At 45.9% G+C, this 576,716-nt stretch overlaps 3 protein-coding genes and 1 long non-coding RNA gene across 7 annotated transcripts; 1 reads left to right on the plus strand and 3 right to left on the minus strand.

The window, feature by feature from the left end:
- Positions 1 to 776: 776 nt before the first annotated feature.
- On the minus strand, positions 777 to 75,180 carry gpr153 (G protein-coupled receptor 153). Of its 2 annotated transcripts, none has more exons than XM_085967288.1 (7): positions 75,090 to 75,180; positions 41,775 to 41,818; positions 39,057 to 39,517; positions 29,864 to 30,293; positions 14,383 to 14,572; positions 13,402 to 13,586; positions 777 to 2,328 (listed from the first exon to the last, which is right to left on the minus strand). In XM_085967288.1, the coding sequence occupies exons 3-7, from the start codon at positions 39,440 to 39,442 to the stop codon at positions 1,558 to 1,560; spliced, it is 1,962 nt and encodes a 653-aa protein (XP_085823414.1). In that variant the 5' UTR covers positions 39,443 to 39,517; positions 41,775 to 41,818; positions 75,090 to 75,180; the 3' UTR covers positions 777 to 1,557. The 2 variants fall into 2 exon arrangements, with proteins under 2 accessions (XP_085823414.1, XP_085823415.1); XM_085967289.1 differs by lacking the exon at positions 75,090 to 75,180 and adding an exon at positions 54,856 to 55,031.
- Positions 75,181 to 75,433: 253 nt separating this feature from the next.
- On the plus strand, positions 75,434 to 76,797 carry LOC147100745 (uncharacterized). The gene is made up of 2 exons (XR_015073556.1): positions 75,434 to 75,519; positions 76,404 to 76,797. It is a non-coding gene; the product is annotated as an uncharacterized LOC147100745 (long non-coding RNA).
- A 112,503-nt stretch (positions 76,798 to 189,300) lies between these two features.
- Positions 189,301 to 477,858, minus strand: acot7 (acyl-CoA thioesterase 7). Of its 3 annotated transcripts, none has more exons than XM_085967290.1 (10): positions 477,714 to 477,858; positions 432,393 to 432,510; positions 390,121 to 390,277; positions 356,396 to 356,487; positions 348,882 to 348,996; positions 343,450 to 343,464; positions 336,269 to 336,355; positions 278,981 to 279,097; positions 242,689 to 242,873; positions 189,301 to 189,644 (listed from the first exon to the last, which is right to left on the minus strand). In XM_085967290.1, the coding sequence occupies exons 1-10, from the start codon at positions 477,770 to 477,772 to the stop codon at positions 189,546 to 189,548; spliced, it is 1,044 nt and encodes a 347-aa protein (XP_085823416.1). In that variant the 5' UTR covers positions 477,773 to 477,858; the 3' UTR covers positions 189,301 to 189,545. The 3 variants fall into 3 exon arrangements, with proteins under 3 accessions (XP_085823416.1, XP_085823419.1, XP_085823418.1); XM_085967293.1 differs by lacking the exon at positions 477,714 to 477,858 and adding an exon at positions 443,500 to 443,531; XM_085967292.1 differs by lacking the exon at positions 343,450 to 343,464 and having other exon boundaries at positions 477,714 to 477,857.
- A 45,696-nt stretch (positions 477,859 to 523,554) lies between these two features.
- On the minus strand, positions 523,555 to 525,541 carry LOC147100747 (transcription factor HES-2-like). Its single transcript, XM_085967579.1, has 4 exons — positions 525,345 to 525,541; positions 525,104 to 525,199; positions 524,887 to 524,974; positions 523,555 to 524,236 (listed from the first exon to the last, which is right to left on the minus strand). Exons 1-4 carry the CDS (start codon positions 525,441 to 525,443, stop codon positions 523,899 to 523,901), a joined length of 621 nt encoding a protein of 206 aa, XP_085823705.1. The 5' UTR covers positions 525,444 to 525,541; the 3' UTR covers positions 523,555 to 523,898.
- Positions 525,542 to 576,716: the final 51,175 nt, after the last annotated feature.

The raw sequence follows: 576,716 nt of genomic DNA on the forward strand, positions 1-576,716 counted from the left end.
GAAAGTACAGAAGGCAGAAGCCAAGATTTACAGAAGGAGATCTGCAGATCATTGTAGGTAGCGCGAGAACGTGGTGGAGTGCTCTCTAGAAAAAAAGACTTGTATTTATATCGCACCTTTCATGACCTCAGGACGTCCCAAAACACTTTACAGCCAACTAAGTGTAGGAAACGCGACAGCCAATTTGCACACAGCAAGATCCCACAAACAGCAATGTGATGGTGACTAGATCATCTGTTTTAGTGATGTTGGTTGAAGGATAAATATTGGCCAGAACAGGAGAGAACTTCCCTGCTTTTCTTCAAAATGGGCAGACGGGGCCTCGGTTTAACGCCTCATCAATGATAAGGGGATATTCTATATCTACCTGAACTTTCATGGGAGGGGTGGGAGACTTTTCATGTTTGGGGTTGACTGGGGCATGTTAATTTTACCGAGAAATCTTGGTAAAGGATGAAGGCTCATTGTGTAGGACGCCACCCAGGTTGAACAGAGGAGAGAAGAGGAGCTACATGAGGAAGTAGCGGGTAGGCAACTGCAAGCTTGTAGACTGTAGGAAAATGGCGAGACTGAGCGAGTTGAAAAATGACACAGGTTCATGTACAAAGTGCAGCATTCCAACACACCGTGATGCCCCAGTCCACCGCGTTGCTAAAAACCATTTGTTATGTGTATTCATGAAAGGAGTGAGGCCATGAGGCCTCAAAGTTTACCATAGAGAATCGTGATGAGTGAGATAAGCCACCTTTCCAATCACTGCAGAGCGAGGCCAGGTATTGAAGTTGGTTTTTAATATAAACAACACAGGCCGTGGTTCTGTTCAAGGACAGCAGCCATTGCAAATACTGTTAAGAAAACATGTGTTACTATTAAATTTTAGGACAACTTTACGGGGACCAAGAGAAACCAATGTCCATTTTCGCAAGGCGACAGAAATGTCGCCAATATATGACACCAATTTTACAAACGCAAAATACACAGGAAAAAACAATTGTAGAAGTGATCTTCCCCTCCCAAAAAACAATGTCATTGTATTTGTGAAGAAAACCGTCAGTCTAACAGAATACCAACAGAACACACCGAATACCCAAAGTGCATAAATAGACAAACATGACCTGGAATTGACCCCCCGGTGGAGAAATCATTTTACAGTTTGGATGTGTTAAAAAATATAATCAATCTTAGAACCACCTTTCCCCCCATCCCTATCCCCACCTAAACGGCACCAAACACACCCACTCCTACAGGAATGCCTGTTAGTAACGTTGCCTCTTAAAAACTATTCTTTTTTTAAAAAATTAATAAAATAGAAAGCAATGGTCAGTAGTACTGATGACATTCAGACATGATTGAATGTCAGATTTTTCCAGACAGTTCCTTCTCAATTCTTTAAAAGGAGATTCGTTTTCTACTGTCAAGGGACATGGAAATATTTGTCCAATTCTTTGGTGCTTGTCTCATTTCTTCGTGGGCGAATTATAAAATTGCCGTGGTACAAAACAAACGTAGAAACACCATTTTTTTGTTGTTGTTTTTGGGGAGGGTCCACACTCACTCCTAGGATGTAGATCCAATGGAATCGGAATGAAAAGTCACATAGCCTGAAGAAGCGGAAGGTGAGCTTAAAAAACTGTTTGTGCTCCCTTTGCTTTCCACTTTGGTGAGTTTTTCCTGATTGTCCCAAGAGACGCACAGATCTGTCCGACAGTTCCTGGAGGCTTCCTCCTTAATTCTGGGGATGGCAACAGTGCCCAGGTCCTCATGAGCCTGAAGGTGGGTCCCTGCGATCTTTCGAGCCGCAGTAGGGTCATTGGGAAAAGTATTCGCCAAGTAGTCCTTGGGCCTGGTGACCCCTGTGAAGATGCATTCCTTGCCCTCTGACAACCGGCGGAGAACGTGAGGCTCCCTCTCAAAATTGGTCAGCGGAAAATGGGAAAACGCGACTGAATACTGTTCATATTTATCTGGGATAAGGGAGATGGAAGATGATCTTAGCGGGGTCTTCATTGGACTAGGGAGCGGAGTTTCATCGATGTAATTTATTATTTCATCTCGGCTGAAACATTTTAAGTCATCGACAAAATATTCCTCCCTGGACAGCTGCTTTAGAGATATGACACTATCCACCGATTTTCTTCTTTTATGGAAAGAAGCACATTCATCGTGCTGGGAGATCAGACTGCTTCTCCTCCTCTCGTGCCTGGGGGAGCTGTAGTGCAGTACTCCTGTGATGTCCTCTGAAGACCCCCATCTGTGAAGGTATGAAGGTATCTGGTTTGTTGCCCACATATCTGTCTCATCATGGGAGTAGCGTCTGGTTGGAGGAACCTAAGAGACATAAAGAAAAAGAATGTACCAATCTGAAGGAATTTTATTGTCCTCTCCCATTTAATTGACTGGCTTGGCTAACCCTACCACCTGCTCCCATCCGATTTACAGACAGTCAGCATAAAACCAGCCCCAACTCTGCTACCCTCCCCCACCCAATTTGCAGAGATCCGTCAGATAGGCTAAGCTAGACCTGCCACCCTCTCCCATAAATTCGAGGACAGCCATAAGAGAGGGCAAGCTAACCCTGTAATCTTCACCCTGCCCATTTGCAGATGGGTATCTTGAGTTGGCACTGGAGGTAAGGGGACTGTCACATTTATATTGCAGCTGTGCCATCAAGAGCCAGGGCTGCCTCTGGCGTCCGCCTTGTAATATAAATGCAGCATTAAGCTGGATCAATGTAGCACAGGATGCCAAGTGACAGAAATACCAACAGTGAAATAACAGAGTTTGACTGCTCCTCCCTAACCTCCAACTATGGTCATTGTCATCCCATTGTCTCTTTCTCTACACGCAATGCATCTGAGAAGGTCCCTTAGAAAGTAGGCATCACGCTGATTACCAGAAGGCACTACTATGAATATCAACTACGATGAGATAATGCTCTTTCTCCTGGATGCCTTTTGTATTTTTCAATACTTAGATCTTATCAGCCTGTACACACAATATGCTCCTTGTAGCTGTCAGTGTATTGTATTACAACACATAATGAGAAGAAAATGAACAGAAATCAACTTACCAGAGACAGAAAATAGAATGCTTCACAGAAGTGTACGCAGACAAATTTGATACCGAGCCAAAGAAGGAGATATGAGAAAGGGTGACTGATGGCTTGGTCAAAGAGGTAGGTTTTAAGGAAGAGGGACAGTTGGAGAGGTTTAGGGAGGGAATTCCAGAGCTTAAGGCTTAGGCGGCTAAAGGCACGACCGCCAATGCTTGGGCGGTAAGGAAGTGGTTGATGTCTAAGAGGCCAGAGTTGGAGGGACGCAGAACCTACACAACAACAATGACTGCATTTCAAAAGGAAATAACTGGTTGTAAACTGCTTTGGGGCATTCTTAGGATGTGATAAGCTGCTATATAAGTGCGAGTTCTTTCTTAAACAAGTAGGTGTTTCTTAAAAGGGTTGGGCCCAAAAATCCGAGGGGTGGGCTTGCATTTATACAGCACGTTTCACAACCTCAGGACGCCCCAAAGCACTTTAGAGCCAATGAGGTACTTGTGAAGTGCAGCCACTGCTGTAACGTTGGAAACGCGACAGCCAATTTGCAAGGTCCCACAAGCAACAATATGATAATGACTAGATGATATGTTTTAGTGATTTTGGTTGAGGTATAAATACTAGAACTCCCCTGCTCTTCTTCAAAATAGTGTATTAGGATCTATTACATCCACCTGAGAGAGCAGACGGGACCTCCGTTTAACATCTCATCCGAAAGGCGGCACCTCTGACAGTGCAGCACTCCCTCAGTACTGCACTGAAGTGTGAATCTGGATTTTGTGCTCATATCCCTGGAGTGGAACTTGAACCCACAACCTTCTGACTCAGAGGCAAGAGCGCTACCAACTGAGCCACTGCTGACACAAAACAGGGTTGAGACAGGGGAGTCTGCTGCCCATATCTTAACTCGCACCAAGTCCCGTTCATCCATCACCCCTGCGTGCGCTGACCTACATTGGCTCCTGGTTAAGCAACGCCTCGATTTAAAAATTCTCATCCTTGTTTTCAAATCCCTCCATGGCCTCGCCCCTCCCTATCTCTGTAATCTCATCCAGCCCTGCAACTTTCCCAGATCTCTGCGTTCCTCCAATTCTGGCCTCCCCGATTTTCATTGCTCCACCTTTGGTGACCATGCCTTCAGCTGCCGAGGCCCTAAGCTCTGGAATTCCCTCCCTAAACCTCTCAGCAGCTCTACCTCTCTTTCCTCTTTTAGGACACTCCTTAAAACCTCCCTCTTTGACCAAGCTTGTCCTAATATCTCCTTATGTGGCTTGATGTCAAATTTTGATTGATAATGTTCCTGTGAAGCGCCTTGTGATGTTTGACTATGTTAAAGGGGCTATATAAATGCAAGTTGTTGTTGTTGTTGAGATGATAAGCTTGCAGGAAATCCACTGAAGCTAAACAGACCAGAACGATCCCAGGTTTGAACCCTGCTCTGCAACTACTGGCCAAAGCAGCCCCAGGGAAGAGAAAATTGGTCAGGAGTCTTACTCCTGGTCACATCCAGTCACCTCTATTTGAAGTGTGTCTGTGTCAAGACCCCACAATATTGGGCTTGAGGTGATGCCCACTTCTTGGCCAAATAGCCCGCCGATACTTACCGTCAAGGCTAAAATGTGAATAATGGTCATGCAGGTAAGGTACCAGAGTGCCTGTGGAATTGTTGCCCCACAAGGAGGCAACACCTTCAGGAGAAGAGGGGAGGAAATTAACCAGAAATAAATTCCTCTGCTTTTCCCACAAGAAAGTTACATTTTAAAATAGTTTTAGAAATCAGAATCTCTGACTGCAAAACAAAAGCAAATGAGTTCCAGGGGTTACAGGCTAAATAGTTTTCTGGTATCTGGATGATATCAAGCAAAATATTCACAGGGGGGTGTGTTTTTCTACCAATTCAGGAATAGCTTTTGGGTTGCTGCTTACAGCATTCTCGTTACATTTGAGTTCAACTGCGATTGACTTTGTTTACTTTAGATTTTCCAATTTTTGATCAATCAGAGGGAGGAAAATGCTTAAACTGGATTTTCCTCAAATGGATATTATCAGCAGTAATTTTTCATACTGGAAAATAATTTGATTACTGACAGAACTAAGGATTCTGTGCTTTGAGATATTCATAGACAATTCTTTCGTGTCATCCAGAGCAACTTGCATTTATATGACACCTTTAACACTAGAAAAACACGCCAAGGCACTTTATAGAAATGTCATCAGATAAAAATTGACACTGAGCCAAAAGAGATATTAGTATGGGTTGACTAAAAAGCTCGGTCAAAGGGGTGGGTTTTAAGGAGGAGAGGGAGGTGGAAAGCTTTAGGGAAGGAATTCCAGAGCTTAGGACCTAGACGGCTGAAGGCACAGCCAGCAATGGTGAGTCAAGGGAGTGGCCAGAGGCCAGATTTGGAAGAACACACAGAATTCTCAGAGGGTTGTAGAGCTGGAGAAGGTGACAGAAATAGGAAGGGGCGAGACCATGAAGGGGTTTGAATTCTAGGATGAGAATTTTTAGATCGAGACGCTGCCGGACCGGGAGCCAATGTAGGTCAGCGAGCACAGGGGTGATCAGTGAACGGGACTTGGTGCGGGTTAGGATACGGACAGCAGAGTTTTGGATGAGTGAAGGTTTAAGGAATGTGGAAGATGGGAGGCCGGCCAGGAGAGCGTTGAATAGTCAAGTCTAGAGGTGACAAAGGCATGGATGAGGGTTTCAGCAGTGGATGAGCTGAGGCAGGGGCGGAGACGGGCGATGTTAGAGGTGGAAATAGGCGGTCTTTGTGCTGGAGAGAATGTGTGGTCGGAAGCTCAGCTCAGGTTGAAAGTAATGGTGTAATGGCGCACCAGCACCTTCCCTGTGAAACATGCCTGTTTGTTGCAGTGTCTGCAACAACATTGCAATTCATTACTCAAAATAATGCAGCTGCACAGGACCACAGGGCATAATCCTATAGCCGTGAGAGATGTTGCAGCTGCACAGGACCACAGGGCATAATCCTATAGCCGTGAGAGATGTTGCAGCTGCACAGGACCACAGGGCATAATCCTATAGCTGTGAGAGATGTTGCAGCTGCACAGGACCACAGGGCATAATCCTATAGCTGTGAGAGATGTTGCAGCTGCACAGGACCACAGGGCATAATCCTATAGCCGTGAGAGATGTTGAAGCTGCACAGGACCACAGGGCATAATCCTATAGCCGTGAGAGATGTTGAAGCTGCACAGGACCACAGGGCATAATCCTATAGCCGTGAGAGATGTTGAAGCTGCACAGGACCACAGGGCATAATCCTATAGCTGTGAGAGATGTTGCAGCTGCACAGGACCACAGGGCATAATCCTATAGCCGTGAGAGATGTTGAAGCAAACCAGCTGAGACAGCTATCAGAACCAAATAAAGCCACCTTTCTTCCACCCTGCTGAAAGATATTAATTTTCATAGAGGATATATAATAACCGTTTTTAACAAATCACATGATATTGAGACTAGTGATTTGTAAATAACCTTTGTATGTGTGCTGGCCTATTGTGATAGAATACTAGACTTTGAGGCACAGATTATCATTCGAACAAAACCACTCAAGGGAAAGCAAGAAGAAATAATATATTTCATTTTTTCCACTAACATACAAATTGTGGGGGAGGAGGCTCAGTTTACCAAATTTGCTGAGATTTTGCAGATCTTCCTCACCCAACCAAGTGCTCTTGACTTATTTTTTGACTGCTTAATGTTCACATATGCTGTGTCTTCCTTTTGTCAGCCTCTGTGTCTTGATGAGTTTTTAGTTCAGGTTGGAGACGGGAGCGGTTGTTTGCAGGGACAGAGGGGACAAGGATGTTTTTTTTGGAAGAGTGGGGTGATGATGACAGATTTGAAAGGAGAGGAGGACAGTACCTGAGGAGTGGGAACAATTTACACCATCAACTAACATGGGGGGCCAGGATGGGAAGTTGGGTGGTCAGCAGGTTAAAGCTGTGGAACTCCTGACCTGCTTAAGTCTTCCCTTCCTCATAATCTTCAGGCCTTTAAAACACAACCTTAGCATCACCTAGTCACTACTTCCTAATTTATCTTGATTTCTTTCCTCTCCTTTTCAATCTTGATGGTATCCTAGACTAAGGGTCTTGGACTTTATACTCAGTTTCTCAATAGTAAGGGGGAAAGAAAAGACATTTATAGCAGCACTCCTGGGTTTGAAAGAACCCATAACAAAGTCAGCCTCCTGGATATGTACCAAAGCAGCACTCCTGGCCATTCGACAGTGCATTACATGGCACTGGCCTGCTTCTCATCATGTGGCAATCCATTAATGACATAAAGCAGCTAAGGAGGAAAATTAGGTCATTCTTGTCCAAATCTTTTGCTGCAATTCCAATTTTCCATAAAAACAGATAATCCTAGGTGGGAACTCAGTCAAGGAGCACCTAGCGGACTTAGCATAGCTGTGTGAAACTGGGCCAAACAACAAGCCCAGGTACAGTGGGGATATCTTAGTGGCCCATTGGTAATTCATTTTGCTGGCAGTTTTGAAATTCGTGTTTGTCTTAACATCTGTAAAAACAGCATAAAAGCATATTTTTAATCTTTGCTGCATCTAAATACAATTGGAGAAGCCAGCTCAACCAGAAAATGATTCCAATATATTATAGTCAATACCCCCATTTGTTTACTGATTGATCATTGATTATGTGTGTGCTCGAGCCCAGTGTGACGTTGACCCTTGCAGACCTGGAAGGTTCCAGATTTAATCTCTGGTCTGTGCTGAGGGCAAAGAAAAAATGGTGAGTGGATAGTGAAGCATCGCATGAAATAATCGCTGTTCTTGGATCACTGAAGTAGTAGGAGTGAGGCCTGTTAGGTCTGATGGGTCATGGATTAAATCTCAGAAGATCATACCTTAATGAATGCAATTGTTTTATTTCTGCACTGTTTATTTTGATGATATTTATGATTGAAACTATTTTTAAATTGAGAAGCCCAGGTGATTGGCCAATTACAGGTCATCACAAAAAGGCTGTAAAGAGTAGAAGGCAAGGCAAGGTTAAATCAAGAAGTGGTGAATTATCATTAAAATTGGATCTTAAAAATCCGTAGATTATGGGAGGAAGGGAAGTAAAATGTTCCAGTTTTGAGATTCTGAGGAAAAATTAGTTAGAATAGGAGACTGTACAATGAGCCTTTGATTTCAACAGAATGAAGATGTAGGCATGAGGAAGAACATGTATGATGGTGTATTTGGAGCTTAGGAGGGTCAGAGGAGCAATTACTATGGGGAGGAAGGTTATGATGGAGAAAGCTAGAGAGCAGTATTCAGATCTTTGCGAGAAATGTGTTAATAGAGAAGAAAGGATTGTTGAGGGGAAAAGAAGTGCTTGGCATGAAGGAGGAAAGCATTGGAGGAGATGTGGGAGTTCCATTTGACATCAGAGGAGATGGTGAGGCCATGAATGTTAATAGATTATGATTAAGGGAGTCAGTGAGTAAATCAGCAACATAAAAGCCAGCTCAGGATGAATATGAAGGCAGTTCTGTATAGTGAAGCTGGGGTAGGAGTCCCAGATTGAGTTAACTTTCTAGCCATCAGAGAGGAAGCTTGCATCTTCAGTTTGGTTTGTATTTGATTACAGATTCAAGAGATGAAACTTGTTAGTTTTTATGGAAGAACTTAAATACTTAGCCTACAGTGACGTTGTTCATGCAAATTTGAATGAGAAAGTATTGGTAAACTTATCCCAGGAGACTGAATTTATGGCCACCATTTTGAAAACTTCTAGTTTTCAAAATGGTGGATGTGAATAAGACCTGTGGATTTTAACTAACTTGGTATGATAGGCCTTTGAAAATGGAAGCTCTGAATAACAGCAATGATTTTCATTTGAATTCTCACTGTGAATATCAATGATTACTAAAATTGACATTTGCTTATACATTTCAATGTTCAAATCCCGCTTCTAGCAAACCGCATTACCTCAACATCACCAGAGAGCGGAGACCACCATCCCCTCCCTCTGGTCCAGATTGGAATCCAAGTCACAGAAATGAACTCTTGCTCAGACTGCAAACAGTCGATTCCCAACACTTAAAGGAATTACTAAAAGATGGATTACTCACCTCTAACAGCGATAGTCATTGTTCTTCAAATAAAGGTTAAACTTCAAAACTACAGGGAAGAGGTGCAAGTGGGAAAAATCAATGCCTATCCCTTTAACACTGTCTGAGGCAGGAACCCTCGAGTCTTCCTTTAATGCTTCTGTACGACTGTCCCCTTTGCTGAATCCCAATCAGTTCAGGTATCTTTGCCCAAAAATCTGTGAAAAAATCAATATATCCTACTCCCTCATGCCTTAGATTTCCCAATTGTAGGGCTGCGAAAATATTCCTACTTAAATAATTTGATCATATTTTCACCAGGATTTTATATATAAACATAATTATATCACTGTAAAATAGTAAAAAAAAACTTTAAAATCACAATTCGAACTTATTTACAAGAGCTTTCTACATAACTGCATACTTAAAAAGGAAAATGCTTAATTCCCCCCCTCGCCACCCCGCAAATGTCAACTTTAGTGCCAAGCCTGGGAGCCCGCTCTCCCGCCCCATTAGGCCGCACCATTGATTTTGATTATAGGAATTGTTTGCGAACTGTTCCACTGCAAACACCAGGGAGTCCTGTCCCAGAAAATGACACCACATGCTGGGACTGCAAATCACACGCATTACTGTCTGCAGCAGTTTGTTTGGCGTGGCTCCCTGTAATGAGGTCAACGGGATGGCCTCTTAGAGAGGGAGACCCTCCTGAGGGTTCTCCAAGTTAGCATCAAAAATTGTCACTTAAAAAAAAAATGAAGGTATATCTGGTAAGAGCATAATTTTCATCTGTGAAAGGAGGGAGTCCTCTGAGCAAAAAGTACTCATCTTACATTTGTTACCCTCTTTTGAGTCTAAAATTAAGGGGTACAAATACACACATAAACCTGTAAACATAGCATCTGAGGAATAACCCCGTAGACTAGCGAGCAGAGCGAGATTGACCGTTTGTGGAGTCCAACCTTCCCAAGAAGAAGAATGACTTCTGCACCTAGAACCGAGTCATCCACCTCTCTTCCGTCATTAAGTGGACTGTGTGCACTTCTCCACAAATAATGCCTCGTGCAGAAGGACTGGACCCATCTGCCTAGAATCTGAATCACTCTAACCAAATGCGGGCCTTTCTGTGCAGTTGGATCAAGCCAACATGTGTTGGCTAACTCCAATCGTCTGCAGGTGTACTGGAGGGCTACTTGTCTAAACTTGGTCTAGGGAAGTTTTTTTTATTATAAAGGATCACAATCTCAAACAGTGTTTTGCTCAAGGGTCACTCTGCAGCCTGCTGTACCATGGAGTGATGGGTCTTGGGTCAGCATCTGCTGTTCCCCACCTGGTAAGCTTCTGATTTCCAATATGCCACGCTGGGAAGTTGCCCATTGGAGGCTATGCACTTCCCCAGGAAGGAAAAGAAAACTACAGGACCGGTCGTTCCATTAAAACTAAAGACCCGTAAGTTATCATAACGTTTTCACTTGCCCTGCTTTTATAGAATGATACAGCATAGAAGGAGGCCATTCAGCCCATCGTGCCTGTGCCAGCTCTTTGATTGAGCTATCCAATTAGTCCCACTCCCCTGCTCTTGCCCTGTAACCCTCCAAATTTTTCCTTTTTAAGTATATATCCGATTCCCTTTTGAAAGTTGCTATTGACTCCACTCTTTTAGGCAGTGCATTCCAGATCATAACAACATTCTGAGTAAAAAGAATTCTCCTCATCTCCCCTCTGGCTTTTTTTGTGCCAATTATCTTAAATCTGTGTCATCTGGTTACTGACCCTCTTGCTGGTGGAAACAGTTTCATTTTTTTGTTTCATTGGACAGCAAGAGAAGGAGCACAAACAGCACTGAATCTCAGATCTGCTAATATCCCACAGCTCTGAATAGGAGCCCAGGAACACATACAACCACAGATGAAGGGCAGCTGGGCCACAGGTAATGGCTATCAGGATGTCCTTATTTAAGGGTTAACAGCAAAAGCTAAATTCAGTTAACCAACTGCTTAGGATATCTAAAGTCTTGGCTCCATAACTTACATTATCATTGGCTGAATGTAGACTTCCCCCATCCTGTACATCTAGCTCTGGTACCTCCTTGTTACCAGATGCAGGGCAACCTTTACTTTCTATGATTGAACCTGGTATGAAGCCATGGGGCACAGGGGTGTGGTTGATAATGAAGAAGAAAGCTGTAGACTGCAGGAAGATATCAATGGACTGGTCTGGTGGGCAGAACATTGGCAAATGGAATTCAATCCGGAGAAGTGCGAGGTAATGCATTTGAGGAGGGCTAACAAGGCAAGGGAATACACAATAAATGAGAAGTGCATAGGATCAGAGGGACCTTGGAGTGCATGTCCACAGATCCCTGAAGGTAGCAGGACAGGTAGATAAGGTGGTTAAGAAGGCATACGGGATACTTGCCTTTATTAGCCGAGGCATAGAATATAAGAGCAGGGAGGTTATGCTTGAACTGCATAAAACACTCGTTAGGCTGCAGCTAGAATATTGCGTGCAGTTCTGGTCACCACATTACAGGAAGGATGTGATTGCACTAGAGAGGGTACAGAGGAGATTTACGAGGATGTTGCCTGGGCTGGAGAATTTTAGCTATGAGGAAAGATTGGATAGGCTGGGGTTGTTTTCTCTGGAACAGAGGAGGCTGGGGGGAGACCTAATTGAGGTGTATAAAATTATGAGGGACGTGATAAAGTGGATAGGAAGGACCTATTTCCCTTAGCAGAGGGGTCGATAACCAGGGGGCATAGGTTTAAAGTAATTGGTAGGAGGTTTAGAGGGGATTTGAGGAGAAATGTTTTCACCCAGAGGGTGGTGGGGGGTCTGGAACTCACTGCCTGAAAAGGTGGTAGAGGCAGAAACCCGCATCACATTTAAAAAGTACTTGGATATGCACTTGAAGTGCTGTAACCTGCAAGACTATGGACCAAGAGCTGGGAAGTGGGATTAGGGTGGACAGCTCTTTGTCGGTCGGCACAGACAAGATGGGCCGAATGGCCTCCTTCTGTGCCGTAAAATTCTATGATTCTATGATATTGAGAGGCTTTCCCCTCATAAAAGAACGGACCAATAATCTTCACAAGCTTTTTTTGGAAGGGAGAGTTTTGGTGTGTGATCTTGAGTGTAAAGGCCATACTGGCATTCAGGCCATTAAATAAGGATGTTGATTGAGTATCATCTCAGATGTTCCCCCATTCCTCTGGGATGGCCCAATGGCTCCTCTCTGCAAAATCTTAGAGGGTCAGGCAATTTTCCCAGCTACATATCTTGCCTTACCCATTGTGCCTTAGCAAAACTGATTAAAGAACTGTATTTACTGGTTTTATGTTTGTCTGTGTAACCCGCACCCCACCCTTGGTTTGTGCAGCTGACAAAGACACCACATGGGGCAGTCATCCATGGAGTCAGGAGGGATGAGAAGAGCTTGTTAAAGTTGATTGCCAACAATTAGAAGGGTTTAAAAGGGAATTGTCACACTAAAACTTTGGAAGGAAAAATATAAATTTGGAGAAAAAACTAATTTGAAAAAAACATACTCCTGAAGAATGAAAGCAATCTTTGGCTAACATATAATTAGTTTTCAATGTGATGTTTTTTGAGTTAACTGTTGTTAGATTACATTTCAGTGAGTCACAGACAAGTTCAAAGACCTTAAAGGAGCAATGGAGCATGATCCCCTGATTGGTCAATTAATACTGTGGCAGGGGCCTATACGGACCAGTAACATCACAGGTTCACTCCCTGATCTGTGCTAAGCGAGCCAATCCCAACTAGGATGGTATTGAGAGTGCTAATTGGTTTAGGAGGAGAGAAAAATCAACCAAGGTTCCTGCTCCAGGTCACCATCCAGTGCTGGAGAGTGCATGTGGGTGGACAGGGTCAGCCTTGGACATAACTTCCATCCTCTCCCAGTGTCACAGCCAATGAACCTGCCGAGACCCTCTGTCTAAGCTCACACATGAAGAGCAGCTGTTGCCCATTGAACTGCATCCCAGCATGTGTCAGCATCTCCAGGAAAGGAGAGGGAAAACCTTGGGGTGGTGGAGTAATAGAAGGAACTACAGGAGATCAGGGATCAAGAAACTAATCTCGACAGATCGTCGAGAGGTGGATGACCATAGCCAGCGAGCAGAATGCGGAGAACTAAAGGCAAATGGTTTATTTTGATTCAACAGCGTAGAGTGAGGGTGTAACCCTGAATAACACAAACAGTGACTTTAGTGTCTGGAGCCCACGTTTAGACAGGTACCTGTAAATACTGCATCTTATCCTCTTGCATCTCTCTCATTGGGTACACCTGTGGAACTCCCCTTTCCAGAGCTGAAAAGTCATATTTGGCAATGCGATCCACTGTCAGAATTTCAGTGGTGCAGTTATAATCATAGGGCCTTTCATAGAAAGATTCAGGGTGAATTGCTCCATCTTGACTGTTTTCTGCAACAAAGAAATTCATTTTATGAGTTACTTCTGATTCAAAATTGTGCAAAGCTCCATCTACAACATGTCTCCTCTTAGAAGGCAACCTTAATGAAGCTTGAAATTAAATGAAAAAGTAATTGCAAAATAAACGTTGTGTTTTACACTACAAGGGAGCGTAACAGTGCACCACACATGGGAAGGAATCGGCTGACTGAGCAATTAAGTTTACAAGATCTTAACGCACTGATGGACTAGACTGTGCAGTACATAGAAATGCTGCATGAATGGGGTCATGTTCAGTACGGAGGTTTTGCACAACTCAGGGACTTTGCATGCATTGAACTATACACAGCACAGGGACATTCCATGGATCAGGCCATGTGCTGCAGAATATTCCACGGAGCTGTGCAGGTGGATTCACGCAGGAGCACTGCCCAGACTGGATCATCAACTGCAGCCTTGTAGGGGGCTGGACCCTGTCCTTTGTTGGGAAGCATCACAGATAGGGCCAGAGGCACTGCACATACTGGATTGTGAACTACACAGAGAAGCTGCACAGACTGGGCCATGTACTAAACAATGGCACTGCACGGGTTGGGTGTACACAATGACACTGCACTGGTTGACACACAAGGTTCTCACATAAACTGGGACAAAGACTTTAGATAGACAAAATCTACATTACACGGGTGGAAGCTAGGCAGAACATGATGTTACGTATGGTATAGCATTAGAACGCAACAAGAAGATAAACCCAAGATACCACTCGATGTGAACCATATGATAAAGTTCAATAAAGAAGGAAGATTACCTTCATCTATGTCATCATTGGACATAATAGCTACACATTTTTCCCAGACACTTTTCACATCAGCCCTGTAGCGGTCACAAGCCCAAAGGAACAACGGCAGGAGAATAGACTGCACTATGGAGCACCACAGGAAACACAGAACCATCCAAGTGTAAGAGGTGTCATACTTGAGGCTTGCAAAGCTCAACACCTGCAAGAGAGAAAAGAAAAGGTTACTTGAAATCAGAAGAGCTCAGGAACAGTCTCAAACAGGAGTTACTTTTCAAACACTGACGTTATATCTACAGCCACACAATGCTTGTTTATTCTCCCCTTTAATTTTCCCTCCCCCTCCTTTACTGAAGGCACTGTTGGGTTACAGGTCCACAGACGCTGGCCACCCTCTGGTACATCACCCAAGTGGTCATTCTTCATGTGCAAGTCGAGGCTGTGAGTATCAACAGGCATCACAGGTGAGCCTGGTCCTGGTAATGGAGGCAAAAACCTTGGAGTCATTCAAGACTTAGGGGTAGATTTTCCCGAACCTGTCGGGAAGAAGGCGGGACTTCCCCTTTCAGGTTATTGACCCGCCTACTTCGACGTCCGGCCAATCCGCGCGATTTTCCCTTGATTGACCTTGTTGAGCCCGCCCAGCGGGCTTAGCAGGCCAATTAAGGGCCACCCGGCAACAGGTGATGTCACAGACTGCAATTTCATCTGTCAAGAGTTCTTGACAGATGAAATATCAGTGTTTCACAGCTGTTTGAAGCTGTGAAACACTGACAGTCTGAGTTCTAACATGAGTCCTTCTGCACAGACTCAGTTAGAACTCCTACCGGCACTCAAAGCTGAAGGCTGTCACTTTTGACAGATCGCAGCCATTCAGCTTTCAGTTCTGGCTGAGTGATGCGCTCCCGATGGCTACAGGAAGAAAGGCTGTTAAGGTAAGTACAGGTAAGTAAAAGTTCTTTACACACTTTAGACACACCAAACACACTTACCTTTACACTCATGCACCAATCACTCACCTGAGCACCGACATCGCAACCCCTCCAACTCCTTCAACCCGGCGGCCCACCTGCTCTAACCTGGCGTGGTTTGGAGCCTTCGGGAAACCCACACGAAACCCCTCAAAATAGGGATTAGGCTAAAAACTGCCTGTTAACTACCTGTTAACAGGCAGTTAATTGGCACTAATCCCTTCCCGCCTGGTTTCAGCGGGTCCCAGTGCGGGGCGGGTACCCGCCGCCCCTGAAACTTACGTGCGGCAGGGTTTTGGGCGGGATGGTGTCGGGACCCCCAAATTCGGAATTTCCCCCCCCCACATGCCTGAAACCCTGCCTGACGGCTCCACGAAAATCTAGCCCTTAGTTGGACACTGATGGGGGAAACAGTAGATTATTTCTTTTTGGACTGACTTGTGAAGATGGGGTGACTGACCCTTCTTGTCTGTATTTATCCCAGGATCTTGCCATTTTTAGCCTCTACCAATGCTGTTTTGTAAATGGCCAATAGCAGACCCATTACACAAGCCTTGGATGGCTCTCTGAATTTCTTTCCCTCCCTTGGGGATTGCATTCCAACTCCACTCTGCTCCTCCCTATGCCCAGAACGGTTGATGTTGGCAACTCATCAAACTAGCGAATCATGAGCATGAACCCAATCCAGGACACAGTATTTGCAGCCATGCGCATTGTACCCTCACACTACCACTTTTCTCCCCTCTCCTTATAAGCATAGTACAGGAAACTCTTTTTTATCCGGCACCGACGGGACCGGCGTGGTGCCAGTTGATCAAAAAGTCCGGATTACAGAGAGGTATACTTACCAAGGTACAAGAGCCCCGTACACGGCCACAGGTGCAGGAGTCCCGGTTACACGGCACTTGTGCAGGAGTCCCGGTTACACAGCCACAGATCCAGGAGTCCCGGTTACACGGCCACAGATCCAGGAGTCCCGGTTACACGGCCACAGATCCAGGAGTCCCGGTTACACGGCTCTTGTGCAGGAGTCCCGGTTACACAGCCACAGATCCAGGAGTCCCGGTTACACGGCCACAGATCCAGGAGTCCCGGTTACACGGCCACAGATCCAGGAGTCCCGGTTACACGGCCACAGATCCAGGAGTCCCGGTTACACAGCCACAGATCCAGGAGTCCCGGTTACACGGCTCTTGTGCAGGAGTCCCGGTTACACGGCCACAGATCCAGGAACCCCGGTTACACGGCCACTAATATATAGTAAAACTTACCTGAACCTACTCCTGAATTTTGCCAGTTAAGAGAGATATCCAGATATTTAGGTGCCGGTTAAGAGAGTTTCCTGTAACTCCTCACGGGGATACAATTCCACAGATGCTGGATGCCCATCGAGTACATTGGCCGAGTGACCATTCTTCGTTTATGCGGGGGAGCAGCACAACCAAGTTCAATCCTTGTCAACTAGAAGTCAACGATAGCACCTATTCAGGTCACTCCTATTTTGTAAGGAAGGATTTAATTAAGGGAACTGTCAGCACAGTTTCATTGGTCTGAACAAGATAGCGATTCCTATTACACTAATGGATCCTATTTATTCACAAAAGCTTTCATATTTAATTCACAAAACCCTTATCAGAACTGTTGATAAACAAAATCATAAATCAAAGAAAATAGTTGTTATTAAGGAAGAGTTGCTTAAAATTATTACTTGCAAGACTGATGGATTTTAAGTTCAATCCAATAATAAAAGCCATGCAGAGATCACAGCTCACAGTGCCAGGCCCTTCATAGCAACAAGTGACTCATTCCTTCATGATCTGGGGTCTTGCTGGTGGGTGCAGTGAAACCAATGAGGATAATATTGGATTAAGAAATAAATATCAAAGGCACGTCAGTGAGTCACAGAACAACAAAGCACTGTTACCAAAATACAAGAAGACATTCGTGTAGTCAATGACCCCAACTCGTTTCGGTGACCATCATATTTAGTTCAGGGCCTGCCCTCTCTGATGCATACACTAAACACAAGGTAAATGAGCTTAATCACGTTATCTGGTCCTCTCTGATGCTGTTTTCACCTTCGATGGCGTGCTTACTAAATGGAGCTATCCCAGCCTGTCCAGGGCCGAGGCCTATCTCATGCTGCAGCTAGATAGCAGGATGATCCAGCCTCGAGTGAAGACATGAGACAGTCTCGCCCAGAGGCAAATGCCATGACCGCAGCTTGGCACATGGCGTTGAACGATGTGGGGGTGGGGATGTGGACGGGGCATATGATGGTCCTGATTTGCACTGCGAGCGGAAGGTAGTATCATATACTGATATACTGTGGTTTCCATTGAAAGCCGCTGAAGTTTTTTTTATTGGTTCTCAGGATGTGGGTGTCGCTGGCAAGGGCGCATTTATTGCCCATCCTAGTTGCCCTGAGAAGATGGTGGGTGACCTTCTTCTTGAGCCGCTGCAGTCCGTGTGATGATGGTGCGCGAGGTTGGTGTAAGATAGGGAATCCCAGGATTTTGATCCAGCGACAATGAAGGAACAGTGCTATACGTCCATGTCACCATGGTTGTGACTTGGAGGTGATGGTGTTCCCAAGATCTTACTGCTCTTGTTTTTCTTGGTTCTAAGTTTTGTAAGTTGCTGCAAAGCATCCTTTAGCTGGAACACAGTGCAGCCACAGCGTGCCGGTGGTGGAGGGGGTGGATATTGGAGTTCAGTGGGTGGGGTGTTGATCAGGCAAACTGCTTTGTCCTGGATGGTGTCAAGCTTTTTGTTGCAGCTGCACCCGTCTAGGCAAATGATGAGTATTTGATCACACTCCTGACTTCGGCCCTGTAGATGGTGGACAGGCGTTGAGGGGTCAGGAAATGAAAATAATTGGGCCAAGAACGCTGCCTTGAGGAACTCCAGCAGCAATGTGCTGGGATGCGATGTTTCGCCTCTGACAACCATGAGCATTCTTCCTATGTGTCAGATCTCACTCCAGCCAGTGGAGAGCTTTGCCATTGACCTCAGTGAAAGCACACTATTCAATGTTTCCTATTTGTTTTTTTTGTTGGTCTTTCTCCATTCTACATTAAATGCAATAATATTTTAGAAAACAGACCAAGCTATTGTGAGAGGAATAAATTATTTGCATTTATATAGCGCCTTTCTCAACCTCAGGACATCCCGACGTGCTTTACAGCTTTGACGTACTTTTGAAATATAGTTAATGTTGCAATGTAGGAAATGCAGCAGCTAATTTGTGCACAACAAGATCCCACAAACAACAATGAGATAATATGATCAGATAATCTGGTTTAGATGTTGGTTCATGAATAAATTTTGGCAGGACACTGGAGAGAAATCCCATGCTCATAATGCCATGGGATCTTTTATGTCCACCTCAGAGGGCAGGCGGTTTTTCGTCTCATCCGAAAGACGGCACCCCTGACAGTGCAGCACTCCCTCAGTACTGCACTAGAGTGTCAGCCTAGATTATCTGCTCGTCCCTGGCGTGACTTTCTGACAACCATTGAGCCAATGCTGACATTTTTAACATGTTTAACATGAATCTAGACGGCATCACCAATCATGCCGCTGATGTAATGTCCGAGGATCAATAATACTCAGACTGCAGGAGAACAATAAAACAGGTATTTACTGAACAGAGAGTAATTCAAGACTGAAGTACAGAAGCCTGCTATGGCTTTATATACAGTGGTGGTCACTGCCGGTACTGCAGTATAGAATCAGTTCTTCTCTTAAAGGTACATACACAACAGCTGAGACTCAGATACAGGAAATAGTAACATTTCCTTGTAAATTGGGGAATTAAAGTAAAGGACCAATACTCAGTGTACAGGGCACCAGCACGGAAAGTCCTGTCCACCGTTGCAGAATTTTGCACAGTGACAACAACTTATATTTATAAAGCATCTTTCACATTCGGAAACATCCTGAGGCATTTTACAGGGGGGACACCAGCAGAAAGTAAGGGAGAAACTTAAGGGAAGTGACTCAATGCACAGTCAAAAAGGTTCGTTTTGAGAACAGTGCAGGACCAGGGAGATGGTCGACAGGGAGGCAGAGTAGCAGCCAATGTGTGCAAGTAGGTAGATGCTGTGTGCTCACTTTGACTTATTACCACAATATGAACTTCAAACTACTAAATTAAGCACCTAAAACTCAACTTTCTATTAAAATAAAAAGGCCCAAACACTTAACTTGTGCTTAACCTGTCATCTCTTTTTATTCCTCCTATTTTCTCTCCTTTATTTTAACATTATTCTTTTACTAACAAGTAGACTCTATTCTATAATTTTATTTACTTTTTTTTTAAGTTTAAAAACTTCCATTCTCCTGTTTCCTTGCTCTGTGTGCCCATTTTGGAACAATTTTTAGAAGGATTTCATTGGCTGAATACTGATCAATCAAAAATGTCAGATTCCCAAAATGGACTTGCTGGCATTATAGATCTATTAAAACGTGTTCAAACCTAGAAGGGCTGCTGATAATAAAGGGATACTGGGTGTTGACTGCTGGACTTTCACCTCTGAGAACTGGGTTTCCAAGAGTTTCGCAAGAGTCTATTTTCAACTTGCTCCCCAGGTGTAAAGTTGGTGTTGCAGGTCAGCGATGGTTATAGAAACTAACCAATTTTTATTCCGATTGAAATCAAGGAAATCCAATGCGGGCGGTTTCTACACGGGGTGAACAAAAGTCTCCTCTGAGCTGTAAAGGTCTAACGAGACATGTGTTTGGGGCAGTCGCAACTCAGTTCTGAGTGGACATGGGCCCAAAGCACAAAATGGTCCCCGGTTGGTACTAAGGTGGCAATCTCACTCAGAAAGGCCACAGAGCGGCCGGTGTGGGAACGAGAAAGAAAGCCATACTGTTGCAGTAGGGATTCTGTTTCAAGGTCAGAAATCAGGGACAATGTTTGGGCAGTGTACAGGAAGCTTAACTTTGCATCCCACCATGCTATGTTGGTCTGATGCTGTGAGTGCTTGCCCAAAATGGAAAGTGTTCCATTTCCCAGTGCCAGAATTCCTTCGTAAGCACAAAATTCGCCAAAAGAGTGAAAAGAATGAGAGGAGGCCAAAGATAACAAGCGAGACAGGGACTCAGACTGAAACAGAGAGGAAATGAAGGACAGATCTAGCAAACAGGTCGGCAAGACAATGTTGTGTGACCTTTTTTTCAGACAAGTCCTTTACAGGCAGAACAAAAAGACTCATTTCTGCCAGCTGCAGAATAAAAGAAAGACTTGCATTTATCTTCATCGCACCTCTCAGGAACAATTCAAAGAGCTTCGCCTACAATCAATTACTTTGAAGTTTGTTGTTACTTAGACAAACGGGGCAGCCCATTTGGCACACAGCAAGATCCCACAAACCGCTTTAAGATGAATGATCGGTCAATCTGTTTTTTTTATGGTATTTGGATGAGGGAGGATTATTGGCTGGGACACTGGGAATGATAGAATGGCACAGCACAGAAGGAGGCCATTCGGCCCATTGTGCCTGTGCCGGCTCTTTGGGAGAGCTATCCAATTAGTCCCACTCCCCCTACTCTTTCCACATGAATCAATATTGTGCCATTGAAGTAAAGGATGTGGCAAGCTCTGTGGAGCAGTCAGTTAATAGGGATAGTCAAAAAAGTGGATATAAAGTGAACGAATATGGTGATAAACACCTCAGGAATGAGGTTTTTCCTCATTTTAAATACGAATAAGAAACATACTTAGCGCTTAGAATCATGCAGCACAGTATGAGGCCATTTGGCCCATTGCTCCTGTGCTGGTTCTTTGATAAAGCTCTCCAATTAATCCCATTCCCCCGCGCTTTCCCATTAGCCCTGCAAATTTTTCCTTTTCAAGTCTGTATCGAATTCCCTTTTGAAAGTAACTATTGAATCTGCGTCCACTGCCCCTTTCAGGCAGCTTATTCCGAATGATAACAACTCGCTGTGTAAAAGAAATTCTCCTCATCTCCCCGCTGGTTCTTCAGCCAATTGCCTCAAATCTGTGTCCTCTGGTTACCGACCCTTTTGCCAGTGGAAACAGTTTCTCCCTATTTATTCTTTTCAAAACCCTTCAGAATTTTGAACACAACATAATATTGACTTGTGTATGTTCTTCAGGTTATGCAGCACACGCTTGACAGGCACACAAGGAATGCTTGGCCTTTGTGCAGTAAACTGCTGCTGCAATGTTCAGACTGGGCTGGTGATGACAGGACCTGGTGCACTACGCTCAGAGGGCCAGCCTCTGTGCACACTAACAAACCCAGATCATTAACAGCCTGTCTCACAAAGGGCGTGAGGCCTTTGCAGTTTCTATTACCATCACCGAATCCTTCCAGGTTGCAGCGTGCCCCTAAGCAGAGTTCAGCCGTTTCTCATCAATCAGTGATGGAAGAAGAATGGGGCGTAGGGAGGGGAGGGGGGGAAATGGAGGGTGAGTCAACTAGAGAAGCACTCATGTATTTCCACAGCAGTTGTATGTGAAGTAGCATTGGCAGTAGTCTGGGAGCAGCCCACCTGTGATGAAATATTCCATTCACCACTGCCTGTGACTGAGATCGGTTTCAGTGTCATTTCCCTTCCCCCAGACCTCATTGTATTGTGTACTGGAATGTGCTGTATTGTATACTGAAATGTGCTGGAATGTGCTGTGTGTAGGGCTCCGCCCATACCTGGCCCCGTTTGTAAGCTAGCTTCAGTCTGGCCTCAGTCTTCAGAAGGAAGACATCTCTCTCTCTTACGTGTTACTTTCTAAGTTAATAAAAGCCTTGTTTTTGTTCTGCTAACTTCGAGTCTCGGAATTATTGAGGCACATCAATTTTATTAACTTATTTTTCAACACTATGGATCAACTCCTGAAACCCGAACGTTTGGATTTGGATCAACATGCTCCGGACGCATCAGCACGCTTCGGACACTGGTTTGAGTGTATGGAATTCTTCCTGGACAATTCCGCAGCCGTCAAAGACGCTACGGACGCTGCGAGGATGAGACTCGGAATTCTGCGGAATTGGGTAAGCCACCGGGTTTACCCACTCATCCAAGACGCCGAGACGTACCTGGCCGCCTGCGATATCTTAAAGGCGCATTACCAGCAGCCTACGAATGAGGTGTATGCTAGGCACCTGCTCGCTACCCGCGCACAGCGACCTGGGGAATCGGTGGAGGAGTTCCTAAGCACCCTGAAAATGCTTGGCAAAGACTGCAAGTGCCGAGATGTAAAAGCCGCAGTGTACACTGACGAGCTTGTTCGCGATGCCTTCATCACAGGCCTCAGCTCCACTTACATCCGGCAAAGACTGCTGGAAAAAACGGGGTTGGACCTGAAACAGGCTGCGGACACCGCGCGATCCCTGGATGTGGCCCAGAGAAACTCGGACGCCTACTCTTCAGCCCGCGCCGTCCACGCCGCCACGTGTGCACCGAGGGCGCCGCCATCTTGGAAGGCATCTTCCCCGCCCGACAGCCCGACACCGGCTGGGCCCCGCTCTCCCCCCAGAAGCCCTACGACAGCCGCGACGCGTCAGGGACCCAACTGCTACTTCTGCGGGCAGCCAAAGCACACCAGAAACCTGTGCCCGGCGAAAGGCACCACCTGCTTTAAGTGCGGTAAGAAGGGGCACTTCGGGAAGGTGTGCAGAGGGAACCCCGCCGGAAAACCAACCGCCGGAAAACCCGCCACCGCCGCGTGTGCGCCGTGGGAGCGGCCATCTTGGACGCCATCTTGCCCGACCTCGTGGGGTCCGCCATCTTGTGAGCAGACAGCGTGGACGCCATCTTGTATCGATCCGGGCCCTACAGTGGCATCGGTCACAGTGGACCAGACCAGGCCGCACCCGCTATCCAGATCAATGGTGGACATCGAGGTAAACGGGTGCCGGGTTAAATGCTTAATTGACAGTGGAAGCACGGAGAGCTTTATCCACCCAGAACTGGCACAACAACTCTCCCTAAAGGTGGTCCCTACTCAGGGTACCATCTCTATGGCTGATAAAACCCAGACATCGACCATTCTGGGTTACTGCACGGTACAATTGTGCGTTAACGGAACTGTATATGATAATTTTAAAGTATTAATCATGAAGAACCTATGTGCGAGCGTGATCTTGGGCCTGGATTTCCAGTGCAACCACCAAAGCATCACGCTCAAGTACGGTGGGTCCCAGCCGCCCCTCACAGTGTGCGGTCTGGCTACCCTGAAGGTAAAGCCGCCTTCGCTATTCGCGAACCTTACCCCTAACTGCCGGCCAATAGCGACCAAAAGCAGGAGGTACAGCTGGGAGGACAGGCGGTTTATCGCGACCGAGGTAGACAGGCTCCTGAAAGAGCGCATTATTGAACGCAGCAACAGCCCGTGGCGCGCCCAAGTGGTAGTGGTAAGGGGTAGCGAGAAGAAACGGATGGTGATCGACTATAGTCAAACGATCAACAGGTACACCCTACTAGACGCCTACCCGCTACCCCGCATATCAGAAATGGTGAACCAAATCGCCCAATACCGGGTGTTCTCCACCATCGACCTCAAGTCAGCGTACCACCAGCTCCCTATCAGACCAGAGGACCGCCCGTACACCGCCTTCGAGGCAAACGGACGCCTCTACCAATTCCTCAGAGTCCCCTTTGGGGTGACGAATGGGGTCTCGGTCTTCCAGAGGGAGATGGACCGCATGGTCGATGACCACCACTTGCAGGCAACCTTCCCCTACCTCGACAACGTCACCATCTGCGGTCACAACCAGCAGGATCACGACTCGAACCTCGAGAGGTTCCTGAAAACCGCACAAAAACTCAACCTCACCTACAACGAGGACAAGTGCGTTTACAACACCACGCGCCTCTGCATACTAGGCAGCGTGGTGGAGAATGGGGAAATCGGGCCAGACCCCGACCGATTGCGCCCCCTACGGGAGCTGCCCCTGCCCAACACTCCCAAAGCCCTGAAAAGGTGCCTGGGGTTATTTTCTTATTATTCCCAATGGGTCCCCAACTACTCCGACAAAGCCCGCCCCCTCTTGAAAGCATCCTCTTTCCCGCTCTCTGCTGAGGCCCACGCCGCCTTCAAAAGCATTAAGCAGGATATTGAGCGGGCCACGCTACAGGCAGTGGACGAGAACACTCCATTTCAAGTGGAAAGTGACGCGTCTGACTTCGCCTTGGCGGCCACCCTCAACCAGGTGGGGCGGCCCGTAGCTTTCTTCTCGAGGACCCTCCAAGGGCCCGAGATCAGACACTCCTCCGTGGAAAAGGAGGCCCAAGCCATCGTGGAGGCAGTGCGCCACTGGCGCCACTACCTAGCCGGCAAACGCTTCACCCTACTTACCGACCAGCGGTCGGTAGCGTTTATGTTCAATAATAAACAGAGGGGGAAGATTAAAAATGATAAGACCACCCTCCAATGCTCTCTGATGGGGAATGATGGGCAATGGGGGACATTTAAGATGATGGGGGAAAGAAAGTTTTACTTTCTCCCCCTTTTCTCCCTTCCTTTCCCAAAGGCACTGACTCTTGCTGAGTTACAGATCCCCCGATGCCAGCGGCCTCAGATACCTCACCATAGTGGTCATTCTTCAAGCATGAGGCTGGATGCTGAGTGCTGGATGTTCTATGTATATATAGAGGCCATTTTGGCCAACCTCTATCTTGTCCCTAGCCAATGTCTACACACCCTGCCCAGCTGGGGTTACTTGATAGCAATCAGGAACACAGACCCTGGGTAATTATTCTCTTCCCTAGACTATGGGGTCCTGAGGCCAATTATGGAACACTACTGCTTTTGTGTCTGATACCAGCTTGGCTCTGACCAGGAATCAAACCTGATATATATCCGGCTAATATGGCTTTGTACTTTATTTACCCATTAAGTCATACACTATTACTTGGTCTGTTATTTTAAAAGGTATTAACCCAATTATTTCACTGATATTTCACACAGTTATCTCTAGATCATAGTTTTTAAATTCAACACCTTTTTTAAACAGAAGCTAAATAATAAATATCACTCTTTTGTTATGCTTTTTTGTCTGAGCAAAATGCTTGGTAAAAAACACAGTTCTAGAAATGTCATACGCATGTGGTACAGGAAATATCGGGCAGTATTGTTATTTGCTGAATGACTTCAGTGGGATACTTCTTCAGACGGATGGTCTTTTAAAATGTTCAAATCTGCAGCAGCGTTGAAAAGGCAGAAGACGAAAAATAAACGAGGGTACAAAAGAAAGTAACACAAAACAGACCCAACAATCCATCATAATTAGAAGCCAACAAGGAGCAGAAAACACAAGGCAGGAAAAAGAAGAGGCCATCAGCCCCAACAAGCTTAATTGATCAATTCAGGTAGGTGGGTTGATCTATGAAAAAGGATGGGCTTGTTCAGTCTAATGACCTTTTCCACTACTTAGAAATTCTTATGTTCTACCCACCTTCTCAGCCCTCAATTCAACTTCTCTCTCCAGAAATGAAGCTAATTGTCTCTTAAACTTACTTAAGGTCCCCATGTAACTTATTCTACAAATCTCTTAACCGTTGGGTGATGAGGTTCTGCCTGATTTCCCGGCTTCCTCAATTGTAACTTAGATTTGTAGGTATTTGAAAATAATGAACAATTTTCCTGGGTCAACTGTGCCTATCCTCTTTCTAATCTTGAAAACTCCAATTTGGTAGGCCCCCAAAGGCTTCTCTTTTCCAAAGAAAACAGGATCAACCACCTCAGTCTTGCCTCATAATTTAAATTCCAGATGTTTGGAATCTCTTTTGTTGCTTATGTCTATGCCCTCTCACACATGTAAATGCACAAAGAGCATTGCGAAGCACTAGGCTGTTCACTTGAGTTTTTGAAGTATTCATCTCACACAATGAATACTGAATTCCATAAGTCAGAGGCGACATAGTAAGTAGTGGAGACTAACTATGGAAACGTAAGGATATGGCAGGAGTAATAGGTATGAGAATGTAAGTGGAATTAAGGAACAATCCTGTAGGTGGCAGAACTAACACAAATCTGGCCCCAGGTATACAGCTAAGGTCCATGAACGACCCCAGTTACAGTCTGTGAGAACACCAGATTAACATTACAAGGGATTTTACAAGTAAATAGGGAAAAAGTACTTCCACTGGCAGGAGAGTCGGTAGCCAGAGGACACAGACTTAAGTAACTGGCAAAAGAACCAGAGGGGCAGATGTGTTGTTATGATCTGGAATGCGCTGCCTGAAAGGGCGGTGGAAGCAGATTCAATAGTAACTTTCAAAAGGGAATTGGATAAATACTTGAAGGGGAAAAAATGGTCCGACTATGGGAAAGAGCAGGAGGAGTGGGACTAATTGTGGGCGCTAGAGTGACATACAGCTCCACCATTAGTAGCCGTAGTGAAGTCGAATGTACTTCCGCAGATGCTTGATGCATTGCCTGCACTTATCGTACCAGTCCCTGCCCCTGTGGTACACATAAGCCTTGACAAAGGTGTTAGCAATCAAACAGATGCCCCGAACTCAAGCAACTTTACCAAGAATGTCTTTCTATTGCCACCTTAATACTTTGGTGGTGAGGGGGGGTAGTCAGTATAGCTGTGCATCGTATTCATCACAATGGCATCATGTACAAGCGACGCGGGTGTGACTTTGATTCCAAGCTTGGATGTGACTGTGTAGCAAATTTTCAAATATATGCAAAGGTCTAATCAGTAAATAGTAAAACTTGTTCGGGGCTTGTTAACAGCTGGTGAATTCCTGTAAATTTTCCTAAATTCCCTTACAACTGCATTATCGTCCACATTGCCCTTTTGTAATTTATTTACAAACAGGGTTGGTGGAACACTTTGCGACAGGGCACGATTGAGGCAGGAACCATTGTCTCTTTGAAGGAAAATTGGAAAAGTACTTGAAGCAGAGGAAAATATGAGGCTGTATAGGGATACAGCAGTGGGATTAGTTCTGGATTATTCAGGAAAAGAGCCAGCACCTACAGGATGGGTCAAATGGCCCTTTTCTTTGTTGTAAATTTCTATGGTTCAAAATCAAAGACTAAATAAAAAAGTTGTTAAATACTTGTTAACTGCTAGTTAATGTCTGTAGAGTGTTTGCTGAAGCCTTTTCCCATTAAAACATTTATTGATTATTTCGACATAGAAACAATTCTACGAAGTTGACATCATCTCGGCCTACCATTAATGTATGAATGGAGAGTAACCTGAACAAGTTTCAGCGTCTTTTAGAAGTTTCAATGAAAGAAAGAACTTGCATTTATGTAACATCTTTCATAACGCCAGGACGTCCCAAAACAGATTACAACGAATTAAATACATTTAAAGGGTTGTTACTGTTGCAATGTAGTGAATCGCGACAGCCAATTTGCGCACAGCAAGATCACTCAAACAGCAATGTGATAATGGCCAGATAATCTGTTTTAGTGATGTTGAATAATGCAGTGGGATCTTTTCTGTCCACCCGGGAAGGCAGTTGGGGCCTCGGTTTAACATCTCATCTGAAAGATGGCACCTCCGACAGTGCAGCACTCCCTCAGTACTGCACTGGAGTGTCAGCCTGAAGTATGTGCTTGAATCTCTGGAGTGGGACTTGAACCCACAACCTTCTGACTCGGAGACAAGAAAGTGCTATCACTGAGCCACTGGCTGGCATCCATACGACATTCAGCGTTCCCTGCCATGCCAGACCTCAGTGATCCAAGGCCACGGCAGCCCTCAGCTGTCCCGTACCATACTATCTCTTAGCACCCCTACCAGGCTCGCCCAGCAGGGCAGGCCTGAGCAATTCCAGTCCATGGCAGCCATTAGTCAAACCCCTCCTGGCACGCACACACTTGACAGAAGTGAAATTATGGATGACAACTTAGCTGTAATTTAATTTATTTTTATGCACGAGTCATTTATAAATTCATGTCGTTCATAAATTCTAGAAAATAACTTTACAATAAAGTTAACTCCTCTCCATATCAAGACCGTGAACTGACAGCTGAAAAGTCAACCATTCTTAAATTGAATGCATGGCCATAAATGGGAAATAAGTGCTCATTTCAGAAAAAAAAACATTCATATACTCCGCCCTGAAACTGTACTGCATCTGATGTAAAAGGATAACCATGTACACTTGGTGTGTTTTTGGAACAAAATCTATTTTTGAAATAAACATAATACTTATGAGAAAGCTTTAATAATCCTTGGCTGCAGATAGTACAAGAATAAAGAGGTAACCCTTTACTAAACCGTATAAAAGTATTGAATCTTGGCTTAGTTGGTCGCACTCTCACTCTAATCAGAAGGTTGTGGGTTTAACTCCCACTCCAGGGACTTGGGCACATAATCCAGGCTGATACTCCAGTGCAGTGCTGAGGGAGTGCTGTGCTGTTGGAGGTGCCGTCCATTGAATGAGAAGTTCAATTGAGGTCCTGCCTGCTTGTTCTACTGGTTTAGGTGAATGTTATAGATCCCATGGCACTATTCTAAAGAGGGCAAGGAGTTTTCCCTGGTGTTCTGGACATCATTCTCTCGACCAACTTCACAAACATAGATGAACTCGTCACTCACGTGCCAGCCGTGGCTCAGTGGGTAGCACCCTCGCCTCGGAGTTAGAAGGTTGTGGGTTCAAGTCCTGCTCCAGAGACTTGAGCACAAAAAAAAAATCTAGTACTGAGGGGGTGCTGCACTGGTGGAGGTTCCATCTTTCAGATGAGACGTTAAAACCGAGGCCCCATCTGCTCTCTCAGGTGGATGTAAAAGATCCCATGGCACTATTTCGAAGAGCCAAGGGAGTTATTCCTGGTATCCTGGCCAATATTTATCCCTCAACCAACATCACTAAAACAAATTATCTGGCCACTATCACGTTGCTGTTTGTGGGATCTTGCTGTGCGCAAATTGGCTGCCGCATTTCCTACATTACAACAGTGACTACACTTCAAAAAAGTACTTCATTGGCTGTAAAGTGCTTTGGGACGTCCGGTGGTTGTGAAAGGCGCTATATAAATGCAAATTTTTCTTTTTGTCATCTTATTGCCAACTTGAAATGTGAAAAATGGCCACCATATTTGTCTACAAAATAACAGGTATTTCACTATGTCAAGCACTTTGAGTTGTTTCTGAGAGATGTAATAAGGAGCTATATAAATGCAAGAACTTCACCTTTGTGTACGTATATAATTTCTGAACTAAAAAAAATATTTAAATCAGAAAGAAACACTAATGAGATGGGAAAAGCGTGGAGTTGCTGAGATTGCAAGAACTGAGACTGATCCCAAAGAGGATTTGTTGCATTGACCCTGTTGCTTCTGAAGATTTCCCCGTTGGCTTTAGGGAACAATTCTTCTTCATTTTGTTTCTGCCCCATTGAGTTATTTTAACTTCACCGAGAGATTTCCTAGGTAACAACTGGGGAAGATTTCCTCTGCCTGCGATGTATCGGGAAACCGTAAACCCATTCTTTATAACCACGTATACAATTTTACTACCCAAAGTGAAATCCACCCCAAACATGTTGTATTAACAGCATAAAAGACAGCGACTTACCAAAACGGGAAATCCAGTCAAAAAGTCGTAGATAAAGACTATTCCACTGATCAGGTAAGTTATCTGTAGAGAGGTTTTTAATGGTTCGGAGCCATCAATGGATGACCTCCTGTTACCCTGTGCATCTTCCACTATTATTGTGGGCACGTTGAATTTGTTCTTGTTGATGTCATTTCCAGCTTGGGTGGTGAAAGTCTGAAAGAGGGCAATGCCAATGCACACCACGCCCATCACTATGCTCCCGCTGATCAATAACAGGAAGCAGACCCCGAAACCGAGGCCTATCTCTGTGACGATGAAGCGGCAGTCCTTGGCGTAGAAACGTTCCGTGGTGTCATGCCAGCCCACTGCAGGCAAGGTAGACAGGATGAAGGACACCATCCAGATCCCCATCACTGTGTGTACCGCTTGCTTCTTGGTGTTGCTCAACCTGGAACAGTTAACAGAAACAGTTACACATCTGTCCTGACTGTAAATGCAGATAAACCACCACTTAAACTATACTGTTCAGCCATTATTAGTGTGAATGATACTCAATAAACCTGATTTTCTTTCTGTGCACTATGTATGAAAATATTGTATTGCGTGGAAATTACAGCACAGAACACAGGCCATTCAGCCCAACAGGTCCAGGACTGTGCTTATGCTCCACATGAGCCTCCGGCCATCCCTGTAAACCTGCTTATGAAGAACGGCCTTAAAGTTTTGTTCCCCGTGGTTAATAACTGCGGATAAGGTGAAAGGTCATTTACAAGCAGTACAGAAGAAAACACGGAATGCAAAAAGACCATTGGGCCCCTCAAACCTGCTTCTTCCACAGATCACGTCCAGTCCACTTTATCATGAGCCCCGCTTCACTCATTTAAATCCCTGACAAGAACATAAGAAATAGGAGCAGGAGTAGGCCATTCGTCCCTTCGAGCCTGCTCCGCCATTCAATAAGATCATGGCTGATCTTCTACCTCAACTCCACTCTCCCGCCCGATCTCCATATCCCTTGATTCCCTCGGTGTCCAAAAACCTATCAATCTCAGTCTTGGATATACTCAACGGCTGAGCATCCACAGCCCTCTGGGGTAGAGAATAACAAAGATTCATAACCCTTTGAGTGTAGAAATTTCTCCTCATCCCAGTTCTATGTAGACAACCCCTTATACTGAGACTGTGACCCCCTAGTTCTGGACTCCCAGCCAGAGGAAACATCCTCCCATCTACCCTGTCAAGCCCCTTAAGAATTTTATATATTTCAATGAAATCACCTCTCATTCTTCTAAACTCCAGGGAAAATAGGCCTAGTCTCCTCAATCTCTCCTCATAGGACAATCCCCCCCCCCTTTTCCAGGAATCAGTCTAGTGAACCTTCTAAAAGGGAACGGAGATGGGGGCCATACTAGGGGAAGTGACCAAGATGGGAGCAAGTAAGGGTTTTACTGGGGACAAGGGCATCAAAAGCGTAGGTGAGGATGTGATTGAGCAGGTCGATAGTTGCAGAAGTATCATCACGATCGAAGGACCAAAGGCCAGACAGTTGTGAGTTTGAAAGTGCTGTTCTTGGGAATGTTTTTTTTCCAGGGCTGAATGCGGAAGGTAATGGGTTTGGAAAAGGGATGCGAGTGGTGAGGGATACAAGTATCAGAGATTGAGACGATAGGAATAGAAAGGCCACATAATATGGCACGGTCAAAGACGTGGCCGTGAATATGGGTAAGAGAGTTTATATGGAGGAAGCGGTTAAGGGAGGACAGTGAACTCATAGGAGAGAGGGCAAGGTGAGTTGAGATAGTGGTAGAAATCACTGAGGGTGAGAAGTCGCTGGGTGCAGAGGCTGAAGGAGGAAAGGAGTGAGGATATCTCGATGAGAAACTTGGGGTGGGGTTTTGGGGAGTGGTAGAGAACAAGGGTTATAAAGGAGATACAAGAGGAGTGAAACAAGTTGATGTGCTCAAAGGAGGAGAAGGTGCCAAAGGAGTAGAGGGACAGACCAAGATGACATTTGGTGATAAGGGCCACACCGGCGTCGCAGCGTTTTGGGCTGGGCAGGTGGTGGGAGGTGTAACCAAGTGGAGAGGCTTCAGTAAGGGGCAAGGAGTTATAACCTGTAAGTCAAGTTTCTGTTAAGGCCATGATCTACAATAAGGTCATGGGCGGCAAGGGCCTTGTTTGCAAGTAAACAGACAAAGAAGATCTCAGGGTTAATTTTCCAGCTCAGTGTTGAGTTAGATGATCATAGCTGGAGCAGGAATTATACACACACACACATAAATATACATACATGTACACATACATATATCACACACACACATGATATATACACATACACACACGTGCATGCATGTGGACAGAATCAGGCTGTTCTGTGACGCTCCTCGTGTTTGAATAGCTTGTCGAAAATCACTGTGTGGCTCACATTTGAGGTATGACCACTTTGAGCGGATGACTAGCATTGGTGGAATGGTACCGAGGCAAAGGAATCACAGCCTTGAGGAGAGGAGCAGAGAAAATTAGCAAACAAAATAGAGACAAACGCAGGTTGTGAGTTGCAGGTTCCCAATGAGGCTCATATTTACATACACAAAAGCCCATTTAACAGCAACTCTTCTCTTCTAAGTGCTGGCCTGGTCCCTGTGTAAAACTTCAATGTTTTTTGATTAACTTTACGCTATCGTTGATCTCCTGCGTTTAGTATTTCAAGGCACGAAATTAATTATTTACTACTACTGTACCGCAGGATCTGAATTAAGCATTCATGGATAGCCCCTCCCCAAACACATTAAAATGCAAATTATTCATACACATCCCCTCTTCCATTATTCATCGGCCAGTTTAGCTCATTAAATATATGAGTGTGCTGAGCCTCAGCTGTTAATGAGCAGCCACGTAGCAGCTCAGCCACAAGCTAAATCTCGGGGAAGCAACAACACACAAACCGCACGTGTGGGAAAGGTGCTATGTTCTGGCGAGGCCAGTACCACAACGAGCTGGTGAGGATGTAAAGTAAACGCTGCCGTGAAGTAGGGGGCCAGGGTTGCCAACTCCAATTGGACATATTCCCGGAGGTTCCATCACATAGACCTCCCTCCCGCCTCCACTAGCCCTGCATAATCAAACAGCCGCCTGGCCCATTTCTACAACTAATAGACACAAGTGTTGAAAGAATGAGAAAAAAAAACACATCATTTTTATAACGCCCCTAATGATTTTTCGCCCGTGATTGCTCACAGCAGTGCCCTAGAGATTAGTCTTGAATTCCTGGAGACTCCAGGCCAATCCTGGAGGGGTTGGCAACCCGGAATCTGCATCAGAAAGTGAGAGCTTAAAATGGCCGAAGAAGACAGCAGCTCAAAATGGAGGCCACTCGTAACCAGGCTGTTAAAACAGTGCACACACTCAACTCAAAATGCCATCCACACTGGTGGTTGACGTAAGAACCCTTTGCTGATTTCTAGAGTGTTTTCTGCGCTATGGACACAAGAGGGAGGAAGCGGAAATGCATCATGGGATGTGACAAGGAAAGTCGACAGGGGCCAGCGATTAGATGTTGGATTTTCAACCAGGCAGCCATTTTTTTTTTTAATGCATTCTCGAGATGTGGAAATTGCTGGCAAGGCTGGTATTTATTGCCCACTCCCAGTTGCACTTGAGAAAGTGGTGGGCCTTCTTCTTGAGCCACTGCAGTCCGTGTTCTTTGTAGCAATTTGATACAGCTGACTGACCTGCTCGGCCAGTTCCCAGGGCGGTTAAGAGTCAACTAGGTTGGTGTGGGACTGCTGTCACACAGAGGACGGCAGGTTTCCTTCCCTAAAGAGCATTAGTGAACCAGTTGGGGTTTAACTGGTACCAGCTTTTTATTTCCAGGTTTTTAAAACTGAATTCAAATTCTCAAACGACCATGATGGGATTCGAACTTCACCATCACGTTGGTCAATGGCCGATAACGAATCGGCAGACCGTTTTACATCTTTCCCGATTTTCATTTCCATTGAAGTCATCTCATACAATCCCCACACCATCAAAAGTTCCTACATGAGTAATTCAATTGAGTAAGGGGGTCACCTCCAGTCTAACCACCTGATACATAAGATCATATAAGAAATAGGAGCAGGAGTAGGCCATTTGGCCCTTCAAGCCTGCTCCGCCATTCAATAAGATCATGGCTGATCTTCTACCTCAACTCCACTTCCTGCACTATCCACATATCCCTTGATTCCCTTAATATTCAAAAATCTATCGATCTCTGTCTTGAATATACTAAACGACTGAGCCTCCACAGCCCTCTGGGGTAGAGAATTCCAAAGATTCACCACCCTCTGAGTGAAGAAATTGCTCCTCATCTCAGTCCTAAATGGTCGACCCCTTATTCTGAGACTGTGACCCCTGGTTCTAGACTCCCCAGCCATGGGAAACATCCTCTCTGCATCTACCCTGCCAAGTCCTGTAAGAATTTTGCAGGTTTCAATGAGATCACCTCTCATTCTTCTAAACTCTAGAGAATATAGGCCTAGTCTACTCAATCTCTCCTCATAGGACAATCCACCCCCCCTCCCAATCCCAGGAACCAGTCTGGTGAACTTTCGTTGCACTCCCTCTATGGCAAGTATATCCTTCCTTAGGTAAGGAGACTAAAACTGTACACAATACTCCAGGTGTGGTCTCACCAGGGCCCTATATAATTGCAGTAAGACGTCCTTACTCTTATACCCAAATCCTCTTGTAATGAAGGCCAACATATCATTTGCTTTCCTAATTGCTTGCTGTACCTGCATGTTAACGTTCAGTGATTCTTGTACAAGGACACCCAGGTCCCTCTGAACACCAACATTTCCCAATCTCTCACCATTTAAAAAATACTCTGGTTTCTATTTTTCCTACCAAAGTGGATAACTTCACATTTCTCCACATTATATTCCATTTGCCATGTTCTTGCCCACTCACGTAGCCTGCCCATATCCCCTTGAAACCTCTTTGCATCCTCCTCACACCTTACAATCCCACCTAGCTTTGTATCATCAGCAAATTCGGATATATAACATTTGGTCCCCTCATCCAAACCATTGATATAGATTGTGAATAGCTGAGGCCCAAGCACTGATCCTTGCGGTACCCCACTAGTTACAGCCTGCCAATCCGAAAATGACCCGAAATGAGTTCCCTCATTATTGTGGCTCATGTGAAAAATCTGCAGGAATTGGAACACTCGCTGCCCCAGGCCAATGGAAGAGAAAGAGGCGCTCACACTATGGTTGGCTTTTGATTAAGGGTTGGCCCCAGGCAACTTTGACCTCTTTTCAACACTGATTTATTGGATCAAGTCAACAGAAATACCGTCTGTATGAAACATTGTGCAGAACACTGCTTACAGAGTTATTTGACTGGTAGCTCACTTGGGACAAGATAATATAATGATCAGGTCAATCTGCCAGTGGAACAGAATAGAATTTGGCCACACACATTAGAGATTTCTTATCACCAAACAAAAATAAATGCTCGGTTGCTATGGAAACAGGTTGCACCCACAACACGGCTACAGTTAGTTGAAGCACAAAGCTAGTACTAAAATGGAGGTTGCTCCCCACAGTAAAGTTAAGTACCCATCTTTGGGGGGTATTTTGACAATTAGAATCAACTAAATTGGACAGGCCCTTTAGTCCATTTTGATCTCATCCTTTCGGGAACACACGCCCTCCCGTCTTCCCATTGCAGCTTTAACATCCACCTGCACACAGACTGCGACCACAGCTTAAGATCTTATCCAAACGATGACAGTCCCTCGGCACTACACCGGAGTGTTAGCCTCGATTCTGCACTCAAGCCCTCATTTGAGACTCAAACCCAGAGATGAACTGATACCCTATAAGGGGAGCTTATTATTCACAGACAGCTATTTGCAGTCACAGCAGATGTTCCTGCGCAATAAAAAAGAGAGCGAGATAGAAATTCTGATTCGGTACTTGTTAACCTGTGATTTTCTGCCCATTCACTTTAATGGGCTGGCAAGCAGAGAATTGGATTTTGAATTATATATGAAAAACAGCAAACAAATAATAAATTGGATACTGTTAGGTCTGTGTATGCATTCTACTCTTTTAATAATAACAGTACAAGTATTTGAGAGGGAATTAGATAAACACGTAAAGAAAAAAGTATTAAAGGTAATTAAAAAGGACGCGGCTGCTGCCAACGATATAAAATACGATATAAAATACCTTCACATGGTCCATCTCTGACTCTTCCCTTCCCTTCCTCGACTTCTCCGTCTCCATCTCTGGGGATAGGTTATCGACCAATATTCACTACAAGCCCACTGACTCCCACAGCTACCTGGACTACACTTCCTCCCACCCCGCCTCCTGTAAGGACTCTATTCCATTCTCCCAATTTCTCCGTCTCCGCCGTATCTGCTCCGACGATGCCACCTTCCACACCAGTGCTTCAGACATGTCTTCCTTTTTCCGCAACCGAGGATTCCCCTCTACTGTGGTTGACACTGCCCTCGACCGTGTCAGTTCTATCTCCCGCACTTCTGCCCTCACCCCTGCCCCTCCCTCCCGGAACCACGATAGGGTTCCCCTTGTCCTCACCTTTCACCCCACCAGCCTCCACATTCAATGGATCATCCTCCGGCATTTCCGCTACCTCCAAAGTGATCCCACCACCAAACGTATCTTCCCCTCCCCTCCCCTTTCAGCATTCCGTAGGGACTGCTCCCTACGAGACACCCTAGTCCACTCCTCTATCACCCCAAACAGCCCTTCCCCTTCGCCTGGCACCTTCCCATGCAAGCGGAGGAGATGTAACACCTGCCCCTATACCTCCCCCCTTCCCATTGTCCAGGGCCCCAAACACCCCTTCCAGGTGAAACAGCGATTTACTTGTACTTCTCGCAATCTAGTATACTGTATTCGCTGCTCACGATGGGGTCTCCTCTACAGTGGGGAGACCAAACGCAGATTGGGTGACCGCATTGCGGAACACCTCCGTTCAGTCCATAAGGGTGACCCCGAGCTTCCGGTCGCCTGTCATTTTAATTCACCGCTCCATTCCCACTCGGGCCTCACCGTCCTTGGCCTCTTGTATTGTTCCACGGAAGCTCAACGTAAACTCGAGGAACAGCACCTCATCTTCCGATTAGGCACTCTGCAGCCTTTCGGACTCAATATCGAGCTTAACAATTTCAGATCATAACCTCGGCCTAATTGTAATTTTTCCACTCCTTTTCCCCCCGCCCCCCCCCCCCTTTCCTTTTGTTTCTCTCTCACACCTGGCAGCTATCTCTTGCCCTGCCAGTACACTTCACACCTAATCTCAGCCTATTACCATCTCATCTAGCTTCGAATACCTTTTATTGTCTCTTTTACTGCTTTTGTTTCTTTTACTTCTTTTGTCCGATCGCAGCCCTGCCTTCGATCTATTTTCTTTTCTTTCCAGTTTTGAAGAAGGGTTCGACCCGAAACGTCAACTCAAATTTCTCTCCACGGATGTTGCCTGACCTGCTGAGTTTTTCCAGCATTTCCTGTTGTTATAACGATATAAAATAGTTGCACAGGCGCAGTTTCATTGTTTTTTGGTTGTTCTCGCCGGACTTCCCACAGATTGGTGAGAAAGGAGGGGAGGGGAGAGGGTGGGGAAAAGAGATCGCTGCTGCTCAACTGAGCCGCGTCACGGAAAGAACATTTTATCGGCTCATGAAAGTTAACGTTTATGCGCAGAACGCTTCTGCGTGGCTTCCGGTCCGTTGGCAGCAGTCACTCTGTAAAAACTGGAACTCGCTGGGTGCACCTTCACTGCACGGACTGCACCGATTCAAGAAGAAGGCCCACCAGCGCCTTCTCAAGGGCAACTAGGGATGGGCAGTAAATGCAGGCCTTGTCAGCCCCAGAATGAGTTAAAAACAAGAGCAGATTTAATGTAGATTGGTCTGTGTGGAGCCAGCATTAAAAGGCACACAATGGGTCAAAAGTCTTCCTTCTATGCTGAAATTTCTATGATTATAATACTTCCATTTATACAGCGCCCCATCACATAGAAATATCTCAAAGTGTTTTACCCACAGTGAATTACTCTTTGAAGTGCAGCGACTTTTCTTATGTAAGTGAAGCTGAGGTGTAAACGCTAGGGCAGGTTTCCCAGATCTTGCTCCTGTTCCTGGATGGAACATTGGGCTTGCAATCCTCTCTACCCAATTTTCCTCACTGCACTGTGCCCTGCCGATCCAATACACCCAGACGCAGGAACAGGAAAATCTCTCGCTCCATATCTATACTCTTTCCAAGTGCTGGTGACCCCCCCATGATTCTGATTTTGTCCCTATTCTATCTGAATGACCATTGAAAGTTGGTCTCCTGGTCACCAGTCCCAACTGTACCACAAAAAATTGAAACTGGCAGCACTGTCATTTTGAAAGTTGACTGCACTTAGGATATGTTCGGAAGAGTTTTGGTGTTTAAGGACAAGAGTCTTAGAACTACTTGGCACTCAATTCTGGGATGGCAGGAATGACGTATGAGGAGAGATTGGGTCGATTGGGCTTATATTCGCTAGAGTTTAGAAGAATGAGAGGGGATCTCATTGAAACTTATAAAATTCTAACAGGACTAGACAGACTAGATGCAGGAAGGATGTTCCCGATGGCGGGGGAGTCCAGAACCAGGGGTCACAATCTAAGGATAAGGGGTAAGCCATTTAGGACTGAGATGAGGAATTTCCAGAGAGTGGTGAACTTGTGGAATTCTTTACCACAGAGGGCAGTTGAGGCCAATTCATTAAATATATTCAAGAAGGAGTTAGATATATTTCTTAAGGCTAAGGGATATGGGGAGAAAGCAGGGACAGGGTACTGAATTTGAATGATCAGCCACGATCTCATTAAATGGCGGAGCAGGCTTGAGGGGCCGAATGGCCTACTCCTGCTCCTATCTTCTATGTTTCTATGTTAATTCATCGCTCAGATCACATGACACATATAGGTAGAAGGAGCTACATAGAGACACACAGGCCAGGAATCTCCTTGGAGCTGTTCCCGCTACACCGCTCTAACTCCAGCGGAATTTCGACAGAGAGTGATTGGGCTTTCGGGGGAAGTCAGGACGTGTGCGGAGCGGCTGAAGCCGGGAGAAAGCCCCTTGGCCAAAGTCTCTGAAATCAGAGCCGTATCGCTCTTCCCACCTGCCCCCGCACCCCCCCCCAACTCCCTTACCTGTAATTGACAGGCCACCGCACCATCCACATGCGGTGATAGGACAAGGAAGTCACCGAGAAGCAGGTCACCAGGGTCAGCGTGTAGAAAGTGGAGACAAACACTTTGCACAACCCCTCGTTCCATTCGTAGTCCGAATGCTGCCTCCTGAGCTGGATGACTGAGTACATGGTAATGGGGATGCCCACGTTAAGGATGTGCGTCCCGGCCAGCGTGCAGATGAGGAACTCCAGCGGCTTCCATTTCTTCTGCTTGGCGCTGATGCTCAGGATCCCCCAGGTGTTGGCCAGCAGAGACACCCCCGAACAAATCAGCCAAGCCAAGGCATTGCTGTACAAGTTCTGCTCGTCCGTGTTCTCACTCATGGCAGATCGTGGAGCTCCCATTGCATGGGACCTGTAGCATGAGCCTCCTCATCCCACACATAGGAATGCTGCACAGACACGATATGTCATCACTACCTGTGCGTTAAAAAAAAGAGTATTAAAAATGACACAGACATTGAATTGAGGAACAGGCTCGAGGGGCTGAATGGCCTACTCCTGTTCTTATGAGCTCCCTCAAAGGCTTAGTGAGTAAAAGGCACTGCCCAATGTCGCACTAAGGTGTACAAACCTGACGGCACCAGAATTGATCCCCAGTCTGTGCCGATTTAGCTAATTGCAGTGGGAGCACTATACTTGGCCTCGTTACCCCTGGAGTACAGAGAGGACTATCAGCCACTCCCGATTGCTATCCAGTGAACCCCCCCCCCATTCTTACACCTGTGTGTGTGCGTGTGTGCACATTGAGTAAAGACAGGATCAGGCTCAACTGTGATGCTCTCCATGGCCAAATAGCCTGCCGATATTTGCTGTCTACACTCAAGCCTGAAGAATGGCCACTTGGGAATGATGGGGGAGGAGGTGTTGTCTGACTCTGTGGAACCATATTCAAATAAGACAAACAGAACTGGTGTCACAGTGCCTTATCAGAGCTCAGAAATGTCTTCACGAGCTTATGACAATGAATTACTGTGAAGATTTTTGTTGTTATGTAAACAAACTCACAGCTATTTTGTGCACAGCAAGATTTCACAATCAGATGAATTAATCTATCTCTGGTTGGTGTTGAATGGGTGAGGAATTCTGGTGAGACACTGAGAGAAGTGAACTGCCTGCTCTCCTTCAAGTAGTGACATCAGGCCCCTGACAATCCCCGGCCCTTCCTGCCCTAGCTTTAGGGGGACTCCACCAGAAGGACTAGGATAGACTGGGTCTCGGGCCAAGTCTTGGATAGACTGGGTCCCGGGCCAGGTCTTGGATAGACTGGGTCCTGGGCCAGGTCTTGGATAGACTGGGTCCTGGGCCAAGTCTTGGATAGACTGGGTCCCGGGCCAGGTCATGGATAGACTGGGTCCCGGGCCAGGTTTTGGATAGACTGGGTCCCGGGCCAGGTCTTGGATAGACTGGGTCCCGGCACAGGTCTTGGATAGACTGGGTCCCGGCACAGGTCTTGGATAGACTGGGTCCCGGGCCAGGTCATGGATAGACTGGGTCCCGGCACAGGTCTTGGAAAGACTGGGTCCCGGGCCAGGTCATGGATAGACTAGGTCCCGGGCCAGGTCTTGGATAGACTGGGTCCTGGCCTATCTTTGCACTTTTTGGATTGGCCCGTTAGGGGCAGAGACTTTGACACTCGTTCACCCTAACCCGACACCCGCCCGCCCCAACCCGACTCCGCCCGCCCCAACCCGACACCCGTCCGCCCCAACCCGACACCCGCCCGCCCCAACCCGACTCTCGCCCGCCCCAACCCGACACCCATCCGCCCCAACCCGACACCCACCCTCCCCAACCCGACTCTCGCCCTCCCCAACCCGACTCTCGCCCGCCCCAACCCGACTCTTGCCCGCCCCAACTCGACTCTCGCCCGCCCCAACCCGACTCTCACCCGCCCCAACCCGACTCCGCCCGCCCCAGCCCGACTCTCGCCCGCCCCAACCCGACACCCGCCCGCCCCAACCCGACACCCGCCCGCCCCAACCCGAGTCTCGCCCACCCCAACCCAACTCTCGCCCGCCCCAACCCGAGTCTCGCCCACCCCAACCTGACTCTCGCCCGCCCCAACCCGAGTCTCGCCCACCCCAACCTGACTCTCGCCGGCCCAACCCGAGTCTCGCCCACCCCAACCCGACTCTCGCCCGCCCCAACCCGAGTCTCGCCCACCCCAACCCGACACCCACCCCAACCCGACACCCGCCCACCCCAACCCGACACCCGCCCCAACCCGACAGTTGCCCACCCTAACCCGACACTTGCCCACCCCAATCAGACAGTTCTCGTCCAGACTTTCCACATTCTTCAGTGCCATATGCCTCTTGCTAAAGTAACATATCGTGCCACACCCCTCCCACCATCCCCGCTCTCCCCCCAACCCCAGAAAGTCCACCAAGGTCAGCAACGGTGGTTCTTGGTGGGCACACCTCGGAATTGCACAGAGATAACCTCCCACCCCCCACCCCCCATCCCACCCACTCCAGATTCTTGGGGGCCGAACATCCATCAGAAATACTGAAACAGGTTGACTGGAATTTGGTTTAACATCTCAGTCTAGACTGACTGCTCAAGTCCCGCAATGGATCCTGAAGCCCTTCTCTCCTGAGTCAATGTCTGCTGGAGAGGAAGGGGAAGAAAACTGAAAAGCAAACGATATAAAACAGATCAGCACAGCTCCTACCTGCTTCCGAGAGAAAAGGTTTTCATCCTCTTCAAGTGCCCGAACTAGAAAGAAGAAAATCGAAAATTCTCCGTGTAAATCATTTCAGTAAGAGAAACTCAAATATCAGACTCCTGCTGCAGGAAACTCAATTCAGCAGCTGACCGAAGGCAGAGCTGCCAGCCAATTCTTAAAATAAAACCGTAGCTGAAGAAAGAAGATATACAGCGTTAATAACTGGATCCTAGACTCATGTTACTTCAACATCACGGTCTCAGTGCAGAGATTAGACTGTCAATTTTACATGTACATACCCCTTCTAGACAAAGACATTGCATTGGGAAATGGCTGGGAATGCTGTCTAAAACAGAGGATGGGCTGTTCAATCTCCAAGAACAGTTTGTGGAAAAGATAAAACATTAATGCAGGATGGTCCCTGCAGAGAGCGTTTCCATGGTCACGTATGCGTTAGGGGTGATGCAAAAACAAAGGATTAGAATCCAGTCTGAACTTCCTGTTCCTACAAGTGCCTCAATTCCTATCTTTGCCTCAATTTTTGTTGCTTTTCTCACCCTCACAGTCCTGACCGTTGCCTTTCGTGCAGTAGAACGTAAGGATATTTAGCAAAAGGCCAGTAGGCCCAACAAGCTGATCCATTAATCAGAGATCAGCCCATCCAACCCTCTCCTCACCTTATCCCTCAATCCATTCTCTCTTTAGGAAAGAAAAAAACACTTCCATTTATATCGCGCCTTTCACAACCACGGGATGTTCCAAAGTGATTTACAACCAATGCAGTACTTTTTGAAGTGTAGTCACTGTTGTAATGTATGAAATGCAGCAATTTGCGCACAGCAAGGTCCCACAAACAGCAATGTGATAATGACCAGATAATCTGTTTTGGTGATGTTGGTTGAGGGATAAACATTGGCTGGGGAGAACCCAGCTGCTCGTCCTTGAAATAGTGCCTTGGGATCTTTTACGTCCACCTGAGAGGGCAGAAAGGAGCTTTCCTTGGCCTTGTTCGACCTGAAGCCACAATACATACCAGGGCAGCTTCAGGGCAACACAATACATACCAGGGCAGGGTCAGGGCAAATATTCACACTGCAACTGGTCTCACCAAGCGAGGGGGGGTGGGTGCGGGAGGCAGATTGCCCACAGCAATAGAAGACACAGTGCAGTTAACGTGTGCCGAGTTTCTCACCTCCTCCCAGCGTAGATCATGCAGCTATTGTGAGAAGCCTTTCGCCACATGGCTGGCTAAGATTAACCTGCTTGGTTAGCAGGGATACTTAGAGTCATACAGCACAGAAGGAGGCCATTCATGCCTGTGCCGGCTCTTTGAAAGAGCCCTCCAATTAGCCCGAGTCCCCTGCTCTTTCTCCTTCCACACATGCAGTATAGCAAAAAACATCATCTGCCTACAAGGTGCAAAAGACGTTAAATACTGAAAGGTTCAAAATGATTTTTAAAAACTTGCATTATGGTGCCTTTCACAACATCCCAAAGCTCTTTATGGCCAATGAAGTACTTTTGAAGTGTAGTCACTGTTGTAATGTAGGAAACGCGGCAGTTAATTGTGCACACAGCAAGCTCCCACAGACAGTAATGTGATAATGACCAGAACATCTGTTTTAGTGACGCTAATTGAGGGATAAATATTGGCCAGGACACCGGGGATAACTCCCCTGCTCTTCTTTGAAATAGTGCTGTGGGATCTTTTACATCCACCTGAGAGAGCAGACGGGGCCTCGGTTTACCGTCTCATCCAAAAAACAGCACCTCCGACAATGCAGCACTCCCTCAGCACTGCACTGGAGTGTCAGCCTAGAATATGTGCTCAAGTCTCTGGAGTGGGACTATGAACCCACAACCTTCTGACTCAGAGGCGAGTGTGCTACCCACTGAGCCACAGCTGACATGATGAATTTAGCAACATTTCTCAGTCTCCAACACAGTGGTACTTATAATATGTTCCAGGGACCACCACCTGTTCACCTGCAGCCCCTTAGCAGGCTTGATGCAGCTTTTCACTTTGGGCCCCCCATTCAGCTAGGGTTGCCAACTCTCCAGATTGTCCTGGAGTCTCCCGCAATTAAAGATTAATCTTGCATACTGCTGCGAGCAACCCGGGAGAAAAATCAAAGGGCCATTAAAGACTTTTCTTCGAACAGTTCTGTTTATTAGTTATACGTTATTGGAGCTAGGAAAACAGGGCTGTTTGACCGTCAAGAATCATCCAATCAGGTGACGAAGAGTCTGTTCACTTTCCAATTGGCCGTCGCTCGGATGGACATGCCGGGCGACCAATGGCAGGAGCCTGGGGGGGGGGGGGGGGGCAGGCCAGTTGGAAGTCATGTGATGAAACCTTCTTGAATACATCCAATCAGAGTTGGTGACCTTACACATGGGGTAGCCTGGCTATGAGGCATTGACTGAGCTGGAATTCCCTCCCCCTTTTCTGCTCACTAGCAAAAGAATATTATACAGAGACAGAAGTATCCCAGCAAGTGACAAGTGGTCTCTTGAAATACTCCTATTCAGTAGACTTATTGGCCCTATAATTGTATTTTTTCCTGTGGGGAAGTTCCTGCCTTCACCAGTATGACTGAAAGCAGTAGCTCACTGTGTAGGGAAGTCACAAGGTTCTGCCATTCAGTGATGCAGTGTGCTGCAGTAATCCTAAGAGTGGCCCTCAAGCAAAGCATTGGTTGGGATTATGGACTTCAATGAACTGTTAGTGAATCACCCATTAACTCCATCAGTTAAGCCCGAGGTCAGTCCAACTTTTCATGTCGTAGATCATGACCCATAATGGTGAGATTCACCCAGCAAGTACAAAAATAAAGAACAAGACCGTAATAACTTAATAGAACAAAGTACCTTGGATTAATTATAACAACTTATTTGTAGTAATATATCGTTAATAAGAAACCAATGAAACGGAGCACAGTACCATCCAGTGTCAAATAGGTCATTAAAGAGCAATTACCTTAGATAGACAATTACTTAATACAAATGGATTGATGTTCAAATACTAAGGCAGAAGACTAGAAATATAACTCACGGTTTACGGGTTGAAAGGGTTCATCTTACACGTTAGTTGTTATGTTGGGGCGTACTGTAGCTCACTCTGGGGAGCACACACACCTGCTCCTGGCCCGGCCCCTACTCTGCTTATTCTGGAGCCTGCAGTGGCATCTGCCTCTCTCTGGTTCCTAGTCTCTCACTCCCTTCTCCATTCTCTCCCAGTCCTGGTTTCGTGGCTGCCCGCCCCAGTGATGAATAGCGACATTTCTGTCTTTATATATATATATATATTGTCCTGGCCAATATTTGTCTCTCAACCAACATCACTAAAACAGATTATCTGGTCATTATCGCACTGTTGTTTGTGGGAGCTTGCTGTGCGCAAATTGGCTGCCGGGTTTCCTACATTACAACAGTGACTACACTTCAAAAGTACTTCAATGGCTGTAAAGCGCTTTGGGATGTCCTGAGGTTGTGAAATGAGCTATATAAATGCAAGTCTTTCGATATTATTATTATTATTTTATATATATAAATAATCCTTCAGTTCGTAACGCTGTAATGGTGATGTTTGCTATTCTTACTCCCTCCACAGGATGGCGGTACAACCTCTAAAAAAATCAATATTCCAAGGAGGCCTGCATTCTCTCTCGCCCTGTTACAACAAGTGAAGGTACCTTTGCCATCATCGAGCCTGCAGCAGGTCAGAGGGTCAGAACTTACACCCACCACTTTGGCTGCTGAGGACCCTGCCCCATGGGGTCATTTAAATAATTGGTGGTGGCTGCTCAACCCACAGAAGCAGGGGATCTCAGAGCTGCTGTATACTTGGGTAGAACAAATTAAGGCCAGTGACACGGTGAGTTGCGAGTCCATGTGCTTGCTTTATTAGGCCAGAGCGAACTGAGCATGCTCATACCAAACCATGCGATAATACATTACACTGCTTTCCCCCTTAAAATAAATTTCCCTCTCAAATACAACAAAATTATGGTCCCACCTTTCCCAGCATTACATGTGCCACATAACAAAAACTCCGGGCTTTTTTTCTTTTAAATGAACTACAAATCCTTCCTGATCACCTTACAGAAGGTTTTGGTGTTGAACCAATTTTCGGGCTGTTTTGTTTTGGTTCCGAACTCAAAGATGATCCTGTTTCTATCTCAGACTTGTTTGAACCTGGTACTTCAGTTATTGAAGTCTGAACAGAGTCAAACTCATGTAAGTGTTCATGATCAAGTGGTTCAAGATCACTGTCCAATCCAGGCCAGTAAACAAAGCTTGCAATTGATTTCATACTGACGCTCCCTGGATGTTCAGTATGAAGTTCGGCCAGAATTCTAGCTCTCAAAGAAGTAGGTACCACCACTCTGTTTCCCCACTTGATCCAACCTTGCTCGCAGGACAATTCAGTACGACGGTTATGGAATGCTTTCAATTCTGTGTCCAGACACTGATCAGTCCATCCATTCAAGGTGTTTTCATACACTCTTGTCAGTACTGAGTCCTTTTGAGTCTCATCTGCAATCTCAGTTGCATTCACGGGAAAGTCTTTGTCAACTGCACCTAGCGTGAAAATCGCACCTTCACTCCTAACACACGAGTCTTCATGTGGCAACCTGGACAAGGCATCTGCGATTGCGTTCTGCTTTGAAGTGCGATATTCAATCGTGTAGTCTTATTGTAACAACAACACAGCCCAACATTGCATTCTTGATGCGGCCATTGCAGGGATGGCAGATTTGGGCCCCAACATTGCTAGGAGCGGTTTGTGATCAGTTATCAGGGTAAACTTTCTGCCGATCAGGAACTGTTGGAATTTCTTGATTCCAAACACTATGGCGAGTGCTTCCTTTTCAATTTGCGCGTAGTTTCTGTTACTCTTTGTGAGGGTTCGCAATGCGACGCGATTGGTTTCTCTTGGCTGTCATCCATTACGTGGCTTATGACAGCTCCCACACCATAGCTGGCAGCATCACACGCAAACTTAAGCTCACGCTCTGTGTCGTAGTGCATCGCTAGAGAGACTTCTCTTATAAGTGTCGCAAGCTTCTTGTTGCGTTTTCGTCTACTTCCACTGGACATCCTTCTTGAGGAGCTCGTGCATGGTCGCTAACTCAGGTAAGAAACGTGCGTAGTACTGGACCATTCCAAGGAAAGATTTTAACTCAGACATGTTCTGTGGCCTTGGAGCATTGATGACAGCATCAACCTTTTCCTTCACTGATTGCAAGCCATTTGCATCAACTTTCAGACCAAGGTACACAATCTTGAGCTGCACAAAAGCACATATGCTCCTTTTCAATTTGACATTGTGGGCATTCAACCTTTGAAGCACTAAATCTAATACTTCTAGATTTTCTTCCTCATTGCTTGTTGCGATCAACACATCGTCTTGATTGCATAAGCAATTTGGAACTCCTTGCAAAATCTTATCCATCATAGCCTAGATTTTGGGGAAGGACTTTACACCATACGGCAGTTTGGTGTATGAGTACAGTCCCTTGTGTGTGTTAATAGTGAGATACTGCTGACCCTCTTTGTCAACATTCAGCTGAGCATAAGCATGTGACAAGTCAAGCTTGGAGAAAACCTTTGACCCAGAGAGTGCTGCATACAAATCTTGCGATGTAGGTAACGGGTACTGCTCATCGTCAACTGCTTGGTTGATAGTAACTTTGTATTCACCGCACAAGCGGACAGTTCTGTCTGTTTTGGGCACTACCACAATCGGGGAAGCCCATTCACTTTTGTCAGTTTTTACTAGCACTCCGTGCTCTCTGATCTTCGCTAGCTCTTCCGCCACCTGACTTTTCAATGCATAGGGGATTGGCCTTGCCATATAATAGACAGGCTTCACATGGGACTTGATGCGGATATCCGCGTCATACCCTGTGATGCCCTCATAACTGTCTGTGAACATGCTTTCGTACTTGTTCAGCATTGTGTCGAGTCGCTTCTTTGAAGCATCTACACTGAAGATGTTTATCCAGTCTAGTTTTAACTTTCACAACCAGTCTTTGCCCATGAGGGTTGGCCTGTTGTTGTAGCTCGCTACAATAATAGGCAGCTTTACTGACTGGCCAATTGTGTTGAACTCTACATTCCATTTGTCCACAGGTCTCTAGGATTTCCCCAGAGTAGGTTTTAACTCTACGGTACTCTTTGTAAGTGGTATTTGATTAAACTTACTCTCATATGTGTCCTTACTCATGATAGAGCAGTCCGCTGCTGTGTTGATACACAGATCAATATATTGATCGTTGATCAAAAATTTTGAACGGAAGTCTTTCTCACGACTGCTAGCATTGCCACTAGTGGCATAGATACTGTAGATGCCTAGTTATTCAACATAGTTGTTCACTTCAATATTGTGAACTCCTCCCGTTAGTTGTCGCTGCTTTGCATTGCCACTAGAATGGTTCTTACTTCCTGCTTTCGATCTCGCTCTCACCGACATGATTTTGACTTGTTCTCACAGCTTTAGGTTCAGCGGTGGCTTTGTGACTGTGGACCTCAGCTGCACTAGTCACTTGAGTTGGACGGAGCTCCCTGGCATTCTTAGACGCCATCTCCATAGACAGGGCAATTTTGCATGCTACGTCAAACATTAGGTTCGGTGTGTTCAGTAACTTGGACTGTGCGCGATCATCCACCAGTCCACACACAAACTTATCTCGCAATGCACAATCCAAAAATATGCCGAAGTTACAATGCAAAGACAGGTTATTAAGAGCTACAATGTACTCACTGATGGTTTCATTGTGTTTTTGGTTTCTGGTACGAAATTTATAGCTCGCTGCTATTTCTAATGGCTTTGGGTCAAAATGGTCCTCGAGTTTCTCGACAATGTCTTCAAACGATGCATCCTTCGCGTTCCCTGGCACGAGTAGGTTTGTCAACATTCTGTAGACATCTGGCCCGATCTCCGTTAGAAAAATTTCTTTTTTCAGTTCATGAATTACGTTATTTTGAGCTTGAACATTCTCATCTGCACCTTCGGTCTCAATAATGTTATTGGCCCTAAAAACATCTCCATCCGCTCAATGTAAGAACTGAATGGTTCACGAGCTTGATCATACATGCCGAGGCTTCCGATGAATCCTGTAGACATGGCCATGATTGTCCCGATCCCATCGAACAGTGACTCAGCACGCTACCTGTGTACCTGTGAGAATCATACTGTGTATACAGACACGCAAAGGTGACGCACAGACAATCCTGTATGAGCATTAACAGTAAAACATCGCAAAAATTCAGTTTAGGTGTCACAAATGCACCTTAATCTTGTCCACTCGAAGATTGAACATTGCATCCTTCCATGATCCCTAAAAATGGCTTTGGAATCCCATCCTTGTTGCCAAAATGTAATATATGTGGGTAGAACAAATGAAGGACAGGGACACAATGAGTTGCTAGTTCATGTGCTTGCTTTATTAGGCCAGAGCGAACTGAGCATGCTCATACCAAACCATGTGCTAATACATCACAAGAGTGGCTTAAAATACAAAAAGCTCTGGAAATCAGCCTATTTCATCGTGACAGCCTGTAATCCTCTGGAGTTTTGCAGGCCAGGGTGGTACCCTGGGCCCCATTTCCACCGCTCCTTTGTCCTGGACACTGGTATCTTGCCAGTGTCCAGACTACTCGGGGCAAAGGAGGCGGGAGCCATGGGAAATCCAGAAGTTAATGCCATCTCACCGACGCTGCTCCATCACGTCAGGCCTTCAATGTGGTGGGCAGAACTAGTGCCCGCTCCCACCGCTGCCCCCCAACAGCTAGTCCCTGTGCATCAGCTCCTCAGCCGGAGACCCAGTGAGGGTGAAATTTGTCTTGGTTGGCAGTGCAAATGTCATCGTAAAAGAAGATCAGGTGGTGTGTCCTACCTCTGTCTGTTCTCTCCTCCCCCTTTTTTTGCTGGCATTCCGCCCCAGATCCCGAGGAAATTTGCCACCAACTTTACTTTGGCGGTTGGAACAGCTCGGTTCAAATGCTAATGTATGCAGTTTGACAGATGGAATTGCGATTTCTTGATCAAGTGTGAAACCCACTCTGGTAGGCTTATGCAAAGGATGCCACAGTTTCAAAGCAGTGCCATCTCACCTACCGATGTGTAAAGACTGCAAACAGCTCTGTTTACTTGTTTACTTCAAAAGAAATGGCTTCACACGAAAGAAGGCTCACAGCACAAAAATATGCAGTCCTGGCTGCAAGTTTTTAGTTCTGGCATCAGAGCCAGACTCCCCATGAGCAAAATGGAACTCATATCATTGCGGCGCAACACCTCATCTTGAAGGTCTATGAAAGCGGGAACTCAATTGTTTAATCCAAAGCAGCCATTGTTTGCCAATAGACTGTTGGAAGCTACTTGCTGAAAATTGGCTATTAATTCTTTGTGAACTGATCTAGTTGATTCGATTAGGTTTTGTGCTGTTTACTATCATTTTTGCTTCTGTATGTTATTTCATCTGTAAATAAATCTGACCTGGTAGTTTAGCTTGTGCGCATTGGTCCAATCAGGGACGTGTATTTCTTTCCACCTTCTAATGGGAATGTGGCGATCATCCCATACATTCTCTAGTGAGCGATTTGTCATAATTCGAGACTCATTGTAAAACTGGCAGTACACTAACTTATACATGGCAGAGAATGAAGCCGTAGGTTTCAGATCATAAGAGACTCAGTCTACTTATAGAAACTCTCATCCAGTTGTAAACATGAATAAAGCTGTTGGGGGAAAAAGACCCGGACTCTAACAAATAAAAAGAAACGCAAACTGCAAATGCTGGAAATCTGAAATAAAACTAGAAAATACTAGAAGTACTACAGCAAGTGTGTCAGCATCTGCAAAGAGAAAGGTTAAGTTAACATTTCAAATGTAGACCCTTCAGCAACAACAACTTGCATTTATATAGCGCCTTCAACGTAGTAAAATGTCCCAAGGCGCTTCTCAGAAGCATAATCAGACAAAATTTGACATAAAAAACCATCAGACATAATTTGCAACTGAAAACTGAAAGATAAGCAAGCACCTCCCAATCCCGTGACCTCTACCAACAACAAGGACAAGGACAGCAAGCGCATAGGAACACCACCACCTCCAAGTTCCCCTCCAAGTCACACACCATCCCGACTCAGAAATATATCACCGTTCCTTCATCGTCACTAGGTCAAAGTTCTGGAACTCCTTACGATAGCAAAATACTGCGGATGCTGGAAATCCGAAATAATAACAGAAAATGCTGGAAAAACTCAGCAGGCCCGGCAACATCCGTAGAGAGAGAAACAGAGTCAACGTTTCAGGTTGAAGACCCTTCGTCAGAACTGAGAAAAAAGCAGGAAATGAAACAGATTAAAAAGCAGGTTTGGGGGCTGGGAAATGGGGGAAGGGATGAAAGAACAAAAGGGAGGGTCTGTGAGAGGTGAAGAGGCATTGAGAGATATTCAAGGTGAGACAAGATGGTAATAGGACAATAGAGCCATCCTTTGTTTCTTTACCTGTCCTATTACCATCTCGTCTCGCCTTGAATATCTCTTAATGTCTCTTCACCCCTCAGACCTTCCCTTTTGTTCTTTCATCCCCTCCCCCATTTCCCAGCCCCCAAACTTGCTTTTTAATCTGTTTCATTTCCTGTTTTTTTCTCAGTTCTGACGAAGGGTCTTCGACCTGAAACGTTGACTGTTTCTCTCTCCACGGATGTTGCCTGGCTTGCTGAGTTTTTCCAGCGTTTTCTGTTATTTCTGGAACTCCTTATCTAACAGCACGGTGGGAATACCTTCACTGCACATACTGCAGCGGTTCAAGAAGACGACTCCTTCTCAAGGCCAATAAATGCTGGTCTTGCTAGCAGTGCCCACATCCTGAATGCATAAATAACAAAAGATTTTATATAAAGTTGGTGGCTGGAACAACAGATACTCATAGAGTCATAGAGTAATACAGCACGGATAGAGGCCCTTCGGCCCATCGTGTCCGCGCCGGCCATCAAGCCCTGTCTAATCTAATCCCATATTCCAGCATTTGGCCCGTAGCCTTGTATGCTATGGCATTTCAAGTGCACATCCAAATGCTTCTTAAATGTTGTGAGGGTTTCTGCCTCCACAACCCTTTCAGGCAGTGAGTTCCAGACTCCAACCACCCTCTGGGTGAAAAAGTTCTTTCTCAAATCCCCTCTAAACCTCCCGCCCTTTACCTTGAATCTATGCCCCCTAGTTATTGACCCCTCTACTAAGGGAAAAAGCTCCTCAGCATCCATCCTATCTATGCCCCTCATAATTTTGTACACCTCAATCATGTCCCCCCTCAGCCTCCTCTGCTCCAAGGAAAACAAACCCAATCTGCCCAGTCTCTCTTCATAGCTGAAGCGCTCCAGCCCTGGTAACATCCTGGTGAACCTCCTCTGCACCCTCTCTAACGCGATCACACCCTTCCTGTAGTGTGGCGACCAGAACTGCACACAGTATTCCAGCTGTGGCCTAACCAGTGTTTTATACAGCTCCATCATAACCTCCTTGCTCTTATATTCAATGTCTCGGCTAATGAAGGCAAGTATCCCATATGCCTTTTTTACCACCTTATCCACCTGTTCCGCCGCCTTCAGGGATCTGTGTACTTGCACACCCAGATCCCTCTGACCCTCCGTCTTGCCTAGGGTCTTTCCATTCATTGTGTATTCCTTTGCCTTGTTAGTCCCCCCAAAGTGCATCACCTCGCACTTTTCCGGGTTAAATTCCATTTGCCACTGTTCCGCCCATCTGACCAACCCATCTATATCGTCCTGCAAACTGAGGCTACCCTCCTCGCTATTTACCACCCTACCAATTTTTGTATCATCCGCGAACTTACTGATCATACCCTTTACATTCATATCCAAGTCATTAATGTAGACCACAAACAGCAAGGGACCCAGCACCGATCCCTGTGGTACCCCACTGGCCACAGGCTTCCAGTCACAAAAACAACCTTCGACCATCACCCTCTGCCTTCTGCCACTAAGCCAGTTTTGTATCCAATGTGCCAAGGCACCCTGGATTCCATGGGCTCTTACCTTCTTGACCAGTCTCCTGTGCGGGACTTTATCGAAGGCCTTACTGAAATCCATGTATACCACATCCACTGCGTTACCCTCATCCACACACCTAGTCACCCCCTCAAAAAATTCAATCAAATTAGTCAGACATGATCTTCCCTTGACAAAGCCATGTTGACTATCCCTGATTAATCCTTGCCTCTCCAAGTGGAGACAAATTTTGTCCCTCAGGACTTTTTCCAATAATTTTCCTACCACTGATGTTAGGCTCACTGGCCTGTAGTTCCCCGGTTTTTCCCTACTACCCTTCTTGAATAATGGTACTACATTAGCGGTTCTCCAGTCCTCTGGCACATCCCCTGTGGCCAGAGAGGTCCTGAATATATGTGTTAGAGCCCCCGCAACCTCCTCCTTTGCCTCACACAGCAGCCTGGGATACATTTCATCCGGGCCTGGGGATTTATCCATTTTTAGGCCAGCTAAAACCGCCAATACCTCCTCCCTCTCGATGTTAATATGTTCGAGCATATCACAGTCCCCCCGCCCTATTCCTATGTCTACATCGTCCTTCTCCATAGTGAAAACAGATGCAAAAAATTCATTTAGAACCCCTCCTACATCTTCCGGCTCCACACACAGATTGCCACTTTTGTCCCTAATGGGCCCTATTTTTTCCCTAGTTATCCTCTTACCCTTAATATACTTATAAAACATCTTCGGATTTTCCTTTATTTTGCTCGCCAGTGCTATTTCATGGCCCCTCCTTGATCTCCTAATTTCTTTTTTAAGTATCCCCCTGCACTTTTTGTACTCCTCTAGGGCTTCCTCCGTCTTTAGCCTTTTGTATCTACCAAAAGCCCTCCTTTTTTTCCTAATCCATTCTCTTATATCCCCTGACATCCACGGTTCCCTGTGGTTTTTGGAACCACCCTTGACCTTTACGGGAACATGTTGCCATTGTATGATCTCAATCTCCCTTCTGAAAGCCTCCCATTGCTCCGATGCGGATTTTCCTACAAGTAGCTGATCCCAGTCCATTTTGGCCAGATCCTGCCTTATCCTATTAAAATCGGTCTTCCCCCAATTTAGAACCTTTATTTCCGGCCCATCCCTGTCCTTTTCCATGACCACCTTAAATCCTACCATATTATGGTCACTATCACCAAAGTGCTCACCTACTAGCACTTTTTCCACTTGGCCGGCCACATTCCCTAGAATTAGGTCCAGTACCGCCCCCTCTCTTGTAGGACTTTCTACATGCTGGCTCAAAAAGCTCTCCTGGATGCACTTTAAGAATTCTACACCCTCTGAGCCTTTCACACTCTGACTATCCCAGTTAATATTGGGGAAGTTGAAATCCCCCATTATTATTACCCTATTATTTGCACATTTCTCTGAGATTTGCCTACATATCTGTTCCTCTATCTCAATTAGAGAGGGAGATAATGGGATTAATAACCAGTAGATTGATTAATAGAAAACTGTTAGATGATACAAGATATCATCTCAGTGAGGCTAGGGAAAGACATTGAACACCCGCCAGCTCCCAGCCTCCCATCCCCAGGGATCTGTGCGTAGTAATGACAGCGCACATTAAAAGCAAAAGTCCTTGCTCTCTGGGGAGGTGCAGTTTCTGATGGGACATTTATACATGGGTCATAGATGTAATTTCAAGAAGCTAGGGGTGATTTTATCTGTGGAACACTTTATATGCTGTACTGTTAAGCTGGGTTAAATATTTTTGGCAAGGTCGTTCATTCAGTGCCCTCTCTTATAAATGTAATATGTCATGAAAAGATACGTCACATTTCAGAACGGTAACAGCTAAGTAGGCCTTTCCTGCAGAAAGCAGACTTGATGCCGTGTAGGTTTGCTAATATAAACTCATCTATGTTGTCAAAAGAACAGGTCATTCAACAAGGAATTGGTTGTAGCTCTCCCTCCTCCTCCTGATGTTTATTGGGTAAGTACATGGTATGGTATAGAGGCATATAGAGCAGGAAGGTTGAGGTCCAGTCTATTTGGTTAGTCGATCTTACCCAAGGTGGCTGTTGGGGTGCTGAAATCGGATACAGAGGGGAAACAATCAGATAGGGATCCCCATCCTGACTCCTGCTGGTTAGTGATGTGTGTGGACATCAGGTGAGGACAGGATTGGATTTGGCTGGGATCCTTGCCAATGCCAAGGCTCGTTGTCTGGGTTTACTAGAGGGCTTCCTGTATCCAGGGAATCACATCCAGCAAGAGGCAGTTCAGCAGAGGAGGAGTAAAGAAAAATGGGGAAATGTTAGAGGGAAAAAGTGCTATGTACAAAATGTTTCAAATATGCAGTGGTATTTATTATATGCAAGATACAATAAATATTGCCGCTAAATCCAAAAGTGAAGATTTTAACATCTCTCACTGCTAACCATTAAATTATTTTTCTACCATGCATTAAAAAGTGAAATGTTTAACACCTACTTTTAATTTAATTACATCAGCTTGCCTTGCCTGAGTCAGAAGATTGAGAATTCAAGCCCCACTACAGATTTCAGCATACAGTATAACCTGGTTGACACTTCAGTGCAGTACTGAGGGAGCACCGCATTGTTAGAGATGCCGTCTTTTGGGTGAGACGCTAAACCGAGGTCTTGCCTGCCTGCTCAGGTGGATGTTAAAGATCCTATGACACTACTCATGGGTCACAGCCGCTTCTCCCCCACTTTATGGCCTCTTCTTGTGACACTAGTCTCTCAGTGGGTAGCACCCTCGTCTCTGAGTCAGAAGGTTGTGGGTTCATAGTCCCACTCCAGAGACTTGAGCACAAAATTCTAGTCTGACACTCCAGTGCAGTGCTGAGGGAGTGCTGCACTGTCGGAGGGGTCATCTTTCGGATGAGACGTTAAACCGAGGCCCCGTCTGCCCTTGCAGGTGGACGTAAAAGGACCCAGGGCACTATTTCGAAGAAGAGCAGGGGAGTTATCCCTGGTGCCCTGGGCTAATATTTATCCCTCAATCAACATAACAAAAAAAACAGATTATCTGGTCATTGTCACATTGCTGTTTCTGGGAGTTTGCTGTGCGCAAATTGGCTGCCACACTTCCTTCATTACAACAGTGACTACACTTCAAAAAGCACTTCATTGGCTGTAAGGCACTTTGGGACGTCAGGTGGTCGTGAAAGGCGCTATAGAAATGCAAGTCTTTCTTTCTTTCACTATTCAAAGAGAAGCAGGGTGTTCTCCTGGTGTCCAGGCCCACATTCCCCCCTCAACCAGTATCACCACAAGCATATTGGGGCAGGAATTCACCTTGGACGGGAGCGCCAAACGGGTGTTGTCGCATGGCCCGCCTGTTATACGCGCTGCCCAATATTCAGTTCCATTGCAGCCAAAGGAATTGACTATCAGGAGGGGCGTTTAACGGGCGAACAATCCGATACTGCTCACCTTGCCCTGTCGCCGAGGACAAATTTCCAACCCCATTCTCTGGTCATTCACTGATTTCTGTTTGTAGGATCTTGCTGTGTGAAAAATTGGTTGCTGCACTGGCCTGGGCAACAACAGTGATTCAACTTCAAAAGGAATCAATTGGTAGCAAAGCACTTTGGAACGTCCAGTGGATGAGATAAGGCACCAGATACATGCAAGTTCTTTCACCATTTTTTAAATATTTAATGGAAGCGTGAATATTGAAGATACTGCACATAAAGCTACCCATGTTCTCCAATTAAAGTAACCAGATGGAGTAAGGATTCAGTAGTGAGAAAGTATTATATTTACTCCTTTGGTTGGTATTTTTAAAATAACCTATTTTTACTTTATGGTTGCCCATACACTTGCTGGGATGTTGGCATAGAGTGTTAACATACTAGCAGATGGTGTCTCTGAGTGGGTACAGGCTCAAACTTTTCATTGCGCCCAGTTCCTAATCTCTGCTATGAGGAGATGCAAGTCTAAAAAAAATAGAGGAAGAGTCATCAGCAGCTCCCTCCTACATGCCTTCTGGTGGCTGGCTCACAAGAATCAAAGGCCTCAGAAACATAGGAACAGGAGGAGGCCATTCGGCCCCTCGTGCATGTTGTGCTATTCAATTAGATCAAGGCTGTTCTGTACCATAACTCCATTTACCCGCCTTTGCTCCATATCACTTGATACTCTTACCCAACAGACATGCCCTCTGGGACTCCCACCTATTTTACTTTGGATGAAGCGGTCCGGTTTTTGAGCCGGCCGTCTGAATGTTCCAAAAATGTAAAGCAGACGCCACGAGGGCCACTTTTACAAACACGCTCTGCCTGTGGAGAGCCTCGGCCATTGCCAGCGCGCCGTGACCTGCCTGACACTTCCTGAGAGCCGCGACAGACGGCAGTCATTGTCTGAGTCTTAAACATGACTTCCTTTGTCAATGACTAGTCACTGGCTGTTCAGAATCGCATGGCTGTAGCGCTGTTTAACGCAGAACTTCCACAGAAGGCAAAATATTAGAAAACCTAAATCACCACAAAGCATTTAAACAAGACCTTTTCTTCTGGTCAGCTGGCTGCATGATGTATATCAAGGGGGAAAAATTCAGTCGCGCCCCCGCAGCCGAAATTGAGTGGTAGCGCCCCAAGAGGGAAGCGGGGCGCTACTGGAAGCACCCCACCTCCCTCTCGGGGCGCAGCGAGGGAATATCGCGGTGCCACAAGCTGCAGCACGTCGCGCCGCGCGCGGTATTGTAGGCCTTCCTCTCCAGCTGGACCACCGGGGACCGGGGTGCCGGCAAAAGAGCCCGGCACGCAAGAGAAGTGCCGGGCTCATGGAGCAGGTCAGGAGGCCGGGGACGGCAGCAGAGGCAGGTGCTGGCAGGTGGCCGGCAACAAAAATGGCCGCCCCTCACCTCGCCTTTAAATAGCGCCGCCCCGGCTGCAGGTAGGCCCCCCCTGACTCCGTCAGACATAGCGTCCAGCGGTAAGTCAGGGGGCGCTACCGAAGATCGCGGCCGGGGCGCTGCGCATGGCCATGATGTCATTGCCGGCGACGCAGCGCCACGGGGCGCTAATAGTTACCGCCGCTGCTAACCTCCCGCTGAATTTCACGGGAGGTGTTGGCGGCGCCGCGCCCAGGCGCTAGTTGCTTTGCGTCTCGTTAGTGCCCTCTTAGGGCGCTAACGGGAGGCGTAAAGCAACTGAATTCCCCCCCCCCCAAGAGTTTTAACAGCTTGGCTAAAATGGCGGATGGCGGGCATATTAATGTGTTTGTGCAATTTTAAACCATTCCATTTTAAAAACATCCAGACTATCTAAAACCAGATCGGGGACATCCCTAGCTCCACATCTCATTGCACCTGTACTTTACCAACACTCAATGCAGTCACGGGGAGTACAGTGGAAGGAGACTCCACTCTCCCCAGTACATGCACAAATACAAACACTCACTCAAATTGATGAACCCAGCATAAAAAAATCTCAATTGAGCTGCGCAATATATTTATTTTTAAACTGCAATTTTTAATTGCTGGTTTCCAATCCCAGGAAATGTGCAAACTCTCCTGGGTCCGTGTTTGTCTTTTTAATATTGGATTTCATATTGCTTTTCGCAAGCAGTCAGCCTTTTTCAACTGAGCGCACACAGCCTCACAGAGGCAGTATTCACGAGCAGCCCCGTCAAATCAGTGATGAATTTTTCATGACCACCCACATTAATAAGCCCCTCAAGCCATCATACCCAGTTAGAACAGGTCATCACTAATCCTCCGCGCAATAATATCACGATCTACACCTCACACCTTCCTAAAAATATACCTTTGCTGCTTGTAAAAAAAAGACATCACTTTGATTTTCTAAATTAGTCACAAATAACAAATTAAATCAAGTTTGAATCACAATTCCTGTTGATTGATTATCTCTTTCAACGAGATGTATTTGGGATTGTGCCTTTTATTTTTCTTCAGAAATTAAGGTTGAAGGGCCAGGAGCTTGGCAAATTTCAGCTTTCATTGTCTGCCAATTCTCACCAGCTATTTCTCTCGGGTTTTTAATTCCGATTATAGGTTTTAAGTCATTTCCCTGGCAGTTTACATATTGGATTCTGGTGGATCGGGGAATAGTGAACAATAGTGAATAGGTGACACCGAGCTTTGGGTCGTAAAACCCTGCAGACTGTAAGAAAAAGAAAGACCCTGGGGGACAAAATTGGGTCGCACCCCCTTTGGGACGACCCCCCGCAGCCAAACTTCACCGGTAGCGCTCCAAAAGGGAGGCGCGACACGACTGGAAACGCCCCGCCTCCCACTTCAGACGCTGCGAGTGAATATCACGGCGCTACGTGCAGCAGCGACAGGCTCTGCGGTACTGCAGGCCTTCCTCCCCTTATTTAAGGGGAAGGGCCTTGCGCAGCGCGACCCGGTGCCCAGCTGGGCCACCAGGGATCGGAGTGCCGGCAAAAGAGCCCGGCACTCAAGAGAAGTGCCGGGCTCACGGAGCGCAGCCGGCACCCCGCGAGGGGGCTGCACAGAAGGCCGGGGACGGCAACAGGGGGAAGTGCTGGCAGGCGGCCAGCAACAAAAATGGCCGACCTTTAATTTGCGCCACCCTGGCCGCAGGTAGCCTCCCTTTGCCCTGTCGGACATAGTGTCCGGCGGTAACTCAGGGGGCGCTACCGAAGAATGCGGCCGGGGCGCTGCGCACAGTGATGACGTCATCGCCAGAGGCGTAGCGCCGCTGGGTGCTAACGGTTACCGCCGCCACTAACCTCCCGTTGAATTTTGCGGGAGGCGTTAGTGGCGCCACGCCCAGGTGCTAGTTGCTTTGCGCCCCGTTAGCGCCCTCTTAGGGCACTAATGGGAGGCGCAAATCAACCAAATTTCCCCCCCCTTGCATTTCTATAGCACCTTTCACAACCTCAGGACGTCCCAAAGTGCTTTGCAGCCAATGAAGTACTTTCTGAAGCTCTGTCACTGTTGTAATGTAGGAAACGCGGCAGCCAATTTGTGCACAGCAAGGTCCCACAAACAGCAATAATGGCCAGGTAATCTGCTTTAGTGATGTTGATTGAGGGATAAATATTGGCCAGGATACCAGGGAGAACTCCCCTGCTCTTTGAAATAGTGCCGTGGGATCATTTACGTCCACCTGAGAGGAAAGGTGGGGCCTCGGTTTATCGTCTCATCTGAAAGGCAGCACCTCTGACAGTGCGGCACTCCCTCAGTACTGCCCTGGAGTGTCAGCCTAGATTGGAGAAATGAGGTTCATCCCGCAACAGATCTCAGTGGGCAGGTTGATGTGATGTGTTCCATGGTCTGGGACTCGTGGCCACAGTCGCACTTCGGGTCGTCCCTCATCTTCCACTTGTGGAGCAGGTGGCCGCATCATTCGTGCCCCGTGCGGATTCGGTTGAGCGCAGTCCACTGTCCTCGAGGGAGGTCGAAGCCAGGGACCTCTGCAGCAGGACCATGAGGCAGATCAGTATTCTGCAGCAGAGTAGACTAGGGCCACTGTTGCAGTGCAAAGTGTTCTGGCTGTGCTCCCCCATGACATTCAAGTAAGAGGAAGGAAAGGCTGAGGAATGGAATGAGCTCTAATAGGAGATGATGCATTGAGTCTTGGTGAAGAAGTAGTAATGGGTTACATTAGAATTACATAGAATATACAGCACAGAAACAGGCCATTAGGCCCAACCAGTCTGTGCTAGTGTTTATACTCCACACGAGTCTCCTCCCATTCCATCTACCTCATCTCAGCCTTTCAGCATATCTTTCTATTCCCTTTTCTCTCATGTGCTCGTCTAGTTTCCTTTTAAAAGCATCTAAGCTATTTGCCTCAACCACTTCCTGTAGTAGCGAGTTCCACATTCTAACCACTCTCTGAGTAAAGAAATTTCTCCTTACTTCCCCATTGGATTTATTAATAACTATCTTGTATTTATGGTCCCTAGTTTTGGATTCTCCCACAAGTGGAAACGTTCTCTCCACATCTACCCCGTTCAACCCATTCATCATTTTAAAGACCTCGATCAGGTCACCCCTAAGTCTTCTCTTTTCTAAAGCAAAAAAGCCCCAACCTGTTTAATCTTTCCCGATAGCTGTAACCTTGAGTTAGCGTGAGTAGTCTGTAGCTTAGGAAGAACAAGAGAGAATAGTTCAGAGGAGCAATGTATATAGTGGTGTGGCTAAAACAGAGACAAGAAAAGTTGCGATGAAGAGAGGGTTTAGGCCAGAGCTAAGAGAGAGATCATCCAAGATGATGAAAAACGTTTTCTAGTTTCTTGTTCAGGAATGTGAGAGAGGTGTTGGATGAACCTCCCGAAATACAGATGCAGTATTCAGGTTTGGAATGAAGAGGGCTGAATTTTTCTGGTGTTAATCACAGTCCCAAAGAAAAGTTGATTGTTTAGTGTTGACTTCCAAACCTATCAGCAGAGATGGATAGAGATGGAGTACCAGGACCTAACCTGGGAAGAACAGGGCCCGCTCAACACTTGTGAGGGGCCTACATGCCATTCAGAGTATTCCAATGGATGGGTGTTTCATAAAAAAACTCATTCCAGAATGCATTCACAATACTGTGTGATGGCTATAAAATACAACAAGAGGTGTACTTAATTGTATCCAATGAAGATTGCATTTCTGTGTAGAATAGACCCCATAGTGTAGTGTATGTACCTTTAAGGGGGAGAACTACTTTTTACAGCTCCTGTATCCTGTAGTACCGGCAGTGACCACACCTGTATATAAGCCCTGAGTGGCGCTCTGTACAGTCAGTTGCAGTTTGAACCTCATCCAGTAAACGCCTGTTGATCGTTCCCTGCAGTCTTTGTCTGATTATTGAAAGGACACAACATTAAGATACCCGGATCTAACATTGGCGACGAGAAGATTCGAACCTACCTGCAACTCTGCATAAGGAGGTCGAGTCCAGAAGCACGGGCATCGCTGGGGAGGCTGTCGAGAGCCAGGCTTGGCCTTCTAGCCACGGTGGTCCAGCGAAACAGGCTGGCAACAGGTACTGCGCAGACCCTTCCCGGACAGCGGCGGCTAGAGCCGACCGAGCGGCACAGAAAGGGCCAAGCAGCGTCGACGGGAGAGAGAGAGAGGGCAGAGCGCACGGGGCGCAGCCGGTGTTCAAGGGCCGAGCAGCGTCAACGAGAGAGAGCAGAGCGCAGCCGGTGTTCGGGACTGAGCGGCGTCAACGGGGGAGAGAGGCGAGAGATAGCAGAGCGCAGCCGGTGTTCAGGGGCCGAGCAGCGTCAACGGGGGAGAGAGGCGCGCAAGAAAACGCGAGGCGCTGCCATTGCCACGAGGACCGCAGAGAACGGCATTGGCAGCAGCACAGGAGCAGCGCGCGAGGCCCACAGGGTGTCACCATTTGCCAGGAGGACCGCCGAGAGTGGCGTTGGCAGCAGCATGGGAGATGCCATTTTAAGCCGCTGCGGGGAAGAAAGGAAAGCGCGGGAGACGCCATTTTAAGTCGCAGCGGGGAAGAAAGGAAAGCGCGGGAGACGCCATTTTAAGCCAGTCTAACCACACCCAAAAATGCCGAAGAGTGGCAGTATCACAGCATTCGACAATGAAGTCGAAGATTGGACGACATATGTCGAACGCATAGAAGTATACTGCAAGGCGAATGAAGTGCCAGATGACAAGAAAGCGCTGGTATTGTTGAATTCAATGGGTGCAAAAACGTATGGCTTACTACGAAACCTAGTAACCCCAGAGAAGCCAGTAGAAAAGGGTTTTGAAAACATAGTGTCAATCCTACAGGACCACTTAAACCCCCACCGCTGCTGATAGCAGAAAGATTTAAGTTTCACAAAAGGAACCAGCATACAGATGAAAGTAATGCTGAGTATTTAACGGAACTGCGCAAGCTATCGAAACACTGCCAGTTTGGAACGGGACTAGCAGATACTTTAAGGGACAAGTTTGTGTGTGGGCTTCAAAGTGAAGGAACCCAGAAACGGCTTCTATCAGAAAAGGATCTTATGCTGGACAAGGCTTTCAGCATGGCAGTATCACACGAAGCAGCCGCACGGGGCGCTGCAGAGATACAACGGAGACCGCAAGAATATGGCACAAATGAAATGTCATACGGAACAGTGAAGTGCTATCGCTGCGGCAGAACAACACACGACCATAAGGATTGCTGGTTCAAGGACAAAATGTGCAGACAGTGTGGAAAAGTAGGACACATAGCAAGAGTCTGCAGGTCGGGAAAGAAAACCAGCAGCAAGAAATCTCCACAGGAGAAGTACAAGAAGGTACATAAGGTGACGGAGAGTAGTTCAGATGAACAGAAGAGTGATACAGACTCCGGAAGCAAGGAGCTGGGTTGTCTGAAACTACATAATGTGATCAAAACGGAGGATCACCAAACTATCTGGGTCACCATCAAGATAGCAGGAGTCCAAGTGAAAATGGAATTGGACACAGGATCAGCCCTAACAGTCATAAACCGAAGGGACTACAAGCGGCTATTCTCACATATACCCTTGAGAGATACAAAGATTGTCTTGAAGACGTACACGGGGCAAAAAGTCTACCCCAAAGGAAAAATAAGGGTGAACGTTATATATAACGGCAAGGAAACACCAAAAATGGACTCAATGTTTTTAATAGCCGTGGATGCGCACTCAAAATGGCCTGAGGTGATCAAAATGTCCTCCACCACCATGGAGAAAACTATTGCAGTCCTACGGACCATTTTTGCCAGGAACGGCTTGCCAGAGCAGATTTGCTCTGATAACGGACCACAGTTTGTGTCCGAAGAGTTTCGAAGATTTATGAAAAAGAATGGGGTAAGGCATTACACATCCGCCCCGTATCATCCAGCCACAAATGGATTGGCTGAGAGGTTCGTACAAACCTTTAAAAAAGCAGTAAAGGCCATGTGCGATGACGACATTCCACTGCAGCATAAGGTGGACAATTTCCTGTTAGCCTACAGAAATGCGACACATGCAGTCACCAACCAGGCCCCGGCCATGATGTTCTTTAACCGAAGGTTGAGATCTCGTCTGGATTTGCTCAGACCAAATGTACGAAGAGATGTTGAGAATAAGCAATTCCAGCACATCAATGAGAAGCCGACAAGGAGCTTCAATGTAGGGCAACCAGTCTTGGCCCGCGACTACCGAAGAGAGAAATGGCAACCAGGAACGATATGCACACGGCAGGGGCCACTAATGTACACAGTGGATGTTGGGGAGAACATTGTGAGATGCCATGCTGACCAGATCCTAGAGTCACAGGAACAAGTCAACCCCATGTCTCGGCCATACGTACCTGGTGAGGAACCTGACGTACAGGTCGCATCTACCTCAGAAACAATAGCATTGGAAGCTGATGAATCAACTGACGACAGGGTGTTAGAATCGCCTCCGCACCAAGAGCGAGACACTCGGGAAAGGCGTTATCCAGAAAGAATCAGGAAGCCTCCCCAAAGACTGAATTTATAATAGACTATTTCCAGTTAATGTTGCATGTTAAAAGTGTTAATTGTAATTAGTTTGATATTTAATTGTTAAATGAGTGTTATGGTACTGTTAATCTAAAAGGGGAGGAATTGTAGTGTATGTACCTTTAAGGGGGAGAACTACTTTTTACAGCTCCTGTATCCTGTAGTACCGGCAGTGACCACACCTGTATATAAGCCCTGAGTGGCGCTCTGTACAGTCAGTTGCAGTTTGAACCTCATCCAGTAAACGCCTGTTGATCGTTCCCTGCAGTCTTTGTCTGATTATTGAAAGGACACAACATTAAGATACCCGGATCTAACACATAGCACTAAATATTGAAAGCTATCCATCAATAACAGTTCCTAGACTGGATACAGGTGTCCATCCATCCATCCATTTATCTATCTATTTCCCTATTTCTGTAAAAGTCTTGTGTCTACTCTGCATCTCACACTTCAGATGACACACATTCAAGTGTCAAAAGTATAAAGAAAAGAGAAAGCCAGTCATTTCCCACTGGTTTCTTCTGACCTCAAGCTGGAAATTAACAAGCACTTGCCAACCTGCACACATCCTTCACCTATAACTGTTAACCTGCAGTTGACCTCAGCGTGCACCCATTTACAGCAACTAGAAGGTCGTGGATTAAAGGAATAGGCCAAATTAAGCACAGCTCCATCTTAGCAGCAAAATAATACATTGTTCATCTACACATTATAGCACTCCTGCAATTATAAAGTAGCAAAACATCTGATTTGTCATAAGCAATACCGTGTGAGATTCACTGACAGTATTAAAATATTAAGAACATAAGAATTAGGAGCAGGAGTAGTCCATACAGCCCCTCGAGCCTGCTCCGCCATTCAATAAGATCATGGCTGATCTTCAACCTTAACTCCACATTCCCGCCCGATCTCCATATCCCTTGATTCCCCTAGAGTCCTTGTTTATGAATTCATAGGATTACATAGAATATACGGCACAGAAACAGGCCATTCGGCCCAACCAGTCCATGTCGGCGTTTATGCTCCACTCGAGCCTAATATTCCCCCAATAAATTCCCCTAATACTGAAGAGCATTTAGGGTTAGGGTTAGGGTTAACACCACCAGAACTGTTTCATTTATAAGACTTAAAAACGTTTTCATTGCATGGCTGTCATTTTTTTTTGTTGCAAAAGCCATAAAGCTGAATACTTTCTAACACAATGAACGCTGAGCATAAAAAGCACAAGGCAATGGATCTATTTTTAGTCAACTAGGAAGAACGAGGCTAATCTGCTCTTGTGTTAAAGGATGCTCAAGGCTTGCTGCAAAAACCCTGCTACACTCCTCAAACGCTTTACATTAATGAATAGGTAATTTCTGAAGAATTTTTTTCTTGATTTAAAAAAAAAATCAAGCAGCAGTATAAAATGATCTCACCTTATTTCTTACGCTCTAAGAACATTGGGACGGAAAGACAAGGGGGGAGAACAACAAGTAAATGAAAGGGGATTCATAGGGATACCTTTAAGCAAAACGATGATTGATGCAACATGATTACAGAGAGGTAGGGATTCATTCTAATTAATAGCAGCAGGACTGTGCCCTGGCCGTTCCTTTAATCCAATGTTGTTCATTGTTCAGAGATCCGTGTTCTAGCGGAGGAGACACTTTCAATCTCTCACGGTTCGATGGAGCAAGCGAAAATGCGCACGTGTATATTTAAAGCTACGATGCTGCCTTTCAAATGGAAAATGCCAGCAAGATCCTGACCTGCCCACCGAGGCTGATGCTGCACCTCCTTTAAGACGCTCCTTAAAACCGACCTCTTTGAGCAAGCTTTTGCTCCTCTGTTCTAATATCTCTTTATGTGGCTCGGTGTCAAAGGTCTGATAACGCTCCTGTGCAGCACCTTGGGCCGTTTTGCGAGGCTAAAGGCGCTATATCGATGCAAGTTGTTGTCGTTGTCAGAAAATCTCTCTCTCCGCTTCCCTGCCGAAGGGGTGGACTCTTTACCATTCCACAGGCTGCACCTGTTCTCAGGTACTTCAGCTGAGTGGCTGTTCTGAGTGGCGGAGGTTTAGGGGAGATTTAATAGAGGTTGTTCCAAATTGTGAAGGGTTTTGCTAAGAGTAAATAAGGAGACACCATTTCTACTGGCAGGAAGGTCGGTTACCAGAGGACACAGATACAAGATAATTGGCAAAAGAACCAGAGGGCAGATGCATGAGATTCATAAAAATGATCCCAGAAATGATACGGGGCTAAAAGGCTTAAATTATGATTGCATAGAGTAGGCTTGAGTATAGAAGATTAAGCGGTGATCTAATTAAGGTATTTAAGATGATTAAAGGTGTTGATATGGTAGGTGGAGAGACATTTTTTCCTCTGGTGGGGGAGTCCAGAACAAGGGTCCATGGGAGCTAAATTCAATTGATTTGCGCCTCCCATTAGTGCCTTAAGAGGTTACTAATGGGGCGCAAATCAACTAGCACCTGGGCACGACGCCGCTAATGCTTCCAGCAAAATTCAGCCCTGCTCGTGCCCCAGCTGTAACATTGAGTGGCGCCCCCCAACTTACTGCTGGACGCTATGTCTGCCAGGGTCAGGGGGGCCTACCTGCGGCCGGGGTGGCGCTAAAGGGGAGGTGGCGGGCGGCCATTTGTGTTGCTGGCCGCCTGCCAGCACCTGCCCCCGTTGCTGTCCCCGGCCCCCGTGAAGCCCCCCCGCGGGGTGCCGGCTGCTCTCCGTGAGTCCGGCACTCCTCTTGAGTGCCGGGCTCGCTTGCCGGCATTCTCGATCCCTGGTGGCCCAGCTGGGTGCCAGGACGTGCTGCACCAGGCCCCTCCCCTTTAATAAGGGAAGGAAGGCCTGTAGTACCGCGGCACAACGTGCCGCAGCGTAGCGGCGCGATATTGGCTCGCAGCGTCCCACGAGGGATGCGGGATGCATCCAGTAGCGCCCCTCCTCCCTCTCAGAGCGCTACCTTGGAAAATCAGCCGCGGGGGCGCTAACTTTTTCAGGGCGCTACCCAATTTTTACCCCCATAACCTTAAAATTAGATCTAGACTGTTCAGGGGTGATGTCAGGAAGCACTTCTTCACACAAAGGGTACTGGAAATCTGGAACTCTCTCCCCAAAAAGCTGTTGAGGCTGGGGGTCAATTGAAAATTTCAAAACTGAGACTGATAGATTTTTGTTAGGCAAGGGAATTAAAGGTTACAGAACCAAGGCGGGTGGATGGCGTTAATATGCAGATCAGCCCTGATCTAATTGAATGGCGGAACCGGCTTGAGGAGCTGAATGGCCTCCTCCTGTTTCTATGTTCCTAGATGAAAGGGTTTAGTTACAAGGAGAGACTAGAGAAACTGAGGACCTTTATATTAGAACAGAGTAAGTTAGAAGAGATCTGATGGAAGTGTTCAGAATTATTAAGGGTTTTGATGAGGTAAATCAAGAGAAACTATTTCCACTGGTTAACAAGCTAGTACTGTACCTGCAGGGCATAATTTGAAATCCATCACTAAAATACCAAAAAGAGATTAAGAGACTTTTACTTACACAAAGGGTTGTTGAGATATGGAATTCCCCTCAAGAAACAGTGGGGGAAGCAGAATCCAAATTGCTTTTAAAAGTGAAAGGGAAAATATTTGAAAAATAATGCTTTTAATTATATGAGGAAAAGCCGGGGAATAAGTGGATTGCTCCTTCAGAACCAAATGAACTCGTCCTGTGCTGTAAAATTCTATGACTCTTGTCAGCCGCAGCTATTCTCTTTCACCTCCTAGCGCCTGGCACTGGAGTTGGCACTGGCAGTGGGCTGAGAAAAGGTCAGTCTGCCCACCTCTTCAGCTAAGAATATCATACGGAACAGGACATCAACAAAGTGAGGGGAGAGAAAGTAAAATGCAGCTCTGTCACCAGCGATCACTGTTTTTTTGTACAAAGGCGGATTCATCACTGAAATCTTCACACATCGTTAATTTTTCACAATTTTAATTTGTCACATTTTTGTTATGTTGCCATCTTTTTTATTTTGTTTAATCTCCGCTCTTAAAGGCTCCCCATGTCTGTCACACTTGAACCACAGACCTTACCACCTGAAGAAAATATTACAGGAAACTTTCGTTTATCCGGAGGTTAAATGTCCGGAAAGCTCTATCCACTGGCAAAATTCAGGAGTCGGTTCAGATAAGTTTTTTTTCTTTTCGTTGCTTTTTTTCTTCAGTCGTGGCTCTGCAAGGTCTATCTGAGGCTGTTGCTTAGCTACAGAGACGCTTGCAGCTGCAGCCGACTGTTTTGAAGCGAGCAACAGGGTTTATTGCTTCACACGGAGCTCAGCAGCTCCGTATGTTTTAACATTAGCGCTGGTTTCTACGGCAGTTTTGATGGGACGGCAACAGCTCGGTCCCGTCAGTGCCGGATACCAGAAAGTTTCCTGTATTTTTGTTTTATTTGTTCTGGTGCTGCCAAGGCTACATTTATTATCCATCCCCAATTGCTCTGAGAAGATTGTGGTGACAGCTCTTCTCCTTCAACCGTTGTAGTCTTCGCCCTGCTGGTGCTCCCACAATGGGGTCAGGTAGACCATTGAGATTGTAGTTCCATTGAGATCTGTTATTCCAGGATATCGACCCAGCGACGATAAAGGAACAGAGATTATGTGTCCAAGTCAGGATGGTAGGTGAGTTGGAGGGGAACTTGGAAATAATGGAGTTCCCAGAACACTGCTGGTATTTCTCAGTGGTAGAGGTCACAGGGGATGCAGGAGCTATCAAAGTAACTTTGATGAGTTGCTGCAGTGCATCCTGTTGATCTTACATACTGCAACCACAGTGCGCCGGTGGTGGAGGAGCAGACTGAGCCAAGTATTGAAGATGTGAGATATTGCTGATTTTGCTGGTAATTCAGGAGTTGCTTAAGGCCCCGGAAGCTGTGAGAGGTCACACACCCTTCATTTTGTTTGATACAAAATAACGCAATTAGCTAAAGATTAAGGGGTAGAAATTGGTTCTTGTTGTGTCTGTTTTCCTAGTGGAAATTGGGGGTAAAAAGGATCAATTTAGAAGCTCTACGTCCCAAGCCCGATCAGCGTCTGTGTTACAGGTACCCCCCATATTGGCGTTGCAGGCAGCCGCCTAAAAGAAGTGTTAGGACCATTGCGTATGTTAATTATGGGCATAATGCCTGTTGAAGGACCCATCCGCAGTGCTCATCCGACTCCAAAGTTGTCGCGATCGCATCCTCCCAATTGTCCGCTCCAACAACCCATCCTGGGACTTACCTTTGGGCCACTGCCAGCGAGGCAAGCAGTCCAACATTTGACATTTGGAATGCGCGAGCTGCCAGCGAAGGCACGAGAGGTGCCAGCAGCTCGCGCATAAAATGATAGTGAGGCCCGAGGCTCAATTTCGGGCCAGTATCGGTCCTCTTGGTTGGGGCATGCACTGCTCGTGCAGCACCAATTCTGGTCCATTATTTTGCCCCTGAACCAACACCTAAAACAGATTATTTGGTCATTATCACATTGTTGTTTGTGGGAGCTTGCTGTGCACAAACTGACTGCTGCGTTTCCTACATTACAATAGCGACCACACTTCAGAAAGTGCTTCATTGACTGTAAAGCACTTTGGGACGTCCTGAGGTGGTGAAAGGTGCTATAGAAATGCAAGTCTTTCTTTTTTTCTTATTTTAACTCTTTGCACATTGAAAAATGCTGATAATAGTTCAGAAACGAAGGTGTCATTCTTGATATTGGTTGAGTTAGAAGACCTGGAACCACACAAGAGAGGAAACTGGCCTGCACCCTGCCTCGGCTAATGTTATTCTATAGCTAACCATTAGGGAGTGCGTGAGAGGGCCGGTGTTGACTTGGCCTTTGATTTAAGCCCTCCCATCTGGGGATGCGTTTCAGCTCCTCTCCTCTCCCTCACACCTCTGCTGAATCTGACAGCTCTTCCTGTGGATAATCACCAGCATGCATCAGTACCACAGTATGTGGGCAGCCTCCCTTTTTATTCTAATGTACTTATTCTTTAACCCACTGAAAGATCCAGCACAGACAGGGTTTGATCCAACCTGTGTAGTCAGAATCCTACTTTAACAAGAGTCTTTCTTCAAATCCCTTTTCATGTATTGCAGATGTTCTTTTAAGAGAGACATTCTATTTAAAAATAAATAAATAAAGGAAATTATTTTCTGCAAACCTTATTGCAGGGATTTATTTTAACAGAAATTAAAAGCAGGCTATGACCATTCCCTTTTACAGGAGATTGCAATCTCTAGCCCTTCTACTTTAGGATCACTATCTCATGTGAATGGAGGGGCTGCATGGCCTGTGCTGGTATTCACTCTTAAGAAATGGAATGCAATGGCGGTAGAGATTTCCCAGAATGCACTGCTCAGCCAAACGCCCTCTACTAAAACTATACATAGTACCGGCCTACTGGAGGTTTAATTCCACATGTTGATCACTCTTAATATTAATGTTTACTAATTTGAGTCTGTGTCCCCTTATTCTACTCCCGCAATTTAATTTAAAGTAAACGTCTGGGTTTACTTTTTACATTCCCTTAACTGTCTTATCTACCTCTATAAGATCACCTCACTGACCCCTTCTTTCGAGGATGAAAAGTCCAAGTTTCTCTAGTTTCTCCTCATGACTCAGACCCCTAACAGTAGCCTTGTCTCCCTGCTCTTCACTGCCTCCATCAATTGATTGTCTCCTTTGTTTCTTGGTGACCAGAACTGGATGCGTTAAAAGTATCTCAACCTCAAGTGCTCAATCACACTAATATCATGATGGGTAGCCTATCAGTTTATACAACAATATACAGAGGTAATGTACAGAGTGAGGGATCTCCTGAGCGTATTATGCAGTATCCTGTAATACACAGAATGAGCAGGGTATACAGTGTTGTGTAATATACACAGTGAGGGATACGTTGAGCAGTTTACAGTGGGATTTCAATTATCCATTATAATGGAAGGGATTGTACTGGCAGATAATAGTAATTGGCAGATAATTGAGAGTCCCCAGATGACTGTACACTGTTGATTGCTGTGCCTTCCCCACCCACTCGCCTCATTCCTGTCCAACAGTACTCACCTCCTTTCTCACCTTGGCAAAATCAACAGGTGCTGCAACAGCTAATCAACAAGCTGACCAATCAGCTAACTCACAGTTCCACCAGTTCAAAACTCTACCCACTGGAAGTCAGCCAGAAACACTCCTCCAAAGCCAATCAAGGACTCCTGGAGTTATGTGCTGAAGGCATTGTGCACTCGTCTCCAGAGACACTCTCTGCAGCGCTAATCTCAGCCAAGCTGCTGACTTTAAATCAATACACAGCTCGTGAGGAACGAGTTTAAACAGGCAGGCCCTAAGTATCTCATAGCAAGGGGTACCCTGAGCAATTTATACTGTGTGATGGTATACATACAGAGAGGGGTGCCCAGAACAATTTATATGGTGTATTGTAATGGTTATATCAAAGGTGTACTCTGAGTAGCTTTTTTTAATAATACCTCAAAGAATTGCCTTCTGCAGTTTGTACAGTATCCCATCATGTTCACCTCAAGGGATATCCTCAGTATCCTTTACATCATAAAGTATTCCATTCAGTTTATTGCATAATGTGCTCTGCAGGCAAAGCCTGCATTGTACCAGTGACAATGACTAATGCAACCTGTCAAATGGCTCCTACCAGCCAACCAAGCAGGTGTTTCCTAGCTGATGAATTCCACATTGAAACACAGCTGTTCACACAGTGACACATCACAACTCGGGGTCTGTGGAGCTCAGTACGTTGATTCCCTGCAAAGGTTTGGCGAGTGTTGATTTCATTTTCTCTTTCTCTTTTTGCCTCAGGTCGAGACTCCATTGAAACATCCTCCCTTATAGAGATCTCAATTAGATTGAGCAAGACATCTCCCAAACTGAATGTTAATCCCCTTGGGTGTATAAAGTGGGCTGGCCAATCCCACCTCTACCCTCCACTCACACTCCTCCTCGCATCCTCAGTGTATTGAAATGAAGACTCATTGTACATTCTGCTACTCAAACTCATTTTCCCCCAAACCTCCTTACCTGCTTCAATCTTTCTTTCCTTCTAAAATCCACAGTCTTCTAAAACCGAAGCTTGGTGTTACTTACCTTGTGACTACTTTGTGACATCTTGCCTTCTCGTTTATTCTTCTCACATTCAGTGGTGTCCTGTACTGCGTACCTTGACCCATCCCCCAGGGATCTCAATTAAAAAAATGCACACCTGAGATGCCAGCGGGTATTAAACATTCTAGTTGCCAGGAAGTTTGTGCCCAACACATCTGGGGGTAATGAATCATACATCCAACACACACACACAGCTTTGATACACTGGAAGCTATTAACCTCAATGCCAATTGCACTGGGAGGAATTAACTTTGGTCCCAATGCACTGGGAGATATTGACTTCAGCACCTGACTATTACATTTGATTTCCATTGTAGAAGGAAGAGGTAACTCCAGTCTGATACACTGGGAGGTATTAACCCCAGTGCTCGATGTAGTGCGAGGTATTAACCCCAGTGCTCGATGTAGTGCGAGGTATTAACCCCAGTGCTGGATGTAGTGCGAGGTATTAACCCCAGTGCTCGATGTAGTGCGAGATATTAACCCCAGTGCTCGATGCAGTGCGAGGTATTAACCCCAGTGCTCGATGTAGTGCGAGGTATTAACCCCAGTGCTCGATGAAGTGCAAGGTATTAACCCCAGTGCTCGATGTAGTGCGAGGTATTAACCCCAGTGCTCGATGTAGTGCGAGGTATTAACCCCAGTGCTCGATGTAGTGCGAGGTATTAACCCCAGTGCTCGATGTAGTGCGAGGTATTAACCCCAGTGCTCGATGTAGTGCGAGGTATTAACCCCAGTGCTCGATGCAGTGCGAGGTATTAACCCCAGTGCTCGATGTAGTGCGAGGTATTAACCCCAGTGCTCGGTGTAGTGCGAGGTATTAACCCCAGTGCTCGATGTAGTGTGAGGTATTAACCCCAGTGCTGGATGTAGTGCGAGGTATTAACCCCAGTGCTCGATGTAGTGCGAGGTATTAACCCCAGTGCTCGATGCAGTGCGAGGTATTAACCCCAGTGCTCGATGTAGTGCGAGGTATTAACCCCAGTGCTCGATGTAGTGCGAGGTATTAACCCCAGTGCTCGATGTAGTGCGAGGTATTAACCCCAGTGCTCGATGTAGTGCGAGGTATTAACCCCAGTGCTCGATGTAGTGCGAGGTATTAACCCCAGTGCTCGATGTAGTGCGAGGTATTAACCCCAGTGCTCGATGTAGTGCGAGGTATTAACCCCAGTGCTCGATGTAGTGCGAGGTATTAACCCCAGTGCTCGATGTAGTGCGAGGTATTAACCCCAGTGCTCGATGTAGTGCGAGGTATTAACCCCAGTGCTCGATGCGAGGTATTAACCCCAGTGCTCGATGCGAGGTATTAACCCCAGTGCTCGGTGTAGTGTGAGGTATTAACCCCAGTGCTCGATGTAGTGCGAGGTATTAACCCCAGTGCTCGGTGTAGTGCGAGGTATTAACCCCAGTGCTCGATGTAGTGCGAGGTATTAACCCCAGTGCTCGATGTAGTGCGAGGTATTAACCCCAGTGCTCGGTGTAGTGCGAGGTATTAACCCCAGTGCTCGGTGTAGTGCGAGGTATTAACCCCAGTGCTCGATGTAGTGCGAGGTATTAACCCCAGTGCTCGATGTAGTGCGAGGTATTAACCTCAGCAGCAGGTATTATAATTAAGCAATTAACATATATATATGTATATAGATTTCTAAATGAAACAGCTTCTTGCAGTGTACATCAGCTATTCACAGCAGCCTCAGAGAATTCATCTTCTTTGCAGCAACACAAATGAATGGTTGTGGGCACCTATCTCATTTTTCTCTGCAATCTAATAATTCTGTCCATTTTACACTTTACTCATTTGGTGCAAATCACAACACATGCAATCATCTACCGGCTTATTAAATATTAAAGGGGAGTGGCGGGGAGGGGCCTGGCTCCTTTGACCAGTTGTTTCCCTCCTGTCCTGCCGCAGCTACTGAGAGTCCAAGTCCAGGGGGAGGGGAGGGGGAGTCCTGCGTGCACGCGCATTCTCAGGAATTAAACCGGGCGCGCACTTGGCTACGGGCGCGCGCCGAGCTGGTTCCGAATCTCAAATGGCAAAAACCAGGAAGGGGAGGAGACACATCCAGGGGCGCGCCTGCCAGGTGAACGCGCCTCGGGAACGCGCCGGGGGCGTGGACAGAACCAGTTCATTTCATGCAATTTTTGACGGGTGTGGAGTCCCACAAAGATAAGATAGCACAAAAAAAACCAATCATATGAAATATTAATATTTGCAAATAATGTGGACAAATGAGGATTAGTTTGAAACTAGCAGTTAAATACAGTGAACGTTCAATACATTCCAGATATATTCAATAAATATAGCTACATTGTACTTGCATTTTATTCATTTAGATGCAATATCTGCTATATATATATTGCATACTTCCCTCTTCCAACCCTGTTGTCTATTATTTCATACATCACATCGGTATTTATTGGGTCGTCTAATTTAATTTATTTTACTGAATCAACTTTGCCTTGGATTTATTTTTTGAAGGTGGGGCGGCGATATTTCCTTAAAAAATAGTTTCTAGGCATCTGAAATGAGCAAACATTTCCCGTCATTTTTCTGCTAACATATGAAAGATTTCATTTCGAGAACTTTGCGTTGGAATCTTTCCCCCTTATGAAAAACATAGACGATTTAGAAATAGGGGAAGGTGGGGAAAAGGGAGAATCTTAAGACATTAAAATAAAATCAACACATCAATTTACCTCCAGAGTTGTATCAACTCAGGCAGATCTCCAGCTTGCCCACGGTCACCCTGCATCAATTCTCCTTCAGATAGCAAATCGCAGATCCCAATATTTCGCCAACTACTACAGCGGTGCACAGGGATAAACACGGGCAGACGAGCGGTCACCCATCTCACCGAGCAACGTGTTAGACCGTTGAAATCAACATGACACGCACCGTGTGACTGGGCAGCAGGAGAGAGACTCCGTGGCTCTGCTTCGAATCGCTAATCAGTCAGTCATTCATTCCATCCACATAGATGTATATCCAAATAAATGCGCCGGGAGGAGCCCTGGAATCTCTGGTCCCCCCTCTCTCGCTCTCTCTCTCTTCCCAAGTTCTCCTTTGCACTGCCGATCGGATGCAAGGACTGAACGTTTGCAAACCAGGGATCGGCGGGGCTTATTGGTGAGTGTGGAGTCACGACAAGTGGCGTTGGGGGATAGACTGAAGATCAAACCTACGCTGGGGCGGGGGGAGTGTTTTTTCCCCCTTAAATTTTATTAAGCGCATGCTCAGGAAACGTACATAACACACACACACACACACAAGGTTTTCCCTCTTAACTTCTGGAGAGCGCCGATACCAATTGGAGCTGGCATTTCTTATGAGTGAGCAAGGCATTTGATAGAAAATGCATTGAGTGAGGCATCCATCCCAATTCTCCCATATCATTATCCTAGCAGCCCACTGTATATTTAGTCCAATCATGGTAACTTATGACCTGATAGAGGTCTTTAAGGTTAGGAAAGGGTTTGATAGGGTAGACGTAGAAAAGGCGAGACCAAAATTCGGGAGCCATAAATATAAGATAGTCACTAATAAATCCAATCGGGAATTCAGGAGAAACTTCTTTACCCAGAGAGTGGTTAGAACGCGGAACTCGCTACTACATGCAGTCGTTGAGGCGAATAGCAACGATGCATATAAGGGCGCGCGATAGCATAGTGGTTATGTTACTGAACTCGTAATCCAGAGGCCTGGCTTAATGATCGACGGAGATGTGAGTTCAAATCCGACCACAGGCAGCTGGGGAATTTAAATTCAATTAATCTAGAATGAAAAACTAGTAACAGGAATGGTGACTATGAAACTACCAGATTGTTGTAAAAACCCATCTGGTTCACTAATGCCCTTTAGGGAAGGAAATCTGCTGTCCTTACCTGGTCTGGCCTATATGTGACTCCAGACCCACAGCAATGTGGTTGACTCTTAACTGCTGAAGTAAGATTAATTGCGCAGCAAAATGTGTAAAGATGAAATGTACTAATTATTCGTATGTTTAATTGCAGAAATGACCATACCAGTTTAGAGAGATGAAACTTACAAAAAGAGACACTGACATAACCCTTTTCTGGAAAAACGAAACTTAGTCGTGGTCAAAAGAGAGAATGACTCGTTTCTCAGAAATCACATGTCCTGATGACTCATTTCCAAGAAATCAGAGGGGCCACAGGTCCCTGCAGTGAAAAGTGAAACTTATGTTATAGGCTACCTTGTAGAAGTTAGACACACCTAGTTACTGATTAATGTATAGACTTTTAAATCGATTGGACCTCTGGAGTAGGAGGTCTCAGAAAATGTGTATAACTGTGTGAACCTCAAGAGATTCGGTGGAGTCGGAGCCTTGTGTTGGGACGCAAGAGCCACAGCTCCCCAGGCCTGAATAAACCGTTTTGACTTCAATTATTGGGTCTGTCTTTCTTACAACAAGCCAGTGACGTCGACTATGTATATCACTTGGTTCGCACTTTGGGGGCTTACATCAATTACATCAACTGCCCTCTGCGGTTTAAGGCAGCGGCTCATCACCACCTTCTCAAGGGCAATTAAGGATGGGCAGCGACGCCCATCCCATGAGGGAATATAAAAAACCATATGAGGGAGCAAAGGAATAGAAAGTTATGCGGATAGGGCAAGATGAAGAGGGGTGGCGGGGCAGGGAGCCGGCCACGCGGGAAGTCCTGAGAGCTGCGTGGCCGTGCAGCTTAAAGGGAACATTGGTGGGAAGTGGCTAGTGTGGAGCATAATCACCAGCAGGGGCCTGTTTCTGTGCTGTACAGTCTATGTAATGCTATGTAAAATTACACGGTAAACACAGGTGATTGAAGCCATTCAGGCTGTTGTAGCTCAGCCGCAATAAAAAAATAACCTACAATCCTCTTCACATGACCTTACTCTCTCTTGAATGAATCAGAATTTCTCGCCTCTACCCTACCCTACCCAGATTACTCTTTGTGTGATGGTTAGGTGTCAGCTGTTACTCAGTGGGTCGTGTTCCTGCCTCAGTCAGAAAGTCGTGGTTTTGAGTCACACTCCCATTACAAGTGCAAAATCTAGGCTCCAGAGCTGCACTGTCGGAGTTACCGTCTTGAGGATGAGACGTTAAACGGGGCCCCATTTGCCCCCTCAGGTGGGTGTAAAAGATTCCTGGCACTATTTTGAAGATGAGCAGGTCATTACCAGATTATCTGGTCATTATCACATTGCTGTTTGTGGGATCTTGCTGTGTACCAATTGTCTGCCACGTTTCCTACATTGCAACAGTGACCACACTTCAAAAATACTTCATTGGCTGTAAAGCGCTTTGGGACATCCAAATATTATTCTTTGTTGAATGGAAAGTGAGAAATATTTTGTCACTGGCATTTAGTTTCCTTCTTTAACAGACATCGTCCTTTTATAGACGTATAGCTTAACAAATTCTATTTTAGCTGGAGGTTCTGGTCTGATTCCGTTGCTGACTCATTTCAGTTGAGTTACTGCATCTTCTTGGCTGAGAGGTATTTGCTAAATGGACCATGTATCATATTATGGTCTGTAATAGACGTTGGACGTTCAAAGGCATTAAGTGATCTCACAGCAGTAGGTGAAAAGGGGCGGATTATCTGTAATTTACGCCTTTCAGAATTTATTCTTTACAGCCATTATACAGGGTCAGCTGAAAGAGAGAAATGAAACTGCTCCTGGTCCAGATAACCTAGATTATAGCAATTAGTAACAATCAAACCTTCTCAGGGTGATCGCCCAGCCAGCCCCTGACACAAGGGCAGCAAGTTTCAGCTATTGTGCACTCTCATGTACTCCAAAGGGGTATAGTCTGCATGAAAAACTGCTGGAAAACTGAAATAAAAATGTAATTTCAAAAAGAGTGTACTTTTTGGTGAGGGGGTGTGTGCAAAAAATGTTGCTGGAAAGTAGAACACGTTGTGATATCAGACACCCACTGCCAGCATCAGGCACTTCCAGGCCAGGTGTGGCGCAGACAGCTGCAGAGTAAAGAAGAAAAGGCCGGAAACACACAGCGGGACAGTTAGCATCTGTAAAGAAGAAAGACAGGTCCTGATGTTTCGGGGATGTACCCTTCATCAGAATGCTTTCTGTTTTTATTTCAGTGTTCCAGTTTTTATTTTGCAGAGTCACGTTCCATAAGAACATAAGAAATAAGAGCGGGAGCAGCCCATACGGCCCCTTGAGCCTGCTCTGCCATTCAATAAGATCGTGGCTGATCATCGACCTCAACTCCACTTTCCCGCCCAAGCTCCATATCCCTTCATTCCGTTAGAGTCCAAAAATCTATCTATCTCAGCCTTGAATATACTCAAAGACTCCGCATTGACAGCCCTCTGGGGTAGAGAATTCCAAAGATTCACAACCCTCTGAGTGAAGAAATTCCTCCTCATCTCAGTCTTAAATGGCCGACCCCTTATCCTGAGACTATGCCCCCTAGTTCTAGACACTCCAGCCAGGGGAAACAACCTCTCAGCATTTCCCTTTTATTCAAACAATACGGCCTATTAATTCGGCGTGCAAGGTCCCTTTTTAGGATGCTAACCGGCTTACTAAGCCCCCAATATGGCAGGCAGGAAGCAAACCCCTGTGCCTCATCTACAGCTCCTTATTGTGCCATATCAATGAAGTTCTGAGCAAGATTGTCAACCAAGTGTTGCTCAGAATTCGCTAGATGTTCGAAAGATCGAACAAATAGGTTCGCAATTTTCCTTTTAGGGTTCAAATGTAAGTTTGGTCTGAACAAACACACAGGCAACAGATGTCGCGTACAAAGATTTACCTTTAATAAATGCTTAACAGACACCGTTCGCAGTTTAAAGTACAATTCCAAAATATAAGACTCACAACTTATATTGATATTACCCGATTTTGGTCCGAGGTGATCAATCTCTGTCCAAACTTCTATGTAGGGTTTCTGTCCCCAGGTCCCTGCTGTCGAGTGTTGCTCCTAGGTCCTCGCTCTCTATCTGGGGTTTTTCCTCCTGGCTTATACTATCCTATAATCTGTCCCATCTCTTTGGTTACACATTTGTTACTGTCCCTGCATCCTGATGATTAGTTTACCCTATTCCATATCCTGTCTCATCTCCTTGATTAGTTTACATCTTACTTCATCCATTTTCTCTAATTGACCCATTGTTTGTTAACTGGCGTCTGTAGTGACCTCACTCGTGTCTGACGAGGTTACCTATGAGCCCTCTGTTTAGAACATTCCTGAACCTCTGCATTATTTATCCATTATCCCTTACACATGGTGACTCCTCCATTTTATTTCAGTTTTCTTACATAGATTCCATTTCCACACCAAGGAGCTAAGTTGAGAATGTCCAAACTCATTTCACATAGAAATCTCACAACCAGCAAACAGCAGAGACTCTCGCATTATTCTGGGTGGATTTGAGCCCAAGTTCCTGCAGTGAAAAGCCAGTGTCTAATCTACTGTACCACCCAGTCGTTCAATAAAATTAATTTTACCATAAATTTAAATGGAACTTTTAGTAAAACAAAGGTTTTCTAATCTATTTTTAACAGTAGTGTTAAATAGAACTGATGTTGTTGGTTCAAAGGACACTTCTATTTGGAAAAAAACATGGACAATGAATAGTCTCCTTGCTGCCTTCCAGAAAATATAGAGTGAGGTGGCTGGACAGCACACATTGCATAAAAGAGAGGAATTCAAAATTTTCTATGTGGGGAGCACCTGCAAATATTAATGCGCTCCATCAGACCTCTTGCAAAGTCCTAAGGACTCTCTGCAAACAATAAGGCTGCAATTTTGCTTATTTAAAGGGGCCATGGCCCCAGTTAGGGTCAGTTGCAATTTGATACCATTCAGTACTGTCAGTGTTTGAGTCTCTGCACTATGAGTATCCAGCGCCAAAGATCAGCACCTTGCTTCTCAGATGAGTCCCTCCATTGTGTAGGGAGTGAGAGCACGTAGGGAGCTTCTCTTCCCTATGGACGGTAGGAAGAGGCCTCCCCAGCAGACAAAGGCAGCGTGGCTGCAGATATCGCAGGTTACGGGGCTGTCAGTGGTGGTTCGCACCTGGGTACAGTGCCGCAAGAGGTTCAACGATCTAGTAAGATCAGGAAAAGTGAGCACAAACCCACAATTACCTTGATGCTGCTGTGTGTCTCATCACATTCCCACCACTCTACATTGGCACCCCTACTCCTGCACAACGTTACACACCCCAACATCCCTGGTACCTTCATCCATCCCTCTAACTCTATCTACATTATCAGGTCCCCATCTTAATATGCAGCCCTCACACTCATCTTCATCATTGTGAAATGACAGCAACTAACAACAAAAAAGAAGGCACCTTGGTATTACCAATCCACTTCATCAAATTCTTCATGTAAAGCTCTGTGCCATTCCATTCCTTACGCTCATTCCATCACTCTCACGGAACCTTCTTTTCTTTCCCTCCTTGCAGGAAAAGATAGCCCACAATAAGAGGGAGAGGAGAGAATGGGAGGAGGCCTTCAGCAAACCATGTCATATCTAACCACTGCAGAGGAGACAGCACTGGAGATTGCTGGAGTGGTGGACCTTCCGGAAGTGGGGGACGGAGGGAGGGGTTCATTAGAAGAAGCTGGTGACAGAATGAATTTCCATACAATTGCATGCCTTTCATAAGGGGTGTGATTTCAAGACAAAATGAATGCTCATCATGTGGATAATGGTATGTGTTTGCAGGAGACATTCTGTATATCTAACTGATGTCTTCACTCTCCCACAGGTCCATCAAGAGCCCACCCCCAATGTCCAGGAGGAACAGCAAGAAGACTCCTCAGAGGAGCCTCCTGCCTCTGAGGGCGCAGCGTCACCTCAGACATCGCAACCTAGCACCAGCGCAGAGTTGTACACCTCGGTGGGTCTGTCGAGAGATAGAGTAGTGTTGTCACCTGGTGTCTCACAGATCACAACTGAGCAGCAGCAGATGGTGGAGACAGGGAACAGCAGTGGAGACTCCTCGCCGGAGGGTGCAGGAGCCTCCTAGCGCTGCTCAGCTGCATGCAGATGCTGAGCCTCAGGGGCCATCTAGGAAGAGGGCGATCCTGGAGCTGCAGGAACAAGTGCAGGAGGCTCTGACTGGTTTTGCGACCACGGTGACTGCGAGTGTGCAGAGAATGGAGGAGTCCAACTCCAACATGAGCAACACCGTGGCACACTCACTGGCAACTATAACTTCCTCCATGGACAGGATGGCCACCTGCCTGGAGGAGACACAGCACCAGTCGCATGAGAACATGGTTTCTCTTCAAAATAGATGCTCATCTATGGAGGAGAGATGCTCATCTATGGAGGAGAGATGGGCATCTATGGAGGAGAAAGGGACATCTATGGAGGAGAGATGGGTATCTGTGGAGGAGAAAGGGACATCTATGGAGGAGAGATGGGTATCTGTGGAGGAGAGATGGCCATCTATGGAGGAGAGATGGGTATCTGTGGAGGAGAGATGGCCATCTATGGAGGAGAGATGGGCATCTATGGAGGCGAAATGGCCATCTATGGAGGAGAGATCGCCATCTATGGAGGAGAGATGGCCATCTATGGAGGAGAGATGCTCATCTATGGAGGAGAAATGGCCATCTATGGAGGAGAGATGCTCATCTATGGAGGAGAGATGGCCATCTATGGAGGAGAGAAACCAGAGGCCCATAGACGTCCTTTGTAGGAGGGATGTCAGTATAGAGGTGGGCCCTCATGGCCCCACTGAAGTGCAGCAAGGTGCTCTCCAGCTACTTGCTAGCAGGGAAGTGCGGGTGGCCCATGAGAGGGATGATGGTGGGAGGGGACATGGAAGTGGGGGCTTCACTCCAAGTGCTCTGACATCCACCCCCCTTGCCAACCCCTCGGTCAGAACCCCAGATGCCTCCCCGGACAGTGATGGCTGAGTCTGCACATGCACAGTCGCAGGAGAAGCAGACTTTGGCAGAACCATCAGCGGCTCCAAAACCCGGAGGACGACCGCCAACGGTGTCTAAGCAGGTGCAGCACGGAGATGAGGAGGCTGCCTCCACCTCTGCTGAAGCCTCCGGGGTAGCACAACGTAGAAGCACCCGGAAAAGAAAGATCCCAGACAAATAGTCACAAGGGTAGTCACTCGGGTGCATTTTTCATTATCAATGTCATGTTAATATTCTATGAATTCTTTTTAATAAATCATGTAATTGTCACACTTTGAGGTCGTTGCCAAATGTGTGTGATCAAATGGAAGTGGCAGAGTGAAGGTTCAGGGCTCATTTCACATCCAGCAATGGTGGTGAGAGTCAAAACAAGGGAGTAATCATTGTTTGACTGCTCTAAGATGTTGGTGTCGGGTGATGCCAACCTGCGCACGCGTGTGGCAGCCACATGTATGAGCTGCATGAAGTTATTGAAATCTGCCATTGATAAGGGTATCCCTGGCGTGATGGGCAGCAACATGCCCGCGTACTGGTCGAAATGGGACCGCCAGCTCGCCCAGGTGTTCCTCATCTTTGTCACCAACCTCATGGTGGTGCTCCTCGTCCTCATCCTCCTCGTCCTCCGATGAGGCTCTGCGTTCAGCGCCGTTTTCCTCATTCAGTACTAATCCTCGCTGCTGCACTATGTTGTGCAGGGTGCAACACATCATGACTATTCGCGAGACCCTAGCTGGTGCTTACTGAAGGGCTCCTCCAGATCTGTCGAGGCATCTGAAGCGCATTTTGAGCAAGCCTATTGCCTGCTCGGTGACACTCCCTCAAGCTCGTTTGTTGGCCTCCTCAAAGGTGTCATGAGCCACATCTTCAGGGGATAGCCCTGGTCTCCAAGACTGGCGGTGCGAAGAGCTGAGAGACGGTGGAATGGCGCAGGATGTACGAGTCATGGCAGCTGCCGGGGAACTTGGCGCACACATGGATGATAATCTTGCTATGGTTGCAGACCAGCTGAACGTTGAGGGAGTGGAAGCCCTTGCGGTTAACAAATGCTACTGGGTTGTGATGGGGTGCCCTGATGGCCACATGTGTGCAGTCGATGACTCCCTGCACCCGTGGGAAGCCAGCTGGAGTGGCAAAGCCAAGCGCACGCTCATTGACGGCAGCTTCATCAGTGGCAAAATGGATATAATTTGCGGACTTGTTAAAGAGGGCATCGGTTAGCTGTGCGATGCATCTGTGTGTAGCCAACTGCGAGATGCCGCAAAGGTCTGCTACAAATGCCTGGAAGGAGCTTGAGGTGAAGAAGTTGAGGGCAAGAGTGAGTTTGACAGCCACTGGTAAGGGGTGTCCACCTGCTCCTCCGGGCTGCAGGTCTTGCTCCAGCAAAGCGCAAATGTCGGCGACGACCTGGTGCGCTAGCCTGAGCCTCCTTTGGCCCTGCTGCTCCGTCACATTGAGGAAGCTCATCCTCTGGGTTGGGGGTATCGCCTCCGGTGTGGTGCAGCCCTGCGCTGATGCCCTCTGCCCTGTGCAGCATCAGGTGGTTGAGGAGAAGGTTGGCGCTCTTGTTGTTGCTGCTGCTGGTGTGGCTGGTTCTGCTGCTGCTGCAGGTGATCGTCATCAGATTCTGAGGACCAAGGTGACAGAGCATAAATGGTGCCCATTCTGATGTTTCAGATGGCAGGGTGAAATTGAGATGACAGAAGCAATCTATCAAGGGTGAGATATGATGTTGCAAGGAGGTAACAGTGAAGAGAGAGTTTACTGCAAACACTTCCCAACTGCATAAAACTGAAAAATCCCTTCCAAATACTGAAGGCTGAAGCTTCTGAGATTGGAAAGTGACCAGCTGTAAAATGGTAGCTTTTATACCACCTTTGCAGTTGTCACCTATTGAAAGAAATGGAGAGTTGTTCAGAACCCGACATACTTACCTGGCGTGATCCCCGAGCGACAGGAACCTTGTGGAAAACCTGGGAAAATGCTTTGTAACTGGTAAAATGGTGATTAAATTGCTTTAAACACCCTCTTAACAAGCACAATTGCCTGACCCGCCACTTAATGCCGTGTCTGCAAGCGCAGGCAGAGCCGGCACTAGGGAAACCGACAAGGAGGTGGGTTTAGAGCAGGATACCGGCCCGCTGTCAATCTTTTGGATTTTGTCAGCGGACCTGCCTCTAAACCCGCCCTCTGAGCGCCGGCAAAATTCAGCCCTAATACACTGCTGGGGACCTCCTACCCATACTATCACACTCTTGGGGACCTCCTACCCATACTATCACACTCTTGGGGACCTCCTACCCATACTATCACACTCTTGGGGACCTCCTACCCATACTATCACACTCTTGGGGACCTCCTACCCATACTATCACACTCTTGGGGACCTCCTACCCATACTATCACACACTTGGGGACCTCCTACACATATTAACACCTTCTTGGGGACCTCCTACACATAGCAACACATTCCTGGGGACTTCCTGTACATACTAACACTCTCTTGGGGACCTCCTACACATACGAATACACCAGAAATTTAACTGGACCAGCCATATAAATACTGTGGCAACAAGAGCAGGTCAGAGGCTGGGTATTCTGCGGTGAGTACCTCACCTCCTGACTCCCCAAAGCCTTTCCACCATCTACAAGGCACAAGTCAGGAGTGTGATGGAATACTCTCCACTTGCCTGGATGAGTGCAGCTCCAACAACACTCAAGAAGCTCGACACCATCCGGGACAAAGCAGCCCGCTTGATTGGCACCCCATCTACCACCTTAAACATTCACTCCCTCCACCACCGGCGTACCGTGGCTGCAGTGTGTATCATCTACAAAATGCACTGCAGCAACTCGCCAAGGCTTCTTCAGCAGCATCTCCCAAACCCGTGACCTCTTCCACCTAGAAGGACAAGGGCAGCAGGCGCATGGGAACACCACCACCTCCAAGTTCCCCTCCAAGTCACACACCATCCTGACTTAGAAGTATATCGCCGATCCTTCATCGTTGCTGGGTCAAAATGCTGGAACTCCCTCCCTAACAGCGCTGTGGGAGTACCTTCACCACACGGACTGCAGCGGTTCAAGGCAGCGGCTCACCACCACCTTCTCAAGGGCAATTAGGGATGGGCAATAAATGCTGGCCTTGTCAGCGACGCCCACATCCCATAAATGACTAACAAAAAAGCACTGGAGACCTCCTGCAACTATTAACACACTTCTGGGGAATAATTCTCTTCAAAAATAATTCATTTTATAGGAAGCACATTGAGATATTTTGACATTGTGATAAGGTGCTATATAAACACAAGCCTTTGTTTCCCTATAATTCAGTCAGAATATAGCAGAAAAAGAAAATTTGTCAAAATAGAAACAGAAAATGCTGTCTGCCAAATGATAACTTGCCTTTCTCCTTTAGATCCTGACTGACCTGTGGTGTATTTCCAGCATTTATGTATCTATATTACAGATTTCAAGGATTCATTTTTAAAAAAAACAGTTTGTTTTTCTGTTCTTTCAGCACGAGTTTCACACAAATCTGTGGAGGTTGTGAGTGAACGGGAATTAGCAAACATGGAGTGAGCTGGACAATAATGTGTCTCTATGCTAGTCACCACAACCACTCCTTGCGGTCACGAGTTCCACATTCTTACCACTCTCTGGGTAAAGATGTTTCTCCTGAATTCCCTATTTGATTTATTGGCGACTGTCTTATATTTATGGTCCCTAGTTTTAGTCTCTCACACTTCCTATAAACATCACACATCATCAGTCACATTTTAGCCATCATACTCCATTGATTGGCTCAATGTAAAGTAGAAGCATATCAGAATTGAAGTGGTGGAGAACATTGAAATCAAAAGCAAGGAAAGTGGCTGAAAGTGGACCTTGTGCATCACATGCCATAATCTCCAATTAGCAGTAAACAGCGTATCCTTCAACTCATTGTGAGCATTGCCACCAGAGGTCAGCATATGTGCATGTGTGTATAAATACTCTAAATACTTGTAAATAAATTGTGGTACAGTTATCATAGAATCATAGAATCATACAGCACAGAAGGAGGCCATTCAGCCCATCTGATAGAGCTACCAATTAGTCCCACTCCCCTGCTCTTTCCCCATAGCCCTGGAAATGTTTCCTTTTTAAGTATATATTCAATTCTTTTTTGAAAGTTACTATTGAATCTGCTTCCACCACCTTTTCAGACAGGGTATTCCAGATCATAATAACTTGCTGTGTAAAAAAACATTCTTCTCACCATCCCCCCCCCGCCATAATGTTTTTGCCAATTATCTTAAATCTGTGTCCTCAAAAATATTTGATATTTTATCATTTATACTTTATATAGATTCTCTTTCCACAAAACGGAACTAAATGTTGACACCTCCTTGAGTTTAGACAGTCAGTTGGCCAATTCCACCATCTAAGCTCCAAATGTGCTGCTTTATGTTTCTCCTTCTCCTTGCAGTGTTTAAATAAAGACTCGTCGCATTCTCTCCTCCTCTAACTCGTTCTTTCCCAGCACCTCAAAAATGCAGAACTCCTTGCCTCCTTTAGTGTTCCTTCTCTCACAGAGGGATAGAATTTCCATGGGGGTGTTCCCTGATCTTCCCACTGACCCCCATGGAAATTCCAAAGAAGAATCTTCCAGCTTTTGAAATCCAAGCTTGACAACAACAACATCTTGCATTTATATAGCGCCTTTAACATAGTAAAATGTCCCAAGGCGCTTCACAGGAGTGTTATCAAACAAAATTTGACACCAAGCCACAAATGAGATATTTGGGCAGATGACCAAAAGCTTGGTCAAAGAGGTAGGTTTAGGTTTTAAGGAATGTCTTAAAGGAGGAGAGAGAGGTAGAGAGGCGGGGAGGTTTAGGGAGGTAATTCCAGAGCTTAGATCTTTGGCAGCTGAAGTCACGGCCGCCAATGGTGGAGCGGTTAAACTCGGGGATGCACAAAAGGCCAGAATTAGAGGAGCACCGATGTCTCGGAGTGTTGTAAGGCTGGAAGAGGTTACAGAGATAGGGAGGGGGGCGAGACCATGGAGGAATTTTAAGACAAGGGTGAGAATTTTAAAATCGCGGCATTGCTCAACCGGGAGCCAATGTGGGTCAGCAAGCACAGGGGTGATGGGTGAACAGGACTTGGTGCGAGTTAGGATATGGGCAGCAGAGTTTTGCATCAGCTTAAGTTTATGGAGGGTGGAAGATGGGAGGCCGACCAGAAGTGTGTTGGAATAGTCAAGTCTAGAGTTAACAAAGGCATGGACAGCACCTTAATTTTACTTCTTGGTTTACCTCAGCTTCACACAGTGGAAACTCATATTGGGAATTCAGGCACTGAGGTCACTGCGCTCAATTCACAGCCAACTCCATTTTCTGTCCATCCAAATCAGTTGGATTCCGTGCCCGAATTCCTGATTTACATTCCCATCACACAAAACTGTGCACCAGTAAAGAGTAAAAATTAACCCTTACTCTTCTCAACCTTGGTGCTGTCCTGCACTCTGGGCCTTGAACCACCACCCCCCCCCCCCCCACCTAGGTTTTTCCAATAAAAATTGCATGCTGATAATTATATTTACTACATTTTATTTTATTTGTGATCCAAGATTGCTGTAATGAATTAATAAAAGTTAGTACTCTCTGTTTATATCTGTGAGTTTATTGAACAAATTATATGGACTTTAACATAGAAACATAGAAGATAGGAGCAGGAGTAGGCCATTCGGCCCTTCGAGCCTGCTCCGCCATTCAATGTGATCATGGCTGATCATCCAAATTCAGTACCCTGTCCCTGCCTTCTCCCCATATCCCTTGATCCCTTTAGCCTCAAGAAATATATCCAACTCTTTCTTGAATATATTTAATGAACTAGCCTCCACCGCCCTCTGTGGCAGAGAATTCCACAGGTTCACCACTCTCTGGGTGAAGAAATTCCTCCTAATTTCAGTCCTAAATGGCTTACCCCTTATCCTTAGACTATGACCCCTGGTTCTGGACTCCCCGGCCATCAGAAACATCCTTCCTGCATCTAGTCTGTCCAGACCTGACAGAATTTTATAGGTTTCGATGAGATCCCCGCTCAATCTTCTAAACTCCAGTGAGTATAAGCCCAATCGACACAATCTCTCCTCATACGTCATTCCTGCCATCCCAGGTATCAGCCTGGTGAATCTTCGCTGCACTCCCTCCATGGCAAGAACGTCCTTCCTCAGGTAAGGTGAGGATTTATGTGAAGTAAATTGAATATTTAGAGTTTTTAATTTTAATATGCTTTATTAACTTAGCTTCATCATAAAAGGATTACAGAATTGCAGATTTAAACAGTTATAAACTGTCTCTAGACTAATATTTGCTAACAACAGATTTAGCACTTTCATGGGGCCGTTCTGTGGGAGGGAAGTGGCAGCTGATTTTCAAACAGGGCAGAGAAAATCTGTCAGTTCTTAGAACTAGTCAAGCTGTAAGGACAGATCATGGTTCCTGAGCAGAGAACAGTCAGCAGCTGACTGTGGATTCAATTGTGTGGTCCTCAGGTAACAGACCCATCACTAACCCATATTGGACTAGTCCCCGAATCAACTCTGTGCAAAGTGACTGGGGATAGCTAGACAACACCTGACCATTTTCAATAAATCTCTAAAAACTGACATGCATAAGAGTTGCAACTGACTACTCCCAGTCTCATGTCTAGAGCTAGGAATGCAGTGTTTGGGCAATTGGCTGTATGATCTCTGGAGCGTGTGATGCATGGTTAGGTGTGACCTATGATGAATTCATCTTAGACCAAGATCAATAGAGCACTAACTTATTAATGTAATATTATAATTAAATTTAGCCCTTGATCAATACTGCTATTGTTCATATCATTATTATATGGAAGCCCCATTGGGACTGCACTAACTTGATTCTTTAAAGCTGTCTAGTCTGATCAAACTTGGAACCTGCTACTAGTTCGATTTAAATGCCTGATGTCAAACAGATTCTGTTCCAATCCCTGGATGTTTAGTATTCGGCAGATTCTGTCTTAGCGTCTGGGTACTTTATAAGATCACAGGATAGACACAGATGGGGGAGACCATTTGATTCCTCTTATCTCATCTTTGCTTCTTCGACAGCACTTCCCAAACCCGTGGCCTCTACAACCTAGAAGGACAAGTGCAACAGATGAACACCACCACCTCCATGTTTCCCTCCAAGTCACACACCATCCTGACTTGGACATATATTGCCGATCCTTCATCGCCGCTGGGTCAAAATCCTGGAAATCCCTACCTAACAGTACTGTGGAAGTCCATTCACCACATGGACAGCAGCAGTTCAAGAAGTCTCACCATCACCTTCTCAAGGGAAACTAGGGATGAGCAATAAATGCTGGCCTTGCCAACGACGCCCACATCCCAAGAATTAATTTTTGGAAATCAACCATGAATACACAGAAGCATTCATTCTTGTCTCTTGAATGAATTAACCTAAGGTGTTTGCCTCCAATACCCTACCCAAAAGACAATTCCAAGTGTTGATCAATCTTTGCATGAAGAAGTTTTTCCTGACATCTGCCCTAAATTAACCTTTGACCAGTTTTAACCTATGTCCTTTTATTCCACATCTGGAATATCCGTGGGCATAATTCCGTTCTCCTGCTGTAACTGCAGAAGAACTGGCCATTTACACCACATCTCCAGGGTTACCACATACCTTCTGCTGAAGTTATGTGGAACTTCTACCCCCTAGTGGCTTTGCTTACCTTGAAGTAGTACTCCAGATCTAACATATCAATACTGTTGAATATCTTTTATATTTCTAGAAGATCCTCTCTCAGTCAACTACTTTCAAGGCTAACAAGCCCCAGTTTATTCAGTCTCCTCACAATGCAATCCTTTTTAATGGCAAGGACCAGCCTCCTGGCCCTTCTCTGCATCAGCTCCATGGTTTGAATGTTTCCCTAATGCCTCAGTGGCCAGAACTGAATGCAATACTCAAGATATGGTCTGACCGGGGCAGTGTACATTTTAGCACGGCCTCCTCAGACTACACTCAGAAACATTCTCTCTGACTGCCTTTCTTCTTATCAAGAGCTAGGACGGAGTTAAGAGGCTTTCCTACCTCATGGTAGCACCCAAGTTTGAAGTTAGTAGATTTTTAAGGGTCCTCACATGAAGCAGGACCACAGCCTCGAATTTTCCATCCATTGAAATCAATGGGCGGAGAATCACAGACAGTGGGCCTGTGATTACTCATGCACTGTGTGCAAGTTGCTTCACCACGTGCAGAGACTCTGGAAATTTACTCTTAAATCTACTACAGGTGATGATTGACCTCAGAAGAATTTCACAACAATTGGAAGTTCAGCGGTGGGCAGAATCCATTTTACCCTTCTTTTCTTCCCCAATTGATACCCATGTCCTGAATGTGCCAAGCAATCACTGGGGCACAGTTCCACAGATACCATCTCAAGGGGTTATTCTTCATACGCGAGGTTCAACATTGAGCTATTCAATTGTGGAGGGCAAGCCAGCTCTCATCCTAAGCCGATAGCCGCACGTGTGCACTTTCCAATAGGGGTCTAGGATAGCAATCAGTAGTGCAAACCCTCAAGAAAAAGCAAAATACTGCGGATGCTGGAAATCCAAAATAAAAACAGAAACTGCTGGAAACATTCGGTAATATCTGTGGCGAGAGAAACAGAGTTAACGTTTCAGGTCGATGCCATCTCATCAGTAGTGGGAACCCTGTCTGATGTCTTCTCTCTCCTTAACCCAGGGGCATCAAATCCATGAAAAAGCACCGTTCTATTCCTGGAGTGACCTTTGACATTTTCTGCCACCTTAAATAGTGAACAGAGCAACATCATACAGACGTGTTAGGATGACAGTAACTTCTAGGCTCAATTCTTACTGCACTTTCCGCTTGACAATAGCAGAAGACACGCATTTCTGTTCTAAATATATTTTGCTGTTTCACTGATGAATAGATAATACTCAGGTAAGATAATGTCACAAAAAAGCGCTTCACTAAACTCACCATCACATCGTTACGCAAATGTAATTTCCAAATTCTGCCAGGAAAGGAAATATTATTTCCTTTTATCTTCCATCTTCTTGTGGGTGTGTGAAACCAGTCAAATGTACAATCTCTTAATTCCCTCCTAGCTTTTCATAGGAAGAAAGGCAGCATCAGAGAGCTGGGGAATGTAAGAGCTGGAGAGATAGATATATAGCTAAAAAAAAAAGACATTGAATACAATAGAGAGCTAGAAAGAAATAAAGAAAAGTACAGACACCCAGGGAGATCGATCGATAAATTAATAGACAAATAAATTAATAGTATATATATACATATATAGACACACATTAATAGATGGATACATAGACATAGACATTGATAGATAGACAGACAGACAGATAGAAAGCATGCGTCCCCTCGAGCCTGCTCCGCCATGCAATACGATCATGGCTGATCCGATCGTGGCCTCAACCCCACTGCCCTGCCCACTCGTCATGACCCTTGACTCCGCTGTTCGCCAATAATCTGTCTATCTCCGCCTCGAATATATTCAATGATCCCGCTTCCACAGCTCTCTGTGGCAGAGAATTCCAAAGATTTGCCACCCTCTGAGAGAAGAAATTCCTCTTCATCTCCGTTTTAAATGGGCGACCCCTTATTCTGAAACTATGCCCCCTAGTTCTAGATACCCCCACGAGGGGAAACATCCTCTCAGCATCTACCCTGTCAAGCCTCCTCAGAATCTTATATTTTTCAAAAAGATCACCTCTCATTTTTCTAAACTCCAATGAGTATCGGCCCAACCTGCTCAACCTTTCCTCATAAGATAACCCCTTCATCTCAGGAATCAACCTAGTGAACCTTCTCTGAACTGCCTCCAATGCAAGTATATCCCTCCTGAAATAAGGAGACGAAAACTATACGCAGTACTCCAGACGTGGTCTCACAAATTCCCTGTACAGTTGCAGCAACACTTCCCTACTTTTATACTCCATCCCCCTTGCAATAAAGGCCAACATTCCATTTGCCTTCCTAATTACTTGCTGTACCTGCATGCTAACTTTTTGTGTTTCATGTACGAGGACACCCAGATCCCTCTGTACCGTAGCATTCTGTAGTCTCTCTCCATTTAAATAAGATTTTGCTTTTTTATTCTTCCTACCAAAGTGGATAACCTCACATTATACTCCATCTACCAACTTTTTGCCCATTCACTTAGCCTATCTATATCCCTTAGCCTATCTATATCCCTTAGCCTATCTATATCCCTTAGCCTATCTATATCCCTTTGCAGACTCTTTGTGCCCTCCTCACAATTTGCTTTCCCACCTATCTTTGTATCGTCAGCAAATTTGGCAACAGTACACTCGGTCCCTTCATCCTAGTCATTAATATAGATTGTAAATAGTTGAGGCCCCAGCACTGATCCCTGTGACACCCCACGAGTTACAGTTTGCCAACCTGAAAATGACCCATTATCCCGACTCTCTGTTTTCTGTTAGTTAGCCAATTCTCTATCCATGCTAATATATTACCCCCAACACCGTGAGCTCTTACCTTGTGCAGTAACCTTTTATGTGGCACCTTATCAAATACCTTCTGGAAATCCAAATACACTACATCTACTGGTTCCCCTTTATCCACCCTGCTAGTTACATCCTCAAAGAACTCTAGTAAATTTGTCAAACACCATTTCCCTTTCATAAAACCATGTTGACTCTGCTTGATTGTATTATGATTTTCTAAATGTCCTGCTATTACTTCCTTAATAATGGATTCCAGCATTTTCCCAATGACAGACGTTAGGCTAACTGGCCTATAGTTTCCTGCTTTCTGTCTCCCTCCTTTCTTGAATAGGGGCATTACATTTGTGATTTTCCAATCCACTGGGACCTTTCCAGAATCCAGGGAATTTTGGTAGATTACAACTAATGCATCCACTATCTCTGCAGCCACTTCTTTTAAGACACTAGGATGCAGGCCATCAGGTCCAGGGGACTTGTCAGCCTTTAGTCCCATTAGTTTGCCAAGTACTTTTTCTCTAGTGACAGTGATTGTTTTAAATTCCTCCCTCCCTTTTGCCCCTTTATTATCTACTATTATTGGGATGCTTTTAGTGTTTTCTACCATGAAGACAGATACAAAATATTTGTTCAAAGTCTCTGACATTTCCCTGTTTCCCATTATTAATTCCCCAGTCTCATCCTCTAAGGGACCAATGTTTACTTTAGCTACTCTCTTCCTTTTTATGTACCTATAGAAGCTCTTACTGTCTTTTTTATATTTCTTGCTAGTTTACTCTCATAATCTATCTTCTCCCTCTTTATTATTTTTTTAGTCATCCTTTGCTGGTTTCTAAAAAATTCCCAATCCTCTGGCCTACCACTAATCTTTGCCACATTATAAGCTTCTTCTATCAATCTAATGCTATCCTTAACTTCCTTAGTTAGTCACGGATGGTTCATCCTTCTCATAGAGTCTTTCCTTCTCACTGGAATATACCTTTGCTGAAAGTTATGAAATATTCCTTTAATGTCTGCCACTGCTTATCTACCGTCTTACCCTTTAACCTATTTTCCCAGTCCACTTTAACCAACTCTGTCTTCATACCTTTGTAATTGCCTTTATTTAAGTTTTGATTGATAGATAGATAGATAGATAGATAGATAGATAGATAGATAGATAGATAGATAGATAGATAGATAGATAGATAGATAGATAGATAGATAGATAGATAGATAGATAGATAGATAGATAGATAGATAGATAGATAGATAGAAAAATAAATTCATCGGCAAATAAATTAATAGATAAATAGTCAGATCGATAGATTTATAGACTCATTGATCAATAAATTAATACATAAAGTGAGATAGATAAATTAATAGATAAATAACCAGATGGATGGATATTCAAATCATGAGTAAAATACACAACGAGATTACTAATTGTTGTAATTAGACATTTCTCAGGAAATCCCTTCAAGTTGTTTGACGTCATTCCACCCACGACCAAGGCACATCTAGTTATTTATGCAGGCCTGGGAACATCCTCCGATCAGGAGACTCCACGGGGAATAAGTGGCAGAAACCATCATTTCATTCTGAGGAAATCCAATACGAGCGATTTATTCGAAAGACTTCCTGAACCATTCTTTTCAAGCAGTGACCTTTATTCAAGGATGGCATCAATATTGTTTAGTTTGCACCGTCTTGTGAGTCAGAAAAATGAAACAGCTCTCTCTTCAGTTCTCTCCTAGCCTCTGTAAATTGCTATACTAAGAGCAATGAAGGGAACTGGATCAGAAATATTGGTCCTCCCACGTTTTCTGTGCTTATATTCTATACGATATTTAGTATATATTTTTTAAATTCTATATGGTTAAAATCTATAATGCAGCTTTTATTTACTCTCAGTTCAATAAGACTGAATCCCATGAAATATTCCAACCCTTTGGAAACAGCCTGGTTTACCATTCCTTTTGCCTTTTCTACATTAAGAGCATATCTTTACTAAAGATCAATATTTTTCCATCACCAAGTGAAGATGATATAATCATCGGGGTTGCAACTGCATAGGTAGAACAAGTGGACCATTAACTTCACGTGTCGAATTTGGCGCAGATTCTTCCAGTTAAATTTATGACAACTTAAAATAGCCCATCGTTCCCTCACATTAATAATTTTAGACATGACATGCTGTCGCAGACTGTTGGGTGAATTTGATTTATTCAAACAATATTTTAAATTGTTTTGATCTGATTGATGCTCGGGGAACAGTTCCCTGGGCAACAGCTGCTCTGCAGGAAACTCATCCAAGTGGCCTGTCTTCATCATAGTTGGAGACTTGCATTAAACATTGCAGGAGCAAGACTAAAATGCATGTAGAATGCATGCACAAGCCAACCTGCCATCGACATAGCACTTTTCATGGAGCAAACATCCAAAGGAGGTTTACAGGAGATCGGAGGACAGGAAGTAGGAGTGAAGGTGTGTGAATTGATCAATCAAGTGTTAGCTGTGGCTCAGTGGGTAGCACTCTCTCTGAGTCAGAAGGTTGTGGGTTCAAGTCCCACTCCATGAGACTTGAGCACAATAATCTAGGCTGACGCTCCAGTGCAGTGCTGAGGGAGCACCGCATTTTTAGAGATGCCGTCTTTTGGATAAGACGTTAAACCTGCTCTCTCAGGTGGTCATAAAAGATCCCATGGCGCTGTTTCGAAGTAGAGCAGTGGAGTCAGGACTTTAGGACTGAGATGAGGAGAAATTCCTTCACTCAGAGGGTGGTGAATCTTTGGAATTTTCTACCCCAGAGGGCTGTGGAGGCTCAGTCGTTGAGTATATTCAAGACAGAGATAGCTAAATTTTTGAATATTAAGGGAATCAAGGGATATGGGGATAGTTCAGGAAAGTGGAGATGAGGTAGAAGATCAGCCATGACCATATTGAATGGCGGAGCAGGCTTGAAGGGCCAAATGGCTTACTCCTGCTCCTATTTCTTCTGTTCTTACAAACTCAAGCCATCCAGAACTCTACTGCCCATTAACTATCCCGTGTAGATCCAGCACACCTCTGACCCTTGACCCCGCCAACCTGCATCAGTTCCATGTCCCCCAGTCCGTCAGCTTTACAAACATTGCTCTCATTTTCAAATCCCTCCTTGGCCTTTGCTCCATGTTGACTCTGCAATCTTCTCCAGCTTGTACCCTTTGCTCTTCCGAATGTGTTCTACTATGTGTTCCCCCGTCTACCTGTCCTCCTGATGCACTGTTGGTGGCCGAGCCTTTGGCCACCAAGGTAGTACCCACCTAAACCCATTTGATTAGCTGCTTCTCTCCCCACTTTTAAAAGCCTCCTTAAAGCTACCTCTTTGACCATAAATTTGAAAGAAAAAGACTTGCATTTATATAGTGCCTTTTACATTCACCGGACGTCCCAAAGCACTTTACAGCCAATGAAGTGCTTTTAAAGTGTAGTCACTGTTGTAATGTAGGAAACGCGGCAGCCAATTTGCTCACAGCAAGCTCCCACAAACAGCAATGTAATAATGACCAGATAATCTGTTTTAGTGATGTTGATTGAGAGATAAATATTGGCCAGGACACCATGGATCACTTCCTTAAGTAAGGAGCCCAAAACTGTACACAATACTCCAGGTGTGGTCTCACCAGAGCCCTATATAATTGTAGTAAGACGTCCTTACTCTTATACTCAAATCCTCTTGTAATAAAGGCCAACATACCATCTGCTTTCCTAATTGCTTGCTGTACCTGCATGTTAACTTTCAATGATTCTTGTACAAGGACACCCAGGTCCCTCTGAACACCAACATTTCCCAATCTCTCACCATTTAAAAAATACTCTGCTTTTCTATTTTTACTACCAAAGAGGATAACTTCACATTTCTTCACATTATATTCCATTTGCCATGTTCTTGCCCACTCATTTAGCCTGTCTCATCCCCTTGAAGCTTCCTTGCATCCTCCTCACAACTTACATTCCCACCCAGCTTTGTATCATCAGCAAATTCGGATATATTACATTTGGTCCCCTCATCCAAATCATTGATGTAGATTGTGAATAGCTGAGGCCCAAGCACTGATCCTTGCGGTACCCCACTAGTTACAGCCTGCCAACCCGAAAATGACCCATTTATTCCTACTCACTGTTTTCTGTCCGTTAACCAATCCTCAATCCATGCTAATATATTACCCCCAATCCCATAAGCCCTAATTTTGTTTAATAACCTATTGTGTGGCATCTTATCGAATGCCTTCTGAAAATCCAAATATACCACATCCACTGGTTCCCCCTTATCTACTCTGCTAGTTACAACCTCAAAAACTCTAATAGATTTGTCAAACATGATTTCCCTTTCATAAATCCATGTTGACTCTGCCCAATCCTATTATTATTTTCTAAGTGCCCTGTTACCACGTCCTCAATAATAGATTCTAGCATTTTCCCTACTACTGATGTCAGGCTAACTGGTCTGCAGTTCCCCGTTTTCTCTCTCCCTCCTTTCTTAACTAGTGGGGTTACATTTGCTACCTTCCAATCCGCGGGAACCGTTCTAGAATCTATGGAATTTTGGACAATGACAACCAATGCATCCATTATCTCTATAGCTAACTCTTTCAAAACCCTAGGATATAGCCCATCAGGTCCAGGCGATTTATCGGCCTTCAGCTCCATTAATTTCTCCAGTACTACTTTTTTACTAATACTAATATCTTTCAGTTCCTCATTCTCACTAGATTATTTCCGGGAAGTTTTTTGCGTCTTCTTCTGTGAAAACAGACACAAATATTTGTTTAATTTCTCCACCATTTCCTTATTCCCCATTATAATTGCTCCTGTCTCAGCCTGTAAGGGACCCACATTTACTTTCACTAATCTTTTTCTTTTTACATATCTATAGAAGCTTTTAGTCTGTTTTTATGTCTCTCGCTAATTTACTCTCATATTCTAATTTCCCTTTCTTTATCAATTTCTTGGTCCTCCTTTGCTGAATTCTAAAATCCTCCCAATCCTCAGGCTTACTTCTCTTTTTGGCAGCATTATAAGCCTCTTCCTTTGATCTAATACTATCTTTAACTTCTCTTGTTAGCCACGGTTAGACCACTTTTCACGTGGGGTTTTTGTGCCTTAAAGGAATGTATATTTGTTGTAAATTATGTGTTAATTCTTTAAATGCTAGCCATTGCTCATCCACTGTCATACCTTTTAATGTAGTTTCCCAATCTATAATAATAATAATAATAATAATTCAACTTTATTGTCATTGTACAATGCACAAGTACATGAACAACGAAATGTGATCTTGCAAGCTCCCATGAGTCCAGTACAAATAACATTAACATTAATGTAAATAGCACCGTCCTGGGAGAAGCAAAGCCGCTGCGTCTGTGCGCGCCGCCATTCCATTTCCACCATTCCTCCTGTCCGACAATCTTCAGCCCAACGCCCGGGCCTGCTCACCAGCTTAGCCAACTAGCCCCTTATACCTACATAGTTTGCTTTGTTTAGATTTAGGACCCTAGTTTCGAATTTAACTAAGTCACTTTCAAACTCAATATAAAATTCTATCATATTATGGTCACTCTTCCCTAAAGGCCCCTTTACTACAAGGTTATTAATTAACCCTTTCTCGTTGCACAATACTAGATCTAAAATAGCCTGTTCTCTAGTTGGTTCCTGTAAGGTGAAACTATGGATACTGGTGAGGAGAGCTTTGTAAAATCTTGAGATGACTAAGGCGTGATAGAGAAAGATATACAAACATGTGAACAAAGATGAGAAAAGAACCTCAGGCCCAACAATGCTCATTTTATCACAGCAAATCAAGAAAGGTGTGATAGAGAGAAAGGTTGGAGGTTGGAAGTGAGAGAAGGTGAAGCAACATTTTAGTCTTGGATAAAACAACATAGAATCATAGAAATTTATGGCACAGAAGGAGGCCATTCGGCCCATCGTGTCTGTGCCGGCTGAAAAAGAGCCATCCAGCCTAATCCCACTTTGCAGCTTCTGGTCCGTAGCCTTCCAGGTTACGGCACTTCAAGTGCATATCCAAGTAATCAGAGGGATTGATTTTTTGGTGTTAGGGAGATGGTGAGATCAGTCCTAATTTCAACACAATGAGAACATAGGAGAAAGCAATCTTTTAATTATTGCTTTGTTTCACTCTCAGTGTGACTGATCTGAACGTTTTTTTGTTGTTGTGACATCTGCTTTGTGTCATTGAAGCAGAGGGGAACCAAAAAGACTCATAGTGGATGCAGGAGGAGGAATCCCAAGTATTCCCCAGACATTTCGCGCCAGCTGCAGTCCACTTGGAACTTAAAGAGGCTGCGTCATCAGGAGGACGTTCTGGAATGCAAGCTGGAAATAGCGGTTCACAAATAGCTTGAATCTTCCACATCATCAACAGGGTCACACAGGGATCAATTGGTTTTGGAACCAGAAAATGCGAGGAGACTTTCAAAGTGATAAATCATCACAGCAATCCTACCCAATCACAGCAGTGTCTCAAATACTCCTCCCTCCCAATAAAGAGTTATGTCCTGCCATTATTTTCATTTTCCTGAGTGATTCCACTCCACCATTCAGTATGATGCCAGACAGACCCCATCACTATGGTAACAGCAACATGATTTGTACTCATGCAATTCTAGAGACCATTCCAGCTCTTCCCCTTGCACAGTGCCTTCACTAGGAGGTGAAGATGTATACAAACTAGTAGACCTCACAGTCTAAAACCTAATGTGTGAAAGAGAGGTCTTGTTGTTAATCCCAGAGAGGTGTATGCTTGAGTGGATCCAAATTCAGTTCACACAGCCATCTATTACTACTGTGTGGCGTTTAGATGACTTGTCTTTAGGTGTGACAATTGTTACTTGAGTTAGAGTTCTATTTCACGTACTGTGCGTAAGATTTATAACCAGAAGAATCAGGAAGAACCTTGTCACTTTAAGATAATTCATAGAAACATAGGCCTAGAAATTCAGTATAGCCACTTTTGGGGCGGTAAAGTCGGGCGGCCGCTAAAGTTTGCGCCCGGCGCAAAGTCGAGCCCCCTTCACCGATATTCAGTTGCATCGCCCTAAGAGGTTGCTGCTGCGCTAAAACAGGTGATGCACGACTATCATTAGGCGCTAAGCCGGCAGCCCGGGGCGCTAACACCGGAAGTTGGGCGCAGGGCAGGTGTGGCGAGCTGCTGATTGCCGGCAGACACTCTGGCTCCGGTGAGCTCTTAAAGGGGGAGGGTGGGTTTGTTTTTTTGAAAGGCCGAGACTAGTGTATTTGTGTTTTTGGGGAGGGCTTCTTCTTCTTCTTCCTCTTCCTCTTCCTCTTCCTCCTCCTCCTCCTCCTCCTCCCAAAGAAGGAGTGTTGCAAAACGGCTGCCTTTTCTACTGCAGGAGTGCCCTTTAATTTGCGCTCCCCGCGGCCCGCATCGGCTGAGCACCGTTCGACTCAACAGTCGCTAGGGCCGCCAGGCGCACAATGGGCCGGCGTGACTGAAGATCCGGTTGGGGGCGCACAAAGGACGTTGCACGAGGAAATGACATCATGATCTGCGCGCGCAGCTGAGCGCGCGCAAAGACTTTGCGCCGGCGCTAAATGTCTACTGAAGTTGGGGCGAGGCACAGATCGCGCTGCGCCCGGGCGCTAAGCGCCTAGCGCTCGACATCTACTCCTCCTAAGGCGCTAACGGCTGGCGCAGCCAACTGAATTTCTAGCCCATAGAAACATAGAAGATAGGAGCAGGAGTAGGCCATTCGGCCCCTCGAGCCTGCTCCGCCATTCAATGCGATCATGGCTGATCATCCAAATTCAGTACCCGGTCCCTGCTTTCTCCCCATACCCCTTGATCCCTTTCGCCTTAAGAAATATATCCAACTCCTTCTTGAATATATTTAATGTATTGGCCTCTACTGCCTGCTGTGGTAGAGAATTCCACAGGTTCACCACTCTCTGGGTGAAGAAATTCCTCCTCATCTCTGTCCTAAATGGCCTACCCCTTATCCTTAGACTGTGACCCCTGGTTCTGAACTCCCCGGCCATCGGGAACATCCTTCCTGCATCTAGTCTGTCCAGTCCTGTCAGAATTTTATAAGTTTCAATCAAGCCTTAACCACATGATATTCCCTTGCTGCATCTTTCTGATCACCCCTTTAATTACATCATCATCATCATCATCTGCTCTTTTGGGGAGTTGGTTCCCATTCCAATTTTCTCTCCCTCCCCCCTGAAGGCACTGACTCTCTGTGCCCCGCAGTACTTCACCAAAGTGGCCAACTCAGCTCTGTACTTCATTGGCTACAAAGCGCTTTGGGAATGTCCTGAGATCATGAAAGGCACTATATAAATGCAAGACAACAAAGATATCCTTTCCTCGGCTAATCCCCACACGTTGGATAGTGATCAGGGTGGCAACCCTGGCTGATTTGTTCCCATCCCCTAAACCAAGAGTACTAGGGCCAATTGTGGCAACCCTGTTGCCATCTCAATGGACCTCAGCTAGCTCAGCACAGACCCAGCTTGAACTTAGGACTTTCATGATTGAACAGGCTGTTCTACGCCATGCTATTTATCAACTGAGCCATTTGAGGCAGTTTGTCTGAACAGAAAAGTCTAATGAGCATAGAGCTCTGTTAAACCCCACCAAGAAGCTAAGACAACCCTTGTCTGTTGTGCAGAGTATGTTAACTTGGTTCAATTGGCTGCAATCTCACCCTGGGTCAGAAGAGTCAAACACCACACTGGTATTTCAGAAGCACTCAGAACTATAATCTGGGCTGACACTCTAATGCAGTGCTGAGGAAGTATTGCACTGTCAGAGGAGCTGTCCTTTGAATGAGATGTTGAACCGAAGTCTCATCCACTTGTTAAATTGGATCTGGAAGATTTCATGGCACTAACTGAATAAGAGCAGAGAATTCTCCTTGGGTCCTGGACAATATTCCTCCGTAATGGCAGCCATGTTTGCCTAGATAACAGCCACTGAACTCCAAACGTGATCCATTATGTGAAATGCTTTGAGAAGTTTTGATGAAGTGATAATGGACTATATGGTGATTCAATGATCCAACGTTCCCAGCTGTCAGTCCTTTCCCCTTCACTGTGGCCTGTCACTTCTTAATCTCCAGCCCCTGCAGCAAAGGCCACTGTTGGTTTGAGACACTTGTTAATGCTTTCAGGGATCTTTCTAAATGTTTGCCCCTCTCCTTGTGACAATCACCTTTAATTCTCCCCATGCCTTGAAATTTGACTTACACACAATTTTCCTTTCCTACCAGTAGTGTCATCCCTAATCCCACTTGAGTTTGCACCTGAATAATTATGAAAATTAGGTTTGACCAGAAAATGGAGTGATTTTAGCAATTGGGACACTGATTGGTCTTAAAGCAACACTAACCAAATTAGAACTGATTTACACCTGAAGATGAAAATTCCCCAAACCCCCACGTTTCAGAAACGTCTTGTCAGTGATCCCGAGTTTCATATGTTCCAGATGTCTAGGTAAATCTGTAGTGCGCACAGGGAACGAACAGAAACCCTTTTTCAGGTAATTTCTGTTCCTGGTTTTGTCATGCGATCCTCCTTGCCTTCAGAAGGAAGCAGAATAACATTGCGGTAAACTCTGGGATTAGATCTTGACTTTATGCGAGAGTGTAAAACGGGCAATAAATAGCGAGTCGGCAGCCAGTGCAGATTTACACAATCTGCTAGATGTGCTGGATAAAGGGTAAGCCATTTAGGACTGAGATGAGGAGGAATTTCTTCACCCAGAGAGTGGTGAACCTGTGGAATTCTCTACCACAGAAGGCAGTTGAGGCCAATTCATTAAATATATTCAAGAAGGAGTTAAATATATTTCTTAAGGCTAAAGGGATCAAGGGATATGGGGAGAAAGCAGGGACAGGGTACTGAGTTTGGATGATCAGCCATAATCTCATTTAATGGCAGAACAGGCTCGAGGGGCCAAATGGCCTACTTCTGCTACTATCTTCTATGTTTCTATGTTTTTATAAGTATATGAGGGAGAAGGGAACAGAGGGTTATGCTGCTAGAGTTAGATGAGGAAAGACGGGAAAAGGCTCAAGTGGAGCATAAACGCTGGCATGGACTGGTTGGGCCGAATGGCCTGTTTCTGTGCTGTAATCCTATGTATGTAATGTAATGTAATCTCCCGATTCCATTGACTTCAATCAGGAGAGATGTAAAATGGGCTGCCGCCTCGTTATCACCCGGTTTACGTCAAGAATTACCCTCTGACGGGTTTTAATTGCCAAGCGGATTTGTTAAACAGGATCAGATGAAGTAATTGTAACAGTAGCACAAGATGTTCTTTTACAGTAGTTGTTAAGCTTAGCCAGCTCTTCAAGTAGTTGAAAATAATAAATATTTTGTGACTGCTGCATTAAACCATGATATAATTAATATTCTTATGGAGTGCTTCTTTTCTATTTCTCACCATCTATGGAAGCTATCGAGCTTGACTCTCTCTCTTCAAAGGCTTCAGACAGACTCTTTAATTTAGCAAGACAGGTTGATAAATACCTTCAGCAATATAATTGGGACCAAGCAAATTTAAATAACGGTTGAATGTAAAAAATGCTGCTAATCAAACACATTAGAATAAATCACATAAGATGTTTGTATTTGCATTGAATTCCCTCCTTTGGACACCAGTCAAAGACAGACCAACTAAAATCTGTAACAAGTTAAACTGGGGTATAATTTCTGTGAGCGAAGCTGGTTTTTAACCCCTTATGCACCACAGCAGAAGTAAAGAACTTTTACCATGTTAAATTTTAGACAGAAATGTTTCATTTTTGTCACACAGGTAGCTACATTGGGGGCAATTTTGCCAGACCTGGGGAGGCGGGTATGGAGGCGGGACTGCCGGGAAAATGGCAGAATCTGGGAGCGGGTACCCATCCCGCCCCCGTGCCATCTTCCCAGGAGATGGGTACCCGACCCGCGCTGGTTCCAGTCTCCTTGAGGCGGGAAGGGGATTAGTGCCAATTAACTGCCTGTTAACAGGTAGTTAACAGGCAGTTTTTTGGCTAATCCCTATTTTGAGCCCTAAAGTGTGGGCTTCCCGATGGCTCCGAACCTCGCCAGGGTCAGCGAGGCGAGCTGTGGGTCTGCAGGGGTCAGAGGGGCCGAGATGTCCGGTGTGCAGGTGAGTGATGAGTGCAAGTGTGGAGAGGTAAGTGTGTGAGGTGACTCCGAAGTGTTTTAATAAGATTACTTACCTTTGCTTCTTCCTCCAGGCTTCATCCCTGTAGGCTGTGGAGGCTCCTCATCTCCACGGCAGAGATGACAGAATGGCTGCTGCATTCTCCGATGCAACAGACATCTGATTTCTGCTCAGGAAAGAGGTTTGGTGAGTCTTGAGTACAAGGACTCACCAAAGATCAGAGATTGTCAGTGTTTTGACAGATGAAACGTCATACACTGACGTTCTCTGTCACCGGCTTTCCCTTAATTGGCCTGCTAAGCCCGCTGGCCGGGCTTAACAAGGTCAATCAAGGGAAAATAGCGTAGGTTGGCTGGACGTCGATGGAGGCGGGACCAGAACCCGACAAGCAACAGTTCCGCCTCCATCACGTCTCCATTGATAAAATCACCCCCAGTGAAACAGCATTGCCTCTATTCTTTGAGAGGGAAAATAGCCCAATAGTTGCTTGTCCCAATTATTGAGATTGTGCTGCATCTATGCAACATTTCCATGTGTCATTATATGACAGCCTATGTTATAGGAGCTTAATTTTCAGTAATGTTAGATCAAGCAAATGACTGATTCCTCCACCTTTGCAAATATTTTCCCATTCTCTCTTCTCCTCCCCTGGATCATCTTGAGAGAGTGCTTCTGCTACATCTAAACAGGGGCAGTTTCTGTATCAACCCAGGTAAGTCCATGGTTCCAAATTCCAGCCAGTGTGGCTATTACTGAGAATCTCCACTGATACACAAGAAGCATTGTGGTTTATGCGAGCAATACAACCTCCCAAACTACCCATTGCCTAAACACTGGTTTCCCACAGGTGCCATCCAGAAATGACAAATCCTACAAGGACTTATCATCCTTTCTGGAGGGAGCCCTTGGGGATTCTTGTCAGCACTGTGTCTTCCACTTCTCCTGAGTGGAGGTCAGTTGTAATTTATTCCCACATTCAGGGCTGTAAATTGAGCACCACCGTATTATAATTGGAAAGAATGCAGGAACAGTTTATTTATTTATTTATCTAGGTTAATTTCTAAAGGAATAGAATTGAAAAGCAGAGAAGTTATGTGAAACTATTATAGAACCTTGGTCAGACCCCACTTAGAGTCCTGGTGACAGTTCTGGTCTCCATATTACAAAAAGGATATAGAAGCTCTGGAGAGGATGCGGCTCACCACCATCTTCTCAAGGGCAATTAGGGATGGGCACTAAATGCAGGCCTAGCCAGTGACGCCCACATCCCATCAATGAATAAAAAAAAAAAGATTTACGAGGATAATACCAGAACCAAGAGATTATAACTATCAGGAAAGACTGAACAGATTGGGACTCATTTCTCTATAAAAGAAAATGCTGAGAGGTGACCTAACAGAGGTCTTTAAAATTATGAAGGGGTTTGATAGGGTAGACGTACAGAAAATGTTTCCACTTGTGGGGGAATCCAAAACTAGGGGTCATAAATATAAGATAGTCACCAATAAATCCAGTTGGGAATTCAGGAGAAACTTCTTTACTCAGAGAGTGGTTAGAATGTGGAACTTGCTGTCACAAGGAGTAGTTAGGTGAATAGCATAGATACATTTAAGGGGAAGCTAGATACGTAGATAAGGAGAAAGGCATAGAAAGTTATGCTGATAGGGTTCGATGAAGCAGGGTGTGAGGAGGCTCGTGTAGAGCATAAACACCGGCATGGACCAGTTGGGCCGAATTGCCTTTTTCTGTGGTGTAAATTCAATGCAAAACAGGAGCTGGCACAGAGGGTAACTCCACAGCTATCACATTGTCACGTTCCAGTTTTAAACTTCAAAGTTCTTTAGTCTTACAAATTTACTGTATTTAGTGGTTGCCATATTTCTTTGATGAGCTAGAACTCCAGCTGAGTGTGGGCCTTTCTTGTGGTTTCTGTTTCCAGCTCTGTCTTTGTGCTCGGTCCATGGGTTGTCCTTCTTGGGTTTTTTTTCACCCCCACTGTTCCCAGAGGCTGTGTCAGCCATTTGTGTCTGCATAATATTGAGCCTCTCTAGAGTATAATTTACCTTGTCCTATCCGAGAAATCTTGGCAACTGTTGCAAACCACAGAGTTGAAATCTGGCAGAGGACAGTCCACGTAAGTTGTCAGTCACTGGGCAAAGGGTCATCGACCTGAAACGTTAACTCTGTTTCTCTCTCCACAGATGCTGCCTGACCTGCTGAGTATTTCCAGCATTTTCTGTTTTTATGCCATAGACAAACTCTGAGTTTGAATAATCTTTTTCCAATTTTCTCTTTTCCTCTCTCTCTTAAGATGGTCTTTAAATATCCAGCCTGCATATCATAACTAAGTCATGATTTGTAAACTATAACCAAATAAAGGAGAATAATATTGGACTATTTATGTGAGTAGGATTAATTGTTTGATTCTTCTCTGCCCAATAGTCTCTCCTCCTATCCCAAGGCCATTGAGTTTTGCGAGGGTACAGTTCCTCTGGTGCCAGGATCCCTCTGGAGCTACATCCAAGTGGCCATTTCTCATGAGCCAAGATGCTGAGTGACAGCGGGCTATTCCACCATGAAGATACAATAGCTGACCCCAATCAATTACTCAATTGCATTTTCCAGCAGGGATCGCTGCACAGCAATCAGGATTAAGTCTCTTCCCCTCCCTAACCCAAGGGTGCTGAGGCCAATTCTAATACCCCAACTGCTGAACCAGATTGAATTAGCACAGATTGGGAAACTAATCTGGGATATTCTATTGTCTGGCTTAGTGCAACAGTGGGCAGTGCCTCACCTACTGAGCTATTAAGGTTAATTACAAGTAGGATTTATTTAGCGAGGGTTAATGTTTCTGGGCAGAATCTAACATCAATTATCATTTGTAATGGTTGGTCAGAGCACAACTGGAATGCTCATTGAAACTTAACTGGATCAGCCACATAAATATTGTGGCTACAAGTCTCACCTCCTGACTCCGCAAAGCCTTTCCGCCATCTACAAGGCACAAGTCAGGAGTGTGATGGAATACTCTCCACTTGCCTGGATGAGTGCAGCTCCAACAACACTCAAGAAGCTCGACACCATCCAGGACAAAGCAGCCCACTTGATTGGCACCCCATCCACCACCTTAAACATTCACTCCCTCCATCACCAGCGTACCGTGGCTGCAGTGTGTACCATCTACAAGATGCACTGCAGCAACTCGCCAAGGCTTTTTCGACAGCACATCCCAAACTCACGACCTCTATCACCTAGAAGGACAAGGGCAGCAGGCGCATGGGAACACCATAACCACCAAGTTCCCCTCCAAGTCACACACCATCCTGACTTGGAAATATATCAGCCGTTCCTTCATTGTCGTTGGGTCAAAATCCTGTAACTCCCTCCCTAACAGCACTGTGGGAGTACCTTCACCACGTGGACTGAAGCAGTTCAAGAAGGTGGCTCACCACCACCTTCTCAAGGGCAATTAGGGATGGGCAATAAATGCTGGCCTTGCCAATGATGCCTGCATCCCATGAATGAATTTTAAAAAAGGAATCTATCAAGGCAGAAGAGACCAAAGTTAGAGGGCGAATTCTGAAGAACAACTTGAGAAGTTAAAGCAGTTCAGCTTTGAAAAGTGTGTCTCAGAGGTGACCTTACAGAGGTATGTAAGATACTTAACTGGATAGGGAAAGAAAACCTAGAACAATAAGTAAAACTCTATTGGCAGATGAGTCAATAACCAGAGGACACAGATTTAAGACAATTAGCAAAAGAACCAGAGGGGAGATGTGGGGTTTTTTTTATACAGTGAGTTGTGATGATCTGGACTTCACTGCCTGAAAGGGTGGTGGAAGCAGATTCAATGGTAACTTTCAAAAGGGAATTGGATAAAAAGTTGAAGGGTTAAAACATTGCAGGGCTATGGAGAAAGAGCAGGGAGTGGGACTAATTGGATAGCTCTTTCAATAAGGTGGCATGGGCAGAATGGCCTCCTTCTGTGCTGTATGATTTTATGATGCTAAAGGTTGAAATTGGGTGCCTTAACGCCTCCTGTTAGCACCTCTGTGGGAGCTAACGGGGCGCAAAGGACTTTTCGCCCAGGCACAGCGCCGCTATCGACTCCTGTTAAATTCAGCGGGGGTTTAGCAGCGGCGGTAACCGGTCGCGTCCCATGCCACTGTGCAGGCGTGCGCAGCGCCCCGTTTTCACCCCGCCTGCAAAATTGTCTGGCGCCCCCTGAATCTGCGCCATGCGACGACAGCGGCCATTCAGGGGGCGGGAACGGAGCGGCAGGAGGCTCGCAGGGCACTAAGTAAAGGGGAGGTGGCAGGCGGGGAAAAAACAATCGGCCAACTTACTTGTCACAGCCCGTTGCGTCTTTGAACGCGGGGTCCGTGCCGCGATCGGGCAGCCCGGCACTCCTCTTGTGTGCCGGGCTGCTGGCACGGCACCCCGCTCCCCGGTGGTCTAGGTAGGGCCCCACAGAGTTGTGGGCTTGGGCCCTCCCTTTTAATGAGGGGAAGAGCCCTCCCATGCGGCAGCGCTACGTGGCCCAGTGCGTAGCGCTGCAGAACGCACCACCCCGATATTCGGGGTTAGCACTCTAAGAAGGAAGTGGAGTGCTTGAATTAGCACCCCACCTCCCTCTTGGGGCGCTAAAACTGAATTTCGCGGTGCCAGCGATGTTAGCGCCCAGGCGATGTTAGCGCCCCAAAATGGTCGATTCCCGAATTTTTCCCCCTAATACTTTAAGATACACCAGATAAGACAAGAAGAGGCAGAATCGAGAAAAACAAGATGTCAGGAATTATTTCTTCACAGATTTGATAAGCAACAGCTGGAAGGAGTTGACAGGAAGGGTGGCTGAGGTCTGGACACTGAACTCATTTAAGAAAAATAGACAGATGCTGCAATGGCCAGATGGTAGGGTTGGTGTTCTAGAGAAATGAGATCAAATAGGCTGTGGGGCCTTGTTCATCTGAGCCTATCTTATGATCCTGCAGAAGTGTCACTCGGAACTTTACTGCTTATTAAAAGTCAAATTTATCATACAGTTTAAAGTTTAATGAGCAGTAATTAAATGTTATTTATACTATCATACAACACAGATCAGCAAATTAGATATTTGAACAGAATTTTTTTTTAATGAATAAACAGAATATATAATATGGGGTATCAATCACACTTCGTCTCTGTAATTATGTTCAAATTAGATTGCTCCTCAAGAAAATTCCATCAAACATGTTAATCCATTTAAAGCCATTTTTCACATCTAAGAAACAAGCATTTGTTAAGAATGTTACATCAAATTCTTCATGTTGAACATTAACCCATTTGCAACCACACACAGACAGGGAGAGAAACCTCGGGATTTCGACACCTTGCTGCTTTTGAGCTCCTATTTTCGAAATACGTTTTTTTGTCTTGCACTCTGAAATACCGGGATGTTCTAAAGCCACGAGACTGCTCAACCGGGATGCTGTTTCTCCTTCCTATATTTTCCCTGTGTTGAAGATTCATTGCACCATCTCCAAATCTAACCCATTTTTTCCTCGGATATCAAACCTGGAATTCCTCACGTGCCCCCCCACCCCCAACCCTCCCCCCCCCCCGCCGCACTAAAGTATTCTGTTCCTTCTACAATCCAAAGGTTTTCAAAACCCAAGCTTAGTGGAAAGAAAAGAAAGAGGCTTGCATTTATATAGCGTCTTTCACGACCTCAGGACAGCCCAAAGCACTTCACAGCCGATGAAGTATTTCTTTTGGAGTGTGGTCACTGTTGTGATGTGTTGGTCTCCTTATTTAAGGAAGGATGTAAATGCATTAGAAGCAGTTCAGAGAAGGTTTACTAGACTAATACCTGGAATGGGCGGATTGTCTTATGAGGAAAGGTTGGACAGGCTAGGCTTGTATCCGCTAGAGTTTAGAAGAGTAAGAGGTGACTTGATTGAAACATATAAGATCCTGAGGGGTCTGGACAGGGTGGATGTGGAGAGGATGTTTCCTCTTGTGGGAGAATCTAGAACTAGGGCTCACTGTTTAAAAATAAGGGGTCGCCCATTTAAGACAGAGATGAGGAGAAATTTTTTCTCACAGAGGGTCGTGAGTCTTTGGAACTCTCTTCCTCAGAGGGTGGTGGAAGCAGAGTCTTTGAATATTTTTAAGGCAGAGGTAGATAAGATTCTTGGTAAGCAAGGGGGTGAAAAGTTATCGGGGGTAGGCGGGAATGTGGAGTAATCAGATCAGCCATGATCTTATTGAATGGCGTAGCAGCCTCCAAGGGCCGAGTGGCCTACTCCTGCTCCTAATTCGTATGTTCGTATGTAGGAAACGCGGCAGCCAATTTGCTGACACAGCAAGATCCCACAAATAGCAGTGAGATAAATGACAAGATAATCTGTTTTTTATTTAGTGACATTGGCTGAGGGAAGAATATTGTCCGGGACACTGGGGAGAACGCCCCTGCTCTTCTTTGAATAGTGCCATTTGATCTTTTACGTCCACCTGAGAGCAGACAGGGCCTCAGCTAAGCTTAGCTTCACCTAAGCATTGCTCCTCCATATTCCTTGTCTTCTCTCCTACTCTTTCCAAATTTACTGGGTTTCGACCCTTTGCCTAAGCTTCTTAGAGAAATTGTGGTGTATGTAACCTGTTCCACCTTAAGAGAACTACTTTAAGAGATGTACTACTTTCTCTTGGCTGCTGTATACTGTAATACCGGTGGTGACCACACCGGTATATAAGTGTTGTGTAAGGATTTGCTGGGCAGTTCAGCCCTGACCTCCGAATAGTAAAGACCTGTTAAAAGTTATTCTTGTTGGCTGTGTCAGTGATTGATCCTAAACATAACTGGGACACACAGACTCAACAGTGGCGACGAGTCCGATCTTACCCTGCGGCAGTTTTACATCCAAGGCAGCTTCGTCCTCAGAACGGGCGTCGAGAAGAGGCATCCGCCCTCATCATCCTGCTGAGCACCATCGCATGGGAGGCATCGAGAACCCGGGTTAAAAAGAAAAAGAATTCTGACCACGAAGCCCTCCATCAGCGACAGGCAGTGATCATCCCTTCTACCACGGTGGTGGGTAAGCCGATCAGCGACACGAGCAGAAAGTCGGCCGCGTTGGCTGTGGAGTAGGGGAGGGAAAACGGAGGAATAAGGGCGGAGAGCTCGACCACGGCCGGTAGAAAGGGCCGGGCTGCAATCGAGGCCGAGAGGCGCAGCGACTGGGGCAGTTTAAGGCTCGAGAGCCGCGGAGAACTCAAACGCAGCTGGTGTACAGGACCGGGCTGCAAGCGGGGCTGCGAGGCAAAGCAGCGTCGGGGAGTTGAGAAGCTTAAGGCACGAGAGCCGCGGAGAATTCAAACGCAGCCGGTGTAAAGGACCGGGCTGCAAGCGGGGCTGCGAGGCAAAGCAGCGTCGGGGAGTGAGAACCGCTGGGGAGGCGAGAATGGCAGCAGCAAGGCAATCGCCATTGCAGCCAGCGGGGGAAGAAGGCAAACGCGGGAATCCGCCATTGTAGTCGGCGGGGGAAGAAGACGAGCGCGGGAAAGACCGCCAAGCGCGGGAAGCCGCCATTTTAGTAGGCGGGGGAAGAAGACAAGCGCGGGAAGCCGCCATTTTGAAAAAAAAAAATTGCAAGGATGTCTAAACATGGGAGCATTAATACCTTTGATAGCGATATCGAAGATTGGACCACGTATGTAGAACGCATGGAAGTGTATTGTAAAGCAAATAAGGTACCAAATGATGAGAAAGCACTAACCTTATTAAGCTCAATGGGTGCGAAAACATACGGGCTATTGAAGCACCTTCTATCACCAAATAAACCGGCGGATCAGACTTTCACGAATATTGTTACTGTCCTGAAAGATCATTTAAACCCCACGCCGCTGATGATAGCGGAACGATTTAAATTTTACAGAAGAACGCAGCTGAAAGACGAAAGCAACGCTGAATTTTTAATTGAACTGCGTAAGCTAGCAAAGTACTGTCAGTTTGGAACAGGACTATCAGATGCGCTGAGAGATAAATTTGTGTGTGGATTGTTAAAAGAAGGAACACAAAAGCGACTGCTTGAGGAGAATGAGCTTACGCTTGATAAAGCTGTCACTATTGCAGCATCGCACGAAGCCGCAGCGAGAGGCACTGCGGAAATGCAGCTACGGTCACCGGAACTCAGCACCAATCAAATGGTCTTGAGTACAGTAAAATGTTATCGTTGTGGAAAGACAATGCACGATCAGAACCAGTGCTGGTTCAAAAATCAGGAATGCAGAAAATGTGGCAGGCTTGGTCACATAGCTAAAGTATACCGGTCAGGAAAGAAGACCAGCAACAAAAAGTCACCACAGGAAAAGTACAGAAAGGTACACAAGGTGACAGAGAACAGTTCGAACGAACAGAAGTCAGATTCAGACTCCAGCAGTAATGAACTGGGTAGTCTAAGAGTACACAATGTTGGTAAGGAAGCAGACCTCCAAACAATTTGGGTCACACTTCAGATAGCAGGAGTCCAAGTGAAGATGGAATTGGACACTGGATCGGCATTGACGGTCATGAATAAGAAAGATTACAAAAGGTTATTCCCACATATTCCCCTACGGGATACGGAGATTGTATTGAAAACATACACGGGGCAAAGAGTATACCCCATCGGGAAGATAGAGGTAAAGGTGGTCCACAAGGGCAAAGAAAGCCGAGGAATGGACTTATATGTGCTACCTGAGGGAGGTCCACCACTACTGGGACGAGAGTGGATTAGGAAAATGAATATGGACTGGCATTCCTTAAAAGCACTAACGGTAGATTCCGGTACAAAAGATGTCAAACCTAAACGATTGTCCAGAATATTGGACGATGCTAAAGAGGTGTTCCAACAGGGACTGGGAACACTGAGAGGAATTACGGCAAACATCAAGGTTGAAGAACATGCAAACCCGAAATTTTTCAAAGCCAGACCGGTACCTTATGCAATACGACCTGCTGTGGAAGCTGAGCTGGAAGGGCTAGAACGTTCAGGAGTACTGTCTAAGGTAGACTGGAGTGAGTGGGCCACGCCCATTGTCCCCGTCATGAAGCGTTCATCGAGCAACAAGCCGGGGGAACCAGGGAAGGTTCGCATCTGTGGAGATTTCAAGATCACTGTTAATCCGGTGCTTCACACGGTGCAGTATCCGCTTCCGCGGATTGAGGATATCTTCGCTTCGTTGTCTGGCGGGAAACACTTCACCAAGATAGACCTGGCGCAGGCGTACTTACAGATGGAAGTTGAGGAAGATTCACGCCAGTATCTCACGATCAACACGCATAGAGGCTTGTACCGGTATAATAGACTGGTTTTTGGAGTGGCATCGGCTCCGGCAATTTGGCAGAGGGCCATGGAGCAGGTATTACAGGGAATTCCAGGTACACAATGTTACCTGGACGATATTCTGATTACAGGAGATGATGACGAGGAACACCTTGCAAACTTGGAACTGGTGCTCACCAGATTGAAAGAATATGGTCTTCGAGTTAATCGCCAGAAATGTGAATTCTTTCAGAAGCGGATCTCGTACTGTGGTCATGTCATTGACCAGGAGGGGCTTCATAAGTCTCCTGACAAGATCGAAGCTGTTGTGAAGGCTCCCGCTCCGGATAATGTATCCCAATTGAGGTCGTTTCTAGGGTTGATTAACTATTACCATAAGTTTCTGCCAAATTTATCCACGGTGCTGCACCCGCTGAACGCTCTTTTGCAGAAGGGAGTACCATGGAAGTGGAGCGAGGACTGTAAGAGGGCCTTTCGCGAAAGCAAGGCATTGATCACCTCAGAGGAAGTGTTGGCTCACTTCAACCCAACGCTGCCTATTCGTTTGGCTTGTGATGCTTCTCCATATGGTATTGGGGCAGTACTCTCACAGAAGTTGCCAAATGGCCAGGAGAGGCCAGTTGCGTTCGCATCCAGATCATTGACCTCCACTGAGCGCAACTATGCTCAGATAGATAGGGAGGCTCTCAGCCTTGTGTGGGGAGTAAAGAAGTTTAATCATTACCTGCAGGGCCAAAAGTTTACGCTTCTGACAGACCACCAGCCGTTGGTATCCATTTTTAACCCTAAGAAGGGTGTTTCGGTGATGACAGCACAGAGACTCCAGAGATGGTCCCTTTTCCTAGGGGCACATCAATATCAGATAGAATTCAAAGGTACAAAGCAGCATGGTAATGCTGATGGGCTGTCGCGCCTGCCACTACCTACAGAGGAGGAGGCACCGACGGTTGACCCTGTTGAGTTATTTCACTCGACCATCATCGAATGTTTACCAGTCACCAATGCAAGTATTGAAAGAGAAACCAGGAACGACCCGACACTGTCCAGGGTCTACGAAGTGACAGTTAAGGGATGGCCAGCACATGGTGATCCACTGTTACCGGCATTCTCAGCAAGACGAGAACAGCTGTCCGTCTGTCAAGGAACATTGATGTATGGAACAAGGGTGATTATTCCTCCTAAGTTAAGAGAGAGAGTTCTAAAGGAACTGCATGAAGGTCATCTGGGGGGAGTCAAGATGAAAAGCCTTGCTAGGGCTTATGTGTGGTGGCCGGGTATCGACCAACAGATAGAGGAGCTGACGAAAAGCTGCTCAGGGTGCCAAAAAGTGCAAAATGCACCTCCGATTGCACCGCTGCATCCATGGGAATGGCCTTCAACCCCATGGCAACGTGTACATATTGACTTTGCTGGTCCTTTCATGGACTCCATGTTTTTAATTGCGGTGGACGCACACTCTAAATGGCCAGAAGTGATTAAGATGACTAACTCTACCTCGGAAAAGACGATCGCGGTGTTAAGAACGATATTTGCAAGAAATGGATTGCCAGAACAAATATGTTCAGACAACGGACCGCAGTTCGTGTCAGAGGAATTCCAGAGATTCATGAAGAAGAATGGGGTGAAACATTATACCTCTGCCCCATATCATCCGGCTACAAACGGGTTGGCCGAGAGATTTGTACAAACGTTCAAAAAAGCGATAAAGGCCATGAGCGAAGATCAGATTCCACTACAACACAAGGTGGACAAATTCCTACTGGCATATCGAAACGCCACCCATGCAGTGACAAACCAAAGTCCTGCCATGATGTTCTATAACAGGAGGTTGCGGTCCAGGTTGGACTTGTTAAAACCAAATGTGCGGAGGGAAGTTGAAAACAAACAGTTCCAGCATATAAATAACAAGACCACTCGGAGTTTCGAAATAGGACAACCAGTGTCAGCCCGGGATTATAAAAACGAGAAATGGCAATCTGGAACAATTCGGGCCAGACAAGAACCCCTGATGTACACGGTAGATGTTGGTGAAAATGTAATACGGCGTCATGCTGAACAACTGGTAGAATCAAGAACAAGGGTCGAACCCATGGTTACGGCAGAGACAACCGTGGAAGAAGTTAGTGAACCTGAAGCATCTACCTCAGAAGTGAATGTACCTGATGATGATGTCCAATCCATAAGAGACCAACTAGATGAGTCACCCCAGCAACGAGAACCAGAGACCCCTGAAAGGCGTTATCCAACTCGAATCAGGAGGCCTCCTCAGAATCTTTGAACTGTTTTGCATGAAGTTGTATATATGTTATTATGTTATGTTAAATGGGGATATAACTGTTAAGCTAAAAAGGGAGGATTGTGGTGTATGTAACCTGTTCCACCTTAAGAGAACTACTTTAAGAGATGTACTACTTTCTCTTGGCTGCTGTATACTGTAATACCGGTGGTGACCACACCGGTATATAAGTGTTGTGTAAGGATTTGCTGGGCAGTTCAACCCTGACCTCCGAATAGTAAAGACCTGTTAAAAGTTATTCTTGTTGTCTGTGTCAGTGATTGATCCTAAACATAACTGGGACACACAGACTCAACAGAAATAAAAACGTAAAGCCTGGCAGACTGAAGATAAGCTACACAAAAACGAGAGAAAAAACATTTGGACCTCAAAGATGTTATTTGTGCTGTGCTTTTAATAGGCCAGCGCTCTTAAGTAAAGTGTCATGGGTTGAATTTATCTTGACGGAGTTTGCTATTAAATGATGCTTTAAACCAATTGTAAAGCCACTTAAATTCTCTCAGCAACTGACAAAAGGGGAGGCCATACCTCCAAGCTTAGTTCAGGAACAGGTCTCTGAATGCCAGCAGCCACATGACAACACTGCACTCTTCTCCAATCAGTACTAGATTGGACTCTACCACATCGCAACACTCTTCATTTTGTAAGGAATGCCTTTTTCCTTAAGCACTGAAGTATTAACAATTCATAGCCGAGGACTGGACTTTTCCATGATTACATTCTATTCACAAGTACCTTATACATACAGATGAAATCTTACTCAAGTCGAATGCAGTCCTTAAGTAAACCAAGTGCAGTAAACATTAGTTGGTAGCTTATCAACTTTAGGAGCTGCAGCCACTATTGTATGTACAATCACAGGATGTGCCGCAGCAACTCATCAAGGTTAATTCAACAGCACCTCCCTCCCTCCCCTCCGACCTCTACCACTGAGAAAGACAAGAGCAGCATACTAGTGGGAATGCCATCACCTCCAAATTCGCCTCCATGTCACACACCATCCTGTCATGGTAATATATTGCTGTTCCTTAATTGTCACTGGGAGTACTATAATCATAAGAAATGCAGCATTCGAGAAAGAAGGCCCACCAGGGCAACCAGGGTTGGGTAATAAATGTGGCCTTACCAACATCACCCACATCCCGAGGACAAGTAAAAAAATTAATTAAAGTTGTTAAGGACAACTTCTGGCACAGTGTTCACTGGAATCATATTGAGCGATGACACTGGTGGACAAGGGATCAAGAGGCGAGTTTCTGAAATGGAAAGGAGTTACTCGAATAAAATCCTTTTATACTTGAAGTGAGACTCAAGTTCCTTTACATGTCGGTTTCTTGACTTTAAGAGTGCTTTTGATTCAAAGGTCAGAGGCAAGAGGGACCCATCAGATGTCTGATCTTCTGACTAAGATAATAGAACTTTACAAGATCTCCTTACTCTGTGCCGTGTGAAGATGGATACCCACCCACAGATCAGAGAAGCCACTAGGAATAAATTCCACCCAGCCACCTATTTGTGCTTTAGTCACCTGCACATTGATGTTCCAAAATGGGATATTATACCAAAAGATTCAAATATATTTTTAAATATACAGTACTGTGCAAAAATAATACACTCTCCACTTTTAGTACAGTGAAGAACATGTATTTATATCATGTCTTCCACTTCCTTTGGACATCCTGAAGTGCTTCACAAATACGTTAGAATTCTTTTGGGGCTTTTTTGCTATTGGAGCGTGCACATTGCCTACATAGCAGTTTTAATGATGAGTTGCCACTAATGTTACAGCACTTTGAGATTCACTAGCTATGTATTGTTTTTCCAACTGCATGCAATCTGTGCAAACTACATAGACCGTGCAAGATATACAACCCTAGTTTTTACTCACGTTCAAAGTAATGTTTAATAGCTGTGACTGTGTCATTGCCATGGATCTCGTGCTGGTTATGAAACTGCTCTTATTTGCAGAGTTATTAGAATTCATTTTTATAATGCTTCTGAACATAGAAAGTGTAGGTTAATCTATAGAAGTGTAAGTTTACCTATGGAAGTGCAGGCTTACCTATAGAAGTGTAAGTTTACCTATAGAAGTGTAAGTTTACCTATGGAAGTGCAGGCTTACCTATAGAAGTGTAAGTTTACCTATGGAAGTGCAGGCTTACCTATAGAAGTGTAAGTTTACCTATAGAAGTGTAAGTTTACCCATGGAAGTGTAAGTTTACCTATAGAAGTGTAAGTTTACCTATAGAAGTGTAAGTTTACCCATGGAAGTGCAGGATTACCTATAGAAGTGTAAGTTTACCCATGGAAGTGTAAGTTTACCTATAGAAGTGTAAGTTTACCTATAGAAGTGTAAGTTTACCGATGGAAGTGTAAGTTTACCTAAAGAAGTGTAAGTTTACCTATGGAAGTGCAGGCTTACCTATAGAAGTGTAAGTTTACCTATAGAAGTGTAAGTTTACCTATAGAAGTGTAAGTTTACCGATGGAAGTGTAAGTTTACCTAAAGAAGTGTAAGTTTACCTATGGAAGTGCAGGCTTACCTATAGAAGTGTAAGTTTACCTATAGAAGTGTGAGTTTACCTATAGAAGCATAAGTTTACCTATGGAAGTGTAAGTTTACCTATGGAAGTGTAAGTTTACCTATGGAAGTGCAGGCTTACCTATAGAAGTGTAAGTTTACCCATGGAAGTGTAAGTTTACCTATAGAAGTGTAAGTTTACCTATGGAAGTGCAGGCTTACCTATAGAAGTGTAAGTTTACCCATGGAAGTGTAAGTTTACCTATAGAAGTGTAAGTTTACCTATGGAAGTGCAGGCTTATCTATAGAAGTGTAAGTTTACCTATGGAAGTGTAGATTCACCTATGGAAGCTGATTTGTGCACGGAGCATCAGTAGAAATTATTGGCGGAGGACCGGAATGTTAACAACAACCTTGTCATTTCTTTCCATCTAATCTTCTTCCTTCCCCCTCTTGCTGAGGTACTTCCTCCAGCGCCTCAACCAAACAGCTATTCTTCCTCTGTGACATAGACAGTGTATGTTGACAGGCTATTTTTCTGTGTAGGTCAGCACAATCCTGCCCTCATCCTCATGCAATGCTCACTTGCAGTCACAGCAGAGATCAGAAGTGATCTGGTCAATGTTGCCCTCTCTAGACCAAGGACACAGATGCCAATGGCATCTTGGATCCAACTTGGATCCCACAAAAAATATAGACAAGAGTTTTATTTATATTTATTCTTGGTATGTGGGTGTCACTGGCACGGCCGGCATTTATTACGTATTCCTAATTGTCTTAGGCCACTTCAGAGGGCAGTTAAGAGTCAACCACATTTGTGTGGGATTGGAGTGACATATAGACTGGACTAGGTGAGGACGGCAGATTTCCTTCCCTAAAGGACATTAGTGGAGCAGTTGGATTTCATGGTCACTTTCACTGATTATTTTAACTGAATTCAAATTCTCAAACTGGGACTTCGAACTCACATTTGGCTGGATTATTAGGCCAGATCTCTTGGATGGCTATTCCAGTAACATAACCACTACACTACAGACTTGGGACCTTCGTAATCTGTATGATTCAGTACCACATCAGGTGATATATTTATTCATCAAGCCTTCAGAGGAGTTTATCTCATCGGTTCATGAAACAGCCCATTAAAAGATCCTTCAATTAAGATGGCATCCTCACTGCTTTCTTTCCTCCCAGCTATGTCCACCCCCTCCTTTTACTTCACTTCTTCCTCCACAGACAATATGATGGCACCTACTTCAAAAGGATTCAGACATGGTGTGGGATGTAGATGAATCATCCAAGTAGATTTGAAAGTATAATTTATGAATATATTACTTTGAAGTTAGCATCATCTGAGGAGATTCTTTACCGAAGACTGCTGCAAAGAAATTAAAGTATATACTTTTGCTCACCAAACTTTATAGAGTCCAAATCGAAATGGATAGCACGTTATGCCATATTGACGTCCATATCATTCACGCTTACAACACACAATTGATACTTTTCTACAGCGTGTGATTTATAAGCCTTGCTTTTCTAGCAGTAAACAAACTAGAAATTACAGTTTGCAATTTTAGTGTACGAATGCTTAACACATTTGTATCATGTTCCTCCTCTGCTATTTAAAGATGATGTTAACCCAGTTATTTGACTCAGTGGGTAGCACTCTCCCATTTGAGTCAGAATGTTGTGGGTTCAAGCCCCACTCCAGAAACTTGGAGTACATAATCCAGTCTGACACTCCGATGCAGTGCTGAGTGAGTGCTGCACTGTCGAAGGTGCCATCTTTCAGATGAGACATTAAACTCGAGGCCCCGTCTGCTCTCTCAGGTGAATGTAAAATATCCCGTGGCACTATTTCAAAGAAGAGCAGGGGAGTACTCCCCAGCATCCTGATCATTATTATCCCACAATCAACATCACTAAAAAAAACAGATTATCACATTGCTGTTTGTGGGAGCTTGCTGTGTGCAATTTTGCTGCTGCATTTCCCTACATTACAACAGTGACTACACTTCAAAAGTACTTCATTGGCTGTAAAGCGCTTTGGGACATCCTGAGGTTGTAAAAGGCGCTATATAAATGCAAGTTCTTTCTTTCTTTATTTCAACTGGCTTTACTTCTCCCATAATGGGCAGAGGGGTGTCATAGGAATGTGCTAAGTGTTCATACACTAATATTACAAACAGTAATTTCCAGGCTGTATAGTTGAAAAAGAAGTTACCAGATGGTGGGGGCTTGATAGATGTGTCCTCCTTTGTGCTCTTGAGGTGCTGAAGTGCATTTGTTGCTCTTGGTACAGAAATCCATGGATTTTTCAGTTGCACAGATCCATCACTGCCGCCATTTTGTAGAGCGTCTTACTATAAATTTGAACATAGGCCACTTAATGTCATTCAGCCGCACCATACACCCGTGTCGGCGGGCTATGAATTTGATTGCATGGTTAATTGCAGGAGGTGAGGAAAATCAGGGAGAGGAGGATCACACAAATCCCACCAGCCAACCCACAGCAGCTTCCAGAGCCGTGCGGGCGCCCCGCTCAGCTACAGTTGCTACCAGGCCCGGAGACACCAGAAAAAAGGAGAAAATAACTTGCTCACTTATTAAATAAAGTACCAGTTCTCCTGTTATAAAGGGGATGAATTATAAAGACTAAAGAAATTTAAGCTCGAGTTTAGAAAGAAAAATGTTAAGGTGGTCTTTATTGAGGTATGTAACATATTAAATGGTATAGATATAGATATATGGATATATGGTACAGATAAGGTGAACCCATATATGGATATATGGTACAGATAAGGTGAACTCAGAATAGTACTTCAAGGTAAGTCAGGCCAGTAGAAGATATAAATGTAAATCAGATGTTTGAAAAAACGTCTTTCTTCAAAGGATGCTAAAAGTTTAGTATGATCTAATAGGTAAGGAAGTTCAGTCAGTAGGGTGTTCCTGATGCCGTTGGCTGAGTTAGAGTATTAGAGGGACCTGTTCAATTTTTTCGCCCTTGACTTTTGCTTCTCTCCTTACATCTCATATTTAAATGCTCTGATGTTCCGCTTCTTCGGCAGCACCTCCCAATCCCGTGACCTCTACCACCTAGAAGGACAAGGGCAGCAGGCGCATGGGAACACCACTGCCTTCAAGTTCCCCTGCAAGTCACACACCATCCTAACTTGGAAATATTTTGCCGTTCCTTCATCGTCACTGGGTCAAAATCCTGGAACTCCCTCCCTAACAGCGCTGTGGGAGTACCTTCACCACACGGACTGCAGCGGTTCAAGAAGGTGGCTCACCAACACCTTCTCAATTAGGGATGGGCAATAAATGCTGGCCCTGCCAGCGACACCCACATCCCGTGAATGAATAAAAAAAAATTGTACAGAACTAGGAGGTGCAGAAGCCTGGTTAGGAGACAATGCAGCATTCCTTAGAGAGTAGAGAGTTTGTTTCCATGGTTGCTGGCATGGTTCATGATAATGCTGTAAAGGATGTAACATACACTTATCATGGAGTGTATTGTAAAGCTCTCCTTCAAACAAGACATCGGAACACCATCTATTGAATGACAAAATTGGGAACCTAGGAACAGGAACAGACCATTCAGCCCCTCAAGGTTGATCAGTACCTAAACTCCATTTACTTGCCTTTGCTGCATACGTATTTGATACTCATTCTCGGGATGTGGGCACCTCTGGCAAGGCCGGTATTTATTGCTCATCTTTCGATGTTCACTTCCTCACTTTTGTATTCCAGCCCCCTTGAGGTAAAGGCCAACATTCCATTCGCCTTCTTGAGTATTTGTTTTGATTATTTTCTAGTTTGATGGAGCTCACTGTATGTTTTTTGTTCAGAAGGACACAGGGTCGAAGCGATGGAGTCAGCAGCAGGATTTTGAGTCTGCAGTGTCACCCAGGCAGAAAGCATACAGCAAGAAAACAGTATCAGAGGAAAATTATCCCAGCCTTGTTAAAATGACAATGAATTAATCCTCCAGCAAACAGCCATGCAAGCTGTCACTTCTCCCAGAGCAATAGGGAAATGAGGATTAAAATCAAATTAGTGTATCGTGACAGGATTCTTGAAAACTAGCAGCCATCTGGGTGAGAACACTGTGCACATTGCAGATTACCTGCACGCTAGCAAATCGCCACCCGCCCCCACCCCCTTTCCAATAGTGGACTAGGGTTACATTTTGGAAAGATACAAGGCTGCAATCTAACTAGCCCAAGACCCCCAGAAGACAGCTACGGTATAAAACTGCATCTGTGCCTTCTGTTGCTGTAACCCGGTGTCAGAAATGAGATACAATTGACGATCACCCCAAAGCAAAGCAGCTGTTGCCTGACTGCTACAATTAGCCTGGTGCTTGTTATAAGATCCATTTCTGTCTTCATAAGAGTGTAGGAACAAGAGGCCATTAGGGCCAACATGTCCCTCCCTTTTTGAGAGATCAGCCCCACCTACCCACCCTCTCTCTTAATCGCCCCTGCTTTCTATCCTATCTATGACCTTGTAGGAATCGTCAGATCCCTAACTGAAGTACTGAGGTCGAGTCAGTCCGATAATAAAACGAAGTTTAATAGAAACTAGAGAACAAACAATTGCATGCAGGAGAAATAATCAACAGGTCTTTTCTGGTGCTGGTTTCACGAGGTCTGAGTTGGGAACCTCCCACTCTCTGACGTCATGACGTCATCACGTTTCCCGCCGTTTGGGGCATCACGTGACCAACGTGATGACGTCATCGCGCTGATTCTGGGGCTTATCCAGAACGGCTATTTCCATACAGTAAACAAACATAGGTGCTGTAGCACTCTGTTAAAGGCAGTTATACATTTATACAGGAGTCCGTTGGTGGCTTTGCCACAACCTTCCCTTTTGTTCTTTCATCCCCTCCCCCTTTCCCCAGCCCCCACTTGCTTTAAAATCTATCCCTTTTCCTGCTTTTTTTCCAGTTCTGACGAAGGGTCTTCGACCTGAAACGTTGACTCCGTTTCTCTCTCCACGGATGCTGCCCTGGCCTGCTGAGTTTTTCCAGCGTTTTCAGTTGTTATTACCCACATTCTCACCCTATTTCTCAAACCTCTCTGTCCAGAAACATATCTAATTATCTCTTGAACCCATTTATGCTGTCTGCTTCAAAGGCCTTCCCTGCTATCTTATTCCATAACTCTATTCCTCCCTTCACTCCCCCTTTCCCACCCCTGAGACACTCGTCAATACATATTCTTCCTCCCTATTTCACCTCTCTTCACTAGCTTGGCTGTCAGGGTCAACTACCCACAGCCTCCGCACTCCCCACCTTCCAGTCCTCCCCTTGCAGAAACTCTTACTGCTTCCCTGACAATCCTAGTCATGAAATCCTACTCCACTCATTCAGCCTGCTCCATTCCATCTCTTTCAAACATCCAGTTGTCTCTTTCCACACCCTAATCTAAATGACAAATCCTATCCCACATTAGAGCTGGATAAATGTTCTCCGCTAGCGCTGTGTGCTGGAGCATGAATTTAGCATGGTACTAAAACTGGAACTTAAACATGCCTCCTCGTGACTGCACGTTCCAGAGGAAGATCAGCACAGAATGACCAATGTGACACATCAAAAATGATAAGAATATAAGAACATAAGAATTAGGAGCAAGAGTAGCCCATACGGCCCCTCGAGCCTGCTCCGCCATTCAATAGTCGGAGCACGGAGCAGGGAGGTGAGGAGCCCGGTATAAAAACCGGCGACCAGCGAGGCCCGAGACCAGTCGGAGCACGGAGCAGGGAGGTGAGGAGCCCGGTATAAAAACCGGCGACCAGCGAGGCCCGAGACCAGTCGGAGCACGGAGCAGGGAGGTGAGGAGCCCGGTATAAAAACCGGCGACCAGCGAGGCCCGAGACCAGTCGGAGCACGGAGCAGGGAGGTGAGCAGCCCGGTATAAAAACCGGTGACCAGCGAGGCCCGAGACCAGTCGGAGCACGGAGAAGGGAGGTGAGGAGCCCGGTATAAAAACCGGCGACCAGCGAGGCCCGAGACCAGTCGGAGCACGGAGCAGGGAGGTGAGGAGCCCGGTATAAAAACCGGTGACCAGCGAGGCCCGAGACCAGTCGGAGCACGGAGAAGGGAGGTGAGGAGCCCGGTATAAAAACCGGCGACCAGCGAGGCCCGAGACCAGTCGGAGCACGGAGCAGGGAGGTGAGCAGCCCGGTATAAAAACCGGTGACCAGCGAGGCCCGAGACCAGTCGGAGCACGGAGAAGGGAGGTGAGGAGCCCGGTATAAAAACCGGCGACCAGCGAGGCCCAAGACCAGTCGGAGCACGGAGCAGGGAGGTGAGGAGCCCGGTATAAAAACCGGCGACCAGCGAGGCCCGAGACCAGTCGGAGCACGGAGCAGGGAGGTGAGGAGCCCGGTATAAAAACCGGCGACCAGCGAGGCCCGAGACCAGTCGGAGCACGGAGCAGGGAGGTGAGGAGCCCGGTATAAAAACCGGCGACCAGCGAGGCCCGAGACCAGTCGGAGCACGGAGCAGGGAGGTGAGGAGCCCGGTATAAAAACCGGCGACCAGCGAGGCCCGAGACCAGTCGGAGCACGGAGCAGGGGGGTGAGGAGCCCGGTATAAAAACCAGCGACCAGCGAGGCTTACCAACTCAGCAGCGGGGAGAGAGGTAAAAAGTAATCAGAGTGTGATGTCACCATGGAGCAGGTAAGTGATTGGTTGGTGAGTATTTCTCTTTTTTAAACTTTAACTCTGTAGTTTATAGTTACTAGGGTCTTTTCTGGTATAGCAGGGACTGTTGGTAGACTATACAAGCGCCTTAGAGATATCTTTAATTGGTGATAGTAAATTAATTAAAATTAAGTAAAGGGAAGGTCATGCCAGGTGAGCCCAGCCCCGTGATATGCTCCTCTTGCTCTATGTGGGAATTCAGGGACACTGCCGGTGCCCCTGATGACCACGTGTGCCGGAGATGCATCCATCTGCAGCTACTAGCAGACCGCATTGAGGCGCTGGAGCTGCGGGTGGATGGGTTGTTGAGCATTCACGATGCTGAGAGGGTCGTGGATAACACGTTTAGTGAGTTGGTCACACCGCAGGTAAGGGCTCCACAGGAAGATAGGAAATGGGTGACCACCAGGCGGAGCAATAGAAGCAGGCAGGTAGTGCAGGAGACCCCTGTGACCATTCCCCTCTCAAACAGGTATACCGATTTGGATACTGTTGAGGGGGATGACTCACCAGGGAAATCGTCGAGCAGAAACTGATAGCCAAGTTCCGCACTCATGAGGACGGCCTCAACCGAGATCTTGGGTTCATGTCACGCTACATGTAACCCCACCTGATGCAGGGTCACCCAGACTCGAGTCGACATTGGCTTGTTCTCTCTACACAGATGCGGCCGGACCTGCTGTGATTTCCAGCCAAAAAAAATGTTTTTTGTCTGTTTTTTTGTTTTTCATACAGACCCCAGCATCTGCAATATTTGACCCCTTGTGACCCCACCTCATTGTTCTTTGATGTAATGTTTCCCTGACTGACCTGTTTGGACACCATTCACACCTTTGACTGCTGTGATTATCTCTCTGCCGAGGTGTGATAAATGGCAGTTGGAAAGGTTACCTGTAAACATCTGACATGATTCTCTGACGATATAAGCTGTGTCTTTATGCATTTCTCCACTTCACCTGAAGAAGGAGCAGCGCTCCGAAAGCTTGTGATTTCAAATAAAGCTGTTGGACTATAACCTGGTGTTGTGTGACTTCTTACATTTGTTCACCAGGGGAAGGCAGCAGCAGCCAACTTCCTGGCACTGGGGGTGCTCCTGCTGCCCAGGAAGGGAGGAAAAAGAGTGGGAGAGCAATAGTGGTAGGGGATTCTATAGTAAGGGGAACAGATAGGCGTTTCTGTGGCCGTAGACGTGAATCCAGGATGGTTTGTTGCCTCCCTGGTGCCAGGGTCAAGGATGTCACTGAGCGGCTGCAGGGCATTCTGGAGGGGGAGGGTGAACAGCCAGAGGTCGTGGTCCACATTGGTACCAACGACATAGGTAAAAAGAGGGATGAGGTCCTGCAGCAAGAATTTAGGGAGCTAGGTGGAAGATTAAAGAGCAGGACCTCAAAGGTTGTAATCTCTGGATTACTCCCGGTGCCACGTGCTAGTGAGTATAGGAATAGGAAGATAGAACAGATGAATGCGTGGCTAAAGGGATGGTGCAGGAGGGAGGGCTTTAGTTTCCTGGATCACTGGGTCTGCTTCTGGGAAAGGTGGGACTTGTACAAGTCGGACGGTTTACACCTGAACCAGAGGGGAACCAATATCCTTGCGGGGAGGTTTGCTAGCACTGCTGGGGGGGGTTTAAACTAACTTGGCAGGGGGATGGGATACAGAGTGGAGCTATAGTAGGGGGTGATTTACAGCCAAATACGGAGGAAAAAACAAGTCAGCTGGGAAGGCAGAGCAAATATGTGAAGGCAAAAGGGAATATGGCAGGGCTGGAAGGCATTTATTTTAATGCAAGGAGTCTTGCAAATAAGGTGGATGAACTGAAGTTGTTGTTGAACACATGGGAGTACGATATTGTTGCTATCACGGAGACATGGTTGAGGGAGGGTCAGGACTGGCAGCTCAATATTCCGGGGTATAGAATCTTCAGGCGAGACAGAAGGGGGTGTAAAAGGGGAGGGGGTGTTGCAATATTAATTAAGGAGACAATTACTGCTGTAAGGAGGGACGATATATTAGCGGGTTCCTCTAATGAGGCCATATGGGTAGAACTTAAAAACAAAAAGGGGGCAAGCACTTTGCTGGGAGTGTACTATAGGCCCCCAAACAGTCAGGGGGAGATAGAGGAACAGATATGTAGGCAAATCTCAGAGAAGTGTGAAAATAATAGGGTAATAATAGTGGGGGATTTCAACTTCCCCAATATTAATTGGGATAGTCAGAGTGTGAAAGGCTTAGAGGGTGCAGAATTCTTAAAGTGCATCCAGGAGAGCTTTTTGAGCCAACATGTAGAAAGTCCTACAAGAGAGGGGGCGGTACTGGACCTAATTCTAGGGAATGTAGCCGGGCAAGTGGTGGAAGTGTCAGTAGGAGAGCATTTTGGCGACAGTGACCATAATTCGGTGAGATTTAAGGTGGTCATGGAAAAAGACAAAGACGGCCCGGAAATAAGGGTTCTAAATTGGGGGAAGGCCGATTTTAATATGATAAGGCAGGATCTGGCCAAAGTGGACTGGGAGCAGCTACTTATAGGAAAATCCACATCAAAACAGTGGGAGACTTTCAGAAGGGAAATAGAGAGAGTACAACGCCAACATGTTCCTGTAAAGGTCAAGGCTGGGACCAACAAGCAAAGGGAACCTTGGATGACAAGGGATATACAAAAATGCATTAGGAAAAAAAGGGGGGCTTTTGGCAATTACAAAAGACTGAAGACGGAGGAAGCCCTAGAGGAGTATAAAAAGTGCAGGGGCATACTTAAAAGAGAAATTAGGAGGGCGAGGAGGGGCCATGAAATAACACTGGCGAGCAAAATAAAGGAAAATCCTAAGATGTTTTATAAGTATATTAAGGGCAAGAGGATAACCAGGGAAAGGGTAGGGCCAATTAGGGACCAAAGTGGCAATCTGTGTGTAGAGCCAGATGATGTAGGCGGGGTTTTAAATGAATTTTTTGCATCTGTGTTCACTATGGAGAAAGACGATGTAGACATAGAAATCGGGCAAGGGGACTGTGACATACTTGAACATATTAGCATCGAGAGGGAGGAGGTACTCGCGGTTTTAGCAGGCCAAAAAGTGGATAAATCCCCAGGCCCAGACGAGATGTATCCCAGGCTGTTGTGTGAGGCAAAGGAGGAGATTGCAGGGGCTCTGACACAAATTTTCAGAACCTCTCTGGCCACAGGGGATGTACCAGAGGACTGGAGAACAGCTAATGTAGTACCATTATTCAAGAAGGGTAGCAGGGATAAACCAGGGAATTACAGGCCAGTGAGCCTAACATCTGTGGTAGGGAAATTATTGGAAAAAATTCTGAGGGACAAAATTAGTCACCACTTGGAGAGGCAAGGATTAATCGGGGATAGTCAGCATGGCTTTGTCAAGGGTAAATCATGTCTGACCAATCTGATTGAATTTTTCGAGGGGGTGACTAGGTGTGTGGATGAGGGAAATGCTGTGGATGTGGTTTACATGGACTTCAGTAAAGCTTTTGACAAAGTCCCGCATAGGAGACTGGTCAAGAAGGTAATAGCCCATGGGATCCAGGGTGCCTTGGCGCGTTGGATCCTAAACTGGCTGAGTGGCAGGAGGCAGAGGGTGATGGTTGAAGGTTGCTTTTGTGACTGGAAGCCTGTGTCCAGTGGGGTACCTCAGGGATCGGTGCTGGGTCCCTTGCTGTTTGTGATCTACATAAATGATTTGGATGAGAATGTAAAAGGTATGATCAGTAAGTTCGCAGATGACACGAAAATTGGTGGGGTGGTAAATTGCGAGGAGGAAAGCCTCAGGCTACAGAACGATATAAACGGGTTGGTCAGATGGGTGGAAAAGTGGCAAATGGAATTTAACCCTGAAAAGTGCGAGGTGATGCATTTTGGACGGACAAATAAGGCAAGGGAATATACAATGAGTGGTAGGACCCTAGGAAGTACAGAGGGTCAGAGGGACCTTGGTGTACATGTACATAGATCCCTGAAGGCAGCGGAACAGGTAGATAAGGTGGTTAAAAAGGCATATGGGATACTTGCCTTCATTAGCCGAGGCATAGAATATAAGAGCAGGGAGGTTATGATGGAGCTGTACAAAACGCTGGTGAGGCCACAGCTGGAGTACTGTGTGCAGTTCTGGTCGCCTCACTATAGGAAGGATGTGATTGCTTTGGAGAGGGTGCAGAGAAGATTCACCAGGATGTTACCTGGGATGGAGCGCCTCAGCTATGAAGAAAGGCTAAACAGGCTGGGGTTGTTTTCCTTGGAGCAAAGAAGGCTGAGGGGGGACCTGATTGAGGTGTACAAAATGATGAGGGGCATAGATAGGGTAGATAAAGAGGAACTTTTCCCCTTAGTAGGGGGGTCAATAACAAGGGGGCTTAGATTCAGGGTAAGGGGCAGGAGATTTAGAGGGGATTTGAGGAGGAACTTTTTCACCCAGAGGGTGGTTGGAATCTGGAACTCACTGCCTGAAAGGGTGGTAGAGGCAGGAACCCTCACAACATTCAAGAAGCATTTGGATGAGCACTTGAAATGCCATTGCATACAAGGCTATGGACCAAATGCTGGAAAATGGGATTAGACTGGACAGGGATTGATGGACGGCGCAGACACGATGGGCCGAAGGGCCTCTTTCTGTGCTGTAAAACTCTATGACTCTATGACTCTAATAAGATCATGGCTGATCATCGACCTCAACTCCACTTTCCTGCCCGATCCCCATATCCCTTGATTCCCCTAGAGTCCAAAAATCTATCAACCTCAGCCTTGAATATACTCAATGACTCAGCATCCACAGCCCTCTGGGGCAGAGAATTCCAAAGATTCACAACCCTCTGAGTGAAGAAATTCCTCCTCATCTCAATCTTAAAAGACCGATCCCCTATCCTGAGACTTTGCCCCCTAGTTCGAGACTCTCCAGCCAGGGGGAAACAACCTCTCAGCATCTACCCTGTCAATCCCCCTCAGAATCTTGTATGTTTCAATGAAATTACCTTTTATTCTTCTAAACTCCAGAGTATAGGCCCAATCTACTTACTCGCTCCTCATAGGACAGCCCTCTCATCCCAGGAATCAATCTAGTGAACCTTCGTTGCACCGCCTCTAAGGCAAGTATATCCTTCCTCAGATAAGGAGTCCAAAACGGTGCACAGTACTCCAGGTGTAGTCTCCCCAAAGCCCTGTACAATTGTAGCAAGATTTCCTTACTCTTATACTCCAACCCCCTTGCAATAAAGCCCAACATGCCATTTGCCTTCCTAATTGCTTGCTGTACCTGCATACTGACTCTATGGGCTGGATTTTCATTCAGAAGTCGGGAAGGAGGCGGGACTACAACTTTCAGGTTGTAGTCCCGCCTCCATCGCGATGCGGCCAATCCACGCGATTTTCACTTGATTGACCTTGTTGAGCCTGCCCAGCGGGCTCAGCAGGCCAATTAAGGGCCACCCGGCAACAGGTGACGTCACAGACTGAAATTTCATCTGTCAAGACGTGTTGACAGATGAAATATCAGTGTTTCACAGCTGCTTGAAGCTGTCAAACACTGACAGTCTTACTTCTAACCTGAGTCCTTCTACGCAGACTCAGTTAGAAATCTCGCCGGCACTGAAAGCTGCAGGCTGTCACTTTTGACAGATCGCAGCCATTCTGCTTTCTGTGCCGGCTGAATGATGGACTCCCGAAACCTAGAGGAAGGAAGGCTTTAAAGGTAAGTACAGGTAATTTAAACTTCTTTACACACTTTAGACACCCCAAACACACTTACCTTTGCACTCATGCAACCATCACTCACCTGAACACCGACATCTCGACCCCTCCAAGTCCTTCAACCCGACGGCCTGACTCCTCTAACCTGGCATGGTTTGAAGCCATCGGGAATCCCACACGGCAACCTTCAAAATAGGGATTAGGCTAAAAACTGCCTGTTAACTACCTGTTAACAGGCAGTTAATTGGCACTAATCCCTTCCCGCCTCGGGTCGGCGGGTCCCAGTGCGGGGCGGGTACCCGCCTCCTTTGAAACTTACATGGAGGCGGGTTTTGGGCGGGATGGTGTCGGGACCCCCGAATTCGGGATTTTAGCCCCCCGCACGCCTAAAAGCCCGCCTTACGGCACACTGAAAATCGACCCCTATGGCCGCAATCTTAGCTTTCGGTGCGAGTTGGGAGCGGGTCAGCTGCCTTCCAGGTTCTGATCCCACCCCCAACGACGTCCGACGCACAGACGTAATTTTACGTCAATTGGCCTTGTTAAGCCCCGCCCTGTGGGCTTGCCGGCCAATTAAGAGAAAGCCGGTGTCAGATGACGTCAGTTGAGGACACATCACCTGCGGATTTTCTTAAAGGGGACATGCAAAAAAAATTTTGACAGATGATTTTTCAGTGTTTGACAGCATTGAGGTGCTGCAAACGCTGCCAATCACTGTACAAAGGTGAGCCCTTGTACCCAGGCTCTCCAGTGACTCTCTCCTTAGGATAAAACAGGTGGCAGCTGCAGGTGAGGTTACAGAAGCAACCTATCACTAATGAGAGAGGTTCTTCCAGTGAGGTGGGACTACACAAACAATTCAAACCTGTTACCTACAGAAAAGTCTAAATACAGTAAAAATGATTTTCCCAACATTTTCTTAACTCTGAAACTCACCAGTGTACCATTGGATCCTTCACACCACTTCTGCAGCTGTCATCAATGCACAAACCCACAGCACACCACACTTATCCTGGCGTGGTGTCCGGACGTCGGGAAGCCTGTAGTCAACCTGTCAAAATTGAAAAAAGCCTCTTAACTGCCTGTTAACTACCTGTTAACAGGCAGTTAAGTGCCTATAATCCTCTTCCCGCCGCTATGTGTCGGGTCCCTGTGCAAATCGGGGACCCGACACTTGGGAAGATTGTATGGAGGCGGGTTGACAGCGGGTTCGGGACCCGCTGTCAATCTTTGCAATTTTGCTAGGAGTCCCGCCTCCAAACCCGCCCCCTGAGCGCCGGCAAAATTCCCCCCCTCTGTGTTTCCTGTACGAGGACACCTAAATCTCTCTGAACACCAACATTTAATAGTTTCTTACCATTTAAAAAATATTCTGTTTTTCTATTCTTCCTATCGAAGTGAGTAACTTCACATTTTCCCACATTATACTCCACCTTCCACGTTATTGCCCACTCACCTAACCTGTCTTTCTCCCTTTGCAGGCTGTTTGTGTCCTCCTCACAGCTTACTTTCCCACCGAGCTTTGTATTGTCAGCAAACTTGGATACATTGCACTTGGTCCCTTCATCTAAATCATTAATGATGTGGTCTCCTGGTCAGAAACTGTTACTTGTATGGAGGAAAGCCATAGATTGCCTAGCAACAGATGAATAAGCTCATAAAATATGGACACGTCAAACACAAATCTAGGAAGCGCTGTCTTTCGGATGAGACGTTAAACTGAGACCCCACCTGTACTCTCAGGTGGACATAAAAGATCCCACGGCACTATTCAAAGAAGAGCTGGGGAGTTATCCCCAGTGTCCTGGCCAACATTTATCTCTCAACCAACATCACTAAAACAGATTATCTGATCATTATCACATTGCTGTCTGTGGGAGCTTGCTGTGTGCAAATTGGCTGCCGCGTTTCCTACATTACAACAGTGACTACACTTAAAAAGTACTTCATTGGCTGTAAATGTACTTTGAGGCAATCAGAGGTCTTGAATGATGCTGTATAAATGCATGTTTTTTAAAAAAAATATCAAAATTCTAAAAGAGGCGGATGACCTGCAGTGATTAATACCAAACCCACAGCTGTTTCTATACTGTGGGTTAAAAGGACCAATCTCTTCTTGACAAATGGTTTTGTTTTAAATTGAGAAACCAAGATGAGGGGACTGAGTCCCACAGTGCAGGATAACACCAAGTTTGAAAAATAATGAAGGAGCATTAGATAAATCAAGGATTGGGGGAGATGTGACCCCAAGCTTATAGGTGAGAAGGTTGAGGGAGGTGTGTCCACAATTCTGAGGCCGTTGGGAAGCATCCGATAGAAAGTGCAAGATGGCACGATGAGAAATCGGGGAAGACTTTACGAATTAGGGCTCCCGATGCAGAGCTTTGCACAATGGGAGCTTATTTCGGGAATGTGGGCGTGAGTACTAGGGTGTCACGCATGATTTGGCATTGTTTACAATGAATGGACGGAATATCGTGAGGGATGTGCCGGCCGCCAGGACTGAATATCCAGGGGGCAGAGCCCCAACTCGTAATAACTACCCCTGGATTTCAACACTGTGAGGTATCAGTGAGGAGGAAGAAGCATAAGGAGGGGGGCACAAGAATGGAACTCTTAGAGGAGCAATGGCCATAGTAGAGAGCGAGACAAGAAAGGGGGCAAGGCTTTTTGCTTTGATGACGAGAATCTTTTTCCCACAAAGTGTTTTAGCACAATTTATTTCAAGTTGTCTGCAAACAAAAATTGGTTTGTGAAGACAGTGTGCCTTTCTAACACAGGACCACTTTGTTCCTCCTTCCTTCCCTCCCCCTTCCTTTGAACTTTTATTCATTCATATTTTGATGCTTATCAAAGTGAGGGACCTCTATGCCGAGCACTTTTGTCACCCACTGTTGGCATCATGCATTCTCAGATGGGGTATCAGGCAGGAGATGCAGAGTAATACTCCTACACTTCCTTAACAATATTCTCCAGTGTGACACTTTCCGCTTCCTACATCAGCTACCATTATGGTCTTGCTGAGTAGGACAACAAATTTAGTGCCAAAACTGTGTGGATCTACACATAATTGGAGCTAGGTTGAGACTGCCGAAATTCATTTCACATAGGACCTTAACAGCCAACAGAGAGAGGAGAGGCTGTGCTGGATTTGAACCTGCATCATTGAGTGAAAGAATAGTTTGTTAACCTTTCTGGTTTATAATTCAGCGCTGTTTTGTTAGTGAATTGCAAAGGAGACTTTCCTTGACTGCTCATTTGGTAAGTGCACTGCCAAGTGTGGCACCGAGCCACACTGACCAGGAAGATCCCAGTTATGTGATCTCAACCAGGTCAGTAAGAGGGGGGGTTACTATTGACCTCAGTGCCCTTGAGCTGGGAGGGCAGAATCAGCCAGAAGCTCCCACTCCTAGTCACAATTCAGTCTGGACAAGGAGAGAATTGGCCTCTGCTCTGATACCTCCCCATGGCTAACTAACCTAGTGACGTCCGCTGCCTGGTTCCACACATTAAGGACAACCAAATGAGTGAGGTACAAGTGGGAAACTGCTGCTGTCTCCTGACACGAGTTAAAACTTTCAGGAGAGGAGAAATCTGGAGGGAGGAGGAATATAAAAACTAAACAAGAAATGAAAGTGAACGTACAGGCTTCTGTTGTTCTTTGTTTTGATGTATTAGGGCCAGGTTTGCGAGTCCCCACACTGCCGGATGGGCCTTGCACGCAGCCGACGCATATCAGACAATCACCGGCACGCTGTCTGCGATCCTCTGATGTTTGCTAACCTTTATGTTAGTCCCCGTCGGTGGGGCAGGGCCTACTGGCAAAATTAGTCTTTGAAGGCTCTGAAAAGGAGCAGTAATGTGGTGAATCCTTCAGAATAACTGAGGCATCGACAGCAAAATTTCATTCCTTTTTCAAATACTGGGGGGAAAAAAGCACAGTGCCGGTGCTATGAGAATGATGTCATTCACCTGTTTCCATAGAAACAGGCTTTTTTTGACAGAAGAATGCAGGCCTTTTTGTCTAATGAGGTAAACAGGCATCTTCCCTCAGGCACCCTTAGCAGTGCAGCCAGGAGGACCACAGTTGCCCACACAGGGAGTCCTCCAATAGCATAATTGGATGTTATTTAAGTGTACAGGGAAGCAAAAACATGATTTTAAAGTGCATCCTGTTGTAGCCACTCAAATTGAATTGTTTAAGCTATTAAAAATACAGATTATTTAAAAATACTTCAAACGCTCACGCTATTGTTTTCAGTGCTTCACCTCAGCGTATATCAAAGGCTAATTAAGGCAGTATTATGCTCTAACTTATAATATTATTTCAGCTTCAATGACTAGCTGCAACAGAAGCCTGCAAAAAGTGTAGCATAGATTCTCACGATACATTACACAAGAGGGAAAATCAATTTAGATACACTGGGGGATGATTTCCTCTGGTTGTGATGAGTTAATGACATTGTAAACATAACAGGAGGCTTTTTAAATTCACTATTTGTCAGCATGGCTCAATTGGTAGTGATATGCCTATCAATTAGTCCAATAAAAGGCGACGAGTTAAGAACGTAACTGAAGGTTTTTATTGGCTAAATAACAGAGCCCACCCTCGTGGGTGATCCGATCCAACAGGGAGGAATACTAGCCAGTCAGCTACCTTTATACCTGGGCAGGTAATGGGCGGAGTCGGAGGTGGTCAGCCCAGGTATAACAGTGCGACAAGAGGCGACCTCGTGTAGTGATGTGACAGTGAGAACAGTGAGAACAATATACAGTGATAACTATAACAGTGGTTTACCACATTCACCCCTTGTTTAGATTAGAGTCCGGCGGGGTGAAGTGTATTACCAGCTCTGGTATGTCAGTCTGTCCGGAGGCTTCGTTAGCCTCTCCGATCGTCGCAGCGGCGGTGTTACATTATCCGGTGTTAAAGCTGGTGTCTGCGTAGTCGGCAAAGGCTCGTGGGGTTCCGGCATGCCGTCTACCTCGGCTGGACTCGGGGGGTTGGGAGGGGGGGGTGAGGGTGCGAGGTCTCGTAAGGAGACAGTGTCCTCCCGTCCGTCTGGGTAAGCCACATAGGCGTACTGGGGGTTGGCGTGCAGGAGGTTCACCTTCTCGACCAGGGGGTCCGTTTTATGGGCCCTCACGTGCTTTCGCAGCAAGACGGGTCCCGGAGAGGTCAGCCAGGTTGGTAGGGTGGTTCCCGTAGTCGACTTCCTGGGGAAGACAAACATTCGGGCATGGGGGGTGGTGTTAATGGCAGTGCAAAGTAGTGACCGGATGGAGTGCAGCGCAATCGGGAGGACCTCTTGCCAGCGGGAGGTTGGGAGGCCCTTAGACTTTAAGGCTAAGAGGGTGGCCTTCCATACCGTCGCGTTCTCTCTTTCCACCTGGCCGTTCCCTCGGGGGTTGTAGCTGGTGGTCCTGCTTGCTGCAATACCCCTCTCCAATAGGAACTGACGGAGTTCCTCGCTCATGAAGGAGGCGCCCCGGTCACTATGTATATAGTTCGGGAACCCGAACAAGGCGAAGAGTTTGTTCAGGCATTTAATGACCGTGTTACTGGTCATGTCTGGGCAGGGGAAGGCAAAGGGGAAACGGGAGTACTCATCAACGATGTTGAGGAAGTACACATTACGGTCGGATGACGGTAGGGGCCCCTTGAAGTCGATGCTCAGACGCTCGAAGGGGCGGGTGGCCTTGATCAGGCTTGCTCTGTCCGGCTTATAGAAGTGCGGTTTGCACTCAGCACAGATCTGGCAGTTCCTGGTCATGGTCCTGACCTCCTCGATGGAGTATGGCAGGTTGCGGGCCTTAATGAAATGGTAGAGTCTGGTGACTCCGGGGTGGCAGAGGTCATTGTGGAGGGTCTGAAGTCTATCACTTTGCGCGCTGGCGCATGTAATGCGTGAAAGAGCATCAGGGGGGTCGTTCAGTTTACCGGGCCGGTACAAGATCTCATAATCATAGGTGGAAAGCTCGATTCTCCACCTCAAGATTTTGTCGTTCTTGATCTTGCCCCTCAGCTTGTTATTAAACATGAAGGCAACCGAGCGTTGGTCGGTGAGGAGGGTAAATCGTTTGCCTGCCAAGTAGTGCCTCCAGCGCCGTACTGCCTCCACAATTGCCTGGGCTTCCTTCTCGACCGACGAGTGTCGGGTCTCGGGGCCCTGTAGGGTCCTTGAGAAGAAGGCTACCGGCCTACCCTCCTGGTTAAGGGTAGCGGCTAGGGCGAAGTCGGATGCATCGCTCTCCACTTGGAAGGGGATTGACTCATCCACTGCGTGCATTGTGGCCTTGGCTATGTCTCCCTTAATGAGGGAGAAGGCCGCGCACGCCTCTTCCGTGAGGGGGAAGGATGTGGTTTTCAGGAGGGGTCTGGCTTTGTCCGCATAATTGGGTACCCATTGGGCATAGTAGGCGAAAAGCCCCAGGGTTCTCCTAAGTGCTTTTGGACAGTGGGGGAGGGGTAGCTCCATGAGGGGGCGCATTCTTTCGGGGTCGGGGCCGATGACTCCGTTCTCTACTACACAGCCAAGGATGGCAAGGCGCGCTGTGTTAAACACGCATTTCTCCTTATTGTAGGTGAGGTTCAGCCGTTGGGCCGTACGGAGGAATTTCTCCAGATTCACGTCGTGGTCCTGCCGGTCGCGGCCGCAGATGGTGACGTTATCTAGGTAGGGGAATGTGGCCTGCAGTCCGTTCTGGTCAACCATCCGGTCCATCTCCCTTTGGAAGACCGAGACCCCGTTGGTGACACCGAAGGGGACCCTAAGGAAGTGGTATAGGCGCCCATTCGCCTCGAAGGCGGTGTACTGGCGGTCCTCGGGGTGGATAGGGAGTTGGTGGTAGGCCGACTTAAGGTCGATGGTCGAGAATACGCGGTATTGTGCAATCTGATTGACCATGTCAGATATGCGGGGAAGGGGGTATGCGTCCAGCTGGGTGTATCTGTTTATGGTCTGGCTGTAGTCGATGACCAGGCGATTTTTATCGCCGGTCTTAACGACCACGACCTGGGCACGCCAGGGGCTGTTGCTCCCCTCGATGATGCCCTCCTTCAGGAGACGCTGCACCTCAGAGCTAATGAAAGCTCTGTCCCCAGCGCTGTACCGCCTGCTCTTGGTAGCGACGGGTTTGCAGTCGGGGGTGAGGTTAGCGAACAGGGAAGGTGGCGGCACCTTGAGGGTGGATAGGCTGCAGGTGTTACGCGGTGGGCGGTTTAACCTTCGCTGGTTGTCGACTGTGAGTGGGGGGAGGGGTCCACCGTATGCTAGGGTTACACTTTGGAGGTGGGATTGGAAGTCCAGCCCTAGTAGGACGGCAGCGCAGAGCTGGGGGAGGACGAGGAGTTTAAAGTTTTTATACTCTGTACCCTTAACCGACAAGGTCACAGCACAGTAGCCGCTAATGTCCGTGGCGTGGGACCTCGATGCCATCGAGATTCGGTTGCGCGTTGGCAGGACAGGGAGGGAGTAGTGGCTCACCGTGTCTGGGTGGATGAAGCTCTCCGTGCTTCCGCTGTCGAACAGGCAGGTCGTGGCGTGGCCGTTTACTTTGATGTCCATCATCGACTTGGACAGGTGGTGTGGGCGGGCTTGATCCAGAGTGACGGAGGCTAGCGTGTAGGTAAGCGAGTCGTTGTCGTCTGCGGGCGAGGCGGTCGTCGGGTCCGGGGGCCCGGTGGCAGTCGGGCGTGGTGTGTAAAATGGCGTCTCCCACGAGGTAGGACAAAATGGCGGAGAAGATGGCTGCCCCCATAACTCACATGAGGCACTATTGGGGTCGGTTGCCTTGATCAAAGATGGCCGCCCCCATGACTCACGTGTGGGGATACTGGCCTCAGTTGCCGTGAAAGAAGATGGCCGCCCCCACAGTTCGCATGAGGCACTGCTGGCCTCTGAAGATCCGCTCCTGCAGGCCTTAGAGAAATGGCCTTTCTTCCTGCAGGTTGTGCAGGTAGAGTTCCTGGCTGGGCAGCGCGACCTCGGGTGCTTCTCCTGGCCGCAAAAGAAGCAGCCGGCGGCCCGATCGCGGGTGCCCGATGTCGGAGCCGGTACCGGGGGTGGCGGGCCCGGTCGGGTCCGGGACGCCGACGCTGAGGTAGGTCCCGGGGGCGGCGCTGCGAAGGGTATTGCGGTAGGGGTCGGGCCCGAGTCCCAGGGTCGCGAGCAGTACCTGGAAAACGCCTCCTGGTCCTGATGGGCCACCTCCAGGGAGAGAGCGAGGGCTTCAGCTTTGTCCAGGTCGAGGTCTTTAGCTTCAAGCAGTCTTTGCCGTGAGTAGTCGGACCGTAGGCCTTTCACAAAGGCATCGCGGATATTATCTTCCGTATTTTCAACAGCCGTCACCGCTTTAAAGTCACAGTTCCTGCCGAGTGCTCTTAGCGCCCGTAAAAATTCAGCTACAGACTCTCCTGGCTGTTGCGGGCGGGATCTTAGGAGGTGCCTGGTGTACATGTAATTTACCGGGCTGCGGTACTGCTGTTTCAGTAGGTTGATAGCGGCCTCGTACGTAGTCGTGTCCTGTATGAGTGCGTATACTCTCGGGCTCGCTTGGGCGTTCAGAAGTCTTAGTTTGGATCTCTGCGGGGCGCCGGATTCTTCCAGGTAGGATTCGAAGCAGTCCAGCCAGTGTTTGAAGTTGAGGGCTGCGTTTGGTGCCTGTGGGTTTAGATCCAGGTATGGTGGTTTCAAGGCTTGCAGCCAAGCCGGCTGGTGTGGCCCGTTGTCTGGAGGCTGCTGTTGCTGTGCTGCTGGGTGAGCTCCTTGCTGTTGCTGTTCATTATCAGACATCTTTAAAATTTAGCCAATAAAATTGATATGCCTATCAATTAGTCCAATAAAAGGCGACGAGTTAAGAACGTAACTGAAGGTTTTTATTGGCTAAATAACAGAGCCCACCCTCGTGGGTGATCCGATCCAACAGGGAGGAATACTAGCCAGTCAGCTACCTTTATACCTGGGCAGGTAATGGGCGGAGTCGGAGGTGGTCAGCCCAGGTATAACAGTGCGACAAGAGGCGACCTCGTGTAGTGATGTGACAGTGAGAACAGTGAGAACAATATACAGTGATAACTATAACAGTGGTTTACCACAGGTAGCACTCCAATATTTGTGCATCTAATCTAGGCTGGCAGTACTGAGGAATTGCTATATGGTTGTTGTTTGGATAAGGTGTTCAATTGAGGCCCCTGTCTATTTGTTCAGGTTGCAATCCCAAGACACTATTTGAAGAGGAGCTGGGTGTTCTCCTGATGTCCTGGCAAATGTTTTTCCCTCAACAAAAATCGGTCCTTCAAATCTCATTCCTGTTTGTGGGATCTTACTGTGTTTGCTAGAAATAACTGAGCATAGGCAATCTTCCTGCCATGTGGTGCTAGCACCATGCGACCAGAGGAAATTTTCTCCATGCTCTAATATGAAAGGCTTCGAGTGGCCCACCACTATTGATTTAAATATGTTAGTTTTCAGTAAGTCCTGGTGCATTCACATTACAAAGTTAATGGCGTGAAGTGGTCTCAGCTTCGTATCCCACTGAACTTGTGCAGCGTAAAGTGGGTATCAAGGCCCGAACTGAACCTGAAGCAAAGCAGAGTGAGGCTACCTTCTCTGGGGAGTCTAAACCCTCTTTTGTGTGGTGTCAGGTCGGATTATGACTCAGGATCAAGGCTGCATTTCCACTATAACTGCAGCATCGGCCTGAAGCCAGACCACAACAGTTATAACGTAAATGCACACCTTAGATCTTAAACTCACAGAGGTCGCAGAGGTCTTAGGTGCTCAGGGCTGGTTATGTTGACTGAGACAGTTATGCCAATGAGTCTCGTGAATGCAGCAGCTCCATAGTCCTGCTCTGTTGGCCATCAAGTAACGCTGTAAGGTGGTTCTACTTCACAGCAATGTTAAAGTTACAGTATAGCTGCGGGGACTGAGGACAACCTGATTCTGGAGAGAAGCAGTGCGAGATCCCTTGGAAGATACGGATCCCGAAATTCCTTGGATTGTGATTCCCTGGCATAATTGTGGGGGCCAGTGGGGCAGCTCCTCATTGACATGGGGCAGGCTGGTGCAAGTGCCACTTTTGGTGCAGCTCCCACACCCACCTGCCTTTTGGGGACGAGACTAGGCCAGGGTCTCACACGAGTGGAAAATGTGCCCGTTAACTTTTAGCCTCTGAGAGAGGAGCTTAGTGCTTGCATTTACAAAGCACATCCTCAGAACACTTCAAAGTAATGAATTACTTATGAAATGCAATTATCTTGTGTTGTAGACAAATATATCAGCATGAATGTGCAGAGGTCCCTCTGGGTAGGGGAATTGCAGTTTGAGCTAGACAATACAAACAAGGTACCACCTGGCTAGATCGACTACTGCAGATACTGATCTCAGACCAATAAAACCCTTTGTCCATTGTTAAACCTTATCTGAGGTGCCAGCCATGACTTAGTGGGGAACATTCTCTGCTCTGAGTGAGAAGGTTGTGGGTTCAAGTCCCACTCCAGAGACTTGAGCACGTAATCGAGGCTGACACTCCAATGCCAGTACTGAGGGAGTGCGGCACTTCTTTTGTATGAGAGGTTGTAATAGATCACACGGCACTATTCAAAGAAGAGCATGGGAGTTCTCTGGGAGAGTCTTGGCCAATATTTATCCCTCAACAAACATCACTTAAAAAACAGATGAACTAGTCATTATCACATTACTGTTTGTGGGAGCTTGCTGTGCGTAAAGTTGCCATTTCCTACATTAGAAGATTGACTGTTCTTCAAAAAAGTACTTCATTGGCTGTAAAGTGCTTTGGGACGTCATGAGATTGTGAAAAGGGCTATATAAATACAAATTATTTCTTTCTATCTTTATAGTGCCTGAAAATAGTGGTCAATGACCTACCGCCCTGTTGCTGGCATCGCTGTGGCCGTGGCAATGTTCACCAGGGCCTACCACAGGGCAGACAGAGCGCCCCCTCCCCCCGCCACCACCAAGTCAGGCTGTAGACCCATTTAACAACAACAACTTGCATTTATATAGCACATTTAACCTCGTAAACGTCCCAAGGTGCATCGCAGGAATGATATCAAACAAAATTTGACACCGAGCCACATAAGGTAAGATTAGGACAAGTGACCAAAAGCTTGGTCAAAGAGGTAGGTTTTAAGGAGCAACTTAAAGGAGGAGAGAAAGGTAGAGAGAGAGAGAGGGAGCGATTTAGGGAGGGAACTCCAGAGCTTTGGGCCTAGGCAGCTGAAAGCATCCAATGGTGGAGTAATGAAAATCAGGGATGCACAAGAGGCCAGAATTGGAGGAATGCAGAGATCTGGAGGGTTGTAGGGCTGGAGGAGGTTGCGGAGCTGATCAGCTCAAATAAAATACTAATCAGGGCCCTATGACGTCAATAGGACCCCGATTGCCATTTTGGGACTGAGCTGTGCGGAGCGCGTGTCGTGCACACACTGACCAGCATCTGGCGGCGGTTCGGCCAAAGAGGACCTGAAAGATGAGTTCCTCTTCATATCTGTGGGGCCGGGCTGGAGAGGGGCAGGAGTGTTCCTCCATACTCCACAAACCCAGCCTGGGATGTTCAGTCTCCTCCCACTACTCCGCTCCTCCTGCATTATAGGCTCTGAATTCACATTAAACGCACATTCTACGGATTGGTATCAATCTTGCACTTAAAAATCTTTTCACACTTGCTTTCTAAACCAATTTGGGAGCTAATTAGCTCTTAATAATGTAATGATTCACCCCATTCACAGAACACCTCTCTCCCCCTCCCTCCCACACACACACATATGTAATTAACTCTCACCTCTGCAGCATCTAAATGTGTATAATCTAGAAATATTCAGAAGAAATTCTTCAGGGGAAAACATTCTAAACCTTCATGATTTGCAATGGTAATTGAGTTCTCTTTCCTTTTGTTTTAAATAGTTTGTGCGCGTCAAATTGTGGAGTTTTAGAGAGTCAGCCTTGTCTCGGTGATAATACTCTCGCCTCTGAGTCAGATCGTTGTGGGTTCCAAAGACTTGAGCACACCATCTCAGTTGACACTCCAGTGCAGTGCTGAGGGAGTGCTGAACTGTCAGAGGTGCCGTCTTTTGGATGGGACATTGAACCGAGGCCCCGTCTGCCCTCTTAGGTGGGTGTAAAAGATCCCATGGCACTATTTTAAGTTCTTCCCGGTGTCCTGGCCAATATCTATCCCTCAACCAACATCACTAAAAAAACAGGTTATCTGGTCATTGCAGTCTGTGGGACCTTGCTGTGCGCAAATTGGCTGCTGTGTTTCCTACATTACAACAGTGTCTACACTTTGGAAAAGTACTTCATTGGCTGTAAAGCGCTTTGGGACGTCCTGAGGTTGTGAAAGACACTATAGAAACGCAAGTCTTTCTTTCTGCTTCTGTTGGGGCCAAGCCCTTCCTGTGAATGGTCTTTTGGACATTTATGCAACATCAAAGGTGCAAGATAAATGCATGTTTTTGTTTGGCTTCTGCCCACTCCCATCATCGGTGCTCTCTAGTGTTAACCTTTTTTACATATCTAGTTTATTCCCTCAGGTCACAAAAGGACAAGAAGTCAGAACTCCCTTTGTTACCGTGGTGATTGCAATTGAACTTGGGTGTTTTACCAGGGCCCTTTTCAGTTTCAAGATCTCCGTCTGAAGCTTTTGCGACTGTCTCCAGATAACCCTTTACTATCTAGATATGATTTAAAAAGTGATGAAGCAAGGAAAGTCACTCAGAAACATGTCGCGTTATCTCAGAGCGTAATGATTTCATTCACTACAATAAGGCAAGGATCTAAACGTGCTCTTGGGTAAACTAATATCTGTAATAATATAGAAACAAACCAAAAACAACCCGTTAGTCAGGACAAAAAGACTGACATCTTGATAATGGAGCACCCTAACACTCGCAGCATTGCGCTCGTTTAAAAGGAGTGACTCACCTTTTGTAACTGAGATGAATATTAGCTGCACAACTAAACTTTGGAAATTGTTACTGATCTGTAGGGAAAGTTGAAGGAAGATCCAACCTGGAGCCAATGACAAGGAGGCAGTTTGATTTAGGAACTGTCTGTTTCAAGCTGGGGGCAAGTGTTTATTATGACTGCAGAAAAAATGCCCATCAAATGCAGCCTCGGTAAAATTTTAGGCATGTAATATATCAGAAAAGGAGATGTGTTCTAGCTGCTTCCTATTTTGGCATTGGAATCTATATTGTTCCCCTCTCCCCAGTTCTGAGCAGGTTGGGGTTTTGCAGAGTGATGGAGGCTGGGTGTGGGTGAATCCTCTGGCACTCATTCACATATTGCGTCCACTTTGCGTTAGTTTTGATCGTGTTAAACCCGCTGATCTGAATAAAATTCTGACTCTTTCGCTCCTCTAACCTAAATCAGAAGGACCAGGATCTCTCCCCTGAGTCAGGGTGCTCCAGCAGACAGTATTAATGCCCTGAATTGGGGTGCCCTGTGGGCAGAGTATGCCCTGAATGTGGGTGCCCTATTGGCAGGTTATGTCCTGAATGAGCATGCCCTATTGGCAGGTTATGTCCTGAATAAGCATGCCCTATTGTCAGGTTATGTCCTGAATGAGCCTGCCCTATTGGCAGGTTATGTCCTGAATGAGCGTGCCCTATTGGCAGGTTATGTCCTGAATGAGCGTGCCCTATTGTCAGGTTATATCCTGAATGAGCGTGCCCTATTGTCAGATTATATCCTGAATGAGCGTGCCCTATTGGCAGATTATGTCCTGAATGAGCGTGCCCTATTGTCAGGTTATGTCCTGAATGAGCGTGCCCTATTGTCAGATTATATCCTGAATGAGCGTGCCCTATTGGCAGATTATATCCTGAATGAGCGTGCCCTATTGGCAGGTTATGTCCTGAATGAGCGTGCCCTATTGGCAGGTTATGTCCTGAATGAGCGTGCCCTATTGGCAGATTATGTCCTGAATGAGCGTGCCCTATTGTCAGGTTATGTCCTGAATGAGCGTGCCCTATTGGCAGGTTATGTCCTGAATGAGCGTGCCCTATTGGCAGATTATGTCCTGAATGAGCGTGCCCTATTGTCAGGTTATGTCCTGAATGAGCGTGCCCTATTGGCAGGTTATGTCCTGAATAAGCGTGCCCTATTGTCAGGTTATGTCCTGAATGAGCATGCCCTATTGGCAGGTTATGTCCTGAATAAGCGTGCCCTATTGGCAGGTTATGTCCTGAATGAGCGTGCCCTATTGGCAGGTTATGTCCTGAATGAGGGTGCCCCATGGGCAGAGTATGCCCTGAATTAGGGTATCCTGTGGGTAGGGCATGACCTGAATCAGGGTATCCTGTGGGCTGAGTATGCCCTGAATCGGGGTGTCCTGTGGGCAGGGCATGCCCTGAATGAGGGTGCCCCGTGGGCAGAGTATGCCCTGAATCGGGGTGTCCTGTGGGCAGGGCATGCCCTGAATGAGGGTGCCCCGTGGGCAGAGTATGCCCTGAATCGGGGTACCCTGTGGGCAGGGCATGCCCTGAATGAGGGTATCCTGTGGGCACTGTTGCCCTGAATCAGGATGCCCACATACAGCACTTGAGGGTGCCCAATACAATTGAAACTATTCAATGCATGTGCTAGAGTCCATTATACAAGATGTAATAGCAGAGCACTTGGAAAACAGTGACAGGATCGGACAAAGTCGACATGGATTTACAAAAGGTAAATCATGCTTGACTAATCTGTAGTGTATGTAACCGTTCCACCTTTAAGAGAACTATTTTAAGGGTTGCACTACTTTATCTTGGCTGCTGTATACTGTAATACCGGTGGTGACCACACCGGTATATAAGTGCTGTGTAATGATTTATTGGGCAGTTCCGCCCTGACCTTCGACTAGTAAAGACCTGTTAAAGTTTACTCTTGTGGTCTGTGTAGTAATTCTCAATATAACACACAGACTTAACAGTGGCGACGAGTACGATCTTACCCTGCGGCAGAGATACATCCAAGGCAGTTTAACGGGCGTCGAGAGGAGGCATCCGCCCTCATCATTCTGCTGAGAGAAGACTCGGGTCTGCAGAGCAAAGGAAGAATTCTGACACGAAGCCTTCCATCAGCAACAGGCAGTGATCATCCCTCTATCACGGTGGTGGGTAAGCCGATCAGCGACGAGCAGCAAGTCGGCCACGTTGACTGTGAGTAGGGGAGAAAATTTTTTTTAAAACGGAGGATATAAGGGCGGAGAACTCGACCACGGCCAGGGAAAAGAGCCGGACAGAAGTCGGGGCCAGAGGCGCTGAGACTGGGGCAGCGTAAGGCACGGGAGCCGCAGTAAATGCAAACGCAGTCGGTGTGAGAGACCGGGCTACAAGCGGGCTGGGAGACGCAACAGCGTCGAGAGAGAGCTCGACCACAACCGGTGAAAAAGGCCGGGCAGCTACCGAGGCCGCGAGGCGCAGCGACCGGGACGATCGTAAGGCGCGGGAGAAAATAAAAAAACAAAAAAAAGCACGGCGAACTCAGCCGCAGCCGGGGGGAAAGGACCGGACTGCAAGAGGGGCTGGGAGGCACGATTTGAAAACCGCTGGAGAGGGCGAACACAGCAATACGGCAATCGCCATTACAGCCAGTGGGGGAGAAAGGCAAACGCGGGAAGCCGCCATTTTCATAGGCGGGGGAAGAAGACAAGCGCGGGAAACCGCCATTTTGGAAAAAATAAATAAATAAAAGAAAAATTTCTTTGTGTTTCTCAAGAAGGTTGCGAAGATGCCTAAGCGTGGTAACATCAACGATTTCAATCCCGATGTTGAAGATTGGGCCACGTATGTAGAATGCATAGAGATATATTGCAAGGCAAATAAAATATCAGATGAAGATAAAGCACTAACCTTACTAAACTCAATGGGTGCGAAGACATACGGGCTATTGAAGCATCTTCTATCACCAGCTAAACCGGCGGATCAGACTTTCGCTAAAATTGTGGCTGTCCTGAAAAATCATTTGAACCCCACACTGCTGATGTTAGCGGAACAATTTAAATTTTATGCGAGAACGCAACTGAAAGAGGAAAGCAACGCGGAGTATTTAATTGAACTGCGTAAGCTAGCGAAATACTGCCAGTTTGGGGAAAGCCTGACAGAGGCACTGAGAGACAAATTCGTGTGTGGATTGTCGAAAGAAGGAACACAAAAGCGGCTGCTTGAAGAGAATGATCTTACACTTGATAAGGCTGTCTCTATTGCAACATCGCACGAAGCCGCAGCGAGAGGCACTGCAGAAATGCAGCTGAAGGCAGCGGTACTCAGCGTAGATCAAATGGCTTCGGGTACAACGAAATGTTATCGTTGTGGGAAGACAACACACGATCAGAACCAATGCTGGTTTAAAAACCAGGAATGTAGAAAATGTGGCAAGATTGGTCACATAGCTAAAGTATGCCGGTCGGGAAAGAAGACCAGCAACAAAAGGTCACCGCAGGAAAAGTGCAGAAAGGTACATAAGGTGGCCAAGAAGAGTTCGGATGAACAGAATTCGGATTCAGACTCCAACAGCAAGGAACTGGGTAGTCTGAGAATTCACAATGTGAGTAAGGAAGCTGACCGACAAACTATCTGGGTCACACTGCAGATAGCAGGAGTCCAAATGAAAATGGAATTGGACACCGGATCGGCGTTGACGGTCATGAATAAGCAAGATTACAAAAGGTTATTCAAACATATTCCCCTACGGGATACGAAGATAGTATTGCAGACATACACGGGGCAAAGAGTATACCCCATCGGAAAGATAAAAGTCAAGGTGGTACACAAGGGCAAAGAACACCAAGGAATGGACTTATATGTACTACCTGAGGGAGGTCCACCACTTCTGGGACGGGAGTGGATCAGAAAAATAAATATGGACTGGCACTCCCTAAACGCAATAACGGTAGATTCCGGGAAAAAAGATGTCAAACCTGAACGATTGTCCAGAATATTGGATGAGGCTAAAGAGGTGTTCCAGCAGGGACTGGGAACACTGAGAGGAATTAAGGCAAAAATCAAGATTGCAGAACATGCAAACCCAAAATTTTTCAAAGCCAGACCGGTACCTTATGCGATACGACCTGCTGTGGAAGCTGAGCTGGAAGGGCTAGAACGTTCAGGAGTACTGTCTAAGGTGGACTGGAGTGAGTGGGCCACGCCCATTGTTCCCGTCATGAAGCGTTCATCGAGTAACAAGCCAGGGGAACCGGGGAAGGTCCGCATCTGTGGAGACTTCAAGATCACAGTTAATCCGGTGCTTCACACGGTGCAATATCCGCTTCCGCGGATTGAGGATATCTTTGCTTCATTGTCTGGCGGGAAACGCTTCACCAAGATAGACCTGGCACAAGCGTACTTACAGATGGAAGTTGAGGAAGAGTCGCGCTAGTATCTCACAATCAACACGCACAGAGGCTTGTATCGATATAATAGACTGGTTTTTGGAGTGGCTTCGGCTCCAGCAATTTGGCAGAGGGCCACGGAGCAGGTATTACAGGGAATTCCAAGCACTCAATGTTACTTGGATGATATCCTGATTACAGGAGATGACGATGAGGAACACCTTGCAAATTTGAAACTGGTGCTCACCAGGTTGAAGGAATATGGCCTTCGAGTTAATCGCCAGAAATGTGAGTTCTTTCAGAAACGGATCTCATACTGTGGTCATGTCATTGACCAGGAGGGGCTGCACAAGTCACCTGACAAGATCGAAGCTGTTGTGAAGGCTCCCGCTCCGGAAAATGTATCCCAGTTGAGGTCGTTCCTAGGGTTGATTAACTATTACCATAAGTTTCTGCCAAATCTATCCACGGTGCTGCACCCGCTGAATGCTCTTTTGCAGAAAGAAGTACCATGGAAGTGGAGCGAGGACTGTAAGAAGGCCTTTCGCAAAAGCAAGGCATTGATCACCTCAGAGGAAGTGTTGGCTCACTTCAATCCAACGCTACCTATTCGTTTAGCTTGTGATGCTTCCCCTTATGGTATTGGAGCAGTACTCTCACACAAGTTGCCAAATGGCTCGGAAAGGCCAGTAGCATTTGCATCCAGATCATTGACCTCCGCTGAGCGCAACTATGCTCAGATAGATAGGGAGGCTCTCAGCCTGGTGTGGGGAGTAAAGAAGTTTAACCATTACCTGCAGGGCCAGAAGTTTACACTGCTGACAGACCACCAGCCGTTGGTATCCATATTCAACCCTAAAAAGGGTGTTTCCATTATGACAGCGCAAAGGCTACAGAGGTGGTCCCTCTTCCTAGGGGCACACCAATATGACATAGAATACAAAGGATCAAAACAGCATGGGAATGCTGACGGGTTATCGCGCCTACCGTTGCCAACGGTAGAAGAGGCGCCTACAGTGGACCCAGTGGAGATGTTCCACTCAACCATAGTGGAATGTCTACCAGTAACAAATTCTACCATCGAAAAGGAAACGAGAAATGACCCGACTCTCTCACGAGTCTACGATTTAACGGTGAAGGGATGGCCAACACATGGCGAACCACTGTTGCCAGCATTCTCGCAAAGAAGAGAGCAGCTGTCAGTGTACCGAGAAATGGCAGCCTGGAACTATTTGCACATGACTAGGACCGCTGATGTATACCGTGGACATTGGTGAAAGCATAATAAGGCGCCATGTTGACCAGATCATCGAGTCATCCGAAAAGGGACAACCTACTCCACAACTCTATACGCCTAATGAAGAAGCAGAGATACCCATAGCATCTACCTCCGATCCGGTGATACTGGAATCAGATGAACCCGACACTGGCATTCAAGCCGAATCGACCTTGCCGAAAGAACCTACTACACCTCCGAAAACTACTACACCACCGAGGCGTTATCCAGACCGAGTCAGGAAGCCTCCAGAGAGACTGAATCTGTGAACTGTTTTTACATGAAGTTGTGTATATATGTTATGATGTTATGTTTAATGGGGAATATATACTGTTAAGCTAAAAAGGGAGGATTGTAGTGTATATAACCGTTCCACCTTTAAGAGAACTATTTTAAGGGTTGCACTACTTTATCTTGGCTGCTGTATACCGTAATACCGGTGGTGACCACACCGGTATATATGTGCTGTGTAATGATTTATTGGGCAGTTCCGCCCTGACCTTCGACTAGTAAAGACCTGTTAAAGTTTACTCTTGTGGTCTGTGTAGTAATTCTCAATATAACACACAGACTTAACATAATCTACTAGAATTTTTTGAGGATGTAACTGGTAGAATAGATAAGGGAGAACCAGTGGATGTGGTGTATTTGGACTTTCAGAAGGCTTTCGATAAGGTCCCGCATAAGAGATTGGCGTGTAAAGTTAAAGCACATGGGATTGGGGGTAAGGTACTGTCTTGGATAGAGAACTGGTTGGCAGACAGGAAGCAAAGAGTTGGAATAAACGGGTCTTTTTCCGAGTGGCAGGCAGTGACTAGTGGGGTACCGCAGGGATCGGTGCTAGGACCCCAGCTATTCACAATATATATTAATGATCTAGATGAGGGAATTAGATGTAATATCTCCAAGTTTGCAGACGACACAAAGCTGGGTGGGCATGTGTGCTGTGAGGAGGATGCAGAGAAACTCCAGTATGATTTGGACAGGTTGGGTGATTGGGCAGATGCATGGCAGATGCAGTATAATGTGGATAAATGCGAGGTTATCCTCTTTGATGGCAAAAACAGGAAGGCAGATCATTATCTGAACAGCAATAGATTGGGAAAAGGGGAAGTGCAACGAGACCTGGGTGTCCTTGTGCACCAGTCGCTTAAGGTAAGCATGCAGGTGCAGCAGACGGTTAAGAAGGCAAATGGTATGTTGGCCTTCATAGCGAGAGGATTCGAGTACAGGAGCAAGGATGTCTTGCTGCAGTTGTACAGGGCCTTGGTGAGACCACACATTGAGTATTGTGTGCAGTTTTGGTCATCTTATCTGAGGAAGGATGTTTTTGCCATGGAGGGAGTGCAGCGAAGATTCACCAGACTGATACCTGGGATGGCAGGAATGACGTATGAGGAGAGATTGGGTCGATTAGGCTTATATTTGCTAGAGTTTAGAAGAATGAGAGGGTATCTCATTGAAACTTATAAAATTCTAACAGGACTGGACAGACTAGATGCAGGAAGGATGTTCCCGATGGCGGGGGAGTCCAGAACCAGGGGTCACATTCTAAGGATAAGAGGTAAGCCATTTAGGACTGAGATGAGGAGGAATTTCTTCACCCAGAGAGTGGTGAACCTGTGGAATTCTCTACCACAGAAGGCAGTTGAGGCCAATTCATTAAATATATTCAAGAAGGAGTTAGATATATTTCTTAAGGCTAAAGGGATCGAGGGATATGGGGAGAAGGCAGTGACAAGGTACTGAATTTGGATGATCAGCCATGATCTCATTAAATGGCGGAACAGGCTCGAGGGGCCGAATGGCCTACTCCTGCTCCTATCTTCTATGATTCTGCGTGGCTGGTTAGCAGAACAGGAAATCAAAAGGCACTTCAATCAGACTATTTACAGTCAACATGGATCACAGCTGGTTTCAAATTGACAGCAGGAGGTGATGTTCTTCACTTCAAAGTAACATGTACTTCACATGTAAATAGTCAGAATAAGCAGATTCGCACTCTGTACTTGGTCAGAATAAATACAATCTGCGCAGGGTCAATAAGAACATATTCACAATAGCCATCACTCAAAATAAAAAAGAAAGACTTGCACTTATATAGCACCTTATTACATTTTTCAGAAGCCTCCAAAGAGCTTCACATGAATTACTATGAAGTCAGTGTTGTTATGTAGGCAGAAATGACAGTACACAGCATGATTCCGTAAACAACAATGAACAAATGACCAGTTTATTGGTTTTTTGATAATATTAGTTGAGGTAGAGATGTTGGCCAGGACAGTGGGACAACTCGTTGCTCATCTTCATAAGATCTTTAACATCCAACTCAACAGCTAGACCAGTTCAACATCTCATCCAAAGGATGATGGTTCAGCATTCCCTCTTAATGCACTAAAGTGCCAACTTAAATCATGTGCTCCAGTCCCAGAGTGGGGCTGAATCCACAAACTGACTCAGAAATGAGACTGCTACCTGCGAACCCGAACTGACAGAGAAAATTAGACCTTCCATTGTTGTGCAATTGGAGTCAAATTGGGACTAAAATTGTCCAGGAATTTATTCTGTTTGTCTTACTGCACAGACCTTCTCCCACTCAATTTTCTCTCATTCCCTGCTCAAAGCAGTAACTCATGTGAGGGTAGAGTTTCACGGGTGTTGGCTGACCTCCAGAATCTTGCCCATAGAATTAAAACTAGTGCATGTGCATGGATGCCTAGTGAGAACATGATTGGGCTTGACTGAGATGCCCCCTGCTGTCAAATAGCCTGCTGATACTCATTGCCTAGCTGGTACATGACGAATGGTTACTTGGACAAGACACTAAAGAACAGCCAGTGGTCGTGGAACCAAATCCAGCCTTTGGGATTAGATTTAACCAGAAGAAGCCCTTTTTATGAACATACAAATTTGATGGGCAGGAAAAGACCAGCTGCTCCATCAAGTCTGTCCCACATAATGGCCAGAGCATTGTAACTAAATACTTCCTCCCTCCCCTCAACTGCCCCCCCTTTATTCTTCACGATTTCTCTCCACCGTAAATTTCACAGACGTCCACAGCCTTCCAACACCTCTCACGAGTGGCCATATTTCATGTGCGAGTTTCGACCGTAAGTATCAGCAGGTTATTCAAGGGCATTCTGGCTGAACCCCATCATGTTCTCACCCAACACCGCACACATACTTTCCTGTACGCGTGGACAACTGTCAGGAGCAGGACCACTGGTCGATTTTTCTCTCGCCCAGGTGTGCTGAGGCCAACTGTAGCACAACTAGGCTTTTCCCCCTGTAGCTAAGATCATCTCACTCAGAATTGAACTTTCAAATCTTCCTGTTCTGTATATCTCAGTACAACATCGCGAACTATGTATCACTCTGAGGCATCAAAGAAGTCTACAATACCGGTTCTAAATGCTGATTTAAGAAATCTATAAACACCAAGTAGCAAGCACTGATGAAAGAATCCAATATAAAACAGCAACACATCAAAATACAGCCTTCAGCTCTAATAGTCTGAATGTTTTTAGTTGTCTTGTTTCTTTAATTAACTGTGAAGATATCAAGAACTTTAGTGACCCATTTCTGGAGACTGGTCCATACTTTGAAAGTTGAAGAAAATGTTTAGTCCTCAGTAACTCAACCCTGTAAGGATTGGAGTACAAATCACCATGCAGGACAGACTGCAGTATCGGTCATCACTAAATCATTGTTCTTGGTTTTGAAGGTAGTGTGGAGTGTGATCCCCAAAACAATGGCATAAATCCTGCGCTCCCACATAATAAAAAAACTAAACAGCTACTAACCCAAGAGTGGCAGATGCCTCAGTGCCGGCGAATCTCATTAGCTGGCATTCCTTGGGAATGAACAAATGAACTTGTTTATCAAAGCACACATTGAATTTAATTTACTTCAATCCTTAGACTTGTTTTCTGAGCCTAGTAAATGGTAACAGGCTCTTCAAATTACTGCAGTACTTATTAAATGGTTTGACGCTTCATAGGAATTATTTCTTAGCAAATTAGTAAATGAAATTACATATGACAGGGTGAACACATGTATAGGATTCTTGCTCATACCTTATTTTAGCATTATACAAATTAAGCATTTATAGGGAATTTGAGCCTTACTAGGGAAGTGATTCCATTATTTACCTCACTCTTTTTTCTGTAAATTACTGATACTAGGATTTATCTCCTATTTTCTCTTGTCTTTTTCATTCTTGCTGGTGCCCAGCACGATGGGCCTTGGCTTTTCATCTAGTCTTCTCAGTATAAGAAGAAAAAAAATCCCTGCTACTTTCAAATCTGCTGCACTGTCTGTTTGCTTTTCACGGTCACATTGGTTAACATGACATGCTAATAATTATGGGTAAACAATGTCATTGGGGATGGGCAATTTTATGTAACGCCCACCTCTATATGACATAAGAGAAGCCAAAGACAAGAGGAGACCATTCAACCCACCCAGCTTGCCCTGCTAGTAATTTAACTCTCATGGTCAAGCATACAATTGTGACTTGAATGCCCTTAAAATCTGTGTCACCAGAAGCCAGATTATTTTGGACATTTGTCATCCTTTGTGGGAAGAAATTCAACCTGGTGTCTGTTTTAAATTTTTTGTTCATGAGTTTATAATGATGATCCCTGGTTCTATTACACTGCCTTATTTTAAACCAATATTCAGAATCAACCTAGCTAAATCATTAATATATAATGTACTTCAATAAGGCCCCCTTCCCTTCATTCTGTAGCATGGTTACCAGCAGTATGCATGGCCATATCACTGTATTATTCCACTATACGGTACCACTGTATTATTCCACTGCATAATACCACTGTATTAGCCTATCCATTTGCATTTCACTATTCTGGCTATATATCTCAGTACTTCGTTAGTTTTTTTTTAATTGCCTCATTGCATTGACTACACATTGACAGAGACCAGTTCACTATTACTTCTAATTCCCTTTCTGAGTCAGCCTATGATGCCCATTCATTTTGTACTTAAGACCCAAAATATATTTTGCATTTGTCACCATTACATTTCACCCACCATCTGTCTGCTCACATGCATAAATGATTAAACTCTGTTGATTCTTAGATTTTATTACAGGGCCTATTTTACTGACATCTGCAAATTTAACAATCCAGCAGTTAGTTTCAGAATGCAAATTATTTCCGTAAATAAATAAAAGCACAGGTCCAAACTCTGAACCTCAAGGAACACCACGCAACATCTTCCGCCAGTCTGACAGAACCCCCCTGACAAGCATTCTCTGCTTCCTATCCTTTAACTAACTTCATATCCTGTCCCATTCTCCTCCTGGGGTTCCCATGACTTTCAGCTTAACTAGAAGTCCTTCATGTGGAACTTTATCAAAAGCCATTTGAAGGTCCAAGCAAACCATATAATCATGAATTCCATTGTTTAATCTATGTATAACACCCCCACTGAAACTCACACCAAAGGGAATTTTGGGGGGGGAAATTCAGTTGTTTGTGCCTCCCGTTAGCGCCTTAAGAGGGCGCTAATGGGGCGCAAAGCAACTAGCGCCCAGGCGCGGCGATGTTTGTGCCGCTCGCGAAATTAACTAGACATTTTGCGGCGGTGCTAAACACTACCGCCACGATCTCCTGCGTCGGCAGATTGTGACGTCAGTCGAGTGCGCAACGCCCCGTTAGCGCCCCGGACCGGATATTGAGTGGCGCCCCCTGCCTTACCGCCTGCCGCGAGCAACAACAGGTTGAGGGGAGCGGCAGAGCGGGGCTATAAAAGCCCCAGAGACCAGGTAAGGCCTCACAGTGTCAGCGGGAATCCTGAGCGGCAGAGCGGGGCTATAAAAGCCCCAGAGACCAGGTAAGGCCTCACAGCGTCGGCGGGAATCCTGAGCGGCAGAGCGGGGCTATAAAAGCCCCAGAGACCAGGTAAGGCCTCACAGCGTCGGCGGGAATCCTGAGCGGCAGAGTGGGGCTATAAAAGCCCCAGAGACCAGGTAAGGCCTCACAGTGTCGGCGGGAATCCTGAGCGGCAGAGTGGGGCTATAAAAGCCCCAGAGACCAGGTAAGGCCTCACAGCGTCGGCGGGAATCCTGAGCGGCAGAGCGGGGCTATAAAAGCCCCAGAGACCAGGTAAGACCTCACAGCGTCGGCGGGAATCCTGAGCGGCAGAGCGGGGCTATAAAAGCCCCAGAGACCAGGTAAGACCTCACAGCGTCGGCGGGAATCCTGAGCGGCAGAGCGGGGCTATAAAAGCCCCAGAGACCAGGTAAGGCCTACCAATCTCCAGTCTCGGAGGGAAGGAGAGAGGTAAAAAGTAATCCAAGTGTGACGTCACCAGAAAGCGGGTAAGTGATTGGTTGGTAAGTATTTCTCCCTTTTAAGCTTAAATCTCTGTGGTTTATAGTTTCTAAGGTGTGATATTCACCATCTAGAATCGGGGCAGAGGATATTTAAGAATAATATTAATAAATTTAATTAATTACATAGAATGGGAGATCAGGCGATGTGTTGCTGCTGCAATATGTGGAAGCTGGTGAACACCATTGATGCTCACAGTGATCACATTTGCAGTAAGTGTTGGCTGCTCGAGGAACTCCGGCTCCGTGTTGAAGAGCTGGAGTCCGAGCTTCAAACACTGAGACACATCAGGGAGGGGGAGAGTTACCTGGACACTGTGTATCACGAGGTAGTCACACCAATTAGATTAATTAATTCAGATGTAGTCCGTGGCCAGGGTCAGGATGGTGTGACTAGAAGTGAGGCAGGTACGGGGATCCAGGAGGTAGTGTTGGAGGAGCCGCAGCCCTTGCACTTGTCCAACAGGTTCGAGGCTCTTACTCCCTGTGGGGACAGGAGCAGGGACTGCAGGGAGGATGAGCAACCTGGCCACAGCACCGTGGAGCAGGGGGCCATTCAAGTGAGGGGAGTTAAAAGAAATGTTGTAGTGGTAGGGGATAGTATCGTTAGGGGGATAGATAGAGTTCTTTGCAGCCGAGAGCGAGAGTCCCAAAGGCTGTGTTGCCTGCCCGGTGCCAGGGTTAAGGACATCTCCTCTGGACTGGAGAGAAACTTGGAGTGGGAGGGGGAGGATCCAGTTGTCGTGGTCCATGTTGGTACCAACGACATAGATAGGACAAGGAAGGAGGTTCTGCTGAGGGAGTTTGAGCAGCTAGGGGCCAAATTAAAAAGCAGAACCACAAGGGTAATAATCTCTGGATTATTACCTGAGCCACGAGCGAATTTGGCTAGGACAAATAAAATTAGAGAGTTAAATGCGTGGCTCAAAGTCTGGTGTGGGAGAAATGGGTTTTGCTTCCTGGGACACTGGCACCAGTACTGGGGCAGGAGGGAGCTGTTCCGTTAGGACGGGCTTCACTTGGCCAGTGCTGGGACTAGAGTCCTGGCGGATCATATAACTAGGGCTGTAGAGAGGGCTTTAAACTAACTAGTGGGGGGGAGGTTCCTAGAGAGCAAATAATAAAAATGACAACAGAGAAGGTCATAGACTTAGGTAGCAGTGGGGAAATTAAAAACCAGAGCGTGTCAGGAAGGGGCAGAAGGTATGGAGTGAAAGGTAAAGTAATAAAAAGGGCAAAAGCAGGAACTAAGTGTCACAAAACATATTTGAAAGTTCTCTATCTGAATGCACGTAGCATTCGTAACAAAATAGACGAGTTAATGGCACAAATAACTACATATGGGTATGATCTTGTGGCCATTACAGAAACATGGCTGCAGGGTGACAATGCCTGGGAATTAAACATACCAGGTTATTTAACGATCAGGAAGGACAGGCAGGAAGGAAGGGGAGGTGGGGTGGCTATGTTAATAAAGGAAGGAATCACTGTAATACAGAGAAATGATATTAGGTCAAAAGATCAGGATAATGAAACAGTTTTGGTGGAGGTAAGGAATAATAAGGGGAAAAAAACACTAGTGGGCGTAGTCTATAGGCCTCCGAACAGTGGCAACTCTGTTGGACGGAGTATCAATCAGGAAATAGTTGAGGCTTGTAATAAGGGAACATCTATAATTATGGGGGATTTTAACTATCATATTAATTGGACAAATCAAATTGGGCAGGGCTGCCTTGAGGATGAGTTCATTGAGTGTATTAGGGATGGGTTTCTTGAGCAGTATGTAACTGAACCGACCAGGGGGCAAGCAACCTTAGATCTGGTCCTGTGTAACGAGATGGGATTAATTAAAAATGTCCTAGTAAAGGATCCCCTTGGAATGAGTGACCATAACATGGTTGAATTCCATATTCAAATAGAGGGTGAGAAGGTTGGATCTCAAACAAGCGTGCTAAGCTTGAATAAAGGAGACTATGAAGGTATAAGAGCGGAATTGAGTAGAGTGGATTGGGAAAATAGATTAAAGGGTAAGACGATACATGATCAATGGTGTACATTTAAGGAGTTATTTTACAACTTCCAAAAAAAATATATTCCACTGAGAAGAAAAGGGTGTAAAAGAAAAGATAGCCATCCGTGGCTAAGTAAAGAAATTAAGGATAGTATTCGACTAAAAACAAGGGCATATAAGGTAGCCAAATCTAGTGGGAGGATAGAGGATTGGGAAAACTTTAAAAGACAGCAAAAAATAACAAAAAGATTGATTAAGAAAGGGAAGATAGATTATGAAAGTAAATTAGCAAAAAATATAAAAACAGATAGTAAGAGTTTGTATAGTTATATAAAAAGAAAAAGGGTGGCTAAAGTAAATGTTGGTCCCTTAGAGGATGAGACCGGGAAATTAATGGTGGGAAATATGGAGATGGCAAAAACACTGAATGAATATTTTACATCAGTCTTTACAGTAGAAGACACTAAGAATATCCCAACACTGGACAAACAGGGGGCTAAAGGGGGGGAGGAGCTAAACACGATCAAAATCACAAAGGAAGTGGTACTCGGTAAAATAATGGGACTCAAGGCGGATAAATCACCTGGACCTGATGGCTTACATCCTAGGGTCTTGAGGGAAGTGGTGGTAGGGATTGTGGATGCATTGGTAATAATTTTCCAAAACTCCCTGGACTCGGCAAAGGTCCCGGCAGACTGGAAAACTGCTAATGTAACACCCTTATTTAAAAAGGGCAGTAGACAGAAGGCTGGAAACTATAGACCGGTTAGCCTAACATCTGTGGTAGGTAAAATTTTGGAGTCCATTATTAAGGAGACAGTAACAGGACATTTGGATAATCATAATTTAATAGGACAAAGTCAGCATGGTTTTATGAAGGGGAAGTCATGTTTGACAAATTTGCTGGAGTTCTTTGAGGAAGTAACGTATAGGGTGGATAAAGGGGTACCAGTGGACGTAGTGTATTTAGACTTCCAAAAGGCATTTGACAAGGTGCCACACAAAAGATTATTGCTTAAGATAAAAAATCACGAGATTGGGGGTAATATTCTGGCATGGATAGAGGATTGGCTATCTAACAGAAGGCAGAGAGTTGGGATAAATGGTTCATTCTCAGACTGGCAATCAGTAACTAGTGGTGTTCTGCAGGGGTCAGTGCTGGGTCCCCAACTCTTTACAATCTATATTAACGATTTGGAGGAGGGGACCGAGTGTAACATATCAAAGTTTGCAGATGATACTAAGATGGGAGGGAAAGTAGTGAGTGAGGAGGACATAAAAAACCTGCAAGGGGACATCGACAGGCTAAGTAAGTGGGCAGAGATTTGGCAGATGGAATACAATACTGGAAAGTGTGAGGTTATGCACTTTGGCAGGAAAAATCGTAGAGCAAGTTATTACCTTAATGGCAAGAGACTGGAAAGTACTGAAGTACAAAGGGATCTGGGGGTCCTGGTGCACGAAACTCAAAAGGTTAGTATGCAGGTGCAGCAAGTGATTAAGAAGGCCAATGGAATGTTGGCTTTCATTGCTAGGGGGATAGAATATAAAAATAGGGAGGTATTGCTTCAGTTGTACAAGGTATTGGTGAGACCGCACCTGGAATACTGCGTACAGTTTTGGTGTCCATACTTAAGAAAGGACATACTTGCTCTCGAGTCAGTACAAAGAAGGTTCACTCGGTTAATCCCGGGGATGAGGGGATGGACATATGAGGAGAGGTTGAGTAGATTGGGACTCTACTCATTGGAGTTCAGAAGAATGAGAGGCAATCTTATTGAAACATATAAGATTGTGAAGGGGTTGGATCGGGTGGATGCGGGGAAGATGTTCCCGATGATGGGTGAAACTAGAACTAGGGGGCATAGTCTTAGAATAAGGGGCTGCTCTTTCAAAACTGAGATGAGGAGGAACTACTTCACTCAGAGGGTGGTAGGTCCATGGAATATGCTGCCCCAAAAAGCTGTAGAAGCTACATCATTACATAAATTTAAAACAGAAATAGACAGTTTCCTAGAAGTAAAGGGAATTAAAGGTTACGGGGAGCGGGCAGGAATTTGGACATGAGTCTAGGTTCGGATCGGTCATGGCCCTGTGGGTAGTGGAGCGGGCCCAGGGGCCGTGTAGCCTGATCCTGCTCCTATTTCGTGTGTCTAATTCTGTTAGATTCAGGAGATGGTTCTGTGATAGTGGATTGGCGGTTAGGATCAGATCAGCCATGATCTTATTGAATGGCGGAGCAGGCTCGAGGGGCCGATTGGCCTACTCCTGCTCCTATTTCTTATGTTCTTATGTTCTTATGCTGTCAGAAAGGGACTAGGGGAGCGCTATTTAAAAGCGACCACTTCCTGCCTTTTTTTGTCGGTGACATTTTTGCACCACGCATTCTGAGAGAGAGAGAGAGACTTCTGGAGAGATTCAACGTTGTGTGAAGGAGTTTTGGGTACTGAGCAGCACTTTGCAGGTTTATTTTGATTTGCCCTTCCTTGATTCACCAGCACTCTGAGGTAGCGCCTCGCTCCTTGGCCTTTGCGCCTTAAGACAGGTGTGAAGTGCCTGATTTAGTGCTCCAATCACCTCCAGGGGCGATAAAAGCCAAGTTTGCTGTCGGAGGCGATAATTAGCGCCAGGCGCTAAACTTTGCGCATGGCCGATAATGGCGCCCCAAACGGGGCGATACTGAATTTTTCCCCCGGGTGTTTAATCATATTATTTATTGATAAAAAGGAAAAGTGTGTAATAATCATTCTGGAGAGTGGGCAGAGAGGGTTATTATCAGAGGCATAAGAAATAGCTGATAGTGGATAAGACCATGCAAAGAAACAAAAAGAATGCCTTTGGGTGAATTGTCACTTTAATAAAATTGTCAATCCTTCCAATTAATAATTAATGTTCTTATTTAAATTTTGGGTGAATTAATTGCTCATGAAGATGGAGGGAATAGTTTCCACTTTTGTGTAAATTTCCCCACAATTTTTATAGCCCCTTTGAAGGAGATCATCAATTGGGGGCAGTTTTGTACTGTCGACCCATTTCCACTGGGAACCTGGCTGAGACTGCACAAGCTGATTTCACATAGTGTCAGCTGTAGTTCAGTTGGTAGCACACTTGCCTCTGAGTCAGAAGGTTGTGGGTTCATAGTCCCACTCCAGGAACTTGAGCACATAAAGCTAGGCTGACATTCCAGTGCAATGCTGAGGGAGTGCTGCACTGTCGGAGGTGCCGTCTTTCAGATGAGATATTAAACCGAGGCCCTGTCTGCTCTTTCAGGTGGATGTAAAAGATCCCAATGCACTATTTCAAAGAAGAGCAGGGGAGTTATCCCCAGTGTCCTGGCCAATATTTATCCCTCAACCAACATCACTAAAACAAATTATCTGGTCATTATCACATTGCTGTTTGTGGGACCTTGCTGTGCACAAATTGGCTGCTGCGTTTCCCACATTACAACAGTGACTACACTTCAAAAGTACTCCATTGGCTGTAAAGCGCTTTGAGACGTTCGGTGGTCGTGAAAGGCGCTATATAAATGCAAGTCTTTCTTTATAGGACTCTGAATGTGCATGACACTATAATGTAATGTCAGTGTGGAGTGGTTTGGTTTTTGGACTAACACTGCAGTTACAGCCTGAATCTGGCACAGGGTCTGAGCTGACCATGGAACCAAGCTGATTGAAACCCCCTTGGAAGAGGAGTCTCACTTTGATTTGCATCTAAGTTAGTTTGAGCCTTGGCACCCAATTTTCACTTCAGATTTAGCAGTGTGAAGTGGTTTTATCTTCTCACTAATGCTAAACTTACATAAGAGACTTTCATTCTATCAGGTTAGGTTGTATGTGAACCCAAATCATAGAGCTGAACAGTCTGTGTCATCCACTGCATCATCAGTTACTCTAGTTTATGGTTTTTTGCATGCGACTGATCCACAACTGGAATCTGATAGTGTTAGCCGTGGCTCAGCTTGTAGCACTCTCGCCTCTGAGTCAGAAGGTTGTGGGTTCAAAGTCCCACCCCAGAGACTAGGGCACAAAAAAAAATCTAGGCTGATATTCCAGTGCAGTGCTGAGGGAGTGCTGCACTGTCGGAGGTGCTGACTTTCAGATGAGATGTTAAACTGAGGCCCCATCTGCTCTCTCAGATGGATGTAAAAGATCCCATGGCGCTATTTTGAAGAAGAGCAGGGGAGTTATCCCCAGTGTCCTGGCCAACATTTATCCCTCAATCAAGATAACACAAACAGATTATCTGGTCATTATCACATTGCTGTTTTTGGGAGCTTGCTGTGTGCAAATTGGCTGCCGTGTTTCCTACATTACAACAGTGACTACACTTCAAAAGTACTTCATTGGCTGTAAAGAGCTTTGGGATGTCCGGTGGTCATAAAAAGCGCTATATAAATGCAATTCATTCATTCTTTCTTTCTCTCTTTCTCTCTCTCTTTCTTTCTCTCTCTCTTTCTTTCTCTCTCTCTCTCTCCCTCCCTCCCTCCCTCCTTATAGTAGAGATGCTCCAACTGGCCTTGACATTCCTAAGGCAAGAGGGGACAATCAGCCAGAGACACCAATCCTGATTATATTCCAGTGACCTCAGCTGTATGTGGACGGTGGATGAGGGTAGGATCAAGCTTCGCACTGATATCTCATTGCCCAATATCCTGCCTATCTAGGCCCGTATATGAAGAACGGCCATTGGGGTGAGGTACTAGAAAGCAGCCAGGGCCTGTAAAACTATACCCCAGAAAGAGTTGGAACTTTCGGGAGAGAAGGGGAGAACACTGGAGGAGGAAATAAAAATGGAAAAAAAATAAAGCATGACCTAAAATATTCTTAAATTCTTGTAATTTAAAATTTGACTGGAATGTTTTGTTTTAAGCTTAAGTCAAAATGCACTTCAAAATTAATCAAAGAAATATGCTGTTACTCTATTGTAAATGTAGTTCTAATTAATTATTCACTCAAAGGCTCAGCAATAAATTATTGGGACAGAGTAAAACTTCCTTCACTTTCAGCAATTTAAATGATTACTTAAGTGTTGCTAAATATATTACAAAATAAATTAAGGTGATTCATTTTGTACTTAGTTGTTAGATTATAAACAAAATTTTTTTTGTGAGCAAAGTAATGGAGATTTATCATTTTTTATAGTCAAGAATCAGCACGTTAAAAAAGGTTGTAGCAGCCAAGAATCTTGTCATACATGGTTCGAGACTCTTGTGTTTTTTTCCAGTAAATGTTTGATGAGTTAATGTCCTATTAATACCTGCTGGACCCCCCATTGCAACATGGCTCACTGTTGCTGTAGAGACCAGACCCCTGTTGCAACAGGCTTGCTGTTGCCATGGACACCAAGAGTTCTTGCTGTGCAGGAAGCAGGTTTCCCACAACGCACTGCGGATATAAGCCTGATTTAAAGGATTCATTAGATGGATCAATTCTGCAATAAGATTCCTTGGAATAAACCTGCCATTTTCTTAAATAGCACCATTATTATTTTTTCAATCAAGCGCCTATTGTGTTTTTTTTATAGCAGATTCCCATTATTGTTTAGTCCGTGTCACCTCATATCATTGAACTTTTCTATCATTGAATATCATTTTTGAGAGAGCATCTTTTCAGTAATCGCAAGCGCTGACGAATAAATTATTCAAACCTCATTTAACATCACCACATTGAGCAAGCTCCCGGTCACTAATCCCATATACTGAAAGGTATGTTATTCAAACTTCATTTAACAGCACCATAAAGAGGGGAAATTATCTTTTCTATAATCCAATGCACTGCATGTTATGTTTTATTCATATCACACTAGTATGTTCTGATCATGACAAGCTCACTTGGACTCCTGTGGGATGCGTGTTTCTAACAAACCTCAAGCCGTAGACCAAAACCTGTTCAAATTTTGAAATATTCCTAAACTTTAAAATCACGTTAAATACAAAAGTGATGGTTGAATTCACTGGCTCCTGTGCTAACTCAGTTTTTTCAGGACCCCAAACTATCCCCTCACCTTCTATCATCTCCCCTTGTTCCTACAATGCATTGGATTGAATTATTCAGTACAAAGCTGGGTTATAGAAGGCTTTGGAGTTGGAGAGGAATTTTTTGACAGCGGATACCTGAACTGGCCATGATCTCTGTTTTTTGCTTCTTCAATGATGCAGATGAGTCCACCAAAATATTGGGGTGAGGGTGTACGGGCCTGAAGGCTGTTTCTTGTCCGAGGTGCATAACATAGCATAGCACACAGGCTATTAAAACTCACTCATATAACGGCTATTCTTGATTTTTCTGGTCTTGTGTCCTACTCTTTTCAAGCATGGTAGTGTCTTGTGCTATAGACCTGGGCCCTTCATGCGTTTTTACCAAAAAAAGCAAGGAAAATCATATGGTATGTTTTCCAGTCGGTAACATTTTGGCACAAATGCTTAACACGAATGCGCTAAATTCCTGCCACCGTGATTTTAATGCTGGCATTAACCTGTTCATTTTAGCCAACTGTTTCCACATTATAGGAAAATAAATTAAAACACACAGTAGAGACCAGTTGCGATGGCTTTTTTTATAAAGGGGCTATTCACTCAGGTGCACCCTCCGTGACACCAACTGTGCGTGCAGTTGCACCAGTCCAATCTGTTTGGGATTAGACCAAGCAAAGAAACGTGACCTACCTTGTACTTCTTCATTCCTCAAACAGTACGGCACCTTCCACGGACTGCTGGAGTGCAATGGCACCGGCACGTGGCACATTCCAAAGGTGAATCATGCTTGACTAATCTACTGGAATTTTTTGAGGATGTAACTGATGGAATAGATAAGGGGGAACCAGTGGATGTGGTGTATTTGGACTTTCAGAAGGCTTTCGATAAGGCCCCGCGTAAGAGATTAGCATGTAAAGTTAAAGCACATGGGATTGGGGGTAAGGTACTGACTTGGATAGAGAACTGGTTGGTAGGCAGGAAGCAAAGAGTTGGAATAAACGGGTCTTTTTCCGAGTGGCAGGCAGTGACTAGTGGGGTACCGCAGGGATTGGTGCTAGGACCCCAGCTGTTCACAATATATATTCATGATCTAGACGAGGGAACTAGATGTAATATCTCCAAGTTTGCAGATGACACAAAGCTGGGTGGGCGTGTGTGCTGTGAGGAGGATGCCGAGAAACTCCAGTATGATTTGGACAGGTTGGGTGATTGGGCAGATGCATGGCAGATGCAGTATAATGTGGATAAATGCGAGGTTATCCACTTTGATGGCAAAAACAGGAAGGTGGATTATTATCTGAATGGCAATAGATTGGGAGAAGGGGAAGTGCAACGAGACCTGGGTGTCCTTGTGCACCAATCGCTGAAGGTAAGCATGCAGGTGCAGCAGGCGGTTATGAAGGCCAATGGTATGTTGGCCTTCATAGCGAGAGGATTCGAGTACAGGAGCAAGGATGTCTTGCTGCAGTTGTACAGGGCCTTTGTGAGACCACACCTTGAGTATTGTGTGCAGTTTTGGTCGCCTTATCTGAGGAAGGATGTTCTTGCCATGGAGGGAGTGCAGCGAAGATTCACCAGACTGATACCTGGGATGGCAGGAATGACATATGAGGAGAGATTGGGTCGATTGGGCTTGTATTCGCTAGAGTTTAGAAGAATCAGAGGGGATCTCACTGAAACTTATAAAATTCTAACAGGACTGGACAGACTAGATGCAGGAAGGATGTTCCCGATGGCGGGGTAGTCCAGAACCAGGGGTCACAGTCTAAAGATAAGGGGTAAGCCATTTAAGACAGAGATGAGGAGGAATTTCTTCACCCAGAAAGTGGTGAACCTGTGGAATTCTCTACCACAGAAGGCAGTTGAGGCCAATTCATTAAATATATTCAAGAAGGAGTTAGATATATTTCTTAAGGCGAAAGGGATCAAAGGATATGGGGAGAAAGCAGGGACAGGGTACTGAATTTGGATGATCAGCCATGATCTCATTAAATGGCGGAGCAGGCTCGAGTGGCCGAATGGCCTACTCCTGCTCCTATCTTCTATGTTTCTATGTTTCTATGATTGTGCAACATACTGGAATGAAGAAAACTCCACTACAGGGATGCTGGCTATCTGCTTTGTGGAACCAGTTTGAATTCTAGAAATCGGGGAATGGATGTCTCAACTTGTGTCGCCTTCGCCCCGATTTCATTGGAATGGTTTCAAAAGTTTACATCCAGGTGCATATATTTTGCCAAGCCTTTGTCATTTTTAATTGTGCAATGGATATGGGATTAATGCATTTGTTTGTTGGAACAGCTGTGTGTAAAATGAGACCAATGCACGTTCAGGGTTGAAGCGATTTGTTTCGGTCTCAGTCCCTGGCGTTTGGAAAATAACTGATGGCTGTGGATTAGGAACAACAAGGAAGTCGATCACCACAGGTTTAATAACATTGTTTAATAATCCTGTGGTTGGCATCAGCTCTTTGGCAACTTTCCAACCCCATTGATTTCTCCAGGAAACCGTGGGGGGGAATTGAAATCCAGTTCAATTTTTGCAGTTGATGACATGAGCACCAAAATACAGTGAAAACTGCAAACATAGAAACAGAAAAATAGGAGCAGGAGTAGGCCATTCGGCCCTTCGAGCCTGCTCCACCATTCAATATGATCATGGCTGATCTTCTATCTCAATACCATATTCCCGCTCTCTCCCCATACCCTTTGATGCCTTTTGTGTCTAGAAATCTATCTATCTCCTTCTTAAATATATTCAGTGACTTGACCTCCACAGCCTTCTGTGGTAGAGAATTCCACAGGTTCACCACCCTCTGAGTTCTAGACTCCACCCCCCCCCCCCCGAGCCAGGGGAAACATCAGGTGTGGTCTCACCAAGGCCCTGTACAACTGTAGTAAGACATCCTTGCTCTTGTACTCAAATCCTCTTGCAATAAAGGAATCCTTTGCCTTCCTAACTGCTTGCTGCACCTGCATGTTTGCTTTCAGTGATTAGTGTACAAGGACACCCAGGTCCTTTTGTACATTAGTATTTCCCAATCTATCACCATTTAAATAATACTCTACCTTTCTATTTTTCCTACCGAAGTGGATAACTTCACATTTATCCACATTATACTGCATCTGCCATGTATTTGCCCACTCACTCAACTTGTCTAAATCGCCTTGAAGCCTCTTTGCATTCTCCTCACAACTCACAATCCCATCTAGTTTCGTGTTGTCAGCAAACTTGGAAATAGTACATTTCGTTCCCTCATCCAAATCATTGATATATATTGTGAATAGCTGGGGCCCAAGCACTGATCCCTGCGGTACCCCACTAGTCAATGCCTGCCACCCCAAAAAAGACCCATTTATTCCTACTCTCTGTTTTCTGCCTGTTAACCAATTTTCAATCAATGTCTGCAAGTTTGATTCCTCCTGTTGCTCTTGATCCCACCCCATACAGTGAAGATTGAGGGTCTAAGATCCCTTGTTGCTCTGATCCCACCCCATACAGTGAAGATTGAGGGTCTAAGTTCCCTTGTTGCTCTGATCCCACCCCATACAGTGAAGATTGAGGGTCTAAGATCCCTTGTTGCTCTGATCCCACCCCATACAGTGAAGATTGAGGGTCTAAGATCCCTTATTGCTCTGATCCCACCCCGTACAGTGAAGATTGAGGGTCTAAGTTCCCTTGTTGCTCTGATCCCACCCCATACAGTGAAGATTGAGGGTCTAAGTTCCCTTGTTGCTCTGATCCCACCCCATACAGTGAAGATTGAGGGTCTAAGTTCCCTTGTTGCTCTGATCCCACCCCGTACAGTGAATATTGAGGGTCTAAGTTCCCTTGTTGCTCTGATCCCATCCCATACAGTGAAGATTGAGGGTCTAAGATCCCTTGTTGCTCTGATCCCACCGCGTACAGTGAAGATTGAGGGTCTAAGATCCCTTGTTGCTCTGATCCCACCCCATACAGTGAAGATTGAGGGTCTAAGATCCCTTGTTGCTCTGATCCCACCGCGTAAAGTGAAGATTCAGGGTCTAAGATCCCTTGTTGCTCTGATCCCACCCCATACAGTGAAGATTGAGGGTCTAAGATCCCTTGTTGCTCTGATCCCACCCCGTACAGTGAAGATTGAGGGTCTAAGATCCCTTGTTGCTCTGATCCCACCCCGTACAGTGAAGATTGTGGGTCTAAGATCCCTTGTTGCTCTGATCCCACCCCATACAGTGAAGATTGAGGGTCTAAGATCCCTTGTTGCTCTGATACCACCCCATACAGTGAAGATTGTGGGTCTAAGATCCCTTGTTGCTCTGATCCCACCCCATACAGTGAAGATTGTGGGTCTAAGATCCCTTGTTGCTCTGATCCCACCCCGTACAGTGAAGATTGAGGGTCTAAGATCCTTTGTTGCTCTGATCCCACCCCATACAGTGAAGATTGAGGGTCTAAGATCCCTTGTTGCTCTTGATCCCACCCCATACAGTGAAGATTGAGGGTCTAAGATCCCTTGTTGCTCTTGATCCCACCCCATACAGTGAAGATTGAGGGTCTAAGATCCCTTGTTGCTCTGATCCCACCCCATACAGTGAAGATTGAGGGTCTAAGATCCCTTGTTGCTCTTGATCCCACCCCATACAGTGAAGATTGAGGGTCTAAGATCCCTTGTTGCTCTTGATCCCACCCCATACAGTGAAGATTGAGGGTCTAAGATCCCTTGTTGCTCTGATCCCACCCCATACAGTGAAGATTCAGGGTCTAAGATCCCTTGTTGCTCTGATCCCACCCCATACAGTGAAGATTGTGGGTCTAAGATCCCTTGTTGCTCTGATCCCACCCCATACAGTGAAGATTGAGGGTCTAAGATCCCTTGTTGCTCTGATCCCACCCCGTACAGTGAAGATTGTGGGTCTAAGATCCCTTGTTGCTCTGATCCCACCCCATACAGTGAAGATTGAGGGTCTAAGATCCCTTGTTGCTCTGATCCCACCCCATACAGTGAAGATTGAGGGTCTAAGATCCCTTGTTGCTCTGATCCCACCCCATACAGTGAAGATTGAGGGTCTAAGTTCCCTTGCAGCTGTTGATGTCACCCCACAGATAAAACTATGGGTTCGATTCCTCATGCTGTTAGTTCTAACCCCAAACCCCCATACACACATTCACACACACAGTTAAAATAGTAACGTTCTCCTCAAAGAGTATTAACTTTAAAAGAATTTGGAAGAACTGGCTACACCAACAATAATCTAACCCAAGAGAGCATCACCTGAGTGTACTGTAACTCCTATTGCAGGATTTGAGCCCCCTTGGACTTTAAAAAGGTGTATAAGGAAAGGACTTGCATTTCTATAGCACCTCTCCCGACCACAGGATGTCCTAAAGCACTTTACAGCCAATGAAGCACATGTGAAATGTAGTCACTGTTGTTTTGCGCACAGGCAGGTCTCACAAACAGCAAATTGATAATGACCAGATCATCTGGCTTTGTTTTAGTGATGTTGGTTGAGGGATAAATATTGACCAGGAATAACTCCATGCCATGAGATCTTTAACATCCACCTGCGAGAGCAGACGGGGCTTCGGTTTAACAACTCATCCGACAGTGCAGCACCCTCTCAGTAGTGCACTGGAGTGCCCACCTAGCATTTTGAGCTCAAGTCTCTGGAGTAGGATTTGAACCCACAATCTGCTGACTCAGAGGCGGGAGTGCTACCCACTTAGCCACAGCTGACACACTTAGGACTGAAATGTAAAGTGCCCGGTTTAATACTGTTAAAATAAGGTTACAATTCTCCATTACTGTCCTTTCACTATGTGCTGGCACAGCTCCCTGTTCACAATAAGGCAGGCAGAAGAAGCAAAACGGGACACCGTCTGTTCCAACCAGCTACTATCAGACAAATAGCGAATGGATTTTCGATCCTCCAGGTGACTACAACCTTAGTAACAGACTCAGAGCCAGCACTGATTAATAGGATTAATAATTTAGAGCTTGTGTGCTGACAGACACAGACAGAAGCTGCTGGCATCAAACTTCAGCTGATGGTGGGTTGTGGAACAGCATTCATCTTTTAATAGACCTGTTGCCATCAGAGCAGGCAGATAAGCAAAGCTGTCGGATTTAACGGACAGCTCATTTCTCATGAATGGCTTTCGAGACGACTCTCTGTGATGTCTGGTTACTAGAGGTAGAGTTTTCCTGCAGAGAAACATTGCTTTGCAGTCTCGTTATTTTTTTACCTTTGTTTCCTCACAAGAAGCGAACACCCCTCCTGGTGAAGGCTGAGTATTCACCTACAATGACATCTTAGAGTCGTACAGCACAAAAGAAGGCCATTTGGCCCATCGTGCCTGTGCCGGCTCTTTGAAAGAGCTCTCTGTATTGATTTCTTTGTGGGTTCAATGACGAGACATTTATGAAAGAGAATGTCTTTTAATCTAAAACTTGTTCAACTCTTTTAACAGCATTTACAGGAGACATCATGCTAGTGATGCATCTAGAACGAAACTGAAACTAAACCAAACTGCTTGTCTCTGTCACATGACCTCTGCTGGTCAGGCATAAGTAATCAATACATGCAATTATGCTGGTAAGGCATGATAATCAAACAGGCAAATAACATCACTATTTGCTGATATCATTACATCTCCCTTTCTTCAAACAAAAGTATTTTACTTTTAACTAACAACATGTTTTCTTTGTATTAATCTGCATTTTAACTGTAACACTTAATGAACTTACATTATCATTATCATGATCAAGGATTTTTAACCTTGCTTTGTGTGTTCACATGAAATATGTCAATACACTAGAACTTGAAGAAAGAATAAGATAACATTACTTCCTTCTATAACAATAGTCCTTAAATTTGCTCAATGAGTCTCTCAGGAGGCTTCGCGTGTCTTGAGGATTTTCTGATTGATTGTCCTTGAATCTGAGTTGTTGCCTCAGATGATTGGTTCTCAGCTGTGTGATCAGGTTGTTCAACAGTATCAGTCTCTTGACCTGCTGTGGCTGGTCCCATGAGAAGATCTCGACGATTTCTTCTCAGAACAGCACCCTCATCTGTCTGAATGGTGTGTGATCTTGGTTGAACTTCACTCAGGACCGTTCCCTTCTGAGTCCATGTGTTTGTTTTGTCTTTCAACCTTACTTGGTCACCAGTGTGGAGTTCAGGTAGGTTTTGTGTTCCTCTGTCATAGTAGTACTTTTGCTTTTCTTTCTGTTGCTCTTTGAACTTCCTCACTTTCTCCCCCTCTTTTGTTTTCAGGAGGTTCTCCGGGATGGGTAGGTTTGACCTTAGCCGACGTCCCATCAGGAATTGGGCTGGTGACTTACCACACTCGAGCGGTGTTGTGCGGTATACAAGCATGCTTTGGTAGAAGTCAGTTCCACTGTCTATTGCCTTGTACATCAGTCTTTTCACTGTTTGGACCGATTTTTCCACTAGACCATTGGACTGTGGGTAGTGAGGACTTGACGTTGTGTGGACAAAGTCCCACTCTTTGGCAAAGTGTCGGAAACTTGCATTGTAAAACTGAGGTCCGTTGTCTGTGAAGACCTCGCTTGCCACGCCATGTCTGGAGAATATGGCTTTCATACATCTTATCACAGCATCTGCAGTGGTGGTGTACAGTCTACAAACCTCTGGATACAGGGAGTAATAGTCTGTGACTACAAGATAGTCCTTCCCTTGACATACGAATAGGTCAGCGCCTACCTTCTGGTAAGGTCTGTCTGGTGCTGGGTGTGGCTTTAGTGGTTCTACCGGATTGCTTGCTCGATATTTCAGGCATATTGTGCAGTTTGACACCTCATTTGTCACATCTTGGTTGATTCGTGGCCAGTACATCACCTCTCGTGCTCTTTTCTTACACTTTTCGATTCCCAGATGTCCTCCATGGATCCTTTTTAGCATCTCTTTTCTCAGACTCTTTGGGATAACTATTTTACTTCCTTTGTAGATGATGTCTTCGACCACTGATAGTTCCGCCCTGCAGTTCCAGTACTCTGCCATGTCAGGTGAGCAGTCTTGCTTCATGTTGGGCCATCCATCCAAGATGCTTTTCCTCAGTCGTCTCATTGTTTCATCTTTGTTTGTCTCAGTCTTTATGAGCCCCATTTTTGCATCTGCTATTGGCAGTGCACTTGTGATCATGTCCACGTAGGCGTTCACTTTTTCATCCATTGTGGTGTTTGCGGGCTCACTTGGGTCAACAGCTCTGGACAACGTGTCTGCTGTATACATCAGCTTACCCGGTGTGTACGCAACATTCAGTGTATAGCGTTGCAGCCTGATCATCATTCTTTGTATTCTAAGCGGACAGCTATTTAGTGGCTTTTGGAGCAATGCAATCAAGGGCTTATGGTCAGTCTCTACACTGATTGCTTGTCCTGCCACAAACTGGTGAAATCTTTCACAGGCGTATGTGATGCTGAGCAGCTCCTTTTCTATTTGAGCATATCGCGTCTCCGCGTCTGTCACTGAGCGCGATGCATATGCAATAGGTTGCCAGTAGTCATATTTTTGCAGAAGAACGGCACCGAGCCCACTCTGTGATGCATCTGATGATATCTTGATGGGTCTCGCTGGGTCATAAAACTTCAGAATTGGTTCCTCTGTGAGCAGTTTCTTTAGATCGCTCCATGACTTCTCATGCTCATGATCATTCTATGTTCTTTTCAGTTAGTCGTCTCAGTGGCGCCATCTTTTCTGAGAGGTTGGATATGAATTTACCCATATAGTTGATCATTCCATTAAACCTCTGCACGTCCTTTTTGCATTGTGGCTTTGGCATATTCTCAATGGCGGACACCTTTCTGGGATCTGGTCTGATGCCCTCACTGCTAAGGATATCTCCCACGAATGTCAGTTTTGTCACCCCGAGCTGGCATTTCTCTTTATTCAGCTTCAGGTTTGTTTTCCTTGTTGCTTCCAGCACTTTTTTCAGTCTCTCATCATGCTCAGTTCTCGTGGTTCCCCATACTATGATGTCATCCATTGATGTATCAACTCCCTCCAGGTGCTCATAGATCATATGGATAGTTTTGTGATACACTTCAGGAGCTGAGGCAATGCCAAATGGTAACCTTAGGAATCTGTATCTGCCAAATGGACTGTTGAACATGCACAGTCTTGAACTTGCTTCGTCCAATTTCATCTGCCAAAATCCTGATGATGCATCTAACTTGCTGAAATACTTTGCATTTGCAAACTGTGCCATGATTTCCTCACGTGTAGGAAGCTTGAAGTGCTCTCTCTTTATTGCTCTGTTTAGATCTCTTGGATCCAGGCAAATTCTGAGCTTTCCATTCTTTTTGTCCACTACGATGAGGGAACTCACCCACTCAGTTGGCTCATCTATCTTCCGAATCACGTTCAGGCTTTCCATCCTGTCCAACTCTGCCTTCAGTTGCTTTTGAAGAGCAAACGGAACTTTTCTGCATGGATGTATGACCGGTGTCATACTTTTATCTACTCTGATCGTGTGTTCTCCTGGAATGCAGCCTAGACCCTTAAATAGGTCTTTGTACTCTTTCATGAGTTCATCATAGACTGTCTCTCCTTCGCTTTCCACAACGAGGACTCTCTTTACCAGGTTCAGTCTCTCACAGGCTTTTAAACCTAGTATGGCTTGCACATCCTTTGGCACCACGATTAATGCTAGCGTGTGCTCTCTGTCCTTGTGTGTTACTTTGACAATGCATCTTCCTTTCACTGGTATATCCGTACCTGAGTATCCTGTCACTTTCACTTTTATTCCATGTATCTTTGGTCTGGGTCTAATTTTCTTAAAATCAGTCTCTGATATCACATTAACTTGTGCTCCAGTATCCAATTTAAATGTAATGTGTATGTCATTCACTTTTAGTGTCAACATCCAGTCTCTTTCTTCTTTTTTGTTTTCAGACACAACATCTACATAGAACTCCTCTATCTCGCTTTCATCTACTGTATGGGCCTTGCTTTGTTGCGCTTGGTTCTTACAGCAACAGGCATAATGGTTGTTCTTGTTGCAACTATTGCATGTTTTACCATATGCTGGACACTTTTATCGTGGATGCTGTGTACCGCATCGACTACATGACTTTTGATTGCCCCTTTCATTTTTGTTCACTGGCCACGTCTCTTTTTTCACATTGGCGCTCTTTTTGTTAAATGGTTTGTATCCGTTCATTCTCACTGCATCCACGTTGCAGCTATTGTCACTGAACAGCTCCTTTGCCTGCAACTTCACAGTCTCTGTAGCCCTACACAGTGCTATGGCTTTTCCCAGGTCTAGATCTTGGGCCTAGAAATTCAGTTGCGTTTGCGCCCAATTAGGGGCGAAAGAGTGGGTTGCGCCGGAAGTTGCGTCGCGCCCGAAATTAGGTGGGCCCTAACATCGGCGTTAGCCGGTAGCGCTGCGCCGGCACCATTGACGTCATCGGTGTGCGCAGTGCCCCGGTACCGCCCGAAACCACGCCGATCCCCATCTTCAGTAGCGGCCGCCTCTTCCGTGGCGGGCGCTAACAACATCGGGAGACCGGGTCCTTACTGCAGCCTTAGCGGCGCAAGTTAAGGTGGAGGTGCGGGGCGGCCGCTTTTTTGGCGGCCGCCTGCCCGCACCTCCTTCCCCGGCCTCCTCCACGCGCCCCCCCCCCCGCGGCATTGCCGGCTGGTTTCCGTGGAGCCCGGCACTTCTCCGTTGTGCCGGGCTCTTTTGCCGGCACTTGCAATCGGGGCTCCGGCCGTTGCAGGCACCTCCCCCTTAAGAGAAGGGGGAGGCCTGCAGTACAGCAGCCTGCCGCACCGCATCGGGTGGCGCAGCGGGACCGGGAGCGCTGAAATTCACTTTCAGCGCCCCAAGCGGGGCGGACACACCCTGTACCAGCGCCCGGTTCCGCTTTGGGGCGCTGAAAGTGAATATGGGGCGGGCACAACTGGCTCCGCGGCGGGCGCAAAATTTTCGGCGCAAACGTGCTGGCGGGGCTATACCCAATTTCTAGGCCTTGCTCTCTTAGCAGTCTTTCCCTTAGACCATTATCTGGAATACCACACACCAGTCTGTCTTTTATCAGCGAGCCTGTCAGTCCCCCAAATTCACACGATTTGCTTCTGTTTCTCAGTTCAGTCACATACTGATCAATAGTCTCTCCCGTTTTCTGTACACATGTGAAAAATCTGTGCCTCTCAAATGTCACGTTACGTTTAGGTATGCAGTAGGCCTCAAACTGTTCCATTATTTTATCTAGTTTCATTTTGTCTCCATCAGCAGTGAATGTGAAGTTATTATACACCTCCAGCGCTTCATCACCCATGACATGTAAGAACAGTGACGATTTCTTTTTATTACTTTTCTCGTCAGCTCCGATTGCCGCTAAATACAACTCTAAACGTTGTTTGAATCTCCTCCAATTTTCAGCCACATTACCTGTCAACTGAAGCGTCGCTGGTGGGTGTAAACCTTCCATTTTTCACTTCGTTAGCTATTCTCCAATGGTAAGCAACGATGTTCTCTTTTGGCTTGCTAATTTGTGGAGAGCTGATTTAACTTCAGATTTTTTCTCTTCATCTCTTTCAATCACTTCTGACACCATGTATTAATTTCTTTGTGGGTTCAATGACGAGACATTTATGAAAGAGAATGTCTTTTAATCTAAAGCTTGTTCAACTCTTTTAACAGCATTTACAGGAGACATCATGCTAGTGATGCATCTAGAACGAAACTGAAACTAAACCAAACTGCTTGTCTCTGTCACATGACCTCTGCTGGTCAGGCATAAGTAATCAATACATGCAATTATGCTGGTAAGGCATGATAATCAAACAGGCAAATAACATCACTATTTGCTGATATTATTACACTCTCCAATTAGTCCCACTCACCCGCTCTTTCCCCATAGCCCTACAAATTTTTCCTTTTCAAGTAGTTATCCAATTTCCTTTTGAATCTGCTTCCATCGCCCTTTAAAGCAGTGCAATCGAGATCACAACAACTCGCTGCGTAAAAAAATGTTTCCTCAAATTCCCCCCACCCCCAGTTCTTCTGACAATGATCTTCAATCTGTGTCCTCTGGTTACCGCCCCTCCTGCCAGTGTTTTAAGTGAAATAAAAATGGAATAAGCAAAGGCCATTCAGTCAAATGAGCCCATACAACAACTTAAGAAAAGTCAAAGATAACAAAAGGCTATTCGGCACATCAAAGCTCACCTCTCTAGTACCCTAACTATTCTTTCTTAGCATTCAACTGCATTATGAATGTCTCTAATGGTTGGTCTCTACTAACATGCCTCACAGATCACTCCAAACATTTTTCACTCATTTGAGTAAAGACGTTTATCCCTAATATATTGGTTTTAAATTTGACTAGTTAATACCTTTAAATCGCACTAGCCTGACGTGTTTAGAAACTGTATTCGGAGCTGGCACCCACCATGGTCCTGCACGCTGTCATTATCTTCCTCCACCCAACACAGAATCATAGAAACTTACAGCCCATCGTGCCTGTGCTGGCTCTTTGAAACAGCAGTTGTGCTCGGTCCCACATCTCCGCTTTTTGTCCGTAACCCTGCAAGTTCCTCATCCCCAAGGACCCGTCCAACTCCCTTTTAAAATTATTTATAGAATCAGCTTCCACCACCTTTTCAAGTGAGCGTTCCAGAACCTGACAACTCAGTGAAAAAATTCTCCTCGTCTCCCCTCTAGATCTTTTGCCAATGATTTTGAATCTATGACCTTTGGTTATTGACCCACTTGCCAGAGGGAATAATTTGTCTCCATCTACTCTATCAAAATGTCTCATCATCTTGAAAACCTCGATTAGGTCACCTCTTAACCTTCTCTGTTCCAAGGAGAACAGTCCTAACTTTTCCAACCTCTCCTCATAACTGAAGTCCCTCACCCCTGGTAACATCCTGCCAAACCTCCTCTGCACCCTCTCTAAAGCCCCCACACCCTTCCAATGTTACAACAGTGACTACACTTCAAAAGTAATTCAGTGGCTGTGGGACGTCCTGAAGTCGTGAAAGGCGCTATATAAATGCAAGTCTTTGTTTCGTTTCCCAGCAATCGTCAACTAAATAATCATCAAACTTTGTTGAAAAAGTGTTCATTGTTATATAATTCGCTGCTTTTGATGGGTGCCCAGGGCATGTCTGTTACTCTGTACTTGTGACAAAAATAGAAGTGTTTTCTTGCTAGGCTTATATCGATCTATATATTTTTGTAATAACTTAGAGTAAGGTGAAGGGTGTTCTTTCCCCAAGTTATAAATGGATGACCAGAGATGCCCTATGAGAATAAAGGAAGATTCTTTTGATCAAGGATTAATCAAGATAAAAGATTTTTTTGATCTGGCAGTGTCTGAGGACTGTATGCTTAAAATCTAAATGAAGATTGCACAGTGTTGGCACTTAAAAATACTGTGATCATTCTAACGCTACACCTCAGCACTGCACAGCAGATATTTAGCTCCACTGTATATTTTTCTTTAAAAGTCCACTTTAGCTGTCTGTAATAGTCCTTGTAATATTTCCAATTTTAGAGAAATTTTAAACATGTGCTTTATCATGTGTCAAAATACTACAGGTATTTTGATATTTGATTTAATGAAGATTGATTGTCAAGCCTAACTTTAAAATAAAAGTGTAACTAAAACATGACAGTGCATGTACTTCATTTATCAATCTTAGAGCATTAAACAAAAGCTTTTATTGCGTATACTCAGGAGGGGAAACTTCAAGGAACCAAAAGACATTGCTGCAGTCAAGTTTATTGGACTGCTCTTGTTGTTACATACAGAAGATTTGTTATACAGGAGAAGCTGAGAGAACTAAGGGCTCTTTAAGAGAGCGTCTCCATTTTGTGTATATATGACAATACTGTTCTTATAAGGGGAGATTTTCCTGGGTCTGTGCACTGCACAGTCTGAGTACAGTGAATACCAGAGAATTGGCCAGGTCGGCATGCACGCTGGTGAAGGAAGCCACCCGATTCTCCTCCATTAACACAAACTGAGCTAAGTTGGGCAGCTGCCTTTACAGGTGTGCAGTCCCCCTGCCCGTTTTCCACTATTTGCTACGCCCAGAAGATCCAATGGTCCCAGGTACAGACCCAGGAAAATCTTCCCTATAGTATTGCCTAGTTCCTGACATCTCTATGTACTGTTTAATAGTAAATAAATACAATAGCTTTAGCCTTTCCCTTACAACATCATTACCACCACCAAAAGCAGACGATCCAGTAATTCATTCACTTGTTGTTTGTGGGATCATCCTGTGCACAAATTGGTTGCTACATTTGCCTATGCAACAAAAGTGGACATAATAAGGTGCTATATAAATGCAAGTTCTTTCTTTCTTTGTATCAGTCTGGTTCCAAGTGCAATATTTCCATACTTGAATAGACTGAAGCTAAAGTAGGAACCCTATTCCCATACATAGAGTTAATGCAAAAATAAGGTAATTGTTAACCCTGGACTACAGCATAAAAACATAAGAATTAGGAGCAGGAGTAGTCCATACGACCCCTCAAGCATGCTCCGCCATTCAATAAGATCATGGCTGATCATCCACCTCAACTCCACTTTCCTGCCCGATCCCCATATCCCTTCATTCCCCTAGAGTCCAAAAATCTATCTATCTCAGTCTTGAATATACTCAAAGACTCAGCATCCACAGCCCTCTGGGGCAGAGAATTCCAAAGATTCACAACCCTCTGAGTGAAGAAATTCCTCCTCAACACAGTCTTAAATGGCCTACCCCTTATTCTGAGACTATGCCCCCTAGACACTCCAGCCAGGGGAATCAACCTCTCAACATCTACCCTGTCAATCCCCTTCAGGATCTTGTATGTTTCAATGAGATCACCTCTCATTCTTCTAAACTCCAGAGAGTATAGGCCCATTCTACACAACCCCTCATCTTAGGACAGCCCTCTCATCCCAGGAATCAATCTAGTGAACCTTTGTTGCACGCCTCCAAGGCAAGTATATCCTTCCTTAGATAAGGAGACCAAAACTGTGCACAATACTCCAGGTGTGGTCTCACCAAGGTCCTGTACAATTGTAGCAAGACTTCCTTACTCTTATACTGGTGGTTGAAGATTAATCATCACAGCCCCGGGATATCGCTGCAGGAGTTCCTCAAGGCAGTGTCCTAGGCCCAACCATCTTCAGCTGCTTTATCAATGACCTTCCCTCCAACATAAGGTCAGAAATGGGGATGTTCGCTGATGATTGCACAGTGTTCAACGCCATTCACAACTCCTCAGATAATGAAGCAGTCCATGCCCGCATGCAACAAGACCTGGACAACGTTCAGGCTTGGGCTGATAAGTGGCAGGTAACATTCGCGCCACACAAGTGCCAGGCAATGACCATCTCCAACAAGCAAGTGTCTAACCACCGCCCCATGACATTCAACGGTATTACCATCGCCGAATCCCCCACCATCAACATCCTGGGGGTCACCATTGACCAGAAACTTACTGGACCAGTCACAAAAATACTGTGGCAACAAGAGCAGGTCAGCGGCTAGGTATTCTGTGGTGACTGTCTCACCTCCTGACTCCCCAAAGCCTTTCCACCATCTACAAGGCACAAGTCAGGAGTGTGATGGAATACTCTCCACTTGCCTGGATGAGTGCAGCTCCAACAATACTCAAGAAGCTCGACACCATCCAGGACAAAGCAGCCGCTTGATTGGCACCCCATCCACCACCTTAAACATTCACTCCCTCCACCGGTGTACCATGGCTGCAGTGTGTACCATCTACAAGATGCACTGCAGCAACTCGCCAAGGCTTCTTCGGCAGCACCTCCCAAACCCCCGACCTCTTCCACCTAGAAGGACAAGGGCAGCAGGTGCATGGGAACACCACCACCTCCAAGTACCCCTCCAAGTCACACACCATCCTGACTTGGAAATATATCGCCAATCCTTCATCGCCGCTGGGTCAAAATCCTGGAACTCCCTACTTAACAGCTCTGTGGGAATACCTTCACCACACGGACTGCAGCGGTTCAAGAAAGTGGCTCACCACCACCTTCTCAAGGGCAGTTAGGGATGGGCAATAAATGCTGGCCTTGTCAGCGACGCCCACATCCCATAAATGAATTTTTTTAAAAACCCTTGCAATAAAGGTCAGCATGTCATTTTCCTTCCTTATTGCTTGCTCTACCTGCATGCCAGATTTCTGTGTTTCTTGCACGCGGACACCCAAATCTCTCTGAACACCAGCATTTAAAAGTTGCTCACCATTTTAAAAATATTCTGTTTTTCTGTTCTTCCTAACAAAGTGAATAACCTCACATTTCCCTACATTTTACTCCATCTGCCACCTTACTGCCTACTCACTTAGTCTATCTATATCCCTTTGCAGACTCTTTAGGGAAAAAATTGGGTTGATTTGCCCCGGGGGGCGCTAATGCCTCAGCGAAATTCAGCGGGAGGTTAGCGGCGGCAGTGGCCGGTAGCGCCCTGCGGCACCGATGGTGATGACGTCATTGCCGTGCGCAGCACTCCACTTGCGCCCCGGCCGCAAACTTCACTTATGCCTGTCGCCGGTCGATATATCTGACAGGGTCGGGGGGGGGGGTGGGTTTTGCAGCGGTGGTGGCGCTAGTAAAAGGGGCAGGTGTCGGGGGGCCATTTTTTTTGGCCGCTTGCCAGCGCCTACCCCCTTCCCCATTTTTTCTTGGGGTGCCGGCTGCGATCACTCAGCCCGCACTGCTCTTGAGTGCTGGGCAGTTTTCATGGCATCCTGCTCTCCGGTGGTCTAGCAGGGCCCCGGTGCACGCAGCGCTAGGCCCCTCCCCTTTAATCAGGGGAGGAGGCCTGCAGTGACGCAGCGCTACGTGCCGACGTTCGTGGTGCTGTTGCACGTAGCGCCGCGATCTTCAGCTGTAGCACCCAAGAAGGAGGTGGAGCGCTTCCAGTAGTGCTCCACTTCCTGCTTGGGGCGCTAATGAATTTCCAGCGGAGGGGCGCTAACTTTTTCAGGGCGCTACCCAATTTTTCCCCCTTTGTGTTCTCCTCACCACTTACTGTCCCAGCTAGCTTTGTATCGTCAGCAAACTTGGATACATTACACTCGGTCCCTTCATTTAGGTTATTAATATAGATTGTGAATAGCTGAGACCCCAGCACTGATCCTTGCGGCACCCCACTAGTTACAGCCTGCCAACCTGAAAAAGACCCGTTTATCCCTACTCTCTGTTTTCTGTTAACCAATCCTCTATCCATGCTACTATATTACCCCCAACACCATGAGCTCTAATCTTGTGTAATAACCTTTTATGTGGCACCTTATCGAATACCTTTTGGAAATCCAAATATTACTATATACACTGGTTCCCCTTTATCTACCCTGCTAGTTACATCCTCAAAAAACTCTTAATAAATTTGTCAAACATGATTTACCTTTCATAAAACCATGTTGACTCTGCCTAATCATGTTATGATTTTCTAAGTGCCCTGATACCAGTTCCTTAACAATGGATTCCTGCATTTTCCCTACTACTGATGTCAGGCTAACTGGCCTGTAGTTCCATTTTCTCTCTCCCTCCTTTCTTGAATAGAGGTGTTACATTTGCTACCTTCCAATCCGCTGGGACTGTCCTAGAATCTAGGGAATTTTGGGAGATCAAAACCGATGCATCCACTATCTCTGCAGCCATCTCTTTTAGAACCCTAGGATGTAAGCCGTCAGGTCCAGGGGATTTGTCAGCTTTTAGTCCCATTAGTTTCTCGAGTACTTTTTCTCTACTTATATTAATTACATTAAGTTCCTCACCCTCATTAGACCGTTGGTTCCCCGCCATTTTTGGTATGCTTTTTGTGTCTTCTACTGTGAAGACAGATACAAAATATTTGTTTAACGTTTCTGCCATTTCCTTATCCCCCATAATAATTTCTTCTGTCTCAGACTCTAAGGGACCAACCTTTACTTTTGCTACTCTCTCCCTTTTTACATACTTGTAGAAGCTCTTACAATCTGTTTTTATATTTCTTGCTAATTTTCTCTCATATTCTATTTTTTCCCTTTTTATCAATTTTTTGGTCATCCTTTGCTGGTTTCAGAATCTCTCAATCCTCAGCCTTATTACTATTCTTTGCAACATTATAAGCTTCTTCTATCAATCTAATGTTATCCTTAACTTCTTTAGTTAGCCACGGATGGATCGCTTTTATGAATTATGAAATATTTCTTTAAATGCTAGCCACTGCTTATACCTTTTAATCTATTTTTCTAATCTACCTTAGCCAACTCGCCCCTCATACCTATGTAATTGGCTTTCTTTAAGTTTAAGACTCTAGTTTCGGACTTCGGCAAGTCACTCTCAAACTTAATGTGAAATTCTATCATATTATGATCACTCTGCCCCAGAGGATCTTTTGCTATGAGATTGCTAATTTACCTTGTCTCATTACACAATAAAAGATCTAAAATAGCCTGTTCCCTGGTTGGTTCTATGATGTATTGTTGCAGGAAACTGTCCTGAATACATTCCATGAACTCGTCCTCCAGACTACCTTTGCCAATGTGATCTGTCCAGTCTATATGAAGATTAAAGTCCCCCACGATAATTGCATTACCGTTGTTACAAGCTCCTACTATTTCTATGTCCAACAGTATAGCTACTGTTAGGGGGCCTATATACCACTCCCACCAGTGTTTTCTGCCCCTTGTTATCCCTTATCTCCACCCAGACTGATTCTACTTCCTGATCTTCCGAGCCGAGATCCTTTCTCGCTACTGTCCTTATGTCATCCTTTATTATCAGTGCTACCCCTCCTCCTTTTCCATTCTGCTTGTCTTTTTGAAACATCAAGTACCCTGGAACATTTAGTTTCCAACCTTGGTCACCTTGCAACCCCGCCTGTGTAATGGCTATTAGATCAAACCCATTTATCTCTATTTGTGCCACTAATTCGTCTATCTTGCTATGATTGCTTTGTGCATTCAGATAAAAGGCCTTTAGTTTTATTTTTTTACCATTATTCCCTGCTTTGACCTTATTCTCTGCTGCACTGCTACCGTTAAATTCTCTGTCCCATCCTGTCATACTCTGCTTATTTTTACCCAAATCGCTACACTGCTCTATTGCCTTGACCTTTCTCTTTAGATTTCTAAATTTCCCCTCACATGACCCCTCCCCATGACAGCATTTAATATGATCACAAAGGGTGTGGTTCGCTAATGGTGACTCTGGTATAATCGTTGAAAGGAGAATGGTGTTCAAAGGCTTAAACCCTGACACTCATGTTCACTTCACAACAACTTGCATTTATATAATGCCTTCAATGTAGCAAAAGGTCCCAAGGTGCTTAACAAGAGTGTTATCAAAAAAACATTTTTGACACCAAGCCACTGAAAGAGATATCAGGACAGATGACCAAAAGCTTGGTCAAAGAGGTAGGTTTTAAGGAGCGTCTTAAAGGAGAGGCAGAGAGGCGGAAAAGTTTAGGGAGGGAATTCCAGAGCTTAGGGCCAAGGCAGCTGAAAGCACGGCTGCCAATGGTGAAGCAATTAAAATCGGGGATGCGCAAGATGTCGGAATTGGAGGAGCGCGGAGATCTCGGAGGGTTATAGGACTGGAGTAGGTTACAGAGTTAGGGTGGGGCGAGGTCATGGAGGGATTTGAAAACAAGGATGAGGATTTTAAAATTGAGGCGTTGTCGGACCGGGAGCCAGTGTAGGTCAGCGAGCACAGGGGTGATGGGTGAAAGAGACTTGGTGCAAGTTAAGATACCGGCAACACATTTTGGATGAGCACAAGTTTATGTAGGGTGGAAGATGGGAGGCTAGGAGACCATTGGAATAGTCAAGTCTAGAGGTAACAAAGGCATGTGTGATGAAATATTCCATTCATCACTCATCAGTATTTCTCTGCCTGTGACTGTGGTTGGTTTCAGTTTCATTTCCATTGTATTGTACTGTGTGTAGGGCTCCGCCCATACCTGGCTCCTATGTAAGCTGGCCCAGCCTGCAGCACATCCAGTACAGCAGACCTCTGGATGGAAGATACATTCTCCTCTGTGTGTTACCTTCTAAGTCAATAAAAGCCTTGTTTTGTTTCGCTAACATCGAGTCTCGGATTTATTGAGGCACATCAATTTTATTGACTTAATTTTCAACACAATGGATCAACTCTTGAAACCCGAACGTTTGGATTTGGACCAGCATGCTTCGGACGCATCGGCATGCTTCGGACACTGGTTTATGTGTATGGAATTCTTCCTGGACAATTCCGCAGCCGTCAAAGACGCTACGGACGCTGCGAGTATGAAACTCGGAATTCTGCGGAATTGGGTAAGCCACCGGGTTTACCCCCTCATCCAAGACGCCGACACGTACCCGGCCGCCTGCGACATCTTAAAGGCGCATTACCAGCAGCCTACGAATGAGGTGTATGCTAGGCATCTGCTCGCTACTCGCGCACAGCGACCTGGGGAATCGGTGGAGGAGTTCCTAGGCACCCTGAAAACGCTTGGCAAAGACTGCAAGTGCCAAGATGTAAAAGCCGCAGTGTACACTGACGAGCTTGTTCGCAATGCCTTTATCACAGGCCTCAGCTCCACTTACATCCGGCAGAGACTGCTGGAAAAAACGGGATTGGACCTGAAACAGGCTGCGGACACAGCACGATCCCTGGATGTGGCCCAGAGAAACTCGGACGCCTACTCTTCAGCCCGCGCCGTCCACGCCGCCACGTGTGCACCAAGGGCGCCGCCATCTTGGAAGGCATCTTCCCCGCCCGGCAGCCCGACACCGTCGGGGCCCCGCTCTCCCCCCAGAAGCCCTACGACAGCCGCGACGCGTCGGGGACCCAACTGCTACTTCTGCGGGCAGCCGAAGCACACCAGAAACCTGTGCCCGGCAAAAGGCACCACCTGCTTTAAGTGCGGTAAGAAGGGGCACTTCGGGAAGGTGTGCAGAGGGAACCCCGCCGGAAAACCCGCCACCGCCGCGTGTGCGCCGTGGGAGCGGCCATCTTGGACGCCATCTTGCCTGACCTCGTGGGGTCCGCCATCTTGTGAGCAGACAGCGTGGATGCCATCTTGTCTCGATCAGGGCCCTACAGTGGCATCGGTCACGGTGGACCAGACCAGGCCGCACCCGCTATCCAAATCAATGGTAGACATCGAGGTAAACGGGTGCAGGGTTAAATGTTTAATTGACAGTGGAAGCACGGAGAGTTTTATCCACCCTGAACTGGTACAACAACTCTTCCTAAAGGTGGTCCCTACTCGGGGTACCATCTCTATGGCTGATAAAACCCAGACATCGACCATTATGGGTTACCGCACGGTACAATTGTCCGTTAACGGAACTGTATACGATAATTTTAAAGTATTAATCATGAAGAATCTATGTGCGAGCGTGATCTTGGGCCTGGATTTCCAGTGCTACCACCAAAGCATCACGCTCAATTACGGTGGGTCCCAGCCGCCCCTCACAGTGTGCGGTCTGGCTACCCTGAAGGTAAAGCCGCCTTCGCTATTCGCGAACCTTACCCCTAACTGCCGGCCAATAGCGACCAAAAGCAGGAGGTACAGCTGGGAGGACAGGCGGTTTATCGCGACCGAGGTAGACAGGCTCCTGAAAGAGCGCATTATTGAACGCAGCAATAGCCCGTGGCGCGCCCAAGTGGTGGTGGTAAGGGGTAGCGAGAAGAAACGGATGGTGATCGACTATAGCCAAACGATCAACAGGTACACCCAACTAGACGCCTACCCGCTACCCCGCATATCAGAAATGGTGAACCAAATCGCCCAATACCGGGTGTTCTCCACCATTGACCTCAAGTCAGCGTACCACCAGCTCCCTATCAGACCAGAGGACCGCCCGTACACCGCCTTCGAGGCGAACGGACGCCTCTACCAATTCCTCAGAGTCCCCTTTGGGGTGACGAATGGGGTCTCGGTCTTCCAGAGGGAGATGGACCGCATGGTCGATGACCACCACTTGCAGGCCACCTTCTCCTACCTCGACAACGTCACCATCTGCGGTCACAACCAGCAGGATCACGACTCGAACCTCGAGAGGTTCCTGAAAACCGCACAAAAACTCAACCTCACCTACAACGAGGACAAGTGCGTTTACAACACCACGCGCCTCTGCATACTAGGCAGCGTGGTGGAGAATGGGGAAATCGGACCAGACCCCGACCGATTGCGCCCCCTACGGGAGCTGCCCCTGCCCAACACTCCCAAAGCCCTGAAAAGGTGCCTGGGGTTATTTTCTTATTATTCCCAATGGGTCCCCAACTACTCCGACAAAGCCCGCCCCCTCTTGAAAGCATCCTCTTTTCCGCTCTCTGCTGAGGCCCATGCCGCCTTCAAAAGCATTAAGCAGGATATTGAGCGGGCCACGCTACAGGCAGTGGACGAGAACACTCCCTTTCAAGTGGAAAGTGATGCGTCTGACTTTGCCTTGGCGGCCACCCTCAACCAGGCAGGGCGGCCCATAGCTTTCTTCTCGAGGACCCTCCAAGGGCCCGAGATCAGACACTCCTCCGTAGAAAAGGAGGCCCAAGCCATCGTGGAGGCAGTGCGCCACTGGCGCCACTACCTAGCCGGCAAACGCTTCACCCTACTTACCGACCAGCGGTCGGTAGCGTTTATGTTCAATAATAAACAGAGGGGGAAGATTAAAAATGATAAGATTCTTAGGTGGCGGATCGAGCTCTCCACCTTCGATTATGACATCATTTACCGGCCAGGGGCCCTTAACGAATCCCCCGACGCCCTCTCACGAGGGATGTGTGCCAGCGCCACCGGGGATCGGCTACAGACCCTCCACAATGACCTCTGCCACCCAGGGGTCACGCGGCTGTTCCACTTCATAAAGTCCCGCAACTTACCCTACTCGATTGAGGAAGTTCGGTCCCTGACCAGGAACTGTCGCACATGCGCTGAGTGCAAGCCTCGGTTCTACCGCCCAGATAGAGCCCACTTAATCAAAGCTACACGGCCCTTTGAGCAGCTCAGCTTAGATTTCAAGGGCCCCCTCCCGTCCGTCGACTGCAATGTTTACTTCCTGAACATTGTGGACGAATACTCTCGTTTCCCATTCGCCTTCCCCTGCCCAGACATGACCAGCGCCACGGTCATTAAATGCCTCAACAGCCTGTTCTGCCTGTTTGGTATGCCGAGCTACATCCATACGGATAGGGGGGGATCGCCACGAGCCGCACCACCAGCTACAACCCCCGGGGTAACGGTCAAGTGGAGCGAGAGAACGGGACAGTATGGAAAGCAGTCACTCTAGCTCTAAGGACCAAAGGCCTCCCTATCTCCCGCTGGCAGGAAGTCCTCCCAGATGTGCTCCATTCGATACGGTCGCTATTGTGTACTGCCACTAATGCCACGCCTCACGAGCGAATGTTTGTCTTTCCCCGGAAATCCACCTCAGGCGTATCCATGCCGTCATGGCTCTCCACCCCAGGTCCGGTATTCGTGCGAAGGCATGTGAGGGGCCACAAGACGGACCCTCTCGTGGAGTCAGTGCACCTACTCCACGCCAACCCCCAATACGCGTATGTCCGGCACGCCGACGGAAGGGAGGACACCGTGTCCATAAAAGACGTCGCCCCAGCCGGTAACGACAACAACCACGACAACAGCAGCAACAACGACCACAGCAACTCTTACCCACCCACTACTCTTTCATCACCCCCGGAAGAACATCGACCAACGGTACCCCCACCAACTACCCCTTCAACAACCCTGGCGGCACCCCCGGCAGAGACCCAGGAGGCCACCGGGGACACCCAGCCGACACCCGCGGCACCACAACAGCCACGTTGGTCGCAGAGGACTATCAAACCCCCGAACAGACTAAATCTATAGAAGGGGTGAATGTGATGAAATATTCCATTCATCACTCATCAGTATTTCTCTGCCTGTGACTGTGGTTGGTTTCAGTTTCATTTCCATTGTATTGTACTGTGTGTAGGGCTCCTATGTAAGCTGGCCCAGCCTGCAGCACATCCAGTACAGCAGACCTCTGGATGGAAGATACATTCTCCTCTGTGTGTTACCTTCTAAGTCAATAAAAGCCTTGTTTTGTTTCGCTAACATCGAGTCTCGGATTTATTGAGGCACATCAGCATGGATGAGGGTTTCAGCAGCAGATGAGCTGAGGCTGAGACAGAGTCGGAGCCAGGAGATGTTACGGAGGTGGAAGTAGGCAGTCTTGGTGATGGAGCGGATTTGTGGTCGGATGCTCATCTCAGGGACAAACACAACAACAAGGTTGTGAATAGCCTGGCTCGGCTTCAGACAGTTGCCAGGGATGGAAATGGTGGTAAGAGACTGGAGTTTGTGGCAGGGACCAAAGACAATGGCTTCAGTCTTCCCAATATTCAGTTGGGACAGGGTAAATTCCTGCTCCCAGCAGGAAGAAACGCAAGCCAGGTAACTTCCGTCTGCACACTAAATGACTCTTTACATTACACATTTTAAAAGTAGTCATCCCAGTTCAGTTACAGGATCACAATCCATTTTGCAGAACAAATGGACATCAGTAAATGCACAAAGTTCATTGGATTGAAAACTCTTTGAATCAATGTAAACGTAATGTAGCAGTTTCAAGCTGAGCTGTAGATTTACTGTAACTGAAGTTCAGAATACTGCTTACTCCATTGCTGCACTGCTCAATCAGCAGGCTCCCAATATTCTTTGAAATAGTGCCCTGGGATCGTTTACATCCACCTGAGAAAGCAGACGGGGCCTTAGTTTAACATCTCTTGCGAAAGACAGCACCTCCGACAGTGCAGCACTCCCTCAGTACTGCATTGAAGTGCCAGCCTGGATTATATGCCCAAGTCTCTGGATTGGGACCTGAATTCACAACCTTCTGACTCAGAGACAAGAGTGCTACGCACTGAGCCACGCCTGTAAAACGGATGCAACAAGGTCCAATTTCTACTCGCTGGACTCTGTGACTCAGTGCTGTACTACCAATGAGTTCAGCCACTGGGCCATCACACTGATGAATGGAAGCGATTCTCTTAGCCTTGAGTGTACCAATGAACTGAAAGTCGAATCTCCCAACGTTCAATACTCTGATAAATTGAAGACAGATGCTGGCAGCGTACAGTGCAATAATAAAGTGGAGACCTATTCTCCAAGCTATCAGCATGTTGAGGTCGTGAAGGTACATTTCCTTGGATTAATTTGCTGCCTTTTCTATCAGTGCATCTTCATCCAAAGCAAAACATGTTGTCATCTCAAGGCCATTAATTCACTGCGTGGATATGTGCAACACAATAAATATCAGCTTAGTCCCCAGGATGACTCAGTGAGTTTATCCAATGGTAACTGAGCCACAGAGACCAGGAACTTTTTAAAACTTACCTTAATGTGCAGCCCGGCAGAGCAGGAGCGCCTTGCTTGCCTCCACAGCAATGCCACGGACCGTTACGTGCCCTCGCTCGCCCTCTCCCCCTCCCCGCATTGGTGCCAGATGAAAGTCCTGTCATTAACTCGCCTCTCCCAGGACCTACCTGAGGATTGCTGGTGGGGTTGCAGGGGTCCGGCATTCATCCTCGCTTCACCAGCGGGCTGCCTGGGGTAACGCAGCAGGCGTCTGCTGCGCACTGGGCTTATTAAAACGAGGCCCAAGGCCCAATATCAATCGGGCCTTGGCCCTACTTGTTCTGGCGCAGGGATCAATCCCTTTGCCCAGTTCATGCTGTTTCCCAGCCAGAAGTCACCATTTTCACAAGGCGAGGGGTGAGGCAAAAATTGTCAGAGTAAAAGGAGGAAATACATGAAATAAATACCAAGTCTTCTTGTAAGCCAATGCCTGGCAGTGTTTATTTCTATAATGATACATTTTCAATAATTTTGTACCTGCAAACACAAATATCTCAATGGAATGCATAGTTTCCTTTAAATAGATTACTACATAGATTTCAAATAATACACAATAGTGCTTTGGTTAACATTGAAGACTTAAACACTTTTCAAGTAATACAGTGCTGAATGTGAATAGGTTCTCATTAGCTGTCTTGGGCTATTGAGAGATTGGGCATCATTGACTCTTCTGTGCTTGAGCCATCCTTTTGGCTTTGGTATGTACGTATCTGTTTTTTCCTTCTTCAAACCGTCTCTTTTCACCTTCCGTTTCAATCTGTTAGTAAAAAAAAAAAAATTGGTCATATTAGTCGATTGTGTGTTTTAGTCAGGCACAGGAGCATGGGGGTCAGGTGCACTGTTTGACCTGTGGCACATGATAAAACCTGCTTTAACAGGCTCGAGGAGGCAGTGATAATCATATTCGATCAAAATTCAGCCTTGTTCTTCATTAATTAAGAAACATGCTATGCGTTGTTAGCATCTTTTAGCATAGATGATGAGCCTAATAACACAGCATGTTTTCTGAAACTGCCTTGGGATAGAAAACAATGTCAATTAGCACCATCAGGCAGTATAACTGACTGTTCTTATAAAGCAGCAAATCACTTGATTTACCATGAGCAATGCCACAGGAGATCTGCGTGTGCGTGTACTGATGAATTGGTCACAGGTCAAAGATCAGTCAGTGCTGTTACTTAGGCAAAGTATCAGCTTGGCTCATTTGGAGGACACTTTGACCTCTGAGCCAGAAGGTTATGCGTTCCAGCCCAACTTCAAACACTCGATCATATAATCTAAGCTGAAACTTCAGTGCAGTACCAAGGGAGTGCTGCATTGTTGGAGCTGCTGTCTTTTGGGTGAGATGTTAAATCAAGGCCGTCACTGCTTGCTAGTGTCAATATTAAAAATCCCACGGGACTTTTTGAATAGAAGCCGAGAATTTGTTCCAGTGTCTTGACCAACATTCATCCTTCAATATATGCTACCAACACATACTATGAATGACGCCATGGGAGATCCACTAGTTTGTTATCAACTTTGATCTAACAGCAGACATGATTAATTGAGGCACTATTGCATGCTGCTGCCCCTGGCACCATTGCAATTTATAGCTCTCAAAGAGTTTCTTCAAACAGAAAAGATGCTTTACTAAATGATTACCTTTAAAAATAATCCAATTGCAATAATTAGTTTGTGATTGAACAGTAGGTTGTAAATAAGAGTACCAGTTTGATTAAAAGACTCAAGATGCAGTCTGTTTCTGTCTGTAATTCCAAGTTACTGCGCTCTCCTGTGTCTATTGTTGTTTAATTATAATGAGGATTTGGTATTCTCTGGTACGACTTGACCCGCGATCTTGTCCTTCAATCGAGCTGGCTGTCCCTCAATCCGAATCTACTGTAGACCTACATGCCTGTTAGGGTATCATCGCTCTTGTGAGGTTGCAGGCTTGAGCATGATGCTGCCTGACAATTGAATCAGTTAGTATGAACATGATGAGTTTTGACAGTTAATTGCAGGCTGCTGTCAAGAGCCCCCATTAAGAACATTGCAGACATGGAGCAACAGCTATTGCACCTCCCGCGAAGGACACAGTGCCATTGGTGAAGGTGATTGCAGGAAACTCTACAGCCTGTCATCTGTACCGCTCATGTTATCCAAACCAAAGTAATATGGGCCTTTGTAGTACGCAGCCAAGTCACTTAGCAGAGGGACCTGGTGAAAAGCAGGACTCCATTTACTAACTGCGTCCCAAATAGAACATACAGGAATCTTTTTTTATCCGGCACGGACGGGACCGACGTGGTGCCGGTTCATCAAAAATTCCGGATAACCGAACGCTATAGTAAAAGATAAAGCAACAAACCCTGTTGCTTAGCAACAGCTTCAAAACAATGGCCACAAGTTGCAAGCGTCTCTGTAGCTTAGCAACAGCTGCAGCCACACCCTTGCACAGCAACACATGGAGGAAGGCAAGTAATAAAAGTTACCTGAACCTACTCCTGAATTTTGCCCGTTAACCGAGATTTCCGGTTATTTAGGTGCCAGTAAATCGAAAGTTTCCTGTACTACATTACCTATTCCCTGCACTTTTGGCCAGAGAAACATGCACGTGATGACAAACCAAAGTCAAACCCCATCAATTTTAATGTGAATGATGCTGGTTTGAAGAAATGTGTTTTATTTTATTGTCCCATCAATTTTTCCCCCTCTGCTGCAGAAAGCAACGACTCATACTGGAGTACGGGTCCATAGGCGCTTGGCATCCTCCAGTACCTTGTCCAAGTGGGCATGCATGAGTGTAGACAGTGAGTATCAGCAACACAGCATCACAGACAGCCCCGGCCGTGTCCTTACCCAATGTCGACACGCATGCACTTTCCAGCAAAAGTCACTGGATAGCGATCAGAAGCAGTAACCCTGATTGATTTTGGTAGGAAGAATAAGGGCCTAGAAATTCAGTAAGGCGCTGCCAGCTTTGCGGCCAGTTACCGCCCAAAGAGGGCTTCTGCGCCAATAGAGGAGTTTGCGCTGATATTCAGCGCAGCGGTAATGGCGGCGGTAGCCGTTAGCGCTGCGCCAGCACCGATGACGTCATCGGTGTGCGCAGTGCCCCGCTACCGGCCCGACCCCCATATTGAGTTGCGGCCGCCTCTTCCGCAGCGGCCGCAAACAGCGACCAGAAAACGGGGCCGTACTGTAGCCTTAGTGGGGCGCTTTAAGGTGGAGGTGCGGCCGGCCGCTTTTTTGGCGGCCGCCTGCCCGCACCTCCTTCCCCGGCCTCCTCTACCCGCCCCCCCCCGCGGCATTACCGGCTGCTTTCCGCGAACCCGGCACTTCTCCGTGGTGCCGGGCTCATTTGCCGGCACTATCCAGCGGCGATCTCCCCGTTGCAGGCACCTCCCCCTTAAGAGAAGGAGGAGGCCTGCAGTACCGCAGCCTGCCGCTCCGCAGCGGGTGGCGCAGCGGCGCCTAGAGCGCTGAAATTCAGTTTCAGCGCCCCAAGCGGGGGCGGGCACACCCTGGAATAGCGCCTGGTTCCGACTTGGGGCGCAAAAACTGAATATCTGACGGTCGCAACTGGCTCCGCGCTCAGCGCTCAGCGCTAACTTTTGGGCGCACGCCAGCTGGCGGGCCCAAAGTGAATTTCTAGGCCAAGGAGGCCACATACGTCTTGGAAAATAATGGGCCAGAAGTTAGGATCGGGTGCTTGCCGCGCATGCAAGCCCCCGATCTGCACTCACCCTGCGCGCTGACATCTGAAGCCCGGGCCTGCTTGCATTTCCTGTCACAAGCCCGGTTCCGATGTCGGCGCGATGTGCTTACCTGATCCAGCGGCGTACTTAGTGCGATGTGCCGGCTGGGATCAGGTGAGCACTCTGCAGCCAATCAGGGGAGGGGAAACTGATTCACGAGTTTGAGAATTACTGCACCATTAGTTTAAATGGGGTAAAGGCACAAAGGGATTTAGGGGTGCAGATACATAAATCAATAGCGACGCAGGTTAATAAAGCCACAGAAAAAGCAAACAATGCACTGGGTTTCATTTCTAGAGGGATAGAATTGAAAAGCAGAGAGGTTATGTTAAACTTGTATAGAACCTTGGTTAGACCACACTTAGTACTGTGCACAGTTCTGGTCTCCATATTACAAAAAGAATATAGAGGCACGGGAGAAGGTGCAAAAAAGATTTACAAGGATGATACCAGAACTGAGAAGGTCTACCTTGAACAGGCTGGGGCTTTTTTCTCTAGAAAAGAGAAGGCTGAGGTCTGATAGAGAATATCTTTTAAGATTATGAAAGGGTTTGATAAGGTAGACGTAGAGAAGATGTTTCCACTTGTGGGGGAGACCAAAACTAGAGGTCATAAATATAAGATAATAATTGCAACTGGGAATTCAGGAGACACTTCTTTACTCAGAGAGTGATTAGCATGTGGAACCACAAGGACCAATTGAGGCAAATAGCTTAGATGCTTTTAAGGGGAAGCTGGATAAGCACATGAGGGAGAAAGAAGCAGGTTATGCTGATAGGGTTAGATGAAGAGGGGCGGGAGGAGGCTCGTGTGGAGTATAACCACCGGCACGGACCAGTTGGGCTGCATGGCCTGTTTCTGTGCTGTAAATTCGATATAATATTCCCCTCTCTAGCCTCAGGGCCCTGCGACCAACTCTAGTACCCCCGCTGCCATCCCAGCTGAGCTTAGCTAACTCCTCAAATACTTGATCTGTATGGCTCAGCACTACATTGGGCAGTGCATGGACCCACTAATTGGGGGCAGCTAAACTTCATGAGTAGCATAATGATAGGAAGAACTTACAACCTAAAGAAAGGCAGTAACAGTGCAAAGAAATTGCAAAAGGTATTTTTAACAATGCATTGAATGTGTTACCAAGCACTCCAACCTACTGCTTTAGAAACTGACTGTAAAATAGATACACATCCTCTTGTGCTACAATTCACTCTCAATGCCAGTCAAAGTGTACTACACTTGACACATTTTTGCCAGCATAATGGAATGAATTTCGAGTGTCATTCCACCAACATTACTCAACCATGTATTTGTCATTGAACATAACGGAGGTGTAGTTGGTGCCAAGGTCAAGAGGCTCTTAACAAAACAATCACAGGATCAACTGGTGCAAGGACAGAAAGAACCATTAAACATTATTAGTGATATCCACTGAGTCACAAGTTAAACAACCAAGGCTAGCGCCTGTCCAATAGTTAAATGACTAGCACAGCAAAGGAAAGGACCACTTCAGCAGTTTCTGGTTTAGAATTATGGTGGCAATGTTGAAAACTCTGACATTCACTCGGACAAACCACCTGTTATTTCTCCCCTCTTACTGCATACTCATTTTCTGCTTCTCTGCCTTCCGACTTGAATCGGAAATGAGGAGGAATTTCTTCTCTCAGAGGGTCGTGAATCTTTGGAATTCTCTTCCCCAGAGAGCTGTGGAGGCTGGGTCATTGAATATATTTAAGGTGGAGATACACAGATTTTTGAACGATAAGGGAGTCAAGGGTTTTGGAGAGCGGGCAGGGAAGTGGAGTTGAGGCCAGGATCAGATCAGCCATGATCTTATTGAATGGCGGAGCAGGCTCGAGAGGCCAAATGACCTACTCCTGCTCCTACGTCTTATCTTATGTTATGAATCCCTCTTGCATAAACCCACAGCTGTTTTCTGCCCCCTCTCGGCATTCTCTGAAGAGCCCATTGAGGCACCCGTCGCTCCCTCTTTATGAGCAGCAACCCTAATTGTTGCACCCTCCTCTCTTATCGATCTCCCCTCCCAACGCAGCCACTGGGCCTAATACTGCCACTCTTACCAAAGTCCCACGCACCACTGCCCTTTTCTTCACTACCGACTGTCTCCTTATCCCCTCTTCCCTTTACCTCCAACAAGTGTGAGGAAATCATGAACTTCTTTGTCACTAAAATTGAGACCATCCGTTCAACTGCTTCTCTTGCCGCCCTCCTTCCTCCCCACCCCACCCCAACCCCCAAAGCCAAATCTACTCCCAGGCTCTCCCCTGCCCAAGCCCCGCCGAATCTGTTTTTTTCTCTAGTTTCTTTCCTAACTCCCCTCATGCCCTCTCTGAGCTCATCTTGTCCATCAGACCACCCTCTGCTCCCTTCACCCACTAAACTGCTGACCACCCAACTTCCCTCCCTAACCTCCATGCTATCTGACATTGTAAATGGTTCCTTTCCTTAGGGAGTGCCCTGCTCCCTTTCACATCCACCGTCATCACCGCCCTCCTCAAAAACCCACCCACGATCCTTCTATCCTTGCAAACTGCCACCCTAGTTTCAACCTCCCTTTCCTCTCCAAAGTTTGTTGTTGCCTCCCATACCTAGCACAAAGGAAGTTGGCTGTGGTTGTTGGAGGTCATTCATCTCAATCACATGACATCACTGCAGGAATTCCTCAGGGCAGTGTCCTAGGCCCAACCATCTTCAGCTGTTTCATCAATGACCTTCCCTCCATCATAAGGTCAGAAGTGGGGATGTTCGCTGATGATTGCACACTGTTCAGCACCATTCGAGACTCGTCAGATACTGACGCAGTCCGTGTCCATATGCAGCAAGACCTGGACAACATTCAGATTGGGCTGACAAGTGGCAAGTAACATTCGCACCACACAAGTGCCAGGCAATGACCATCTCCAACAAGCGAGACTCTAACTATCTCCCCTTGACACTCAATGGCATTACCATCGCTGAATCCCCAACTATCAACATCCTGGGGGGTTACCATTGATCAGAAACTGAACTGGACCAGCCATATAAATACTGTGGCTACAAGAGCAGGCCAGAGGCTGGGAATTCTGCGGCGAGTGTCTCACCTCCTGACTCCCCAAAGCCTTTCCAGCGTCTACAAGGCACAAGTCAGGAGTGTGATGGAATACTCTCCACTTGCCTGGATGAGTGCAGCTCCAACAACACTCAAGAAGCTCGACACCATTCAGGATAAAGCAGCCCGCTTGATTGGCACTCCCTCCACCACCGGCGCACTGTGGCTGCAGTGTGTACCATCTACAAGATGCACTGCAGCAACTCACCAAAGCTCCTTCAACAGCACCTTCCAAACCCGCGACCTCTACCACTTAGAAGGACAAGGGCAGCAGACGCATGGGAACATCACCACCTACAAGTTCCCCTCCAAGCCACACACCATCCTGACTTGGAGCTGTATCGCCGTTCCTTCACTGTCGCTGGGCCAAAATCCTGGAACTCCCTTCCTAACAGCATTGTGGGTGTACCTACACCATATGGACTGCAGCGGTTCAAGAAGGCGGCTCACCACCATCTTCTCAAGTGCAATTAGGGATGGGCACTAAATGCAGGCCTAGCCAGCCAGCGATGCCCACATCCCATCAATGAATAAAAAAAAAATCCAGAACTCCATATTTGAATCTCTCCAATAAGGATTGCAGCCCTGCCACAGCAATGAAACAACCTTAATCAAAGTCACAAATGACATCCTCTGTGACTGTGACCATGGTGCACTATCCCTCCGCAGATCTTTCTGCAGCCTTTGACATGATCGGCCACAACATCCTCCTCAAACACCTCTGCTTTCACCCCGCTTTTGGTGACCATACCACCAGTCATTTGCATCCCATGCTCTGGAATTCATTCCCCACTTAAAACCTACCCATTTGACCAAGTTTTTAGTTATCCTTCCTAATAGGCCTTTCTTCTTCTTCTCCTCTTCTTAGGCAGTCCCTTGAAACCGAGGATGACTTGCTTCCACATTAAAAATGAGTTCGCAGGTGACTGATTAGTCCAATGCGGGACCTGCAGTCTCTGTCACAGGTGGGGCAGACGGTGGTTGAAGGGGCGGGTGGGTGGGGTGCTTGGGTTGACGTGCGCTCCTTGCGCTGCCTGTGCTTGGCTTCCGCTTGCTCCCGGCAAAGAGACTTGAGGTGTTCGGCGCCTTCCCGGATGCTTCTCCTCCACTTTGTGCGGTCTTGAGCCAGGGATTCCCAGGTGTCGGTGGGGATGTTACACTTTTTCAAGGAGGCTTTGAGAGTGTCCTTGAAGCGTTTCCTCTGCCCACCTGGGGCTCTCTTGCCGTGCTGGAGCTCCGAGTAGTGCGCTTGTTTTGGGAGTCTCGTATCAGGTAAGCGGACAACGTGACCCGTCCATCGGAGCTGATCGAGCGTGGTCAAAGCTTCGATGCTGGGGATGTTGGCCTGAGCAAGAACACTGACGTTGGTGCGCCTATCCTGCCAATGGATTTGCAGGATCTTGCAGAGGCAGCGTTGGTGGTACCTCTCCAGTGCTTTGAGGTGCCTGCTGTACATGGTCCATGTCTCTGAGGCATACAGCAGGGCGGGTATCACTGCTGCTCTGTAGACCATGAGCTTAGTGCTGGGTTTGAGGTCCTGGTCTTCAAACACTCTCTTCCTCAGGCGACCGAAGGCTGCACTGGCTCACTGAAGGCGGTGTTGGATTTTGTCGTCGACGTCTGCCCTTGTTGACAGTAGGCTCCCGAGGTATGGAAAGTGGTCCACGTTGTCCTTGTCGTGGATTTTGATAATCGGGGAGCAGTACTGTGTGGCGGGGGCAGGTTGGTAGAGGACCTTTGTCTTACGGATGTTTAGTGTGAGGCCCATGCTCTCATATGCTTCGGTGAAGGTGTTGACGATGGTTTGGAGTTCGACCTCTGAGTGAGCGCAGAGGCAAGCGTCGTCTGCATACTGTAATTCGACGACAGAGGATGGGACGACCTAGGATCGGGACTGGAGGCGATGGAGGTTGAACAGTTTCCCGTTTGTTCTGTAAATTAGCTCCACTCCAGTGGGGAGCTTACTGAGGGTGAGATGGAGCATTGCAGCAAGGAAGATCGAGTTCGGTGTTCATTTACTTCTGATTACACTCCTGTGAACCACCTTGGGACGTTTTTCTCCGCTAACGGCGCTATATTTTTCTCATCAGTTTCTATTTAATGCTTCTCTCCTTTTACATATATATGTAATAATTTAAGTCCTATGCAGCATGCTTTACACCAGTTTAGGCTAGTGCACCAAACTGCAAGGTTTCAAGAGAATTGCAAAATTATTTTGAATCATCCCATGCAAGATGTTTACTCGCATTTCCGTTTTGTTGGCACACTCTGAATTCTGATGGGTTTGCTGCGCTGCACAAGCTCGGAAATGAAAAGCTAATTATTCCAAGCGTATCGGGCTCGAGGTGCTATGGAGAAAAAAAACCACACACCTAATTAACAAGGAGCATGCTGCCAGAAATTAATTACATGCAGCTGTCACATTTTTCAAACGCCTTCAGGTAGAATCCTGACAGTGCACCTGCCCAGGTATTTTCACATAAGTCACTCCATTTCAGTAACAACATGATAAATCACACAATGTACTTCACGAGGTATTCTGTATATTTATGCAACAATCATTGTATGTCACAGAACTGTGTGAGAATATGGATTGAACCACATGGCTACTGCATGAGATTTCACAGAATTATAGAAACTACAGCACAGGCGGAGGACAATTAGATTATTGTGCTTTGCTGATGGAGCTATTCGCTGTAATTCCATTTCCCCATATCCTTTTATATTCTTTTCAAATACTTATCAAATTCCCTTTTAAATGATGTTACAGTCTGTACCTCCATTGTCACTTGTCATGAAGCATTCCATTTTCTAATAACCCTCTGTGTGAAAGAAAAATGCTTCTAACTTTCACCTTTGTTCTTCTGATATTAATGATGATTCACCAACCACTGGAAACAAGTTTTCATTATTTGCCAACTCCAAACCCTTTAGAAGTTTGAAAGCCTCTATATGATCCCCGCACCCTTAATCTTCCTTTTCCCACAGAATAATTGCTCAATTTTCAAAGCCTCTCTTCACGATTGCTTGGTATTATTCTAGTGAATCTAGATCTCCGTTTAATAACTATTAACTAAAGAGCAGCATAAATACAGGACTTGTAATACGCATGATTCATATCAGATGAGTGGATGGCCTGCCAACTTGTAAGGAATAAAGTCACAAGTGACATATGGACAGTGCCATGAGTGGGATAATCTATGGCTTCTCGTCATGTTTTCAGTTTCCACAGCATCAGTGAAGCCATTAACATATGAAAGGACACTGCGTTCATGTCAAAGTGTTTGGCAAACGGTTTTGTTTCGGGAGGAGGAAGAGACAATTGCCATTATCACCATGGCGATGTCATGTGCAAGTGATGCAAAGATGTGTTTGGACAGCATTTGTGGCAGCGCGGGGGAGAAGAATCGCTCTAATCAGTAGGCACAATTGACACTGCACATCACTCATGAAGATTTCTTCTGGTTTATTTACAAATACCAACAGAGATTTTCCTGAAGTTCATTTATATTCCCGCCACACGTAGATAGACAACAGAGCAGTTCTACACATGGTTTGTATTTGTAACAAACATGAGAAAGGTTTTCCAAGATACTATTTCATGAAAACAGTGACCCCCCCCCTCCCCTTAACATGATTAATGCGAGACAGAATGACATAGTGCTTTATCTGAGAAAGGGAACAGTTCTGCTTGTGGCTCAAACACAAATCTGTGCCAAAAGCTCAAATGCAAATCTACAATCAAAAGGTTTTTTTTTAAAAATCAATCAAAAACACACTCAAAAGTTGAGAATCCAGCACACGCAGTATCATCTGTCTTTTGTTTCACAGGTGACTTTCTTCATCTCCTCTTCCCCAGTGAAATGAATGGGAAATTCTGTTGCTGCTTAACCAATGATCAGTAATTACATTAATAATCATGAAAATAAGCCATTAACATTTCTGCTTAACCTTTTTCCTTACATTTCTGAAGTAGAAAACAGGCATTGTGCTGATGTAAGGACCGTTATACCAAACAAAAAACAGAAACCTACCAGTATAAGCTTCTAGTGATAACAAAGATGTTTGCCCGTTTACTATTGCTAGCAAGAAAAAAGTCGACATGAGTAATAGGATGAAAATGTCCACCGATTTTTTAATTTGCATTTACATAGCGCCTTTCAATAAGGTCCCACACAAGAGGTTGGTGAACAAAATTAGGGCACATGGAATTGGGGGTAATATACCAGCATGGATTGAGAATTGGTTAACAGACAGAAAACAAACAGTAGGGATAAACGGGTCTTCTTCAGGATGGCAGGCTGTGAATAGTGGGGTACCGCAAGGATCGGTGCTTGGACCCCAGCTATTCACAATCTATATCAATGATTTGGATGAGGGGACTAAGGCCTAGAAATTCAGTATAGCTACGTTTGGGGCGCTACAGCTGGGCGTTCGCTAAATTTTGCGCCCGGCGCAATTTAGCGCCACCTTCGCCGATATTCAGTTGCATTGCCCCAAGAGATTGCTGCTGCGCTAAAGCAGGCGATGCACGACTATCATTAGGCGCTAAGCCGGCGATCCGGGGCGCTAACACCGAGGACGGGCGCAGCGCAGGTGCGGCGAGTTGCTCAATGAAGGCAGACACGCTGGCGCCAGTCAGCTCTTAAAGGGGAAGTGTCGACTTGTTTGGCTGCCATGCCCTGCACACTGCAGCCCTGAAGCAAGGCCTGACCATTGCTGGTTCATCAGTTCTACGCCCTCAACCATGGGGAAGCCCGCTATTCTTCCAAATCCGATTGCACGCTCTTGTTGCTTGTCCAGGGTCATGGGGAAGGAGATGTACTGATGTCTCCTTCTGAAAAGGGCATTGTTCACCTGGCGGATGCAGCAATGTACCGCGAACTGGGAGATGTTGGCAATGTCCCCAGTAGCGGATTGGAAGGAGCCAGTGGCATCGAAGTTGAGAGCCACCGTCACCTTCACTGCCACTGACAGAGACGTCCTGCTCCTCAGCTGTGGCTGCAGATCTCTGCGAAGCAGGTGGCAGATCTCAGTGACCACCTCCCTTCTGAATCGCATCCTCCGAACACACTGCTCCTCAGACATGTTCAGATATGAGAACTGCTGGCGGTATACCCTGGGTGGGTAAGGCCTCCTGTGCCGCGCCTGTTGGCCAATCTCCGTCTGGCCATGACTGGCACTCTCTCACGGTGTCTCTGATCCCTTTGAATGCAATGCAGAAAGCCAATGTTTCCACCCATTGCAGCCCCCTTTATATGTGGCGACTCAAGGCTATGGCACTGAAAGTGAAATCCAAGTGCAAAGCTCTGGCCTGAAGCCACAAGTACCTGTGCAAGCACTGAGTCAAAGCAGAAAGCTCTCTGCCTTTGTCTCTCTCCAAATATCCGTCTCTCACACAGAAGGATTGGCACAAAATGGCTGCCACTTATACTGCAGGGGGAGTCCCCTTTAAATAGCGCCCCCCGCAGCAACTGGGAACCGTTCCCCTCTACCAGTCGCTGGGGGCGCCAGGCACAAAGAAGGGCGGCGCCACTGAATTTCCGGTTCGGGGCGCACAAAGGGCGTTGCACCATGAAATGACATCAGGATCTGCGCGCGCAGCTGAGCGCACGCAAAGGTTTTGCGCCACCGCTAAATCTTAACTGAATTTCGCGAGAGGCGCAGATCGCGCCGCGCCCGAGCGCTAGCCGCTTAGCGCCCCACTTCTCCGCCTCCTAAGGCGCTAGCGGCTGGCGCAAACAACTGAATTTCTATGCCTAAATGTTTAATTCCCAATGCCTGGGAATTAAACATACCAGGTTATTTAACGATCAGGAAGGACAGGCAGGAAGGAAGGGGAGGTGGGGTGGCTATGTTAATAAAGGAAGGAATCACTGTAATACAGAGAAATGATATTGGGTCAAAAGATCAGGATAATGAAACAGTTTGGGTGGAGATAAGGAATAATAAGGGGAAAAAAACACTAGTGGGCATAGTCTATAGGCCTCCGAACAGTTGCAACTCTGTTGGACGGAGTATCAATCAGGAAATAGTTGAGGCTTGTAATAAGGGAACATCTATAATTATGGGGGATTTTAACTATCATATTAATTGGACAAATCAAATTGGGCAGGGCTGCCTTGAGGATGAGTTCATTGAGTGTATTAGGGATGGGTTTCTTGAGCAGTATGTAACTGAACCGACCAGGGGGCAAGCAACCTTAGATCTGGTCCTGTGTAACGAGACAGGATTAATTAAAAATGTCCTAGTAAAGGATCCCCTTGGAATGAGTGACCATAACATGGTTGAATTCCATATTCAATTAGAGGGTGAGAAGGTTGGACCTCAAACAAGCGTGCTAAGCTTAAATAAAGGAGACTATGAAGGTATGAGAGCGGAATTGAGTAGAGTGGATTGGGAAAATAGATTAAAAGGTAAGACGATACATGATCAGTGGTGTACATTTAAGGAGTTATTTTACAACTTCCAAAAAAAAAATATTCCACTGAGAAGAAAAGGGTGTAAAAGAAAAGACAGCCATCCGTGGCTAAGTAAAGAAATTAAGGATAGTATTCGACTAAAAACAAGGGCATATAAGGTAGCCAAATCTAGTGGGAGGATAGAGGATTGGGAAAACTTTAAAAGACAGCAAAAAATAACAAAAAGATTGATTAAGAAAGGGAAGATAGATTATGAAAGTAAATTAGCAAAAAATATAAAAACAGATAGTAAGAGTTTTTATAGTTATATAAAAAAAAGGGTGGCTAAAGTAAATGTTGGTCCCTTAGAGGATGAGACCGGGAAATTAATGGTGGGAAATATGGAGATGGCAAAAACACTGAATGAATATTTTGTATCAGTCTTTACAGTAGAAGAGACTAAGAATATCCCAGCACTGGACAAACAGGGGGCTAAAGGGGGGGAGGAGCTAAACACGATCAAAATCACTAAGGAAGTGGTACTCGGTAAAATAATGGGACTCAAGGCGGATAAATCACCTGGACCTGATGGCTTACATCCTAGGGTCTTGAGGGAAGTGGCGGTAGGGATTGTGGATGCATTAGTAATAATTTTCCAAAACTCCCTGGACTCAGCAAAGGTCCCGGCAGACTGGAAAACTGCTAATGTAACACCCTTATTTAAAAAGGGCAGTAGACAGAAGGCTGGAAACTATAGACCGGTTAGCCTAACATCTGTGGTAGGTAAAATTTTGGAGTCCATTATTAAGGAGACAGTAACAGGACATTTGGATAATCATAATTTAATAGGACAAAGTCAGCATGGTTTTATGAAGGGGAAGTCATGTTTGACAAATTTGCTGGAGTTCTTTGAGGAAGTAACATATAGGGTGGATAAAGGGGAACCAGTGGACGTACTGTATTTAGACTTCCAAAAGGCATTTGACAAGGTGCCACACAAAAGATTATTGCTTAAGATAAAAAATCACGGGATTGGGGGCAATACTCTGGCATGGATAGAGGATTGGCTATCTAACAGAAGGCAGAGAGTTGGGATAAATGGTTCATTCTCAGACTGGCAATCAGTAACTAGTGGTGTTCCGCAGGGGTCAGTGCTGGGTCCCCAACTCTTTACAATCTATATTAACGATTTGGAGGAGGGGACCAAGTGTAACATATCAAAGTTTGCAGATGATACTAAGATGGGAGGGAAAGTAGTGAGTGAGGAGGACATAAAAAACCTGCAAGGGGACATAGACAGGCTAAGTAAGCGGGCAGAGATTTGGCAGATGAAATACAATACTGGAAAGTGTGAGGTTATGCACTTTGGCAGGAAAAATCGTAGAGCAAGTTATTATCTTAATGGCAAGAAACTGGAAAGTACTGAAGTACAAAGGGATCTGGGGGTCCTGGTGCACGAAACTCAAAAGGTTAGTATGCAGGTGCATCAAGTGATTAAGAAGGCCAATGGAATGTTGGCTTTCATTGCTAGGGGGATAGAATATAAAAATAGGGAGGTATTGCTTCAGTTGTACAAGGTATTGGTGAGACCGCACCTGGAATACTGCATACAGTTTTGCTGTCCATACTTAAGAAAAGACATACTTGCTCTCGAGTCAGTACAAAGAAGGTTCACTCGGTTAATCCCGGGGATGAGGGGATGGACATATGAGGAGAGGTTGAGTAGATTGGGACTCTACTCATTGGAGTTCAGAAGAATGAGAGGCGATCTTATTGAAACATATAAGATTGTGAAGGGGTTGGATCGGGTGGATGCGGGGAGGATGTTCCCGATGATGGGTGAAACTAGAACTAGGGGGCATAGTCTTAGAATAAGGGGCTGCTCTTTCAAAACTGAGATGAGGAGGAACTACTTCACTCAGAGGGTGGTAGGTCCATGGAATATGCTGCCCCAAAAAGCTGTAGAAGCTACATCATTACATAAATTTAAAACAGAAATAGACAGTTTCCTAGAAGTAAAGGGAATTAAGGGTTACGGGGAGCGGGCAGGAATTTGGACATGAGTCTAGGTTCGGATCGGACATGGCCCTGTGGGTAGCGGAGCGGGCCCAGGGGTCGTGTAGCCTGATCCTGCTCCTATTTCGTGTGTCTAATTCTGTTAGATTCAGGAGATGGTTCTGTGATAGTAGATTGGCGGTTAGGATCAGATCAGCCATGATCTTATTGAATGGCGGAGCAGGCTCGAGGGGCCGATTGGCCTACTCCTGCTCCTATTTCTTATGTTCTTATGTAACATTTCAAAATTTGCTGATGATACAAAGCTAGGTGGCAGTGTTAGTTGAGAAGAGGATGTGAAGAGGCTTCAAGGGGATCTCGACAGGCTCAGTGAGTGGGCGAGAACATGGCAGATGGAATATAATGTGGATAAATGTGAAGTTATTCACTTTGGTAGAAAAAACAGAAAGGCAGAGTATTTCCTAAATGGTGAAAGATTGGGGAATGCAGATACTCAAAGGGACCTGGGTGTCCTTGTACAGGAAACTTTGGTTTATCCGGAGGTTGTATGTCTGGAATACTCGATCTAACGGTAAAAATCAGGAGCCGTTTTCTATAAGTTTTTTTAGTTCTCGTTCTTTTTTTTCCCCCAGTCAGGCACTGCAAGGTCTGTAGCTATAGCAACAGCTTCAGCTAGAGATGCTTACAGCTGCAGCCGACTCTTTAGAAGCTGTTGCTAAGCAACAGTGTTTGTTGTCAGATACGGAGATGAAAACCTCCGTATGCTTCAACATTAACTTTGTATGTCCGGCAGTTTTGATAGATCGGCAACACGCCGGTCCCGTCGGTGCCGGATATCACAAAGTTTCCTGTACATGAGTCACTGAAAGTGAATGTGCAGGTGCAGCAAGCCATTAGGAAGGCAAATGGTATGCTGGCCTTCATTACAAGAGGATTTGAGTACAGGAGTAAAGAAGTCCTACTCCAATTATATAGGGCCTTGGTGAGACCACACCTGGAGTACGGTGTACAATTTTGGTCTCCTTACCTAAGGAAGGATATACTTGCCATAGAGGGAGTGCAACGAAGGTTCACGAGATTGATTCCTGGGATGGCGGGACTGTCATATGAGAAGAGATTGAGTAAACTAGGCCTGTATTTTCTTGAATTCAGAAGAATGAGAGGGGATCTCATTGAAGCATACAAAATAATTACAGAGCTTGATAGGATGGATGCTGGGAGAATGTTTCCCTTAGCTGGGGAGTCTAGAACCAGGGGCCACAGACTCAAGATAAAGGGTAGGCCATTCAGGACTGAGATGAGAAGAAATTTCTTCACACAGAGGGTGGTGAATCTTTAGAATTCTCTACCCCAGAGGGCGGTGGAGGCTCAGTCATTGGGTATATTCAAAACAGAAGTCGATAGATTTCTGACTAGCAAGGGCATCAAGGGATATGGCGATAGGGCCGGTGAATGGAGTTGAGGCAGAAGATCAGCCATGATTTTATTGAATGGCGGAGCAGGCTCGAAGGGCCGAATGGCCAACTCCTGCTCCTATTTCTTATGTTCTTTAACACAGTAAACACCCCAGGTTGCTTCACAGAGGAGAGATGGGTGGTGAGCAGGATCAGAAGAGTCAGGGGAGATGACAAAAAGCATAGTTGAAGAATCGGGGCTTGAGGAGGGTGGGAAGAGAGGTAGCAAGGCAGAGAGGTTTTGAGGAAAGAGTTGAGCCCAGAACGTCCAGCGCTGATGGTGAAACAGAGGGAGGGGGATAAACACAGAAGACCAAGGTCAGAAGACCCAGGGGCATGGGCTTTGATGTAGGGTGAGGAGTTAGCAGAGACAGGATGAGGTAAGGCCAGAGAGAAATTTGTAAATGAGGATGAGGAGCTGGAATCTGTGTGTTGGGGACAGAGGGTCAATGGAGGTTGGGAAGGGCAGGATGATGTGCGAGTGGGACTTAGTACAGGACAGATTAATAGCTGCGCAGTTTTTAACGAGCTGGGAGTTTATACAGCGTGAAGCTGGTGTTGGAGAAGTCAAACCTGGGAGAAAGAAAAGCATGGGTAATGCATTCAGTGACAGTGGAGGTGAAATAAAGGTGCAAGCAGACAGTATTATGGAGGTGGAAATCAGCAGCCTTCCCAAGGATAGAATAGGATTTGAAACTCAGCTCAGGGTGGAATAGGACACCGAGGCCATGCACGATTGGGTCAGCCTGAAGATGGGTGGAGTCAGAAGGTAAAGTTATGGAGGATGGCATTAACTAAAGGAGCAAAATATATCCGGCTCGGGCACTGCAGCAGAAAGATCTCAGCTTCTATGAGAGGAACCCAATGGAAATGAGAAGCGCTTGCTTTGTACAGAATTCTCCTTTGCATATTTTCATGGTTTACAACTACAAAGGCAAGCGAAAAGGAGCAATGGACTGTTTAAAAGCTACAGCAGATGGGGCACACACTTCAGAAGAATCGGCTGCACTCCAGAATAAAAATAAAACATTTGATCTATTTTTCTCATGGCACCTGTGTTTAATATGAAAGAGAAAAACGCAGCAAGTGACTTTTCCCAATTGTGTAACAAGGTTCTATTAATATGGATGACAAGTTGTTTATGTAACTTGTCTCATCTTCAATGGCTGCACTGAGATGATAAATTCAGTTCCTTTTTTCCTTCCCATCACTCCGAAAGGTGTTGGGCTACAGTTCTATGGCTGCCAGGTGTCTTCCAGTCCCTCGCCCAATATGCCATTCTTCCTGTATGAGCCTCCTCAGCTATTCAGCTGCAATGTGGTGCCACAGCGTGAGCACAATCCAGACCTCCTGATGTGCACACACACGCACTTTCCACGAGAGATCACCGAATCGTGATCAGGAAGCGCGAACGCTGCCGATTTTCCCCTTCCCTGGCGCGGGTGTGCCGAGACCAATGTTGGGGCCTGTATTGCTGCAACAGATGAGATCAATTAAATCCGCACATTCCAACGAACGAACCTGGGTCCTTCTGGGTTGTATGCCATAGTACCTCACCAGGTATTGGCATCCTTGTTAGTTCTAGATGCCGACCCAATGAGCCTCAGTTATGTTGCTGCGCTGGTTTCAGGAGAGCCGTACAATTCCAACCTCCCCGTCCCATCTTCCCCGTCTACATTTCCACTTTGGGGATGAGTGGACAGCAGTGAAAACTGGCTGAAGATGAAGGAGCGGTTACAACAATTTAATATTGTAGGCATCACCAGGGTGATGAGTACTCCACCCCCGCTTTTGGTGATTTGAGGAGTGCAGATGTGGTGTCAACAGCTATTATACAGCAAGGCCTCCATGTGACACTGACAGATTAAATGTAAAATAGGCACAGCCGCAATTCACCTCAGGACTGAGGCAAGCAAACTTGTGCAATAGATCATTTCTTACATCCCGTTAAATATGTAATATGAAACAGACTGCTATTTTATATTGCTTTTTTAGTAGTTTCTTTAACATATTTAAAACAGACCCCTGCTAGAATGCAATTATTGTAATATACACATTTCTCAACAGATGAGTCTTAATATGTGTGCTCGAGGCTGCAATTTACATTCACATACTCTGGTCTCATGCTCGCTCTCTGCCTCACTAAGCACCCAACTCCAAAGACCCCCTAATAATGCATATCGAATCTGGATGAACAAGTGAAGATGACCAAGAAGCTTGGAGACCACATCACTAACTTGCAGAGACTGGGACCCCTGCCTTGTAGGCATGAGGGCTTGTGACTTTGTACAAAGAGCTGAGAATTGAGCTCTGTAAATGTCATTCACTGTAAAATGTTCACATTTTAAATAAATTTAAAAAAATAAAGTAATGCATATCGAGCTCTGCAAATCAGCTGCCTCCTGCAGTGGATGGACGGTCCGTTAAATAGAAAAAGGTCACATCGGTGCACGTGGGTGATGCTCCCCTGGGGTTGGAGCCGAGGCACATTGTTGGGACAGAAATCTAACGGAGCCTTACTCTGCGACTAACCATGCTACGTGTGACCTGAGGTTGCTCGCTACCGACACTGGGTGCCTGAAACAGAAAATGTTGTTACATTTTGACAAGCAATGACATCCCTCACTTTGATTTAGCACAAAAATTGAGACAGAAGCCCCGATTTTAACCTAGCCCGTCCTACGGGAACGATGTGGGCAGGGGGTATAAAATGATGGCCGGGCAGAAGCTGCTGTGTTCCCACCACCACCCGCCGCCATTTTATAATAACAACAACTTGCATTTATACAGCGCCTTTAACATAGTAAAACATCCCAAGATGCTTCACAGACAGAATTTAACACCAAGCCATAAAGGAGACATTAGGAGAGGTATCCAACAGCTTGGTCAAAGAGGTAGGTTCTAAGGAGCATCTCAAAGGAGGAGAGGTAGAGAGGCAGAGAGGGTTAGGGGGTGAATTCCAGGGCTTAGGGCCTAGATAGCTGAAGGCACGGCCACCAATGGTGGAGCGAAGGAAATTGGGGATGCGCAAGAGGCCAGAATTGGAGGACGCAGAGATCTCAGAGGGTTGCAGGTCTGTGAGAAGGTTGTGGACCAATGGTGTCATCTGTGGCATGGCACTAGGGCCCAAACCAGACAACGGGACCTGGCGACAGTCAGCGTTGGGGCCGGAAGAGGCCAAGGTAAGTATTTAAATTTACCTTGCTCCTGGCCGGGAGGAGGAGGAGGGGTGTTCCCCCAGACCCTGCGAGAGGACCTGGCTTTCTGTCTCCCGACCAGCGCCGGCATCGCCTGTGGAAAAACCCCCACACTAACTTCATGCCAGTGGACTGTTCTCTTGGGTCCCCGCCATCCTCTGGCTCCCGTCTCAAGTTCTGCTCCCGCCCGCCTGCCAGCCCTGACATCACTCCCGCTGGCTTTGGGCAGGAGACAGTGTGGGAGGTAAAATGACCCAGGCCTCAAGCTGAAGAATCCGCGGGGGCTCCCCTGCCCGCCCTCAATTAAAATCGACCCGAGAATAATTGACCATCCTGCTTAAAGCCAAAGAAAACTGGATTTCCTTTTAACCGACATACTAACTAAATCCTTATAATTAATCGGGTTTCATTTTAGAAGCAGGTAAATTGAGTTGCAATTTCCTACAATCTGATTGGTCTCAAAACTAGAGCTGAAAGCACCCTACACCTTTGCAGTTGGTGACCTTCTAACCTTTGAACTAGAGCTTAGCAATGACATCGATCACATGGGTTTCTGACAATAACTGGGCTGTAACTACAGATGGTCCTTATACAGCATGTCAATTAGCAATTCTGATGGGGCCCTTCAGCAAGCTGGTGCAAGTACACTCATCAAGCAAAACATCTTGATCGGCAAACAGACACATCTGACTGTCATTAGACTTGTTTAAAGGGACACTACCACAAACTGGACTTCTTAATCGATCTGAGGAATAGCCACAATTTAATGGCAATAATTCATGACTGGATCAGATATGAAATGACACCAATTGTACAAACCGTCTCGGCAATATACCTCATCAGTCACCAAGCACAAATACTCAAGCACGGACAAGATTTACAAGGATGATGCTGGAACTGAGAGGGTACAGCCATCAGGAAAAACTGAACAGACGAGGGCTCTTTTCTCTAGAAAAGAGAAGGCTGAGAGGTGACCCGATAGAGGTCTTTAAAATTATGAAGGGGTTTGATAGGGTAGACGTAGACGTTTCCATTTGTGGGTGAGTCCACAACTAAGGGTCATAAATAAATCCAGTAAGGAATTCAGGAGAAACGTCTTTACTCAGAGAGTGGTCAGAATGTGGAACTCGCTATCGCATGGAGTGGTTGAGGTGAATGTCATGGGTGTATTTAAGGGGAAAACTAGATAAGTACATGAGGGAGAAAGGAATAGAAGGATATGCTGATAGGGTGAGATGAAGTAAGGTGGGAGGAGGCTCGTGTGGAGCATATACACCGACACAGACCAGTTGGGCTGAATGGCCTGCTTCTGTGCTGTAAATTCTATGTACTATTATGGAATTTTTATATGTTTATTTACATTATTAACCAACTCCACTATCAAGGGTTCGGGGGGGGGGGGGGTCACCATTGCAAGATGAAACTAATAGACAAGTTTTTTATTTCTAAAATCAGGAGTTACTCACAATCACATCTGGCTTTTTGCTGAAACAGTTTTGAGTACTCTTTTACATAGAACTACATAGATTGTACAGCACAGAAACAGGCCATTCGGTCAACGGGCCCATGCTCCACACGAGCCACCTCCCTCCCCTCTTCATCGCACCCTATCAGTATAACATTTGATTCCTTTCTATTTCATGTGTTTATCTAGCTTCCCCTTAAATGCATCTACGCTGTTCGCCTCAACCACTCCCTGTGGTAACGAGTGGTTTTTAACTAGAGTATTCCAGTACTGTCGCATAACCATGAATACCCTGGAGTTTGCTCTGGGCAAGATTCTGTTTCCCCTTATATTACCATGATGTATCGCAAGATGGATGGAACACAGTCCGAGTATGGCATCTGTGCAATTCAGAACTTTCCTTGCTCATTTGTTAGCGTATAAAATGCAAAGAATTTGAGCTCACAACTATGTGAAAATCTGCTTCTTTACTTGTCCCAGCTGAATAAGGCTTACAGAGTGCAAGAGGAGTCTGTAAAGGAGTCTGCAGTTTATTCACCCAGTCCTTCTGGCTGAATGACAAAGAACAAACTCACATTTATATAGCACCTTGCACATTTTCAGAATGTCCAAGTGTTCCAAAGTGTTTTGAAATGCAGTTACTTGTTGTGTGGGCAAGTGCGACAGCCAATTTAAGCACAACACTGTCCCTCAACAGCAAATGAATGAATTCATTACCAGATAATCTGTTTTTTGTAGTGATTGAGGGAGGAATATTGGCTAGAACAGTAGGAGAAATCTCCGCTCTTCTTCAAATAGTGCCATGCACAGGCAGATGGCACCTTGGTTTAACGTCTCATCTGAAAGACAGATCCCATAATGCAGCACTCAAGTGCCGACCTGGATTATGTGCTTAAATCCATTGTGGGGTCTCAATCTACAATGTTCGGATTAAGAAGCAAGAGGGCCATCAACTAAGCCAAGTTGATTTTGAGGCGACAGTGTGCAGCTTGCTTGCCCACTCTCCTAGCTATGGTCCTTGCTCCTCTTGATCTTTCTTTTGTTTTTCCCAAGCCCCAATGATATTATTGTCCACTCTCTTCCACCTCTCTGCATCCTAATTCATTGAAATCAAGGCTCTGATTCCCATTCTAACTCATTCATTCTCAGACCTTCAAAACTACGGAATTTCCAAATGTCCTCGGTCTTTCCTTCCTTCAACAATTGTCCTGTTTTTAAAACCCAAGTTAGGTGTCATCTAATTTTTACTCCATTTACCTCACGTGCTCTTCTCAACCTAGAGGGTATCCTGCAATCTGGACCACAGACCTTTACCTAGGTGTCTCAGTTAAAATGACTTAAGGAGGGATGAATGTATAAGGCTGGGCCTTGCTTGCTCTTTGGACCCAAAGTATAGAAGACCGAGACTCTCTGATTCCCCTCAGCTTTGTGACGGAGTCTGAAGTCCAATCGCCTGACCATAGAGCAGGAGGATATTTCACTGAGGTCAGAGTCTTTCAGTGAGGAGAGAATAAAATATCAATTTTAAAGAATCAACGCGATGAACTAGAGTTGAATAAAACTCAGGAAGAATAGCGAACGAGTGTAATTCTACATGTTAAGATGATAATGCAGAGTCTGATTCTATGCTTCGAGCACTTTCAGCTGCAATGATTCATGTAGAACCTCTGAAATTGTCCTTATTCTCTATGCCTGAGTGGTGCATCATGAATTTTTCATGAGTAACAGTGCTCAAGTGCCATTCCGCATGCCCCAAAATAGCATCAGAGATGCTATTTATATCGTGCTATTATTTTCACAGAGAAAAAATAGCACCCACAGATCTATGCCAGGATATTCATATTGTTCAGCCAACACAAAATCAATAAAATCATTGCCCCTGGGTGTGTGTCGCATGGCAACATGTTTTCATCTAACCAGTTGGAAACTGCTTTCTGTTTCATATTTTCATTTTTTTCCTAGTTTATAGCCAACACTTCAAAGCTGCTCACACATCCACTGAATTCAGCAGTTTCCCCGGGACTTTTAACAGGAACAAGTAAGAGGTGCACATTCAAAAATGACCTTTTAACGGGCAATTGTTGCTGTTAACTGGCAGGTTCAAGGGTGAACTCTGCAAAGCACAGACCATAACAGAACATACTGACACACTGAAACAGGACACACCACACAGCAAATCAGGACACACCGCACAACATAACAGGACACACCGCACAATATAACAGGACACACCACACAGCAAATCAGGACACACCGCACAACATAACAGGACACACCGCACAACATAACAGGACACACCGCACAACATAACAGGACACACCGCACAACATAACAGGACACACCGCACAACATAACAGGACACACCGCACAACATAACAGGACACATCGCACACTGAAACAGGACACACCGCACAACATAACAGGACACACCGCACAACATAACAGGACACACCGCACAGCAAATCAGGACACACCGCACAACATAACAGGACACATCGCACAACATAACAGGACACATCGCACAACAAAGCAGGAGACACACACTCTCCACAGCCGACTCCAAAACAGGACACACTGAGACACTCATACTAAAACAGGATACACCGACAGACCCTACAAAACAGGATACACCTACACAACCGACGCACAACTCCAAAACAGGATACACTGACACACCCAATACCCGACTATAGAAGAGGATACACCAATACACCCCAAAACCGGACTCTAAAATAGGGTATAGGACACACTTTACACCTGACTCCAGAATAGGATACACCAACGTACCCCGACACCTGACTCTACAATCCACACCTGACTACAACCAGCCACTTGACAACCAACACTTGACTATGACAGGATGCAATTGCTAGCTCTGTAGTTGTATGAACATATTTTTTAAAAATCAGCAAACTTGGCATCTACAGTAAATGTGTAGCTTACTTACCTTACCTCTTGATGCTAAATGAGGCAGCATGGAGCGGTGCATGGATCTTTCACCTCCTTAGCGCTACAAGAAGCCATGCAGAGGAATCTGTGGACTGTTATTCTGGCCTTAGGGTAATGTGAGGCACTAGTACTCAGTCCAGGAACAAGGAATGATCCTGCCAAATATGATTTCATCATGTGACAGGCTTTTTTGGAACACTGAGCAAGGCCGATCTTTCTTTTCCATCAGCTCTTCCAACGGTCCTCACCACTTGTTTCCCTGAATGTCATTTCGAAGCTGTATGTTTGTGACTGAAGAGAGACAGGCATGCTCAGAATCAATTCGCTCAACAGCTACTGACGTGGTCCCCTCTGCAGTCTAGATAACACATCATTTGACTGCCCACGCTTCCATTTTGCAGGAACGGTAGCGTAGTGGTAATGTCACTGGGCTAGTAATCCAGAGGCCTGGACTAATGATCCAGAGACGTGAGTTCAAACCCCACCACGGCAGCTGGGAAATTTAAATTCAGTTAATTAAATAAATCTGGAATAAAAAGCTCATATCAGTAATGGTAACCATGAAACTATCGGATTGTCGTAAAAACCCATCTGGTTCACTAATATCCTTTAGGGAAGGAAATCTGCCGTCCTTACCTGGTCTGGCCTATATGTGACTCCAGACTCAACAGCAAAGTTGATTGACTCTTACTTGCCCTCTGAAATGGCCTAGCAAGTCACTCAGTTGTAACAAACCGCTACGAAACACAATGATAAGAATGAAACCGGACGGACCACCCGGCGTCGACCTCGGCACTGGCTACGGACACGACAACGGCACACCCAGCCCAGTTGACCCTGCAACGTCCTCCTCACCAACATCTGGGGACTTGTTCCAAAATTGGGAGAGCTGTCCCACAGACTAGTCAAGCAACAGCCTGACATAGTCAGACTCACAGAGTCATACCTTTCAGCCAATGTCCCGAACTCCTCCATCACCATCCCTGGGTATGTCCTGTCCCACCGGTAGGACAGACCCGCCAGGGGTGGTGGCACAGTGGTATACAGTCGGGAAGGAGTGGCCCTGGGGGTCCTCAACATTGACCTCGGACCCCATTAAGTCTCATGGCTTCAGGTCAAGCATGGGCAAGGAATCCGCCTGCTGATTACCACCTACCGCCCTCCCTCAGCTGATGAATCAGTACTCGTCCATGTTGAACACCACTTGGAAGAAGCACTGAGAGTAGCAAGGGCACAGAATGTACTCTGGGTGGGGGGCTTCAATGTCCATCACCAAGAGTGGTTTGGTAGCACCACTACTGACTGAGCTGGCTGAGTCCTGAAGGACATAACTGCCAGTCTGGGCCTGCGACAGGTGGTGAGAACCAACACGAGGGAAAAACCTACTTGACCATGTCCTCGCCAATCTACCTGTCGCAGATGCATCTGTCCATGAGAGTATTGGTAGCAGTGACCACCGCACAGTCATTGTGGAGACGAAGTCCCGTCTTCACACTGAGGACACCCTCCATCGTGTTGTGTGGCACTACCACCGTGCTAAATGTGATAGATTCAGAACAGATCTAGCAGCTCAAAACTGGGCATCCATGAGGCGCTGTGGGCCATCAGCAGCAGCATAGAAACATAGAAGATAGGAGTAGGAGTAGGCCATTCGGCCCCTCGAGCCTGCTCCGCCATTCAATGCGATCATAGCTGATCCTCCAAGTTCAGTACCCAGTCCCTGCTTTCTCCCCATATCCCTTGATCCCTTTAACCTTAAGAAATATATCCAACTCCTTCTTGAATATATTTAATGTATTGGCCTCTACTGCCTTCTGTGGTAGAGAATTCCACAGGTTCACCACTCTCTGGGTGAAGAAATTCCTCCTCATTTCTGTCCACCACAATCTGTAACCTCTTGGCCCGGGATATCCCTCACTCTACCATTAACATCAAGCCAGGGGACCAACCCTGGTTCAATAAGGAGTGTAGAAAAGCATGCCAGGAGCAGCACCAGGCATACCTAAAAATTAGGCGCCAACCTGGGGAAGCTGCAACACAGGACTACATGCATGCTAAAAAGTGGAAGTAGCATGCTATAGACAGGGCTCAGAGAACCCACAATCAACGGATCAGATCAAAGCTCTGCAGTCCTGCCACATCCAGTCGTGAATGGTGGTGAACCATTAAACAACTAATGGGAGGAGGAGGCTCCATGAATATCCCCATCCTCAATGATGGTGGAGCCCAGCACATGAGCGCAAAGGACAAGGCTAAAGCATTTGCAACTATCTTCAGCCAGAAGTGCCGAGTGGATGATCCATATCGGCCTCCTCCTGAGGGGCAGCATGGTGGCATAGTGGTTAGCACTGTTGCCTCACAGCGCCAGGGACCCGGGTTCAAATGCGGCCTCGGGTGACTGTGTGGAGTTTGCACATTCTCCCTGTGTCTGCGTGGGTTTCCTCCGGGTGCTCCGGTTTCCTCCCACAGTCCAAAGATGTGCGGGTTAGGTTGATTGGCCATGATAAAAATTGGCCCTTAGTGTTAGGGGGGATTAAATATGTGGGGTTACGGGGTTACGGGGATAGGGCTTGGGTGGGACGGCTGTCGGTGTGGGGACCGGGTGCTAGGGTTTGGATGATCAGCCATGATCTCGTTGAATGGCGGAGCAGGCTCGAAGGGCCGAATGGCCTACTCCTGCTCCTGGTTTCTATGTTTCTATGTTTCCCCACCATCACAGAAGCCAGTCTTCAGCCAATCTGATTCACTCTACGTGATATCAAGAAACGGCTGAGCGCACTGGATACAGCAAAGGCTATGGACCCCGACAACATCCCGGCAATCATGCTGAAGACTTGTGCTCCAGAACTAGCTGCACCTCTAGCCAAGCTGTTCCAGTACAGCGACAACACTGGCATCTATCCGACAATGTGGAAAACAAGCCAGGTATGTCCTGTCCACAAAAAGCAGGACAAGTCCAACTCAGCCAATTACCGCCCCATCAATCTACTCTCAATTATCAGCAAAGTGATGGAAGGTGTCATCGACAGTGCTATCAAGCGGCACTTACTCACCAATAACCTGTTCACTGATGCCCAGTTTGGGTTCTGCCAAGACCACTCAGCTCCCGACCTCATTACAGCCTTTGTCCAAACATGGACAAAAGAGCTGAATTCCACAGGTGAGGTGAGAGTGACTGCCCTTGACATCAAGGCAGCATTTGACCGAGTGTGGCATCAAGGAGCCCTAGTAAAACTAAAGTCAATGGGAATCGGGGGGAAAACGCTCCACTGACTGGAGTCATACCTAGCACAAAGGAAGATGGCTGAGGTGGTTGAAGGTCAATCATCACAGCCCCAGGACATCGCTGCAGGAGTTCCTCAGGGCAGTGTCCTATGCCCAACCATCTTCAGCTGCTTCATCAATCACCTTCCCTCCAACATAAGGTCAGAAATGGGGATGTTCGCTGATGACTGCACAGTGTTCAGCGCCATTCACAACTCCTCAGATAATGAAGCAGTCCATGCCTGCATGCAACAAGGCCTGGACGACGTTCAGGCTTGGACTGATAAGTGGCAGGTAACATTTGTGCCACAAAAGTGCCAGGCAATGACTATCTCCAACAAGTGAGAGTCTAACCAGCTCCCGTTGACATTCAACGGCATAACATCGCCATATCCCCCACCATCAACATCCTGGGGGTCACCATTGACCAGAAACTTAACTGGACCAGCCACATAAATACTGTGGCAAGAAGAGCAGGTCAGAGGCTAGGTATTCTGCGGCGAGTGTCTCACCGCCTGACTCCCCAAAGCCTTTCCACCATCTACGAGGCACAAGTAAGGAGTGTGATGGAATAATCTCCACTTGCCTGGATGAGTGCAGCTCCAACAACACTCAAGAAGCTCAACACCATCCAGGACAAAGCAGCCGCTTGATTGGCACTGCATCCACCACCATAAACATTTACTCCCTCCACCACCGGCGCACCGTGGCTGCAGTGTGTACCATCTACAAGATGCACTGCAGCAACTCGCCAAGGCTTCTTCGGCAACACATCTCAACCCGCAACCTCTTCCACTTAGAAGGACAAGGACAGCAGGCGCATGGGAACACCACCGCCTCCAAGTTCCCCTCCAAGTCACACACCATCCTGACTTGGAAGTATATCGCTGATCCTTCATCGTCGCTGGGTCAAAATCCTGGAACTCCCTCCCTAACAGCACTGTGGGAGTACCTTCACCACACGGACTGCAGCGGTTCAAGAAGGCAGCTCACCACCACCTTCTCAAGGGCAATTAGGGATGGGCAGCAAATGCTGGCCTTGCCAGCGACGCCCACATCCCATAAAAAATAATTTAAAAAATATTCTGTCAATATCTGCCTCTGGCGATTTTGTCGCTGTTTCTCTTTCATGTGGGGGAGTTGGTCAGTCTGTAAATACTGACATCATCAACAAAGTAGATGTTATGACATCCAGTAAGCCACTGATGAAGATGAGTGAAGAGAGTGGGGTCACATCTCTTTCCCTGAAGGACTCCTGTACATCTGTCATGATAAGTAAATGAGTGTCTACTTATCGGCACAATGTCACAATATCCATGTGATCTGAAGAAGTTTTGTTTTGTTAGAAACTTAGGGTAAAAGGGTAAAGGCCCGTGGTGCGGGGCACCACCGTGGTAGATAGAAACACAGGAAAAGACAGTATCACTCAAGACATAGTAACTTCAAGCATTTGTTGTAAAAGTCCACAGAGTATAGAAGGAAGGAATAACTGAATGGAGAAGGCGGGGGGTTGGGGGGGCGGAGGGGGAGGAAAGAGAGAGGTCTATAGAAAGATTGCCTGTCAGACTTTTTTGTATCCTGGCCAGGATTGCAGGACAGCAGCTTTATCCATTTCAAGCCATCAGAAATGCTGCACATTGGCAGCTTCTCAACGCAGCCAAGAGGCCAACATTTTCAAATCTCTAGAAATGCTATACGAAGAAAGAAAAAAAACTGGTGTTTATACCGCGCCTTTTATGTCCTCAGGACGTCACAATGCCAATAAATGCCAATGCCAAGGGCAGCACGGTGGCATAGTGGTTAGCACTGTTGCCTCACAGCGCCAGGGACCCGGGTTCGAATCCGGCCTCGGGCGACTGTCTGTGTGGAGTTTGCACATTCTCCCCGTGTTTGCGTGGGTTTCCTCCGGGTGCTCCGGTTTCCTCCCACAGTCCAAAGATGTGCGGGTTAGGTTGATTGGCTATGATAAAATTGACCCTTAGTGTTAGGGGGATTAAATACGTGGGGTTACAGGGATAGGGGTGGGATATGTGTTGGTGTGGGGGTTACGGGGATCGGGTGGGATATGTGTCAGTGCAGGCTCGATGGGCTGAAATGGCCTCTATCTGCACTGTGGGGTTTCTGTGATTCTGTGAAATGATTTTTGAAATGCAGTCACTCTTGTTATGTGGGCAAACATGGCAGTCAATGTGCAGACAGGAAGGCACCACCATCAACAATGAGATAAATAACCAGTTAATCTGTTTTGGTGATGCTGAATGATGGATAAATGTTAGCCAGGACATCAGGAGAACTCCCCTGCTCTTTTTCAAATTGTGCTATGGGATATTTAATATGCTCCTGATCAGGCAGGAGTGGCCTTGGTTTAACGTCTCATCCAAATTGCAGCAACCTCTGACAATACAGCACCGTGAACTGTCAGCCAAGATTAAGCGTGCAAGTCTTGGAGTGGGGCTTGTACCCCAGCCTTCTGACTAAAAGGAGAGAATGCTACCGCTGAGCCCTGCTGACACTGGACATTGCACAGAACATAGGTGAAGCCCTCAGTAAATATTCCGTGATAGTTGGGCGTTCAGCACTGGGACGCCCCTCACTGAATAAACTTTCACTCTAGGAATGATTGGCTACCCTTGTTATCCTTTATAAAAGTGCATTGTGAAGAGTTTCCACCACATATCCATCAATAAGCTGAGCTGGGTATGAACTTTCACCATTGGGGCTGATGAGAGGAATCCTTTTAATGCCTCTGATTTCCCTGCAATCTCATATAGTTTGTTTTCTGAATGTGCTTCTCAGCCAAAGATCGCAATGCCACCTACCACCCCCAATGCTTACTTAAAGCATGAACATTTCAGATCATTATCGAACATACAGCTCAGCACCAGGATTTGACAGGGTCTAATCTGCTCAGACAATATAAAAATCAATGAATAAGGACTTATGGGATTTGTTTTCTCATTTGCATATTCTCCTTACAATTGTTTAAAACAAATTGACAATCGCCTATTCTGTTCAGTTTTTCTACTACAACATTTTGTACACTTTTATGATGTGCATGGCCAATTCGGAGATACACTTAGAAAGAAACATATTTCAACAGATAACATCCTTTGTGCATAAGCCTGTGAATATTAAGTGAAGAATTAATGAAATAAGATTTCATATTCTGTGCTCTAAATGATGCTTGAAACAGCATTGTAATACATTGGTGTACGTTAGTAGTACTTTTGATGGTAACCTTAATTTAGGCTTTTACATAGAATTTACAGCACAGAAACAGGCCATTTGGCCCAATTGGTCTATGAAAAACAATAAGGATAAAACCGGACGGATCACCCGGCATCGACCTTGGAACCGGCTTCGGACATGACAACGGCACACCCAGCCCAGTCGACCCTGCAAAGTCCTCCTCATCAACACCTGGGGACATGTGCTGACATTGGGAGAGCAACAGCCTGACATAGTCATACTCACAGAATCATACCTTTCAGCCGATGTCCCAGACTCATCCATCACCATCCCATGGTATGTCATAGCTCACCGGCAGGACAGACTCACCAGGGGTGGTGGCACAGTGTTTTACTGATGGGAAAGAGTGGCCCTGGGGGTCCACAACATTGACTCCAGACCCCATAAAGTCTCATGGCTTCAGGTCAAGCATGGGCAAGGAAACTTCCTGCTGATAACCTACCGCCCTCCCTCAGCTGATGAATCAGTACTCCTCCATGTTGAACACCACTTGGAAGAAGTACTGAGAGTAGCAAGGGCACAGAATATACTCTGGGTGGGAGACTTCAATGTCCATCATCAAGAGTAGCTCGGTAGCACCACTACTGACCGAGCTGGCCGAGTCCTGAAGGACATAGCTGCCAGTCTGGGCCTGCGACTGGTGGTGAGAGAACCAGCACGAGGGAAAAACCTACTTGACCTCGTCCTCACCAATCTACCTGTCACGGATACATCTGTCCATGACAGCATTGGTAGCAGTGACCACCGCACAGTCATTGTGGAGGCAAAGTCCCGTCTTCACATTGAGGACACCCTTCATCGTGTTGTGTGGCACTACCACAGTGCTAAATGGGATAGGTTCAGAACCGATCTAGTAGCTCAAAACTGGGCATCCATGAAACCTCATCGCCCAGCGTATCCCTCACTCTACCATTACCATCAAGCCAGGGGACCAACCCTGGTTCAATAAGGAGTGTAGAAGAGCATGCCAGGAGCAGCACCAGCACACCTAAAAATGCAGTGCCAACCTGGGGAAGCTGCAGCACAGGACTACATGCATGCTAAAAAACAGGAGCAGCATGCTATAGACAGAGCTAAGCAATCCCACAATCAACGGATCAGATCAAAGCTCTGCAGTCCTGCCATATCCAGTCGTGAATGGTGGTGGACCAGTAAACAACTATCGGGAGGAGGAGGCTCCATGAATATCCCCATCCTCAATGATGGTGGAGCCCAGCACGAGTGCAAAAGACAAGACTGAAGTGTTTGCAACCATCTTCAGCCAGAAGTGCCAAGTGGATGATCCAAATCGGCCTCCTCCTGAGGTCCCCACCACCACAGAAGCCAGTCTTCAGCCAATTCAATTCACTCCACGTGATATCAAGAAACAGCTGAGCGCACTGGATACAGCAAAGGCTATGGGCCCCGACAACATCCCAGCTATCGTGCTGAAGACTTGTGCTCCAGGACTAGCCGTGCCTCTAGCGAAGCTGTTCCAGTACAGCTACAACACTGACATCTATCCGACAATGTGGAAAACTGCCTAGGTTTGTCCTGTCCACAAAAAGCAGAACAAATCCAATCTGGCCAATTACCGTCCCATCAGTCTACTCTCAATCATCAGCAAAGTGATGGAAGGTGTCACTGACAGTGCTATCAAGCAGCACTTACTCACGAATAACCTGCTCACTGATGCCCAGTTTGTGTTCCGCCAGGACCACTCGGCTCCAGGCCTCATTACAGCCTTGGTCCAACATGGACAAAAGAGCTGAATTCCACAGGTGAGGTGAGAGTGACTGCCCCTGACATCAAGGCAGCATTTGACCGAGTGTGGCAACAAGGAGCTCTAGTAAAACTGATGTCAATGGGAATCGGGGGGAAAACTCCCCACTGGCTGGATTCATACCTAGCACAAAGGACGATAGTTGTGGTGGTTGGAGGTCAATCATCACAGCTCCAGGACATCGCTGCAGGAGTTCCTCAGGGCAGTGTCCTAGGCCCAACCATCTTCAGCTGCTTCATCAATGACCTTCCCTCTATCATAAGGTCAGAAGTGGGGATGTTCACTGATGACTGCACAGTGTTCAGAGCTATTCGCAACTCCTCAGATAATGAAGCAGTCCATGCCCGCATGCAGCAAGACTTGGACGACTTTCTGGCCTGGGCTGATAAGTGGCAGGTAACATTCGTGCCACGCAAGTGCCAGGCAATGACTATCTCCAATAAGTGAGCATCTAACCACCGCCCCTTGACATTCAACGGCATTACCATCGCCGAATCCCCCACCATCAATATCTTGGGGGGTCACCATTGACCAGAAACTTAACTGGATCAGCCACATAAATACTGTGGCAACAAGAGCAGGTCAGAGGCTGGTTATTCTCCGGTGAGTGTCTCACCTCCTGACTCCCCAAAGCCTTTCTACCATCTACAAGGCACAAGTCAAGAGTGTGATGGAATACTCTGCACTTGCCTGGATGAGTGCAGCTCCATCAACACTCAAGAAGCTAGACGCCATCCAAGACAAAGCAGCCCGCTTGATTGGCACTCCATTCACTACCTTAAACATTCACTCCCTCCACCACCGGCATACCGTGGCTGCAGTGTGTACCATCTACAAGATGCACTGCAGCAACTTGTCAAGGCTTCTTCGGCAGCACCTCCCAAACCCGCGACCTCTACCACCTAGAAGGAGAAGGGCAGCAGATACATGGGAACACCACCACCTCCAAGTTCCCCTCCAAGTCACACAGCATCCTGACTTGGAAGTATATCACCGTTCCTTTATCGTTGCTGGGTCAAAATCCTGGAACTCCCTCCCTAACAGCACTGTGGGAGTAGCTTCACCACACGGACTGCAGCGGTTCAAGAAGGCGGCTCACCACCACCTTCTCAAGGGCAATTAGGGATGGGCAATAAATGCTGGCCTTGCCAGCGACGCCCACATCCCATGAATTAATAAAATAAAAAATTATGCTCCACATGACCCTCCTCCCACCCTACTTCATCTCACCCTATCAGCATATCCTTCTATTCCTTTCTCCCTCATGAATTAACTAGCTTCCCCTTAAATGCATCTATGCTTTTCCCCATAACTACTCCATTTGGTAGGGGTAGCAAGTTCCACATTCTAACCACTCTTTGTTTCCCCTGAATTCCTCACTGGATTGATTAGTGATTATTTTATATTTATGGCACCTAGTTTTGGACTCTTGCACAAGTGACTAGTCCCCCCAAATTTCATCCCTTCGAACCTCAGACGAGTCGCCATTCTTCCAGTGTGGGCCCAGACTGTGAGTGTCCGCAGACTAGTAAAATGTTTTTACCTGATGTCTAACCTCCCAGCAGGAATACCCCGGGACCAACGTGGCGTCCTTCCCCAGCCGTAAGTCGGCGCAGACCGCGCAGGGAACGCAAGCAGAAGTGGGGTAAGAGGGCCGGTATCCAAAACAGGCTGAAGAGGGCCCCACACAAACCCTCCCTCCCAAGTATTTTCCTGGCCAACGTCAGGTCACTAGAAAACAAAATGGATGAGATCAAACTTGATCTCTCCTCACAGAAAAGGACAAAGGAATGCTGCGCCATGATCTTCGCAGAGACCTGGTTGAACAACGGCATCCCTGACACCACCATCCAACTAGAAGGACGCACGGTCTTCCGCGCCAACAGAACTGCAGACTCCGGTAAGAGCAAGGGAGGCGGTTTGTGCATTTACACTAACAATGCCTGGTGCACTAACACGAACATAATCGATAGATCCTGCTCGGCTGATTTGGAATTCCTCATGGTAAGGTGCAGACCCTTCTACCTGCCTCGGGAATTCACGGCTGTTATCATCACTGCGGTCTACATCCCACCACACGCTAATGCCAAACTAACACTGAAGGACCTCTACAGGGCCATCTCAGCGAACAACAAACTGCGCACCCAGACGGAGCTTTTATCGTCGCGGGGGACTTCAATCACATAAACCTAAAAACTGTACTACCGAAATTCCACCAGAATGTTTCCTGCCCCACAAGAGGGGAGAACACACTGGATCAAGTCTACACGAGCATTGTAGACGCTTATAAGGCCATTCCCTGCCCCCACCTTGGGAAGTCTGACCACCTATTCCACCAGAATGTCTCCTGCCCCACAAGAGGGGAGAACACACTGGATCAAGTCTACACGAGCATTGTAGACGCTTATAAGGCCATTCCCTGCCCCCACCTTGGGAAGTCTGACCACCTCTCCCTGTTTCTAGCCCCGGCATACAAACCGCTCATCAAAAGAGGGAGAACATCAGTGAGAGCAGTGAAAGTATGGCCAGAGGGGGCAGTATCGGAGCTTCAGGATTGCTTCGAACGCACTGATTGGGGCATGTTTGCCCATAATGACATTGAGGAATACGCATCCACAGTGCTATTCTACATTAACAGCTGCGTTGAGGTCGTCACGACCCATAAAAATATCAGGACATACCCCAATCAGAAACCCTGGATGAACGGAGAGGTCCGCTCACTGTTGAAAGCACGCGACGCAGCATTTAAATCTGGCGACACGGCGGCTTACAGTGCAGCTAGGACCAACCTAAAAAAAGGGTATCAGGACTGCCAAAAGGAAACAGACACTGCAGATAGAGGATCATTTCCACAACAACTCGGACCCCCGGCGCATGTGGCAAGGCATCCAGTCCATCACTGACTACAAGGGCAAAAACACCAGCCCCCCGGTTAGCGATGCCTCCCATCTGGAGGAGCTTAACAACTTCTACGCTCACTTCGACAGGGACAACAGGGAGCCGGCTACCAAAGCCTTGCCACCCCCGGAAGACCAGGTGCTCACTCTGTCGACCTCCGACGTAAGGGGTGTTCTACGCGGAGTGAACACACGAAAGGCTGCTGGACCGGATAGCATCCCTGGACGGGTACTCAAGGAATGTGCTGATCAGCTGGCTGATGTCTTCACCGCCATCTTCAATCTGTCATTGGCCCAGGCAGTAGTCCCTACATGCTTCAAGACCGCTACCATTATTCCTGTGCCAAAACAAACGGCTGTGACGTGCCTAAACGACTATCGACCTGTCGCACTCACACCCATCATAATGAAGTGTTTCGAGAGACTGGTCCTGGCTCACATCAAAGCCAGTGTTCCCGCCTCTCTTGACCAACACCAGTTTGCCTATCGTGCAAACAGATCAACGGAGGATGCAATCACAACTGCTCTACACTCGGCACTGAATCACTTAGATGGTAAGGAGACCTACATCAGAATGCTGTTCATAGACTACAGCTCAGCATTCAACACTATCGTCCCCAACAAGCTGGCCACCAAACTCCAAACTCTTGGCCTGAACACTTCCCTCTGCAACTGGACCCTGGACTTCCTAACAAACAGACCCCAGTCTGTCAAATTAGGTAACCACACCTCCCCCCCGACCCTGAACACGGGGGGCCCACAAGGATGTGTGCTGAGCCCCCTCCTCTACTCCCTCTTCACCCACGACTGTGTGGCTGTTCATGGTTCCAACACCATCATCAAGTTTGCGGATGATACCACGGTAGTAGGCCAGATCACCAACAACGATGAGTCAGCCTACAGGGAGGAGGTCCAGCATCTCGTGAAGTGGTACGCCAATAACAACCTGGCCCTTAACATCAAGAAAACCAAAGAAATCATTGTGGACTTCAGGAAGTCTAAAGGCGGAAGTCACACCCCCATCCACATCAATGGGGCTGTGGTGGAAAGGGTGGACAGCTTTAAGTTCCTCGGAGTCCACATCACGGAAGACCTCTCCTGGTCCCTCAATACCTCCTCTCTGGTGAAGAAGGCCCAGCAGCGCCTATATTTCCTAAGGAGACTGAAGGGATGTAACCTGTCACCCCTGATCCTCTCTAACTTTTACCGCTGCACAATAGAGAGCATCCTGACAAACTGTATCACAGTATGGTATGGCAGCTGTAGCTACTATGACCGGAAAGCCCTGCAGCGGGTAGTCAAAACTGCCCAACGCATTACCGGCACCCGGCTACCGACCATAGAGCACATATACCAGAAACGCTATTTACGGAGGTCACGGTCCATCATCAAAGGCCCTACCCACCCCAGCCACAGTCTGTTCGCCCTCCTGCCATCTGGGAGACGCTACAGATGCATTCGCACCCGTACGACCAGATTTAGGAACAGCTTCTTTCCCAGGGCTGTCATCCTACTGAACTCCACAAATAAACTCTAAAGCCTGCACATCTGCCAATGCACTTTATTATGGTTATGTTTATGTTAATGTATTACAAGCCAAATGTATGTTGAATGTTTAAATGTCTTAATCTAAATGTACACTCTCGGGAGCCGCAAGCCTACATTTCGTTGTACTGCACTTGTGCACTAACAATGACAATAAAAGTTGATTTGATTTTGATTTTTGATTTGATAATGAACAGGAGAGGGCCTGCAGGCTAATATGGGGGCTAACTGTTGCTTTGGTTGACTAATTAACTCCGCACAATCTGTTGACTGAAGTTAGGCTCGAGGTGTGGCTGAATTGCACAATGGACAATGCATTCATTCACCAAGCCATCAAGGACGTTACAATTAACTTTTCTGTTATTAACTATTAACAGCATGATCAATTATGGTGTAGTTAATTGACTGTTACATAGATGACTTTTTATAATAGACATAAATCCATATTTTTGCAGATTAAGGGGACCAATTATCTGAACTCAATTTTTTAAAATTTTCAATTATCTTGATGCTTCATACAATTTAATTGATGCAGGCGAGAGATCAGGGCTGTTACCCGACACAGCAACAGACTCTGTGATATAATGGCTGTTGAGTCCAGTTCTTTCAAGCAGCATTAACATTCTGATAAGTAATCTCTTCATACAGAGCTACTAAATGCGTTGGATTGCCCATTAATGAGACTTTATTTTGGATTGTCACACACTGGTGTGCATTCTGGCAGGTGCAATCTGCTATAACAACATTATATAATAAATTAGGATTTTATCAACACAATTAGATTACAAGTAGGAGTTATTATTTCAACTTCACAGCAGTTGCTTTGACATAAAACAAGGTTGTGTCAGATTGGGCATTTCTTGTTGGAATTTCTTGCAGGGCTCTGGGGAAAGAGCAGTGGACTGGGACTAATTGGACAGCTCTTTCAAAAAGCCGGCACAGGCACGATGGGGCGCGTGGCCTCCTTCTGTGCTGTATCATTCTATGAACTTCAGGTATCTGTGTTAAAAGCAAGTATAGATTCCCCTGATGGCTCTGCTGGTAAGTGCACTCCACCATGGCATTGAGCCATTCAGACTAAGAGGATCCCAGCAGGGTAAGGTGTTCAACTGGTCCCAGTGCTCTTGGAGTAGGGAGGAGAACAAGGTCTTCGACCTGAAACGTTAACTCTGTTTCTCTCTCCATGGATGCTGCCTGGCCTGCTGAGTTTTTCCAGCGTTTTCTGTTGTTATTTCAAATTTCCAGCATCCGCAGTATTTTGCCAAATTTCCTGCTCCTATTCACATCCAGTGCACTCTGCTAGGAAGTACATGTGTGTGGACATTGGATGAGGAAATAGTTGAGCTCAGAGGCAATGTCCCTACAGCCAACCAGCCTGCGAGTATTCAGTGTCAAGCCCCACACAGGAAGAATGATCACTTGGTTGTGGCACTGGAACAATGTGTCAGCATGATTTAGCACCTTTGAAACAAACGTTGGGAACAGAGGAGAAAAACTGGGAAAAGAACCTCACAGGAAATACAGACATCTTAGCATAATGCTTACACCATTGTACATGGAGTAACACATTGGGGCTAACATTCTTCTGCGTGCTAATGTATTCATGTCAAACTACTATGTTCAGGTTAATGACTCTGTTAAAGTAGCACACGCAGGAATTTGATGCAAATCCGTTCACCAATGCACAGTACTGGGAGCCCACAGTCTGCGGTGTTATAAGGCAGTTGCACACTGAGTGACTGAGACTTAGGGCTGGATTTTGTGGGGGGCTCAGCGGGCGTGATCTGTGGCGGGTCGGGTGGGAAAGTGTTTTTTTCCCCCAGTGGGTCGGGACCCCGCTGTAAACCCGCTGCTGCGCGCCCTTCCCCGATGTCAGTTCTGTCAGCACTGAGCAGACCCGACACACAGTGACGGGTTCACAGCGGGGGCCCCAATTCAGGTAATTAGTGGCTTGTTTAGAGCCACTTAAGAATGAATTTCAGCTCACCGTCTGCATTTGGCAGCTTGTCCAAGGAGTCCACGCTGGTCGTGGACCACGTCTGTCAAGCTGAGGCAGGAGTTTAGTGGTCATTGAATCAGCTGTTGAGTTGGCAGCTTCAAATGTACTGTAAAATTTCCCACCTTAGCGATATCTTCCCTCAGCCACAAACTCTTCCTCACTGCATTTCCAAAACAGATTCATCATACTGCAAGTCTTTACACAAGTCTCCATCCAGTCTGACCTCATTATTTCTCTCACCATTAACAGATCGCTTCTGTCATCTCTACTTCACCTGCCATCTACTATAGCAGCATGGGTGCCCTTTATACTCTCTCACCTTGGTCCTCAGAATCCCACCACAATCAGCCCCAACACCAGCAGCACCAACAACAACACCCAACTTCTCCGCAATCACCTGATGCTGCACAGGACAGAGAGCACATTGCTGCCCAGGAGGCCATGGATGGCCTCACCATGGCCAGATTTACTTCAATTGACGCTGTACACCCCGGCTGCTACATGATGCGTCAGGTTGGCACCACCCCACACCAGCACCATAAAGCATCCCTACAATGCCCGAGCCATTCCTTTCACACTCATCAGCATTGCGGGGGGTATCGTTATGTCTCACCATTCACTTCAACTCACTAAGCCACTTCCAAAGGTGCACACAAATCTGCCCAAGAACGGAAAGTGTTGAAAATAAAGGTTTCAATGTTTGACACCACATTAACAGAAACTTTAAATGAACATTGGATAAAACACCCAAGTGCCTACCCTTGTGTGTTGTTAGTTGGTATGATTGAACTAGGATGAGGGTGAGTGTGAGGGGTGGCTAGTGAGATGGGGATGTGATAATATAGATGGAGAGAGAGGGATGGATGGATGTCCAAGGGAAGCTGGTATGAGTAAGGATGTGCAGGAGTAGGGTAGGGAAGGCAGAGTGATGGGGATGTGATGAGAGGCACAGCAGGATGAGGTCGAGTGTGGATTTGTATTAACGCTGCATGATCTACTGAGATCATTGAAACGTTTGCGGCACTGCACCCAGGCCCTCCTGACAACATCCCTGCTTGTGCCCTTCTCTGCAGTGTGCAACAAGGCTGTGTTGATCTCCTGGGGAGGTCTCTTGCACCCATGGGAAGGGAAGACGACCTCCCTGAGTGCTGTGACTCCCTCCATAAGCATATGGAGAGAGTCATGGGAGAGCCTGGTTGCAGCCCTGCACCTTTGTGCTGTAGAACATTGACAGCACAAATATCAAAAGAAAGTTGGCCATGGTCCCTTTAAGGAAACCGGCTGATGATGCGGCCAAAAATGACATCACCAGACCTGCTTCCTCTAATTGGCCGGGAAAGGTGCTGGGCGGGCTTAGCAAGCCCAATCTAGGGAAATTTATTTCAGAGGCTGGGCTGGACAGAGCAGCGGGGTTGGGACTCGCCACCGAGGTTCGTAAAATCGTGGCCTTAGTGTTGGCAATCCTCCAGGATTAGCCTGGAGTCTCCAGGAATTGAAGGTTAATCGCCAGGACACTGCTGTGAGCAACCCTGGAGAAAAATCATAGAGGCAGTTAAAACAATTGTGTGTTTTTAGAATTTTCTTTGAACACTTCTGTTTATTAGTTAAAAATATTGGAGATGGGGAAAACAATAGGCTGTTTGATTGACAGGCAAGAATCATCCAATTGGGTAACGGAGAGTCTGTTTGCTTTCCAATTGGGTTGAGAAGGCGGGTGCTGCGAGGATGGATGTGTTGGGGGACCAATGGCAGGAGCAAGGGGGCGGGGCAGTTGGAGGCAGAAGGTCATGTGATGCAACCTCCAGGAATATATTCAACCAGAGTTGGCAACCCTACTGAGATTACACGATAACCCTCAAAAGCCTGGTCAGTGTATTGACTTCGCCTGGTAACTGACAGGTGTCAACGCCTGAAAATACCCTCTTTTTATACACTGTTGTCTAAATGTGGGGATTTAGCAATTTCTTAGCACGCTGCAGGCAATGTTCCCCATAATTTTTTTTTGGGCCACGCGGCCCATTTAAATGTCCGCGCGTGCGTGGTTATTTCCATTTAAGAGCCGGCTCACCAGGTGCGCGGGACCCCTGGAGCGCTGCATGGCCACGCTTGTAGGGTCATGACAGACAGTGAGAGCCTGCGAGGTCCCAGGATCAATACACATGGCTTGAAAGGGAGTGATGTCCAGATTTATATTAATGAATGATATGGTGGGGTGGGGGGGAAATCGCAACTGGAGGCTAGAACTAAAGTTATGGCTTTTTATTTTACTGTTCAAATTGTATCTCCTCACCCAGTAGTGCCTAGTATTTTAGCCAAATAATGCAGACCACAATGGCTTTCTTTCCCACTGCAATTTCACTGACATCACCTCTATATACAGCTAAAAGTACTTACTCTACTACACCTGATACAGGTCAGGATTACTCCATCAGAGAGGTCATGAGGCCTCAGCGGGGTAGATTTTCATCTGAGCCCGTTTTCGGGTCCAGACTCGGCGCTGGGAAGGCAGCTCATGCACAACCGAGAGGCCCGAGGATTGGTAACAATTGGTTCTTGGGCCTCAGCCACAGTGGTAAAATAAAATCTGTGCCGCCAGTCTCGCCAGCATCAGCCTTCAGGTAAGTCCTGGGAGCGGGGTGGAGTGGGCTATGGGGGGGAGGGCGGGGGAAGGGGGAACGATTGTCGGGGGTGGGGGGAGCACGCCTGCTCCTCCTGGCTCCTCAAGATGGTTCTCTATTTAAAAAAAACCTTCCTTTTGTTGGTGGCCACAGGGATTGCTGTAGAATTCTGAGCCGAGTCAGACGCCTGCTCCATTCACTGTACACTCATTTTAGCAAAGGGTCCTCCAAGCGCCGTTAGGCTATACATTTACACGACTAAGGAGCCTAACGCTTGTTTTAGGCGGCTGCCCGCTATACAAAGCGGTGGAGAAATTATACAGACACTCGGGAGCAGTCCAGGATGCGCTAGCACAGGTACAGACGATCACTGATGCCTTTGTGGCACTGTGCGACATGACCATACAACTCTGTAACAGATCATTAAACAGCAATAAACAACTTTAAGAGGAGTACTGGGTTGCACAATTAAAAAGTAAGACCAAGAGTATTAAATCAGTCAGTTGAAGAATGTCTCATTTCCTGGCAATCCCACTCCTCTTTGTGCTGCTGGAGGATGTCCTGTTCCAGTCACAAATTAATTACGCTGCTTGATTGCGCTGATTCATGGGAGATTATACATTCGGGGTTAATATAATGAGTGCGTGGAAACGTGGGCGTAATTTCAGCTCGCTAAAGGCGGCGCAGTGTTCAGCGCATTCTGGCCGGGTTTTGCCGATTGCACCCCGAGCGGAAACTCTGTTTAAGAACCTGCAATCGGGGAAGCTTTTCAATTTTCAAATGCGACTTATACTGATGCCACAAAAATGCATTCAAAGGAACAAAAAGCACAGTGCAAGGTCTCGGTGAGAATAAATGTAATTTTCAGCCAAACAGTATTCAGAATTCAGAGTACAAAGGGCCATGAAAATTACACACTGGAGCATAATAACATCTGAATGTTTAACATGTTTGTCTGAAACTCCTTTGCTCTTTTATGAGAGGCATTAAGCTGTTTAAAATAAATGGATTAACCTCTCTAAAATGGCAGACAAAGATTTTTCAAATGTACACTATTATCCCACATTGTAATTTCAAGGGCAAGGAGAATCTGCTGGTGACTTTTAACTGCAACTCGCAATGTTTTGCTAACTATGAAAAAAAAATTATTTCAACCCTTCATTCTTTATCAGTGAATGCCACATTGATGTGAGTGCTGCATTGATTCTGCAATGAAGGGGGAACATTACAAGGTAAACGCAGAGCTCAGCTAATAACTTCCTGAAGGAATTTTTTTGTCAAAACCTTCGCAAAAGTCCTTAATGTAATTTAGCTACTAAAGCAGGAGACTCAAAGGTGAGTTTTTTTTAAAAAAACATCAACATTTATTTTTTGAAATTAAAGGAGAACGTTCTTTATTTATTATGCGTGTCGTTTGTGAAGGTGAGTGACGACAGGGCTGCGGAATGAAATGGTTTCTTAGTTTGCCCATTTGTGATAGCATCAAATGGGACACCACGCAGAAAGTAAACTCAATGTGGCCTCGTCCTCAGAGCAGTGTCCACTGCTGCACTTGTGTGACAGCTGCGTTTCTCACAGTTGCTCTCTTTTTGTTGCGAGACTGTTCAATTAGCGCCAACAAGCAATCTTATGCTTCAAACTCGTGTCCGCAGAACCGGGGTGAGACTTCCCAAATTCATTTTGCTTACAAGTCGAAACCCTCGGTTTGCTGCCATCACGATAACTCTTTTTGGTTCTCCGTCATCACTGATGCCTTATCTCATTGGACACTATGCCATTAGCCAAATTTTCAATGATCTGCCTCCTGACTGGCCAATAACGTGAGGGGGGTGGTTTCAGCCAATCAGAGAACAACGTTGAGTGATGTAGAACTTAGCTCCATGATGGATTGGAGGGAATACAGGAAAACGAGCAAACTTATCACTCAAAATCAAGAAGATACCAACGACATAGGTAGAAAGAGGGACGAGGTCCTGCAAGCGGAATATAGGGAGCTAGGAAATAAATTAAAAAGCAGGACCTCAAAGGTAGTAATCTCAGGATTACTCCCAGTGCCACGTGCTAGCGAGAGCAGAAATAGGAGAATAGACCAGATGAATGCGTGGCTGGAGAGATGGTGTAGGAGGGAGGGATTTAAATTCCTGAGGCATTGGGACCGATTCTGGGGAAGGTGGGACCTGTACAAGCTGGACGGGTTACACTTCGGCAGAACCGGGACCAATAACCTCGCAGGGGGGTTTGCTAGTGCTGTTGGGAAGGATTTAAACCAGTTTGCCAGGGGGTTGGGAACCTAAGTGTGGGCCCAGAACGGAGAGAAACAAAGCTGGAAGTGAAAGTTAGAAAAGTAGTCAGCAAAACTAGTAGGGAGCAGAAACAAAGGCCAACAGTAAAGAGGGTCAAAGTGCAGAAAAATATTAAACAGGCAAAGTTGAAGGCACTTTATCTAAATGCACGCAGCATTCGCAACAAAGTGGATGAAATAATGGCACAAATGGAAGTAAATGGGTATGATGTAATTGCCATTACAGAGGCATGGTTGCAGGGTAACCAAAGCTGGGAACTGAATGTTCCAGGGCACTCAACATTTAGGAAGGACAGACAAAAAGGAAAAGGAGGTGGCGTAGCGCTGTTAATAAGGGATGAGATCGGTACGGTAGAGATAAAAGATCTTGGCTCGGCAGATCATGATGTAGAACTGGAATCAGTTCGGGTGGAGCTAAGAAACAGCAAAGGGCGGAAAACATTAGTGGGAGTTGTGTATAGGCCACCAAACAGTAGTGGTAATGTAGGGCACAGTATCAATCAAGAAATTAGAAGCGTATGTAACAAGGGCAATACAGTAATCATGGGGGACTTTAATCTACATATTGACTGGACAAATCAAATTACCACTAATGGTGTGGAGGACGAATTCTTGGAATGCATGTGAGATGGTTTCCTGGATCAGTATATGGAGGAACCAACCAGGGAACAGGCTAATCTGGATCTGGTACTGTGTAATGAGAAAGGGCTAATCAATAATCTTGTGGTAAAGGGGCCTTTAGGGACAAGTGACCATAATATGATTGAATTTTGCATTAAGTTTGAGAGTGATGTAGTCCAATCTGAAACTAAGGTCTTCAATCTAAACAGAGGAAACTACAAGGGTATGAGGGACAAGTTGGCCATGGTAGATTGGGAGACTGCACTAAAAGGTATGAAGGTGGACAAACAATGGCTAACATTCAACAAAATAATGCATAATTTGCAACAAACATATATTCCTCTAGGGCATAAAAACCCAAAAGGAAAAGTGATCCAACCATGGCTAACAAAAGAAATTAAAGCTAGTATTAAGTCAAAGGAGGAAGCTTATAAAGTTGCCAGAAAAAGCAGTCAGCTTGAGGATTGGGATCTTTTTAGAAATTAGCAAAGGGGGACCAAGAAATTGATAAAGAAAGGGAAAATGGAATATGAGCACAAACTAGTGAAAAATATAAAAATGGATGGTGGGACTGTCGTATGAGAAGAGATTGAGTAAACTCGGCCTGTATTTTCTTGAATTCAGAAGAATGAGAGGGGATCTCATTGAAGCATACTAAATTATTACAGAGCTTGATAGGATGGATGCTGGGAGAATGTTTCCCTTGGCTGGGGAGTCTAGGACCAGGGGCCACAGACTCAAGATAAAGGGTAGGCCATTCAGGACTGAGATGAGAAGAAATTTCTTCACACAGAGGGTGGTGAATCTTTGGAATTCTCTACCCCAGAGGGCGGTGGAGGCTCAGTCATTGGGTATATTCAAAACAGAAGTCGATAGATTTCTGACTATCAAGGGCATCAAGGGATATGGCGATAGGGCCGGTGAATGGAGTTGAGGCAGAAGATCAGCCATGATCTCATTGAATGGTGGAGCAGGCTCGAAGGGCCGAATGGCCAACTCCTGCTCCTATTTCTTATGTTCTCATGTTCTTATATCAGGAAAGATGTAAAAGAATACAATACAGAACAATGATAATACAACAGTTAAAATAGAAACTGGGGAAGGAGAACGGAAGACAGGCAATGAAGAAGTCACGGTTTTTTAGCTTCTTCAGTTAAAATATTTTATTAGGAAATTGCTATAGTAATAAATTTTGTTGACTCATGACTATATCCTTCATCCTCGCGGTGTTAAAATGAAGATTTCATTGCAGCATTTCCTTCTCTGACCTGTTCTTTGCCATGACCTTAAAATGTCCTCAATTCCCTCTGTCTTCCCTCTCTTCTTGTGAACCCAAGCTTGATGTCACTTAACCACTGCTTCCTGATGTATCTCAACTCCCTTTCTCGTCTTTTTTTTAAGCCCAATGAGTCTTGGCCTTTCACCTAGGTTTCTCAATTTAAAACAAACATGTCAGTCCTAGTTTATAGCCCGGAATTTCCTCCGAGCTGCTTTGGCTCTGCTGCCATAAGGAACTTTGCCCGAATTACCAGACAACCAGCGGCAGAGCGGGAGCAGCTCCGAGTAAGTTCCAAACCAGTGTGTCCCTTGCCTATGTCCATGCTATAACCTATGGTTCTACTATATATTCTATGTTATATATTATCTGTGCCCGATCCTGGGGAGGGGAAAATAAGCAGCCAAGGTTCCAATTCCTGATGGCTGCTCAATGAGTTCAGTTGGAAAGTGCCCATCTCGCATCGGAGTGCAATTCTGCCTGTTTCTCATGATCTGCTGGAACAAACATTGCTGCGTTTTAAAATCAAACCACTTAGCAGCACTTGGGGAATATTTCAATGGTTCTTTCTGCCAGTTGTTAATTTCGATTTGCAATAAATAATTCATTCTTTTTAAATTATTTAAAAATCTTCCATTCTCAGGCTTTCAATGTGGATGCAGTTTCAATGAAATGTAAACTTTTGTTTTTAACTTCAGCCCTTCCACAACATCCAATGGTTCCACAGGGCAGTCCTGAAATGGTGGCTTCCTGGGCTCCTCATTTTGTCTGAGAGTATGATTGTTTATATCTTTGGAGTATGCAAAGGAAATGTACTTACTCCCATCTCATTCACATTGGATTATGCAGGTGGTTTATTCATCGCAGCAGCAGGACTGCTCAATCTAGATCATGCAGATGATCACTGCCTTGAGTGAGATCATGGATGATCTTCAAGAAAGCACTGATTTATTAAATGTAACAGCAATAAGGATTGAATGGGATAACAGCAGATGAGTATGACTAATAGAATATAAACTGCTGATAAGAGATCATGTGGTTAGTAGTAGATATCTGTCAGCTTGGCTCAATTAGGATAGCACTCTTGCCTCCTAACAGAAGGCCCTGGATTCAAGCTCCACCCCAAACCTTAATCTAATCTGACATTTCAGTGCAGTGAGAGAGTGCTGCATCGTCAGAGGTGATGTCTTCTAGATGGCCCATTGAATTGAGGCCCTGTCTGCTTGTTCTGGTGGACGCAAAAGATCCATAAAGGAATTCTTCCAGTGTCATTGTCAATATTTATCCGTCATCCAACATCACCAAAACAGATCAGCTGTTTATTTTTATCTCATTTGCTGTTTGTAAAACCTTGCCGTGAGTGAGTAAATTGACTGCCGCGTCTGTCTACGGAACAACACTTCAAAAAGTAATTGATTGACCATGAAGCACTTTGAGACATCCGTGAAAGGTGCTACAGAAAGTTGATTCTTTCGATCTGGAGACAACGGTGAGGCAAGGTCTCACCTTGTAAAAGCAGCAGCCATTCTCAAGAAATTCGGCAAGCATGAAATGTAAAACCTCTGTTCTTGGCGGATTGAAACAAACATTTAGTCACCTCAAGGTGGCAGAGGATGGTATTGTGATCCCCGACACTTTTTGATTATGCAGTATACAATACGGCCCAGAAATTCCTTGGGCCCAAGAGGACGGAAAGGCAGATTTCCGCTCTGAAACTCTGAATTTGAGGCAGAGTCCCTTTGTACTGAGTTTCTGTCCTGCCTGTAATGCCACTTCAAATTCTTTGAGAGCTGCTGCACGATTTGTTGAAGCCCCAGAAAAGGCCCCAGAAGCTCCAGCGATCACGATGACGGAGGGCATCAAGTATTTTTGAAATGTCCTCAAATTGCTCCCGTTAGGAGCAAAATGTTCAGTGGCCTTGGTCTTTTTCTCAGCCCTTTCCAGGCCTGGGAGTCTATGCCCGTGTCGGAGCGGCTGGGTGATGCGCCCGTCCCAGTCATGCAAAGACCCCATCCCCGAATATGGGACGGGCGTTTATGCATCAGCTGCAGGCAGACGGGGGGTGGAGTCAGCTCAGCTGAACATGTGCTGGGGGAGCAAGCGCCAGAAACGTAGGAGCTTCAGACAGAAGCTTAAAAGGCTCGCTCTCTAAAAAGGTTCCTTCGGGCTGACTGTGGCAGTTATGACGAAAGGTCTCCCCTGATATGTTAATCTCTTCGCTTCAGGTGCTGATGGCCTTTTGTACATTTCCAGTACAGTACACTATCCCTTATCCGAAAGCCTTGGGACCAGCTGAGTTTCGGTTTTCGGAATTTTTCGGATTTCAGAAGGTATTATTATAAGACTGGGAAATTTGTATTTAATATAAATTTTAAAAGTTCAGGCTACCTCTTGCGACTGTTCCGTGTCTCATTCCCCTTCCTGCTTCTCTGGAAAGCCGGATATCGGCTGACTCCTACTAAGCTGGCCCGCAAATCAGGTCGGGGGTCGGGTGGGGGGGAGAAAAGAATATCGGACGGGCTGCGGTTCAGGTCGGGGGGGGGGTCGGGTGGCGGGGGAGGGGTTCAGGTCAGGGGGGTTCAGGTCGGGGGGGGGTGTCAGGTCAGGGGGGGTGTCAGGTCGGGGTCGAGTGGGGGGGGTCAGGTCGGGGGGGTTGGGTCGGGGGGGGTCGTTGGGGGTTGTTGGGGGTGGTCGGGGGGGGAGAAAAGAATATCAGACGGGCCGCGGTTCGGGTGGGGGGGGTCGGGTCGGGTCGGGGGGGGGGTCGGGTCGGGTCGGGGGGGGGGGGAGAAAAGAATATCGGACGGGCCGCGGTTTGGGTCGGGGGGGGGCTCGGGTCAGGTCGGGGGTGGGGGGGGAGAAAAGAATATCGGACGGGCCGCGATTCGGGTCAGGGGTCGGGTCGGGTCGGGTGGGGGGAAGAAAAGAATATCGGACGGGGTGCGGTTCGGTTTGGTTCTGGTCGGGTCGGGGCGGGTGGGGGGGGAAAAAGAATATCGATGGGCCGCTGTATTGTTGGGTTTACTCTCCCGGTACCTCCTTCACACTGCCCGGCTCGGCCTGCAATCTCCTACCCAGGAGGGAACTCTGTCACCCTCTGCCCTGCTCAGCGTAAGTCGTGCGCCACTCTGGTCATGTCGTGTGCACGACTTACGCTGAACGAAAAAACTTTCGGTTTTTAGAGGTTTTCGGTTTTTGGAAGTTCGGATAAAGGATAGTCTACCTGTACTTTACTTCAAAAATAGAACAGAGATACCAGTTCTGGTAAAAGATGATACCGGTAAAGTTTCTAATGCTGACTGACTACATTTTGTCAATAGATAGGTAGCAAATGTTCAGCTCAGAAGCTAGCAATGGATGTTCTGGCTGTAAAAAAAGAAACATACCGAATATATTGCTGAGCAACAAGACAACTTACCCAGGGAATGAGCAATAAGACCACAGTTGGCGTTTAGCTTCTACCCTCCCCCTCTCACTCACTCACAGTAGAGATGGATTTAAAAATAGGCTCAAAAACATCCTCAATGTCATCTGAAGACAGCTGAAAAAAGAGTGGTTGGATAAAGCGCTATTTCTATAAGATACAGAGGTAGCAGTGCTATTTATATACATCAGAACAGCCATAGTGCTATTTATATCCATTGAGCAAGGTTATTTTCCTATTTTAGCCCATCAATACGGATGCAATTTCTGTCCTGTCCAACCATCAAATATTTTTTTTTTGGTTTAAACTACAAATACCACTTGTTCCCTGAAGGCCAAGGTTACTGCTGGGAGAATAATGAGCTCAGATCAGGGGGAAAAATAGACGGCGTGGACAGTGTTTGAAGATGAAGGGACAAATAAAATGTGACAGTGGGTTTACATCTTGAACAAAATCAGACTGCATCGCTTGTCCTCCACTGCTCTGAAACCATGAGCAATACTGGTGATCTATTAGGCACGAGTTACAGGAAGAAACAAAGTGGGGGAGGACGGACAAAGTGTGTGATGTAAGAGGCAGATTGCAATAAATGTGATGCTACAAATAGGCAGCGCAGGGAAATATGGGCCATATTTCTGCTCTCTATCAAAAAATCATTACTGTTAACCTCACCATATTTCCTTGCTAATGGGACAGTTGGTTTGTGTTGTCTAGTCTGGCACCACCTGCTTACAGTTGCCACCTGACATCAGTGGCAGTATTACGTCAGCTATTCAGCTGTGAATTGGTATTGGGGAGACCAGCTGAAGGCACTTGTCACTGCACAGCCTGTCCTTCTTGTAGATGTGAACTAATGAGCTGTACAGGTACAAATCAGACTACATGCTAGGTGTCTGAAGAATAATATTTCGCTTTTTGATAAGGATCCAGATAGTTTCATGATTTTAAATTACATCAAAAATTACATTTGGTGCTCATTAAAAAAGATGGTTCGGACTGTTCTGTAGCAGGAGTAGTATTTGAGAAATGGTGGCTGTGCAGTGGTGTTGAGGTTGGGAACACCAACATATAGGACCATGGAATGGTGGGCTGCAGGTCTCATCCACTCCTCTGAGTGTCTAATCTCAGTCATAGTCCTGTGAGCACTTGGCAGGCATTGGGCAAAGGTCAGGGCACAGGATGGAGGGAAACCTGGATGGAGATGGCTAGATTCTCCTCCGTGATCCCATCCAAAATCGGGCCAGATCACGGTGGAGAAGGATGGAAAATTCAAGTAGTGAGGCCTGACCAGGATTTTCCTCACCGGGGCCACAGCTGGCCTGCCTACTCTCCCCCGCATTCCCCACCCCTATGCAAATGTGAGAGTCTTGATGCCATTTTTGAGGAGCTTCTGCTCCTTTAAGGTCTCTTGCCACCTCTTGTGGTGCAGGAGTGTCTCCGGGATGAACGGAAGTCCCACCTCACTGAAGTTCTGCCCCTTTAAAGAGAAGAATACCAGCCGGAGCCTCTATCAAGCTGCTTTCCCATGCCCGCTTATCTTTTCCTTTCAGATGCTGACTGACCAGCTGTGCATTTCCATTACTTGCATGTTTTGAATTCATATTTCCAGCATTTAAAATTTTTCTTTCTGTCTGTACCTATCATTCTGTAAGTACTATATCTATTCACTATTCTATCTATAATGCATCCTCACCTGTTATATAAAACTACTGCACAGTACTTGCTAATGATATTCACTCGTCCCAGTGAAACTAAGGCTGTGATTTTGCCTACCGAGGCGGGCTCAGTGCGGCCGAGGTAGTTGGTGGGTTGCGACCCCGCTCCACCCCGCTCTGTGAGACGAATTTTCCATTGATTGGGCTTGTTAAGCCCGCCCTGCGAGGTTCCCGGCCAATTAAAAGGAAGCGGGTCTGATGACGTCACTTGGTGACGCGTCATCAGCCGGCTTCCGTAAAGGGGCCATGTCCAAATTGATTTTGACAGTTGTGCTGTCAGTGTTCTACAGCATTGAGGTGCTGCAAACACTGACAAGCACTGCACAAAGGTGCAAGGCTGCACCCAGGCTCTCCCATGACTCCCTCCATATGCTTATGGAGGGAGTCACAGCACTCAGGGAGGTTCTCTTCCATTCCAATGGGCGGAAGAGACCTCCCCAGGACACCAACGCAGCCTGGTTGCACATTGCACAGGAGGGCACAAGCAGGGATGTCATCAGGAGGACCAGGCTGCAGTGGCGCAAACCTTTCAATGATCTCAGTAGATCACGAAACGTTAATGCCAAGCCACACTCAACCTCATTCTGCTGTGCCTCTCATCACATCCACATCACTCTGCCTTCCCTACCCTACTCCTGCACATCTTTACTCACACCAACTTACCTTGCACCTCCACCCATCCCTCTCTATCTACATTATCACTTCCCCATCTCACTAGCCACCCCTCACATTCACTCGGATCCTACTGCAAGCATACCAACTAAGAACACACAAGGGTAGGCACTTGGGTGGTTTAGCCAATGTTCATGTGAAGTTTCTGGTAATGTGCTGTCAAACATTGAAATCTTTATTTTCAACACTTTGCATTCTTAAACAGATTTGTGTGCACCTTTGGAAGTGGATTAGTGAGTTGCAGTGAATGGTGAGACGTAAGGGTACTCCCCGCAATGGTGATGAGTGTGAAAGGAATGGCTTGGGCATTGTAGGGATGCTTTATGGTGTTGGTGTGGGGTGGTGCCAACCTGGTGCATCATGTGACAGCCAGGATGTACAGCGTCAAGTGAAGTAAATCTGGCCATGGCGAGGCCATCCCTGGCGTCCTAGGCAGCAACATAGTCGGGTGCTGATGCCCTGTGTTCTGTGCAGCACCAGGTGATTGCGGAGAAGGTTGGTGTTGTTGTTGATGGTGCTGGGGTGCCTGGTGATGTTGGTGTTGGGGCTGATTGAGGTAAGATTCTGAGGCCCAAGGTGAGATAGTTTCAAGGGCACCGATGCTGCTGGAATAGATGGCAGCTGAAGTTGAGATGATAGAAGTGATCTGTCAAAGGTGAGAGAGGTTGCTCCAAGGAGGTGACAGTGGATAGAGAGTTTACTCCAAACACTTCCAAACTGCATAAAGCTCAAAAGTGGGCTCCAAATCATGACGGCTCCAGCTTCTAAGATTGGGAAGTGTGCAGCTGTGAAGTGGTAGGTTTTATACCACTTTTGCAGCTGTCACCTATTCACAGCAATGGAGAGTCATTGAGAACACGACATACTTACCTGAACGTGATACCCGCTCTCCGGGAACCTCGCTAAAAACCTGGTAAAATGGTAAGTACATGGGAAAATGGTGCTTAACTACCTTTTAACAAGCTTTTAAGTATCTAAATTGGCTGATCCACCGCTTGGTGTTGGGTCTGTTCAGGGATGACAGACCTGACATTTGGGAAACTGACAAGGAGGCAGGTTTACAGTGGGATAATGACCCGCTGTCAATCTTTGTGATTTTGACAGCGGACCCACCTCCAAACCCGCACTCTGAGCACCGGTAAAATTCCGGCCTGAGAATTTAAAATGTTCCTTTTACAGAGAAGTGTGGTGATTTGTTTTGCTCCGAGAACCCACTTCTAGGATATAAACACAACACAAAATCACTTCTTCCTAGCCTCCCCTAACGGACAATGATTAATTGCACATATTGCAGAAGGTTACACTACATTGTGCTCTGACAGGAAAGGCATTTCCTGATCATTTCAGTCCAAAGTATTTTATACGATGAAAAAATAAGAGGAATCAATAAAAGGCTTTGTTCTCCAAATAAAAATAACAGCTTTGGTGTTTTTGTCTTTCCAGCACTTTTCCATCTGTTGCTGAGGTCTCCCGAGAATGAAACTGCAGCCATGCATCAACCAGTCTGACAATGACATTAAGAAAGAAAGATAAGGAGAAGCTACGATCTATGCAGTTATTGCCTTCCCTCCAGATGCTGTGTATTTCTGAGGTACTGTTCCATGGACGCCAGCAGCTCTTCAGTATCTCAGCTGAGTGGCCATTCTTCATCTGCAAGCTCACAGAGACCATGGATAGGAATGGTCCTCATTTAGGAGGTATTTCCTCTTTCTAAACAGGTTCCTAATTTCACTGCAGCTATCACACAAAGCAAACCTTCCCCTTGGTGTCCACTTTCCAGCAGCCATCACTGGATAGTCATCAGGAGAGGACATCGTGGCTGGTTTGTTCCCTTCCTTAGCCCAGGTACCAGGACCACTTGTAGCACCTTTACTGCTGCCTTGGCTGAGGTCAGCTACTGAACCCCAGTCATTCTGGGCCAAACTGAGTAAAACCTGACTGCCTTTTGTGAAATATTCAAATGTACTTTAGCACTACCATCTATCTCCGCAGTCCCATTCCACTATATACAGCTGCACTGATAATATGGCATTAACCCTCAGCTTGCTGTAGGTGGATTTCTAGTGTGGAGAAGTAGAATTCCAGCACACAGGTTGAAACTGGTAACACAAATGCACATGTACTCTCACCTTCAACATAGGGATAGGAAGTGCCTTTCCATCCTTGTCCAAGGAAACAAAAGTAAAGAATGCAGTCACAGCATGAGCCTTCCCTTTCGGACTTTCCAAGACATGGTCGACGTCCACAAAAACTTCAATCTCCATGGATTTGCTACTGGTAAATGTCATTCGACCCGACACAGTAATTACAGACCCTGTAAAGGGTAAACATCTCTGGTTAGAAAGACGACATTAACTTCTGCAATCAGAGAAATGATTGTGAAAAAAGAACTTGCATTCATATAGTGCATTTCACACCCTCATGATACCCCAAAGCAATTCACAGCCAATTATTTTTGGCTGACGTACAGTCACTATTGGTGGTCAATTTTCACACAGCGCTGGTTGATGGATGAATGTTGGCCAAGACACTGGGAGAACTCCCCGCTCTTCTTCAGAAATCTCTCACACCTACTTGAACAGGGCCTCAGTTTAACAGCTCATCCAAAAGATGGCACCGCTTGACGATTAGCCATCTCTCTGTACTGCACTGAAGTATCGGCCTAGATTTGTGTGCTTAAACCCTGGAGGGGGGTTTGAACACAATCTTCTGACTCAGAGGTGGGTGTGCTACCAGTGAGCCACAGCTGACACGTGCGCGCTGTTGCCTTGCACAGAAATCCAATATATTCCACTTGACACTGTATTGGCAACACGGAACACTGCTCTCCATGTGACATACTTGATCGGTGTAAGAACCTTGATGATACACCTCTTCCCCTACTTCAGGGGGAATCACCTCTCTTCTCACTACCTCACAAATTCAATCATTTACTATTAAATTTAATTAAATACTAAATCCAGGGTAGATTTGTGTCGTACCAGATGTGTTTCAATCCTGTTGTGATGTTTGTCAAAAACGTGAGACTATTTTCTCTGGGCTGCCTTCAGACAGTTTTTCAAATGACACAGCTTAACTATAGATTATTAATATTTCATTCATCTGAATCTATTGGTCAAGATGATGTCACTAAGTGTGAATCATTATGCATCACTGACATACAATAATGAAGTGCAAGTACTGTTCTAGACACTGACAGATAAAGGATATCCAGTGGGGCGTTATTTTTAGAAGGTATATTTTCTCAAGTGCATTGTCTAATCTGGTGCTGAGCCATAGAGATCAGGAAGGTCCCATTTCCCTGGTCTGTGTTTGCAGATCCGTTGAGTGATTCTAAGATAAATACAATAGGTCGTGGCACCCCTAGGGTGGTGGTGGTGGTGGGAAGGGGGGTGGACAAATCAGCCAGGGTTTGCTGTTCTTGATCATTGATCAGTGACCGCCACCCCCCCCCCCCCCAAATGGTAACTCATGAGGTGAGCAAAGCATCAGTTGGAACCGCTAATGTGTTTCTCTTCAAGATACTTGTCCAATTTTGCCTTGAAGATATTTATGCTTCTTTCCTCTACAACCTCCCTCAATAACTTCATTATTGTATGTCAGTGATGCATAATGATTCACACTTAGTGACATAATCTTGACCAATAGATTCAGATGAAATATTAATAATCTATAGTTAAGCTGTGTCATTTGAAAAACTGTCTGAAGGCAGCCCAGAGAAAATAGTCTCACGTTTTTGACAAACATCACAACAGGATTGAAACACATCTGGTACGACACAAATCTACCCTGGATTTAGTATTTAATTAAATTTAATAGTAAATGATTGAATTTGTGAGGTAGTGAGAAGAGAGGTGATTCCCCCTGAAGTAGGGGAAGAGGTTCCAATAACCAGCCAGCCCCTCAGTCAAGCAATGCCTCCCACCTAAATCTACCTGTTCTCAGCTTAAGCTCTTGTCCCCTTGTTATCTTGGTTGACAGAATTATCAAACTACCCAAACAATTCAACAACAGTACAGAGCTGCATGCATCCACACGATGTTGATGAATCACAGGAATCAGTCGCTGAACTAATGAGCCATGCAACAGTTGCCGGGTTTTCCGGCATTGTGTAAACCTCCAATAACAGCATCTTCAGAATTTGACAACACCTTGAGGCAACGATCGATAAAACTCTTAATGATCCAAACTAATCAATGAAGCACCAGCTACATGTAAACAGGCTGAAAGAATAATTTCATGCAAAATTGGGTGAACTGATCCAGAATTTTGATTGAGAATTCAGGCTTGTGCAGGCTCCAAAGGAACAGTGACGGAAGCAGAACAGGGTAGTGCTGTAAAAGCTGCTGCATTGGTCCTACCATTAAAATGTCTTATCCGTGACTTTTATGCCCAGTGACCAAAGCATCTATTGCACCAGTGCATAGGTCACAGGTCACTGAGTTATGACCTATCCATCATATTTTACGGCAAGGATATAGCCTACTTTCCGGATTAGGCCTGCAAGCTCAAACTGTCTGATCGCCATATGCTGCTGCAATCCTCACCTCTTCAGTGCAGCCTGCAGCTCCTTCCCCTTTAGGGCTGCTGCCAGTTTTTACCTCCTGTCAATGCTCCCCCAAGTGATTGATCGCTGCTGCACACTGCGGACAGCAATTTGCACAACACCAGGAATTCCGCTGCACAATACGCAGCAGCCTTCAGTTACTTGGAGCACCAGGAGGTAGGCGGTGGCAGCAGCGCTGAGGGGGTCGAGGAGCTGGAGGAGAATCTTGGAGCTACATGAAGGGCAGGAGAGCACCAGCATGAAACTGGAGGTGGGAGGGCAGAAAGGTGGCAGGGTGAAATTTGAGGGGGTGGGGGAAAAGGGAAGAAGAGAGCCACCTTGAATTGGGTGGCAGGAGGATAAAAGTGCCAAATGCATCAAAGGGATGTGAAAAGGGTAGGAAACCATGCACATTCCTAAGCAGGTGCCTAACATTAAGGTAGTAGCAGTAATATAATGGATATAGTAATGGACTCGCAACACAGAGGTCCAGAGTTGAAATCCCACCATGGCAAGTTGTGAATCTGAATTCAACAAATCTGATCATCTGTGGACTGGCACCAAGAAATAAAAATGACCCTGAAAGCTGCCAGATGTCGTTAAAAACCCAACTGGTTCACTAATGTGCTTCATGGAAAGCGAACCTGCCACTCCTACCCAGTCTGGCCTACATGTGACTCTGGCCTACACGTGACTCTAGCCCACATGTGACTCCGGCCCACACGTGACTCCGGCCCACACATGACTCTGGCCCACACATGGCTCTGGCCCACACATGGCTCTGGCCCACACATGGCTCTGGCCCACACATGGCTCTGGCCCACACTGCGTGCTTCACTCTCAAAGGCCTCTGAAGTGGCCCAGTGAGCCACTCGGTTATAAAATCAATCGCTTTAGCTATTGGGGGCAGGCAATAAATGTGGCCTTGCCGGCCTCAGCCACATCCCAACAAATATTTAAATAGTATACAACTTTACACGTGACTTGCAAGTTTCATGATAAGCAACTGAGTGCTCCACATTTGGATACCCCTGCTTTACAGTATTGGGTTGAAATTGCAAAGGCTCTACTGCCAGCATAGAGCCTTGCGAGAGGTGGAAGAAAAAAAGCTTGAATTAATATAGCGCCTTTCACGCCCTCCTTATGTCCCAAAGCGCCTCACAGCCAATGAAGTACCTTTGAACTGTAGTCACCCCTGTAATGTAGGAAACACGACAGCCAATTTGCCACAATCCCTCAAACAGCAATGAGATAATGACCAGTTAATCTGCTTTAGTGATGTTGGTTCAGTGATAAATATTACCCACCCGGGAGAATTCTCCAGCTCTTCTTTGAAATAGTGCCATGGGATCTTTTACGTTCATCTGTGAGTGCAGGCGGGGTCTTGGTTTATCGTCTCATCCAAAAGACGGCACCTCCGACCGTGCAGCACTCCCTCGGTACTGCACTGAGGTGTCAGCCTGGATTTTGTGCTCAAATTCTCTGGAGTGGGACTTGAACTCTCAACCTTCTGACTCAGAGGCGAGAGTGCTACCGACTGAGCCACGGTGAGCATAGCTTGGAGATAGAGCTACGACACCGCAGCCCTGATTCTGCGACCCAAGCTCACGTGTAGCTCTGGTTCCACACCGGCAGTGGAGCCTTTCAGTTTTGATCCTCTTGTGCTTCAGCGACAGTATATCAGTCAAGATAGATACTGAAATGAAGTTAACACCAATAAAGCAAGGTGCAAAGAAAATGCAGTTTTTTTTATCCACAGTGAGAGATTTCCTAATTAACACTTTTCAGTCAGCAAGACTACTGGAATGAACAAAATGTGAGGTCGTAGGAAACAACAGTAACACCAATTTAAATTGGTTGGGGTATGGAAGACTCAAGAGATAGGACTTTCAATTTTGCATATATTACATAATTTTCTTGACGGGGCTGTGGTTTGTGCTGGGTACAGTTGAAATGATGGCAGGGGCCCTCCAGAGCTTTGCTCAAGATACCATTCTTCAATGGAAAAGAAAATCCGGAGAGAAGTATACTGGGCAGCCGATCCGACATCGCCCATTTCACACTATCATCGCCCATGGGTGAGCGTGGAACTGTGCACCCAGTAAGAGTCAATGGGCTAGATTTTGATACTGGAGGCGTGTAGGAGGCGGGACTACAACTTTCGGGGTTGTAGTCCCGCCTCCATCGAGTTGTGGCCAACCCACGCGATTTTCACTTGATTGACCTTGTTGAGCCTGCCCAGCGGGCTCAGCAGGCTAATTAAGGGCCACCCAGCAACAGGTGACGTCACAGATTGACATTTCATCTGTCAAGAGTTTTTGATGGATGAAATATCAGCGTTTGACAGCTCTTTGAAGCTGTCAAACACTGACAATCTGTACTCCAAGTTAATTCCTTCCTCTCAGGCTGATTTAGAGATCTCTCTGGAACAGAAAGCTGAATGCTGCAACTTTTGACAGCTCACGGCCATTCTGCTTTCTGTGCCAGTGAGATGAGGGACTCCCGAGACCTGAAGGAAGGAAGGCTGTAAAGGTAAGCAAAGGAAAGTAAAACTTATTTAAACACTTTACACACACCAAACACACTTACCTCTGCACTCATGCACCCATCACTCACCTGAACACCGGACATCTCGAACCCTCCAAGCCCTTCAGCCCGACGGTCCGCCTCGCTAACTTGGCGTGGTTTGGAGCCGTCGGGAATCCCACACTTCAGGGATAAAAATAGGGATTAGGCTAAAAACTGCCTGTTAGCTACCTGTTAACAGGCAGTTAATTGGCACTAATCTCCTTCCCGCCTCGGGGAGGCGGCTCCCAGCACAGGTCGGGTATCCGCCTCCTTTGAAACTGGCATGGGGGCGGGATGGGTTCGTGCCCCTCGATTTTGCAATTTTAACCCCCCACATGCCTCCAATCCCGCCTCAACAGCCCAATGAAAATCGATCTGAATGTCTTTAGAAGAAGAATTATGGAGAAAATCAGGAAGGAGATGGCGTCAAGATGCGCCGATTCCTCAATCTGACGCTCGGGGTGTGGGATGGTACTCACAGGGAGCTCATCTCAGGAAACTGCAGGGACACAGCCCCTGATTTTCCTGTCGATTTAAAGTAAAACCAGCGACTCCAAATCTGCGCGATCCCAACCAATGCTCCCAGCAAGCCCTGACCCACGCCACCCAATTGGGGAAATCAGCCCTTAGGATTCAAGTACGATAGCAAAATACTGCGGATGCTGGAAATCCGAAATAACAACAGAAAACGCTGGAAAAACTCAGCAGGCCAGGCAACATCCGTGGAGAGAGAAACAGAGTCCTGACGAAGGGTCTTCGACCTGAAACGTTGACTCTGTTTCTCTCTCCACGGATGTTGCCTGGCCTGCTGAGTTTTTCCAGCGTTTTCTGTTGTTACTTAGGTTTCAAGTGTTGAACTGTACATTTATATTTTGCACCAGCAACCAGTCTGCCCTTAAAAAAATGCTGAAAGTAAAATCCTCGCCACAATTACTGTTCAGGAAATGACATAGCATGCAGTACGTGACAGATTAGAGGAAATAATATGGCTAATTGAGAATAATTTTGTACTCCCTGCAAATCTAGTGCTTGGATCTTATCACCTCTCTTTTTCTTTCCATGACAGAAGTTCTTAGTTTTTCCATGAATCACTTGAATAAAGATTTTTTGTTACACCGAGAGCAATGGAATTGTAACAAACAGCATAGGTATTGAGTGTGTTAGTGTGAATGTGGATGCGTGTGTCTGTGTCTATTTATTCTTGTGCATTTGTAGCAAGTATATTCTAATATTAGCTATGATTCTTTTCCTTCTCCCCCAACAAGAGTGTGAATGTGTATTCAGAATCAGCGGACCTAGTTACTGAACGCCTAAGATGTGTAGAAGGTCTCAGCTAATGAGAGCAGAAGTCTGTGAAGAGAGTTAATAATCAGGAATTGCTATTGGTAGTTCTGGAACAAAGATGGAGAGTTCGATGTGCAATTAATTCAGCAAAAAGTATTGTGGTGCCATGAAAAAGGGAGGTGAGCAGAATTTGGAGCAAAATGAGTGGAAGGATCTTTCAAAAGGGATGAGGGGCTTCAGTTATGTGGATAGACTAGAGGTGCTGGGATTGTTCTCCTTAGAGCAGAGAAGGTTAGGGGGAGATTTAAGAGAAGTCTTCAAGAGTATGAAGGGTTTTGATAGAGTAAATATGGAGAAACTTTCCACTGGCAGGAGGGCCGGTAACAAGAGGGCAAAGATTTAGGGTAATTGGCAGAGAGGAGATGAGGAAACATTTTTTTACGCAGTGAGTTGTTATGATCTGGAACGCGCTGCCTGAAAGGGCAGTGGAAGCAGATTCAATAGTAGCTCTCAAAAAGGAATTGGATACATACTTGAAAAAGAAAAAAATTGCAGGGCTTCAGGGAAAGGGCAGGGGGAGTGGGGCTAATTGGAGAGCTCTTTCAAAGAGCCGGCACAGACACAATGGGCCAAACGGCCTCCTTCTGTGCTGTGTGATTCTATGTAAAGGGGGAAATAAATTCACGGAGCTGGTGAAAAACTACCTCTGGGTGCAGCCCTTTAAAAGGTGGGTCGGGAAGAGGCCGCACACACGAGTGAATTGGGCGTGGCGAGGTTTCCGTTGTGCGGCCTCACTCGATGGGAGCACGAATCAGAAAATTGGGGTGCTCCCAATTTACTGGTAATTAAAATGAATCGCTGGAAAACCCGGAGTGAATCGCATTGACCGTGACACTGTGCTCCTGTCAAGCACCAGGAGCGGAACCTTGCAAAATTTACTCTCTGTGCTAATATTATGCTTGAAGATGGCGTTAAATTTGGCAGGTGAAGCATTTGAAATCCAGCAATCACAAAGTTACTGCATTCAATACTGTGGTACAGATCTGGAACAAGGTATAGCAGCACTGTAGGACTTTAAATTTTCCCCAATAGTTCTGATTTTAGAAAACGTTGATTGTAATCTTAACTGCAGGCTATACATCCAAATTTATGGAGAAAACAACGGTGAGCAATTAAATAGTCATTAAGGGAGTAGTTATGCTACTTGTAGGAGTTTGACTGATGTGGAGCCAGCAGGCTTAAGTTATACTGCAAGCTCCGCTTTGCTCTCCGGACTGCGAAAATGGAGATCTGTGCACGAATGGTTAACATTAGCCAAGGCCCCACAGGAAAGTGGGCGCCTTGCCAACATTAAAAGTCTTTTAAATTAAGTTTCAAAAGTTGTTGGGCAGTCAAACACACCTGGGTATCTGCAGACTTATTAAACTTCATTTTGCACCAGTTGCACTTACATTTCAGTTCACGTGAAGCTGATGTGACGTGAGCTTATCTCCATAAGGTGGTCCCACCCCACCTGCTAAAATACAAACCAACTCCAGTTCAGTGATTTCACACCGAAGTTATACTGCACATTTTTTTTGTGCCAATGCAAAGCAAAAAGCTCTTTGCAAAATGCATAGCGGAACGCCCCCCACCCACCCCAGAAGACACGGAAGACTGTGGTGCTTGATCAAACTCCAGGGGCAGACAGAAAACACTTGTGAATATTGACACAGATAAGGGTAGAAGCATGGGGGTGAGGTTAATGAAACGTTACAAAGGTCATTAGGTACGGGCTGATACTAGAGGATGTGATGAAAGATAACTTGGTCCGTGATTTTTGAGAAGAAGCAACATGCATTTACACGGTGCCTTAACATGGCCTCAGGATGTTGCAATTTCATATACAATTAATTCATTTTGACGTGCGGTAGTTGTTGTTATGCAGCTAATTTGCATGGAGTAACATCTCACAAACTGCAAGTCAATGAATAACCAGATAATCATTTTTTGATGGTATTGGTTCAGGCAGGAATGTTGGCCAAGACACTGGGAAAACTTCCTACGCTTTTTCTAATAGTGTCATGGGATCTTTTACATCCAACAGAGCAAGCGAAAGGGGACATGGTTATTATGTCTGATCTGAAAGATGATGCAGCACTTCCTCAGTACTGAACTGAAGCATCAGCCGAGATGATGCACTCAAGTCTGTGGCGAGCCTCGAAACTACAGTCTTCTGACTCGGAGACTAAAAGAATCAAAAGCATGATTCTGTGAATCACAGACCTTTTAGCTTGATATCTGTAATAATAAGTACTAGAGCCGATTATAAAGGAAGGAATTTCAGAACACTCAACAAGTGGTAAAAAAAGAAAGACTTGCATTTATATAGCGCCTTTCACGACCACCAGACATCTCAAAGCGCTTTACAGCCAATGAAGTACATTTGGTGTGTAGTCACTGTTGTAATGTGGGATACGCGGCAGCCAATTTGCGCACAGCAAGCTCCCACAAACAGCAATGTGATAATGACCAGATAATCTGTTTTTGTTATGTTGATTGAGGGGTAATAAGACAATAATGGGTTAAAAGCCATTATATAGGAATTTCATAGGAATGTGATAACCTGCTCATATGATGAGCATGTTATCACATTCCTATGAAATTCCTTTGCTATTTTAACAAGTGCACTAATCTGTTTATTTTGCAGGAATTTCAGAATAGCTTCAAATAAGTGCATTAATGCATTCGTTGCTAATTTCACTCAGTCAGACTTCAGCAGAATTAAAGGCAACAATGGTTAGGGAAAGGTTAATTCATGCCCAACAATGGAGAAGGTGGAAGATACATATTTTGATTTGGAGAAAATATTTAGTGTGGTCCATTCTAGGAGATTTATGGCTGGTGTGAAGAATCACTGCAACAAGATGAATACTCAAACTGGACCATGAATTGACTGGGCAATCAACAACAGATGGTGGTTATCAGTGAACATAGTTCTGAATGGGCAACTGCAATCAGTGGCGCCTTTCCAGGCATCTATGCTGGGAACCCTGCTGTTCACAGTAATTATTCACGACCTTCACAAAAGCAGCATCTTTACATTGACTAAGCTGGTGGATGGCACTAAGTTACATGGGTAAACACGATGTTCCTAGGAGAGGAATAAAATTCAAAAAGTCGTCATTTTGTAACTGGGCAGATGACTGGCAAATGGCATTTTATATTAAGAAATGTAATGGAATACAGATTGGTGCTAAAAGTAGAATAAGCAATTACATAATAAGTGGCACATCGTTAGATGACATGAAGCAGAAAAAAGATTTGGAAGTGCTAATTCAACAAAGGTTGCATCATCGCACAGCATGCCAGCAATTGCCAAGCTAAACAGAGCATTCTGTTGTATCAGTAGGTTCATATATGTTCAAGGAAAAGCCAATGACACTCTAAGATGCGCTCCACCATTTTTTAGAATATTTCTGAATGTTGGACTTACAAAAAGGAAAACAATGGACCGGGTTTAAAGAAGGGCCATAAGGACAGTGTTGAGTCTTATAAATGAGCTTTTGAAGAGAAGCTAAGGGAGGTAAATCTCTTCTCAATGGGAAGGAAAAAGGAGGAGAAAAGGTGATCCAAGTTTCTTAAAATCAGTATATAAAGGAATCAACCTGGATATGGCGAAGTTCTTTGTTTGAATCTAGAGAACTTGATTATTAGCTTAAGGAAACTATGAACTATACGTAAACATAAGAAGTAACTGCAGAAAATGTTGGAAACACTCAGCAGTATCTGTGGCGAGAGAAGCAGAGTTAATGTTTCAGGTCGATGACTTTTCGTCAGAAAGTTCTGATGAAAGGTCAAAGACCTGAAACGTTAACTCTGTTTCTCTCTCCACAGATGCTGCCTGACCTGCTGAGTGTTTCCAGCATTTTCTGTTTTTATTTCAGATTTCCAGCATCCGCAGTATTTTTCTTTAGTGCAAGTAACTGCTTGATCTTATGGAACAGACTGCCACTTAGGACAGTTGATGTGTATTCGATTTGAAACATTCAACGAGTAAATTAACAGACTCCTAATTCAATGGAAAGTGAAGGGAAACAGGCCTGGGATCAAGGGTAATGAAATTGATCTGAATGGGTCCTGGAAGAAACTCCATATGGCTGGATAAGGCATTCTTATCTTTTTATGAGGGCACGAGGGTAAGCATATCTCTCCAGCATGAGAACCCACTGACCTGTACAGAGCACTGTACTCATGGGCAGCACCAGCTCCGGTGACTGCTGACAGTATAACCCAGGTGAGGTGCTTCCAGGACCTCTTTCTGTTTCAGAAATTCTGCTCTTACAGAAGTTGGAAGAAATTCGGTGAAGCCAGTGTCTCCCTTGAAATGGCAGAGTACTAGGAGGCAGACCTCTTGTTCAACCTGCGTGCAATCTAACTGATGTTGTGCTGCACAGACCCACTATAATGGTTTCACAGCGGGCTGCGATAATTCTCATCCCATACATGATAGAACTGACCTTTAGCACCATCATCTAGCACATGTTCTTATTGCAAATGCATTTTGCCTATTCACATGTATATTCAGTACAGCTTGCGAACAGTAAAGCCCGCAGGTGACCAAGCCCCTGGAACTAAGGAAGCCTCACAGCCGCAAGATGAGGATCTGTGAAAAATAAAATCATATACACTAGTAAGAGAAAAATGTTACCTCTAGAGCTATCTTTGCAAGGCTCTGCCCGCACATTGGTTAGTGCCTTTGTGCAAAATCCCTTATAGTTAGTGCATTTGTTACCCCATTTAAAACAACATGCAAATGGAAATAACATGTTAATGGGGCGTGGTACTAGAGGGAGCCTGTGTCAAAGAGTAGCTGCTTTATATACGGAAAGAGCTGTAAACACTGCACATATCTGAGTGCACTGCACATGTCCAAGTGCACTGCAGTGAGGGCTATGTGGTGTGGCATATTGGCAATGAGGGGAACATCATATATCGGGGGGGGGGGGGGGGATTTGTACAATTTAGGGACGATTCTGTAATCCAGGGCTCGCAGCAGAGAGCAGCGCTCGCAGGGAGCACATCTCGAGAAATCGCAAGTCTACAGCCCTTGATTTTCCGCCTATTAAAATCAATCATAGCCAGCGCACCTGCAATTTCTTAAGATGTACTCCCAGTGAGTGCTGACCTCCACTGGTAGAGTCGGACCCGAAAATCACCCCTTTCGTGTATTAGTGAGAGGGGGAAAAAAGAAAGACTCACTCAGACAATTATGGGAGGAGCAAACCCATTTGAAATAAAGAAAGAAATTGCATTTCTATAGCGCCTTTCACAACCTTAAGACGTCCCAAAGCGCTTTACAGCCAATTAAGTACTTTTGAAGTGTAGTCACTGTTGTAATGTAGGAAACGCGGCAGCCAATTTGGTCACAGAAGGCTCCCACAAACAGCAATGAGATGCTGACCAGATGATCTGACTTAGTGATGCTGATTGAGGGATAAAACACCAGGGAAAACTCCCCTGCTCCTCTTCGAATAGTTCCATGGGATCTTTTATGTCCACCTGAGAGGGTAGACGGGACCTCAGTTTAACGTCTCCTCCAAAAGACAGCAACTCTGACATTGCAGCACTCCCTCAGTACTGCACTGGAGTGTCGGCCTAGATTTTGTGCTCAACTCTCTGGAGTGGGACTTGAACCTACAGCCTTGTAACTCAGAGGTGAGAGTGCTAACACTGAGCTATGGCTGACACCTTAGTACTTTTGAAGTGTAGTCACTGTTGTATTGAGAGAGCCATAAACAATGCACTGTTATGTCCGTAAGTGGCTTTTTTAATGCACATTCTATTAAGGATTTCATAGTGCCTGATTGCTCAATGCTGTTAATTTCATACTGCATGTAATAAAATGGTAGTGCAGCAGTTAGATTACTGAGATAAGCATAAATGCAGTTGTCAAAGCCACTCCTTTCCAATTCCAGCCAAACCACGTGCACGCTCACAGACCCAATGGCCCTGATTTTGCGGTCAGTGGCAGAGTGACAGCACTTGCCGCTGACCTCGAAGAAAGCTGCCCACAAAGATCTAGCAATCTCTGTGGCATGGATTTCATCTTTTCCGACGTTAATTTCATTCTGATGTCACCTATAAGGGATCTCCAGCGTCCAGCAACAGTGATGTCATCAAGCAGGCTAAGCAGCCAATCACATTGAAGAATTCTCACACAGCAAACCAGGAAGAAAAATGCACTGATTATCCTTCACTTTTTAATCATTTTACAGAGAGCGAAATGAAGATTGGGCCATACACATGGGATTAAGGTGGAAGATGAAATATTATGAACAAACTTTATTTTTTTAAATTTATATTAAAAACCTATGGAATTTTTATCATAATGGAAAAATTTGACATTCCACAAATATAAAATTAGTTTTTCAGGGCCAGAGAGGTTGTTCAGCAGTAGTTATTGTTGTGTATGTACCTTTAAGAGAAGAACTGATTCTATACTGCAGTACCGGCAGTGACCACCCCTGTATATAAAGCCATAGCAGGCTTCTGTACTTCAGTCTTGAATTACTCTCTGTTCAGTAAATACCTGTTTTATTGTTCTCCTGCAGTCTGAGTATTATTGATCCTCGGACACTACACTGGCGACGGGCAGGTTTGAACTCACCTGCAGTACTGCATCACCTCACGGGGATCTTTTCCCTGAAGAGAAGCTTCTTGGAGGTCGAAGTCAGAACGGCGGGCGTCGACCGCGGGCAACTGCCCAGGGATCCATCGGAGAGTTGCAGGGGAGGCTGTGGAGAGCTGGGCCTGGCTCCCCAGTCGAGGTGTTCCAGCAAGTCGGGCTGGTAGCAGGTAGTGCGCTGACCCTTCCGGACTGCGGCGGGCTCAGGCTCGATCGAGCGGCTCTGCAAAGGGGCCGTGCAGCGTCGTCGGGAGGAAGAGAGAGAGGGTGGAGCGCACAGGGTGCAGTCGGTGCTCAAGAACAGGGCAGCGTGGAGAGGATAGAACGCGGGGAAGGAAAAGTGAGACGCGCCGAAGCCGCGGGTCGCCGCCATTACCCTGTAGAACGCTAGGAGCAGCGTGGCAGCAAGGGGAAGAAGGAAAAGCGCGGGAGGCGCCATTTTATTACATTGGGGAAGAAGAAAAAACGTAGGAGGCGCCATTTTAAATCACCCAAGATGCCGAAGAGTGGCAGTATCACTGCTTTCGACAACGAGGTAGAAGACTGGACCACGTATGTGGAAAGAATTGAAGTGTACTGCAATGCCAATGAGGTGGCCAATGGAAAGAAGGCGTCGGTATTATTAAATTTGATGGGCGCGAGAACGTACGACCTATTGCGGAATTTAATTACCCCAGCTAAACCAATGGAGAAAAGTTTTGAAGAGATTGTTAATATCTTACAGGAACAACTAAACCCTACACCGCTGCTGATAGCAGAAAGATTCAAGTTCCAGAAAAGAAACCAGCACAAAGATGAGAACAATGCTGACTATCTTACAGAACTACGCAAGTTATCGAAGCACTGCCAGTTCGGAGCAGGACTGGCAGACACCTTACGGGATAAGTTTGTCTGCGGGCTCCAGAGTGAAGGAACCCAGAAACGACTACTTTCGGAAAAGGACCTGACGCTAGAACAGGCTTTCAGCGTGGCAGTATCCTACGAAGCAGCAGCACGGGGAGCTGCGGAAATACAACAGAAACCACAAGAATACAGCGCTAACAAAATGGCGTATGGAGCAGAAAAGTGCTATCGCTGCGGCAGAACAACCCATGATCAGAAGGACTGCTAGTTTAAGGACAAAGTATGCAGGCAATGCGGGAAAATGGGACATATAGCAAGAGTCTGCAGGTCGGGAAAGAAAACCAACACTACAAGAACTACTAAGGAAAAGTACAAGTAAAAAAAATGACAGACAGTAGTTCGGAAGATCAGGAGAGTGATAATGACTCCGGGAGCAGGAGACTAAGTTGTCTAAAGTTACACAACGTGATCGCAAAGGAGGATCACCGAACCATTTGGGTCACCCTCATGATAGCAGGGTCCCAAGTAAAGATGGAATTGGATACAGGATCAGCCCTAGCTGTCATGAATCGACGAGACTATGAGCGGCTATTCTCACACATACCCTTGAAGGACACGTCCATTGTATTGAAGACATACACAGGGCAAAAAGTCTACCCCAGAGGAAAAATAAGGGTGCCAGTTGAATACAACGGCAAGGAAACACAGAAACTGTATCTATATATACTACCGGATGGAGGACCACCACTATTGGGACGTGAATGGATCCGAAAAATACAATTGGATTGGCATTCCATTCAGGCGCTAACTGTGACTGATAAAAAGGATGATGACGTCACACCTGGACGACTGTCAAAAATTCTAACTGACGCGAAAGAGGTGTTCCAACAAGAACTTGGGACTCTAAAAGGAGTAACGGCAACGATAAAAATCGAAGATAACGCAAACCCAAAATTTTTTAAGGCCAGACCGGTACCTTACGCGATCTGCCCAGCCGTTGAAGCAGAGCTGGAGAGTCTGGAGCGTTCGGGTGTGCTGTCCAAGGTTGACTGGAGCGAGTGGGCCACACCCATCGTTCCTGTAATGAAGCACGCCTGGGGAACCGAAGAAGGTTCGCATCTGTGGGGACTTCAAGGTAACTGTGAACCTAGTCCTGCACACAGTACAATATCCACTTCCACGGATAGAAGATATTTTCGCCTCACTATCTGGAGGGAAACGCTTTACAAAGATTGATCTGGCCCAAGCGTATCTACAAATGGAGGTGGAAGAAGCATCTAGGAAATACCTCACGATAAACACTCACAAAGGCCTTTACCAGTACAATCGACTGGTATTCGGGGTAGCATCAGCCCCGGCTATTTGGCAGAGGGCGATGGAACAAGTCCTGCAAGGGATCCCGGGGACCCAGTGTTATTTGGACGACATCCTGGTTACGGGCGAAAATGACAGTGAACACCTTGCCAACCTGGAGCAGGTGCTCATGAGATTACAGGAATATGGGCTATGAGCTAACCGCCCCAAATGCAAGTTCTTCACGAGACAAATCTCGTATTGTGGCCACATGATTGATGAGGAAGGGTTACATAAGTCGCCGGACAAGATTGAGGCTGTAGTCAAGGCTCTAACACCGGAAAATGTGTCGCAACTGAGGTCGTTCCTCGGGTTGGTGAACTACTACCATAAGTTCTTGCCGAATTTATCTACAATTCTGCACCCACTGAACGCCATACTGCAAACTGGAGTAACATGGAAATGGAGTGATGAGTGTAAGCGTGCCTTTCAGAAATGTAAATGCCTAATCACTTCAAAAGAAGTATTGGCCCACTACAATCCAACACTACCGATTCGGTTAGCATGTGATGCGTCTCCCTACGGCATTGGAGCGGTGCTGTCACACAAATTCCTTGACGGTTCAGAGAGGCCAATAGCCTTTGCATCGCGCTCGTTAACCTCAGCCGAGCGTAACTATGCCCAGATTGACAGGGAGGCCCTCAGCCTGGTGTGGGGGGTGAAGAAGTTCAATCATTATCTACACGGGCAGAAATTCACCCTACTGACTGATCATCAGCCCCTGGTCTCCATTTTTAACCCAAAGAAGGGCGTTCCGGTGATGACGGCGCAACGGCTGCAAAGATGGTCACTTTTTCTAGGGGCACATCAGTACAACATAGAGTACAAGGGTACGAAACAGCATGGAAACGCTGATGGGCTGTCGCGCTTACTGTTGCCTACGGTAGAGGAAGCACCTGCAGTGGACCCTGTTGAGATATTCCATGCGACCATAGTCGACTGTCTACCTGTTACAAACTCAAGTATAGAGAAGGAAACCCGAAATGACCCGACACTCTCTCGGGTCTATGATTTGACGGTGAAGGGATGGCCAGCACATGGTGACTCACTGTTGCCAGCATTCTCGCCAAGGAGAGAACAGCTGTCAGTGTGCCGGGGGACCTTGATGTGTGGATCCCGAGTGGTAATTCCACCCAAGTTGAGAGATAGAGTGCTCAATAAGCTTCATGAGGGTCATCTGGGAGGGGTAAAAATGAAGAGCCTAGCCAGGGCGTTTGTGTGGTGGCCGGGAATTGATAAAGAAATCGAGGATATGACCAAGAGATGCACAGGATGCCAGAAGGTCCAAAACGCTCCACCACAGGCCCCGCTACATCCATGGCAACGGGTACACATTGATTTTGCTGGTCCATTTATGGACTCAATGTTCCTAATCGCTGTGGACACCCATTCAAAATGGCCAGAGGTCATCAAAATGTCCTCCGCCACCACGGAGAAAACTATTGCAGTCCTACGGACCATCTTCACCAGGAATGGCTTGCCAGAACAGATTTGCTCCGACAATGGGCCACAGTTTGTGTCCGAGGATTTCCGGAGGTTTCTGAGGAATAATGGGGTGAAACATTACACATCTGCCCCATATCATCCAGCCACAAATGGATTGGCTGAGAGGTTTGTTCAGACCTTTAAAAAGGCAATAAAGGCAATGCATAATGACGACATACCACTACAACACAAGGTGGATAATTTCTTGTTTGCTTACCGGAATGCGACACATGCAGTCACCAACCAAACTCCAGCCATAATGTTCTTCAACCGAAGGCTAAGGTGTCGCCTGGATTTGCTCAAACCAAACATAAGACGAGATGTTGAGGATAAGCAATTCCAGCACATAAATGAGAAGCCAACCAGGAGCTTCAAGATAGGGCAACCAGTCTTGGCCCGCGACTACTGAACAGAAAAATGGCAGCCAGGAACGATATGCACACAGCAGGGACCACTAATGTACACAGTGGACGTTGGAGAGAGCATCATGAGATGCCATGCTGACCAGATTCTAGAGTCACAGGAACAAGCCAAACCCATACCACGAGCAGGTGCACCTGGTAATCAACCCGAAGTACAGATTGCGTCTACCTCAGAAGCAGTGGTATTGGAAGCTGACGAACCAACCAATGACAATGAGCCAGAATCAACTCCGCCGCAAGAACAGGATACTCGAGAAAGGCGTTATCCAGTCAGGATCAGGAAGCCTCCTCAAAGACTGAACATATAAATGATTATTTCAGTTGATGTATATAGTACAGAGAAAATTGTAATTGTAATTAGTTATTATTTAGTTGTTAAATGAATGTTATGTACTGTTTATCTAAAAGGGGAGGAATTGTTGTGTATGTACCTTTAAGAGAAGAACTGATTCTATACTGCAGTACCGGCAGTGACCACCCCTGTATATAAAGCCATAGCAGGCTTCTGTACTTCAGTCTTGAATTACTCTCTGTTCAGTAAATACCTGTTTTATAGTTCTCCTGCAGTCTGAGTATTATTGATCCTCGGACACTACAGTTATGACTTAGTACGCAGTTAAAAACCTAATTACACTTCATTCAACAAGGCTTAACTTTTTCAGGGGTTTTTACAGTGAGATTTGAGCGTATAAAATGGAAGTTCAGGTCAAATCAAGTGATTTCTAAAGATTTCCATCTGCGGGGACTGCAACAGCGCACCCTATGGAGGAGCAGGGAATCACTGACAGCAACTTCTGGATTTCCACGTTTAACTGCGTATGTCAGAAGTTGCTGTCAGTTTCACAGAGTAATGACGATGAATGTTGACAGTTTCGTTGTCATTATAACCGCAAAATTCGGGCCAAGGTCACCGTTACTCAATTCTTCTGACCAATTGCTGGTGGTTAAAAATTAAGGTTTTCCTTTTTTTCCCTCCACTCTACAAAGCACCTCTTTTAGCTGCTCAGTTCCATGCAGTTCTTCTACATTTAGTGCATGAATGTCATTAACCAGTTAACAGATAAGAATATCCTGTCCAAGAAGAAAATATCATTTTCCATGGGGAAGTTAAAAATAAACAGCCCTCCAGCCACCTCACTCAATCTATATATATATATACACACACACATATATATATATATACTGCCTCTATCGTGTGACCGTTACACTACACTGCATCAAAAATATTAACAAAATGAGAAATAAAGCCAGTCATTTCCTGCTGTTTTTCTGAGGTTAATAATCTGGGGATTTACAAGCATCTGCCAGACTACATAAACCTCCGTCAACAATTAGCTTCTAGTTGGCCTCAGAATGTGCCTATCTAGACCCGTGCGCACAGGCAATATCTGAGCAGTGACCACAAGCAAATTAAACACAACTCCAACTTGGTAGCGAAACATCAACAACTGGGCTCCAGACTACCCATGAGCAATGCCACAGGAGGTCAGCCATTTACAGGAAATAAATACATTGCAATACATCTTGCTGCCCATTAAATAATAACCTGCGTAAAATGTAAGTGTGTTCCGCATTCTCACTGAGGGTGAGAGGGACAGGCTGAGCTGTCCCAGCACAATTGCTGCTGTTCAGCTAACAGGGTGATACTGTAACAGCCAGCTTTTCAGATGGCCTATCAATAACGTCCAGTTTTAAAAGGAGCCATAACATGAATAACACACTATGCTGTACTAAAATGATCAGTTCTCAGCCCTGCCTACGACAGATGTCTTTTACTTTGCCGACTCAAACGAGTAAAATAATGGTAGGTGATTAAGGCACTGGTGTGTATTGTTCTCTTATTCCAGAAGCTGCGATAACCGTTTCGAACACAGGAAGGGGCTAATTGGTTCTGGATTGTGAAATAAATACATTTCTTGAGGGAAAAAATCCTTTCACTTGAAGCTGGAAGTTACTGCTGGCGACAATAGTGGACAAACATTTAATATGTTTGCATGATATTTCTCTGTTAGCTATTTTAACGGAGGCATTAACATGTTTGTTTTTATCTTCTGTTAAATAGCGGACAGTGTTGTACAAATGTGTTAAATGTTCAGCCATTATTATCACCAGCGGTAGTCTTTAGAAAAGCTGCAAATATAAGAAAATGGTGAAAAAGCACCACCAGGCCCATCAGTGTTCGCTCTATCCATTAGATGGAGAAACTCTGTGCATCACCTTCCCTGACCAACACTCTCTGTGAGGAGGCTCCTCGCCAGGAGCACCCAATCATGAATCATCACTAACATCCACGTTTTGTGTAAAAACTACACACTTCCAGGGACAAGTTGGCAATCGACGTATCAGTTCTTACTCTGCGGAGTGCATGAAAAGCACATAGCCAGCTGATACACGAGGACCAGGGGTGGGCCTTAAACTCTTGGCTACAGAAACATGACATCTTACTCAGCCATGGTTAACATGCACAGTGGCATGGAGCAAGAGCTCACTGCACCGATCAATAAAAGAGACATCTTCATTTGTAGTGCGTTGGCAGAATAGTGCTCTGAGGTTTGATAACACTGTCAGGCCTTTCAACGTTTGCAGCCAACTGCAGTGATACATATATTGGTTTTAAAAGGGAAGATTTTGAAAGCTCTCTTAGCTAATAATGCAGCTTGTTCGTGGTACTGAATAAGGCTTTAAGAACAGAAGAAAAGCCAGGGATGAGAAAAGACCAAATAACAACAGAAAACGCTGGAAAAACTCAGCAGGCCAAGCAGCATCCATGGAGAGAGAAACAGGGTCAACGTTTCAGGTCGAAGACCTTTCGTCAGAAATGTTAACTCTGTTTCTCTCTCCACGGATGCTGCCTGGCCTGCTGAGTTTTTCCAGCATTTTCTGTTGTTATTTTGGATTTCCAGTATCCGCAGTATTTTGCTATTATATGAGAAAAGACCATTTGGCCCATCGAAGGTCAGCCTTCCAGTATTTAAATTCTCCTGGACAAGAATGCAGGTGTGTTTCGCATTCCCCTATAAGCTGCATGCTTTTACCTTATTTGACAGATTATTCCTGACATTTAGCACCTTCTGCATGTAGAAGTTCCCCCTGGTATCTGATCTAAGTTTATTTGTCATTAGTTTATATTTTTGACCTCTGGTCAAATTATTCTGCCTTATTTTAGAAGTGTTATTCAAGATTTTATCTAACTACAAAATATTTTAAACACTTTAAAAGATTCCCCAGTTTCCCTCCAAACTGTATAACCGTTCATGATTAACAAGGTCACTGGTTTGAACTTATCATTGGAATTATCCACAGAAACTTCATTCATTTCCTGGATTCAAAACATAATTTTATTGTTCACATTTACCATGAAAAAAGCGTGACATAAAATACATTCAGCATTGTCTCACCAAGGCCCTGTACAATTGTAGCAAGACTTCCTTACTCTTATACTCCAACCCCCTTGCAATAAAGGCCAACATGCCATTTGCCTTCCTAATTGCATGCTGTACCCGCATGAGCCCTGCTCCAGGACCTGGGCACTTCGCTAAGGCTGACACTTCAGTGCAGTACTGAGGGAGTACTGCATTGCCAGAGGTGGGGCCTTTCAGATGTGACATTAAACTGAGGCCCCATCCGCCTGTGCTGCTATTCAGGTGGATACTGAAGATACGGGACGCTATTTGAAGTAGTGCAGGGAGTACTGGCCAACATTTTTCCCTCCACCAATAGCAGATTTAACTGGTCGCTCGTCTCGTTGCTGTTTGTGGGATCTTGCTGTGTGCACAACGGTTGCCGTGCTTGCCTACATAACAATCACTGTACTGCAAAGCAATTCACTATGTGCGACATGCTTTGCAGGGTTTGTAGGAGATGTGGTAAGGTGCTACATCAATCAAAATCTTTCTTTTTACTCTGAGCCTGATTATATAAACCTGTAAGTATTGTTAAAAATAAACTTTGGAAAAATGGAATGTCAAACAGGCCATTTTTGGCAGATAATTGACAATTTGCGAGCGGGAACCTCGTCCTCATAATTTTTCATTTCTTTCTGGGTATGAATTTTGTTGTATTCACACTGGACCTGTCACTAAACTCACCCACTTCTGTTGCATGAATACTGGAGTAACCACTTTAATAATGATGCAATCCAGCGCCTAATGACCCCACGTACACCAATAATGAGCCCTGAACTAACATTCAGAATGGGCGTTACTTATATGAAGGGAAAGATGATTTGATGAGCTCTGTAATAACACAGCATCCATAGTGTTGGGTATATTTTAAGAACTGTGTAGTTTATATTTAAGTTAAATGGAACATTTTGGAGAAACTTGGACTTTTCAGCCTAGGAAGGATACATCCACGAGGCAATTTTATACAGGCATCCAAGATAGTTAAAGGAATAGGAAAGGTAAATCTGGAAAATCACATTAAAGTAAATGCAAGAGTAGGACAAGGGGACAAGCTAATAAAAGGCACATTTAGGACTGATATCAGGAAGCTTTCCACAAAATAAAATCAACATATGGAATGGACTCCCAGATAGGATGATTGAGTCAAAATCCCTGGAATTTTTGTAAGAAACAGGTGCTGCATTGGGAAAACTATAGCGTCTTCCTGAATTGAAATGAGCCAAATGTCCTCCTTTATCCGCAATGATTTTATGATCTTGTGATTAACAGAATGAACTCGCATTTATAGCACCTTTTACATCCTCAGGACGTCATAAATCTTTTCACAGCCAACGGATTATTTTATTAATAACCATGCTGTTTAAGCAGTGATGACTGGCAGATAATCAATAAATATTTAAATGCACTGGACGGGACACATTCACTGCCTTCGTGCAGCTTGTTTCTGGGCAATAGGGTGAGCATCTGGGTCCTGTGATACCCAGCCAGCATCCATTAGATCAAGGGCTGAAATGTCATTTCCAAAAAAGGGTGAGCGTCTCACGCCATAGGATCAGTTCCCATACCGGATAATGGGAGCTTCCCAGAACCATCTGTTCAACAGGTCCACGCTACTAGAGCAGATTTTCCAGCATTGTCATTTTGCCAAGTGGTGACCACTGTCCTTTGCAATTTAGGCATTGCCCATTGTACAGAGTCAGCAGCTGTGCAACTCAGTACCTTTCCTTGCAGTCAGTATCAACATTATCTGCAATGGGATGACTGCACCTGTATACACAATCATAACTCTGCACAGACACTGAATTTGGATATAAATCGACCAGAATAAAAAAGATCAGAAATGAAAACACCTTTCAATAATTTCAAAATATTGGGTTTTAATTTATTCTTAGTGCACCAGGCAGATATTTGATCAGAGTTAATTGTAACTCCCAATTTGTTTTTTTTAGTATGTTTCTGCAATCCTTTAGTTGGTACGCTATCTTTGAGGTGTGCCATTTCAGTAGTGATGGGGAGCACAGCAGCGTAATCTGATTGCACCCATTGTGTGGTTATTTAAGTACTTTTTAAAGAACATAATTGGTACATAATGTGCAGTGAGCAAACGAGAAGCGCTTTGGAGGTAGCAAGGTGCGGAAAGGCTAAATTGACTGACTTGGGGATTTTAGCCAGCTGGCCAAAGGAACGCCCTTTATGGATCTGAAAGGCATCCAACATATAAGTGGCAAGTCTAGTACATCTGGCAGTCAATCATCACCAAGGTCAATGCAATGACCCACACCCGCTGTACTTGGAAAAATACAAGTAACAAGGTGTCCAATTTAAACATATGTGCCAATCTAAGTAAGAAGGATGACTGCAATTATGCTACACTACTATATATGGAACTGAGCCACAAATGACATTACTTAGCAATATCTGGGTCCGATTTTCAATTATCTTACATAGCTATATATATTTATCTTACATTGATGTCAGTGGCAATCCGGGGAGGTAATAGGTGACAGCCATGGTTTAAAGACGAGCTTAGTTAATGTGGCTATCCATTCACACGATGCAAGTGCATCATTAAAGACACGCAAAGATATTGGGGTAGAAATTGGTATGTGTTGTGCCCGTTTTTCGGGCGTAAAATAGGCGCATGTCGTACCAATTTAGCAGTAGGATGGCTATAGATTGGACGGAGGTGTTGGCCCCACTGCTAAACTTGTGGAGACCATTTCTGCCTAAAACAGGCGTTAAGCCCCTTAATTATGTTAATGAGGGTCCAAATGCCCGTTGAAGGACCCTGTGTAAAATTTGTTCCCGATGAGCGGGTCAGACGTTGGAGCCCCTGCGGCTGCCAACAAAAGAGTTGTGAGATGTATTTTTTCTTCAGTTAAATTTTCCATGGAGCCAGGAGGAGCAGGAATGGCCATTGCACCATGCTGCTCAATCCAACCCCCAAAAGCCAGGACGTACCCGGGGGCTACAGCTGGCAGCCCAAAATTCAATTTTCAGACGAGCTGCCTGTTTGAGGCGTGCTAGGTGCCGACAGCTTGCACTGAATATGTAGTTGAGGCCCACTTTCGGGACTGCATCGGGCCTCTCTGTACGGGTGCACGCGCTGGATCCAGACTAACTTCTACCCCATTAAATAAGGAAAGATAGGTTCTATAAAAACGTGTGTGCCATGTTGGGATGGCTTGTTCACTAACGTTCTGAAATTTAAAAAATCGCAATTAAATCTCCTCTTAGTCGTCTCTGTTCCAGTAGAAAGTCCCAGTATCTCAAGTCTCTCCTCATAACTATAACTTCACTTCCCTAGCTTCATCCTGTTGAATCTACCCTTTCCATGGTTTTAATGTGAGGCAAGCAAATAGCCCATTTGATGCAGAAGTTTAGCTATCAGGATTTGTCCCATGTTAATTGCATCCATTCACTGTGTAAATGATTGCCACTTGAATCAAATTCAGAGTAATGCTGTATGAGTGTAATGAATCTCTAACATTGCCGATTGGGCCATGGTGTCATGTGGTTAGCATGGGCCAATCAGATCCCCGACACTGGTCCATGCTACCAGTGACTTTCAGTCATCATACAGTAGGTTTTTACCCTCTCCACAATGCTCTACCATAGGCATTTTATCTACCTCTGTTCCCTCTCAGTCCCCCCACCCTCACGCTTCAGCTCTTGTCTGCTTCCTTCCTCCTTCCCAAGCCCACCCTAAGAAATCCAACTCTGGCTTCACTCCCTCCTTCCCACAGAGGCCTGCCCAAGTACTGCATCCTTTGCTCTCTGCTCCCACAATCAACTGTGACCTACAGCTTCCACCCCGAAGGTCGTGCTGCCCTGCCTTGCTTCCCTGTGACCAACAACCTCCAGGGAAAATACTTTCCCTCCTGTGCTCCCTCACTGATACAAATAATGGACAGAAGATTCTGTATTATATAGCAATATTCCTTTCCCCCTCTTTCTATTATGATTGTATTATTAAATAAGATGGGGAAGGAGCAGGGAAACAGAAGTGAAGTAGATAGCTACAGCAAAGGTGCAACAGGCCAGTAAAATCTATGATCATTGGAGTACATTTGTTATTTAGCTTTGTAATGGTAACTTGTAAAACTAACCTCCATGTATAAAGCATGCTGCTTGACTGCCTCCCACACAATAGATCTACTTGCCAAACACATCGGACTGGAGAGAACACAGGAAAATTGTACATAATGGTTGTGATTCATCATAAACTGTGCATTTAAACTAAACTTGTGTGATATTCATTGTGTTGTGCTTTACATGAAAGATGGGTTCCCTGAATTGTACACAGAGGCAAGACACTAGTGTATAAATGGTTAATGTGTGCAATGAAATGCCTTCCGCTGCTATTTTAACACCAGCGTTAACCCTTTTCCCATTTAAAATAGGTGATGAAACACTCCCATTACAATGGCAGAGAGAAATTTCAGCTGAACATGTTAAGCATTCCCTGAAAAGGTGATGGAAGCAGATTCAATGGTAACTTTTGGAAGGGAATAGGGTACATGCTTGAAAAGGAAAAATTTGCAGGGCTATGGGGAAACAGCAGAGGAATGAGACTAATTGGAGTGCTCTTTCAAAGAGCCGGCACAGACAGGATGGGCTGAATAGCCTCTTTCTGTGCTGTACGATTTGGTGATGCAGAAGCTCATATCCCCATGATGCAATTGGAGAGCTGATGTGTTTAGTTCATACAATTATAGGGTATAATATAAACACAGTGAAAATGCTGAAAAATAGCAGCACTTTATCATTTGGTATACCTTCTCTTAGAATCATAGAATAGTACAGCACAGAAGGAGGCCATTCGGTCCATCGAGTCTGTGCTGGCTTTTTCGAAGAGCAGTCCAGTTAGTTCCACTCCCCTGCTCTTTCCCCATATCCCTGCAATTTTTTCTCCTTTAATTATTTGTCCCATTCCCTTTTGAAAGCTACTATTGAATCTGTTTCCACCACCCTAGCAGGCAGTGCATCCCAAATCCTAACCAGATAAGAAGTCAAATGATATGGGGTTCAGGGATTTGGGGAACACATTCTGCGAGTCCGACTATCTTTCTAGGAAAACCATTACCATTATATTTACTAGACAGTGTCAGGTAGCTATTTGACTCTATGATGGTGGAGCAATAGTTGACACAAAAAATGAAAGGCCCAGCTTGTGGCTCTATAATCACACATTGCTCAGGAGTAATAAGTCATGATGCAAAACGATGTCACTGCATAATAACGGTTACCCTAAATGATACAATATTTGCATTGTGTTGCTCCTGACAAGGATTCATTTTTTCTAAGGTTGCACAATATAGTCTACTCATTTGAAGTTGCTGATTTCAAATTATCTATTAAGTTGAATTGAAATTGTGCAAAGAATGCCTACTGTGTTTCATTGAAATTGCTTAAATTACACTAGTGGATAATTCAGTCACCCCGCACCCCTCCCCCTAAGTAAAAAACAACTTTGAGATAGGAGTCGGCTGTAATGAAAATGCAACATTATCTATAATTATTCTTTTTATTGTAAGAGAGCCATAATTTACTAAACAAAGCTATTAAAGATTGACTATTATATAAAATAACAGTAATGTTACAATGCATTAAGGCCAGTAAAATAAATTCATACAAACAATGGACAATAGGACAAGACCCTCTGGTCCATCCAGCCTGTCCCACACTCCACCCCACCCGAAACCATGGGATCTCCTGAGAGAGGCGAAAAATCCGACAAAAACCTAGGCCAATTTGGGGGAGAAAAAATTTGGGCAATTTCTCTCCGGCCTCCTTCGGCGATCAAAATTAACCCAGGAGATCACACTGGCCCTGGTAATTTTATGTTGTACCTACCTTTGGTACGAGTTGTAGTATATAGATCTATTCAGACAGTGGGGATGTCTTTGTGATCACGTGCTTGCAGGGATCATGTATCGCAGTTACAATGTTGTAGTCCTGCTTTCGATCTACATTTCCTGGGAATGCAGCTTCACCATTGGGACCATGGGATTGCGGAAGCCCCCCAAATGTTCTCAGGTTTGCCAATTAGTCCTAATCCAATTACAATTCCATATATACCAGTACTGCCGATTCATTCCAATAAAAGTTTGATTTCAGAATAAATCAAGAGGTATTACAGATTAATTTTCTGCATTGAGCCATCAGCGGACCCCCTGCAGGAACTTTATGGATGGATAGAGGCAAGATTATGACGCTAATGTACATTTCATTCTTTTTCATACCAAGTGTGCCCCTGTCTATTCAGAAAAATACCTATAGGGAAGTCTTCCAATGGCTCAATGAGTAAATGGAGTACATGCTGTGGTACTAAGCCATTCAGGCCAGGAAAGTCCCATGTTCTACTTCCTGGTTTATGCTCAGTGAGCTGAACTCAGCCAGGACATCCCCAAGCTAAGGAGGGGAAAGTTGGCCACCTATTATGCTCCTGGTCACAACCCAGTCCTCCTGCTGGTAACTGTAGGTCTGTGGACATCTGCTTTGGACAGGATCGGACTAGGCTGTGTTGCCTCAGCAGCTGAAAAGACACTCACAGTCTAGCTTCACGTATAAAGAACACATCAAGCGAGGTGTCTGAGGATTGTTGGCGCCTGTGGAAACATAGCCCAGCATCTGTAAGCACCTTCAGAAAAATAGGGCAAGGTATTTGGGGGAAAAAATGTTGTTTCTGGCAAAGGATTCGGATGTACACTAGGGGAGCAACTTACATACACGTGCGAATTATATACCAAATAGTACAGTAAGTGAGGATGTTATCCAGGAGGGTGAACATTAATTATATCTTGGATTTAAGATGTCAAGCTGTGACAGTTTTGACTGTATATCTAATTAAAATACATCAGATAGCAGCTGATAATGGCATGCAATCTTCAAATGACATTTTTTTTTAAATTTCCTTTACAATATGTAAATCCATTTTGGCTTATCCTGAATGATGACCTAAAAAAATTCTGTATGCTTCCTCTAAAAAAAAATTCTGTATGCTTCCTCAAAGTTTATTTAAGAATCCTGAAGGAAAAAAATGCCTTGATTACGTGTTTTTGTCATACACGGCAGAAAGTAGGACGAATCTACATATTTCCATTGAGAAACAGTGACTCCCAACTCAAAACAGCAGTTTAAAAAAAATATTTGCTCCTGGGATGTGGGCAACACTGGCAAGGCTACATTTATCACCCATCACTAGTTAACTTGAGAAGGTGGTGAAAGACCTTCTTCCTTAAGTGTCAGCTGTGGTTCAGTTGGTAGCACTGCCGCCTCTGAGTCAGGAGGTTGTGGGTTCAAGTCCCACTCCAGTGCAGTACTGAGGGAGTGCTGTACTGTCAGAAGTGCCGTCTTTCAGATGAGACATTAAATCGAGGCCCCGTCTGCTCTTTCAGGTGGACGTAAAAGATTCCATGGCACTATTTCGAAGAAGAGCAGGGAAGTTATCCGTGGTGTCCTGGCCTATATTTATCCCTCAATCAATCTCACATTACTGTTTGTGCACACTGCTGTGCGCAAGTTGGCTGCTGCGTTTCCTACATTACAACAGTGACTACACTTCAAAAGTACTTGATTAGCTGTAAAGCACTTTGGGGCATCCTTAAGTCATGAAAGGCGCTATAGAAATGCAAGTCTTTCTTTCTTCCTTAAAACCGAGTGGCTCGCTAGGCCACTTCAGAGGACATTAAGGGCTGGATTTTACCTGCCGAGATGAGTTGGTTGGGCGGGGGGGCAGGACTGCTGCCTTCCGGGTTCTAGTCCTGCCCCCAGCGACGTCCGAAGCACAAACGCTATTTTCCCCTGATTGGCCCTGTTAAGCCTACCCTGCGGGCTTGTCGGCCAATTAAGGGAAAGCCGGTGTCAGATGACGTCAGTTGATGATGCTTCATCCGCCGGTTTTCTTAAAGGGACATGTACCATTTATTTTTGACAGATGATCTGTCAGTGTTTGACAGCATTGTGGTGCTGTCAAACACTGACAATCACTGTACAAAGGTGAGCCCTTGTACCCAGGCTCTCCAATGACTCTGTCCTTAGGATAAAACAGATGGCAGCTGCAGGTGAGGTTACAGAAGCAATCTGTCACTTCTCCCAATGAGGTGAGGCCACACAAACACTTCAAAGCTTGTCACCCACAGAAAAATCTAAACACATTAAAAATGACTTTCCCAACATCTCCTTACCTCTGATACTCACCAGTGTCCCATTGAATCCTTCATACCACTTCTGCAGCTGTCATCTATACACAAACATTACAACAGACCCATAGCACGCCTCACTTCACCTGGCGGGAAGCCCGCAGCAGAAGTCTCAAGATGGGAAAAAGCCTCTTAACTACTTGTTAACAGGCAGTTAAGTGGCTATAATCCTCTTCCCGCCGCTAGGAGTCGGGTCCCTGCGCAAATCGGGGACCCGACTCCCAGGAAGATTGGTTGGAGGCGGGATGAGAGCAGGTTCGGGACCCGCTCCCATTCTTTTAGATTTTGCCAGCAGTCCTGCCTCCAAACCCGCCTCCTCAGGACTGGTAAAACCCAGCCCTAAGAGTCATGTATAGGCCAGGCTGGGTAGGGGTGGTAGGTTCCCTTCCTGAAGGGAATTAGTGAACTAGTACGGTTTTTACAACAAAACAGCAACTTTTATGGTAATTTTTTCCTGGTACTAGCTGACAAATTACCTGATTTATTGAATTCAATTTCACAACTTGCCAAAGTGGGATTATGGACTCTGAACCTCTGGGTTTCTAGTCCAGTACAACAGCCACTACACTACCGGACTATATACCCTCTCAATCCTCTTTTCATCAATAAAAATAAACTCAGTTCTGTGATTCTCTGTTCATAATTTGAAATCCTAAATCCTGGCTTGTCTCTTTCCAATATATCAATGTAATTCTGAAGGTAGTGTGCCCAGGTTTGTACATTCTAATGTGTTCTTACTCATGCTTTATACAGGGCTAAAATAACCTAATTGAATTTATAATCAAATAGCCTTAATGTGCTCCCTGGTACTTGATGAGCCTTGCTAATAACACCTTTGCACTGCTTGGGTACTTTTAGTGAATGGTTGATTATCACACTCAAATCATTTCCCATTCTCACTTTTGTTAATGTGGATCAATTGACTATGTAACTATGCTTTATGCATCCTTTTCTGATGTGCATTGCCAGGTGCTGATCCATGTTAAAATCCAGCTGCCATTCCTTAGAGATTCAATTACTTTGGCTGCAATTTTGCCGGCGCTCAGAGGGCGGGTTTGGAGGCGGGTCAGAGGTTAAATTCGATTTGATTGACGGCGGGTTCCGATTCCGCCATCAACCCGTCTCCAAACAGCTTTCCCAAGTGTTGGGTCCCCGATTTGCGAATGGACCCGACACCTAGCGGCGGGAAGCGGATTAAAGGCAATTACCTGCCTATTAGCAGGTACTTGTCGTAGTTTGCAGCCTATTTTTGGATTTTCCCGCTTCTAGGTCGGGTTTCCCGACGTCCGGACACCACGCCAGGTAAGTGTGGCATGTTGTGAGTCTGCTGTAATGTTTGTGGAATGATGATAGCTGCAGAAGTTGTGTGAAGGATCCAATGTTGCACATGGTGAGTTTCAGAGCAAAGAAATATTGGTTACTGCATTTTTTAAACATTTACAGATTTCTTTAGCTTACCAGTTTTTAAATCCATCTATATGTCCAGTGCCACCTCACTGGGAGAATCTCACCAGTGACAAATCGCTTCTGTCACCCACCTGCAGCCACCATCTATTCCAGCATATGGAGAGAGTCATTGGAGAGCCTGGGTGCAAGAGTTCACCTTTGTGCAGTGATTGTCAGTGTTTTCAGCACCTCAATGCTGTCAAACACTGAGAAATCAGCTGTCAAAATAAAATTGTGCGTGGTCCCTTTAAGGAAACCAGCAGATGACACATCGTCAAGTGACGTCATCAGACCCGCTTGCTGTTACTTGGCCGGCAAGCCCGCAGGGTGGGGTTAACAAGGTCAATCAAGGGAAAATCACGTCTGTGGAGCGGAGGCAGCTGGGGGCGGGACAGGAAGCTGGGAACCAGCTGACCTGCACCCATCCCGACACCGCTGACAAAATCGCGGCCTTTGTGTGCCACTCTCTACAGCACTGCTGCTGTAATGTAAGATCTGTGTCTCATGATAATATGTCCCACTCTAGGACTTGAACACATAACCTCGGTTGGCACCCCAATGCAGTGATGAGGTATTGCTGCATTGTCAGAATTGCTGCTCTTAGGAAGAGACATTAAACCGAAGCCCTGTCTGTCTGTTCAGGTGGACATTAAAATATTCCACAGCACTATTTGAAGAAGAGCATTGAATTCTCCCAGAGTGCTTTTCATCTAATTGGTGTGTTCCAAATGGCTGCCACATTTGCCTACATAACAACAGTGGCTGCACTTCAAAGTAATTAACTGTGTGAAGCACTTTGGGAGATTTCAGAGATACAGACATACGAAAATGACTGACCGGAAAAGATCAGCTGGTCCATCAAGCCTGCCCCATATTCATGATGCTTGGAGCATCGTGACTGGACACTTCCTGATACCACAAGATTCTATCCTGCGAAGTAACCCAGTGTGAGGTACCTTATCAAAGGCGTTCTGAAAATCCAGGTAGACAATGTCAACCAGATTACCCTCATCTATTAACCTAGTAATTTCTTCAAAAAACTCAATCAAGTTTGTAAGACATGACCTTCCTTTCAGGGAGCCATGTTGAGTATCTCTAATAGACCCATCTCTTTCTTAGTGATCATAAAGGTCGTCTCTTAGGATCCCTTCAAGCATCTCCCCGATGATGGATGTCAGGCTCATGGGCCTGTAGTTCCCTGGCTCTGATTTGACCCCTTTTTTGAATATCGGAATCCACATGAGCTACCTTCCAATCTAAAGTAACTATCCCTAACTCTGTTGAGCTACTGAAGATATGGGCAAAGAGCTCACAGAGCACCTGTCCCAACTCCTTGGGTGGTTGTCATCTGAACCTGGAGCCCATATCTATTTTGAGATTTCCTATTCTATCCAAGATGACATTTCTATCTATTTTAATATTTATAATGCTATTTAATACAGGGCATCCTACAGCTGTGATAAAGCACCATACAAATGCAAGTCTTTCAAGCCCAATAAAGTGTTACGAATGAACTGAAAGAGCAATTTCTTTTGCAGTTGCTGGGTCACAAAAACATATAAGAAAAGATCATCAGTCTCCATGCCTGGCAGAACCCTCCAAAGAGAGTAATTTAACACAGAATGCTGCAAGGCTGTCAAAAGAAATTGATACGTTCTCAGCTGGTGACATAGATGTGTCAGAATTATTATCATGATAATCCCCCTCATCTGTCATCCTGTCTGTACAGCACTGAAACTTCACAGAGTGAGTCACTGTGATTCCATTAGCAGTCCCATCTCAGCCTCTCTAGTTGCTGGTATTCCAAAGTAGCTGCAGGCAACTGGTAGCAGTGGCACTGAAGCAAGGCTCTAGGGGTGTGAAATAAACAAAAATATTCAATTCAACGTCAATATCATTCCGTGCACTCTGATGTTCAGAGTTGAGTCAAAACTATCCAAGTTAACCAAGTGTTTCATTAACAAGTTATTTGCCACCAAGTGTACTGTTAAGTCATACACAACAGCAAGGACCCAGATTTGATGCCCAGCTCATACTGAGTTAGCTAATATCAACTTGGTGCAGCAGATAAGGATCCTGCAATTGGACTCAGTAACCTTGGGCTTGGGAGTGGAAAGAAAACAGCCAGGGTTCCTGCTGCAGATTGATGTCGGGTGACCCCCAACAGAAAAGTGTGGGTATCAAGTGAAGATGCAGTCTGGATCAGCTGTGATGTTGCCCAAGGTTGAATATTAACAGGTAAAAGAACAGTTCTCAGTACAAACAGTATATTTAAAGTTATTACAAGCTTGACTATTCTTTTCAAAATGTCAAAAACACTATTCTGTACTCATTAAAGTTGGTAAGCGTACTATCTTGCACGGGACATGGCATAGCTGCTGTACATCCATCCCATTAAAGATGAAATGAACACATTCCAATCGCTTCAAATCTGTGATCACAATCGTTCACTTCCTCCTCTGTTGCATCAAGACGACACAGCCTCTGTAAGTGCCACTGACTGGTATTCTCACCAAGGTTTCCTACCAGCAATGTTTTTTTAGCACTTATTTCACTGAACTACGGGCACTGGCTCGACTGGAACTATTCAGAATATTCCAAAGGAATATTGCAAATGAACACCCCAGGTTAGTCATCTTGCGCTGACTGAATTAAAAATCAATCAGGGATTCACAATAAAACTAAGCAAGAACATTTCCTGTGCTCACAATTAGGCATTTCTGGAACCAATTAGATTGGAATATTATCTACATTTTTCTACAACTTATTGTAACCAAACCATTAACTGGAATACTGACCTTCCCAGTTCCCCTCTGGATAGAAATAACCCTTTTTTTAAAAATAATCTTCAATCCAGGGATTTGAAGTTTTGTTTTATTAAGCATTCTTTAAAGAATGAACTGCGAGCAGGAATGTCTGCAACAAGCCGCTGAATTGGCACGGCCTGGGAGTCAAATTGGCCTCCTGTGAAGATCTTGTACAACTAGTTCATGTGACTGAACACTTCCAAATCCGAAGGAGGAATAATTCCTAACTAACCTGTGGACAGCAAAAACAGTCCGTGAATTCTAGTACTCCAAATTGCAAGACTCCACCGCTCTAGAATGGGGTATGGAATGCACTGCCTGAAAGGGCGGCGAAAGCAGATTCAATAGCAACTTTCAAAAGGGAATTCGATATATACTTGAAAAGTAAAAAAATTGCGGAGCTATGGGGTATGAGCAGGGGAGTGGGACTAATTGGCTAGTTCTATCGAAGGGCCGGCACAGGCACGGTGGGCCGAATGGCCTCCTTCTGTGCTGTATCATTCTATGATTCTATGCTGTATTAGAAAGTAAAATTGCAAATGGTGAAAACCTGAGATAAAAATCAGAAAATCCTGGAAATGCACAACAGGCTTGTCAGCACCTCAAACAGGAAGAGAGGTTAGTGTTTTGGGCAGAGATCCCTCATCGAAATTAATGAGAGTCTCCACTTGAAACAGCCACCCGTTTTTCTATTTCAGATACTGAAGGACCTGTTGTGTATTTCTAGAACTTTTGCTTTTATCTTACATTGTATTTGTGTTGTTTTTATTTAGCCCTCTCAAGTTCGTGCCCGCCATGGCTCAGTGGTAGCACTCTCTCCTCTGAGTTAGAAGGTTGTGGGTTCGAGCCACACTCCAGAGACTGGAGCACATAATTCAGGCCAACACTCTTGGTGCCAATATGAAGGAGTGCTGCACCGTTGGCGGTGCTGTATTTCGGAAGTGACGGCAAACCGAAGTTCCGTCTGCCCTCTCAGGTGGACGTAAAAGATCACTTGGCGCTATTTCGAAGAGGCGTAGGGGAGTTCTCCCTGGTGTCCTGGCCAATATTTATCACTCAACCAACATCACTAAAAAGATGATGTGGTCATGGCTGAGGACACCTATCACTGGCACTTCCGCTTCATAAGGTTATGCCATCTCCTGCAGACAGCAGATGAGGACAAAATCAATAACCTGCCGACAGCCAGTCTCTGCACTCAAACATAAAGAATGGCCATTTGGGTGAGGTGTCAACACTTGGTGGAGCCCTATACAGAGCAAATTGAAACATTAGGAGTGACAGTGGAGATTCAGTCCACTGTGATAGCATTTTCTTGGGAGAAATATTAAAGATGAACCATTCATTTTCCTGTTCGTGAAACATTGATATGGAATAGATAAAATGAATGCATTTTCTAAAATAATGCTCAAAATGAAAATGGTTCAAGACTGGGTACAAATGAAATGGATGCCACAGCTGTATTAACAAGATATAGAGTTGTATTTCCAGTTAGCAAGGGAAGCGGAAATTTAATTCAGATAAAATCATTTCTGGAATCATTCAGTATTTCCAAATAAATAAACAATTTCCCGGAATAGATAAAGTAGCACGGATGAGCAGAAGAGGAATGCTAGCACAGTGCCAATTCATTCAGCACTAAATGATCTGTTAAACAAATTATACAATATTTCCAAATTACAAATAATTGTACTGTTGTGGATTTGTATTGAATGCAGATAATACTGACAATTTTGAACTTGGTTCAAGACTGAAATCGCTAGATCTTTGGCCACTAAGGGAATCAAGGGATATGGGAATAGGGTGGTAAAATGGAATTGATGCAGAAGTTCAGCCATGATCTTATTGAATGGCAGAGCAGGCTCGAGGGGCCGTATGGCCTACTCCTGCTCCTAATTCTTAAGTTCTTGCAAACTTGAAAATATTCACAAAATGAAAATGATGACAAAATTTAGAGCTGGAAATCTTGTGGATTTATAGAATGTCTCCTAAAACATGAAATGGTCCCATGTTTCAATTGTCAGATTATAGCCTTCAAATTACATTCTGCGGAGATTTGTGTACAACCTCTTAAAGCATTCAAAATTAAATAATTAAATTCCTGCTGGATCAACACCTCTTAAATTAGCGTAACAACGAACATCATACGAATGCGTTAGGCATCTCACCCCATAATTTCAAGGCTGGGATTGTATTTTAAAGTGTGACACTGCTTATGCTGGAGAGGGAGCAGAACTCAACTCTGTGTAAGAAGATGGTAATACCACTCTCACAGAACTAAGGAACCATCTGAAAGTGTAAATATATTTAAATGGTAAATTTTTTTTTGAAAATATTGACTAGTAAAATAAATACGTTTAATAGTGTATTACATTCTTCCATGGTTTGGTTCCAGTGCAGCTGGAGGTAGTGTGAGGGCTTATGTTGTTGGACATGTGTTTGAAAGTTTTGATTTTGAAGCAAATTTGAAAGGCAAAGTTATCCCATTTATATAGGCAGCGGTCAAATAATCTGCCTGTAATATGCAAAACATTTCATGGAAATGGTATCAGGGCATATTGGGCCTGAATTTGCAATCGGACGTTTCCCGCGGGCGGATGCCTCCGATCATCAAATTTTCTACGCATTTACCTGGTGGTCCAGGAGATACGGAGGATTGCGATCCTGGGCCTCTCCTGGTAGAAATGCGTAGAGGCCCACGTATTCCAGGGACGCAGGCGGTTCGCAAGCGCCCCTGGGATCGCATGGGCCAGCCCAACCAATAAAAGAAGGGAATCCCCATTCATTCTTTCATCCCCATTTTACGTACGGATCTGTCAAAAGTATGAATGAGGGCGTCTTAAAAAATACACAAACACATGAAATAAATGTTTAAAAAAATAACATATATAAAATTAATTAAAATGGCATTTAATTAAATATTTTAAACAAAAATTTAATTTTTTGAAGTTTTTAAAAATATGCTTTAACGGGGCTAAAAATAAACTTACCTTATTGGACAGGGTTTTTAATGTATAAGTGAGTGATAACATTTTATTTTTCTATTTTTTTAAACTCTTACGCTGGTAAAAGCAGGCCTTACGCTGCTTTAGCCAGGCGTAAGAATTCCACGGCCTTTCAGCGGGCGGAAGTTGGGCAAATAGCGCAACTCTCCACCCGCGGAGGCCCTTTTCCCGGGGATGCGGAGGATTCTTGACAGATCGCAAGTGCTAGGTTTCATCGCATGCCTAAACCCGGCACTTGCGCGGCCCCTACGGGCGCATTCACACCTTGTACGCACCCGTAGGGGGTCGCAAAATACGGCCCAGTGAACAAAATGTTCACACAGCAATGCGACAGTGACAACTAAAGTACTCTTCTGACAAGGAGTGTGTAAGTGGCAGGTGTGGTACCTTTCTCAATCTTCTGGTGAAAGTTGATGGCGTCCACAGATGCAGTCACAATGTTGGTCTTGCAATGACGAGCTGCCACAATGCCGGCCACCTCATCCATCAGCTTCATCGTGACACCTGAAAGGAAAGATCCATTTAAATAACTGGCAAACACAAAATAAACAAATGAAAAGGAAAACCCCTTCCAAACATATTGCTAATGCCTGAATAAACCTTGACTTTGCTATTTATTTAACAGTATTTATAGATATTCGGTAGGAAATGGTTTAGTTACGGTAAATCCAACGCACTACCTCAAAGTCAATCTTGACTGTAGGATAAAGGAGTACATATTTAAACTAGTGAAAGGCAAATTTAGGACGGATGTCAGGAAGCCCTTCTTCACACAAGGAGCGATCAACACTTGAAATGGACCTCCAGGTTGGGGAGTGGAAGCAAAAACCTTGGAGCGATTTAACAGGCAGTTGCCCGCAGGCTTAATGAAAGAAAGATTTGAAAGACTTGCATTTATACAGCGCATTTCACAACCTCAGGATGTCCAAAAGCGCTTTACAGCAATGAAGTATTTCTGAAGTGTAGTTACTGTTGTAATGCAAGAAAGGCAGCAGCCAATTTGCGCACAGCAAGCTCCCACAAACAGCAATGACCGGATAACCTGGGTTTTTTTTAGGTCTTGTTTAGGGATCAATATTGGCCAGGGCACTGGGGAGAACTCCCCTGCTCTTCTTCGAAATAGTACCAAGCGATCTTTTACATCCACCTGAGAGGTCAGACGGGGCTTCGGTTTATCGTCTCATTCGAAAGATGGCACCTCCGAAAGTGCAGCACTCCCTCAGCACTGCACTAGAGTATCAGCCTAGATTTTGTGCTCAAGTGCCTGTAATGGGACTTGAACCCACAACCTTCTGGCTCATAGACTTCTACCACTGAGCCATGGCTGATGAGGTCAGATGGACAAATGTCCTCCCTCACCATATCTTGTGGTTGTGTGTGGATTGCTGCAGCCCCCATGGTAAAGAAAGTCCCATGTTTAAATCATATTTCTTTGCCAGTAACCTTGCAAAGTACAGTCCAGCACCTCAGCAGATTTGCCCAGCAACTAATGGAAGCATGTGCTATACAAACTCTTCCATTCCGTCAGTGGACTCTCTTCACATCATCTGGAACCTAACTTTAAAAAAAAACATTTTCTTGTTCATTTTTTTCTCACCAAGGTGAGGTATATCAGGGCTGGGAAGTAAAACACTTTCCATCAGGCACCCAGTATCCGCAGCAAGCACTCCCAGGTCAGGTATAACGCAGCCTGGTGCTGAATAAAGCTCCCTCTACTGTGCCCCCACAATGTGCCCCAGTGTCAAACTCAACCCTCACTGCACCCGTGTAACATTTGTTTTCCCACACCGGGCATCTTATCTCTTTTGAGTGAGAGGAACAATTTAGTACCAATCGATTCCGAATCAGCGGCAGTTTCGAGTAGCGGTCCATGCCAGGTGGGCACTGAGTTAAGATTGCCCAAGCTCATTTCATGTAGGAATCCTACAGCCAATAACCAGAGATTTTTTTCAACCCATCAGTGTGGCTTGTATTTGACCTCAGGTACCAGGAGCAGTCTTTACTATTTTTTCAGTGACTGAATTTAGACTGAGCTCTAACTGCTGGCTGAGGCAAAGATGTCAAGTTGCATAAAACTCACTGCTACCACTGCGGGCACCACAGGGACTGGAGTGTAGAGTGGGCACTGCTAACAACATTATTATTTAAGTTTATAAATTTCCTTTTATTTTTTTTATGGTTAAGTTCTTTATTAAATGGTGCATTTTTGTTTGGTTATTGGTTATTTTAGAAAAGGCATAATGATGCTAGGGTAGGCCACGGTGTTGCCAAGCAAACAATCTCACAATAGGTTGCTAAGCATTCTTTAATATTGATGATCTCTCAAATCAAAATCATCCAAAATTCAAACTGTTTGTAGCAATCTAATATATCACAAAATTTAATTGCATATGATAACTGATTTCAGATTGAAATGCAATACAGTAATACAGCCACAGAGGGGCTGCTCCATTACCCTCTCTGGGGCAGCACAGTTGAGGCTGTTTGCCAGCAATATCGCGAGTCGGGAGCCAGCAGAGCTAATCCACGGCCCTCCTGGATGACTTTTAATGTAAAGACTTGGACACGAGTCTTCTGGCCATCAATATGAATGAGAAATCATAAAAAGGCAAAGCGCACTGCTGTCTATGCCTTGTCCTCTCCTCCCCATTTATAAAAAGGATCATTTCCACATTTGTACACGGAAGGTGTCTGGAGCCCTTTCAAAGACTGCGTGGTATTATTAACTACATGTCTACACCCAGTATTCAATGGCTAAAGAAAAGCCAAAGCATGAAAATAAGAATCAGTGCGTAATTTTACAATTGATGGTCCAGATTGTACTCCTATTCCGCTTTTAGTGACATACAGATACTCATCTGTCAGTGCAGGCTACAGCAGCAAGATCAGGGGCACACTGATCCACTGCTCTACGGAATGAAGTGAAATTAAATGAATAAATGTGGGGGCATTTTCTCTCTCCCCACTCCATTTGAGTGCTGGGTTGGATGCGTGATACTGAGGAACACTGATGCGTAAGTGCATTGTATCTTTCGGAACATCCTTTCATCAGCAGGAAAGACGCTAATTGTGAATGCAAACGGGTCGCAATTTACGAGTAGGCAGTACAAGTCACGCTCAGCACTTTCATAACTGAGCTTTGTGGGGTCAAAGGAAGACGAGCGCACACAGTAAAACAGCAGCAGCCAGTTTTATAGCGGGTACCTGTTAAACTGTTGTTTTCAGAATGCATGATTAAATAAAGATTTGTTAGTTTGCATGAATGTGTTTTTTTCTCTGTAACTTTACTCCCCCCACCCACCGGCCCTCACCCCCAATTTTACTTTTATGCTAAAAAGCTGCAAGCAGACTACTCCTGCTGGGAGACCATAGGTCACAGACTGCTCTTGCTGGGACAGCAATCAGGCTGCAGACTCCTCCATGCCGCCCAGTGCAGCTGGGAGAAAAGGTCACTTCCGCACAGCTGAACTATGGTTGAGAGCTGTAGACCTTTCCATGCAGCCTTGATCGGCTGGAAGATTTTGTGTTAGTTCTGCTTCGTGTTATTTATCAAGAGCCAATGCTCCAGTATGTCAATGCACTCAGATGCAACGCTACAGATGTCATGTTGCAGATGTCACACTCCAGACATCACACTTTGTTACAGGTGTAAAACAACGTTAAAATGCTGTCTGTTTCTGACCTGCGCTTCTAACCTCCACCTTAAAACTAACAAGCAACAGCAACAACAACTTTTATTTATAGCGCCTTTAATGTAGTAAAATGTCCTAAGGCGCTTCACGGGAGTGTTATAAAACAAAATTTGACACCAAGGGCTGGATTTTCATTCAGCAGTCGGGAAGGAGGCGGGACTACAACTTTCGGGGTTGTAGTCCCGCCTCCATCGAGTAGCGGCCAATCCACGCGATTTTCACTTGATTGACCTTGTTGAGCCCGCCCAGCGGGCTCAGCAGGCCAATTAAGGGCCACCCGGCAACAGGTGACGTCACAGACTGAAATTTCATCTGCCAAGACGTGTTGACAGATGAAATATCAGTGTTTCACAGCTGTTTGAAGCTGTCAAATACTGACAGTCTTACTTCTAACCTGAGTCCTTCTACGCAGACTCAGTTAGAAATGTCGCCGGCACTGAAAGCTGCAGGCTGTCACTTTTGACAGATCGCAGCCGTTCTGCTTTCTGTGCCGGCTGAACGATGGACACCCGAAACCTGGAGGATGGAAGGCTTTAAAGGTAAGTACAGGTAATTTAAACTTCTTTACACACTTTAGACACACCAAACACACTTACTTTTGCACTCATGCACCCATCACTCACCTGAACACCGACATCTCGACCCCTCCAAGTCCTTCAACCCGACGGCCCGACTCCTCTAACCTGGCGTGGTTTGGAGCCGTCGGGAATCCCACACGACACCCCTCAAAATAGGGATTAGGCTAAAAACTGCCTGTTAACTACCTGTTAACAGGCAGTTAATTGGCACTAATCCCTTCCTGCCTCGGGTCGGCGGGTCCCAGTGCGGGGCGGGTACCCGCCTCCTTTGAAACTTACATGGAGGCGGGTTTTGGGCGGGATGGTGTCGGGACCCCCGAATTCAGGATTTTAGCCCCCCACACGCCTAAAAGCCTGCCTCACGGCACACTGAAAATCGACCCCCAAGTCACATAAGGAGGAATTTGGGCAGATGACCAAAAGCTTGGTCAAAGAGGTAGGTTTTAAAGAATGTCTTAAAGGAGGAAAGCGAGGTAAAGAGGTTTAGGGAGGGAATTCCAGAGCTTAAGGCCGAGGCAGCTGAAGGCACGGCTGCCAATGGTTAAGTGATTATAATCAGGGATACTCAAGAGGCCAGAATTGGAGGAGTGCAGATATCTCAGTGGTTTGTGGGGCTGGAGGAGATTACAGAGATAGGGAGGGGCGATGTCATGGAGGCCAAGGATGAGAATTTTGAAATCGAGGCGTTGTGTAACTGGGAGCCAATGTAGGTCAGCGAGCACAGGGGTGATGGGTGAACGGGACTTGGTGCGAGTTAGGACACGGGCAGCCGAGTTTTGAATGACCTCAAGTTTATGTAGGGTAGAAAATGGGAGGCCAGCCAGAAGTGCGTTGGAATAGTCAAGTCTAGAGGTAAGTCTAGATAGAGCACAGTCCAATATGCAAACTGCTTTGGCCAAACAACAATTTAACTCTGAATGACCTGAGAGTCTCTTGGCTTAACAACAATTAGATTATCCTGTCTTAAAGGAACACCTTAGCAAAAAATACATGGTATAATACTCCAGTCTTTATAAGCGAATTATCTTTAGTGTCAGCAATGACTGGAAATCTGCTCGTAAATATAAACACCTTACATCGAGCATGCATCCATCATACTCCAGACTTGACACTTCAAAGTGTCAAGCTTTTTTGTACAGATGCAAACAATCTTACAAAAAGAGAAAGAAAGGTAATCATTTCATGCTGGGTTCCTGTGACCTGGAGCCAGAAAGTGACAAGCAGCTACAAATGTTCTCTAACCAAGGTCAGGAGTTTACAAGCAGCAACAGCTATCTGAATTTAGCTATCTGCTCCACTTCCTTACAGGAAATAGTTGAGCAATGGTCTTAAAAGGACAGACTTAAACATAGCTCCACTTTTGCAGCTAAACATCACAACTGTGCTCCAGACTATGAGCAATGCCACAGGACTTAAAAATCCCTTTTCTGAACAGAATTTAGTCTCTAAAATGCTCTTCCTCCAATCTGTAATGAGGTTGATAAAGAAACCCCTCAGAAATAGTACCATTTCCAGCTGCAATCCTTTTACATTAGACCATGTGGAAATTGCTCTGCTGTAATTAATTCTGTTCTAACAAGCACAGCACAGGCTAGTAATAATTTATTGTCTAGCCTCTTAATAGCAGTTTTTAAATACAGCTTGCATAGGTCAAGTTAAAAACACAATTTATTTCTTGTTAATTCCCTAAAGGTGCCTGAATTGTGGGAAACACACTCGTGTTTATTTTAGCTGCCTTTCCAACAATCTATACTGAACTTGAAACCATATCCCAGAAGTGTTAATCCAATTAGCAAAGGAGTTCTCCAATTGGCAAAAGAACCAGAGGCGATATTAGGAAAAACAAATTTAAGCAGCGAGTTATGAAAATACTGCAGATGCTGGAAATCCAAAATAACAACAGAAAATGCTGGAAAAACTCAGCAGGCCAGACAACATCCGTGGAGAGAAAATAGAGTCAACGTTTCGGGTCAAAACCCTTTGTCAAGACTGGAAGGGAAATGAAATAGATTGAAAGGCAGGGCTGGGAGAGAACAAAAGAAGTGAAGAGACATTAAGAGGTATTCAAAACGAGACGAGATGGTGATAGGACTAGTGGAGACAAAAGATGGCTCTAGATTAGGTGTGAAATGCGCTGGCAGAATGGGAGACAGCTGCCATGTGGGAGAGAAAAAATAAAGGGGGGGGGGGGGGAAAGGGCCAAAACAAAGATGTGGATAAAATATAAGCAAAAATGTAATGGGGGCCGAGGTTATGATCTGAAATTGTTGAACTCGATATTGAGTCCGGAAGGCTGTAAAGTGCCTAATCGGAAGATGTGCGGGTTAGGTTGATTGGCTATGATAAATTGAACCTTAGTGTTAGGGGGATTAAATACGTGGGGTTACGGGGATAGGGTGGGATATGTGTTGGTGTAGGGGTTACGGGGATCGGGTGGGATATGTGTCGGTGCAGGCTCGATGGGCCGAAATGGCCTCTATCTGCACTGTGGGGTTTCTGTGATTCTGTGATTCTGTGATCTGGAATGCACTGCAAAGGGTGGTGGAAGCAGATTCAATAGTAACTTTCAAAAGAGAATTGGATAAATACTTGAAGGGGAAAAAATTGCAGGGCTATGGGGAAAGAGCAAGGGAACGGGACTAATTGGATAACTCTTTCAAAGAGCCGGCACAGACATGATGGGCCAAATGGCCTCCTTCTCCGCTGTATCAGTCTATGATTTATGAAGCAATCTCATCATGAACCTTTTGATTATAGAAACTTCATTTCAAAATCTGCACATTATCAGCCAAATCATTTTTGTTTCTTAATTGAGAAGACTGGACAAGGGGCTGAGGTTCAGAGTGTAGGACACAACCAAGGTTGAAAAGAGTAGTTGAGAAGATGAGAAAATCAAGAAGTAGTGGTGCCAATAAAAAGGAAAAAACTGCAAACTCTGGAAATTTGAAATTGATAAACAGAAAATGCTACAAGTACACAGCGAGTCAGCCAGTACTCGTAAAAACAAGTCAATTTTTTAGTTGCAGACCCTTCATTAGAACGGACAACCAAAATAGAAGCAAACATTTTAATAAGGTTGGAATAGAGAGGGATAAATTGGGAGGGGGAGAAACAACAGATACTCCAATCACAAAGAGGGAGCTAATAGGCTGCATGACCTGCAAACTACTCAATAAAGGAAAAAAACGGTTAGATCGTATAAAAGGTCACCTTAGTGAGGCAATGGAAGGATATAAAAAAAACCCAAAAGATGTACAAGTCATTAAGAGGATGAAAAAAGGCCCATACAAATGAAAATCTGAGGAAATGGGTGAGGAGCAAGAGAAAAAAAAAACTAAATCTAGGAGGTCTGAAATGAGAGCAGAAATTTCTTGGAGAACACAAGGTCAGCCTGTCCTAAATAGAGAATAAAATAAGCCAGCACCACGGGTGCAGACACTCCCCAACGGAGCCAGTTGTATTCTGAGCAAGGATCTACTACTGAGATGTCAATCTGAACTCCAACACTCCACACCATCAGCAAACCCTGCCGTAAAGAAAATGGAGATTGTAGCTGAGATCTGGGGTTAAAGACAATCTCCAGACCAGAGAGCTGCAGAGTGCCCAGTAGAAAGATGAAGATATTGTTCCTGAAGTTTGTGCTGAACCTGGTTGGAAGAATGTAAGTGGACACTTCTTCGCACAAAGGGTGGTAGAAGTGCAGAGCTCTCTCGCACAGAAAGCAGTAGATGCTGGCTCAATGAATAATTTTAAATCTGAGATCGAGAGATTTTTTGCTAGCCAAGGGTATAAAGGGATATGGAGCCAAGGCGGGTGGAAGGAGTTAGAATACAGATCAGCCACGATCTCATTGACTGGCGGAACAGGCGCGAGGGGCTGAATGGCCTGCTCCTGTTGCTATGGTGAGGCCAGAATGCAGACTGCACGGGGGTGTTCCGCAAAGTGGACACCACGGGCTCGATTTTCAGCTTCTTGCCATCGCGCCTTAGTAATGGCGCACACCATTATCATGGTGCAGACGTTCCAGGAAATTATGACGTGAGTGACTTGTGTCATTATGTACGCTATGCCATCGATGCATTTAAGGAGAAGCTAGATAACCACGAGGAAGAAAGGTATAGAAGGTTGTGTTGATGGGGTTAGCTGAAGAAGGGTGGAGCATAAAACACTAGCATTGACCAGTTGGGCAAATGGGCTGTTTCTGTGCTGTACATTCCATGTACAGTAATTCTATGTAGTTTGCCAGGACTTTTGCACTGCTGCACAGAGACCTTCGCCGAAAAGGTTGAACATCTAATTATCATAGCTCCGCACCCCCATTAAAATCAACGGCGAGATCAAGTTTGCTGAATTCTCGTCACTGTGATCATCTCAGCGGCTTAAGACCATTAGAGAGTGGCGCTGGAGGGCTCTGACTCAGTAAAGTATTCAATCGTTCAGCATGTTTTGACACAGTTTGCATGAAGGTTCCATTAAATAAAATTCCCTGGGTGTAAAATGTTAAAGGAGAGTTATACCCAAATGCAGCTATTTTGGAACAACCAGATTAAATGTCGAGGGATTGTATTGATTTATTTAAAAACACAAGTTTAGTAACGAGAAATGCAAGGATTTCCTGGCATTGCTCAGTGTGGGTTTAGAGGAATCTCCTTTCATATTAGTCCAGCTTATTATCAGGATAGGAAATATAAATAATAATTATACCAAATAGGTTCAATCCTTATTGGAAGTAAAGCTTGTAAGTAACGGAACACCCAGCATTCGGCCAATAAAGCACCTGGCACACAATCAGGTCAATACCATAACCCAGCTTGGGTTAGAATGGGAGTGAAATAAACTGGTATTACATGGAGGTGTGGGTTGCGTGTGCGAGGAGCTAACAGCTTCAGTCTTTCTCTATCAAACCAGCCTTACTTTAATGTCCTAACCTTGTTTATAATAAAGCAACCAGCCATTTACTGAAGAGACAGACTGTCAGGAGTGAAATTAACCAGACACTGGGGATATACAACAACAACAAGCGGCCCTTGTTTTAGCAGACTGGTGCCCTTTCACGTCAACACGATTATAAGGTACGAGAGTTCATTACAAAATAAGGGGGAAAAAACAAACTCCATTTATACTAATCAATTTTTATATTCTGAAAATGGAAATCCTGCACCAATTGTTTGGCTCTTTTACTGTTATGCAATTGTTTAATAAGCTGTTGTTCTGTTCTGTGTCGGGCCCTGGTACCATGAACGCTGCTCCCAATCCGCCGCTATTCTCGCTGTCTTTTTCTAGCAAACCGCGAATTCAACACTGGAGGATCGGGGCGCACAGCAGTCTAACTTATGGGGCGAGATCTTGCAGAAACATTAACAGTGTCTGAATGTCGTACGCCGTTATTAATGTGCAAATCGGCCAGCAACATGTGGCGACAAAGAGATACCCCGTGACTTGCGAATCACCGTAAGCTGCTGACCGATTTGTGCCACTCCACCGTTAGCTTCGCGAAAAGGGCAGCTCGTGCTTAACCTCCCCGTGGTTTTCATGGCGTTGCTGCATTTGCACATTAATTGCTCATTAAACTCGATACAGAAAGTTATGTCCAGTAATTATCAGTGTAAGTACCCTTTTAACAACGTGATAATTGTTAATGACTGCCAGTCAACCTCTCGGGCCCAGAAAGTAAACAATCATAAGTGTGGAGTCTCATTCCTTCAAATTGTGAATTGTTTTTGGAGATTTTAAAAACGTCAAATTTAAAATTAAAAAATTCTTACTTTTCCTTTCTGTCTCCTTTTTTGCTCTTAATCCAATCTTTCTTTCCCTCTCTTTATTTCTCTTTCTGTACCTGATTCTATTGGACATTCTCCTTCTCAGCTATTCCTCTGTTTATTTCTCAATCCTTAAATCTCATTGGTTAAGGAGATACACTGTTTGTTCCATTGTTCACCAAGGTCCCAAATGCCCTGTTGCCCTCGCTGCACTGTTATCAGCTCGCACTTCCAGCAGCTTTGTGGACGAAAATTTTGAAAATCTGTAAGTGCAACTGTTCGTCTAACAATCGCAACATCTGGCCCACGGTGTTCGGCGTCAATATTGCCATTGCAGCGAATTCTGGGCCTCTTAAGTATTGGTTGGGGGGGGGGTGGGTGGGGGGAAGTGGTCAAATCTATTAAAGCAATGAGATCACAGAGACTGTAGAAAGACTGACAGAATTGTTTCAGTATTTGGGAGAAGGCATTTTTGCTCAAATGTTTCACGTGTCTATATGAAATGGTGATTACCTTATGAAAATGACCCTGAAATCAGCATGACCATTTAATAAATGGCACTACATCCACATACTGTTCAGAGATTTTTTTTTTAAATGCATACTTTACAAAATACGGAGGCGTAGGTGTGACTTTTCATTTTTAATTTGCCCCCCGACGACACTCAAATTTTAAAAAAATGTTAAGGTTTTCTTACGATTGGGTGGCTGCAGTGGCAGAATGAGTCTGTCGGATTTTACGTTGGGAGGCCAGTACCAGGCAAAAACAAAAGCAAGCCTATAGCAAGAAAACTACAGGTGACTCAACCACTGTATTTATACGTTTCTGACCTTTGCTTCCACGATGACAGGCAAACTGAAAAGTGGCAGAGATGCAAAGGTGCTTTATTGATTATGAAATGTACTTCTGCTTAACTCCCAAAACATGAGCTTTTTGAGATCTCTAGCCTGTGCATTTAAAGAATAACTTGGCACTTCTGTATACGTGACAGTTGCAGGTACTTTCAACTGTAATAAAGTTTTAACACTGGCAATTGGAATTCTGTATGATATATAATGGTTTGAACGCTTCATTTTAGCTCTCCTATGTGGCGTAGTGTTGAAAGCTGTGAAAAAAATAAGATGCTGGAAACACTCAGCAGGTCAGTCGACATCTGTAATAGATGGGCGAGGGAAGGAGATTCAAGAGCGCAATGCCATGGGGTGAGGGAAAGAGGAAAACAAGGAAAATTAGCAGGAAACTATTGGGGGGTACATCTGCTTTTTAAATTGAGAAAGCTAGGTGAAGGGCCATGAACAGGACACTAAAGTTGAAAGCTGATGTTTCAATGGGGTGTTTAGCCAACTAACTTTCACTCACACCCATACCATGGACAAATGCATGGTCACTGTGCATTGTCTCCCATTGTTGGCCCAGCTGAGATTGGGAACTGTCAGCTTGGTTCATGTGGTAGAACTCTTGCATCTGAGTCAATGGGCTGGATTTTGATACTGGAGGCGTGTAGGAGGCGGGACTACAACTTTCGGGGTTGTAGTCCCGCCTCCATCGAGTTGTGGCCAACCCACTCGATTTTCACTTGGTTGACCTTGTTGAGCCCGCCCAGCGGGCTCAGCAGGCCAATTAAGGGCCACCCGGCAACAGGTGACGTCACAGATTGACATTTCATCTGTCAAGAGCTTTTGAAGCTGTCAAACACTGACAATCTGTACACTAAGTTAATTCCTTCCTCTCAGGCTGATTTAGAGATCTCTCCAGAACAGAAAGCTGATGCTGCAACTTTTGACAGCTCGCGGCCATTCTGCTTTCTGTGCCGGTGAGATGAGGAACTCCCGAGACCTGAAGGAAGGAAGGCTGTAAAGGTAAGTAAAACTTCTTTACACTTTACACACACCAAACACACTTACCTCTGCACTCAGCACTCACCTGAACACCGGACATCTCGAACCCTCCAAGCCCTTCATCCCGACGGTCCGCCTCGCTAACTTGGCGTGGTTTGGAGCCGTCGGGAATCCCACACTTCAGGAATAAAAATAGGGATTAGGCTAAAAACTGCCTGTTAACTACCTGTTAACAGGCAGTTAATTGGCACTAATCCCCTTCCCGCCTCGGGGAGGCGGCTCCCAGCACAGGTTGGGTATCCGCCTCCTTTGAAACTGGCATGGAGGCGGGATGGGTTCATGCCCCCCGATTTCGCGATTTTAATGAAAATCCTGCCCATAAAGTTGTGCGTTCATGTCCCACTATGGACTTGAGCGCATAATGTAGGCTGACATTTCAGTGCAATACTGAAGCAATGCTGCACGGTCAGAGGAGCCATCTTTCACATTAAGCTGACGTAAAAGATCTCCTGCCGCTATTCGATGAAGTGCAGGGAGTTCTCTGGAGTTCGGGCCAATATTTCTCCCTTATTCTTTCTTAATTCACCTTATGTGGAATCACAGTCGCAAATCTATGTCCTACCATTGTCTGGGGCAGTACGTTGACATGCCAATGAAGTAGGCAACAGTGATACCTATTTGTATGTATCTGAGGTGGTTACTTGGGGTTCACAGCCAAAAAGTATAACGTTTGCCCAGCCTCTGTGGCAAAGGGGACTCAAACTCTGCCGCATACACCCACACCACCCAGGAGGAAAAGATCAGACCAGTGAGAACAAAAAAACTCCTTCCAAAACTCTACAAAGGGAAAGAAGACAACCTTGTAAGATCACCACTTCACTTAGGTAGAACCCTTGTTTTTCCTGTGACCCAGCTGAACTTCAGGTACTGTTGTCAAATTATCTGAACTGAGCAAACAGGGCACTATCCTGTCTGTGTGTGTGTACAGCTTTGTAAACAACCTCAAGGTACCAATGTATTCTTTTGTATGTATAATTTGACAAAACTGTACAGCAACTTCACAAAATATCTATATTAAAAATCTTGTGTATACATGCATTACTGTCTACAAACTTTATTTATGAGGCCATGATATTTTAGTCACACTTTGTGTGTCAACATTTAACATTGTAACCGTCGGTGCTGGATAAAAAAGAGTTTCCTGCATTTATTTCATTTCTTTCTTGGAGATATACTAGTTTATTTATATTTTTTCTGGATGAAAGACACTAAAATATAAAAATAAGGAATAAAGTTGTAACAAAGTCAATTATAATGGAAATTTCCTATGTAAACAGATCCCAGTGACACTGTAGTTGCAGGCTGCAGCCACTAGGTGATCTTGTAGCTCCTCTGTTGAGGATGAGACGTTAAACCGAGACCCCGTCTGCCCTCTCAGGCGGATGTAAAAGATCCCATGGCACAATTTTGAAGAAGAGCAGGGGAGTTATTCCTGGTGTCCTGGACAATATTTATCCCTCAATCAACATCACAAAGAAAACAGAATATCTGGTCATTGTCACATTGCTGTTTGTGGGAGCTTGCTGTGTGCAAATTGGCTGCCGTGGTTCCTACATTGGCTGTAATGCGCTTTGGGACGTCCTGAGGTCGTGAAAGGTGCTATATAAATGCAAGTACATTTATTTACTTACAGGAAACTCTCAATTTACCGGCACCTAAATAAACGGAAATCTCTGTTAACCGGCAAAATTCAGGAGTAGGTTCAGGTAAGTTTTACTTCATATTAGTGGCCGTTCCTGGATCTATGGCCATGTAACCGGGGTTCCTGCACCTGTTGCTATGCAATAGGGATGCCTGGATCTGTGGCCGTGTACGGGGCTCTCGTACCTTTTACTATACCTCTCTGTAATCCGGACTTTTTGATAAACCGGCACCACACCGGTCCCGGATAAAAAAGAGTTTCCTGCATTTATTTCATTTCTTTCTTGGAGATATACTAGTTTATTTATATTTTTTCTGGATGAAAGATACTAAAATATAAAAATAAGGAATAAAGAGATATGGAAAACTAAAAATATATTCAATAGGATAGTCAATTGAGATTGATCTTTCCCTCCCCCTCCGCCCTCCAATTCAGTGCTCTTCATCCTGCATAAATTGAGTCTTTGAAAGGAAAAAATAGAGGTCACCATGCACTAACTTCCAATAGCAATGTCCAAAGTCACAGGACCATCGTCGAGCTGACAGTCAATCAATCTGTGCATCCCAGTGCCACAGAGTATTTTAATTGTCGGAATTATTGTCCCAAGATTTGCTTGATCATTTTAATTGGTCCTGCAAGGATTTGCTATCTACATACCATGCAGACAGCATTCAAAAGCTGGTTTACTGGATCAGTAACCATTGAATATAGCAAAATATTTCCAGAATATAAAATAGCATTTACTTGGAATTGCATGTCCCTGTGATCCTTTTTGCTCTGTCCCTGATGGGGAACACGGCCCCCTTTCCAATTCTCTACTTTCACATTTTCTCGTATCACCGCAACCTAACTAGAATCATATACGCAGTGTGATACATGCATGACCGCCCATTAATAATAGTTCCTCATATATACCACAATCTGAGTTAGAATACAGTACTGGTTTGCCACTGAATCAGCTCTGGTGTTTACAATGGAAATCATTACCCAAAATTAAAATTAATACAGAAGAATATTTCAACTTTCTTGTGTTACCCGGACTGAGTGGTTGTATGCTACTGTCTTCAATCTTCTAACAGCCTGTCTTTGCCTCTGTTTGCGTGCATTATAGAGGGGGTCTTGGTCTATAGACCTCCAGGAGAGGGGTCCAAACTACTCTGTACTTGGGTAGCCTGAACCTGAAACCAAATAACACTCACCTTGAGTGAGGCTATCTCCCACTTCACCTTTCCTCTCCCGAAGGAGGTGACTCATTGTAGGGTGCAGTCCCAGGGGCACTGCCAGCCTTCAGGTTCCTTGCCCAAGTGTCATTCATCATGTGAGAGTCTAGACAATGAGTGTCAGCAGACTATTTGCCCGTAGAGGGCATCACAGCCAAGCCCAATTCTGTTCCGAAGCAACATCACCACTCATACAGGGATTACTGTATTGCAATCAGAGCAGGGACCCTGGTGGGTTTTCCCATCTGTAGCTCTGAGGCCAATTATTGCACACCAACTAAAGTACTGGCTGAGATCAACCAACTCACCAAAGGCCAGGAATCAAGCCTGAGACCTCCCACTCTCTATTTAGTGCTACATGGTGCATTTACCCAGAGAGGCTTCGTACTGGTGTTTATCAATGAAATGAAATGTGATCTTCTGCTCCCAATTTGTGCACTGATATGCACTCTGACGTTCAGTTGAAGAAAAAGTTTATATAACAGTAAATAACTGCAACTCAGCAAACCTTTGCAGTAATCCTACTAAAACCATTAATAGCAGTAACTCCAATTTTGCTTTAAACTCTGCATGAAAAGTGTTCACTGGTCCTTGAAGGTTTAATTAAGATCTTTAGCTATGGCTCCATTAATCATGTATCATCCATTTACAATCTTCATAGAATTTGTAATTTTTTTAAAGTTTAATTCTGCATTTATAGGCCCAGCGAGTTCTGTAGTGATCCTGAATTAGTCCGCTCAAGCACTGCTGGGCCTGGCTTATTATAGATTCTTTTAAACCCTGTTTCACTGAGTTTTACAATAAACAAGTGCAAAGCATTATAAGTAACCGTGATTGAGACACTGCGGTCTCCTTAGAAAGAGTAATCCAGCTTCCTCCTGCACAATCAAATCTCACTAATACACTTGCACAAGTGCCGACTCACATATTATGGGCATAATTCTACTATCTGAGCTCACAGATGGGAGTCTGCCTCACATCCTCTTCATGGCTACAATCTGGGTCACATCACCTTCTGTAATCATCAGTGACTGACAATCATTCCCTTCTGCTCCACCCACTCTCCATCTTTTGAAAAACTGCCTAAGGCACATATCCCGCTGTATCTTGGATGATGGTGCAGTCGAGCTAGCAAATACACCCCCACCCTGGAAGGTGAAACAGTCTCGCTTTCACAAGGTGCTCCATGCAGGACTCTGGCCAAGAACAATATTCCAGGCAACCCTGGAATACAAACTCTCAACTTTCAGGTCAGAAGGCAGCTGGCAAACTACTGACCCAGCTGGTATTAGTTATCAAAATTATTTCAAAGCATATCTAACTGGCTCAATGTGGCTTCAATACTTACAGCAACATGGAGATTTACTGTCAAACTTGGGCGGGGGGGTGAAAGATACATGTTACCGATATGCAAACCTGATTGCTCCCATCTACTGTACATTTTCCACTGGCATATTCCTGTAAATATGGTCTTAGTCTCCTGATCTATTGATAATAATACTGTGCAATACTTTAATTCCCGTCAGTATTAACATAGGAAAAAGTTGAATCTATTCTGTTGATCATAATTATGGTGTTAAACCAAGAGAGATTTCTAAGACAAGCAGAAAAGAACATAATGCAATTATCAGTAATTTTATATATTGCTTTGGCACAAATCAGAACAGAGCTACAGTTTGATCCCTATTTAACTCAGGCCTTGACGTTCCCCAGACGATTAGTATTGGCTCATACTCTTCCCTGGGCTTTTCACTTGAGGTTTAGAAATCTGGGCAGTTGGCCATGATTTGGGACTTGGAACGTTCCTCAGCTGATGCCCTTCGCTGAATGTCCCCTTTGCTGATAGCTGTGACGTGGCACCTTGTGCTGACCCCTTTTGTTTCTCTGTATAACTAACCCCCTGACTATTAGCTCTGATTTGACCTTACCTTTGCCTCGAGGCCTCACTGACTCCCGTCCGGGGTGTTAATTTAGCGCCTGGTGTCACCAAACACTGGTACCTTCAAATCTTTACAAGTCTCTAAATTCAGCTTCAACTCTAGCGTTCCATACTTTGATACATTTACGAGCCATAGAAATAGTTTTGATTTTCACAAATGGACTTGTTCACACAAAGACACTATTACAGCAGCCACAGGATTTTTAATAGTTATCCATGTCAATGCTCCACAAAGCAGCAGGTTTATATATCAATAACCTTTCATCATTGTGATGTCTTCTGAAATATTATATGCACTGTCTGATATATGACAATAACATTTCAGTAATTCAGCCAGAAATAAATCAGAATCAGAATGGTATTCTGGGGCTGATAATGGCCAGCAGTAAATGGCGCACCAGCTTTCTTTAAATTTGTCAAGTCACCATAAAGTAAGCAAATAAAAAAATTACTTGCATTTCTATAGCGCCTTTCACGACCACCGAGCATCTCAAAGCGCTTTACAGCCAATGAAGTACTTTTGAAGCGTAGTCACTGTTGTAATGTGGGAAACGCAGCAGTCAATTTGTGCACAGCAAGCTCCCACAAACAGCAATGTGCTAATGACCAGATAATCTGTTTTTGTTATGTTGGTTGAGGGAGAAATATTGGCCCCAGGACACCGGGGAGAACGCTCCTGCTCTTCTTTGAAATAGTACCATGGGATCTTTTACGTCCACCTGAGAGAGCAGACGGGGCCTCGGTTTAACGTCTCATCTGAAAGACGGCAACCTCCGACAGTGCAGCACTCCCTCAGCACTGCACTGAAGTGTCAGCCTAGCTTTATGTGCTGAAGTCTCTGGAGTGGGACTTGAACCCACAACCTTCTGACTCAGAGGCGAGAGTGCTACCAACTGAGCCACAGCTGTCACTGTAAATAGAAAGACCTGTGCAAATATTTCAGCACAATGGCCTACAGCAAAGTTATTAGATCCAATGGAACACCCATCCTGCAGGTTATGTTAGCGTGAAAGACATGTGCAACATGAGTTTATAAGTGTACTGGGGTAAAGTCCTGTGACAGGTCTCGGTGTAAGCATGGAACTGTTGTGTTAGTTTGGTTCGTATTCTCAGATTCACAGTTACAGGTTTAAGTCCCACAGCAGGACTTGAGCATACAAACTAGCCTAACCATCCAGTGCGATGCTGACAAGAGTGCCTCACTGTCTAAGTGGATGAGAGTTTAAACCGAGCTCCCATCTGCCTGTTTAGGTGGAGGTTAAATATCTCATGGCATAGTATGAACATGAGCAGAAAGCTTTCTTTGTGTCCTGGCCAACATTCATCCCTCAATAAATGACACCAAAAACAGATTAGCTGGTTATTCATCTCGTTGCTGTCAAAACTAGTGAAACACTTCGAGGTGTTTTGACATCGTGATGAGGTGATTTGTAAATGTAAGCATTTCTTTTGGGTAAAACAGCTAGAACTCGCTCATTCCAGTAATATGGCAAATTTTGACTGAAGACATCAGTCAGAGCCATCATTCCTCGCTTTAATTAACACACAAAAAAGGAAAAGTGCAATTCCTGAACTGCTTTTTTTCTATCATGACTAAGATGGATGAGTCCATTGGATGTAAGAAGATTTGTAACCGGCTCAGAGATAATTTAATGCTAAATGACTGTGGTTTAAGATAACTGCTAACATTACATCCCGTACCAAGGAGTAACAAATGTGTGAATAAGAACACTGCTGAAAATGCACAGGGCAGTCTGCATTTGAAAAAGGCAGGTTAAGTTTTAGGTTGAAACCTTTATGTTCTAATGAAGGGTTTATACCCGGAGCATTAACCAACCTTTCTCTTTCAGTCGCTGACTGACCTGATGGGCATTTCGAGCATCTTCTGTTTTCTGGCTTTCTGAATTTTCCTTTTTATTTTCTTCAAACCAGTAACAAATCTGTTACTTTGTTCAGAATAGGTCAAATTTAACTTCAGTAATCCTTTATTCAGAAAATAAAACAGCTGATTCCTTCGCCTGTGAATTCCGTGATATGCTTTGATAGACAAAAGTTAGAACTTTTTTTTTTACTGACCCTATTGTTTGTGTCACTGACTACTGACTGCAAATAAGTTCAGGACAAATTTAGAATACCAGGCTGAGCTTCACTAAGAGATTTATGCTCAGTGCCAGGACACGCTCCATTTGCAGGCTGAGTGTCACTGTCTTGCATTCATCTTCTTTCATCTCACTCTGCAAACTCAGTGACAAATCTGCTGACTGCATTCTGCAAATAAATGAAACGGTAATGGTTCAGGGCGTCTTGAATCTCATTAAAATAACAGTGACAATGTAACAAACGCTCAGTTTATCTGAGTGTGTGTGTGTGTGTGTGTGTGTGTGTGTGTGTGTGTGTTGGTGGTGGGGGAGGGCAGGGGAATGAAGGTTGATGGATATGTAGTGGTACGTTTGTTTGCCTAAGGAGATTTATAAAAGCTCGGAGGAAAAATTAATTAAGTTTCTTTTGACCAGTGAAAACAAGCAGTGATCCAGCACTCTGCGCGAACATAGTGGGACTGAACTCTCAAAAAGGGACCGGCTGCTTTCTATGATGGCCCTGGTGGTTAAGTCAGTGAGCATTAAGGCAGTGAGTAGTGATATCAGGTGAGCTATCTTGGCTGCGAGCTCCGTAGAGGTGGTAGCAAATGCCACACCATATTTTATGCGTTTTCACCGGTCCACAGAGGCCTGGATAGCAGAGGCCTGTGTGGGGAGGGGGGAGTGATAGGGTCTCCAGGAATTAAAGACCAATCTCTAGGGCACTACTGCAAACAACCCTGAAGAAAAATCAGAGGGGGGGTTAAACATTTTTTTTATAAATTTTCTTTGGGCACTTTTGTTGATTAGTTATAAAAATATCAGACACGGGAAAAAAAAAGGCTGTTGACTGATAGTGAAAAATCATCCAATCGAGTAATGAAGCACTGTGAGGATGGACATGTCGGGCGACCAATGGCGGGAGTGAGGCGGGACAATTGGCGACAAGAGGTCATGTGATGAAATCTCCAGGGATATGGCCAAACAGAGTTGGCAACCCTGGGGAGCGGGGGAAGATAGAGGAGCTGCAGTTGTCCAGACAGGCCCGAGGGCTCAAGGGAAGGCCGACAGAATGCTCGCCCCCTGACCTTGCTGACGGACTGAAAAGGCACTGGGACAGTGCATTCAGTCACACCAGGTGCACGTGCATGTTCGGGAAGGGGGTCCGTACCACAACTCCTGCAGCCTGAGATAGCTTCATGTGTCTTACCTGCTCAAGCGGGAAGAAATGGAAAGCCACGTGGTATGCCGCCTGGTTGGCGGCAGGGCGAGTCACTAGTTGCGTGCAGCCACTTTGAGCAGGTGGCGCATGGACAGGTGGATGCAACCCACGGTGGAATCCAGGAGCAGCACCCAGTCTATGTAGACCCCCTTGTGTATGAATATTGTGGGCCAGTCATTGGATATTGGACGCTGCATTTACTATTAATGAAAGACTTTCATTTCAGAAAGAATGCAATTCGATTTACTATTTATGACTGAATGCTGTGTCTGGATGTTTTTCATACCAGACTGAAACAGCCCCAAGCAATGAGCATAAGTTAGTAAAAAATATATATAAATAATAAATAACTCGAGTCTACAATTGACTCTCCAGGACATGACCCTGCCTGTTGTTGAATGGTTTCTACCTGGCAGCATCTAAATAGGTGTGTTCTAAAACAGACCACCACTCTTGATGGGAGCTGGTGTTAAGATATACAGGCCAGCACATGTTTATACAAAACCCATTTTGTAAGTTCTCAAATCAATCACATCACCTACGACATATTTTTTTATCTGTATGTTGAAGTAAATGATTTGCCTACCGTGTCGCTTCAGATTACCATGCTCGGCAGTTGTTGATGCCACTTTAGCATTGCCAGGCATCAGAATTGCTTCCTCTTCAGGACGGGAATGCTATCAAGAGGCAGGGTTACCTTATCATCTAAGCTTGAGTGAAAGGGCTCTGATGAATATGCAGAACCACACTGCCAATAAGAACCTTTGCACCTTGTGTTACAGATGATGGGATTGTCTAATAGCGTTCCCTTGCTTTCTCTCACAGGAGAGGGAGTCTAACCAAATCCTGACACCGATACTGGCAATCAGTTGTAAGTGGAAGTACACAGAACATGACGGGGAATGGAGCAGGGCTTGTAGGCAATTTCTGCCTGACAAAGTGGATGCGTGTTCAAGAAATTGCAGAGGCTATTCAACGTACAAGATATTGCATAGATAGAAAAGAGAATAGGTAATGCATACATAAAATCTATTTCTCCATATTTCTAGAGTTTAGAATTTGTTATTTTCTATGGATGATAGTGCATCCTATATGAGCCAATCGTCATCTGTGAATCTAGGTAAACTTGCACCCATGGAGGGGATCAAAGTCAAGCCCAATCCTGCCCTCACCTGACTTCCATACACACACTCAGTTCCCAGCAGCAGAAACTCAACAGTAATCAGGAGGAACACTGGCAAATTTTCTCTTCCAAATCCCAGGAAAACTGAGGCCGACTGCAGCTTCCTAACTACTGCCCTGGAGCGAACTCAGCACAGACTGGGGATAGAACCTGGGACACTCGGATCTGTGTGGCTCAATACCACAATGTGTGATTTATTCATTCTTGGGATGTGGGCGTCGCTGGCAAGGCCAGCATTTACTGCCCATCCCTAGTTGCCCCTTGAGAAGGTGGTGGTGAGCCACCTTCCTGAACCGCTGCAGTCCATATGGTGAAGGTACTCCCACACGGTGCTGGTAGGGAGGGAGTTCCAGGATTTTGACCCAGCGACGAGAGTATTTATCCACCAAGAGATCAGGGGAACTTAGATGATTTGTGCATTCGCTGGATATCTTTTTTGTGCATATGACTTGTTTTTCCGTTTTATTCTTATATTATTCACAGTAATCTGCTTAAAGTAGAGCCAGTCAGATTTCCGCACATTTATGGCCTATGGAGAAGACACAGGTTAATGGTAAGAGTAAAATAAATCCCTGCCAGAGGCTGTCAGTCTGATCGAGTGGAACTCGATTCTGGGAAAAGTCACGAGCTGTCAGAGGAATAGAGTGTGCTTGGCACGGCACTTGGAAACTATGTTTTAAATTGTTTATGAAACCATATTTTTAAAAAAATTTAAATCCCAGTGCTATAATTCGCAGCAGAGGCTTACAGTGTGACTGTCCAATTTTATACTGCTCTAATCCTGCTGGTTTCTGAAGATTGGATATGCTCATTCAGGTTTCTGATGAGATTTGCAAAATATACGATTGCAGAGTTCAACACAGGTTAAAAAAAATCACGTCAATTAAAACAAAGCCAAGGATTTAACTCAGAGCAAAGCCTTCATAGAAAGACAGTGCGGTGTTTTTGGTGGATTCCTAGCTGCTGGTCAGTAACAGCGTGAGAAATGCAATGGTACAATACCATTCAGATGAAGTCATCCTAGTTGGAGTCCTGGTACTGTAGTATGGTAGTGTCGTGGTTATGTTACTGGACGAGTAATCCAGAGAACATGAGTTCAAATTCCACCATGGCAGCTTGAGAATTTTGAAGTCAGCTTAAAACAATATGGAAATAAAAAGCTGGTATCAGTAAAAGTGACCATGAAGCTGTTGGATTGTCGTAAAAGCCCAACTAATTTCCTTTAGGGAAGGGAACCTGTCGTCCTTACCCAGTCTGGCCTATGTACGACACCAGTCACACACTCACGAGGTTGACTCTGAAGTCGCCGAGTAAGCCACTCAGTTGTTAGGGATGGGCAATAAATGCCGGTCTTGCCAGCGATGCCCACATCCTGAGAATGAATATACATAGGATATACAGCACAGAAACAGGCCATTCGGCCCAACCAGTCCATGCTCCACTCGGGCCTCCTCCCGTCTTTCCTCATCTAACTCTATCAGCATAACTACTTTTCAATTCTATCCCTCTAGAAATAAACCTTTGTGCTTTTAGTGACTTGTGTATTTGTACTCCGAGATCCTTTTGCTCCTCTATCCCACCCAGACTCGCACCCTCCAAGTAATGTGACCTCCCTATTCCTCCTACCAAAATGTAATACCTCTCATTTATCTGTGTTGAAATTCATTTGCCAATTATATGCCCATTCTGCAAGTTTATTTTAATATACTGTAATTTGTTGCAGTCCTCAGTATTGACTACCCCGCCGCCCCCCCCCCCCAAATTTGGTGTCCTCCACAAATTTAAAAATTGTGTTTTTGATTCGAAAGTCTAAATCATTAATATAAATTGTGAACAACAGTGGTCCCAAAACTGATCCTTGTGGAACACCACTACCCACCTTCTGCCACTGTGAATAGCTATTAATGATCAGATAAAGCTAACTTATAGGGGGAGAAATTTGGTATCGCCCCGTTTGGGGCGCAATTATTGGCCGGGCGCAAAGTTTAGCGCCTGGCGCTAATTATCGCCTCCGACTGCAAACTTGGCTTCTATCGCCCCTGGAGGTGATTGGAGCGCTAAATCAGGCGCTACACACCTCTCTTAAGGCGCTAACGCCAAGGAGCGAGGCGCTACCTCAGAGCGCTGGCGAAGCTCATGTGATGTCAGTCAGCAATGGAACACAGACACACTGGCGCCGGCCAGTTCTTAAAGGGGAGGGTCGATCTTGCTCTCCATCCACACCCTGCTCATTGCAGCCTTGAATCTCGACCTGGAGAGACCTGTACATCAAATCTGCTGGAAAGAACAATGGAGAGGCCCAGGGAAAGAGCTGAGAGTGGCGGTAGTGTTTAGCGCCGCTGCAAAATGTCTGGTCAATTTTGCGAGCGGCACAAACATTGCCGCGCCCGTGCGCCAGTTGATTTGCGCCCCATTAGCGCCCTCTTAGGGCGCTAACGGGAGGCACAAAGCAACCAAATTTTCCCCCTTAGAGTATTACAGCCCTAATCAGCAGCAGCTTCATGTGTTGTGCCATCCCTGTACAAGTAGCAGCTACAAGAAGTTTAGAAGAAACCAATAAAAATCAGAAAGTTTTAGCAGGAGCTCCTGACAATTGACCAGCCAGAAATGGGCCAAAGAGCCCACCCCAATTATGGATCATGGTAAAAATTTATGAAATATTCCTGTACTGCATTAATTTTTTTTTCATATTTAGTCAACTGCAGTTCTAATCAACACATCACAAGAGTTCAATATAGAATCGCCAGCTTCCTGCCCAGTCTAAACCTAAACAAGGGGAGGGGTTTTGGGCAGGGAACAAGGTTAAGTCATGGGCTGGCTTGTGCATGCAGGGAGAGTTTTTAAAAAGTCGCAATTGAAAAATTGGGCATCTGTTGTAAGGTTTTCAGTTATTAAAATTACCGGACAGCCAGAAGCCAGACAGGTGACCAGTCTAGGTCACCACTTATGACCAGTTTTATACTTTCCAGCCATATGCAACTGCTGGTGGTACAGAGTGCTCCAAAGTAGCTCAGATGTGATTTGCAACAATAACAACTTGCATTTATATAGTGTCTCTAACGTAAAACGCCCCAAGGTGCTTCATAGGAGGGTTATCAGACAACATTCGACACCGAGTCACCTAAGGAGATATTAGGACAGGTGATCAAAAGCCTGGCCAAAGAGGTGGATTTTAAGCAGCACCTTAAAGGAAGAGAGAGATGTAGAGAGGCAGAGAGGCTTAAGGAGGGAATTCTAGAGGGAGGGAATTCCAGACAGCCGAAGGCATGGCCGCTAACGGTGGGGCAGAGGAAATTGGGGATGCACTTCCATGTTTATGCTGACCATGAAGGTCAGCATAAACATGGAATAGATTCTGATGTTGGCACACAAAGATTAAGCTGCCTCTCATGTTTGGTCCTATGCTGACCTTCATGGTCAGCATAGGACCAAACATGAGAGGCAGCTTAATCTTTGTGTGCCAACATCAGAATCTATTAATAAGCTTTCACAGCAAAACTGAGAGATTTCTGCTTCCAGGAATCCTACAATTTACTGTGAGGAAGGTACAACACGGAGCCTACAAAAGGAGGAAAAAAATCTTATCTCGTCCGCTCTCTAATTTTCTTGATCAAAGCAGGGATTGCAGAGTTTGAGAGAGAAACAAGTAAGAAGTTTCACTGCAGCCATTCTGCGGCCGTTTCCTGATGGGGAGCACGGCCCCCTTTCCAATTCTGGTGGAACCAGGCAACATTATTTAAATGACTCTGAAAAATTGACCGGGTTCAGCAGCAGGTAGGTCCCTGTGGCAGGCGGGCCTCGCACCTCAACACACTTACGGCGGTGTTATGGCCAAGTAGAAAATCCAGGACAACAGCTGCTGAGAGGTGGGCTCTCCTGCCACAGCCAGTTTTCATGGGTCCAGTTGTCACGGGATAATTTGGAAATCGTTATTGTGATTGGAATTCAGACAAGAATACAATGAATTGCTTTGATAATGCAGAATTATATCTTCTCCACTCCCTCCAGTAAATGTGTCATGTGTGCAATTAAAATTGGCTATTGCTGGCAATTTACTGCTCCTATTCAGGAAGAACAAATCTGACCCGAGGATTTAATTACTCCGAGGTCACTGCGCATGAAGGCAACTATTCTCCGTGGCTTGAAACTGATCTTCTTTATCAGTGGATGGGTGCAGATTCTTAACATCTAAAGTGCTGTTGTTCAATCAGCAGTGAAGCACAAAGCCATTACAGCAGTTTCAATTAATGAATAAATTATCCCTGCAATGAAGCCCTCAAATAATTATATCCGAAGGTAGTGCCAGGAAAAGAACCACACACAGTGTTAAGAAAGAATTTGCATTTATACAGTGACGTAAGAAAACTACTAGGCACTTGGTCTAAGCATTAAACAAAGCTTTAATCAACTGTTTTACAACAATCTTCGAGACTGCTGTGGAGCTGGGAGAAGCAGGAGCTGGGAGAAGCACTCCTGCTCCTCCCAGCTCCGCATTTAGGTAAGTATTTTTTTTAGATGTACCTTTTTGGTTGCGGCTTCCAGCGGTCCCTTTAAGGACTGCCGGTTAGGCCGCATATAGAATTGGCTATCACGAAGGCAGCTGAATTCAGGGCAGCCCAGTTTCGGAAAGGGGTCCTGAAAGAGGCATTAGACCCTTTGCATATGCAAATAGGGGGCCTAACGTCCGTTTCAGATGTAGTCCTTGGACGTATATAATGGAGCCTTTACCGATATGATAGGCGGTGCACTTCCGGCACGGAATATGCCTACATACGCCACATTGGACACTTAGGCGCCTATTTTATTATGTCTATAAAACGGGTGCGGCATCAACAAATTTCTAGGCCCATGTGTTACATATTCCTTGCGAATGCACCATTACCTACTTATTTGTCAGATCTAAAAAATATAATATGGGGAAGAAAGGTAGATATAGTAAGTAGGCTGGATGAAGTAAGAAATTGAAGCTTTTAAAGTTAAAACTTGGCTTACGTCTGGACTTACTTGGTCTTCTCCCCATACTGTTTTCAGCCTTGGTGCTCAGCACTGTGGCCCTTGGCTCTTGACCTAATTCTATAAAAACGGTAAACAAGGTGCTCGGTAATAACCAACTGATAGTGTTCCTCCCCTAAGCTGTGGCCAACTTACATACAGAACGTGTTAATACTGTGTGGTATAGTAATGTCTAACTCAAAGACACAAGTCGTCTGACCTTCCTAAACTGAAGTTCTGTGGATACGTTACAAATTTCAGGTCTGTCTTAGATACTCTCTCAGGCTGCAAATGGTATGTTGGCCTTCATAGCGAGAGGATTCGAGTACAGGAGCAAGGATGTCTTGCTGCAGTTGTACAGGGCCTTAGTGAGACCACACCTTGAGTATTGTGTGCAGTTTTGGTCACCTTATCTGAGGAAGGATGTTCTTGCCATGCAGAGGGTGCAGCGAAGATTCACCAGACTGATACCTGGGATGGCAGGAATGACGTATGAGGAGAGATTGGGTCGATTAGGCTTATATTCGCTAGAGTTTAGAAGAATGAGAGGGGATCTCATTGAAAGTTATAAAATTCTAACAGGACTAGACAGACTAGATGCAGGAAGGATGTTCCCGATGGCCGGGGAGTCCAGAACCAGGGGTCACAGTCTAAAGATAAGGGGTAAGCCATTTAGGACTGAGATGAGGAGGAATTTCTTCACCCAGAGAGTGGTGAACTTGTGGCATTCTCTACCACACAAGGCAGTTGAGGCCAATTCATTAAATATATTCAAGAAGGAGTTAGATATATTTCTTAAGGCTAAAGGGATCAAGGGATATGGGGAGAAAGCAGGGACCGGGTACTGAACTTGGATGATCAGCCATGATCTCATTAAATGGCGGAACAGGCTCGCGGGGCCGAATGGCCTACTTCTGCTCCTATCTTCTATGTTTCTATGCTATGCGGTGCTGGTCACTCCAGTAAGCGATGCCCATTTTGTACATTCATGAGTACGTCTGCCATGCCCAATATCAAACTCACACCATAGTATAATCCAGGGGCAGTACCCCTTTGTGATCTGAACTGGATATCATGGCCCGGATTTTGCAGTGGGTATGGCAGCGTACTGCGAGAGTACGCTGCCATACCTCCTTTGAAATCCATCTCAAGTTTGGGATTTCCGCATGCGCTTGCGCTAAATCCGGAGCTTGCAGTCTGTCAATGTACACGTTGACAGGCCATCCGCACGGCTCACGAAAAAGCAATTGCTGGCGCAGAGTTGGGCTATTTGCCAACTGACTGGCCAGCAAATGCGTATGGAAATGTTACAGTTGATGCAAACAGGCACAGGGCTTGTTTGCATCAGCGTAAGGGGATACCTCAGGCATGTTTTAAACATTTTCATCTCGGAAATCTTATAGTTTAACTGTATCAAATGAGTTTTTCAATGTTTCTGCAAATATTAGAGATTTAATGATATTGAAAATTATCAAAATATTAATTTTTTAGTGAAGTTGGTGGGATGAAGCTAATTAGGAATTAAATTCCAATCCTGTTAATTGTAATTAAATCTGATCACGGGATTCCATTAAATCTGATTACGGGATACCCTTCTTAAATGATTAAAATCTAATTCTGTTTTCTGATTGGAGGACCAGATCCCAGGTACGTTTCCGCACAGGCTGCGTCCCCGGGATCCATGGGAGTGATGGGTTATGGGGAGCGGGTAGGGAAATGGAGCTGAGCCCAAGATCAGATCAGCCATGATCTCATTAAATGGCGGAGCAGGCTCGAGGGGCCAAATGACCTACTCCTGCTCCTATTATATTCTTATTACGCTGCCCTCCGTCTTGCAGCGTCAGACCACGAGTTTTCGCAGGAGGGCTGCCATCAGGTAAATGCGTATTCTTTTCACAGGTTGGAGGAGTACTCCGGATGCACTCCGCCGACCGCAATTTTTGGCCTCATGTCTTTCTCATCTACCCTCATGTGCACTTTCCCGATCTTTCGATGAATGAACTGATGAAACTTTAGTTAGGCAAGGCCAGATAGAGATTGTTAAGCTGTTTTATTTTACAGGCAGCGTGAACGTAGAGAGTAACCCCTTGAGATTGACCAGAAAAGCTGCCAATCAAGCCTGCTACCCACCTCCTCACCCACCTCTCCCCCCCTCCCCCACCCTACCCACCAGGTGTGGATACCTAGGGGGAAAAAATTCAGTGTCGTCCCGTTTGGGGCGCCATTATTGGCTGTGTGCAAAGTTTAGCGCCTGGTGCTAATTATCGCCTCTGACGGCAAACTTGGCTTTTATCGCCCCTGGAGGTGACTGGAGCGCTAAATCAGGCGCTTAGCGCCTGTCTTAAGGCGCAAAGGCCAAGGAGCGAGGCGCTACCTCAGAGCACTGGCGAAGCTCATATGATGTCAGTCAGCAATGGAACACAGACACACTGGCTGCCAGCCAGTTCTTAAAGGGGAGTTTCTCCAGCATTTTCTGTTTTTATCTTAAAGGGGAAGGTTGATTTTGCTCTCCATCCACATCCTGCTCATTGCAGCCTTGAATCTCGGCCTGGAGAGACCTGTACATCAAATCTGCTGGAAAGAACAATGGAGAGACCCAGGGAAAGAGCTCAGAGTGCAGCCCCCACAGTCTCTTCTAAATCGATACAAGGAAGGGCAAATCAAAATGAACCTGCAAAGTGCTGCTCAGTACCCATAACTCCTTCACACAGCGTTGAATCTCTTCAGAAGTCTCTCTCTCTCTCAGAATGCATGGTGCAAAAATGTCACCAACATAAAAAGGCAGGAAGCGGTTGCCTTTAAATAGCGCTCTCCCAGTCCCTTTCTGACTGCAAAACGCTCCCCTCAACCTGTCATTGCTAGCGGCAGGTGGTAAGGCAGGGGGAGCCACTCAATATCCGGTCCGGGGCGCTACGCACTGGACTGACGTCACGATCTGCCGGCGCAGGAGATCGTGGCACTAGTGTTTAGCGCCGCCGCAAAATGTCTAGTTAATTTCACGAGTGGTGCAAACATCGCCGTGCCCGGGCGCTAGATGCTTTGCGCCCCATGAGCGCCCTCTTAAGGCGCTAACAGGAGGCGCAAACCAACTGAATTTTTCCCCCTAGAAACTATTTCCTGCTATTCCCGCTATTCCCATCTTGACATAATGAGATGGGGATGACTCTTACTGTCTCAGTTCAAGGAAGTACGTGAGTAGCAAAATTCCACAAATAGTCTGTCTAGTTTTCACACACATTTCCTCCTTCCCCCTGCCATCCACCCATCGCTCAATCCTCTGGTTACTATGGTAATCTTAATCCCTTGAGAGCTGGATTTAACTAAATTGTACCATTATTAACATAAACTGCACCAAAGATCCTCCCATCATCAGAAATCCCAAAATGTGGCAGGGTGTGATATGGCATCCCGATCCCAAATATTGGTGTCTACACAACAGGAAATACATAAATATACTAAGACTGCATCACTCAACTCACATCTCTTTTCATTAGAACAAAGAAAATTAAGAGATCTAATAGAGGTGCTCAAAAAGTGAGAGATTTTGATAAAGCAAATCAAGAAAAACTGCTTCCACTAGTCAGTGAGTCACTAGCTAGAGGACATAAATTTTAGGATCACCAGAAACAGAATGGAGAGGGTAGGAGAATTTTTTTTTAAACAAAAAGCATTGGTAGTACATCAAATGCCCTGCCAGAAACAGTGATACAGCAGAATCCATAATAACTTTTAAAAGGGAACTGGTTAAATATTTGAAAAGGAAAAAATTAACAGGACGTGGAGTAAAAGCCAGGAAAATTGGATTAAGTAGATAGCTCTTTCAGCATGATTGGCCAAATCACCTCCTTCTGTGGTGTAAAATTCCATGCTTCCAGATGGTAAAAAAAAGTGCCAGGATTGGGGGAAAGGAGGAAACAGGCAACTGCAAGCTATACGAAGAAGAAAGCAGAAAGCAGGAAAAAATCATTTTTTAAATGCTGAAACACATAGGCCGAAATTTTGCCAGCGCTCAGAGTGTAGGTTTGGAGGCGGGACCGCTGTCAAAATTGCAAAGATTGACAGTGGGTAGGAAACCCGTCGTCAACCCACCTCCAATCAATCTTCCCAAGTGTCGGGTCCCTGATTTGTGCATGGAACCGACACCTAGTGGCGGGAAGAGGATTAAAACCACTTACCTGCCTGTTAACAGATACTTGATAGTAGTTGACAGGCTCTTTTTCAATTTTGCCGCTTCTGCCTCAGGTTTCCTGACATCCAGACACCACGCCAGGTAAGCATGGTGTGTTGTAAGTCTGCTGTAATGTTTCTGCATTGATGACAGCTGCAGAAGTGGTGTGAAGGATCCAATGGTGCACTGGTGAGTTTCAGAGGTAAGAAAATGTTGGGGAAATCATTTTTAATCCACTTACACTTTTCTGTAGGTAACAAGTTTTGAATTGGGAGAACCTCTCTCACCAGTGACAGATCGCTTCTGTCACCTCACCTGCAGCTGCCATCTGTTCTAGCCTATGGAGAGAGTCATTGGAGAGCCTGGGTGCAAGAGCTCACCTTTGTACAGTGACTGTCAGTGTTTGCAGCACCTCAATGCTGTCAAACACTGAGAAATGAGCTGTCAAAGTAAAATTGTGCATGGTCCCTTTAAGAAAACCGGAAGATGACGCGTCATCTGACCGGCTTCCTCTTAATTGGCCGGCAAGCCCACAGGGCGGGCTTAACAAGGTCAATCAAGGGAAAATCACGTCCATGGGCCGGATGCAGTTGGAGGCGGGAATGGAACCCGGAAACCACCTGACCCGCTCCCAAGCCGCATCAAATGACAAAATCGCAGCCATAGTGTTCTCAACTATAATTTACTGAAGCGCATGAGTTTCTCTACACAGCGAAGGATATACAGGTAAGCTACATTTTTTTTTATTCGTTCATGGGATAGGGGCATTGCTGGCAAGGCCAGAATTTATTGCCCATCCCTAGTTGCCCTTGAGAAGATGGTGGTGAGCCGCCTTCCTGAACCACTGCAGTCCGTGTGGTGAAGGTACTCCCACAGTTCTGTTAGAGAGGGAGTTCCAGGATTTTGACCCAGCAACGATGAAGGATCTGCGATATACTTCTAAGTCAAGATGATGTGTGACTTGGAGGGGAACTTGGAGGTGGTGGTGTTCCCATGCGCCTGCTGCCCTTGTCCTTCTAGTTGGTAGAGCTCGCAGGTTTGGGAGGTGCTGCCAAAGAAGCCTTGGCGAGTTGCTGCAGTGCATCTTGTAGATGGTACACACTGCAGCCACGGTACGCTGGTGGTGGAGGGAGTGAATGTTTAAGGTGGTGGATGGGGTGCCAAACAAGCAAGCTGCTTTGTCTTGGATGGTGTCGAGCTTCTTGAGTGTTGTTGGAGCTGCACTCATCCAGGCAAGTGGAGAGTATTCCATCACACTCCTGACTTGTGCCTTGTAGATGGTGGAAAGGCTTTGGGGAGTCAGGAAGTGAGACATTTGCCATAGAATACCCAGTCTCTGACCTGCTCTTGCTGCTACAGTAGTTATGTGGCTGGTCCAGTTAAGTTTCTGTTCAATGGTGACCCTCAGGATGTTGGTGGTGGGGAATTCGGCGATGGTAATACCATTGAATGTCAAGGGGCGGTGGTTAGACATTCGCTTGTTGGAGATAGTCATTGCCTGGCATTTCTGTGGCACGAATGTTACCTGCCACTTATCTGCCCAAGCCTGAATATCGTCCAGGTCTTGCTGCATGCGGGCATGGAAAGCTTGATTATCTGAGGAGTTGTGAATGGAACTGAACACTGTGCAGTCATCAGCGAACATCCCCACTTCTGACCTTATGATGGAGGGAAGGTCATTGATGAAGCAGCTGATGATGTTTGGGCCTAGGACACTGCCCTGAGGAACTCCTGTAGCCATGTCCTTGGGCTGTGATGTTTGACCTCCAACCACCACAACCATCTTCTTTTGTACTAGGTATGACAACAGCCAGTGGAGAGTTTTCCCCTCCCGATTCCCATTGACTTTGTTTTACTAGGGCTCCTTGATGCAACACTCGGTTAAATGCTGCCTTGAAGTCAAAGGCAGCCACTCTCACCTCACCTCTGGAATTCAGCTCCTTTGTCCATGTTTGGACCAAGGCTGTAATGAGGTTGGGAGCCGAGTGGTCCTGGCAGAACCCAAATTGGGCATCAGTGAGCAGGTTATTGGTGAGTAAGTGCTGCTTGATAGCACTGTCAACGACACCATCCATCACTTTGCTGATGATTGAGAGTAGACTGATGGGGTGGTAATTGGCTGGATTGGATTTGTCCTGTTTTTTTATGGACAGGACATACCTGGGCAGTTTTCCACATTGTCGGATAGATGCCAGTGTTATAGCTGTACTGGAACATAACCAGTCTCAGTATGGAAGTCTTGTAAAAGAGACGATATAGTCCAGTCAATCTATGACAGAACTGAAACATAAAATCGCTACGGGAAATTCTGGTACTTTCACAAAACTTGAGGCCTCGACTTTCAGGCCTGTAATTACTGGTAACAAAAACATTCTAATTATAGAACTGTAAATTAATTCACTCCTTCAGAGAATATTTTCTAATCACTGCCTGAAGCTGTATAATTAAAAAAAGGGGAACTGCCCGATAATGAACTGTTGCCATGGTAACCAGCTTCTCGGATCACAAAAATTGCACTTCCTAGTCTTCAGCAGCAGCGATGTTTTCAACTGATCATAATATCATTACGCTGGTTAATGGGAATTCTGTGATTATCACTCTTCTTTCCTCCTTTGAAATTCTTTTGAGTTGTGCACTGAGCCTAAAACTTCTACATTACTTTTAATGTTAAATATTAAAAAGCATAAGTAAGCTTTACTCCCTAAAGATAAACAAAACACCAATTAATAAAACGAAGTATACTAAACTGATTGTTTTAGTTTCATTGCTGTAATTTCCCCACAGAATACTGCCTAAAACAGTTAATGTGCCTGTGGAATAACAACATACAACATTAGTTATTTGTAGGATGTTGGTGCTGAGGAAAGTAGAATTGCCTTTTCAGACAACCAGTGTCAACATCAAGCACTCTTGGGTCAGATAAAGCACAGCTAGATGCAGAGGAAAGCTCGAATACAATAGCAAAATACAGCGGATGCTGGAAATCTGAAATAACAACAGAAAATGCTGGAAAAACTCAGCAGGTCAGGCAGCATCGAGGAGAAACAGAGTCAATGGGGGTGATTTTGTTAATGGGGGCACGTTGGAGGCGGGACTGCTGCTTGGCAGGTCGATGACTCGCCTCCATCAATTTCTGGCCAACCCACGCTATTTTCCCGTGATTGACCGTGTTAAGACCACCCAGCAGCTTCAGCAGGCCAATTAAGGGATAGCCGGTTGCAGAGAATGTCAACGTATGACGTTTCATCTGTCAAAAATGTTTGACAGATGAATTGTCATCATTTGACAGCTCTGAGAAGCTGTCAAACAGTGACACTCTCTGTAGTTTGATGAGGTCTTGAATTCAAGACCAATTGAATCCAAGGAGGCGGGACCCAGCACGGGATGGCTACCCGCCTCCTGGCAAGATGGCACGAAGGCGGGTTGGGCACCCGCCCCCAAATTCTGCCATTTTCCCGGCAGTCCCGCCTCCATACCCACCTCCCCAGGGCTGGCAAAATCGCCCCAATGTTTCGGGTTGAGGACCCTTCATCAGAACTGGAAAAGGTTTGGCAGGAAAAATCGTAGAGCAAGTTATTATCTTAATGGCAAGAAACTGGAAAGTACTGAAGTACAAAGGGATCTGGGGGTCCTGGTGCATGAAACTCAAAAGGTTAGTATGCAGGTGCAGCAAGTGATTAAGAAGGCCAATGGAATGTTGGCTTTCATTGCTAGGGGGATAGAATATAAAAATAGGGAGGTATTGCTTCAGTTGTACAAGGTATTGGTGAGACCGCACCTGGAATACTGCGTACAGTTTTGGTGTCCATACTTAAGAAAGGACATACTTGCTCTCGAGTCAGTACAAAGAAGGTTCACTCGGTTAATCCCGGGGATGAGGGGATGGACATATGAGGAGAGGTTGAGTAGATTGGGACTCTACTCATTGGAGTTCAGAAGAATGAGAGGCGATCTTATTGAAACATATAAGATTGTGAAGGGGTTCACAGATCACAGAATCACAGAAACCTCACAGTACAGATAGAGGCCATTTCGGCCCATCGAGCCTGCACCGACACATATCCCACCCGATCCCCGTAACCCCTACACCAACACATATCCCACCCTATCCCCGTAACCCCACGTATTTAATCCCCCTAACACTAAGGGTCAATTTTTATCATGGCCAATCAACCTAACCCCGCACATCTTTGGACTGTGGGAGGAAACCGGAGCACCCGGAGAAAACCCACGCAAACACGGGGAGAATGTGCAAACTCCACACAGACAGTCACCCGAGGCCGGATTCGAACCCGGGTCCCTGGCGCTGTGAGGCAACAGTGCTAACCACTATGCCACCGTGCTGCCCTTGATAAAATTGTAGGTTGGATCGGGTGGATGCGGGGAGGATGTTCCCGATGATGGGTGAAACTAGAACTAGGGGGCATAGTCTTAGAATAAGAGGCTGCTCTTTCAAAACTGAGATGAGGAGGAACTACTTCACTCAGAGGGTGGTAGGTCCATGGAATATGCTGCCCCAAAAAGCTGTAGAAGCTACATCATTACATAAATTTAAAACAGAAATAGACAGTTTCCTAGAAGTAAAGGGAATTAAGGGTTACGGGGAGCGGGCAGGAATTTGGACATGAGTCTAGGTTCGGATCGGTCATGGCCCTGTGGGTAGCGGAGCGGGCCCAGGGGCCGTGTAGCCTGATCCTGCTCCTATTTCGTGTGTCTAATTCTGTTAGATTCAGGAGATGGTTCTGTGATAGTGGATTGGCGGTTAGGATCAGATCAGCCATGATCTTATTGAATGGCGGAGCAGGCTCGAGGGGCCGATTGGCCTACTCCTGCTCCTATTTCTTATGTTCTTATTTTTAAGTAGGGGCAGGGAGGAGGGGAGGATACTGCAGATGCTAGCATTTTCTGTTGTTATTTCAGATTTCCACCATCCGCAGCATTTTGCTATTGTATTAGTGTTTGGTTCACTGCCACTTCTCTTCTAGGAATGCCCACCTTGAAGAAGTTCTGCTCTTCTCTCCGACGGGATTTCCGTTCATCTCTTCAACCTTGTTCATCTTCATTGCTTTCTGTTTCCCTTCTCGTGTTTGTCCCTTTGTTCTTTCCTCCCTTCCCATGCTTAAAAATCTCTCTTTTCTAACCTTTTCCAGTTCTGACAAAGGGCCCTCGACCCGCAACGTTGACTCTGTTTCTCTCTCCTCGATGCTGCCTGACCGGCTGAGTGTTTCCAGCATTTTCTGTTGTTATTGCAGAGTAAAGCTCTCTCTGTTTTGCCTCATCAACGTGCCACATCTCTAATCTCCGAACAGTGCTTATTAGGGACTGTAATTCTGGTTGTTAGAAACAGAGAAAAATAGGAGCAGGAGTAGGCCATTCGGCCCTTTGAGCCTGCTCCGCCATTCAATATGATCATGGCTGATCCTCTATCTCAATACCATATTCCCGCTCTCTCCCCATGCCCCTTTGTGTCTAGAAATCTATCTATCTCCTTCTTAAATATATTCAGTGACTTGACCTCCACAGCCTTCTGTGGTAGAAAATTCCACAGGTTCACCACCCTCTGAGTGAAGAAATTTCTCCTCATCTCAGTCCTAAATGTCCTACCCCGTATCATGAGACTGTGACCCCTCGTTCTAGATTCCCCCCAGCCAGGGGAAACAAACTCCCTGCATCCAGTCTGTCTAGCCCTGTCAGAATCAGATCCCCTCTCATTCTTCTAAACTCTAGTGAATATAGGCCTAGTCGACCCAATTTCTCCTCATACGACAGTCCTGCTATCCCAAGAATCAGTCTGGTGAACCTTCACTGCACTCCCTCTTTGGCAAGTATTTCTTTCTTAGGTAAGGAGACCAAAACTGCACATAGTACTCCAGGTGTGGTCTTACCAAGGCCCTGTAGTAAGACATCCTTGCTCCTGTACTCAGATCCTCTTGCAATGAAGGCCAACATACCATTTGCCTTCCTAACTGCTTGCTGCACCTACATGTTTGCTTTCAGTGACTGCTGTACAAGGACACCCAGGTCCCTCTGTACATCAACATTTCCCAATCTATCACCATTTAAATAATACTCTGCCTTTCTGTTTTTCCTACCGAAGTGGATAACTTCACATTTATCCACGTTATACTGCATCTGCCATGTATTTGCCCACTCACTCAACTTGTCTGAATCACCTTGAAGCCTCTTTGCATCCTCCTCACAACCCCACCTAGTTTCATGTCGTCAGCAAACTTGGAAATATTACATTTGGTTCCCTCATCCAAATCATTGATATATATTGTGAATAGCTGGGGCCCAAGCACTGATCCCTGTGGTACCCCACTAGTCACCGCCTGCCACCCCGAAAAAGACCCATTTATTCCTATTCTCTGTTTCCTGCCTGTTAACCAATTTTCAATCCATGCCAGTATATTACCCCCAATCCAATGTGCTTTAATTTTGCACACTAACTTCTTATATGGGACTTTATCAAAGGCCTTTTGAAAATCCAAATACACCACATCCACTGGTTCTCCCTTATCTATTCTACCAGTTACATTCTCAAAAAACTCCAGTAGGTTTGTCAAACACGATTTCCCTTTCATAAATCCATGTTGACTTTGTCTAACCTCGTTGATATTTTCTAAGTATACTGTTATCACATCCGTTATAATAGATTCTAGCATTTTCCCTGCTACTGATGTTATGCTAACTGGTCTGTAATTCCCTGTTATCTCTCTCCCTCCTTTTTTAAATAGTGGGGTTACATTTACCACCCTCCAATCTGCAGGAACTGTTCCATAATCTATAGAATTTTGGAAGATGACAACCAATGCATCCACTATTTCCATGGCTACCTCTTTTAGTATTCTGGGATGCAGATTATCAGGCCCTGGGGATTTATCGGCTTTCAGTCCCATTAATTTCAACAGCACTATTTTTTTTTACTAATACTAATTTCCTTTAATTCCTCCTTCTCACTAGACTCTTGGTTCCCTCGCATTTCTGGGAAGTTATTTGTGTCCTCTTCGGTGAAGACAGAACCAAAGTATTTGTTTAATTGCTCTGCCATTTCCTTGTTCCCCATTATAAATTCTCCCGTTAGCATTTGCAGAGATTGCCCAAGCTCATTTCACTTAGGTCCCTTACACTCAACAGACAAGCAGAGTCTTTTGTTTCATTGTCTGGGCTGCATTTGAACCCAGGTCCAAGAAATGAAAGGCCAGTATTCCGCAGTTCCCCAAGCTATGATAGTATAAAGTTAAATCAGTCCCAATCTCATGGTTTGTCACGTCACTCGGTGCAGTATCACTTATCAAATGTCAGAATATGATTACAGGTGCTGCCTAGCCAGCATTATTCTCTAGGCTACCCTACCTGATAAATAAATAAAATGAAAACAGCAAACAGTTGTCTGTGTATATTCTAAAGAATAACATGCTTTATAGTGCTATTGCTGCTTCATAACGCCAACTCAACTGCTCAATGTACTACTGACATAGCAACGGAAAATGTTTGACCTGCTGAGTATTTCATCAGATTCTGAAAGAAAATAGGCAGGTTAACATTTTGGAAGGGAACCTTTCAGCACAACCTGACCAACTTGCTGTGCATTCCCAGCATTTCCCATATTTATTTCAAAATTTCCAGCGTTTGTAGTTTCTCTTTTATCCCGGTATACTGTTGTCTCACAATACTGCAGACTGTGTGTTATTCTAAATTTACCCTCTTAACTGTATCAGCAAAGGCTTTCACTGCTATCAGTTAGTCCCTTTAGAAATTGTCATCACCAAGGTACCTGAAGCAATTCAGGCCAGCACTGGGCACAAATCAAAAGATAGAAATTACAATCTGTAGGAATTGCTGCTCTAGCCCTTCCAGAAAGAATAGTTTATTATTCACTAGGCGATTGAAAGTAATTTTCCTTCAGCCTTCAACTTGTAGGTACCTACTTCCTGCATTGCCACCAAGAGGCTCTTATTGCTTCAGTGCCAAATTACGTTTAATCAAAAATCATTTATCTTCATCAGATAAATGCAAGAGGTATAGCAGTGTGATTGAGTTTGACTCATCAGCTTTGTTGTGCTACAGGCGATTTATATCCTCCCAGCTGTTGATGCTCAAGAAAAGGTAACTCGCCTAATAGTTAGCTTCGACTGGACGCTAGAAAATTGTATCAAAGATTGATCTGGTCATGTTTATAAGGCACCCATGTCAATCTTCAAGCATCTAATTCTTCATTGGCTAATTGATCAACTTTGGAGCCAGTTATAAGCCACAAAGAGGCCAGTTCTTTTTTAAAGTACATCCCACCTTCAAAATAGGCAGCGGGATCCACAAGGCATTGGAAAACAGCTAAGCTTTTTTTAATTTTCAGAAAATGAAAGTATATGATCAATAGAATAGGGGAGAAAAATGATGGTAGGGTGAGCAAATTATTTAAATAATCTTTACTTATCACTTTTGTATTGCAGGGTTAATATTAGATCAATAAAACTGCTATCACGAGTGGCTTTTCCATTTTGCTATGATATTAGCTCTACTAAAAGTGTAAACTAAAAAGAATCTGCCATGAAAGAGACCAGGATTCCCTAGATTTGCCTTCAGTCTAAGGGTTATTGACTACTGCGGATGCTGGAAATCTGAAATAAAAACAAAAAATGCTGAAAATGCAGGTCAGGCAGCATCTGTGGAGAGAGAAACAGCGTTAACGGCTGCGATTTTGCCGGCGCTCAGAGGGGGGGTTTGGAGGCGGGTCAGAGGTTAAAGTTGTTTTGATTGACAGCGGGTTCCGCACCCGCCGTCAACCGGCCTCCACAAGTGTTAAGTCCCCGGTCTGCGAATGGACCCGACACCTAGCGGCGGGAAATGGATTAAAGGCAATTAACTGCCTATTACCAGGTACTTGTTAGCAGTTTTCAGGCTCTTTTTCGATTTTCCAGCTTCTGGGTCGGGTTTCACGACGTCCGGACAACACGCCAGGTAAGTGTGACGTGTTGTGAGTCTGGTCTGATGTTTGTGAAAAGATGACAGCTGCACAAGTGGTATGAAGGATGCCATGTTGCACATGGTGAGTTTCAGAGCAAAGAAAATGTTGGTTACTGCATTTTTAATACATATACAGATTTCTTTAGCTTACAAATTTTTAAATCCAACTGCATGTCCAGTGCCACCTCATTGGGAGAACCTCTCTCACCAGTAACAGATCGCTTCTGTCATCTCACCTGCAGCTGCCATCTATTCCAGCAACATCGGAGCCAATGAAACAATCAGACCTTGGTCCTCCGAATCCTTCCACAATCATCCGCAACAACAACATCACCAACCTTCACCGCCATCACCTGATGCTGCACTGGACGCATGGCATCAGCCTCCGACCACATTGCTGCCTGGGAGGCCGGCGATGGCAACACCATGGCCAGATTTTCTTCACTTGATGCTGTAAACCCTGGCTGCCACATAATGTACCAGGTTGACACCATCCCACAGCAGCACCATGAAGTATCCCTTTAATGTCCAAGCCATTCCATGCACACTCATCACTATAGCTGGGCGGAACGGAGCAAGTTATGACTGAACAATCACTGGAACTGAGTAAGACACTTCTCAAGGTGTGCTCAGATCTGTCTAATAAGGGGCTCTTCTTGAAATAGAGATTTCACGAGATTTCACTGTATGACAACACATTACCAGAAACTTTACATGGACATTGGCTAAACCTCTCAAGTGCCCACCCTTGTGTGTTGTTAGTTGGTATGCTTGCAGTAGAATGAGGGTGAGTGTGAGGGGTGGCTAGTGAGATGGGGAAGTGATAAAGTAGATAGAGAGGGTTGGTTGGAGGTGCAAGGTAAGTTGGTGTCCTGGGGAGGTCTCTTCCGCCCTTGGAAGGGAAGAGAACCTCCCTGCGTACTGTGACTCCCTCCATAAGCATATGGGGGGAGTCATTGGAGAGCCTGGGTGCAAGAGTTCACCTTTGTGCTGTGCTCGTCAGTGTTTGCAGCACCTCATTGCTGTCAAACACTGAAAAATCAACTGTCAAAATAAAATTGTCCATGGTCCCTTTAAGGAAACCGGCTGATGACGCGTCATCAAATGACATCATCAGACCCGCTTCCTGTTATTTGGCCAGTAAGCCCGCAGGACGGGCTCAACAAGGCCAATCAAGGGAAAATCCCATTTATAGAGCGGAGGCAGCTGGGGGCGGGACTGGAACCCGGAAACCAGCTCACCCGCAGCCATCCCAACACCGAGGAGAAAATCGTGACCAACGTTTCAGGTCGATGACCTTTCATCAGAACTGAACGAAGGGTCATCGACCCGAAACATTAACTGTTTCTCTCTCTACAGATGCTGCCTGACCTGCTGAGTATTTCCAGCATTTTCTGTTTTTATTTAAAATAGATTGAAGTCTATTTTTGTATTTAATTCACAATTTCGATAACATTTTGGCTTTTGCTTAAGTTTATCATGCAACATCAGACTGAACAGCACTCGCTTGCGTACAGCGTACAAAAGACTTGGGTAAAACCAATAACAAGGCAGAAGGGCACATTATAGCAATCCAGCTCCCAGTGCTGAGCCAAGACAAGGTTCGGGATGATAAAAATGTGACAATGCAATGCCAGCACTCTTAACGCCAAATAAAAACTAGCTGGGGAAATGTTTACAAAGCTAATGTTTAAAACAGATATCAGGCATGTCTGATTTACATAAAGGGTGATAAACATCTGGAATAATGCACCAGGCAGGATAGCAGAGACGGAAACCACCAGGGCTGCTCGAAATGCTAAACTGGGAGAGTTAGGGTACTAGGGGGATGAGCATCCGTGAGCAGAGGGGCCTTATCTCAACGTCACCTTTTCTAATGGAATTGTAAAATCTATTCCCATGGCAATTCCTTTCTGATTGTGTCCCAAGTTCTTTTAAGAAATTTTATGGGGAAGGCATATGGAAAAATTAACACTAAATCTATGTAGTGCCGTCATAAAAATGTAGAAATGGCCAGGAATCTGAAAAACTGAGCCAAAATCGCGGACTGTGAAGTCTTTTATATTTCAGCTTCTTTTTATTAAACCTCTTTTAACATAATTTTCTGGCAGTTAGCTCAGCTGTAACAGTGGGATGCACAGTACAGCCGCATACTAAGGTCACAAGTGTATATGCAATATGATGGTGTATGATTTTTAAGAATGTATTTATTTTGACAAATAAGTATTAGAGGATTTCTTGAGCTGCTGTTCACAGTTTTAAGGCCTCACTTTTAAGGCGCGACACTAGACAGATTTTTTTTAAGATAGCTGAATATTTCACTAGCAATTGTACATTTTTTCCAAAAAATTCACTACTTACAGAACAAAAGGAATATAGATGATACAGTAAAAATATATGCATTTCCACATATAAATCAGGTTGCTTCTTAAGCACATAAAGCTAGGCTGACACTCCAGTGCAGTGCTGAGGGAGTGCTGCACTGTCAGAGGTGCCGTCTTTCAGATGAGACGTTAAACCGAGGCACCGTCTGCTCTCTCAGGCGGATGTAAAAGATCCTATGGCACTATTTCGAAGACGAGCAGGGGAGTTATCCCTAGTGTCCTGGCCAATATTTATCCCTCAATCAACATAACAAAAACAGATTATCTGGTCATTATCACATTGCTGTTTGTGGGACCTTGCTGTGCGCAAATTGGCTGCCGCGTTTCCCACATTACAACAGTGACTCCACTTCAAAAGTACTTCATTGGCTGTAAAGCACTTTGAGATGTCTGGTGGTCGTGAAAAGGTGCTACATAAATGCAAGTCTTTCTTTTTGTTCCTTTTAGAGGCTGGAGTATAAATCAGTCACCATTCCAATACAGGAAAAAACAAATGATGCAAATTTGGAATCAAAACTGAAAATGCTGCAAATGCATAGCAGGTTCATCATCATCCAAAAATTGTAAAGATATGTTTTTTGGTGTAGACCCTTTGTTAGAACCAGAAACTGGATGGGAAATGGATGTTGCCGTGGGTTATAGACAGTGACCGATTACCTTCGGGACCTGGGTTCGAGTCCAGTCCAGACGAACGGACTGAAAGTCTCTTCTGTCTGTTGGCTGGAAGGGTCTGATGTGAAATCTGTTTGGCCAGCCTCGATCCAGCTCCAAACTGGCAGTCACTCAGACAGGCTTAAGGATAGTTGGTGTGGGAAATGGAAAATAAATGTCGCAGCCGAGTTGCTCTTCTGAGATTGGGGCTCAGGGACATTGTTGGGGTGGAGTGCTGTAACTGATCTGGGAGTGCTTTATGTTGACACGTGAAAATGTTCCATCCCTTAGCCTGATGAGCACAAACATTTTTTTTAACCTAGAATCATAGAATGATACAGTGCGGAAGGAGGCCATTCAGCTCACGGTGCCTGTGGAGAAAAAATGAAAGAACTGAAAAGTGGGAGATATGCAAGCCCTTTGTAGAATTGACCAAAAGGAAGAGAGGAGTGGACAACAGGTAAAGTTAAGAAATAAAAAGATAAAATGCTGGAAATACTCAGCAGGTCAGGCAGCATCTGTGGGGAGAGAAACAGAGTTATTGGGCCTGAATTTGCGGTCGGAGGCTTCCTGTGGGCGGATGCCTCCGTGGAGAGAGAAACAGAGTTAACGTTTCAGGTCTGTGTTCTGACGAAGGGTCACAGACCTGAAGCATTAACTCTGTTTTTCTCTCTCCACGGATGCTGCCTGGCCTGCTGAGTGCTTCCAGCATTTTCTGTTGTTATTTCAGATTTCCAGCATCCGCAGTGTTTTGCTATTGTAAAAGTACGTACCTACCTGATAGTCGTGGATCCACGGAGACTCGGGCTCCTGGGCCTTTACGCTAGGCCTGTGTAGAGGCCCACGTATCCCAGAGGAGCATGTGATTCGCAAGTGCCCCTGGGATCATGTGGGCTGGCTCAACCAATCAGAAAGGGGATTCCTATTATGCTTATGGTGACTCCATTTATGTACGGAATACCCATTAATAGGAATCACCCAAAAATACATTTTTACAGCACTGAAATTTAAAAAAAATCATTACATGTTTAAAATGAATTAAAATACAATTTAATTAAATATTTAAAACAAAAATTTTATTTTTTGAAAAATAAATTTAAACATTTTTCAAGGGGCCAAAAATAACACAAACTTATTTCACAGGTTTTTGAATGTTAAAATGATTTAAAATTTATTTTAATATTTATTTTCACCCTTACGCTGGTAAAAGAAGGCCCTACGCCTGCTTTTACCAGGCGTAAGAGTTTCATGGGCATTCGCTGGGCATGAGTTGGGACAAGTAGCCCAACTTTCCGCCAGTGAATGTCCATTTCCCGGGGATGCGGACATATCGCAAGTTCCGGGTTTTCGCGCATGCGCAGCACATACGTAAACCCGGAACTTGCGGGGCACTTACGGCCGCGTACACACCGCGATCATAGGCCCCGGAAAATCCGGGCTAATGTTTCAGGTCGATGACCTTAAATCGACCTGAAACGTTAACTCCGTTTGTATCTCCACAGAAGCTGCCTGACCTGCTGAGTATTTCCAGCATTTTCTCTCTCTATTTCAGATTTCCAGCATCCGCAGTATTTTGCTTTTGTATTAAGATCCAGGGATGTGGTCTTTCATTGCACCTGAATACTGTAAAAATCCGATCACAATACACATTGAAATAGAGTAAAACAATGAGGTTTCTACACTGCTCCAGGGTAATCTCAGTTTATACAGCACTCTACATTGTGCTTTAATTGCCAGCCAAAGACCACCCCCTACTGCAACAATATGCTGCTTCTATCTCCTCAAGCAACCATCCTTATGGTCTTTCTGAGCAAGTCTGTCAATTTTAGTACTCAATTGTGTGTTGTTTTGTGTTGTGGCGTCATGCCCACAACAAAACTGGATTCAGACTGCACTTAGCACTTAGCATTATATCAACTTGGACTGACTGAAAGTATACTGTTCGAAGCTACTGTGCCAACCAGTCCTCCTGATGTATTTGTCAAGTGAATGAAGTGACAGTCAGTCACGGTCACTTGTTAGAGCAGATCTAGAAAATGTAACAGGGCCCATTTCAGTGTTTAATAGGACATTACCTGAGGAGCTCACTCCATGGCTCAGTGGCTAAATGCACTGCCCAATATGGAACTGAAGCATACATAATAGGACAGCTCCAAGTTTAATCCTTGGTCTGATTTCAGATGGGGCAGCAAGTGGGGTACTAGAATTGGTCTCAGTGCACCGGAGTTAGGAAGGGGGGAAAAAAAATCAGCCAGGGCTCCTCCTCACAAGCGCCAAGAAATATCTCTGACGGAAAATAGCGTGGCCGGGACTAAATTACCAGAACAAAGTATTTCTCTAGTCTGATCGAAAAATGTATAACTCTTTTTTTTTCTTCTCTTTGTTTTGCTCGCTGTTTTTCCACAGGCCATGCACCAACTGTTTCCAAGAGGGAAACCTGCTCACAGGCATTTGCTAATGCTGCTCTGAGCCAACTGCTGGACTAGCTGTCCCCTGATGGCTGGACTGTTTATAGCAGTGAGGACTTGAGTTTTCGCAGAGTGGGAAAGCCTCCGGTCCCATCCCCCGGTCAGTGCTGATCTCGGACAAGGGCAGCAGCGAGGCTGCGACAACTGGCCTGACCACCTCTGGGTTATGGAAGGGCAAGTCGGACAGGATTTCTGCTCTTGCTTTCTCTCGCACCTGAAGGATGTGCATTTTGATGAGTGGCTGTGGCACCGTTCTCCACGAATGAGTGAATGCCTTCAGAAGGCGGAGAAGGGTGGAAAAATTGATTGGGGGGCGGGGCGGGAAAGTGGAACAAAAAAAAAAGAAATTACGCCTAAGGGACTAGTGGGCAATTCTTGCTTTGAATCACGCCCCCCTCCATTCCCACTCTGAGGGGTCTCACCCCTGGCCTCTGCTTTATGTCCCCCTGCCGCAACAATGAAAATGAAGACTCAAGTGGCATGAAATTGAGCTGGTGCCACACGTTGATGCTCCAATGCACGGCACCACCATACCAGGAGGGAATGTACTGTACAAAGTTTGCTTTTAGATCTCCTGATCATGAAGAACAACATTTATTTCAGCGCATGATCCCGCACAGATTGGACGACCTTGTTTGTGGGAGGCGCTGGTTTGTGATGCCAGTGGACAGCCCATCTGAAGCTGGAGACATAGGTACCGTTCCCCGACGCTGACCCAGCAGATGTTGATTCCCGCTGAGTGGGAATTGGGGCCTCTGTGCTCCGCGAATCAAGAACAAGTAACAAAGGCTGCTGTACAGAAAGCAAGCACCGCAGCCAAATTATTTCAAATATTGTACAAATGCAAACTTCAAATGAATTTTTGTTATCAGCAAGAACTCAGCACCGCGCTGAAAAACTGTTCAGCAAACACACTGTGAGGCACTGAACTAGAGGCTGAAGAAAGATAATTACATTTTTAATAAAGAACCAGAGCGAGAAAGCGATGCAATGTGCGATATTCAGCAAACACACTGCAGGCAGCAAGTGGGGGCCGTTAATTGATTTATTATTACATTGCCTGCTCTCCCCGGAGTAAATGTTTTATACTGTTTGGTGACTCCTGTCCATCCTCCCCACCTGTCAACAGAAAGCAGACTTGTGGCAGAGTGACTAATTGTGGCATTGCCCTTCTCCCCTCCAGCTCCTCCCATAACGGAGCACCCAAACATAAACGATGAGAAATGAACTCTGTCCATATCCATGGATCAGTGACTTAAACAAGCAGCACTGGGAATCACCCTATATCCTTTTAAACTGATATGCATTAACACTCCACTCATTCACGTTCATGCTACGGGATCAGATTGTACTGTGCAACATTATCTAACCTTATAGTACCGTCTCCACAATACTAGGCCCTGCAGTATCACTTACACACTACCAGGCCCTATTGTACCACTTACACACTAGTGGGCCCTATATTATGGCTGTAACCTACCAGACCCTATAATGGTATTGTCTGCATGCTACCAGGTGGTATTATACGGCCTGCACACTGCAAGGCCATACAGTACCGGAGGGACATTAAAGCACCATAAGCCACTTTTATACTTCCTTATTATCCAGGGTAGAAGGACCTTAAACCCCCATATTTTTGACAGATGAATTGTCAGCGTTTGACAGCTTTGAGAAGCTGTCAAACACAGACAATCTCTGTTCTAAGGTGAGCCCTTGTACTGAAGACTCACCAAACCTCTTTCCTGAGCAGAAATCAGAAATCTGAGAATGCAGCAGCCATTCTGTCATCTCTGCCGTTGAGATGAGGCACCTCTGGATCCCCAAGGGTTGAAGCCTGCAGGAAGAAGCAAAGGTAAGTAAACTTTTTCTAACACTTTACACTCACCTCTCATACTTACTTCTCCACACTTGCACCCATCACTCACCTCCACAGCAGACATTTCGATCCCTTTCACCCCCACAGACCCACTGCTCGCCTTGCTGACCTTGGCGAGGTTCGCAGCTGTCGGGAAGCCGCACTTGTGTGGGTAAAATGGGGATAAGCCTCTTAACTGCCTGTTAACTACCTGTTAATCCCCTTCCCACCTTGAGGAGACGGGTCCCTGCGCGAGTCAGGGACCCGCCTCCCGGGAAGATGGCATGGAGGTGGGTTGGGAATGGGTTCGGTACCCGCTCCCAGTTTCTGCCATTTTCCCGGCAGTCCTGCCTCCATACCCGCCTCCCCAGGGCTGGCAAAATTCCTCCCTATGACTGCCACTGAGATAAGGAGGCCAGATTTAACAGTGTGCATACAGTCTCTTGGAATCAGACCTAAACAGGCACCAGACCTTATAGTACCGCCCCAGTACTACCAGGCCGACAGTACTGACTGCATGCTGCCAGGTCTTGCTGCATTACCAGACCATCTGATAACACCTGGCAAGTTTTAGCCTTTATACTACTGGGCCATATTGTACACATTTTTTACACTGCAACCAATATAGTCAAAAACTACAATTGTTCATTTCAATCACGTGTACAAAGAAATTAGGAAAAGTAAAGATGTGAAAGTGATTGTAAACTACATCAAACCAGTTACCAAGAAAAAAAATCTTGCACTGTTAATCTATTCCACAGTGTTTTACGAAATTTTTCTTCATAGTGGATTTGATCATTTTATTTGGAGAATGTAGGTTTTATTTTGCTAACTTTCCCAGTCTTGAAGGTTTTAAGGGGGAGAAATTGAGTCACGCCCCCTTTGGGGCGCTATCTTCGCAGCGCTCCGGAAATATTAGCGCCCCCGTGGCCGAAATTGAATGGTAGCGCCCCAAGAGGGAAGCGGGGCACTACTGGAAGCGCCTCGCCCTATCGCGCCGCTACGCGCTGCAGCACCACGGTATTGAAGGCCTTCCTCCCATTCTTAAAGGGGAGGGGCCTTGCGCAGCGCGACCCGGGGCACAGCTGGGCCACCGGGGATCGGAGTGCTGGCAAAAGAGCCTGGCACTCGAGAAGTGCCGGGCTCATGGAGTGCAGCCGGCACTCCGTGAGCGGGGCGCGTCAGGAAGCCGGGGACGGAGGCAGGTGCTGGCAGGCGGCCAGCAACAAAAATGGCCGCTCAGCAACTCGCCTTTAAATAGCGCCGCCCCGGCCACAGGTAGGCCCCCCTGACCCCGTCGGACATAGTGTCCGGCGGTATGTCAGGGGGCGCTACCGAAGATCGTGGCTGGGGTGCGAGCGTGGCACTGCGCACGGCGATGATGACCGCTGCCACTAACCTCCCGCTGAACCTCCCCCCCCCCCAAAGTGTCTTCCTAGGGCGTTGTTCCTCTCAGTGTGTCCTGCAATACCTCACCAGTACCTCATTCTTCACATACAAGCCTCGATAGAGTGTTAACAGGCTATTCCACCATGAAGGGCTCTTACCCATCACACATTTTCCAGCAGTGGTCCATAGACTGGATATAAATTCTCTCCTGCCCAATACATAGGTCCAGTGGCCAAATGTACCACCCTACTGCCACCTTGGCTGAGCATAAACCTTGGATTGAACTTGGCATCTAATGGCCTTTCTACCACAGCTAATAACAGATTTTACCAACTGAACCACTAGGGTTACTGGAGCTACAACATATGAACAGTAAATCATTCAAACAGTCCCTTGGTACATTATCATACAATGTATCCATAATATGCTTTGCCCTCTTGGAAATAGAAAGTACAACATAGAAACAGACCATTTGGCCTAAGAAATGAGAAATAAAAATACACAATTCATGATTCCAACTATGCTTTTGAAGTTATAAACTACAAACCAACTACTAGGCAGCAGACAAGTGGGAATATTGCACTGTATCAGGATATTCTAAAATATGGAGTTGCTTCCAACTGTGCTGTAGGCTTCAAAAAGATTCAATAAAATCCTGTCAGGCACTGCGCTGATATTTGACTTTATTTCGAATGATACACCTGCAGGCCTCCTTAGTGTTTTCAGCAATCAAACCGAGTTTCCATGGCAACAAGCAAAAAAGCGCTCCTTGGTAACAGAAAAAAGGTGCATCAGAGAGCCAAAAAATTGCAACAGCATGCAGATTTCAACTGTACGAGAAATTGCTTAAATGTAGTGATAGGAAATACTTAAGTGCAAAAAGAAATGGAAATTAAAAAGACAAACACTGAAAACCTGAAATCGAAACAGAAGATTACGTAGAATTACATATTACGTCAAAATTACAACACAGAAACAGGTCATTCGGCCCAACTGGTCTGTGCCGGTGTCTATGCTCCACACGAGCCTCCTCCCACCCCTCTTCATCTCACCCTATTAACTAACGTAACTTTCTATTCCTTTCTCTCTTATGTACTTATCTAGCTTAAATAGAAACATAGAAGATGTTCGGCCCCTCGAGCCTGCTCCGCCATTCAATGCGATCATGGCTGATCATCCAAATTCAGTACCCTGTCCCTGCTTTCTCCCCATATCCCTTAATCCCCTTAGCCTTAAGAAATATATCTAACTCCTTCTTGAATATATTTAATGAATTGGCCTCAACTGTCTTCTGTGGTAGAGAATTCCACAGGTTCACCACTCTCTGGGTGAAGAAATTCCTCATCTCAGTCCTAAATGGCTTACCCCTTATCCTTAGACTGTGACCCCTGGTTCTGGACTCCCCCGCCATTGGGAACAGCCTGCCTGCATCTAGTCCTGTTAGAATTTTATAAGTTTCAATGAGATCCCCTCTCATTCTTCTAAACTCTAGCGAATATAAGCCTAATCGACCCAATCTCTCTTCATACATCATTCCTGCCATCCCAGGTATCAGTCTGGTGAATCTTCGCTGCACTCCCTCCATGGCAAGAACATCCTTCCTCAGATAAGGCGACCTAAACTGCATACAATACTCAAGGTGTGGTCTCACCAAGGCCCTGTACAACTGCAGCAATACATTCTTGCTCCTGTACTCGAATCCTCTCGCTATGAAGGCCAGCATACCATTTGCCTTCTTAACTGCCTGTTGCACCTGTATGCTTACCGTCAGCGACTGGTGCACAAGGACACCCAGGTCTCATTGCACTTCCCCTTCTCCCAATCTATTGCCGTTCAGATAATAATCAGCCTTCCTGTTTTTGCCACCAAAGTGGATAACCTCGCATTTATCCACATTATACTGCATCTGCCCAATCACCCAACCTGTCCAAATCATACTGGAGTTTCTCAGCATCCTCCTCACAGCAAACACGCCCACCCAGCTTTGTGTCGTCTGCAAACTTGGAGATATTACATCTAGTTCCCTCGTCTAGATCATTAATATATATTGTGAAGAACTGGGGTCCTAGCACCGAACCCTGCGGTACCCCACTAGTCACTGCCTGCCACTCGGAAAAAGACCCGTTTATTCCAACTCTTTGCTTCCTGTCTGCCAACCAGTTTTCTATCCAAGTCAGTACCTTACCCCCAATTCCATGTGCTTTAACTTTGCACGCTAGTCTCTTATGCGGGACCTTATCGAAAGCCTTCTGAAAGTCCAAATACACCACATCCACTGGTTCTCCCTTATGTATTCTACCAGTTACATCCTCAAAAAATTCCAGTAGATTAGCCAAGCATGATTTACCTTTTGTAAATCCATGCTAACTTTGTCCGATCCTGTCACTGTTTTCCAAGTGCTCTGCTATTACATCTTTTATAATGGACTCAAGCATTTTCCCCACTACCGATGTCAGGCTTACCAGTCTATAATTCCCCGTTTTTTCTCTATCACCTTTTTTAAATAGTGGGGTTACATTAGCTACCCTCCAATCCATGGGAACTGTTCCAGAGTCTGTAGAATTTTGCATATAAAATGCATCTATGCTCTTCGTCTCAACTACTCCTTGTGGTAGCAGGTTCCACATTCTAACCACACTCTGGGTAAAGAAGTTTCTCCTGTTCCTTATTGGATTTATTAGTGATTATCTTATTTTTATGGCCCCAGTTTTGGTCATAAATATATATAAATAAATATAAATATTCAGACGCTGCGGATACTCAGCATGTCCATCGGTTTCTGAAACTAGAACAGACAGGTTAAGGTTTTCAGGATAAAGGGTCTTCACAAATCAGCGCGAGTCTGTCAGATGCTGTTGGATCTGCTGTGCATTGCCAGCATCTTCTGCTTTTAAACAAGAAATTGAGCTTCACGCACAGACTCTGGTCCTGTCAGAACTCCACAGCATTCACTCGCTCCAGGCCTTGCTTACATGCTCGAGCAGCTCAATGTGTGCCCTGTTTTGATGGAGAATAATCAGTGCTGTGAGTCTAATAACGCTTACTCTTGCTCTGTACCGCTCAGCGGCATTATTGGTAATGAAATACAGAGAGGTAACCTTTAAGCAGCAGATCACTATAGGAAGGAAATGTTAAATATTACTGAGCTGCTTGCAGCCTCCTGGCATAATCCTTGTTGCGCAATTCCACACCAAAATGATAGAATCACAGATATTTTCCATTAGATCATCGTGTCTGTGCCAACAAAGGTTCCCTATCACAGCTCTCCAATCCCATTGCCTGCTCATTCCCCATTACCTTGTAATGGTTTTCTTCAAGTGTTTATCTTAATCTCCCCGCCCGCCCCCCCCCCCGTAAATGTAGTGATTGACTCAGTTTATGGTTCGCTGTAATGCATTTCGTATCCTAATAAATCTTTGTGTGAAGAAAATTTCTTCTAAGCTGCCCTTCCAGTCCTAATCCTAAATTTATGCTCCTGTGTTAAAAATTCAACAACCAATGGAAATAGTCCTTATTAACCCCTTCAAACCCTTTCAAAATATTGAACACTTACATTAGACCTCTCTCTCTCTCAACCCTTTCTCATCAAAAGATCGGTATCTATTGATAATAAACAAGGTTTAGAAGATGAGAAAAGCCCATAAATGTAACTCATTGAAAAGGAATGTTTTTCCAAAAACGTTCTTTTAAAAAGAGTCAATATGAATTGGATTTTCCTGTTCCTGCGCCTGGGGTTATTGGATTTCCAGGACGTAATAAACATAGTAATAATCGGACAAGAAAAGGCGCACACCAAAAAGGGACTCAGCCCAATTTTCCATGTGTTTACATTAATAGGTGGAAAATCAGGCCGGCTGCCTTACATTGGCGTGCTCATCGCTGCCCGATTTACCTGCATTCACTGCGCTCAGACCACCCTGTGGGCCCAGGTAAATCTACCTCCACATCTGTCGATGCTCAATTCACCGTCATTGACTCAATAATTATTTTCACCCCTGTACTTGCAATGGTTTTGTTATTTTTCTTATTGAGAAATCTAAGTGAAGAGCCAGGGCCCATAATGAAGAACACCATTAAGGATAAAAAGAGTGGGAAAGAAGGCAACATACATCACAGTAGTGGTTTGGCACTGCCAAGCTTTAAAAGCTTGCAGTCCATAAAGGGAAAGGGAGGATGAGAAAAATGTGGAGTTCTTGGGTTTTGAAGTCCTGGGAGAGTAGGAGATTCCCAAGCGTTCGTGGCATAGTGGCTAAAGGTTCAGCCTCTGACGGAGAGCGTGGGGGACAAGTAGTGATGACAGAGGCACAAAGGTTGCAGGCTTAGACAATGTGCTGGAGATTATTTTGTAGACAGAATAGAACAAGGCCATGGAGAGACTGGAAGGCGAGAGCAAGGATCTTGAAATCAATTCACTGGGGCACGGAGCCAAGGCCGCTTTATTGAAAAATCAGTGTGACTTTGTTAAAATAAGTGTGCATTTTCCATGTTGTACGAGTCATAGAAACAACTGGAGTCAGTTCACTTCCTCTTTATTAATTTGCAATAAAACATTTAACATCATTACAGGCTCCACTAGGAAGAGATGCAGAATTTTCTAAAAATAAAATTACTGACAGAAATGTTAATGATTCATAGTAGATTTATGGGCACGGGACAGGAACTGAATCCAGAATAAGAACTTATTAAAACCAGTTACACAGAGCACAGTCTATCTTTAGTGTGACAGATGCAAAACCTCAAACTGTAAATTACTGTTACACCAAGTGACACAAAAGCCCAGATTTTCTGATTGATGTTATTTTTAAAGTAGGCAGCCTCTGTTCATTTTAAATGGGTTAAAGCCAGCATTGAAATAATGGCATAAGAAAATCTGGGCTGTAGTATCCGTCAAACAGATAATATCTTTGTTACTGTGGAGAAACGAAGGGCTGCAACAGCCAGGGTAAATTTGTCACAATGACATACTTACAACACAATAAAAATGTTTATTGAAGAAAACTAAAAACATTTCAGCCCAATTCTGTCCTCAGCTGGATGACACACACAGGCCCTTCCCAGCAGCAGAAGTAGGAGAGCAATCAGGATCTGTAATCCTGGCTGATTTTCACCTCCCTCACCCTGCCCCACCTGCTGCTGCCAAACCGTGGCCTTTTTTTCGCCGTAAGGCTCAGCCGTGCGCTAGCCCGGATCTCTGCTTAGCCATTACACTGGCGGAAGTGCAGTGGGTAGGGACCTCTGCCTGCCATAAGGATGCTCCCGATGTCTGCCGATTTTCCGCCCTGATTTTGGTAGGTTCCCGAGAGTCATTTACATAATTTTGGTGGGAAGCCCACCTGGAAATATATGTGTGGCGGGGGGGGGGGGTGGGGTGCAAAACCTCAGCAGCCTCTGTGCTGCCAGTTTAAATTGGGAAAGAAAGTTAAAAAAATAATTAAATTGACGCCTGTGCTGTCATAGCAACACTGGATGCTGGGGACAATCAGACATCCCTTGTGTCCAACGTTGCTATAGCACAAATGACAGAAGATACATCAGATGATATATTTTGGTCATTTGCGTAGCATTTCATTACACTTGCCCATATAGGAGCAGATATATTGTACACCCCTGGCATAACTCCAGCAAAAAAAAAAAATCTAGGTTACTGGGTTTACCAACCGAGCAATCAGGATGATCACCATGAACATTTTTTAATGAAAAGTACACCCCTTTAAAGACACTGTTAACATCAGTGCACCTTGAAACAAAAATATTTCCAGGGAATTATAATACATTGTCTTTGTGTTCCTTTCAGTTTACTTTAAAAAAATATATATATTTTGGTTCAAATGGTGAGTGCCAGTGGGGAAAAAATAAAGGCCCCAGTTCAGGATCCCTACTGCCTTCTTCACCAGAGATCGCTTTCAAAGACACAGTTAAGGTTCTGTTGCAAAAAGGGATAAATCTTTCACCACGATAAAATTACAAATGATGGATGGATTCCATAGAAACACGAAAGGGTGTGCTGTTTTGTTGGTAATCCTGTTTTAATTGCCTATTAATTACAGATTAAACAGTATAAGGGTTCAGACCATCAATGAACAGCTTGCCACCTTAGGGGCAGTAATGAATCGGCGTCCACCCTAGTGTGAGCTGGAATAGTTTCAAAAAGGGCTCTGACTTTGTCTCTGATAACTCTGGCAGAAAGGTGTTTGATTGATGTGTTCTCCCAGGGTAGGTAATTAGAGAAAGCCACGAGGCGCTTCCTCTGCAAACATTACACACAATTACAGTGGTACTACAATGTACTTTTCATCAAGTTCAGTCCGAAGCAAAGTCAAGTCAATATTGTCCTGGATGTGTCAGCTTCTCCTAACGTGCTGATGCTTCTAGAAGTGAAATACCCACCCTGTCCCAGTGACGATTTGCAGCTTAATCCTGAATCGGTGAGGTTAAAGGCTGCAGTTAAGTAAGGGAGGATCAAAGAAGGGATAACGGCTGAATAATGTGGGGCTCACTGTTACATTGGGGTAGATTTTCCTGAAGCTGTCAGGAAGGAGGCGGGACTACAACTTTCGGGTTTTAGTCCCGCCTACATCGACGTCCGGCAAATCCGCGCGATTTTCCCTTGATTGACCTTGTTGAGCCCGCCCAGCGGGCTCAGCAGGCCAATTAAGGGCCACCCGGCAACAGGTGACGTCACAGACTGAAATTTCATCTATCAAGAGGTCTTGGCGGATGAAATATCAGTGTTTCACAGCTGTTTGAAGCTGTCAAACACTGACAGTCTGACTTCTAACCTGAGTCCTTCTACACAGACTCAGTTAGAACTGTCACCGGCAATGAAAGCTGAAGGCTGTCACTTTTGACAGATTGCAGCCATTTTGCTTTCGGTGCCGGCTGAGTGATGGACTCCTGAAACCTAGAAAAAGGCTGTTACGGTAAGTACAGGTAATTTAAACTTCTTTACACACTTTAGACACACCAAACACACTTACCTTTGCACTTATGCACCCATCACTCACCTGAACACCGACATCGCGACCCATCCAAGTCCTTCAACCCGACGGCCCGACTGCTCTAACCTGGCGTGGTTTGGAGCCGTCGGGAATCCCATACGACACCCCTCAAAATAGGGATTAGGCTAAAAACTGCCTGTTAACTACCTGTTAACAGGCAGTTAATTGGCACTAATCCCTTCCCGCCTCGGGTCGGCGGGTCCCAGTGCGGGGCGGGTACCCGCCTCCTGTGAAACTTACGCGGAGGCGGGTTTTGGGCGGGATGGTGTCGGGATCCCCGATTTCGGGATTTTCCCCCCCCACACGCCTGAAACCCCGCCTGACGGCTCCAGGAAAATCTACCCCATTGTTAATACGTCCATTATTCTTGCTCCCTAGACATATAGGGGTTGAGAAGATGCTCGAGCAGTTGAACAAATCACCAGAACACTGAAATGTATTATCTTTGAACACAATCCACAGTGTTTCCTTTACATTGTTTTTATTGAGAGTTATGTTAAGGGCAAGGCCTATATTGCAGGACACACAAAGAGCAGAAGAGAAGATGAGATAAATCAAGCAGTGGTTAAGTGACATGAAACTTGGGGATTTTAAAAGTCTGATGATTGTGGGAGCAAGGAAGACTGAAGGAGGTTAAGGAGTTCCTCAGTTTTGGGATACTGGCAGAAGAATGGGTTAGAATAGGAAGTAGTGTAATGAGGCATTATTTTAATACAATGAGGATCCAGGGAGTCACATCAGACCACACATTTGGAACTTACAAGGAACAAGAGAGGAAAGTTTAGAAGAGCAGCATCAACAAAATAAAGAGAAATGTTTCTAATGTAAAGGGAAAGGAAAGTCTAGGGAAGTACTTCTTGTTCAAAGAAAATCTTACCCTTCACTGTTTTTTAAATTGTGAATTTTGTTACCCACATGGAGGCCCTCAAGTCATGTCTCTCTCTTTATGTTAGACCACTGCAGTGAGATCAATGTCGCCTTCTATTCCAGAGCTGTTCTATTGGAACAGCAGCGGCCACAATTTCAGATCTGCCCGAGAGTCTTGGGGGCTTCAGTAACCTTCTCTATTGGGTGGCAAAGCAGCATTTGCAGTCAACAGCTCTTGCAGGGTATCACAGCTCTGAATTAAGGGTCTCCATGCCAGGAATCAAATTGATAACATTTTTTAAAAAGCGTCGATCAAAATTCTCCTGAGGTTAATATTTTCTTTTAGAAAAAGGGCGAGTGCTTTCAATAAAAAATACTGCCCCTAGATTGTCCTTCCCCGTGAAGGATTTTTTCCCCGTTTAACCTCTATTGTATGGGTGTTTTTCAGCCAAGCATTGAAATCACAGATGTTCGCGTTCCTTCGTTTGATAATACTCATGAAAAAGTTGCCGTCTGCATAAAATTGAATTTCTCCGATTTATTCTTTGCTTATATTAGCAAAGGGGAGAAAATATCCTCCCACTGGCTTTAACCTACAGGCATCAGCTGCTCAATTCTGGCAGCAGTAATGACAGATAACCAAAATAGCAATCTGTTGGTCAGATCAGCAATGTAAGATACCATCCAACAAGCCCATGGAAACTAGTCTGGGTGATTTTTCCATGCTTCTGTGAAGAAATAAAGAAACAGCCTGATTCAGGAGGTGGCAGGGGTGTATGTCTCTTTCAAGCTGAGGGAACTAATTCTCTGGAGACAGAAAAGCCAAGATCTGTGTCATCAGTATATTGTGGAACTAGCAACAGGTTGCTTGGACTTCAAGGTACATCTGCTGGCGCTGTTTGAAATTCATTGAGGCACTTGATGTCAACGTTCATCTAAACAATATGTAAAAGCTGCCATGTAACTCCTGGGACACCATCACTCTGATTAACGCATTCACGACCGATAATCTCACCTGCAGATCCACTAACTTGAAAAACTGGTCACAAAAGCTCATATCAAGAGCAGTTTAATTCTTCCATCCTAATAAAGCAGTATTTTCCTCATCATTGTACATATACACAATCATGATCGTGGTGATATTGCTGCACCTTGTGTGACTGTGTTTGCTTCTGCACTTCAGTCACCTTGGTATAGTTCCGAGGTAATTCCCTTTTGCGATTTACTCCCTCTGGGGGAGGAATTGCTCTGCGCACTGGTTACTAAAGGTTAAATTTTCCAAGGCTCTGCTCTCCAGTGCTTGACGGAAACACATTATCAGACAATTAAGCACGGAGGTGAGCGTGCCCGACTTGCAGCTGACCTCCGTGCCTGATTCTCCGATCTGCATTCCCAGCAAGTGAAACTGCACACCAGAAGCAGAGTCTCCTAACATTACTGCTATATGTAGCAACATTTAAAAAAAACCTAGGCATGATTTTGCTACACAATGAAGCCAGAGAAATCCTCTGTTGCTGGCTACACTGCTAGACAAAGTGCTGATGCAATGGAAATCCTACAAGCTAAAGCCATGCCCAATGCAAGATGATATAATCAGATTTCTGGTAGAATCCCTTCGGTTGTCCACACATGTACAGAAGAAACCGTCGTATCTTCGACATTCTCCCCTTAATGATCAGTGCTTAATGAGAATTTGTCAAAGTAACAGATGGAGCAGTACAGTACCTCCTTGAACGAACTTGTGGAGGGCACAGTCGGATGGTCCCACAAGGTGAATCAGACTAGATTGGCTGTATCCTATGGTATATGGCTCTGCAATAGAAGAAAGTAAGAGAATAATATTCTGTCATCGTTACTGGAACAGAAACACACTCTCCAAGCAGTTCGAACAAAAATGGACAAATTGGTCAATCTCAAGGTGACCCCTTTATAATCAATATCTGCTTTCCAGTGCGTCAATCAAAGGCATTCGGCAGCGGCGTAGTATCATAATGCACTGAAAAATAGAATCAACAGCAACAACTTGCATTTATATAGCACCTTTAAAGTAGTAAAACGTGCTTCGCAGGAGCGTTATCAGACAAAAATTGGCAAAATCATAGATATTTCAGCACAGGGGGAGACGAGTTAGCCCGTCATATCTGCACCAGTGCCAGCTCCACACTGGAGCTATCTCATCCCATTTCTCCGATCTAGCCCCATGTTCTTTAATAACTTTCTTGAAGTGTTTATTTAATTATCACTTAAATCATGTGATTGACTCAGCTTCAATAGTCACTTGTAGTTAGAACATTCCATATTCCTTTAGCATAAAAATATTTCTTTAAACTACCCCTTTGTGCACCCAGTACTAATCCTAAATTTATGCTCTTGTTACTGATTCACTGACCATAAACTTTCCATATTTATCCTTCCCCATGATTCTGTATCCTTTTATAATGGAATGCCTGAAACACCAGTGTAAATAGAGAAATCTGTTCCTGCAACCTCAAATTCCTGACATTTAGGGGATGATTTTCAAATTCGCCGCCCAGGTGGAAATCTGACAGAACGGATCGGATCGCCCGCCCGTTGTACAACTTGTCTTGATGTTTATCCTATTAAAATTAATTGGATGAAAATCAGGGAAGATTCTGTTCTACAACAACGGACAATCCATTCCACGAGGTTACTGACCAGGCGGCGAGATTGAAAAGTACGCCCTCACCATGTTCTGTTTCTCTAACATCTCTACTTTAAATTTGCATCAAAACAAATGGCTGAGTGAGTAAATGCACTGACTAGTGAGATACTGCGCAGGATTTTCATTGGGCCGTGGAGGGGGGATTGGAGGCGTGTGGGGGGTTAAAAACTCGAAATCGGGGGGGGCGCGAACCCATCCCGCCCCCAACCCACCTCCATGCCAGTTTCAAAGGAGGCGGGTACCCGACCTGTGCTGGGAGCCGCCTCCCCGAGGCGGGAAAGGGATTAGTGCCAATTAACTGCCTGTTAACAGGTAGTTGACAGGCAGTTTTTAGCCTAATTCCTATTTTTATTCCTGAAGTGTGGGATTCCCGACGGCTCCAAACCACGCCAAGTTAGCGAGGCGGACCGTCGGGCTGAAGGGCTTGGAGGGTTCCAGATGTCCGTTGTTCAGGTGAGTGATGGGTGCATGAGTGCAGAGGTAAGTGTGTTTGGTGTGTGTAAAGTGTTTAAAGAAGTTTCACTTACCTTTTCTTACCTTTACAGCCTTCCTTCCTTCAGGTCTCGGGAGTCCCTCATCTCACTGACACAGAAAGCAGAATGGCCGTGAGCTGTCAAAAGTTGCAGCATTCAGCTTTCTGTTCTGAAGAGATCTCTAAATCAGTCTGAGAGGAAGGAATTAAAGGAGTACAGATTGTCAGTGTTTGACAGCTTCAAAGAGCTGTCAGACGCTGATATTTCATCTGTCAAAAGCTCTTGACAGATGAAATGTCAATCTGTGACGTCACCTGTTGCCGGGTGGCCCTTAATTGGCCCGCTGGGCGGGCTCAACAAGGTCAATCAAGTGAAAATCGCGTGGGTTGGCCACAACTCGATGGAGGCAGGACGACAACCCCAAAAGTTGTAGTCCCGCCTCCTACACGCCTCCAGTATCAAAATCCAGCCGACTGAGTCCAGAGACCACAGAGCTCCCAGGTTCAATTCCCCGTCGGTGCTGTGCTGGTTGACGTCAGCCAGAATGGTACGATGGCTCCGCAGATCACGGCTGGAGATGGTGTAAATCAACCTTGGTTCTTGCTCCTGGAAACTATTGTGCTCAGCCCGACTGTAAGGTGTACACGTGCAGAAGTCAGATGAGGACATCATCTAGCTCAATTATAATATCCACAATTGAAGAGCCTGGCATTACCCGCTATCCAGGCTCAGGATATGAAGCTTGGCCAATTGAGCAAGGTACCAGATGGCTACCAGTATCTGTGAAACCATGTCTCATCCAGAATCAGTGTCTTCAGGGGAGAATGAAATATGGCAAAAATAATTCACTTCCTGCCCTGTGGAACTGCAAATTTAGACAGTTAGCTGTCTGGGACAGTGCATTTTTGAAAATTCCAAAATTAATGAATTGCCGATAAAGCCATTGTGCTCAAATGTGGTTTGTCCATGAAACACCCAAAGGAAACAGCAAAAAAGTCATTTCACTTCAACCAACTGGACTAAAGATCTTTATTTCATCTGCTTTGTCCATGGATCACACAACGTCATCAGACATATTGTACTACAGTACATAGATTTTAATGATCTGGTATATCAAGATGCTTGTTGTGTTTAGCAAAAGGCACTTGATGTTTTGTATCAGAGCTGAATTATATAAGTCATGGGAAAAGGCTCAGCTACATAAGGCAGTGAATAGCTGAGCCATACAAACCTCAAAGATCCCAGGTTCAATGCCCAGACTGTGCTGAGTTTATTGATCTCAGGAAGGACAGCAGTATGGGTGCTACAATTAGCCTTAATGCCCAAGCTTGGAGGAGAAAAATATCCTGAGCCGAGATAGTGCTCCTGATAGCTGTCCTGCAACTTCTGCTAACCAAATTCAGAGTGAAGCTTCTTCTGCTTTTCCCCAAGAACACACCTTAACCCCAACCTGAAAGAGGCACTCCCAACTGCACTAGTTCGATACTTCCATTCCACCATATTTGCCACTCTTATGGGCTTTGTATGTGAGATTGCCAATTTGTGTTGTGCTGTAGGGTGGTTTGTTTTGGAAACTAGATCAACATTGGCCAAACTATTCATTGCACACAACATTACAGATTACAGAGAAAATCAGACTTTCTGGATTGAAACCCAAGTCCCAGAGGTGAAAGAGCACAAGTAAGGAATGAGAAAAGGCCATTCAACACATCAAACTCATTCCAGACCATATACAATCCATTCCATCATGGACTCAGCCCCACCCATTTAACTTATAAGAAAAAGTTCTGTATAAATACTCTCTGATGCTTACAACTTCAACTCTAATCTCCTGTCCTCCACAGACAACTCACCTAATATACTACTAAAACTACAACTTGCACTTAACAGCATCTTTAACATAGAAAAACACCTCAAACTGCTTCACAGCGACATAATCAATAAAATGGATGCCAAGCCAAAGGAGGGATTTGGAGGAGTGACCAAAAGCTTATCAAAGCTAGGGCGGTCTGAATGATCTGAACAATGGAAAAGGGGCATTGGAGGAGGATGGTGTGGTCAACTGTCTCAATTGCTGCAGAGAGGTCATAGAAGACAAGGACGAGGATCATGGTCACAGTCAATGTTCCCCCCTAAGGTGCGCTACCGTGTACCAATCACGAGGTCCCGTGCAGGCCGCTCACCAGCTCCTGCTGCTGGAAGAGATACAGCGCATGTGCAGCCACGCAGCAGATTTAAAGGGACTAGGCACAAAAAATAAAAATTAGAGGGAACATTGATCAAAGTCAACGTTCCTGCTAAGCTGCACAACCACGCGGCGATCTGGAGATCCCGCGCAGGCCGCTCACCGGCTTTTACATGGGCAACAATTTGAATGGGCCTCGCAGCCAGTTAAAGGGACCGAGCACGAAAAAAAAAATTAGAGGGAACATTCGTCACAGTCACAGAAAATCTCATTTGTGACTTGAGTTAGGGCTGTTTTTGTGCAGTAGCAGAAACCTGATTGGAGAATTCAAACAGGGAGTTGAGGGGAAAATGGTCACAGATTTGGGAGGTGACAACCCGTTCAAGAACTTTGTAGAGGTGAAGGGTGTTTTTTGGGAGGATGGGCGGGATTGATGGCTGTTTTGAAAGGGAGGGGGAACCATTCACAATGTCAGCTAGCATGGAAGTCAGAAAGGGAAGTTGGGTAGTCAGCAGTTTAGTGGGAATAGGGTGGGTCTCATGGAGAAGATGAGCTCAGACAGGGCATCAAGGGAGATGGGAAAAAACTAGAGACATGGGGCAGGGGAGATTTGGGCTTGGTGAGCAAGGGATGGGAGAGACTGGGGGGGAGAAGGCAGTGGAGGGAGCTGAGGCAGCATTCAGTCCATCAGTTACTCTTCTTTCAGTTGCTGTTTCTGGAAGTCCATAATAGTCTTAGACTGAGGGCAGGGGAAGGATCATGTGAATATGGTAAAACAGGGTTAGTCGTGGCATATTACTTAACCTACGCCCTTTTTTATTTTTTGCCTTGTTCATTACTCACATTTCCATTTGTCCAGTGGCCCATTTCCTGCTAACTTAAGTTTTTTTAAGAAACAATTATCTAACATTTTCTGAGGGAAAATGGAACGCAGCTCATGTACAGATAGTTTGAGAAAAAATGGGCTGTAAATAAATACGCATTCCTACAATTTTGTTTTGAATCATTTTCATTGCCCTCCCTTATCACTCGCTGTCAATCAGCACCCTTCCTACCAGGTTCTGCCACAGTACAAGTTGAGAGCACATTGAGATTTAAAATGCTAATGCTGTTAACTATCAATCTCCTTTATGAGAAAATCAAATTTAAATTTCTGTCTAAGCCTAATGTTTCTTTTAATAGGTTTTAAGTGAAATTATATTATCTCTTAAATTAACTGCAATAGCTCTAAACTCCTGGGCCTAGTCCCAAATTACGTTAGAGTCCAGATGCTTAAAAGCCAAGACAGAAAGAGATGAATTAATTCAGGGCATCATAAAAGAGTATAGTTTGTTCCTTGTAATAGAGGGCACCCACAGTGAAGTCACCTGCAAATAAGTGATCGAGGTCCCAATGGTTACAAAATTATCTCAAAGAATTTTCATATGAGGAGCCAACGACTGAGTCTATTCAAAATAATATTTATGGTAAGATTGCAGCGAACTCCTTCAGCTTCAGTCACTCTAACTAGAACCAGAACCCAAGTCTGTCAATATTTGTTGCTAGATGCTACAACAAGGATAGCCAAACTTACTGGCTTCATGGACCACTCATGTGCAATCACAGAGTTCTGCGGGCCAAATATAAACAAATAAATAAACAAATACATGTGTGTGGGCCTGGCAGATTGGAACCGAAGCTCTCTAATTGGTGGATTTTGATCCTAAATCTGCCAATGAGAGAGCAATCCTTTCCAAACCACCATGCCTACCGATTTCAAAACAAAATGGATGGCGGAATGAGTAGAGTTTAAGCCAGCAATCATGCAAATGTGAACTGTGTCATCAGGGACTGGAGCTTCGTGGGGTAGATAACCAGAGTTCCAGTCTGTGTGCCGCAGTTTGGAAACCCCAGTGCAAAATGACTTGGGAGCTTTCCATCATCTGAGCTATGTTTTGGTCAAAATGGGGAGGGGCCATGGAGCTTTACCGTGACCGCATTCAGGTTAGGTCAGGTGAAGGGCAAAAAGAAAACAAAATGAGGAAATTAAGATAAGGAAAAAATATATAAAAGCAGAAAACCCCTTCCAGGAATGTGGTCTACAAACCATGGTGTCTCAAGACTAGAGAACACTTCAGCGTACAGTGGCAATCACACTCAAAGGCCATAAGGATAGCTGACGAGTGTTATAAGGTGCCTGTAAGAATATATTATAAGAGTAACATTCTAACATAAGAAATCATTGTTAGTCATATAGTACAGGATCTCTCATGCTGTGACAAAGCTCTGCAATTCACAGACAAACAGATAAAACAAAACAATCCGTTTTCCAACCGTTTAAGTTACAAGGGAAAAACAATTGGACACAAGGCATGTTGTAAAAGGGCTTTGTGCCCACTATGTTAACTTGGGAATTGCAAATATGCACCATACCCCACTGCACATCAATATCTGGAGCCCATCATTTTCTGCCCAGTAGCCTGCCCAAATTTAGCAATTAAATGGGGAACTGTGGATTCAAACCCATACCCTATAGCTCCATGGAGAAACCTATTAGTGTGCCAAACCACCACATTGTCCTTGGAACCAGCCATAAGTTATTACTCCCATTTAAACTATGGATTTACAGTTTATAAAGCTGCAGTATTCCAATGCCCTTTTTCCTTCCCCCAAGTATTAATTCCTCTACATTCTGCCCACTTGTCTTGGTCTCCGAGACTATGCACTCACTGTGGGCAAGAGGGTGAATGGGTGACCATGTTCCAGATTCTGCCAATTGCATTCTGAGCCAGCTACTAAGGAGTGCGGAAGAGCCACCTGAAGATAACTCTCCAAGTTTTACATTGCCTAACCACTACTTCTTTATCCTACTCCTTTCAATCATGGTGATGCCCCTTACGTGGTCTTGGCCCTTCACCTAGGTTTCTCGAGAAGAATTGCCCCTGTCCCTAAGGGAAAGCAAACAGTCTCTGACATGAATCAGTCGTTCATGAAAGAAAGGCTTATGAAATAATACTGAGCAGCCTGCGGGTGGCGCTGTCCAGGGAGAATATAAATATTCGGGCACGGGCCCAGCTTGCGCAGGAAATTCTTAACAGGAACTAGTGAAGGACACAACTAAACCTCCATGTTGTAAAACAGTTGATTAAAGCTTTGTTTAACGCTTAGACCAAGTGCCTGGTAGTTTTCTTACGTCAGTCTCCACTCAATGCCGTGTCTGATCTCAGTTGGATGGGTAAAATGAAACCCACGTCCTGCCACCCTGTGGTGACATTCATCAGTGCTATAACTTCCGGGCTGAATAACACCAGAATGTTTTCTTACTTTAACACAGAATTCTGTACAACAATATCAGATCATCAGACAGGACATCAAATTTCATATGTAGTATTCTGAACTCCTTCTTATGCTTTTCCAAGAAAAATAACAGGTACTTTTATGTAGTCTCTCAGACAGAATGTGCAGCAGTATTCACCTACACGTTTGCTCCAGGACCTTGAACCTTGTGATGTAAAATGTACCTTTAGCTGCGCTTGTACAAGGACGGTTCAAAGAACCGGTAACAGTAGAATGAGGCAGAGCTTACCTTTAGATTGTCGGTCTGTCAGGGAAAGTAATAACAAAAAGGAAAAAAGTAAACGAAGGTTAATGTAGTTCAAGGAAAATGGATCCTTTATGTGGTACAATCTTAACTGGTTAGAAGTTAAACATACTTCACTCCCATGAATTAAACATTCATTCTATTTTGTTCTAATTCAAGTTAGCTGTAAACTATGGCAGAAAGTTCTATAACATGCGTGTCCTATTGTGCTCCAGTGGACTGCAGATACAAAAGGAATAAGAAATAAGAGGCTAGAAACTACCAGTAATAATGAATGAAATTTAAGGTGTTCACATGACATTCTTCTGCTATTTCAACCATGGGTTAGAATCATAGAATTATAGAATGGTTACAGCACAGAAGGAGGCCATTCGGCCTGTCGAGCCCATGCCGGCTCTCTGCAAGAGCACTTCAGCTAGTCCCACTCTCCCGCCCTTTCCCCGTAGCCCTGCAATTTTTTTTCCTTCAGGTATTCATTCAACTCCCTTTTGAAAGCCGTGATTGCATCTGCCTCCACCACCCTTTCAGGTAGTGCATGCCAGATCCTAACCACTCGCTATGTAAAAAAGTTTTTCCTCATGTCGCCTTTGGTTCTTCTGCCAATCACCTTAAATCTGTGCCCTCTGGTTCTTGACCCTTCCGCCAATGGGAACAGTTTCTCTCTATCTACACTGTTTAGACCCCTCGTGATTTTGAACACCTCTATCAAATCTCCTCTCAACCTTCTCTGCTCTAAGGAGAACAACCCCAGCTTCTCTAGTCCATCAACGTAACTGAAGTCTCTCATCCCTGGAATCATTCTTGTAGATCTTTTCTGCACCCTCTCTAAGGCCTTCACATCCTTCCTAAAGTGTGGTGCCCAGAATTGGACACAATACTCCAGTTGAGGCCGAACCAGTGTGTTATAAAGGTTCATCATAACATAGAAACATAGAAGATAGGAGCAGGAGTAGGCCATTCGGCCCCTCGAGCCCGCTCCGCCATTTAATGAGATCATGGCTGATCATCCAAATTCAGTACCCTGTCCCTGCTTTCTCCCCATATCCCTTGATCCCTTTAGCCTTAAGAAATATATCCAACTCCTTCTTGAATATATTTAATGAATCGGCCACAACTGCCCTGTGTGGCAGAGAATGCCACAGGTTCACCACTCTCTAGGTGAAGAAATTCCTCCTCATCTTAGTCCTAAATGGCTTACCCCTTATCTTTAGACTGTGACCCCTGGTTCTGGACTCCCCCGCCATCGGGAACATCCTTCCTGCATCTAGTCTGTCTAGTCCTGTTAGAATTTTAAAAGTTTCAATGAGATCCCCTCTCATTCTTCTAAACTCTAGCGAATATAAGTCTAATCGATCCAATCTCTCCTCATACATGATTCCTGCCATCCCAGGTATCAGTTTGGTGAATCTTCGCTGCACTCTCTCCATGGCAAGAACATCCTTCCTCAGATAAGGCGACCAAAACTGCACACAATACTCAAGGTGTGGTCTCACCAAGGCCCTGTACAACTGCAGCAAGACATCCTTGCTCCTGTACTCGAATCCTCTCGCTATGAAGGCATAACTTCCTTGCTTTTGTATTCTATGCCTCTATTTATGAAGCGCAGGATTCCATATGCTTTTTTAACCACTTTCTCAACCTGCCCTGCCACCTTCAACAATTTGTGTACATATACCCGCAGGTCTCTCTGTTCATGCACCCCCTTTAGGATTGTACCCTTTAGTTTATATTGTCTCTCCTCGTTCTTCCTACCAATATGCATCATTTCGCACTTTTCTGCATTAAATTTCATCTGCCACGTGTCTGCCCATTTCACCAGCCTGTCTATGTCTTCTTGAAGTCTATCACTATCCTCCTCACTGTTCACTATACTTCCAAGTTTTGTGTCATCTGTAAATTTTGAAATTGTGCCCTGTACACCCAAGTCCAAGTCATTAATATATCAAGAAAAGCAGTGGTCCTAGTACTGACCCCTGGGGAACGCCACTGTATAACTTCCTCCAGTCTGAAAAACAACCATTCACCACCACACTCTGTTTCCTGTCACTTAGCCAATTTCATATCCATGCTGCCACTGTCCCTTTTATTCCATGGGCTTCAACTTTCTGACACTTTATCAAACACCTTTTGGAAGTCCATGTATAGCACGTCAATCACATTGCCCTCATCAACCCTCTCTGTTACCTCATCAAAAAACTCGATCAAGTTAGTTAAACACGATTCGCCTTTAACAAATCCGTGCTGGCTTTCCTTAATTAATCCACACTTGTCCACGTGACTGTTAACTTTGTCCCTGATTATCGTTTCTAAAAGCTTTCCCACTACCGAGATTAAACTGACTGGCCTGTAGTTGCTGGGTTTATCTTTACACCCTTTTTTGAACAAGGGTGTAACATTTGCAATTCTCCAGTCCTCTGGCTCCACCCCCGTATTTAAGGAGGTTGAGGGTTAAGGCTTCTGTTAAAACAGCAGACAGCGAAAATACACAGAAGTTACAACACGGAAACAGGTCATTTGGCCCAACCAATCCACGTTGCCGTTTACTGGTCTACTCACATTTACCCACCCTACATTCGTACAACGTAACATCCCAATTCCTTTCTTGATAGCAGCTACACATTGGGCTGGATTTTCATTGAGGAGGTGTGTAGGAGGCGGGACTACAACTTTCGGGGTTGTAGTCCCGCCTCCATCGAGTTCTAGCCAACCCACGCGATTTTGACTTGATTGACCTTGTTGAGCCCGCCCAGCGGGCTCAGCAGGCCAATTAAGGGCCACCCAGCAACAAGTGATGTCACAGATTGATATTTCATCTGTCAAGAGCTTTTGACAGATGAAATATCAACATTTCACAGCTGTTTGAAGCTGTCAAACACTGACAATCTGTACTCCAAGTTAATTCCTTCCTCTCAGGATGATTTAGAGATCTCCCCGGAACAGAAAGCTGAATGCTGCAATTTTTGACAGATCGCAGCCATTCTGCTTTCTGTGCCAGTGAGATGAGGGACTCCCGAGACCTGAAGGAAGGAAGGCTGTAAAGGTAAGTAAAACTTCTTTAAACACTTTAAACACACGAAACACACTTACCTCTGCACTCATGCACCCATCACTCTCCTGAACACCGGACATCTCGACCCCTCCAAGCTCTTAATCCTGACGGCCTGCCTCGCTAACTTGGCGTGGTTTGGAGCCGTCCGGAATCCCACATTTCACCAATGAAAATAGGGATTAGGCTAAAAACTGCCTGTTAACTACCTGTTAACAGGCAGTTAATTGGCACTAATCCCCTTCCCGCCTCGGGGAGGTGGGTCCCAGTGCGGGTCGGGTACCCGCCTCCTTTGAAACTGGCATGGAGGCGGGATGGGTTCGTGCCCCCCCCCCCCCCCGATTTCGGGATTTTAACCCCCCACACACCTCCAATCCCGCCTCCACGGCCCAATGAAAATCCTGCCCATTGCCTTGATTTCTTGAGGGATCTGTCTACTATGACTCCCAAATACCTTTCCTGGTTTGTCTTTGTCAGTATTTTCCCCCATTAACCCTATAATCCCGCTGCTTATTTCATATCCCCAAATGCATGACTTTAAACTTATCTACATTAAACTGCATCTGCCAATTGTCTGGCTATTTCCCCAGTCCAAGTCTCCCTGTAGCTTGTTCCTATTTTTCATCATATTAACCAACTCTGCTTTTTTGGTGTCAAGCACCTACATAAACAAACAGTCATGGCCTTCAAAGTAATTTACTGTATCGAGCCCCAAGATAAGGTATTTTGTAAATTCCAAGTCTCTTTTTTTTCTCCAGCAGAGGAGGAGAGAAAATGGGGAGATGGGAGAGGAGAGGAAGTCTTGTAAATTCTCACTGTGTTTCCTAGGTCTCTGGTCTTTGTTTGTCCTTGTATCTATTCACAAGGGCCGATTTTCTGAGTTCATGCTGCTGCCATGGAGCCTTACCTGCCAGCCACACCAAATGGAAAATCATGGACAGCCTACCCATGATCTCCAGATATGCGTGCCCAAAGGGAATGCTCCCACCAGCAGCACATTTACTTGTGGATGGCAGACATTCACAAGTAAAACTTAAGTCATTTACTTTTCACGACGAGCTACAGTAGCCTTATAATTCGTGAAGTTTGTAGTGTATGTACCTTTAAGAGGAACTATATTTTTGAAGCCCCTGTATACTGTAGTACCAGTAGTGACCACTCGGGTATATAAGCCTGTGTAGCATCTTGTGTAGTTAGTTCACCTCCAGACTTTGTTCAGTAAACACTTGTTAAATCAACTCCTGCATTCCGTGTCTCCATTAACACACGGATCTAACAAAGTTGTACTTAGCATTTTAGACTTTGTGGCTCAGAATATTCCTGAACACTCAATGGAGTCCATAACAGCCCCATAATTGCTAGCAATAATATACTAGGCACAGAACAGGTCACAGTGACTTGCCCTACACTGACATCTCACAGTTACACTCTGCACGGAACAAGAGGATATAATGTGCTCTGAGAAACTGTGGCCTCTGCCAGCTTTAGGCTGTCAATGGATCCATTAGCAGTGGGTGAAAATGCAAGCTTTTGAGACTCCTTTAACTACAATTATGAACAAACTAGGAGGGACAGATCTCTCAGCCTGTCAAAAGGATGGAAATTGGCTTGGTGCTTGGGTGCAAGCACATTGTTATGTAGCCATGAGAAGTCGGCTGATTTTGTCAGCTTGGGAATCTTGGTTACCACTGCTTCGCACAGTGGTGTTGATAAAATGTTGGAACATCCCAATTAAAACAGGGCTTTTGAAAGAAGACGAAAAGTAGAAACCACTATGAGTAGGTAGCCCCTATACCAATGACGACATAAGAAAAAACCTTTTTACTCAGTGAGTGGTTAGGATCTGGAATGCACTGCCTGAAAGGGTGGTGGAGGCAGACTCAATCATGGCTTTCAAAAGGGAGCTGGATAAGTACCTGAAAGAAAAAAATCTGCAGGGCTAATGGGGAAAGGGCGGGGGAGTGGGACTCGCTGAGGTGCTCTTGCAGAGAGCCGGCACAGGCTCGACGTGCCGAATGGCCTTCTTCCGTGCTATATCCATTCTATGATTCTATGATGAATTGAAGTGCTCCCTACACAAAAGTGGCTGCATACCCCACACCAGAACTATAGTGAGCTGGTGTCGATGTTGCCACGTTTTATCGGGTTTAACCTAAAATTTGGGGAATTTTTTTTTTCCAGGGTAATTAATGGGTTTTATCAAGTTTAACCCTAAAATCAGAAGGCTTAATTCCAAGTGCCACTGTGTTCTAGACTATTTACATGAGCATCATGAAAAGGTAAAAGCAACATGGTAGGGTGGTACTGACGGGAATGATTACCCACAACTACTCATTACAAAAATGGAAATAAACTTAAATGTGCAGCTTACCCACATTGATGGCAGGCAAGAAGATCTCTTCATTCCTTTGCTTGGTCTCTATTCGGTCTCGTTTCTGAGCTTCGTACCTCTTTCTACCTTCCTCTTGCTGTTCTGGACTTCCATACTTTTAAAGTGCGTGGGAAGAAAAGCAGAAAATTCCATGTTTATTATGTGGCTTTTCTTTTACTATGCAGCATTTTTGATCATTCTAGTCAAACGCTTCATCGCTTCTCAACAATTCCTCAGAGGTCCACATCGAAAATCAATGGCAACAACAACTTGCATTCATAGAGCGCCTTTAACTTGAAAGAACATCCCAAGGGGCTTCACAGCAGAAAAACATATACCGAGTAGAAGAGGTACCAGAGGTGACCTGTTAAGATGACGGGGTTTGAGGAGGTTTTAAATTTGCGGAGAGAAATAACAAGGAGAGGTTTCGGGGAAGGAGTTCCAAACAGCAAGCCTGAGAAAAGAGATGACTCGACCATCAATATGGAAGGGGAGGGGAGGGGAGATGCACAGGAGGACAGAATTGGAGGACTGGAGGAGGTTGCGGAGGTAAGGCGGGGCCAGGTCATGGTGGAAAAAATCCGGGTTCTTGCCTCAGGCCCACAGCAGGCTTCAGCCCTAAAATGAAAGCAAAATACTGCGGATGCTAGAAATCTGAAATAAAAGCAGAAAATGCTGGAAACACTCAGCAGGTCAGGCAGCATCTTTGGCAAGAGAAACAGAGTTAACGTTTCAGGTTGATAACCTTTCGTCAGAAAAAAAGACTTCAGCCCTAATTAAGTCTAAATAACGGCAGTTTTACATTGGTATGGTGCCGTCTGCAGCAGGCAGGCGGTACTCAGACTACCATTGAGGCATATCATTGCAAAAAAACAACAGCTTGCCGACATTGTTGGGGCTCAACAAAGGGAGCTTAACTCTGCAGCTGGCTGTTCTATATTCAAACTGAGAGTGCTTAATGCTGGGTGAAAAAAGCAGAAAAACAGGCAATATCCAGCATCTTGCATAAACAAGCTCCAAAATCAACCCACTGCGTGAAATGTTTTCAAACATTTCAGTGATGCAATAAGACACAATATAAAATGCAAGTATTTCGAGTTTATTGCATCCTTGTCAGCTTGTCAGCTGTAGTGCAGTTGGTAGCACACTCGCCTCTGTGTCAGAAGGTTGTGGGTTCAAGTCCCACTCCAGAGACTTCAGCACATAAAGCTAGGCTGACAGTCCAGTGCAGTGCTGAGGGAGTGCTGCACTGTCAGAGGTGCCGCCTTTCGGATGAGATGTTAAACCGAGGCCCAGTCTGCCCTCCCAGGTGGACGTAAAAGATCCCATGGCACTATTTCGAAGAAGAGCAGGGGAGTTATCCCCGGTGGGCTGGCCAATATTTATCCCTCAACCAACATCACTAAAACAGATTATCTGGTCATTATCACATTGTTTGTGGGAGCTTGCTGTGCGCAAATTGGCTGCCGCGTTTCCCACATTACAACAGTGACTACACTTCAAAAGTACTTAATTGGCTGTAAAGCGCTTTGAGACGTCTGGTGATCGTGAAAGGCGCTATATAAATGCAAGTCTTTCTTTTTTTTCTTCACCTTGATGAGCAGAAAGTGCTCTCAACAAATTAAATAATAAAAAACAATTACAATGATCATTTATTACCACATATTGTAAATTTCCAACAAAGATTACAGGATCAATTTTGGCACAATATGGATGGTTGACAGGCCGAGTGTGCCCGCCCGTTGCCCGCTGTTGCTGCCGTGCGGCCCGAGCCACTTTGAGGGCCGGGTCTCATTGACATCGATCCGGCGAGCTACACGGGCCAAGCCAGCTTTCCGATGCAGCTTGCCGATTGGGGAAGGTGGGAACTCGGCCAATTGCGGAAGGCAGGGTGGGGCAGCAGCGGGCCAAGTATTTTTGTGGAGCCAGGAGGAGCATTCCTCCTCCTAGTCCCACGAAAATAGAAGGCAACAAAGGTTTCAGACTGTTTTTTTTTGAGCGGCCTCCAGCGTTTAAGGGCTACTGGTTAAATTGCTCAACGCCGGTACATGTGATATCTCAACCGTGGAATACAGTTTCACATCAAGCTGCAGTTTCTCCTCCTTTTTGTAGTACAAGAGCAAGGGACCGGGATCTGGGTATATCACATCCTTTAGTTTGTATCTGACAGAAATGTTCTCAAAGTAAAAACCAGGCTTCCTCTAGACACAAGGTCGTGGGAAAAATCTGGGTGTGAGATGTAATGGAAATATGGTATAGTAGTGGGAGGATTGAACCAAATGTCAAAAGTTCAATGAAGGGAAGTGCAGACTAGTGCTGATATAAACCCACAAGTTTTGAAACTAAAAGTATTTTTTTCTCTTGGAGTGTTATTCTGAAGAAGAAATTGTTTCACTGGGTATTTCCTGGACTTATTTTGCAATTCTTTTCAGCTGTCCATTTGCCACGACAATTTTGCAATGTTCTTCAGTCTTTAAGTTTTGTAGCAAGATCATGATGATAATTGTTAATGAATTTCTGTCCAAATATGTTAATTGTACTTCAGAACACCGGGGGGGGGGGGGGGGGGGGGGAAAATTCAATTGTTTGCGCCTCCCGTTAGCGGCTTAAGAGGGCGCTAATGGGGCACAAAGCAACTAGCGCCCGGGCGCGGCGATGTTTGAGCCGCTCGCGAAATTAACTAGACATTTTGCGGCGGCGCTAAACACTACCGCCACGATCTCCTGTGCCGGCAGATTGTGACGTCAGTCGAGTGCGCAACGCCCCGTTAGCGCCCTGGACTGGATACTGAGTGGCGCCCCCTGCCTTACTGCCTGCCGCTAGCAACGACAGGTTGAGGGGAGCGTTATGCTGTCAGAAAGGGACTAGGGGAGCGCTATTTAAAGGCGACCGCTTCCTGCCTTTTTTTGTCGGTGACATTTTTGCACCACGCATTCTGAGAGAGAGAGAGAGAGAGAGAGAGAGAGACAAAAAAGAGCCACCAAATTTTGGAAACACCTAAAAATGAGCAACCCCCACTGCTATCATTACGAAGCCCTGAAATGCCAAGAGAGGATCATAAAGAAGAATACCCTCAGTCAACTAGTCCTGGGACTCAGTGAAGTAACTACTAACACTACTAACAATAACCAGCCCCAGGACAGTGACATCGTAGCACAGAGAATTCGACCCAACACAATTGTCACTAAGCAAAAGGAAAAATATCTGTCATATTGGGCAGAAACAACAAAAACCCAAAACAAACTCAATTGCTACTTGGCCCTAAACAGACAATACAACATGGCTGAATACCTGACCACGGTAAAAGATAGCAAATTGAGAAAAACCTTGACTATGTACAGACTTAGTGAGCATAGCCTGGCTATCGAAAAAGGCAGACACAGAGAACAAGATATGCTCTCACTGCAGTCAGGGAGTGGTGGAGACAGACATGCACTTCCTCACAGCTTGTGGAAAATATCAGGGCATAAGGGAGAATTTCTACCCAAAATTCACAAAAATATGCCCTGAATTCAGAAATTTGAATGACGACCAAAAACTCCCATACCTACTAGGGGAACAGAGAAATTGTGTAACCTTAGCAGCACACTATGTTACAGCTTGCCATAAACAGAGGGACAACCATTAAATCTAAGAAAAGAGTATATACAAATTATATGAATGTATATTTATACACTCAGGGATATATCTGTTTATACACTGTATGGATAGATCTGCGTTTATGTGTTCAACCATAAATGTTTTTCGATGCTTTGGCAACATAAGATGTACCTTGTCATCATGCCAATAAAGCGATTTGAATTGAATTGAATTGAGAGACTTCTGGAGAGATTCAATGCTGTGTGAAGGAGTTTTGGGTACTGAGCAGCACTTTGCAGGTTTATTTTGATTTGCCCTTCCTTGCTTTGCCAGCGCTCTGAGGTAGCGCCTCGCTCCTCGGCCTTTGCGCCTTAAGACAGGTGTTAAGCGCCTGATTTAGTGCTCCAATCACCTCCAGGAGCGATAAAAGCCAAGTTTGCTGTCGGAGGTGATAATTAGCGCCAGGCTCTAAACTTTACGCACGGCCGATAATGGCGCCCCAAACGGGGCGGTACTGAATTTTTCCCCCCAGGTCTTGTTTTTTAAGTCTCTTCAAACCTAATCAATCCATTTTGCAAAAAAAAAATCTAAATTAAAATACTTCCCTTTATTCAAACACAAAAGATATGATGCTAAAGAGGCACTGTCTTTATGAAAGAGTTCAGCATACCCAGATTATGACGCAAACCACATCAAAGCACAACAATTCATGCACTTCTGTTCACCTGAACAATAACCTTTCATTTTCTAAGAGATGCCGATCGATTTGTTGTTCTTTTATAACATTTACAGCCTTTATCTCAGATTTTCATCATTTGTGCTTTTCCTTCAACACCGCATCAGTTGTATGTGGCATCAGTGTAACAAAAAAATGGCTCTTCTCCTCCCCATGATCCCCCCCCCAACAGATAATGGTTTGTCAAACAGTTTTTAATGCAGATCGTGTCCCTTTAACTTATGAAACACTACCCTTAGCACACTTCTGCTGACTTGCCTCAATGGGTGGAGGATAAGCTCTGTAGTTAAGAGCCCTTTCCAATAGAAACAAATGACAGAAAAAGAAAAGCCACATTGTCCTGGCCAATATTTATCCCTCAACCAACATCAATTAAACAGATTATCTGGTCACTATCACATTGCTGTTTGTGGGACCTTGCTGTGCGCAAATTGGCTGCCGCGTTTCCTACATTACAACAGTGATCACATTTCAAAAGTACTTCGGTGGCTGTGATGCACTTTGGGACGTCCCAAGGTCATGAAAGGCACTATATAAATGCAAGTCTTTCTTCCTTTTGCTGTACAGTTGTGAAAAAGCAAGTCTAACCTTTGATTTCCCCAGACGAATGCAAATGATTTTTGAATAAGCTGCAGCACTGAAATGGCAGCTCCCAGAGCTCCTTAGCTCCGAATGTAATCAGAACTCAGGCCTCAGTAGAAATCAACAGTGCTTCCTTGGATATACTGATGGAATTCCATTGTTTAATCATTCTTTTCCACCAGTTACATTTATCAGAGAATATATATATTGAATGGCTGTATTTAATTACTAAGCATACATCATGCTCCACCTAGCTACAGGTGAAGATGTACTTCCCCCCCACCACCTCTTCACACACATAAGCCATTAAGCTGAGCAAAAATAGTTCTGGGAAATTGACTCTTTCAGTTTCCCCCCAGTGTAAAGCACTACAAGGATGGCTGTGGCTTAAGAGGGATACAATAACCGGCTTCATTGACAATGGCATGACAATAAGTCTCAGCACTGGTTACGCTATTTTCATGTCTCACACCGGGTGAAAGGCAGTTGATTAAACTAGTGATTCAGATCTCTCAACAGAAAGTTTACACTAGGGCAGTAAGATGGCTTCTTCTTGCCCAATTTTGATTTAATAAAAATACAGTCCCTGGTATCGACCAGCTTTGTGGATGCCTGCTGTGAAAATGAGCACTGCGGCACTATTAAACCTTTTATATTTAATTATTTTGATGCACCCATTTTATTTTCACTGATGCCAGTTTCAGTGCAGCCAGTTGTTCTGTGTGATTTTGGCTTGAAACAGTAAGATGGGCCTTTGCCCAATCTTAATACAGGAAACTCTCGATTTATCGGCACCTAAATAACCGGAAATCTCTGTTAACCGGCAAAATGCAGGAGTAGGTTCAGGTAAGTTTTACTTCATATTAGTGGCCGTTCCTGGATCTGTGGCCATGTAACTGGGGTTCCTGCACCTGTTGTTATGCAACAGGGACGCTTGGTCTGTGGCCGGGGTTCCTGCACCTGTTGCTATGCAACAGGGACGCCTGGATCTGTGGCCATGTACGGGGCTCTCGTACCTTTTACTATACCTCTCTGTAATCCGGACTTTTTGATAAACCGGCACCATTCCGGTCCCATCGGTGCCGGATAAAAAAGAGTTTCCCGTATACTGGTCACGTCCCAAAAATAGATATTTGCTAGCAGAGCCCACCCAATGTTTACCAACCACTCACAAGCATTTTCAACACATTCATCTCTGGGGGGGGGTGGGCGGGGGGAGACCTATTTCAGTTTAGTTGGGTGGGATTTGGTGGTCTTCATCCACAAATAGTGGCAGCAGGTTCAATAGTAACTTTCAAAAGAGAATTGGATAAATAGGAACATAGGAACAGGAGGAGGCCATTTAACCCCTTGGGTCTGTTCCACCATTCAGTGAGATCATGGCTGATCTGTGATCTAACTCCATATACTTGCCTTTGCCCCATATCCCTTAATACCTTTGGTTAACAAAGATTTATTAATCACAGATTTAAAATTAATTGATCTAGCATCAATTGCCGTTTGCGGAAGAGAGTTTCAAACTTCTACCACCCTTTGTGTGTAGAAGTATTTCCTAATTTCACTCCTGAAAGGTCTGGCTCTAATTTTTAGACTATGCCCCCTAGTCCTCGACTCCCCAACCAGCGGAAATAGTTTCTCTCTATCTACCCTATCTGTTCCCTTTAATATCTTGAAAACTTTGATCAAATCACTCAACTTTCTAAATTCCAGGAATACCACCCTAGTTTGTGTAATCTCTCCTCCTAATTTAACCCTTGGACTCCGGGTATCATTCTGGTAAACCTCCGCTGCCCTCTCTCCAAGGCCAATGTATCCTGCCTTGAAGGGGAGAAAATTACAGAGCTACGGGGTAAAAGCAGGTGACTGGGACTAATTAGACAGCTCTTTCAAAGATGGGCCGAATGGCCTCCTTCTGTGCTGTATGATTCTATGAAATGCACTATTTCCTATGGGTGAGTAGGACTGGATAGTGACAAAATGCATTCAAGGTAATCCAGTGTTACAACATCACCAGTCCAATTGAGAAAATCTAAATAAATCAGAGAGGGACAAAGGGAACAATCAGGAATTAAACATTGTAAAATTAGTAGTTAAAGCGCACGCTGAATGCAACTTCATGTAAAAAATCCAGTGTGCTTCTGCAATTTTGGTGTTCATTTTACTATATTTCCAAATGATTTTATTTACTTATGGGTCAAAGCTTTGCAGTCATGTTACCATCATAGATTATTCGGAATGCACTGAATGGAAGAGAAACTATGGTGGCCCCTGAGGTGCAAAGTAATTGGTTGGACTTCCCCACATGGCTCGACGGGGTTTCAAAATCTTGTGCCAAGTGTTTTTTTTCTGAGCAATGTAGTGAAAGCTACTACCCGCTAAACAGGTTGGAAATAATAATCAGCTCAGTTCTGATAAGGAGTCCCAACCGAAATGTTAACCTGACAGACTATTTTAAATGCTGCTTACCTGACCTGCTGTGCTTTTCCACTATTTTCTGTTTTTAATTCAGATTTCCAGCATGTGTGTTTTTTTCTTTTTATCTCATCTTTTACATAGAATTGATTTCCCCTTTTTACAAAATCAAGAAATGAAATGTGCAGCACATTAGATTAGTTACCTCTATAGAAGGAATCGCGACCACTTTATCTACATTCTCCACGGACAGCGCCACATACCACAGTGTTGCCCTGTTGGTCAGTCGCTTAGCACCTAGAAATGACAAAAAAATCTTTTCTTAATTCAGATCATCTAGAACAACAACAACTTGCATTTATACAGCTCCTTTAACGGGATAAAACGTCCCACGGCGCTGCACAAGAGCGTAATCAGACAGAATTTGACACCGAACCACATAAGGAGATATTAGGACGGAAGACTAAAAGATTGGTCAAAGAGGTAGGCTTTAAGGCGCGTCTTAAAGGAGGAGAGAGGTAGAGAGGTGGAGCGGTTTAGGGAGGGGAGTTCCAGAGTTTAGACAGCTAAAGCCACGGCCGCCAATGGTGGAGCGAAGGAAGTAGCGGAAAATCAGAAATCTAGAACGAAGGCTGTGTAATATTAGTGATTCTGAGCAGGGAAAGAGTCGTGTGTCCAAATGTGCAAAACTACACAATGGCACTTTCACAACACAATTAGAGTTGGCATGTTGCTAGATCAACAACAGAATGTAAAAATGTTCCCAATTAATTTTACAGAAATGAGACTTGCATCTATAGAGTGCCTCGTCATGTTTCTCAGAAATTACATAGATTATAGCCACAAAAACATAGGGATGTACATGATATACCTATCAATTCCTCCAATAAAAGGCGAAGAGTTACGAAGGTGACTAAAGGTTTTTATTGACTAAATAACAGCCCACTCTCGTGGGTGATCCGATCCAAGCAGGAGGAATACCAGCCAGTCGCTCACCTTTATACCTGGCCTGGTGGGTGGAGCCAAGGCGGAGTCGGCAGTGGTCATCCCAGGTATAGCAGTGTGGCAAGAGGCGACCTCGTACCGTGATACAATAGTGGTCAGTGATACAGTTATAACGAACAGTGGTGAACAGTGCTAACGATAGTGAACGTGGTTTACCACATTCACCCCTTGTTTAGAATTAAGTCCGGCGGGGTGAAGTGTACTACCAATTCTGGTAGGTCAGTCTGTCCGGAGGCTTCGTAAGCCTCTCCGATCGCCGCAGCGGTGGTGTTGCCTTATCCGGTGCTGGTGCCTTATCCGGTGTTGATGCTGGTGTTTGCGTGGTCGGCGAGGGCTCGTGGGGTTCCGGCATGCCGTCTACCTGGACTGAGGTTGGGGGGGGTGGTGGCGGTGTTTCCGGATCGGCTGAGGGTGCGAGGTCTCGTAGGGAGACAGTGTCCTCCCGCCCGTCTGGGTACGCCACGTAGGCGTACTGGGGGTTGGCGTGCAGGAGGTTCACCCTCTCGACCAGGGGGTCCGTTTTATGGGTCCTCACGTGTTTCCGCAGCCAGACCGGCCCCGGGGCGGTCAGCCAGGTTGGTAGAGTGGTTCCCGTAGTCGACTTCCTGGGGAAAACGAACATTCGTTCATGGGGGGTGGTGTTAGTGGCCGTGCAAAGTAATGACCGGATGGAGTGCAGCGCTGTCGGGAGGACTTCTTGCCAGCGGGAGGTTGGGAGGCCCTTAGACTTTAAGGCTAAGAGGACGGCCTTCCATACCGTCGCGTTCTCTCTTTCCACCTGACCGTTACCTCTGGGGTTGTAGCTGGTGGTCCTGCTTGCTGCAATACCTCTCTCTAGGAGGAATTGCCGGAGTTCCTCGCTCATGAAGGAGGAGCCCCGGTCGCTGTGTATATAGTTCGGGAACCCGAACAAGGCGAAGAGGGCATTCAGGCACTTAATGACCGTGCTACTGGTCATGTCGGGGCAGGGGAAGGCAAAGGGGAAACGGGAGTACTCATCAACGATGTTGAGGAAGTACACATTACGGTCAGAGGACGGGAGGGGCCCCTTAAAGTCGATGCTCAGGCGCTCGAAGGGGCGGGTGGCCTTGATCAGGCTTGCTCGGTCCGGCCTATAGAAGTGCGGTTTGCACTCCGCACAGGTCTGGCAGTTCCTGGTCATGGTCCTGACCTCCTCGATGGAGTAGGTCAGGTTGCGGGCCTTAATGAAATGGTAGAGTCTGGTGACTCCGGGGTGGCAGAGCTGGTCGTGGAGGGTCTGAAGCCTATCGATATGCGCGCTGGCGCATGTCATTCGTGAAAGGGCATCAGGGGATTCGTTCAGCTTGCCTGGCCGGTACAAGATCTCATAATCGTAGGTGGAGAGCTCGATTCTCCATCTCAAAATCTTGTCATTCTTGATTTTGCCCTTCAGCTTGTTATTAAACATGAAAGCCACCGAACGCTGGTCGGTGAGGAGGGTAAATCGTTTGCCTGCCAGGTAGTGCCTCCAGCGCCGTACTGCCTCCACGATCGCCTGGGCCTCTTTCTCGACCGACGAATGTCGGATCTCGGGGCCCTGTAGGGTCCTTGAGAAGAAGGCCACTGGCCTCCCCTCCTGGTTTAGGGTGGCGGCTAAGGCGAAGTCGGAGGCGTCGCTCTCCACCTGAAAGGGGATGGACTCGTCCACTGCGTGCATCGTGGCCTTGGCTATGTCTCCCTTAATGAGGGAGAAGGCCGCGCACGCCTCCTCCGTGAGGGGGAAGGAAGTGGCTTTCAGGAGGGGTCTGGCTTTGTCCGCGTAATTGGGTACCCATTGGGCATAGTAGGCGAAAAGCCCCAGGGTTCTCCTAAGTGCTTTAGGGCAGTGGGGGAGGGGTAGCTCCATGAGGGGGCGCATTCTTTCTGGGTCGGGGCCGATGATTCCGTTCTCCACTACGCAGCCGAGGATGGCAAGGCGCGTGGTGTTAAACACGCATTTCTCCTTATTGTAGGTGAGGTTCAGCCGTTGGGCCGTACGGAGGAATTTCTCCAGATTCGCGTCATGTTCCTGCTGGTCGCGGCCGCAGATAGTGACGTTATCTAGGTAGGGGAATGTAGCCTGCAGTTCGTTCTGGTCAACCATCTGGTCCATCTCCCTTTGGAAGACCGAGACCCCATTAGTGACACCGAAGGGGACCCTAAGGAAGTGGTATAGGCGCCCATTCGCCTCGAAGGCGGTATACTGGCGGTCCTCAGGGTGGATAGGGAGTTGGTGGTAGGCCGACTTCAGGTCGATGGTCGAGAATACTTTATACTGTGCAATCTGATTGACCATGTCAGATATGCGGGGGAGGGGGTATGCGTCCAGCTGGGTATATCTGTTTATGGTCTGGCTGTAGTCGATGACCAGGCGGTTTTTATCGCCGGTCTTTACGACTACGACCTGGGCACGCCAGGGGCTGCTGCTCCCCTCGATAATGCCCTCTTTCAGGAGGCGCCGCACCTCAGAGCTAATGAAGGCTCTGTCCCCGGCGCTATACCGCCTGCTTTTGGTAGCGACGGGTTTGCAGTCAGGGGTAAGGTTAGCAAACAGAGAGGGTGGCGGGACCTTGAGGGTGGAGAGGCTGCAGGTGTTACGCGGTGGGCGGTTTAACGTTTGCTGGTTGTTGACTGTGAGTGGTGGGAGGGGTCCACCGTATGCTAGGGTTACGCTTTGGAGGTGGGATTGGAAGTCCAGCCCTAGTAGGACGGCAGCGCAGAGATGGGGGAGGACGAGGAGTTTAAAGTTTTTATACTCCGTGCCCTTAACCGACAGGGTCACGACACAGTAGCCGCTGATGTCCGTGGCGTGGGACCTCGATGCCATCGAGATTCGGCTGCGCGTTGGTAGGACAGAGAGGGAGTAGTGGCTCACCGTGTCTGGGTGGATGAAGCTCTCCGTGCTTCCGCTGTCGAACAGGCAGGTCGTGGCGTGGCCGTTCACTTTGATGTCCATCATTGACTTGGACAGATGGTGCGGGCGGGCTTGGTCCAGGGTGACGGAAGCTAGTGTGTAGCTGAGCGAGTCGTTGTCATCTGCGGGCGAGGCGGTCGGGCGTGGTGAGTAAAATGGCGTCTCCCACGAGGTAGGGCCCCATGAGGCACTATTGGGGTCGGTTGCCTTAATCAAAGATGGCCGCCCCCATGACTCATGTGTGGGGATGCTGGCCTCAGTTGCCCTAAACAAAGATGGCCGCCCCCATGACTCATGTGTGGGGATGCTGGCCTCAGTTGCCCTAAACGAAGATGGCCGCCCCCATAGTTCGCATGCGGCACTGCTGGCCTCTGAGGATCCGCTCCTGCAGGCCTTGGAGAAGTGGCCTTTCTTCAGGCAGGTTCTACATATGGAGTTCTTGGCTGGGCAGCGCGACCTCGGGTGCTTCTCCTGGCCACAAAAAAAAACAGCCGGCGGCCCGATCGCGGATGCCCGATGTCGGGGCCGGTGCCGGGGGTGGCAGGGCCGGTCGGGTCCGGGACGCCGACGCAGAGGTAGGTCCCGGGGGCGGCGCTGGGAAGGGTGCTGTGGTAGGGGTCGGGCCCGAGTCCCAGGGTCGCGAGCAGTACCTGGTGAATGCTTCCTGATCTTGGTGGGCCACTTCCAGGGAGATAGCGAGGGCTTCAGCTTTTTCCATGCTGAGGTCTTTAGCTTCCAGCAGTCTTTGCCGTGAGTACTCGGACCGTAGGCCTTTCAGGAATGCGTCGCGGATATTATCTTCAGTATTTTCGGCTGCCGACACCGATTTAAAGTCACAGTTCCTGGCGAGTGCATATAGCGCCTGTGAGAATTCGGCTACTGATTCTCCTGGCTGTTGCGGCCGTGATCTTAGGAGGTGCCTAGCGTACATGTAGTTTACCGGGGTCCGGTACTTCTGTTTCAGCAGGTTGATGGCGGTCTCGTAGGTAGTCATGTCCTCGATGAGAGTGTATACTCTCGGGCTCAGTTGTGCCTGCAGGACACTTAGTTTGGATGCCTGAGGGACGCTGGATTCTCTCAGGTATGATTCGAAGCAGACCAGCCAGTGTTTAAAGTCTGCGGCTGAGTTTGCTGCTCGTGGGTTCAGGTCCAGGTACGGCGGTCTGAGGGCTCGCAGCCAAGCTGGCTGGTGTGGCTGTGCTCCTGGGAGCTGCGCTGGTGGCTCCTCCGCCGGTTGTGACTCGTTGTCGGACATCATTAAATTTAGTCAATAAAATTGATATACCTATCAATTCCTCCAATAAAAGGCGAAGAGTTACGAAGGTGACTAAAGGTTTTTATTGACTAAATAACAGCCCACTCTCGTGGGTGATCCGATCCAAGCAGGAGGAATACCAGCCAGTCGCTCACCTTTATACCTGGCCTGGTGGGTGGAGCCAAGGCGGAGTCGGCAGTGGTCATCCCAGGTATAGCAGTGTGGCAAGAGGCGACCTCGTACCGTGATACAATAGTGGTCAGTGATACAGTTATAACGAACAGTGGTGAACAGTGCTAACGATAGTGAACGTGGTTTACCACAGTACATCACACAGAATGAATTACTTTGAAGTACAGTGACTGCTGTTACAGAGGCACATGCTGCAGCTATTCTAACGCATTAACGTCTGTCTGAAATCTTGCAACGTTAACAAAGGCCTGAACCGATTTAAAGCAGCCAGGTTAACTACAAGCGCTGGGGGTCATTTCATATTAACACATTAACTCGTTGCACAGCGAGATTTAAAAGCTCCTTCAGTGAATCCAAAACTCGGAGTTACGTCTGGGGACCAGCAGTTGAGATGTGCCTCATTGTTCAGGCATAGTGACCAAGTTTTGGTTGCTTTATATTCCAAACGAGTGTTTAGGGTCGCCAACCCTCCAGGATTGCCCTGGAGTCTCCAGGAATTAAAGATTAATCTCCAGGACACTGCTGCACGTAACCCAGGAGAGAAATCATAAGGGGCATTAAAATAGTGGGGTTTTTTTTCATTTTCTTTGAACACCTTTTGCTTATTAGTTATAAAAATGGGGAAAAGGCTGCTTCACTGACAGTCAAGAGTCATCCAATCAGGTAATGAAGAGTCTGTTCCCTTTCCAATTAGTGTGGGAAGGCGGGGCACCTCGAGGATGGACGTGGCGGGCAACCAATGGCAGGAGTATGGGGGCGGGACCAGTGCGGGGGCAGGAGGTCATGTGATGAAACCTCCAGGAATATGTCCAATCAGAGTTGGCAAGCCTTGGAGTGTTAGATTTGGAAAACTGGCTGTATGAATGGAACACCCTTTTGCAATGTTAAATGCATCATTGGTTTGTAATTTTAGCTTAAGGTTATTTAAAATCAGACTCCATGCCCTCTTTCACTTACACATGTTAATCAATGTGACTGGGTCTTGCTAACTGAAAATCAAGTCTTTAACATACCTAATCTGTGAACACTAATGAAACACCTACCTCTCTGTTGGTGCTTGCTTTGCTGAGCTCAATGTTGGGATTGGTGTTAAAAGCTTCGAGCCTTACAATCATGCCCATTAATTCACCGCACAGTTTGTTCCCGATTTGAGCAAGGCTGTAAGGTGCCAAGCTGGGATGAGGGAGGGACTGGGGTGTTGGGCTGGAACACAGCTGTCTTGAGCCCATCTAAGTCTGTTTATGACTGTAAAGCTAGCCAACAAACCAGCATGGCATTATAGCATTATACAACACCTTCAATGTTGTGTTGCTATGCAAGCTTATTCATGTCAGCTCAGGCTTGCTCATATAACATCTGCCAATAAACACAAGTAACACATATAAACTGTAATTTTAAACCAAATCTATCAATTCCCCTGTTGGAAATTATGCCAAAGGACAAGTTTAAAAACATAATAGAACTCCTGGTGTTTGAACTGTCCTCCTGAAAAACATTCTAAGCATGATGAATTTGAAAATTATTCCGCAAGGTGTTTCTTTCAAAGTATTTTATTATATAAAAAATAAAAGATTATATTTTGCAACCCGCTCATTTACACCAACTCACGTGAAGTTGCAAGGCATTAATTACAGAGGTGTAATGAGGTTTGCCTACTTAGAGAAGCGAAAGCCTCCTGCTTCCCCAGAGCTACCCAGCTGGAAACTGCTAGCCGACATACTACTTCATCTCTGTCCCCCAATGTTCTGTTCTCTCCCTTGCAGCCGGCCTGCACTGCTGCTGCTGATTCACTGGAGCACAACATACATACATAGAATTACATAGAATGTCCAGCACAGAAACAGGCCATTCGGCCCAACTGGTCCATGCCGGTGTTTATGCTCCACCCGAGCCTCCTCCCACCCTACTTCTTCTAACCCTTCTATTCCTTTCTCCGTCATGTGCTTATCTAGCTTCCCCTTAAATGCATCTATGCTATTCGCCTCAACTTATGGTAGGGAGTTCCACATTCTAACCACTCTCTGACATTTCTCTTGAATTCCCTATTGGAGTTATTAGTGACTACCTTATATTTATGGTCCCGAGTTTTGGACACGCCACAAGTGGAAAACTTTTCTCTACGTCTACCTTATCAAACCCTTTCGTAATCTTAAAGACCTCTATCAGCTCACCCTTCAGTCTTCCCATTTCTAGAGAAAAGAGCCCCAGTCTGTTCAACCTTTCCTAGGTATAACCGCTCAGTTCGGCTTTCGTCCTTGTAAATCTTTTTTGCATCTTCTCCAGTGTCTCGATATCCTTCTCATCATTTGGGGCGTGATCTTGCCAGCCCTGGGGAGGCGGGTTTGGAAGCGGGACTGCCGGGAAAAATGGCAGAATCTGGGGGCGGGTACCCATCCCGCCTCCGTGCCATCTTCCCAGGAGGCGGCTAGCTGACCCGCGCCGGGTCCCATCTCCTGGAGGTAGTTAACAGGCAGTTAAGAGGATTATCCCCATTTTTTCAGCAGAGGTGCGGGCTTCCCGACGTCGGGAAACCCTGCCAGGGTCAGCGAGGCGAGCAGCGGGTCTGCGGGGGTCGGAGGGGTGCAAAAGTGCGCTGTGAAGGTAAGTGATGGGTGCAAGTGTGTGAAGTGAGCGGAAAGTGATAGAAAATGTTTACTTACCTTTGTTTCTTCCTGCAGGTTTCAACAGTTGGGGATGCGGAGAGTCTCGCATCTCACCAGCAGAGATGACAGATGGCTGTTGCATTCTCCGATGCAACATCCATCTAATTTCTGCACACAAAAGAGGTTTGATGAGTCTTGAATACAAGAACTCATCAAACAACAGAGAATGTCAGTGTTTGACAGCTTCGCAGAGCTGTCAAATGATGACAATTCATCTGTCAAAATTTTTTGACAGATGAAACGTCATACGCTGACGTTCTCCGTAACCGGCTTCCCCTTAATTGGCCTGCTAAGCCCGCTGGGTTGGCTTAACAAGGGCAATCAAGGGAAAATAGCATGGGTTGGCCACAAGTCGATGGAGGCGGGACTAAAACCCGACAAGCAGCAGTCCCGCCTCCAACGTGCCCACATTGACAAAATCGCCCCCATGGAGACCCGCCCCCAGATTCTGCCATTTTTCCCGGCAGTCCCGCTTCCAAACCCGCCTCCCCAGGGCTGGCAAGATCACGCCCCAAATGATGAGAAGGATATCGAGACACTGGAGAAGATGCAAAAAAGATTTACAAGGACGAAAGCCGAACTGAGCGGTTATACCTAGGAAAGGTTGAACAGTACTGTGGCCTAACCAAGGTTCTATTCTTGTTTAACAGAACTTCCCTGCTTTTCAATTCTATCCCTCTAGAAATGAACCCCAGTGCTTTGTTTGCTTTTTTATGGCCTTATTAACCTGTTTAGCTACTTTTAGTGATTTGTGTATCTGTATCCACAGATTCCTTTCCCCCATTTAGACTCTTGTTTTCCAAGGAGTATGTGACCTCCTTGTTGATAATAAGGAATAACTCTCCCCTTTATTGTTTTGGGTACTGTTTGAAAGTACTGGTGAGAAATGAAGAATTCTAATACTGTACTCATTCTGCTCAATGAATATTTTTGTGTGGGTGTTTTTTTCTATCTTTTAATAAAGACTAATTAGTAGTGTTCACCCTGAATATGGTCCATCAGCACGTTATTTTCTGCTGATTTTGGAAAGGTTAGGAATTAGGAGGACAACCCACATGGACTCCAGTGCACATACCACCAGTAAAAGGGCTTGTTGTTCACCCTGAGCATGCCACATCCTAGATACTTTGTGGTTAAGGTCAATAAGAAGCACTTCAGTCCATAATACGAGCACAAAATGAAACTATCCGGAGTTTGAATTGTAAAGCACGGAAGTGCGTACATTGGGATCTAGTTTGAGTTAGCGCTCCAGGTGCAGAGGCTTCTCGTGTTAGGAGCCAATATCGGGAATTCAGAAATGGGGGTCAGCGTGACTGATTTGTAGCCCACAAAACTTTCTGTCCAATTATTTTAATGGACATAAAATCATGCTGGTCACTAGTCGAGTGCACTGACTGCCACACCTGAAATCTTGAGAGGTGCTCCTGACTCATCAGAAGGGCTAAATTGTAAATTTTACCCATTATCTGGTCCCATTACAGTTATTGCCTTGGATTTCAATTGCTGCTTCTCTTAAAAACTGTGTGTTAGATCGTAAGCGTTGAACATTCTCGTACAAACCAGCCAAATGCTCACGTGCAGTTCCACCAGGTACTGTATTATCGGACCACTTCAACACTTTACATTCTTGTAGGCTTTATGCATGAGATAACTGAAAATGTTACCACAGGTCAGGGAAAATCAAACTGAATGAAGCACTAAAAGGCACAAATTAACTTGCAATGATTGCACAAAGATATTATGTATAATCTCAACAAGACAGAGTTATCAGATTTAGTGAAGCAAAACATTTTTGATCCTCTCTGATTATTCCAGTAAAAGTGCTTATAATGCAGCCAAATTAAAAATGATTCCCTACAGTGGCTAACAATTCAGGAGTCATCTATGATAATTCCTCGATGGTCACTTTTGTAGTTGAAGTGTTTCTTTCAATTCCAATGCTCCCGCCCTGATCAGACCCCATCTGGAGTACTGCGTTCAGTTTTGGGCACCAAATCTCAGTAGGAATAAATTGGCCTTGGAGTGGTTACAGCACAGATTCGCCAGATTGATACCAGCGCTTAATGAGGGCAGGTTGTATAAACTTGATTTGTATTCTCTTGAGTTTAGAAGGTTGAGCGATGATCTAATTGAGGTGTTTAAAATTATAAAATGATTCGATAGGGTAGATACACAGAGGCTATTTCCTCTGGCGGTGGAGGGGGGGGGGGGGGGGAATCCAGAACAAGGGGAACACAATCTTAAAATGAGAGCTAGGTTATTCAGGAGTGCAACCGGAAGCACTTCTCCGCACAAAGAGTAGTGGAAATCTGTAACTCACTCCCCCAAAGGCTATGGATGCTGGGTCAAATGAAATTTTCAAGACTGAGATAGGCAGATTTTTAATAGATAGGAGTTATCAAGGGATATGGAGCAAAGATGGGTACATGGAGTTGAGGCACAGATCAGCCACGATCTGACTGAATGGCAGAACAGACTCAAGGGACTGAATGGTCTACTCCTGCTCCTATGTGTTGTAGAGCAAAGTACCTGTCATCCACTTGCTGTCACCTCACAATGGCAGCCCCATTACCACTCTGGCCTCTCTGTCTTGGGCCTTCTACATTGTTCCAATGAAGCTCAATGCAAATTTGAGGAACACCACCTCATCTTTCTACCCCTTTAGTTATTCTCACACTCTGGCCTAGAAATTCGGTGGTCTGTGCCACCAGTTAGCACCCAAAGAGGGCACTTAGTGGCTTTAGCGCCACTGGCCACGCCTCCCGCGAAATTCAGGTGGCCGCTAATGGCGGCGTTAGCCTGTAGCGCTGCGCCGCCACCGATGACGTCATCGGTGTGCGCAGCACCCCGAACGCGATATTTGGTCGCGCCCCCCGCTGTAGCGCCGGTCGCAATTTGCAACCGGTTCAGGGGGGGCTTACCTGCGGCGGTAGAGGCGCAAATTAAAGGAGGTGTGGGGCGGCCATTTTTGTTGTTGGCCGCCTGTCAGCACCTCTCCGCGCTGCCGTCCCCGGCCTCCTGAGCCCCGGCCCCCCCCCGGGTAGTGCCGGCTGTGTCCCAAGAGCCCGGCACTTCTCCTCGGTGCTGGGCTCTTTTGCCGGCACTCGCGATCTCCGATCGTGCTGCAGCAGGCCCCTCCCCTTTAAGGGGAGGAAGGCCTGCAGTACCGCAGCACGCCATGCTGCAGCGTGTGGCCCTGCGGCACGTAACGCTGCGATTTTCAGTTGCAGCGCCCCAAGAGGGACGCGGGGCGCCTCGAGCAGCGTCCCGCTTCCGTTTGGGGCGCTGAAACTGAATATCGGGCTGGCGCAAGCGGCTCCGTCCGGAGCGGTAATTCCGGCGCCCAGGCAAGCGTGGCACCCCCTAGGCCTCTGTGTCTTGTAAATGCCTTTTATTTCTCTCATTATGCCTTCTTTTATCTCCTGCGCATATCATTTCTGCAATTTAACCATCTCCTGTTCTCCACCTAAGCACTTTTATGCCATTTCTTTTTGTGCGTGTGTTTGTACTATGTCTTTTTTTTCCCGCTTTTCCTGTTCCTGTTCCTTTTTAAATGATGTTCATCTGTAATATCTAGAAGTTCTCAGGAAGGGTCCTGTACCCAAAACATTGAGAGACTTGGGTTCTCTCGGCAGATGCTGCTGAGTGTCTCCAGTGTTTTGTGCTTTTGTTTCAGATTTGCAGTATTTTGTATTTTAGTCAACTCTGTCACTTATTACGGACTGTCTCAAAAAACAAATTAAATTGTTTTGAAAATAAAGGTGACATTTCCTCTCTGAATTCTTAAGACTATTTCTTGCAGATATTCATGCAACTCTGAGGTTAATGCCTGTCGCCTCATCCCTGAGGCTGGATTATTGTAATTCTATGAGGTGCATAATGAGTCACTTGATGTTATATGACCGCTGACACTTCTTTTGATGTTGTAGGCGACTTAGTAAAGGTAGGTCTGTGTTACAAAGCAGCTTATGTATATGGAGCAACATGAAACATTGAGGTGTAGCTCCAATAATTCTTGCATCACAGACCCAAATATGGAGGACTGGTCTAAGCACTAGCAGTTCCTATTGCACTGACCCTGTAATGATCCTGTATACGCACCAAAATATTCACCATCTACTGTACTTTATATTCCAGAGCCTTTATATTCGAGGCATTCATTCCTTGGTCTATGCCACCTATGCTGATTTCAGCCTAGGCCAGTGGTGGGGTGCTACAATTGGCCTCAGCACACCTGAGCTAGGGAGGGAGGGGTGAGGGAAATCAGCCATGGTTGCTATTCCTGACCATTGCCCAGTGACCCGCTGCAGGAAAATTTCCACGTGTAGATCTTGGACGAGGACAGTATCAGGCATAGCTATGATGGCTCACACAATTAAATATCCGATTGGCATCCATTGCCATGAAAGGTGGCCACTCAGGTGTGATAATGCAGGACAGCCAACACCCATGAAATCGTACCCCAGCATGAGTTAGTGTTTTCAGCACAGGAAGGGAGAATTGTTTCTATCAATACTGCAATCTGGAGTCAAGGGGGACAAAATTGGACCCCATCTTGCCCGTTTTCCAGACATAGAATGGGGGCAAAGAGCTGCAAGGTGCGGGGCTATGTCCAAAGCCCGAACTGCACCTGAAGTACGTCTGACGTCATATTGGCTCAGGCAATATGTAAGGAGCCCTGGCAGACGGCTGTTACAAGCGTTAGGCCCCTTGCATATGCTAAGGAAAGGCCCAACGCCTGTTTCGCAACCCTGATCCAAAATTCAGCAGGACTGAGCGGAGTATGCAGCTTGTCGGAATTATGTTGATGTGCTCCGAGGCCCAGTTTCGAACGAGCCTCGGGCTACCAGTTTCTGACGAGCGCACCGACCATTTTGTGCTGGAAAACGAGCCTGGTTCTAAACAAATTTATTCCCTAAAGATTTCAGTGGGCTCTTTAACACAGTGATTACATTGAGTCTCATTTCCTACACAAACCAAAACAAGAATTGAATACAAAACAACAGGAATACACTCAATAAGCTACATCAGAAACCGGTGCTTATATTCAAGGACAGACAAAGTGGCAATCATTTGTTTTAGAAGCATTAATCATTGTCAGTAAATTACCACTGCTTTATGACTGGCAAATTTTATTCTAAGTAGAAAGGTCAAGTTGAGCGTTCCTGAAATAATGATTATTTTGTGTCAGGCGTACTTCGGCAGGAGCTCATTACCATACAGCCCAGGATGAAAAACAACAGCCATTGTCAATTTATTTGCTTAATTTTGTGCCACGGTGTAAACTCTATGTGTTATCACGCTGATGTGTGCAATTAATACTGAATGATAATTATGAAATTCCTGACTGCACTCATGGCTAATTTCCTGAGCAATGCGTTACTCGGGTAATGCGTTTTTACAAGACTGCAGATGGCAACAGAGAAATGGGAACAAAACACCATACGCTTGCTTTTATTCCTCTATTTTTGCCTTTTGTTCTCACAGATGTTCTTCGCAGGTGAAAAGATATGAATAGGTTTTAGACAAGTCTGCCAATATCCTCATCTGTAACTATTTGCCTATTTTAATTGGGCCAATAAGGCTGGCATTGGATTGCCCCAATGTCACCAGACAGAAACCATCACAAGTGCCCCTAACTATTTGCTGATTTATCTAATCATCTTCTCTCCTCTTTTCAACCTTGATGATGTCTTGTGTTACACGGCTTGGCTTTTCATCTGCATTCCCAATTCTAAAAGTACTGCTGCACTCTTTCTAATATTTAACTGCTGTGAATGCTTTTCAGCTGCATCTTATGTACTTAAAGGACTAGGCGCTCACGGATTTAAATCCCCTTAGGTTGCTGTTGAAAGTTTTTCCTGCAATTTTCTCTCTGGCTCTCCTGAAATCACTGGGGTAAAAATGTGACACTCCACAAAGGGCAAGCCCGAAGCAAGAGTCCCAATAATCAATAGAAATTGTTCCTCGGGCCTCATCTGAGTAACTGGGGCGAGCTGCCGCCGCTGGTCATTCCTCCACAGGCCGCTCGCCCAATGGGAGACGTCAGTTATGGGCCGTCTGCTATTGGGGGGGGGGGGGGGAGGCGAATCACAGCCCCTGTGGAGTCGATGATGCACTCCTGCTCCTACTGGCTCCCCAGGAAGATGCTCTGTTTATAAAAAAAAAAATTAAAACACTTACCTCTGGTTGGCGGCCGCTAAAGAATTCTGAGTGGGGCAGGCCTGATGTGTGTGTAATAGAGGAACGAAAGAACTTGCATTTATATAGTACCTTTCAAAGGTCAATTGTGGCATCAGCTGTGATATGGTGCTACAATTGTTTCAGGCGTCCCAGGGCTGAGATCAATTAAAACACACTGATAACTGAATGATCAGGTGGTGCATCAGTATAAAGGAACATACTGGGTGGCGCATCTACCCAATAAGGCATTGGGGAGTGGGGGGAGGTGGGGGGGACCTTGAGTCAGTTCAATGTGCATTTTGTACGTTGTGTGATTTATACACTTTTGCCTCTGAGTCAGGTGGTTCTGGGGTCAAGCTCCACTCCAGAAACATAATATCGACCTGCACTTCGGTGCATTACTGAGGGAGTGCTGCACTGTCGGCCATGTCACCTCCCAGATGAGGCATTAAACCGAGGTGGACGTGAAAAATCCCATGGCATTATTCAAAGAATAGCAGGGGACTTCTCCCGGTGACCTGTCCAATATTAATCCTTCAAACCAACACCAAAAAAACAGATGCTCTGCTCATTTATCCTATTACACTTTGTGGGTGCTTGCTGTGTGCAAACTGGCTGCCGCACTTCGCTACATTATAACAGTGACAACATTTCAAAAGTACATCATTGGCTGTAAATTAATTTGGGACGTCCTGAAGTCATGAAAGGCTCTATATAAATGCCAGTTCTTTCTTATTTATTTTGTTGCTGTTGGTGAGGCCTTGCTGTCTGCATTGGCAGCTGCATTTCCCTACATTACAACAGTGACTAAACTTCAAAAGTAATTCAATGGCTGTGAAGTGCTTTGGGACATCCTGAGATTGTGAAAGGCGGTGTATACATGCATGTCATTTCTCCTTTCTTTCTATCCAATACCTCACACATTAATACAGCCTAAAATTATTAAGTATACCCAAGTACTGAGAAACCCATACACTAACTGATTTCCCAAGAAATATTCAGATTGGCGTTATTCTTAAATAAGAATGCCACACTGGAAAGTTATATAACTACAGTAGTGGGTTCCCCACAGTGAGTCAAAGGTTACGCTGTTTCAAAGCGATTCCTGGGGAGTGGGGGGTGTAAAGTCTGTGGGTTGTGCAGTTAATAACGACACAGACTTCAGGAGTAACAAACAAACAGGACTTTACTATTCGAAGGTCAGGGCGAATCTGCCCAAGGAATCCTACCACAACGCTTATATACTGGTGTGGTCACTGTCAGTATTACAGTATACAGAAGCCAAACAAGTAGTGCCACGCCTAAAGTAGTTCTCTTAAAGGTGAACGGTTACATACAATAGTTTCCTTAAAGGTAGACGGGTACATACACTACAATCCTCCCTTTTTAGCTTACAACATACTGATTCCTTAGTAAACATACATTATAACATATATACAGCTTATATAAGACAGTTCATAGATTCAGTCTTTCTGGAGGTTTCCGGATTCTGTCCGGATAACGCCGCAGTGGTGTCGTCATTCCCGGCGGGCTAGTATGTGCTTCTGGCAAAGTCGATTCGGCTTGAAAAACAGTGTCAGGTTCATCTGATTCCAGTATTACCAGATCGGAAGTAGGTGTTCTGGGTATCTCAGTTTCAACATTACCCGGGTAAGGTGGTAAAGTCGGTTGCCCATTTGTGGCGGACCCTATGATCTGGTCCACATGGCGCCTTATTATATTGTCCCCAATGTCCACCGTATACATCAACGGCCCTAGCCTTTTTCCAATAGTTCCAGGCTGCCATTTCTCAGTACGGTAGTCCCGGGCCAAAACTCGTTGACCGATCTGGAAAGATCTAGTGGCCCTTTCATTCATGCCTTGGAATTGCCGGTTCTCTACGTCCCTTCTGACGTTTGGTTTGAGTAAATCCAGCCGGCATCTTAGGCGTCTATTAAAAAACATCATGGCGGGAGTTTGATTTGTGACCGCATGTGTTGCATTCCGGTAGGCCAACAAAAAGCTATCCACCTTATGTTGTAGATTTATGTCTTCATTACCCATGGCCTTTATGGCCTTCTTGAAGGTCTGGACAAACCTTTCAGCCAATCCATTGGAGGCGGGGTGGTATGGGGCTGACGTGTAGTGCTTAACCCCATTGCTCTTTAAGAATTTCTTGAATTCTTCGGACACAAATTGCAGTCCATTATCAGAACAGATCTGTTCCGGCAGGCCATTCCTAGCAAACATAGTCCTTAACACTGTGATGGTTTTTTCCGTGGTGGTGGTGGTCATCTTAATTACTTCCGGCCACTTGGAGTGGGCATCCACCGCTATTAGAAACATCGAGTCCATAAATGGACCAGCAAAGTCGATGTGTACTCTTTGCCAAGGAGATGAGGGCCACTCCCATGGATGCAGAGGAGCCTGTGGTGGCACGTTCTGAACCCTCTGACATCCTAGGCAGTTCTTAGTGATCTCTTCGATGTCTCCATCAATGCCTGGCCACCACACAAACGCTCTTGCTAGGTTCTTCATCTTCACTCCACCCAGATGTCCTTCGTGCAGCTCCTTTAGCACCTTCTTTTGGAGTTTGGGTGGAATCACCACTCTAGATCCACACATCAGGGTTCCTCGACACACTGACAGTTGTTCTTTCCTCTGTGAAAATGCTTGCAGTGTTGGTTCGCTCTGTGCTGGCCATCCCTCCACCGTTAAATCATAGACTCGTGAAAGAGTCGGGTCATTCCTTGTCTCATTCTCAATCATTGAGTTTGTTATCGGTAAACACTCCACTATGGATGAGTGGAACATCTCTACTGGGTCCACTGTACTCGCTTCTTCTACCATCGGTAATGGCAAGCGCGATAACCCATCAGCATTTCCATGCTGTTTGGACCTTTTGTATTCGACGTCATATTGGTGTGCCCCAAGTAACACGGACCACCTTTGTAACCTTTGTGCTGTCATGGTGGAAACGGCCTTGTTTGGGTTGAATATGGACACCAACGGCTGGTGGTCTGTCAGTAATGTGAACCTCTTACATTGCAGGTAATGATTGAATTTCTTCACGCCCCACACCAGACTGAGGGCCTCCCTATCTATTTGAGCATAATTTCGCTCTGCGGGGGTCAACGATCGGGACGCGAATGCCACTGGCCTTTCCGAGCCATTTGGTAGCCTGTGCGACAGTACTGCTCCAATTCCGTACGGGGAAGCATCACAAACTAGACGAAGGGGTAACGTTGGGTTGAAATGAGCCAACACTTCTTCAGAGGTAATCAACTCCTTGCTTCTGCGAAAAGCCTTTCTGCATTCCTCACTCCACTTCCATGGTGTATCTTTCCGCAACAGAGCATTCAGCGGATGCAGCACCGTGGATAAATTTGGCAGAAACTTGTGATAGTAATTAATCAACCCCAAGAATGATCTTAACTGTGATACGTTTCCTGGAGCGGGGGCCTTCACGACCGCTTCTATCTTTTCAGGTGACTTGTGCAGTCCCTCTCGGTCAATGACATGACTGCAGTATGAGATCCGTTTTTGGAAGAACTCACACTTCTTGCGATTAACCTGAAGGCCATACTCCTTCAACCTGGTGAGTACCAGTTTCAAATTTGTGAGGTGTTCTTCCTCGTCTTTTCCCGTGATCAGAATATCATCTAAGTAGCACTGCGTGCTTGGAATTCCTTGTAATACCTGCTCCATGGCCCTCTGCCAAATTGCTGGCGCCGAAGCTACCCCAAAGACCAGTCTATTATAGCGATACAAGCCTCTGTGTGTGTTGATGGTGAGGTACTGGCGTGACTCTTCCTCGACCTCCATCTGTAAATATGCCTGAGCCAGGTCTATCTTGGTGAAGTGCTTCCCTCCAGCCAACAAAGCAAAGATATCTTCAATCCGCGGAAGCGGGTATTGTACCGTGTGAAGCACCGGATTCACTGTGATCTTGAAATCTCCGCAGATACGGACCTTCCCCGGTCCCCCTGGCTTATTACTTGGTGAGGACTTCATGACGGGAACAATGGGCGTGGCCCACTCACTCCAGTCCACTTTTGGCAGGACCCCTGATTGTTCAAGTTCTTCCAGTTCTGCCTCCACAGCTGGTCGTATTGCGTAAGGTACCGATCTGGCCTTAAAAAACTTTGGGCTTGCATGTTCTGCAATCTTAACCTTTGCTTTAATTCCTCGCAGTGTTCCCAGTCCTTGCTGGAATACCTCTTTAGCTTCGTCCAATATTCTGGACAACCGTTCAGGTTTGACATCCTCTTTTCCGGAATCCACCGTCATGGTGTTTAGTGAATGCCAGTCCATCTTTATTTTTCGGATCCACTCCCGTCCCAGAAGTGGTGGACCTCCCTCAGGCAACACATACAGGTCCAACCGGTGGTGATCTTTATCCTTGTATCTCACCTTGACTTCTATCTTTCCGATGGGGAATACTTTGTGCCCCGTGTATGTCTGCAGTACTAGTTCCGTATCCCGTAGTGGAATATGCTTGAATAACTTTTTATAGTCATGCTTATTCATGACCGTTAACGCCGATCCGGTGTCCACTTCCATTTTTACTTGGACTTTGGCAATCTGTAGCGTGATCCAGATAGTCTGTCGGTCAGCTTCATTACTCACATTGTGAATTCTTAGACTGTCCAGTCCTTTGCAGTTGGAGTGTGAGTCCGACTTCTGTTCCTTCAGACTCTTCCTAGTCACCTCTTGTACCTTTCTGTACCATTTTTGTGGTGACTCATTATTGTTGTACGTCGTTCCTGACCGGCATACCTTAGCCATGTGACCGAGCTTGCCGCATTTCCTACATTCTTGTTTTTTAAACCTGCATTGGTTCTGGTCGTGTGTTGTCTTCCCACAACGATAGCATTTCGTTGTACCCGAAGTAATTTGTTGTACCCTGAGTGCCGCTGCCTTTAGCTGCATTTCCGCAGTTCCTTTCGCTGCGGCTTCGTTTGATGCTGCGATAAGGACAGCCTTATCCAGTGGAAGATCGTTCTCTTCGAGTAGTCGCTTTTGCGTCCCTTCCTTGGACAATCCGCATACGAACTTGTCTCGCGGTGCCTCTGTCAGATTCCCTCCGAACTGGCAGTGTTTCGCTAGCCTATGCAGTTCGACCAAGTATTCCGCGTTGCTTTCGTCTTTCCATTGCGTTCTTGCATAGAATTTGAATCGTTCAGCCAACATCAACGGTGCGGGGTTCAAGTGATCCTTCAGCACTGCTACAATATCATCGAAAGTCTGATCCGCCGGTTTAGCTGGTGAGAGAAGATGCTTCAACAACCCGAATGTTTTCGCACCCATTATGTTAAGTAAGGTTAAAGCTTTTTCATCCTTTGCTATTTTATTAGCCTTACAATGTATCTCAATACGTTCCACGTACGTGGTCCAGTCTTCTATCTCAGAATTAAAATCGTTGATGTCCCCACGCTCAGGCATCTTCCTTTCCTTGGGAACAACACAAGTATTTCTTTAAATTATTATTTTTTTTCTAAGATGGCGGCTTTTCCCGCGAAAATGGCGGTTTCCCGCTCTTTCCTTCTCTCCCCGCCCCTTCAATGGCGGTTTCCCGCGTCTGTCGTCTTCTCCGCCTAATGGCGGCTTCCCGCGTTTCTTCCCTGGTGGGAGGGGTACACTTTCCCCACAGCGGACAGGTTCAGCCGCTGGGTTGGCTCTCGCACAGTTCCCCTTACTCGGCTCTGTCTCTCTCTCCCGCTCGCACGGCTCTACCGGCTCTGGGTACACCCCGTTGACGGAGAACAGTTCAGCCGCTGGACTGGCTCGCGCGCAGTCTCTCTCTCTCCCGCCCGCTCAGCTCTACCGGCGCTGGGTACTCCCGTTGGCGGAGAACAGTTCAGCCGCTGGACTGGCTCTCGCGCAGTCTCCCTTGGTCGGCTCTGTTTCTCCCGCACGCTCGGTTCCCATTCGCCTCCCAGCCCTCTCGCAGTCCGGTGCTTCCCTCCCCGGCTGCGGCTGAGTTTCTCTCTTCCCGCGCCTACGCTCCCGGTCTCAGCGCTTCATGGCTTCGGTCGCTGCCCGGCTTTCCCGCCGATCGCGGTCTGGCTGTCTCACGACGCCGTTGGACCCGACTTTCCGTCCGGCTCCATTCCCCCTCGACCGTGGTCGAGTGCACAGCCCTTATCCTCCGGATATTCTTTACACTTTCCCTTACTCACAGTCTCCGTGGCCGCCTTGCTTCCTGCTGATCGGCTCACTCCACACCGTGGCAGAAGGGACAGTCAGTGCCTGTTGCTGATGGAAGCTTTTGTTGCTAAAGTCTTCCTCCTTTCTATTGCTGCAGCCTCGTGTTTTCTCCCAGCAGAACGACAAGGGCGGTTGCCTCTCTTCGACGCTCCTTAGTTGCTTTGGTAGTCTTGCCGCAGGGTACGATCGGACTCGTCGCCACTGTAAAGTCTGTGGGTTGTGCAGTTAATAACGACACAGACTTCAGGAGTAACAAACAAACAGGACTTTACTATTCGAAGGTCAGGGCGAATCTGCCCAAGGAATCCTACCACAACGCTTATATACTGGTGTGGTCAGTCAGTATTACAGTATACAGAAGCCAAACAAGTAGTGCCACACCTAAAGTAGTTCTCTTAAAGGTGAACGGTTACATACAATAGTTTCCTTAAAGGTAGACGGGTACATACACTACAGGGGGAGGGGAAGGTGAGCACATGCCAGCTGAAAGGATTTGTTAAGAAGTCCCTAAAATGTGTGATTTTTTGTTTTGTGTGGCTGACACTTCATGGATATGGTGATTAATCATACCTATAGCTTCCTAGTTTTTAATACCATCAGGATTCAGGACTTTCCCATAGCTGTCAATCAGAAACGTAATGCTGGTGTGTTATGCACCCCTCTCCCTCTCCAAAATGTGGCAGTCTTCATTAGACTCAAAAGCGAGGCAGCCTGAACTGCATTCTGGCAGTTGTAATGCACTAACTGCTTGCACCATAACACTGGTGCTTTCTGGAAGCTTTGCCCACAGAGTGCTTACACAAAGGTAAACTCTTTCGAGTTTCAGTCTGCTACTTGGTTAAGCTTCTTCATTCAGCCGGCAGGGTGATAGCGCTTGGAAGTCCCACAGGCTCACGCGCAGGCTTCTCAGAGGGACAGGCAGCCAATGGAAAATGAAGACAAATCAAACGGGGCAGTAAGTTGCGCATCCGCTATTTGCATTGTGCTACCATCCTGTCCCCGCCCAAAAACAGCCATGAAAATCACCCCTCCCTTATATTTAGTACTCTGTTCCTAGCATTATAAGAAAAGAAAATGGCGGATGAAAATTTTTTCCAAAAGCCTTTGGAGCTATTTCCTGACTGCTGATTCTGGAACAAATATTAGAGAGAAATTAGAGAGAAAGAACAGCTTTTTCCAGTTCTGATGAAGGGTCCCAGACCTGAAACGTTAACCCTGTTTCTCTCTCCACGGATGCTGCCTGGCCTGCTGAGTATTTCCAGCATTTTCTGTTGTTATTTCAGATTTCCAGCATCCGTAGTATTTTGCTATTATATTAGAGAGAAAATGTTGGAACTGCACAGTAGTTATTCAGGGATAGATTCCAATTAATAAGCTCAATATTTATGCAACAAAATAGGCAACACAATTTCATTAGGGTGGGGAAATGAACTTCAATCCTAACCGTGCAAGGATTGGAGTACCTTGAACATACTCGGGGAATGATTTCCTCTGTGCGTTATGTGTAGTGGAATCAGAAAGATGTTTTCTATTTCCCGCACTTCTGCTCTCACCCCTTCCCCTCCCTCCCAGAACCATGATAGGGTTCCCCTTGTCCTCACCTTTCACCCCACCAGCCTCCACATTCAACGGATCATCCTCCGCCATTTCCGCCACCTCCAACGTGATCCCGCCACCAAACACATCTTCCCCTCACCTCCCCTTTCAGCATTCCGAAGGGACCGCTCCCTCCGCGACACCCTGGTCCACTCCTCAATCACCCCCAACAGCCCTTCTCCTTCACCTGGCACCTTCCTGTGCAAGCGCAGGAGATGCAACAAATGCCCTTTTACCTCCTCCCTTCCCACTGTCCAGGGCCCCAAACACCCCTTCCAGGTGAAACAGCGATTTACTTGTACTTCTTGCAATTTAATATACTGTATTCGCTGCTCACGATGCGGTCTCCTCTGCATTGGGGAGACCAAATGCAGATTGGGCAACCACTTTGCGGAACACCTCCGTTCAGTCCATAAGGGTGACCCTGAGCTTCCAGTCGCCTGTCACCTTAATTCATTGCTTCACTCCCGCTCTGATCTCTCTGTCCTCGGCCTATTACATTGTTCCAATGAAGCTCAATGTAAGCTCGAGGAACAGCACCTCATCTTTCAATTAGGCACTTTACAGCCTGCCGGACTCAACACTGAGTTCAACAATTTCAGATAATTATCCCTGCCCCATTTTTCATGCAGTATGATTTTTGCCATTCCCATTTGCAACATTTTATCTTTCCTGCCTCTTACAAAAGTACAGTATGATCTTTCAATTCCTTCCTCCCCTCCTAACCACCACCCCCCCGCTTAATAACTGTTACATCTCCAGCTTTTTCCAGTTCTGATGAAGGGTCCCAGACCTGAAATGTTAACTCTGTTTCTCTCTCCACGGATGCTGCCTGGCCTGCTGAGTGCTTCCAGCATTTTCTGTTGTTATTTCAGATGTTTTCTGCAGCCAGGTTTACAATCTCACTATACATAGCCCACAGAGAAAATCTTCCCCACTGTAATACACCAAACTATTTTTAATATAAAATATTTCTTAATTCTTCCTGACACATCATTGTGAATAAAGATGCTGCTGTTATTATACCTAAAGGACAAAATTATAATTTAGATAAATCTGTCTACATCATTTTCCCACAAAATGATCTCGGCTCCCAGAAGTATGGAAAGATTAATATCATTTCAAAAAAAGTTGTTGCAATTATTTTAATCAGATATATTTTTCAAAGCATTTTAGCGATGTGCTTGTGCAACACAGACGCACATTTCAATACAACGGTCAGAATAGGTGACAAAAACTAAATAGGGTCTCTTTCCATGTCTAACCCCTCCCTCACATTTCATATTTAAATATACAAATTTTATCCACGGTCTGATCCATGGCAACCTGTTCTAATTATTCACTGAACTTTGCTAGAACTAAACCCTTTCTCCATCTTAAAAAGCATTTAAAATGCATAAAGGAAATAGAATGCAGAGAGGTTTTGTAAACCATTTCTCGTTTCTGGACTACCACAAAATAATAATTACATGCAGCTAAAAATGTACAGGGGTCTTGACTCAAACTGAATCTGACAGTATGCTTTTGGGAACAAGATTTGCATCACACCCAACCAAAACAATCCTGACAGGACGGTCTCTATAGCAACGATATGGAAATGTTGCATGTCTCTTTTCTAGACCAACATCCAGCTAACCAAAAGCCGCTCTCACCCTTAATTTTCTTTTGATTAAACACAAATTTAGAAAGTACTCAAGGTGCAGTCACTCTCCACCCAAATATCTCGTTTATTCTTACATAAAAGAAAATTCACAAACGCAACTCAAATAGACTAGGAAATACAATGGGGAGGGGAGGGGAGGGGGAGTTACAGAAATATGTGATGCGCCCATTCAGTATATTTCAGTCTCCTTCACAGAATACAACGCACTCCCTAGAAACCTGAGGCTAATTGGAAATGACATCAGCTAATAAATTCTGCTCAGATTGTTTTCTGTTGTCAGATGCTGTAAAATATTGCTTTAAGGGAAGTGCTTTGTTTTAGAATTCCCCTCTCTTTCCCTACCCACCGCCCAGCCCCCACCCCTACACCCCACCAGCCCACTACAAGCGTCAGCTTGGCTCAGTGGTAGAACTCTTGCCTCCGAGTCAAAAGGTGCGACTTCAAGACTCAATCCAGGGCTTGAGTGCATAATCTAACCTAATACTCCACTGCAGTACTGTCATCTTTCGGTAGAGATGTTAGACCAGGACCAAGGGAAAGATCTCATAGTGCTACTCAAAGAAGAGCAAGGAATTCTCCCGGGGTTTTGGTTAACAATCATGTCAACCAACAACACTAAAAATAGATTAACTGGTCCTTCATCTCACGCTGTTTGAGGGACCTTGCATGTGCAAATTAGCCGATTCCTCTACCTATATAACAACAGTAATTACACTTAGGGTGCTATATAAATGCAAGTTCTTTCTTCTTAACTCTCCTACTGCCACTCAGTCTGTTCTCTCAGATGTGAAGCACCTCGGGATGACTTAGAATATACAAATACTAGTTGTTCTTGTAATAAAAAGCAGAAGGAAAATGGGTCCTTGCAATGTTGTCACTCCTGTAGTCAAAAAATGAATCAAGTTTATCTTTATATAAATCATTAGTTAGTCCTCAGCTAGAGTGTTGTGTTAAGGGTGAGATTTAATAGAGGTGTTCAAAATTATGAGGGTTTTTCATGGAGTGGATCGGGAGAAACTGTTTCCACTGGCAGGAGGGTCGGTAACCAGAGGACACAGATTTAAGATAATTGGCAAAAAATTCTGGAATGCACTGTCTGAAAGGGTGGTGGAAGCAGATTCAATACTAACTTTCAAAGAGAATTGGATGTATACTTAAAAAGGAAAAATTTTCAGGGCTATGGGGAAAGAACAGGGGAGTAGGACTAATTGGTAGCACTTTCAGAGAGCCAGCACAGGCTCGATGGGCCGAATGGTCACCTTCTGTGCTGTATGATTCAATGATACCAAGTTATTTAATTGAAAGAATGCTGACAACTATACCCAGGATAATTCAAAAGTATATGCCTCACCTTTTGATTGACAATTTTAGTAATAATTGACTTCAGGATCCTCATCCTCCTGTTCCAATCCCTCCACAGCTTTCTCCAAACTATCTTAACGACCTTCTCTAGCCGAACATCCCTGCACACACCCTCTGCACCTCTTAGGATCACTACTTGTTGCCCACTCCACCACTGGAGGCCGGCCTTTCAGTCATTACATGTCCTTCCCTCCGCAATTTTCAGCTAAAACCTCTGCCTTGCTACCTTCCTCCCTCCCCAACTATCTTCAGAAGCCTCCTAAAAACTCTTCTCTTCTTTCTCAACAACACCATCCCTCCCCACCCCCACAAAAATGTTACCCCCTTTTCTACCTCATTTACATGAGAAGTGCTATAAAATGCCAGTTGCTGTAATAAACAAACAAAATTAGATTTTAGTAGAAAGAAATATTCCCTTTGTGATTTTTTTAGGGCCTATTCTTTCTCCTCTGTCTCTGCTGGAGGTGCTTACTTCAGCCGGGGTACCTCATCTATTTGGTATTTCCTCACTAAGTCTCGACAGTGAGAATCGGCGGGCTATTCAACTACAGAAGGAACTTGATCTCATCCCCATCATATTTCACCAGATGCTTTTCAATGGTGGCGATGACAATGTTCCTTTACAAGATGTAGGCAACGTTCCATTTTCAGTTGTTTTATATAAATGGTAATCCACGTACAATATTTGACTCATTAATGACCGACCTTAGAGACTGAGACAGCACGTCAAGGAGAGCGAGGAAGTCCTGACTCAGAGACTGGAGCGGAGTAAATGAGCACAGCTGATTCATGGATTGGGTCAAAGTGCACAAGCAAACCTGACATAAGTTACGAGATTGACTGCAGGAACTAAGCCGACTCAATATTTCAATGTCTTGCACTGGGGCCAGCAGTAGAGATTTTACGATCTTAATATGCCCGTGGAAAGAAGGTGTGCTGCTTGGACTCATCACTCACTTTCCTGTAAACGTATAAACTACACAGCTCCTTTCTAATTTAACTACGGAAACATGGCCCGTTTCTGTTAGTCACCATGTCACCTCCTTTTATCATCCCAAAAACAGAATGCTGCACAGTTTCCAAACAGACATTGCAAATCGGTGAAAGTATGCGTTAGTAGCTTCTCATTTGATGGATGGTCTTTCTTTCACTCTAGCATCTCTGTCAGAACCTTTCTTGTTTCTTTTCAATTGGTCATTGCTCTTGCAAAGTTTCCTCTCTCGATCTTCCCGAGTTCCAAACATCCTGTCCTACAGGCTCTCCCGCCTCCCTCTATCTTTATTACACCATCTCCTTTCCTAGGACCCGAAAACTGCTGAATTCCTCATCTTCCTTCGGCCAAAACTCTACAGGCTTTGAAAACTGAAGCTTGCCGTCACCTAAATGTTACTTCTTGCTTTACTTTCTCTTCTGTCCTACTCTTTTCAACCTTCCTCAATAAAAGTACAATAATCTATCCTATTCTCATGACACAAAAAGGTATCATCTAATTACAAACCCGGAAAGTTCTCTATAGTTGCGGAGTGTACAGTTCCAGTACAAGATTTCAACAATCAACACACAAATTAAACTTTATTAGACATGAACCCATAGAAATTTAATCTGTAAATATTGATTACACTATTTTCTGATTCAATATGCAATGAATGACTGATTCTAGAATAACGAAATCATTAAAGAGGTTCCTGCCACTCATCCATTTTGTGCCATGCCAATGAGCTCTTGCATATGTCCATCAGCAGTTTCTGCCTTACTCCCTGTACTGCCCCATGCTCACACAGACACCATATACCAGGGAGGCTAAATGGGTCCCTATAGCAACCAGTGCACGTGGGGACATTTTCAAGAGGATGAAGAACTACAAGCTATTCCTTTCCGGATTGTACAGGCTGCTGAATGAAAGCACCTCTTACTGGTATCACTACCGCAATTGACTGAATAATGAAAAAAAACACTGGTCTGTTTCAGGCAGAGGCAAAGTGGTGCATGGTTATATATTGTGTGGACTGGAAGAATTTGTATAGATTCACTAAAAGCAAGTGCACAATGTTTAAAAATACTGTTTGTATCGATGCTGTAAATATATTTAAGAAGATTTCTTTTAAATGCATTCGCAACTTCACTAGAAACACCATATAGAAAAAAACCTTTAAATATGTTTAGAATGCTACTACAGGATTAACTACAGGATGCTACTAACAAACATACTATACATAAGAGGAATTCTTACCAGACAGCAATTCAATTTATTTTAATATGTTGTATGTTTTATATTTTTCCATGATCAATTCTTAATAGATTTGTGCTTTTCATTACACTGCAAGTATTAATGTCAATGTAATATTGTTTGGATTTTGAGGGAGTCTCTCTGATCCAGGGCTTTAACCTGGTCTCCTACTCTTCATCAATTATATGCCAACCCTCAGCAAAACCATTAGGAAGCATGAGTTCAGCTTTCATAAGTATGCTGACCACACTTAGCTCTACCTCTCCACTTTTTCTATCAGCCCTAGGGCTAACTGGACTCTCTCCAACTGCCTATCCGACATTTAAGAGCTGCTGGAGCCAGGGCTAAAGGTCAGCAGAAGTGAAGACATCGTATGCAACCTCTGGCCTCGAGTTGATCAACCTCTCCAGCTGGTATCTCTGACTAGGTGCAGAGGTGAAAGGCCTTAGTGTACAAACCGAGCTCAGCTTCCTCCACCACATCTGATCCAGTACCAAGACCACTTTCTTTCAACTCTAAAATACTGGCCACCTTGTCCATATCTCTGCCTCTCTGGCGCTGAAATTCTCCAACACTCATCTTACCAGCCTCCCTACTTCCATCTTTCATAAGCTACAAGTAAATCAGAATGCTATGTTTCATCCACACTAAAGCCTGCAACTCTAATACTCCTGTACTTCCAAAGCTCCACTGGCTCTTGTGACTCAGAGAATTAACTTCTCTCTTGGTCCTTATTTTCAAATTCCTCCTACCTCCCTTCCTACCTCCAACCATACATCACCAGATACATCCTCTGCTTCTCCGACACTGGCTTACTTTTGTTTCCCTGCTTCTTCCAATCTTTTCACCATCAGCGACCACTCCTTCAACCATTATGCCCCAGTTCTCCAGAGCTTCCTCTCTCAGCGCCCCAACTTCTCCTCCCCCTCGGTTTTCAAAAGCCTCATAAACCAGTTATCTTTCATCGTGCTTTCACCATCCCTAATCTCTTCCCCCCACCACCCCCCCCCACCTTGTTATTCACTCATCCCTCAACCTGTAAAGGGTTCCGAGATGTTCCTCTGTATATAGAAAGAAAAAAAAAACTTGCATTTCTATAGTGCCTTTCACGACCACTGGACGTCCCAAAGTGCATTACAGCCAATGAAGTACTTTTGAAGTGTAGTCACTGTTGTAACGTAGGAGTATTACAGAAATGTAAGTCATTGTAAAAGCACCTCCCAAGGGGAAGAATTTCTCTGTGTGTTCTTTATAAATGGATTTACAATTTTGTCACACATACAACACAGAGATCTTTCCCTCAAAATGCCTTCACACCTTGTTGTCAATTTATGCGGCAGAAAGGATTTCTGATGCCTCTGCTACACTTTTTTCACTTGCTGTGCAAGGCCAACTCCAGACAGATGCTCCCGGTCGTTGCAAACCACCCCCTGCCCGTTGAGAGGTCACCGAGTGATTAGGCCACAGAGACACATCTTTCTGCTCCTGCATGGAAGTTTGCAGGCATGTTGAGGATAAAGATTGAACAATTGCAAATCAGAATCTCTTTGCAACTTTCATTCCGTGCACCAGCTTCTTCACACAAATTCATAGAAAACATTGGCCTAGAAATTGGGTATAGCCCCGCTTGAGGCGTTAGAACTGGCGCTGCGCAAAGTTTATAGCCAGACGAAACTTATCGCCGCCTGGCGCGATATTGGGTTGCATCACCCCTAAAGGGGATTGAGGCGCGAATTCAGGCGTTACACAGGACTCCTAAGGTGCTAATCTTCCGGTGCAACCCAATATCGGAGTGGACGGGCGCAGCGCAGGTGCTCTCTATTACTGATGACCACGAGACTTCCAGGCGCCAGCCAGCTCTTAAAGGGGTGGGTCAGTCAGCTTCAGCATGCACACTCTTCGCCTTGCAGGCCTCAGAATCGGCGCAGGCCCTTCTCTGGCGCTAAAAACCTGGACCAGATGGAGAAGGTGAGACAGAGAGCAGAGCGCTTCACCAATGAGGCTCTGGAGCAATTGGTGGCCGCAGTGGAGCGCCGGCGAGATGTTCTCTACCCAGACAATGGCACGAGGCCGAATCATAAGGACTACCGACGAGCTTGGAGGGATGTATGCCAGAGGGTCAACTCCAGCAGCATGGTGACCAGGAGCCCTGTCCAATGCAGAAAGAAATTCAACGACCTCACTCGGGTCGTGAGGGTGAGTGTTGTTTCTGCAAACTTCTGCATCCCTTCATTTGCACCTGACTTTATGGCTACAGGGTGGGCTGTGCCCCATTGGCCATCTGCCAGCAAGCACCCATGGCCCTTTCTGGACACACACATGCACATTTGACTCAAGGCGTCATGTAAGGGCTCTTGCACCATGGGGGGCATGAGATGATCACTCAGGGCATCATGTAAGGGCTCTTCCACCATGGGGGGCATGAGATGATCACTCAGGGCATCATGTAACATAACTTCCCCTCCTTTCCCCTGCAGTCCAAGCTGGCGAGGATTGGCAAAGACCAGCTTCGCACCGGTGGAGGACCTCCACAAGTGGTCACTCTCACAGATCTCGAGGAGAGAGTCCACCAGATTCTTGGAGGACGTCCGAGTGGTCCTGTAACCACTGCAGCTGCCGACCCCATTGTCGACAGCGATGGTAAGGTTCTCACCTTTTACAACTGTCTCCTTCCACTTGTTCCCCTCGCCAGCATGCTTTCTCACTGTGGACCCATGTCATAGCCTTGCCGCAATCTGGCATCCCTTGCTGCCAAGCTGTCCTTTTGCGAGAGCCACTCTTCCACCTCCCTGCTTTCAGATGCTGCATCACCAGCTCGGGAGCCGGGCCCTCAAGCTGCCAGTGCCAGTGCCTCCGAAGGCTCAATGAGAAAATTACTGTCCAACAGAAGGTCAGCAACTCTCTCCAGCAACGATCAGAATGGCCAGCCCAAATGGCTGCAGCTTTTATACTAGTGCTGTCCCCTTTAAATAGCGCCCCCCGAGTCCGAGAAGGGCCTGGGAACGCTCCATCCAACTGTCACTAATAGCGCCAGGCGAAAAGGTTGCGGGCGCCGAGTATCCGGTCCGGGGCGCCAAAAAAGCGGTGCACACTGAAATGACGTCATGATCTGCCTGCGCCCGCGGGCGAGCGAAAAGAGTTAGCGCCGGCACTAAAAGGATACTCAATATGGAAGGTGGCGCTATATTCACTGCGCCCGCCCGAAAATTGGGTAACGCCCCAATTCTCGGGCTCTTTAGGCGCTAATCGCTGGCGCTACCAACCGAATTTCTAGGTCATTGTGTTTAATATACAATCATATGTAGTGCATTAATACCGCAAGGGTTATACCAAGAAGAGACTTTGCTATGCAGGCACCTCTACAGGTCAGATCCTCACAGGCACTGACTTATGTGCACATTCCCAAAGTACTACTAAGATGAAGGACTGCAACAAATAAATACATGAGAAAATTTCCCCAAAGAGACAGACAAGAGTGACCTTGAATTGTAGAACAACACATGTTGCAAGAAAACTATTTACAGCAGGTAATAGACGTGCTTTTCCCCAGTGGGACCTGATAAGTGAGGTTACTACATTTAGAGAATGGATGCAAAGAGGATCTGGTGTCTGCCCTGCATATTTCTTTCACTGCAAACGAGGAACTATTCCTCTGGTAGCTAACCCTCATGGACAAACGAGAGAGAGTGTGCTGAGGAAGTACACTCTACAACATGTTTGTGTTCTGCTGTTGGTGAATGGGTGGCCTAATTTGCCTCCTTTATCAAAGATAAAGAACAAATGCGAAGGCCGTTAGGACTCAGTGTAGTCGACACAAAAGCAGGCTGCCTTGTAAATAAACATCGAAGAAATGTATTTTAGGCTGAAGGTTAGGTGTGTGTGGATGAGAATACAAATGCTGCAGTATCGTGAATTTATTGAGATGAAAGTTGGAGATGATTTGGGGTCAGACATTAAATATCTGTAAGAAAGACTTGCATTTATATAGCGCCTTTCACGGCCAGCAGATGTCCCAAAGCACTTTACAGCCAATGAAGTACTTTTTGAAGTGTAGTCACTGTTGTAATGTAGGAAACGCGGCAGCCAATTTGCGCACAGCAAGCTCCCACAAACAGCAGTGTGATAATGACCAGATAATCTGTTTATTTAGATGTTGATTGAGGGATAAATATTGGCCAGGACACCGGGGATAACTCCCCTGCTCTTCTTCGAAATAGTGCCATGGGATCTTTTACGTCCACCTGAGAGAGCAGACGTGGCCTCGGTTTCACGTCTCATCCGACAGTGCAGCGCTCCCTCAGCACTGCACTGGAGAGTCAGCCTAGAATTTTGTGCTCAAGTCTCTGGAACGGGACTTGGACCCACAACCTTCTGACTCAGGGGGGAGAGTGCTGCCCACTGAGCCACGGCTGACAGAAAATTAATGACAAGAGCTCAAAGTTTGCCAATGCGTTCAGCTGATATAATCCTTAAAAGCAACACCAATGTCCAGGAGAGAAATGTCATGTGACACATTACGACTAATTTAAATTGATAGTGACATACTTTGAATTGCTTCATGTTTGGGTCCCATGCTGGAAGGTTGGCACAGTACCTTCCAGAAGGCATACTAAGCAGATTTGGATGAAGGGTGCACACCCCAAACTGTCTTTTCTTTTTACAGCTGCTGTGTCTTTTCAGCATTTCTGTTTTTTATTTCAGATTTCTAGTTTTTCCTGGCCTGGCCTGCTTCGCTGTCATGCACCCAGGTTTTATAAGAAGGCTAAAGCTATAGGCTGAATATCAAAGCCTTGCCTGAACGTGTGAAATTCAGCATGAAATCTTACTTGAATACATTAGCAACTTATCGGTGTTTCTTCTCGACCTTCCTCCTCTCAGTTTTTCTCACTGTTCATTATGTTCATTACACCTTCTCTTCCTTCATTATACCAATTACAAACTCATTTGTCTGCTTTATATGTTCAAGTCATTTATTATTTCACATATTGGGATTTACTGTCCCCTATGTGCTACCTTAATCGTCATTAAAATAGCGCTGGCCGAAATTTAACTTCAAGGCATTAACTAGGTTGCCAAAAATAGCGCAGATTAATTTAAACCCTATTCTTTGATTACATCCTTCTCTTTTCACTCTGCTCCACATCTCAGCATTTTGTCGTCTTCTTTTCCTGCAGGTTGCACCTGAAGAAAACCCAACAGTTGAAATGTTCTTAACCCTTTTCTTTGTTCAGTGCATAACCCCAGAACCACCTGTCTGACCATCTGCTGCCAGCATAGTGAAACAGCTATCATGCCAACACAACTCCCTCTTTGGACTTCTTGCCAATGTTTCACTTTGAATCAGTGTAACGTAACTCAACTCAGGGGAAATGTTCAGGAGAACATTCTATATAACGTATGGACATTGTAGCTTGAATTGGTCATGTCACTGGAACAAGGTCAATTCAATAATGTTTTTGGGGGACATGAGGCACACATTCAGTAGAGCAGATAGTTCAGGCACCACTGAAACGAAGGGACATCTGAAATGTTAAATATAAACAGCCGCACCAACTCATTCGAAAAAATTTGGGCACAGGTTAAACTCTATTGGAAAATAATTTTCAAAGGTTTCTCGGTGGGCATTTCTTGTTCAAGGAAAACATTAAAAAAATACAAGTTAGATTTTATGAAAAGGACAAAGAAATAAAAAGAAAAATCTAATTAGCTCCAATGTTTCATTATTTAAACAAGTAATAACCAGGGCCAAAGCAGCCTCAAAAATTAATACTCTATTCCCAATGGCCAGCCCCCTCTGGAGGTAGATAAGGCACAATTCAAAGTACTGTATACAGTGGAGAAATTAGAGCTCCTTCAGTGATTATAGAAATCCTCTTCATGTAAAGAATAAAGAATTTCCAGGAATGATTTCAAAGCAGTCGTGTCATTGAGAGGGGTCCAGGCAACATGACAATCTGTGAGAATAAAGCTCAACATTTCATAACCATTATCAGATCCCTGAGATAACATCACTATCCTGCAATCATTCCACTCATTATTTGCTGCAATATGCACTATGGAATTGGGAACAGTGAGTGTTATGGTAAACTTCCACAGCTGGGACACTCCACACAGTCCATGAATAATGAACATTTCCCTCGGAGAGGCTGTGGAAACTATGAGCGCTCACACTGGTGAATGGCAGGCTCAGGGGAGGCCTTATTGAGATTCAATATTCTACAGGATACAAATATATTAAAACCTAACAATAAGTTTGCTATAATCACAACCTTTACAGGGGGAAATTTACTCAGCTCAGGTGAATAGGGAGTTTAGATTTAACTACCTTACACAGGGGGCAGTAAATATATAAAATTGATTGCCCAGGGAAACAGTGGAGGCAAATTCAAGAGGGTACTGGATCGATAAGTATGAGAGAAAGGAGTAACGCATGGAATTTATCAAACTTTGGGATCGGACAGGTGGGCTCCAATAGCTTCTTGAGGTCTTATATGTCCCTGTTTTCCTAACCATAAAGATTTAAATAGATGTTTCCAAACATCAATCTATATCCAATTATGAGAAATAACACAGGCTGTATATATAATAAATATATATACACACACACCCAATGTGAGAGAGGGAGAGCAAAATATGAACCAAACTTATCTAGTTCAGAATTTAATGTGCCATGTTCCCTACCTTTAATGATATTTTCGGCAATCACGTTTACTTGGACCTCAACAGAGTGCTTTGACGTGTAGGTTATCTCAGCACTGACATGAGCCACTTCCCCAATGGACATTGGTGAGAGGAAGTCTGTGCGCTCCACACGAGCCAGGACAGCCACGCAGCGCTCCTGAAATAAAAGCAAAGAAGATAAACTTGTTGACCACCAACAACACACCCAGCAACAGCCCGTCTTATCGAACTATATTTGTTTTTCTTTTATCTGTAGAAACAAGCATCATTTCTAATTTACTGGTCCCACATCACTAATTAATCCAGCAATTCTGGCACCAGTTTATGGCAAATCAATCTCTCCTCGGAATTCTAATATTGTTTTCCACAATACCAGTAACACCCATGGTATCATATGGATATGCAGAACACCTGTTACAGCAGTGGTACCTGGATCAGATCTGCAACAGTGTGAGCATCACAGGGACCGACTCGCTCAGTGCTGGCACTTATATCCGGGTCAGGAGATTTTGAGTGGAAATCCCACTCCAGGACATGAGGACATAATTCAGGTTGACACTTCAGTCAACACTGAGGGAGTGCTGCACTTTTGGAGGTGCTGTTTTCCAGATGTGATATTAAAACCGAGGCCCTGTCTTCATGTTGAGTTGAACGTAAAAGATCCCATGGCACTGTTTGAATAAGAGTGTCCCGGCCAACATTCCTCCCTTAGTCAACACCACCGAAACAGATTAACTGGGCATTTATTTAAATTGCTGCTTGTAAGACCTTGCTGTGCACAAATTGGGTACTACGTTTTACTACAAAACTAAAGTAATTACACACATAAAAGAAAAATAAATCGCTGCACTCCTCCAATTCTGGCCTCTTATGCATCCCCGATTTCTGTTGGCCCACCACTGGAGGCCGTGCCTTCAGCTGAAAGGCCCTAGGCTCTGGAATTCCCTCCCTAAACCTCTCTGCATCTCCACCTAGCTCTTCACCTTTAAGTCACACCTTAAAACCTACCTCTTTGACCAAGCTTTTGGTCACCTGCCCTAATATCTCTCTGTGGCTCGGTGTCAAACTTTGTCTGATTACGCTCCTGCTCAGCGCTATGCCACGTTTTACTACGTTAAATGCGCTATATAAATGTAAGTTGTTGTTGCTGAATGTTGGATTCCATGAGGCCAGCTCTCCACATTTACACTGCTCAATTCGGATCCATTATCCTAGGGGCAGAATCATAAACCCACAAAATATGAATTTACAAGTCTGCTGCCAGGGTTAAACAGCTAGATTTAGTAGAGTAAATATGATGCCAGTCTCCTGGAATCTTAATTAAGCAAATGCCAACGCAGCCGCACCTACTCTTATTGTGGGTGCTGCAGAAATGCCACATCTAAATGAAACAATGAATCAGATTGACGAGGAATGCAGTTTGCTGGATAACTAGGGAACCACAGCAGGCAGGTATATCCCAGCGGGGTAAGTTGTGGAATATGTACTGACATGAATCTTGTCATTCATGTGGATAGGACTTGGGAAGTAATACTGGGCGGCCTGCTGGTGGCGCTGTCCAGGGAGAGTATAAATATTCGGGCATGGGCCCAGCTTGCTCGGACATTCTTTAACAGGAACTAGTGAAGGAAACAACTAGATCTCCATGTTGGAAAACAGTTGATTAAAGCCTTGTTTGATACTCAGACCAAGTGCCTAGTAGTTTTCTTACGTCATGTACCCTGGCTGTTTATATACAGGTAGACTACCCTTTATCCGGACTTCCGAAAACCGGAACCCTCTAAAAACCGAAGGTTTTTTCGTTCGTACGCACGACTTACGCTGAACGAAAAAACCTTCGGTTTTTAGAGGGTTCCGGTTTCGGAAGTTCGGATAAAGGGTAAGTCGTGCGCACGACCCCCCGCGGACCCCGCCGGCCCCGACAACCGCCGACCCCGCCAGCCCCGACAACCGCCGACCCCCCCGCGGACCCCGCCGGCCCCGACAACCGCCGACCCCGACAACCGCCGACCCCGCTTACCCCGCCGGCCCCGACCCCGACTGACTTACGCTGAGCGTCAGCGTAAGTCGTGCGCACGACCCCCCGCCGACCCCCCCGCCGACCCACCTTCCGAAATCCGAAATTCTCCTTTATCCGAAACCCGGCTGGTCCCGAGGTTTTCGGATAAAGGATAGTCTACCTGTATTAACACAGCAGGATTGTAACAGTACAGCAAAGTGGTTTGAGCAGTTGTTATGATCTGGAATGCATTGTCTGAAAGGGTGGCAGAAGCAGATTCAATAGTAACTTTCAAAAGGAAATGTGATCAATACTTGAAGGGGAAGAAATTGCAGGGCTATGAGGAAAGAGCAGGGGAGTGGGACTAATTTGATAGCCCTCTCAAAGAGCCGGCACAGGCATGAAGGGTGAATGGCCTCCTTTTGTGCTGTATGATTCTATATTACAGCACATCAGAGAAGGTTGAGGCTGACTGTGCAACAGTGCAGCAGAGTAATTGGAGGGGCTCTCTGGATACAGAGAGCCACAGTACCAAAGAGGTTGCGGGGCGAACTATATTCCGCAACCACCCCAGTAGAGTGATCGGAGGGGTGGTTAGATGCAGAGCATCATAACGGTCCAGCAACGCCTCAAATTTAAAATTCTCATCCTAGTGTTCAAATCCCTCCGTGGCCTCACCCCACCCTATCTCGGTAACCTCCTCCAGCCCTATAACCCTCCCGAGACCTCTGCGTTCCTCCAATTCTGGCCTCTTGAGCATCCCCAATTTCCTTCGCTCCACCACTGGCAGCCGTGCCTTTAGCTGCCTAGGCCCTAAGCTCTCTAAACCTCTCTGCCTCTCTCCTCCTTTAAGACGCTCCTTAAAACCTATGGTCACCTGTCCTAATATCTCTATGTGGTTCGGTAACGCTCCTGTGAAGCATTTTGGGATGTTTTACTAGGTTAAAGGCGCTATATAAATGCACGTTGTTGTTGTTGTGGAGAGAATGCCTGGACAAAGTGCATCAAAGAATGATATTCTTTCTCCACAGCTGATAGATATTATTATGTAGTAACAGGAAAAGCATCCATTACAGAAAATAACAACAACTTTATTTACTGCTCCAGCAACTTAAGTAAACCAAGCAAAGCTATTAAAGATGAAAAGGCGTCCTTTTCTTCTCAACATAATGCTTCCCGAGTGCCTCAGCCTAAAGTTAAATTGCCAGCGATCACCAGTGAATCACCTCAGAATGCTACAAACTGGGGCCTTTTTCTGTATTCTATGGTAAGCATCTGCCCATATAACTGCTGTAGTTACAGGAGGTATCTATACATCAGGTCGGCAGACAGCTGTACACACTGTGTTCTTCAGATAGTGAGGCTGCAATCGCATATTACCGGGTGAATCTCTAACTGTATATTACTGTTGCCATCCTAGGTTTATTTAGCATATTAGTACTAATACACTTTGCCAATATGATTTATTAATTTGCCAATATGATTTATTAATTTGCCAATGTGTTGTGTGAAATTCTGAATTTATGGCCTCAAGACACTCCCACCAAAAGTACCAGCACCCACAGATCTGTAACCACAAACACTTCACCCTTCTGTTGTATTTGAAAAATGTTCTCTCCAGACACAAACCAAATTTGGACAGACAGACTCTGTAAACGTGCAACCGAGTTTCTTTCCTCACAGTTCAAGAGTGGCCATATGATGACAATTTTACATGCTTACCATTATACTTTACTGAATTCCTAGTGACAACACTGGTATATGCCTCTTCTTTCCATATTTATTCATGATCACATCGCTTCCCGGAATCTATCTTGAAGCTATCAAAATGGCCCAAGTTAACTGCATATGTCAGGAGGTGCCCATTGCCTGTCTAATGGGCCTCAGCAGGTCCAGCTACTTTATTCAAAAGTCTCACTGTGTGAAGAATGGAAGTGAAATGGAAAAGTAGAGCAATCAATTTTGCTTTCTCGTGTGGAAAACTTCAGCTACCTGCCATCTGCTCAAACAGGCCAGTTACAGATACAGCAGGATGATTATCACCAGCAATATCAATGCCCATCTCACCAGGCGAGTGACATTCCCTATCTCTAGCAACAACAACTTGCATTTATATAACGCCTTTAACATAGTAAACATCCCATGGCGCTTCACAGGAATGTTATCAGACAAAATTTGACACCGTGTCATAAAGAGATATTAGGACAGGTGAACAAAAGTTTGGTTAAGAAGTAGGTTTTAAGGAGTGACTTAAAGGAGGCGAGTGTGGTAGAGAGGCGGAGAGGTTTAGGGAGGGAATTGCAGAGCTTAGGGCCTCGGCAGCTGAAGGCATGGCCGCCAATGGTGAAGCGAAGGAAATCAGGGATGCACAAGTTGCTGGAATTGGAGGAGTGCAGAAATCTCAGAGGGTTGTAGGGCTGGAGGAGGTTGCAGAGTTAAGGACAGGCAAGGCCATGGAGGAATTTGAACACATGGATCTTAAATTATCGCTGATAGTAATTAGCTTTACGGATACCTCTTGGTCATGAAGCAGTGCCAAAGCACATCATGGTTTAACTAGACTTTGCTCAAAGTCATAAAGGCAGCATGGGATCACCATAAACCTCTTTACTAAATAGTTATCCCTGAATTCAATCACTCAATTTTACACCCAAGTGCCAAAGAGAAAAATCTACCCCATAAAGTTTAAATCCATGTTGCCATTAATATATATCTATCTGAAGCTTTTGCTTTTGCTTTTATATCTATCTGAAACTGTTGGTGTTGTGATTTAGGGTGTGAAAGTGGCAACACTAACAACAGCCCTTTCTTAAACTCCAAGCTCACAAAATTCAAAGCACTAACCAACGACTAAGAAATATTAGCATGGATTGTCCTGAATTGCCTGGAATCGAGGACTGAATTGTCAGGGCTTGGGGCTGCGTGTGACTCCTGATATAAAGAATTCCAAATTGCAGACTTACAAACTACATTTCAATGATCTTTTTAGCACTTTAATGAGTCCCACCATCCTTAAACTTAAAAAAAAGAGCTATCTATTAACTTAATTCCTGTGCTTTTTTTTCTCATTGTTCTGTTACTTTAAATAGTGCTGATAATACCACCGGTAAACTGACTATATGTATTGAGGTAAGAGAGGAATTTGGTACAAGCCTGTTCATATAGGAACAGTGACAATCAGCATTTCTACCTTATTGAGTCCAACAATGGCAGGGAGGCGTGTTAATAAAAGTTACATTTACACTTGCAGCATTGTGTTTATTCCTTACTTGGGAAGGCGATCTTTGTGCACTGCTTGACATGAATCTTGTCATTCATGTGGAAGTGACTTTTGAAATGATACTGGGCGGCCTGCTGGTGGTGCTGTCCAGGGAGAGTATAAATACTTGGGCATGGGCCCAGCTTGTGCGGGACATTCTTTAACAGGAACTAGTGAAGGACACAACTAGATCTCCATGTTGAAAAACAGTTGATTAAAGCCTTGTTTAATACTCAGACCAAGTGCCTAGTAGTTTTCTTACATCACTGCTCTTCCCCTTTTATACTGTAGTGTCAAGTGCCAGTCTCCATAGGTGGACTGGGCTCTGCTATGTAATACAGATGAGCAGGATCAGCTCCCCATGTTTAATTTGCGGGAATGGGTACCCTAACCTGACGCAGATTCACTGGCCCATATCTTTATGGGTCTGCCCTGCTGGCAGTACTCACTGTTTAAACCAAGGAGTGCAGCCAGAAGCAGCTACTCTACATTACAGCAGTGACTACACTTCAAAAAGTTCTTCATTGGTTGTTAAGCGCTTCGAGACATCCTGAGGTCATGAAAGGTGCTATATAAATGATAGTCTTCCTTCCTCTACTCTTGTAATGTAAAAACACAGCTGAGTTGGCACAATAATTGAAGCACCCTTGGTTAAAGGGCACAAGAACATAAGATATAGGAACAGGAGTAGGCCATTCAGCCCTTAGTGCCTGCTCCGTCATTCAATAAGATCATGGCTGATCTTCTACCTCAACTCCACCTCTCGTACTATCCCCATATCCCTCGATTCCCTTAATATTCAAAAATCTATTGATCTCTGTCTTGACTTGAGCCTCCACAGCCCTCTGGGGTGGAGAATTCCAAAGATTCACCACCCTTTGAGTAAAGAAATTTCTCCTCATCTCAGTCCTAAATGGTTGATCCCTTATACTGAAACCCCCTAGTTCTAGACTCCCCAGCCAGGGGAAACATCCTCCCAGCATCTACCCTGTCAAGCCCCTTAAGAATTTTCTATGTTTCAATGAGATCGCCTCTCATTCTTCTAACTCTAGAGAATATAGGCCTAGTCTCCTCAATCTCTCCTCATAGGACAGTGCCCCCATCCCAGGAACCAGTCTGGTGAACCTTTGTTGCACTCCCTCTATGGCAAGTATATCCTTCCTTAGGTAAGGAGACCAAAACTGTACAGAGTACACCAGGTGTGGTCTCACCAAGGCCCTATACAATTGCAGTAAGACTTCTTTACTCTTGTACTCCAATCCATTTGTAATAAAGACTAACGTACCATTTGCTGGTATGTTATGAATGATTATAACTTCACTGTAACAATTCATCGCTCTGAAAGGAAAAAGGAGCCTTCTATTAAGAACTTTCGGAGGATATGAAAAAGTTATATTAATGCAATTTTTTTCTTTCTACAATAAATGAAGCAGTTTGTTTTCCCTCCTTGTGTGGATGTGCTGAACCTTCAATCTCTGCCTCCCCTCAGTACAGCCAAGATCAGCAAGTCACACAGGGAATTACAGGCATGAACCTACTTCATTATTAGTCCACTCACATCTGGTCTCTCTCAAGAGTGTGAATCCATGTAGTAGTCTTCACTTTTAAAATGAAATTCTCTTTCATTAGCCATTTATACTTATTGGAAGCTGCTGTTGTCCGGATGGGTCAAGGGGTAGACTTCTGCAATCCCACCACTGTAACAGCTACTTCTCATTGTGGAATCTTTACTGATCCCTATTATCTCATTCCCCCAAGCTACCGGTCTTTATTTTCAACTTCGGAGAGATCAAAATGGCACCATTATGCATCATCTACAGTTTGCATTTATATAGCACCTTTAATGTACAAGCCATATTAGAGAGGGGGCGTGGGAGAAGAAAGTAAACAGCAATCGATAAGGGAACAGTTGTCAAGCTATAGAAGAGATGAGATGGGGTGACTGAAAGCTTGCTCGAAAAGATGTATTTTCAGGTGGTTTCAAAGGTGAAGAGAGAGGAGAGATGGAGGACTTCAGAACGGGAATTCTAGAGAGTAGGGCTGAGGCAACTGAAGGCTCTGCCAGCAACTGTGGGGCAAAGTGGGAGAGGGGGCGCACTAAAGGCCAGGGTTGGAGGACTGACGGGTGCAGGAGGGGATATAAGGCTGGATAAAATTACAGAGATAGGATGAGGCAAAGACATGAAGGGCTTTGAAGATGCGGACAAGAATTGTAAATTGATTCTTGTTGAGGGACTGGTAGGTCAGTGAAGAAAGGGTGATGAGTGAGTGGAACATAGTACGGGACAATATGCAGGTGACTGCATTTTGGGCCAGTCAAATGGAAGGGCTTTTTCCTCTTGAACGCAAAATACACAAAGTATAAGTTTGGTTATTTGTGAATTTTGCAACTGCATCTTTCATCGTGAAAATAATTCTCACACAAATATTTGCCCAAGTAATAATCTTATCAGCATGTTACAGGTGTGAAATAGATGTGTGAAATTGCTCCAAAGCTTTCGGCCACACAAAAGTTTTTTCCACATAAATTTCTCAATTCACAGCGGACGGCAGGCATTACGGAATTAACAAATATTCCATGGTGATCCATCTGTATAACTCACAAGATAACGTGGAGTTAAACCTAGGTTGGGTCAGAATGGATATCATGGGCACTTGCTCGCTCTCCCTAGAGAGTAAATGTATGGAAATCGAATACTTGCTGCATTTTTTGAAGGGACATTCGTCAGCGAAAAGTGACAAGTCTTTTCAGTGTTGCTTGTATATGCACAATATGAATAGTGTCATCTGGACATTCAACGTATGACTACTCCACCAGTACTGCAATGCAACACTTCACGCCCAGTACAAGTCCCAACTGCTGTAGCATAAAGTTCCCAGCAGCCAGCGCACTAGCTCGAAAACAGTATGGAATCAGGCTATTCCAAACTGATCCAGCACCCGTATCTACTCAAAAGCTCCACGATTGATGGTTGATGCTAGCTCTTTATTGCAATAAACCCTGCAGCCCCCTCTGGCACATCGTGGGGCCTTAAGTAGTGTACTTTCACAAAATAAATCGATTTATTAGCGGGTTTATCAAAATACCAAGCATGGTCCACTTAGCTGCAGCAGCCCTGGGCTAAAGAGAAGAAAATCAGCCAGGGTTCCTGCTCTTACTATACAGTGACGCCTGGTAGAAAATGCAGTTGTGTGGATATCTAATTTGCTGCTTGTGAGATCAGGCGGTGTGCAAATTAGCTGCTGTGTTTGCCGACATAAAAATAGAGCCTACACTTCAAAAAGTAACTAATTGGACCTGAATCACTTTGGGATATCCTGAGGATGTGATGAGTTGCAATGTAAATGTAAGTTTCTTCTTAAACAACAATGAACGGACGTGTGTTTATATAGTGCCTTTCAGGACCTCAGGTGAGGGTGGGATCAGCTCAAACATGATAACTTCCATAGTTGATTAGCCTGATTATTCTCACTGTTAAGGCTCACACATGGAGAAAGGCTATGTGGGTGAGTTACCAGAGAATGACTGGTGCCAGTGGATCTAAACCACAAGCTGAATTATACACCTTCAGCAGAGACCGAGGGAAGAAACTGGACAACAAAATCCGAAGAAAACAAATATTTTTTCTACTAAATTCAAATTCATTTATTTAATACAACAACTTCCATTTATATAGCGTTCTCCACATAATTGGAAATATGCCAGAACACTTAATGTAGAAAAAGGGGAAATTCAATCAGGAAAAAATACACTGAAGAAATATTTTTGGAGTGTGGAGAGATAGAAGGCATCAAATAGAAGGGTTTTCGGGATTTCTGAAGGTAGGTAGATAGGGAGGGATGTACAGAGTTGCAGAGGGCAGAGGTGTAGTGCCTGAAAGGATGGACGGTAAATGCAGTGGAGAGGGTAGGGAACACAGTAATTGGTGCAAGAGGAACATAGTGTAGGGACGTATGGCTAGAGAAGATCACTTGGATAGGTTGGAGTAAGGTCATGGAGGGATTTGCAAAGGTCAAAAACCTTAAAGTCCATCATATAAAGTGAGTTATACAATTTTCAGTTATCTCAGGATTAGCTGTCAGTATTTTGTGAATGAAATAATCACTAATCATCACCTTCAGCTCTTTTCACCAGAGAAAGCTGGGCCCCCCGAGGATCGGGAGTGCAGGCAAAAGAGCCCGGCACCGAGGAGAAGTGCCGGGCTCTTGGAGCGCAGCCGGCACTCCGCGGGGGTGGGGGTTCAGGAGGCCGGGGACGGGAGCGCAGGCAGGCGGCCAACAACAAAAATGGCCACCCCGCACCTCGCCTTTAATTTGCGCATCCCCAGCCGCAGGTAGGCCCCCCTGAACTGGTCGGTCATAGCGTCCGGCAGTAAATCAGGGGGCGCTGCCAAATATCGCAGCCGAGGCGTCAGCGGGGCGCTGCGCACACCAATGACGTCATCAGCAGCGGCGCAGCGCTAATGGTTAGCGCCACCACTAACGTCCCGCGGAATTTAGCGGGTGGCGTGGGCAGTGCCGCGCCCGGGCGCCAGTTGGCTTGCGACCCACTTAGCGCCCTCTTAAGGTGGCGCAACCTACTGAATTTCTCCCCCTATGTGTTCAAATCCTGGAATGGGGCTTGAACCCACAACTTTCTGACTCAGAGGTGAAAGTGCTACCCATTGAACCAGGTCATTGATCGAAAAGATGGCAAAAAGCATCGATACTAGCAAACCACTTGCTTAAACAACAAAATTCTTTACTGTTGTAAGAAACGGCATTAACAATAGTTAAAAAAGGGACTTGACAACAACTAACAACTCAGCAAGCTGAATAACATTCAGCAATTTGAAGTGTGGGACACTGAGGACCATGTTGGTAGAGATTAGAAATGCCATCCAAACTCCACATTAAACAACTAAAGAAATATGCACAGCCGAGAACTCTCAGAACAATCTGCAAGGAGGAAGGTGTGAATTATATTTGCATTGTGCATATTTTAGTTGATTGGGATCACGGACTTGAAATTCCGTGGTGGAATATCAGTGCACAGACACCTAGCACATTTAGAAGAAATTCCAGTGCCCAACATTTTAATGGAGGCATGAACCTGAAACAGATTAAAGAAATTTCATACAAACACATCAAGTGTTCACACATCAACATAAGAACAGAAGAAATAGGAGCTGGAGTAGGCCATTTGGCCCTTCGAGCCTGCTCCGCCATTCAATGAGATTATGGCTGATCTTGTACCTCAGCTCCACCTTCCCGCACTATCCCCATATCCCTTGATTCCCCAAAAATTATCGATCTCAGCCTTGAATATACTCAATGACTGAGCATCCACAGCTCTCTGGGGTAGAGAATTCCAAAGATTCACAACCCTTTGAGTGAAGAAATTTCTCCTCATCTCCGTCCTAAATGGCCGATCCCTTATTCTGAGATTGTAACTCCGTATTTTAGATTCCCCAGCCAGGGAAAACATTTTCTCAGCATTAACCCTGTCACGCCCCTTAAGAATTTTGGCCTAGAAATTGGGTATAGCCCCGCTTGAGGCATTAGAACTGGCGCTGCGCAAAGTTTATAGCCAGACGAAACTTATCGCTGCCTGGCGAGGTATTGGGTTGCATCGCCCCCAAAGGGGATTGAGGCGTGAAATCAGACGTTGCACGGGGCTCCTAAGGCGCAAAAGTTCAGGCGCTACCCAATATCGGCGCGGACGGGCGCAGCGCGGGTGATCTCAATTACCGGAAACCACGAGACTTCCAGGCGCCGGCCGGCTCTTAAAGGGGTGGGTCAGTCAGCCTGAGCTGCCACACTCAACGCCCTGTAGGCCTCCGAATCGGCGCTCGCCCTTCTCTGGCGCAAGAAACTTGGTCAGGATGGAGAAGGTAAGACAGAGAGCAGAGCGCTTCAGCACTGAGGCTCTGGAAAAGTTGGTGTCTGCAGTTGAGCGCCGTCGAGATGTTCTGTATCCTGACAATGGCAAGAGGCCGAATCAAAAGGCTTACCGGCGATTTTGGAGGGAGGTTTCTCTGAGGGTCAACTCCAGCAGCATGGCGACCAGGACCCCTGTTCAGTGCAGGAAGAAATTCAACGACCTCACTCGGGTCGTTAGGGTGAGTGTTGGTTATGCAAACTTCTGATTCCCTCCATCTGCACCTGACTTCGAGGACCCTGTTGCCATGATGCCCCAATGGCCATCTGTCAGCAAGCACCCATGGCCCTTTCTGGGCACACACATGGACATTTCACTCAAGGCCACATGTAAGGGCCCTTGCACCATGGGGGGGCATGAGATGATCTCTCAAGGCCTCATGTAAGGGCTCTTGCACCATGGGGGGCATGCGATGATCTCTCAAGGCCTCATGTAACAGAACTTCCCCTTCTTTCCCCTGCAGTCCAAGCTGGCGACGATCCGAAAGGACCAGCGTCGAACCGGTGGCGGACCTCCACAAGTGGTCACTCTCACGGATCTCGAGGAGAGAGTGCACCAGATTCTTGGAGGACGTCTGTCTGGTCCGGTTACCACTGCAGCTGCCGACCCCATTCTCGACAGCGAGGGTAAGGCTCTCACCTTTTTCAGCTGTCTCCTTCCACTTGGTCCCCCCGCCAGCATGCTTCCTCAGTGTGCAGCCATGTCAGAGCCTTGCCGCAATTTGGCATGCCTTTTCGCCAACCTGTCCTTTTGCTAAAGCCACTCTTCCACCTCCCTGCTTTCAGATGATGCATCACCAACTCGGGCTCAACGCCCTGAAGCTGCCAGTGCCAGTGCCTCCGGAGGCGAGGATCAGGAGGAAGCCGGACCATCCGTTCCAATCTCAGGGGAGCATACACATCTACAGACTGGGGATAGTAGTTCCCTGGAGGGGAGCGGGGGGGGGGCTCTGAGGATCAGCCAGTTGCCGGAACAAGCGGCATGCAGCAACGCAAGGGGGGTAGGCAAGTTCGGCCACCGTCTCCCCGGAGGGCAAGGCAGGTAGTGATGACTGCTGCACAGAGTGCAGAGGAGGTGCGTCGCCTGGCTGAAATGAGCACCCAGGCACGGCTCAGGCACACTGTCAATAAATACACTGGCAAAGAGTGTGTTGGACTTCGGGGCAACAATGGAGAGGACTCTCCAGGGCAACAATGGACAGGACTCTCCAGGGCTTCGGGGCAACAATGGAGAGGGCTGTCGAGGGCTTTGGCCCAACAATGGAGAGGACTGTCCAGGGCTTCGAGGCCGCTATGGAAAGGACTGTTCAGGGCTTCGGACAATCCCTGGAAAGGTCTGTCCAGGGCTTGTCCGAGGCAGTGGAGCGGTCGGCACCGGCCTTGTCTGAAGCAATGGAAAGAGCTGTCCAGGGCTTCTCCGAAGCACTGGCACCTGGCTCACAGGTCCTCACTGCTGCCACGCAGTCACTTGCCGGCCTCGTCCACACCCAGATTGAGGCAACGCGAACTCTCACTGCAGCCACCCTATCTGCATCAGCTAGGATCACCCCGGGCCCTTCCAGTCCCATACAAGGCCAGGAATCAGTGGAGCATGCGATTGTGGCGGATGAGCCGAGCCGGTCCCCTCAGAGAGCCAGTGTATCGTCCGACCATGGTGCAGGTGTCCTCTCTCGGCAGTGACCATTGCACATGCCAGCGCTGGTACGTCTGCAGTGCAGCTGCCACCACCTGCAGGGCACACTGCTTCCAGCCATGCTCAGATCAAGCATCCTGCGTCCGCACCCTCCAAGCCCAGAGGTCGGCCAGGCCGTCCCTCAGGGGCTTCTGCGTTTCCACACAGTCAGCAGGCATCCCTCAGCCTTCACCCCGCCACTGGGGTTCAATTACGTAGGAGCAGCAGGGAGGGAAGGGGCCGACCGCGAAAGAGAAGTCGTTCTCCATCAAGGGGCCAGCAGTAGAGGGAGGTGCTGAGACGTTTCTTTGGCCAAATTCAAGGACACCCTCACCTGTTGTAATTGTTGGAAATGGTTTGTTTAGTTTTGCGGCTTTGCCGAAGAGTTAACTGTTATTTTGTTAGTTATGGTTTCTGTTGACATGACGTTGTTTTGCTGTAATGAAAGACTTTTGTGACAATAAAGAGAAGTTTTAATGTGCTATGGTGCACGTGACTAATTACAGTGATGCTGGCCTTGAGGCTTTCAAACATCCAAAGTGCGCAGGAGTAAAGACACTCATCATTCCGCCAGAGGGGCCTCGATACGAGTCCTCATGAGCCTCTGACGGATGGCCCTTCCACTTTCAGGAGCCCTTCCATCTTCCTCCTCCTCCTCCTCCTCCTCGTCCGCATGCTCCTCCTCCTCCTCCTCCTCCTCCTCCTCCGCCTGCTTCTCCAGGGTCAGAGGGAAGGTGATGAATTGACGCCTTCGCCTATAAAGGGCAGCTGTAACTTGCCGGATGCAACAGTGCACTGCAACCTGAGAGATATTCGCAATGTCCCCAATGGCTGACTGAAAGGATCCGTTGCCATAAAAATTGAGGGCAACAGTCAGTTTAACAGCCACCGACAGAGAGGTCCTGCACCGTAGACGCGGCTGCAGATCCTCAGCAAGCAGGTGGCACAGCTCAGTAACAACGTCCCTCCCGATTCGGAGCCTTCGCACACACTGCTCCTCCGACATGTCAAGGTATGACACCTGCTGCCTAAAGACCCTCGCAGCATACCCTCGGATTGGCCGACCTCCATTGCCCCTCCTCCTTCTGGCCAATCCCGGCCATCTCTCCCGCCGTCTCTCTGCCCCTTCATAGTGTTCAGCCATGAGGCCGTCGCCCTCCAAAGCATCTCCCATTCCGATGCCAGTTGGTCAAAAGGCTGTTAGGTCTAGTGCTCCAACTGCTCCGGACAGGTTTGAGGGTCCCAAGTACTCTAATGCTAAATTCCAAAAACTCTGCTCCACAGTAGCTCACCAACTCTCTCCACCGACGATCGCAATGAACAGGCCAAGTGGCTGAAGCTTCTATACTAGAGCTGTCCCCTTTAAATAGCGCCCCCCGACTCCGAGAAGAGCCTGCTAACGCTCCTTCGAACTGTCACTAATAGCGCTAGGCGTAAAGGCTCCGGGCGCCACCCAATATCCGCTCAGGCGCCCCTAAAAGACGTTGCACACTGAAATGATGTCATGATCTGCTTGCGCGCAGGCGTTAAATGTATAGTCAATATGGGAGTTGTCGCTATCTTCACTGCGCCCGCCCCAACATTGGGTAACGCCCCAATTCTTGGTCTCTTTAGGCGCTAACCGCTGGCGCAAACAACCGAATTTCTAGGCCTATATGTTTCAATGAGATCACCTCTCATTCTTCTAAACTCTAGAGAATATAGGCCTAGTCTACTCAATCTCTCCTCATAGGGCGATCCCCTCATCCCAGGAACTAGTGTAGAGAACCTTCATTGCACTCCCTCTAAGGCAAGTATGTCTTTCCTTAGGTAAGGAGACCAGAACTGTACACAGTACTCCAGGTGTGGCCTCAGCAATGCCCTGTATAATTGTAGTAAGACTTCTTTACTCTTATACAGGAAACTTTCATTTAACCGGAGGTTAAAAGTCCAGAAAGCTCTATCTACCGGCAAAATTCAGGAGCCGTTTTCTATAAGTTTTTTTACTTCTCGTTGCTTTTGTTTTCCCAGTCAGACTCTGCAAGGTCTGTAGCTAAGCAACAGCTTCAGCTAGAGACGCTTGCAGCTGCAGCTGACTGTTTTGAAGCTGTTGCTAAGCAACAGGGTTTGTTGATTCACACGGAGCTGAAAAGCTCTGTATGTTTTAACATTGCCACTGGTTTATACGGCAGTTTTGATCTAATGGCACCAGCTCGGTCCCGTCAGTGCCAGATACCAGAAAGTTTCCTGTACTCGAATCCCTTTGTAAGAAAAGCTAACATACCATTTGCTTTTCTAATTGCTTGCTGTACCTGCATGTTAACTTTCAGTGATTCGTGTACAAGGACACCCAGGTCCCTCTCTCACCATTCAAAAAATATTTTGCTTTTTTGTTTTTCCTACCAAAGTGGATAACTTCACACTTCCCCACATTGTATTCCATTTGCCATGTTCTTGCCCACTTAGTCAACCTGTCTATATCTCTCTGCAGCCTCTTTTTGCATCCTCCTCACAGCTTACTTTCCCACCTAACTCTGTATCCTCTGCAGCTGTCTCTTTTAAAACCATAGGACGCAGGTCATCAGGTCCAGGGGATTTGTCACCACTTAGTCCCATTAATTTCTCCAGTACTATGGGGGGGAAATTCGGTTGCTTAGCACCTCCTGTTTGTGCCCAAGAGGGCACTAATGGGGCGCAAAGCAACTAGTGCCCAGGCGCGGCGATGTTTGCGTCGCTCGCAAAATTGACCAGACATTTTGCAGTGGCGCTAAACACTACCGGCACGATATCCTGCGCCCGCAGATCGTGAGATTCAACGCAATGAGCAGGGTTTTGCTGGAGAGCAAGATTGACCCTCCCCTTTAAGAACTGGCTGGCGCCAATGTGTCTGTGTTCCATTGCTGACTGACATCACCTGAGATTCGCCAGCGTTCTGAGTTAGCGCCTCGCTCCTCGGCGTTAGCGCCTTGAGAGGTGTGTAGTGCCTGATTTAGTGCTCCAATCACCTCCAGGGGCGATAGAAGCCAAGTTTGCAGTCGGAGGCAATAATTAGCGCCAGGCGCTAAACTTTGCGTCCAGCCAATAATCGCGCCCCAAACGGGGCGAAACCGAATTTCTCCCCCTATGTCTTTACTTATACTGATTTCTTTAAGTTCCTCATTCTCGCTAGACCTTGGTTTCCTATTATTTCCGGAATGTTTTTTGTGTCTTCTACCGTGAAGACAGACACACAGGCCGCGATTTTCTCGATCGATGTGGCTTGGGAGCGGGTCAGGTGGCATCCGGATTCCAGTCCCACCCCCCAGCGTCATCTGCCGGTTTTCTTAAAGGGACCACACACAATTTTTTTTGACCGCTGGTTTCTCAGTGTTTGACAGCATTGAGGTGCTGCAAACACTGACAATCACTGTACAAAGGTGAGCACTTGCACCCAGACTCTCCAGTGACTCCCTCCTTAGGCTAGAATAGATGGCAGCTGCAGGTGAGGTTACAGAAGCGATCTGTCACTGGTGAGAGAGGTTCTCCCAATGAGGTGGCACTAGACATCCAATTCAAAACTTGTTACCTACAGAAAAGTCTAAATGCATTAAAAATGAATTTCCCAACATTTTCTTACCTCTGAAACTCACCAGTGCACCTTTGGATCCTTCACACCACTTCTGCAGCTGTCATCAATGCAGAAACATTACAGCAGACTCACAACACGCCACACTTACCTGGTGTGGTGTCCGGACGTCAGGGAGTCCGAAGTCAAAGTGTCAAAATTGAAAAAGAGCTTGTTAACTGCCTGTTAACAACCTTTAACAGGCAGTTAAGTGGCTATAATCCTCTTCCTGCCACTAGGTATCGGGGACCCGACACTTGGGAAGATTGATTGGAGGCGGGTTGACAGCGGGTTTCCTGCCCGCAGTCAATCTTGGCGATTTTGCCGGAGGTCCCGCCTCCAAACCCGCCCTGAGCGCCGGCAAAATTCCGGCCAAAGTATCTGTTTAATGTCTCTGCCATTTCCTTATTGCCCATTATAATTTCTCCTGTCTCTGCCTCTAATGGGCCCAAGTTTACTTTCACTAATTTCTTCCTATTTACATACCTACAGAAATGTTTACAATCTGTTTTTATGTCTCTTATTTATTTACTCTCATTCTTTTTTCTCGTTCCTTATCAATTTCTTTGCTGAATTCTAAAATGCTCCCAATCCTCAGGCTTACTACCCTTTTTGTCAACATTATAAGCCTCTTCCTTTGATCTAATACTATCTTTAACTTCTCTTGTTAGCCACGTTTGGACCACTTTTCCTGTGGGATTTTTGTGCCTTAAAGGAATGTATATTTGTTGTAAATTATGTATTAATTCTGTATTAATTGCTTGTCTACCGTCATACCTTTTAATGTCGTTTCCCAAACTACCTTAGCCAACTCACCCCTCATACCTATATAGTTTGCATTGTTTAGATTTAAGACCCTAGTTTCGGACTTAACGAAATTACTTTCAAATTCAATATAAAATTCTATCATATAATGGTCACTCTTCCCTAAAGGCCCCTTTACTACAAGGTTATTACTTAACCCTTTCTCATTGCACAATGCTAGATCTAAAATAGCCTGTTCCCAACATACTGATCTAGAAAACTATCTTGTATACATTCCATGAACTCGTCCTCCACACTATTACTGCAAATTTGGTTTGCCCAGTCTATATGTAGATTAAAGTCCCCCATGATTACTGTATTACCCTTGTTACACGCGCCTCTAATTTCCTGATTTATACTCTGCCCTTCATTACAACTACTGTTTGGATGCCTATAAACAACTCCCACCAATGTTTTCTGCCCCTTGCTGTTTCTTAGCTCTACCCAAACTGATTCTACTTCTTGATTTTCCGAGCTAAGATCCTTTCTCTCTACTGTGTTTATCCCATCCTTTATTATTGCACTGCAAAATTTCAAGGCCCAAATTAGAGAACTATAATTAGATATTCTGTAAGAAAATAAAGCTGCAATTTAATTTGGGTGCTTTTTTGTATCAATCCAAAATTAATAGATGCAAAATATATAAAAGAGACAACTGGTTACCATGAGAACATGAAGTCTATGAATGAACATTCTGATTGGAGACTGTTGAAATCTCCCATTATGACTGAGAATCCATACTACCACCTAGTGCAAACCGGTGGTAATTGCTGTGTTTTATGTGTTAAAAGCTCTGGGCTAAAAATTCGGTATCGCCGCGCCAGGTCTTTAGTGCCCGAAATTTAGCGCTGGGCCGGATTCCCCTAGCGCCCGCCTGAAATTCAGTAGCGCCGCCCCAAGACGGAGGCGGGCGCTATTGGAGGGTTTGGCCGCCTCGTTTGGGGCGAAGAATGTCAGTTTCCGGCGCCCAGCTGCCGCTGCGGCAACCGATGCGGTGCGGCAGGCTGGGGTACTGCAGGCCTCCTCCTTCTCTTAATGAGGAGCTGCCTGCAGCCGTGAGATCGCCGCTGGATTCCCCCGTCAAATGAGCCCGGCACCACGGAGAAGTGCCGGGCTCGCGGGAGTCACACACCAATGCCGCGGGGGGGTGGTGCAGGAGTCCGGGGAGGGAGGTGCGGCCAGGCGGCCGCCGGGAAAGCGGCCGGCCGCCCCTCCACCTTTATGCGCCGGCCTCTCGGAGCTGTAAGGCACCGTTTTGCAAACGCTGTTTGCGGCCGCGATGGGCGAGGCGGCCGCAACTGAATTTGGCCATCGGGACGGATTACCATTGGAACCGAGGCGCTGCGCACACCGATGACGTCATCGGTGCCGGCGCAGCGCTACCGGCTAACGCCGATGTTAGGGACCAACTCAATTTCGGGCGCTAAAAAACTTCCGGCGCAAACCACTTTATAGCCAATAAGTGGGCGCAAACGCGACTGAATTTCTAGGCCTCTGTGTTTTATGGTTAGTCAAAAATTCACACAGTTTCTCAGTTCATGGGATAATGCAGAGTACAATACAAAGTATCTGGCAATTTCATACACTGTGGGACTAACACGATCTGGTACATTTGGATGATATCACTTACTGACAAGGTACAAGGAAGGTATCCTAACCGGGGGCTTAGGTCAGTTGGGAAAGATAAATGTGTTGGGAGTTTCTATTTAAATTGAATGACGTGTGTAGAAATTTCACTGGAGTGTTTTTCTGTGAGGGGGGTTTATTTTTTGCTACTTGCCCTCTCCCGCTCCCACTCCCTCCCCAGTCACTTCCCCTCTCTCCCACTCCCTCCCCAGCCAATAAATGCGTTGGAGAAAGTCCACGATAGCCTGAAATGTCCCTTCTCATTCTAGACTCCACAGCCTGGGAACTATGCTGTGTGAATACGTGCTGACAACACAAGTTAATCATTCTATTAAAATAGCAGACAAAGGAATTTCATCAAACATTTTAAGCATTCATATGCGAACATTCATAAAGTGTAATATCAAGACCTAAGTTTATATTCACGGGACCACACAGTAATAAGCTTGCACTGGGCCCCATTAGAGAAAATACTGTAAGACACCTGCATCCTGCCCATTATGTAGCTTTTCTTTTGAGAAGTCCAGGTGACAGCTCCAGGCCCATATGGTGCAGACAGGGCCAACATTGAAAACAGTGGAAGCAACATCCAGGTAAATTAAGTAATAGTCAGAGTGGTACTGAATTTAAAAGGAGGAAGGATAGACTTAGGGAGCTAAGGAATTCCACAATTTTAAGGGCCTGAGGGGAAAAAATAGCCAGAGAAAGAGATGGTCCAATCATTCTTGATTTGAACACAGCTCTGTTTTTCATGGCCATGAGATGTTCCAGAATGAAAATTTACCCTCTGCCATTGAGCAAAACATTGGAACAAATGATTACATGGGCGCTGCAGCGAGTCACCGAATCCAAACCTCACTTCCGGGATGAATTAAAAATGATGAGGGAGGAGGAAACAGAAGCACAAAATTAGAGCTCAGACAATGATTGCAGGAATAGGTTTCCAGTGGTGCTGTCAATTAGTTTTCAACAAGACACAGAGCAGTGACAGCCATTCAAGCTCACACATATTGTCAACTAACAGGTCTGTGAACTTGTTACAAAATCAATCTACAGCAAAACTACAGATAGTTATATAAAGTTACATCGAGTCTACAGCACAGAAACAGGCCATTCAGCCCAAATGGTCTATGCCGGTGTTTATGCTCCACACGAGCCTCCTCCTACCCCTCTTCATCTCACCCTATCAGCATATCCTTCTATTCCTTTCTACCTCATGTGCTTGTCTAGTTTCCCCTTAAATACATCTATGCTATTGACCGCAACTACTCCTTGTGGTAGCGAGTTCCACATTCTTACCACTCTCTGAGTAAAAAGGTTTCTCCTGAATTGCCTATTGGATTTATTAATGACTATCTTATATTTAAGTCCTCTAGTTTTGGACTCTCCCACAAGTGGAAACATTTTCTCTACGTCTACCCTATCGAACCCCTTCATAATCTTAAAGACCTCTATCAGGTCACCCCTCAGCCTTCCCTTTTCTAGAGAAAAGAGCCCCTGTCTGTTCAGTCTTTTCTGATAAGTAAATTCAGAGATTTAAGTCTGGAACTAAGCCTAATACTCAAGGCTCTTGGGCTGGAAGCAAGGAGCTGCACTTGAAATGCTTATAGAAAATAAACCCATATTATTATACTCTTAAGATTTAGCATGAGTAGATGATCAACTTAGCTCCATCAGCAGTGGGGTTACTGACTCTGAACTAACAACACGCAGGCGCTTCTTGATTTCAAGTCTTCCATTTGTATAAGAATATTGTTGATGGTTTGGACCCTTCTATTTACCAGAATGTTCTTTAATTTCCATAGCTGGAAACAGTGACAAACACACCAGTCACTAAAAGCACATACTGTACAGCAATGTACATTGGAAAGTATTATCATCTGTCACGCTTTGATGGATGACAATGAAATCATGGAACTCAGTTCATTTTTACCACACTGAAAGGCTAATCTGTTCCAGTCCGACAATCAGAATTGTTTCTTTCTCGCTGCTTTAAGTGGAAGAATACTGACCCCAGCTCAGCTTGACTTTCCCACTGTGTTAAAATTATTCCAGCTTGTTTCGACTGCCTCACTTTCAAGGGGCTCGAGATCGATTTGACTTTTAAATTCCATTAAAGGTAAGTGCGACACCAACTTTGAGGTAAGGTGTACAAGGACTTGATTGACTTGCTGTCCCGGATAATCTGCTATTGCAGGAAGCAACATCCATAAACTATTGATCCTAAATCTATCACATTAAGACAGAGTTGTAAGACACTAAACAATGATGTGTGAATTATATTGTTAAATTAACTGGAGCAAATTAATATGGTGTTTAAGATGATTAAAGGATTTGAGAGGGTAGATAGAGAGAAACTACTTTCTCTGGTGGGGGGGATTCCAGAACAAGGGGGCATAATCTTAAAATTAGAGCTAGGTTGTTCGGGAGTGTTGTCAGGAAGCACTTCTTCACACAAAGGGTAGTGGAAATCTAGAGCGCTTTCCCCCAAAAAGCTGTTGAGGCTGAGTATCAACTGAAAATGTCAAAATTGAGATTGATAGATTTTTGTTAGGCAAGGGTATTAAAGGTTAGGGAACCAAGTCGAGTAAATGGAGTTAGGATATTGATCAGCCATGATATAATTGAACAGCAGAACCGGTTTGAGGAGCTGAATGGCCTCCTCCTGTTCCTATGTTCCTGTGGACCAGTGTATCTCCCGTGGTGCTGCTCACGGTGGGCCGGAGGTTATGCTGTGGTTGTTGAGGGCTGGGGGAAAGGGTGCACACAGCTACCGAATGGATCTGGAAGGAAGTTTGAGGGAGAACTGGTCAGAGACCTTGAAGAAACGTTTTAATTGGCTCCTGGAAAGTTAAGTAAATGGTGTTTTTCCTTCTCCAGTGCAGGGAGATAAATTTAAATTTCTCCTGCTCACACACCACAGTTGCATAAATAAATCTATACATGTAATGTGCTGTAGTTACATAAGTAAACAATCTCTTGTATATACAAAATACTGCAGATGCTGGAAATCTGAAATAAAAACAGAAAATGCTGAAAATACTCAGCAGGTCAGGCAGCATCTGTGGAGAGAGAAACAGAGTTAAAGGGGGTGATTTTCATTCAGAAGTCGGGAAGGAGGCGGGACTACAACTTTTGGGGTTGTAGTCCCGCCTCCATCAAGATGCAGCCAATCCACGCGATTTTAACTTGATTCACCTTGTTGAGCCCGCCCAGCAGGTCAATTAAGGGTCACCCGGCAACAGGTGACATCACAGACTGAAATTTCAACTGTCAAGACGTTTTGACAGATGAAATATCAGTGTTTCACAGCTGTTTGAAGCTGTCAAACACTGACAGTCTTACTTCTAACCTCAGTCCTTCTACACAGACTCATTTAGAAATCTCACCGGCACAGAAAGCTGCAGGCTGTCACTTTTGACAGATCGCAGCCATTTTGCTTTCTGTGCCGGTTAGATAATGGACTCCCGAAACCTAGAGGAAGGAAGGCTGAAAAGGTAAGTACAGGTAATTTAAACTTCTTTACACACTTACCTTTGCACTCATGCACCCATCACTCACCTGAACACCGACATCTCGACCCCTCCAAGTCCTTCAACTCGACGGCCCGACTCCGCTAACGTGGCGTGGTTTTGAGCCGTCGGCAATCGCACACTTCAAGTTTTAAAATAGGGATTAGGCTAAAAACTGCCTGTTAACTGCCTGTTAACAGGCAGTTAATTGGCACTAATCCCTTCCCGCCTCAGGTAGGCGGGTCCCAGTGCAGGGCGGGTACCCGCCTCCTTTGAAACTTTCATGGAGGCGGGTTGGGGGCGGGATGGTGTCAGGACCCCCGAATTCGGGACTTTAACCCCCCCGCGCGCCTCCAATCCCGACTCCACGGGTCAATGAAAATCGACCCCAAAGTCTCAGGTCGATGCCCACCTTGAAGAAGTTCTGCTCTTCTCTCCGACGGGATTTCCTTTTGTCTCTTTAACCCTTGTGTATATATATATACACACACATTATTATTTACATAATTTTTCCTGTCAAAATTAGCCCAGATAAAGATTAAAAGTCCAAACTTTATATTATTTTGATGTTTTCAGTCAACAAAAAAACAATTCACAGTTGCCATCCTGGACCTAATAATAGCTTTCAGACTTTTTGATCACTGGAAGAGGGAGGAGAGAAGCGAGGTTTATAAACAGCAATTCCAGGCACCCTTTTGTAAATGGCCATTTTGCTGTCAATGGTAAAAAGTTTAATTTTCTGTTATCACTTACTGAGGTATATTTTCATGTAGCTGGTGGCTCAAACCAAGTTTACAAACTTATTTCAGCAATCTGACTGGCTAGTTCATGCTACTTGCCAGTTCAGTATTGGCAGCTTTGGAAAAAAAATGGAATGGTTTTGATTGCTCCATTTTCTGTTGTTTACTTGTTGTCCATTTGATCCTGACTTACTCACATTTAGTCAATTGGATATTTGATTGGTGACTTAACAGATGCTCATTTCCGGCAATCACTAATATTTGCCCGACAAATGTTCAACACTTTGGTTCCAACAGCAATTGGTGCAACTTTTGAAGCTGGATGTACCGCTAGCAGATCAGTGCCAATTCCAAGGAATGACTTTATACCAGTGCCAATTCAGAGGCACAATTTTACACCAGTGCCGATTCAGAGGCATAACTTTTAAATGCGGTCCAATTTTAGAAGCTTTATACCTTAAAGCACTATGGGCGAAAGAAACTCTGTTTCAAAGCCATGGACATAGTTCTGAAAGCCAAGTTAATTCCACAGTAACTCTACTGGAAAACCTAAAAGAACAAAGCTATTCAGTCCACTAGTTTGGGCAATACAGCTGGTGGGCTGAGCTCAAGAAAGATTAGAGTAATGAAAACTGACAGATCATCTTCCCCGCCTTCTAGGTAAAGGGGGATTATGAAGAATTATCCCATGTGAAACTAACTGGAATCTTGTAAAGCTGCTAATATATTGTCTACAGCATCAGGAATCACTTGCTACTGTATGCTTCCCAAGGGAAGACTCTGCACTGTAGCGTATCAAATGGGTACTATGCTAATTAATTAATCATGTAATTTTTTTTAAATAAAATAAAAAATTAAACAAATGAACTGATGTGTTACTAAACCAATTGGCATGGGGATGGGCCATTAATATGCAAACATGCACTCTGATGGTTCAAATCCCCATTCTGTAGGAGATCATTACAAAATTGGGACTGATGTCAGGAAGTTCTTCTTCACTCAAAAAAAGTCATCAGCAGGTGGAACTGACTTCTAGACAGGGCAGGGGTGGCAAAAACCCTGGAATCATTTAAGAAGCAGTTGAACGATGTGGGAATTATAGATTTGTTCTGGGTGAATGAGCCATGATGGGCCAAAGAGCCTTCCTCTTTTGTATCTATCAGAGCTCCCTGGATGACAAAAGAGCTAGAGAGTAAGGTGAAACAGAAAAAGGGGGCATGTGTCAGATGTCAGGCTGAGAATACAAGTGAGAACCAGGCTGAATACAGAAAGTTCAGAGGGGAAGTGAAAAAGGAAATAAGAGGGGCAAAGAGAGAGTATGAGAATAGATTGGCAGCTAACATAAGAGGGAATCCAAATGTCTTCTATAGGCATATAAATGGTAAACGAGTAGTAAGAGGAGGGGTGGGGCCAATTAGGGACCAAAATGGAGACCTACGTATGGAGGCAGAGGTTGGACTTGGGTGTACAGGGCACAATTTCAAAATTTGCAGATGTCACAAAACTTGGAAGTATAGTGAATGGTGAGGAGGATAGTGATAGACTTCAAGAGGATATAGACAGGCTGGTGGAATGGGCAGGCACATGGCAGATGAAATTTAACGCAGAAAAGTACGAAGTGATACATTTTGGTTGGAAGAACGAGGAGAGGCAATATAAACTTGATGCGCTATCAATTACTCATAAAAGACTGAGAGTTAGAAGAGTAACTAAAGGCTTTTATTAACAACAGAATGGAGGTCTGCCTCGAGTGGTCGACCGGTCCAGGATACCAAGGGCTGGGGAGCAGTCACCTTTATACTAGGACCTGTGGGAGGAGTCAGCCGAGGCATGTCCAGGCATGTACACAGTGGAATACAAACAGGACAAACAGGAATACAAACAGTGGTTTACCACAAAACTGAAGGGTACAATTCTAAAGGAGGTGCAGGAACAGAAAGACCTGGGGATGTATGTGCACAAATCGTTGAAGGTGGCAGGGCAAGTTGAGAAAATGGTTAAAAAAGCATACAGGATCCTGGGCTTCATAAATAGAGGCATAGAGTACAAAAGCAGGAAGTTATGATGAACCTTATAAAACACTGGTTTGGCCTCAACTGGAGTATTGTGCCCAATTCTGGGCACCGCAATTTAGGAAGGATGTGAAGGCCTTAGAGAGGGTGCAGAAAAGATTTACAAAAATGGCTCCAGGGATGAGGGACTTACTTCAGTTACGTGGATAGACTGGAGAAGCTGGGGTTGTTCTCCTTAGAGCAGAGGAGATTTGATAGAGGTGTTCAAAATCATGAGGGGTCGAGACAGAGTAGATAGAGAGAAACTGTTACCCATTGGCGGAAGGGTCGAGAACCAGAGGACACAGATTTAAGGTGATTGGCAGAAGAACCAAAGGCGACATGAGGAAAAACTTTTTTACGCAGCGAGTGGTTAGGATCGGGAATGCACTGCCTGAAAGGGTGGTGGAGGCAGATTCAATTGTGGTTTTCAAAAGGGAATTGGATAAGTACCTGAAGGAAAATATTTGCAGGGCTACGGGGAAAGGGCGGAGGATTGGAACTAGCTGAAGTGCTTTTGCAGAGAGCTGGCACGGGCTCAACGGGCCGAATGGCCTCCTACTGTGCTGTAACCATTCTATGATTCTACTGTATATGATCTTGTAAATTTCTGTGGTGATAATAGAATTAATTCCGTTTTAGTTTATTAAGGACACATACAGTGAGCAGCTCCTTTAAGCCTGCTGGGTTGTTTTTACTATTCACACTGTTTTCCAGGTGGTAGAGCACATGCTTTGTTAGCTTTGCTTTTCACGTGCCTTATCAACTGAATCACATCATCTCAAGGCTGGCCCTTTTAACTCCTCCTCTGAGTTGGTTAAAAATGATACATAGTCAGCTCCAAAATAGATGTTGTCATCTTTGGAATCCCAACAATCTTAATCATACCAACTAGGATTAAATAGATTGGCAAAAATGAGGAGCAAACACTGTGCACTCTAATTTGGTGAGTCAAGTACCTTTCTAATTGTTCGTAATACTGTCAAAGTCTGATTGAAATGGAGAGGACACTCCACATTATGCTACCGTGAGACCACTTGAATGTATGGGCCTAACATTCATCAGAGCATTAGCAGCCAGACAAAAGGGAATGGGCTTGTAAGATGAAAGCTTGCACAACACAAGGAACCTTTAATACTCATCAGCCTCCCAACAGTTGACCTTGAACCAATATACCGTGGTTAATCAAATCATTCAAGGTACCCGAGAACCAATTGGCAACAGGATTCAGTTCATTGAAAATAATTGTATTACTCAGGAATGCAATAGGAGCAGACAGTGAAACATGTGGGTGAACCTGTGACCCATCATTCCATCACCACACTATTTTTCTTTTTAAGTGTTTGATCTAAACTGATCTCATGTTTCACCCAGTCTACAGAGCATCACACAGGCATGAAACTACTGGTTATAAGATGAAACCGTTACAAAATAGTTTTCCGATGGTAGAGGCGAAAATGATACTTTCACATATCCAGAACCTCAAACAAATAAGCTTGTTGCGTTTCTTTGTAATTAGTATATTTCAATATACATTCATTACAAAAAGTTTCAAATTGTTATAAAGTATCTTTCAATTGAATGGCAAGGGCGTATGATGCAGAGGTTTACATCATTCCAACATTCTGCAGGGGCATTCTGGAGGGGGAGGGTGAACAACCAGTTGTCTTGGTGCATATAGGTACCAACGATATAGGTAAAAAACGGGATGAGGTCCTAAAAGCTGAATATAGGGAGTTAGGAAGTAAATTAAAAAATAGGACCTCAAAGGTAGTAATCTCAGGATTGCTACCAGTGCCACGTGCTAGTCAGAGTAGAAATAGAAGGATATTTCAGATGAATACGTGGCTAGAGGAATGGTGCAAGGGGGAGGGATTCAAATTCCTGGGACATTGGAACCGGTTCTAGGGGAGGTGGGACCAGTACAAACTGGACGGTTTGCACCTGGGCGGGACCAGGACCGATGTCCTAGGGGGAGTGTTTGCTAGTGCTGTTGGGGAGGGTTTAAACTAAAATGGCAGGGGGTTAGGAACCTGTGCAGCGAGACAGAGGAAAGGGAAGCAAGGATAGAAACAAAAGACAGGAAGGAGAAAAGCAAAAGTGGAAGGCAGAGAAATCAAGGGTGTAAATCAAACAGGGCTACAGTAAACAAATCGAGATTGGGTCGATTAGGCTTATATTCGCTAGAGTTTAGAAGAATGAGAGGGGATCTCACTGAAACTTATAAAATTCTAACTGGACTAGACAGACTAGATGCAGGAAGGATGTTCCCTATGGCGGGGGAGTCCAGAACCAGGGGTCACAGTCTAAGGATAAGGGGTAAGCCATTTAGGACTGAGATGGAGGAGGAATTTCTTCACCCAGAGAGTGGTGAACCTGTGGAATTCTCTGCCACACAAGGCAGTTGAGGCCAATTCATTAAATATATTCAAGAAGGAGTTAGATATATTTCTTAAGGCTAAAGGGATCAAAGGATATGGGGAGAAAGCAGGGACAGGGTACTGAATTTGGATGATCAGCCATGATCTCATTAAATGGCAGAACAGGCTCGAGGGGCCGAATGGCCTACTCCTGCTCCTATCTTCTAAATGTGTGGACCACCAGCATGTAAAGAGCTAATCATTCGAATGCAGAATCAATTCATACAAAGTGTTCAATTCTGCGATGTCTCAGTTCAATCCCCAGTGAACGTGGGCCCACAGCATAAAATCTGCCTGGAATTCAACAATAATCGTCACCCAATTGGCAATCTTGCTCAGTAGTCTCACAGGATGGCTGCTATGGGAAATGGAAACCGTCTCCCTTGTGCAATAGCTGGCACTTGTGAGGATGGGGCTGAGGGACATTGTTCAGACAAGAGTGAAGAAGGAATGATCCACATCCATTCAGGCTACACCTGACCCTGGAGTAATTCTCTCTTATATTTGAAACATTTTTTTTGCTCGCAATTGTTACCGAGGGGAAACATGCCCACTAGGTGTTCGAAATGCAGAGTGTTCCATCGCACAGCATCAATATCCCTCTCCACAGTAAGATTCAGCAGAGTCAACACAGTTTTATGAAAGGGAAATCGTGTTTGACAAATCTATTAAGATGTTTTTTTAAACTAGCAGGGTAGATAAGAGGGAACCAGTGGATGTAGTATATTTGGATTTTCAGAAGGCATTCGATAAGGTGCCACACAATAGGCTGTCATACAAGATTAGTGCTCATGGGATTGGGGGTAATATATTAGCATGGATTGAGGATTGAGTAACGGACAGAAAACAGAGAGTAGGAATAAACGGGTAATTTTCAGGATGGTAGGGTGTAACTAGTGGAGCGCCGCAAGGATCAGTGCTTGGGCCTCAGCTATTTACAATCTAGATCAATGACTTAGATGAGGGGACAGAGTGTAATATATTCAAGTTTGCTGACAATACAAAGCTAGGTGGGAAAGTAAGCTGTGAGGAGGACGCAATTATGTTGCAATGGGATCTCGACCGGTTAAGTGGTTGGGCAAGAAGGTGCCATAATGTGGGGAAGTGTGAAATTATCCACTTTGGTAAGAAGAATGGAAAAACAGAATACGTTTTAAAAAGGTGAGAGGCTAGTAAATGTTGGGAGTCAGAGGGATTTGGGTGTCCTTGTACACAAATCACAGAAAGTTAACATGCATGTACAGCAAGCAGTTAGGAAGGCTGATGGTGTGATAGTCTTTATTGCAAAGGAGTTGCAGTATAAGAGTAAGGAAGTCTAGCTGCAATTATATAGGGCCCTGGTGAGACCACACCTGGAGTATTGTGTACAGTTTTGGTCTCCTTACCTAAGGAAGGATATACTTGCCTTAGAGAGAGTGCAACGAAGGTTCACTAGGTTGATTCCTGGGATGAGAGGGCTGTCCTATGAGGAGAGATTGAGTAGAATGGGCCTATACTCTCTGGAGTTTAGAAGAATGATCGTATAAAATTCTTAGAGGGCTTGACAGGGTAGATGCAGAGAGGCTGTTTCCCCCTGGCTGGAGAGTCTAGAGCTAGGGGTCACAGTCTCAGAATAAGGGGTTGGCCATTTAGGACTGAGATGAGGAGGAATTTCTTCACTCAGAGGGTGGTGAATCTTTGGAATTCTCGACCCCAGAGGACTGTGGAGGTTCAGTCTTTGAGTATAGTCAAGAATGAGATCGATAGATTTTTGGGCACTGTGGGAATCAAGGGATATGGGGATACGGCAGGAAAGTGGAGTTGATGTAAAAGTCCAGCCATGATCTTACTGAAAGGCGGAGCAGACTCGAGGGGCCCGATGGCCTACTGCTGCTCCTATTTCTTATGTTCGTGAGGAGTACTAAACTATAAAAAGCAGTTGAAAATCATTTCCTGGGGAGTCAGCACACAAACTTTTAAAAAGTGGACTTGTTACCATCAAAATATAACCTATTGCAAATCGATATTGTTCCATTCGTCTTGAACCACAAGAAGGTTCATAGTGGCATTCCACATAATTATTCCTCGCCCTTTGTCTCATTTCCAGAAATCGGCATATCCATCACCACAGTGGGAGCAGTGCAAGTCTGCTTTCCCACTGGGGTAAACGTGGGCTTCAAAGAAGAACAAAGCTGCATGCTGCGAATGCAGACTCCAACTAAAAATACCCACTGGGCTTACAACTTCTTTTTTTGTCTGTAATGAAACACTTCCTCCACATTAAATAAATTGATTTTGAGTTGGCAGAGAATAATTACTGGTGATTCTGCTGCAGTGGTTTATTAACAGGCAGCTCGCACAGTTTCCAGTTGAAATCTACAGTCAAGCATCTCCATGCCAATTACTGGTACAGCTGTCAGTGGATTAACACTTTTACACATCTGTGCTTTTACAACGCTTTGTGCTTGCGAGTTAGAATACTGACAGTGGCTCGGAGCAGCAGAAAAACTAAAATGAATGGTTCAAGAAAGAACATGTAGCGCCTTTCATGACTTTGGAATGTCCCAAAGCGCTTTACAGCCAATTAAGTACTTTTGAAGTGTAGTCACTGTTATAATGTTGGAAACGCAGCAACCAATTTGTGTACAGCAAATTCCCACAAACAGCAATGTGATAATGACCAGATAATCTGTTTTAGTGATGTTAATTGAGGGATAAATATTGTTCAGGACACCAGGGATAACTCCCCTACTCTTCTTTGAAATACAGAAGTGCCATGGGATCTTTTACGTCCATCTGGAGAGAGCAGACAGGGCCTCAGTTTAACATCTCATCTGAAAGACAGAGGAACATAAGAAATAGGAGCAGGAGTAGGCCATTTGGCCCCTCGAGCCTGCTCCGTCAATCAATGAGATCATGGCTGATCTTCTACCTCAACTCCACTTTCCTGCACTATCCCCATATCCCTTAATATCCAAAAGTCTATCGATCTCTGTCTTGAATATTCTCAACGACTGAGCCTCCACAGCCCTCTGGGGTAGAGAATTCCAAAGATTCACCACCTGAGTGAAGAAATTTCTCCGCATCTCAGTTCTAAATGGCCGACCCCTTATTCTGAGACTGTGACCCCTAGTTCTAGGCTCCCCAGCCAGGGGAAACATCCTCCCTGCATCTACCCTGTCAAGCCCTGTAAGAATTTTGTATGTTTCAATGAGATCACTTCTCATTCTTCTAAACTCTAGAGAATATAGGCCTAGTCTGCTCAATCTCTCCTCATAGGACAATCTCCCCATCTCAGGAATCAGTCTGGTGAACCTTCATTGCACTCCCTCTATGGCAAGTATATCCTTCCTTAGGTAAGGAGACCAAAACTGTACACAATACTCCAGGTGTGGTCTCACCAGGGCCCTATATAATTGCAGTAAGACGTCTTTACACTTATACTCAAATCCTCTTGTAATAAAGGCCAACATATCACTTGCTTTCATAATTGCTTGCTGTACCTGCATGTTAACTTTCAGTGATTCTTGTACAAGGACACCCAGGTCCCTCTGAACACCAACATTTCCCAATCTCTCACCACTTAAAAAATACTCTGGTTTCTATTTTTCCAGCCAAAGTGGATAACTTCACATTTCTCCACATTATATTCCATTTGCCATGTTCTTGCCCACTCACTTAGCCTGTCTCTATCCCCTTGAAACCTCTTTGCATCCTCCTCACAACTTACATTCCCACCTAGCTTTGTATCATCAGCAAACTTGGGTATATTACATTTGGTCCCCTCATCCAAATCATTGATGTAGACGGCACCTTCAACAGCGTCGCACTCCCTCAGTCAGCCTAGATTTATATACAAGTTTCTGGAGTGGGACTTGAGCCCACAACCTTCTGACTCAGAGGCGAGAGTGCTACCGACTGAGCCACGGCTGACAGGTAAACCCAGCACCACTGCAGCCAAGAAGTTTATGCCATCCATATTGTGGCCTGGGCCCAATTCCCACCCATAGTTGACGCACTAATCTAGTACCTATTTTTTTTATACAAAAATGTTAACTGCGTTTTTCATCTCTAAAAACTATGCACTAACCATGATCCCAGCAACTCAATCACAATGGTGCTGCTTGTTGTCAAAAATAAAAATAAATGAAGCACATACATACAAGAAATAATGAACCTGCACTGTAATTCTGTACAGCTCCATCAATATTTTAATTAATAAAATCTGTTCCATTTCCTGCTTTCTTCCAGTTCTGACAAAAGGTCATCGACCTGAAACGTTAACTCTGTTTCTCTCTTCACAGATGCTGCTTGACCTGCTGATTATCTCCAGCATTTTCTGTTTTTATTTTTAATGAATAATGTTTGTCGTGAAAATTCAGCTCCATTTCTTTTGAATTCTAACCTTCCTCGAGTGATCAAAGAATATCAAGAGCAAGTCAGTAAAGCTGGCACAACACATGCTGTCATTGGCACTTTAAGAAACAAACAAGAACTCCACAAAAATCACACAACAATGGCTGAAACCAGTACTTTAACCACTGCACTGCTGAATAAAGATATACTTCCATGTAATTAAACTCATTAAAAGACAACTCTATACAGACACTCAATGAATGTATTAACTACTCAGCTGTCCAATGATTAAAGTACTCATTAAAACATTTGCTCGATGTCTGTAAAAATTCCTCTTTTTTTCAGCAGCGCAATGGTTAAAGTACTTTGGAGAGGTCAGTTCGGCTCAGTTAGTATCACTCTCACCTCCGTGTCGGACAGTTCTGGGTTCAAGCCCCACTCCAGGACTTGATCTAGGCTGGCACTCCGGTGCAGTACTGAGGGAGTTCTGCATGGTTGGAGGTCTTTCGGATGACGAGTTAAACCAAATGCCACAGCTGTGTCTTTCAGTGATTCAAGTGGCTGTTAAAGCTCCCGTGATTTGGTTTTCTTGGGACCTTGGGGCTTCTCCTCATCTCCTGGCCAATTTTCCTCCCTCAAATAACAGCAGATTAACAGGTCATTCGTCTCGTTTCTGATTGTGCACAAAATGGCTGCCACGTGTGCTCACATAGCAACAGTCACTGCACGTCAAGGTAATTCATAGCATGTCAAGTGCTTTAAAAAGTTTCTGAGACATTTATGATCCGACAGAAATGCTTGCTTAGAACAGGATTTAACTAGCATCATTTCACTGTTCAATAAATAAGATGCAACTAAATAAGAACTCCATACAGCTAGGAGAACAAACAGGCAGTCCATGCCTGCATGCAGCAAAACCTGGACGGCATTCTGCCTTGGGCTGATAAGTGGCAAGTAACGTTCGCACCACACAAGTGCCAGGCAATGACCATCTCCAACAAGAGAGTCTAAGCACCACCCCTTGGCATTCAACAGCATTACCATCACCGAATCCCCCACCATCAATATCCTAGGGATCACCATTGACCAGAAACTGAACTGGACCAGCCACATAAATAGTGTGGCAACAACAGCAGGTCAGAGGCTGGGTATTCTGCAGCAAGTGTCTCACCTCCCGACTCCCCAAAGCCTTGCCACCATCTACAAGGCACAAGTCAGGATTGTGATGGAATACTCTCCACTTGCCTGGATGAGTGCAGCTCCAACAACACTCAAGAAGCTCGACACCATCCAGGACAAAGCAGCCCGCTTGATTGGCACCCCATCCACCACCTTAAACATTCACTCCCTCCACCACCGGTGTACCGTGGCTGCAGTGTGTACCATCTACAAGATGCACTGCAGCAACTCGCCAAGGCTTCTTCAGCAGCACCTGCAAAACCCGCGACCTCTACTGCCTAGAAGGACAAGGGCAGCAGATGCATGGGAACACCATCACCTCCAAGTTCCCCTCCAAGTCACACACCATCCTGACTTCACACACTGCTGTTCCTTTATCGTCGATGGGTCAAAATCCTGGAACTCCCTCCGTAACAGCGCTGTGGGGGTACCTTCACCACATGGACTGCAGCGGTTCAAGTAGGCGAATCACCACCACCTTCTCAAGAGCAATTAGGGATTGGCAATAAATGCTGGCCTTACCAGCGATGCCCACATCCCACACTCGCCGCAGAATACCTAGCCTCTGACCTGCTCTTGTTGCCACAGTATTTATGTGGCCGGTCCAGTTAAGCTTCTGGTCAATGGTGAACCCCAGGATGTTAATGGTGGGGGATTCAGCGATGGTAATGCCGTCAAATGTCAAGGGGCGGTGGTTAGACTCTTGCTTGTTGGAGATAGTCATTGCCTGGCACTTGTGTGGCGCGAATGTTACCTGCCACTTATCAGCCCAAGCCTGAACGTCGTCCAGGTCTTCATTATCTGAGGAGTTGTGAATGGCGCTGAACACTGTGCAGTCATCAGCGAACATCCCCATTTCTGACCGTATGTTGGAGGGAAGTTCATTGATGAAGCAGCTGAAGATGGTTGGGCCTGGGACATTGCTCTGAGGAACACCTGCAGTGATGTCCTGGGACTGTGAGATGATTGACCTCCAACCACCACAACCATCTTCTGTGCTAGGTATGACTCCAGCCAGTGGAGAGCTTTCCCCTCGATTCCCATTGACTTCAGTTTTACTAGGGCTCCTTGATGCCACACTCGGTCAAATGCTGCCTTGATGTCAAGGGCAGTCACTTTCACCTCAGCTCTGGAATTCAGCTCCTTTGTCCATGTTTGGACCAAGGCTGTCATGAGGTCTTGAACCGAGTGGTCCTAACGGAACCCAAACTGGGCATCAGTGAGCAGGTTATTGATAAGTGACGCTTGATAGCACTATCGCCGACACCTTCCATCACTTTGCTGATATTGAGAGTAGACTGATGGGGCGGTAATTGGCCGGGTTGGATTTGTCCTGCTTTTTGTGGACAGGACATACCTGGGTAGTTTTCCACATTGTCAGATAGATGCCAGTGTTGTGGCTGTACTGGAACAACTTGGCTAGAGGCGCAGCTAGTTCTGGAGCACAAGTCTTCAGCACAATAGCCGGGATGTTGTCGGGACCCATAGCCTTTGCTGTATCCAATGCGCTCAGCCGTTTCTTGATATCATGTGGAGTGAATGGAATTGGCTGAAGACTGGCTTCTGTGATGGTGGGGATCTTAGGAGGAGGCCGATATGGATCATCCACTTGGCACTTCTGGCTGAAGATGGTTGCAAATGCTTCTGCCTGTCTTTTGCACTCCCGTGCTGGGCTCCACCATCATTCAGGATGGGGATAGTCATGGAGCCTCCTCCTCCCGTTAGTTGTTTAATGGTCCACCACCATTCACGACTAGATGTGGCAGGACTGCAGAGCTTTGATCTGATCCGTTGATTGTGGGATCGCTTAGCTCTGTCTATAGAATGTTGTTTCCGCTTTTTAGCATGCATGTAGTCCTGTGTTGCAGCTTCCCCTGTTGGCACCTCATTTTTAGGTACGCTGGTGCTGCTCCTGGCATGCTCTTCTACACTCCTTATTGAACCAGGGTTGGTCCCTTGCTTGATGGTAATGGTAGTGGGGGATATGCTGGGCCATGAGGTTACAGATTGTGGTGGAATACAATTCTACTGCTGCTGATGGCCCACAGCGCTTCATGGATGCCCAGTTTTGAGCTGCTAGATCTGTTCTGAATCTATCCCATTTAGCACGGTGGTAGTGCCACACAACACTGACCTGCTGAGTGTTTCCAGCCTTTTCTGTTTTTATTCCTTGTTTCTATATTTATCTAACTTTATAAGTACTGTCACTATTTTTGTGTTGAGGTGTTATGAAATAATGTAACTTCAACAGCCATTCCGTAATTGCAGGTTTGTAAAATTTGCTGGAAGTGACAGCAAACCTTTCACAGTAGACCCAACTCGTTTAAACTGCCTTGGCTGATAAATGCATTTGGGGAGAGCCCTTCACAGGAGCAGCGCACCCTGGTGGCTGAGCTGCAACATAGCTGAAAAACATTTGCTCCAGGCAAAGAATAAAGAAATACTCGTTACAACACATCAAACTGAGCAATGACACCTTGTGTAGACCGTGAATATACCATGTCAGCTCTTACTCACAAGAAACACTGCATAAAACAAAACTATTGACTGCGAGCCATCAAATCCTATCGGAAATTTGTTCAGAACACTCTCCCGATTTTTCAATCTTGATGCTTGCAGGTGGGTGACCCTTTTAAAATGTCACGGCAAGCTCCACACAGCTGCTTTTACATTGCTCATGCCACCAGCTCCACACATCCAGGTCTTGTGCAGCCAAGAGCAACACCAAAATAAACTGATTAGAATCGCTAAAAAAAACACTGGTCTCCCCAGCCGCCCGCCTCAGCGGATCTGGCCAGTTTACTTCGGTGTTGTCGCTAGTTGCAGGAGACCCATTCATTAGGCGCTTAGCACGTTGCAAAAAAAAAACACGTTCTCATACAGAGCAGGGCCATTTCACACAGAACTTTTGCAATACAGCCCCAGGCTGCCAGCACTGAAAGTCCACTCCTCTTACACGGAGTGGTGGATTCCACAGCACCAGAACAACTGACTTAACCAACTGTGCACACGTAACGGTTTGAGAGTTTACATTTTATTTCCTGTCAGTGAGCAAGAAATCCTTCGATGAGATGTTAAACCGAAGCTCCATCTGCCTGTTCAGGTTGACATTAAAGATCCCATGGCAGTATTTGAAGAACAGCAGGAGGGTTCTCTCTGTGCCCTGGTCAATGGTCTTCCCTCAAACAAAATCACCAATAGTTTTACTGGTCATTCATCTCTTTGCTGTTTATGGGACCTGACTGTTCACAAAATGGCTGTCCACATTTGCCTACACAGTGACCGTCCTTCCAAATAATTCGTTGTACGTGAAGTGCTTTGGGATACTTCTGAGAGGTGTGATAAGGTGCTACATATACACAAGTGCCAGGATGTGCCCACCTGTGACATCTGCCGCTGATCCCGCCAAAGTGTGCGAGGTAAAGAGGGGCATCACTTAATTTCCATATTACAGATGGGCACCCACGCCACGAGTGGTGCAACTCGTGTGCATACCAGAGGGGGTAGGTCAGAATCCCAATGGAGGGTGGCCTCAAGAAGGCCCTGCGGAAACTGCCAGGAACCAGTGTACCTAACCGAATATGCAGCTTTCACCGCACCCCCGGAAGACTTACAGCGGGATTGCACTGGAAGGAACGCGGATTTTTGTCCCCAAGTTCTCTCTCACTTATTGGTAAAAATGTTGAAAAAGATTTCCATGCACATTCCTCAACGGCCTCACTCCAACCTACCTCCACAACCTTCTCCAGGCCCCTAGCCCAGCAGACACCTTCCATTCTCCCGACTGCTTCACGACTCTTTCGCCTCCCATTCTACCACTGCTGGTACTGTCTTCAGCCAATGTGCTGCTGCATTCTGGTATCCCTTTTCAACACCCTCTTCACCTTTGATGAGAGATTGTGTAGAATTGGCCTATACTCTCTGGAATTTAGAAGAGAGGTGATCTCATTGATACATACAAGATTCTGAAGGGGATTGACAGGGTAGATGCTGAGAGGTTGTTTCCCCTGGCTGGAGTGTCTAGAACTAGGGGGCATAGTCTCAGCATAAGGGGTAGGCTATTTAAATCTGAGATTAGGAGGAATTTCTTCACTCAGAGGGTTGTGGATCTTTGGAATTCTCTGCCCCAGAGGGCTGTGAATGCTGAGTGTTTGAGTATATTCAAGGCTGAGATAGATAGATTTTTGGACTCTAGGGGAACCAAGGGATATGGAGATCGGATGGGAAAGTGGAGTTGAGGTTGATGATCAGCCATGATCTTATTGAATGGCGGAGCAGGCTCAAGGGGCCGTATGGCCGACTCCTGCCCCTATTTCTTATGTTCTTATGTTTCTTCCCACCTTTGAAAGCCTCCTGAAAAATTCTCTCTTTCACCTTCAGTCACCTCCCCGAACTCTGCCCTGCTTCCTGCTGTGTCTACACCGCCCCTGTAAAATGGATGTTCTGTTACACGAAAACAGCTGTATAAATGTAAACTGCACTTATTGTTGTTATTTCTAACTTGAACTTGTGACTGCCCAATGATCCTTACAAGGTCCTTACAGAATAGCAATGCAAAAACCACAGCTTGGGAAAAAAATGCACTTGTTTACAGATGCCTCTGGTCGATGGTCAGTAAACCGCCTCCTTGGGTAGTTACTGGTTCCTATGGTGCCACTGGTGCTGCCTCTTTCATAGTCATGCTGACACTGCAGTCAGAGGCAATGCTGTGATATAAATGGGGTGTAAGATTTTAACCTTTTAGCTCGTGCAACACAGCCTGAATTTGACAGCCAGACACCAACAAATGGCGCGACTAAGCCTATACTTCATCACCAAGTGCTGCTAAAATCTTCCAGAAATATTCCCCATTACACTGCGGAATGAAGATTCAGTGTAGAACTACAGGACAATTCTTCCTTTTTCCTCAATTTTTCAACCCAGCATTTTCATCAAGCATTGCTAAGTCAGGTAGCATGCAGAGTTAAATGCAAAGTAATGCTCAAATAATGTGCCTTTAACCCCAAACAGTGAGCATCTACTGTTGTGCCACTTTGACATTTCTTTACTGTCACACAAGCCATTCCTATAACTTCACGGAGTGAGTTGGCCAATTTTAATGCCAATTAATAAACAATTTAGGACAGTTTTGTGCTACAGGCCCACATGCACTGGGAATTACGTTGAAATTGTCTAAAACCCATTTCATGTAGGACCCTTACAGCCAATAGACAGAAAGGACTTACAGCCCTCAATCTGGATGAGATCCAAACCCAGCGGTAATGGGACCCAATGCACCATTCAGATCCCCCACAATGAATCATTCACTGTACTCCTTAACCTTGATAAAAAATCTGCTTTAGTATAAGCCACAATCGGAGAATTGAACTCCCATTTTACCTTCCTCTCTGCTCTTGCATGTAGTTTTGATGATGGCAAAGGAAACCACAATCCTTGCACTTTTGAGCATGACCATTGTTCTTTATAGAACTGCTTTAATCATTATCCAAAACATTCAATGGTTATGTAAATGTAGAATATGCTACATTAATACAGGCTCTCACAGAATAATATGTTTATACAATAACACAGGAGGCTTTAGCTAAAGATACTCAAGTATTAGCACCTTTATACAAAACAAAAATACCATACATTGTGGATAAATTGCATGATGTATTCTTCGGGTGTCAGTCTAATTCATTTCTGTATTTATAGGGCCACAAAGTTCAATTCAGGACAGGAGGAGGATTTTTTTTTTGCAGGTTGTACTACTACTATTACTACACAACAGCGCCACAATCTGTGAGTGTAATGTTACTTAATAGCAAGCAATCTGTACACATTTCACTCTGCCCCCCTCTGATCTGTAGGATTGGGGCTGTATCAATGCAATTGCACCCTCACAGCCAACACAGAAGCAGCACTGCAGTGTCCTACTGTGTAGTCATTTACTAAAATTAGCTAACCATTTTACAGATAGAAAGAAATATATCTAGGGAGAGCAAGAGAGACCGAGTGAGCAAGCAAGAGAGAGAACACCATCACTGCAGTGAGCCCAAGACTCCCACTGGCTTTTGTACAATTTATCCTCCCTTTTGTTTGTTTGAAATGTCCTCTTTAAACCTCCTGTGTCATCTGAGTTCACTTCCTTCTCTGTATTGTAGCGTAATTCCAGTGCACTGGCACGCATACACATTGAAAATTAGCTAATTTATATTGCTTCAGCATCATCAAATAGAATGCCATGATTGCGTCGAGTGCACTGATTGCGTCGAGTGCACTGAAATGTGATAAGCGCTGGACTGAAAATAGGATTCAGCCCATAATTGTACAGCAGTAATGAACCCTAAGATGTGTTCATAACTCTCCATACATTAATGGCTGCTTCATTAATTTTTTTTTAATTCATTCTCAGGATATGGGGGTCGCTGGCAAGGCCAGCATTTATTGCTTATCCCTAGTTGCCCACGAGAGGGTGGTAGTGATACTTTTTGAACCGCTGCAGTCCGTGCGGTGAAGGTGCTCCCACAGCGCTGTTAGGGAGGGGGGTTCCAGGATTCTGATCCAGCAACAATGAAGGAACGGCGATATATTTCCAAGTCAGGATGGTGTGTGACTTGGAGGGGAACTTGGAGGTGGTGGTGTTCCCATGCGCCTGCTGTCCTTGTCCTTCCAGGTGGTGGAGGTTGCGGGTTTGGGAGGTGCTGCCGAAGAAGCCTTGGCGAGTTGCTGCAGTGCATCTTGTAGATGGTACTCACTGCAGCCATGGTGCGCCGGTGGTGGAGGGAGTGAATGTTTAAGGTGGTGGATGCGCTGGCGATCCAGCGGGCTACTTTGTCCTGGATGGTGTTGAGCTTCTTGAGTGTTGTTGCAGCTGCACTCATCCAGGCAACTGGAGAGTATTCCATCACACTCCTGACTTGTGCCTTGTACGTGGTGGAAAGAATTTGGGGAGTCGGGAGGTGAGACACTCGCTGCAGAATACCCAGCCTCTGACCTGCTCTAGTAGCCACGGCATATAGCCGGTCCAGTTGAGTTTGCCTGGTCAGTGGCAACCCCCAGGATGTTGATGGTGGGGGATTTGACGATGGTAATGTCATTGAATGCCATGAGGAGGTGGTTATACTATCTCTTGTTGGAGATGGCCCACTTGTGTGGCACGAATGTTATTTCCCACTTATCAGCCCAAGCCTGGATGTTGTCCAGGTCTTGCTGCATGCGGGCACGGACTGCTTCATTATCTGAGAAATTGCAAATGGAACTGAACACTGTCTAATTATCAGAGAACATCACCACTTCTGACCTTATGATGAAGGATAGGTCATTGATGAAGCAGCTGAAGATAGTTGCCCCTGGGGCGCTGCCCTGAGGAACTCCTGCAGCGATGTCCTGGGGCTGAGATAATTTGCCTCACACAAAAAACAAAGCCAGATGTCTAAAGCCCCACAATAACCAGCATCCATTAAAGCCCTCTATTCCAAACAAGTCCTAAGGCTGACAGCACTATGGAATCTTCCTTTTCTACAATACAGGACAGATTCCACAACAACAAATAAACAACTGTGCATGTAAGTGGTTAACAAGTTTATTCTGTGGCAGCTGGATCATTTTCAATGGCTGGAAAGGTCTGTGTAAGCCAGTGAGCAAGAAATCATATCACTTCCCTATACAAACTGGTGAGCACTCAGGCCACACTGGCCAGAAGAGATGGTGGCCCCTTCATTTGGCAAGGGCCCTTATATTTTCTCCCAGACCTGTAGTTACAGTACGAGTTCAGTCAGGCAGTACCCCGTTTACACTGCCCGTCTGGAATTCCAGTTGTCCTGCCCAGGGGAGAGTTCTGTAAGCTTACACGTGTGCACAGAGCAGCTCAAATTTAACAGTTTCGAAAGCACAGAGGAGAGCGTACCCATACTCTACACATCTAAATTAAGAACATAAGAATTAACATCAGATAGGTTTAAAATGTCCTTAGGAGGACTGAGAGAACCCCTCTGTGCTTTGTAAACTAGATCGGGCACGGATTCCGGATTCAGAGTGCAAATCCCTGAAGAGCTGTCAGAATCTTGTTGGATTAGTTTGACAGAGGTTTCTAATGATAGGTATTTACTGATTGAAGTTATTCATTTTCTCCCCTTTGCCTCCTCAGCAACAAGACAGACTGGAACTGATTCCTACCCATCTTCTGGACCTCTGCCTTGCAACTGCAGGCTGTGGTCACACTTGCTGTCCTACTTCCCCTCCGAGACATTTTAAAACTCTGAAAACCAGGAGAAGTGTCGCTCGATCCACCGCAGCAACTTGGCTCAGTTAGTGGCACTCATGTCTCTGAGGCAGAAGGTTGTGGGTTCAAGACCCACTTGGAGGACTGGAGCACAATATCTATGCTGACAAATCAGCTGTGCAGTACTCAGGGATTGGTGCTGCCCTTACACAAGACATTAAACAGAGGCCCCGAGTGCTTGTTCTGGGGTTCAGGTGAATGTTAAAGAGCCCATTGTTTGAAGAAGAGCAGAGAGTTCTCCAAGTGCCGTGGCCAATATTTTTCAATCAGCCAACACCACCAGAAATAGATTAACTGGTCATTCATCTCATTGCAGTTTTTGACTCAATGCTGTGCGCAAAATGGCTCTCGTGTTTGCCTACGAATCAACACTTCCTATGTAAATGAATTGCTTTAGTACCCTACTGAGATGGTTAGGAACACTAACAATAGAGGGAAGAGAGCGAATCGCTTTACCAGGCGGCAGCTGCGGCTCATAGCAAATATGCTTCACTTTAAAATTATCTGGTAGCCTTACCACCTGGTGCAAGATCGAAGCTGGGAACGGCTAAAAGCCGTAGATCCGAGTACAGAAATAAAAGAAAATCTCAAAACAATCTGCATCCTCATTACTGAAGTATACAATACCCACCATATTGCTGCCTCTTCCATAAACCTAAGCTGTTGTGCTCGACAGAAATGAGTATCTGGCAGTACCGCATTTAACTGAAAGGTAGTTATCATGTCGAAAGCATAACTCAACCAAATTACCAGATCTCTTATCACTCCATTTTCCCCACATATATGCCAACTGTAAGAATTTCACGCTGACAGTCAGCCAGCAGCATGTCCGCATTTGCCAAGACAAATCAGTGTCAACACAGCTCTGGACCCACTGTTAATTTATAAACTGTCCTTTATTGAGACTCACCACATTCTGCATGTTGCAGTGCCTGGTACTGATGATGACTCCAGCCTCCTCTATCATTTTCAATATTGTACCCCCATGGACATTGCCTGCAACGTTGGCATCATCGGGGCGCATGACCCTGCAAGCGTTAAAAAAAAAAAGATGTCACATCTCTCGAGACAGCAACAGCTAAAGATTAACTGAAGTCAGAAACTATAGAGTCATAGAGTTATACAGCACAGAAAGAGGCCCTTCGGCCCATCGTGTCCGCGCCAGCCATCAAGCCCTGTCTATTCTAATCCCATTTTCCAGCACTCAGTCCGTAGCCTTGTATGCTATGGCATTTCAAGTCCTCATCTAAATGCTTCTTGAATGTTGTGAGGGTTCCTGCCTCTACCACCCTTTCAGGCAGCGAGTTCCAGATTGCAACCACCCTCTGGATGAAAAAGTTTTTCCTCAAATCCCCTCTAAACCTCCTGCCCCTTACCTTGAAACTATGCCCCCTGGTTATTGACCCCTCTACTAAGGGGAAAAGTTCCTTTCTATCTACCCTATCTATGCCCCTCATAATTTTGTACACCTCAATCAGGTCCCCCCTCAGCCTTCTCTGCTCTAAGGAAAACAACCCCAGCCTGTCCAGTCTCTCTTCATAGCTGAAGCGCTCCAGCCTAGGTAACATCCTGGTGAATCTCCTCTGCACCTTCTCCAATGCAATCACATCCTTCCTATAGTGTGGCGACCAGAACTGCACACAGTATTCCAGCTGTGGCCTAACTAGCGTTTTGTACAGCTCCATCAGAACCTCCCTGCTCTTATATTCTATGCCTCGGCTAATGAAGGCAAGAATCCCATATGCCTTCTTAACCACCTTATCTACCTGTCCTGCTGCCTTCAGGGATCTATGTACATGCACACCAAGGTCCCTCTGATCCTCTGTCCTTCCTCGGGTCCTACCATTCATTGTGTATTCCCTTGCCTTGTTAGTCCTCCCAAAATGTATCAACTCACACTTTTCAGGGTTAAATTCCATTTGCCACTGTTCTGCCCATCTGACCAACCCGTCTATATCGTCCTGTAGCCTGAGACTTCCCTCCTTGCTATTTACCACTCCACCATTATAAAAAAATGTAAAAAGCAGAATGTGCTGGAAAGACACAGTAGGCCAGGGCCCCAAACACACCTTCCATGTGAGGCACCGATTAACGTGTACTTCTTCTAACCTAGTATACTGCATTCACTGGTGCAATCTCCTCTACATTGGGGAGACCAAATGCAGATTAGGTGAGTCCCTCATTTTCTGGTGCAGTGTTACTCAGGTCCCCAATCCCAGCTGACCTTTTACTCAAGGGTCACGCTCAGGAATGCTCCAACACTCCGCGCCACAGAGTGAGTAGACAGGAGTCTGCACCTGCAATTCCCCACACACTGAGCTCTTATTTTCAACAATGCCCCTGTGAACAGTTTCTAGGTACTTCATAGAATTATACAGCACAGGAGACCATTCAGCCCATTGTGTCCATGCCAGCTCTTTGAAGGAGCTATCCAATTAGTCCCACTCCCCTACTCTTTCCCCATAGCCCTGCAATTTCTTCCTTCATGATAAGAAAAAAAAATTCTATTAAATAGTCGTATTTTAATAGGGCTATTTCACTTGTCGCTAGACCTGATTTCTCAGCCTCTTGTCTGCTAGCCAACCACTCCATTAAAACCCATCTGTAACAATGACATTTGGAACCTTTGTGTGTTTGCAGATTCCCAAGATTGGGCCTCAAGCAAAACGTCAGCTGGGATTGTGGACACGAGAAAAATTTAAACCAGTAACTCTGCACCCGAAAATGAGCGACTTACAAAGCAGCCTTCACTTGAAATCATTTCATCTTTTCTGCATTTCTACTACCAGTGATCAAAAGGATAAGCTTCAGCAGAAGTACAAAGCCACTTCCTGTGATAAATTTATACCAGACAACCCTACACAAGTCTGTCTTTTCAAAATCCTTGTGGGTTAATCAAAAGACTCGATTGCTCTACCTTACTGACAGTACACTCAAGTGTTTAAACCAGTGGAGATTAGAATACTGGCAATGGTTAGGTATGGCCTCAAGTTCCCATTCTTATCCCAAAGCATTAATGGTGGGAATCCACTTGGGATATCTCCGATTGCTGCTGCCTACAACATGAACAAATGCTTCCCAGTGTTTTTTTCCCCACTAACAAAGCCAGATAATTCCATGCTTTTTTTAAAACAAAAACAGCCACCACCTGCTTTTTAATTTTGTTTTAAAACTGTCCTGTCTATCTTTTGTTAAAAACATAGATACCAAGTGGCTATTTTTATTTACAACCACCTTTCACTATTTTACAATCCAATCGAAAGTAAGCAGGCTGTGGGGCCAGTCGAGTCCTGGGACGACCAGATTAATCATGTCATCTTCGCCAAACCCAAATATTGGTCAATGGAGTAAAGAAAGGCAGCCTACAACTAAAGTTATAAAATCATAAAGCACAGAAAGCAGCTATTCAGCCCATTGTGCCTGTGCTGGCCCTTTGTAAGAGCTCTCCAATTAGTCCCACTCCCCTGCACTTTCCCCATAGCCCTGCAAGTTTTTCCTCATCAAGTATATTCCCTTTCGAAAGCTACTATTGAATCTGCTTCCACCACCTTTTCAGGCAGTGCATTCCAGATCATCATAACTCATTGATTTTTAAAAAGTAACTCTTAGGGGGGAGAAATTCAGTGGGTTAGCGGCTCCAGTTAGCCCCCCAGGGGGAGCGATAACGGGACGCTAATGACATACCGCCCAGGCGCAGCAAGATGAACGACTCCCGCGAACTTCGGTGAGAGGTTTGCGGCGGCGGTAAGACTTTACGGCACGATCTCCCTTTGCCCGGAGAGCGGGATGTCATTGCCCTGCGCATCGCCCCGGTGCCGAACTTCAGTTCCGCTCCCTGCAGCATCGCCAGGCGATGACACCGACAGCTGCACGAGGCGTTGATCGGGAGGCCGGGCACTTCGGGGGCAAAAGTTAAAAGGGGAGGTTGCCAAGGTAAGTACCTAAATTTCTGAAATGGTTTGGGTCAATTTTTTTTTCTTCTCCTGGGCCGCGATCGATCAGCCCGGCACTCTGCTGGAGTGCATGGGGTTGATCGAGCCGGATCGCAGCTAACTGGTCCCAATGCAGAGCCTGCAGCGATGGCCCTTCCCCTTAAGGGAGGGAGGGAGCTTCGGATGGCGGCAGCGCTGTACACCTACCGCCCCGTCTGCGTCCGTTAGTGCTCCAGAAAGGAGTGGAGCACTCGCTCCTGGAGCGCTAAACCCAATTTTGTGAAAGCTGGGAATCATTAGCGCCTGGCGCTAAGTTTCCCAGCTTTCAAAAGTTACCGCCCCTGAAAGGGGGAAAGAAGTGTATGGGCGTTGGTGTGGAGTGCTGGTGCATGGTGGGGATTTGACTCTGTGCAGGGGCTGGTCAGGAGAGGCAGTGCATAGCATTACCTCACATAATCGCGTAACTGGGCTGGCTACAAGATTTAATCAAGGATATTGAAATGCAAGTGTTGCAAGACAAAGGGACTGCTCAAGATGTGTAACCGCCCTAGAAACCAGACGGCCTAACAATATCCCAAGGACACTAAGTCTTCTTTCTTAGGCAGTCCCTCGGAACCGAGGATGACTTGCTTCCACATTAAAAATGAGTTCTCAGGTGACTGATGAGTCCAATGCGGGACCTACAGTCTCTGTCACAGGTGGGGCAGACGGCGGTTGAAGGGGCGGGTGGGTGGGGTGCTTGGGTTGACGTGCGCTCCTTGCGCTGCCTGCGCTTGGCTTCCGCTTGCTCCCGGCGAAGAGTCTCGAGGTGTTCGGCGCCTTCCTGGATGCTTCTCCTCCATTTTGTGCGGTCTTGGGCCAGGGATTCCCAGTGGGGATGTTGTACTTTTTCAAGGAGGCTTTGAGGGTGTCCTTGAAGCGTTTCCTCTGCCCACCTGGGGCTCTCTTGCCGTGTCGGCGCTCCGAGTAGAGCGCTGGTTTTGGGAGTCTCGTATCGTTAATGTAAATTGTGAACAGCAATGGTCCCAGCACTGATCCTTGTGAAACACCACTACCCACCTTCTGCCACATTGAATAGCTACCCTTTACTCCCACTCTCTGCTTTCTGTCCTGATGCCAGCCAGCAAACATTCTGACTTGTCCCCTGACTCTGCATTCTCTGACCTTATTCAATAGTCTATTATGGGGTACCATATCAAAGGCCTTTTGAAAATCGAGGTAAATTACATCTACTGCGTTACCATTGTCTAGTCTCTTCGTTACCTCTTCAAAAAATTCAATAAGATTGGTCAAGCAAGGTTTTCCCATTTGAAATCCATGCTGCCGATTCAGTATTATACTTTTCATTTCTAGATGTTCTTCTATTCTCTCCTTTAGTAGGGATTCCATTATTTTTCCTACCACCAATGTTAAGCTGACTGGTCTATAATTCCCTGGACATGTTCTATCCCCCTTCTTAAATATAGGTATTACATTAGCTATCCGCCAGTCCTCTGGCACTACACCTTTTCCTAACAAATTTGGTTGTGCAACCAAACTTCAGGAGAGCACAAGTCCAACACTGTGAAAGGGCAGAGTGTTGAGCATGCAGGATAAATACCTACCTAAAACCAACAAGCTCAGACTGAACAGGCATGGCCTTAAATGAATTCATAAACTCATCAAAAGAGAAATAAAGAGGAAAAATTAATCTCCACAAGTCCTGCAAAAAGAAAGGATCGCTCATATCGTAGAGATGTGTCGCCAACTGAGATTACTTGAGCTCAAGAGGTTTCTGGTAATGACCATCAAATGGATGCCGGTGGCACCAAAAAATATGAGATGGCTCCAGGTAAGGAAATTAGTAATTCAGTTAGGAATACAGTGTTAATAAGAAACTAGATAGCTAGAGGGATGGACACGATCTTTTGCAGTCCAGACCAAGATTCCTAGATGCTTTATTGCCTCCCAGGTTTTAGGGGACGGGACATTTCGGAAAGACTGGAAAAAATTATGGAAGGAGAGGGACAGCAGCCAGTCATCATGGTTCACATGGGAGCCAAAGATATAAGAGAGAGGCCTGAATTCCTCCAAAAGGAGTTTGGGAGATTAGTGGAAGTGGGTTTAGGAGCAAGACTTCAGAGGTGGTTATCACTGGATTACTCCCCCAGCCAAGTGCTTGAACAGGGAAGCATAGGAAGATTAGGGAGCCATAACACGTAGCTAAAAGGATGTTATTAGGAATAAGGTTGTCCTTTTTATGGGGCTCTGGCACTAGTTTTGGGGAAGATGCGAGTTATTCCGCAAGGATGGGCCACATCTGAACAGGAAGGGAGCTAATGAACTGGTAAAACGGATAAGTAGGAAAGCTAATAGACATTTAAACTAGGAAAGGAGGGGATGGGGAAAAGAAAAGCAGCCAGAAAGAGGAAGTAGATAGAAATAGAAGAGGTAAACATACAAATAGAAAATAATATTGAAGCCCCTGGAATAAAAGGGACAGTGGCTGCATGGATACGAAATTGGCTAAGTGACAGGAAGCAGACAGTAGTAGTAAACGGTTGTTTTTGGACTGGAGGAAGGTATACAGTGGTGTTCTCCAGTGGTCGGTTCTACGACTATTGCTTTTTTGATATATATTAATGATCTGGGTGTGAGTGTACAGGGCACAATTTCAAAATTTGCAGATGACACAAAACTTGGAAGTATAGTGAAGAGTGAGGAGGAGAGCGATAGACTTCAAGAGGACATAGACAGGCTGGTGGAATGGGCGGACATGTGGCAGATGAAATTTAACGCAGCAAAATGCGAGGTGCATACGGTTTGGTAGAAAGAATGAAGAGAGGAAACATAAAGTAAACGGTACAATCCTAAAGGGGTTGCACGAACAGAGAGACCTAGGGGTATATATATTAACAGTTCACAATATATATTAATGATCTGGACGAGGGAATTGGATGGAATATCTCCAAATTTGCAGATGACACAAAGCTGGGTGGGAGGGTAAGCTGTGAGGAGGATGTCGTGAAACTCCAGTACGATTTGGACAGATTGGGTGATTGGGCAGAAACATGGCAAATGCACTATAATGTGGATAAATGTGAGGTTATCCACTTTAGTGGCAAAAACAGGAAGGCAGATTATTTGAATGGCAATAGATTGGGAGAAGGGGAAGTGCAAAGAGACCTGGGTGTTCTTGTACACCAGTCGCTGAAGGTAAGCATGCAGGTGCAGCAGGCGGTTAAGAAGGCAAATGGTATGTTGGCCTTCGTAGCAAGAGGGTTCGAGTACAGGAACAAGGATGTCTTGCTACAGTTGTACAGGGCCTTGGTGAGACCGCACCTTGAGTATTGTGTGCAGTTTTGGTCGCCTTACCTGAGGAAGGACGTTCTTGCCATGGAAGGAGTGCAGCGAAGATTCACCAGGCTGATACCTGGGATGGCAGGAATGACGTATGAGGAGAGATTGTGTCGATTGGGATTATACTCACTGGAGTTTAGAAGATTGAGAGGGGATCTCATCGAAACCTATAAAATTCTGTCAGGCCTGGACAGACTAGATGCAGGAAGGGTGTTTATGATGGCCGGGGAGTCCAGAACCAGGGGTCATAGTCTAAGGATAAGGGGTAAGCCATTTAGGACTGAAATGAGGAGGAATTTCTTCACCCAGAGAGTGGTGAACCTGTGGAATTCTCTGCCACAGAGGGCGGTGGAGGCCAGTTCATTAAATATATTCAAAAAAGAGTTGGATATATTTCTTAAGGCTAAAGGGATCAAGGGATATGGGGAGATGGCAGGGACAGGGTACTGAATTTGGATGATCAGCCATGATCACATTGAATGGCGGAGCAGGCTCGAAGGGCCGAATGGCCTACTCCTGCTCCTATCTTCTATGTTTCTATGTATGTTTCTATATGCACAAATCGTTGAAGGTGGCAGGGCAGGTTGAGAAAGCAATTAAAAATGCTTACGGGATTCTAGGCTTCATGAATAGAGGTATAGAGTACAAAAGCGTGAAAATTATGATGAACCTGTGTAAAACACTGGTTCGGCCTCAACTGGAGTATTGTGTCCAATTCTGGGCACTGCACTTTAGGAAGGATGTGAAGGCCTTAGAGAGGGTGCAGAAAAGATTTATGAGAATGATTCCAGGGATGAGAGACTTCAGTTACATTGATAGACTGGAAAAGCTGGTGTTGTTCTCCTTAGAGCAGAGAAGGTTGAGAGGAGATTTGATAGAGGAGTTCAAAATCTAGAGGGGTCTGGACAGAGTAGATAGAGAGAAACTGTTCCCATTGGCAGAGGGGTCGAGAACCAGAGGACACAGATTTAAGGTGATTGGCAGAAGAACCAAAGGCGACATGAGGAAAAGCTTTTTTACTCAGCGAGTGGTTAGGATCTGGGATGCACTGCCTGAAAGGGTGGTGGAGGCAGACTCAATCACGGCTTTCAAAAGGGAGTTGGATAAGTATCTGAAAGAAAAATATTTGCAGGGCTACGGGGAAAGGGCGGGGGAGTGGGACTAGCTGAAGTGCTCTTGCAGAGAGCCGGCACGGGCTCGACAGGCCGAATGGCCTTCTTCCTTGCTGTAACCATTCTATGATTCTAATTTAGCCAGAAGTATAGCGTGCAGTAGGAATAAAGGGAGGCAAAAAATCAAATTAACCAGGTATAAATAGGGAAAAGATTGGGATAAGGGAATGAGCTGTTCGCGTAGACAAACAAAGACAAAGCAGTAGCTTCAAATGTGAACAAAAAAAAGATAAAGTGCATATATTGCAATGTTCAGAGTGTGGGAAATAAGCTGGGGTAATTTGCAGCAATTATACCACAGAAAGATATGATTTAATAGCACTAACAGAAATATGGCTGCAAACTGGGCAGGAGTGGAAAATAAACATATTGGCTTACACGTTTAGGAGAGATAGAATAGGTAAGAAAGGAGGAGGAGGAGGATTAGTAATATTGGGGATTGGCGAATATATGCTGTAGAGAGGACTGGTGTACACAAGAAAGAGGTTCAGACAGTCAATATGGTTAGAGATTTAAGATTAAAAAAGGGGATTGTTACATTTGTGGAGTTGTACTACAGACCCCCTAATTGTGGGAGGAAAATGGAAGAAGAAATCTGTAGACAAATCAGAGGGATCAGAGGAATAACAAAATTATAGGTTCTAGGAGATTTTAATTACTAAGAAAAGCAAGAAGACAGTATGAGAAGAGAATCTCAAAAAATATTAAAAAGAGCAGAAAGGTATGTCAGTAAGAAAGAAGTTAAGAATTTGCATTTATATAGCACCTTTCATGACCTCAGGACGACCAAAAGCACTTTACAGCCAATTAAATGCTATTGAAGTGTAGTCACTGTTGTAGTGTAGGAAGCGCGGCATAGCAAGATCCCACAAACAGCAATGGTATAAATGACTAGATAATCTGTTTTAGTGATGTTGATTGAGGGATAAATATTGCTCAGGACACTGTAGAGAACTCCCCTGCTCTTCTCTGAAATAGTTGCCGTGGGATCTTTTACGTCCTCCTGAAAGAGCAGACGAGGCCTCGGTTTAACATCTCATCCAAAAGACGGCACCTCCAACCGTGCAGCACTCCCTCAGCATTGCACTGGAATGTTAGCCTAGATTTTGTGCTCAAGTCTCTGGAGTGGGACTTGAACCCACAACCTTCTGACTCAGAGGTGAGAGTGGTACCACTCAGTCAAGGCTGACACTTGACTTGTTAAATGAGTGGTGCGACTCCCCATAGAAGAGTTTAGTCAGCTGGTAGAGAATAAGCAGAAATTGGTAAGTATGCTTAATAAATACTTTGTTTCAGTGTTTGCAAAAGAGAAAGATATTGGAGAGGAGGTAATCCTGAATTGGTAAATGAACTGGAGTCCTGAACAGGCTAAAAGGCTCAAAATAAATCCCCATAAAGAGATAGTATGCATCCCACAGTGCTAAAAAAGAGGGAGGTGATTTGTGAAGCATTGAAAAGCAGAGAACAACTGACCACAAGCTGATCTTATTTGCAGATGATACTAAAATCGGCTGTGTGGTTGATACTGAAGAAGGAAGCTGTAGACTGCAGGAGGAGATCAATAAATTGGTCAGGTGGGCAGAACAGTGGGAAATGGAATTTAATCCGGAGAAGTGTGAGGTAATGCATTTGGGGAGGGCTAACAAGGAAAGGGAATATACATTAAATGATAGGACACTGCGTAGTGTAGAGGAACACTGCGTAGTGTAGAGGAACAAAGGGACCTTGGAGTGCATGTCCACAGATCCCTGAAGGTAGCAGGCCAGGTAGATAAGGTGGTTAAGAAGGCATACGGAATGCTTGCCTTTATTAGCCGTGGCATAGAATACAAGAACAGGGAGGTTATGCTTCAACTGTATAAAACACTAGTTAGACCTCAGCTAGAGTACTGCATGTAATTCTGGTCACCACATTACAGGAAAGATGTGATTGCACTGGAGAGGGTACAGAGGAGATTTACAAGGATGTTGCCGGGAGTAGAGAATCTTAGCGATGAGGAAAGACTGGATAGGCTGGGTCTGTTTTCCTTGGAACAGAGGAGGCTGAGGGGAGACCTTATTGAGGTGTATAAAATTATGAGGGGCCTAGATAAAGTGGATAGAAAGGACCTATTTCCCTTAGCAAAGGATCAAAAACCAGGGGGCACAGATTTAAAGTAATTGGTGGAAGGTTTAGAGGGGATTTGAGGGGAAATTTCTTCACCCAGAGGGTTGTGGGGGTCTGGAACGCACTGCCTGAAAGGGTGGTAGAGGCAGGAACCCTAACCACATTTAAAAAGTACTTGGATGTGCACTTGGGATGCTGTAACCTGCAGGGCTACGGACCAAGAGCTGGGAAGTGGGATTAGGTTGGATAGCTCTTTGTTGGCCGGCGCCGACACGATGGGCTGAAATGGCCTCCTTCTGTGCTGTAACTTTCTATGATTCTATGATCTCTAGCACCATCTAGTGGCTGGCTTCACAGCAGCATTGGCGTATACCTCGGCAGGTTACATACTCAGGCTAGGATGATGCACCGAACATGACGATCCAAAACTGGGGATCAAGGGAGGATACCGCTCAAAAAAAGAGGCAGTCTCAACCTCGAACAACAACTTGCATTTGTGTAGCACCTTTAATGTAGGAAAACTTCCGAAGGCGCTTCACAGGAGTGTAATAAGAAAAAATTGGCACCAAGCCAAAGGAGATATGAGGACAGATGACTAAAAGCTTGGTCAAAGAGGTAAGTTTTAAGCAGGGTCTTAAAGGAGGAGAGAGAGGTGGAGAGCTTTGGTGGGAAATCCAGAGCTTAGGGCCTAGACAGCTGAAGGCACAGCCACCAAAGGGAGTGGGGGATGCACAAGAGGCCAAAGTTGGAGGAACGTACAGATAGATTTTTGTAGGTCTGGAGGAGCAGTTTTACAGCACAGAACCAATGGATGGGTCGAGAGAGGTGGTGGTGAGGTAGAGCTGGGTGTGGGCAGCGTACATATGGAACCTGATCTCATGTCTTCAGGTGATGTCACCGAGGGGCAGCATGTAGATGAGAAATAAAAGGAGTTGAAGGATAGATCCCAGTGCTGGGGCGGGGGGGGCGGGGGAGGCAAGAAGAGAAGCCATTTAAGAAGCTGAAGTGAGTAAAACACAGCCAACAGGGGTTCTGGTTGGCTCGCCACAATGTGAGACAGTCACCTACAAGTGAACTTAGTCACAGTTTGTGGTCAGTTCAGTTTCCCATGATCCGAAACAAATCTCATGATCAAACTGATACAAAACTCTTATAACTTTTCAATCTACTGTACTTGGAATACTATCACCGGCTTGGAAATGTCCAATTGCAAATACTGGGCAGGTAAGTGACTAATAAATTTGAATAGAACAATACAGCAACTTACATTCATATAAATCCCTTCACAGAGGAACGACTTAAGGTGTGTAACAGTGAAGAGAAAAAGGATATGATAAATAGTATGTTTCATATTAAATGCAAAACAATAGGTTTTAAGCCATGTGATATAAATCTTCGCAAACAGCTTTCCTTTAAGAAATATTATTTCTATTGAAAATACAAGCTACACTAGCCTTACTTACTGTACCTGATTATCGTCGTCATTAGAAGGCTGAGGTGTCACACTTGAGTACAAAACATAAAGTCTTGTCACGGTAACGTATCTGCTGTCAAGTGCTTCAAGCAGCAGGCTGCTGAATATAGTAAGCCGGAAGCTTTAGTTTTCAGTTTGTGCTGCTTCTGATGTCATTGCTGATGTTGCAAATTCTACAGAAACCACCCACAAGCTACTTGGAAAATTGTACACGGCTTGTGGTTGTCCTTCTTTGAATACTCACGTCACGAATCAGACTGTGGCAGAGCTTGCACCAATCGAATCAGGCTTTTGGAATCTCGTTGTCAGGACAACTGACTTGCAGGCAAATTAAAGATCAGTAAAGAGCCTTCCTTCTTCAACTCCCCAAAAATAATGTTTTAAAAAATCACTCTACTGCCTCAGGATAGACCTCAGTGTGTTTGCAGTATTATCTGGCCCATGGTGCAAATGTTCCTGTTTCCTAGACTTGCTTTTCCCGTGTTTCTATTGGTCCTTTCCCTGTATGTTCCTATGAGTCAGATTATTGCAAGGAAAGGATTGTAGGGGGAAAATTTGGTTGCTTTGCGCCTCCCGTTAGCGTTCTAAGAAGGCGCTAATGGGGCACGGCGATGTTTGTGCCGCGCGCGAAATTGACCAGACATTTTACGGCGCCGCTAAACACTACCACCACGGTCGCCTGCACCCGCAGATCGTGATGTCAGTTGAGCGTGCAACATCCCGGTAGCGCCCCGGACCGGATATTGAGTGGCGTCCCCTGCCTTACCGCCTGCCGCTAGCAACGACAGGTTGAGGGGAGCATTTTGCAGTCGGGAAGGGACTGGGGGAGCGCTATTTAAAGGCAACCACTTCCTGCCTTTTTTTGTCAGTGACATTTTTGCACCACGCATTCTGAGAGAGAGAGAGACTTCTGGAGAGATTCAATGCTGTGTGAAGGAGTTTTTGGTACTGAGCAGCACTTTGCAGGTTCATTTTGATTTGACCTTCCTTGCATCGATTTAGAAGAGAATATGGGGGCTGCACTCTGAGCTCTTTCCCTGGGCCTCTCCATTGTTCTTTCCAGCAGAATTGATGTACAGGTCTCTCCAGGCCGAGATTCAAGGCTGCAATGAGCAGGGTGTGGATGGAGAGCAAGATTAACCCTCCCCATTAAGAACTGGCAGGCGCCAGTGTGTCTGTGTTCCATTGCTGACTGACATCACATGAGCTTCGCCAGCGCTCTGGGGTAACACCTCGCTCCTTGGCGTTAGCGCCTTAAGAGAGGTGTGTAGCGCCTGATTTAGCACTCCAATCACCTCCAGGGGCGATAGAAGCAAAGTTTGCAGTCAGAAGCGATAATTAGCGTCAGGCACTAAACTTTGCGCCTGGCCGATAATTGCGCCCCAAACGGGGCGATACCGAATTTCTCCCCCTAAAGCCACAAAAGTGTTGAGATATTATGATCCCAACTTAAAAGTGAGTTTGCCTTCCACGTGAGCATTGGTTACCTTCACACCAAAGACACAAATTGCAGGACTACAATCGATCTTCTCCCCTCCTCTCCCAAAGGTACTATTTCATGATAGAGATTGGTTCCACTGGTGCCAGCAGCCCTCTGACCTCACCCAAGTGGCCATTTTTCAGGTCAGCCTGGACAATGAGGGTCAGCTGGATATACGATTGAAACACAGGAAGAACAAGCATAGGAGACAAGAAAGTTCAGATGATGAGCCAGGAGCACAAGGTCAAAGAATGGAATAATGGTAAAAAAAAATTAAAGGCTCTTTATCTGAATGCATGAAGCATTCGTAACAAGATAGATGAATTATTGGCACAAATAGAGATAAATGGGTTTGATCTAATAGCCATTAGAGACGTGGTTGCAAGGTGACCAAGGTTGGGAACTAAATGTTCCAGGGTACTTGACATTTCGAAAAGACAGGCAGAATAGAAAAGGAAGGGGGGTAGCCCTGACAATAAAGGATGACATAAGGACAGTAGAGAGAAAGGATCTTGGCTCGGAAGATCAGGAAGTAGAATCAGTATGGGTGGAGATGAGGAATAACAAGGAGCAGAAAACACTGGTGGGAGTGGTATATAGGCCCTCTAACAGTTATACCATTGGACAGAATATTAATCAAGAAATAGTAGGAGCTTGTAACAAAGGTCATGCAATAATCGTGGGGACATTAATCTTCATATAGACTGGACAAATCAAATTGGCAAATGTAGTCTGGAGGACAAGTTTATGGAATGCATTCGGGACAGTTTCCTAGAACAATACATCATGGAACCAACCAAGGAACAGGCTATTTTAGATATTGTATTGTGTAATGAGACAGGGTTAATTAGCAATCTCATAGTAAAGGATTCTCTGGGCAGAGTGATCATAATATGACAGAATTTCACATTAAGTTTGAGAGTGACTTGCCTAAGTCTGAAACTAGAGTCTTAAACTTAAATAAAGCCAATAACATAGGTATGAGGCGCGAGCTGGCTATGCTAGATTGGAAAAATAGATTAAAAGGTATGGCGGTAGATAAGCAGTGGCTAGCATTTTTAAAAATGTAATAATTCTCAACAAAAATACATTCCATTGAGAAACAAAAAGTCCACGGGAAAAGTGATCCATCCGTGGCTAACTGAAGAAGTTAAGGATAGCATTAGAGTCATAGAGTCATAGAGTTATACAGCACAGAAAGAGGCCCTTCGGCCCATCGTGTCTGCGCCATCCATCAATCCCTGTCCAGTCTAATCCCATTTTCCAGCATTTGGTCCATAGCCTTGTATGCAATGGCATTTCAAGTGCTCATCCAAATGCTTCTTGAATGTTGTGAGGGTTCCTGCCTCTACCACCCTTTCAGGCAGTGAGTTCCAGATTCCAACCACCCTCTGGGTGAAAAAGTTCCTCCTCAAATCCCCTCTAAATCTCCTGCCCCTTACCCTGAATCTATGCACCCCTGTTATTGAACCCCCTACTAAGGGGAAAAGTTTCTCTTTATCTACCCTATCTATGCCCCTCATCATTTTGTACACCTCAATCAGGTCCCCCCTCAGCCTTCTTTGCTCCAAGGAAAACAACCCCAGCCTGTTTAGTCTTTCTTCATAGCCGAGGCGCTCCATCCCAGGTAACATCCTGGTGAATCTTCTCTGCACCCTCTCCAAAGCAATCACATCCTTCCTATAGTGAGGCGACCAGAACTGCACACAGTACTCCAGCTGTGGCCTCACCAGCGTTTTGTACAGCTCCATCATAACCTCCCTGCTCTTATATTCTATGCCTCGGCTAATGAAGGCAAGTATCCCATATGCCTTTTTAACCACCTTATCTACCTGTTCCGCTGCCTTCAGGGATCTATGTACATGTACACCAAGGTCCCTCTGACCCTCTGTACTTCCTAGGGTCCTACCACTCATTGTGTATTCCCTTGCCTTATTTGTCCGTCCAAAATGCATCACCTCGCACTTTTCAGGGTTAAATTCCATTTGCCACTTTTCCGCCCATCTGACCAACCCGTTTATATCGTCCTGTAGCCTGAGGCTTTCCGCCTCGCAATTTACCACCCCACCAATTTTCGTGTCATCCGCGAACTTACTGATCATACCTTTTACATTCTCATCCAAATCATTTATGTAGATCACAAACAGCAAGGGACCCAGCACCGATCCCTGAGGTACCCCACTGGACACAGGCTTCCAGTCACAAAAGCAACCTTCGACCATCACCCTCTGCCTCCTGCCACTCAGCCAGTTTAGGATCCAACGCGCCAAGGCACCCTGGATCCCATGGGCTCTTACCTTCTTGACCAGTCTCCTATGCGGGACTTTGTCAAAAGCTTTGCTGAAGTCCATGTAAACCACATCCACAGCATTTCCCTCATCCACACACCTAGTCACCCCCTCGAAAAATTCAATCAGATTTGTCAGACATGATTTACCCTTGACAAAGCCATGCTGACTATCCCCGATTAATCCTTGCCTCTCCAAGTGGAGACTAATTTTGTCCCTCAGAATTTTTTCCAATAATTTCCCTACCACAGATGTTAGGCTCACTGGCCTGTAATTCCCTGGTTTATCCCTGCTACCCTTCTTGTATAATGGTACTACGTTAGCTGTTCTCCAGTCCTCTGGTACATCCCCTGTGGCCAGAGAGGTTCTGAAAATTTGTGTCAGAGCCCCTGCAATCTCCTCCTTTGCCTCATACAACAGCCTGGGATACATCTCGTCCGGGCCTGGGGATTTATCCACTTTTTGGCCTGCTAAAACCGCTAGTGCCTCCTCCCTCTCGATGCTAATATGTTCAAGTATGTCACAGTCCCCTTGCCTGATTTCTATGTCTACATCGTCTTTCTCCATAGTGAACACAGATGCAAAAAATTCATTTAAAACCCCGCCTACATCATCTGGCTCTACACACAGATTGCCACTTTGGTCCCTAATGGGCCCTACCCTTTCCCTGGTTATCCTCTTGCCCTTAATATACTTATAAAACATCTTAGGATTTTCCTTTATTTTGCTCGCCAGTGTTATTTCATGGCCCCTCCTCGCCCTCCTAATTTTTTTTTTTTTTTTTTAAGTATGCCCCTGCACTTTTTATACTCCTCTAGGGTTTCCTCCGTCTTTAGTCTTTCGTAACTGCCAAAAGCCCCCCTTTTTTTCCTAATGCATTTTTGTATATCCCTTGTCATCCAAGGTTCCCTTTGCTTGTTGGTCCCACCCTTGACCTTTACAGGAACATGTTGGCGTTGTACTCTCTCTATTTCCCTTCTGAAAGTCTCCCACTGTTTTGATGTGGATTTTCCTATAAGTAGCTGCTCCCAGTCCACTTTGAAAGAAGCTTATAACGTTGCGAAGAATAGTAGTAAGCCTGAGGATTGGGAGAGTTTCAGAAACCAGCAAAGGATGACCAAAAAATTGATAAAAAGGGAAAAAATGGAATGAGAAAAAACTAGTAAGAAATATAAAAACAGATTGTAAGAGCTTCTACAAGTATGTAAAAAGGAAGAGAGTAGCAAAAGTAAATGTTGGTCCCTTAGAGGCTGAGACAGGAGAAATTATTATGGGGAATAAGGAAATTGCAGAAACGTTAAACAAATATTTTGTATCGGTCTTCACAGTAGAAGACACAAAAAGCATACCAAAAATGGTGGGGAACCAAGGGTCTAATGAGGGCGAGGAACTTAACGTCATTAATATAAGTAGAGAAAAAGTACTCGAGAAACTAATGGGACTAAAAGCCGACAAATCCCCTAGACCTGACGGCCTACATCCTAGGGTTCTAAAAGAGGTGGCTGCAGAGATAGTGGATACATTGGTTTTGATCTCCCAAAATTCCCTAGATTCTAAAACGGTCCCAGCAGATTGGAAGGTAGCAAATGTAACACCGCTATTCAAGAAAGGAGGGCGAGAGAACTCGCGACCGAGACTCCAGGATGGTATGTTGCCTCCCTGGTGCAAGGGTCAAGGATGTCTCGGCGCGGGTGCAGAACATTCTGGAGGGGGAGGGGGAACAGCCAGTTGTCGTGATACATGTTGGTACCAACGACGTAGCTAAAAAAAGGGAAGAGGTCCTACAAGTAGAATTTCGGGAGTTAGGAGCCAAGCTAAAAAGTAGGACCTCGAAGGTAGTAATCTCTGGATTACTACCAGTGCCACGTGCTAGTAAGAGTACAGAGAACAGGATAGTTAGGCTAAATACGTGGCTTGAGCAGTGGTGTAAGAGGGAGGGTTTTAAATTTTTGAGGCATTGGAACCAGTTTTGTGGTAGGTGTGACCTATACAAAAGGGACGGTCTACACCTGTGCAGAGATGGAACTGATGTTCTCGGGGTAATTTTTGATAAAGCAGTTCGGGAGCATTTAAACTAGTATGGCAGGGGGCTAGAAACCTATGTAGTGAAATAGAGGAAAGTGAAAGGCAGACAGAAATAAATGATAAAAGGGTGAGGAACAAAAAACAAAGGGCCAAACTAATTCATAAAAAATGTGAGCATAAAAAAAGCCTGAGGGTTTTATACCTTAATGCGAGAAGCATCAGGAACAAGGTAGATGAATTAGCTGTGGAAATAGAGGTTAATAATTATGACCTAATTGGGATTACGGAAACATGGTTGCAGGGTGAGCAGGGCTGGGAGCTTAACATACAGGGGTATTCAGTATTTAGGAAGGATCGACAAAAAAGAAAGGGAGGAGGGGTAGCATTGCTAGTAAAAGAGGGGATAAATGCAATTGAAAGGAAGGATATTAACTCAGTTAATACAGAATCTATATGGGTGGAGCTAAGAAATAGCGAGGGGCGAAAAACATTAATAGGAGTGGTATATAGGCCTCCAAATAGTAAAATAGAGGTTAGGGAGGGCATCACGAGGGAAATTAGAGAAGCGTGCAATAAGAGCACAGCTGTCATCATAGGTGACTTTAACTTACATATAGATTGGACTAGCCTAATCAGTAAAAATAATGAGGAGGAGGAATTCCTTGAGTGTTTGAGGGATGGTTATCTGGATCAATATGTCGAGGAACCAACTCGGGAACAGGCTATATTGGACTGGGTACTGTGCAATGAGAAGGGACTAATCAGTAATCTTGTTGTACGGGGACCCTTGGGTCAGAGCGATCATAACATGATCGATTTCTCACTCGAAATGGAGAGCGAAGAAATTGACTCAGAGACTAAGGTCCTGAATTTAAACAAGGGGAATTATGATGCCATGAGACGGGAACTGAGTAGGTCTGATTGGACAACGTTCCTGGGAGGACTGGAGGTAGATAAACAATGGCAAACATTTAAAGATAGAATGACAAAATTGCAAAAATTGTTTATACCAATCTGGCATAAAAGGAAATCTAAAAAGGTGACTCAACCGTGGATAACAGGGGAAATTAGAGACAGCATAAAATCCAAAGATAGGGCGTATAAAATAGCCAAAAAAAGCGCCAGAGCGGAAGATTGGGAACAGTTTAAGATAGAGCAAAGGAGGGCAAAGGGCATAATCAAGAGGGGCAAAATAGCTTACGAAAACAAGCTGGCGGAAAATATAAAAACTAACTCCAAAAGCTTTTATAAGTATATCAAAAGGAAAAGACTGGTGAAAACCAAAGTTGGTCCATTGCAGTCAGATACGGGGGAATATATAATGGGAAATAAGGAAATGGCAGATCAACTAAATGCATACTTTGGGTCAGTCTTTACGAAGGAAGACACAAAAAACCTCCCTGGGATATCGGGAAAAATAGGGACATTGGCAAAGGAGGAACTGACGCAAATCAATATCTCTAAGGATATGGTGTTAAGGAAGCTAAAGGGATTGAAGGTGGACAAATCCCCAGGGCCTGATAACATGCATCCTAGGGTACTGAAGGAGGTGGCCCTAGAGATAGCGGATGCACTAAGGATGATTTTTCAGAATTCATTAGACTCGGGAACAGTGCCGATGGATTGGAGGGTAGCTAACGTTACCCCACTATTCAAAAAGGGGGGTAGGGAAAAAGCAGGTAATTACAGACCTGTAAGCCTTACATCAGTTGTGGGCAAAATGCTGGAGTCCATCATTAAGGATGAAATAGCGGAGCACTTAGCAAATGGGGACAGGATAGGACAGAGTCAACATGGATTTACAAAGGGTAAATCGTGCTTGACTAATCTATTGGAATTTTTTGAGGGAGTAACTGGTAGAATAGATGGGGGAGAGCCAGTAGATGTGGTGTACCTGGACTTCCAAAAGGCCTTCGATAAGGTCCCACATAAAAGATTAGCATGGAAAATTGAGGCTCATGGGATAAAGGGGAAAGTTTTGGCGTGGATAGGGAACTGGCTGTCAGATAGAAAACAGAGAGTTGGAATAAACGGCTCATTTTCTGAATGGCAGGCAGTAACAAGTGGGGTACCACAGGGATCTGTCCTGGGCCCCCAGCTGTTCACAATTTACATTAATGACCTGGATCAGGGAGTCGGATGCAGCATTTCCAAATTTGCAGACGACACTAAACTAGGAGGGGGGGTGGGCTCAGAGGAAGAGACCAGGAAGCTCCAGAGCGATTTGGACAGACTGGGCGATTGGGCAGATAAATGGCAGATGCACTATAATGTGGACAAGTGCGAAGTTATCCACCTTGGGTGCAGGAACGGGAGGGCAAATTATTATTTAAATGGCAATAGATTGGGAGAGGGGGAAGTACAGAGAGACCTGGGTGTTCTTGTACACCAGTCACTGAAGGCGAGCATGCAGGTGCAACAGGCGGTCAAGAAGGCAAACGGTATGCTGGCCTTCATAGCAAAAGGGTTAGAATACAGGAACAGGGATACCTTGCTGCAGCTGTACAGGGCACTGGTGAGACCACACCTCGAGTACTGTGTACAGTTTTGGTCGCCTCATCTGAGGAAGGATGTTCTTGCCATGGAGGGGGTGCAGCGGCGATTCACCAGGCTGATACCAGGAATGGCGGGAATGACCTATGAGGAGAGACTATGTAGTTTAGGGATGTACACACTGGAGTTTAGAAGATTGAGAGGGGACCTCATAGAAGTGTATAAAATTCTGACAGGTCTAGACAGACTGGATGCAGAAGGAATGTTTCCCTTGGCGGGTGAGAACAGAACTAGAGGACATAATTTAAGGATAAGGGCTAAACCATTTAGGACAGAGATGAGGGGGAATTTCTTCACTCAGAGAGTGGTGAACCTGTGGAACTCATTGCCACAGAGGGCAGTGTACGCCAGCTCATTAAATATATTTAAGAGGGAATTAGATATATTTCTACGGGCAAAAGGGGTTAAGGGTTACGGAGAGAAGGCGGGGACGGGATACTGAATTAAAGGATCAGCCATGATCTCATCGAATGGCGGAGCAGGCACGAAGGGCCGAATGGCCTACTCCTGCTCCTATCTTCTATGTATCTATGTATCTATGTAAAACAGGGAACTACAGACCAGTAGTTAGCCTGACATCAGTTGTCGGGAAAATGCTGGAATCCATTGTTAAGGAAGTGATATCAGGGCACTTAGAAAACCATAATATGATTAGGCAGAGTCAACATTGTCTTATGAAAGGGAAATCGTGTTTGACAAATTTATTAGATATTTTTGAGGATGTAACGAGCAGGGTAGATAAGGGGACCCAGAGGATATAGTATATTTGGGTTTCCAAAAGGCATTCGATAAGGTGCCACATAAAAGGTTATTACACATGATAAGGGCTCATGGGGCTGGGGGTAATATAGCAGCATGGATAGAGGATTGGTTAACGGACAGAAAACAGAGAGTAGGGATGAACAGGTCTTTTTCAGGTTGGCAGGCTGTAACTAGTGGGGTGCTGCAAGGATCAGTGCTGGGGTCTCAGCTATTCACAATCTATATTAATGGCCTAAATGAAGGGACCGAGTGTAATGTATCCAAGTTTGCTGATGATACAAAGCTAGGTGGGACAGTAAGCTGTGAGGAGAACACAAAGGGCTGGATTTTGATTCTGGAGGCATATAGGAGGCGGCACTACAACTTTCGGGGTTGTAGTCCCGCCTCCATCGAGTTGTGGCCAACCCACTCGATTTTCACTTGATTGACCTTGTTGAGCCCACCCAGCGGGCTCAGCAGGCCAATTAAGGGCCACCCGGCAACAGGTGACGTCACAGACAGATATTTCATCTGTCAAGATCTTTTGACTGATGAAATATCAGCGTCTGACAGCTCTTTGAAGCTGTCAAACACTGACAATCTGTACACTAAGTTAATTCCTTCCTCTCAGGCTGATTTAGAGATCTCTCCAGAACAGAAAGCTGAATGCTGCAACTTTTGACAGCTCGCGGCCATTCTGCTTTCTGTGCCGGTGAGATGAGGGGCTCCCGAGTCCTGAAGGAAGGAAAGAAAGCTGTGAAGGTAAGTAAATGTAAGTAAAACTTCTTTAAACACTTTACACACACCAAACACACTTACCTCTTCACTCATGCACCCATCACTCACCTGAACACCGGACATCTCGAACCCTCCAAGTCCGTCAGCCCGACGGCCCGCCTCGCTAACTTGGCATGGTTTGGAGCCGTCAGGAATCCCACACTTCAGGAATAAAAATAGGGATTAGGCTAAAAACTGCCTGTTAACTACCTGTTAACAGGCAGTTAATTGGCACTAATCCCCTTCCCGCCTCGGGGAGGCGGGTCCCAGCACAGGTCGGGTATCCGCCTCCTTTGAAACTAGCACAGAGGCGGGTTGGGGGCGGGATGGGTTCGTGCCCCCCGATTTCGAGATTTTAACCCCCCCACACGCCTCCAATCCCACCTCCACGGCCCAATGAAAATCCTGCCCAAAGAGTCTGCAAAGGGATATAGATAGACTAGGTGAGTGGGCAGTAAGGTGGTAGATGGAGTCTAATGTAGGGAAATGTGAGGTTATTCATTTTGGTAGGAAGAATAGAAAAACAGAATATTTTTTAAATGGTGAGAAACATTTAAATGTTGGTGTTCAGAGAGATTTGGGTGTCCTCGTGGAAGAAACACAGAAATCTAGCTTGCAGGTACAGCAAGCAATAAGGAAGGCAAATGGCATGTTGGCCTTTATTGGAAGGAGGTTGCAGTATTAGAGTAAGGAAGTCTTGCTACAATTGTACAGGGCCTTGGTGAGACCACACCTGGAGTACTGTGTACAGTTTTGGTCTCCTTATCTAAGGAAGGATATACTTGCCTTAGCGGCGGTGCAGAGAAGGTTCACTCGATTGACTCCCGGGATGAGAGGGCTGTCCTACGATGAGAGATTGTGTAGAATGGGCCTATACTCTCTGGAGTTTAGAAGAATGAGAGGTGATCTCATTGAAACATACGAGAGGGGATTGACAGGGTAGATGCTGAGAGGTTGTTTCCCCTGAACTAGGGGGCATAGTCTCAGGATAAGGGGTAGGCCATTTAAGACTGAGATGAGGAGAAATTTCTTCACTCAGAGGGTTGTGAATCTTTGGAATTCTCTGCCCCAGAGGGCTGTGGATGCTGCGTCTTTGAGTATATTCAAGGCTGAGATAGATAGATTTTTGGACTCTAGGGGAATCAAGGGATATGGAGATCGGGCAGGAAAGCGGAGTTGAGGTCTGATGTGCCTCAATGAATCCGAGACTCAACATTATCGGAGCAAAGCAAGGCTTTTATTAACTCAGAAAGTAATACACAGTGGAGAAGTGTCTCTCATCCAGAGATCTGCTGTACTGCCTGTGAGACACGCTGGGGCCTGCTTAAGTAGGGGCCAGGTATGGGCGGAGCCCTACACACAATACAATACAGGTAAGGAAATGAAACTGAAACTAAACTCCCCTGCTTGTCACAGTCACAGGCACAATCAAACACAGAGAATACAGAGTGCCTGATGAATGGCATAGAATACAGAGTGCCTGATGAATGGCATATTTCATCACATTCACCCCTTCTACAGATTTAGTCTGTTCGGGGGTTTGATAGTCCTCTGTGACCGACGTAGCTGTTGTGGTGCTGCGGGTGTCGGCTGGGTGTCCCCGGTGGCCTCCTGGGTCTCTGCCGGGGGCGCCGCCAGGGTTGTTGAAGGGGTAGTTGGTGGGGGCACCGTTGGTCGATGTTCTTCCGGGGGTGATGAAAGGATAGTGGGTGGGTAAGAGTTGCTGTGATCGTTGTTGCTGTTGTTGTCGTTACCGGCTGGGGCGACGTCTTTTATGGACACGGTGTCCTCCCTTCCGTCGGCGTGCCGGACATACGCGTATTGGGGGTTGGCGTGGAGTAGGTGCACTGACTCCACGAGAGGGTCCGTCTTGTGGCCCCTCACATGCCTTCGTACAAAGACCGGACCCGGGGTGGAGAGCCATGACGGCATGGATACGCCTGAGGTGGATTTCCGGGGAAAGACAAACATTCGTTCATGGGGCGTGACATTAGTGGCAGTACACAATAGCGACCGTATCGAATGGAGCACATCTGGGAGGACTTCCTGCCAGCGGGAGATAGGGAGGCCCTTGGTCCTTAGAGCTAGAGTGACTGCTTTCCATACTGTCCCGTTCTCTCGCTCCACCTGGCCGTTACCCTGGGGGTTGTAGCTGGTGGTACGGCTCGTGGCGATCCCCCTGGACAGCATGTACTGGCGTAGCTCTTCACTCATGAAGGACGCCCCCCTATCCATATGGATGTAGCTCGGCATACTGAACAGGCAGAACAGGCTGTTGAGGCATTTAATGACCGTGGCGCTGGTCATGTCTGGGCAGGGGAAGGCGAATGGGAAATGGGAGTATTCGTCCACAATGTTCAGGAAGTAAACATTGCGGTCGACTGACGGGAGGGGGCCCTTGAAATCTAAGCTGAGCTGCTCAAAGGGCCGTGTAGCTTTGATTAAGTGGGCTCTATCTGGGCGGTAGAACCGAGGCTTGCACTCAGCGCAAGTGCGGCAGTTCCTGGTCAGAGACCGAACTTCCTCAATCGAGTAGGGTAAGTTGCGGGACTTTATGAAGTGGAACAGCCGTGTGATCCCTGGGTGGCAGAGGTCGTTGTGGAGGGTCTGTAGCCGATCCCCGGTGGCGCTGGCACACATCCCTCGTGAGAGGGCGTCGGGGGATTCGTTAAGGGCCCCTGGCCGGTAAATGATGTCATACTCGAAGGTGGAGAGCTCGATCCGCCACCTGAGAATCTTATCATTTTTAATCTTCCCCTTCTGTTTATTATTAAACATAAACGCTACCGACCGCTGGTCGGTAAGTAGGGTGAAGCGTTTGTCGGCTAGGTAGTGGCGCACTGCCTCCACGATGGCTTGGGCCTCCTTTTCCACGGAGGAGTGTCTGATCTCGGGCCCTTGGAGGGTCCTCGAGAAGAAAGCTACGGGCCGCCCCGCCTGGTTGAGGGTGGCCGCCAAGGCAAAGTCAGACGCATCACTTTCCACTTGAAAGGGAGTGTTCTCGTCCACTGCCTGTAGCGTGGCCCGTTCAATATCCCGCTTAATGCTTTTGAAGGCGGCGTGGGCCTCAGCAGAGAGCGGAAAAGAGGATGCTTTCAAGAGGGGGCGGGCTTTGTCGGAGTAGTTGGGGACCCATTGGGCATAATAAGAAAATAACCCCAGGCACCTTTTCAGGGCTTTGGGAGTGTTGGGCAGGGGCAGCTCCCGTAGGGGGCGCAATCGGTCGGGGTCTGGTCCGATTTCCCCATTCTCCACCACGCTGCCTAGTATGCAGAGGCGCGTGGTGTTGAAAACGCACTTGTCCTCGTTGTAAGTGAGGTTGAGTTTTTGTGTGGTTTTCAGGAACCTCTCGAGGTTCGAGTCGTGATCCTGCTGGTTGTGACCACAGATGGTGACGTTGTCGAGGTGGGAGAAGGTTGCCTGCAAGTGGTGGTCATCGACCATGCGGTCCATCTCCCTCTGGAAGACCGAGACCCCATTCGTCACCCCAAAGGGGACTCTGAGGAATTGGTAGAGGCGTCCGTTCGCCTCGAAGGCGGTGTACGGGCGGTCCTCTGGTCTGATAGGGAGCTGGTGGTACGCTGACTTGAGGTCGATGGTGGAGAACACCCGGTATTGGGCAATTTGGTTCACCATTTCTGATATGCGGGGTAGCGGGTAGGCATCTAGTTGGGTGTACATGTTGATCGTTTGGCTATAGTCGATCACCATCCGTTTCTTCTCGCTACCCCTCACCACCACCACTTGGGCGCGCCACGGGCTGTTGCTGCGTTCAATAACGCGCTCCCTCAGCAGCCTGTCCACCTCGGTCGCGATAAACCGCCTGTCCTCCCAGCTGTACCTCCTGCTTTTGGTCGCTATTGGCCGGCAGTTGGGAGTAAGGTTCGCGAATAGCGAAGGTGGCTTTACCTTCAGGGTAGCCAGACCGCACACTGTGAGGGGCGGCTGGGACCCACCGTAATTGAGTGTGATGCTTTGGTGGTTGCACTGGAAATCCAGGCCCAAGATCACGCTCGCACATAGACTCTTCATGATTAGTAATTTAAAATTATCGTATACAGTTCCGTTAACGGACAATTGTACCGCGCAGTAACCCATAATGGTCGATGTCTGGGTTTTATCAGCCATAGAGATGGTGCCCCGAGCAGGGACCACCGTTAGAGAGAGTTGTTGTGCTAGTTCAGGGTGGATAAAACTCTCCGTGCTTCCACTGTCAATTAAACATTTAACCCCGCACCCGTTTACCTCGATGTCCACCATTGATTTGGATAGCGGGTGCGGTCTGGTCTGGTCCACTGTGACCGATGCCACTGTAGGGCCCTGATCCAGACAAGATGGCGTCCACGCTGTCTGCTCACAAGATGGCGGACCCCACGAGGTCGGGCAAGATGGCGTCCAAGATGGCCGCTCCCACGGCGCACACGCGGCGGTGGCGGGTTTTCCAGCGGGGTTCCCTCTGCACACCTTCCCGAAGTGCCCCTTCTTACCGCACTTAAAGCAGGTGGTGCCTTTCGCTGGGCACAGGTTTCTGGTGTGCTTCGGCTGCCCGCAGAAGTAGCAGTTGGGGCCCCGACGCATCGCGGCTGTCATAGGGCTTCTGGGGGGAGAGCGGGGCCCCGACGGTGTCGGGCTGCCGGGCGGGGAAGATGCCTTCCAAGATGGCGGCGCCCTTGGTGCACACGTGGCGGCGTGGGTGGCGCGGGCTGAAGAGTAGGCGTCCGAGTTTCTCTGGGCCACATCCAGGGATCGCGCTGTGTCCACAGCCTGTTTCAGGTCCAATCCCGTTTTTTCCAGTAGTCTCTGCCGGATGTAAGTGGAGCTGAGGCCTGTGATAAAGGCATCACGAACAAGCTCGTCAGTGTACACTGCGGCTTTTACATCTTGGCACTTGCAGTCTTTGCCAAGCGTTTTCAGGGTGACTAGGAACTCATCCAGCGATTCCCCAGGTCGCTGTGTGCGAGTAGCGAGCAGGTGCCTAGCGTACACCTCGTTCGTAGGCTGCTGGTAATGCGACTTTAGGATGTCGCAGGCAGCCGGGTACGTGTCGGCGTCTTGGATGAGGGGGTAAACCCGGTGGCTTACCCAATTCCGCAGGATTCCGAGTTTCATACTTTCAGCGTCCGTAGCGTCTGTGATGGCTGCGGAATTGTCCAGGAAGAATTCCATACACTTAAACCAGTGTCCGAATCGTGCCGATGCGTCCGAAGCATGCCGATGCGTCCGAAGCATGCGGGTCCAAATCTAAACGTTCGGGTTTCAAGAGTTGATCCATTGCGTTGAAAATTGAGTTAATAAAATTGATGTGCCTCAATGAATCCGAGACTCAACGTTAACGGAGCAAAGCAAGGCTTTTATTAACTCAAAGTAATACACAGTGGAGAAGTGTCTCTCATCCAGAGATCTGCTGTACTGCCTGTGAGACACGCTGGGGCCTGCTTAAGTAGGGGCCAGGTATGGGCGGAGCCCTACACACAATACAATACAGGTAAGGAAATGAAACTGAAACTAAACTCCCCTGCTTGTCACAGTCACAGGCACAATCAAACACAGAGAATACAGAGTGCCTGATGAATGGCATAGAATACAGAGTGCCTGATGAATGGCATATTTCATCACAAGGTCGATGATCAACCATGATCTTATTGAATGGCGGAGCAGGCTCGAGGGGCTGAATGGCCGACTCCTGCTCCTATTTCTTATGTTCTTAGCACAACATTACATCAGTGATTACATTTCAAAAAGTACTTAATTGGCTGTAAATCACTTTGGGATGCCACGAGGTCATGAAAGGCGCGATATAAATGCAAGTCATCTTTTCTTTTATAAGCACACAGAGGCATATTCCCCTTCCACTTAGGAAAGGAGGAAGTAGAATGATTGTTGGGACTGACACTGTCAATCTCCAGTCACTTGGTAGCTCATCACAGGTCTTTTCAGGTGTTGTTCCATGTCGTGCCAGCTCCTCTTAACCATCTGATGAGCCATCCCAAACCTTAACCTCTAGCTCTGATACCTTCATCCACGGAGTCTAGGCCCACTTGTAGTCAGGTTACGTCACAGTTTCCTATTCACTATGTTATTACTAAATGTTATTTGAATGTCAAATGGAATCAGAAATGCCAATTGAGGCAGCTGGGTGAATGACTCAGGCATCTGCCTTGTGTTGAAGTCACTTGAGCAGCAATCTGACACTCGTTTCTACCAGATTGGGGTCGTGCCCCCACACGCTTTTCGCTATGCACGATTTAGAAATCCACGTCCCACAGTGTAGTTTATTTCGCATGGAAGCTCAAGTGGGAGTCAGTGCGTAGTCCCGGCCATCACATATGGATGCTCCTGTCCAGAAATCACTAATCCAAAAAGAAAATACTGCAGATGCTGGAAATCTGAAATAAAAACAGAAAATGCTGGAGCTACTCAGCAGGTCAGGCAGCATCTGTGAAGAGAGAAACAGAGTTAACGTTTCAGGTTGATGACCCTTCGTCAGAACTGGAAAAAAGCAGGCTTGAAACGTTAACTCTGTTTCTCTCTTCACAGATGCTGCCTGACCTGCTGAGTATCTCCAGAAATCATTTAGTTGAGCTACTTCATTTGATGGCATCGGTCCAGTCGTCGACAATCTCAGCTTTATTCCTGGGTCGAGCGGGCCTCCACGCTGGATGGTCGAATGCACTGTTTTGGGCATTCCCCACATCTAATGACGCCACAGTAATCCAGACTAGTTTGTCCACCAACAGTGGCATGACCACAACGCCTGGAACCATGGCTGGTTTGACCACTAATAATTCCACCCTGGCTGCCATTACAGAACGTGGCCACCATTTTATGATTGTAAATCTCCAACTAAATTTGTACTTTTAGAAACCCACATGCGTAGAATCTAACAAACGCTGTACTGTGCACTCCGCTACGCAAACAATGTTTTTTTTCTCACCTTTTCTTTCCCCCACTCTGCTTCACTCCTGCTCTCCTCCATTGTCTCTTTCCTCACGTGACTCTGCTTTATTCTGTCCAACTGATCAGGCATCAAATATTCAGATTCATTTCTTTTTAATTCAATTTTGCCGAGTCCAATTACTGGCAAGGTTTGGTTGTATATTTTACTGTTCTAAATAATAAATTTCCACAAAATAAAGTGCCGTCTGAAAGCTCAGTATTGACCTTAGGCAATGGACCACATGAGCTCATCCTTGGGCGAGGGAAGGTAAAATCATTCAGGATTACCACTCCTGATCCCAATCCAGTGACGCTTTCTGGAAAGTGCATCTCTGTGGAACACTGGGGAAGACAGGATCAGGCTCAGATCTGATGCCTTCCCTGGTTAAACAGCCTGCTGACAGCCACAGCTTCGGGTAATCGGACTGATTGGATGAGGCACTGACGAGCTGTTGAAACCCATGAAACCAATCCCCTGCAAGAGACAGAGCCTTCCGAAGGGCAGGGGGGAAAGAAGGAGGGAGCTATAAACAAAAATAAAACCCAAACCTATGTGTGAGGGAAAGTGTAATAAACCGATTCTATTTGCATGTTCTGTCACTCTCTTTACATTGCACCTTATCTGCGTAACCAACCACACCCTCAAGATAAACACATTTTGTTGCATGAAATATTTTTATATTTTTGCTTAACTGGTTAAGTAACACATCTGATCATTTGTTGCCCTAACTGATTTCTATTAACTCTTTTCATGCCGCAGTAGATTTTACTTGCCAACTAAGATGGGAAATTTGAGTCATAGACTCATACAGCATTGAAGGAGGCCATTCAGCCCATCGTGCCTGTGCCGGCTCTTTGAAAGAGCTCTCCAATTAGTCCCACTCCCCTGCTCTTTTCCCATAGCCCTGCATTTTTCTCCCTTCAAGTATAAACCCAATTCCCTTTTGAAAGTTTCTACTGAATCTGCTTGACGTAAGAAAACTACTAGGCACTTGCTCTAAGTGTTAAACAAAGCTTTAATCAACTGTTTTACAACATGGAGGTCTAGTTGTGTCCTTCACTAGTTCCGGTTAAGAATGTCCTGCGCAAGCTGGGCCCATGCCCGAGTATTTATACTCTCCCTGGACAGCGCCACCCACAGGCCACTCAGTTGATTCATGTCACTGCTTCCAACACCCTTTCAGGCAGTGCATTCCAGATCATAACAACTCAGTGTGAAAGAAATTCTTCTCATCTCCCCCTTGGTTCTTTTGCCAATTACCTTAAATCTGTGTCCTCTGGTTACCGACCCTCCTGTCAGTGGAAACGGTTTCTCCCTATTTACTCTATCAAAACCCCTCATCATTTTGAACACCTCTATTAAATCGCCACTTAACCTTCTCTGCTCGAAGGTGAACAATCCTACCTTCTGTTTCTCTCTCCACAGATGCTGCTTGACTCGCTGAGTATTCCCAGCATTTTCTGTTTGTAATCCCAGCTTCTCTAGTCTCTCCACTGGCATAAGAAGAGTTAACTAGCGACATTGTCACCACTGAATATAGTACAGAAATCTTTCCCCCCCCACTATTTGGGGTTGATTCTGCCATCGGGCGCTCCCTGTGCAGAGCGGCACATGCAGGGAGCATTGGTTGGGAAATCCCAGGTCTGCAGTACCTGATTCTCTGTCCATTCATTCACTACTATTCATTTGTTAAAACTTCAAAAGATTAAAATTTCACAAACTCATTTTAACCTGCATGCTACAATTCGGTGCAATGCAGTTAACTTCCTGTTGGTGGTGATAGTGAGCCATTTGCAATCACCAGTCTGAGCAGTCAGACTTCAGTGGAACTGCAACAATATCCTCCACAATAGCTGGTATCCAACCTCTGACCCTCAACACCCAGGCAATGCTGTCCCATTTTCCTTAATTGACGGTTCGTCCTATTTGATATTTGTGGGCCTAGAGGTTGTGAAAAGGGCTGTTTTTAGTGTTTTTGCCACATTGACGGATTAATCTTAAATCAGAACACTTAGGCAAGTAAACATCAGCAAACTGGGGTGGATGATGACAGCCTTCTCGTGACCTTAGATCACAACTAATGTGGTCTCAAAGGACACCGAACTAGTCGTTAAATCGACCTCCCGGTGACAGTAGCAAACCATCGGCAAATTAATGGGAGCATTGATTTAAACTTCATAGAGGGGATTCTATGATCTAGCGCTCCCACCTGGGAGCGGTGGCCACATGGAGTGGGAAATCAGGAAGTCGCAGGAGTACAGCCTGTAACTTGCCAGCCATTACATTTAAATCAGTGTAAAAATAACTGGGCTCACAGAATTACATCGAATTTTACAGCACAGCAACAGACCATTCGGCCCAGCAGGGGTTTATGCTCCACACGAGCCTCCTCCCACTTCACTTCATCTAACCGTATCAACATCTCTTATTCTTCTCTCCCTCATAGCTTCCCCTTAAATGTAACCCTGTTGTTTGCCTCAACCGCTTTATGTGGTAGCGAGTGCCACAGTCTCACCACTCTACCCGCGACTCCCCAAGATGCACTCCCTGTGAGCACCGCTCCCCACAGGAAGTGATAGATCATGGAATCACTCATTTGTGGCCCCCAGGGTCCATGGTAAACACCTATACAGCCCGCGAAGACAAGAGCTTGGACACCATGCGCTACAGTGACTTAGAACCCAGGCATCCTGCAGCCATCAACTTTGGTTTCTGCATTCTTAGTTTTCACAATCACTTTGTGAACCCCACTTCTGTTGGGTATAGCAATCAGCATTATGATACCATAATGTCCTAATGAGTTTTGCCAAATGTATCTATGTCTGCACGTTAGAAGAGCTGGCTGGAGAGATGGGCTGTTTTATTTTTAGTCTCTGCCCGTGTAGCACATTGCACATACGCAGTCCCTCCAAATTGCTGCCCCTTTCCTGAAGTTGACACATGCTAGGGCAGCTCAGTCCATTGTGATGTTGTCTATGAAACATAAATAATATTTTGTGAAGATGATGAGATAATGTGCGGTTGAAATAAGACATTGCATATGAAAAAATAGAAAATATGTCACAAATGTTCACACATTAACTTGATTCCTAATAGTCCTTCCTGTGTTGACTCATTAGTCATATTCTTGGCCATCTCAAAAGCCTGACGGGGTCTGGCACCATGCACTTCTAACTGAACTACCATCAGTCTCTTCTCCCAATCTACATTTAGACTGATCAAGTCTTTCTTGAATTGCTATCGGTTTTGTAGTCAATGTACCTCATGGCTTCTCATTATGTATGCTGTTTATACTATTGAATGGACTAAGGACCCTCAGCAATACGTTCCCTTTCCTGCAATGGGGCGTAGGGCCCTAATGTGCAGGAGAAAGCTACCTCTTCCCCAGTGGAGGATCTCCACAAATCAGCCAAGGTAATCTCATTCTTTCTCAAATTTGATGATACCATCCCACCTTATATATCAGTCGCTCTAGGTTCAAGTTCTTTAGGATCACATTCGTCCAATGGGATTGTGAAAATGGTTCACTTGGTCTGCCTCGCATGTGCACCTGGGATGCAGAGTCACTTCCTGGAAAAGGAAGGGGGGGGGGGGGGGGGGGAGTCAAGACAGTGTCATGGTATGGCAAGGAGGGTTGCATTTTTGTACCAACTCATTCTTAGCCATGTTGCCCACATAATTTTCTTTTACTGCCAGCTGTTCAGAAATAACAGGCACAAAGCATCCTCCATAGTCCTTATTACAACTGGCAAGCAGCAACTCACCAAGGCTTCTTCATCAGCACCTCCCAAACCCGCGACCTCTACTGTCTAGAAGGACAAGGGCAACAGACGCATGGGAACGCCACAACCTGCAAGTTCCCCTCCAAGTTACACACCATCCTAACTTGGAAATATATCGTCATTCCTTCACAGTCGCTGGGTCAAAATCCCGGCACTCCCTCCCCAACAGCGCTGTGGGAGTACCTTCACCACATGGACTGCAGCGGTTCAAGAAGGTGGCTCACCACCACCTTCGAGGGCAATTAGGGATGGGCAATAAATGCTGACCTTGCCAGCGACGCCCACATCCCGTGAACGAATAAAAAAAATTGAGCATCCCTGTGTTTACAAGGATCATTTTCGTTTTTTTTTAAATGATGATGATATATATGACAACCTCCACTTTTCTGGTGGTTGGCCAACAGAATATTAGCCACTTGCTTTTGTAGGCTATTTAATGCCAGCCACAAAAATATGGTAGTCAAGTAGAGATTGTGGTTTCACCGTGTGAGGGAATTGTTGACAGCCTCGGCAGATTTTATTTTATATAAGATAACGCATTTGGATCTTATTTTACAGAAACAAAACAATAAAAAAATCTTTCTTGAATTACTATTCTATCCAGTTGCCTCTCGGTGGACGACATTCCGAGGTGACGGTTCTGCGTGTCTTTGTACTTTGTAATTCTAGATCCTTCTTCGAGGTTAGGGAAGTTCAAGTAGATGTAGCGATGACAGATAAGATGTGGTTGATACAGATTAATCAACAAATTATACCCCGTGCTACTTATTCATTTAAGCTTGAACGGCATCAGATAGGTATCAAAATTCAACAGGTCACGGTTTCTGCCTCGCTCAGCATGTAACGTTTTGGGGTTTTTACTCAGGTTGATTCCCACAGCCGAGCTTTCACTTTCCATGACCCAACAAGTTTTTTACCAGCTCAATGGCTGGGTCATTTGTAGCATGCCCAGGGATCAAACAGAAAACCCAGCTTCCGAGTTACATCACATGGCGTCACACGATCTTCCTCGACTTCAAAAGGCGGTAAAACAAACACTTTCACTAGGCCATGGCTTCAGCTACAAACTTCCAATGAAATGTATTTGTGGATAAAGTAGATAAGTGAACAGAAGCAATTTGGATGTACAGTAGTTAGAACAAACTCCCTCAATATTAACCTTTTACAGACGGTTTCTTGTTGATCGTCCAGAGTCTATCGGAGACCACACCTGGAGTACTGTGCAGTGTTTTGGTCTCCTTACCCAAGGAAGGATATACTTGCCTTGGAGGCGGTGCAACGAAGGTTCACTCGATTGATTCCTGGGATGAGAGGGCTGGCCTATGATGAGAGATTGTGTAGATTGGGTCTATAGTCTGTGGAGTTTAGAAGAATGAGAGGTGATCTCATTGAAACATATAAGAGTCTGAGGGGGATTGACAGCGTAAATGCTGAGAGGTTGTTTCCCCTGGCTGGAGAGTCTAGAACTAGGGGGCATAGTCTCAGGATAAGGGGTCGGCCATTTAAGACTTAGATGAGGAGGAATTTCTTCGCTCAGAGGGCTGTGGATGCTGAATGGTTAAGTATATTCAGATAGATAGATTTTTGGACTCTAGGGGAATCAAGGGATATAGGAATCGGGCAGGAAAGTGGAGTTGAGGTGGATGATCAGCCATGATCTTATTGAATGGCGGAGCAGGCTCGAGGGGCCGAATGGCCGACTCCTGCTCCTAATTCTTATGTTCTTATGTACCTCTCTCTGGTGCCTTCAGATGAACTCCTCAATTTGCACAAGCCAGTTTGAGATATACTTTTCAAAAAGCTGACTGGGACAAATGAGATTTAAAATGTGCCTGTTAAACTCAAACAGAGCTGTCAATCAAACATGCTATCAAGCAACACCCACAGGATTTTTGAATTGATTTTGTTGAGGGAGGAATGTTGGCTAGATCACTGGGAGAACTCCCTGCTCCTCTCCAAGTAGTTTCATAGATCTTTAACCAAAACAAGCAGACAGGACTGGACACTGGTCCAAATCACAACATGTCTTAACCACGTTTCGCAATGCATAGTAGAATGTTTTCACCTCTACCAAGCAGTTAGTGTAATGGATCGAGCCATGAGATTGCATTGTTATAGGCTCCATTTTCTTATAAACGATGCATTGTTTTAGTGCATCTCAGGACTGAGATGAGAAGAAATTTCTTCACACAGAGGGTGGTGAATCTTTGGAATTCTCTACCCCAGAGGGCTGTGGAGGCCCAGTCATTGGGTATATTCAAAACAGAAGTCGATAGATTTCTGACTAGCAAGGGCATCAAGGGATCTGGCGATAGGGCCGGTGAATGGAGTTGAGGCAGAAGATCAGCCATGATCTCATTGAATGGCAGAGCAGGCTCGAAGGGCCGACTCCTGCTCCTATTTCTTATGTTCTTATGTTTACTGCCAAAGGTACTGCTGACTTTGTGAAATCTATCCCTATGCACTCTACTGAATGCAGCATCCTGCTCCAGTACAGAGATACACATGCTTTTTGCTCAATGCCCATCACTTTCTTATTTCATACATGCTGGCGTGAACAATTAATCGCACGATTCCTCCCACCTCCACCCCCCCCCCTTTTTAAAACAACCTCCTTTACATTCTTCTAAGATTAGAAGCTTTTTGTCTCAGTGGGTCACCATAGAGCCTCGGATAAAGGTTAAATCCCTGCTTCTGTTCATTTGCTTCCATCTCAAGTTGAGGTGTGCTGATATAGGATTCATGCACCAGTGAGACAATCACAGCCTCCACAAAATTCAAACAGGACCAATGGGCAAGGAAGAAAGATAGTCGTCGGGACACTCCTATTCCAGGTTCCACTCGTCTCCTCTGTCAGATACCAGCCACAACAAACAGATATAATCAAATGGGCAAGTCGGTGACGGCTCCTGCCAGCTTCTTCTGGGCTGGATCCTATATCCTGAAGATTTGCAGTCCTGCCAGAGCCCCGAGACCGGAGAGGCAGCGGACCTGCGAGGGAGCACCAGAGGCGGCGGAGGTACTTAAACAGCAGCCCGAGGCAGCGAGGCCCAGAGCCCCGAGATCGGAGAGGCAGCGGACCTGCGAGGGAGCACCAGAGGCATACCAATCCAGGTTCCGGGAGAGAGGTAAAAAGTAATCCAAGTGTGACGTCAGCAGGAAGCAGGTAAGTGATTGGTTGGTGAGTATTTCTCTCTTTTTTAAACTTTAACTCTGTTTTATAGTTTCTAAGGTCTCTCTGGTGTAGCGGGGACTGTTGGTAAACTATTTAACTGTAGTGTAATTAGTGGGATTGATTGATTTAATTTAAGCTCAATTAATTAAAGGGTAAGTCATGGCAGGACAGCCGGGCCCCGTGATCTGCTCCTCCTGCGAGATGTGGGAACTCAGGGACACTTCCTGTGTCCCTGACAACTACATGTGCAGGAAGTGCACCCAGCTGCAGCTACTGACAGACCGCATTGCGGCGCTGGAGCTGCGATTGGATGCATACTGGAGCGTTCACGATGCTCAGGACATCGTGAATAGCACGTTTACGGAGTTGGACACACCGCAGGTAGAGGTTGGACAGGAAGAAAGGGAATGGGTGACCAACAGGCAGAGTACTAGGCGCAAGTAGGTAGTGCAGGGGTCCCCTGTGGCCATCCCCCTCTCCAACAGATATACCACTTTGAGTAGTTGGGGGGGGGGGGGGATGGTTTATCAGAGGAAGGCAGCAGCAGCCAACTTCCTGGCACCAGGGGTGGCTCTGCTGCACAGAATGGAAGGAAAAAGTGTGGTAGAGCTATAGTAATAGGGGATTCAATTGTAAGGGGAATAGATAGGCGTTTCTGCGGCCGCAAACGAGACTCCAGGAATGGTGTGTTGCCTCCCTGGTGCAAGGGTCAAGGATGTCTCCGAGCGGCTGCAGAACATCTTGGAAGGGGAGGGTGAACAGCCAGTTGTCGTGGTGCATATAGGCACCAACGATATAGGTAAAAAGTGGGATGAGGTCCTAAAAGCGGAATATAGGGAGTTAGGAGGTAAATTAAAAAACAGGACCTCAAAGGTAGTAATCTCAGGATTGCTACCAGTGCCACGTGCTAGTCAGAGTAGAAATAGAAGGATACTTCAGATGAATACGTGGCTAGAGGAATGGTGCCAGGGGGAGGGATTCAAGTTCCTGGGACATTGGAACCGGTTCTGGGGGAGGTGGGACCAGTTCAAACCGGACGGTCTGCACCTGGGCAGGGCTGGAACCGATGTCCTAGGGGGAGTGTTTGCTAGTGCTGTGGGGGAGGGTTTAAACTAAAATGGAAGGAGGTTGGGAACCTGAGCAGGGAGACAGAGGAAAGGAAAACAAGGATAAAAGCAAAAGATAGGAAGGAGAAAAACAAAAGTGGCAGACAGAGAAATCAACGGTTTAAATCAAACGTGGCCACAGTAAATAATAATTCTAATAGGTCTAAGAGCATTAAAAAAACAAGCCTGAAGGCTTTGTTTCTTAATGCGAGGAGCATTTGTAATAAGGTGGATGAATTGGCTGCGCAAATAGAGGTAAACGAATATGGTTTGGTTGGGATTACGGAAACGTGGCTCAAGGACGGCCAAGTCTGGGAACTCAACATCCAGGGGTATTCGATATTCAGGAAAGATAGGCAAAAAGGAAAGGGAGGAGGGGTAGCATTACTCGTTAAAGAAGGGATTAACACAATTGTAATGAAGGATATTATCTCTGATGAGGTGGAATCTGTATGGGTAGAATTGAGAAATACTAAGGGGGAAAAAAACATTAGTGGGAGTGGTATATAGACCTCCAAACAGTAAGGCGGAGGTTGGGGATGGCATTAAAAGGGAAATTAAAGAAGAGTGCAATAAGGGCACAGCAGTCATCATGGGTGACTTTAATCTACATGTAGCTTGGGCTAACCAAATTAGTAACAATACTGTGGAGGAGGAATTCCTGTACTCTCGAGTCAGTACAAAGAAGGTTCACTCGGTTAATCCCGGGGATGAGGGGATGGACATATGAGGAGAGGTTGAGTAGATTGGGACTCTACTCATTGGAGTTCAGAAGAATGAGAGGCGATCTTATTGAAACATATAAGATTGTGAAGGGGTTGGATCGGGTGGATGCGGGGAAGATGTTCCCGATGATGGGTGAAACTAGAACTAGGGGGCATAGTCTTAGAATAAGGGGCTGCTCTTTCAAAACTGAGATGAGGAGGAACTACTTCACTCAGAGGGTGGTAGGTCCATGGAATATGCTGCCCCAAAAAGCTGTAGAAGCTACATCATTACATAAATTTAAAACAGAAATAGACAGTTTCCTAGAAGTAAAGGGAATTAAGGGTTACGGGGAGCGGGCAGGAATTTGGACATGAGTCTAGGTTCGGATCGGTCATGGCCCTGTGTGTAGTGGAGCGGGCCCAGGGGCCGTGTAGCCTGATCCTGCTCCTATTTCGTGTGTCTAATTCTGTTAGATTCAGGAGATGGTTCTGTGATAGTGGATTGGCGGTTAGGATCAGATCAGCCATGATCTTATTGAATGGCGGAGCAGGCTCGAGGGGCCGATTGGCCTACTCCTGCTCCTATTTCTTATGTTCTTATGTTCTTATGTTTACGGGATGGTTTCCTGGACCAATATGTCGAGGAACCAACCAGAGATCAGGCCATCTTAGACTGGGTATTATGTAACGAGAAAGGATTAATTAGCAATCTTGTTGTATGAGGCCCCTTGGGTCGGAGCGATCATAATATGATCGAATTCTTCATTAAGATGGAGAATGAAGTAGTTGACTCAGAAACTAGGGTCCTCAATTTAAATAAAGGAAACTACGATGGTCTGAGGAGCGAGTTGGGTAGGATTGAGTGGGGAATGGCACTCAAAGGATTGACGGTGGATAGGCAATGGCAAACATTCAAAGACCGAATGGATGAACTACAGAAGTTGTTCATTCCAGTTTGGCATAAAAATAAAACAAAAAAGGTGACTCAACCGTGGCTAACAAGGGAAATTAGGGATAGCATAAGATCCAAGGAGAGGACATACAAATTGGCCAGAAAAAGCAATAATCCTGAGGATTGGGAGCAGTTTAGGATTCAACAAAGGAGGACAAAGGGATTAATTAAGAAAGGGAAAATAGAATATGAGAGTAAGCTGCAGGGAACATAAAAACTGACTGTAAAAGCTTTTATAGATATGTAAAGAGGAAAAGATTGGTGAAGTCAAGCGTAGGTCCCTTGCAGTCAGAATCGGGGGAATTTATAATGGGGAGCAAAGAAATGGCAGACCAACTAAATACATATTTTGGTTCTGTCTTCACAAAGGAGGACATAAATAACCTCCCAGAAATACCGCGGAACATAGGGTCTGATGAAAGGGTGGAACTGAAAGATATCAATATTTGTAGGGAAATGGTGTTAGGAAAATTGATGGGACTGAAGGCCGATAAATCCCCAGGGCCTGATAATCTACATCCCAGGGTACTTAAGGAAGTGGCCCTAGAAATAGTAGATGCATTGCTGGTCATCTTCCAGAACTCAATAGACTCTGGAACAGTACCCATGGATTGGAGGGTAGCTAATGTTACCCCACTATTCAAAAAAGGTGGCAGAGAAAAAGCAGGGAATTATAGACCGGTAAGCCTGACATCGGTAGTGGGGAAAATGCTAGAGTCCATTATAAAAGATGTAATTGCAGAGCACTTGGAAAGCAGTGACAGGATCGGACAAAGTCAACATGGATTTACAAAAGGTAAATCATGCTTGACTAATCTACTGGAATTTTTTGAGGATGTAACTGGTAAAATAGATAAGGGAGAACCAGTGGATGTGGTGTATTTGGACTTTCAGAAGGCTTTCGATAAGGTCCCGCATAAGAGGTTAGCGAGCAAAATTAAGGCACATGGGATTGGGGGCAAGGTATTGACTTGGATAGAGAACTGGTTGGCGGACAGAAAGCAAAGAGTTGGAATAAACGGGTCGTTTTCCGAGTGGCAGGCAGTGGCTAGTGGGGTACCGCAAGGATCGGTCCTAGGACCCCAGCTGTTCACAATATATATTAATGATCTGGACGAGGGAATTGGATGTAATATCTCCAAATTTGCAGATGACACAAAGCTGGGTGGGAGGGTATGCTGTGAGGAGGATGTCATGAAACTCCAGTACGATTTTAACAGGTTGGGTGATTGGGCAGAAACATGGCAAATGCACTATAATGTGGATAAATGTGAGGTTATCCACTTTGGTGGCAAAAACAGGAAGGCAGATTATTATTTGAATGGCAATAGATTGGGAGAAGGGGAAGTGCAAAGAGACCTGGGTGTTCTTGTGCACCAGTCGCTGAAGGTAAGCATGCAGGTGCAGCCGGCGGTTAAGAAGGCAAATGGTATGTTGGCCTTCGTAGCAAGAGGGTTCGAGTACAAGAACAAGGATGTCTTGCTGCAGTTGTACAGGGCCTTGGTGAGACTGCACCTTGAGTATTGTGTGCAGTTTTGGTCACCTTACCTGAGGAAGGACGTTCTTGCCATGGAGGGAGTGCAGCGAAGATTCACCAGGCTGATATCTGGGATGGCAGGAATGACGTACGAGGAGAGATTGTGTCAATTGGGCTTATACTCACTGGAGTTTAGAAGATTGAGAGGGGATCTCATCGAAACCTATAAAATTCTGCCAGGTCTGGACAGACTAGATGCAGAAAGGATGTTTCTGATGGCCGGGGAGTCCAGAACCAGGGGTCATAGTCTAAGGATAAGGGGTAAGCCATTTAGGACTGAAATGAGGAGGAATTTCTTCACCCAAAGAGTGGTGAACCTGTGGAATTCTCTGCCACAGAGGGCGGTGGAGGCCAGTTCATTAAATATATTCAAGTAAGAGTTGGATATATTTCTTGAGGCTAAAGGGATCAAGGGATATGGGGAGAAGGCAGGGACAGGGTACTGAATTTGGATGATCAGCCATGATCTCATTGAATGGCGGAGCGGGCTCGAAGGGCCTACTGCTGCTCCTATCTTCTATGTTTCTATGTTTCTGCCCTATTTAGCGCACGGGCATGCTATCCATCATTGTCACCAGCAGATGTCAGTAGACATCAATTCATCCAAAAGTGCTGATCCCACACTGCAGATCAAACAGTAAACTTTGCCCAATCTTGCATGAAAATGAAATACTATTCTAGATATTTTTCTATTATATTTTTCAGGCATCAAAATATATTTACAGTTACCGCTTTTAAGGCTATATCCCTTCAGTTATTCTTAGCAGTAAACAATTTGGTTTAAATACCAAATACATCACACGTGCACTGTAGAAACATAAAAATAAAAAAGGAAAAACTGCAAATACTTTAAATCTGAAACAACAACAGAAGTTGCGAGAAAAAGCAGCACGCTAGTCAGCATCTGCAAAGAGAACAGGCAGGTTATGGCGTTTCGAGTATGAAAGAAAGACTTGCATTTATATAGCGCCTTTCACAACCACCGGACGTCCCAAAGCGCTTTACAGCCAATGAAGTACTTTTTGAAGTGTAGTCACTGTTATAATGTAGGAAGCACGGCAGCTAATTTGTGCACAGCAAGCTCCCACAAACAGCAATGTGATAAAGAGTCAGCTGTGGCTCAGTGGGTAGCACACTCACCTCTTGAGTCAGAAGGCTGTGGGTTCAAGTCCCACTCCAGGGACTTAAGCACATGAAGCTCGGCTGACACTCCAGTGCAGTGCTGAGGGAGTGCTGCACTGTCAGAGGCGCTGTCTTTTGGATGAGGCATTAAACTGAGGCCCTGTCTGCTCTCTCAGGTGGATGTAAAAGATCCCATCGCACTATTTCAAAGAAGAGTAGGGGGGTTATCCCTGGTGTCCTGGCCAATGTTTATCCCTTAACCAACATTTAAAAAAAACAGATTATCTGGTTATTATCACATTGCTGTTTGTGGGAGCTTGCTGTGTGCAAATTGGCTGCCGCGTTTCCCACATTGCAACAGTGACTACACTGCAAAAGTACTTAATTGGCTGTAAACCGCTTTGAGATGTCCGGTGGTCGTGAAAGGCGCTATATAAATGCAAGTCTTTCTTTCTTTATGACCAGATAATCTGTTTTTAGTGATGTTGATTGAGGGTAAATATTGGCCAGGACCCCAGGGAGAACTCCCCTGCTCTTCTTCGAAATAGTGTCATGCGATCTTTTACGCCCACCTGAGAGAGCAGACACCGTTGTAATGTAGGAAATGTGGCAGCTAATTTGCATTCAGCAAGCTCCCACAAACAGCAATGTGATAATGTGATACGGTGTCAGCTGTGGCTCACTCGCCTCGGAGTCAGAAGGTTGTGGGTTCAAGTCCCACTCCAGAGACTTGTGCACATAAAGCTAGGCTGACACTCCAATGCAGTGCCTATTTTATGTCTATTCCAACAGTGCAGCACTCTCTCAGTACTGCACTGGATTGTCAGATTTTTGTGCTCAAGTCTCTGGGTGAGACTTGAACCCACAACCTTCTGACTCCGAGAGCGAGAGTGCCACAGCTGACACTGTCATTCATGCTAATGCTGGGTCCGCACCTGAAACGCTAGCCTGTCCTTTCTCTTTCCAGGTGCTGACTCACCTGCTGTGTATTTTCAGCATTGTGTTTTTACTGCGGAAACATACTTTTGTTTTAAAAACTTCACTGGCCATCAAAGTTTCAAACTGAACTTAGAGTCTAATACAAAAAGAAAATACTGCAGATGCTGGAAATCTGAAATAAAAACAGAAAATGTTGGAGATACTCAGCAGGTCAGGCAGCATCTGTGAAGAGAAAAACAGAGTTAATGTTTCAGGTCAATGACCTTTCCTCGTTCTGACGAAAGGTAATTGACCTGAAACGTTAACTCTGTTCCTCTCTTCACAGATGCTGCCTGACCTGCTGAGTATCTCCAGCATTTTCTGTTTTTATATTAGAGTCTAATACATTTCATTTTGCACCAGTGGATCTCCTGCAGCCTGCTCAGCCCTTGTTCCAAGCCTTGTACACCCCAAGTCTCTGCTCCAAGCTCAGGCTTACTTAGTTCCCTACTCATCGCTTCCCTACTGCAGGCCTGGAGCAACTGGATTGACAGGGGAAGGAGGGAATGCCTCCCTGAGCTGGAAGTAGATGCAAGGCACTAGAAATGGGCCTACTTGGGCTGCAAGGATAACAAGTTGAGACCTCGAGGTAGATTTTGCGATAATATAAAATGGGTGATAGCAAATCGGCAGCCTGCTTTACATTTCTCCCAATTTTCATTTCCACTTGAAAGAAAGAAAGATCTTGCATTTACATGGCGCTTTTCACGACTTCAGGACGTCCCAAAGTGCCGTGGGATCTTTTACATCCACCCGAGCGGCAGGCGGGGCCTCGGTTTAATGTCTCATCCGAAAGACAGCACCTCCGACAGTGCAGCACTCCCTCAGCACTGCAATGGAGCACCAGCCTCAGTCAATGGAAATAAAATATCCAGAAAGATGTAGAATGGGCCGCCGACTCGCTATCACCCATTTTACACTAATCGCACAAAGTCAGAATCTGCCTCCTTGAGTCTCTGCTGGGAGTTGGAGATCAAGCAGGAGGCCAGGCTTAAAGGGAGCTAGCAAGGTGGCCAAGAGCACAGCAGAGAGCCATTGCCTAAAGAAGAAAAAAGATCCAGCCCTTCCCCATCCTGTGGTTTGCACAGGCCAACCACGTAATTACAGCAATAAGAGGGACTTAAGTCATCATTCCCACAGATGAAAAAACTGGGAGTAGCGGAGGCAGCAGTCACCTGACTGTCACAGACCACGCAGATCTCCAAGAGGCAACTGTTGCACATTAAAATATCGACGACCGGAATGAAATTTACAGCCAATTTCAATCTATTTTGTAACAATCCTCATAACACAAAAAATAACAAAAGCAATCACGCTATCCCTGTCAACAGGCTAAATTCACTTTACTTGAGAAGTTTTTTTTTTTTTTAAAAAGGTGCGAAGGTTTAGGCAGGGAGTTCCTGATAATAGGACCCAATTGCCTGAAGTCTCTGCTAGCAATGGTGAGAGGGAGAAGTATGAACTGAAGGCCGGAGCGAGAGGAATGGAGTGTGCGAGAGGTGGTACAGGTACACTATCCATTATCCGAAACCCTTGGGACCAGATGTTTTTCGGAATTCGGAATTTTTCGGATTTCAGAATGGTATTACGGGTAACACCCTAGTGGGGGTCTGCGCAGCACCCCGTAAGCAAACACATTAATATTTCTGCAGCGAACCTTATGAATATTCACACTGAGTGAGATAAATAAAGACTATAAATAGTATTACAGTTTATTTGTACAGTAATAATTTGGTAAATTAAATAGTGAGATAAATATAGACCATAAATACTCTAGTTACGCTCCACGAAAAAACTTTTGGTTTTCAGAGGTTTTCGAATTTCGGAATTGCGGATAAGGGATAGTCTACCTGTATAGTGCTAGAGGAGACTGCAGAAATAGTGGGTGGTTAAGGCCATAGAGTGATTTAGAAACAAGGAAAAAGTTCTTGAATGTAATGCCAACAAGGGCAGGGCGTTTGATGAGCAGGACTTTTGGACTAGTTTGAGATTATGGAGGGTGGAAGATTGGACTCCAGCAAGGAGAGTGAACAGCTAAGTCTGGAAGTAACAAAGACGTGCATGAGGGTTTGAGTGGGCATGTTATGGCGATGGAGGTAAGCGGCACTGGTGATGGATAAGACACTGAATAACAAACACTAAGGGGAGAAATTCAGTATCGCCCATTAACTTTTGAAAGCTGGGAAACTTAGCGCCAGGCGTTAATGATTCCCAGCTTTTAAAAAATTGGGTTTTAACGCTCCAGGAAGGAAGTGGAGCTCTAAATCAAGCAGGGGGGGGGGGGGGGGGGGCGGGGGGGGGAGTAGGTGTGCAGCGCTGCACAATGTCCTGATTGTATCCAACTCCCGAAATTAAACTCAACTCTTTACTGTAAAAAGTGTCCTCAGAACACAGCCGGTTTAGGCACTGATCCCCTCAAATGCAGAATCATACACGCCACACGGGTTCAGTACAGAATAAAGCTGTAATGTATCAAATTGTCTGAATGTAAATGTACATAACATTTGAAATGTAACTGGCATGAAACAAATGAAACAGCCATGTAATGTATTGAACCTGGACTGTACGATATGAAATATAATCTGTATGTAATTGATATGAATTGTACTGTAATGTATTTGAACAACATTTTTATGAATAAAGTATATTTTTTAAAGAAAAAAAAATAAAGCTCCCTCTACAATGCCCCATCAAACACTTCCGGGGCAGGTACAGCACAGGTTAGATACAGAGTTCCGAGGCTCCTTCCCTCCCTTAAAGGGAAGGGCCATCGCTGCAGGCTCTGCATTGGGACCAGTTAGCTGCGATCTGGCTCGATCAATCCCATGCACTCCAGCAGAGTGCCGGGCTGATCGATCGCGGCCCAGGAGAAGAAAAAAAAAATTGACCCAAACCATTTCAGAAATTTAGGTACTTACCTTGGCAACCTCCCCTTTAACTTTCGCCCCAAAGCGCCCGGCCTCCCGATCAACGCCTCCTGCAGCTGTCGGTGTCATCGCCCGGCAATGCTGCAGGGGGTGAAACCGAAGTTCGGGTTCGGGGCGCCACGCATGGCAATGACATCACGATCTCTGGGCGAAGGAGATCATGGCGCAAAGTCTTACCGCCACCGCAAACCTCTCACTGCAGTTCACGGGAGTTGTTCATCTCACTGCGCCCAGGCAGTAAGTCGTTAGTGCCCCCCTAGGGGCGCTAACCCACAGAATTTCTCCCCCTAACAGTCTGGTTCAGACTAAAAGAGTGGTCGAGGAGGAGTGGGGGGATGAAGTCAGGTACAATGAAAACAACAACTTGCATTTATATAGCACTTTTATCTTAGTAAAAGGTCCCAAGGCGCTTCACAGGAGCATAATCGGGCAAGAAGCGACACCCAACCAAAGGAGGAGTCGTTAGGACAGGTGACCAAAAGCTTGGCCAAAGCGGTAGGTTTTAAGGAGCGTCTTAAAGGAGGCAAGAGATTCAGGGAGGGAATTCCAGGGAGCGGAGTTTGAATTCGGGCCAAAAGCAGTAGCTTTGGTCTTTCCAATGTTGAGTTGGAGAAAGTGCGGCACTCATTCCTGCTACAATTCCAGTGCATCTTCCATGTCACCTGAGATGGCAACACCTACTGTAAAAGGTAGAAATTGCTTGGGGGCGGAATCAACTCTCAAATTCCCTCCAGTATATTTCTTCCAATACAAGAGATGTTTTAAGAGCTGCTGCAATATTTATTTGTGTTGAGGTTTAATTAGGTTAGGACATGCAGAATTGGCTTATTTATGTTTCCTGAACATCCACTTGCTGGAGAAGAGTGGGATTGGAATGGAGGAGGAGAGATCCGGCCGTGACCTCCATGTCCTTGTGCTGAGCCGCCGCTCGCACCCAGAGCCAGAGTCACGGCTGGAGCCTGGGAGCCCCGGCCAGCCGGTGTCCAGGAGGCGGGGCGGCCTAGGCAGGGCAGGGCCGGGGATTGAGGGCCCGGCCGGCGGTTGCTAGGGGACGCGGCTGCTCCAGGGGCCTCGGTGTCCCCTCCACCCAAACCTAACACCGCTCCCTCTCCCTCTTTTACCTGCTGACTTGAATGAAGCAGCCGGGGCTCAGGCAGTGCGGCTTGGCGAAGAGCTCCATCCCGATGCTGGCCTTGATCGGGATCCGAGTCCTGGTGCTGCGGCTGCGGCTCCTGATACTGCCTGAGGCGAGGAGGGGGGGAGGGAGAGAGGGGAAGCTCAGAGAGATAAACACAGGGCAGTGACAACACTCACCACACCTCCTATTTCCCACATAACACCCTCACAATATAAATAATTCAAACTACATTAAAAGGTATGAGGGTAGACCAGCAATGGCTAGCATTTAAAGAATTAATACATAATTTACATTCCTTTAAGGTGCAAAAACCCCACAGGAAAAGTGGTCCAACTTTGGCTAACAAGAGAAGTTAAAGTAGTATGAGATCAAAGGAAGAGGCTTATAATGTTGCCAGAAAGAGTAGTGAGCCTGAGGTTTGGGAGGATTTTAGAATTCAGCAAAGGAGGACCAAGAAATTGATAAAGAAAGGGAAAATAGAATATGAGAGTAAACTAGCGAGAGACATAAAAACAGACTGTAAAAGCTTCTATAGGTATGTAAAAAGGAAACGATTAGCGAAAGTAAATATGGGTCCCTTACAGGCTGAGACAGGAGAAATAATAATGGGGAATAAGGAAAGGAGGAGAAATTAAACAAATACGTTGTGTCTGTCTTGTGAAGACGCAAAAAACCTCCCAGAAATAGTGGAGATCCAAGGGTCAAGTGAGAATGAGGAACTAAAAGATATTAGTATCAGTAAAAAAATAGTACTGGAGAAATTAATGGGACTGAAAGCCGATAAATCCCCTGGACATGATGGCCTACATCCTAGGGTTTTGAAAGAGGTGACTATAGAGATAGTGGATGCATTGGTTGTCATCTTCCAAAATTCCATAGATTCTAGAACGGTTCCCGCGGATTGGAAGGTGGCAAATGTAACCCCACTATTTAAGAAAAGAGGGAGAGAGAAAACGGGGAACTGCAGACCAGTTAGCCTGACATCAGTAGTAGGGAAAATGCTAGAATCTATTAAGGATGTGGTAACAGGGCACTTAGAAAATAATAATAGGATTGGGCAGAGTCAACACAGATTTATGAAAGGGAAATAATGTTTGACGAATCTGTTAGCGTTTTTTGAGGTTGTAACTAGCAGAATAGATAAGGGAGAACCAGTGGATGTGGTGTATTTGGATTTTCAGAAGGAATTCGATAAGGTGCCACACAAGAGGTTATTAAACAAAATTAGGGCTTATGGGATTGGGGGTAATATGCTAGCATGGATTGACAATTGGTTGACAAACAGAAAACTGAGAGTTGGCAGGCTTTAACTAGTGAGGTACCGCAAGGATCAGTGCTTGGGCCTCAGCTATTCACAATCTATATCAATGATTTGGATGAGGGGATCAAATGTAATATATCCAAGTTTGCTGATGATACAAAGCTAGGTGGGAATATAAGTTGTGAGGAGGATGCAAAGAGGCTTCAAGGGGATATGGGCAGGCTAAGTGAGTGGGCAGGATCATGGCAAATGAAATATAATGTGGAGAAATGTGAAGTTATCCACTTTGGGAGGAAAAATAGAAAAGCAGAGTATTTTTTAAATGGTGAGAGATTGGGAAATGTTGGTGTTCAGAGGGACCTGGGTGTCCTTGTACACGAATCACTGAAAGTTAACATGCAGGCACAGCAAGCAATTAGGAAAGCAAATGATATGTTGGCCTTTATTACAAGAGGATTTGGGTATAAGAGTAAAGACGTCTTACTGCAATTATATAGGCCCCTGGTGAGACCACACCTGGAGTATTGTGTACAGTTTTGGTCTCCTTACCTAAGGAAGGATATTCTTGCCATAGAGGGAGAGCAACAAAGGTTCACCAGACTGGTTCCTGGGATGGGGGGATTGTCCTATGAGGAGAGATTGAGCAGACTAGGCCTATATTCTCTAGAGTTTAGAAGAATGAGAGGTGATCTCATTGAAACATACAAATTTTTACAGGGCTTGACAGGGTAAATGCAGGGAGGATGTTTCACCTGGCTGGGGAGTCTAGAACCAGGGCTCACAGTTTCAGAATAAGGGATCTGCCATTTAGGACTGAAATTAGGAGCAATTTCTTCACCCAGAGGGTGATGAATCTTTGGAATTCTCTACCCCAGAGGGCTGTGGAGGCTCAGTCGTTGAGTATATTCAAGACAGAGATCGATAGATTTTTGGATATTAAGGGAATCAAGGGATATGGGGATAGTGCAGGAAAGTGGAGATGAGGTAGCAGAACAGCCATGATCTCATTGAATGGCTCAAGGGGCTAAATGGCCTACTCCTGCTCCTATTTCTTATGTTCTTAATACATATTTCCAGTTATATATTATTATAAAGTTTGGGAGATGCCACACATTTCCTGTCCAGATGGCCCAACTTCCTGGTGTCACCACATTTTGAGCAACATAAAGGAGTTGCATTCCTATTGCAGCTTTCACATCAACCGGCCCTCTCAAAATGCATCATTGGAAGTGCAGCCAATATTGTAACATAGGAGAACTGGGCAGCCAGTTTGTGCACAGCAAGGTCCCACAAACGGCAATGAGATAAATGACCGCTGGATAATCTGTTTTACTTGGTGTTGTTTGAGCGATAAATCTTGACCAGCACGCCTCCCCTGCTCGTCTTTGAATGGTAGCGTGGGATTGTTTGCACCCACTCGAGAAGGCAGGTGGAGCCTCGGTTTGACATCTCATCTGGCAGTTCAGCACTCCCTCCGTACTGCACTGTAGTTTAAGCCTAGATGGTGGTGAGCCTTCTTCTTGAACCGCTGCAGTCCGTGTGGTATAGGTACTTCCACAGTGCTGTTAGATAGTGAGTTCCAGGATTTTAACCCAGCAATGATGAAGGAACAGTGAAATATATCCAGGTCAGATGGTGTGTGACTTGGAGGTGATGTTGTTCCCATGCACCTGCTGCCCTTGTCCTTCTAGATGGTGGAGGTCATGGGTTTGAAGGTGCTGTCGCAGAAGCCTTGGCAAGTTGCTGTAGTACATCCTATAGATAGTAAACGCTGCAGCCACGGTTGAGGGAGTGGATGTTTAAGCTGGTAGAGGGACTGCCGATCAAGCGGACTGCTTTGTCCTGGATAGCTTTTTGAACATTGTTGGAGCTGCACCCATCCAGGCAAGTGGAGCGTATTAGATCACACTCCTGACTTGTGCCTTGTAGGTTGTTTGGCAAGGTTTTGAGTAGTCAGGAGGTGCGTCACTCACTGCAGAATACGCGTCCTCTGACCTGCTCTAGTAGACACGGCATTTATGTGACTGGTCCAGTTGAGTTTCTGGTCATTGGCGACCCCTCCAGGATGTTGATGGTGCAGTTTCAGTGAAGATATTACCATTGAATATTAAGGGGAGGTGGTTAGACTTTCACTTGCCATGTCAGAGAATTTTGATGTATAACACTATAACAACAACAAAACAACTTGTATTTATATAGCGCCTTTAACGTAGTAAAATGTCCCAAGGAGCTTCACAGGAGAGTTATCAAACAAAATTTGACACCAAGCCACATAAGGAGATATTAGGGCAGATAACCAAAAGCTTGGTCAAAGAGGTAGGTTTTAGGGAGCATCTTAAAGGTGGAAAGAGAGGTAGGGAGGCGGAGAGGTTTAGGGAGGGAATTCCAGAGCTTAGGGCCTAGGCAGCTGAAGGCACAGCCGCCAATGGTGGAGCGATTTAAAATTGGGAATGCGCAAGAGGCCAGAATTAGAGGAGCGCAGAGATCTCGGGGGGTCGTAAAGCTGGAGAAGTGTACAGAAATAGGGAGGGGCGAGGCCATGGAGGGATTTGAAAGCAAGGATGAGAATTTTAAAATCGAGGCGTTGCTCAACCGGGAGCCAATGTAGGTCAGCGAGCACAGGGGTGATGAGTGAACAGGACTTGGTGTGAGTTAGGATACGGGCAGCAGAGTTTTGGATCACCTTAAGTTTATGGAGGGTGGAATGTGGGAGGCCAGCCAGGAGTGCGTTGGAATAGTCAAGTCTAGAGGTAACAAAGGCATGGATGAGGGTGTCAGCAGTGGATGGGCTGAGGCAGGGGCAGAGTCGGGCGATGTTGCGGAGGTGGAACGAGGCGGTCTTAGTGATGGCGCGAATATGTGGTTGAAAGCTCATCCCAGGATCAAATACGACACCAAGGTTGTGAACAGTCTGGTTCAGCCTCAGACAGTTGCCAGGGAGAGGGATGCAATCAGTGACTAGGGAACAGAGTTTGTGGCGGGGACCGAAGACAATGGCTTCAGTCTTCCCAATATTTAGTTGGAGGAAATTTCTGCTCATCCAGTACTGGATGTTGGGCAAGCAGTCTGACAATTTAGATACAATGGAGGGGTCGAGAGAGGTGGTGGTGAGGTACAGCTGGGTGTCATCAGCGTACATGTGGAAACTGACACTGTTTTTGGATGGCATCGCCGAGGGGCTGCATGTAGATGAGAGATAGGAGGGGGCCAAGGATAGACCCTTGGGGGACACCAGAGGTAACCGTGTGGGAGCGGGCAGAGAAGTCGTTGCAGGTGATTCTCTGGTTACGATTAGATAGATATGAATGGAACCAGGCGAGTGCAGTCCCACCCAGCTGGATGACAGTATAAAAACTAAACGCAGCTACATATGTCTAAATGACTTTGTGATTTGGCTCGACTTTTAGATTGCTCAACAACAACAATCTTTAGTTGTGAAACCTAAGTAAAGGGCCAGAGCACATGGTGTGGGACATCATGAAGGCTGAAAAAAGCCTCACAGACCAGTGAAGTAATATAATTGGGGCCTGATGTTTTACTCTTCTCCCAGTTGTGTCTCAAGCTGCTGTAGACTGTCATTTCAAACACTTATCTGATTTGAATAATTAGCTGTTCTGATGATATTGTCACTATGTACCTTAGGCTATTGTGATATAATTCAGGAACAGTTCGATCCCATACATAAGGCCCCACAACATGCCACAGCTTGCAGCTGCCGAGGAGCACTCTGTGTCTCAGCAGACACTTTGTCTACTTCTGTGCAAATTGATTTACTCTGTGGATTATACAAGTCTATTTTTATTACACTTTCCCTACGCCAGATCTCCCCACACTGCCCCAGGCCACACACCATCCTGCAGCTGCGAAATCAGCCAACCAACCTGTTCCTCACACTCGACTAATACAGCCATAAACTGGATGATAAGAGGCACATGGCAGCGATCAGACATGATTTTCTTTCCAACAGCTGCTGGTCCCTGTTAGGAAGCTGCCCTGTAGGGAACTCACTGGCAAGCGGCAATAGGACCTGCATCTCTACTGCTGTGGCACCGCATGTTGATGCTCCAGCGTACCACAGCACCACACCGTTTGAATCCCACACAAGGAGTTTCATGCATAATCTAGGCTGACACGCCAGCGTACTGAAGGGAAGCTGCATTGTTGGAGGTACCATCCTTCAGATGAATTGTTAAAACAAGATCCCACCCGCCTGTTCTGTGTTTCAGGTGGATGCTAAAAATCCCATGACACTATGTGAAGAGGGAGTCCTCCTGATATTCGGGATAAAATCCTTCCTGCAAACAGCACCAGAAACAAGCAGATGAACTGGTCATTATATCTCATTGCCCGTTTGCGGAGTGTTGCTGGCCATTGCGGAATGGCTGCCATCTTTGCTTATACAACAAACGCCACTGCACGGCCAAATATTTGGGGATATTTTCCACTTTGGTGCTCTCAGCTTATCTGGTCATTATCACATTGCTGTTCGTGGGAGTTTGCTGTACACAAATTGGCTGCCGCGTTTCCTAAATTACAACAGTGACTACACTTCAAAAAAAAAGGACTCCATTGGCTGTAAAGTGCTTTGGGACTTCCTGAGGTTGGGACAAGCGCTACATATATATGCTCTCACTTTTTTCTTTCTTTCAGCATATGCCGGAAGCGCATACAGGAAATTACACCCCCAGCCTGTGATTTTCCATTTATTAAAATATACTGGTCAGAGGGTTGGGTATCGGCTTTCCCAATGTGCTCTGTCAGTGTACATTGTGCACGGAAGTGAAAAGTCTCCCTTTAATTCAGCATGAGAAACACTTTGTGATGTTTCAAGTGCTATATAAATGCAAGTATTAATGTTGTTGCATTATGTTCATCTCTTTATGGTGATGCTATCCTGACAAAGTATATTGCGAGCTTTTTTTCTCACTCTCTGGAAGTCATTACCCTTTTCAAAATGCTGTTAATGTGGAAATAAATATATTCCACAAAACAAATTAAACACACGACAATGGCTAGTGTGCACTATTGTGAAATCTATCCATTAACACTTTTGTAGTGATACCAACTTGTAAATGCAAAACTGCCTACTACATGAATATTGTGTATCTACCATGTCCCAAGAGTTGAAATGTTTTCCTCGCCCTTCAGCTTGAAAAAACTTTGCACCGCAAATTCCTGGAACGGGATATCTGGGACCTTGGGGAACAACTGGACTAAGTCTATCTCCTTAACCAATGAAATTTAAGGATAGAGAAAGAAACAGAGGTATGACAGAGAATGAAAAAGGCAAATTAGAGTCAAATTAGATATAGAAAGAGAAGTAAAGAGAGGGAAAGAAAGATTGTATTTATAGAGAGAAAAAAGAGACAGAGAAAAAAACTAAGAAAAAAATTTAAAGTTTAAAAAGAACTCTGGGAATAATTTACTACCTGCAGGAGTGAGACTCCACAGTCTCAATTGTTCCCTTTCTGGGCCTCTGAGATTGAGTGACATGTCAGGACCACAAATCACGTCATTAATAGGGTCCTTACGTCTTTAAGCACCAGCCCTAACTTCCTGTGACGAGTTTAATTTGTTTTAACAGTGCAAATGCAGTAATTTCTTGAAACTCAGGTTGAGGGGGAGCTACTGTTTTCATGAGGCTAGCATTCAGCAATTTGTGGTGATTCGCACCTCGCAGGGTCATAAAGTCATACAGTCATAACGGCACAGAAGGAGGCCATTCGGCCCATCGAGTCCACGCGGCTCACTGCAGAGCAATCCAGTCAGTCCCACTCCCCCGCTCTATCCCCGTAGCCCTGCAAGTTTATTTCCCTCAAGTGCCTATCCAGTCTCCCCTTGAAAACATTGTGTGTGTCTCCGCTTCCACCACTTCCGTCGACAGCGAGTTCCAGGTCCTCACCACTCACTGCGTAAAAAAGTTTTTCCTCACGTCACCCCTGTATCTCTTGCCCAAAACCTTAAATCTGTGTCACCTGGTCCTTGTACCATCAACTACTGGGAACAGCCTTTCTCTGTCTAGCCTATCCAAACCCATCATAATCTTGTACACCTCTATCAAATCACCCCTCAACCTCCTTTGCTCTAATGAAAACAAATCCAGCTTCTCCAACCTCCCCTTGTAGCTAAGATCGCCCATCCCTGGATGGTTTTATGAAGGGGAAGTCATGTTTGACAAATTTGCTGGAGTTCTTTGATGGAGTAACATATAGGGTGGATAAAGGGGAACCAGTGGACATAGTGTATTTAGACTTCCAAAAGGCATTTGACAAGGTGCCACACCAAAGATTATTGCTTAAGATAAAAAATCACGGGATTGGGGGTAATATTCTGGCATGGATAGAGGATTGGCTATCTAACAGAAAGCAGAGAGTTGGGATAAATGGTTCATTCTCGGACTGGCAATCAGTAACTAGTGGTGTTCCACAGGGGTCAGTGCTGGGTCCCCAACTCTTTACAATCTATATTAACGATTTGGAGGAGGGGACCGAGTGTAACATATCAAAGTTTGCAGATGATACTAAGATGGGAGGGAAAGTAGTGAGTGAGGAGGACATAAAAAACCTGCAAGGGAACTAGGGTTGCAAAATTCTGGGAATTTTTAAAAGAGGAAACTTTCCATGGGAATTTTTGGGAATTTATGGGAATTTGGGGAATTTATGGGAATTTATGGGAATTTTGAGTTTTTTTGCACACTGATGGTTTTTGTCTCTGACCCTTATATTATCTTTGTCGTCAAAATAGACATACTGTTCCATACAAATAAAAACAGGCTTTCAAAACTTTATTTAGGTTATAATTTTGAACTTTATTGAACCCCCACAAAAAAGACCCATCTAAAATAAAATAAAAAGAGCGTCAGCTTATTTAGCCTGTAATTTGTCCTTATTTTGTGCCTTTGAGTCTTCTACTCATGAGTCTTCTGAGTCTTCTACTCCTCATTGCTCCTCCTGATTCACTAACTCTGGCTCTGACGTGTCCATTTCCTCCTCTGTGTCCGTGTCTAGCTGTGTGGTGGACACTTCTGTATCTGGCTCAATAAGTTGTAGGTTCGCCCGGATAGCCACCAGTTTCTCCACTCTCTTGTTAGTCAGCCTGTTGCGCACCTTTGTATGCGTATTCCCAAAAAGTGACCAGTTTCGTTCAGAGGCCACTGATGAAGGTGTGATTTGGAGTATCACCGATGCAATAGGTGACAGGGCCTCAGAAGCACAAAGTCCCTTCCACCAGGTATGTGCACTGATATGCTTGCATGATTCCCATATCCCATCCCCATTCCAAAGACCTTGCTTGGTAGAGAACTTTGCCAGACTTCCCAGAACTTTGCCCACATCCAGATTGAGATGGTGTGAGAGGGTAGAAATCACACTGTAAGCGCTGTTGATCTGTTCTCCAGAAAGTATTGGTCTCCCAAGATGCTTTGGGTCCAGCATGTATGCTGCAGCATGAATCAGCTTGACACAAAATTCTTGACGCATCTGTATGAATTGAACAATTGCCTTCTCCTCTGCTTTGAGCAGCAGGGATGTGGGTAGGGCAATGCTGATTTGTTCTTTTAAATCAGTAAAAAGCCTGAGAACATCTGACAAGACAGCGTCATCTCCTTCAATCTGAGCAATTGCAGATGCTACTGGTGAGAGTAGTTTAAGGCTGCTAACCACTCTCTCCCAAAACACATCATCCAGCAGTATTTTCTTGATGGTGGTTTCCATATCCCCAGACTGGGATATTGCCATTTCTTGCAGCGACTCCTTACCCTCCAGAAGGCTGTTGTACATTATGACAACACCACCCCATCTAGTGTTGTTGGGCAGGTTCAGTGTGGTGTTCTTGTTCTTTGTCATTTGCTTGGAGTTGTAGGTTGCTGCAACTACCTGTTTTCCCCTGACATACTTAACAACTTGCTTGGCTCTCTTGTACAGTGCTTCCATGGTTCTCAAACCCATGATGTCCTTGAGGAGCAGGTTAAGCCCATGTGCTGCGCACCCAATAGATGTAATATGAGGGTAGGCCTCCTCCACTTGAGCCCAAGCAGCCTTCATATTCGCAGCATTGTCAGTAACTACTCCAAAGACCTTTTGTGATCCAAGATCGTTGATGACCGCTTTCAGCTCATCAGCAATGTATGTGCCTGTGTGTCTGTTGTCCTTCATGTCTGTGCTCTTGAAGAACACTGGGAGAGGAGTGGAGACGATGTAGTTTATGATGCCCTCCCCTCGTACATTTGACCACCCATCTGAGATAACTGCAACACAGTCTGCCATCGCTATCGTTTCTTTGAGCTTTCCTTGGACTCTGTTATACTCAGCCTCCAGCAAATAAGTAGACAAAGCATGTCTGGTGGGAGGACAGTATGCAGGGCGAATAAAATTGAAAAATCTCTTCCAGTACACATTGGCTGTGAGCATGAGGGATGAGCCTGTTGCATATACAGCTCGAGCAAGGCACTAACCTGCATTCTTCTGGCTATGGTTATCCATTGTATCAAAGAACCTTCCAAGTGGGCCAGAAGTTGCTGATGATAAGGAGCCTGATGCTGAATGAGAACCATCATCTTCTTGAATGGAAGCAGAGGAACTCTGGGCTGACTGCTGTGAGCTTTGAGTGAAGTTGTTGCATTTGGATAAATGCTGCTGCATCTTTGTGGCATTCTTTACATATGGCTTTCTACAGTGTTTGCACATGTACACAGTCTTTCCATCTTTAATGCCTGGGGTAAAATGCTTCCACACATCCGATGGTAAACATGGCATTGTTCTATGCAGAGAAATAAAGGGCATTCATCTCTGTGTCGAACTGCGGTCAATCAGCACGATTGCAACAGGGTGAGTACATTTTTGCTGATGTTCCATGTGATGGAAGCATGACCTGTACACACATGACGCTACATCACCAATAGTGTATTATTTTGTATATTTTAAATTGAAGGACAACAGGGTTCAACAAGTAACTGGTTTATTTGGTATAAAGTCTGATTTACTTACTGCATCATCACAACATCAGCAGAAAACAAAATGACTTCCCTCAGGACCCCTAACCTGGATCTTAAAAAAACTATAGCAGTCTTACAGATGCCTGCAGGCCAATCACAATTCGATATGCAAATATTAAAATTGAGGGAGCTAATCGCTCATCCACTCATCCAACCAATCAGGACACATTTGTTCACAGTCACACACAAAACTTGTAATTATTAAAACAAGCCAAGTAAGAAGATAAACATATATTGATTAAGAAATTCCTTAATAATTAAGATTCCATCTCTGTTAGTAATTTTAAGAGAGGACCTGTGGAAAAAAAAGAAAGAAATACAAAAAAAACAATATTATGCTAGCATGTGCTTTTTTGGGCAAAATTCCCAAGCTAAACTTCCGTGGAAAATTTCCGGAAATTTACCGGAAATTTACCGGAAACTTTCCACCCCTTTGCAACCCTAAAGGGAACATAGACAGGCTAAGTAAGTGGGCAGAGATTTGGCAGATGGAATACAATACTGGAAAGTGTGAGGTTATGCACTTTGGCAGGAAAAATCGTAGAGCAAGTTATTATCTTAATGGCAAGAAACTGGAAAGTACTGAAGTACAAAGGGATCTGGGGGTCCTGGTGCACGAAACTCAAAAGGTTAGTATGCAGGTGCAGCAAGTGATTAAGAAGGCCAATGGAATGTTGGCTTTCATTGCTAGGGGGATAGAATATAAAAATAGGGAGGTATTGCTTCAGTTGTACAAGGTATTGGTGAGACCGCACCTGGAATACTGCGTACAGTTTTGGTGTCCATACTTAAGAAAAGACATACTTGCTCTCGGGTCAGTACAAAGAAGGTTCACTCGGTTAATCCCGGGGATGAGGGGATGGACATATGAGGAGAGGTTGAGTAGATTGGGACTCTACTCATTGGAGTTCAGAAGAATGAGAGGCGATCTTATTGAAACATATAAGATTGTGAAGGGGTTGGATCGGGTGGATGCGGGGAGGATGTTCCCGATGATGGGTGAAACTAGAACTAGGGGGCATAGTCTTAGAATAAGGGGCTGCTCTTTCAAAACTGAGATGAGGAGGAACTACTTCACTCAGAGGGTGGTAGGTCCATGGAGTATGCTGCCCCAAAAAGCTGTAGAAGCTACATCATTACATAAATTTAAAACAGAAATAGACAGTTTCCTAGAAGAAAAGGGAATAAAGGGTTATGGGGAACGGGCAGGAATATGGACATGAGTCTAGGTTCGGATCGGTCATGGCCCTGTGGGTAGCGGAGCGGGCCCAGGGGCCATGTAGCCTGATCCTGCTCCTATTTCGTGTGTCTAATTCTGTTAGATTCAGGAGATGGTTCAGTGATAGTAGATTGGCGGTTAGGATCAGATCAGCCATGATCTTATTGAATGGCGGAGCAGGCTCGAGGGGCCGATTGGCCTACTCCTGCTCCTATTTCTTATGTTCTTATGTACCATTCTGGTAAATCTCCTTTGCACCCTCTCAAGGGCCTTCACATCCTTCCTAAAGTGAGACGACCAGAACTGGACGCAATACTCCAGTTGTGGCCTAACCAGCTATCTCTTCCTCGCTATAAATTGCTGGGTTTTTTACACACTAATAACTTATGTGCATTAAACTCATGTTATTTTCCCAGTTAGTTCTGTACCAGTGAAATGTTCAATAGTGTTCAGTCAGAAATTCAACTATTAACTTAGAACTGGTAAGAAACAAGACTCAGATAAACTTTATGTTACTATTTATATTTTTGCCACAGGGTGTCACTGTTCCTTCCAAAGTAGAGAACTTGCATTTCTTAGCAGCTTTCACTAACTCCGAACTCTCAAAGCGCTTTACAGCCAATTAAGTACTATTGAAGTGTAGTCCCTGTTGTAATGTAGGAAAACACCACAGCCAATTTGCACCACAGCAAGGACCCACTAGCAGCAATGAGATAATTACCAGAAAATCTGTTTTAGTGATATGGTTGAGGATAACCAATAGTCAGAATACTGGGAGAAATTCCCCTGCTCTTCTTTGAATAGTGCCGTGGGATCTTTTATGCCCACCTGAGAGGGCAGACGGGGCCTTGGTATAACATCTCATCCAAAGCTCGGCACCTCCAACAGTGCAGCACTCCCTCAGCATTGCACTGGAGTGTCAGCCTAGATTTTAGTGCTCAAGTCCCTGGAGTGGGGATTAAACCCATGATGTTCTGACTTAGATGTGAGAGTGCTACCAATAAGCCAATGTTACAATTATGTTTTGTTTTGCCAGAAAATAGACCAAAAACTGCAAATTTAAAAAAAAATGTAATTCTTGATTTGACTTCGATCTGCTGTTCTAATATGTTATGTCTATACACATCAATGTGGACATTTACAATTGATTCTTTGTGGGTTTGGGCATTTTTTGTGCTGTTGCTGTTGTCTGGATCTAAGCAAACTTCTTCAAAGATTTAAAAGTTCACATTTGATAATTTGCCCGATAAATTTTATTCATTCATGGGATCTGGATGTCACTGGCAAGGCCAGCATTTATTGCCCATCCCAGGTTTACTAGAGCTTCTTGATGCCACACTCGGTCAAATGCTGCCTTGATGTCAAGGGCAGTCACTCTCACCTCACCTCTGGAATTCAGCTCTTTTGTCCATGTTTGGACCAAGGCTTTAATGAGGTCTTAAGCCGAGTGGTCCTGGCGGAACCCAAACTGGGCATCAGTGAGCAGGTTATTGGTGAGTAAGTGCCGCTAGATAGCACTGTTGACGACACCTTCCATCACTTTACTGATGATTGAGATTAGACTGATGGGGCGGTAATTGACTGGATTGGATTTGTTCTGCTTTTTGTGGACAGAACATACCTGGGCAGTTTTCCACATTGTCAGATAGATGCCAGTGTTATAGCTGTACTGGAACAGCTTGGCTAGAGGTGCGGCTAGTTCTGGAGCATAAGTCTTCAGCATGACAGCCGGGATGTTGTCGGGGCCCATAGCCTTTGCTGTATCCAGTGTGCTCAGCGTTTCTTGATATCTCGTAGAGTGAATCGAATTGGCTGAAGACTGGCTTCTGTGATGGTGGGGACCTCAGGAGGAGGCCGATATGGATCATCCACTCGGCACTTCTGGCTGAAGGTGGTTGCAAACACTTCAGCTTTGTCTTTTGCACTCGTGCTGGGCTCCACCATCATTGAGGATGGGGATATTCATGGAGCCTCCTCCTCCCGTTAATTGTTTAATGGTCCACCACCATTCACGACTGGATGTGGCAGGACTGCAGAGCTTTGATCTGATCTGTTGATTATGGGATCGCTTAGCTCTGTCTATAGCATGCTGCTTCCGCTTTTTAGCATGCATGTAGTCCTGTGTTGCAGCTTCCCCAGGTTGGCACCGTATTTTTAGGTATGCCTGGTACTGCCTGTGGCATGCTCTTCTACACTCCTTATTGAACCAGGGTTGGTCCCCTGGCTTGATAGTAATGGTAGAGTGAGGGATATGCTGGGCCATGAGGTTACAGATTGTGGTGGAATACAATTCTACTGCTGCTGATGGCCCACAGTGCCTCATGGATGCCCAGTTTTGAGCTGCTAGATCTGTTCTGAATCTATTTCATTTAGCACGGTGGTAGTGCCACACAACATGATAGATGGTGTCCTCAGTGTGAAGATGGGATTCATCTCCACGACTGTGCGGTTGTCATTGCTACCAATACTGTCATGGGCCGATGCATCTGCAACAGGTAGATTGGTGAGGACGATGTCAAGTAGGTTTTTCCCTCGTGTTGGTTCTCTCACCACCTGTTGCAGGCCCAGACTGGCAGCTATGTCATAAGAACATAAGAAATAGGCGCAGGAGTAGGCCAATCGGCCCCTCGAGCCTGCTCCGCCATTCAGGACTCGGCCAGCTCGGCCAGTAGTGGTGCTACCGAGCTACTCTTGGTGATGGACATTGAAGTCTCCCACCCAGAATACATTCTGTGTCCTTGCTACTCTCAGTGCTTCTTCCAAGTGGTGTTCAACATGGAGGAGTACTGATTCATCAGCTGAGGGAGGGCGGTAGGTGGTAATCAGCAGGAGGTTTCCTTGCGCGTGCTTGACCAGAAGCCATAAGAGATCATGGGGTCTGGGGTCAATGTTGAGGAGTCCCAGGGCCATTCCTTCCCGACTGTATACCACTGTGCTGCCATCCCTGGTGGGTCTGTCCTGCCGGTGGGACAGGACATACCCAGGGATGGTGATAGAGGAGTTTGGGACATTGGCTGAAAGGTATGATTCTGTAAGTATGACTATGTCAGGCTGTTGCTTGACTAGTTTGTGGGACAGCTCTCCCAATTTTGGCACAAGTCCCCAGATGTTGGTGCGGAGGACTTTGCAGGGTCGACTGGGCTGGGTGTGCCGTTGTTGTGTCCACAGCCGGTGCCGAATGATCCGTCCGGTTTTATTCTTATTGTTTCTCGTAGCCCTTTTTTTACAACTGCGTGGCTTGCTAGGCCATTAATGCCATGTACTAATGACATCAGTGCTTCACAGCTTGATATGTCAATGACTTTAGAATTTGGGATATTTTTGCCCTCCTCTCCTGAAACGCTCGCTCTTGCTGGAGTATAGTTCCACAGGTGCCGGCAGCTCTCCAATAGCTTTCCCAAATGGACATTCTCCACGTGTGAACCAAGACAGTGGACATTGGCAGACTGTTCGACCCTGGGGAGCATCAAGCCCAAGACCAATCGAACTCTCTCCTGACATTCAGACCTTCATATTTTCCAAATGGAGCCGAGCTGTGTTTTGTACGACCCTCTTTAGCCCAGGAGCACTGGGGCCAGTTATAGCACTAAGTGCTGCCTGGCTGTGCTCAGCTAATTCAAAGGAGGTAATCGGCCCATCGCGCATTAAGGTGAGAAGCGTTTAATTCCGGCTTGCCCAGTAAAGCTGTGTGCTCATATTAGAGCAGAGAGACATTAACCTAACCAGTCAATAACATAAGAGCTTTTAGGAACAGGAGAGGACCAAAACATCCTGTTTCATATTGATAGATCTCAATCCCACCTACTCATCTTATCATCAAATCCCTCAATCCCTTCTCTCCACAAAAACTTCCAGAACTCATGTACACCTACTCCTTCAATGCGTTCTCATATTAACTTATTGCACAAGCTAGTACCCTTTGAAAATTAGGAATAACTTGGGAAATTCGGCAGAACCTTGAATAAGTTATCAGGGAAGATCTTTGGAGTAGATAATATAAATAGGTTAAAGAGACATATGGGTTTCCAAAGCGAGAGGTGACTGAGGGATATGGCAAGAAGGCAGATAAGTGAAGCTGACCAATAAAAAGAGTACCAAAGTTGTTGAGCCTACTACCCTTTCCTAAAAACTTTTATAAACATTTGAGTAAAAACGGTCCTCCCGCCTCCCATCCCTTGCATAGAATCCGAAGGCAGAGCAGATCATTGCGACAAGTGACAAAAGCCTTTGCAGAATTGTTGTACAAGTGAACCTCAGGGCTGGATTTTCCTTAAGCTGTCGGGAAGGAGGTGGGACTACAACTTTCAGGTTTTAGTCCCGCCTCCATCGCCGTCCAGCCAATTGACACGATTTTCCCTTGATTGACCTTGTTGAGCCTGCCCAGTGCCCCGCCCAACAGGTGACGTCACAGACTGAAATTTCATCTGTCAAGAGTTTTTGACAGATGAAATATCAGTGTTTCACAGCTGTTTGAAGCTGTCAAACACTGACAGTCTGACTTCTAACCTGAGTCCTTCTACGCAGACTCAGTTAGAACTGTCACCGGGACTGAAAGCTGAAGGCTGTCACTTTTGACAGATCACAGCCGTTCAGCTTTCAGTTCCGGCTGAGTGATGGACTCCCGCAGCCTAGAGGAAGAAAGGCTGTAAAGGTAAATACAGGTAAGTAAAATTTCTTTACACACTTTAGACACACCAAACACACTTACCTTTGCACTCATGCACCCATCACTCACTTGAACACCGACATCACGACCCCTCCAAGTCCTTCAACCCGACGGCCCGACTCCTCTAACCTGGCGTGGTTTGGAGCCGTCGGGAATCCCATACAACACCCCTCAAAATAGGGATTAGGCTAAAAACTGCCTGTTAACTACCTGTTAATCCCTTCCCGCCTCGGGTTGGCGGGTCCCAGTGCGGGGCGGGTACCCGCCTGCCTTGAAACTTACGTGGAGGTAGGTTTTGGGCAGGATAGTGTCGGGACCCCCAAATTCGGGATTTTTGCCCCCCGCACGCCTGAAAGCCCACCTCACGGCACACTGAAAATCTAGCCCTCAGTTACTGAGGGGAACTTGATCACAAGGACACTGCAGGTAGCAGCCGTGATGTAGTGGTAGCCCACTCGCCTCTGAGTCAGAAGGTTGTGAGTTCAAGTCCCACTCCAGAGACTTGGGCACGTAATCTAGGGCTGACACTCCAGTGCAGTGCTGAGGGAGTGCTGCACTGTTGGAGGTGCCGTCTTTTGGATGAGACGTTAAACCGAGGCCCCGTCTGCTCTGTCAAGTAAACATTCAAAAAAGAGCAGGGGAGTTCTCCTTGATGTCCTGGCCAATATTTATCCCTCAACCAATATCACTAAAACTGATTCTTTGGTCATTATCTCATTGCTGTTATAAGGACCTTGCTGTGTGTAAATTTGCTGCTGTGTTTCCTACATTACAACAGTGGCTTCAATTCAAATGTACTGCATTGTCTGTAAAGCACTTTGGGACATCCTGAGGTTGTGAAATGTACTATATAACGGCAAGTCTTTCTTTCTTTACAGCTTTCTTTGAAATTGAGTTTAAAGACCATGCAATTTTACTTAGCGCCCAGCATGCAGAGATCAGGTTTTCAGACAAGCTGCTGTGTTCGATTAAGTTTTTTCGCAAACATATTATTTATGAAGAGGTTTTTTAATAGCTGTTTATGAGCTGTCATAAGTTTACTTTTCATATTTACTGAAATCCTGCTTGACGGCATCTTAAAGGGATATTGTCATTTTTTAACAAGACTAAATCTATACTTGTAAGGAACATGCAAGGATACGTGCCTAGATCTGCCCTCAGTGCAAAACAAAACAGTGACCCATCTCATCCATTGTTCAATGAATAATAGACACTCTGCATGTCTTGATGTGCTCTGCTGGGACAAGCCCGAACATACTTCTGCTCTGTCATTGCGAATCTAACAGCGGCAGAACTCAAGGTAAACTGCATTTTTTTCTATTATTTTTTTTTTAATGATTCTCCCCTCCCGCCAGCTACCCATCCCTTTTGTAGTTTCCTTTTATCTGCGAGTCCACCTGTTGCTGATCTCTTCAGAACTTTTTTCCCATAAACCGAATATGTGTAACTATTGGTATCAGCCTTGCTTCTAATGAGAGGGAGGAATTGAATGAAATCAGTATTTGTAGGGAAATGGTGTTGGGGAAATTGATGGGATTGAAGGCTGATAAATCCCCAGGGCCTGATAATCACATCCTAGGGTACTTAAGGAAGTGGCCCTAGAAATAGTAGATGCATTGCTGGTCATCTTCCAAAATTCTATGGACTCTGGAACAGTTCCCATGGATTGGAGGGTAGCTAATGTAACCCCACTATTTAAAAAAGGTGGTAGAGAGAAAATGGGGAATTATAGACCTGTAAGCCTGACATCGGTAGTGGGGAAAATGCTAGAGTCCATTATAAAAGATGTAACAGCAGAGCACTGGGAAAACAATGACAGGATCGGACAAAGTCAACGTGGATTTACAAAAGATAAATCATGCTTGACTAATCTACTGGAATTTTTTGAGGATGTAACTGGTAGAATAGATAAGGGAGAACCAGTGAATGTGGTGTATTTGGACTTTCAGAAGGCTTTCAATAAGGTCCCACATAAGAGGTTAGCATGCAAAGTTAACGCACATGGGATTGGGGGTAAGGTACTGACTTGATTAGAGAACTGGTTGGCAGACAGAAAGCAAAGAGTTGGAATAAACGGGTCTTTTTCCGAGTGGCAGGCAGTGACTAGTGGGGTACCGCAGGGATCAGTGCTAGAACCCCAGTTATTCACAATATATATTAATGATCTAGACGAGAGAAATAGATGTAATATCTCCAAGTTTGCAGATGACACAAAGCTGGGTGTGTGTGTGTGCTGTGAGGAGGATGCAGAGAAACTCTAGTATGATTTGGACAGGTTGAGTGATTGGGCAGATGCAGTATAATGTGGATAAATGCGAGGTTTTCCACTTTGGTGGCAAAAACAGGAAGGCAGATTATTATCTGAACGGCAATAGATTGGGAAAAGGGGAAGTGCAACGAGACCTGGGTGTCCTTGTGCACCAGTCGCTGGAGGTAAGCATGCAGGTGCAGCAGGTGGTTAAGAAGGCAAATGGTATGTTGGCCTTCATAGCAAGAGGATTCGAGTACAGGAGCAAGGATGTCTTGCTGCAGTTGTACAGGGCCTTGGTGAGACCACACCTTGAGTATTGTGTGCAGTTTTGGTTGCCTTATCTGAGGAAGGATGTTCTTGCCATGGAGGGAGTGCAGCGAAGATTCACCAGACTGATACCTGGGATGGCAGGAATGACGTATGAGGAGAGATTGGGTCGATTGGGCTTGTATTCGCTAGAGTTTAGAAGAATGAGAGGGGATCTCATTGAAAGTTATAAAATTCTAACAGGACTAGACAGACTAGATGCAGGAAGGATGTTCCCGATGGCGGGGGAGCCCAGAACCAGGGGTCACAGTCTAAGGATAAGGGGTAAGCCATTTAGGGCAGGGATGAGGAGGAATTTCTTCACCCAGAGAGTGGTGAACCTGTGGAATTCTCTACCACAGTTGAGGCCAATTCATTAAATATATTCAAGAAGGAGTTAGATATATTTCTTAAGGCTAAAGGGATCAAGGGATATCGGGAGAAAGCAGAGACAGGGTACTGAATTTGGATGATCAGCCATTATCTCATTAAATGGCGGAACAGGCTTGAGGGGCCGAATGGCCTACTCCTGCTCCTATCATCTATGTTTCTGTGTTTCAGTGGATAGTACTCTCGCCTGTGAGTTGGAAGATTGTGGTGGATGAATCAGAAATCAGAACACCAATAGCCACAACTTGTGGTATATGCAAATTAATGGGGGCATTCATTTAAACTTTAGGTATCAACTGTGGCTCAGTGGGTAGCACTCTCGCCTCTGAATCGGAAGGTTGTGGATTCAAGCCCCACTCCAGAGACTTGAGCACATAATCTGGGCTGACACTCCCTGTGCAGTACTGAGGGGGTGCTGCACTGTCAGAGGTGCCGGCTTTCAGATGAGACGTTAAACTGAGGCCCTGTCTGCCCCCACAAGGTGGACATATGCTGATAGGGATAGGGTTGGATGAAGAAGGGTGGGAGGAGGCTCATGTGGAGCATAAACACAAGCATAGACCAGTTGAATCGAATGGCATGTTTCTATGCTGTAGACTCTATTTAGTTCTATGTAATGTAATCCCATGGCACTATTGGGAGAAGAGCTGGGGAGTTCTCCCTGGCGTCCTGGCCAATATTATCCCTCAACCAACGTTACTAAAACAGATTATCTGGTCATGTATCACATTGCTGTTTGTGGGACCTTACTGTGTGCAAATTGGCAGCTGCGGTTCCCTACATTACAACAGTAATGGAGGACACCCTCCATCGTGTTGTGTGGCACTACCACTGATGTAAGAAAACTACTAGGCACTTGGTCTATGCATTAAACAAAGCTTTAATCAACTGTTTTACAACATGGAGGTCTAGTTGTGTCCTTCACTAGTTCCTGTTAAGAATGTCCTCCGCAAGCTGAGCCCGTGCCCGAGTATTTATACTCTCCCTGGACAGCGCCACCCGTAGGCCCCTCACTATTATTTCATAAGTCTTTCTTTCATGAATGACTGATTCATGTCAACCACCGTGCTAAATGGGATAGATTCAGAACAGATCTAGCAGCTCAAAACTGGGCCTCCATGAGACGCTGTGGGCCATCAGCAGCAACAGAATTGTATTCCACCACAATCTGTAACCTCATGGCCCGGCATATCCCTCACTCTACCATTACCACCAAGCCAGGGGACCAACCCTGGTTCAATAAGGAGTGTAGAAGAGCATGTCGGGAGCAGCACCAGGCGTACCTAAAAATGAGGTGCCAACCTGGGGAAGCTGCAACACAGGACTACATGCATGCTAAAAAGTGGAAGTAGCATGCTATAGACAGGGCTAAGAGAACCCACAATCAACGGATCAGATCAAAGCTCTGCAGTCCTGCCACATTCAGTCGTGAATGGTGGTGGACCATTAAACAACTAACGGGAGGAGGAGGCTCCATGAATATTCCCATCCTCAATGATGGTGGAGCCCAGCACGTGAGTGCAAAAGACAAGGCAGAAGCGTTTGCAACCATCTGCAGCCAGAAGTGCCGAGTGGATGATCCATATCGGCCTCCTCCTGCGATCCCCACCATCACAGAAGCCAGTCTTTAGCCAATTCGATTCACTCCACGTGATATCAAGAAACGGCTGAGCGCACTGGATACAGCAAAGGCTATGGGCCCTGACAACATCCCAGCTATCGTGCTGAAGACTTGTGCTCCAGAACTAGCTGCACCTCTAGCCAAGCTGTTCCAGTACACTACAACACTGGCATCTATCCGACAATGTGGAAAACTGCCCAGTTGTGCCCTGTCCACAAAATGCAGGACAAATCCAATCCGGCCAATTACCGCCCCATCAGTCTACTCTCAATCATCAGCAAAGTGATGGAAGGTGTCATCGACAATACTATCAAGCGGCACATACTCACCAATAACCTACTCAGTTTGGGTTCCGCCAGGACCACTCAGCTGCCGACCTCATTACAGCCTTGGTCCAAACATGGACAAAGGAGCTGAATTCCAGAGGTGAGGTGAGAGTGACTGCCCTTGTTATCAAGGCAGCATTTGACCGAGTGTAGCATGAAGGAGCCCTAGTAAAACTGAAGTCAATGGGAATCGGAGGGAAAACTTTCCACTGGCTGGAGTCATACCTAGCACAAAGGAAGATGGTTGTGGTGATTGAAGGTCAATCATCACAGCCCCAGGACATCGCTGCAGGAGTTCCTCAGGGCAGTGTCCTAGGCCCAACCATCTTCAGCTGCTTCATCAATGACCTTCCCTCCAACATAAGGTCAGAAATGGAGATGTTTGCTGATGACTGCACAGTGTTCAGCATCATTCACAACTCCTCAGATAATGAAGCAGTCCATGCCCGTATGCAACAAGACCTGGATGACGTTCAGCTTGGGCTGATAAGTAGCAGGTAACATTCGTGCCACAAAAGTGCCAGGCAATGACTATCTCCAACAAGCAAGAGTCTAAACACTGCCCCTTGACATTCAATGGCATTACCATCACCGAATCCCCCACCATCAACATCCTGGGCATCACCATTGACCAGAAACTTAACTGGACCAGCCACATAAATACTGTGGCAACAAGAGCAGGTCAGAGGCTAGGTATTCTGCGGCGAGTGTCTCACCTCCTGACTCCCCAAAGCCTTTCCGCCATCTACAAGGCACAAGTAAGGAGTGTGATGGAATAATCTCCACTTGCCTGGATGAGTGCAGCTCCAACAACACTCAAGAAGCTCGACACCATCCAGGACAAAGCAGCCCGCTTGATTGGCACCCCATCCACCACCTTAAACATTCACTCCCTCCACCACCGGCGTACCATGGCTGCAGTGTGTACCATCTACAAGATGCACTGCAGTAACTCGCCAAGGCTTCTTGACAGGGAACATTGGTTACTACCGCTCCCGGAATTGGCCAAGAGTTTCCCGGAATGGGGCATGGGTCTCCTGGGCATTGCTGCTAGCAGTCCAAGAGATCCTAGCGCTTTAAATTTCCCATCGCATGCCCCCGACCCAGCCCTGTGATGCCACAGAGAGTCAGGACCGGCGGGTGTTCAGGGAACAGTCGGGAGGGGAGGCGAAACCTGGGAGTTGGAGGGTCGGGTGGAGTGAGGGAGAGTAAGATTGGGGAGAGACTGAGGGTCTGGGATCGGGATCAGACTTGGACAGAGAGGGAGACTGGGGAATGGGAGTCAGTGGTGGGGGGGAGAGAGTGACTGGGGAATGGGGTTGGTGTGGGGACCAGCATTTCCCGCCGAGCCGGGAGCAGCAGCACATGGTGATGAGAGGGCGCGGCACCGTGAGAGGAGCACTCTGTAATGGGGTGAGTGAAATCTGGGGACCTTAATGTGGGTAAACACTGAAAGCTTGTTTCCACTGGTGGGTGAATGGGGAACAAGGAGATGGAGACTGAGGATTCTCACTGGAAGAACCAAAGGGGAAGGAAGGTTTGTGCACGGAGGGTTATTCTACCATGGGAAGCTTCACCACAAGTAAAAGAAAGAAAGACTTGCATTTATATAGCGGACATCACAAAGCATTTTAAAGCCAATGAAGTACTTTTTGAGGCGTAGTCACTGTTGTAATGTGGGAAACATGGCTCCCAATCTACACACAGCAAGCTCCCACAAACAGCTATGTGATAATGACCAGATAATCTGTTTTTGTTATGTTGGTTGAAGGATAAATATTGGCTAGGACACCAGGGAGAACTCCCCTGCTCTTCTTCGAAATATTGCCATGAGATCTTTTACATCCACCTTAGAATGCAGACGGGGCCTCGCTTTAACGTCTCATCTGAAAGACGGCATCTCTGACAGTGCGGCACTCCCTCAGCACTGCACTGAAGTGTCAGCCTAGCTTTATGTGCTCAAGTCTCTGGAGTGGGACTTGAACCCACGACCTTCTGACTCAGAGGCGAGGGTGCTACCACTGAGCCACAGCTGATACTGGCTATTGAAGTAGACTAGAACATTATTTAAAAGGGAATAAGATAAATATTTGAAAATGAGGAATATAAAAGTGTCTGGAGGGAATGGGGTTACAGGAGAGAGTGCCAGCACAGGTACAGGCACCAGGGGCCGAATGGCCTCCTCCTGTGCTGTAATTAGTATCATTCGCTGGAAACTCGCCTTTATTCAGTCCAAGCCCAGAGAGTGGTTTATAAATGTTTAGGACGATGTGCCCTGTGCGAAGTGCCCCAAACACCGAGCCTACTGCCCTTTGTGCGATCTCTCGGTTTGGTTCAGGTCGGCCTGGGATTTTTCTTTTGGGGTGGGGTGGGGTTTCAACGTGAAAACTACCCTCAAATGACAGGCAGGTTGTGCCCTGGACTGGCTCTTGCGCAGAGGGGCCATTGCCATGAGAACCAGCTGGCTTTGTTAGGCATAGCGTATGCCTCACCTGTCCAAGCGGTCACCAGTCACCACTGGGAATAATCCACCACATTTTAGTGGGAGTTTCCGATTATCAATTACAGCGAAATCCCCAGTGTAAATAAAATGGTCCACTCACCACCATCAATATCCTGGGGGTCACCATTGACCAGAAACTTAACTGGACCAGCCACATAAATACTGTGGCAACAAGAGCAGGTCAAAGGCAAGGTATTCTGCGGCGAGTGTCTCACCTCCTGACTCCCCAAAGCCTTTCCGCCATCTACAAGGCACAAGTAAGGAGTGTGATGGAATACTCTCCACTTGCCTGGATGAGTGCAGCTCCAACAACACTCAAGAAGCTCGACACCATCCAGGACAAAGCAGCCCGTTTGATTGGCACCCCATCTACCACCTTAAACATTCACTCCCTCCACCACCGGCGCACCGTGGCTGCAGTGTGTACCATCTACAAGGTGCACTGCAGCAACTCGCCAAGGCTTCTTTGGCAGCACCTCCCAAACCCGCGACCTCTTCCACCTAGAAGGACAAGGGCAGCAGGCGCATGGAAACACCACCACCTCCAAGTTCCCCTCCAAGTCACACACTATCCTGACTTGGAAGTATCTTGCCGATCCTTCATCGCCGCTGGGTCAAAATCCTGGAACTCCCTCCCTACCAGCACTGTGGGAGTACCTTCACCACATGGACTGCAGTGGTTCAAGAACGCGGCTCACCACCACCTTCTCGAGGGCAATTAGGGATGGGCAATAAATGTTGGCCTTGCCAGCGACGCCCACATCCCATAAACGAATTTTTAAAAGTGAATTGGGATGTAGCTATAGAAATTACACAACATCCAGTGACCACAAGGTGGCCCATGAAACCCACTTGTAAAATAGACTGCTACAAGCAATTTTGAATGCCCCAGGAAGGGGAGGTGAGAGTTTGTAATCTGCCTTAACTATATTGACAGATCATTCCCGAGCACGCAGGACTAGCTACATGGCTGAGAACAGTTTTTCAGTGAAAGAATTAAGGAGAATTATGGCACTTAAAAAACCCCACAATTAAGTTCCTTTTGAAAAACAGGACCTACAGCTGCATTTTAATCCGTAGCCAAATAAAAAATACATTGATATGTCTAGTTTTCTTTAGTTAGTGTGTTAAGGTGCGTTGTCTGAGAGAGAGAGAAAAAGCCGGCATTTAACATTTTCTTTTGCCTAATATCATTAGTTAACATCCAGGTGCTGAAACGAACACAGGTAAAATGCTAGAAATCCACAGCAGCCACGTCAGCATCCGAAAAGAGGACGAGCAAGTTATCACTTGGGAGGTAAGCAAGCCCCTTTATGGGGGGGGGGGATCAAAATGAAGAGAGAGCACAACAAATGAAAGTCAAAACTCAGGCTAACTCCTGTGGTGGAGACACGGTTCGACAGGTTTAACTGTCTGTTGCGCTCTCATAGGTACATAGGAATAGAAGTAGGCCATTCAGTCCCTCTAAACTGTTCCACCATAGTTTGTTCCCCTTCATTTTGTCCATTCTCGTGCTCTCACTTGTCGTCCTGTTTCTAGTTCTGACCAAGAATCTGGATTGAAATATTAACATGTCTTTTTCTTTCAGATGCTGATTGGGGGGGGGGGGGGGGGGGCGGGGGTAGTGGTTTATTTCACATTTGCAGTTTTTCTTCCTAATCGTGGCAGACAAGCCAAGTAGCGTTTCGTTTTTCAAGATTTTCACGTTTCTTTTTTGCAAGTGCACTCAAGGTATTGGGGATGGGGACAGTTTTCACGTGTGCGGACTTGGAATGAATGAAAGCACAATGTAGCCTTGTTGATCAGATTCAAGGTGTTGACGAACTTGTTAAACTAAACTTACAATAATAACAATCATATTATATTTCAAACTGAAGCCTGCCTGGCCACAGGACTAGCTTGGCTTCAGTGTCTGTACTGCAGCTTAGTAAGTGCTATCGCAGGGTGAATGCAATTTGGAACAGAAAGCATTAATCATTAAATGTACCAAGTGGTTTTAATTCAGATTAGTGTACTGAGGGATGGGGTGAAGACGTGTCAGCTTCTTTAAACTACTTGGCTGTGACCCTCTTTAAAATGGGATCACAGACCTGGCGCTTGATTCAATTGCGTTTCCTTAAGCTATTTAAAAAGTGCTTGCGGTCTCGAAACTGTTAGCACCATTTCTTGTGGCTGCTGGGAGCAGCTCAATGAATCTTTGTCCAGCCGTGGGAAAGGTGCTGGAAGGAGGAGATGGATATGTTGCAACTTGCAGGGGAGCTTGAACCCACTATATCTCCCAGGCACAGGTCCAGCCCCTTGCAGGCTTTAAATCAAACATCTTGACAGCTGATTAAGAAATCCTTAAAATAGAGGCACGTCTGTGTTGTCTGAAACACCTTAAATGGCACGGGTGGATTATCCTGACGACACGTTGCACATCTCCAACCCATGCATAAAGATATTACACACCACACAAGGGAGTTTGGTTTCGGTAACACGCCCTGTTGCTTTGAACAATCCAAACCTGCTAACCTCTAAAGATCTAATATTGCACTTTATCTTTTTTGTACTTATAAGAGTTTCTGAAATTTAAATGGTATTCAGTAAGGCAAAACAGTATATTATTTTATGTATATATAAAGGATACTAGCCTGATGCTTACTTGTTAAATGCTTGCATTCCACTTTTAACTGTTAATAGCAATACAGTATCTGCAAAACCATGTTAAATCTGCACAAAGGAGAATTAAACATGGGCCACCATCCATAAAATTAAACATATACCAGTTCCCTTCATAGCCTCGCCTCTTGCTATATCTCTGTATCTTCCTCCAGCCTTACAAACCCCTCCCCAAAACGAACTCTCCATTCCTCTGACTCTGACCTCTTGTGCATCCCCAAGGCTGGATAGCTCTTTTCCGGCCAGCACAGATATGATGAGCGGAATGACCTCCTTCTGTGCCATAAACTTCTATGTTTCTATGATCGTTTCAGAATAAAGGGTCGCCTTTTTAGAACTGAGATGAGGAGGAATTTCTTCTCTCAGAGGGTCATAAATCTATGGAATTCTCAGCCACAGAGAGCTTTGGAGGCTGGGCCATTAAATACATTTAAGTTGGAGATAGACAGATTTTTGCAAGATAAGGGAGTGAAGGGTTATGGAGAGCAGGCGGGGAAGTGGCTTTGAGCCCAAGATCAGCCATGATCTTATTGAATGGCGGAGCAGGCTCGAGGGGCCAAGTGTCCTATTCCTGCTCCTATTTCTTATGTTCTTATGTTGATTCCGACCCTTTGCTCCACAATTGGCGATCGTGCCTAGGTCCCACTCCCAAGAGTTCCATCCCCTCCATCTCTCCCCTCCCTCATCTCTTTTAAGAGCCTTCTTCAAACCCACCTTCTGTCCAAGCTTTTGGTCACTCCTTTCTAACCTTTCCTTTCTTTGGCTCAGAGTCCATTTTTTCCTCATGCCTTGTGACATTTTTTTATGTTAAAGACGATATTTAAATATGAGTTGTTGTAAAGGACTAGTTAAGTTCTGAGTGGAAGATTCATATTGTTTTATTGCAGAATCTCATTAGTATCTGTTCTCTCCATCTTTCCACGCATTTTCCTAATCTCCCCTGAAACCACGACCTTCTATGCTGGGCTCTGATTATACAAGCCCCAGAAGCCCTCTAGTACAAAGGAAAATGGCTGTGGTTGTTGGAGGTCAATCATCTCAGCCCCAGGACATCGCTGCAGGAGTTCCTCAGGGCAGTGTCCTAGGCCCAACCATCTTCAGCTGCTTCATCAATGACCTACCCTCCATCATAAGGTCAGAAGTGGGGATGTTCGCTGATGATTGCACAGTGTTCAGTTCTATTCGCAACTCCTCAGCTAATGAAGCAGTCTATGCCCGCATGCAGCAACACCTGGACGACATTCAGGCTTGGGCTGATAAGTGGCAAGTAACATTCACACCACACAAGTGCCAGGCAATGACTATCTCCAACAAGAGAGAGTCTAACCACTGCCCCTTGACATTCAATGGCATTACCATCGCCGAATACCCCATCATCAACATCCTGAGGGTCACCATTGACCAGAAAATTAACTGGACCAGCCACATAAATACTGTGGCTACAAGAGCAGGTCAGAGGCTGGGTATTCTGTGACGAGTGTCTCACCTCCTGACTCCCCAAAGCCATTCCACCATCTACAAGGCACAGGTCAGGAGTGTGATGGAATACTCTCCACTTGCCCGGATGAGTGCAGCTCCAATAACACTCAAGAAGCTCGACACAATCCAGGACAAAGCAGCCCGCTTGATTGGAACCCCATCCACCATCTTAAACATTCACTCCCTCCACCACTGGCACCCTGTGGCTGCAGTGTGTACCATCTACAAAATGCACTACATCAACTTGCCAAGGCTTCTTCGACAGCACCTTCCAAACTCGCGCCCTGCGCCACCTAGAAGGACAAGGGCAGCAGGTGCATGGGAACACCACCACCTCCAACTTCCCCTCCAAGTCGCTCACCGCCACTTCTCAAGGGCAATTAGGGATGGGCAATAAATGCTGGCCTTGCCAGTGATGCCCAAATCCCATGAATGAATTTTTTTTAAATTCATTCAAATGGCCATTTTCTCTACCTGAGCCTGGGCAGTGACTGTCAGCAGGCCGTCCCAACTGATCCTGATCCCGTCATCACCCAATATCCACCCACATCCACTATTGAGCAGGAATCATAGAATAGGAGTTGGAATTGGGAACCCACCTTGGAATATGAGTCATTATTGTGGGTCAACTCTTTCTCTCAGACTTGTCAGCTGTGGCTCAGTGGGTAGCACTCTCACCTCTGAGTCAATAAGGTGTGGGTTCATGCCCTACCCTCAGAGACTTCCAGCCTGACACTGCAGTACTAGTACTGAGGGAATGCTGCACTGTCAGAGGTGCTATCTTTTGGATGAGATGTTAAACTGAGTCCCTGTCTGCCCTCTCAGGTGGATGTAAAAAATCCCATGGCACTATTTTGAAGAAAAGCAGGGGAGTTCTCCCACGGTATCCTGGCCAATATTTATCCCTCAACCAACATCACTAAAACACATTATCTGGTCATTATCGCATTGCTGTTTGTGGGACCTTGCTATGTGCAAATTGGCTGCTGCATTTCCTACATTACAACAGTGATTACACATCAAAAGTACTGGCTGTAAAGCGCTTTGGCGGACGTCCTGAGGTCATGAAAGGCACGATATGAATGCAAGTCTTTCATCAGTTTCTTTCAGGACTCAATCAGTTGTGAAGGTTAAGGTGGTGGATGGGCTGTCAATCAAGTGGACTGCTTTGACCTCCGTTCCCCTGGTTAGGGAGGGGGATAACATCTAAAGTTCCTGCTCACTTTAGGAAGGATGTGAAGGCCCTTGAGAGGGTGAAGAGGAGATTTACCAGAATGGTTCCAGGGATGGAGGATCTTAGCTACAAGGACAGGTTGGAGAAGCTGGATTTGTTTTCATTAGAGCAAAGGAGGTTGAGGGGCGATTTGATAGAGGTGTACAAGATTATGACGGGTTTGGATAGGCTAGACAGAGAAAGGCTGTTCCCACTAGTTGATGGTACAAGGACTAGGGGACACAGATTTAATGTTTTGGGCAAGAGATACAGGGGGATGTGAGGAAAAACTTTTTTACGCAGCGAGTGGTGAGGACCTGGAACTCGCTGCCGACAGAAGTGGTGGAAGCGGAGACACTCAATGTTTTCAAGGGGAGACTGGATAGGCACTTGAGGGAAATAAACTTGCAGGGCTACGGGGATAGAGCGGGGGAATGGGACTGACTGGATTGCTCTACAGAGAGCCGGCATGGACTCGATGGGCTGAATGGCCTCCTTCTGTGCCGTTATGACTCTATGACTCCTAATCGCTATCCAGGAACAGGAAGTGTGCAGGCGTGGACATCAGTTAAGTACAGGATCAAGCCAGTCCGTGGCGTGGCAAAATAGCCTGTTAAATATCACTATCAAAGCTCTTCCAAAAGCAATGGGTACACCATGGGTGCCCGGCTCCTGTGGAACCTTACCCCAGCATGGAGCTAAATGCTCTCAGAAGAGGTGGGCACGGGGAGAAAATAAGTGAATGGGAAAAATAGAGAGCAGGTTTCCATTATCTTCTAACAATAAAAAGCATTCAGAATTAGGTTTAAAAGGTCTGTGAATTTTTCAAACTTGATTTTGCACCTCACATCTAAAGCAAATCACTTCTGCATTGCTGGCCCATGTTGGGAAATTGGGCCATGATTTTGCATCTATTAATTGTAATGATGCTGTGGGTATGTAATTTCTCAATCTGCACTCCCAGAGTAACACCGTGGTGAAATATCTCCTCTTCAGTGTCCGAGTATAAGCAGCATACCATCCTGGAGTTGTGTTAGTATAGAGGAGTGTTCATGTGTGATATATATCTAACAGTGCTGATACAACATGGAGTAGTATTTATGTTTTCAGACCAAATCGCCAATCACCTCCAAGCTCAATGCCCTCCTCTTCAGCCCCCTGACCTCCACTCTACACAAACTCTAACTCATCCACTGCTGCCTACATCCTATCCCTTACTAAGTCCCACTCATCTGTTACCCCCCTTCTGCTAACCTTCACTGATTCTCCATTCTCTAATGTATTGATTTCAAAACTCTTATTCTCATCTATAAACCCCTCTATGACCTCATTCCACCCGACTTCTGCAAACTTCTCCAGCCGGACATCCCAGCACTGCCGTTGCAAGTCTGAACCACAGTCCGCCCCCATCCCTCCTCCATTTAAATGTCAGCGATTTCAGCCATCCCTACCCTGCACTCTGGGGCATTCTGGGCCACACATAAAGAAAAGACGTGCATTTATATAGCGCCTTTCCCAACCTCAGGACGTCCCAAAGTGCTTTACAACCATTTAAGTAGCTTTGAAGTGTAGTCACTGTTGTAATGTAGGAAACATGGCAGCCAAGTTGTGCACAGCAAGGTCTCACTAACAGCAATGTGATAATGACCAGATAATCTGTTTTTAGGAGTTGGTTGAGGGATAAATATTGGTCAGGACACTGGGGAGAACTCACCTGCCTCTCTTCAAGATAGTGCCATGGGATATTATAGCCAGCTGAGAGAGTAGACAGGGCCTCGGTTTAATGTCTCATCTGAAAGACAGCACTTCTGACAGTGCAGCACTCCCTCAGCACTGCACTGGAGTGTCCGCCCACATTGTGCGTTCAAGTCCCTGAAGTGGGACTGTGAACCCAGAACCTTCTGACTCAGAGGCGAGAGTGCTATCCACTGAGCCACAGCTGACACCTGAAGTTTAAATGCATGCTCCCATTAATTTGCATATACCACAAGTTGTGGCTATTCAGATTTATGATTTATTCATTAATCAGACAACAGTGTTAAGAAAAACCTCTGGATCCATCAAATTCAAAAGGGACTAAGCAGAGAGTAAGAAACACAAATAGGAACTGGATTGCCGGGGAGTGGGGGCCTCAGTTTGAACCCCATGATATATTGCAAAAACAGATTTGTAATTAATTGGTGGGAAGTAGGGGGGGGGGAATAATAAAAATAAAATATGGCTGCAAGCTAAGAACGACAGGCGATAGATAGTCAATCTGTGGGTGGAGGTGCATGGCCTCTGGTCTTTTTGGTGAGATTTGGTTCCTTAACGTGTGGAGCCATGAATTCAGCTGCCCAGGCGTGCGTTTGCGATGCAGGTGTTGTGACATCTGGCAGCTCCTCTCTCTCCGGCGCGTGGGAAACTGCACCGAAACTGCTTACTCAATGCAAATGACTGTGGGCGGTGAGCTGGCCAGGCTGCAGGTCCAGGCTCGTTCACGCCAGCCACACAGCACCGGCTGCACAGGCCACACTATGTGTGTGTGTGTGTGTGAGTTTGTTGTTGTTGTAACGCACTATTGTTCATTGTTTCCCTGTTGCCCTGCACCACAATGCTTCCTGACTTTCTATGTTTCTTCTTCAAATTCTCATTCCTGTACGGCACACGTAAGGTGAGCAAAGGCGCCTCCCGGTCTTAAAAGAGATTATACACCACACTGCAAAGTCAGCAGGTGGCAATATCACGCGTTTCTCGAGCCCTCCCATCTCAAAGCAAGGAGGTTTAAATAAAAAGGGGACTCCCAGCCAAAATAAAAGTGGACACCCGTGGCATGCAATTTTAGGCACGCCCCCCCCACCCGTTATGGAGAGGATATTAAAAGCACAGGAAGACTGCAGCCAAGATTCACTGCGGTTCAGTGGTAGCACTCTCGCCTCTGAGTCAGAAGATTGTGGGTGCACAGTCCCACTCCAGAGACTTGAGCACAAACATTTAGGCAGATGGAGTGCTGCACTGTCAGAGGTGCTGTCTTTTGGAGGAGAGGTTAAAACAGGCCCGTCCGCTCTCTCGGGTGAACGTAAAAGATCCCATGGCACTATTTTGAAGAAGAGCAGAGGAGTTTTCCCCGGTGTCCTGGCCAATATTTATCCCTCAATCAACATCACAAAAACAGATTATCTGGTCATTATCACATTGCTGTTTGTGGGAGCTTGCTGTGTGTGAATTGGCTGCTGTGTTTCCCACATCACTGTACTTCATTGGTTGTAAAACACTTTGGGAGGTCCAGCGGCTGTGAAAGGTGCTATAAAAATGCAAGTCTTTTTTCACTGGAATGATACTGGGAATGAGAGATTAGAAATGAGAAATAAGGAGAAACTGTTCCCAGTGGCAGACGGGTCAGTAACCAGAGGACACAGATTTAAGGTGATTGACAAAAGAACTAGAGACAACATGAGGAAACATTGATCCAAAAGTTGCGGTCGGAGGCTTCCCGCGGGGGAATGCTTCCAACCTGCACAATATCTATGAATATACCTGGTGGTCCGGGAGGTACAGAGGTTCGCGCTCCTGGGCCTCTCCAGATACCCGCGGGTAGAGGCCCACATACCCCAGGGGCGCATGCGGTTCGCAAGCGCCTCTGGTATCACGTGGGCCGGCCCAACCAATGAAAGAAGGGGAATCCCCAGTCATTCTTATGGCGGTTCCATACGTACGGAACTCCCTTAAGTATGAATGGGGATCACTTAAAAAATACACGAACACATGAAATAAATAAAAACATTTACATATGTAAAATGCCATTTAATTAAATATTTTAAACAAATTTAATTTTTTGGAAAAAAAATTATATGTTTTAACGGGGCTAAAAGTAAACTTACCTTATTGGACAGAGTTTTTAATGTATAAGTGAGTGATAACATTTTTTTCCCTATTTTTTAAAACTCTTACGCTGGTCAAAGCAGGCCTTATGCTTTTACCAGGCGTAAGAATTTCAAGGGTATTCGCTGGGCAGAAGTTGGGCAAATAGCGCAACTCTCCACCCGCGGAGGCCCTTCTCCAGGGGATGCAGAGGATCTGTCAAGAGAATTCTTGAGAGATCGCAAGTTCCGGGTTTTCGTGCCTAAACCCGGAACTTGCGCGGCCCCTATGGGTCCATATGCACCTCGTACACACCCGTAGGAGCCTCAAATTACAGCCCATTGTTTTACACAGCAAGTTGTTATGATCTGGAATGCGCTGCCTGAAAGGGCGGTGGAGGAAGATTCAATTGAAAGAGCAGGGGGGTGGAACGAATCTACCATAGAGCCGACACAGGCACGATGAGCCAAATACTCTCTGTGCTGTATCATTCTACGATTACAGTCACCAAATAAAAACAGAAAATACTAGAAACACTCAACTGGTCAGACAGCATCAGGAGAGAGAAGCAGAGGGGTCGATATTAATCCCCCAACAATGGGCAGAAGAGGCTAGGGGGGTTAAAAATAGAAAATCACAAAATCCTACCCCAACCTGCCGCATACACGCCTGCTTCCATTTTAACGGTGACAGGTTGTGTGGCATGTCTGTGTCTCGCTCTCCAGAGGCAGGAATCCCCATTATAACATTTAAATCTGGCTCCCGCACTGCAGTCAGGAGCCTGATTTAATTTTAATGCTGGCCGGCCGGGTTTCCCAGGACTCGGGAAGTCCGGCAGCTAAATGGAAACAGGAGCAACCGGATCAAGCAGGAAAGTGCTTTTTAATAGCACTGCCTGCGAGCCAGCAAGAGCAGAGAGTGCTCTCCCCGGCCCCTCAAGCAGACCTACTGCCGATCGCAGCCTCTCTTCACTGTCGTGATCGGCCAATTCCCCCCGCCAGCAGACCCGCAATCCCGAGTCTCCCTCCCTGCGATCCGCTGACCCCCTTCTTCTCCCCTGTGATCTCTCCATCGCTGCTGATTATGTGCTCAAGCCTCTGGAGTGGGAGTTGAAACCACAGCTTTCTGACGCAGTGGTGAGAGTGCTGGCTCCATGTTCTTGGAATTGGACAACACTGGCAAGGCAGTAATTTCAGTTACTCTGAATGCATTAAGAGTCAACCTTAACGGAAGCTCACCGTAAACTCGAGGAACAGCACCTCATCTTCCAATTAGGCACTTTACAGCCTTCCGGACTTAATATCGAGTTCAACAACTTCAGATCATAACCTCGGCCCCGATTATATTTTTATATTTTTTATCCACACTTTTGGTTTGTGACTTTTCCTTTTTTCTCTCTCCCACATGGCAGCTGTCTCTCACTCTGCCAGCGCATTTCACACTTCATCTAGAGCCATTGTCTGTTTCTTTACCTGTCCTATTACCATCTTGTCTCACCTTGAATATCTCTTAATGTCTCTTCTTTCATCCCCTCCCCCATTTCCCAGCTCCCAAACTGCCTTTTGTTTCATTTCCTGCCATTTCTCTCAGTTCTGTAGAAGGGTTTCAACCCGAAACATTGGCTCTATTTCTCTCTCCACGGATGTTGCCTGGCCTGCTGAGTTTTTCCAGCATTTTCTGTTGTTATTAAGAGTCAACCTTGTAGTGTGAGACTGGGTCAAAACCTGGAACTCCCTACCTAACAGCATTGTGGGAGCACCTTCACATCATGGACTGCAGCGTTAAAGAAGAAGGACCACCGCCACCTTCTCAAGGGCAGTAAGGATGGGCAATAAATGCCAGCCTTGCCAGCAACGCCCACATCCTGCGAATGAATTGCAGAAAGCCAGACCAGATAGGTTCCCTCCCTGAAAGGGACATTGGTGAACTAATTGGGTTTGTGCAACAATCCACAGCTTCCGTGGTCATTGTCAATTACTTTCCCTGGTGCCAGCCCACAAACTGGCAGATATATTGAATTCACTTTCAGTAGGGTTGCTGGTCCAGGGCCAAACCCGCGAGGCTACCGTACCAACTCTTTGAAGTCACTTCTTCCTCTTACAATCTTCCGGCTTTTAAAACACAAGCTGAGGGCAACCCAATCACTCCTTCCTCTTTCACCCCTTTTGCTGCCCTAGATTATTACCTTTCACCGAGGCTTCTCAATTTTAAGAACAGCGGTGTTATATGCAGTAACCCTGGAACGGGATGGTGACACGCATTGTCTATTGTGCTAGATACAGGCAGATGGCTTCTGCTGAACTGCGAACCGTGTTGTTTCAAGTAAAGGTTGCAACACTCTCGCTCCCGTAATGACGTATGCAGGTGTACTCCAACAAGGCGAACACCTGCACGGCTGCGTGTTAGCAACAGACCGCACAGCACCAGAGACGTCCAATGCTGACGTGACATCTGTAAATCTTAACCTGCACTTCACCCTCCTCTGACAATTCGGTTCAGTCGCAGTTTAACATGTGCATACATGGGCAATGGGGAGGGCATCGCCCTCGGAGCGCACGGGTAGACTTGCTCGGCTGATATATACAACTCATCCTAAATCATAAACTAGATTTGCAAGCATCATGCGATCTCCCAACAGTGTCTTACACAGAGTGTCAATAAATCTGAACACAGCAAACAAACGCCCTAGAATACAATTTTAACATGGTTATCAAGTGAAGAGGAATGGGGTGGGCTAGCATAGTGGTTATGTTACTAAGTGGTGCAACCGTGGCTAACAAGGGAAATTAGGGATAGCATAAGATCCAAGGAGAGGACATATAAATTGGCCAGAAAAAGCAGCAAACCTGAGGATTGGGAGCAGCTTAGGATTCAGCAAAGGAGGACAAAAGGATTAATTAAGAGGGGGGAAATAGAGTATGAGAGTAAGCTTGCAGGGAACATAAAAACTGACTGTAAAAGCTTCTATAGATATGTGAAGAGAAAAAGATTGGTGAAGTCAAGGTAGGTCCCTTGCAGTCAGAATCAGGGGAATTTATAATGAGGAACAAAGAAATGGCTGACCAATTAAATACATACTTTGGTTCTGTCTTCACAAAGGAGGACACAAATAACCTCCCAGAGATGTCGGGGAACATAGGGTCTAATGAGAGGGAGGAACTGAATTAAATCAGTATTTATAGGGAAATGGTGTTAGAGAAATTGATGGGATTGAAGGCCGATAAATCCCCAGGGCCTGATAATCTACATCCTAGGGTACTTAAGGAAGTGGCACTAGAAATAGCAGATGCATTGCTGGTCATCTTCCAAAATTCTATAGACTCTGGCACAGTTCTCATGGATTGGAGGGTAGCTAATGTAACCCCACTATTTAAAAAAGGTGGTAGAGAGAAAACAGGGAATTATAGCCTGACATTGGTAGTGGGGAAAATGCTAGAGTCCATTATAAAAGATGTAATAGCAGAGCACTTGGAAAACAGTGACAGAATCGGACAAAGTCAACATGAATATACAAAAGGTAAATCGTGCTTGACTAATCTACTGGAATTTTTTGAGGATGTAACTGGTAGAATAGATAAGGGAGAACCAGTGAATGTGGTGTATTTGGAATTTCAGAAGGCTTTCGATAAGGTCCCACATAAGAGATTAGCATGTCAAGTTAAAGCACATGGGATTGGGGTAAGGTACTGACTTGGATAGAGAACTGGTTGGCAGACAGGAAGCAAAGAGTTTGAATAAATGGGTCTTTTTCCGAGTGTCAGACAGTGACTAGTGGGTTACCGCAGGGATCGGTGCTAGGACCCCAGCTATTCGCAATATATATTAATGATCTAGACGAGGGAACTAGATGTAATATCTCCACATTTGTAGACGACACAAAGCTGGGTGGGTGTGTGTGCTGTGAGGAAGATGCCGAGAAACTCCAGTATGATTTGGACAGGTTGGGTGATGGGGCAGATACATGGCAGATGCAGTATAATGTGGATAAATGCAAGGTTATCCACTTTGGTGGCAAAAACAGGAAGGCAGATTATTATCTGAACGGCAATAGATTGGGAGAAGGGGAAGTGCAACAAGACCTGGGTGTCCTTGCGCACCAGTCGATGAAGGTAAGCATGCAGGTGCAGCAGGTGGTTAAGAAGGCAAATGGTATGTTGGCCTTCATAGTGAGAGGATTCAAGTACAGGAGCAAGATGTCTCGCTGCAGTTGTACAGGGCCTTGGTGAGACCACACCTTGAGTATTGTGTGCAGTTTTGGCCACCTTATCTGAGGAAGGATGTTCTTGCCATGGAGGGAGTGCAGCGAAGATTCACCAGACTGATACCTGGGATGGCAGGAATGATGTATGAAGAGGGATTGGGTCGATTGGGCTTATATTCGCTGGAGTTTAGAAGAATGAGAGGGGATCTCATTGAAACTTATAAAATTCTTACAGAACTAGACAGACTAGATGAGGAAGGATGTTCCCAATGGCGGGGGAGTCCAGAACCAGGGGTCACAGTCTAAGGATAAGGGGTAAGCCATTTAGGACAGCGATGAGGAGGAATTTCTTCACCCAGAGAGTGGTGAACCTGTGGAATTCTCTACCACAAAAGACAGTTGAGGCCAATTCATTAAATATATTCCAGAAGAAGTTAGATATATTTCTTAAGGCTAAAGGGATCAAGGGCTATGGGAAGAAAGCAGGGACTGGGTACTGAATTTGGATGATCAGCCATGATCTCATTAAATGGCGGAGCAGGCTCGAGGGACCGAATGGCCTACTCCTGCTCCTATCTTCTATGTTTCTATGTAGACTAGTAATCCAGAAGTAACAACAGAAAATGCTGGAAATACTCAGCAAGCCAGGCAGCATCCGTGGAGAGAGAAACAGCGTTAACGTTTCGGGTCTGGGACCCTTCCAGAAGGACTGGACCAATGACCCAGAGACCTGAGTTCATAATCCCCCCACATCACCTGGGGAATTTAAATTCAAATAATTAAATAAATCTGGATTATAAAAAACTAGTATCACTAGTGGTGATCATAAAACTACCAGATTGTCGTAAAACCCCATTTGGTTCACTAATGTCCTTTAGGGAAGGAATTCTACTGTCCTTACTCGGTCTAGCCTATATGTGACTCCAGACCCACAACAACGTGCTGACTCTTAACTGCCCTCTGAAATGGCCTAGCGAGCCGTTCCGTTGTATTCAAGAAGGCGGCTCACCACCACCTTCTCGAGGGCAATTAGGGATGGGCAATAAATCCTTGCTGGTGATATCCACATCCCTTGAATGAATAAAAAAAAGTCCCTGTGAATGTATTCCCTGTTGTCACATGCTCCTTAACTGTGTTTTCTTTCTCTGGCGGCCTGCCTCTGATTATTATGATTTGAGGTTTAATGTTGTTGAGTTGGATTTTGAGGAAAGCCATTGCGAAAGTGATTGTGAATTTGCACACCTGCCCTGTGCTGTTTCAAGCACTGAGGTCAGCCTCCCTTGGCACTGTCTGCTCTTTATTCAGCGGGTCCTTGGCCTGGTCAGTGAGATGAGTGATCAGACAACAGCCTGCATTCTGTACCCAGAGTACTGGCCATCACTAGATCTACACTACATGCAGAATTCATTCATGGTAATATAGGAATCCTATATATTACCGCGTGTGTTATTTAAACAAATCTCTATTCGACATGAACAATTATATAACGTTCTGAGTGTTTTAGTATGAATTTTGGGGATAGTTTGTTGCTGGGGATATTTGATGACTGAACGATATAGACCATAAAGACAATATTTAAAACGGAGTTACCAATTTAATTATTCAGAATGATTATAACCTCTGTAGAATTATTTGTGTTTATTTTTATTAATATAATTTTTTAAACTAAACACCAAAGGTAAGGTTATACAGCCCGTTGACTTGTGTGTATTGTCAGCAAACCAACGTGACTGGTCTTCATAGAATCATAGAAATTTACGGCCCAGGAGGCCATTCGGCCCATCGTGTCTGTGCCGGCCGAAAAAGAGCGATCCAGCCTAATCCCACTTTCCAACTCTTGGTCCGTAGCCCTGTAGGTTACGGCATATCCAAGTACGTTTTAAATGTGATGAGGGTTTCTGCCTCTACCACCCTTTCAGGCAGTGAGTTCCAGACCCCCACCACCCTCTGGGTGAAAAAAGTTCTCTTCAACTCCCCTCTAATCCTTCTACCAATTACTTTAAATCTATGCCCCCTGGATATTGACCTCTCTGCTAAGGGAAATAGATCCTTCCTATCCACTCTGTCTAGACCCCTCATAATCTTATACAGCTCAATCAAGTCTCCCTTTCGCCTCCTCTGTTAATCTTTTGCTAAATGTATTTCTCCATCTTGACCAATATGAAACCGGTTTAGAACAAAACTGAAAATAAATCTTTAACTCTTTAACCGCAGGATTCTTGCCCCAGAAATATGAAACTTCAATTGACGTGAACGGAGAGATCTTTAATTCTGGTGCCACTTCACAACAAACCAAAATATCTTTCACTGGAGAACTTTAGCTATGAGAAAGATTGGATAGGCCGGGGTTGTTTTCCTTGGAATATAGCGAGAACAATGCGAAACAACCACAGAATCATGAAGGGCTAGATTGGTGAGCAATGTTCTGATCAGCCGGCTCCCACTGTACTGTGCTCCTATGTTGTATTTCGCTGATGTGGCCGTTGATAACGAAGGCATCAACTGTAGCAGTGACTTAACAGTGAGGGCGGGGGTAATAATTGGGGCGCGTGGTTTATTAACGAAAAATAAGTATTTATAATCGGCTTTAGCAGAATCCCGACTCAGTTCTTTACTGAGTTTATTAACTGCGAGGTTATATTGCAACTCACAAAAGCAGCACAGTTAGCAACACAAACACCGTCTCTTAAAAGCTGTATTGTGCTGCAAACGAGGTCCCAAAGAAGAGAACTACGAAGATCATTAGAAGACAGTTTTATTCGTGAATGTAATATCGAAATAATTTATATTCGTTTAAAATGTCTTTTTAAATCTAGGATAATTCAATGCGGTTCTGTACAATCCATTCTCCATTCTGATAAGTATGTTAAAAGAAGTTTTAAATTTTACAAAGTTTGCGTTTATTTTTGAAATTCCAGTAATATAGAAGAGAACAGCTTATTGTAAAGAACATCTATTTTAGTGAAAAGCAAAGTTCGTCTAATCGGAGTCGAGGGGCAAAATGATTGACTAGAATTAGACCATATTCCATAGAATGTGTTAACAGTGCTGATTTGAAGGCTGCAGAATGTGCGGTTATATTCTGTTTAAAATATTCTATACAACATCATTAAGAATGGGTGCATTGTGTGTCTAAACATCGCATATTAATTACTGCCTGCGGAATATGCGTGTATAAACTTTATTATATAAATAATGCAGTATACGCAGATATGGCTCGTATTAGGGGCGGTAGGATCTATCGATAGGATGTAGACTATGCAGATGTACCCTGTACTAACAACTCTGGAAAGCGTGGATTTACCTGCATGAAAAATTGCAACAGGTATGTCCTATATTGAAGGGTATAGGATGTGCGGGTATGTCCTGTATTGAAGGGTGTAGGATGTGCGGGTATGTCCTGTATTGAAGAGTGTAGGATGTGCGGGTATGTCCTGTATTGAAGGGTGTAGGATATGCGGGTATATCCTATATTGAAGGGTGTAGGATGTGCGGGTATGTCCTGTATTGAAGGGTGTAGGATGTGCGGGTGTGTCCTGTATTGAAGGGTGTAGGATGTGCAGGTATGTCCTGTATTGAAGGGTGTAGGATGTGTGGGTGTGTCCTGTATTGAAGGGTGTAGGATGTGTGGGTATGTCCTGTATTGAAGGGTGTAGTATTTTTTTTTATTCATTGATAGGATGTGGGCATCGCTGGCTGGCTAGGCCTGCATTTAGTGCCCATCCCTAATTGCCCTTGAGAAGATGGTGGTGAGCCACCTTCTTGAACCGCTGCAGTCCATATGGTGTAGGTACACCCACAATGCTGTTAGGAAGGGAGTTCCAAGATTTTGGCCCAGCGACAGTGAAGGAACGGCGATACAGGTCCAAGTCAGGATGGTGTGTGGCTTGGAGGGGAACTTGTAGGTGGTGATGTTCCCATGCGTCTGCTGCCCTTGTCCTTCTAAGTGGTAGAGGTCGCGGGTTTGGAAGGTGCTGTTGAAGGAGCTTTGGCGAGTTGCTGCAGTGCATCTTGTAGATGGTACACACTGCAGCCACAGTGCGCCGGTGGTGGAGGGAGTGAATGTTGAAGGTGGTGGATGGAGTGCCAATCAAGCGGGCTGCTTTATCCTGAATGGTGTCGAGCTTCTTGAGTGTTGTTGGAGCTGCACTCATCCAGGCAAGTGGAGAGTATTCCATCACACTCCTGACTTGTGCCTTGCAGATGGTGGAAAGGCTTTGGGGAGTCAGGAATTGAGACACTCGCCGCAGAATTCCCAGCCTTTAGCCTGCTCTTGTAGCCATGGTATTTATATGGCTGGTCCAGTTTAGTTTCTGATCAATGGTAACCCCCAGGATGTTGATAGTGGGGGATTCAGCGATGGTAATGCCATTGAATGTCAAGGGGAGATGGTTAGAGTCTCGCTTGTTGGAGATGGTCATTGCCTGGCACTTGTGTGGTGCGAATGTTACTTGCCACTTGTCAGCCCAAGTCTGAATATTGTCCAGGTCTTGCTGCATATGGACACGGACTGCGTCAGTATCTGACGCGTCTCGAATGGTGCTGAACAGTGTGCAATCATCAGTGAACATCCCCACTTCTGACCTTATGATGGAGGGAAGGTCATTGATGAAACAGCTGAAGATGGTTGGGCCTAGGACACTGCCCTGAGGAACTCCTGCAGTGATGTCATGTGATTGAGATGAATGACCTCCAACAACCACAGCCAACTTCCTTTGTGCTAGGTATGATTCCAACCAATGGAGAGTTTGCCCCTTGATTCCCATTGACTTCAGTTTTGCTAGGGCTCCTTGATGCCACACTCGATCAAATGCTGCCTTGATGTCAAGGGCAGTCACTCTCACCTCACCTCTTGAGTTCAGCTCTTTTGTCCATGTTTGGACCAAGGCTGTAATGAGGTCAGGAGCTGAGTGGCCCTGGCGGAACCCAAACTGGGCGTCAGTTAGCAGGTTATTGCTGAGTAAGTGCCGCTTGATAGCACTGTCGACGACACCTTCCATCACTTTGCTGATGATTGAGAGTAGACTGATGGGACAGTAATTGGCCAGGTCGGATTTGTCCTGCTTTTTGTAGACAGGACATACTTGGGCAATTTTCCACATTGCCGGGTAGATGCCAGTGTTGTAGCTGCACTGGAACAACTTGGCTAGGGGCGCAGCTAGTTCTGGAGCACAAGTCTTCAGTACTATTGCCGGAATGTTGTCAGGGCCCATAGCCTTTGCAGTATCCAGTGTCTTCAGCCGTTTCTTGACATCACGTGGAGTGAATTGAATGGGCTGGAGACTGGCATCTGTGATGCTGGGGACCTCAGGAAGAGGCCGAGATGGATCATCCACTCGGCACTTCTGGCTGAAGATAGTTGCAAATGCTTCAGCCTTGTCTTCTACACTCACATGCTGGGCTCCACCATCATTGAGGATGGGGATATTTTAGGAGCCGCCTCCTCCTGTTAACTGTTTAATTGTCCACCACCACTCACGACTGGATGTGGCAGGACTGCAGAGCTTTGATTTGATCCGATGGTTGTGAGATCGCTTAGCTCTGTCTATCGCATGTTGCTTCTGTTGTTTGGCATGTAAGTAGTCCTGTGTTGTAGCCTCACCAGGTTGACACCTCATTTTTTGGTATGCCTGGTGCGGGTGTGTCCTGTATTGAAGGGTGTGGGATGTGTGGGTGTGTCCTGTATTGAAGGGTATGGGATGTGTGGGTGTGTCCTATATTGAAGGGTGTAGGATATCCGGGTATGTCCTGTATTGAAGGGTGTGGGATGTGTGGGTGTGTCCTGTATTGAAGGGCGTAGGATGTGCGGGTATGTCCTGTATTGAAGGGTGTGGGATGTGTGGGTATGTCCTGTATTGAAGGGTGTGGGATGTGTGGGTGTGTCCTGTATTGAAGGGTATGGGATGTGTGGGTGTGTCCTATATTGAAGGGTGTAGGATGTGCGGGTGTGTCCTGTATTGAAGGGTGTAGGATGTGCGGGTATGTCCTGTATTGAAGGGTGTGGGATGTGTGGGTGTGTCCTGTATTGAAGGGTGTGGGATGTGTGGGTGTGTCCTGTATTGAAGGGTGTGGGATGTGTGGGTGTGTCCTGTATTGAAGGGTGTGGGATGTGTGGGTGTGTCCTGTATTGAAGGGTGTGGGATGTGTGGGTGTGTCCTGTATTGAAGGGTGTGGGATGTGTGGGTGTGTCCTGTATTGAAGGGTGTGGGATGTGTGGGTGTGTCCTGTATTGAAGGGTGTGGGATGTGTGGGTGTGTCCTGTATTGAAGGGTGTAGGATGTGCGAATATGTCCTGTATCAGTTTTGTCAGCTGTGTCTCAGTGGGTAGCACTCGCACCTCTGAGTCAGAAGGTTGTGGGTTCAAGTCCCACTTCAGAGACTTGTGCACAAAAATCCAGGCTGACACTCCAGTGCAGTACTGAGGGAGTGCTGCACTGTCTGAGGTGCTGTCTTTGGGATGAGACATTAAACTGAGGCCCCTTTAGCCCTCTCGGGTGGACATAAAAGATCACGTGGCTCTATTTCGAAGAACAGCAGGGGGAGTTCTCTCCGGTGCCCTGGTCAATATTTCTCTCTCATTGCTGTTTGTGGGAGCTTGCTGTGCGCAAAAGGCTGCTGCGTTTCCTACATTACAACAGTGACAACACTCCAAAAGTACTTACTTAGCCGTAAAGCGCTTTGGGACGATCGTGAAAGGCACTGTATAAATGCAAATCTTTCTTTCTTGTAGTGGAGGGTATAGGATATGCAGATTTGTGAAGCACCTGCGGATATGCCCCCATATTGTAGGATTTTTTTATTCATTGATGGAATGTGTGCATCGCTGGCAAGTCCAACATTTATTGCCCATCCCTAATTGCCCTTGAGAAGGTGGTGGTGAGCTGCCATTTCAGAGGGCAGTTAAGAGTCAACCACATTGCTGTGGGTCAGGAGTCACATCTCGGCCCAGACCGGGTAAGGATGGCAGATTTCCTTCCCTAAAGGACATTAGTGAACCAGAAGGGTTTTTATGACAATCCGGTAGTTTCATGGTCACCATTACTGATATTAAATTTGTATAAATTCCAGATTTATTTAATTAACTGAATTTGCATTCCCCTGTGGTTTGATTTGCACTCATGTCTCTGGATCATGGGTCCAGGCCTCTAGTCCAGCAGCATAACCACTAGGCTACCGTACCCAATATATGTCCCGTTTCTAAAATCTCCTCATTGTTAGAATGGAATTGAGTTTATTTACTGTGTTTAGATCTATCTGGTTCTTAAAGTTGTTAACATTTATTTTTAATAATTCAGTCTTGAATTACTTCTACTTTTCTGAAATTCCTTTTGAATTTGATATAAAATATCCCCAGTACTTCTTTTTCCCAATTAGTGATTATATTAATTTTTCAGTGGACTTGTGCTCTGATAAAGTGGAAAGGGCACCAGGAACCCTTACACTCACAGATAGGTGGGTTCACGTACGAGAGTGCATTTACAAACTGACGATATCAACTCCTTCAAAAGCAAACTTACAGTTGGTTTGTAAAGACTTGGCCGGTTTAGTCATCTGACTCCATCACACTGGGAAGTACAAAGTGAATTCCCTCCCTCCCCAACAGCTGTTCGTTTCAAACCCCCAACTGCAGATCCCCTGCTGTGGTGGACATGCGCTCCCCATAACTCCAGGATGACTCGCTCTCAGTTCATGCCCCACATGGACTCAGATTCAGACTATCCCTCTCTTCCGCACACAGATCCCTGTCCCTGGTGAATGAGTCTAAGATATATATATATGTGTATTCTTGTTTTGTAGTTTCTCTCTCCTTTCTTACTGCTCAATCTGTATTTGTTATCTTTATCTATGAGTATTAATTGCTCCCATGAAACGTATGTAATATTCACTGCGCAGATTCAGTCGTATGCAGCAAAAAACTAACTCGTGTCAAGAAACACACCATATAAATTATTATAACAGAAAGGAAGAGGCTATATTATTGGGAGTCTGCATTTATAATTCCAGTGCTTGCTGCACCCTGGCTCTAACCCTACACCAATAATCCGAACCAACTCTATACTTAACCTCACATTAATCACTGCTCTCAATCGCCTTTTACCTCAATGCTGATTTTTTTTTAAATTCCCACTCGTATTTTCTTCTCTTCCCTTCTGAAGGCGCCGACCCGTGCTAGGGCACCGTTCCTCAGGAAGAGGCAGCTCTCCCCTAGCTCACCCTGTTAGCCTGTTCTTCGTGTGCGACCTTGGCCAGGGAGCCTGGGCAGGCCTGGAGGCCATTACATCCACGCCCTCCCCTCTCCACAAGCGGCCACCTCGCGGGGCGCGAAGAACAGGAACTCCGGCTGATTTTCTTGTGGAGAGAGCAGTTCACCTCGTCGCAGATGAGGAAACGAATCTGGGAGCTTCTGGTGACATGGCTTAGTTACAGCACAGAAGGAGGCCATTCGGCCCGTCGTGCCTGCACTGGCTCTTTGAAAGTGAGGCCGTGCTTATTCCCACAGCCCTGTTCCTTATCCTCAAGTACCTGTCCAACTCCCTTTTAAAACTATCAGCTTTTCAGGCAGTGTGTTCCAGATCCCGAGAACTCTCGGAGTGAACAGAATTCTCCTCATCTCTCCTCCAGATCTTTCGCCAATGATTTTAAATTTACGGCCTTAATGACACTGGGCTTTTTTGATGGACAAATAAGGGTGACACTGGGTTGCCCCGGGGTCTTAATGTCACAGGGAGAGGAAAGCTTGGCCCCACCCAGTTGACACTCAGTTCTAACACTCATGTGATTATCCCCCCTGGTTCTATGCTGAATCTTGCAGCGGTCTTTCCCCAACACTTCACAAAGTGACAGGAATAAAACTTCTTGAAAATGAGAACCCTCTAAGACATCTTGTTAATTTTCTGTTTCGGTTTATTTTCAGGAATCTCTTTCACACAATCATTAAGCACCTTTATATTATCTTTGAATTCTCATTTAAAATATATTCCCTTATTTTACAAAAAAAAGTAGGCATGCTAACATTACAAAGTGCCCCATTGTGAATCGACATTTAATCGGATCGAGGTAAACAAAAAGTCTCTGTTTTGCATAGAAACTGTGCAATTCACAAAAAAAAGAAATGTAAATGCCCGGGATAAAGTATCATGCAAAGCAATTTCATATGTACACGTTTTCTTACAATTTAACTCTGTACATGGTATTTGTACATATTAACAGTCTTTTTTTAATTCATGTATTCACGCCGACTACCAGGGCCTCCAGATACAGTTCTCCTGGTGGGCTGCGGTGGCTTGCTGGCTGCGGCGAGGGCTGAGACTGGCTGGTGAAGGACGGGGATTCGCTGAGCTCCCGGTTGGGTTAGACTGAAGCGAGCTCCGTGGCCCCTGGCGCGAAACCTCTGCACCGGCCGGGGTCCTGATGTGAGAGTACGGATAATAGGAGATCAAAGGCAAGTCTATGCACCTCTCCAGGTAGTCTGTCAGACGATCGCAAGCTTCCGTTCCCATGAGCTTTGAAGACGGGAGAAGGTTGCCCAGCTGATGGAGGCAGGCACGGTAACCTTCCCGGTAACTATCCAGGCGATCTATAAGGAGGGCAGAGAGAACAGTGGTTATTTCCCACCACTCCGCCTCTTCATCCTGTTAGCAATGTCACCAGCCTACAAATTCACTAATAGGACAGTCCCCGAGTGCAAATTTGGATAATTTACAGTTTAAAATACAAGACAGAAAACAATATATATCCATATCGTTTTTAAAAGAAAACAGCAAAGCAGATTAACGGGTCGTTTATCTGTATTGTCTGTGGGATCTTGCTGTGCATAAATTGGCCCCTGCATTAGCTTGCAGAACAGTGGCTACACTGCAAAAGACATCCATTGGCAGTAAAGCGCTTTGGGCTGTGTCGAGGAGACGAAAGACGCAACATAAATACAGATTACTTTTTTTCTCTTTAACATTAAGCCTTTTCGATTAGTTCGTATTTTAAGATTTAAATGCTACAAAGCGATAGAATTATTTTAAGCAATGCTGAAAAATAGTAATGTTTCACTAGTATACATTTGATCAGCTATTCTACAAGCAGAATAGTCTTTTTATGTTACAGTCGAGCAGCTAGTTTGTGACAAGTGCTGAAAATGCCCAAATTGTAATTTTATTTTTTCCTTTTGCCCATTGCAGCATGTCCAAATAATAGAACCATTGTCATCTTTAAAAGCCGTGTAACTGTACTCACCATAAAGCGGTGTTTTGGGCAAATCCTGAAGAAATCGAACAGTCATTTCCAGAATATCAGCCTTTTCCAATTTGGAATACCTTGGACTCTGCCAGGGGGGGAAAAAACAAAGTTTTATTAATTAATCCATTCCCTTGTAAATCCGATTAAAATGAGGTCGGTTGGGATGATCGTTAATGTTCAACCGTTTCTAAATAACCACCAAAAGCTCACTTACATCTTTTCCAATTAGGGGCAGAATCAGAGTCTTCAACTGATTCAGGCTATCGTTGATCCGCGCACGTCTCCTCTTTTCCATTAATGGTTTCAAAGTCTGCAAGGAAATAATAAAATAAAGTCAGATTTCAGACACAAGAAACACAGGATGGAAAATTAGTGGCAAGAACCGATGCGAGAAATGAGTCGCGTCTCGCTCCTCGTCTTTTTAAACCAGATTCAGTATCTGTGACGTTAGTTACCTTTCTTAACTCGCTGGCTTCGCTTTTTTTACTTTTGCTCAATTGTGCAGAGAATTGTCCGTGCCCGGGAGCGCTCGATTCGTAGAGATGAGGAGACATTCTGTGTGTGTGTGGGGGGGGGGGGGGGGGTGCGGAAGAGACGGTTTTCTTTCAAAGGATGCTGGGCGAGAGCGATAAAGACTGCTCGCCCAAGTGGTGTAGAGTGTGGAAATGACTGTGGATCCCGATTGCTGAGTGTACTTATAGAGGCTGGGAGTGTCCGCCCCCTAGTCTTTGTGCAATGACAGGGGACGCCTCTGAGCTACTCGGCAACACACCGAACTCATTAAAATAAAGTTACCATCTGTCCGGCGACTCTCGATCTTAAGTCATGTCAATGTGCAAACACAATCCTAGAGAGAAAAACAACTTATAGTCGGTAAAATCAGACGCGGGAATATAAATTCCTGTTTCAGCGTGTGTATGGCGTGTCTATTTCAGTTGAAAAGTACTGCAGAAATCCGCCATTCGACTGACCGAGCTCTTGTTCTGTAAAACTCAGCATTTCTAAATAACTTTTTATAATTTTTTTTAGTATTTTAGAAATGGTCTATATTCAATAAAACTATCCCAAACGCCTGCCATAGAAGCACAGAAACGCTGAACGAAAGTTAAAAACTTTCCACAAAGTTTTTTTTTAACGAGTACTAACTCCTTCCAAAATCCTCTAAGTGGTGTTTGGATATAATGAGTGCATTGCCCACTGTAAGACGGTGATGTCTGTTTCTTTTTGAATTGCAAATACGGGCATGTTTTGTGACGCCGGTCTGATGCATCTTTTCCAATATTTCGATGGTCTCAGGTTGGGAACAAACCTGTTCCCAAATGGAAAAAAAACAGCTTCCCAAGCCAAAAGCTACGCCGTCTCTTCAAAAAAAAAACCAACACCTGTCTCTTCAATTTGCAGACAATGAATTGGGCATTAAAACTAAATATTTGATTAATACCAATTCGGATGGGGTGGTGGGAGAAGGGCTAAAAAGGCTGGGTCAAAATGACCAATTAGACGTTGCCTGTGTTTTAGGAAGCTTTTGTTTTGTAGTTTTAATGCAAATAATATCCTTGTATTTGTACATTGTAAGTTCTGTGTCTCCCTGTTGTTCCCCAGAAACAGAAAATTGCCGAACCTGAGTTGAAGTGAGTTAATGGGTGCAGAATGTGCTCAGTCCCAGTATCTGGGTTAATTTAGCAGAGCCAAGCGAATTTAAACGGTGCTATATAACTAGGGTAAATCTAACCTAAAATATATAAAAGTTAATCTAAAATATAGAAAATTGAGTTGAGAGTTGAACACATTCTCTCTCTCTTGTTCCCTCGAGGATTAATAACTCGAATTCAAGCCACGCGCCAGGCACACGCCAACAACAACCCACCAGTCGCGACCCCAGGAATCGCCCGAATAGATGCACCTCCAACAGTCCCACTACCGAAGCCACATTTTAATTAAAAATCTAAAATAAAAATATAAACTTGTAGCGCTTGCAGTCTTGAAACAGCCGCACACAATTGTTTCATTCTGGTTTTAAGACACTTCTGTAACTTTGCATTGTGATCTGCAACATTAACACATTTAACTGAGGGAAATAGGGAGCTAATCTATTCAATTGTGGTTTAAAATGTACACCAGCAAAAATTATTATTTCAGTTCCACTTGAGATGCTGATTTTTTTTCATTCTAATACAATTGGGCTGCATAACTTTTTCTGAAGTTGTGTGTTGGAAATATTTGTTGCACCGCTCCGAATTGATTTAATCTAATAACTTGAGATTTTTAAAATATATAATATAATGTATAATATATCATGTTTTTATCCTGTGAAAGGACCGCCCTCTCAGTAACAATGCTGGTCCAGACATAAGTTATATTTTCAAAAGTTTAGCGTGATGTTGGATCATTAAAATAACATCCAATCTGTCCTAGAATTAAAAAGTCCGCGTTTGTTTTGGCTTGGGAAGCTGTCTTAAATCAAACATCTGTCCTTAGAACCCCCCACCCACCTCAGACAAAGAGATTTTCAATTTATTGGAGGGGGTAGGTCCGGAGGATCACGTGATTCAAAAGTTTTTATATAAAAGCCAATTGTGAGAAATAGCAAATTCTGTGTCCTGAACTGTTGTCAGCACCGAGTCAGAACACGTGCAGTCCAGCACCGAATACACCAGCCCTGTGCAAGCTGCAAATGGGCTTTACATTTGTATATGTTCCTGTGGATAAAACTCGAAATTTTATTTCTGAATTCGCATTAAATCGCCATTCCCAGATTTCCTACTGTGAGCCCAGTAGGGGTGACTGGAGTGGACAGTCATATCGCGGTTTGGCTTCAATGGAAACGGTGCGTTAAGTGCTGCAGTTGAATTCAGTACATTCTTGTGCATTGCTCTCTCTCTCTCTCTGGGCTGGGCCTCAGTGGGATTAATTGAGTTGAATTGAAGTCATGCACTCGGCACGCGCCAACAGCAGCTCCAACAGACTGGAGACTGCGGACCCCGGGCGCTTGGCCAGGGAATGGACGATTTGAAAAGGGGCCTGCAATATCAGTCTAAATACCAAGCTGAGATACCTTTTAACATTTGTAATCTGTTTAGCAGATTGCATTGAAAGGTGCTAATTATATTCCAATCAAATGGTCAATTGACACACAGTAAACCCAGATTGACCAGGTCTGGAACTAGGTAAAAAGCAACAATACATAGAATTTACAACACAGAAACAGGCCATCCGGCTCAACTGGTCTCTGCCACACGAACCTCCTCCCACCCCTCCTCATCTAACCCCATCAACATAACCTTCTATTCCTTTCTCATGTGCTTCCCTTAACAGTACAGTATATAATAGTTATTATAGAATATTATGTTGGCAGTTTAAAACACCCTATTGCAGTCGTATAGATAACTTTTAAGTCATTAGAGTGTATTTTATTTGCTCGGGTTATGGTAAAATTCCTGTTAGATCGTTGTGCCCTTTCGCTAAGCTCTTGCCAAACATTCAGCTTTTCTTTTACTGTGACAGTATGAAACAGGCACGGGCACTTTTACTAGTTGAGATCATTTGGGGAGTGGAGAATTTTCGCTGACGTCTTTCGATTGCAGCATTTTCATTTCATTCAGACTTACATCAAATCGTTTTCCTTTTTTTAAAAAAAAAGCAGCGTCCCAAAGCTGAAACGAACGCTGTCCCGGGTGAAACATCTGCCCCAAAGTCCACACAGATACAGAATGAGGATTCTTCTTATTTTGCCATTTCACACAACACTAAAATAAACCCTGCACTCCGCACCATGTTGAATAAACAATTCAAAGTTCACTTCACTCACTATTAAAGCGATATAAATAATGGGAACATTTAAAGACTAGAAAAATCAACAAATATTCACAATTTGTAAAAAAAAAAAAGTTTTTGAATAGGGAGCAAATTAATTGCGGATTTAATTTTAACCTCAAATATTTTTTTAAAAACCGAGCCAAAGTGCTGATTTTGCACATTTTATTTATGATAAGCATTTTATTTCTCATAATCGCCAAAGTATATTTGTGGGTGGGGGTGTGGTGCTGGGAGCTGAATACATTCTTCAGTACAGTGCCTCTGTGACCAGGGTCATTGTGCACGCCACGCCACGCGTCTGACACGAGCCAGCCAACAGACGGAGGGTCCGGGGACAAGCGGGACCAGCCAAGCCCCATTCTGAAAGCTATTGGCCTCCCATCTACTCGCTGAAAAGTTCCTTATTCCCGTTTCGTTTAGGGGGGTGGTTGTTGTGTTTCAAACAACTTTGGCGTCGGGGTCCCATATGCTCCTCTCTCTGGTTGACATGGTGTTTGAAGAACAATCAGACTCTGACGACTGATTCTGAAGGGGTTCGGCGCTGATGTCGTCAGAAGCCAGTCACTCGCCCACTGTGGATAGAGGTAAGGGGTTCCTTCAGATAGGCACCGATTCTTTTCCTTTTCAATTCGATTTCTAATTTTAAACAGTTTCATTACGGTTACTTTGTAGTATTTTGCTTTTAGTGACTGTGACATATATTTTAAAGGCACATTAACATTTTAAAGCGTCTTTTTATACAAATGTACATCCAACTACAGGTGTGCACTGTGCTACGCTTAAAACTGCTTTTTGTAACTATGCACTCTCTGTGAGCATTGATATAGCGGCATCCAATACTGTTAGAGCTTAGAATTGGTACATAAACTTACATTAGCCTAGCCTCAGGTTTTATAGTGCGGGATATTCAGCGAGAGCGTTATAATTTATACCAATGCTATGCGGTATAGCAACAGAGAGTTATATAATATCGATTCATTGTAATTTTGAGTGTACATTATTTAGTATCTCACAAGGTGGTGCAGTATGCCCAGTGTAAATTAGCATCATAGCATGTACTAGTGCATTGTTAGCATAATAGTGCATTGAGTTGCTTTAGTACAACATATGTCTATGATCACTCACTGTAGTGCACCGTAATTAGAGTGAATTGCTAGTATATGATCATTGTATGTTATATGATCAACCCTAGTGACTTCATTCAAACACTTGTTAGATTTTTCCTAATGCCTAAGCAGTACTTTATGCTCCACGGTGGAATTATACAATAAACGCTTTTAGATATGTCCAGAACACTCCGAAATTAATTTCTTATTAATTATTTTCTTCTTCCTGTTCTGTTTCTAAGTATTCACACTGATCAGATTTTAAATCAGTGTGTGTTGCCCAACAGTTTGATGTCAAACCCGTGACTCGTGTAAATGCCGCACTTGCCGCCCTCCAGGTAAGAACTAATGACAATAGGTGGCTAGAACCACACATAAAGGTCCCAACGAAGGGTTTCGACCTGAAACGTTGACTCTATTTCTCTCTCCACGGATGTTGCCTGGCCTGCTGAGTTTTTCCAGCATTTTCTGTTGTTATTTCGGATTTCCAGCATCCGCAGTATTTTGCTATCGTACATAAAGGAGCTCCCTCAGCTTGAAAGGATAACAGCCAGAGGACCTTCTCTGAAATGTGATCAAGAAGCGATCTATTATGTAAATACGTTTTATTTAAAATCATTACAATCAATGCTAGTCAAAATCATATAACCTCTTGAATCCTCGGAATAAATCAGATTTAAACATCAATTCTTGCATGATGTGTCTCAGTAGATTAGATCTGACATCCCCATCTACTGTCAGCTGGTTTGGAATAATAGTGTCACCGGGAGCTGGTTTTCAGTCTGGTTCTCCATTCCCCCCATTCATTGTGTCCTCTGTTCTAGCTCCAGACGGTAAGAAGCTAATTTCTGCTGGTTGTCGCGTGCCGTTTTCCCAAGTATTCCTGGGCAGCAGCTGGACTGAGGAAAGCTTTCAGTGAGTAAATGATCGCCTCTCCCCATCACTCAATCCTTGCCCATTCATTTCCGCCGTCAGTTGAAGTCCATTTCCTTGTAGGGGTTTGTAAAGGATGACACTAACTCTAAGGTAATGCTAACTTCGAAGTTTTCAGGGGAACAGATAGGGTAGATCGAGAGAAACTATTTCCGCTGGTTGAGGATTCTCGGACTAGGGGGCATCGTCTAAAAATTAGAGCCAGACCTTTCATCAACAACAACAACAACTTGTATTTATATAGCACCTTTTACGTAGTAAAACGGCCCAAGGCGCTGCACAGGAGTATTTTAAGACAAAAAATATCAGGAGTGAAGTTAGGAAACACTTCTACACACAAAGGGTGGTAGAAGTTTGGAATTCTCTTCCGCAAACAGCAGTTGATGCTAGATCAATTGTTAATTTTAAATCTGAGATTGATAGATTTTCGTTAACTAAATGTATTAAGGGATATGGGCCAAAGGCGGGCATATGGAGTTAGGTCACAGATCAGCCTCATTGATCTCATTGAATGAGAGAACAGGCTCGAGGGGCTGAATGGCCTGCTCCTGTTCCTATGTCCTAACTGTAGGCTAACACTAACTGTGGGTTAACTCTAACTGTAGGATGACGCTAACTGTAAGATGACCTTTCCGCAGTTTAAAAGTACTGTAACTCCTGCCAATGAGTAAACGCAGTGGGACAAGATTCCAACTGTGTGTTCGCTGTAAAGTCGGAAACGCGCTTCTTTATGGTCAAGTTTCCGACTTTACGCCTAGCGCAGAGATGGAAAGTGAGACAGAGAACCACAGAAATGAAAAATATATCGATAAGAAATGGAGTGAAAGCGTGAAAACACAGAATTATAGAAAGGGAGTGAGAAAGAAACGAAACCCCGGAAACAGAAGGAATAAACGGAGAGGGAGGGGGCAGGGTGGAGTGACCAAAGAAAATAAAGGGAAACGCCGAGAAAGAAAGACACCGGGAGAGAGTGAGAGACTGACAGTCAGAGGGGAAACTGGAAAAAAGATAAAAGCAGAAAGATCTGAAAAAGAAATGGAAAGATTTACCGTGAGGGGCGACCAAAAACTTGGTTAAGCAGTGGGTTTTAAGGAGGGTTTTAAAGGGGAGGGGGAGGTGGAGAGGTTTAGGGAGGGAATTTCAGAGAGTGGGCGAGGTGACTGAAGACACGGCCATCATAGTGGGACATTCAAAGAGGCCAGATTTAGAGGAGGGAAGTGTTTGGGGGGTGGGGGCTAGGGCCGGAGGATATTAGAGATACGGAAGGACGAGGCCATGAAAGGATGTAAGCATGAGGATGAGAATTTTAAATTTGAGGTGTTAGGGCACCGGAAGCCAATGTAAGTCAGCAAGGATTGGGGTAATGGGCACGGGATAAGATGGGGCAGCAGAGATTTGGATGAGCTGAAGTTTATGGAAGGTGGAGGGTGGAAGGGTGGCCAGGGTGGAATAATGAAGTCTGGAGATGACAAAGGCATGGCAGAGGGTTTCAGCGGGAGGGCTGAGCTGGGCAGAGCTGGGCAATGTTACGGAGGTGGAAGTAGGCCGTCTTTGTGGTAAGGTGGATGTGGGGGTCAGAAGCGCAAACGGGTATCGAATTAAATGCTGAGGGCGTGAACAGTCTGGTTCAATCTGGCCATGGACCGGGATGGTATAACACAGAGCCAGATATAACAGTGCTAAACAGAGTCACACCACTGTCATGCAATGTCACACAGATATAACCGTGCTCTGCAGTGTCAGATGTAAGTGTTATACAGTTACCCGTTCCTCTGTTATGAAGTGTCACACAGCCAGTGTTATACGGAGTCACACAATTAGATATTATAGTGTCACCCAGTCAGATATAATAGTGATAATAGTCTCACAATGGGGTGTAATGGTGCCCTACAGTGTCACACATCATATATAACACGGTCAGGTACACAGACAGTCATATCGCAGGGGATGTAGCAGGGAACGAGACCAGCGTTTGTGAGCATTTGCTGGAAGTTTATTTTTAGCTGAACATTACAGTTGAGGACTCAATGCTTCAACTAAGGGGTTAAATGGCGCTGGAAGGAGACCCATTCTCTCGACGAACCTTTTGCCTTTAAAAAAATAACGTTTTAGTACTTGAAAGTTCTAAAAATCGACGAAAGTTGCTCAGCTGCTGTCAAATCTGCCTTGAAATGAACCATCGTCTGCTCCAGCCCGAACCTGGGCTGGAGCAGTGACACGCCTGTCCATAAAACTCCCGGTGCGGGTCTGCTGTTGCTGTAGATTTAAATGTGAACACATCAGATTATGATCGCGTGGGGAAGGGGAGAGGAAGGACTGTATTAGCCATCATTTTGTACGAATGCTAATTACATCCAACAAGAATCCCAGGGCTGTATATGTATATTAAAGACTGAGGTTAGTTTTTAGTTCAGTCCCCTTTCCCCTCAAAAGTAACCAGCGACATAGGGGAAACCGTTTAATCAGTTAAAGCCAAGACTGAGAGGGTTAATATATATACGAGCAGACATTATTTGACTGACTTAAAAGGCCCAGGTTTGAAACATTAAAGTCACCCGACGCGTGCCTTTAGTTCCAAGGGAGGTTGGGAATGGAGTCTATATGCGCTCTTGTGGCATTCATTGGATACACGCGTCTGGCACGGGCCAAGAAACCAGCTCCGAGCCGGAGTCCAGACACTTAGCCAGGGTGAAGGAAAATCCCGAACAATCCTGGGGTTTGATGCCACAACATTTGAACTCCCCAAAACATGAGAAATCTAATCTATTTCCAGCTTCGCAGTTGTCTCACAACCAGAGATAACGGAGGGTCGCATCGCCTCTTCAGAGCGCGTTTCACATTAGCACAGACACTCCGGGAGACAAGATAAAAACATCACAACCTTTACATGTCTGTCTTGTCAGATTGCGTTCAGATTCGCAAAGCAAACGCCTCTAGCTTTAAAAAAGAGAGATGCTGTAGGAGATGGGTAAATATCGCAAGTTTTTTTTAAAAAGAGAGATGTTTCAAATCTGCTCCCCAAAATAAATACGACACAATGTGCTGACCTCTTGGAAATTGGTTTTTTAATAAGGATGCGTGTAAGTATGCATCGATTTTAATCGGCCGTGTATTTGCGTGGCAGACAGAAGAGTTTGCGAAGTTAAGGGTCAACCTTTTCGATTACTTTTGGTTTAATCCAACTGACACCAAATCTGTCCCAGACTAAAAGGACAGCTACCCAAGCTAAAATCCACGCTATCAGAGCGAAACATCTGCCCCTACAGCCTGCACACAACAGCTTTCTGCTTTTACATATGGACCTGGATGTCAAAACAGCCCCAAATTATAGCAAGCTTGTATTGGGGGAGGGGGGGGGGGGACATAATGTGAAGCTTCTTACAGGAAATGGTGCCTTTTCTATCAGGCACAATTAAAATCAATTAGTGTTAAAGGATAAGCCGAAGTTTTAAAGCATTATGCATCCGTCTGACTTGCTGGATGATTTAAAATATACATATTAATATATATTGCAGAGAATGCATCATTCAAAACACTTTAATAAAACAAACATCACACGCAAAGTATTACTGCTGAACGATCAGATTTTGAAGCCTAATATAATTGAAGTCAGCCCCAGATTGGGGTTTATTGAGAATGCTGAGAGTTGAGTGCATTCTTGTACATTCTCTCTCTCTCTGGGACTAATTGATTGAAATGAAAGCCACGCGTCCGGCACGTGTCAGCCTCAGCTCCACCAGATGGGACCTCACAAGTCATCAGATGCCGGCAACAACCGTCCAGTCGCTGGAAAGCCTGGGGAAGACCCTCCTTTTACCACACTGATTCTTAACTCGTTCCATGTCTTCTCTCAACGCCAGGGTTCCCGCTTCTTCTCAAATACCCGTTCTGTCTGAAAGATTTCGAGAAAGCTGGTGTAACATGTGGCGACTCCAAGTGCCCATTCTGCAGTCTTGGTGACTTCCTTGTGTCCATTTATTATTTTTAAACTAGAGCAGCGTGTGTTTAGTATGAGGTGGATGGTCTAGACCTCCCTATACCTTTCGCCTCTCTGCCTCTCTTTCCTCCTTTTAAGAAACTCCTTCAAACCTACCTCTTTAGACCAGGCACTTGGTCCTTATGTGGTTCGTGTCAAATTTTGTTTTTTAACGGCGTCTTGGGGTGTTTTACTACGTTAAAGGCGCTATATACATGCAAGTTGTTGTTGGATTTAACTATTGTGTGTGCTGAGAACCAGAGATTCGATGCCTTGTCCCCTTGAATTAGGAATAAAATTGGGTCCCCTTAGTGGACTTAAAGTGGGTTGACAGTTTGAGCAAACCTGTTTTCCAGGGCCAAGTCTTGTCCCTCTGTTTAATGTCGATCCCAGCTTCAGCATCATCCAAGGTTAGAAGAAAAACTGTGCATGTTGGAAATCTGAAATAAATTCTGGGTTCTGATCTAGACTCTAAACCTCAAACATTAACTCGTCTTTTCTCTTTTCAGGTGCCAGTGGGCAAACTGCGGTGATTTCCGGTTTTATTTCAGCATCAAAAAGCTGCCAGGCTTTGGAAGGAGACACTGTCCCATTGCCTTAAAGGAAAGAGAAAGCTTGATACTCTTTTTTCCAATTCTAGGACTAGGGGCATAGTCTAAAAATTAGAGCCAGGCCTTTCAGGAGTGAAATTAGGAACCATTTCTACACACAAAGGGTGGTCGAAGTTTGGAACTCTCTTCTGCAAACGGCAATTGATGCGAGATCAATTATTAATTTTAAATCGGAGATTGATAGCTTTTTGTTAACTAAAGGTCTTAAGGGATATGGGCCAAAGGTGGGTGGGTATATGGAGTTAGATCACAGATCAGCCATGATCTCATTGAATGGCGGAACAGGCTCGAGGGGCTCAATGGCCTACTCCTGTTCCTATGTTCCTACCATTTTGTACTAAAGACCAGGCGGGATTCCTCATTATCCTTCTTGAAAATGTCCCCATTTAATTTTATAAGTACGGTGTCTGAAATTGGACACATTAATGAAATCTAATCCCATGTTGCACTATAGTTCAGCAGATATTCTGTGCTACAGCCCCAAGAGTTTGACTGCAGAGCCCAAAGCACAGCCAGCAAGGCCTCTGTTATATTAAAAGCATTGTAGTCCTCTGGCCTTTCTTTTCCTGTAAGTGGCAGCATCGAGAAAACAAGTGTTCATTCAGAAAATTGTCAGCAGCCATTGATCTTAACCGGTGGGGGCGGGGAGCAATGAAAATTACCTTAAATACACTTTCGGCGAGGTTAATGGCAAAGGTTCAGGAAATTAGGGCGTGGAGTAAGTAATGGCATAAATTACATACACCATCATTTCCTGGGACTTTCTCACCATGTAACGGGCCTTGCGACATTATTGCAGCTACAACGGCGTGAGCCTCCAGGAAATTCTGGGCCAGACTGTAACTTTAGCTCTCACTTTCCTCATGACAGGAGAGGTTGGCCATGTTGGATGGGTATGTTGGCGTTTGCAAGGGAAGGTGGGTTGCTGCTTGGGATGGGGAGAGACCCTACCTCACAACCACAACCCCACAACCACAAGGCCCTGCAAGTGCTCACACCCATAGCTGCAGTTTAACTTTTCTTCTTAAGAATGGTCTGAGGCACAATTAGCCATTATTATATTGTTTTAATTGAGAGTCAGCCAAACCGTTGACATCGTAACTGAGACATTCTTATATTAATCTGCCATTTTTGTGCTGTTCCTCTTCTCTTCGGTCTGATTAGTTACTGTCGGCACAGACTATTCCCCTTCCCCAATTTTAAACAACACAATCATTTGCCTTTAATAACATTTCTGCCTGCCTGTCTTTACATTATCACTTTTAGAGAACAAACCGTATCACCAGGCCCATCACCAACTCCCAGTCATATATGCAGCATCTCTTAAAGCAGGGTGATAATTAACCTTTTAGACCTGAGGGAAAATGAGATCAGATAGGTCAGCATGATTAATGTGAAACAATTGCGACAACCTTTAGTTTAAGAAAGAGAAAATAAAATAAATTATTGTTGGAGGTGGCAATTGGAATTCCTTTCAATACTCAGATTTCATTTATAATTTATCATGTTGCAATATAATCTAATAATGAATAATTTAGTTGAACTAAACAGATTTATAAGATAGAAAACTTACAGTTTTGCTTGAGTTATGTGTTACAGTAAATAGAATAACATTTATATATTTTTTGCTGGTTTTAAGCTTAAATTGAAAATTAGTTAATTTTTCTCCACTTTCTTTTGAAGATATTTTTAAGGCTTCAATAAAAAGCCAGCTTTAGGAGAAAGAACCTTTACCGTTTTCATAAATTGTATTAATTATTAGTAAATAGTCCATGGCATTGAGGTTAGTTGATGAATATATATTTGTACACAGGCACACATGCTCACATAAGATGGTGATGGAGTTGGGGGAGAGAGTTCAAAAACTTGCTCCACAGCAGCACCTACTGGCCATAACCTGCAACTATACTGTTACAGGCAACTGTTTACATACAGGTTTACATTCTAAATGTTTACATAGGCAGTTTCAGTGTAAAATAGTGACATAATAGCATGACCAAAAATAGTGGCAACAGGAAGTTGGATAGGAACTGTGCACATATACAAGATTTTTAGTAATATATAAATGGTGCCGCTGTATTTTCCCACTGTATCTGATCAGATTTCCTCCTCTAGGATTAGGTGCTTTAGTGAACCTTCAACAGTGGTTTATAATGGCTAAGTTAATGTATCGGTGGTGTCAGCTTTGGCTCAGTGATAGGACTCGCACCTCTGAGTCAAGACTTCAGTGGCTGACACTTCAGTGCAGTACTGAGGGAGATCTGTAATGTCTGAGGTGCCGTCTTTCAACCGAGTCATTAAACCAAAGTCCTATCTGCTCATCTCAGGTGTATGCAAAAGATTCCATGGCACTATTAGAAGATCAGGGATGTTCTCCTGGTGTATTGGCAAAAATTCACTACTCAACCCCATTGCTTTTAAAAACACAATAGCAAAATACTGTGGATGCTGGAAATCTGAAATAACAACAGAAAATGCTGGAGACACTCAGCAGGTCAGGCAGCATCTGTGGAGAGAGAAAAACAGTGTTAATGTTTCAGGTCAATGACCCTTTTAAAAAAGCAGATTGTCGGGTGATTTATCTCATTGCTGTTTGTGGGATCTTGCTGTGCGTACATTGGCTGCTACATTACAACAGTGACTATACCTCAAAAGTACTTCTTTGGTTGTGAAGCACTTTGGAAATTCCTGAGGTTGTGAAAGGCGCTATATAAATGCAGGTCCTTTCCTTTCCTTTCTTTCCCTCTTTCTCTTTTCTTGTCATTTGCTACATGTGGATGCCAATTTACAAGGCATCAAACAGGTATCAGTGAGAAGGCTACTGCTATCTTCAACAATTTTTTGTGCTGAAATTTACAAAATTCACTCCTCCGAGAAATGGGTATTGTGTGAAATTTCTGAAAAGCTTAAATTTATGGTCACTTTATCACAGAAATACTTTTCTCTCCGCATCTTGGTCCTCGACTGGGAGCTGTGAAAACACTGCAACAGTAACCGGTGTCAAATAGTGTTTTAGGTAGGCACTGCGCAGTCAGTGCTAAGATTGCTGCCTTAATATGCTTTCTCCAGTTCAAGGTTAAAAGAAAAGACGGAAAATGTTGGAAATCGGAAATAAAATTTTAAAATGCTGGAAATGCACGGGAGGCCTGTCAGCATCTTTTTTTTATTATTCGTTCCTGGGATGTGGGCGTCACTGGCAAGGCCAGCATTTATTGCCCATCCCTAATTGGCCTGGAGAAGGTGGTGGTGATTCACCTTCTTGAACCACTGCAGTCCGTGCGGTGAAGGTACTCCTATAGAGCAGGAGTTCCAGGATTTTGATCCAATGACGATGAAGGATCAGCAATACATTTCCAAGTCAGGATGGTGTGTGACTTGGAGGGGAACTTGGAGGTGATGGTGTTCCTATGTGCCTGCTGCCCTTGTCCTTCTAGGTGGAAGAGGTCGCGGGTTTGGGAGGTGCTGCCGAAGAAGCCTTGGCGAGTTGCTGCAGTGCATCTTGTAGATGGTACACACTGCAGCCACGGTACGCTGGTGGTGGAGGGAGTGAATGTTTAAGGTGGTGGATGGGGTACCAATCAAGCGGCTGCTTTGTCCTGGATGGTGTCGCGCTTCTTGAGTGTTGTTGGAGCTGCACTCATCGAGGCAAGTGGAGAGTATTCCATCACACTCCTGCCTTGTGCCTTGTAGATGGCGGAAAGGCTTTGGGGAGGCAAGAGGTGAGACACTCGCTGCAGAATATCCAGCCTCTGACCAGTTCTTGTAGCCACAGTATTTATGTGGCTGGTCCAGTTAAGCTTCTGGTCAATGGTGATCCCCAGGATGTTGATGGTGGGGGATTCGGTGATGGTCATGCCATTGAATGTCAAGGGGCAGTGCTTAAACTTTCTCTCAAAGCATATGGTAGCATAGTGGTTATGTTACTGGACTAGTAACCCAGTAGGCCTGGACGAATGATCTGGCAACGTGAGTTCAAATGGCAGCTGGGGAATTTAAATTCTGTAATAAAAAGTTAGTGTCAGTAACAGTGACCATGAAACTACCGAATTGTTGTAAAAACCCATCTGGTTCACTAATGTCCTTTAGGTATGGAAATCTGCTGTCCTTACCCGGTCTGGCCTATATGTGACTCCAGACCCACAGCAATGTGGTTGACTCTTAACTGCCCTCTGGCCTAGCAAGCCACTCAGTTGTAACAAACTGCTTCAAAGAAATATCATGGACTGCAGCAGTTCAAGGCGGCGGCTCACCATCACCTTCTCAAAGGCAATTAGGGATGGGCAATAAATTCTGTCTTGCCAGCAACGCCTACATCCTGTTAAAGAATAAAAAAAACAGATCGTCATTGCCTGGCACTTGTGTGATGCAAATGTTACATGCCACTTATCAGCCCAAGCCTGAATGTCGTCCAGGTATTGTTGCATTCGGGCAGGGACTGTTTCATTATCTGAGGAGTTGTGAATGGAACTGAACACTGCAATCATCAGCAAACATCCCCACTTCTGACCTTATGATATGAGGGAAGGTAATTGATGAAGCAGCTGAAGATAGTTGGACCTAGGACAGTGCCCTGAGGAATTCCTTGTGGGAACGGTAGCACAGTGGTTCTTTTATTCGACTCATATCAGAGGCGTGGAATAATGATCAAGAGACATGAGTTCAAATCCCACCACTGTAGCTGGAGAATTTAAACTCAGTTAATTCAATAATTCAGTTAATTAAATAAATCTGGAATAAAAAGTTAGTATCAGTAATGGTAACCATGAAACTATCGGATTGTCATAAAAACCCATCTGATTCACTGTCCTTTAGGGAAAAGAAATCTGCCGTCCTTACCTGGTCTGGCCTATATGTGACTCCAGACCCATAGCAACGTGGTTTACTCTTAACTGCCCTCTGAAATGGCCTAGCAAGCCACTCAGTTATAACAAACTGCTATGGAAAACAATAAGAATAATAAAACTGGACAGACCACCTGGCATCAACATAGGCACCGGCTTAGGATATGACAACATCACACCCAGCGCAGTCGACCCTGCAAAGTCTTCCTCACTAACATCTGGGGACTTGTACCAAAATTGGGAGAACTGTCCCACAGACTAGTTAAACAACAGCCTGACATATTTATACTCACAGAATCATACCTTTCAGTCAATGTCCCAGACTCCTCCATCACCATCCTTGAATAGCACTGGAGGAGGCGGCACAGTGGTATACAGTCAGGAAGGAGTGGCCCTGAGAGTCCTCAACATTGACTCTGGACCCCATGAAGTCTTATGGCTTCAGGTCAAGCATGGGCAAGGAAACCTCCTGCTGATTACCACTGACCGCCCTCCCTCAGCTGATGAATCAGTACTCCTCCATGTTGAACACCACTTGGAAGAAGCACTGAGGGTAGCAAGGGGCATAGAATATACTCTGGGCGGGGGACCTCAATGTCCATCACCAAGAGTGGGTCGGAAGCACCACTACTGACTGAGCTGGCTGAGTCCTGAAGGACATAGCTGCCAGACTGAGCCTGCAGCAGGTGGTGAGAGAACCAACACAAGGGGAAAACCTACTTGACCTCGTCTTCACCAATCTACCTGTCGTAGATGCAGCTGTCCATGACAACATTGGTAGCAGTGACCACCACATAGTCATTGTGGAGACGAAGTTCCATCTTCACTCTGAGGACACTCTCCATCGTGTTGTGTGGCACTAACACTGTGCTAAATGGGATAGATTCAGAACAGATCTAGCAGCTCAAAACTGGGCATCCATGAGGCTCTGTGGACCATCAGCAGCATTGTATTCCACCGCAATCTGTAACCTCATGGCCCGGCATATCACTCACTCTACCATTACCATCAAGGCAGGGGACCAACCCTGGTTCAATGAGGAGTGCAGAAGAGCATGCCAGGAGCAGCACCAGGCATACCTAAAAATGAGGTGCCAACCTGGGGAAGCTGCAAAACAGGACTACATGCATGCTAAACAACGGAAGCAGCATGCTATAGACAGGGCTAAGTGATCCCACAATCAACGGATCAGATCAAAGCTCTGCAGTCCTGCCACACCAGTCGTGAATGGTGGTGGACAATTAAACAACTGACAGGAGGAGGAGGCTCCATGAATATCTCCATCTTCAATGATGGTGGAGCCCAGCACATGAGTGCAAAAGACAAGGCTGAAGCATTTGCAACCATCTTCAGCCAGAAGTGTCGAGTGGATGATCCATATCGGCCTCCTCCTGAGGTCCCCACCATCACAGAAGCCAGTCTTCAGCCAATTTGATTCACTCCACGTGATATCAATAAATGGTTGAGGGCACTGGATACAGCAAAGGCTGTGGGCCCCGACAACTTCCCGGCTATTGTGCTGAAGACTTGTGCTCCAGAACTAGCCGCACCTCTTGACAAGCTGTTCCAGTACAGCTACAACAGTGGCATCTATCCGACAATGTGGAAAACTGTGCAGGTATGTCCTGGCCACAAAAAGCAGGACAAATCCAATACAGCTAATTACTGCTCAATCATCAGCAAAGTGATGGAAGGTGTCATTGACAGTTCTATCAAGCAGCACTTACTCACCAATAACTTGCTCACCGATGCTCAGTTTGGGTTCCGCCAGGACCACTCGGCTCCAGGCCTCATTACAGCCTTGGTCCAAACATGGACAGAAGAGCTGAATTCCAGAGGTGAGGTGAGAGTGACTGCCCTTGACATCAAGGCAGCATTTGACCAAGTGTGGCATCAAGGAGCCCTAGTAAAACTGAAGTCAGTGGGAATCGGTGGGGGGGGGGGGGGCTGTTCTCTCCACTGGCTGGTGTCATACCTAGCAAAAAGGAAGATGATTGTAGTTGTTGGAGGCCCTGAAAAGGGAAAGGACAGGTTAATAGTTCAGGTCCAGTTGGGTTCTGATAAAACATCTCTACCCAAAACATTAACCAGTTCAGACCAAGTGCATATTGGAAAATCATAGGCACACTGACTGCAATTTTCCTTTCACTGACTTCAAAGGGAACTAGACACAGCTCACACCCAGTTTTCCGATACTTCCTTGTGGTGGGTTAAAGACTTGGAAAATGTACGACTGGGTCTCTATTTGAAATATTAGAGCAGTGATCGTATAACTGACTGTGAAATCTTTGTACTTGTTACTTAATGATGTCAGTCAAGGGAAAAGCAGAACTTTCCATGATGCGGTGAGTTTAAATTTAAATGTTATCAGTGCTTGCACAGTTTAACTTTTTTATCAAGTTATAAACATGAAATGTGTTGTTTGCTACTATATCATGATTGTTATTCACAAGACTCTCACCGTTAGACTTGTGACTTTAAAAACCTCTCTCAGTTGTCATCCTGTAGCAATTTTCACTTTTTCTTCTTTATTTGTTTGTGGTATCTGATCGTTTCATGCCTTAATTACAAATTAATCGTCCACTAAATATAATTTCCCTTCCCCACAGGACTCTGCCTTCATGATGAATGCACTTGACAAATCTTTATTGTACCTGTCTGTTCAAACCTCATCACAATGTGTCTTCATGGCTCAGCTATTAAATGCACTGTTGAGTGCCGCGTTGAACGTAGTCCTACAGTCCTGTAAGATTTTAGGTTTCTTCCTCAGTCTCTGCTGAGTTGGCTGATCTGAGCCGGGGCAGCAGCAAGAATGAGATCATTGGCCTTAGTGGAGTGGACATGGGATAAATCGAGGGAAGAAAATCCAGTGACTCGCTGGTTTTCGCTGTGCCTTTCCTACATTACAACAGTGACTAAACGTCAAAAAGTAATTCATTGGCTGTAAAGAACTTTGGGACATCCTGAGGTTGTTAAAGGCGCTATATAAATGCAAGTCTTTTTTTCTTTGCTATCCAGTGGCTCATTCTGGTAAATCCATGTGTGGGGACAGGATCAGGCGCTGATGCCCCCCCACGGTTGAGTATCCATGTGACAGTCACGAGGTAGCAGAGAATGGCTGGCTCATTGAAAATGTACCCCAGCAACAGTCAGTGCCTTCAGTTACTGCGAAAAAACGGAGAGGAGAAAGGAAATGTATCACTGCATCTTTCAAAGATCTTTGATTGCATCAGTTAGAAAGAAAGAACTTGCATTTATATAGAGCCTTTCATGACCTCAGGACATCCCAAAGTGATTTATAGTTAATGACATGCTTTAGAAGTGCAGTCACTGTTGTAATGTAGAAAACACAGCAGCTAATTTGTGCACTCCCTCGGTACTGTACTGTGGTGTCAGCCTAGATTTTGTGCTCAAGTCTCTGGAGTGGGGCTTGAACCACTTCTGACTCAGGCGAGAGTGCTACCATTGAGCCATGGCTGACACCAGTTGCACGTAATGTAGTTGTAACAAGGATGGCATGGAACTGCTTCTCTATTCTCCCTCCCCCCATGACCAAAGCAATGCCTCTTTAAAGTCTCCCCACACCACACGCCAATCTTGGCCACTCTGCCAATATATTGTGTAATCAGAAGCTTGGAGGTGTCTCAGAGAAACTTGCTGTTGCCTGCCCATAGTAAACGCCTTCCTCCCTCCCCATGTGAAAGTGGAAGCCTCCACTCACCATCTTCCCTGAAGATATGGCAGAGATCACCAACTTGGTGTGTGGGAATATGCCGGGTGTCCTTTTCTGTTTGTTTAAATAATATGAAACATTTTCACTCCAGTTGTGTGGTAAATGTCTCTTATCTGATTGGAAAATGCAGAGATTTTTTTATACAGAATTCTAGCTGAAGCCGTCGCCAGGCACTATCCTTTGGGAACAACTTGGTTTACCCAGTGTCCTGGCCAACATTTATTTCTCACTGCGAACAACACTCCACCCCCACCCCCCCCTCCCCCGGCGATCACCGCTCTCCCTGGGACCACCGCTCTCCCAGCCCCCCCGGGACCACCGCTCTCCCCCCCACTGGGACCACCGCTCTCCCCCCCCCCCCCAGGACCACCGCTCCCCCCCCCGGGACGACCGCTCCCCCTCCCCGGGACCACCGCTTCCCCCCCCCCCCCACGGGACCACTGCTCCCCCTTCCCCCAGGGACCACCGCACCTCCTCCTCTCAAGGACCACCGCTCCCCCTCCCCGGGACCACCGCTCCCCCTCCCCGGGACCACCGCTCCCCCTCCCCGGGACCACCGCTCCCCCTCCGGGACCACCACTCCCCCTTCCCGGGACCGCCGCTCCCCCTCCGAGACCACCGCTCCCCCCTCCCGGGACCACTGCTCCCGCTCCGGGACCACCGCCTCCCCTCCCCCCTGGGACCACCACTCCCCCTTCCTGGGACCACCGCTCCCCCCCGGGACCACCGCACCCGCTCCGGGACCACCGCTCCCCCTCCCCGGGATCACCGCCTCCCCTCCCCCCTGGGACCACCACTCCCCCTTCCTGGGACCACCGCTCCCCCCCGGGACCACCGCACCCGCTCCGGGACCACCGCTCCCCCTCCCGTGAATGACCGCCTTCCCCTCCCCCCTGGGACCACCGCTCCCCCGCCGCCCCCCGGGACCACCGCTCCCCCCCGCACCGGGACCACCGCTCCCCCTCCGGGATGACCGCTCCCCCTCCCCGGGACCACCGCTCCCCCTTCCCGGGACCACCGCTCCCCCTTCCTGGGACCACCGCTCCCCTTCCGGGACCACTGCTCCCCCTTCCCATGACCACCGCTCCCCCCCCACCATGACCACTGCTCCCCCCCCCGCCCCATGACCACCGCTCCCCCCCCCGTGACCACCGCTCCCCTCCCCCACCGTGACCACCGCTCCCCCGCCGGGACCACCGCCTCCCCCCCCGGGACCACCGCCTCCCCCCCCGGGACCACCGCCTTCCCCCTGGGACCTCCGCTCCCCCTCCCCCCTGTGACCACCGCTCCCCCCCCGGGACCACTGCCTCCCCCCCCGGGACCACCGCCTCCCCCCCCGGGACCACCGCTTCCCCCCCCCGGGACCACCGCCTCCCCTCCCCCACCGTGACCACCGCTCCCCCCCCGGGACCACCGCCTCCCCCCCGGGACCACCGCCTCCCCCCGGGACCACCGCTCCCCCTCCGGGACCACCGCCTCCCCCCCCGGGACCTCCGCTCCCCCTCCCTTCTGTGACCACCACTCCCCCCCGGAACCACCGCCTCCCCCCCGGGACCACCGCTCCCCCCCCGGGACCACCGCCTCCCCCCCCGGGACCACCGCTCCCCCTCCCCCCTCCCCCCTGTGACCACCGCTCCCCCCCACTGTGACCATCACTCCCCTCCGGGACCTCCGCTCCCCCTCCCCCTCCCCCCTGTGACCATCACTCCCCCCCTGTGACCACCACTACCCCCCAGGACCACTGCTCCCCTCCCCCACCGTGACCACCGCTCCCCCCCCCGGGACCACCGCCTCCCCTCCGGGACCACCGCCTCCCCCCCCGGGACCACCGCCTCCCCCCCCGGGACCACCGCCTCCCCCCCTGGGACAACCGCCTCCCCCCCGGGACCACCGCCTCCCCCCCGGGACCACCGCCTCCCCCCCGGGACCACCGCTCCCCCCCCGGGACCACCGCCTCCCCCCCGGGACCACCGCCTCCCCCCCGGGACCACCGCCTCCCCCCCCGGGACCTCCGCTCCCCCTCCCCCCTGTGACCACCACTCCCCCCCGGAACCACCGCCTCCCCCCCGGGACCACCGCTCCCCCCCCGGGACCACCGCCTCCCCCCCCGGGACCACCGCTCCCCCTCCCCCCTCCCCCCTGTGACCACTGCTCCCCCCCACTGTGACCATCACTCCCCCCCGGGACCTCCGCTCCCCCTCCCCCTCCCCCCTGTGACCATCACTCCCCCCCTGTGACCACCACTCCCCCCCCCAGGACCACTGCTCCCCTCCCCCACCGTGACCACCGCTCCCCCCCCCCCGGGACCACCGCCTCCCCCCCGGGACCACCGCCTCCCCCCCGGGACCACTGCTCCCCTCCCCCACCGTGACCACCGCTCCCCCCCCGGGACCACCGCCTCCCCCCCCGGGACCACCGCCTCCCCCCCCGGGACCACCGCTCCCCTCCCCCACCGTGACCACCGCTCCCCCCCTGGGACCACCGCCTCCCCCCCCGGGACCACCGCCTCCCCCCCCGGGACCACCGCCTCCCCCCCGGGACCACCGCTCCCCCTCTGGGACCACCGCCTCCCCCCCCGGGACCACCGCCTCCCCCCCGGGACCACCGCTCCCCCTCTGGGACCACCGCCTCCCCCCGCGGGACCACCGCCTCCCCCCGCGGGACCACCGCCTCCCCCCGCGGGACCACCGCCTCCCCCCCCCCGGGACCACCGACTCCCCCCGCGGGACCACCGCCTCCCCCCCCGGGACCACCGACTCCCCCCCCGGGACCACTGCCTCCGCTCCCCCTCCCCCCTGTGACCACCACTCCCCTCCGGGACCACCGCCTCCCCCCCGGGACCACCGCCTCCCCCCCGGGACCACCGCTCCCCCCCCCGGGACCACCGCCTCCCCCCCTGTGACCACCGCCTCCCCCCCCCCCGGGACCATCGCCTCCCCCCCCCCGGGACCACCGCCTCCCACCTGTGACCACCGCTCCCTCCCCCCGGGACCTCCGCTCCCCCCTCCCCCCTGTGACCACCGCTCCCTCCCCCCGGGGACCTCCGCTCCCCCTCCCCCCCTGTGACCACCGCTCCCCCTCCCCCCTGTGACCACCGCTCCCCCTCCCCCCCTCCCCCCCGTGACCACCGCTCCCCCCCACTGTGACCATCACTCCCCCCCCGGGACCTCCGCTCCCCCTCCCCCCTGTGACCATCACTCCCCCCCTGTGACCACCACTCCCCCCACGACCACCACTCCCCCCCACCCCCCCATGACCACCGCTCCCCCCGCGACCATCGTTCCTCACCAGTAGAGCCCCAGGGGGGAATCAGCCATCACGAGAGAAGATAAGGGGAACCAATTAAGGTGATGCCAAGCGTGGGTATGAAAAGCCTGTAGATTCTAAGGGGAATGTAAGACAGAGGAAGATAAGCTGCGCTGAAGATAACACAGCACCAGTGGGGCAAACCAAGGTTGGTACTGTGACGTTGGCCCAGAATGGAGATTTCAGCCTATCATAATTAAAATCAATTCTAACCCTTAAATGGAAGCGCAAATGTTATTTTAACCACAAGTTCAAGCAAGCAGAACTAACCCAGCTGACATATAATATACAGTGTTATGATTCTTATTAAATGTGTTAACTTCCCCCTCTCGGTGTGAGTGTATTGTTGTGCATTCTCTCTCTTCTCCCTCCCCCCCTCTCTCTCTCTCTGTGGCTTGGTATCTCTCTATTGGATTAATTGAGTTCAATTGAAGTCGTGTGCCCCGCACGAGCCAGGAGCAGTTCGACCAGATGGGGTCCCTGTGAGCTTTAAAACAAACCCGCCAGCCGGGCTGAAAGTTGTCACTGTCAGTTACCCGTGTTAATCGGAGCTAATTTCTGTCTCCCGGCACGTGCCAGTTCTTCCCATTGTCTGACAACAGATGGTCCTGTCACAAGCCCCTGAAATAACCCAGTGCAATAATTGGATACAAGTCCCTGGTATGTTACATCTGAATTTCCTCGTTCATTCTTTTATTTACTTGCAAGAGGTGGAATTTTATTGTATATTGCGCCCCTTCTTTTAGTACTGTTTCTTTCCCTTCACATTATTCTAAAGAATTTTGCTATTATTAAACATCACCAACAGTGCCTTTAATATTAATAAAAGTAAATTTAGAAACTTAGAGGGACACCGTCTTAATCTCCAGCGAGGGACAGTCATGCGCTATTTTTTCCACAATGTGTTCCACACAAGCAACGAGATGACACCTATCAATGAGCATTACATTATTGTGGGCAATAGAAAGAAAGACTTGCATTTATATAGTGCCTTTCACAACCTCGGGACGTCCCAAAATGCTTTATAGCCAATGAAGTACTTTTGGAGTGTAATCACTGTTGTAATGCAGGAAACGCGGCAGCCAATTTGCGCACAGCAAGCTCCCACAAACAGCAATGTGAGAATGACCAGTTAATCTGTTTTGGCGATGTTGGTTGATGGATAAATATTGACCAGGACACCGGGGAGAACTCCTCTCCTCTTCTTTGAATAGTGCCGTGGGATCTTTTATGTCCACCTGAGAAGGCAGGCCAGACCTTGGTTTAACATCTCATCCGAAAGATGGCACCCCTCGACTGCAGCACACCCTCAGTACTGCACTGGAGTGGCAACCGAGATTATTGGCTCAAGTCTCTGGAGTGGTGCTTGAACCCACAACTTGGCACCCACTAAGCCACAGAAATCTCTTCTATTTGTCAAATGCTTTTTGATGAAGGGTATATTCTTTTATTCCAACTGACATCTGTTTCATTAGAAAATCACAGTATCATTGAAACGTCAAACCCATTGTTTCTCTGCAGCCATTGCACGGCTGGGGCAATTCAGTGAACCATGACCTCTAGTGGTAGAAAATGAGATTGTGGTGCATTCCTGAACAGTTCCTATCTTAGTACGATAGCAAAATACTGCAGATGTTGGAAATCCGAAATAACAACAGAAAATGCTGGAAAAACTCAGCAGGTCAGGCAACATCCGTGGAGAGAAATTTGAGTTGACGTTTCGGGTTGGACCCTTCTTCAAAACTGGAAAGAAAAGAAACTAGATCGGAGGCAGGGCTGCGATCGGACAAAAGAATAAAAGAAACGAAAGAAGTAAAAGAGATTAGAAGCTAGACGAGATGGTAATAGGCTGGGATTAGGTGTAAAGTGTACTGGCAGGGCAAAAGATAGCTGCCAGGTGTGAGAGAGAAACAAAAGGAAAGGGGGGGGGGGGAAAGCCCAGGTTACATAGAATATACAGCACAGAAACAGGCTATTCCACCTGACTAGTCTGTGCTGGTGTTTGTACTCCACACGAGTTTCCTCCCATTCCATCTCCCTCATAAGAACATAACATAAGAAATAGGAGCAGGAGTAGGCCAATCGGCCCCTCGAGCCTGCTCCGCCATTCAATAAGATCATGGCTGATCTGATCCTAACCGCCAATCCACTATCACAGAACCATCTCCTGAATCTAACAGAATTAGACACACGAAATAGGAGCAGGATCAGGCTACACGGCCCCTGGGCCCGCTCCGCTACCCACAGGGCCATGACCGATCCGAACCTAGACTCATGTCCAAATTCCTGCCCGCTCCCCGTAACCCTTAATTCCCTTTACTTCTAGGAAACTGTCTATTTCTGTTTTAAATTTATGTAATGATGTAGCTTCTACAGCTTTTTGGGGCAGCATATTCCATGGACCTACCACCCTCTGAGTGAAGTAGTTCCTCCTCATCTCAGTTTTGAAAGAGCAGCCCCTTATTCTAAGACTATGCCCCCTAGTTCTAGTTTCACCCATCATCGGGAACATCTTCCCTGCATCCACCCGATCCAACCCCTTCACAATCTTATATGTTTCAATAAGATCGCCTCTCATTCTTCTGAACTCCAATGAGTAGAGTCCCAATCTACTCAACCTCTCCTCATATGTCCATCCCCTCATCCCCGGGATTAACCGAGTGAACCTTCTTTGTACTAACTCGAGAGCAAGTATGTCCTTTCTTAAGTACGGACACCAAAACTGTACGCAGTATTCCAGGTGCGGTCTCACCAATACCTTGTACAACTGTCTCAGCCTTTCAGCATATCTTTCTATTCCCTTTTCTCTCATGTACTCATCTAGTTTCCTTTTAAAAGCATCTAAGCTATTTGCCTCAACCACTTCCTGTGGTAGTGTGTTCCACATTCTAACCACTCTCTGAGTAAAGATATTTCTCCTTATTTCCCTGTTGGATTTATTGGTAACTATCTTGTATTTATGACCCCTAGTTTTGGATTCTCCCACAAGTGGAAACGTTCTCTCCACATCTATCCTGTCCAACCCATTCATAATTTTAAAGACCTCAATCAGGTCACCTCTAAGTCTTCTCTTTTCTAAAGAAAAAAAACCCCAACCTGTTCAATCTTTCCCGATAGCTGTAATCTCTCGGTTCTGGTACCATCCTTGTAAATCTGTTTTGAACTTTCTCGAGTGCTTCCATGTCCTTTTTATGGTATGGAGACCAGAGCTTTACACAGTACTTTAAGTGCGGCCTGACCAGTTTAACATAACTTCACTATTTTTGAATTCTATACTCCGAGAAATAAATCCCAGTGCTTTGTTAGCATTTTGAATTGCTTTGCTGACCTGCGATGCTGCTTTTAACGATTTGTTCACCTGTATCCCGAGATCCCTTTGCTCTTCTACCCCATTCAGTTTCTCATTTTCTAAGGTGTAGGTGATGTTTTAGTTTTTCCTACCAAAGTGCATCACCTCACAGTTATCTATGTTAAAGTTCATTTGCCACTTAACTGCCCAGTCTACAAGTTTTCTAATGCCTTCTTGTATTATTACATGTGATTACATAGGATATATAGCACAGAAACAGGCCATTTGGCCCAACCAGTCCATGCCGATGTTTATGCTCCACTCGAGCCTCCTCCCATCTTTCCTCATCTAAATCTATCAGCGTAACCCTCTATTCCCTTCTCCCTCATATGCTTGTCTAGCCTCCCCTTAAATGCATCTATACTATTCCACATTCTCACCACTCTCTGGGTAAAGACGCTTCTTCTGAATTTCCTATTTGATTTCTTGGTGACTATCTTATATTGATGGCCTTTAGTTATGCTCTTCCCCACAAGTGGAAACATTCTCTCTGTATCCACTCTATCAAAACCTTTCATAATTTTAAAGACCTTTTATTAGGTCACCCCTCAGCCTTTTTTCAAGAGAAAAGAAACCCAGCCTGTTCATCCTTTCCTGATATTTCTGGTATCCTCCTTGTAAATCTTCTCTGCACCCTCTCCAATGCCTCTATATCCTTTTTATAATATGGGGCCAGAAATTCGTGACCAAATGCGTGAGTACGGTCTGGGTACTCACGCATCTGGCCGTTGGAAATGCCGGCGTTCAGCATGCACAGCGCAAGCGGGGAACGCCGGCATTTCCAGACCTCGGAACAAAGGGGTTCATAGGCACAGCGCGGGCGACTGCACAGGCAGCGCTTGCGCAGTGAACTTCGTCGATTTCATTCATGGATTCAGTGAGGGTAAGTCCTTACAAGTTACACTTGAAAAAAGCATGTGTAAAGTTGTTCCAAGGCTGCGGAGGAAGATATATTTTATCGTGGAGCTTCTGAAAGGCAATATTTTTGTTTGGGAAAGGGAGGGAAGTTATTTTAAGAAATTTTAAGTAAGTTTTAAAGTTTAAATTTTTTTTTTTAAACGGGTTTTCAGAACGGTAGGTAGAAGGAGCAATTGTGGCTGTGTGAATTGAATGTGAAAATGAGTGTTCTAAAATGAGTAATGTAACATTTCCAGCACTTTTAAGAAAGAAACTTTTCATCAGTAATAAGTAATTATGTATGTATGTCCGCATATATTCCTTTACGTATATGTATGTATGTTTTATATTCCTTTACTTATGTGTATGAATGTATGTTTTTAATTATGATTTTCCAATAAGTTACTTTCTCTGTAAGTCATAATTAAATAATACATTCATACACATAAGTAAAGGAATATATACATAACATGCAAAGGAATATATACAGACATACATACTTTCAGAAGCTCCACGATAAGAAATATCTTCCTCCGCAGCCTCTGGAGCAACTGTACCCATGCTTTTTTCATGTGTAAGTTGTAAGGACTTGACCTCACTGAAAGCATGAATGAAAGCGGCGAATTTTACTGCGCACGCGCTGCCTGTGCAGTCGCACACGTTCTGCCTCTGAACCCCTTCGTTCAGAGGACAGGAAATGCCGGTTTTCCCCACATGCACTGTGCATGCTGAAAACCGGCATTTCCTCCGGCCAGACGCGTAAGTACCCCGACCGTACTCGCGCATTTGGAAGGGAATTACTGGGCCAACATTTTACATGTCAATAAAATGAAAAATTTAACAATTGCACGATTTGCCCCCTCGCATCTGCGACTGAGGGTCCAAGGAGGTGCATTGCGCAAGAGGTCATCGTCGTACGTATCCTCACACTGTTCCCTTTCGGGAACTGTATGAAGTGGTGGAAGGATTTATGGCCGTGATTAACACTCATTCCGTGACCGTAACCATCTTTGAACCAGCCATTAGGGTGGTTAGTCCTATGGCATGAGGGTTTTACGGGCTCCCACAGCCCATCTGAGGGGGGGGGGCCACCCACACCCACGGACGCAAGTATCCCGCTGGATGTCCACCCAGAATTTATAGTTGGAGCTCCGACTCCACTTGCCGGGACTGTCTGGAGTGGGGTTCGAAACCCTACTCCTTCTGGCCCAGCGGCGGGGATGCTTACTGCTACGCAAAAGGCCCACTCCGCACAAAAGGTGACACCCATACGTTTCCTGCGCCTTTTCCCTCCCCGTGACTGGAGCCCTATGCTGCCACTTGAAAGACCAAGCTATCATCTGCCCTTTTTGCGGCGCCTTTGACTTCTCATTACCAATGATGAGCAGGCGCTGCGCCTCCACCTCCTTGAGGAGATTGCTGAGGTCATCATCAGTTCAATTGTGAGTTCTTTTAATGCCGTGAATTGTGCTCATTCCAGCCATTTCACGTTGCTAATCGGATTGGGCCTTTGGCGTAGCGGTAGGATCCCCGCCGCTGGGCCAGACGGGGTAGGGTTTCGAACCCCGCTCCAGACAGTCCCGGCAAGTGGAGTCGGAGCTCCGGCTCTAAATTCTGGGTTGACATCCAGTGGGATATTTGCGTCCGTGGGTGTGGGTGGCCCCCCCTCCTTGTATAGCTTGTGGGAGCCCGTGTGGTAAACCACGTTCACTATCGTTAGCACTGTTCACCACTGTTCGTTATAACTGTATCACTGACCACTATTGTATCACGGTACGAGGTCGCCTCTTGCCACACTGCTATACCTGGGATGACCACTGCCGACTCCGCCTCGGCTCCACCCACCAGGCCAGGTATAAAGGTGAGCGACTGGCTGGTATTCCTCCTGCTTGGATCGGATCACCCACGAGAGTGGGCTGTTATTTAGTCAATAAAAACCTTTAGTCACCTTCGTAACTCTTCGCCTTTTATTGGAGGAATTGATAGGTATATCAATTTTATTGACTAAATTTAATGATGTCCGACAACGAGTCACAACCGGCGGAGGAGCCACCAGCGCAGCTCCCAGGAGCACAGCCACACCAGCCAGCTTGGCTGCGAGCCCTCAGACCGCCGTACCTGGACCTGAACCCACGAGCAGCAAACTCAGCCGCAGACTTTAAACACTGGCTGGTCTGCTTCGAATCATACCTGAGAGAATCCAGCGTCCCTCAGGCATCCAAACTAAGTGTCCTGCAGGCACAACTGAGCCCGAGAGTATACACTCTCATCGAGGACATGACTACCTACGAGACCGCCATCAACCTGCTGAAACAGAAGTACCGGACCCCGGTAAACTACATGTACGCTAGGCACCTCCTAAGATCACGGCCGCAACAGCCAGGAGAATCAGTAGCCGAATTCTCACAGGCGCTATATGCACTCGCCAGGAACTGTGACTTTAAATCGGTGTCGGCAGCCGAAAATACTGAAGATAATATCCGCGACGCATTCCTGAAAGGCCTACGGTCCGAGTACTCACGGCAAAGACTGCTGGAAGCTAAAGACCTCAGCATGGAAAAAGCTGAAGCCCTCGCTATCTCCCTGGAAGTGGCCCACCAAGATCAGGAAGCATTCACCAGGTACTGCTCGCGACCCTGGGACTCGGGCCCGACCCCTACCACAGCACCCTTCCCAGCGCCGCCCCCGGGACCTACCTCTGCGTCGGCGTCCCGGACCCGACCGGCCCCGCCACCCCCGGCACCGGCCCCGACATCGGGCATCCGCGATCGGGCCGCCGGCTGTTTTTTTTGTGGCCAAGAGAAGCACCCGAGGTCGCGCTGCCCAGCCAAGAACTCCATATGTAGAACCTGCCTGAAGAAAGGCCACTTCTCCAAGGCCTGCAGGAGCGGATCCTCAGAGGCCAGCAGTGCCGCATGCGAACTATGGGGGCGGCCATCTTCGTTTAGGGCAACTGAGGCCAGCATCCCCACACATGAGTCATGGGGGCGGCCATCTTTGTTTAGGGCAACTGAGGCCAGCATCCCCACACATGAGTCATGGGGGCGGCCATCTTTGATTAAGGCAACCGACCCCAATAGTGCCTCATGGGGCCCTACCTCGTGGGAGACGCCATTTTACTCACCACGCCCGACCGCCTCGCCCGCAGATGACAACGACTCGCTCAGCTACACACTAGCTTCCGTCACCCTGGACCAAGCCCGCCCGCACCATCTGTCCAAGTCAATGATGGACATCAAAGTGAACGGCCACGCCACGACCTGCCTGTTCGACAGCGGAAGCACGGAGAGCTTCATCCACCCAGACACGGTGAGCCACTACTCCCTCTCTGTCCTACCAACGCGCAGCCGAATCTCGATGGCATCGAGGTCCCACGCCACGGACATCAGCGGCTACTGTGTCGTGACCCTGTCGGTTAAGGGCACGGAGTATAAAAACTTTAAACTCCTCGTCCTCCCCCATCTCTGCGCTGCCGTCCTACTAGGGCTGGACTTCCAATCCCACCTCCAAAGCGTAACCCTAGCATACGGTGGACCCCTCCCCCCACTCACAGTCAACAACCAGCAAACGTTAAACCGCCCACCGCGTAACACCTGCAGCCTCTCCACCCTCAAGGTCCCGCCACCCTCTCTGTTTGCTAACCTTACCCCTGACTGCAAACCCGTCGCTACCAAAAGCAGGCGGTATAGCGCCGGGGACAGAGCCTTCATTAGCTCTGAGGTGCGGCGCCTCCTGAAAGAGGGCATTATCGAGGGGAGCAGCAGCCCCTGGCGTGCCCAGGTCGTAGTCGTAAAGACCGGCGATAAAAACCGCCTGGTCATCGACTACAGCCAGACCATAAACAGATATACCCAGCTGGACGCATACCCCCTCCCCCGCATATCTGACATGGTCAATCAGATTGCACAGTATAAAGTATTCTCGACCATCGACCTGAAGTCGGCCTACCACCAACTCCCTATCCACCCTGAGGACCGCCAGTATACCGCCTTCGAGGCGAATGGGCGCCTATACCACTTCCTTAGGGTCCCCTTCGGTGTCACTAATGGGGTCTCGGTCTTCCAAAGGGAGATGGACCAGATGGTTGACCAGAACGAACTGCAGGCTACATTCCCCTACCTAGATAACGTCACTATCTGCGGCCGCGACCAGCAGGAACATGACGCGAATCTGGAGAAATTCCTCCGTACGGCCCAACGGCTGAACCTCACCTACAATAAGGAGAAATGCGTGTTTAACACCACGCGCCTTGCCATCCTCGGCTGCGTAGTGGAGAACGGAATCATCGGCCCCGACCCAGAAAGAATGCGCCCCCTCATGGAGCTACCCCTCCCCCACTGCCCTAAAGCACTTAGGAGAACCCTGGGGCTTTTCGCCTACTATGCCCAATGGGTACCCAATTACGCGGACAAAGCCAGACCCCTCCTGAAAGCCACTTCCTTCCCCCTCACGGAGGAGGCGTGCGCGGCCTTCTCCCTCATTAAGGGAGACATAGCCAAGGCCACGATGCACGCAGTGGACGAGTCCATCCCCTTTCAGGTGGAGAGCGACGCCTCCGACTTCGCCTTAGCCGCCACCCTAAACCAGGAGGGGAGGCCAGTGGCCTTCTTCTCAAGGACCCTACAGGGCCCCGAGATCCGACATTCGTCGGTCGAGAAAGAGGCCCAGGCGATCGTGGAGGCAGTACGGCGCTGGAGGCACTACCTGGCAGGCAAACGATTTACCCTCCTCACCGACCAGCGTTCGGTGGCTTTCATGTTTAATAACAAGCTGAAGGGCAAAATCAAGAATGACAAGATTTTGAGATGGAGAATCGAGCTCTCCACCTACGATTATGAGATCTTGTACCGGCCAGGCAAGCTGAACGAATCCCCTGATGCCCTTTCACGAATGACATGCGCCAGCGCGCATATCGATAGGCTTCAGACCCTCCACGACCAGCTCTGCCACCCCGGAGTCACCAGACTCTACCATTTCATTAAGGCCCGCAACCTGACCTACTCCATCGAGGAGGTCAGGACCATGACCAGGAACTGCCAGACCTGTGCGGAGTGCAAACCGCACTTCTATAGGCCGGACCGAGCAAGCCTGATCAAGGCCACCCGCCCCTTCGAGCGCCTGAGCATCGACTTTAAGGGGCCCCTCCCGTCCTCTGACCGTAATGTGTACTTCCTCAACATCGTTGATGAGTACTCCCGTTTCCCCTTTGCCTTCCCCTGCCCCGACATGACCAGTAGCACGGTCATTAAGTGCCTGAATGCCCTCTTCGCCTTGTTCGGGTTCCCGAACTATATACACAGCGACCGGGGCTCCTCCTTCATGAGTGAGGAACTCCGGCAATTCCTCCTAGAGAGAGGTATTGCAGCAAGCAGGACCACCAGCTACAACCCCAGAGGTAACGGTCAGGTGGAAAGAGAGAACGCGACGGTATGGAAGGCCGTCCTCTTAGCCTTAAAGTCTAAGGGCCTCCCAACCTCCCGCTGGCAAGAAGTCCTCCCGACAGCGCTGCACTCCATCCGGTCATTACTTTGCACGGCCACTAACACCACCCCCCATGAACGAATGTTCGTTTTCCCCAGGAAGTCGACTACGGGAACCACTCTACCAACCTGGCTGACCGCCCCGGGGCCGGTCTGGCTGCGGAAACACGTGAGGACCCATAAAACGGACCCCCTGGTCGAGAGGGTGAACCTCCTGCACGCCAACCCCCAGTACGCCTACGTGGCGTACCCAGACGGGCGGGAGGACACTGTCTCCCTACGAGACCTCGCACCCTCAGCCGATCCGGAAACACCGCCACCACCCCCCCCAACCTCAGTCCAGGTAGACGGCATGCCGGAACCCCACGAGCCCTCGCCGACCACGCAAACACCAGCATCAACACCGGATAAGGCACCAGCACCGGATAAGGCAACACCACCGCTGCGGCGATCGGAGAGGCTTACGAAGCCTCCGGACAGACTGACCTACCAGAATTGGTAGTACACTTCACCCCGCCGGACTTAATTCTAAACAAGGGGTGAATGTGGTAAACCACGTTCACTATCGTTAGCACTGTTCACCACTGTTCATTATAACTGTATCACTGACCACTATTGTATCACGGTACGAGGTCGCCTCTTGCCACACTGCTATACCTGGGATGACCACTGCCGACTCCGCCTCGGCTCCACCCACCAGGCCAGGTATAAAGGTGAGCGACTGGCTGGTATTCCTCCTGCTTGGATCGGATCACCCACGAGAGTGGGCTGTTATTTAGTCAATAAAAACCTTTAGTCACCTTCGTAACTCTTCGCCTTTTATTGGAGGAATTGATAGGTATATCAGCCCGTAAAACCCTCCCGCCATAGGACTAACCGCCCTAATGGCTGGTTCAAAGATGGTTACGGTCACGGAATGAGCGTTAATCATGGCCATAAATCCTTCCACCACTTCATACAGTTCCCCAAAGGGAACAGTGTGAAGACACGTATGACGACGACATTGCTAAATAAATAAATGGAATTAAAAAAAATCTTTTAGGGCTTTTAAAAGTCTTTAAATTGCTTTAATTCTGTTTAAAACTACTTCAGATTCTTCAAAATAATGTAAACGTGTTTAAAAGTTTATAAAAGTTACCAAAAGCTTCAAAAAACTTCCAAAAACCTATTTAAACTGCTGCTTTGCATGTAAAAATGCTTAGCAGCTTGGCAGAAACATTGGGGGCGTGTCCTGTTAAACTGAGACCTCAAGGGGCGTGTCTCAGTTGCACAGCGCGCTCCAGGCTTCGCGCTGGCTGCACTCCTGGGCGGCGTGACATCAAACGCTGCCCGGGATTCTTCAGATTCAAAATGGAATTCCAGGCGTCCCTGGAGGTGATCGGCAGGCGCGTCGGGTAAGTGCAAATCGGGACCTTGCACGCGCGGCAAGCCCCGTTCATGAATTTCTGGCCCATGGTGACCAGAACTGTACGCAGTACTCCAAGCATTGTCTAACCAAGGTTCGATACAGGTTTGGCATAACTTCCCTACTTTTCAATTCTATCCCTCTAGAAATAAACCCTAGTGCTTGGTTTGCATTTTTTATGGCCTTGCTAACCTATGGCGCAACTTTTAATGATTTGTGTATTTGTACTCCGAGATCCCTTTGTTCCTCTACCCCACCTAGACTCGCACCCTCCAGGTGATAAGTGACCTCCCTATTCTTCCTACCAAAATGTAATACCTTATGTTGCATTCTTCCTCAGTATTAGCTATACACTAAACCGAGGTCCTGTCTGCTCCCTCAGGTGGATATAAAAGATCCCATGGCTCCTGGGGTCTCGCACCATTGACGTAGGGACCCTCCAATGGTGCAAAAGAAAGAGAAAATTATGGAGTAAGTGACTTATGCCATTATTTATACCACGCCATATTTTCCTTATATACTTTTCTGTCAATCTGTGTTGCCCTTACCGAAAACAGAAGATAATTAGCATAGCTTCACCACCCCACCATTAAAACCAAAGTCCAACACCGCCTTCAGTGTGCCAGTGCAGCCTTCGGTCGCCTGAGGAAGAGTGTGTTTGAAGACCAGGAGCTCAAACCCGGCACCAAGCTCATGGGCTACAGAGCAGCAGTGATACCCGCCCTGCTGTATGCCTCAGAGACATGGATCATGTACAGCAGGCACCTCAAAGCACTAGAGAGGTACCACCAATGCTGCCTCTGCAAGATCCTGCAAATTCATTGGCAGGACAGGCGCACCAACATCAGTGTTATGGCTCAGGCCAACATCCCCAGCATCAAAGCTTTGACCACGTTCGATCAGCTCCGATGGACGGGTCACATCGTCCGCATGCCCGGTACGAGACACCCAAAACAAGCACTCTACTTGGAGCTCTGACACGGCAAGAGAGCCCCAGGTGGGCAGAGGAAACGCTTCAAGGACACCCTCAAAGCCTCCTTGAAAAAGTGCAACATCCCCACTGACACCTGGGAATCCCTGGCCCAAGACCACACAAAGTGGAGGAGAAGCATCCGGGAAGGTGCTGAACACCTGAAGTCTCTTCGCTGGGAGCAAGCGGAAGCCAAGCGCAGGCAGCGCAAAGAGCGCACGTCAACCCAAGCACCCCACCCACCACCCCTTCAACCATTGTCTGCCCCACCTGTGACAGAGAGTGTAGGACCCGCTTTGGACTCATCAGTCACCTGAGAACTCATTCTTAATGTGGAAGCAAGTCATCCTCGGTTCCGAGGGACTGCCAAAGAAGAAGAAGAAAACCAATGGCCTAACGCCAGTTTTCACTCCGCTGCCACTTACATTTTAAAATAATAACAACAACAACGTGCATTTATATTAGCACCTTAACGGAGCAAAACGTCCCAAAGCTCTTCCCAAGAGTGCTTCCAATCAAAATTTCACACCGAGCCACAGGAGGAGATAGCAGGACAGATGACCAAAAGCTTGGTCAAAGAGGTAGGTTTTAAGGAGCATCTTAAAGGAGGGGTCAGATGGTAGAGAGGCTGAAAGGTTTACGGAGGGAACTTCAGAGCTTAGGGCCAAGGCAGCTGAAAGCACGGCCACCAATGGTGAAGCGATTAAAATCGGGAATGCGCAAGATGGCAGAATTGGAGGAGCGCGGAGATCTCGAAGGCTCATAGGGTTGGAGGAGGTGACAGAGATGGGGAGAGGCACGTAGCGCTGGTAACCTGGTTGTGTAATGATTTATTGAATGAATGCATTTAATGGCATGCTAACGTGTTTGCAGATTGGAACTTTTTGAAAGATAGTTTCGTAAACCACTGCATTGTCATGTCAAAGAAACTGTACCATTAATGATTCTTTTCTTATACTTTTAACTATGATTCTTTTTAATTGTTGCTTTTGACTGTTGCTATGGAGAGTACAATTGTTTTGGTATCAAGGTGATATGGAGCAAAGACGGGAAAATGGAGTGGAGTGCCAATCAGCCATGATCTAATTGAATGGCGGAGCAGGCCCAAGGCCTGCTCTTGTTCCTAATGTTCCTACATTTTGAAACAGTGGCATAAATAAACTGGGCTGGAGAGTGCAGCAAAAGTTGTTCCAAAGTATATCGGTAAAAGTCACAAAGTTGAAGGACTCTTAGCTCCAGCTTTTCCCCCATATTTAGAGTAATATATTTTTAATCTGTATGAAATACCAGTTTAATGGACCTGTCAATCTAATAAAGATTGCTACACATTTTATTAGAACATTAGAAAAGGCCTGGAATTAATTGCAGGCCCGACCTGCTTCAGCCCAAGGTTTTATTTTGTCTCCATCGTTAATTGTGAAGATGAAGATGCTCTGGGAGATTCCTGTCACTAATCCCTGTCCCCCATGAAGATGAAATACTTTGCATCGAGTGAATCCGTCGAATTCCTGGTTAAAATAAATGGCTGTGCCGCTTTCGAGTCACCGCCGTGGAGGAAGTTATCGGCGGCGAGGTCCTCGTGCAAGGTGGCAAAATGTACCGTGTAATGCCACTGATCTCACCGCCACAGGGAAATCTGGGCCGAAGTTTACAGGCTTTCTCCAGACATGGTTGGTACAGAGCAAGGAAATAAGAAGCTGCATTTATATCGCACCTTATCACATCCTAGAGCTATACTGCTGTCTCTGGACAGTCAAAGCAGCATTCTGACCATATGACTGTGACTAACATGCAGGGCTCCACTCGCTAGCTTCTGAATGCCAGAGGAAACTTTAATATTGGTAGAGACATCAGTCCTGTTGGCTCTTTGCGAACGAGGTTTTGTTACCTTTCTTCAACCAAGTCCGGGTCTTAAAGAGAGCAAGGCTGGTCCAACCAATGTGCGGCACTCTCCTACCTTCATCCTGTATACCTTCGTGTAGTCCAGCTCCCAAATCGTAACCCCGCTGTTCCACAGGTGCGATTCCCTTCTGTTCGCACAGTGACGCTTGCTGTTTTTAGGCTGTGCCGCGCAATGTTACCTGTACGTTGCACTTTGTTCTGCGCAGCCCGTTTCTTTTAGAGCACGGTCCCTTTAAATCTCCGCAGTATTTACGATGGAGAAGCCGGTGAGCAGCCTGCGCGGGACCTTTCCCATTACTGCAGGTCGCGCAGCTTAGAGGGAACATTGGTGCCACAGCCATCGCACTGATATGGCACCATGATACACCGCGATGCAGTGGTTAGAAGACTAGCTTCAGAGGTCAGAGTTCTAGCAGGATGTCAGGGGAGCAGTAGAGGCCAGTAAGTTTTTATCTGGCAATGTGGGTCAACTGTAGGAAATTCATCTCAGTGGGTAGCACCCTCGCTTCTGAGTCAGAAGGTTGTGGGTTCAAGCCCCACTCCAGAGACTTGAGCACAAAAATCTAGGCTGGCACTCCAATGCAGTGCTGAGGGAGTGCAGCACTGTCAGAGGTGCCGTCTTTTGGATGAGACGTTAAACCGAGGCCCGGTCTGCTCTCTCAGGTGGACATAAAAGATCCCATGGCACTATTTCGAAGAAGAGCAGGGGAGTTATCCCCAGTGTCCTGGCCAATATTTATCCCTCAATCAACATCATTAAAACAGATTAGCTGATCATTAGAAACATAGAAGATAGGAGCAGGAGTAGGCCATTCGGCCCTTCGAGCCTGCTCCGCCATTCAACGAGATCATGGCTGATCATCCAAACCCTAGCACCCGGTCCCTACACCGACAGCCATCCCACCCAAACCCTATCCCCGTAACCCCATGTATTTAATCCCCCCTAACACTAAGGGCCAATTTTTATCATGGCCAATCAACCTAACCCGCACATCTTTGGACTGTGGGAGGAAACCGGAGCACCCGGAGGAAATCCACGCAAACACAGGGAGAATGTGCAAACTCCACACAGACAGTCACCCGAGGCCGGATTTGAACCCGGGTCCCTGGCGCTGTGAGGCAACAATGCTAACCACTATGCCACCCAACTTATTACATTGTTGTTTGTGGGAGCTTGCTGTGCGCAAATTGTTGCCTCGTTTCCTACATTACAACAGTGACTACATTTGAACAAGTACTTCATTGGCTGTAAAGCACTTTGGGATGTCTGGTGGTCATGAAAGGTGCTATATAAATGCAAGTTTCTTTCTTCTATTGTGAGTCAGAGCAATGAACTATGGCATGAATTTTCAAACTGGGGGGGGGCGGTGGGGGCATGCAACGAGGTTACCTGGGGGAGGGGTGGGAACGAGGACACATGGGTTTTCTCCCTCAAATCCTGAGATTACAGGAGGGTGGTATCAACGCATTATTGACCAATGTGCTCACGCCATATCAATATTCCATAGCTTCCGCGCATGAAAAATACAGTAATACTGTTTTCATAGAAAGATGGGGGGGGGGGGAGGCGCACATGTGATATGAATCTCCAAAGAGGAGGGTGTTAAAGCTAAATGTGTTTGGGACTCTCTGAGCTAAGAGAAAAGCACCTAAAACACAAAAACAATCCAGTAAACCACTTGGGATTATTTTTATGCTGGTGAAAAGATAAAACCTATGTATTTATTATTAAAAGTCATGCAGAGGGTACACACTTCCTGTCCACAAACTTTGCTTCCTGTTGACACAATTATTAGTCCTGTTTTTCTGTCAGCATTCACCATTGTAAGTTGCTATGTCAACAGTCACAATGAAGTTGCAGATTCTCGCCACTGAGTGGCTCTGTGGAGTGAGTTTATAAAGTCTCTCTCCCAACTGCATCACCATCTTGTGTGTGTATATATATATATATATATATATATTAAAAAATGACATTCATCAACTAACCATGGGCGACAACACATGCAATTTACTATTAAAACAGGAAAAATTAAATTTTGTGCTGATAAAGGGCAGGCAACATGAGAGTCCTGAGGAGACTCCTGTGGAGAAGACACCAGGATTTTAGTAAAGCATAATGGTGGGCACTGCCACTCAAGTGGTCACCAACACCTGGCACGTGAAGTATTTACTTTGCTTCCCTCTTAGTTTTTTAAAATTTGTTTCCCTTTTGCTTTGCTTGAAGGAGTTCCACATTGATTTGTTTTGTGCCAATTGAGGCACAGTTTCCCTATTCTCCATCCCCAGCCTCTCCCTCACCCGAGCCCTGACTACTCATTTCTCCCCTCCTGCTGCCACCACAATCATCTCCTGCATGAGGTCCACCTTCTGCTCCCTCGATCCCTCCCCTTCCCAACTCCTGATCACTTAAAATACTTTTTCGTGCCCAAGTGTTTGCTGATATCGTAAATTGCTTTGTCCCCATCAAAGCTACCATCATCACACCTCTCATCAAAAAGTCCACCCTAACTCCTCCACCCTTCTCAACTACCACTCCTTACCTCTCTCTCAAGTCCTCAAACTCATTGTTGCCCTCAAGCTCCTTTGTAATTTTATGACATTGTGTTCGGAAACAACATGCCAGATGCATTTCCATGAAAACGGTGGGCTGATCCTATCTGCGGCACGATTCAAGAAAAGGCCCTGAAGATATAAGACTAACAGGCCTGTACGTGTAGGATTTGTGTATAATTGTTGTGGGCAATGACTCACTCACCTACATGTTAATAATGCTGTTTTATTCCTCACGGTACAGTTGGTTTGCTGAGTAAATATCTTTCTGTTATACCACAGAATTATCCTATTAACCTTAGTGCATTGTTGTGTTACTGAGGTGAATCTCTTTGTAGGGAATGTGCAGTGAGATAAGTTTCCTAAATGGACCATTTTAGGTTACAGGATGAGAGAATGAGAGGTGATCTAATTGGAACATATAAAATTATTACAGGGCTTGACAGGGTAGATGCAGGAAGGATATTTCCCCTGGCTGGGGAGTCTAGAACCAGGGGTCGGGGAGTCTAGAACTAGGGGTCACATAGAAACATAGAAGATAGGAGCAGGAGTAGGCCATTCAGCCCTTCGAGCCTGCTCCGCCATTCAATGAGATCATGGCTGATCATCCAAATTCAGTACCCTGTCCCTGCCTTCTCCCCATATCCCTTGATCCCTTTAGCCTTAAGAAATATATCCAACTCCTTTTTGAATATATTTAATGAACTGGCCTCCACTGCCCTCTGTGGCAGAGAATTCCACAGGTTCACCACTCTCTGGGTGAAGAAATTCCTCCTCATTTCAGTCCTAAATGGCTTACCCCTTATCCTTAGACTATGACCCCTGGTTCTGGACTCCCCGGCCATCATAAACATCCTTCCTGCATCTAGTCTGTCCAGGCCTGACAGAATTTTATAGGTTTCGATGAGATCCCCTCTCAATCTTCTAAACTCCAGTGAGTATAAGCCCAATCGACACAATCTCTCCTCATACGTCATTCCTGCCATCCCAGGTATCAGCCTGGTGAATCTTCGTTGTACTCCTTCCATGGCAAGAACGTCCTTCCTCAGGTAAGGCGACCAAAACTGCACACAATACTCAAGGTGCGGTCTCACCAAGGCCCTGTACAGCTGTAGCAAGACATCCTTGTTCCTGTACTCGAACCCTCTTGCTACGAAGGCCAACATACCATTTGCCTTCTTAACCGCCTGCTGCACCTGCATGCTTACCTTCAGCGACTGGTGCACAAGAACACCCAGGTCTCTTTGCACTTCCCCTTCTCCCAATCTATTGCCATTCAAATAATAATCTGCCTTCCTGTTTTTGCCACCAAAGTGGATAACCTCACATTTATCCACATTATAGTGCATTTGCCATGTTTCTGCCCAATCACCCAATCTGTCCAAATCGTACTGGAGTTTCTCGACATCCTCCTCACAGCTTACCCTCCAACCCAGCTTTGTGTCATCTGCAAATTTGGAGATATTACATCCAATTCCCTCGTCCAGATCATTAATATATATTGTGAACAGCTGGGGTCCTAGGACCGATCCTTGCGGTACCCCACTAGTCACTGCCTGCCTCTCGGAAAACGACCCGTTTATTCCAACTCTCTGCCTTCTGTCCACCAACCAGTTCTCTATCCAAGTCAATACCTTGCCCCCAATCCCATGTGCCTTAATTTTGCACGCTAATCTCTTATGTGGGACCTTATCGAAAGCCTTCTGAAAGTCCAAATACACCACATCCACTGGTTCTCCCTTATCTATTTTACCAGTTACATCCTCAAAAAATTCCAGTAGATTAGTCAAGCATGATTTACCTTTTGTAAATCCATGTTGACTTTGTCTGATCCTGTCACTGCTTACCAAGTGCTCTGCTATTACATCTTTTATAATAGATTCTAGCATTTTCCCCACTACCGATGTCAGGCTTTGGAATCTTTGGAATTCTCTACCCCAGAGGGCTGTGGAGGCTCAGTCGTTGAGTATATTCAAGACAGAGATCGATAGATTGTTGAATATTAAGGGAATCAAGGAATATGGGGATAATGCAGGAAAGTGGAGATGAGGTAGAAGATCAGCCATGATCTTACTGAATGGCGGAGCAGACCCGAAGGTCCAAATGGCCGACTCCTGCTCCTATTTCTTATGTTCTTATGATAACAAGACAACTACAAGGAACCAGAATGAAAGAAGGAAAAAAAGACTTGCATTTATATAACGCCTTTCACGACCACCGGACATCCCAAAGCGCTTTACAGTCAATGAAGTATTTTTGAAGTGGAGTCACTTGTAATGCCATAGATCAATAGGCCACTGCCTTAGGCTTGCAACCCACAGTCAGGTGAGCTCCCAATCTTGGGTTGGGTCAGTGAGCAGAGGCCAGGCGGTTTCCAATTGGGAAGAAAGAGAGAATTGAAAAGCAAGTCACCCGGATGTGTTCTCAAGAGCCCGCTATTAACAGGCCAAAGGATGTCTAGGTAATAGCTCGGGAATCAGGCCGACTGCCTTTTCAACAGCGAAGTGCTACGTGAAACCTACAGGAAGGGTTATACTGGGAACAGTGGGATTGTAGGCGGTGTACACAATGAACACCAAGATTGCACGGTCAATTCAGGAAGTTTGAAAGTATCCCCGCTCCTTCTCAGATCCCAAACGTCAAGCAATGAATAAGTAGGCTCTTCCTCCAGCCAGGTCAGGAGCCTGCAGTGTAGAAACCTACATGTAAAATGATGCAATCTCATGCATTTCCCTAATCCAGTTATTGATTTATTTGTCTTTGTTCAAGGGACACAGCATAACACATAAGGCAGTGGTTCACAACCCGATTCAGACAAGGGCAATTTACTTCACTCATTGATCTTAGCACGGCACTATTTGAAGAAGAGCAGAGGAGTTCGCCCCGGTGTCCTGGCCAACATTAATCCCTCAACCAACTTCACTAAAAGTTAGATTATCTGGTCATTATCACATTGCTGTCTGTGGGAGCTTACTGTGCGCAAATTGGCTGCCACGTTTCCTGCATTACAACAGTGATTACACTTCAAAAGTACTTCATTGGCTGGAAAGTAACTTGGACATCCTGAGGTTGTGTAAGGCGCTGTAGAAATGCAAGTTCTTTCTTTCACATGAATATAAAGTAGTAATTGTTGATACAAAAACAGGAAATTGGAACCGAGGCAGGTAGATGAAGTTAAGATACAGATCAGCCACAATCGAATTAAATGGCAGAACAGGCTCGAGGGGCTGTACGTCCTACTCTTGCTCCTATGTTCAGGCCCCTATCTCTTAAGATAGCAGCTTGGCTCAGTTGGTAGACCTCTTGCTTTTGAGTCAGAGTGGGCGTGGATACATATCCTACAATCTAGTTCTGAGCAAGTACTACATTGTTTCAAGTGTTGTCCTTCTGCCTGAGCTGCTCAACTGAGGTTCTGTTGAAGTGGGCATTATAGATCCTACAGGAAAACCTCATTTTTAGGTATGCCTGCTGCTGCTCCTGGCATGCTCTCCTACACTCTTTATTGAACCAGAGTTGGTCACCTGGTTTGATGGTAATGTTAGAGTGAGGGATATGCTGGGCCATGCTGTTACAAATTGTGGTGGAATACAATTCTGCTGCTGCTGATGGCCCGCAGCACCTCATGGATGCCCAGTTTTGAGCTGCTAGATCTGTTCTGAATCTGTCCCATTTAGCACGATAGTAGTGCCACACAACACGATGGAGGATGTCCTCAATGTGAAGATGGGACTTCATCTCCACAAGGGCTGTGCGGTGGTCACTACTACCATGCATCTGTGACAGATTGGTGAGGACGAGGTCAAGTAGGTTTTTCCCTCGTGTTGGTTCACTCACCTCCTGCCACAGGCCCAGACTGGCAGCTATGTCTTTCAGGACTCAGCTAGCTTGGTCAGTAGTGGTGCTACCGAACCACTCTTGGTGATGGACATTGAAGTCCCCACCCAGAGTATATTCTGTGCCCTTACTTTCCGCAGTGCTTCTTCCAAGTGGTGTTCAACATGGAGGAGTACTGATTCATCAGCTGAGGGAGGGAGGCAGGTGGTAATCAGCAGGAGATTTCCTTGCCCATGTTTGGCCTGATGCCATGAGACTTCTTGGAGTCCGGAGTCAATGTTGAGGACTGCCAGGGCACTCTCTCTCGACTGTATACCACTGTGCCGCCACCTCTGGTGGGTCTGTCCTGCCGATGTGACAGGACATACCCAGAGATGGTGATGCAGGAGTCTGGGACATTGGCTGAAAGGTATGATTCTGTGAGTATGAGTATGTCAGGCTATTGCTTGACTAGTTGGTGGGACAGCTCTCCCAATTTTCACCGAAGTCCCCAGATGTTAGTGAGGTGGACTTTGCAGGGTTGACTGGGCTGGGTGTGCCTTTGTTGTGTCCGAGTCCAATGCCTAGGTTGATGCCGGGTGGTCCGTCTGGTTGACAGTTCATGGGGAGAGGTGGCGGGATATGGAAATCTTTAAGGCTGCTAAAATTCCGGCAAGGCCAGCATTTATTACCCATTCCTAACAACTGAGGGCAGTTAAGAGTCAACCACATTGGAGAAGCATCCGGGAAGGCGCCGAACACCTCGAGTCTCTTCGCCGGGAGCAAGCGGAAGCCAAGCGCAGGCAGCGCAAGGAGCGCACATCAACCCAAGCACCCCACCCACCCGCCCCTTCAACCACCGTCTGCCCCACCTGTGACAGAGACTGTAGGTCCCGCATTGGACTAATCAGTCACCTGCGAACTCATTTTTAATGTGGAAGCAAGTCATCCTCGGTTCCGAGGGACTGCCTAAGAAGACATTGGTAAGGGACTGGAATCAGATATAGACCAGACTGGATAAGGACAGCAGGTTTCCTTGCCTAATATTTGAACCTTTTTAGGGTTGCTTAGGTAACAAAAATGGATGTGTAGACATCAAGATTGGAATAGGATTGGGTCAAGTGTGACAAGTGTCCGCCACTCTCCATAGTTAAATAAGGCTGCAGACACGCATTGCCTAAGTTCAGTGTGAGGAATGAGACTTGAGTAAGGTAGAAGAGTATTGTTTGCACTGTCTAAATCATCGCTGACCAGGAAACAGTGTCGTCAGGAGAGGACTAGAGGAAACAATTGTGCAAGCTAGTCATTGCATTCGCTCAGCATGATGTCATCACGCATCAGAAAGATAAAGAAAGGCTTACATTTATATAGCGCCTTTCATGACATCAGGATGTCCCGAAGCACTTTACAGCCAATGGTGCCCTTTTGAAGTGTAGTCACTGTTGTAATGTAGGAAATGCAGCAGCCAATTTGCACACAGCAAGATCCCACAACAGCAATGTAATAATAACCAGATAATGTTTATTCGAGATGTTGGTTGAGAGATAAATATTGGCAAGGACACTCAGGAGAATTCCCCTGCTCTTCTTCGAATAGTGACATGGGATCTTTTACATTCACCTGAGATGGTAGATGGGGCCTTGGTTTAAACAACTCATCTAAAAGACGGCACCTTCGACAGTGCAGCACTCCCTCAGTCCTGCACTGGAGTGTCAGATTAGATTTCTTGTGCTTAAGTCTCTGGAGTGGGACGTGAACCCACGACCTTCTGACTCAGAGGCAAGAGTGCTACCCACTGAGATCATATCCGTTTCAGCCACTGTGTCGATCCTGTGTCCACCTTTAAGGGCCTCTCTCCTTCCCTTGTGCTGCCTCCGTGTTTTTGTTTGAAAGCCAGACAAGTGCTGGCATCACCTGGAATGAAGTCACCGAGAAGGTGTGCCCGACGGTTCTGAAATGTCGCTCTGCCGTCTGTCATAAAACCACATAAGTCTGTAACTAACAGGAACAGCCAAGTTGCTGTGCCTGCAGGCAACTGAACGTATGGCAACACGCAGTGCCTTGGAACCGCCGCAGGGCTTCACTGGCACACTGTATCTCCACTGGTGTGGCCCGCGACAGCCTCGACCCCACCCCGATCCTTTCCTCACTAGCAGCACTTTAGCAAACCGGTTGATTAGCTTTAATTCTGCTGAATCAAGTGGAATTTCATGGCTACACAATGCATGGTTTACCTACTGTTTTCACTTCCACCTCCGTAACATATCCTGTCTCCTCCTCGGCCTAAACCGCAGTTGCTGCTGAAACGCTCATCTATGCTTTTGCCACCCCCCCAGACTCGACGATTCCCATCTTCCACCGTCTGTAAACTTGAGTTCATCCAAAACTCTCTTGCCCATATCCTAACTCGCACCAAGTCCCGTTCTCCCATCACCCTAGTGCTCACTGATCTACATTGACTCCCGGTCAGGCAACGCCTCAATTTTAAAATCCTCATCCTCGTGTTCAAATCCCTCAATGGCCTCACCCCTTCCCTATCTCTGTAACCTCCTCCAACCCTCCGAGATCGCGGCGTTCCTCCAACTCTGGCCTTTGATGCATCCCTGACTTCCTTCGTCCCACCAATAGCGGCCTTGCCTTCTGTTGCCTAGGCCCTGAGCTCTGGAATTCCCTCCCTAAACCTCTTTGCCTCTCCCTCCTTTAAGACGCTCCTTAAAACCTACCTCTTTGACCAAGCTTTTGGTCACCTGTCCTAATATCTCCTTATGTGGCTCGGTGTAAACCTTGATTTATAACGCTCCTATGAAGCACCTTGGGGCATTTTACTATGTTAAATGTGCTATATAAATGCAAGTTGCTGTTAACTAGCCATGATCTTAATGTAAAAGTGTTTGTCTAAGTCACCGTGTCATTGGCAAAAATGACACTGTCGGGCTGTTTAATTGCTCCCCTTCCCCAGCAAAACAACATGAAGTCTGTGTGATCACAGAGCCAGGCCTGTAACTAATGGTTTGATGTTGACTAATTTTAAAAACAGAGTCGGGATCTCCCAATGGCAGCTCGCGAGTAGCTGAGCCATGCAGACTGGGAAGGGCCCAACTCTGATCCCTGGTCCAAGCTCGCTGATCCCAGCCTGTGTGATAGTGGGGGGGCCGGTAGGAATCATCCCAGAGCAGCTGGGTTGCGGAAGGGAAAAATCAGCTTTTCGTTGTTATGCAGCAACCCCTGCTGGAATGTCCACATGTGAACACGGAGTGAGGATGTGGGATCAGGCTCAGATGCGATGCCCTCCATGGTCAATTAGCCAACTGATGCTCACCGTTTAATTTCGCACTTGAAGAACATACGAACATACGAATTAGGAGCAGGAGTAGGGCACTCGGCCCTTCGAGTCTGCTCTGCCATTCAATAAGACCATGGCTGATCTGATTACTCCACATTCCCGCCTACCCCCGATAACTTTTCACCCCCTTGCTGACCAAGAATCTATCTACCTCTGCCTTAAAAATATTCGAAGAATCTGCTTCCACCGCCCTCTGAGGAAGAGAGTTCCAAAGACTCACGACCCTCTGAGAAAAAATTTCTCCTCATCTCTGTCTTAAATGGGCGACCCCTTATTTTTAAACAGTGACCCCTAGTTCTAGATTCTCCCACAAGAGGAAGCATCCTCTTCACATCCACCCTGTCCAGACCCCTCAGGATCTTATATGTTTCAATCAAGTCACCTCTCACTCTTCTAAACTCCAGCGGATACAAGCCTAGCCTGTCCAACCTTTCCTCATAAGACAACCCGCCCATTCCAGGTATTAGTCTAGTAAACCTTCTCTGAACTGCTTCCAACGCATTTACATCCTTCCTTAAATAAGGAGACCAATACTGTACACAGTACTCCAAATGTGGTCTCACCAATGCCCTGTATAGCTGAAGCATAACCTCCCTACTTTTGTATTCAATTCCCCTCGCAATAAACGATAACATTCTATTAGCTTTCCTAATTACTTGCTGTACCTGTATAGTAACCTTTTGCGATTCATGCACTAGGACACCCAGATCCCTCTGCATCTCAGAGCTCTGCAATCTCTCACCATTTAGATGATATGCTTTTTTATTCTTCCTGCCAAAATGGACAATTTCACATTTTCCCACATTATACTCCATTTGCCGGATCTTTGCCCACTCACTTAACCTATCTGTATCCCTTTGTAGCCTCCTTATGTCCGCCTCACAATTTACTTTCCTACCTATCTTTGTGTCATCAGCAAATTTAGCAACCATACCTTCGGTCCTTTCATCTAAGTCATTTATATAAATTGTAAAAAGTTGAGGCCCGAGCTCTGACCCCTGTGGCACACCACTCGTTACATCTTACCAATCAGAAAATGACCCTTTTATGCCTACTCTCTGTTTCCTGTTAGCTAGCCAATCTTCTATCCATGCCAATATGTTACCCCCTATACCATGAGCTTTTATTTTCCGCAATAACCTTTGATGTGGCACCTTATCAAATGCCTTCTGGAAATCTAAGTACAGTACATCCACTGGTTCCCCTTTATCCACAGCATATGTTACTTCCTCAAAGAACTCCAATAAATTGGTTAAACATGATTTCCCTTGCACAAAATCATGTTGACTCCGCCTGATTACTTTGAACTTTTCTAAGTGCCCTGCTATAACGTCTTTAATAATAGCTTCTAACATCTTCCCGATGACAGATGTTAAGCTAACTGGCCTGTAGTTTCCTGCTTTCTGTCTCCCTCCCTTTTTTAATAAAGGAGTTACATTCACTATTTTCCAATCTAATGGAACCTTCCCCGAATCTAGGGAATTTTGGAAAATTAAAACCAATGCATCAACTATCTCGATGGGACGATAGCAAAATACTGCAGATGTTGGAAATCCGAAATAACAACAGAAAATGCTGGAAAAACTCAGCAGGTCAGGCAACATCCGTGGAGAGAAATTTGAGTTGACGTTTCGGGTTGGACCCTTCTTCAAAACTGGAAAGAAAAGAAACTAGATCGAAGGCAGGGCTGCGATCGGACAAAAGAATAAAAGAAACAAAAGAAGTAAAAGAGATTAGAAGCTAGACGAGATGGTAATAGGCTGGGATTAGGTGTAAAGTGTACTGGCAGGGCAAAAGATAGCTGCCAGGTGTGAGAGAGAAACAAAAGGAAAGGGGGGGGGCACTTCTTTTAAGACCCTAGGATGAAGTCCATCAGGACCCGGGGACTTGTCAGCCCGCAGCTCCAACAATTTGCTCAGTACCACTTCCCTGGTGATTATCATTTTCTTGAATTCCTCCCTCCCTTCCGTTTCCTGATTTACAGCTATTTCTGGGATGTTACTTGTATCCTCTATAGTGAAGACCGATGCAAAATACCTGTTCAATTCAACTGCCATCTCCTTATTTTCCATTATTAATTCCCCAGACTCACTTTTTATAGGACCAACACTCATTTTGTTAACTCTTCTTTTTTAAATATCTATAGAAACTCTTACTATCTGTTTTTATATTTCTAGCTAGCTTTTCCTCGTACTCTAATTTTTCTCTCCTTATTAATCTTTTAGTCATTCTTTGCTGTTTTTTATATTCTGTCCAATCTTCTGACCTGCCACGCATCTTTGCGCAATTATATGCTTTTTCTTTAAGTTTGATACTATCTTTAACTTTTTTAGTTAACCACGGATGGTGGGTCCTCCCCTTGGAATTTTTCTTTCTTGTTGGAATGTATATATTCTGTGTATTTAGAAATATCCCCTTAAATGTCTGCCACTGCAACTCTATCCCTTAACCTAATTTGTCAGTTCACTTTAGCTAGCACTGCTTTCATGCCCTTGTAGATATTCGGGTTCACCGATGTAGGTATTGGACGAATTCCTACTTAATAATCGAGTTCAACTCCAGGAGAACAATCAAAAAGGTTTTTAATGCAGGAACAGAGGAATTCAAAGAGGTTGCTGAGCTCGCTACAGGAGAGCCATAAAATAGGTCTTCACCAGACGGAGACGCCACGAGGACTGAGTAGGCAGTCCCGTGGATTGCGTGATGACGTCATCGCGTTCTTCCCACGCTTGGGTAGTCATGTGACTTACGTGATGACGTTATCGTGTTTGCCCGCGCTTGGGACGGTCACGTGGTGTGCGACGTGACGTCATCGCGTTACCCCGCGTCATCGCGTTCGCCCGCGTTCCCAAAGGGGAAACGGCCTGTACCGGCAAACTGTCGTTAAAGGGAATTATGACCGGTAAGTAAGGACACTCGGTGGTACTGCTACATGCGCCCCCCCAGAATTCGCTTTAACGGACGTCGAATGGTGAGGTGGTCTGACGAGACTGTCCGAACGACTCCTGTAGTCTCGAGACGGAAACTGTTGGGTGGCTGGCAGTCTGGCAGGCGGTCGTACTTGGGCTGGTGTAACGACGATGGGTGGTTGGTGGTCTCGGCGGTCATGCTGTCTCGACTTGGCGGGCGAGGTCAAATAGGTGCTGGTCGTGGCGGATAAAACGTATCCAGCCTTGCGAAGGACTGTGGCATCATGGCGAATAAAACGTATTCAGCCATGCGAAGGACCGTGGAAGCGTGTGACCTCTGTAGCCCGTGGTTCGAAGCGGGCGCCGGGGCGTAACAGCCGGCCGCGTCATAGTGACTGGCAGGTTGGGCAGACGTGGACCATGGCTCTGTCATTGTTGGGAAAAGGTCCCCAGTCTGACGAAATCTGCAGGAACGCCGAACGGGTGATCCAGGAGGAAAAAAAACATGGGTCTGGGCAGGTCGGTGAACTCGCCGAGAGGCGAGCGAACTCTCCGGCAGTCAGGAACGCACGGAACGGTGCGTGCCGTAGTGCTACTATGGTAACACAGAAGAGAGTGAACCGTTGCTGCGTTGATCAGTGATCGGTGATGACAGCAATTTTCGCGTGGCCGATCGCGGCCGCGGGATGCCCGTTGGACCCGTCCTCGATGGTCACAGCGTCACTAGATGTTTGCTTTTGTTTAGGGGAAAACTGTAGAGAGGGCAGCAACGCTTCTAGTTGTTGTTGATTTCGGTAGGGGGAAAAACTGCCGGGAGGGCGGCAACGCTTCGCTGTCGCACCGAAAAGCGTGGTAGAAAAGACAGACCAGCAGGCTGACGGGCTGGTGCGGCGTCGGCGGGGGATGGGTCCTCGTGGTTTACGAGGGGCGAGTCCTCGTGGGTTGCGAGGGGTGGGTCCTCGTGGGTTGCGAGGAGCGAATCCTTGTGGATTGCGAGGGGCGAGTCCTCGTGGGTTGCCAGGGGTGAGTCCTCGTGGGTTGCGAGGCGTGGTGTGTGAGGACTGAGTCCTCGTGGGTTGCGAGGGGCGAATCCTCGTGGATTGCGAGGGGCGAATCCTCATGGGTTGCGAGGGGTGGTTTGCGAGGACTGAGTCCTCATGGCCTCTCCGCCAGGGCGCGCTCCGATCCTGTGAGCCCGTAAACGTGCTGTACCCATGCTGTGAGGGTGTTATACTTGCTGTTCTGCTGTGGGGTTGTTGAAGAGGCTGACGCTCCGAAAGTCAGTAGAGCTGTCGAAAACAGAGACCGTATCCAGATACGTGGTCTGCGCCATATCGATGTTGCACAAGGCGAACGGGGCTTCTACCAGGATAAAGCACGAGGGCGGTTGTTGCTCCCAGTGTTGCAGTAGCTGAGCGAAACGGCTGTAGCTTCCAGGTGTGCTTCTTTCGTGAAAGACGTTCACGAAAAATCGGGGTCACCAATGTAGGTATTGATGAGCTGCCATCCTCACGTCGTTGGTCACCAATTGTAGGAATTGGTGTTCGTCGGTTGTTGTTCGGCGGTTGTTGTTCGTCGGTTGTTGTTCGTCGTGCCGTTCTTCTGTGAAAACATTCACAGAGACGGGGTTCAGGCTGTGCGCTTCTTCCGTGAAAAATGTTCACGGAGACGGGGTCACCAATTGTAGGTATTCGGGTTCACCGATGTAGGTATTGGACGAATTTCTACTTAATAATCGAGTTCGACTCCAGGAGAACAATCAAAAAGGTTTTTAATGCAGGAACAGAGGAATTCAAACAGGTTGCTGAGCTCGCTACAGGAGAGCCATAAAATAGGTCTTCACCAGACGGAGACGCCATGAGGACTGAGTAGGCAGTCCCGTGGATTGCGTGATGACGCCATCGCGTTCTTCCCGTGCTTGGGTAGTCATGTGACTTGCGTGATGACGTCATCGCGTTTGCCCGCGCTTGGGACGGTCACGTGATGTGCAACGTGATGTCATCGCGTTGCCCCGCGTCATCAAGTTTGCCCGCGTTCCCAAAGGGGAAACGGCCCGTACCGGCAAACTGTCGTTAAAGGGAATTATGACCGGTAAGTAAGGGACACTCGGTGGTACTGCTACACCCTCATAATTGCCCTTATTTAAGTTTAAAATACTAGTCTTGGACCCACTCTTCTCTCTCTCAAACTGAATGTAAAATTCAATCATATTATGATCGCTGCTACCTAGGGGCGCCTTCACTATGAGGTCATTAATTAATCCTATCTCATTGCACAATACCAGGTCTAGTATAGCCTGCTCTCTGGTTGGCTCCAGAACGTGCTGTTGTAAGAAACTATCCCGAAAACATTCCATGAACTCCTCATCTATGCTACCTTTGCCCATCTGATTTTTCCAGTCTACATGCAGATTAAAATCCCCCATGATTATTGCCATACCCTTCTGACAAGCTCCCATTATTTCTTCCTTTATACTCCATCCTACCATGTGGTTACTGTTAGGCCACTCCCACAAGTAACTTCTTGCCTTTATTATTTCTCATCTCTACCCAAACCGCTTCTACATCCTGGTTTCCTGAACTTAGGTCATCCCTCTCTATTGTGCTAATACCACCGGATATGGCCACCGGATGAGATAACCAGTGGCAATCAGCACATGTGGAAGTGTTCCCTGGCACGAGTTAGTGCCTTTAGTGGAGGAAACCATTGGCTAAAAGAAAAGATTGTAATTGAAGAGAGCAAGGTGTTTTGTAATTGCTAGAGGTGAGTAACCTGCCCCTTTAAGGAGCACGAAGTAACTCATTACAAAACGTCTCCTGTTTAAGGACCAGGTTTTTCCTGTTTGTTGAACAGTCCAGCTGTTCATACAAGTTTCTCTCTCCTCCTC

The sequence above is a fragment of the Somniosus microcephalus genome, chromosome 25, assembly GCF_052327205.1.
Source record: "Somniosus microcephalus isolate GS21.2 chromosome 25, FLI_Smic_1.0, whole genome shotgun sequence".
Taxonomy (NCBI): Eukaryota; Metazoa; Chordata; class Chondrichthyes; order Squaliformes; family Somniosidae; genus Somniosus; species Somniosus microcephalus.

Coding starts and splice junctions, on each gene's coding strand:
- gpr153 (XM_085967288.1), bottom strand. CDS start 39,442: ATGGGAGCTCCACGATCTGCCATGAGTGAGAACACGGACGAGCAGAAC. Junction 14,573..29,863: donor TGACTGGATTTCCCGTTTTG/GTAAGTCGCTGT, acceptor TCTCTCTTGCAG/GTGTTGAGCTTTGCAAGCCT. Junction 13,587..14,382: donor CAATGATGACATAGATGAAG/GTAATCTTCCTT, acceptor TCTTTGTTGCAG/AAAACAGTCAAGATGGAGCA.
- acot7 (XM_085967290.1), bottom strand. CDS start 477,772: ATGGAGCTCTTCGCCAAGCCGCACTGCCTGAGCCCCGGCTGCTTCATT. Junction 356,488..390,120: donor TGCCGAAAATATCATTAAAG/GTAGGGAACATG, acceptor TGTCATTTCTAG/GTGCTAAGCGACTGACCAAC. Junction 242,874..278,980: donor TCACCAGAAGATTGAGAAAG/GTACCACACCTG, acceptor TACCCTTTACAG/GGTCTGTAATTACTGTGTCG.
- LOC147100747 (XM_085967579.1), bottom strand. CDS start 525,443: ATGTCTCCTCATCTCTACGAATCGAGCGCTCCCGGGCACGGACAATTC. Junction 525,200..525,344: donor AAGCCAGCGAGTTAAGAAAG/GTAACTAACGTC, acceptor ATTTCCTTGCAG/ACTTTGAAACCATTAATGGA. Junction 524,975..525,103: donor TGCCCCTAATTGGAAAAGAT/GTAAGTGAGCTT, acceptor CCCCCCTGGCAG/AGTCCAAGGTATTCCAAATT.